Below are 521676 nucleotides of genomic sequence, written 5' to 3' on the forward strand. Positions count from 1 at the left end.
TTTTTTAGCGCCCCCATATTTTCACATATTTAAAAACCACTATAACTTCAAATTAAATTAATTAATTATTGTGACCTTTATATGTATATTAACGGAGAATTTTAAATGAAACTTTTACTATAATCCGCAACTTGACACCTGCAGTGCCCACAAGGGGGCGTTATCGCCCACTTTGGGAAAGACTAATCAGTCTTTCCTCACTCACACACTCCTCACTAAATCTAGTGGATGTCATCATTATCAGCTCACTATACGTCCCCACCGAGGGGCTCGGAGCCTCCCCTAAGTTTAGGGTGATTAGGCCATAGTCAACCACGCTGGCCAAGTGCGGGTTGATTGACTTCACACGTATCTTTTGAATTTCTTCTCAGATATGTGCAGGTTGCATCACGATGTTTTACTTCACCGTAAGAACGTCGGATAAATGTACATATGTAAATAAAAAATCGAAAAACACATTGGTACATGGCGGGATTCGAACCCAGGACCTACAGATTGCAAGTCAAGTGCTTGACCACTGAGCCACCGACGCTCTAGTGGATGTATCAAATACAATCTAACGGACTGATTGTTTTCTTAAATACTTGTTTATAAAATTGTTTTGTGTTGATTTGTTACGTTGATATGTTGATTACAAAACTAGTGTCGATGTAGCTATGCGGACAATTAGCGTTATGTATTCGTAACAACAATTACCGCCCACGCCCACTCCGCACCACGCAACAACGAACCACGCCGCGGCAACTAGTACTAGTACTACGCTTCCGTCAATTGTTTTGTCAAAGCTATTTGGAACGGATGATGACATGTGTACAGGCACCTCTTTAAAATTAAAAAAAAGAGAATTTTCTGTGCTTACGACTAACTTTAATCTTGATATTCTGTCTGTTGACAAAAGCTTTTGATATAAGTAGTTGATTTTCCAAGTAATATTTAAAAGTAAAAAAAAGTGGGAAGTTTTTTATTCTCCTGCCTGTTGATACTTCAAGTAATCATGTTTTAATTGTCTTTCAACTACTACTTTACAATAATATTTAACACTTCCCGCGCTGTTTCTCTATTCTTTTCTCATAATTAAAAGGCAAAGGTTCTTAGTGGTATGCCACGTTTTTGGCAGAATATTTAATTCTGCATTCCACAACGTGAACGCGACGTATCAAATACGTCACATGTATAGATATTATGTATAGGCCTTATTTAATATGACGTGGGTGCAGGGCTGCCAACTATTGTATAAGGCGGCAAGTGGTGCGAGGCTCTGAGCTTCCCGGGTCAGCGCCCCCGCCCCGTGACGTCATCGCATACGTCACTCAGAGGAACGTTGCAATATGAACCGAATTGTAAGATATTTTTCTTCTTAATCAACGTCAAATTGTTCTTACGCTGTAGTTAATTTCGTCATTCGAATTATTCTTGTAAATACCACAAATTGATTAAATTCATAGATTGATAAATATTACTGATTTCTACACTCTTCGAATCATTTGCATGGATCTGGTTACAGGAGTGAGACTGTTGAAGAAAATTAGTTAAGTATTACATAAGTGTAATTTAGTGAACAGCTATGAGTGCGGCTGTGTATAAAATATGTATCTACTAGCTGTCGCTCGCTACTCCGTCCGCGCGAAAAAAAACTTAATTAATAACCTATTGTTCTTCCAAACTATGTATGCCAAATTTCATCGAGATTCGTTTAGCACTTCTGGAGATATCTTCAACCACACATCCATCCATCTAAGCATTCGCATTTATAATATTAGTAAGATACCCACGCAAGACGCTGAGTAGCAAAGTAGCGTCCGTTGCTAAGTCTTAACTGTAAAAAAATATAAAATCAGTAAAAAGTCAACATCGGACCTGACTGTCCTCAGAGTAATGTGACCATTTGCTATTGCAGTTGGTTCAGGACAGATCAGATTTATCTTTTCACCTGGGTTCAAGTTAAATAACGGCACGGCTTAAAAGATTCTTTTTTTTTCTTTTAATAAATCTACACATATCAAATATATGAATTTTTAAACAACCTACATCGATTCATTGAAAAAGTGAAAGGTCTTCCATCTTTTTGTCCATAATTCCTTATCCTGTGTGGTCAATCTATCCAAGACGAACTTTGGAATTGTAAGTTGAAAAATAAAATTAAAAAGATGTCCCAGGACGAAAGTATTTTATGGTGTGATTAGCGCTATCCAGCGTGACAACTGGGCATTGAAGCGTCACCGGCTCACCGGCCAGTTGTGGGGTAGCTGTAAAAAGTGCGCGCACTCGACTATGACTACGCCGTCCAGTCCACAGGCACACCTGATTAACCTTTACACCATTGCTGGATTACTAACGAGTTTAGATTTTGTTTATTGGATCTTATGATGGACTGTATGTATATTATTGCTACTGTTGTTTACTAAGTCCTAACGAAATAATCCTAACGTTATGTAACAGAGTGGACTTGGTTCCATTGTTGTAAAACGACTAGAGTGCTGTTATTGTGGCTCACGGATAGATATGATTATATTGTTATTTGATAGAGTAATCCAATAAAACATAACCGTTTATCTGTTTCATAAAAAGTTTGTTGATCAAAGAACATTTATAACGCAGCCCGCATCCACTACACTCGCGTCTCCAAACAAACAATCGAAGACAATGATGTTTAACCTAGTTTGGCAGCTCGGAACAATCACACATGCAAATGAGCGAACCTCTAAAGATCCCATTCAATCGGCTCTGTTAGGAAATTATAATGATCATCCGTGCCGATTCTAAGAAGCGAGACAGGGGCACATAAAAACCGAACACGTGCAAAGGTACCTCCGACGACCTCCCATCAAAGAGAACAGGTCCCTAATAATAATGATCCAAGCGATCGCCTCGGACCCTTTCGGTTGGCTCAAGGACCACGCGCCCTTCTATGGTCCACGTTACATCACATCTTGTTTATTAAGGCGCGATGAATTTGAAATATGAAATCGGTTATCGTCATTAATTATCGATTCATCGTAAGTGCGCGGCCATCTTGGCAACGAGTGGGCGGCCATGTTGCGCGCGCGGCTTCCGGCGTGCGCGTGCGCGCGCATGCTAATGCCTCCGCATGCACCGTGTCCTGTGCGTCCTCTTGCGCGTTTCACTGGCCTCCTACATTACGCGACGCATATGCAACAAACTATGCCACCGGATTAATCCTACATTATACATGTTTGTTATTCATAAACATTATTCGGCATCGCCTATTTTGACTACAACTAATACAGTACAGTTTCATTTTGCTAGATTTGTGAAGAGCCTTAAACAAAAGACCGAAATTCCGGAGTTCAATTATTTGTACGTGCAATCGCGAGCTTAATTTTCCTCTAGCTTTGGGCTACATCAGTTGTCCATGATTCTTCCAATCCTTATAAGATCATGACAATGTAAGATTGTTTTTTTTTTTTATAATTTTATCCAGTTACAGGTCATGGTTTAAACATTTCAGTTTCAGATACAAATAACGAGAAGCAATTGCGAAACGGTGTCCCGCAGGGAGGCTTTCTCGGTCCTACACGATTTTATAAAAACTATGCCCCATATTTGGTTGCGAAGACGTTCAAGACTTAATATTACATCTTTTCATCTAGACCTCCCACTGAGCTTGATCATATCATGTCATTATGAGTCTAAAGAACCGAAAATACTCGTTTTTATTGTTGAAATATTCATTATTTCCAGATAAAAATCTTGCTTTTTTGAAAGCTTCATGATAATTGCAATCAAAGGCCTCTTAAAGTACTAAATATTAAACTTTTGATATATTCAATAGAATTATATGATCTTTGTTTTTTTTATTCGATTACAAATGGAGGAGTGCAGCATTCATAACATAAGAAATTTACAATCGTAGCTACGAGGCAGCAGTGAGACAGGCTGCAGAAGATAACCACTCCTCCATATACTATATTATATAAGTTAAAACCAGTAGGATTACTAAAAAAAATCTATAAAATTATGAAAAAGGAAACTGATGATAAAATGAAGAGTTTTTGTACGATATACATGACATGGTATATTTGGAATATAGTTAATATTGAAGAACGAAAAAAGTCTTTCTTCATATTCGATGTAATAGACAAAAAGAGGATATAATTTGTCACTAAATGTGAGACTTAAAACTTAAAACTAATCAATGGTAATTTGGTCACACTGTGAGGTCAATTTAGTTACGTCAACGTATCATTAAGTTTTCGCAATACGTACCTTTTGAATGAAACAAGTATCAGCTGTATGACGAAATACGACCTCAGAGGACGCAATCTTTGAATTAAACCTTTTATAACTTAATTTGTTACCAGTGAAAAGATAAGAAAGTTGTTAATGTCATTGAGAAATGTTGGTACCTAATTACAACATATTGTTAAATCTGCTTTGTTACTTGTATGACATTTTTTTTCTATATCATAAGGTGGCAAACGAGCGAACGGCCGCCTGAAATCACTGAATTGCTTCCAATTCACGCCTGTCTTCTGTGTGGTCGTGTTATTTCACCGGGCGAGCCAGGACAATTCGTGCCAAGACGTTAAAGCGGGCTCTACCACTGTTAACATGTTTTTGTTTTAACACTTAGGTTTATCAGAAACGAAACTATTTAGAAATGCAAGAAAGACAATCTTGGTAACTTTGCACAATATTTATTGCACTATTTAATCATCATCTGCCTATCCTTATCACCTAACCTCAACTCACCCAATCTGTTTTAGTCATGGTGCATCGGGTGTTTCACCTTATTCACGTTATCATTCTCTTCCTTATTATTTTGTAAGTCTTATTGCGAAATAAAATTGCAAGCAGGTGTCGGAAGCTTCGCAATGCTGCAGGTAGTAGGATGCAATGTGCGGGCTCATTTTCGCGAGCCACCCCTTCTCGGCTCACAATAAACAGAACGAACATTTGAATCCCAACCCACCCCGCATATGCTGCTAAAGGAAATGACATGTGGTTCCCGAAATCTCTGCCCGTAAGAATGATATGGATATGCCGAAATTATTAATTTAAGTAATAATAAGTTTTTTATATGTATCAGTATAACTGCCATGCACATGTTTGTTTTATTCTATGGATAGTCTTTTTCAAAGGAAAAAAGTTTTCTATTTATCTCTGCATCTGCTAAAGATTTCCTTGTGCAAGAGTTCTTTATGAGTAAAAATAATTTTGTTCGGCAATCTGCTAAAAATGTGAAATTTTCTAAAAATACAACAAATTTTCAAAATATTATATCTAATTATAATCATAGTTATCACTGAATTCCGATAAAACCTAGTTAATAAATAAGCGTCCCCTACAAGTTAATACATATTTTATTAATTTAGTTAAATTAATCGTATCCATATTATTTTGGCGGTGTTCCTATAGGCACACCTGCCGCATTCCGGCTTCCCGGGGCTTCGCAGACATCCTCCCACACTCACCCCGACACCGACAATACACTCCACTTACACACAACGACAATTAAATTCATTTCACTCTCATAATCAAAAGAACACCTGATTTCCTCCAGTTGTATGTAAAAAGTTTTAGACTAAGCCGACGCGGCGCTAGACCGCGAAAAGAGACCCTTATAGTTGGAGGCTATAACCTACTTTGGGTTGATGCACTCTAGTTTGGAATGTAAAAACAAATCCTGATAGAATTATGCAGACATTATATTATTTGTGAAAAAGTTTAACAAGCATTTTGCGAAATAAAAAAAGCCTTTCTAAATCTGAAAAAAAACTATGAATGTTTTAGATGAAATAGTTAATATAGCTGTGATTTTATTTCCTGTCTACCCCATTAATACTAAAAGATTTGGTATTTTTGAAATACTTTTATTATAAAGGATGACTGGCGTGGTAATACAGTAAGCATAGATTATTAAAGCTCCACAGAATATTTGTAGCAAGGCAGTGAAGTGTAAGATTTCTGTTGTATTAGAGCAGTGCGACAAAAGAAAACAAAATGTGTAGGAGGTAAGTGTTGCATTCTTCTTATTGTTTGCGGGAGGTAGAGGGAGGTGGAGGGAAGTGGAGGGAGCCGGGGCTTTGTTTGCGGGCACGCGCCTCCGCTGCTTCACTCCTGGCCAGGGCACATCAACCTTTTAGAGTTAGATCTCGCATTTTATTCGACAAGGTAAAATATTAAATATGCCAAAATTAAGATGTGTAATTTAATATAAAACGTATAATTGTATTGTTTACTTCTTACGTACTCGTCTTTAATTTTTTTATGTGTTTTTTTACCTGAATTTAGCATCATTTTTTGCGACTAACTTGATCTTAATTGACCACTTATCACAAAAGATTCTATGCAAGTTTTTACGTAGATAAACAAAAAGTAAAATAGAATAGGTCTAAGAAGATTCGAATGGGTTAGGGCAGTTAGTCAGACCAAAAGCAGATATTCGCAAACAAAACACAACGTTCAGTATTATTGTCTATAGTTTTATTCTTAAAAACCACATGAATTGCATTATAAGAGCTTAAATGTTAACCTCAAGCGTGTCTATGGTGCAAAGTTTTAGTAGCTATGGCCATAAAGAGCGGCGTGTTAGCGTTTCACGTTATATAACGAGTTATGAGGTTCGACGTCCGCCGCGCAACCTTTAAGGTCGACCCGGGACGGCCTCCGGCCTTTATTTACTCTGTGCAAGCCTTGCAGTGAGGGATATGGATTCGGGTAAGCGAAAAAAAAAATGACGTAAATATTATGGTTCGAATACTATTGAGGAGATAAAATGAAGTGATGCAAGTCAATGTTAATTTGTCAAGCAGAATTACGAAGTTAATCATTACCACCGGGGTCGTCTATGACTTAACAATTATAGGCAGTCGATATATATATATATCACTTGCTGTCGCCCGCGACTCCGTCCGCGCGGGATTAAAAATAGATGCCGATTATCAGACCTACTCAATATGCTCACAAAATTTCATAAGAATCGGTCAAGGCGTTTCGGAGGAGTATGGGAACGAAAATTATGAATTTTATATATAAGATTATTCCTTTATCTTTTTGTAGATAAAATGCAACATAGAAGTATCATATCATACCTAACTGCAAAATATGTCGTATAAAATCTGATAGGCTACTCCTGCTTTTAAAAAATTGAAATGGATTAGAAAAAAATTGTATAGAAATATGCCTTTATTGTCAAATACAATATATTGTGACTTTATTAACGCCGAGTAACGTATAACAATGCATACAAATCGGAAGTGTATTTGTAATTGGAGAAGTTTATATTATGTACAAAAAATAAAGCTGCTAAAATAGCCGACACTTCCTTCCGGTGGGTTGTTATTTTTTGTTCAGAAAACGTTCACAGTAACGAATGCGTCTGACGGATGCAGGCCGCGCCAATAAAAACGGAAGGAAGCTATTGACAAATGTTTCTATGGGGGTGCTTTTAGGGTTCCGTAAAATATTGAGAGAGAAAAGCCATTTAAAAGTTGTTTAATATGTTATATTTCGTAAAAAAAAATTTTAATTGATTCAAATATTTCCAGTTAAAATCTGGCTGTTGATCACCCGATTACTGTGACTGTGTGTATATTTTTCAATATATTAGGATATGATCTCTATAATTTTAAATCTAGCTCAACCATAGCACACAACAAAAAGCAGAAAAGTTAACAGAAAAAAAGTTCACGTAATGAATAAATTCTAAAATAAAGTCAAAAATTAAAAATAAATCAGATTATCCGAAACGGCCAGTACTTTTTTACGTGTCAATTTAGGCATTTCGCGCGACGTGCCTTTGCCTCCGTTTCGCAGCTGACGAGCGTTAGGGACGTGAGCGCAGGGCCGGGGCCGGGCTCAGCGCGGCAGAGGCGCGGGCGCGGGGCGAGCGACATCCGGCGCGCACCGTGGGAATACACCCACCTAACCGTACCATAGATTATAAACGGATACTAATTAATTTAGGTATCGCACGAAATCGATGAACATAGACTATAGATTTATCTTAATCATTAATCTTTCAATTGTTATCTGAGAAATCATTTAAATCTGAGTAATATTTGATTGTCTTAAAAATGCATGATTGGATAAAGTTGCATGTAAATTGAGATAAATAGACGTATCGTTAATGTCAATTTAGCATTGTTTATTATTATTAAAAGAGGAAATCATAGGGCTATAAACTATCATTTCTTTTATTCCTATTAGAGTAGTCCAGAGTCCCACTCGTGTGTCACGATAGTCCAGTCTTCAAGTACAATAGTACTATATATATCTGTAAATAATAGTCCAATTATAAAATGTCTGAGTTCTTATTCCACTTGTGACATCCAAGCGTTCCGTTTTACAAAATGACGTTCATAGTTGACGTATTAATTAATAAAGGGACAAGTTTAACACTAACTTGTTATCTTCGAGAGGAATTAATGAAATATGCGATCCTGTTATTAATACTCGATGGTATCCACAGAGTATAAAACATCAGGTATTCAGAGATTCGCAGAAGCGTTCCCTCCTTTGTTTGAAATACGTCGCTCACAGACGCAAGATGGCGGCACACCTGGCCTAGCATCTGCTTCTACCATTCAGGCCGTGCTATTAAATTTTATCAATTGCAGACGCACTTCGGCTCCATTCATTTTTAACTTTTTTTAACCAGCGAACATCGTCGTTCACTCGGCTTTACTCTAAATATTGAATTACATACAAAAAAAAAATCCATAAAATATTCTGTAAAATAGAATTAAAGTAGTTTATAATTGCATACAATTTTATGCGTTTCTTTATTAAGTAATTAAAAATATTCATGAAAAAAAAAACAAAACATAAAGTATTGTATTTATTCATGAGAATTTCCTACAAATTTAAAGCTTGTTTGTTACAGAAGTAAGAGACAAACAGTTAAATAAATAGGTAGAAAGAACACACAAAAAGAGAACTTAAATTTATCAATGTCTTACATTGATAAATTTAATAAAAAAAACAAACTATTCGTTTATAGTAAATACATTTGTCGGAGTTTACGCTAGCAATGGATAAATACATTTATATTAGACGCAAACGTCTTCCTATTTATAAATCAACATCTTATTTATCTTATTCATGCGACTCGAAAACAAATTAAGTTGAATACGTCGTTATCTCTGAATATATTCATTCATAACTTTATTGATAACTTCTCACGACTCCAGTCGCGACTTGACGCCACGATTAACTGATGTCGATCTATTTCAATGACATTTTCGCCGTTGATCATTAACAAGAAAAAAAATAGTTATCTTTTTTCGAATAGCTAATGTTGCCTGCTACAAAATAACAAGGAATTATTTATTTTTATTTTGTAGCAGCATTTATTTATTAAGGTCTTAAGTCCTATTATTAAATTTACATGTATTTCACATACTTTCTTGGTTTATGTGTTACTATTTTTACATTATTTTTGTGATAAACGGAACGTAATTGTCAGAATAATGAAACTTCTATGTACACAAAAAAAAAGTAGCGGGAATTCGTACAAGCTCATTTTTATTACCGCGCGTACCCACGAGTAAGTTGATATACGAAAGCGTACGGGTATTAATTCAATCCTAATTTATTAACGGCGATAAAAAGCCACATTATATTCTTATACGAAAAATATTTTATTTAATCTTCCTCGATTCAGTTTGACGTCGACATAAATTATATTGAATATAACTAAAAAGGTATAATCGTTTCAATCGACTATGCCAGTTTAGTTAATGAAAGCTTTGTGTTGAGGTGGGAATACGACGCTTGTAACGGACCTTACATAATTATTTGTAAACCTTGTACAAAATATTAAGTACAGAAATGTAGTTTAACGCAAAAATAATAGAGTTCAATATTTGTTCAACAGTTTTATCAACACTTACGTCGCTTTAGTTTTGAGAGTGAACTTCTGTTCTCAATGAAACAGCTGCAATAGTAAATGTACATAATATGTTTATGTAAGCTTTTAAATCTATTAATGCTATTGCGACAACGATCTTTATACGAAATGTAAAACATAGTACACTGTTGCTTTTATTAATTGAACACCCGATATGCAAATAAAACAAGAGCCTATTCACTAAATGATTAAAGTTTGTACACAATTTAAAGATTCATATTCTAAATTTGATAAATTAATTCTCAGTTATATTGTAAGAATCCCGTTTTGTTTAGTAAACTAACACTTAATTTAGTTAGTACCTAGTTGTCGATATTACTTAAATTTAAGCATCAAACACAATCTGGTATACATTAATTTAAAAATTTAAAATATGGATAGAAGAAATTTTATACAATTTAGCGTATTTTCCCAGTATTATAAACATAATAAGTAGATGAAGTTCTGTGGGTTGTGTAGAACTAGATTGTCCGGACAGACCGGCCGCAATGTTAATGCGGCTTCGAATACCAAATACGTTCCGTACACTCGCCTACACAATGCTAATTATTCAAATATTTATCAGCTTTGTTTATACTTCCACGAACGGATATAAGTGGGCTGTTTTAATTTTACGATACTTTGCTACAACAACTGTTTGTAGAAACTTAAGTTAATAAAAAAATAACTTCCAGCTTGATACCTTCACGCGTTTTTGAGAAAAAGGGTTTTGACAGACAGACGGACGGACATCAAAGTGATCCTATAAGGGTTCCGTTTTTTTCTTATGAGGTACGGAACCCTAAAAGAAACTTTCGTTACAATTAGGGTAAAAGAGCTATCTCATTAGTTGCCGACTCAGTCGGTAAACAATATGCGAGGTGTTCTTTTATACGTGATTACAATTAATGAAAACGATTGGTCGATGTAACGTAAGTGTCGTGCGAGGACTAAGAAAAAGAAGAGACTATCAACCAACGACTAATAAAATTAGTTCTCATGTTAGCTCTATGGCCTGTGTGAACAGACCAATGAAACGACAGTTCAATGAAACTGCACTATCAAGCAAATTACTTAAACTAAATAATTTGTTCAGATCGGACCATCACTTTACTACTACCAATATGTACGAAGAAATATGGCCTCCTTATGTTTACTCCACTCTATGTAACTAAAGTATACTCTACCACTACATATTTTATCTTTAGCGTTGCTATGCACTTGTCGCGTTGATTTTAATAAATTTAAATTAAATAAAAACACTAACTTTAGTTAGTGACTGTACAGCGGACATTAATTATTCGCCGAAGCGTTTGCGCGCACAAATTACCCACTTGGCCGTTTGCTGCATCCTTATAATGACATCTAAGACGACAAACTTTTTTTTATATTTCCGATTCCCCCGCGTACTCATAAATAATCTATTAGTCAGTCTGGTTGCGAGCGTTTGTTTTCTACGTAAAAGAAAATGGCCGGGTGACACTTTCACTGGAGTAAAGCGACATATCTGTTGAATAACAAGTTCATAGGTCGATTCTCTATTGTACTAGTAACCTTATCACATTGTTTAAAGAAAATTGACAGTTACAGTGATTAACAAGTCCTTACATTAGAACCAAATGCGTCTACGTCTGATGCAGATACATTCTTCGTTGTTTGCAAGGAATACCATGTTATACATATTCACTTTAGGGTAGTGACGTCACAACATAATGAATCCGTGACGCAAACACGCCAGAATACTAGGATTGACGTAATCACCCTCATTCATACAAACTTTAGAAAAATATTAACCAATTAATTACGAAGACCTCCCCATTATTTATACTTATTGAATGTTACTTACCTTTTAAAAATGGCTTCTTTAAGTTCATTAAAGGCGGCTGGCGTCATGGTCTGTTCCCACGGTCGTATGAATGGGACAAGTGGGGAAGACCGGGACGCGTGGTGCAGGAGAAAGGGGCTTGCTTCCGGCGCGATGGCGTCTGCTGCTTCCGCCGCCGGATACCCGCTCCCCCGCCTCTCCTCCGTTGCTCCCCCCGCCTCTAACCGTAGCTCAATTAAAATTTCCTACTTACCGCTTCCTTTGCAGGGGTCGGTTTATAATTAGAAGCCATATTGTGCTGAATCTGTCCAGAATGTTATTTATATACAGAGCTTTTAATGATAGAAAAAATTAAATGAGCCGAAAACCAACAACATGATTACATCTTTGGTACATTGTAAACTGGGTCAGCAGGGATATGCCACTTTAAATTTAAGATAAAGATAGCCCATGTCTTCTTTTTTACAAAATATAAATACCTATGTTGCTATTTGTATACAATGTTGGAATTCAGTACTAAACGTTTTATTCAGCGTTCGGCGTTTATTCAATTCGTTATTTCAGCGGTTTCAGGTGGGCCGCCCGCTCGTTTGCCACCTTATAATATAAAAAAAATAATTAAATCAAATGATGTGTTTAAGTAAAGGAATATGTTTTTATTTAACTAAGTAAATATACATATTATATACAAGTAGACGCAAGTTTTATACAAATAAATATTCAAAGTTCTCTAATCAGATCAATTTAAAACAAAATAAACGTAAAACTATACAAAAATGGATACAAATCTTACTAATATTATAAATGCGAATGTTTAGATGGATGGATGATTGAAGGTATCTCCAGAACGACTGAACGGATGTCAATGAAATTTAGCATACGTATAGAACATTGTCTGGAAGAACACATAGGCTACTACTAATTAAGTTTATTTTTAATTCCACGCGGACGGAGTCGCGGGCGATAGCTAGTTAATTGTAATTTAAAAACAACAGAATACTATTTCAAAGTGAGCATTTGTTATATACGCAAGCAATATTCAACGTTCGACCTTCAAACAAATCTCAAGTACGCAGGGAATGTATTTCGTAAAACATTCGTATAATAGCAAAGATATAACACATATAGACCGGACATTACGAACCAAACCATAGATTTAATAATATGTACTACAAATACTATTTCGATGTATTCGATGTAATTATAATATTCAAAGAACACATAATGTCCGCTCTATATTTATTATAATGTTTGAATATCTTTGTATACTACTTTCACGGCTTACGGATTTGACATCGCACTATGAATGGCACACGATTCGGCATCTCTTTCTAACACTGCATCACTTACGAGCGCAGGACAAGGAAGAACTGCGGAAATGAATTGAACGTGGGGTTCTCATTCATTAATATATTTTTTTTCTTCAATGAATGGCGGAATTCATTCTAATTTCAAAATGTATACAATTTGTCTTTGCCTTAAAAACAAAAACAAATGCTATGGTCATATTTAAGCTTATTCCATTTGATTGATTTAAAAAATATACAACATTATTGAATATTTTTTATAGAATTAAGAGATTGATATTAATACACATTTATTAAAGTCATGGAAAAATACGTTTTTTTTAACCTAACGCAATAGTTTACAGACTAGCGATCGCCCGCACTCCGTTCACGCGAAATTGAAAAAAACTTAATAAGTAACCTATGTGTTCTTCCAGACTATGTTCTATATGTAAGTCAAATTTCATCGAGATCCGTTCAGCCATTCTGGAGGTACCTTCAAACAAACATCCATCCATCTAAATATTCGCATTTATAATATCATTAAGATTTCAAAAGTAGATTAAGTAAATAATTACAAAAATATGATGTCCTACCGTTTTTTTTTCTTATTCGAATAGTAAAAGGTACACTACCAACTCTGCCAACACCATAATGGTAGTTACCAAATAAATATATTTATATATGCGTAGGAGAAAAGTTCCTAAGTTATTACCTCCCACTTGGGAGCGATCTATACATAGTGCCCACGCTTTCTTTAAATATACATATAATATAATATATGTCTTTGCAATATCGAAAGCTCTCAGACATTTATAAATCACTTTAGTAAGAATCACAGTATACCAAGTAGTAATATTTACTGCCAATAAAACAATAACTAGCAAGTTAAGTTGTATGTTTTTTTTTAGAAGGGGGCAAAGGAGCAACGGATCGCCTACCTACCGGCCTGTAAGCAAAGTAGGCATATGTATAAAAATATCAAAAAAACACAATATTTTTAAACGTTTTTTAGTTTTAAACGTTTCCATAGTTGATTGATACCATAGCAATTGCAATAAACAGGTAAAATAAAACTTGTATAAGCGAGAGTCAAAGTCGTCTGTCGGGACGGGACAATGACTTGCTTACCCAGGTAAGACTGTGTTAATGAATTCTTATCATCAGATATAAAGATAGTCACTAATCAAAATATGACATAAATACAGTGAAATAATGGAATCGATTCAACTAATACGGATCACACTTTGATTACATGACTTTAGATTAATTATTGTGTAGCGATTTTTTATATAAAAAACAATCAATAGCTCCCTATGTATGTTTTACTTGTTCCTATTAATTACATGAAAAGCTAATGTAAATTCCATTACTGTTTTGTGTCAGCCAAGTGTGACGTAAGTTTGTTGTCGCTCCCAGCAGTCTCTCCCCATTCGTTTAATCCCCCCACTCCCGTGACGTCACTGGATTTGACGCACTCAATAGTATCGCTCCCTAGGTTATCCAGTCACATCGTACGTTAAATCGATTAAAAGTAACTACGCACTTATATTGTTCGAATTGAACGCGTATTTGTAAGTGTAGAATAATATTGAATAATTTTCAATGCATACATGACCATATAGATTCCAAACCAAGTTATAAAAGCTATTTATGTAATGTCAGTTTGAGTTGAAGTTATCGTGATCTTCTGAGACCAAAATCTGTATAAAACATATCGTTATTCTTGTCGTCTTTGACAAAACAGAGATAACAATATGTTTTAAATGGTGATTTTGGTCTCAGAAATCCAAGGTAAGAAAATCATATGATCGACTGTATCAGTCGTATCTGTCAATTAATATCAACAGTTTACACAATTTGAATTAAGCAAAAATTTAATTAAGCACAAACGACTTGGAGGTCCGTAACTGTTACGTCAACACTTACAAGGGATACAAGCATTACAAAACTCAATAAAAGCTCTGGCAAGTAAAGATTATCTGACAGATAATATAACTTGAATGGAACGAAACTGAATGAAACAGTGCAGGCCGACGCGCGGCGAGCGACGAGTGGCGAGCGGCGAGCGGTGCGCGGCGAATGGGAGCGGAAACGCGCGGTTAGTCCACTTCCTGTTTCCTGTGGAGCGGCGCACGCGCACGCCGCACACTACGTGCACGCCTCACCGGCGCAACCGATCTTGTAGAACATATAACGCTAGCTGACTAAAACACGTAGGCAGTAAATAGAAACATCTATATATCATATAATTAAAACGATGCAATTAACACATGCCATATCAGATCATATCATGCTCCGAGCCCCTCGGTGGGGACGTATAGTGAGCTGATGATGATGATGAAGATATCAGATTTTGGTCAGGGGTCCAAGGTGGCGTACAAGATAGATGCTATGGTGTCATGGAAGAAAACTTTAGTGACTTAATTATGATTTAGTACTTAATATTTAAAATAGCTAACTGAGACTCTAGTTGTAAGTTATAAAGATATGAATTCGTATCGTAATTCATAATATAGGTATACGCGCCTTTCCTAAGCTTAGTTAAAATGATAAGTTAATCATTCCAAATTAGTAGCTTTATTTTCATTACCATACATGTCGTTGTTATAAAAAATGATTGAACTTAAGAAATATTCAGTAATGTAAAAAATGTACTTCTATAAATTCTAAAATCTATAAATGTAGATCTGTTTATAGTTCTTTGTTCAAGTTTGAGAATTTTCTAATCAAGACGCAAGACGCATTCCAATAAAGGTATTAATAGAATGAAAAGTTCACCTTTACAACTTTTAATTAGTTAAACCGTTATACCTGCTTCTTAACAAAAGATGTTTTTTTTCTTTTAATCGGAGAAATATTCTATTTTCGTATCAATAGAAATACGTAAAGGGGGAAAAAGCTCCGTGAATGTTTTCATGAAACCTTGAAAATTTATTTTTACATTTTAACTTTGTAGATTTAATTTTAACTTTTTAGTTCTTTGTGTTTTACTCAATATATTCAACGAACAGTTACATAATTAACAGATAAGACTTTTATAACCAAGATATAGATATTAAAAGTAACTAGGTATTTTTTTAGTATAAGGTGACAAACAAATATAAACCTAAATTCGCCGAAATAGCGAAGCGACCGCTGCCGCTCATTTACAGATACTACCTTTAATCGACAGAGAAGGGGACGTACAGGAAAAATACTTTAACTTCTTACAGGTTTCCTCCTCCGTAACATCCACCTTCCATTTCCCATCCCTTGTATACAAGAATAAGATGGGAAGGCGAAGTGGACCAAAATTAGATAGATAAATACAAACCTAAAGAATACAACGTAACATATTAGATGTACATATCATTAAACGTTTTTCTACGACAGTTTTTTTACGAATCCAACTTTATCAGATTCAAGTAATGCCTATAGATGTGTATTTCGTGATAGATTATGTAAAATGACGTCACAAATGGTTCGATACTAATTACCTAAACGCGAATAACGTTGGCTTGTTCGTTGCCTCGCCTACGCTCGCCCACGCATCGCCTGATCTGCCCTGCGCCCCCCGCCCGCCCCTTTATACAAGCCCCGCACACCCCGCCGGCCCTAGAACATACCAGTATAGGTTTAACAACTGAAATTCAACTAATTTCATAAAATAAGAAAATCAAGGCGCTTAATTAAATACATCGACTTGCTAATTCTGAAGTTAAAGGGCGTAAAAATTGGTTTTTAAGTTTTATAAAAGGTTTTATAAGTGAATTCCACGGTAAAAATGGTACAATTTTATTATGCATAAACATTGCCACTTTACAAATTTACGAAGTGAAATATTGCTATTTGTTTCTTGGCAAAAGATAAAAATGAATGATAACCTCAACGCGACATAGTGGCGCGGTTAATTCATGGCCAAAAAGGGGGGCGGCCCCACCCCGCGCCCCCGGTACGGCGCCATTCATTCAGCCCCGGGGGAAGCGGCACGAATACATTTGCATACTACGCCAATGTTCAAATATCATTCAACGAATTCCACATTCATAAATTCGATACAAAGTTTTAAATTCACAAATTGTATATCTATAATTTTAGTAGAGTGTGCGTCGAGTTTTAAGTAACCATGTTGTCTTGCAAAGATTATTTATGGTTAGAGTAAACGTAAATCTAGCCTATGATTTAAAATACTGTCCAAAATTAAAAAGCTATTATATAAATTAATAACTGATCCTTTATCAATCCAATTAACAAAATACTGACGTAAATGTAAGGTCCCCCCACTCTTGTTCTTTTTCAATTGAGTGACGTTATTTGTAATCAGCCTGTTTCGAAATGTTTAAAAGTTACTTTTCCTGAGTCTGTAGCCCTTACGACATCTCTGCCAAGACAAATAATTGCAAAACGTTAGCAACGAACGTCGCAACACCGTTGGTTGGGAGAGGAGGGCATGGCAGGGCGCGCGTGGGCGGCGGCCAACATGAATGAAGTCCCCCTCCTCTCCCTCGTCCCACTTCTCCCTGTCCTACCCACCGTCCTCAGCCGTTGTGTCGACAGAGCTGTGGAAAGTGCATCGTAGGTGTTGTTACAAGTTGACCCGATACTATAGGCTTTACATCGTGTTACAGCCGCACTTAGAGTCGATTAAGGGACTGGTTAGTGTGGATTTTGCAATCAATTAACGATTCTTTGTATATGGCAGTTGTGTATTTTGAGTTTACAACTGATTGCGCAAAATGTAAAATTAATTGTTAGAGATTTAAAATCATTGTAATAATTTATGTTACTGAAACTAATTTTGCTTTTCCTTTGCTAAAATCAACCGGAATGAACGTTAAACAGATCTAGATGACTAAAGTTGTTGTAAACTAACTAAGATAATAAGGTGTTGAGTGAATATGATAATGAAAAATTCAACGAAATACATCATAGCAGAGTAATCAATTGTAAAGATACGTGCACATACGTCATACCTACATGTTATAAAACTGTGTTTTACAACTTAACTACGCGGAATTTTATGTTTTGGTTTACGAAATGCATTTCACATCCGGTACAATAGTAAGAGTATTAGTGTAGATATGTCTTAAAGAACAGATAACAAAATGGAGGGCTACAAAATAATTACTTAATATTTTAAACGCAGTAGTGTACTAATGTTCCAGAGTACCTGCAATTAGACAAGTGCAGGTTAAAACGAGACACTCTCTCGTTACGTCTCTCGTTGTTACATGTAAGAACCTGATTAATATAGAATTAATAACTGATAAGGTAAATGATAGTGTGTACGTGACTTAAGAACAGGAATCAGCACATTTGTTTATCGCAGCCCCATTCCCTGAACAAGGCTGATATTGTTACAGCGGTCGGGCCGGATGCGGGCTCATTATCTGCGCCGGACGGACGGACGCGCGTCCGCCGCATCCGACTGCCCTCAAATCCGCACCACGCATTCAAACATCCTTTGCATACAGCGGACAATTGTAACACCATTCTTATATCTCTTATATCAGACATTGAATTACAAGAATTTATAGAGAAAAGATAATAACACAACGAGGAAACTGTATAGTCTAGTTGGTTTACTCTTTACGAAGATAACGTGGTGAAATTCTTGTCGAATTCTATACAAATATGGTAAGGGAAAGGTTTGCTTTGTTGTGAAATATAATTTGAATTTTAGAATGTAGTTGACACATCGCGGGCAGGCGGCCCACGAGTCCACGGGCGCTGGCGTGAGTCCCACGCACCGAGAAAGTTACTTTATACCTATCCCTTGTTTGATATGTGTACAGACACACAGTCCGTACTAAATTTATCGAGGATGGACTTAGCAGCCAATTTATTAATACAAAGATAGAGGTAGATAACCTCTTACTATTTTTTTTATACCAGAAGGTGGCAAAAGAACAAGGTTACTAGGTATAGCTAAAATAACATAGTACATTGAGTTACCTTCATTAGAGGATAGGACCTGTAAAAATCTTTTTAAGAGACAATAAGAAAAGAAGAAAGGAAAATAAATCTAAGCATCTACAAGACTAGTAACATAAAGTAACTAATAAAAATAAAGTTACTTGTGTATGTACGAATGTAAAAAACAATTCAGTTGTGCCAAATAGTTTTAATATACTTTACGTTTAAGATTAAGCATTTTGCAAAGAATGCCAAAGATGAGTTCAGAAATCTTAAGTAAACGTTTATGGTATCAATAACTGGTTCTGTCAGGCGTTGATTGTGTCAACGATCAATGGTAGAGGACGAATTGACGGCTCCCACATCCACCGGCCCACGCGTCAACTAGTTCATACCAACTGTTATCTCTACACTACTGGTTATAATCTAACGATTTTATTTATAAAACCTGAGCTCTGATTGTGAATAAATTCAGATTAAACAATTAGCTAATATCTATATTAATATTGTCTCGATAAACATAAAACTATCCCTCTTATCTTTTTAATAACCAGATTTTTTTTTATTTACAGTACATTAAATTTGAATACAAAAAAAGTTTCGCCAAACCTACAAGAACAGTTTATTGGCTATTTTGAGTAATATTGTTTTGTCATAATTTTACTAAGAAGAAAATTCTATGAAATTTAACTCTACATATAACAGCTCATTGTAGTTGTTAAAACTGTTGATTCAAATCATACTTAAATGTAAAGGTGAATTCTTTTTTTATCTTTTTTTTGAGATTTTTGTCTATATCGGACATAAAGGTGAATTCACTCGAGTATTTTCTCAACCATTTCTATGCAATTTACAAAGACCGTCCGCTTCGTAAAAGTGTGTAGAAGAGTTCGTTGTTCTCTTACCAGCAATATTCTAGTGTATACTGATCTTAAGACTTATAAGATAATCCGGTTAACTTCAGAACGTAAAATATGAAGCACGTTGCTAAAAATAGACAGCCTCCAGACGATAGTTACTCATATTGATTAAAAACAAGCAGCTCCATAAACATAACGTGACACCGTTATTACTACGAGTCTGGCTTTTAGATAATCTACTTTTATGTATATCAAAGTCTGACTTGACCTGGATCAGTTGTTCCCAAACTCTTTTACGTGACACTGATCGAAGGAAAAAATGTATCTTTGAATCTTATCTAATACATTTTATAAAAAAAATCACTGATTTTTTAGTAAAAAAAATGGAAGTTATTTTTAAATACTTAAAATAAAATTAATCCCCTCCTTGAAATTGTAAATTAAACTTTCTCGAACGATCCTTTTCGTATACATTCTGTTGAGAACCAGTGGTATTTGTTATCAGTGCTAACTGCAGATAACTTCCCGTATATACGTGGCAGCCACGGTCATCGGTCACCCGCGACCAGCAGCTGATAAAGGCGTCCTCATTGTCTCCCGCCCACGCGTCTGTCGTAAGCCACACCATTCATGTGTTGCTCAAAACTATACCAAATGGTTGTCGGATAGCCTAAACATAGCTATTTATAATGTTCTATATTTTAGTATCTTGTTCTCATTGATGACTTGTTGACATCATAATCTCGTGTTAATATTACGGTTATGGAGGTGTGTCATATTTAGTGAATATGGGGGAAAATCGTATGTTACTATTTGTTGTTGCTGTGTGAAGTCATCAGTTAATGGAATTAAAACAACTTTTCTTTGTTTTATCAAGAAAAAAAAGGTTCTTTGGATAGTTGATGTCCCCAAATTTAATATACTCCAACATAATAAATTACCTTTACCATTTAATTCTGTTAATTCACTGTAACAATGTGATATATTCTATTACCTAAGTAACCAACCTATTCAATGTTACATCGCTTTTCACACAGGCAGAGACAGAAATGGGTCGATATGTAAAAAAACGTGTTCTCAGAATATGAATATAACCTGACATCTTTTTGTAGACAACTGATGCTGGATGAAAAAAAAACATTTCATCTATTGTGAGTGACGTCAGTTCTGAAGTGTCGGCCGGTTCGCGTACGGCGGCCATCTTTTATTTATAGTCATACTTGATTGATTGAGCGAAACGTCTTATGAATGAATCGATTTATGGTTTCGTCGAGCGGACGCTGTTTATTTGCCCGTTTGACGTCAGGCATCTTAAACGGGAGGATTGGATAAAGTTATGCTTAACCTTGAAAAATCCTATATAGACAACAGGGTCTGTTACCACCGACAATGTATCCACGCTTACAATGTTTGATGCAAAATAGATGACAACTTAAATGTTGTCTAGTAAGATGCCGGTTTATACTTTTTAAGCATTCATTGAATCTTCCAGGTGTTGTTATGATGTGCGGTGAATTCAAAACTTAACTTTTATGTAGAACTAGAAATCTTACTAATATTATAAATGCGAATGTTTAGATGGATGGATGTTTTAATGTATCTCTAGAACGGCTAAACAGATCGCGATGACATTTGTTATACATATAGAAGATACTCTGGAAGAACACACAAGCTATGTTTTTTTGATTCTGCGCAGACGATGAAGGAGTCGCAAGCGACAGCTAGTAGAATATAAACTAAGCAATATGCGTCAAATCTTCATCGTCGCCATATCTAGTTACACGTTGCGATAAAGAAATAAGTGCCAGATGACTTGATCCCCGCGAATGAAGCTGCAGACATCTGCTACAAACATTATGCCTTCACATCGCTTAGAGCCGCTTTGTAAGTACCAAAACCACGCTGTAGAAACAATTTAATGTTTTATAAATTATAATAAGTATACTATAATTTTATGTCATTTCTATAAATGTATTAGTCTTTTTATCCTACACTATTTATCCAGTTTAAACTTAAATTGAGCCAAAAAAATACACCATTTGGCGCTTTGGCCGCACTCAGAGTCATGAAGGCTTAGTTTTTTTTATTGAATAAGCTAGTGCTTGACCACTATCCCACCTGATGCTAAGTCATGATGTGGTCGAAAGATGGTGTGTATAGCCTTTAATGTAAAAATCTACACTTATGGAATTCTTTTACTGATTCTTAAACGACACTCAAAGAGACAACTATTTTCAAAATTTAATTGTTTAATTCGGCCGTTGTTACGATAGTCTGAAATGCTATCACTGTGCCGTTTGAAAACGCCGCTTCCTGCAAGTTACGTTATCAAAGCTTGACAGCTGACCAGCATCGCACGTCTCATAATTATCTGTCTATACAGTGTTGCCACTAATGATAATGCAACCAGTATATTGGCAAACAGAAGATTCGATATTATGTGTAGGCCCAATTTTCACCACTATAAATGGTTACATAATGTCTTATAAATCACATGTTTTTTTAAATTTTCATTTATAACCTTCGAATTTATGCCAGGATTCTCAAGTATAGAAGAAATACTATCCCGCGAAATCGATATTAAAATTACAAGTCTCCTATTATTTTTTCTGTCATAAAAGTTTAAAATTGAACCGTTTCCTACAACTTTTATATATAGCCCGACGAAGTTATGTAAATAAACTAACTCCAAACACAAAGTAACAAATGTCAATGTCAAAAAAGTGTCACAAAATCCTTCCAAGTTCTGGAGCTGTGTAGTCAATGACTATGTAAGTTTTTTCTGACTAACCGCGATAGTCTCCTTTCGTAAAAGCTTCGCTTATCAAATTATAAGTTCATATTCATTATAACCGTGTTACTTATATTTAAATATGTGTTTCTGAATTAATACATTGATTGTTACTGTGTATTGATTTCAAACTCTTTATATGTTTGTAAGTGTGATATTATTTATAGTTTGTTTTTTTTTCTCTCTAGTACATTATTTACACGAATGTTGTGTTTGCCTGTAATTGAATTATGTTTTAGCTTACTCTTTATCATGTAACTTATGTACTAAGTAAAATTGTAGGTAATATATTTTGTTGGCATTTCCAAATAAATAAATAAAATAAAACATATAACATACATCGTTGTTAATATATGCTAACCCCATCCGACGTTACGAGTGTTGCCATCTGGTGCGTGTTCCAATTTATACACCATCCGACATTCTCTTGCTGCGACACGCCACGCTACTCTAAAATAACATGTGTACCGCCACACATATGTACATGTTAGTGTTTTGTTGTCTACTAACAAAGCATTATGTAGACTATTTACCGTGGGCTTCTGAGACTAAAATCTTCGATTAAAACATACTGTTATCTCTTTTTCGTCAAAGATAATGACAGGGATGACGATATGTTTAATACAGAAATGGTCTTAGAAACCCAAGGTTGATATAGTTGTTAGATTTTAAAGCTATAAGTTTTTTATTACCTATGCATTTTATCATTAGTTGCAGATACTCATCCCAGTATAAGAGAAGCACACTACAGATTTTCAGCTTTAACTGAACATTCCAATACTTAATTTTAACTTTACAATTCAACTGGTAGTTAAAATGTTGTCTACACATGCACAATTTTCATTGAACAGTTCGAGTATTTAGTTAAAACTGAAAGTCTGTTGCAAGCTTTTGGTGTAATGTTTAATGTGTCGAATGAATAAACGATATGAAGCTTATTTTACAATATTGACGTCTTAAATTTTATTTTTTGTCTCCTTTCTAATAATAAATAATTTATCTTCTGTAAAAGAAAATGTTTATGATTTATATTATCTGATTTTAAAATGCACGGCGGGTGAGTGCGTCCGTCGCGAAGGAAGCAGGAAATGTACGGGAGGCGCGCATCCCGGACGCGGCGGGAGGAAGTGAGGCGATTCACCGCTTCCTCCCGCTACACCCCCACACCTCGCGTCCTTCCCCGTACTATTTATACCCGGCCCGCCCGCGGGAACCTCGGTCACTGTCGTCCAGAGCGACCCGACTAGACTAACATCAACCTATTCTACTCGTTCCAAGGCGCGGAGATGATAATAAAATACTAGACAAGATGAACCCTTTATTAATGTATGGAGTCAACATTTTGAAAATTTAGAAATGAAAATAAATTCAGTTTTTTTCGCTTAGTGTTTTTCAATAACTAACTATATGTATAGCAAAATCTGTCACGTGGTGTGGTCACACACGCGGTTAGCTCTGCTATTGCTAAGCCATTAATACACAAGAATTTGAATATTCAACGTAACAAATTAAAAATTCATATGAACATTTTATAACCTACTAGAATCCATAACAGGTTTTACATTTGTAATCATACCTAGCCGTTACGTAAACACTAAATAAAATAAGACGTTAAAAAATCAAAGGTCAACTTAATAAGAAGATTGCGGAGACGATTGTGTTATCGCCGCCTCGTCATCCGACACGCTGTGGCGCGCCAGCCGGCGCTTGGCTCGCCTCTCAGTACCAACTACCAACAGCTCGGCTATGGACACCGCCTGCGCCGCGCGGCTTCACATATACCGCACGTCCTGCCTCACATCCGGAGTGCGCCGGACGCGGCCGACGTGCGCACGCTTTCCTCTGACAAGGGTGGGGAGGTGATGCAGAAAAAACAAACAAGATGTAGTAAACATTCGTATTTATAATATAATGTCGTTTTATTTACAAATAAATACAAATTCAGTTAATAAATAAATGGTAAATTATCTACATCTTAATAAGTATGTTTTATATCTCATCTCTTAATCATCTCCGGATTCGCACTGAATCCAAAATACTAATGTTAGCGTTATATGACACGTTTCGGTCTCAAGAAAATTTGAGACTCGCGGCGTTCGGCGTTGGGCGTTCGGCGTTTGGCGACACGTTCACGTACATTCACACTATACGGCTATATTTACAGGCAGACGATCACTCGGGCGCGGGGCGCGTTCTGGCCCTCGGCCCTCCGCACTGGGCGCACGGCACACGGCACACTCACTTCGCTTCTCGTCCTCCCGCGCGCTCCGGCCCGCGCGCCAATAAATATTTGTACAGCGCGTGCGCGGCGGCGGCCCGGAGGGCGCGGGCGTGCGCGACTAGATAATACTGGAGGGCGGATGCGCGTGCGAGCGCGGCGCGGGACAGCGGCAGCCGGCGCGGGATATGCGCGCGTACGCCGCTGCGCCCGCCGCCGCACACGCGCGCAACGGCCAGTACAGGCACAGGCACGGGAGCGGCAGCGCCAGCGCGCCCACGCACCACAGCCGCGGCCCGCAAGCGCACGGCTCGCGCGCCTCCTCCTCGCCGCCGCCGCAGTGGTACAGCAGCGCCTTCACGCAGCACATGCACGACGCGTAGTCGACGCACGCCTCCGCGCTGCATAGGCACGAGCCGCACAGCCAGCGCGAGGGGAGCGGCCGCGGCCGCGCGCACTGCTCGCAGCGGCACCGCCCGCACTCCTCGCACACGATTGACTGCTCGGCGGGCGCGCGCCGCTTGTCCGCGCCCGGCTGGCTCGTCACCGGCTTGAGGGGGCGCGAGGCTGCGTGCGGGCCCGCGTGCGTCGAGCTGTGCACCGCCGGCGGCGAGCGGCGCGGCGCCTCCACGTACGCGTTGCGTTCGCGCTCCGCCTCGGGTCGCGGCCGCAGTAGGGAGACGTGGGGCCGCGCGCCCCCGCCGGCCCCGGCGGACGCGGCCCCCGCGCGGTGTACGCGCGCCGCCGGCTTGGGCGGCCGGGGCGGCGCCGCCGGCCCGCCATACTCGTCCATCGAGTCCGGCTAACGGCTCTCCGGGCCGTCGCCTTCCTGTTCCCTCATCGTCCCCACCTGCAGACAAACAAATACATTACATTGTAGCTTTATTTACTCGCATTCACCGAAATACATGATTACAACTAATATAATAATCATATGCTGATGAATATTATCGATACGCAAAATGTTAACAAAGCTCGGGCAAAGATAACTAAAAATACGAAATGCGGTTTATTTCCGAAGACACGATCAAATAACAAGACCACGATGTGCACTAGAACTACGCGGTTTTTCTACAACATTCACGTGAGGATTTCGATGGAAAATAGTTCGACCATTCGTCTCATACAGTATTATTCATTCATACGTCTCTAGCAGTAGCTAGACTAGATACACGAAATTGAACAAACAGTTCATGACGCAGGCTGGATGAGTTTTTTTTTATCTTAGAAGTAACAAGTAGCGTATTATTATTTAATGATCAAATGATTATACAATTTTCAAGAGGGATTATGATACTTAATACTTGTATTATTTCGCGGCACTGTATTAGTAGATTGTGGTACAAACAATTAAAACGATCAATTTTAATTATTTATCACATTCATTCCAAATCTAAAATTTATAAACATACGAACGTCACTATAACGTATCCTTTATTTAAAGTTTCATCGGATTAGTTCACTATTTAAAGCATTACACTACTATTAACATTACACTATATAAAGCATTTTATATAAAAAAAAATACTATGTAAAAATAGTACACAACCAGCTGCGGTATCATTTGTCATCGGGACTTCCACACAATGCGCGCGGTTTTTAAAATAACTGCCTTTTGTATCTGGCCCTTAATCGAACTAATTATCGAGTATTAGGTGTTGAAGAAAACTCTTCGATATTCCCATTTATCGATTAATAATAGTAGAGAGTACTTCATAATATGACTACTATGGTTGTCGCCCGCGACTAAATCCGCCCGGAACTAAAAGAAATAAACTAGTAGCTTATTTGTTTTCAGATTTTGATCTAAATCTATACCAAATTTACGCGAGATCCATGTAGTCGTTCTGGAGATAACTTCTAACATACATCCAAACATTCGCATTTATAATATTAGTATCAAGAAAGAATTTAATTATTACAATTGATAACGCCATCTATCGATTCTATAAAAAAGCTTATTTTTACTAAAATTTAATTCCATCCTATTACAATTGTAATAGCAACTTTAGTTAAAATCAAGCCCACATGATTTATGAGTCTAGAATTATCTAAAGTACGCAAAAACTTGTGACTGGACGTATTATGCACCGTTTTTATCAAGTTACGTAGAGTTGTGTATTCATTAAAACAATAGTTATCAACAATTTTATTTATATTATGATTATTTATAGATGTTACTAAATAAATAATAAACATAATGAAAATAACGCGCCTTGTAATCTTTATATTAAAAATGTTCATTGCGTTATTTAAATTAAATCCCAAATTAAAAAAAATATATATTACCCTGTCAAACTTTTGGATCGTATTAAGTTTACTACGAGCTATTACTACTGTAAAACATTAAATATATTTAAGGTTGAGATTTAAATATTGAATACTATGAAAACCTCTCCTGACCAACTGGGTTGCTTAGAAGAGATCGTAATTAGCGATAAGATCACCCTAGAGCCATAGTTAAGCATACCTAGTCTAAACTAATTTTAGCCATTTTTTTTAACTTTTTATTTAGCAGTAGAATTAACAAATAAATAAATATATAAATTTATAATTAAAAAAAATGAAATTTAATATATCTGTTTGTAATCAGTACTTTAGTTTAAAGCTAAAACAACTAACATTTTATAATAGAATATTTTGTAACTCTGCCTACTCATCTGGTTTACGGGTGTGAGTGTTACGTATCTATTAATCTCTTCTTGGTTTATTATAATCATCATTAGGAATGCTAACATTGGTTAGGTAAAGGACCAAAAACATCGGTCATTGGCCGACACAATCTTGCTGATAGTAATGATTGTATAGATAGTCCACTTGCCTTCTAAAGGTCATTAACCATATAGTGAAAGTATGCACGTTTGTTTGTATTGAACTATACTTAAAATTGTAGTTCAAACATTATGTAAAATATGTATAATATATTTTTTAATAATAATTTAATTTATTAGATATTGGAACACAGAACGTTTCTCTTAAAGGCAATTTCCTTTCTTTAATATCTAACTGGCTGTGGCCCGCGACTCCGTCTGCGCGGAATTAAAAACAAACTTAATATGTATCCTATGTATCCAGACTATGTTCTACAACTATGTCAAATTTCAGCAAGATCTATGCAACCGTTCCGTTGATACCTTCAAGCAAACATACATCCATTCATCTCATCCATCTAAACAATCGCATTTATAATATTAGTAAGAAGTAAGATTAAATTAATATGATAGATAATAGTTTTTTTCTGGATAATCCACATATTACTCAATTATAAATATTTTTAAAGGTTTATTCGATTTTAATCTTTGTTACGTTATAAAAGTATGGATCAGAAGCAGTTTAATATGGCTTTTCTTTTAATAATATTATTATGGTAGAGTCAAGCAGCCACAGAAGCACGAAGAATTAAAGATATTCAGCTTTTTAACTGTATTGAATGAAAGTAGAATGATATTTAACGCATGAATTATTCTACAATTATTAAAAGGAAAAAAAATGGTTACCTAGTATTCAACCAGAAACAATAACAACGTATATAAGGTTATTTTTGCGAAAAACAGGTTTCAATCATATGTGGATTAATTTATCATTATTATATACTCAGTCTACTACGAAACTATAGTAAATATTCGATTTTTTTTTATCCATTCATCTTTTTAAATTTTTTCGTATATGTATGATATAATGAGCGTACGTAATAAATATTTTACTTAAGGAGGAATATCAAGATTTTAGGAAATCATTGCATCAACCTTTTAACAATATTTAGAGCTTGATATGGGATAGCATATTTTATTTAGTTTATTTTGGTTTTGATTATAGTCCACCAAATAATTTATGTGTATTATGGTAAAATAATATAATATAAACTACAAATATATTAGTATTAGAGCGTCGGTGGCTTAGGGGTTAAGCACTTGACTTGGAATCGGCAGGACCTGGGTTCGAATCCCACCATGTGTTTTTTCGATTTCCGATTTACATATGTACTTATCCGAAGTTCTTACGATGAAGGAAAACATCGTGATGCAACCTGCGCATATCTGAGAAGATTTTATCGATACATATGTGTGAAGTCAACCAACCCGCACTTGGACAGCGTGATTGACTATGGCCTTATCAACCCTAACTTAGGGTAGGCTCCGAGCTTCTCAGTGGGGACGTATAGTGAGCTGATGACGTTACGATATGTCATTATCACATAGCGTTGTGAGTATACATATAGATTTGTACATAAGAATTTTCGTTATATATAATCATACCTTTCACTATTTCTATTGTATTTAATGTAAATACATATAAATAAAATAAGAGTGTATGTAATATCGAGAATATATATTTCGTACTTGTGATGTGTGCGTTGCTGATATGGAAAAATACATTTTCAAATATTTTGTCAGTCTATATGTCTGTTCTTTTTTTGTGACTGGGCGGTCACTGTTTGCCTTGTAGAGGCATTTACAGCTTCACAGAGCTTGAGGTGGCCGGGCGCTGATGGCGCTTAGCCTGAACCTCATTTAAGAGTAACAAGACTTGAGGGCTCCGTCAGGAGCCTCAGCTCGGGCTGTTACTTCGTTATTGTTAGCGGATTGGTTGTTTGTTCCGGGTAATCTCCGACACGAGTAGACCGATTTTGACGGGAAGGTGCACGCGGGCATTTCATGGGTTACTTTTAAAATTCAGCATAGACAAAGTCGCAGGCAACCGCTAGTACTATTATATTATATACCTAGATAATTAATTAGGAACAAAAATTACAATACAATCTGCAGTTAAATTTTTCTAATAAATATAATTTAGGATATATTGATTTTAATAATTAAAACGTTACGATATTAACAACGCCTAAAGTCTTAACTTTAAGTTATTTGAAAGGATTTCAGTTGGATTCCTATATGTTTAAATTGTACCACATAGATTATTAGGTTGGTAATTAATAGATATGAAATAACAAATCTTAATCTTTATTACAAACTTAGACCCAAAATCATCATCAGCTCACTATACGTCCCTATGCTCACCAAGGGGCTCGGAACTTACCTTAAGTTTAGAGTAATTAGGCAATAGTCAAAATGACACAAAATAGTACATTTTAAACTATTATACTAATGTAGTATTAAACCAAAAGAATACCAAAAAAGCATTTTTAGTCAATTACAAATAATAATAAATACATATTGTCTATGTATAGCCTATGTTTTATTGACAAGGAATGTCCAAGAATTACTAAAACATAGGTACTGTGTACTGTGTGTAGGAATACTTTGTGTGGTAAATAATATTAATAGTTTACGTAATCAGTTTAGGACACGATCTGTAAGTGGTTAGTTCGTATATATTGATTTGTTTTTCAACTGTCCTAAATAGCGTATATAATAAAAAATAATTGCTTTGAATGTCTTATTCGATTATGTTAAACATATATTTTAAACTGTTCAGATAAATTAAGTAGTATATATTTAAAAATAACATATCGAAATTATAAAATTGTATGAATAAAAATGCGTCTAACGTATTTTGTGCATGCATATAATTGGCACACATATGTATAATGTTTGTGTGCATTTTATTATACTGCTATTTTATATGTATGCTGTTGGCTTGTCTTAATAAATAATAAAAATATTACCAGATTTTTCCTAAATATACTAATATTTCTTGTGCCATTCCAACTAAGCTCTAGGGAATCCGCACCTATAACCATGAGGATATTGGTGCTTAACCAATAGTTTTTTATGTTATTTCATATTAGTATTTCTGTTCAAGTGTAACATGTAAATTTTTCATAATAATAGTTTTGCTATAAATCGTCAGTAAATTGTAAACTACGCCATTTTAAATAATTAGTCCGATTGGAATATGATCAAATTCACAATCTATCACGAAGAATATTAACATTATAAAATCTTTGACATAGAGTCACTAAACTAGAAAGTAAATTAATAAATCATTGAAGCGTCAATAGTCTACTGGTTAAGGGTACGGATTTCCTATCACGAGGTCGGGAGTTCGAATCCTGCCATTCGACTATTGTCGTAAACCATATCCTAACACAAGCCTAGAGCTTAATTGGAATGGTACAAGAAATATTAGTAAATTTACAAACAAAAAATCCGCTAATATTTTATTTAAAAAAATGTTTACAGCACAGCTCACTATACGTCCCCACCGAGGGGTTCGGAGTTAAGTTAGGGGTGACTAGGCCATAGTCCACCACGCTGGTCCAGTGAGGGTTGGTTGACTTCACACATATCAAATAGCTCAGCAAATAGTTATTTTTCATAATTCACCAATTTATTTTCACAAAAATTAAGTTAAAGTGTCATTATTAATCATAAAGTAAGTTTAACATACTACTATGAAAGCATATCCCTGATCTTCTATGATTTAAGAAAATTAAATTAAATCAAAAATCTAATTAAATTGAAAAACCTAATAACAAGATGTTATTATATTCTCTGTCAAGTATAAAAAAAAAACTATACGAAATAATCAATATTTACAAATTTATATATACCTTAATGAACTTTTCTTCTGATATTTCTTGATTTAAGCATTATTTTTATAACAATTTCAAAGAGATATAAATGGGATATTAGACCAGACGTTAGGAGCACTTTCCTTAAAATATTTTAAGCATAATCTGATATAATCGTCACTAGAAAACCAAAACTCTACCAGTAGTAGTTTTTTGAGCGTACGTTTTGGTTCGTAATATCTCGTCTACACAAATTTATATGTTGAATGTCTTTGAAAGAATAATTAACTCTCATCGATTAATTAATTATATTAGTACAAATAAGAAATCCATAGATTGAGAAAATGTGTTTATGGTGGAGTGGTTTTATAGTGGAAACGAAAGTAAGTAATAAACTGATCATTTCCTAACATTACGCATATCCACGTGTTCGTGCGAGTATGCTCCAATACGTATTTTATTACAAAAAAAAAGATTTCAGTGTACTTTATAAAAAGGTACGGAACTTGCAATAAATGTTAATAAAGATAGAATGCTGAAGTATAAATGCTTATAATAATTTTGTTATGAATAATTTAAATCAATTCATAGAAACGTTAAAAAATTAGTTGATTGCTGCATATGTTTGTGCAAGAGGTCAATGCCCCGATAATATCAATGTATCTACAAAAATCGATCCGGTTACGAATTATACAAAGATGCCATTTAAAAAAAAATAATTTCCCACGCTTAGAAAATAATGTCACATAATATTTTAAAAATGCTAAATGATAAGCAGTTTATCGTGTTTTAAGTCGTGGCCATGGACGCTGATTTGAATAGAAAAAGCACTACTAAAGAAATTGAACAGGACTGTTAAATTTACAATTTGCTTTTTTATTTTATGAATAAAAATTACTATCGTTTGAAATGCTATTATACTATACGCCGTAAGTTACATAATACAAGTATATATATCTAGTAGATAACTATATGTGTAATATAGTATTTCTAACATTTGAAACAGCTATCGAGAAGAACAAATGAATATAACGTTTTTTTTGTTTTCTTTTAAAACACTTGTAACGTTCGTTGAGAGATATGTTATGTATTGTTTACAATTTTATTATTCCTTATCTGCAGTTAACCGTTATCAACTCACTGTCGAAATTGGTCTCGCTGTTGCTATAACTCAAAACATTAACGCTACTGCTTGATATTATATCGTTAAACTTCTCATAAACTTAGAAACATACATAACTTTTCCTCGTAGCCTCATGGAGCATCATATTCAACCCGTGTTTCGGATGAGGCAGAGCGTACTGAGTTCCCTATCCCATAATCATGGCCCTTTTTGGTCATCGTTTAAACCAATTTAATGAAATAAATGAAAGATTATTCTAAAGTTATTATTTGAGAACGTTCTTTCGGGCAGGGGCGAGCGACAGCGTTGCACGTGTGCTGTCGCGCGGCCGACGACGCCTCGCCGCTCATTCATGTTCGTTGGCCTGATGAGAGGGCTCACACCGTGCCTGCATACGGCCTACCGGTATCGGCACACTCGTATGGTCGGCAATACACGGAATATCTAGCTCGCATTTCTATACGCTCTAACGAAGTCCTACACTGTATCAATGTCGGCACGACAGCGGCACACGAGGACGCTGTCGACGTCGCCGGGACGTCACGTCCGTGGGTGTACTTACGGAGACGTTCCACGGTCACACGTCTCCTACACACATCACACACAGGGCACTCGGGCCGCGGCCCCACACACTGCACTGCGCCGGCCGGCCGCCGCTCGCGCCGGGCCCGCGCCGGACTCACTCACACACAAAAATACGGCAGAACCACCGAATTTCGGGCGCGCAAATCCACGGGAAGGCTCACGAGAGCGGCGCGGTCCGGCGCGGCACCTGGCGCGGGCGGGGGGCGGCCCACGCACCGGCCTCGATTCTCGTCCGCCCGCCGCGCGGTTATCACTGCAATATGGCCGCTACTCACTTCCTCGGTGAAGTTCTCCGTTGATTTCTACCGCCGATCTCGACTACGGCGTGTTTCGCAACCGTTCCGAACTCGTGTGGATGCACTGCACTTATTCTTATACACATTTTAATGGAAAACCGGGAGCGCTAGCGCTACGCTCCAACGAAACGACCGTTTCGTTCGCTGGCACATTCCGCACTGGCGTCGGGCGCGGGCGCGGGTCGGCGGGAGAGCCGCGTCCCGCCGCCGCGCCGCCGCCCGCCCGCTCCTCGCCTTTTTATGAATGGAAGGCGGCCATACTGAATGAACCGCGTACACGGAGCGGTCGGCCGCTATTTTCGCAGGCGAGCGACGGCGCGCGGCGCGGGGCGGGGCGCGGGCCGGAAGCGGGTGCGAGCGCTGGCGGTGCCAAATTTTGCGGCGCGGGCGGCGGCGGATGTGCTCGTTTATCGAGCTTCCGGCGAGCCCTCACCGCTCACGCCCCCCGCGCCCCTCGTGGCCGCATCCGGGAATTAGGTTTCCGGTCGGCAAGAGTCGCACAACCCCACCTACTTTCGTCCTGCAACTGCACTTTCGTTCATCTGCCGCGCACCACGCTGTCCCTGAGAGCTGGCCGCAGCCGAACCCGCTGATGTCGCGTAGGCGTGGGCCTGCGAAACGACACGCGACGAGCCGGGGCCTAGCTCTGTGACTTTCTATTACGAAATGTCAGCTGACGAATTGTCGTGTTACGATACTGGGTGTGCGGCGCGTGGCCGAGGAACCAAGACGGCATCTGTTATCGCGGACGGTAATTTTCGCAAGGTTGCGGCGACAATAAGGCGCGTTGTGCGCGTTGTCTCTGTGTCAAGGACGAGCGATAACGCCACGGCGCGTCGCCGCCACCGCCGCCGCGTGCCACACGGACTACCGCCGCCTGTCGCCTGTCGCCTACTCCTCAACACCAAACAACGTTTTCAGCTTGGGTATAGATATAAAAATATAAAATTAGTATATTTCAAAAATATTTATCAAAAAATTTAAACTATCTATGGAGATGTGAGACATTGATCAGTTGTTATTATGTATGGGTCAAATTTTCTTATGAGGTCGAACTTCAATGAATTATCGTTAGTATAAATCAATGGAGGAAACAAATTATTAGAAGTTGGAACAAAAAAGTTAATCGGTCAGTGAGTATCGTGAATGGCTGCTCCTACAAAAAATATCTACCTGAGTCTCTCCATTCTGTTGTTGATCATCAACTTAAATAATAAAACTGTGTCTTTAAATATACGACTTTAACTACATCTAGTTATTTTGAATAATATTAATTGTATAGAACATACATTCTGCATTACAAAGCAAAATCAATAAGAAAATTAACGACAAAGTCTGAGATTGTAGCTTATTATAGACTAAGGTACGTATTGTTACGACCCGTCAATAAAATTATGTCAAACAAAGAGTTTCATGCAAAATTTCGAGTTGTTATAAAAATTGTATATCACTGTACCTACATAAGTATGTGGACTTTGATTACGAAACAAGATACCAAATGAGTAGGAACAATGCCAGTGATAATGGCCCTCCTAAATATGTACACGGAGTGAAAACGACACCCTCGCCTTCTGCCACAATCCACATAAGGCAGCCGCTTCAAGGAACGAGCTCGTTACGTGACCACAATAAGCTTTGTACCGCCTTCTTAGTACCTCCTTAGGTTTTATTTCAACATAATCTGTCCTGATACTGTTCTCTTTCAACGAATGCACGAGCCAAGAAGCGAAAACAGCAACATCTCATTTTCTACAAAGTAATATTTCGTTGGAAACTCGTTCAATTATGTCTCATAACTTTAAATAAACAGACCAAAATGACTGCTGGCATCATGGTAGCCCAAGTCTCTAAAAAAATATCTACAGTTTTACAAAATATGTTAAAAAATGTCGGCGTTGATGACAAATTTTTAAGTTCTAATTGAAAGCAGCGGTATACTGGCTGATGGTATATCCATGGCCAACGTATGGTTTGCGAGAAATCACTGGTCGATGTTTTTTCACATCCAGTGTTTACAAAACTGTCAACGTCTCATCCCTATGTAAAACACTGAGAGGTAACTTTATACCGTCTGTATTATTAAGCTTATAATTTTGTTGGAGCATATTCATTAACTTAAAATTGAGTAGGTAGTATTTGGACAGTTAAATCGATTCCATGATCGCTGTCCCACTCGATAGAAATCAGGTTTCGTTTGTTATTCGGTTCGCGCGAGCGGTGAGGGCGCGGGCGGCGAGGTGCGGGCGGGAGGCACGAGCGAGCGGAAGCCTCCGCCCCCGCTTTCCATCCGCCTCAGATTGCAGCCATGCAACTGTCACCGCCAAATCTTGTACGCCGCCCGTTTATTATTTACCTAGGCAATAGTACCAGGCAAATTGCGTCTCGAACGAAATTACAAATTTGCAATTTTTAAACGTGATTTCTGCAACTTGTAAAGGAGTCATTTCATTGGTAGTCGCACTGTTATTAGCCTACCAGTCTGCAATTCAACTTTTACACAGTCAAAATATAATCGAAATATGACACGTCAATTTAATAATTAATTCTTTAGGTTTAAAAGATATTCCGTGGTTTATAATATATAAGTCCAAGATCTTTCTTGTTTGAAACATATTGTTACCTCAGTTTTCTCAAAGATAACGATGATATGTTTTATCCAGAGATTTTAGTCTCAGAAACACACGGTTACTTGAACAAATAATAAACAGTCGCTGTGCACGATAAGTAACACAACCAAAGCTCCTATCTGACACTGACTTATTTACTTCTAAACACGACTATAAATTTCACCATTCAAAAACTGCCATTCCTTTGTAGAAGTGTAATAAAAGTTTGAAAACCCATATAAAATATATATTCAAACTATTTGCCGAGAAAGTTGTGTTAAGAAAGTTTAGTGAGAATATTTAAGCTTTTTGATAACAAAGTCTTAAAACTACTGTCAAAAAAATTTAACTTACCTACTGTTTCATTTCAAAGCGTAGTACCAAAGTGTCTATAAACCCGCAATGGGTTTATATTGTAAATTTATATTAGTTCCTTGTTTATATAAAATAAATAAATAAAAAAATAATAAAATTGAAATAATCAAATATTGTCACAGCAAAGTTTCCGAAATCTTCATACAAATACAGCTTATATTACTTACATTTAAAATAATATTACAAAATTGTACATATGAGTAATACCTACAATAAGAATATTGGTTGCCTTTGCTACAAATGAAAAAAAAAGATAAAAAAAACTCCATATATATATCCATTATATCTGGCAGCCAAAAAAGTTTAACATTTATAAAATAAAAAAAAACATAATCGTGTTTAATGCGTTAATTTTGAATATAAATATTCAATAAAGCGATTGTGGCGCTAGCTCTTATCAATCATTGTCGATTGTTTTGTGAAAATATTAACCTTATCTGTGAACTTCCTTCTGGAGTCAAACGGTGCTATCGCGCGTTTTATTCGATTGCATGTAAATTTATTGCTGATAATATTTGTCATACATAATACAGACGAATAATTTATTTTATTCACGTCCACGTATAAAATACACATAATATTTGAATTGTCGACATCAATCGTATATTTAGATTTTCACCGATTTCAATGGATTTTATTCAGTAAATGTCTTAGTGTTGAATGATTTTATCATAACGAATACATTTCGGAAACATATTGTATTAACATTTACGTTTTGCGCTGAATTTATTACATAATTTTATCATAGTACGTCATGTTTTTTTTTATTCATTCATGTAAAAAATTTACAATATCCTGGTAACGTAAAAATTGTATTACTAACAACAATTCATGTTTAATATTATCATGATATTTATCATTTTTACGTTAGCAAGGCACCATTTTTGTAGGATGAATGAAAAGTCTTCCAGTTGAAGCTAAGCAGCTCTTCAAATCTATACTACTACTAGCTGTCGCCCGCGACTTCGTCCGCGCGGGATTAAAAATAGATGTTGGCCGATTCTCAGACCTACTCAATATGCTCACAAAATTTCATGAGAATCAGTCAAGCCGTTTCGGAGGAGTATGGGAACGAAAATTGTGACACGTGAGTTTTATATAAATTTATAAAAAAAAATATAAGATAAGGTGAAGTTTCCTAAAAGTAAGAATGTTAGATCTAGGTACAACTAATGCAACGTTGCGAATGTTCATGGCCAGTGCGTCGAATGCCATAAAAAGTAATTTGCGATAATAAACCTCTTTCGACTGACATAAAATTTGGCGCGAAATCTAACAACGTGCCCGCGCTCTACCGTTGTAATAATATTAAACAAATTGATAAAATAAAAATTGTCTTTAACCGTTTGTTTTCGAATGTTTCTAAATCACAAGCAAGATAAGCAATTCTGTTTAGATAAAACATTTGTTTAAATTGTTTACTCGAAATCATAAGACAGATTAAATATAGCTAACGATGTCTCCGTTAGAAAACGAAACCGGATGTCAGTCATAGATAAAGGAAACGCGACACAGAGTTACGACGTGTAATGGCTTACTGTTGCTATGTTTCTTCCGTTCGTTGAAGTACTATAATTAAAAAATAAAGTTTTATATCTGCTGACATTCTCTTTTTTGTATTTTATACTTATTCCTTGGTTATTTTAAAATGATAAGCTTAAATGTATGTTCGTAATATTCATATACTTTTTCCCCTATATTTATAAGAAAACCGTCGAAAATTAACGTATCAAGTTAATTGATATACTAAGAATTTAAAACCGCAATACATTATCTATTCTGAGTAAAATAATTTCTGAGAAATAATCAAAACACGTTGTTGAGGCGAATATTCTTAGCTCGAAACCGCTTATTTTTTATCGTAGACGTAAACGAGCAATAGCTCATCTGATATTACATACACATACGCTGTACAAAATAAGTGGAAATTTTTATAACTCATGACCATTGTTGTACTGTTGCTTTTACACTAACAAATCATTAGAATTGTTACTCTATAAAGTTGGATTAATAAATTGAAACAAAATGTCAGGACTTGGTGGTTAGATATAAATCTACATGGCCAATTTGCCCATTCGCGTTGCAAATGAAACAATTAGACATAATCTAAAGTGCGTATTATCTGCCATATGTATGAGAGACCGTTACGTAAGAACAAAAGCTAGAATGAAGGATGTTGTTGAATGGACGAGCGTTGGAGCTCGATCCATTCATGGCGCGGCTGACCTTAGGCCGGGCGGCGGGCGGCGAACGCGCGGCGCGGATGTTCGCAACAGCGATGTGCGACGACAGACCGCGGCCACAGATAAACAAACTAACGTAAACGGTCGCAATTAAACACATTGTTCTACCAACACTTTTAATATTTTTTAATTATTTTCATACTTTAATGTGTTAATACATATTATAATTTTATGAACCGTAATTAAAAAAATCGATGTTGGCAATGATATTATCGGTGTAATAAATTTGACATATGCGCCAGCCGCGTGTCATCAAATTGACGGGCTTATGACAAACTGTAAAGTGACAACATGTGCAACGTGTCATGTGTGGCCGAAGATGGAACATGCGATGTATGAATTCTTCTTATTTTAATTGAAGGCAATTACATGAATTCCACGTAGCGTGCGGAGGGCGTGGGGTGCGGGGAGGTGGAAGGGGGGCGGCAGGGCGCGGAGGCGGCGAGGCGGTCGACCTTCCGTGAGGCCGTCCGCGCCCGCGCGACTCTCGGCGACGCGACGCAGCCAGCGAGACTTATTACAGCTCGACATGCGACGCTCGCGGCCAGCTAGTGACGCCACAGTATATCACATGCACAAGCTTTTTTATACTGCAACACATTAAAAAGGCAAAGATTCTATGCATTCATCCACAATACAGATAAAAGAGTTAGGTTAATGACAGTAAAAAAAATAAAATGAAAAAAATTACAAAAAGTCCAATATATTAGGAATCATAGAATTATAAACATATCATGTTCTATTGTTACTAAACTAACCTTACTAATTCGAAAAGGAACTGCATCGGACAGTCTGATCTATTAGGTGAAAACTAGAAATTACAATAATACCAAAGAAGGTGATCTGTATTTTAAGCTTTTAGAACAAGACAGAGAGATCAAATTCGCGTGGCAATGACACGCGTACTACATAGAGTGGAGCGGCAATGCCAGAGCGAGCTACGTTACGGTTCACTGATTTTCAATCCTCGTAATCGAGATATACTACTACTTAATGTAAACCGTTAATATATATTCGATTAGATATATTTAAAGTTAAGAACTCATGTATTAATAATAAAATTGAAAATGATGATCGTTTGATATGTTTGCTGTGTTTTCCAAAGCAATCGGTTCTTACTAACTTCCTAAATGTAATCGGAGCCAAGTCAACCTTTAGCAAAGTGCAGTTAAAAAAAACCAATTCAAATCTAACCATCCATTACAAGCACGGGAATTCAGCTTACTACTATTTGAACATAGAACAGTACACCTAAGATAAAAGTTCTTACGAAGAATACTTATAAAATTCGTGAACATAACCTACAAAGTTTGTAGTAAACATTTATTTACGTGTAGATAATCTGTGTTGACAGGAAGCGGGTACACAATAACTATTTGATTATAACAAGTCCTAACTATGTGTAGTTCATCAGAAGTCGCTGCGTATCTATGCTATTCATACACTCGTCATTACGTACTAGAGTGTGGGATGATGTACAGTCGTCGACACTGACCACTTCGACAAATTATTAAAAACCAAAAACTATTTATATTTTCAAAATAATTTGATTAAGATAAGAAGAAAGTGCTTTTGATATTCTTGCCATTTGTTTTTTAATATCATTTGTTATTAAATATTTTTTATCCCCCTTTATATGACAAAGTACTGGTCGAAAACATCATATGTACGCTATATGTTGTAGTGTATAAAAAAATCGGCCTTGTAATGCGCATATATGGTTGACATCTGTCCATGATTGTACTGTTTAGTTTGCGTGGTTACGCGTGGTCGTGGCGTGGGCGCGTGGGCGACGCTCGCCCACGGCGGCGCACCTAGCCCGTAAATTACCACACCCTTTGTCACCGCAGCGGTAACTGATTGCCAGTTGTTGCCAGGAAAATCTGACTGTCGAAGAGCTTCAGTTTACAATTAAGTATATTAATACACATTTAGTAAAAATAAAAAAAAAAAACAATACACATATCAGCATCTCTTATCAATATGTTAAGAACCGTTCAATAGACTTCAACTTGTATTGTGATTTTTGATTGTCTTCCCTGTTAGAGTTTATGGTTATTTTCACAAACCCATTTGCACAATAAAAGCTGTGTTAATATTATCTCATGATTTAATAAAGGAAAATAATAAAAATGAAATCGATTAACTCTTATTGTGGCAAGATTTCTTTTTTGAAGAAAAGCAAAAGAAACGTATAGTAATGTCATGTATTTATTAAAACCAAGTTAAAAATTATTTTATAGTGATCGTATATTTTTACAAAGTTGTATGTATGGTATACTATACAAAATGAACGTAAGTATTAAAGTAAAATAAAAAGAAACCTGACTCCTTTGTAACATTCAATCGGATTCATTTTGAAAATATTTAACTTAAGCGATAGTTATATCAATATGAGTGGAGATTTCATCTAATTTCCCGTGAAAGATATCAAATTAACCTGTTCAAGAGGCAACATTTCACTATATTGAAGCTAATAAGATAGTTCAGTACAAATCGCCACCGTTTCTCGGAATCCGTTAGAAACTCGACTGTGGGAACTGATCCGAAGATTGTTCTCTCGCAGAATCGATCGGAAGCCGCATTAAAAATGATCTCGGGATACCAGAATTACCTATATAATTATAGATAACAACCGGTTCCAATATTAATTTAAACGTTAGCAATTATACATCAAATTCACTTTAATAAAATAAAATTTCTACATTCAAATTCTCGGTTTCTTTATATCCAAACTTGAAGATCCATCATTTTGTTTTCAACCGCATTATCCCACTAATAAGTCATATAAATAAATCTTACTATTATAAATGCAAATGTTATATATGGATGTTTGCTCGAAGGTATCACCAGAACGGCTAAACGGATCTCGATGAAATTTGCCATAGGTATAGGCTGCTAATTAAGTTTTTTTTTAATTCTGTGGGGAAGGAGTCGCGTGCGACAGCTAGTCATAAATAAATTCGTTTGCATAGTATATAATTTAACAGCAACTGATGACTTCGATCCCACATGAGGGATTACAGGTGCGAAGAACGCACGTACATGTAGAGGTTTTCGTGTACTCTAAAATGTGTCTTATGTCATCGCTGTAAAGCAGAATATTGGGTGAATGTATTGTATTGTGTTGATGGTGGAAAGTGATGTCATTGGCCTACGGCAGCAAGCGGTGTTCCACTCTCTGTCACTGCTACTTTTGCTTTTTTGAGTGAACATTGTCGCAGCGTCCTGGACACGTCAGACGTTAGGAATTTTCTAATCACTTCTGTGTCAACCGCTCCGGAATGTTCGACACACGACCGACCCGCCACAATGCGGGATGCGACAAAAACTTTCATGTCAAAGGTTTTGACTTTCCGACCACCGAGGAAAAAATAAAGTGCTGCTATAAGAAATTTGATAAACACGAATTCCAACTTTAAAATTAAAATAAAGAACCAACCATATATATTATTTTCACCAGCTTATAGTAATTTTTAAAGGAGGTGCTCTTTACTAGGAAGAATTCAACGTTACAAACTCTAGAGTTTTGTGACGTCATATTAGTTTAATTGACGTCAAATAAATGACATAAGTTTTATCATGTAAGAATTTCCTGCCAAAATATTAGCAAGCGTTTCCATAATCTGTATTCCACTGATGTGACGTCACACGAATTCCCAACCGCCAAAACAAAATCTTGTTTACAGACGTGCTTCTTGTAATTGGACTTTCCTTGTTATCGCTACAAGAGTTGTACATAGTAATATTTAGTATAATTTCCGTTTAAGTTTCACATTACTTACCTACATTGTGTGTCGTTTCCTTGCAACCGTACCTGAAAACAAAACAATATTTAAAAGAAATCAACATACGAAAATCACTGATGACTAAATCTTGTTACCTTTTCGTTGTAATTGAAACAAAGTTAAATAAAGTATTATATATCAAGGCATCAAGGACTATTTTTCAATTTATAAGTATCTGAATACTAATTTTAATAATTTTGTTACACGTGTTATGGTCTATAAAGGTGTGCAGTAGGTACAGTAGAGCGGATGGCATTACGTAACACATCTTCAGGCAGCATCTGCATCGTAAGTGCGGAAGTAGGTATATTTATCTTATGACTAATGTTTTGATATCTGCTGAACGCACTGGCCAACGCGGTCGGTTAGGACTCGTTTTCGTCAATCAATAAATAGCACAGCTCATCCAAAAATTAAAATGCTCTATACACAAATGATATATATATATTATACTTGCAGTATAAAGAATGACATTTAAAATACTTTGCTTTCCTTAGGTTATGTCGATTTTTTCGATTATGCTCACCTTCGTTCGACATAACGTCATACGTCTGCTTTAAGAAGGTCGACTCATAGGATATAATATATACATGCAACATAAAATAACATTCATTTGAAATAAAAATATTCATCATGAATGAATAAACAATTCCACGTTCATAGCGTTAATCAATGAGTTGCATGCAGGCGGCAGGCGGCGGCCCGGCCAATGTCGAGCTCATTGATCGATCGGCTCGGCGGTCGGCGGACGGCGGGTGCGGGCACCACTACACGCGCGCGGCGGAGCGGCTGCGCGCGCGCACCGGACCGGATGGCGCACACTGCCGCGGCGTAGCTGTGTGCGCCGCGTCGCCACGCCGCTTCCTACCGCACGCCCCTGCCCCCGCCACACCTCGGCCCTCCGCCGCCGCCCGCCGCCCCGCGGACCTGTTGCGCCGCTACCGGAGTTACGCCGCATAGTTACCAGCGGCCTGCCGCGCCCGCGCCCCGCCCGCCGCGCCCCGCGCCTCCGACCGCTGCCCGCACACACGCACGCCCGCCGTCTAATTATCACGGCGCACTCGTGAAATTGCCGCTCGTTCCAACCGCTCTCGTCGACGACATCTTTTATTAATCCGATATCTTCTATCGGCGCTCGCATCCAACTAAAACACCTAACCCGATTCGATTTATAGTCGATGCAGGCGGATATGTGACATCATGTGATGTTAATTCGCTCCGCGGCGGCCGACATTATCGTTTTTGGGAATTGGGAATTAGTGGTCATTACGCCGACCGTTTCGTTAGGATTGAATGTTTTAAAATGTAAATAAGGGGATCTTTATAGTTTTATTAATTCGATTTTTCATTTGTATCTTGAATTAATGCGTGCCAACAAAGAAATAAAATTCTCTGGAAATGCAATTTTATAAACGGTCAAATTAAACTTATTTACAAAAAGACTACCGATAAGATATAAAACGTGATAAATGATAATTGCATATCTCCGAAGATGTTGGAGACACACCAAGGTTAATTTCCTGTTTGCAATGGAGATTTACTCCAATGCCCACGAAAACATTGACAATAGCATAGAAATCCGATGAAGTTTGTGTCGTATTACTTTGTGGTTAATATTAAAACGACTTCCAAACCTACATTTAAATAGGAATAATTACTTATTACCAAGCTCAAATAATTATGTTGGCGTAATTGCCTTTTGATTTTGTGATGTTACTGTAAAACGACTTTCATTGTAAAATAATACGTAAGTCGTTACGTTAAAGACGATAATAGTTTGTGATCATGGTCAGCTGTAAACCAGTGTGTACAGGCATTATAAACGAGTATTATACACCAGCACAACACAAACGCCCGATGGCCTCAAGCCTCAAGCTGCAGTGAAAAAACAAGTAGCGCCTTTCTGCCGTATCGATCTTTATGTTATTTTTCTTATTTATCTTTTTTTATCTGTGGCTCGCTCCGAGTCTCGGAGCCGAACGGAAGTTGTAACGATTTTTAATCGCGCCAACTATCTCGGCCGGCCGTGGCCGGTTTGGACGCCAACTTCGAATTGTATACCTATATATTTCTGTATATATATATATATATATATTTTTGTAAACAACCACCGGAAATGGTGGAGAATGCACCTCTTCGGAACACATATATTCAATTAAGTCTATGTCTCAGGAACATTCATTAGTAATGGAGATAACGTGTACAATAAAAGAAATAAAATTGTGTTTTTTACTTTGAAATCATTGCTTTATATGGTAATAAATGGAAATAAAAAAGTATCTAAATAATTTATCTTTATAAGGTAGACGCAGACTTATTAAAGTTGTTGTTAAGCATATGCCTTTAATCAATTTACGCAAAAAATATTTCAAAATAAATCCATAAATAATAAATGAATTTACCAGCCAGTGAACAGTGTAAATAGGTAGATATGTAGTTTTTTTTGGTTTAGGACACATATTTTACAGTACAGTTATGGCTTATTTTATCTCGTTTTTTAATCCATTTATCACTACCCTTGCTCTAAATATCTGTAATAAATTCCTCAAATATTCTTACAATAGAGATTCAACTGTTTGAGAAAGTTTGATTAATCGTAGTAAGAATTGGGAGTTCGATGGAGGAATAGTAAGCAATGTCAGTGGAGCAGGTAACCCCGATGAAGACCAGCACAGAATTGCGACGTTGTATTTTTGTAACATTTTTCTGCCGATAGCGGGCCCGTGGGCCGTGGGCGAGCGATAATAGCCAGAAATATCCACATTCTCTACGCCCACCCGGACCATCGAGAATATTAAACCACAGACAAACACATATACCTCTATATATTTTATAATCTGTACGAATAATAAAATGTACACTATTTTTGCCTTACGAAAATAACGGCTGAATGCTCAACCCACAATCAGATTTAATTATCAATAATACGAGTATAACATTCGTCTTAGAGCTACGAGGTAACAAGTAAGAAATATGTCTTAGATATAAGAACCATAAAATCCTCAATTTTCTTTGTAGATATTTTTCATTTGATATTAAAGAGATGTTTTCTTAGCTCTTCTAAATTAACCTTGCTTTTCAAATGACTGTTTTGAATATCCGGACGTTATTGCATTATTGAAAACAGAACGTTATTTTTTTTATTTCTCATATTTTTTTTATTAGCAGTGGCCAATGGTAATGGCAGTGCCGAGTCGCGGGTCGCGAGTCGCGCTGGAAGTGGCCGGTTAGCTCTGCAAGTGGGCAGATTGTTATTTTAGAGGAGACTTCCGCCCGCGCCGCTACGCGCCTATCAATTCCACGGCGCGTTGCTAATTTTAAAGTCGCTCAGGGTTGCCGTACTATTTATTATTAATCTATATCGAGACACAAGACCTTTATAAACAGTTAGATGAGTTAATTTATTGGACGTTGAAACAGTTACATTAGTTTACAACCCTTCATATCACGTAAGACTTTTTTATTATCTATGGTTATCATTAATGGATCCAACCACAAAAAAGATATTCTAGGTAAAGAAGTTAGACGGTGCTCTAATCTAATCTATTAATATTCATGCAGCAAACACAAAACTATATCTCGCAACAAAATACTTAAATATTTATAATAATACAGTTGAAATCAACCGTCTCTTTGTTTATCGCTAAAGGTCACAGAGTTCCCATAGCGTAAACACAATTTGTATGAACAGCTGAGTCCGAAAGAAGAAAAAAAATATCTACTCGTCAAGTGCGAGAGCCTGGCCAGTTTGTTTTCTTACACTTTATCGTGTCACTTCGACGTGGAATAGATATCGTGGCTCCGTACTTTACTTCCTTGTTAAATTTAGTGAGAATTAAAAAAAAATTGTAGTTATCATAATCCTACCTATTATATAGTATCAGGGTCATCTCCAAGTTTTGTTGGACTTGGGCTCCATGTAAGTATATTACAGTATTTTAATATACACATAGTATATAGCATAATTATCTATGCCCTTATGTTATGCAGTGCAATGCTATGCTATTTAATAAAGACAAAATCAAAGTTAAACGTTACGCCCCTGTACTTAGAAAATCGAAAAATATAAAATCGATACATAAACTACTTCGAAATACTAATGTGCCTGTAGTTCCTATAAACATACTTTTAGACATTATTAATTAGAATCCTTTGGCGCGAATGACGTGCTTTCGTTACAAAGTCCAGTGTCAGAATTAATCGTGAGGAGACACAAACGTCGACATTTTAGTAAGGCTAGTGTTGAGTCAATACACTGCCACATTTTCGGATTTTCTTCCTAACAATACATAACTCACATGTTGGTAAGCATTCTCTTTGGAATTTAAAAAAAAATTACAACTAGCCCTCTTAATCATCTGTTGGCGACATCCATGTCAAGTGGTACAAAAATTGTATAAAATTTCAATGAAAAAGTAACAACTTAAAAGCGAACAGTTACATCTTTGTTTATGAAAAAAGAATGGGGTTAAGCTGTTCAAAGGGCAGAAGGATGTACCGCCTGTGCGGGTGAATTATTTACGTCAGAAAGTTTGAAAGATTAAGTAAACGGTTATTGAAAGCGATGGCAAAGGAGCGGCGGCTCAAAGGGATTATAAATAAGTTGGCGCCCGACAACATGAGACTACTGCAGGACTACAGGAAGACTGGCAACCTTAGAAATATATTATAATTAATTTTTATTTCTGAATACGCTATTTATTTTTACACACAGAAGTAAACGATTTCGATATGTGTTTCCCGTTGAACCTATAGACCTACCGATCAAACGGCCCTTTGGGATTTTTACCATTGGGTCGGTTGACTGTTTGGATTCCATGGTCCAACGGGAAACATCCTGTTCCTTGTTTGTTAGTGACGTATTGAAATTGTCATTTTTATTTGTTTAATAATGTGAAATTAAATTATTTAAAGTAACAAGCTTGAGTTGAGCGTTGGTTTCGACCAATATATTATTTTTTGACTAACAAACAATAGGTATCTTCAGTATTAAAAGTGTTTTACAATTACTGATTCGTTTCACAACCTGGCCGCCGCTACTGGCCATCAGTAACACAAACTCACCTTTTACTATGCGAATGAATCCAAACATTTGTCACTAAGATAGGCGCTCGGAAGACGCGTCCATTTAGGTGTTATCGTTTCAATCGCATACCCATAAATTTCATGGTAGGGGGACACAGTAATTGCTGTTCGATTTCTATGAGGTCCAATAAACATAATTCTGATATTATCAGATAACTCGGTAAACATACACGGCAACGCAAATTGGTTAAGTACACATATCTTGCATATTGTACTATCTACACGAACGATAAGTGAAATTAAACGGTATTCAATCGGAATAAGGTTTAATTTAACTATTGGTATAATTTTAATAAACGCACCAAGTCTTAACGACTGACTATATTCCAGCAAATAACTTTATAACACGGACCAGAGGTGCCTTGTATTAAATGTATAAATACATTGCAATTCCTATTCAAGATTTCTTACTGAATTACCATCCTTCCTATGGAGTATATTCTCATTAATTCTATTTCTACTAACAAACAAGATATGTAAAAAAATTAAGATCGTAACGAAAGATTTCCCGCCGAAATTTTATATTTTTGTCGATGGTACACGCAACTTCGATAACATGACACAATATTATGTTATCTGTGTCTACGCGGCAACGAAAAAAAAAACGTTCGGTCAACATTCACCAAGGCCACGATGTACGCGGAACTCTCGAATCGACAAACGGAAACTTGGTTGAAAAAAAAACCTAAATGATATATTTTTTTCAGTTTGATGTAAACGATGAGAGCAATGTCAAATAAGTTACTGAGGACGATTTAAGGGTATTTGCTACTTTAGATTTTATGATCTGATAACAATATCTCTACCAAATAGCTGTCAACTTTATATTGGCATTTTGAATATTTGCTAATATTTATTTTATAGGTTATTGTTTAAATTGTAAATGTTGTCACATATCTTGGGATAGGATAAATATGAAGAATTAATAAAACTAAAGACAGACTGCCGATACTAAACATAATATTTTGTAGGTTATGTGCGTTTCGTAGTGTCAGTGTATAATTCGCTTATGTATTTACCTCTAATTTTATGTACTTTTGAAGGAGATTTTTTTTTATTAGTGTGCTGTGTATACTTATATGGCCAATACAATATGACATTTGATAGATGTTAAAAGAATCGTCATTGGTTGTCTTTTTCTAAATTAGATGCAAGCGTTGATAGAGTGGTTGCATCTAATCGTTATTCTCAATATGTTAATCTATGTAAGGAATCGTTCCGTATGCTTTGCACACCGCATGCCGGCACGTCCCTCCCGGATTCATCATATACGGACTTTATTGTGTTTTCCTCCTTAATTACTAATACGATGTCAACTGGCAGCACAGACCAACATAGATTATTTTACGAAAAAAAAAGTTAACTGCCATAGAGTAGTTACATGATTAATAAAAAAAGGTTTTGTGCAGACTTGTCATAATTAAATTTCCCTTAGTGAACATTAAACCTGATATTGCAAACTCTACTTTTTAGGCACAAAAAATCCTGCATTGTCTTGCAAACTAATAAAAGTTAAAATTTTGTCGTTGACCGATGCCCTTCATGCCGGATATTTGAATAATAGTCCACATGTAAGTCAACTTTTTTCCAGCCATTAAAAAAAAAGTGTTACAAAAAGCGGCAACAGCGCGCCCGGCCACATGCCCTGCGAACACGCACGCACGAATATGCGCTACAGATGTGCCAACTGTTAGGGTTGCCACTCGCCAATACTAAAGTTTACTAATTATAAATGCTAAAACCACTTATTACAGTCTAAGTTTCGCTATAATTAAAACATTTTTAACTACGTTTTAACTCAATTTTACTAAGCTTTACAGAGATACATTGTGTGTGAAAGCAAACAGTTGCCGCAAAGGATTTTAAATCGACGAAAGTTGGTCTAGCTACTTTAAAAAGAAGCACTACTAATAAAGTTTATCTGTTCTCTCGTTCCCCTCGTCTCCCTCCCCTATTATTAATAAAATGAATATTTTATGATTATTAATTTATCTTTGTAGATAAATGCAACATAACAGTAGGTTAATACGCGTGTAATCTAATAACGGACATAAAACTGTTCAATTAATATCTAGTAACGAGGTGCGGAGGAAATTAAATTATAAAGGAAGCGTTGTAAAAGCCTAGCGGATATTGCGACGGCGTAAATCAAGCGCGATAATGCGACAGCCTGCGCACCGCGCGCCTGACTCGAACCTACATACCAGCTAATTGGTGAATAACTTTCATTAGTAAATGTGAGGACACAACCTCAATTCAAATATATTAAAAATTTTATAGCAAATATAACTTTTCAAATAATTCCTTAATAATACTAATGTAATGTTCCTATATATCTAATCTTTAAGCTTACACAGAGTTAAGTTTAGTTATAACATTGCTATTTTATATGACAGAAAGAAAAAAACTAATGCAAGTTTACTCCATTAATGCAGCGATATATATTATATTATAATACAGTTTCCTTGAATTACTTGTTGTTGCTGATAGATAGATAGATAGAATGTTTGTGTCAATTTGTCAAATACAATATGATCGGTTTATGAATGAATTAATGAATGACAACAGTTCGTTCGGTTTGTTTACGCGCGATCGTCACAACTCGGCCGTGCTCGGTCGCGTCCGCCGCATCGAAATAGCACGCAGCGCGGCAGCGCAGCGACGCACCAACGACCAAGCGGTCGTCGACCCTGCAGCCACTCCGAAATATTGGAACTCTTTACAATACGATCCCTGATTCACCTATAGGGGTGTTGTTGGCTCACTTATAGGTAAAAATCATAAAATATTTGATTATAATAATAATTGTATTTGATATAAATCGTTATTAAAAAGGTTATCGATACCCACACCACTAACCAGTTTCATTACAACGCCTACAAAACACTATATATTTGTAGATTACATAGAAACGTCTTTAAAGTAGTAGTCTTATTAGTTTTTTTTCAAGAACATGTTATATCTAATTCATTTACTTTTGCTACTTATTAGTAAACTATTGTTATATGTAAAGTATAAATAGATGTATTAATTTTTAATAGGGATTTTGTTAAGCGCAACGGATGGAAACCTAAGGATGGAGAAATAGTTTAAGCGCCATCTATGTTTAGGGAGATTTAATAAAGAATTTTATTTATTATTTTGATATATATTTTTCTTCAATTTCACTGAACGTTTAATAATAAATTATTTTATATTGATAAAAACATCATGAAAATTATTAAATTATTTTTCACATTAATAAATGTATGCGTATGATTGAAAAAAAAAACATTAAATAAAGAGTCCTCAATATTTTTTGTTATTACAAAAATTTAAGAAAATTACCGTAAAAGTAATAGTAAAACTCTTAATGTCAATAGATGGCGTTATTTTGACTTTGGCATTTTCATTTCTGAAAGAATAGGTTGAATATAGAAGTGAGAAGAGATTTTATTTCATAATCGTTGATAGTGGAAAAAGTCGATTGCTGTAGCCTTTATATGTTATATTAGTTGGAATTAGTAGCGGGGGCGCTCCCACGTGTTGGGTCCCAGCACAGTGCGGTCCCACACCTACTGAATGTACTAAATGTTTGCCTATACAGAGAATGTGCCGCCCACCAGCACCCGACAGTTGCACAAGCAATCCTATTAATTTCAAAGTAATGAGATGTCAAGCGTAAAGTGAGTAATCTATAAATAAATATCATAAGATCTGTCATATAGGTTTCCTACATGGGTGAAGTAGATCGTGGAATTCCCAAACATTGAGTTCTTATTTACTTCTTGCTTGTTATATTGACAACTACACAACGAGGACGAAAGAATGCAATTTGTAAACAAATCCATTTCTAGAATAAGTTACTTCTGCTATGATGTGTTGATGGCAAACTACAAATCAAATTAGGAGTCTACACTTTTAAAGAACTTCAAATCGTATGTGACAGATTGTCCTGCAAAAAGATAGTATACTGTCAGAAAATTGTTTGTAAACTACATAGTCGTGGAATGCTGTTGGACACTAGAATTATGTATGCAATACTAGGATCAAATTCGCTATACAATAAGCACAAATACACATAGAGTCGTGTCCGTGGGATGCATACCGTCCAGCCTACGTTCCCGCGCAGCCTTGGCTGTTTCGCAACGTCGGTGCATCGCCTCGCTTCGCCTGTCACACAGGTGGTGGGCACAATGTGGGCAGCTGGAAAGTCCACCACTATACAATTATGTAAATAATAGCTGTCGCACGCGACTCCGTCTGCGCGGAATTAAAAAAAAACCTTAATTAGAATCCTACGTGATCTTCCAGTTTATGTTCTTCATCTATGTCAAGTTTCAGAGAGATAATATGTATACATCCATCCATTCGCATTTATATTATTAGCAAGATTACAAACTCTTAAAGCAAAAGTTGTAGGAAAAATAAAAATTATAAAAAATTCCACGGTTGTTTTCCTTAAGAACTGTTTTTTTACATAAGCTTTAGCATTAAAATATATGAAAAGACTGACGATCGATGTTAGAAATCAATTAAGTACCTACACAATTTATTACATAAATATTAATTATTTCTCGCGGTCATTTCAATATTAACTGCCAAATACACTGTTATATTTTCATGTAAAGCTTGTGTATGCAATTTTTTTCAATAGATATCCGTTTTGTATCAGCAAAGGCAATTGGTGCTATTGGTAAGCGGCAATAAAAAGGTAAAATTGTGTCATTTGTGACATACATACTAATACGGAGTTTAAAATGCGGCGTGGGCCGGCTCACCTACATTGTGGGGAATGGCCGGAGCTACGGGGCATAAATGTAAACAAATCGTTATTCATATTCTGTAAATGATCAAAATCCACCGGCCTCTAATTGAGCTGTGGACAGCCGAGGACTAAATATCTAATATGGTATTCGGTGGCGATAAAAGCGAAGTGTAAAACATAACTAGCACAATATAATTTAACGTTTCTAAAGGTATAACAACATTTAGGACCTTCATTTGTTTAGGTCAAGAGATATTTATAGCTGTACTACTTGTCGCATGCGACTCCGACCGCGCTGGATTAAAAAAACTTAATTAGTAGCCTATGTGTCTCTCAAGACTATGTTCCACATCTGTCAAACGTTATAATTTAAATTATAATATTATGTCAATAGATGGCGGACCGTATTGCTGGATCGCGTTATTAATTTATTTCCGATTGCATTTGAATAAAATTGACTCGCACCAAGATATAACCAGTGTATTATTGTGATTACTCGATACAACTCCAGTGAGAAGGGGACTTTTTGAGACTGCTTTACATGGTCCTTCGAGCCTAAAACAAGGTAAAAGAGAAACGTTTAACCGATCTGTAGATACCTCCTAAGGAAGATCCATCCATCTAAATATTTACATTTATTAGTAATAAGTAAGATTAGTAAGATGTAACCTTAGCTGGCTCATCCAGTACACTCACAACCTTGACCAGAGCGAACAGGTTTTATATTTATCCATAACGTAGTATTTTTTACGTATTACAGCTATTGGTCACTAAATCTTTTGTTTCTTTTTTTTAGAAGAAAATGGAAAGTGGTTTAAATTCAGAAATCGAGTTACAACATATTATGTACTTAATATTTTTTTTTACCTTAAAACGAACATGGGAAAAACCTTCGTTAAAGTCTACACATATCCTCAAACGTGACCTGCGTCGTAATACTTTAACTAAAATTAGTATTGCTTAGTGTAATAACTCTGTTGATATATTCTATTTCGAGTGCATTCATTTAGTTAGTTATCAGTTTAATTTATTAGACGCGGGCACCACCAGCAGATGAATAGCCTAGATTGTTAGTACCTACAAATCTAGGGCATTCGCTCCATACGTGATACGATGTTGCTATCGACTCGATGTTCACTACACTACATCTGGAGTCAGGAATGAATATATAACTTACGAGAAAGAAATCCATTGCAGTTGTACGTATTGTAATTAATAGTATAGTCCCAATTAGATCTTTATCCATTCAAATACAAATTTATTTAAACCAATTACGTCCGTATCTTGTCTTGTGACACGAGACACGGCGTTTCCGCTCGTTGCTTTGATAATGTATCTACAATATGACATATCAGGCTTGGGTTGAAAATTTTGCGACCGCAAAGTATGTCGTATGAGGTGAACGAGGGCGTGTTGCGGCGTTGTATGTTGCGGTGCGGTGAGTTGCAGTGCGGCGCGGAGTGCAGCGAGCGCTTCCTGCGCCGCACGCGGCCCCTTATCTTTTTCATTGATAGATTTATCTGCACGGGGTCGCCGCGACCGCTCTGCGCGAATGTACACTTTAAATTAATCACAGCCGGATCGAATAATTTTACTGTACTTGCATAATTAGAAATGACATTTAGATAATAAAAAATCTAGGTAAACCTGATGTGGCCAGTAACATGCGGTAATACGATGACTAATAATATTATAAAACGTCAACGTAAACTACAAAACGTAAGTTTATTCACAGTGTGACATCAATAAAATATTAACGATCGTTTTAACGCATAAAATATGTATTTATCACTAAACTGTTATATCTATTAAGGTATTAAGAAACTCTTCTATAAGGAAAATTCCCTAACGATTCCGCCATATTTTTATATACTGCAATAATTTCCGTAGCTAGTCCAATATGACTATTATTATGTGTCTATATAAAAAAGACATTTTTTTTAATTGTAAAGTCACAGATGGAGTTATAATAATCGAAAAATTAAAAACACCTCAATCAAAAGACGTCTGTCAAAGTATCTCATAACCTATTTTTTTTCTGATAGTGCATTATCTTAGCAAAAAGGGCACTGGCGCCATGGGTATCCGGCTTTAGCATACTCATGTTTGTGCTTTTAAAAGTTTTGAAACATAACATTGATAAAGGCTTTAATTCTTTTAAAACGTTCCTAAGCTCATGGTAGTCGCGAGTGGTTTATATTATCTGTGGAATAGTACTTCGGAGTGCTTTTTTACGTCGAACATCATTGGCACGTGTTTTGTAGTTTATGCACACACGACAAAGAGGTCTTATTCGTTTGTAGGTAAAAAAATAGTGGGTGCAAGACGAGAATCACTTCCTGTTATGCGTATCGAGTTACGTCTTAGTGTGGTCGGCGCTAGAGTTACCATATTAATTGTTAATTATTATAGGACATTGCTATTTATAAGCTTTTATTTAACATGCAATGTAAGTTCGGGTACAATCATGCAACGCCTCGCTTGTAGATATCTATCAACCGATTCAACTGAAAATTTTCATACATGTGTAAATACATTTATATTTAACTACTCTGGGTTAACACAACATTAAGTATGGTTAAAAAGGTGTTGATGATAAATGTTTTCGAGCAAAACATCCCCATGTTCCACAATCTTCATTCAACCTTTGAAAGTGGCTGTACTTCTAAAACATACCTTTCTCAATTCCATCACCCCTTTAAAATGTACTTATCTTTCTATTATACCTCGAGAGGACAGTATTTCTATGTAACCGTCCAACCACTTCTCTAAATCTAAATGGTGGTAATGCAAAAGCTAACTTTATTCAGATGTGTTACATGAAAACAGATTAAATTCCGCATGTAGCACGATCCATGGTCACCACAGTCACGCGCCGTGTCGCCGCAACGGGACTCCGCCGCAGCTCAACCCGCGCCCGCGCCCCCTCACGCTGTCCCGGCGACAACTTTTAATTCCTGTCACTGTCAGTACCTTCCCAGAACTATAACTATTAATATTTTTTACACATATAGCCAACGTCTGTACTTTGTAGCGGCAATTAAAACACAGTACTAGTACCCGTTATTTATCTGTAATCCTAATGGAAACGAAAAGAAATTGTCAGCCTGTGGTGTGTATGCGGATTGCAAATTTTCACGTTGATAGGTACATCCAGTAACGCTCTACTAGCGCCCTGGGCGAGATTTCTATCACGCTCTCTTTTTCTTCTATGCCTTTGGGAAGGTTAACAGGATTATGTGAGACTGTGTAATTCGCAGACCTGTGGTGCCCTGAGCAGTCGCAACCGCGCCTTTTCTAACGCCGGAACTCGGTACCTTATGTTATAATTTGTAACCTAAACCGTCATCCGATGAGATTACCGCATAATTCTCCGCTAAAATGACCTTGAGAAAGACTTCTTTATTAATCATACATTCTGGTAAAACCTAATCTTTGCGGACACGAGGTTAATCAATGAAGGATTCGACATACTATCTGTGCTGCAATACAATTAAGACTATTCGCCAAGATGATCGAATTGTGAAATAATGACGTTGGAACGATTATTTTTTGTTGTGATTTCGCACAAGGTCGGAGGTTGGTGTATAAATAACGCACCCAATGTTGATCCGGCGGCGCTCAGCGGCGGTGGGGCAAAAGACGTAATGCAGTCCGTTTCCTTCTCCGCTGTGATATTGTTCTGTCGCGATATGAGATTCGCGGTGCGCGGACGCTTCCGCAGCGCAGCTTGCGCGCGGGCGTTCGCCGGTCGACTGTTTCAGAGAGCGCCCCTCCTCCCGTCCCCTCATTCATTCGGACGCATGAATGAACGACACACGTGGCCCAAAAATTTCGACTGAAACTCCCGCGATGCCGATAGGGGGAAAACTGTAACCTCGAACCGGCGTCTAGACTGACGGATAGACTTGTCTATACCTCGCCAGAGACTCCGGCGCACGCAATAAAGATTATGTAATGCGTACTAATGATGCCCCTGATGCAGTTATTATAAATATTGTTATACAACACAAGTGGCATGACTCTAACTAATATTAATCGTTATCTAACTGTTAAATGTGGATTACAATTGGATTATATGTAATTCTATGATGACTGGTAATTACTAAAGGGAAATAAACAATTGCACACACATTTTTACACATGAAAAATATTCTGACATGCATACTTAGGTAAATTGTAGGTGACGATTTTTATAATCAGGAAATAAACGCTTTCTTATACCTGATAGCTTAGCTTTAGGAGAATGTTAAACATGTATTTGTTTAAATATTATAAACACAAGGCAGGAAAATAATTATATAAATAACTAATGCAATTTTTAACAATAAACTAATAAAGAATCTAATGAATAGTCTTAAATCTATGATATAAAATAAAATATTAAAAAACGAATAATTTACTAATATATTATTAAAAGGAGTCCCTTTAGGCAAAGTCCCGAGGATACTGGCAGCGTTCCCCCTTTAGACAGCTAAACTAATTCTTTGTCCGAGGTAGCTGCCAGCTCTTCGGTCCCCTGTGATGTCGATTAATTATATAAAGAAGTCAAAGGTTTAGGAACGCGTACCTTTAGATGTTGATATTTATAATACAAGTATGCAATTATAATCTATTTATTTATTTATTATGATAATGAATTTAATAATAAATAAAACAATAGTCTATTCATCTAAACATTATTTGTTTATTTTGTGGATTGTTCCCTTGTTCTTTGTTTTAATAATAACGTAAAAACTTCTTCAATTAAGTCCCTTACTATAATCATGAAAACAAGACGAAGCGTTGCAGTACGTTTTTATGCCTTATTTATGAAATCAAATCTTAAGTTACCTGAATTTAGACAATTTCAATTTGAATTACCATCATCTTAAAGATTTTGTTTTCTTTTAAATGTTTAATTATGTATATTAAATAGAGCAGTTCATCACTAAATAACTTTTTTTATTTTATTTATTTAGCGATGAAACCTTTTCTAAAACAAGTAGTCCTGCAGTTAGTTTATACGTAATTTTTTTCAAAAAGTATCTCAACATTTTTATTTTACATTTAGTTATTAATTCTTAAAAGTTCTAGAAATAAAACTTACCAGCAATCTTGCAGCGATTATCTTGTCTACACAGTAACACAATCATAAAAAATAACACTTTAAATTCACTGAAAGGTATAATATTGTACAATTTATATTGTTATCACCAATTAGCAGGTAATGTTCGCTAGAAATGACTTCCATGAGGAAGTGTCGGTCCGGATTTAAGCCGGGCTAGTTCGCTATGGGAGGTCGGAAGCCCGCGCAGGCGCTGTAGCCAGCGGGGCGTGACCTAGACCCTGAACAACAACACCCCCTCGCCCACGCACACACCGTTACCATGGTTACCAGAATAACGCATCCAAAAGTATCTAAAAAGGAATTAAAAAGACAAACTTTACATGCATACTTCATTACACGTGTAGGAATTAATCTTTCGTTTTAAAACCTTCCATTCAAAGTTGATTTTTATCAGTTTATTTAGTTAAATCAATACAATCAATTCTATGAATCTTGTTGATTAGGAAGAAACAAGGAAAAATAACGGGTGCCTACAAATCTTGCTCCTCCCAGCGAACGTTCCATCTGGGCGTACATTGGTCTTCATACCTGGATGGTGTGAGGCTACCCTGACTTCCGGGATGATACAATATCGATGAACAAACCACATCTACGTCATTTCTTTTGAATCTATTTTTGTGTTCACACATTATATAATCGAGAGATTATGTTCCATCACTAAGTACTGGAAAACATGGCTTTTTTCTCGTGGTAAGGCGTCATGCCATAGACTAGAGAGAGTTATGGCCGACTACGGTTTTTTGAACGCGTCATACACACATCTAACCTAACATGTGTAAAAATATATTTTTCACAAACTTAGCTGATAATACTGACTGAATTTATTCAACAATGTATAGTATTACGAGTAATTAAACAGTATACAGTTATTTTTTGCATATTTATAAAATATTTTTCTTTGGAAAGATTACGCATTTCTTTGCTATCTCTTTTTAACCGACTTCAAAACGGAGGTTCTCAATGCGTGTGTATATTTTTCTGTCTTAATAAAAGCTAGACACTTGCCTATCATAATGACTGTTTCGTGGTAGTAGTAGTTACTTAAAATCAGGTAAATCTGTTCGTTTGTTGCATCTATGATAACTTATTTCATCTGGTAATTTAGTAGATACTTTAATCGAACTAGTGTGGGCTAAATATTTTCTTTGTTTTGCAAATTTCGATGACGAAGTCGTCCGCCAGCTCGTGGTATAACTTAAAAGTTTCACAAGTCCTGATGGTACTGGATGTATAAAAACAGGGTTAAAATGAAAACAATATAATTACGTATTTATCAATTTAATAAAACTTCTTCAATATAAGAATATGTCCGATTCCATCTATATAGTACAAATCATTTAAAAAAAATGGATAAATACCTACACAAAGTACAACCTTCTGTATCTTCTTTTGATTCCGATCTAGTTAACTCTAGGAACGTTCGCGACAGCTTCTTATTAAAAAAAACATTTGACCTTCAAAGTAATAGTAACCTTGGGTTTCCACCTTTCTTAATAGAAACGGGAGGAATTATGTTTAAATACAGTTTTTTTACAATGGAAACTCTAAAAACAATATCATAAGTTTCTTAAACTGTCAAGTAAATAATTTCGTCGATTTTAACGTGGGTTATTTGACACATCAAAGCATTTCATCGATGTTTAATCGACAAAAAAGACAATTAGTAACTTGAAATAAATAATGCTTTGCAGCCTAAAGGTCGGTTTCCATTGTTATGCGATCTAATAATCGATATCTTACATCAAGTAAAAGCAAATATATCGATGATGTAAAATCGATTTTAAGCATCGACTGAGCGTATCAATGAGATCTTATATTGCACTAAACAATACGCTTCAATGACTGCCTTTATAACTTCATAAGCAATAATTTATCTATAATTCTCAAATATTTACAAATAAATATATTCCAAACATTCAACACGACTCGGCTCACATTCTCGAAGATATCAAAAGGTTGTCTGTTGGTTTGAACCAAATAAATAATGTATAAATGGTCTATATACAATGTATTGCAAATTTATCGACAAGTTACAACATATAAAACATATGGCAAATATGAGAGAAAACATTTTTTTTGCGTAAAAATCCAACTTATTTTTATAAAAAAAATCTGCGCTAGGATGAGATTCCGTGCGACTGTTAGATGGATCAGACACGGGGGGACGATATTTATAGCGAATAGGTTCGCATCTACGACGTAAAGGACGAGAGCTTTGAGTCTCATTGGAGACCAGAGGAGAGGTTCCTAGAGGATCTGGAACAGTTTCTTCAATTCGACCATCAGCTGCCAATCGGTCTTGATAAGGTCGTCGCGGAAGTAATCCTTGCACGCGTCGATACTCGCGCGCGATATCTGCAACAAAAACATAATTGTATAACGATTTATATCCATTCTGCTGTAAAATTTCCTATTAAAAAAAGGGAAGACAATACATTTTTGTACACATATTCAAGCAGTAACCGACTGAAATTACAAAATAAAGTAGTTTACCATTAATTAACGGTTCAGATAAGTTTCCATTTCCCCTAATAGTCTACTAGATTTCCAAAATTATAATATTACTAGCTGACGCCCGCGACTGCGTCCGCCCGGAAATAAAATCCATGCAGCCATTCTGGAGACAACTTCAAACAAACATCCTTCATTCATTCATCCATCCATCCATATGTAAGATTAACTAATGTTAGTACAATTTTATATCAACGTTTGTTTCTCATTCAACACACCGTTTCAATTCATATCTGCTGATTCTAAAAATAGCTTGCAAGATGAATGTAGCAGGGGGTTTCATTGAGAACGACCCAGTTTGGGGAGCATCGATTCACCTCGGGGTGAATGGTATGACGTCATAGGGAAACTAGGGCAGGTTCTGCAACTGGGTCGAGCCCCTGCCCCCGAAACCCCCGCTGCAGCCTTAAAGCAGCGAGCCCAGCCTGAACACCGCAGGTCACGGGGAAAAGGAAATTGGATTTATAAATTTATCCTCAAGGATGCGCAAAGCGACGCTTAAGGCATTTATTAGCGGGATAATAAATATTATGTAGGACGAGAATTATTTTTATATAGATTTGGAAAAAAGATTTTAATAATTGTACAACTTTAAAAACACATTTTAATTTTAGCTAAATAGGATCTAGTCTAGATGATGTCTGGTAAATTTTATAGTGATGATAAATTCCAATCTTTTAGCAGATATTGTATTTTTTACAATACAAAGTAAACAAACATCAATATTAATATAATACACCGATAACGCGAATACCTAATAATATGTAGTAAATAAATTCGCACAATAAACGTTGTTCCGTCAATGAGACTGCGGTGCGGAATATCAATGGAGATTCTAGAATGGGATCTGACCGGGTCATCGCGCGCTTGTGTGTGTAACATCGTCACAACTGACGTCTAAGGGAAATTAACCTTTATGCCTATTACAGTAAGACATAGTTTTATACTGAGAAGCTTTAATAACCTGATAAAGGTTCCCATCATTAGACGGCGGTAGGTTTTCAATGGCAGACGTCGAAAGTGCCTTTTAGGGTGCGCCAACACGCTGTCAAAGGAAACGGCGACCAGTTTGTGTTCGCGCACTATAATTACTTATTAATGAACGTTAAACCAGTTATATATTACTGCAAAAAAAATGTATGATTGATAGTTGAATAAGACACAAACATACCGGTAATTTTTTGTACTATTTGATACTAAGTAACGTATAGTGTAGGATTAGAGTTCGTATGTTAACCGACAAATTATATATATTAATTTATCAACAGTAATAAAACTGTTTGATGGCTCTTGTACTCTTTAGTTTAAATTCGAACTCCGAACCAATAGACACAAAGGCAGCTGAATCACTGATCAGTTGATGTTACGTAAATATCATAATGACTGGAAATATTCCCATAACAAGCGAATCACCTACAATACGCAAACCAATGTTATTACATTCCTACTTTTGTTATAATCTTGCTCATTCATGTTTATATCGTGTTAGAGATGATTGTCACATTGCATAAACATGAATGGGCAACATTACGTAACATAGATGTATATAAATTTAATATATCTTCTTTAAAATAAATAACAATCATCTTTTAAATAATTAACTTATATTTATTGCAACTTGACAATCAATTGCTTTATATATATATATATATATATTTTTTGTATCGCTTTTTTGTCTTTGTATTATGGTCTGAAAAAACGTTTAATCTCTGTTTTTTTGTTCAATATAATTGTGAAATGGTTAATAACGTCTGTATTTGTTAATTTGCTGATCTTATAAATAAGCGACTAGTAAGTACACCTGAACCCTGTGGGTTTTTAGTACTGCTGCCTAACCGTAATTTAACTTGTTATGTAATTTTTTGTATAATAAAATAAAAAAAATCCATACATATCATTATAATACTAGCTGTCGCCTGCGACTACGCCCGTGCGTTATTAAAAAAATACTTAGTAGCCTTTGTGTTCTTCCTGGCTATTTTCTACATCTATGCTATCAGCGAGATCTATGTAGCAGTTCTGAGGTACTTTCTAACAAACATCCATCCATCCAAACATTAGCATTTATATTAGTAAGATTCTTGTAAGATGAACATGACTTATAGTATATATGTAGTTATAGATACCTCATCTTTTCTACTTTTGAAATATGTTTTAAGTACCAACATAAAAAAAACTTTACTTAAATTTGACGTACGTGTTAGTTTAGTTGCATATTTGGGCCATGTCTTGCGACACGAAAAATATGAACTTCTTCAACTAATTATGATGGGCAAAATCGCAGGCAGAAGACGAGTTGGAAGGAGGAGAAATTCGTGGCTAAGAAACATCCGGGAATGGACCAATACAACTTTTTCGCTTGGCACAAGACAGGAAAGGGTTCGCTGAGCTGACGGCAAACCTCCAGTAATGGAGAGGCATTAGAAGAAAAAGAAGTGTTAAGAGATTGAAAATTCTTGATTTTTATAAAATAAACATGGGATAGAAATACATATGTACTTTTTCCATTGTTAAAATTAGCTATAACGCTTATACAATTGGTATTAGAAATTCAAATAATAAAGCAAAAATGTAGATTAAATAAAGAGATTGGACATATTAAAAAGAATCGCTTTAATATATATTTAAAGTTTCGTTTTCATAAAAAAACCCGTTTTCGTTATCGTAAAGTCACTAATTTATCGTGTCCCAAAATTATATAATAATACGAATTTATACGACAAAAAGTTAAATGAAAAAAAATCTAAAAAAAGAATCGAGTCACAAAGTTCGTACATCACAGTCTATTTCAGTACGAATTCTGAAAACATTTTCATATGAACATAACTATACTAGATTTAATCTAGATATTTGTTCGAAAAGGAGAATACCAATTATAATATTAATTTAGCCCTCAACCCCTTAACTACTCGTGTCAGTATGATACACGTGTCCCAGGTGAGACAATGACCTTACTTGCACGAGTAAATTGAAAAAGTCGACAAATATATGGAAATATTTTTATCATCATATAATTTCAGAGACGGAGAGAGTTTTTGATGTTAACATAACATCGCTCAAAAATGTAACGATAAGATATTTAGAAGTAATTTTACTAATATTATAAATGCGAATGCTTAGATGGATGTTTGTAGAAGATATCTCCAATACGGCTGCTTGGTTCTCGTTGAAATTTGGTATAGATGTAGAACATAATCTGGAAGAACAAATATCGATTGTTTTTTTAATGCCGCGCGGGCGGAGTCGCATTGCAAAGCTAGTATTTAAATAATAAATTGTTTCTAAAACTTTTTTCAATGATCTATATATGAATAGAGGGGAAAGCAATGAGTATCTTTTGATACGTCGTGATGTAAATTATAAAGCTTAATAAACAAGCGATATAGTGCACATTGATAATTACTGTCCGTCCGTTTGTGCTATCTTATCGGGGCGTTACATTGATGTGAAATTATGCGAATTGCATACAGGTTCAGTTCCGTGGCGGTTCTCGCCAGATAATAACTCACTTGATTTCCCGATGCCCTCATAAGGAGCGAAAGTCGTAGGAAATTATTATCGAATATTTTCTATCCAAATGCAATCAATTTTAATTATTTTAAGCCGAATGCTAATAATATCATAGATTCTGACGTCACAAACTAGGTCCCCGATAATCACAGTCATTAGACGTAACGTGGTTTTGCTTCCACTTGAAGCGTCTTCTGAGTGGTCGTGTACCAAGCAATCCGACCCTCGTGAAACAGATTTTAGTGCTTATCTTAGTTCTTGGATTATGCTATACCATATCGTTTATCAAGATAAATATATGCATGTACGAACTATATTTTCTATACATTTCCTACATATATTGTGTACCTAAATGAGATCATTTAAGAACATCTCAATTATATTGTCATATAAGGCCGAGGAAGCCGAAGGAACAATGAATGACTCACAAGGCATTGTTATCCATCAATTAACAAAAGAAGTCACGTACTCGTGTTATTTTAATAAAATGAAGCTTTCACGTTTAAGTTACTGAGGTGGACGAAAGAATATATAACGGATTTTAATTTCTATTAGTGTTTTATAAGAACAAGACATCAAAAAATAAAAAAAATAACAGAATAAGCGACTTAAATCTGTGTATAAAAGTAATTTTTCATCGTCTGAGACACAAAATCAGAAATAAGGCTAACTAAATATAAGAAAATTGCAGTAAATTTATATATTATATTTCAAGGTTTGTTTTGCGGTATACTAAATCAAAATTGTCGAATCTGCTACACGTGGTAGGAGGGGAGGTGTGGGGGGTCAGCTAACGTATGGAAAGCGATGACGTCACGGGGCACGGAAATAGCCCGGCCTTCGCGCGGTGACGGGAAACCGCTCCGCGCTCACACCAACCCATACTATATTATGTATTTGGATTAGACAAAGATTGATGGCTCGATGTAGTCCGCTCGTAAAACCCTAGCTGTTTGCTTTTCTATCATTTTATTATTCAAACACAATATAAATCTTTTGCGCACCCAACTTCGCAATGGTCGTTCTTTCGATCGGCTCGCTAGAGTATTTTTCTCCGGAGCACTTGGATTAAATAGTTATAACGTGCAAATAATAAATTACGTATAACACAATATTTTTGCTATATTTATATTGAACAAGGCTACGTTCTATAGCTTGGATGTATCAAAGAGTATGAAATATAGGATTATTCACTGTATTCTAGATGGATGTATTAAAAAGTTTTTTTTGTTAATTTGTATTGTCCGTATTTGTCATACGAAATTATCGACGTAAACTTAACGTGTGGTAACATTGAAATATGTGTGACCTTGTGTGCATCTGAGCGTGACAGTATAGAGTTGCACGCTGCACGGTGCCTGCACATTGCAGTGTTCGCGTGGTAACGGCGGTACAGTTAGCAGCTTGCGGATGCCGCACCGCCCCTCCCCTCGCCACTTCTCCCCCCAACCATTTCCCTCGACCCACTGACCCGGGGGATAGAGTTACCACCAGTATCAGTACTATACGGATATTTTCTTTTTTTTAACAATGTAAGGAGACAGAAAGGCTTATAAAGAAACATAAGAGTGGAAACTGCTTTCTATTTAGACGCGAAGTTATATATCTGAATATGTCATTAAAATAAAAATAGATATTTTTAGGGTTCCGCACTTCATACGACGAAAACCAACGAAAAGAACCATAGAAAGTGACCCTTATAGGATCACTATGTTGTCTGTCCGTCTGTGTGTCAAAACCCTCGTTTTTAGTATTTGTTAAATCCAAAGAGTTATGGTTTATGATAGTCTCAGGAAATGTAGTTTACGTAGTCACCCTACGCCAGTACGACGAGCTCAATGGAGGCAGGAGGGCGGCCGCCATTGACGGCGTGCATTCATGCTGCCTCTAAACCACTTAATGGCCGACTATGTTACAATTACAACGTTTCCTCAATGAAAACTCTTACTATACTCTGTTTTAGCAACTTAATAAAAACGGAACCTAAAAATCTTAGTAATATTATAAATGCGAATGTTTGAACGGATGGATGGATGTTTGTTTGAAAGTATCTCCAAAACGGCTTCATGGATCTCGCTGAAATTTGGCATAGATGTAGAACATAGAATGAAAGAACACATTGGCTACTAATTAAGTTTTGTTTTAAACATAGAATAAAATAGAAACAAATTAATATTTACAGAGTTTATAAAGGAAACAAAAAACATCTATTTGACTTTCCCAATAAGTGTAACAGGAGTTAACGTCAGTTAATAATTTTAGTTCGAATAAAACGCATTTCCACTGGCGCGATTTTAGCACTAATTTTGCCGCGCTTAATTTCTTCTGACAGTTCATATATCCTAGTTGTCACTTTATGCCACATTAAAAAAGCCATAGTGTTTAAGTTCATCAGATAGTGTAAAATATGTGTACACTAACTAGAAGTACTTAGTGACAAATGAATCAAGTTCGTGTAAAATACTCAGCTGGAATTACATAAAATAAAAAAAGGTTCACTAACCGTGGGTTTCTGAAACAAAAAACTCTGTATAAAACATATCGTCATCCCTGTCATTATCTTTGACAAAACAGAGATAGCAATATATTTTAAACGTGGATTTTGGTCACAGGAACTTATAAGAGTAGTTATTGACTCAAGTTGGTGTAAAAAGTAATAAAGTTGTTTAGTAAAGGCAATGTAGTCACCTTGCTGACGAGCATGTCCGTCTCGTCGAAGTGTCGGCCGAACATTTTGGGCGACTCTCCGGGAATGGGCTCGATCTTGATGCACACCTCCTGACCCTTGCGCGCCGTCTCCACCTGCTTGTGGTTCACCTCGATAGACGTCACCAAGCCCAGCTCCACGAACTGGACACAATCAATTAATTCATTACTTACTGAATTATACATTAGTATGCCTTGAAAACGCATATCAAATTAACTTCCTCAAATTATAAAAAGTTACTTAAAAATGGAAGGACCAAAATGTAGAAAAATCAATGAATATAATATTTTATTAACACTGTATAGTGGTTTTGGTAATTTTACTATTACATATTATAAATGCAAATGTATGTATGGATAAATGGATGAATATATGTTTGTTAGAAGACATCTTTAGAACGGCTGCATGGATGTCACTGGAATTTCGCATAGACATTTTTTTTATATCATAAGGTGGCAAACGAGCGAGCGGCCACCTGAAATCGCTGAAATAGCGAGGTGACCGTTGCCCATAGACTACCGTTAATCGACTGAGGAGAGGATTCATAGAAAGCAAATATTTTCCCTTTCCATGCATCCTCTCATACGGAAAGTTCACCTGCACTTTCCATTCTTTCCTTATAATAAAAAAGACGGGAAGGGAAAGAAGACTTCATTAGGCCTCCGGGACGCACACTCATCAGACTGTACTTGGAATTGCTTCCACTTGAGGCCTGTCTTCTGTGTGGTCGTGGTATTTCATCGGGCGAACCGGGACAATTCGTGCGAAGATGTTAAAGCGGGCTCTACCACTGTTAAACATGGTCTAATTAAGATTTTATTATCCCGCGCGAACGAAGTCACGCGCAACAGCTAGTTAATTATAATGAATAACATATTATGCCATATAACGTACCTCTTTACTTGGCACACATATAGGCGTGCCCTCCTTCACAATGCCCGCCTCCACCATGACACCCATCACTATGGGGTCACGGGAGTTGAACACGAACTGCGGCAACACCTGATAGAACGGAATTCAATAAGTTTAATCCTTCATTCATTCATCAATTCGGTTGACAAATGGTAATGCTTGCGAGTTATATAATATGCGTTTTTTTTTAACTTTTCTTCGAAATATCCTAAAGGAATCAACGTTTGAGCCGTACCTTAATTTTGCATGGGAATACAGCGATGTGCTTGAACTCCTCACGCTTCCTCTGCTTCAGCTCCTCCCTGTAGGCGGTGAACTTGTCGAACAGATGGTAAATAATGTCTGCAGCGAAGATCTTCACACCCAGCTGGTCTGCTAACTCCTGAGCGTCACGTTCGATCTGGACACGGACACATGGGTGAACTATTTGGTACATAAATTTATCAAATAAACAATTTTCTCGCTGTAATTTTGCCTGTTAAATAATTCACAGAAAATTATAGCGTGAATATTATTTCTCAATCGTTAAAAACTTTAGTAACTTTTCAATCTTAACTAAAACCTCTATTCCACTAAAGGACTCAACGGTTCCATAGCTGCTACTCGCTTAGTGGAAAAGAGGTGTAACCTTTGATTTATTCGTAAAACAATTACCATTGCTGTTTCGCCTATAATATCCTTTAGGTTAAAAAAAAAAGTAAAAAATAATGTGTGTTACCTTAACATCGAATGCCAGTATAGTGGCATACTGCGAGTCATGCTCCAACATGGCGGACGCCTTCATCACATCGCGCTTTACCACCGGACCTATCCTGATCGCGGAATACTGCAACAAATATATTTATATTAAAATCTAGTATATAGACTGAAATAAAAAATTAAAATAATGTAAACCATATCCAATCTTTTACCCTTTCTACAAAACTAGTCTGTGGATTAAACTTTTTCATTTTACAAAAGAACAATAGTGAGTCTTCTCTGTTGAAGAGAGTGATAACAGTAATGTTCTCTTGAGTTTTAACAATGGTTATTACTGACCGGTATCTTGCTGGTCCTGAGGAACTCGAGCAGGGCCTCGAGGGAGCCCAGCGTGGAAGCCTGCACGTACACCCCGCGCTCCGACAGCTTGATGGACGACAGCGCAGACTTCAGCTCGCGCGCCACCTCCTCCCTTAAAAATAAACAAACTTACTACCTGAAATACCACTCCACTAGTACTAAATATACCACAGATATAAAAAAAATTATATTTAAAGTACTCTGTGGTCTGTAGTCTTAGGAATAACTAATGTTTGACATAAAATACAACAATAAGTAATCTATTTTAGAATTGTTCATTTTTTTTTAATTACTAGAATGACGTTTTAAAATTTGACAGATGACAGCCCATTCGACGCTATCGCCACCTATTTAGAACTTTTAGTTTTTGGTGACCATTAAAGAAAATAATGTTTTATAGCTTACTTTAAGACATCAACTTCATCAGGTTTCTGTGCGACGAGCAGGTTGAGTCCTGCGATCGCCTTCTCCAGCTCCTTGGCGGCGATCTTCACTCCCTGAGCGCCCACCACCTCCTTGTGCTCCATGTACGCGTTCTAGGACAGAAAATTTATTAAAATAATAACACAAATAAAAAATAAAATGAGCCTCATTGAAGCTGTCAATGTTATAGAAATACTTTAAATTAACTATTTATTATGAAAACGAAAAACTAGTTGACCACCGGCAAGAGGAGACTTCCGACCATGTGGAACTTTCAACAAAAGCCTCCTCCAATATTTTCTACATCTCTCTGTCCTCCGCATTGCGGTTTCACTCTGACCCCTTCTCACTTAAATCATCCTCTTTTCATTAATTAGCCACTAAAAGTAACAATAATGAGGGTATATTTTTTATTTATTTATTGGAAGACCAACAACCATTTTTACAAATTAAGTACAACAATACTCAGTAAACATATAGCCGATAGTCGAACCGATATGGGCAGTAAATTCTTACCTTAACTCTCAACTCCTTCATAGGCTGCGGCATCAGCAGAGAACGGATCTGAGTGACAATGGGCCCATCCGTGCCTGCCAGGATCATGGTGTCTCCCTCATGGAGTGTTCCGTTGATCAGAATTGTATCAATAGTTGTACCCAGACCGGGAATGGCCTTTACCTGTTTGGTCACATAGAAATCAGTAACAAGTACAAACAAAACATTACAAAAATGTTATTGCAACTGTCTGATATTCATTTGATTTTATGTTACCCTTTCACGTCAGACTAGGACACTTTTTTCTCCATCTTACAATATAAGTGACAAAGTAAATATAACATAATTGTAACAAGGTGGTATACATAAAACAGATGTTAATATATAGAGATCTCTCCGTAGATCGTAGACCGTGGGTTTCTGAGCCCAAAATCAATGTTGTTGTCTCTGTTAGGTCAAAGATAACAGGGATGTTTATATGTTTTATACAGAAATTTTGGAATCTCAGAAACCAGCAGTGAGTGCAGTATTGATTGTTTATTTCAACTGTACATAATTAACAAAAATCAAAGACGAACAAACCTCTAGTACGGTGGCTAGCAGCTGCTGCGAGAACACTAGCCTCTTGTGCAGCGGTCCCTCACAAGCTTGCACAATCATAGCGAGCAGGTTGCCCATACCCTCGCCTGTTACCGCTGAAGTCGGCACCAAAGACACATATGACCGTGGGTCCGGATTGTCGTAGAACAACGCCGCGTTCAGACCCTCAAAAAGTACACAAACAATATATAAATTGACTAGCTAGGGTAAGAGCCTACCCTAAGTTAGGGGTGATTAGGTCTTAGTCAGCTCTGGCCCAATGCAGGTTAGTTGATTTCACCTTATGCTTTTAGTAAAAAAATAATTTACCTGTTCAGCAAACTGTACAATGACCTCCTTGCTCCTCTTATCAAACTCCAGCTGAGTGTTAGGTTGCTGCAACTTGAGTATATCTCGCACATCCTTACGCTGTGCACTCTGCCAATCATACAGACGATCTATCTTGTTCAGAGCCACTATGAACGGTGTCTTCTTCTGTTTAAGTAGATTTATTGATTCTATTGTCTGTGGTTCCAGACCGTGCATAATATCCACTACCTGGAAAAAAATAAAAAAATCAAAATATAGCATATTTTGGATGAACTTTCTGTATATCTTATTGCAAAGAAACATACCAGAATTGCGATATCACATAATGAGGAGCCTCGACTTCTCAGATTACTGAAGGATTCGTGCCCAGGAGTGTCGATAATAAGCAATCCTGGCAATTTGAATGCTATTTCATTCACCTGAAAAATTAATAAGGTTTTAATTTAAGTTAAACACAATACAATTAATTTTATTTACTTCATAAGATGTACATTATGTAAATATACATTTTATTGTACACAAAAAGCAAATAGCTGTAGTGTAAAGTTGATTATTAAAGAGGAAAAAAAAGATAGAAAAGCCATATATTAATGATAGAATAATTATTATGGTGTCAGCAGTTTTTGTGCTTATTGAGGTCAAATAATAAAATTTTACTTTGTAAATTTTATCATAGCACATTATTGTCTGTTTTATGATTACACAACACAAAATCAGTGAATATGATGTCAAGAAAGTGAACTAGGGTTGTTGCTGACAATGGATGGGTTAAACTAGCGACACTTGAAACAAATTCAGTCTTACCCCTTTAACATGCTTTGTTTGTTCTTTAATATTCTCAATTGGTACATTAGTAGCACCAATCTGTTGCGTGATACCACCCGCTTCTCCATCCTGCACGTTGGTGCGACGCAGCTTGTCCAGGATCTTGGTCTTCCCAGTGTCTACATGACCTAGTACACACACCACAGCAGCACGGAGAGGGTTATTTGCTTTGTTTTGTTCATTCTCTTCACGTCGTTTCTAAATAAACGGTAAAGTTTAAGTTTTAAATAACATGTTTGTAATAGTAAGTATGTATAAACTAAACTCTTGAAGAACTAGGGTTTCAAGTAATAAATTAAATTTTGTCACAAAAAAAAATTCTCTTCATAGACTAAAATTAAATAGGTAAGTAAGTATCAGTTTATCATAATACTTACTTCTAATCTCTTGAGGACAACCTCCCTCTTCTTTTGAGCATCAGTCATTTGATCATCTTCACTATCTTCTTCTGAACTTGAATCCTCATCAGAGCTGCCATCCTCTTCTTCGGAAGTTTCTTCATCTTGTTTCTATTAAAAGTATTATATGTTGTACCAAGTTAAAGAAATATTGAATCAGTCTTTAATAACTAATGTAAAGAAAATATATTACCGGCTTCTGTTTCTCCTGTTTTGACTTTACTGGTTCTTTAGCAGGACTTGCAGCTTTCGCCGGCGCAGGTTCAGCCTTAGCAGGCTCCTCAATTTCCTCTTCAGAAGACTCTGCATCCCAAGAGTCTTTGATCAAATCATTCTCTTCCTGCTTTTCTTCAGATTTTTGAGGCTCTTCCTGTAAATATCGATTTAATTAAGAGAAAATTCATATTGATAATAAAATTAAAGAAACAAACAGTAGATTATCATAAATGTTACCTTTTTCTGTGTAACATCCAAATCAAATTTCTTTTCCTCCGCAGGAGTTGTGGGTGTTTCTTGAGACATTTGAGTTTTCAATTTCTGTGGCTTAATTCTAGTTCCTAACCTAGGAGGTCTCTTTTCTGTAGATCCTATCTCAATTCCTTGTGCTTTCAAAGATTCCAACATAGCTTGAGCCCTTGCCTTTTCCGCTTTTTGCTTTGGAGTTAACAGCTTACCTTCAGCTTTAAGTCTTTCTTTTCTCTCCTTTTCTTTTTGCTTTTTCCGTTCCTTGCGTTCTTTTTCAAGTCTTATAGCTTCAAGTCTTTGGCGCTCTCGTTCTTCCTCCTGTTTTATCCTTTCTTCCTCTTCTTTTTTGAGCCTTTCCTCCTCTTCCTTTACTTTTTTCAGTGCTTCTTGCATTGCTGCAATAGTCTTTTTAGTAGGACCTTTTTTAGCTTTATCATCTTTTTCAGCCTTATCACCTTTTTTCTTTTTCTTTCCTTCAGTTGCAGGAGCATCTCCTTCAGCATCTTTATCTTTTTCCTCCGAAATTACCTTTGGTTCTTCATTAACAACCAGGTTTGCTGTTGCCTTAACATCTGCTTTAGTCTCAGGGGCTTTCGTAGGAGCTTTACTATCATTTACATCTTTTTTAGGATCTTGCTCTTTCTTTTTAGCTTCTTGTTTTTTCAACTTCTCACGTTCTTTCTTTTCTTTCTTCTTCTGAGCAGCAGTTTTAATTGTTATGTCATTTTCATTATCACTATCTTTTTCATCTACACCCATTTCTTCTGTTTTACTTCCTAGTTCCTCTTTTTTACCCTTTTTCTTGTTTTTAGATTTCTCTTCAACATCTTCTTGTGGTTTTTCCTCGACTGGAGCAGGTGTTGGTTCAGTTTTCACTCCAGCATATTCCATTTCAAGTTCAGCTAGAACTTTTTCTATATCCTCATCACTATCATCTTTCTTTCTCTTGGCTTTTTTTCCTTTCTTGCCAGCTGGTTCTTTTTTCTCCTGTGCAGGTTTCATTTGTTGTTTCTGTATTGGTTTTTCATCATCTGAAGATGGAGGTGCTTCAGGGGCTGATTCTCCTGAATCTTCAATGGCTAACAAAGAAAATGCACTTTTCTCCTCTTTCTTCTTGTTTTTCTTGGGCTTTTGCTCTACCTCCGCATCTGACTCATCTAGTAATTAATGTTTGGTTTTATTAGGATAAATTTGCAAATAGAGTAATATATTATGTCAAAACTTACCTTCACTGCTAACATCCTGTTTCTTTTTTTGAGTCTTATTGGAAATGGATACATTTTTAATGTTTTTTGTGACTTCCTTAACATCAGTATCTACTTTTTTAACCTTTGATTTAGTTTTCGGTTTTTCATTATCGCTCTCATCTGATTGACTGATTCTAAAATTAAACAAAATTTATGTGTGAAGGTTTCAGTTAATTTGCTAAAAATATGTTAAGGATAGAGCATGTTGTTAACATTACAGATTTTTAAGTAAAGTTAAACAAATTGCAACATTCCGTATGTTAATTCCAAATTTGATATAAATAATATTGAAAATAACCTATAACACTTACTTCTTTCCTTTATTAGGCACCGGCTTTAGGGAATCAATGTTGGTTGTTTCCACATCGCTGCTACTGAAATTTATTATTTTTAAAACCAATGTATGAAAGTAAGTCTTACACATATCCTAAAATTGAGATATTTACCCATCATCTGCAGCTAGGTTCTTCTTTCCTTTTTTTGCTTTCCCCATGTTGTCGTGGTACTTAATATATTAAGTCACAATATCTGTAATATAATGTTTAATTTTCGTGTGTTTTATGATTTCTATCATGTGAAAAGCAGACTTCGAACGTATGTTAATTTTTATAGGGAATAAAAGTAGTATTCTAGTGGATATTGCCTCGTCGTCGTGTCTGTCCCCCTCCTTTACTTCTTTTTAATTTTACGTCAAGCACGTTCGGATTGTAGATCAAGAGTATAGAACAAAGAGTATAGTAAGTATACTATAGAACACAACACAATTTTACCAAAAAAACTTAAAAAATGACAAATTCATCGAGGCAAAAGCAGAATATTTCGACCACTTCCACTACTGTCGACTACTACGAAATACGAACCCTTATAAACATTTACTCCTGGGTTTACTGTCCGAACTGGAATAAATTAATAAATACTTTATTCGTAAAAGTGATTACAATTTCCTAAATCCCCTGCCTGTCTTCAAATGCGAGAAATATTCAAGTTATTTATATGCTTTTGCTATATATGTTCTATGCAACTTTGACTATAAAGAAAGTTGAAATTACTGTGTACAGTGCGCGTGTTGCTTTAACATATCGTCTTTATCAAACTTTCTTCAATATCGTACAAGATGGGTGACAGACTGTAAAAAACGAACGAACAATATGACCTTTGGCAACTCTAATTATTATCATTGTTGAATACTCTTTGACAATTGGCAAATGGTATTTTTTCTGCACCTACTTAATATAATTTGTTTTATTAAAATATTGTGCTGAACGTGAAATAATTGGCGAATGTTTCGATTGATCCAATTGCATTTACATTATTTGTCAGCAGGCAATTTATAGCATTGGATATTATTAATTTCTATGAACTCAAAAAGCGAAACTGACGAAGCTTCAAGGTAATTTTATTTGTCATTATTTTGCGATGTTAATTTTTAATTCTAAAATGTTACAATTTTATATTTTATTTACAAAATATATCTCTTATTCTTATTTATTTTTGTTGCGTCATATACGCACTATCACAAAGACAGAATCTAAAGGTTAACCATTACTTGCTATTTTCGCTCTTTGTTTTGTTGAGTAAGTTTTATGCACTTTGTTTCAGGGGGAGGGAAGCATCATCGTCAAATAATAACTCAACCCCAAACATCAGTGCCGAGGAACAATCCCAGCCAGTTTTATGCGTGAATCCAGTATCTGGTAGTACTCAGGACATCATGAAGCGTGCAGCTAAGGAGCTGATTGAGAGATATTTCTATCAGCTACTCGAGGGCTGTGGGAATCCTAACTGTGATAATGAATATTGTGCATCAAGTCAGAAGGTAAACTGAGATCTTTGTTCTTAAGAAATACAAACAAAACATTAAATTTCAGAAATGGTCTGCTATACCTTTTTTATCTGAAATGTTGCAATTTTGTAGATATTGTGTAATGATTTTTTTTAAAACTAATAGCTAACCATACATAACATAAGGAAATTATAAGTTTTAATATAAAATGTGCTTTATATTGACTGTATTTCATAATTTTGAAACAAGTGATATACTGGAGATGGTTTTTTTTTCATAAGATGGTATTTTATTTAAGGCTAAAAAGCTAACAGCCAATGAAGCTGCAGCAGTAGCTATAAAATTAGCAGAGAAAAAGGAGGCTCTTCTTTGTGACAGACATCCAAATAAAGTTCCTCGCACTGATACTAACACCTGTGATTCAAATTCCAGGTAAATATATCTTGTTGGTTGGTTCCATACTATATTGTATGTACGTTTTTATGTCAATACTATAGTAAGTTAAGTCCATATACATACATTTTGGTGTAACTAGGCAAAGTTGTATTGTAAAGTTAATTCTGCTAAGCTTTATGGTCATTTTACAATTACTACTACATAAATCTCCAACTTTTAAATTTATAATACACCAGGTGGAATCACCATCTTACTAATATCATAAATAGTAATGTTTGCATGGGTGGATGGATGGATGTTTGTTAGAAAGTATCTCCAGAACAGCTGGATTATCTCTCTGAAATTTGCCATGGACATAGAAAGGCCTGGAAGAGCACATTGAGAACAAATTTTTCATTTTTTTTAATTCTGTGTGGACAGAGTCACCGGCAATAGCTTGCATTATTAAATTATTTTTTCGTAAAATGTTTAGTAACTAAATGAAATTCTAATTTGGTCATATATCACACAAGATCTTATTAACATATGGTTTTTCTAATTCAGCACATGTGAAACATCAAATAAAAAAGTTAAAAAAACCAGCAGTAACCAAAAGACAGAGTTGTCAGAGAATAAAGAGCAAGAAGACAGTCAAGGTAAAGAAATGGCAAATGAATCTAGTCCAATAATAACAAAACAAACTGAATGTAAACATAATAAATCAACTAGTAAGTGTTTTGACTTACTTATCAATTGTTTATTGACACATTCAATGCCACTATCACATATTAAGATGAACTTACAGGCCAAGTTGGTGGCAGTGAAGGTGTTAAGTAATAGTAAACTTGATTGTGATTTATAAATAGCATACACAATAATAGCATATACAGGATAAAAGTTTGATTTTTGTCATAAGGGAAATTGTAATTTCTCAACATCACATTATTTGCTTTTTTATAATTTCTTTCACAAATATGTTCTGCTTTTTTCTAAAGACTTACCCAGTCTTTAGAACAAGCTTAACTAGAGGGTAAATCATTCTGTTGTCCGGTTAGTCTACCAGCTAAGGTTCAAGTCCGAACCTTAGTGTTTTAAATATTATTATTAGATAGTGGGCCTTTAACGGAGGAGAGAATGCGTGAGCTATGTGACGAGTGCCTGCAGAGCCAGTCGGCGCAGAAGTTGTCATGGGCATTGGGTTCAGCATTCCGGCAACCACATGTACTGGCTCTATCATTTCGACGTCAAATCAATGAAAATGAACCAAAACCTGAAAGTGATGTTAAAAAGGGTATGTGATAAAAAAATACAGAAAGATTTTTGCATAGTAGTGTAACAAATTTTATAAAGAAATTTATACTTTTTTAGATAAAGAATCCAAAGCAATGTGCTCATCAAGTGATCCAGATAAAGACATAGACAGTGTGACGGGTCCAGAGTTTGATGCAGCCTCATGTCATAGAGCATTCCTGTACCTTGCTAAAGTAAGTTTAACCAACGTAAGACGTTCTTGCGACGAAAGAAAACATTTTGATGCAACCTGCACATATCTGCAGAAATATATAAAGATATATGTCAAGTCAACCCACACTGGGCGAGTGTTAACTTGGATCTAGTCGCCCTTAACTTCAGATAGGTTTCGTGCTCCTCAGCGGAGAAGTATAGTGATCTGATGATGATGATGAAACATGTATATTTCAGGTACCGTCAAAGCATTACAGTTCAGTGTTAGTCTCGGCACTGGAAACATTAGCCTTAAATCTGAAGATAGATTTGGAGATCAGTAAGAAGATTTCTATGGAGGATGTGGTGAACTGCTTTGTGATTGCTTTTGAAATACCAGATATTGGATGTAGCGACTACCTGGAGGTCGCCCTGCCAACATTATGTCATGCTGTTGAATATTTGCCGCTTAAAGGTAGAATTTTATTATTTTTATTACAAGGTTTTTTAATAGGATTTTTTTTTTCATACCTAAGGTGATGGATTAGTTATATTTAAAATATATAAGATGTTATATACTTAACCATTTGATTCTATCATACATTTCATTATACATTAGAGCCATGAGGGGTTTTAACATCAACACTGCTGAACATCTACTCATTATTTCAGCACAAGCTCGCCTCGCACGTCTCTGGTCTGCGTACTGCAAGGAAAGCCTGCGCCACATCCTGGAGGCGCTACAGCAGCTCATCACCCTGAGAGTGGTGTCCACTAACTACTCCAGGATATATCAAGTGCAGGATGATGAATGTGTTACTAAAGCCACGAAGCTCATGAAGGTGAGAAATTTTAATTAATTTACAAATAAATATTGAAACTGACAGAGGCAACTCTAAAATTATTTGCATAATGTTGATTTTTTTGATCGTAGTGACGTATTTGTTTGGGACAGGGTTATTTGTGCTTAGTGGCAAAAAAGTCTTGAGGATTTTAACTTCTTTTTAAACGAGAACATTTTTTAATTTGAAATAATTCAAATTTAATTCTAGAATTGTGCAAAGATTTGGTTAAAGTCGTTAGATCGATAATACATACCCTGAACTATTAAGCTATTTGTAAGTTACTAACATGATGTGGATTTCTATTGTAAGAACAAATTTAGGTATTAGGGGCAGTGGGGCATTTGAAAGATGTATAACATTTTTACAGATAGTGTACTACGCAAACATGTTGGCTGGCGAGGTGGAGCAGAACCCCCAGGCGGAGGAGGCCGTGGTGATCGCCAGCCAGCTGGACCCCCTGGGTGATGCGCTGCATGACCTGCTACCGCTCTCCTCTATGAAGACCTCCAAACAGTCACTGCCCGAGGATCCACTTGGTAAATGAACAAATCTATTAAATAATAAATCGATTGACTGAACTTCCTACAACATACAACTTACAATTCTAACAGGAGGAAATATAATTAGAATGACACTTCTCTCATTGAAATTGATTTAGCTGTTTAGGCACAAATTACTGGGAACTTTACTAAATAATTTCGATTTTGTATGAAACACTTGTATATTAAATTAAAAAATAAAAAATTGCTCCCCTACATAAAATTTAAAATTCATTTTAATTCTTGCCTTGTAAAGTTCTGAAACATTTGTCTTTATATTCCAAACCGATTAACTTAAATATAGAAACTTGAACGGAGTTCAACTCTATAAAACCTTTTTATTATTTTAGCGGTTGAACTGAAGATAAACTCGTTGGATGTAAGAAAGCCGTACCTGCCGTTCGAGGAATTCTACAACGAGCCTCTCAGCGACAGCATTGAAATGGATATTGATTTCGCCAGCTATAAAACTGATGTTAATAGTGGTGAGTTACATTTTAAACTGAATCTATACAATTGAGGCAATAAGCAAATCATATTCTAAAATTATGAAACGAATGTTAGGATTAGGTTATATATTATATTAATTGGATTACCCAAAAAAAATATTGTTTTAACCCTTTGAACGCCGGTGAAGGATATTATGGATGTCAAAGTGGTTATGTGTTTCACCACATTACTTTCCGTATAAGCATTTTATTATTTATTGGTCAAGAACTAATTTCTCAAACCTACGCATCATAATGTTTTCAATAGCCATGATTTGTCATAAGTCCGCATCGGATGTTATCGTCAAGGTATCAAAAGCTTGATGTATGCTTAACTTAAAATGTATTTGAAACATCTAACATATTTGATATATTTAATTCTAAGACCGTAATTGTTTTTATATTTTTTTTTTCCTCAGCAACAAAGTTCGCGTTTTTAAACTACCCGTTCATATTGACTGCGGCGACGAAGTCCCTCGGACTGTACTACGAGAACCGCATTCGCATGTACTCGGAGCGTCGCGTGTCGCTGCTGCACGCGGTGGTGGGGGCCGCGCCGCCCATGCCCTTCCTACGTCTGCGCGTGCGCCGCTCACACATCATTGCGGACGCGCTCGTTGAGGTACGCGCTCACACGTATACGTGCACGAACACCTCTCTTAGGATTATATGGTAATACAGTCGATACTGGATAAGAGAGTCAGAGGGACCGCGTTATTTTTCTTGCTTATTGATCGTCCGGTCTCCCTTATCCTGGTGCGTACACTTATAGGTTTCTGAATAGCATTTCATTTTAGCAACTATTGAAGAAAATAATAATTGTAGTTATGATTTATTCACTGGTGAATTTACTGGTGAAATAAAGTCGTGGTAAATTTTCTTCCAGTTGGAAATGATAGCGATGGAGCGAGCGTTGGACCTGAAGAAGCAGCTGATGGTGGAGTTCGAAGGCGAGCAGGGGGTTGACGAAGGAGGTGTCAGCAAGGAGTTCTTCCAGCTCATCGTCGAGGAGATATTCAACCCCGACTACGGCATGTTCACGCAACAACCGGATTCGCATACCGTCTGGTCCGTATAAAAATAAATAGACTATTTAATATGCGTAGTCGCTAAAACAGTTTCATACTAGAATAAAAATTGGTCATGAATAACGCGATTTATTAAATTGTATATTCACTTTTTCTATATTTCTTAATTACATAATAATAATTTCCAGGTTCAACCCGACATCGTTTGAAACAGAGGCGCAGTTCACGCTGATCGGCATCGTCCTGGGATTGGCGATATACAATAATATCATCCTGGCGGTCAACTTCCCCATGGTGGTGTACCGCAAGCTCATGGGCAGGAAGGGCGCTTTTGAAGACCTGGCCGACTGGAATCCTGTCAGTACTGTATAATTTGTTAAATAGATTTACCATTTATGACTTTACTATTTTTGTAAAATAAATAGTTTTGATTTATAGGATAAATTGACTGGGTTTTGACCGCGGTGACATCTTGTATTTACACACATTATCGCTGCTCATGTTATCGTTAAAAAACAAAGAGTATATGTGTGATATAGACAGCGATATGTGTGACAGAGTTAAAAAAGACAGTAAAAACCCATAGTAAAAGTTAACTTTGTAAGATTACAATTATTCTATACTAGTTGTCGCCTGCGACTCTGTTTGCGAGGAATTCTATATCTATGCCAAATTTAAGCAAGATCCATGCAGCCGTTCTGCAGATACGTTTTAACAAATACCAATCCATCCATCCATACATTTGCATATAATATTAGTAATATTTTATAATATCATCATTATTGATGATAAGTATATTTATCTGTTTCAGAGTTTGTATAACGGTTTAAAAGATATGTTAGATTATAGCGGCGATGATTTAGAGGAAGTGTACTACCAGACATTTAGGATATGCTACAAGGATGTGTTCGGCAACAATTTATTCCACGATCTCAAGGAGGAAGGGGACAGCTTGTTTGTTACGCAAGCCAATAAAAGGGTACGCTGTTTGTTTCATTTAACTTTCATTACATTTCTTTTATTCCACACTAATATCGACACATGCTATGCTGTCTCTACTTTTTCAAAGAGAATGTTAGAGATGTCATGTGTCGCTGTGGTTGACATAAATTTTTAATTTATAATCAAACAAGGATAGCTAAACCTGTCAGAGGCACTACTATCGCGGTTGATTCTGTCAGAATAGATATAAAACCTACTTAAACAGAAAATTAAATAAAAGATAAAAGTGACATGACAGGGGGCGCAAGCTACGTTTTCATAATTTAGTTTGATTTATGCTCACTGACTTAAAATAGATTCAAGAATTAATTTAAATGTATTTTTATTGCAGGAGTTTGTGGATTTGTACGCGGATTTTCTACTGAACAAGTCTGTGGAGACGCAGTTCCGCGCGTTCCGGCGCGGCTTCGTCATGGTGACGGACGAGAGCCCGCTCAGCGCGCTCTTCCGACCTGAAGAGATTGAGACCCTCGTCTGCGGCAGCAAGGTCAACACACTATAACTGACCCTACATACATATACACTACCCTTACTTAAATTATGTATTGGATTATACCAGGAATTGTAAAGGAGTTGAGGAGGGACTCTCTCTCTTTCTCTCTTTCTCTCTCTGTCTCTCTCTGATGCATTTTTGGATTTAAAGCATAAATTATAACTATCCATTTTAAACAATTAATTATTACGCTCTCAGAACGTGACTTTCTAATGTTATTATCATTTTATAGAATTTCGATTTCAACGAGCTGGAGAAGTCGACGGAGTACGACGGCGGGTACACTGCGGATTCACGTATAATAAAAGACTTCTGGTGCATTGTTCACAACCTGTGCATCGTAGAAAAGCGAAAGCTGCTGCAGTTCACGACGGGCTCGGACCGCGTCCCAGTCGGAGGGCTCAGCTATCTCAAGCTGGTGATAGCGCGCAACGGCCCTGACTCTGACCGCCTGCCCACCGCACACACCTGCTTCAATGTGCTGCTGCTGCCAGAGTACGACTCCCGGGACAAGCTGCGCGACCGTCTCATGAAAGCCATCTCATACTCCAAAGGCTTCGGCATGTTGTAGGCTCCACTCCATCATACATTACACCCATCCGGTGGTATACACCCGGTGGTACACACCCGGTAGTATACACCTGGTAATATTCTCTCATTGTCAACGCGTAAACATCGCGCGGAGGCTGCCGAGTGAATGTAAGAAATAATAACTTTAAAGGTCATTCCACATTAGAACTACTCGACGCCGAGTAGCCTGGTGTCGAGTTCGTCAAATGTGTGATGACCTTTAATCAATTAAGTCCTACCCATCGATGGCTCTGTAACGTGAATAATAAACGTTTGTTGTATTTATACGAATATTGTTGGTTTATTTTTACGTATAGGTTGTTAAATGCCATTTAACTTGAAGATTTGTGAAAAATCAAAAATTTGGATATTTGTTCAAGCTTGAAAATCTATGAAGATAAAATTTTATAATTTCATGTGAACTTGCTGTCAACTGTCACTGTATTTGGCTTGCATGCGTCATATGAATTTTAAGATTTATACGCGGGTAGGTGAGAAATAAAAATCAGTCTTGTTTTGTAATATATTACTTTTAAAATTTGCTTAATAGGTAAAATATTTTATATAAAAATATAAGTGTTAGTAATAAAACTTTTGTGACTGCGCAATATAGAAATTGTTAGATATAAGTTTTTCTTCAAACTACCCTACATTCAAATGGTCGAGTCTACAATGACAACTTAGTCACAATCAATTTGTTCATTAAAGTTTGCGAAATATTCCTAAATAATTTATATTAATTATTAATACTAATATTAACCTACATTATATTCTGTATAACGGAATACGAGTCTTGATAATTTGTTGAAAGAAATCATAAAAATAAGCCTAATGTTTAATTAATTTCATATTACATTAATATAAGTGCCCAATAAAATTAGTTAATTACATTATTTACGTTACGTTAAGCTCAATTTATAAGAAATATTTCAATATGAATGTTACTATCGTCATAGCTTCACACAATGTATTAGGTAATTCTTGCCATACAATACAATGAAAAAAAAAATAAATTGTTCAAATGTATAAAATAAACAACATAATAAAAATAGTTTATTCTAAAATATATAAATCTAAAAATTAGATAAATGGATTGAGATGTCCTAAGAAAATATTGTTTGCTTATATCGAAATGCATTTGCTTGTTACAACGGCAATATTACAAATTAATTTAACAGATATAAGAATCCATTTTATAATGTATTTTGTACTATATTGTAAGAAGTTCAGTCTTTGTATAGTATTAGGGTGTAATGCTTTGGTAAGTCTCTTCTCGTCTATAAGCATGTTGCCGTCTCTTTCATTCTCATTGAAAAGAGGGATAGCAATATGTTATACGGTTATTAGGATGCGATAAGTTTCCGCTTGACGGTGTTGAGGCGGAGGTCGTGCACGGCGAGGGGGAAGGGTTGCCGGCAGGGCGGGGACTCCGTCTGCAGCAGCGGCAGGTTGGCGGAGGCGCGACGCAGACGATTCTTTGGCCTGCGAGGTATTTCATAATTCTTAATACGCGTTTTATATTTAAAATATTGATAAATTATGTGGAAGCAAAACCAGCGTTCAATAATATTTTATTGAAAACTTTCCTTTTTATGCTTCCGCTTTGACAGCGGAAATTTGCAATGAATTGTTCTGAACATATTTGTAAAGAAACTTACGTTTAAGAAGATACTTTTTTTCGTTTTGCTTCTACCAGTCTTAAGGAATAGATCATTGATCAATTGTAATAAAAATGATGTTTTAATTAATGTGGAAAATGTCGATAATAATTGAACTGCAAATTATTGAAATATATGTTTGCGATTTGTAAATATCGCTTGCATCTTTATTTCTACTCCTTATATCGTTTATTTGTTTGGTACTGATCTAATAAACTGTTCGTACCTGTGTCTGGCATCGCACGAGCATGCTGTATCTGTGTATATAGCGGCTGCGGCGATGCGACGCGCGTGACGCGAGCACACGCGCGCCACCTCGCCCGCGTCGTGCGCGTCGTGCGCGTCGTGCATTGGCTGCGCTGCGGGCGCGGAGCAACGTCGCCGCGCGCGCACCAGGGACGCATACGTCGGCGCCGCTACCCGCTCCACCTGACGCCCGAAAACTGATTTCATGTTATACTACCGTTACCGACCCAAACGACCATATATGTTCGTTAAAAATATTTCCAAATTAACCCAAATTATTAAGGTGATACACGCCAAAAAGTGTTTATATTCGGTCGCATAGCAGGAAAATTCAGCTCGATCATGTAGTTTACCACGACCTCTCAAGAGACCGATTTGATAGGCATTGTTCTAAGAAAGAGTTTACCTCGAAGCCGGCCTGCTTGCGGTGGCGGCGGCGCGGGGGCGCAGCGGGCGTCTCCACACGCTTGCGCCGCGTGGCTTCCGACGACCCGCCGAACAGACCGCGCTCTTCCGCCACGCGGATCATGTATTTCGCGTCGAGGCGGGTTATTTCCTATTTTAAACGAATTAGCACCGGGATTCGTAAGCTATATCAATATGCAACAAGTTAACATCATCACGTTATATAATGCAAAAAAAAATACCTTTCTTTGAATGAGACCGAGGTAGCAGCCATCTCTATCTAGAATATAGTTGATGTCCAATCCGTTCCCTAATCCTGGTAATGTCTGAATTTCAAATAAGTCACAGTCTGGCACCTGCGAGTATTAAGAACGTCTCTCTTAGCGCTTAATATTTTCATTTGACAAAAGCAAAATTTATCTTATGCTTGGAAAAATATAAAAATTAAATAAATCGATCGTTTGGAATACTTACGTAAACATCAGGACTATCTTTATCAGGATCCCTCGGTACGATATAGTCAGAGGTATTGTCTTCTGGTATGGGCCTGGCGTTAGTTGTCCCCGGTCTCATGGGAGGCGAGTTATCCGTTTGCTTTGTTAAAATGTTTGGTGCACCTGCAGAACCCGCTTGTTTTTGTTCCTTATCTAAATCATCACTTGAATAACCTTCTTCATAATCATTCTTATTGAAATCCGATTGCATCGGATCTATAGATTCAGAAGAATCTGTCGTTGATAATTCTATTCCTTCCTTTGGCTTTTTTACCTGGAAAATTACAACGAGTAATGCAAAATCATCCGATTACCTTCGGACATGATATATATTATAAATGTATGAAGTTAAAACCGTGTTACTAACAACGTGGTCCTTGTGCTTCTTGCGGAGTAGGGCGTGCCGCTCGCGCGCCAGCCGGTTGGCCTCCGCGACGGCTCGCGTCACCTGCGCCTGGTTCTCTGCCTCCAGAGCTGAGTGTGTCTCGTACAGGATCAGCTGGATCTAAAAATGTCAAAATGTTTCATCTGTCATTCGTCCACTGCATGCGATGTTATGTTATGGAATGTAAAGGTATCCATCTTTTGCAAGCCTTAAAAACGTCTATTACCTGTGGTTTTGACATAAGAGTTTTTAATGTTTTCTTCTGTTCTTCCAGTATTGATTGTACTCGTGCTTTGCCCTTTACGTCCATTTGAGATTCTGTGAGGATCTAAAAGAAACATGATTTATCTATTCAATGAAAATATTTTTTTTTTACTTAAACTAAACTTTTTACTTGAACTTAGATTCGGTAATATTACCTCGAGCATAGCGAGATCCCCTCCGCGACCGCACACCAAGTCGATGGGGTCAGTGACGGCGGAGTAGGAGTTGGGTGGCGTGGCGAGCGCGGCGACGGCTCCATCAAGCGCGCTGGCCACGGCCGGGGACTCGCCGTGCACGGGCTCGCTCAGCACGTACACCGGCGCGCCCGACTGGGGTGCCTCCGACGCCTCGATACCCAGTTCCCGTAGTGAGCTTACGTAGCTACCCACTCTGAAGTGGATTTTATTTAGTAAAACGACTGTGAAAGTACCAAGTCACATCATCACACCACGGACGTAATGTGCAAGCATTTATTAAAATAATTCTGTAGAAAAGCATCACCATATCCGTTCTTGTTTAGCTCTCTATCATTGTAGCTATCGATTTATTATAAATAAAGTTTTGATCTGCACTAACTTGTCGCCCGCCCCAAAGACGACAAGTTTTCCGAGATGTGGTGTTGCGGGTGCGGGCGGCGTGCCGGCCTGCAGCGCGGCCGCCAGCTCGCGTAGCTGCGCCGCTAGGTACGCGGAGCACCGAGGCGAGCACGCGTGCGTCTGTACCACCACGCCTCGGAGAGCGTTCGCACGGAGCGCGCGGCATAGCGTTGATGCACCCTCGCAAAACTCACGCTCCTAAATATATACAATTGCTTTCATTGTGACGGCTTGGTTCGATTTTAAATGTAGCTGAGGTCATAAAATACATTTCTGCTTGCTTTGAGGAAGCAATTCGAGCAATGGTAGCTCAGAGTTCCGTAAACTTAATGTATAAACTGATTACCTGTAGTACGATGATGCCACTTTTAACAAGATCCAGTTGTCCAATGCTTACGTTATCAGGCGGTCGTAGTGTGATAAATCTGTAATATTGATAAATAAAATACAATTTATCAGATTCTCATCGTTTTAATGGTTAAGAGGATGTACAGAGTACAGTCTGTCGTTTATTTGATATACCTGGGACAAACACGATCGAATCTGTACTCTCCGGCGCACAGCTGTCGCGAGCTGCTATACGAGTACCCCAGCTCGTGCAGTCGCTTCACAAGCAATGGAACTTTCCTGAAACAAGGCAACAGGCTGGCACACAGGAACACTTCCTTCACTTTTTCTCCACAAAAACATGGTACCTACATGTTTAGTTTTAGTATGTTACCAATGTGGCCGTAAGATTTGGTCAGCGATGATTCCTACTAAGAATGCTAGTAGAATTTGCGTTATAAATGATCTCACTTGGCTTTGAACGTGTTGACCCAGCCGGTCACTGTGTTCTTGTTGACGCAGGCTGACACGCACTCCTCGCGCAAGTGCGGCGGCAGCAGGTCCGTCAGTCTAAATCGATACATATGATAAACATTCTTATATTACTAAACTAACCTTCCGTATATTATTTTGGTTAGATAAGAATCAGAAAGATTCAGCGATCCTAAAAATAAGTTTCATTACGTGTACGCTTTGTTCTTGATTCGTATCCTTGCTATGGCGGCTGCAAAATGCACCCTCTGATCCCAGACGGCGTGCTCGATGTCTTGGAAAGGGGCGCCGGCGTCGCGCAGCAGCGCGGTCGTGCGTGCCAGGTCGTCGCGACCACGCGCGCGCCACTTGCGTCGTGCTAACTCCATTAGAAAGAGCCAGGTAACGTGCTGGTGCTCACAAAACTAGAAAACATTTTTTTTTTAATACTTCTATAAAATTTTATGTATACCCAATTAAAATAAAGAAGAAAGTAACAAGAAACGTGATACAAAAGATTTCAGTTACTTTCGCTTAAAACGGCCACAAAAAATATAATTTACATTTTCGTGAGCTTCCTCGGCATATCGAAAAGAAATGCCCTCGGTCACGAGACGCCTATAATGCGAATATGATAAGTTCGATTCCCCGACGGTACATGTCGAACCTGCCCTAACCGAGACTAACGACTGTCCGACCTTGGCAGAAAAAACACGAAGGCTAAGCAAGATTTATAGCATCCATTACTTTGGTACATTTTATCTTATTAATATAATCCGAATAATTCTTTATACTACGCAGTAGCAAATGTGCTTATAATTTTCTAGTCAGGACAATAAAACACTTTATTGTTACGACTTACCTGCGGATAGTCTCCAAAGAAATCGATATCCTCAATCGCTTGATCCAAAATGGACTTATCTGTAAAGGAAGATGTGTGAGTGTGAAAATCGAAATACAATATTTTAATGGCTCCTTTTTACACAACCCATGGAATGTGTTACGGGAACGTAGTAGATATTGTTATGGTTTATTCCCCACATATGTTTCGCATGACCTCACTTGTACCAAGCGATTGCTCTAAATCGCGTGCTACAAAATATTCTTTCCATAAACCCAAGGGCTGAACAATAAAAGTGTCATAAACAACATAAAATAGGTGGAGGTTTTATGGACGTTTTTAGTCCTTCATATCTGCGATCACATGATATGATGCTATAGCATATGTAATGAATACCAATGTTCATAAAATATTGTCTTAAACGGTTTTTCTACTATAATATCAAACGAGAAAACTAAGAAAGAGTGGATGATGAAACACAAACTATTTCTTGGAAGTAAAAAGACTTGTGAAGTTTTTCAACTAGTCGCATTTTATTATAGCATTCTTGTTTCGTGTGATAGAATGTGATAACAATTTCAATATAACAAGCGTGAGGCTCGCACCCCACACTCCTGGTTGCGAGGCGTGAGGCGTGAGGCAATACAAGCACGCCATCGCTTATCGCACGACACCGTGTTCTGATAAACTTAAATAACTCCCAACGCCCCTAAAGTAGTTCATAGCGCTCTGTGGTGTATTTTACAGCTGTTATACCTTTGTATAGCAACCACACGTTTACAAATTTAAATTGTCAACTTGTACTTTTTATTCAATTTTACTGGTCTGTAAAAAGTCTGGATTGACGATATATGTCTCATGGTCTTAATTACTATCCCATGTAGTTTATTGCATATTCCTGTTAATAGTTGTCATTTAAATATTTCATGATATAATCATTGCTAAGAGTCGTGACCATGTCCATAAAATAACTTGTTTGGTCGCAGATTTATAAACATATTCCTATTATTTTCTACCCAAAATTATGGAAACCCTGTCATTTAACGTGTTAGCTAAAGCGATTCGTGTCACCTTATGTTAAATGCCTGCAGAGGTTTCGGCAATCGTTTGTATTTCGTATTATAACTTGACTTTACAACACTAACTATGAAGGAATAGTATTTATAATGGGCAATAAAATGCGAAATTATGGTAAAACGTAGAATAAACTATAACTAGAGGGTACTATTTCTTTAATTGTGCGTATTTATGTCTTATATAATGAAACTAGTACCCTCTGCCAATATCACCCATAGAGCGTAATATATTAGTAGAATTATCGCATCTAAAATACTTACATCGGAAAACATCATAGATAAGAGAATATACGCATCGCATTTCTTGTTCATCGGTGAACTCGACATTCCTTGGAGGCTTGCAAAGCAAGCGGGCTGCTTTTAGAACCTGAAATAGATATTTCAACTTAGAAAATCTAGATTTATCGTTTAGTTTTTGTCATTTATGAAAGTGACATCACACTAGATTTAGTGGATTTGAAGTGTTGTTATGGCTTAGAGTCCACGCGTTGATGACGTGTCTGCGCCGCATAACGGCTTCACCTGGACCTGGAGGTCATGGTGAGGAGGCTGACCCACAGTTATTCAAATACATTCACCTGTCCTATGTCCCAGGCGGGTCCGGGAGTGGTTTTAACATTAACGGGCGGAGGCGCGTTCGGACTTTTTGCGCACAGCTCCAGGTTCCATGGTGCCCACTCTTCTGATATGTTCTCGGAATCCTGTTTGATGGTTTTATTGACATCATCCTCCCTATGAAAACAATCCGATTATATTGATAAGTTCATTTTACATAATTTGGAGTAGTCCGATAATTATTGCCAACATTTTATTAAGCTTTTTAAAACCTGCTTAATCTCTCCACAAAGCAGGGCAATGACAAGCGACGGAAGAAACATTTGTATCTTTAGTGATAATTTTCTTAACTGAATCAAAATGAAAAAAGTCTGATGACCTCATAGATGAAGGATACCTATAGCTTGTTTTAAATTCTGGAAAAAGTAAAAATCTTACTGTGACGGTGATCGGTTACTGTGTACAGTCATTTCTATTGATTATTTATAATCCATTTAAGCTCCGTTCTGTACAGATGCAATTATTCTAAAAGTACCCATGACAGATTCGTTGTATAATCAGCGTCTAGATTTTTATTCCCTTTAATTATCCATTAAAATTGTATGGAAATGTAATAAATGGAGAATAAATAAATTTAAAAACGTAACAATTCAATATACACTTGTCATAAAATTTTGATTTGTCTGACTTTTGTTTTGTATCCATGACGCTTGGTTATTTTTCCTCGAAATAAAACAAAAAAGTTTACTTAAGTTGGGTTTGTATTTAAAATATCTGCATCCCACTGATTTTACGTAGGGTAGTCAGAATTAATAACTCTTAGATTCCTTCGATATATTTTGATAGTAATATAATGTACGAGACATGTTTTATCAAAGTTATTGCTGCATGAAACCTATAAATACATATGGGGAATGTATTGTGTGGGTCACGGTCATTCCACAATTAGCATTTCTGTATGTATAAAAATCGATATACCATATTCTAGTCATGTATGCTTGAGGTTTTTAATTGAAATATTGCATTTTAATGAACACCGTTACGTAGCGGTTTATAAAATATAAGTTGCAGTGATGTGTTGGTTCGAGCTCATGTAGCTAAACATGCCTTTCAGTTTGCAGAGATTTCTGCATGTCGACAAGCATGAAGTACTGCTGCAGTCGCCATTCCCTGTCGCTGGGCAGGACAAGACGCTCCGCCTCACTGGTGTCGCCCTCCTGCCGCGCAGCATCCTCCTGACTGAACAATTCAGCAAGTAACTTCGGATATTCGCTGAATATGTTTCCGTCACTGTACTCACTGAGTGCCAACCATAACGCGTTAGGGTCATATTTGCTCGGCATTTATATAGACGTATTTCAATTTGGCTTAAGATCTTTTTTTTAATGCCCGTAAGTTTACCGATTTGTATGGTGTAGCTATTTGCTCGAGTGCCTGCCGTCTACTGAGCGCTCTCTTGGCGTAGTATGGAATAATAACTACCTGTTGCGATCGCATCGCGTTCAAAATGTTCGTGTATTCTAGACTGTTTTGAACTTGAAGACTCTCTGGAAACTGGTGCACGTGGGCTAAAAGAATATAGAATATATACTTAAAGAATATAACTTAATACGTAATTTGTTCACGACCTTTTATATTATAGTTTTAGACATTAATATATATTTTTTTATTAACTTGTTAAAATCAAAAACCAAAATTGATATTTATGAACATTTTAGTGGCATGCTAAAATCTCCTTGCTGCTCCTTTGTTTTAAAAATAAAAAATAAGAATTATTTATGGTAGGTAAGTAAAGTCATCTTTTGAGACCAACCAGCATAATGTCAATTTGATTGAAAGCTAGGGCTCCGTTGTCCAAGGTTTGTCATCCAAACTAACAAGACAATAGAACAGGGAAGATGTACATATAAATATAATTTAGATTCATATAGAACATACCAACATGGAGGAAGCCCCGGCCATTGCAGACAGTTTTGAAGAACGTCGTAAGATTTTTAAAGACATTTGGGATAGCAGTGATACTAATGATCCCGAAGATCAGAAGCCAAAAGTTATCAAGTACTATTTTTCCACCTATATATAACATGATTATTTACTAAGTAGTTAATACATGACTTATACATAGATAACATACAATATATATATACACGTAACCAAAAGCGAAAAGCCTAGAGTTCCTAAGTTTCTGAACTCCTCAAATAATTGAATGATCTTGCTGTTCTCGTATCCTTTTTAATAAGTATTATACAAAGCAAAAGCATACCTTTTCTTATGTGCATTTTAAATTTACTATATTCTAATCGTTTTAGAACTGCTAGATTGAGCAATGACGTTATTGCAATCAGAAAGAAGCGCGTAAAGAAATTGAAGAGCGTGTGTAAAAAAGTGTTAGAATTATCTAATCGTAAAAATTATATACAAGAAGAGGTAAGGAATTTATTGCTAAAAATGTTTGACAGTGTAATGTATATGTTTCTGGGTTACTGCCTGTACTGGTCGTGTACAATATCTTGACACTGTGTTCAATGACGTCACTATAACGTAATGCCTACGTCGTGAATAGGGAAATTCCAATCCAACAAGTAATTGCGACTTACCTTATTAATTTAAAAACAGTATTATGACAAACATATTTTTAACCGTTAAACTTTCTTATAAAACTAGGCCTAACTTTAAGTTACTTTTCATTCTAATTTACAAAGTTAAACTATACTTTTTTCTCTATAAGATAACTTTAATCGGGACCAGAAAATCAAAAAAATATAAATCTGCACGTGTAAGACGAAGGAGAAAAACAGTTAAAAAAATAAAAAGTACATCATCCTGTAAATCGTCTTCTAAGAATTTATCGCTGATGAATGATGTAACGAGCGAAGGCAAAAATAATTATGGTGAAACTCTAAAAAATGTTCCAGTCGTTATAGAAAACGAGGACGTTAAAGAAAATATGAAAAAGTTCATAAAACCCGTTAAAGTAGAAGGTAATAATAATAATTACAAATTAAAAGTAAAAAGTTGCTTTATTTATTAGGAAAATTAATTTTCGATTATTTTTAGCCAAAAGACCGAAATCACCAGTGAGATTTCATTTAAAACAACCTGTTCAAGTCCAAAGGGAATTAGCAACTTTGACTACAATAAACTTATGTATGTAAAATAATTTGATTCTAGAAAAATAAAAGCAGTTAACATAAAGAGAAAATATGATTTTATTTCCAAAAATAAGTGAATTTTATATAGTTTCTTTGGGACGTTTCATCTAATAAAAATCACAATTAGGCGTATCAAAAATGGTTTTATGGACAAAAATATTAGATTACAAATCAACAACTAAGCAGTAAATATTGTTCTCTATCGTCCCGTACTCAATTATTACTAGTTTAGTCTAGTACAAATGGGTCCAGATACTTAAAACTTATAAAATATTTAAACTTTTCGAATTGTCCTTATACAGTTATGGACAAAATGACCACGGTGGACTTTGGGACTCGGTGCACAACCATTTCAGCACATCTCAGATTAAGACAACCATGGTGTTAATTACTTTTTTAATGGCAATCTGAATGAAATGTCAATTTCATTTTAATTTTGAACTGAAAGATAGAATTTTGAATCGAGTAAAAATTGATGAGTTTATTCGCTTTATTTCGATAGCCGTTTTTAACTTAACCTTTACATAAACTGTAACAAAGAAATCGGAAATATACCAAACACACCATATAGAAAAATGGTCTACGTTTGATAATAAAGTCGTGAAATATCTTAATTACCAGGCGACAAAAATCGATTTCATGATAAAATTGATAAAACGACAGTATCATTTTGTCTGCTCTATGAATCTGATGACCTGAAGTTTACCCAGTAAAATAAAATGCAGTACAAAGAGTATATAAAATAAGAGACGGGACTCTTGACTAATTAGATACACAAACGGAGAATAAAAATTGTCATTTTCAATGCTAGCAATATTACGAACAAGTCTACGTTGCTACCAACCTAAAAAATCAATCTGTCAGTTTCCTTTTTGACGTTTGAAAGTATTATTCGAGGGAAAACAATTTAGGAAAAATAAAACCATTTCGTTAATTGCAACTTTAATTTAATCTTTTGAATAAATATATAATTTTACATTCTATTCATATTTAAAAGAACTAAATGTTGAACTAGAACTTATGACCTTTTGCTGATTGCTGAAAAATAAATTAACAACACAAATTTATGAAAATAACATAAAAGTAAGTGCAAGACATATGCCAAATTCTACATGGTAAGTGGTAAATATTAAGTAAGTAAGCACATATTATATGTCCAGCAATTACTTGAACAATTTTAACCTTTTAAATTGGCTTGATATTTAGTATAAAATGGTTTGCTCGAAACATGAAAAAGATTCAATAATAAAGATTAACTTAAACATTATTTAGGTTGTGTATAGAATATCTCTCTATTATTGTTTCAAATATTGTACATCAAACTGTAAATTGGTCATGACACGACAAGTTTTTCAAACTAATTTGATTTATGATTCTATCATAGACATTTCACAAAAATGGGCAGGCAATAAAAGTTCCTATCTGTACCTGTAAAAACTAATCATAATTTTTTTACATGGTTTGTGAGTTCCATCATTGTGAATTTATTACAGTTGGGGTATTTTGTTGGTGAACTAAACAATAATGGTATTATTACGGAAGCAATGAGCATTATGTTGCGTTCTTAAAATATGTTCGCTTTAGTCAGAAGATTAAATTAAAGTTGCAATTAACGAAATTGTTTTATTTTTCCTAAATTGTTTTCCCTCGAATAATACTTTCAAACGTCAAAAAAGGAAACTGACAGATAGATTTTTTTAGGTTGGTAGCAACGTAGACTTGTTCATAGTATTGCTAGCATTGAAAATGTCAATTTTTATTCTCCGTTTGTGTATTTAATTAGTCAAGAGTCCCGTCTCTTATTTTATGTACTCTTTGATGCAGTAGAACTAAAACCAAAATTATATCGTATAATGTCTTAAAATTAAAATAAATAAAGCGTTATCGCACTCTTTTGCTAAGATAATATAACAGTATTGTTGCCGCGATAAGTGACTGCTATGTTTATTTAGGGTATAACGATGTAACAGTGGTGTGAAATGTGTTTAAAAAACAGTGTATATTTTATTATTCCCACGCTCAACTGCTGAAAATAACATTGTAGATGTTAATGGAAAATAACGCATAATGTCTGACTACGATCTTCAATTCCAAGCGGATCTGGAAAAGGCTCAGGCTTTAAGTTTAGAAAGTTTGGCTCTTGAACAATTTCGAAGACAGAAACTACTGTCTAATACAGGTAACTGACGTAACTTTGTTTACCCTCTTCTTTATAGTGAAGATTCAAGGTCTTTTAACCGATACTGTTGCTTAAGCTGTTATAAATTTCAGAACTGGACAATAAGATATAACTATAAAAAGTTAAATGTCAGATTATAGTGTGAATATATCGCACACATTTAACATGCTCAATTGGATTCATACATGATAAAATAGCTATCAATCAGAAAGGAAGTAGAGTTCATTTACCCTTGTTTTAGCTTAGCAGAGGGATGAGAGGGTAGAGCTGTTATTTTGTTTGTTGAAATGTATTAACAGACAAAAAATAAATATTCTAAAATAATAAAATTCGGCTGAGGTCTATGATTGGCAGTAGATCTGAACTATAATTTTTAAATTATTAATTATGGAGAAAATCTTTATTTTCAATAATTGTATTTCATACAAGTAAAACATACAAAGAAAATTCAGATACAGTTTTTGTTAAATTATTATAGTTCTTTTCAAATATCTTGGCAGCCAAAAGTCTTTGGGTGCACATCACATTATGCCCGGCTACACCTAAAATTGTGTTCCATGCAACAAGTAGTGCGAAGTTAAGGCCCCAAAGATTATAATTTGTTGAATGAAATGTTTTTCTGAAATAACAATGTATGTTCCTACTTATTAATATTGTCACACATTGGCAAAGGATTAAAGAACTTACTAGATTCAATTCATACTTACAAATTTTCGATCCATAAAATGAATAAAAGTGTTATATTCCTTATAAAAGATCTGTAATGTTTATTTCTCATTAAAAATCTAAATATATAAGACAATCTTTTTATGGTTAACATTTTCGCAAGCTGCTATGCTTGCATTAATTATAAATTTATAATAAACAAACTGTTTGGTTGTAGTTCCACAGATTAAAAATGTACAAGAAATAAAGCTGATTTCATGAAATCATTCATATTTATCATATCAATATCTTTTAATAGATAATGTCCGAGACAATTTTGCAAGCAGTACGCGTCGACGCGACGACAGCGAAGGACCCCCGCCGGCTCTGCCGCCGCCGCCAAGGAAGCCTCCGCGAGGACGATTATCCACATCAGAGACATCTAGGTACAAAAACCATGAAAATATTAACATTACCCAATTAATTTTTAATATCTCTCCCTATCTTGTTGAACTGATATGGGCAGTGAAAATATGGCGTATCATTTTTCATGATAAAAGTTACTTTGTGTCTTACTTCTATATATATATAGTTTCACTTTTACATTAAACCTGTTTGTTGTTGATTTTTATAAAATAAGCAATGATTTAAGTTTTTTATGTGGTCATGTACTTCATAATTTCGTAATACATGAGACGTCGATTATAACAATACAGAATGGTAATATTTGCCAACAAATGAATTTAGACAGTATTGTATTATAAACAATTGCCACCAATGATATGGTTCTGGTTATATCTTATCTATGTATTCCAATAATATATATGATTAATCATTATTTCTGAATGTTTACTATTACATTAGATTGTTATCAAGTGTTTTTTTAGTGACCGCTCTACAGGCACCAGCCCTACTAGAACTGAAAGCAGTGATCTGATATCCTTCACAAGTCCCACCACTAAGACAGCTCCAAAGGACTCCCATGCCTCTCTTAAAGAGTACATCGATCAGATTACCAAGTATGTATAACTAGATGCCGTCTGCAACTCTCTGAGGGGATATAAAAAAACCTTAATATAAAATTAGTATCCTATGTGTTCTTCCAGACTGTGTTCTACATTTATGCCAAATTTCAGGAAGATCCGTGCAGCTGTTCTTCAAACAAACATCCATCCATCCATCTAGACATTCGCATTCATAATATTATATAGTAAGATAGATAGATTTCACTTACTAATTAGGACAGTAATGACAGTTTATTTATATTATTAACAGATTGGGGCAACAGACTGAAGAAATAAATCTTAATGCCCCAGAAACCCCACCTACAATGAATAATCATCCTTACAATCAAATACCAGGGTATCCATACGCGGCACAATATGGGTACAACTATCCACCCCCGTACAACCCTGTGCCCCCGTATCCAGCAGCCGCACCATACGGCATGCCTGCGCCCATGCCTCTAGCACCTAACATACCTGCATATTCATATTATACTCCAATACCTGCTTCACAAGACCCCTTAACTCCTTATGTCCCAACAAACCCACCTTTGTATACACAAACAATACCATATAGCCAAACTAGAATGGCCTCTCCGACCCCATATGTCGGATATCCACCTCCTAATCAACCAACCTATAACTATAACACGACAAACATGATATCCAGACCAACAAGACCAGTTAGTTTATACCCCCAACTCAGTCAAATGCATTCATACCCGCCAATACCTTCCAACCCATCCAATATGGTTCAAAATGTCAGTCAATCGAACACCCAGCATACTGTGAAGACGGAACCATCAAGAGATAGTGCGGAGAGCAATAGCTCGCGTAAATCATCTGAAGTTAGTGTTGGGGTAAGTTGCATCATTGTATATCAGTCTTTCCCAAAGTGGGCGATAACGCCCCCTTGTGGGCGCTGCAGGTCTCAAGTTGCCGGTCATAGTAAAAGTTTCGTTTAGAATTCTCCGTTAATATCCATATATAGGCTACAATAATTAATTAATTTATAATAATTTATTAAATTATAAGTAATTTATAATAAGTTTTAGTGGTTTTTAAATATGTGAAAATATGGGGGCACTAAAAAAATATTTATTCTCGAATTGGGCAGTAGACAAAATAAGTTTGGGAACCACTGTTGTATATGATTTTCTAAGTTTTTTTAGTCTTATAAGTTAAATTGCGATTCAGATTCATTGACTATTTGGAAGACTTTGGTTTCTTAGACCAAATTCCCTGTATAAAATATATCGCCTTCTGTCTCATATTCTTTGATAAAGTAGAGATAGCAATATCTCATAACCAGGGATTTTGCTGTCAGAAACCAACTATAAACTCCGTTGTACGGTAACCACACATAGGCTAATATTTTTTAATGGTATATTAGTCGAACGAGTCAAACGACGTAGTGGGCAGTCTGCCCAAATCCGCGAACCTGATCGACTTTGGTGGGCGGCAGGCAGGTAGCGTAAGAGTCAGTGTGCTAGAGGCCTTCGATCCACTACTAACTGATCACGTACATTCCGGTGAGTGGCTTATGTGTCTCACAAACGCTTACACAAACTGTGATAGTCATTTATACTTTGCAAAAAAAATATCTTTATACTTCAATATCAAGACAGCATTACTTATTTAAGAATTAAAAAAAAATTACCAAGTTGTATTTGTTTATATAGACTTATTCACTGTTGGTATCCGAGACCAAAACATAGTCAAGACAGTGTCATCTTTGTCTTTTATCTTTAACAAAACAGAGATAATTATATCTCTTAAATGGAGATTTTAGTCTCAGAAACTAACAGTAAATAATGGTTATACTTTCTACTAAATTAGACTACAATAAAGGTTACCATCACAGTTTGATTTTATCAGGATTTCTTCTATAAAAGGTACTGTTATGAAAAAGGGAATAAATGTCACGCATGGGATTAAATTAGCACATGGTTTTTTAATAGTGACAATCATTTTGAAGTGTGTGCAATCATTCATTACTTTTTTGGGTTTTTATGTTTTAGAGCTGTCAATAATTTTCATAATTGGGAATCTTTATGGTTGAAAATTGTCTATGGTCTGCAAAATCAAACTATGGTAAAAAAATACAGAAATTAAGGGCTAGTAGTAGACAAAGTCTATCTTAGCTACAGTTTATGTGGAACATTTATTGCCAAAAAACATCTCAAACTCCTTTTTAAAATATGAGGAGGGCTTTTTTGTTACAATTAGTATTTGTGTCATGGGTTTTTGATGGGTCATAATTATCATGTGTGTTTTAATATTGAAATTTGGGGTCAATGTCCTGTGAAATAAAAACCAAGACAATCGTTTAACAAATTGCACAATCCAATCTCAGATACATTTTATTCGTTATATCATGGCATGTTTTGTTAAACAAGCATGTCTAGTAACACGTTTTAAAATAACAAATAACCTTTTGTAATAAATTGATGTTTTCTCAGGAAACATCCTATATAAGGATATAATATATCAATTCATATTTAAATCTTATCTTACTTATATTGTCATAATTATATCCCACTGTACTTGCACACTGTGACAAAGTTTTCATTTACCGGATTGAGTTCTATGCATATTTAACTATGGTGTCTAGTATAGATGCATTTAACTATAGAATACGCAGCGGCAAGTGAATGCAGCAGCGTGTACGAGGAGTATGACCCGCTGGACTTCCTGTATGGAGAGACGGAGATGCGAGACACGCCCGTGTACGCGACCGTGAACAAACGCGACACGCTGCCCTCGCCCCCGCCAAAATCCATACCTACCGTGCCTGCGCTCGCTAAACGACCCACTACGGTGAGTATACCATGTAGTACACATGGTGAGTGTACACTGCTGCACTCACAGTTGTTAATTGCTTTGAGACACTCTTAATTATTTAATTACATTAAGTAACAAAAGTGTACAATAAAAGTTTAGGCAACTATTCAACTTTTACACTATTAAGATGAGACTTTAGTATCCAATTCATGATTATAAATTATTTACCAGATGTTTAAAATGATAATTTTGTTGCAGAATAAACTTTACGATTGCATCGTGAAGATTAGAAATAAAAATTACGACAGTGAACATAAGGCGTTTTTAAAATTAGTACTCGATGTTAGAAGTGAGTATTCTGTTATGAAACATGAAGGTTCATGATGAGAAAAATGTTAAGACAGTGTTTTTAAATACGTGATTGTATTTCAGAAAAGTTTGTGTACTCTGACGAGCGCACGAACCCGGGACACGTGATCGCAGCGCGCTCTGGTGGCCGCTACCCGCCCAACACCAGTATTAAGATCCTAGTACATCATGCTCACTCCGATGAACCTATCATTTTTACTTCCGACGGTAATTACTTATTATAACATCTTTTATTTTATATTTAGAAAATGCTCATTTGTATTGCGGCGATAAGTCGCAACTCCAGATCGAATTTTGTATTTATTTTATGGTTTTTTAAATATTTTGTACTTTTTCAGTTGAATCGACCGTAGAACATGTGATCCTGACCGTAGTGTGCTCCCTTGATGATGATATTAGAGCAGATATGTCTGGATACATGCTGAGAGTAAGTTACAATTTTACTTTTCGTACTAGAAGATTAATCAACATATCCGACCTGTAATTGTGTGTTTAAAACGTATTTTTTTTAAAAACCTTTCAGACCTTAGATACCACATTGAATTGAACTAAAAATTATATCGCTTAACCTTATGAGTTGGCTGTCGCCCGTGACTCCGTCCGCGTGGAATTAAAAAAACTGAATAACTAGCTTATGTGTTTTTCCAGACTATGTTCTTTATCTGCCTTGACTTGCTTAAATTTCAGCCAGATCCGTTCAGCCGTTCCTGAGATACCTTCAACCGAACTCCATCCATCCATCTAAACATACGCATTAATAATATTAGTAAGATAAGCGTGAATATTATTTGCTATTTGTTTTGTAGGTATGGGGTGCCAAAGAATATCTAACAGCGGGCAGTTCTCTGAGCGAGTACGACTACATCCGCGAGTGCGTGCGTCTGGAGAAGGACGTGCGTCTGTTCCTGCACGAGGGCGGTGACTGCGCACTGGGCCGCGCTGACCGGGACGACGCGCGACACGCCCACCTCACGCTCGACGACCTCATGCCTGACCTGACCACGCTCAGCTTCGACAACCTCTCTATACTGCTCGGTCAGTCAACTATAAAGGGATTTACCAAGTTGTGAAACACATGCCAAATGTGATCAAATTAAAACCATGATTGTGTTCCTTTCAGAGACACTGGAAGGTGAATTATCTCGTGCAGTTGGTGTGGTGGGCGCTGAAGGCAGTTGCTCTCCAAAGGCGGTGTTCCAGGCGGTGAAAGCTATCTGCGCGCTCGCCGGTGGTGTCGAGACTTTGCACGTTACGTACACACTCAACGCCTTCGCGCAGGCCTGCACCGCACAGGTATCTACTACGTGATATTAACAAGTACAATCGCGACAAATACTGGCTGAATACTGGCTTATCTTTACATAGAAACGGTATTACAGTCGAAGCAAGAAACTTCTATAAGCCAGAGTCATGGTCTGGACTTGACATACGACCGCCATAAGCAAGAAACTCGGGTTAGAGATAACTCTAGAAGCGACAAAATATACTCTGACTTATCCAGTTTCCACTATACTAATACTAAAGTAATAATTTAGTAATTAATGTGATGTGTTATTCCAGGGCAACGGCAACGCAGTGACTCCAGAGATTCAATCAGAGAATGGTCCCTACTGCCAGGTGTCGGTGCGCGCTGCGACAACTCGCGAGGCGGTGGCGCAGCAGTGCGCACGCGTACGTGACACTGTGCGCGCACTGATCGCGCTCTACACGCGCATGCGCCTGCTTGACTTCCAGCTCGCAGATCCGCCCAACACACCCTCGCAGCCCAACAGTCAGTTACTTATTACAATATTATAACCTTATTTTGATAGAAATAATAAGCCTTTATGCCAGTAAAATAATGGAATAAAAGCGACAATTTGGCTTCTTGAATCTATTTTGCAGTGCTTAACATTTTGGGGCCGCTACTATTCTTAGTGCCATCTAGTGACATCTGTGTATAGGCCATTTCGATCTTTTCAGCGTCTCAAGGTCATCCCTTTACGCTCTGCTACATCTAAAATTGTGCTCAGCGACTCATACGATTGTCTGGGTACCTATTATGATGTTTCCAACTAAATTAACTAAGTATTGTTAACTTGTGTACAGAAGCTGTTGCGGCGCATAGTATATCGGAGACGATGCTGTTCTGTATCGAGGCGGTGCACTGCCTGCCGATGTGCTGGAGCCATGACGAGTACTTGTTCCACGCGCAGATATACTACGGCACGCGCCCGTTGAAGACAGTACACGCCACGCATTCCTCTAAGATAGAGTGCGGTGGATTCTATCCGAGAATTATCTTCGATACGTGGTAAAGTTTTAGCGATTTTTGTTTATTTGATAAAACGGAACCTAGAAATAAATCTTTTACTTATACCCTATTTTCTTCTTTATTCATATCTAGAGACAAAAACTTTCCGAGTTGGGCAGTTTGTTTGGTTAATATTATTTTATTTTTAAATAAATGAATTGAAATTGTTATATTTATATTTTGGTTTATCTTTTTATTGTAATAATTTCAGGTTGAATCTAGAAGATATGCCTGTGAACACGTTACCTCGCGAGTGTCGGTTGGTACTGACGCTGTTCGGACGCACGCAGCGGACGGACGACAGCCAGCACCAGGCAGCTGAGGCCAGCCAGGAGGAGGAGGAGGGAGGAGAGACGGGCGGCGTGCAATATGAACAGGTCGAGCTCGGCTGGGCCGCCATACAGTTGTTCGACTACGACTGGTAAGTAGATTCCTTTCAAATAAGAAAGTATATGAGACGCGTAATATTGTGACGTCACAGCTTTCAAATTTAAAAAAATGTAGCGTCAGTAAAACAGATTTGTATTTATAACGTAATTTTTATTATTACTTATTTATTTCAAAATGTTTGTAACCGAGTGCAAAAAAGTGTTTACGTAATTTTATAATTTAAATATTATTGTTCTTTATTACTATTAATAAATATTGTATTGTGTTCAGTATGCTGGCGTCAGGCAACTACGTATTGCCGCTGTGGCCGGCGCAGTGCGACCGGCGCATCGGGCCCGCGCCTCACCCGCTGCACGCCCCGCCCGCACCGTACCCACTCATCAACATTGGTCAGTCATACATACATACATCACAAATATTTCAAGCATATGCTCATGAAAACTTGCATGAAACGCAAAATATTACTTTGTTTTGTCAAAAAAAGAAATCCCTTTGGGCCGTGAGCGTAAGTCGTGCTATCTTTTTCTCTATTCAATTTGCAGTCCTTGAGCGCTCTTTATTCTATAGCTAACCAAGTTTACGGCCTTATTTTTTAGTTTTACGCAATTATTGACTTTCGTATATTCCAGAGATTCCAATCTACACTCGTACGGGCGTGAAGTGGACGAACGGGGACGAGGAGAAACAGAAAAACAGCACGCAAGAGGAGCTGCCGGCCTTCGACTCCTTGGATGGTCACACGCAGTCTCAGCTGCTGCACCTCATAGAGCAGGGCGCCTACCAGAGGATGCCTACTGAGGGGAGAGAGGTAACATCTTACGGCCACCAGAGGTCGCTTTAAAATTGGAACCTATTTTGCTACGTCAAGTTAAATGTGATTTTGTGTGTATGTGTAGGTGATGTGGGAGAAGCGCCAGTACCTAGTGGAGCTGGCGGGCGCGCTGCCGCTGGTGCTGCTGGCCGCCACCAGCTGGTATGGGGAGCATCGCGCCCATCTCGTGCGTCTGCTGCAACGGTGGCAGAAGCCCTCGCCGCTCAACGCCATGCATCTTCTGCTACCCTGGTAATTCTCAAAGCGTTTGCAACTACAGTAAATCTCGTGGTTAATAGTTCTTGCTTAACAAATTTGTACTTCAGTTTCCCCGACATGGCTGTGCGGGAGTTCGCGGCGGAGTTGATCAACGGCATGTCGGATGATGACCTGATTAGAGTACTGCCGCAACTTACGCAGGCGCTACGCTACGAAACGTATGAAGCCAGTCCACTTGTCGGTATGTGATTTTATATATACACTAAAAGTATTTGGAAATGTCTTTAAAAAAGGTTTTAGATAAAAATGTGATTTTAATGCTAAGGGTTAATTCATATATTTTTTTCAGAGCTCTTGCTATCCCGCGCACTTTCAGCGCCGGCCGTCGCGCACAAACTGTTTTGGTTGTTGGTACACTCTTTACCAAATGTGCCTCAGGTAAATAAAAAAAATGAAAACTAAACCACCAAAATCTATTTTTCTGGAATTGTGAATTATTATTTGTATATGTTTGTAAGAAGGCAAATTATTTAGTGTAAAATTATTAGGCTCCGAGCCAAGAGTTCCTGGGTATCTCGCTGGAGGAGAACGCGAATGAATGTACGGAGGTGGACGCGACGCTGACGGCGACGTGGCGGTACCGGCTGCTGCTGCGTGCGCTGCTAGCTGTCTGCGGGGACAACCTCACACGCACGCTACTCAGACAACAGCTGCTAGTCAAGGTACCCCTATATTCAATTTACTTATCGTACAGACACGGACAGACAGTTTTTATTTACATCTATAACGAAAAAAGGTTTAAATGTTAATACTATTGTATGTGTTAGACGGTGTCGGAGGTGGCCCTGTCAGTGAAGTGCGCGAAGGAGGGCGTGCGTCAACGAGCGCTAGCTGCGGGTGGCGAGCGGCTGGCCGCGCTTCTGCGTCAAGAGCCTGTCGCATTGCCCCTCGCACTGCATAGATACGTGCATGACGTTGACATCAAGTACGTACAACACGCACACGTACAAGTACACAACGAACACAAAGGTGCACGTACGCAAATGACAAATATAATTTACTCAATTATTCATTAAGGCTCTTACGGCATCTTGACAGCCAGTCATATTTTGACCAATGTGAGAGCGGATGTCAACCTCTTTTATTTTATGTATTTGGTATAAAAAAAATCCAATGTTTTCAGATCCTGTTCTTATTTCTCATCGAACACTTTACCTCTCAAGATTAACTTCATCGGTGTAGACAATGCAGTTGTGCCGGCGATGTTTAAGGTATGTACACAAGTACGCACTGTAACTTATTTTCCACAATAAATATTTAACAGATTAATTTGTTATGTGTCGTGTGTTTAGGTTGGTGATGATCTAAGACAGGACGCGTTGGTGCTGCAAGTGATAAAGGTGATGGACACGCTGTGGCTTAAGGCGGGCCTCGACCTCAGGATAGTCACCTTCCAAGCCCTGCCTACAAGTAACCAAAGAGGTAGTTCATAAAACTTCCACGTGCATTGCATGATTAGTCATTTTCCTTAATTGTTTTTTTTTTATAGTATAATAATAATTAGATCATGAAGTGTGTATAAACGTGATACTATGATTGGGATTTTTGATATTTGCAAATTTGTTTTTTTGTGTATAGAAATAATTGCTTTATTTTATTTACCGTAATGGAATTATGATAGATTGTTTGATGTATTTGTGTGAAGGTATGATAGAGATAGTGTGCGAGGCGGAGACGCTGCGCGCCATACAGACGGAGTGGGGGCTGACGGGCTCCTTCAAGGACAAACCCATAGCGGAGTGGCTCGCCAAGCACAACCCCTCAGAGCTAGAGTACCAGCGCGCTAGGGATAACTTTACTGGTAAACTATAAACATATATTATGCATTATTTTGTTTTTTACTACCTCCCTCCCTTCCCCATTCTCTATCTCTCTCTTCCTCTCTCTTCCTTGTGTTTCTCCCTTATAAATATAATAGCTCCTGGGCCAAGGCAATTCAAAATAAATGAAACAATAATTCCTGTCACACGCAGAGTCGTCAAATATACACTAAGGATGTTCTTTAGTGCAGATTTATTGTAAGAAATCTACACTAAGCGATTTTTTAAGGAACCATTTGATAACTACGATAGTTTTACTAATGTCGATTAAAAAAAATGATCATTGGCATGAAATTTTATTTGTATGTAATTTTTTTTTAATATGTTTTAACAGAAATATTGTTTTTGTATGAACAGCTTCGTGTGCGGGGTACAGTGTGGCCACGTACCTGCTCGGCATCTGCGACAGGCACAACGATAATATCATGTTGAAGACTTCAGGACATCTCTTCCATATTGACTTTGGCAAGTTTCTGGGAGACGCGCAGATGTTTGGCAATTTTAAGAGGTATGTATTTACACTTTTTTTAAATAATTCTGCTACTGTTAAATAGTAAAATGTGTGGATGTCTATTGGATAGCGGATTCTGTCCAATCGTGTTTATTGTGATTCTGTACAGAGACCGAGCTCCGTTCGTTCTGACACACGACATGGCGTACGTGATAAATGGCGGCGATCGGCCCACGCAGCGCTTCCAGCACTTCGTTGAACTCTGCTGCATGGCCTTTAATGTGGTGCGCGCGCATCGCTCACATATACTAGATCTCTTTGCTTTGGTACGTACTCACTAATAGACAACGACTTTTTAGTACTCATTTCTCTAAGCGCGACATTCGACATTTCTACAGGGTGATATTCTAGTATACAGTCTTAATATTCCTAACATTTGCAATAAAATTCATATTTTTCTGCAATATGGCGATGTTAAATCCCGTGAATCTCAGATGGCGATGTCTGGTGTGCCGGGTGTGTCGAGTGCGGCGGTAGGCTACGTACGCGCCGCGCTGCTGCCCGCCGCTACCAATGCTGAGGCCGCCGCAGCCTTCGCACGCCTCATACACTCCTCGCTCAAGAGCAGGTACCTGCCTCCACCAATCTCCCTTCCCCTACACACAACACGAGAGAAAGAGAGAGACTAAGGAAGAGAGAGATAAATAGAGCGTATGAGGGAAAGAGAGAAGACTATTGTCATCATAACATGATTACGTTGCCATTCTGAATTAGTAATTTTAGACATTATTAGTTAGAATCTTTTGGCGCGAATGGCGCGCTTTCGTTACCAAGTCAACTCTCAGGTTGATTAGTGAGGGGACATAAACGTTGGTATTTTAATAAGGCTAGGCACACTGTCGGTTTTTTTTTCTAACAGTTCTTAATTTAATTTGTATTTTTTTTAGATTTACACCTATCAACTTCTTTTTGCACAATCTGGCGCAGCTAAGAGCGAGCGGAGACCAGAGCAGCAGTTCTTCTGAACTGCTTTCCTTCATGCCGCGAACGTACACGTAAGTATCAACTAATGTGGTCTTTATCAGTTTGTTCCAATAAAATAACATGATGTATACGGTCGCAGTATGTCACAAGAGGGCCGGCTGGTCCGCGTAGAGTGCCTGAGCTACGAGAAGCGCTACGACCCGGAGAAGCACTACGTGTACGCGCTACGCGTGTACCGGCAGGGCCAGGCCACGCCCTCGCTGCTCTACCGCTCCTACAAGCACTTCACCGAGCTCTACCAGAAGATATGTCTGCACTTCCCACTCGCTAAAGTTCACGGGTCAGTTTTTATTCATATCTACACACATATCTATAAAACTTTCATTAACAGTTATATTATGTATTTTTTATCAACTACTAGCTGTCGCCACCGACTCCGTCCGCGCAATTAAAAAAAAACATAATTAGTAGTCTTCCAGACTATGTCATTTATGTATGCCAAATTTCATCGAGATCCGTTCAACCGTTCTGGAGATACTTTCAAATCCATCCAAACATTCGCATTTATAATATTAGTAAGATTAAACTAGACTTGAAATTACTACTGCGGGAATGACGAATCAACCCACAAATATGCTAGGGATAGAAAGAGTGAAAATAAAATAAAAAGTTAACTAGTTTTATTCAAAATAAGTTTAATAAAATACTTACGAAATTAAAAAAAAAGTATAAAATTCATAATAAATAAATATTAAAGTAGCTTATATTTATTTTAACTTACACTTTAATAATTCTCTAAAAAATCATCTTAAAGTATCAAGTGACATAATACTTAGATATACTTAAGTACTTAACAAAACAATTGACATTTGGATGTAACTATGCGCAAAAATGTATAGTTTCCTTTCCTTAATTACATACAATATACACAACGATAAGATAAGACTAGCTAATTTTGATGAAAAAATATAACTATAAACGTAGCACACGAGTAGTGACGTCATACTTGCCATCCGTGACGTCACGTCTTATCATATTAAGGTACATAATATAGGAGCATCTCTTGTTATGAAAGAGCGGCGCGGTATTTAACGTGCATATCATGTTATTGCGCACGCATTATACTTGTGTTCAAGTTATACTTCACTATTGTTTTTAACCTCCACAGAGGTCTGAATTCCAGCGTTATAGTGTAAATCAAGAACCTTGCTCGTTGGTTTTAGAGAAGATTTAGTCTGTGGTCTGTTTAATTGTTCCCTGTGTTGTGACACGAGGTCCCAACTACTCTCTTCCAATGGTTTACTAAAGCTGGTGTTGCCAGTATTATCGTACTGATTGGGTACTACTTCAGCGGAGTAAGGAGGTGGGCCGCTACTTCTGCTTATGGAACTTTCCAGAGTGTTGCTGGAGTATGTATGTTGTGGTATTGTCGGTGGTTTAGGAGCGCGACCTTTCTTTTTCTCTTTTCTTGGTTTCTCTTGATGTGGTGGTTCATTTGTTTCTTTTGACTTGTTTATATTACGAGGTGGTTTCTCCCTCTTTCGTTGTTCCGGTTTCTGTGATTCTGATTTCCTTTGTTCATTATGTTCTCTGCTTTGTTTTCTTTCGCGACCTGAAGGTATGTCGCTTGTACTTCTCCTAGTATTTTGATGTTTGTCGTCAACACTTACTAAGTTACTGGTGCTTTTGAAATGCTGGTTAACTTGCCTTTGTTGATTTGAAGTCATTGTAGGTGTCAACTTTCTAGGACTGTTATTAGGAATGTTGTTGACTGAAAAAGATTATACATTGAGTCATTCCAATTTCCGGATAACGTAGATTTCTTATCAAGAGACATAACACAATATAATGCGTTCTTTTGGTTTAACGAATTAAAATGTTATCTGAGTTCACCAAGGATGTTAATTAGATTAACCTAACACTGAATTTTTAAATCAAAAATTAAAAATAACTATTAAATGTTTTGTGTTAAAAAAGTTTATAGACAGGTGTACAGTTTCATTTAGTCTGTAAATGCTATCCATAGAGGTTAGCCCTATGCGGTAAAGTTATCCTCAGAACCGCGTAAAACGTTCTGTCCACGTGTGAAATATACTAATGTAATATGTCTTAGTAGTCGTACTGTCGTCCATGACTCCGTCTAAATTAAAAAATTGTAGCCTATGTGTTCTTCCAGACTTTGTTCTACATGCCAAATTTTAGCGAGATCCATGCACGCGTTCTGGAGATACATTCAAACAAACATCCATCCATCCAAACATTCGTATTCATAATATTAGTAAGATTACCATAATATTCCTCCTTGTTCCTCCTATAAGCGCCCAGTACAGGTATATCAGACGACTTTTCAGACTTTTCCCCGCCATGCTTTTTTCCTGACAGCAAATTAAACGAAGCCTTAAATCCTCTGAGTTTCAACATCAAAACTGAACACATTATTCCACTTAAAATTAAAATCATGGACACTGGCGCACGATTACACTTAATCGTAGTTGAAAGTACAATTTGTTTTGGAATTTACTGTTGTATATTTCCTAGGGCGTTATTGCACTGTTTTTTTCCAGTAGTATTTTGTTTTGTAAGTAAGCAGCCGGAGCTGTTAGCGGAATGGGTACTCGCGATTTGCTCGATAAGATTGCGCCGAGTGTCAGGCGCAGTTTGAATAATGTAATCTTATCAGTAACAAATTGTTTCTGTTATAAATATATTCAAGTTATCGTGTCGGACGCACGGAGGCATGTTCATTGGAAATGTATAATCGATCTTGAAATCCGATTAGTGGATACGATGGAATTTGGTTGATTTACATCTATAGAACAAAATGGTAGCGCCTGGATTATCAATGTTATGGCTTTTTGATAATGTTTTGTTTAATTAAAGAAAGTAAATGAAACAGCAAAATTATAAATAAAAACTAGCGGTCGCCCGCGGCTTCGTCTAAGCAGAATTAAAAAATAATGAACATACAGACGAATTGATAACCTTCTTTTTGAAGTCAGCTAAAAAAAGGAAATAGACTACAATATTCCGAAAATTAGCCGGAACAAACATGGAAAAGTTTAAAAATTTAATTTTCGTTATGGATAAACCTAATAAATCGCGGACACAAAATAAGTTTTTTTATAGTACATACTACAGACACACCAGTTTGATATTTATATGTATAGATTAATGAAGAAAAGCAGAGAGTAAGAGTGTAACGTAATAACACCTAGACATATCGTTTTGATCTGTTAATTCTAGATTGCCGTCGGGTCTGCACGTGGGGCGGTCGAACACGCGGCAGGTGGCGGAGCGCCGGCTGAGCGACGTGCAGGCATTCCTCACCTCCCTGTTCAACTTGGCGGACGAGATCGCGCACTCCGACCTCGTCTACACGTTCTTCCACCCCCTGCTGCGCGACCAGCAGGACGTCGAGCCGCAGAGGATGAAGCATAGAAGTACCTTACATAGACATCTCATTTTAGGCTCCCTTCTCTTCCAACCCGTTTCGTGTAAAGAAAAGGAGTGGATGGAAAAATATACTCTTTCTATGCTTCCCCTCTCTTCCGATTGTAGGAACGCATCTGCGACTGCAGATGTCTATGGGCAGCGGCTGCTTCGCTAGTTTTTTGTTTTATTGACTGTCGTTTGTTAATATTGACTGTCACTCGAGGGTTTTTAATTGAATAATAGAGCAGTGTGTCTTTGTAATAAAGTTTATGTTTTCATACTTTGTAATAAACACAAAGTAGAGCTATGCTTATTTTAAATTAAAATATAATTGTCGTGTTTGTGTGCAGGCGAGTCTGCGGAGGGTGAGAGCAGCGGGTCGGGTTCGCTGAAGCTGTCTGTGCAGTACGCGGGCGGCGTGCTGGCCGTGCTCATCCTGCACGCGCAGTCGCTCGCCGCCACGCCGCAGGGTCTGCCACCCAACCCATACGTCAAGGTAATGCGCATGCGTACGCACTACGTGCACGTGTACGTCTGTACGTTCGCACGTATGTACGTCACCGATAATTACGAATGGAGGTTTATAATTTTTTCAAAGTGAAGAGTTACAAAGTATATTTAATTTAAAAAAAGACAATCAAATTATTCTAATTTCTCCATAATCATAATTAAATAATAATTCTTAATTAATTTCTCCAACAGAAAAGTTGACATATATTTGTAGCATAGTTGCTATTTAACTTGCAGGTGTACTTAGTCCCTGATCCAACCAAAGAAACGAAGCGGAAGACGAGGGTGCTGAAGCGTAACTCGCACCCGTCCTTCATGGAGATGCTGGAGTACCGGCTGCCGCTGGAGGTGGTGGAGACCCGCAGTCTGCAGGCCACCGTGTGGCACTACGACTCCCTGCAGGAGAACCAGTTCCTCGGTGGCGTCGTCATACCGCTCGCCGCCTTGCCGCTGCGCGAGGAGACCGTCGCCTGGTACCCGCTCGAGTACATACCCCGGTAGCTGCGGCTGTCCCGAGCGCCGCGGTAGCTGCGGCTGCCCCGAGCGCCGCGGTAGCTGCGGCTGCCCCGAGCGCCGGGTAGCAGCTACCTCGAGTAACGCGGCTGCTCCCGTGCCCGTCACACGATGAGTACACCCATTTGACATAATACAATTAGCTATATATCGTATATTTGTTATGCAATTATATTGCCTTTCGCCGGTGTTGCTTGAAATCATAATCTTAAATTATATCTTCTAAACGTTAATGAATACACATACATATTATAAAAAAATTGAGTATCATAGTTGACACATGGTAAAGCATAAAACGCGATAGGCGCTATTTAATTTCAATTTATTATTGCGCTATATTTTAATTTAATTCAACAAATATTTACAGCACAAATATGTTCCGTGTATGTATTTTAAAACATAGCAAAACAAACAATAATAGAATTATCTTTGGGAACTAATGAACTGGTTGCATGTGTATTTTTTTACCGAGAAATTTATAAATTAAAATACATAAGCCGTAAAAGTGTACTCGTATTAAAACTATTTGTAAAGTATGTTTGATATAAAATATATTTATATATTAAATATTAAAGCGCACATCAAAAAGTACGATTACTTCATTATTGTATTCATACCATAAAAATGATAAATCTTCAGTTTTCTTATTTATCACAGTATTTAGTATATACCGGTAAACAAAGACTGCAAATCACATAAATAACTAATACATAGTAATTATAAAAAAAAACAAGTAAATATTTTAGAACAGCATTTGTTGTTTATAAATTTGTGATAACATCATCATCACAATACACTATAATAGAAACATTCTATCACAAATTCCGAGTCACGTGGTTTGCGACACCCAGCCCGTACATTAGCCCACGCTTACGCCCACTCCCCCACCCACGCCCACGTCCTCGCCCACACTTCCACCCACCCCCACTCCCGCGTCGCCCCTTCCGTCGCGTGTCATGTTATGAGTGACGAAACTATTCCCTTTGTTTTTTTTTCTTATATATGATGATTTAGTAAACACAGTGACGTCATCAAAGATAAGGACAAGTTATTGTGTATGAGTGGTAAAAATTTGCATTTCTTTTCTTTTGTATAAAACTTTGAAGTTTAATGACATTTAAATAAACTTGTTTACGTTTGGTTATTCACCTATACCTAGATGGATAACACTTAGACCTAGATTGTTTAGACTAGGTCATTCTTAGTTATGCTTTTTAATATAATATGCGTTACAGACAACTAATATTTGAATTATTAATATCTTTAGATAGGATATTTAATCGAAATTAGATTAGAGTGCCAAATGTTTGCTTCATAAAAACATCCTATCGGTTTTAAAAACATATCAAATATTGATATATTGGCTATTCTATATTATGGGCATTATATTGGCCAATTAGTCACATTCCAAAGTTAATCATTTATGAATGAGGCCTTATTGCCTTTACTAAAAATTTTGTAAAAAAAAAACTAAATGTGTGAAATATATAATTCTATAATACAAATTATGTAATCTTTTATTGAGTGGTATATTTTTGTATAGCTTTATGCTTACATTTTGTACGTTAACTTGCCTAAAGCATTTTACATATAGACGTAAAAATAATTAAAATTTTACATAACACAAATGTAATAAAACGTACATAATACTCCAAGTTTCAATAACATAAAAAATACTAATTATAAAAATGCTTACAAACTCTATTGTATTATGAAACTGGCATTTTATTTATTTTAATTTTATATATAAATTCGGAGAATATTTTTTGTGTACTGTCAGGTTGAAAAGGTCATAATAATAAATTGTTACATTTAAACTAATGAAATTCAAAGAAATCAATAATAAATAGCATTTATATTAACTATACTCCAGTATCAAATAGCATTATATACTTCATGATAGAATATTGAAATGGTATATAAAGATTTCAATATTTTCTCGCTTAAAAAATATGTTTTAAGAAATTATATGCTTCTGATAAAAATTCCGTATTTGATATCAAAGCATTTTGTGAATAGATTTTGTTAAAAAAAATCTTCCTATTTTGTACAGTCAGCTGCACAACTTTAGATACATGTTTAGGCCTTTGATTTCAAAAATACGTACGCTCGTATTTCACAGTAACATGTATTTATGGTCGGAACTTTACGGATTACGAAAGTTGATACATATTTTTAAAACAAAAGACGTTTACAAGTTTCTGAAGCTTTGTAACTGTATATTTATGCAGCTGACTGTACATTGATGATTTAACAATTAAACTTATGTTTTTGATAATGCGAATTCAAGTAATTACTTTTGTAGATTTTGTTAAATTTATTATTTACAATTTTATATTTACATTTATATTGTAATGAATTAAAACAATAAATTATAGATCTGAGATCATTTGATAAAGTGCACAGTCAAATAATGAAATTGATTTATGTATTATTTTAGATGATTTACTCCGGGTTTCTGAGACCGATATCCCCCGTTTAAAATGTTGTTATCTCTATTTTATTACATATGAAAGACAAGGACGACGATATATTTTATAGAGAGATTTAGGTATCGGAAACCCACGGTTAGTTTATGAATTAATGTTTTGATATATTTATTAGTTACGTTATTATTTTTTTATTAAATTAACGATTAATTATTCCTCGATTTTCAATACAAAGAAGCATTATTCTATGTCAAGCTTCCAGTAAAAGCTCAAATTGTCTTTGGGCGAAATATTTAATCGACTGAAAATCGTTAACTAAACGCCCTATGTATATAATTAGATAGTTTTTCTACGAAACATATATATATGTAATACAACATATAAACGTTTTTGTATATTTAATATTATAACGAATATCTGAATAAAATGCTGAGATATAAAATATATATTTTTATTGCACTTATATAATCATATCTTCATCGGGAGAGACTTTCTGTAGATAAGCATTTGGTCCATAAGGTCTTTTTACTAAAGCATCTTTATATATATAATATGGGTCAGTTTCATTTGTCGGTAAATAGTAAATACCAGGTCGATTGAAGTCTGTATTCGATCCTAATACGTTGGTTTCTAATTTTTGATCATAGCAGTCTCCATGTCGTGCTTTAGTGACAGATTGACATCGTATAGCAAGGAATTTGTCCGCATTGTTGAGCGCAGACACCCAGTACATGGCGGCGCGCATGTGACTGCACAGCGTCAGACAAGGTAACAGGAAACCATTCACCATTGATTGTTGATATTCTCCTATACACAAATAATACATTAAATATTAAATAAATGTTCTATGCTTACGTATTGTAAATGATAAGAATCTCTATTTTCTACTAACAGTTGCCATCAATTTCGTCGGGAATTATAAAAAAAGACTAGTAATAAATAAAGCCTATATCAACCGGGAATGTGTAGCTTCCTAATATTTAAGTAATTTTTCAAACAGGTGCAGTAGTTTCAGAGTCTATTCAAGCAAAAAAATATTTTCTCTTTATGTTATTCTTTATGAATAAAATATAGCTATGTATTTCATCGTTTGAAGCTGTTATACGACAAAAGTTTTAGTTTATTTTTCAACATGTAAATATGTCAATCTGACTAATATTATAAATACAACATTTTGGATGTATGTTTGTTAGACGGTATCTCAAGAATGTCTAAAGGGATCTCGCTGGCATTTGGAATAAATGTAGAACATAGTCGGGCAGAACACAGCCTTCTAATAAGTTTTATTTAATTCCGCTCGGACGGAGTTACTGGCGACAGCTATTTTGATAAAACTTACCACCATTAGCATATATGTCAACGTGGCCGATAGTATCAGCCAGGCCGAAGCTGTCCATGTTGGTGTGCAGCGCGTCTACCATGTGCGCCCCGCTCTCGCTGAACCTGTCATCTGGTGGCAAGTTGCGAAAACACGGACCTGCCGGGTCCAGTCCTGCTCATAATGAAATACGATAGTATTATTTTGTGAACCGTACAGTTAGGAAAAAAACTTACGTTTTAGCAAAACTTTATACAAATTTAGTATCTTAGAAAATTAGTATTTGATTCATATTTATCCAATGAAGTCAGAAAACCCTTTTGTTTTTCTATCTTTTATATAAATTTAATTAGAATCAAGTAACACCCACAAAATTAAAAAAAAAACTACATATTTATTTGCCTTGAGCATACGAACAAACCACTCACCAGTAAGTCTCATTGGCTTTCTGTTCGTCAGCTGATGGTACTTGACGGTGGCGTAGTAAGCAATATGCGCACCGAGGCTGCCGCCCAGCAGCTCCATGTCCTTGTGCGAGAGACCGCGGTGTGACAACTGAGCCAAGAGCTCACCCAGCAGGTAGCCCAGAGGCTTGGTTAGGCGAGCTGCGCTGTTACATCACGTAAAAGGTATTGTCCGACTTGAAGTATCAGTATTTTCAATTTTTTTTTTTTTAAAGGGAGTGAATAGATGGAGGAAGGAAGTTGAGCGAGGCAATGCGACGCCGACCTCATAATACACTTAGATAAGTTACGCCAGAGGGAGCTTGACACGGAGACTGCGGGGACGCCCGAACCCCCCCAGAGATCGCCATCGGGTCCTCTCACCCGATCGCCAATCGGCACGATGGAGCCACTCTGGGATTTTTCACAGTTGGCGGGGCAGCCTTTCGTGAGTGGCTAACCCACTACTTGGGCCCCCAACTACCTGCGGTCGGCCAGCGGAGAACCGTGCTTCGCATCCCGCTACCCTCCGAGCTCAAGCACCCGAGCAACAATACCCAGTACATCATCACCGGTCAAATATCTTGGCTGCCCAAGTAAATCTACGCGATGCACAGTGGTGTCTCCCCACATCCTGCTACGCCCAACAGACTTAACGCCGAATTCAAGAGCGGCCAAGATATTTGGAAAGCTTTATACTTACTATAACACTATACATAAGCTTTTAGCTTTACTATAAATGTAGCGCTGTAGACTTGACCCTTATCATTTCGTTTTTTCTTAGTTTAACTCAACTTTTTTTGTCTTATTCACAGAATATTTATGTTTTTGCCCGATTTCCAAAGAAAACAGTCTCGACTATTTCCATTTCTATGTACATTTTACTGCGAGCTTTTTGGCTTAAACAACAACTGATTTTGAAAAGTGATGTTTGATAATTTTTTTTAAATTACTTACATAGGATAGCTGCGATATAATATAGGAAATATCTCCATGACAATAACATTGCGTCCCAGCTTGAGGTAGGGATCCAGCACCATCCGCGCCATGGGAGAGAATGAAGCGTCCAAGTAGCCGCTGATCAGCACCTGATAAATATTTGCTTATTGTAATTATTATTTTGGTAATTTACACTTATACTATTATAGAACATTTCGTCATAACTTTCGTCCTGTGTAAAAGATACCTAGTGGCAGTCATCTGTTTAGTTTCTATTATGTGTCCTTTCGATTTTGTTTTTTGAATAATGGTGTGATAATACGAATCTAGTCACCTGTGTTTTTCTCCGTTTGAAGTGTAAAACACTCGCGATACACGCGGCTCCGTCTGGACCGAAGTTGCATTTCTTTTCGTTAATTTCAAATATATGAGACTTGGGCCAAAAAACGACCACAGAGAGCGAGAGCTTCGTTTCCTCTGATAATTTCGTGGTGCGATTCATGCCGGGACCTAAAACACATTAAAATGTATATTTTTACACAATAATATTCATAATATTTAAAAAAATATACAACATTAATTACGCCTTTGAACTTTTGCTATTTTTAACGCTAGGAGCATAACAGATAATAGGCATGATGTTTAACAAATAACAAATGAATGGATAATTCCGTCTATTCAATGTATTTAAAAGTCGAGACATAAGGCTTATCCCGATCCGATCCTTACTAAGCTTTCTAAGCCTTACCTTAGTACATTCAGCAGTATACAACTTATACAAGACTCTCGGTATATTTGAAACATTAATTTCATCAAAATTACCTATTAAATTGAGAAAAATCCAACTCCAATGAATCAAAATAAAACTTACAGTCAGCAAACAAGCCTGCCGGGTATCCAGTGTCCTGAGCTGTTGACACCAAACCGCATCCAAACACTAAACTTAAAAAATATTTCATTTCAATAATTTTTAAAGTTTAATTATCTATTTACACACGACTGACCAATGTTATCATCATTGTAAAACTGATGCGTTCACGAGAGAGTAATACTGCACAAATATTTAGAAATATGCGTAGGTATTAAAACAATTTTAAACTGAATATTATCTGTAGTACCTATTCTGTAAAATAAAGTGACATTTTATGCATTTTACATAAATTATTTTAACAATAATTTTGTAACTTAGAAATAAATTCCCGTAGCAATCTATTATAATCTTATATATAAAATTCTCGTGTCACAATTTTCGTTCCCATACTCCTCCGAAACGGCTTGACCGATTCTTGTAAAATTTTGTGAACATATTGAGTAGGTCTGAGAATCGGCCAACATCTATTTTTCATCCCGCGCGGACAGAGTCGCGGGCGACAGCTAGTGTAAAGATAAAATTCCAAATCGATGCACTAGAAGCGGAATTCGGTAGCACACATTAAAAAAAAAATAAAGATATTGTGATATTTGATAACCTTCTTTTGGAAGACGGCTAAGAACCATGAGATCTGAAACCGATGACATTATTCAACGAATATAATTGTGTAGGTTCAACCATGTTCGCCTTTGAGCCTTCTTAAAAACACGAGAAGACATACAGGATATGTACTTAATTTGAATAACCTAAAGGATCAGTATTTTAATACATATTTGTCAAGAAATCATAAAGTTAAAATAGCATAGTCTTAGCAACTATTACAAACGTTAGACGCTAACGCGAATCACTTTCCATAGTATTTCTTGTTTCTATCGAACACTGAGAAAATAAGCCCCCGAACTAAACATTCGCGTTAATCTTTTTTTGCTCGAACATTACACTGGTGGCTAATAATCCCGCATTTGTTTAACAATAATGAGGTTAAAAATTGTCCCACTTTTCTATTACTAAGTACATAACCTAAAATTGAAAATGAAATTTAAATGTTAATGTTTGTTTTATTACGCATACAATAATATACGTGAAAAGCAATCAAAAATATCTTTGCAATTGATATCCGCGTCTAATAAGATACGGTAAAGATACCTATGTATTTTACATATCTTTTCCCAGCTTATTTGCGTCGTATGTCGTTTAACAGTATTGGCTTTTCTCCAATGTTGAAAATGCATAAAATTGGGGGAAATATTGTGTTATTCATCACTTTACGTTGGATAAAAGCCCAACAGTAAGACTTATGTCGCCTAGACAGGGAAGAAATTACACAGGCAAAATTTACTGATTCCTATTATATGAATGTTTACTTAGACTGCTTTTATATTGTAAATTTTTCATACTATAAAGACTGAGATTATGATGAGAAGATATATACACTTTGTTATTTCTTTAATACTATTTAAATATTGCAATAATAGAACCCTGAACGCAGGAAACTGGAAAATAATTAAGAGTTTCCTACAAGATTATTTTCTGCTTTATTGACGAGGTCATACGCTACAGCGGGATATTTCTACATTACTGTAGCATAATTATGATAAATTTCATCCTTCATAAATTTAATTTATAGTAAATTTTAATTTGGTGACATGTTATTATATATAAATAAGTAATTACATAATTATTTTTTAAGTTGTAAAGTGCACGATGCTTTCATCTGATGATTGTATGGAACAAGTTTGCTGTGACCTCGACCGTCGACGAAAATTTACTTCACGTAACATCGAGGTTTTGTTTAAAAACTCATCAATTTATATTACTTATAAATGCGAATGTTTAGATGGATGGATGGATGTTTGTTTGAATATATCTCCAGAACGGCGGCATGCATCTCGATGATATTTGACATAATTATAGAATATAGTCTGGAAGAACACATAGGCCACTAATTAAGATTTTTTTTAATATCGCGCGGACGGATTCGCGGGCGATAATTAGTGAAAATAATGTTTGGCTTCATTATACAATAACCACAATAAGCAAAAGTCCCTCCATTTACTCTTTCCAGTGACTTGTCTTCAAATAAATTGTGTAGTTTAATTGTAAGTGGGCGCATACATAAATATTCTCGCTATTTTTGGTTTTTTATTATTGTCACTAAAGTGTGTCGGCACGGTTTTTATAAAAAAATATTTTTGTCTATGATTCAGATTTTTGTTGCGTATTGTGAAATTCGTCCACGTTGTATCCATAATATTTTCTACGTCTTTTATATCTCTATTTAAACCAAACCTATAGATATAAAAGGTCCAGATAAATAATATAGACATTTGAAATAAAATCTAGTCAAATGTGTTAATAAAATCAAATTCAAGACTGGCAGCGCACAAGTGCGCTAACCGCTGAGTTGTAAGGTAGTAACAAAAACTACCGGCTTACGTATTCGCACTAGATGCGTGCTCGCCGACGCACTTTCGTCTCGTCGCTGCAATATTTCGTTCATACGGGTGTAGAAAGCCAATTATTCACTAATGTGGTCTTGAGACGGTGTCGCGAGCTATACCGGTTCCACCGGCAACCAAACCTGCCGGCAGTACAACATCGGACCGCGTAACGTGTGCACGCCGCCGCGGCGCTCGCGAAAAACTATCGCCGATTTAAAATGAGTTGTTAACTAAGAGTGATTGTTATCAATAGTTGTAACAATGAACGACTCCATGGCGCAGGGTAATTGGGAGTGGTACAAGGAGGTGGTGAGATCGTGGCTGGAGGACCCCCTTGTGGAGCAGTTTGGGGGTCTCAATATGACGTCACTGAAAATGGACCAGGCTTACATGACGGGGGTGTCCGATAGAAATGTTTCCATCTACAGCGTCTCGGATGATTGTTTTCGTGTGAGTATGCAAATTTTTATTCGTACTTAGTTTGTAAAAAAATAGTGAAATCCTTGGATATGTGATATATGAACATATGGATTCTTTAGTTAGAAATTTTAAGTTTTTGGCAGTTGTAATATATTTAAATTACGAAATTCTGCAGCAATTATATAAAAAGTTTGCAGTTACTTCATACCTTCATATCATTCAATCCTTTGTGTGTGTTTTTTTTTATTTTGACTCATACGTGTTTAACATAAAATAATTAAAAGATCTTACGTATTAACCAAGGTCACAAAGGCATCGACATTTCGATACAAATATGACAGGAGATCAGCCTGTTTCCAATTAGGAATAAACAATATTTGATTTTCTATAGACAATTCTATAAGAAATGAATTTTCTTTGTCAGGTCTTCAGATCATTTGAATTCAAGGTCGTTTAGTGCACTGACCGTTTGCAGATCTCTAAATAACGATACAAAAACACTTACATGCTATCTTGTCTTTTCGATATTTAAACACTTCAAAAAGGTTTTGATTTTAATGTTGACTTTGTGTTAATAAATACAACAGCGGAGATATGTTTCATATGCATATGATATGCAAATTGTGATTCAAATATTGACACTGGACACGCTACTTTGTCATTTTAAATATTTAATGCCTGACTCACGTGTATCAAACGTTCCCTGAACTTTTCAAAGTACTTTGTAATACAAAACTCACGCTATGTTTTGTATAGATAGCGTACTTATTCTTCCAGATTAACTTATTAACATAAAGTTTAGAATTTAAGACGCGAGAGTAAACTTAAAGTTCTTAGGTTCGAGTTCTTTCCAGGATATACTGTCACAACATGTGCTTTTTTCGGTTCTCTGGTGACGTATCATTATTTTATGGAATTAACAAATCATCAACCTAAACAATTTGGCTCAACTGTAATGTATTCGACACAATGTAAATTTATACATTGTCAAGATATTGTAAAATGCCATTTATTATTTTAAAATAACAACATAGATTATAGATAGACAAATATTTATATCCAAGATAGGGAAAAGTATGTAAGTAATATGTTGTTATGCATTGTTCAATATTGAAGGTACAATCTATAGTGTAAACTTGAAGAAACTCTTTATAAAAAGTTTTAATGTCCTATTTGTATAAATACACTAGCTGTCGCCCGCGACTCCGTCCGCGCGGGATTAAAAATAGATGTTGGCCGATTCTAATACCTACTCAATATGCTCACAAAATTTCACGAGAATCGGTCAAGCCGTTTCAGAGGAGTATGGGAACGAAAAGTGTGACACGAGAATTTTATATTTAAGATTAAGGCCGTTTTCGCAATAATTTTGTTTTATTTTTGGACCTTTTAGGCGTTAAATTTTTAAAAATTTAACATACTGTCCGTATTAGGAAAGCGCGTGTGTTAGTATATTGCTTTGAAAACTAGAGTTTTATTATCTGTTGATGGCAGAATCAAGATGAAGTTTGAAAAATATTTGTCCATGACCTAGAGGACAGAGATAATGGATATGTTACTCTACATTCTATAATTCTAATTCTTGTCGGTCTTATTTTGTAATAAAATATATGTTTTATTGTATTTATTTATTTTATTTTTATTTTATACGATTTTGATATTGATCGTCTCAGGTTAAATGTGAACATATTCCAGTTTCGTAGTAAAAAAATATTGAATTACTAAATAAACTAAAAATAACCAACATAACTTGGTTATATTTACGTGAGAAAAATTTAATACGTACATTAAATGTTAATTATCACATTGTTCACGTCACAGTTAGTTAATAAAATCATTAGGTTTGTCTTATAAGAAGCCTAGTTATTTTTGCGATAGCAATAATAATGATGAGAGGTTTGATAATTGATAATTCTAAACATCTTCACAATCAAAGGAGAAATGCATCAGAACCCTTTATTAAAGAGAAAAAGAAACTATTTTTTAATTTTTTTTAAAAATAAGATTATTTTAAGGATAAAACTTTTTTTAAAGACTTTTTATATATCTGTATCGTTAGTACAGCCCTAAGATGCATGTAATAGGGCGGGTGCAAGTTTTCTCGGCAAGTGGCAGGAACGTGCTTGAGCGGCTGTCGCAAGCGCGTCGACGTTTTTTGCCTTGTTCGTGAGCTGTACGGAATGCACCTCAGTTTCCCATACGTATACACTTCTTTTTAATTAATACACGCAGTTGGGAAACGTCTAACCGGGCCGCTTTTACACACAGTACATAGAACACTTGTGTAACCTTTCACTGTGTGAGCGTGGTTTACTTGTAGGGCGAAATGTTCGTGGGAAATCAATTCGTTTCTGAAATATGAGTGATTGGATTCATTTGAATCATTATAAATTAATCTACTTTACTTTATTTAATTCTTATCTCTATCTCGCTCTTATCTTGACATCTACGTTTTTATAAAATTTAGGTTTAGTATTTCGGTTTAATTGATAAGAAAATTAATGTACGCACCAACCACAACCATAAACAATACTGTAAAATGACAGACAGACGGGTGGAAAAAAGTGATCCTTTAAGGGTTCCGTTATTTCCTATGAAATCCGGAACCCTAAAAAACAAATAATTGCTCTTGCCCTTCCTATGTGCCTACCGTTAACATGCGACTTCCGTCCCTTGTGCTAAAGTAATAATTACTTCACCTTTGTTACTAAGTAACTGTAATTAAATAACACATAATCAATGACATAATAGGATTTCCCGGGGAAAGCCCGTGACGAGTCAATCGATGTACCACGCAACTCGCGGGTCAATCAACCCGAGACGGGAAAGCGCATTGTTTTTAATTTTCTAGTGTGGGTGACATTTCCCATGTAGATAATATATAGAGGCGGTCGAGAAATTATTATGCTTATTTTATTTATATTATGTTAAAATCACCTGTCCGGTCCGAGAAAGCTCTTAGTGAAAAGATTTAATGACCTATGTTGTCACGTTAATCACCTCATTAAAAATATATTATAAGAGTAATTTTCTAAAAAAAAGAATTAAATACGATGTTCAGAAACCTTTTAATATTTACAATTAGTCAAGGCTCCAAACTAATTATTGTTTTTAATAACTGTGTGGAAATATAATACGGTATTGCACGAATTTACAACAAACAGACAAATGGTTAGTGCAGTGGATATGAGGCAAGCTATGCAGTCGCCGTATCGAGTTTGCGGAGCGAGCGATTGTTCCCAATCGTCGGTGAAATTGCCAGATCGACTGACACACTGGCCGCATGTAACAAATCCTACAACACTCTCTAGCTTTTATAATTAAACATATTGTTTTGATTTATGGCAACATTTTATTTTTAAATATAAGTAACTAAAATAGGTTTTATCTTCATACAGGGTTACAAAAATAAAATCAAATGGTTACGATTTTTTTAACAATCATTATTAGCTTATAGCCTACACTATTACGTCTGTTTATACAGTTGCATATTTTCCAGTCGATATAAGATTATTTTAAATCAGATGTAATGTTAAACCTTTTAAGAAATGGTATGTTCATTTAAAAAGTGTGTTGTGAACTAATATCTTGACTTAATTCCATAAAGAAAACAAAAGTATGTCAAGTTTCACGGCACATAGGAAGCCATATTACTAGCAAATGTACATATTTTGTCTTCGAGTAGATATCACTAGGTAGTGAAAAGGTAAAAGTTCGTAGCGAGTATAATGTTGATGCAATTATTATTATTGTCTATATTTGGGATAGTTGTATGAAACTTTGATGAAGTAATTGCCAAGTAAACCTTAATTTATTATAAACTAGCTGTCCGTAGTGACTCCTTCCGCGCGATATTAAAAAAAATCATAGTAGCCTCTGTGATCTTCTAGGATATGTTCAGGAGCAGTTTTAGAGATATTATATCACATTCTAATATTAGTAAGGTATATCGCATCAGAGCCATTTGAATCTAGTACAATTTGCAAAGTGTGCGTGCTTGTACAAACCAGTTTCGTTCATGTCAGTTTAGATTTTTATCAATACAGCTGCAACATATTTGCGTGTCCTGTCTACTCGTAGACGAGACTTATCCCACTTATGTATTATATAATGCATAACTAAATGTAGATATTGATCCTCTACAATACAGCATCTCTCTTCTATATAAAACAAAATAATATATTCTGTAATCATAAAGAAAAATATTACCAGTATACTTTGCAGTGTATTGGTTAGTGTTTAGTAATAAGGTTTGGGTTCGAATTAAAATATTGCATGTGTTTTAATTCTAATTGTCGTTGTTTGGATACTTAGGGGTAGAAAAGTATTATACAGACACTGGATTTCTTTATATTATGCTCCCCCGAAGGAATCGGAGTTTACACAATGTTAGGGGTGAACTTTTACACATTTAATAAGCGGACATTCGTTTCGATTAAGATGTTTACAACGATATAAACAGCGTAAAACGTGGCTTAGCCTGATGGATTAACTCTGTGAAACCTTAGAGTGCGGGATCGATTACCCTTTACCACCCCTGATCTATAGGCAACTACTGTTACTAGCAAACACATATGAGTGCAATTTCATAGGTATTCATTTTGTGGTCAAAACTAGTATGGTTAAGAGGATCAGGGCGAGACTATTTACCTGCATTTTATTATATGTTACAAAAAGTATGGATCCCCTAAAGATATCTGAATTCCCGAATATCTTACTAATATTATAAATGCGAATGTTTAGATGGATGGATGTTTGTTTAAAGGTATCTCCAAAACGCCTGTATGGATCTCTCTGAAATTTAGTACAAATGTAGAACATAGTCTGGAAGCACACATAGGCTACTAAGTTTTTTTTTTAATACTGCGCAGACTGAGTCGCGGGCGATAGCTAGTTTTAACATAATAAGAAAACTATATTTGTCTCCAGTGCCCCTTCGAGCTACAAAAAACCCTAGAAGCGGGCGTGCCAGGCACGTTCGTGGTGAGCACGTCCCGCCGCGCCACCTGGCGGGTCTACGAGGACGTCCGCGAACAGTACATGAGTGCTGCTAATGCTTCGTAAGTATTCTATAAAATCTGTCTACAAATTAACTTTAGTTTTTGAAATTATATTAAAGCGTATATAAGTTACATATTCACAGTAAATTGGTTTGTATATTGGTTTACATAAATTGTTTTTTTGTCAAATAAATTACGCAAGCCAGTTACACTCGGCATACGTTCGCGGAAAGTAAAAGTGTGTTCTGTTTTTTCTGTGACATTTATATTACAAGTTCATTATGATTGGTTCTTTTATTTAAAATTATTCTTCATTTATTTATCATATTTTTAAAATAGTACATTTCATATCAAAAAAAAATATATATTAAAAATAGAACACCACAGGCTGCGGAATCCCATGATTCAAACATTATTTTAAATTATTATTAATTTATTGAATTTAAAATATTTAATCATTAATTATGCTAAATGAAATGTTTGTAAGAGGTCATATTGTAACAGTCAAGAATGTTTTTAGTGATTTTAATTAGAGTCGAATTAAATACAGTTACGTATGTAAGGTTTTTTTATCTATTTAAAACTTCATTGCAGACTGCAAATGCCATTACATGAGACATTCTCCAACGGTCAAACGCACTGTACAAAAATAAACACAGAAACAATATAAATAAAGTTGTCGGTAATAAATAGATTAGATGCCATTTTCTCATTTTCACCTGTCTCACGGAAGCGTAATGTTTCTGCGTGCATACACTATGTTTTTGATTTTTAGCCCATAGTTTTAACAGCGGACGGGGTTAGACAAAGTGCATTCGCTTCGAAGCGTATCACGTGACTGATCGAAAGTCAGTCAGTTCTACACATTTTTGAAGTTCGCTATGGAATCGCTTCGAAGCGAATACACTTTGTCTAATCCCGCAGATTAATTTATTTAGAAGTGCTTTGATGCGTATCCTTTCTCGAAGTGTTGTGGGGGTATAATTTGTGTTTTTTTTTAGTTTTGATTGTAGTATTTGTGTTGTGCAGTGGTCTGATCTGCCAGCTACGTCCTGATCTGGGAGAGTTCGGCGTGTACACATTGAACGCGACCGGTGATGGTTGCGACGTGCGCACTGACAAGGACCCTGTCAACATCTATCTGCGTGAGTCTTTTGTTTAATATTTTATGCAACTACCCGCACGTGTCGTTATTTATTTCGTGTTAAGGTCAGAACGGTATTTGTAATTACAAATAGTGTTCGTTGAATCAATTTTAAAGTCCCAAGTTACTAATATCATCATCAGCTCATATGTCCCCACCGAGGTGCTTGTAGCCTACCTAAGTTAGGAGTGTGGGTAGCCCTGACACCTATATTTGACTTTCTTCGCAGATATGTGTAGGTTGCATCATGATGTTTTCCTTCAACGTAAGAACCATTACCGCTATTAATATAGTTTTTAATAATTAAAAAATATAATATATGTTTTCCACTTTTCTATATCTGAGTAACCAATACTATCCATAAACATGTATATAGATAATTTTGAAAAGTAATATTTTAATGGTACGCAAATTCAAGGAAGATATGCATTTAGATACTTTATTAACATATTTCAAGGTCACAGCATAACCTAGACATGACACCGTTAAAGGAATATTGGTCAATAAATACAGATAAGGAAAATACAAAAAATTTGCATATTTTTGCATTTATTATCTGTGCTCAATAACGTTTATTTTATCTTCAAACCCTTGACACAATATCGTATCGGTCGATACTTGTCATCTCGAGGGTATATCTTTGGAGGTTTCTTGACAATCTAGCACTCGTTTAATCTGAAGTTAAATCGCCTTGGGGATATGACATCAAGTAAAAATTAATAGGTTTTTGTATGTATACGGTCAAGCGACCGCTAACCATAAATATCCGCAATTGCAATTGCGTTGGCTAACTTTGTCTCCTTTCCATGCATCCACTTCTTTGGTAAATCCACTTCCCCTTTATATCATTTCTTTATGATAAAAGGGTGGGAAGGGATAATGGATTTTTGCCAAATTAATAATTTTAATAACCTACTTAAAGTTACAAAAGCTTATATATTTGGCAATAAGCTATAAATTTTATTATATCAAAGTTTTACGGTATTCATTATTGATTTATATATCAACTTATATGTATTCAAACATAATGTTTTTGCTCCGTATTTGCCCATACAAGGTTGAATCTTTTGATATTACTTAACTATAGTAACATTTGGTTTTCCTTTCATTTAAAACTAGCTGTCGTCCGCGACTCCGTCCGCGTGTATATAAAATAAAACTTATATATAGATAAGTTCAATAAAAAGCAGCTCTTCAAGGCGTAAATTCGACAAAAAAAGAATAAATAGTATCCTATGTCCGTCTCCTGGCTCTAAGCTACCTCCTCACTAATTTTCAGCGATATCGGTAAAGCCGTTCTTGAGTTATAAATAGTGTAACTAACACGACTTTCTTTTATATATAGTCGTATATAGATGGTTTTAAGTTCATAATTAAAAAACAATCTTAATTCTGATAACCGAATAGTGCAAATACAAAAAAAAATGTTTTTTAAGAAGACTCGGCTACAAAGATCTCATAGTTTTAGCTGTTGAATCTGTCCACTGTGTTCTAAAGTAGAAATAGTAGTAAAAACTAGTCAGACCATTAATAATTCTATACATATCGTACACCTTTTAAGGTCTAACGGCTAAGATCTTAGTCTGTTTTATGGGGTCTAGTCGCAAACTTGTTTCCTGAGCAGAGGCCCCATGAATGTGCTTTCTTAACTCAAAATGTTATTAGCGTTTTAAATAACCCTTAGGTTACCTTACATTTTATAGCATACTAAATGTCGCCCGCGACTCCGTCCGCGCGGTATTAAAATACTAAATAAGTGACACCCTATGTGTTCTTCTAGACTATGTTCTACATCTGTGCCTTAATTCATCAAGATCAGTTAAGTCGTTCCCTTTAAAACTATACATCCATATATCCATCTAAACATTAGAAATTATAACATTAGTAAGATTTACCATTCTGTATTAATTTTGACGTGAAGCTTAAGTCTCCGACTTAATTGGGCGGTCCACCTTGGCGACCTCTTTGCATGCAATTTCGCGAGATGTGTTAAGGTCAGCGATGCGCGAGGATTACATGAACATACGTTTTAGTCTTTATACTTAATACGGAAATAACATAAGTTGTTTATCTGCCAAGATTATGTGAAAATTATGTCACATAGTCGAAATATGTATTTTGTACTTTGTTTTATTTTATTACTTCTTTTAAAAGGTGTTCTTATAATTTTATATTTTCGTTGGTCTTCGTTAGACGTTAGCGATTTTAACTAGTCAATCAATTCAGAAACTAAATAACGAAGTGAAAACAAATAAATTCAAGTCACGCTCTAAGGGAGACGGATAACGAAAATTGACGTAATTGTCGTCTATAGTGAAAGCTGTAAATAAATTTCATACAAACAGCCGACGAAGTGCGATAAATCTAACATTTCTTTAGTCGTCGGCCGATGACAGCTGTTACGTAGTAGCCAGTAACAAGCAATAAGAAAATCAAATTTGTCAAGTAACTGCAAACGTTAGGATGCACGCAAAATAAAGCGTAATTAACTAAAAAAATTGTGTAGTCCATAGGCATTTTTCCCTTGGTAACAATACTTACTCGTACGTAGATGAAGAGGTCCTCTGTCAGATTGAAACGGTACTTTCCGGTCTTAGTCTATTGAGGCGAAAGTTGTTACTACTCCACAGCTTTACAAAGTAATACAAAAATCCATTTTAACTCTATTTAATTTAAGTAGAAATAGTTATAGCGCCATCTAACGGATTTACATAACGTTTATTAAAAATTGCAACCTAAGGAGAGTCAATTTACATATCCTATGTGTGTGCTTGCAGTTATTCGCACAACCTGTTATTAATCCTGGTCATATAACAATGTGGTATAAAGACAAGAGGCGTCGAGTGGGCGGCGCGAGTCTTGGCCCAAATCCTTTGTTGCGGCGAAGCGCTGACGAGCATCTTCCGCTCGTACACGCACACGCGACAGATTTAGCTCTTCAATCAGTGTTCACTGTCCACCTCGTTTGAATGTAGGCCACCTCGTTATTTTTAACAAGCGCTTAATGTTTACCTTTAATATCATACTGTTAAAACACGGTGTCCAAAATATTACGGTAGAAACCTGCGATAAGTAAATGACGACGATATATTTTTGTTCTCGAAATCTTGTAAACCGACGTGCGTGTATGCATATATGTATGAATGTAGAAGTGAGAGAGATGTGTCAGAACCGCGTCAAATGCAGGTCCGTGGTCTCTGCCTATACCTCTGGGTTACGGGTGTGATTAATTTGTTGTTGAACTCTTGTAATCAAAATTATTGCTTTAGCTTAGCTATTGAGAAATTTATTAACTTTTTTATGAATATTTTTTGAAATAAAACAAAAATAGTTCATAATTTATTGACATTTCTACCGTAAAGGATTATGGTACGAACATTGAGAGTGCTATATATTACATTCCCGGGCAAGTTTATTGAGCTTGCCGTAGGTGGAGTAGAATAAATCCCAGAAGGCCATCCGACTGTTGAAGATCCTGTGTTCCAGCTTGAGGTCAGTGTCGATAACCAGATACGGTCTGGTCTCCTCTGACACCGGCTCCCATGTCACAGATATCAGATCCGTCGTCTGTGGTGTAGGATTCCTGGAAACGCGAATATAATTATAAACAATGGTCGCTCACGGTCATTATGAATGTTTTGAAATTAAAAAAAAATGTTGATTTAAACTTACCCGTATTTGACAAAGTTTGCCCAAAGGGTAGTAATACGGTTACTAATCAGTCGATCTTCTTCCGCTGCTTCATCGTTTGCATTTGAATCCGGAAAGAGATATGCAATTTCTGCTGAATGCGAAGCATCTTCCCCGTTAAACCCGTAGCTAAATTCATAATTATACACAGGATTAGCATTTTCATTTAACAAGTTTGTAATAGTACGTTGCGTTGGATGATTATGTATAAAATCCGATTCAAAGTCTTCTAATTGGGCAATTACATCTGACGATATTGGTTTATCGCCAATATAAAAGCGTCTTACAATGCCTGCGGCTTGAGCGAGTTGTTCTTCGTCGAGATTAAAATTATCTCGAAGTTTTTCGTAAAAAGGATCCTTCTTGAAGTATTCATTACCTTGCATTTCGACTGAACCTTTCTCCTCCTTGCTAGTGTGTCCAATTAGTACGGGAGTATTTCTGATTTTCCTTTCATTAGAAAGAGTAAAAGGATCGGTTTCGACAAAATTCACTACGCTACTAAAAGATTTTTCTTTGCACGGACCTAGTTTAAGATTAATATCAGTCGCGGCGGCTGTAACTATATGAGGTGATGAGCTTGTGAGGAACGTCAGCGCTTCTGTATTGCTAGAAGTGTTCAGTCCGAGATGTGCTGCCAGTTTTATAGCTGCATCTAAATCACTGTTTACGAACATGCCTTCGCTTTGAGGCGTACCACTCTCTACGATAGCTTTATTAAAGAGTTTTTCATTGTCTGAATATAAATGTAGTAAAACTGAAGTAGCTCCAGCATTTTGGCCACCGATAGTAACGTTGTAAGGGTTACCTCCGAATGCTCCGATGTTACGTCTGATCCATCGCAACGCCGTGTATTGGTCTTTGAATCCCTGGTTACCAGTAATGTAAGGGTCATCAAGACACATGAATCCATATGGTCCGAGACGATAGTTTATTGTAACTACAATAATTCCTTGCTTAACTAGGTCATGTGCGTCGTATTCTCCGCCACTGCCGGATGTGTATTGGCCCCCGTGTATCCATACAAGCACGGGTAATGGGTTAAACATGCCCGCAGCTATAGGCACGTAGATGTTCAGGTAGAGACAGTCCAATTGACCTATTTCTCGTTTAGTCCCACTGGCGGAAGACGTCAGCGATTGAGGACATTTGATTGTGGCGTCGTCGGCGTCAAATATTTCTTCTTCGAAAGCCGCGGGTGACACCGCCGGCTGAAATAAGCAAAATAATATAAATCATTACTGCTTTCTGGGTGAGTGTTGGGTAAGGTTAACGTTTTAAAGGTTGGAGAGATATTATGATTTTTATTACAATACTAAGAGCAAAATGTATAGAAATCAATAACTTTGAATATAATGTCTTAATCAGACTAGCTTCAAGTACTGTCATTGAAAAGTGTACTTACCCCGAAAGGATTGCTGGAGTCGACCTGGGCATATGGTATACCAAGAAACGCCGAATAAACGTTATCCTTTGACTTCCGGCCCCGCACTAGACCTTGCTCAATGAGAACGAGAGGGTCAACACGAAAGTTCGCACTGTCAACATAATTTGCCGCACAGAGAACACACAGGAGCCAAAGGAACTTCATTTTGAAATTTCCATATATTACGTAATGAGTCGAATCTCCAATCTATCAGTAACACTTAACGACTGGCGTTAGTGAACTATGTGTCGGGTTTAAGTGCCGGATATTTTATCTCAACGAGATGGACTTCCATGGCCCTTATCTGTCAGGAGTCTGAAGTATACGATACAAGCTTGATGTTATCAAAGATATCATTTGACAAATGCATGCAGATACAACAATATTATGACGTATTTAACATTATTCTATAGAATTACATTCGATATTTGTTAGATAAGAAATGTTAATTATGGTCAATATTAAATCTACAAATATTTTTCATCCAATACATGACATGAATTATCTCAAGGACAAAATAATAACCATAATATTAAACTGATATATAAACACGGCTAAACACTCACGTATATTCGTCCGGTGGCGGCACCGACTAGTTTCGAGCCTATCGGGGGCCCTTCATCAGGATGAGTGGTACTGGTACTATTTCGCGGACGCGGCCCGTCGCTCACTTATTATATATATCAGTTTAGTATAATGTCTCACGAAAGTTTGAATAATTTAACCATAATATTCTAATGATTCTTCTGCATTTTTACCGTTTTAGCGAATAAACAATAATAAGTCAAAACTAGGATAAATTATCTTTTTCTTGCAGCTCTACTTCTTTGTGTGGGCTTGCTGCTGGGAGTATGGGTGTTGTACGGCCTGGGGAAACTGATCATGTCAAGGATCAGACGGACCGGCAAGTTGCGTTACGGTGACAAAGAATTAGCCATGCAACAGAGGCTTCGGGCACTTGACACGTTTAGAGGGTGAGTGCATGGCGATAAAGTTCCTACATTTGCAGTCTCATTTGCTATTGACGATTCTGATAGATTTTTGTATCCATTTTATGGACTTTTTGTAAAGATTATTACTATCTTCGTAGGATTGCTATAGTGTTCATGATCTTCGTGAACGATGGCGCTGGCGGCTATTGGTGGTTGGAGCACGCGACCTGGAATGGTCTTGCAGCTGGTGACCTGGTCTTCCCTGCTTTCCTCTGGATTATGGGCGTCTGCATCCCGCTCTCCGTCAAGAGCGCTTTCGCTAAAGGCATACCTAGATGGAAGATCGTACTTCAAATACTTAGGGTGAGTGAAGTAATAAGTTTTTTCTTCCATAGCCATTTTTTATCAGAAGCGAGTGTTTTATTTTAATAAGAACTAATTTAAGATATTTTGGAGTCGTTTTCCAGGGTGAGTGCGCCTTGCACTGGGTTCATGATAACAATTAAAATGATCTAAGAACCAGTACAGAACTATAATGAATTACTTAGTACTAAAGATATTTACATACCAGCTTTGTTATATATTGCTCTTAAATATTTGTTATCATTACATATGTATTCGACAAGTTATCACAAATGGTATTCCATTTCTTATCAATAACAATATTGGTAGATATGTTGGTTTCTAAGCGGGAACACAATTATTAAGTTTTTAAACTTCATTCGAGAATCAAGGAATTCGGACTACATTTTTGTCATTGTGATTTTAACAGCTTTGTCTTCAACCAATTTAAACTTACACAAAATGTCTGTATGCAATCTGAAAGTTATTAAGAGCTGTTTAAAAAAAATGTTTCTGACATTTAAAATACAAAGTTGCAAGATGGCTTACGTAAAAGCCGGTACAGGCTGGTGTTGGCGACTGGTCCTCGTTGCGCCGGGTCGGCTGCTGCCAAACCTGTATTGTTGCTGAGTTACTTACGAATATCGGGATTCATTCGACGATCAAGGCTTATTCGCTTCAACAGTTTGTCATATTTCATAACGTATTGTCGATTCTTTATGAGCATAAAAATATTATATTGTAAAAGAATATAAAACACTCCTTACCAATATTATAAATACGAATGTTTAGACGAATTGATGTTTGTTATTACGTAAGTCTAGAACGGCTTAACGGATCGTGGTGAAATTTGGAATAGAGATATATTACAGCCTGGAATGACGCATAGGCTAAGTTTTTTTAATATCGCGCTGGCCAGCTAGTATGTACAAAAAGCCAATCAGTAACGCACTCTTAAATTTTGACTTGTCTAAGACATTGAAGAAATAATTGGCTAGCGTATACCATCTTTTTGCATAGAACTTAAACGCCAAATAATTCTAAAATGATTATTCTCTAACTATCTTGTTACATATTAACTAATGAAGTAATGTTCCATCATTATCGGGGAAACGTCGGAGAGAGCTACACGATCTGCGATGGCACGCAAGCGAGGAATTTCTAATGAACTATTCCGCATAAGACAAGCTCACTTGAATTATTTATCAACACATTGTTTATGTCCGAAGTGAATGTGACAGATGCGATCCGAGTGCATCAGGGAAGTGGCTCATGTAACTAGTGAAAGTGACCAGAGAACAAACTGTAACGGAATTTTAACACAAATGCAATGTTATATCTATAAATATAAAGTAAAACATCTGATTAATGTAATACTAAAGGAAGTAGTAATTGATTTCGATAGTCGACATTGTTGCAAAAGATAGCGTGTTATAATTTTTTGCAACCCTACACGTTGGTGCTTATTTGGCAAAGTAATTTGCCTCAAATCCATTATCTTAAAGAAGAGTTTGGTTTGGTTAAGTAATGTAGATACGGTTTTCATTTTTCAACTATTCTAGATTAGCTGTTGCTCGCGACTGTGTCCGTGCGGAATTAAAAAAAGATTAGTAGCCTATGTATTCTTATAGACTACGCTCTACTATGTAAAATTTCGGAAATCCGTTGAACCCGCGGCCTTAAATTTGTTTAATTTCTATTTTACAGCGTTCGATAGTGATGTTCATACTGGGTGTATCTCTCAACACGATCTATGGATCCAACATGCTGGGCGAACTACGTGTGATGGGCGTGCTGCAACGGCTGGCTGTTGCTTACCTCGTCGCTGCGGGCTTCTACGCCCTCACCGCGCCTAAATATTATACACCGCCACGGGTAAGATCACACCCTGATAGGTCCTTTTTTCACTAAGCGATTAGTCTCGTTATTGCCATTTCTAATTTAGTCATATTAATAGCATTTGCGGTAGTAGAAGACTTGATAAAATAATTTAATTCTTTAAAATGTTATTGATGTCAGAATTTGGTGTTGTTGTTTATATTGCATCGTAATTTTTAATTAGATTTATATCTTTCAAATATTGTAAAGTAGCTAACGTTAGTTAATAGACGAACCTCGATTTGCAATTTTTACTAACCTCCGGTTTCTGAGACCAATATTCTGTATAACTGTTTAGGCGTTTCGTTGCTCGTTTGCCCCCTTCTCCCATAAAAAAATAAATAAAACAAATCCTTATACCTGTCATACCTTTGGCAAAATAGAAATAAACCTGTTTGAAGCGTCGATTTTGATCTCACAAACCAACAGTAAATAGGTCACAATGCAAGGGTTAAATTTGTTGAAGATGCACTCGATCATAATATTCTTATTATAGACATTGTACAGTTTCCAATGGAGCGGATGTATTGTATTAAGACAGGATAATTTCATTTACACAAGATTATTTAAGTGTCGTTTTCCTGTTTGTTAAGAATTGTATTCGTGATAACAAGGTTATATACTTCTCTTGTTTCAAACGATCAAACCTATCTTTATAAACTTTTATAAACTTATATTTATAAACTTTATACAAAACCATAAGCATTTTTATTTAAAAAATAAAAATAGAATTTTTTGTTTAATCAACAAATTCCTGCGTATGGCAATAATGCATATTTGTTTTGTAATTTGGATCATGAGGTAGGTTAGATAGTTTTGACCAGTTCCACGTAGAAAGTACTTATATCTAGTATTGTTATGTGTCAGGGCGCGTGCGGGCAAGCGCTCAAAGACCTGATGTCCTGCATCTGGTGCTGGGTGCTGGCTGCCGTGTTGGTGGCCGCGCATACCGCAATCACCTTCATTGTCCATCACCCGGATTGTCCTGCGTAAGTTTATAGCGATCTCCACATCTTAATATAAGTTCATCCTGTCAGAAACCTTTTAGTCCTCGACTATACTCTATTACGTCCTTTGACTATGTAATTATGGATATCTTCCTAATTAAACCAACGTCATTTACTCCATCAAAATCGGGTGGCAATTTACTTTGAAAAAATTGTATTATGACATGAGTAGTAGGTTGCCTGATAAAGTAAATTTAACTGTTGCAGGGGCTACTTGGGGCCGGGCGGCAAGCATGACGAGTGGGCGGCGCCGGAGTGCGGGGGCGGTGCTGCAGGATACCTCGACCGTCTGCTCTTAGGCGACGCCCATCTGTATCAGAACAGCGACGCGCGCCACGTCTATGGCGGACCTCCTACAGACCCTGAGGGATTACTCGGTATATTTTCGCATTCAAAGTTGTCTTTATAAAGAAAGGTTAATAGTGCATTCTTTTCTTTTTTTTAAGGAATTAAAATTGTTGGTTTTGATATTGTTGGGCAGGTTGCCTGACGTCGGCGGTGCAGGCGCTACTGGGCGTGCAGGCGGGCGCCACGGTTCTCCTGCAGCGCGCGCACCGCGCCCGCGTCTCGCGCTGGCTGGCCTGCGCACTCGCTCTCGCCCTCGCCGGCGCCCTGCTGGCCGGATTCTCGCGCGACCACGGCGTCCTGCCCATCAACAAGAACCTCTGGTGGGTATGACTTGGGTCTGTAACAGTACCAGCAAAGAGCAGATACCGTTATTAACAATGTAACACATTACAGGTCGATGTCGTTCGTGCTGGTGACGTCGGCTTGCTCGCTGACGCTGCTGAGCATCTGCTACACGTTCACTGACGCGTGGCGGCTGTGGGGCGGAGCACCCTTCCGCGCCCCAGGACTCAACGCCATCGCGCTCTACGTGGGCCACTCGCTGTGCGCCCACCTGTTCCCCTTTCACTGGCGCGTGCCCCTCATGCGGACGCACGCGGTGCGCCTCGCCGAGGCGGTGTGGGGCACCGCGCTGTGGGTCATCATCGCCCACGTCATGGCCAAGAAGAAAGTGTTCATAACCCTCTGAGAATACGCCTCATTCGACTCCGCGTTGGCCGTCAACATAGCGGAGTACGAGCTGTTCAACAACGCGCGCGTGCGCGACGTGCGGCGCGAGACTGACATAGTGCGGCTGCGCGCGCGCACGCCCGACGCTCGCCACATCCCGCCGCGCTCGCCCCTCTGCACCCCCCTGCTGCCGCACCGGCGCAACCGCAACGTCGTGTCTCTCTAGTTAACTGATACTATTTACAGTATACTTTATTGAGGTTATCAAGTAGATCGACAAGTGTGGATATGACTTTTAGCTCAGATTTGAACCCTTTCATACACAATTTTTTACGAGAAAATGACGTTTAGAGTTTTTTAAGCATAGCTTTCGTGGACTTTTTTATCCTGTCCACGTGTTTGAAGTGCCGTTAAATATATTTTATATGTACTTTTTATATCTAGAATTTATAAGTATAGTTACATATGTTTAAGAATCGTCTGTATGTCACGATAAAATGTAATTTCTGATATGAGTTTTTGTAGACATAAAATAATGCTCAAAAATAACGATGCCTTTGAAAGTTTGTACATTTATGTCCGTGTGAGTTTGAGAACATAATCAAATCTAGTCTCGTTCAGAGCTAAGTAATGAATTCTACTTTTTACATTGTGTAAAAGTATAGAGTTTAAGGTTATTGCTGTGTTGCATTAGAAATAAATGTTTTATATAGAAAATGTTGTTTAAATGAATGTCAATGGCAAAAGTTGCCATGTTTAAGCATTGGAAATGGATTAATAATGAAACAACCAATATACGATTTATCTCGTTTTATTAGCTCAAGGGTGACACAGTAATATCCGCATTGTCATTGGAAAATAATAATAAAACAAACGATTTAACAAATCATGACTCAAGGTAACAGCGAATAGTTTTAACAAATAAAACTATTAATAAAAATACACTTCATATTTAACATAACAAAACTATTGTGGGCGCGGCGCGTCCACATTACACCTTACGTCAGCGATTGTTTAAAGCGAGGTTATACGTCTACAGACATTCAACTCAACAGAATAACCCCGCTTATACATTGTCACCCAATATGTGTCTCATACATTAATGTATGAATAAATGTAAGTTTGGCATTTAACACGTTGAGTGCCACGCATATTTCTAAGACAATCCCGTTCAGGCCACGAGCCGCTTATACGCACTGGTATTAAAGGGCCGGTGTTGCCAGTACAAAAATTGTTTACATTTTTAACGTTTTACCTATAGGTTTTGTTACAACACGTTACGCGCCAAGTCTGTTTTGTTTTTCTTACCGCTTAGGCCGCTCAGATAAAATTTCTTTTAATAAAAAAAATAATTCAGATAAGGTTAATTTTATAATTCTCATGTTACACGCTGTCAGCCACCGATGGTAGACGCGACCTAAACAGAAAATCTAGTGTCAGCCACCGATGGCTGACGTGGCCGTTCAACGTGTTAACATAACTTATATTATGTCCAAATAGTAATAACACTCAAGTCGCGACGGAAAGATATTTTTATATTAATTCCATAATTTAATAAACTACTTTAGTTCCTTCATATAAGTCGTTTTTCATATAAATCACTCTTGTAGACGGTAAATGCCATATTAGGAATTAAATATATTAACTACGCGTTAAATACTTTTTAAATATATAACAGTTACAAATAGCACATGATAATTTGCCTTTTTCTCTAATCTATCCCCGATTCTTATATATTAGTACAGTCAACAAAGAAAAACAGGCACGCTTTGAAATTTCGACATTATATCTTTTATAATTTGTATATAAATATAATTAAACACTAATTTATAGAACTAACTTGTATAGCGATAGACACATAAAACAGTGTTTATACATTTCTAAATTTCTTTTTATTAGAAAAAATCTCTTAAAATATATCAATAAATTCTTTTAGCCGCTTCATAGAGCGTTATTGAAATACAAGATATATTCCAGCGATGATATAAATATAACATTTACTTATCACTAAATAGGAAGAACTTTAAATGATTTAAAAAAGAGAAGGTTGTAATTGCACACACATAGTAAAAACTATAGCGAACGCTGTCCGATGCCGAACTACACGCGTCTGCTACCCCAAACAAATTAAATATAATTTATTATATTAACATAGATCAATAAACAAGAATATAGCAAACAATTTCCTACATAGAAATGGTAATTGTTAGTTTTATTATATATATATTAGAATAACATATAAGTACTCGAGCTCACTTTAAGTCACTCGCATATAAAAATGGAATGTTCAATACGACAGAATGTTAGTGGACATAGCAACGTATCGCGACTGCGCCTCAGACTGTAGCTAACACTGGAGCGAAGAAGAAACTGTGAGATTCAGTTCACTTTAGCAATAGGAGTAGAGACTACGACTCACAAACAGAGTCTTAGATGAAGTCATGGTTCCTTGAAAAACTAAGAACATCGGCTCTAGTTAGTTGCTCGTTGCACCACAAATATAATTTAATATTCTTATAAAATTTAATAAATAGCATATATTTTTTTTAGTAAAGTTATGGTCAATATAAAGTATTTTTTTTTAGTAAAAGGCATGCCGTTATTTGTACTTGTCGATGTAAACAGCGCAGTACGAACCGAATGTGTGAGAAGTGGCCGCCCGCCGCGCCCTCGCCGCTCACCTCGCTACGTAGAGACTAGACGTCAACGATACAAGAATCGTTTTCCATTGACAATTGGTCATTTATAAGTCCGCTATTGGATGCACACATCTTACTTTACTCTTAAATAAATGATAAAAATCTCTAGGACGATACACATTTCGCTATAAATGCAAATTCATGGAATTCAAAATTAACCGGTAAGACGCGAACGGCGCGCGCCTTACATATTATGCTAAGTCCCCGAGCGGCCGCCGCGCGCTGCCCCCGCGCTCTGCCCCCGCGGGCCGCTACAGAGATAACGAAAATTCATTAAGTAGTTTAGTCACATGCCTTTTCCTTCAATTAAAAATCGATATCGGATCATTAGGCCAGTTATAATAAAATGGTTAACAATATATAAAACATCTCAGTACATTTATTATGAAGTAAATGCGGGCCGCCCGTGAGCGCCGCGCATACCGACGTATGCCGTGGGTAACGATTGTAATCCTTAAATTAATTGCATATTTTAATAAAAACACGCATAAACTAATGCCTAAATTGAGACGCCTCTGCAGCGTACAATATATATTACGAGATTTCAAACAACACGCGTAGACAACTATAATAAGAGCCCAATACGACGTAGGGAGGGCCGATGATCATCGATGTTTTATGCAGATAATTTCGATTTTAACTTCTATGATAGTAATGACGTCACGATCGATATCGAATAAAACTGCAATTCAAATTATTAAATTCCAATATCATTTATAAAAATACATTACCACTATTTATTATTTAAATATATCGATATTAAACCATCGACAATGTGTTAACATCGATCGAGCATCGGCCTTCCCTATTGCAGTTCCCTGTGAGCGCTCCCACGCGCGGGCGTCGTTGTGGATGTAACCTAAGGGTGGCACTTCACAGTCAGGAAACCATTAAACAATGTGGGGATGAACCACGACGTGTCATCCAGCACCACGGAGTACCTTCCTAACGAATACAGTGAGCAACCATTCGTACCTTCCTTCTCTTTGAATACTACTTACGTTACTTCGTATAATTGTAAATTACATCCAAAATATACATTAAAATATACACTCCGAAATAGGGACAGTGTCGTTGTTTATATTTTATACTATATATTTATTTAAACGTGGGAATGTTAAGTGATTTGATTCACACAATTTTATATAGAAAAGTTTATCAGATCGCAAGCCAGACAGATGTCGACTGAATGTATCGTTTGTACTAAAAATAATTGAAGCAAAGGCATTAGACACAAACATAATGAAAAAGATAAAATATGAAATTGAAACATCGCTAATTATTCAACAGAATGGAATAAAATAGACTCTACAATATCAATTATAAAAGTTAAAAATATGGACACATTTTTAATTGAATACAAATGATAGAACTCGTATCTCCCGAGCTTGCGGTCTGATGGAATCATAACACTACAAGACAAATACGTGTAAAAATATTTTGTCTAATGTTGTTTAGTGTGAGGTCCGCCTCGCTAAGTCCCCGGCCGGTGGCTGGTGGTGAGGTCACTTCCTGGCGGTGCGCGTCACTAGCGCCTGCAGCGCCGCCAGCTGGCTCAGGAGACTCGCGTTCTTCTGCTCTAATGTCTCTACCCTCTTTCTGTAATCTGAGTTCTCTGACACTAATATTTCGACCTTCCTCTCCAGCTGGTCCATGTATTCTTTCTTCTTGCGTCTACTTTCTTGTGCAGATATCTGTAAATATTACAAATAATTAACGGACTCATTTGACGACAGAAATGTCAAATTTTAAATCTATATTTCACGTTACACAGCAGTGGAATTTAGTGTCAAAATAATGAAATGAGAAAAACTATAATTGACCTTGTTTTTGATTTTCCTCCTGATCTTTTTGAGGGACTTCTCCTCGGCCTTGGTGAGGGGTAGGCGCGTGGGCACCGGGTAGCCCTCCGCTAGCAATGTGCGCTTCTCTTCTTCCGTCAGCACTAGGGTTCCAGTTGACCCTTTCTGTAACAGAGCATTTTAAGCAGATTAATTTGACGCTTAAGTTTTCGCTATGGTCAAAGTGTGTAGTAAGACATTTTAATGCAACTTTTTAGGCCTCAGTATATTACCGGCTGTGAGCTGATCAGTGGCGTGTTGATAGGTTGCCGCGAGTGCTGTGAGTGCTGGGAGACGTAAAGGTGTGCGCGGCGCGTGGGCGCAGCTGGCGCAGGCGGTGCGGGCTCGTGCGCCGGCGACAGCGCGCCCTCGCTGTCCGACGATGAGAGCGACGACGGCGGTGTGGGCGGCAGATTGAAACCTACATACATAATAACACTATTTAGTATTTAAATGTTGCACTTAAAGTTGTTTAAGGGATCCTTAGGGTGGCAGTAAATATGTGAGAATAACTAATAAAAGCTGAACAATTTAAATATTAATTGGAAAAGTTATGGATTAATTACAATTACTGTACGTCTCAAAAGACCTACTCAAAATGCGGAAACAACGAGTGTATGAACGCCGTTAAGCGATAGTCATCAGTTTTTACTAAACTATTATTAGCTAGCTTGTATTATGTTCTGTTTGATGTGTTGGTCGTCAGCTCGAGTTGTACCTGAGGTGCCGGAGCTGGAGGTGACCTTGATGGATAGCTTGTTGGATGAGAGTGAGCCGGCAATGCGCGGCGCGGCACTCAACAGCAGCTGGGGGACGCCCGCCGCGCCCACCTGCTGCAGTACTGCTTGCGGCATGTGGATAGTGCCCGTCTGCAACAACAAACAAATAAATCTTACATTGAATTGAGCTTAATATTTCAAAAGGTACCCTTTGTTGTTGTTATTCTTATAATTATTATTACAAATATTAATATATCTTTAAGGAAGTTCCTAGATGTGATATGGTTGTCGATGAAAAACAAATTAGACGAACATTCTAAATTAACATATTCACGTAAATAATTCGTGTAAAATTGTTTAGATAAGATTATCATGTTGAGCGGTACGAACTCGGGTGACCTTTTATTTTTCTGTCCAGTCATTGCATACAGCCGGCAGCAGTGAGGAAGCGCGCCTTTAGAAATACTCTTACAAGTGGAGAGGATGATTAATGTAACGGTGAGCAAGTAATGAGAAATTCTTTATATACATTTGTATACCACACTGTATTGATTCGTTGATGAGCTGTTTTCTAATAGAAACGACTAACAAGCCAGTAACTTGGTATGTGATCAGAAGGGGATTTTTTTTTAAATAAAATTAAACTAAATTAACAACCGAGTCATTAAGTATACAAAACGAACCTATTTATTTAGAATCTTTTAATTAACTACGAAGAAAATCCTTAGAATACTCTTCTTGGTTTATACGGTAAAGAAATGTGAATTGCCATAAGTATTTTTGCACGGCCGTTTCAAGCTTTTAAAGAATTCGCAAAGAGTTTGCATATCAATCACTTAAAGAATCTAAAACGTGTATTGGATCTTGGTTTAAACAGATATAATTATAACAGTGGTAGAGCCTGCTTTAACATCTTCGCACGAATTGGCCCGGTTCGCTCTATGAAATACCACGACCACCGCGTTTCGTCTGATGAGTGTGCGGCCCGGAGGCCTAATTTAGTCCTGTTTCCCTTCCCACCTTTTTTCTTATAAGGTAAGGATGGGAAGGTAAGTGGACTTTCCGGATGAGAGGATGAATATATTTTCTTTATGTGCATCCTCTCCTCCGTCGATTAAAGGTAGGCAAGGCATATGCAATTGCGTATGTCAATGGGCAACGGTTTCTTCGCTATATCAGCGATTTAAGGTGGCCGCTCGTTCGTTTGCCATCTTATGATATATAAAAAAAAAGAAATATTAATAAGAGAAGTACATAAGGAATTTTAGGTTAGATACTATTACTTTAACTACAAGTAAACAATTCCTTGTTTATTAAGTAAGATTGAAAGACGTAGAATTGCAAGTATAGAATTCGTGTTCGTGACTTTACCAAGAAAAATATCTCATTGTCTTCTATACAGTTATTTAACAAAGAGAACAATTATTAAATAGGTATTTGCTTAGTACATGAAACACGACTTCAAACCCAATAATGATTTATTCATTAGATATATTGATGTCATTAGCGTACAAGTATAGTATCAAGCGTTTAATTGGCAAGTCAAGACTTCAAGCTTCTTCTGCCCGACAGCATAGAAGGCAGCTCTTTGTAATAATACTAGCTGTCGCCTGCGACTCCGTCCTCGTGACAAAAAACTTAATTAGTGTAGCCCACCCATCCATCCATTCACATCACATCCATCCAAACATCTTCAAGGCATAAATTGGAAAAAAAATAGTATCTTATGTCCATCTCTTGGCTCTAAGCTCGGTAGGTAGGGTTTATGGGGTTTTGATTTAAGATTTAGTAATTTCTTACTAAGTAATCTTTCGATTGGATCAAGCTTTTCATAAAACATCACAAAAACACACAAAAACGTATAAGATAATTGCATACTAAACAAGGTTGATCGTTCGTTTACAGTATAAGGATGTTACCGTGTGGTCAATGACGTAGTCGAGGTGTGTGAGGGACGCAGACGTGGGCGTTGGCGTTGGCGAGGGCGAGGGCGGGCAGGAGGAGGCGGGCGATTCGGGCTCCGACTTGGGCTCGGCCTTCACTAGCGGAGAGCTGGAGCGCCGCCGGCTGCGCCACGCACTGGCCGGGATCGCGGGGTAGCACTCGTCTTCCATGTCTGAAACGAAAGAGCATTTATTATAGTGTGTCTATTTAAGATAGATTAGTTTGACAACTTATTTGACAATTCACTAGAGATGGGTAGATTTAAATCGGTTATAAAAATTTTCGATTTTCAATGTTTGTTCTCATAGACCTTGCAATCGAAAATTACGTAATTATTGTTTTTGAATCATGATATAAATTAAAATGTTTCTTTTTTTTTATATCATATGGTGGAAAACGAGCGAGCGGCCACCTGAAATAGCGAAGTGACCGTTGCCCATAGACATACGCAATTGCATTCTTGCATGCATTCTTTTTATGCCAACTTTATATTTCAAAATAACGTAGAAAAATAAAATCTTAAACCAGAAATTGCGCGAGCTATAGCTAAAACATTGTCAGAAGAAATTACCAAAAACTTTTCTACGATTACAACTTTCTAATTATACAAAAAAGAAATTAAATCTCAATCAAAGGCTGTAAAATACAGACAGGAAGAACACATAGGCTATTAAAAAAGTATTTTTTAATTCCGAGCGGACGAAGTCGCGGACAAAAGCTATTTGAAATAAATTTATGATAGTAAATGGGCTAATAGCTAAACAAGTTCTTAATATTTCCTAATATCCGTGTATATGCACAGAACAGTTAACAATAACCAAGTCTAATGCATTCAACACACTCCTGTTTTAGTATTCAATGACGCAAACTTAATCTATACTTAGCTTTAATGATCAAATTATTTTAAGACATGAAATAACCATAAGGTAAAATAATATATTCTCTTTCCATATTAGTTTAGCAGAAAACATGAGCTATAAAGTTTAACTACAACTTCAACGGTAAACGATTCTTCATTATTTAACTAAGAAGATATATAATATTATATTGTTTTGTAAATTAATGTACGCTTGGTTCCTTATATCTGTATAAAACATATCCTTATCCTTCTCATTATCTTTGACAAAACAATATTATTTTTTGGTATATCATAAGGTGGCAAACGAGCGAGCAGCCACCGTTGCCCATAGACATACGCAATTGCATATCTGTTGCCTACCTATAATCGACGGAGGAGAGGATGCACAGAAGAAAATATTTCCATCCATCCTCTCATTCGGAAAGTCCACTTCCATTTCCCCATCCTCTCCTTACCCTTTTTCTTAAAAAAGGGTGGGAAGGGAAAGAGGACTAAGTTAGGCCTCCTGGACTCATCCTCATCAGACGAAACGAGGAATTTCTTCCACTTCACGCCTGTCTTCTGTGTGGTTGTGGTATTTCACCGAGCAAGCCGGGCCAATTCGTGCCAAGATGTTAAAGCGGGCTCTACCACTGCTAAATCCTAATGTATAAATAATATGTTTTAGAATGGGATTTTCGTCTCAGAAACTCACAGTATTGGTAACTTCGCCCATCACATAGGCATTTATTATTTTGAGTTAGTATTTCAAAGTTACTTTGTCAGATAAAGGTTAGATTAATCAGGATGTAAACTGTTTTTCTTGTTTTAGAAATAGGTACTTAATATGTCCAGCGAATTGATAATTTATACCTAAATTAATATGTGATGATACCGCCTTTAAAATACGGCACACTTTAGATATATAAATTGTTTATTGACAACGAATTAATTCAACATTCATGAATAATTAAAACATTAAAATAACCGTCTTGTTAAATATGCTAATAATACGGACTGAGAGTTGCTTAGATTGTCACAACAAAAATAAAAAATCGTAAAAAAAAAACATTTTTGCAAAAGAAATAGATAAAACAAAAGAAGCGGGGTGGAATGTTCTGTAAATATTTTCATACGTTTTATAACCTGCATGGAATAGCAACTCTAAATTAAATATAACAGTTAAATTGTAATGATTACCGTTAGTTACGCGGGCGGAATAATAAATAAGAAGGAAATTTGGACTCGAATACATTAAGGGCTACAAAAAAGGTATTTTTTTTATGTCACAAGCATTTCTGGTGCATTTCAATAAGCTTTCTAATTTAATTATTGAATATTTATAATCGTATAATTAAAACATTAAACAAAGTATTGTTTTTTTTATTAGTTCTGACAGTTTTGAAACATTTAATTCCGATATCAATATGTTTTTTGAAACTGAAAAGTTAGCGCCTTGTTAATTTTAATAGTTGAATAAAATTTAAATTCAAAAGTCTTAATAAAGGACGATAACAATAAACATAGGCATGAAGACACTGAAAATAATTTACATTTGTAAAGCAAAAAATGTAGTAAAAATTGTAAAGAATTAATTCCTATTATAACAGTTTGTAAAAGCCTGTTGTAATAAATGTTATCAATAGAAAATATTTTAGTACAAGTAATGCTTTATACAATAGAAGATATCTGCATTTATATTCAACCAGAGTCCCATAGTTATCGATATTAGCATAACTACGTTTGTAAAACGAACATATCAATATAACCTATTAATATTCAAATAAGGCCGTCATTCGCCTCTTTCCCGTTGTCGTAAAATTATAGTCTCAATATAGTTGTCGTGCACATATTTTCTACACTAATATAAAAAGGAAAGATTTGTTTGTTTGCTCCGAAACTACTGTTGTGATTTGAGAATTTCTTTCACTTTGGCGACAGGTTTTATTGCTAATAAGCTATCGCCCCCGACTACATCCACGCGGAAAGAAAAAACTTAATTAGTAGCATGTGTTCTTCCAGACAATATTTTATTTTTATAAGAGAAGGGGGCAAAAAAGCGGCGAGAACACCAAGGTGATCAACGACACCCATGGACATCTGCAACACCAGAGGAACTGCAGATGCGTTGCCGGCCTTTAAGGAAATGGTATGCTCGCTTCTAAGAGGTCCCTAAGTCTATATCATAATTCAAATATAGCATATCTGAAATTTAAACTTGACGGACCTGGTCAAGGTTGCGGGAGTGCACTGGATGCGAGCGGCACAGGACCGGGCATTGTGGCAATCGATGGGGGAGGCCTACGTCTAGCAGTGGATGAATTTAGACTGATGATGATGATGATTAGCGTCAAAAAGAACGGCTAGATGTATTAATTTTACAATTCGATATGTACGATTAAAATCTTTTAATAACTCAGATAGATATTTTTGATTATTTGTACTAATCGATATATCTGAGTATTCGTGAATTTGTGTAGACGGCTGACATTTACATGTTAACATGAGTCAACATCGGCTCACAAGAATTCCTTTCACCGAAACCGAACGCGGATTGTCGGCAACGTTTTATTTAAACATACGATCAAACGGTAAACTTAGATAAATACTTTTACAACAATATTATATAAACTATTTATTAATTAACTATGCGGAATATTTTCTACGTTTAATGTTTAACATTCTTTTGACTTTTAACTCTTAACTTGGACTTGTGACTTGAACTCTATAGACCCGTTAAGTCAAGTCAAATTGAAATCAAATTCAAGCGACTGATATTTACACTTTTGCATATAAAGAACACGAATGATAAAATTACAATAAAATTAAATGCAATTTGTGGCAAGAACAAAGCTATACTTTCTGAATAGATAGTCAAACCTTAAGTTACTGTAGAGTTCGGCTTAACAAAGTTTTAAGTCAACGTAAACCGAGCTGACTAATTTACCTTCGATATTTTAAGATTCATTTAAATTAGTCCGAAAAAAAAAACTAAAATCATTTTGCTCCCTGACCTAACTTAATCTAAATTGTGTCAAGTTTTTGTTTGTACACAAATAAAGGGAAGTTTACAAGTGACTTTGATTGTCTGTATAAGGTATCAATTGATAAATGCGCCTTGGTTATAAGGGCAAGGTAATTTCCCGTCCGACCTCATTGCTTTTTTACATCTCTACGATTTATACTCTCTTTATATTTCTTGAAATTAAACTCAGCCAGTAAACTCTATTCTATATAAACTCCACAGATTTTCTTGAAATTATATCATATTTCTCGTATGTGAACTCCTAAATTTATGTAAACATTTTAGAGGCAACAAACATTTCCTTTATATACTAGCTGTCGCCCACGACTCCGTTTGTGCGGAATTAAAAAAAGGTCTTACTAAGTATGCTATGTGTTCTTCCAGACTATGTTCTACATGTGTGTCAAATCTCATCAATATCCATTAAGCTGTTATGGAGATACCTTCTAACAAACATCCATCTATCTAAACTTTCGTATTTATAATATTAATAATAAAGTAAGATTAACACATGTTTAAGGATAGTCACTTCTTTGAAAGAAAAAGATAACACAATGTTTTTGTGTGGGAGTTAATTTCTGCAGTGGTAACCACCTTAAAAAAAATATTGCCTTATCAAGAACACAATCAGATGAGTGTGCGCTTTAGACACATGTGACAGATAACCTATCTAACTTCCTGGTTATTGTAATGCCCTATCGCCATGTTGAACACATTACTGATATTTAGAATAGACATATCGAAAATCTGTCTATTAAAATATACTTTTTTTATATCAAAAGGTGGCAAACGAGCTGAAATAACGAAGTGACTGCTGCCCATAGATATACGAAATTGCTTATGCGTTGCCTACCTTTAATCGACGGAGGAGAGGATACACAGAAAGAAAATATCTTCCCTTTCCATGCATCCTCACATCCGGAAAGTCCACTTCCACTTCCCATCCTTTCCTTATAAAGAAAAGGATAGGAAGGGAAAGAGGACTAAATTAGGCTCCGGGATACACACTCATCAAACGAAACGCGGAATTGCTTCCACTTGACGCCTGTCTTCTGTGTGGTCGTGGTATTGTACCGGGCGAGCCGGGCCGATTCGTGCGAAGATGTTAAAGCGGGCTCTGTTAAGTATTACTTATTATCTGTTCAATTTATTTTTAAACAGACAAAATATATATCTAAATCATAATTAATAAAAAGAAAATTAAAGATAGACTTATTTTATAATTTACGTATTTATAAACTTATATGAATATTCAAAAAATTTTTGTATAAAAATAAGCACATAAATTCAATGCCTACATCAAACATTTAGGATAAGCTTTCGTGTTATTGGCTAAGTAATACAAATGGTTTGATATCATTTTGTTTATGGTGGCCTCCTACGAATAAGATTATATTGAAACATTTTAACCAAAAAACAGATAACATACCCAAATGGACGCTAATGGAAAAATATTTGATTCTTTTCACTCTATTTCACATCTTACTAATATTATAAATGAAAATGTTTGTATGGATGGATGGATATTTGCTTGATGGTATCTCCAGAACGGCTATATGGATCTTGATGAAATTTGCAATAAATGTTCTACATAGTCTGGAAGAACACAAAGGTTACTATTTAACATTTTTTATACAGCGCGGACTGAGTCGCGAACGACAGCTAGTAGCATAATAATATTATTATTATTAATCGACTTCATAAATGAAGGATGCCTATATGTATTTTTTATATCTAATACCCTCATTTTCATAAAATACCTAGACTAAACAAATAAAGTTCATATTCGAAATTTAATTTTAATTATTAAGATCGCGACGAAAGGAAGTTTTGTGCGTTTCTTTATCTGTTGCTTTTTGTTAAAAAAACATGGATTTTAACTGCTAATGAACGTTTCATAGTTATCAATACGTACAAACCGTATACCATATCCACATTTTTGTGAACCCGCTGGACAAGTGCAAGTTGCACGGGTATTTATGCAGACCAGAATGACAACACTTTTTAAATAGCTCAACCACCATGGAATATTCTTTTTATAAATAACAATTTCAGTATAGCAATGAATAAAACTAAATGATACAAGTATAACACAGTTTCTTTGTTTTATTATTTGACTATATAATATGTTATGTAAAACTAGCTGATATATAAAAAAACTTAATTAGTGTAGCCTATGACTATGTTTTATAGGTATGCCAAATTTAATCGAGATCCGTTCAGCCGTTCTAGAGATGTCTTTAAACACCCATCCATCCACATCACATCCATCTAAACATTCGCATTTATAATATTAGTAAGTTAAATAAAATGGAATTTTTGAAGGCATAAATTCGAAAAAAATGAATATATAGTATCCTATGTTCGTCTCCTGGCTGTAAGCTACCTCCTCACCAACTTTCAGCCATATATGTAGGTAAAGCCGTTCTTGAGTTATAAATAATGTAACTAACACGACTTTTTTATATATAAAAGATGTGTAACGTTTTTTTACATAAGTAAATTGAAGCATCTTGCGGTATCTAAAAATGCTTTAAGTACTCACAGATGAGTAAGATTCGATAGTTAAAGATAACAAGGATTATGTTTACTTTACCGCACATATTCCGTATGCCTAAATAAGAAATAACCACGTGAAAGCATACTAGCTGTCGTCCGCGACTCCTTCTGCACGGATTTAAAAAACTGAGTAGCCTATGTGTTCTTTCAGACTATGATCTACATGCCAAATTTCATCGAGATCCGTTGAGCCGTATTGGAGATACATTTTAACAAACATCCATCTAAACATTCGCATTTATAATATTAGTAAGAATATTTTATCGAATCAATTAAAGAGAAAAACATTTATCTATGTTACAGATTAAGCAGGATTTGTATAACGTGACCGTATTTGCTTTTAATGCAAAAAATAAATTGCATAGATGCACGCAGCGCACGTACGTGAAAGATATAATAACATACATATAAACACGATTACGCACAAATTCATCTTATTGGACACATTTTATTTCAGCATTTGTTTTTATTACGCACTTTTAAATTGAAACAAAAAGTAAAATGTTATAAAGCAGTATAAGGCGTTTTTTAATGTTTTCTATTCCTGTTTTTTTAATTAATTTTACTATCTTCTTTTATATATTATTAGTACTTTTGGGTATATCTATATATATAAAAGAAAGTCGTGTTAGTTACACTATTTTTTTATGCTTTATGCCTTGAAGAGCTGCTTTTTATTTAACTTATTAATATTATAAATACTAATGTTTAGATGGATGTGATGTGGATGGATGGATGGGCGGGCTACACTAATTAAGGTTTTTTTATATATCCACGCGGACGGAGTCGCGGGCGACAGATAGTATGCAAATATTTGGAAGGTGTGACATGAGGGAAAATAGTACTTACTTTGTGGTAAAAATAAATCTGTATATTTTATAATTAATTGCAAAATGTCAATATGTTTATTAAATATCTTATATAAAGGTAAACAACTTTTTAATAATATTTTCGCACACTTGTCATGCATTTCATGTTTTTTTAATTTTTCCGTGTATAATAACATGAGTGCCGACTGTCGGAATCTTTGTCGGTTTTACCAGAAAGGGACGGAAACATTTTAGTACCAAAATATTGGCAGTGGAAGCCCACGGTTACTAGGTTGATCTGTTCTGTTCTGTTCTGTTTCTTGTTTATGGCTCTCCCTCATCGGATTGGGCCAATGTCAAGTGTTTCCTTACTAGGTTGATTTTATACATCATAGAGAAAGCTTTTACGACAAACAGAAGCGGAACTTCCAAAAATTATTTGATTGACATTGTGCGCGTATTTAGTATACAATGCAAGACGTGACTAGAAACTTCCTTCCTGTAGCTATAAAAAAGAATTGTAATTAAATTAAATCCTTATCAAAAAAAACCGATGTTAGTTTTACAAAATCTCACTCAGTATATACTAATTTACAAAACGTTGAAATTTCTGATTATAAAGTAACTTTGATTGGGATATGATCGTAAGTAGGCATCTGAACGTTTTAATTTACTTACAGTGAATTTGTGAGAGCAAAATCTCTGTTTAAAACGCATGTTTTGTCTAAGATATGTGAACATTCTTTAGCTGATTCACAGATGTTTTGTCATGCTTCACGATGTGTTTTCTTTTTCAAAACACATGTATTGACATCCCACTCATTTTCTTCTAAACAAACAAAGACAAATATATGTTACGGTAAATCAAAAGCGTTAGTTGTCAGCTTACCATCGACTTTAGTGTGGTGTGGCGAAGGCGGGGCGGACTCTCCGTCGGAGTGCAGGCTGTAGGAGTGCTCTGTCTTGATGGGCACGGCGCCCAGGGCATCTGTCATTAGCCGGTCGTGCAGCACCACGCCCGACTTCGCCTCGCGCTCCACCAGCCAGTCGCTCATATCTGAGTCCTCGTCCAACACATCTTGCATCTCCTGTAAAGGAGAACAAAGATTTTTTAGAAACTGGGGCTCTAGAGAGAGATGAATAAACGGAAAGGAAGGCGTATTAACTTTAGATATCGAAGTAAAGGAAAGTATACATTATTGGTTGTTCTTACTCAATATGTTTATTTATAAAAAGTTACACTTGCATTTATACCATAGTATAGTTAGTTGAGTGCATACAGCTGTGACCAAAAAGGTAAAATTATGCAACAGAATTCGCTACCGTACATAAAATTAAGAGGATGAAATACCATTCTATAAGGGGGAAGCCTCGACCATTTCCTTGTGATAGTACATTATTTCAATTGTTTTTATAAAGTCCTTTAAGAAAATCTATACATTGTAATATCGATATTTTAACACTAGAGTGTTTTATAGATAATAAAACGTTTCAATTTTGTTAAAGTAGGGGTTAGAAGAAAAGCGATGTTATCGTTGCATCGCGCTCAATGCCGCATGAAAGCGGTGCTTCATTTGATTTCAATCATGACTCGCGTCACGTCACAGTCTTATGCGAGAATTCGCACGTGAGTTATGCGAGGTGATTCAGAAGAAATTGCTGCCGTGTGTTGCGACTACATCTGCTATCATGTGCTAACTATACAAGGCCTAATCATCGTCGTAATCCTTTTCACAAGGGCGGTGAAGTGAGATAGACGAGTAAGACAGGGCAGTACCATTATCGTTTGAACACGAGCACCATATTCTTATGAAGGGCCTTATTGATAAAACAATAGCAGTACCACACTGTACTGCTGTGGTTTACAGTTCTGCCCTCGTGTGAAACTAGCATTATGATGAAATGAAAGTGGTACGGATTGTAAAACCTTTTCTATGGCTAATATGAAATATGATACAACGTTCTTGGTTAATAAATTCTAATTTCAAAATTTAATTTGAAGTAATCGTAATTAATACAATTTAAAGTACGTGTTTTGAATATTCTATGTAGAGTACAGTTGACTGCTTTAGTGTTAATGAACTTCTTTCTAACATATCCATTTCCGCGAAGGCTCGAGTGTTCATACGGATATTTGCTAAGGCTATTATCACATAGAGGCGAAGTCAATGGACCTGCCGCAAATATCACTGTCACCTGTCAATGAACACGTGTTAATTACATCAATTTACGACTATTCTTTTTATCTAATTTCTTATTTTACATATTTATGATCATTTCTAGACCCAAAGAAACGTTCAATGTAGTTACAGCAGATGTAGTAAAGGATCTAGATTTTTGTGGAACATTATAATAAAAAACTAGTATATAAAAATCGAATTATAAACGAGTTCTGTGAGGCGATAGCCCATTTTGGAATTCTCTGGATGATATTTAAATATGATTTTTGTGGAACATTATAATAAAAAACTAGTATATAAAAATCGAATTATAAACGAGTTCTGTGAGGCGATAGACCATTTTGGAATTCTCTGGATGATATTTAAATATGATTAAGATGACGTTTGTGATTTTTCAAAATGTAGAAAGTAACCTCGTATTAATTTAAATCGCTAGAATTTTTTTTTATTTGGACCAACTAACGACTACATAATGTATATACATCAATATAATATATAACAAAGACTAACTAATTATGTAACCAACACCGTTGTTCACAACTATGGTAAAGAAAAGAAAGGAAAGAAAACAGTAATAAAACTATTCATGCAATTAAACAAATTAGTTCACAAAGACGAAAGAAATAAAATGAAAATCAGTTGACGTTGAACATAGCACAGTGTTTTTAAAATAATTTATTAAATCATATTTAGAAAATTAATTAACTTCTTAAAGTTATTCATCATTATTATTATATACATTTATTAGTTTATTTTAACACATAAATCATAATAAAAGCGGCAGCGCAGTTACAATCAAAATGATTTCATTTAACAGCTGTGGTAGAAGTAATAAATAACAAGAAACAGTAGCGACCCTCATTGTTCACGCGCTTTATTCACGCTAATGTATTTTATTGATGTAATGATTTGAACGCATAAACTTTGGCTCACGATTTCGGTTGCTCAGAGCATCTAGTGGAATGTTTATAAGGTCCCCATTAAAGTTATATTTTTTATAGAATTAAAAACAAATTTAATAAGTAGCCTATATATTCTACCAATATATACGTGAAGCCGTTTCGGAGATACCTTCAAACAAACGTCCATCCATCTAAACTAAGCTACCTAGCTTACAGCCAGGAGACGGACATAGGATACTAATTACTGATTTTTTTTTTCGAATTTATGTCTTGAAAAGCTGCTTTTTATTTAACTTACTAATATTATAAATGCGAATGTTGAGATGGATGTGATGTGGATGGATGGGCTACACTAATTAAGTTTTATATATATCCCTGCGGACGGAGTCGCGGGCGACAGCTAGTTTGTAATATAAGTATGACTTCATTTATCCATCGTTGTAATAGGAAGGACCGTGGGAATTGTGGCAAGATTATGAAATCAGTTAATTTCTGTCTACTCCTCAGGACCCTACTATGTGATGTAGTTTAAATAAGGTGTTCTGTTTTTCAATATCCTTAGGCTATCGTTGGTGTCGGAAGCTCATCAAGCAGTCAGTGTGCGCGTGAGGTCGGCGACCGCGTTCGGCGGGCCGTTCGTTCACCGCGCTTGCTCTCCGCCAAGGTGAGGGACAACGTTAATGGAATGGCGTTAGAACCGCGAATTGATACGTTATATTGACCTCGACGTACATGAGCCTGAGTCTATTTTTCTATGTTTTTTTTGTACAATTTAAATTAAGCATCTACGTTCGTTGCAAATGATAACTATTTGCCCGTCTGATGGCAGAATGGTGTATTATAAAACAGCTTTGTAACTATTAATTAAATATGTTTTTAATTGCTCAATAATGTGTCTCATTGATGGTGCTAATAAAACATTAAAGATATAATTGAATTGTACGGATAATTAACTTGCAATTGCTCAAGATAACTTACTGCTAATTAAACGCAGTTCAGTCTGTAAGGTGATTGATCTGTGCAGTTTTTTTTTTTAATTTTCTTTAAATCAACGATCATTAATTACTTTTTAAATGGTCAAGGTTTTCACTGCCTCAAATACCAAGCTATCTGTCACGTCAATAAAGTCACAACAAAGTATCTTTGGAATAACAAATGATGAGTAATGAATTACTTTTTTTAACATCAAATAATTTGTTGGATTCTAAATTGTAAATGATCGAAGCTTACAAAATTCAAGGCACATCGCTAATACTTATGCAGTGCCCAAATACACCGCGTCTTGCAGGCTATTGCCCCTAGGGTCCCGCCTCGACGTTCTGCCGTTTGTGGGAAATACCGAACCGTAAACTATTCCGTACGTGACTGCAATCGTAAGTAGCTTCTAAGGCCCGGTTAACACTTCACATTACCGTGCGTTTCCATTGGAGTAACATACGTAAACGTATATAATAAAGAACAAAAAGGAAAAGTCTTGGACAAAAAGCTGAAGAAACAGGAAGAGAGAGAAACCTATTGTAATATGATTTTTTTTTTCAAATAAGACAGTACCGTATTGAAAAGGATACATTGTTTAAATTAATGAATTAAGGAATAAATATTGATAAACTTATATAATTTAAAAACTCAATCTCATAAATTCATAAAAGAAGTTATTTGAAAGGCACAACTGACTAAACAAGACGAACCGGTATTATTCCAACAAATCACTAATAATGGTATCTCTTCAAGCTATCAAATTGTTAGCGGTTATATCATACTAATTGAGTTCTCGTTCGTAACTCGAAGTCCCCTACCACGGATCTTATTAAGTATGTTTTCGTGCCTGTTTCATTGCATGCATGAGTTTTTACAACGACGTAAAACTCTTCCGATTTAGTGTAAGTTGTGCTCATAGAATTTTAAAAATGATAAGGTAATAGCTTCATTGTGTTGCACCTTCCGGTGTTACCCGCTGTTACTTAACCGTCCCAATTGTGTTGATTTACGTAAGCTTTTTTAAGTACTTACTCTATTGTGTAGATATTGTAAGAAACAAAATACAACGTCGGTGTTTATTGGTTATCAGCTGTTACAGCGTCAGCCATTTACAGTACTTTATAATAGGAATCTTTTTATTGTATTTTATTGTGAAAGGATTTCGTCACTTCAGTAAGTAAAACACCGAATTATTACAATTTAAATCAAACAATTAATTATTTTTTATTAATTTGTAATAAAACCTCTATACGCGAGAGACATTGTCCGGTTTCGAAGGACCTCCATAAGCGAGAAACTCTGGTAAAGAATATTTCTAAAAGCGAACAAATATGGCGGTTCCTTATAGTCTCGCAACTCGCAGTAAATATGACAGAAATGAATTTTTGTCAACGTGAAATTGATTCGCTACAATCAAGACAGTTTCTTAAACTAAATATATACGTAGTGCTGTTCCGGATACATTTCAGTACTTGTTCGACACAATCGCAACACGACAACGACTTTCCAATGCGCTTTTACTCAAACCTTTTACAATTGAGTCATATAAAAGAAAGAAAAAATGTACTTTGTATAAGAAGCAAAAAATACAGCAAAAAGCAGATAACTGAATCTTGTTTTAGATTCATTACTTGAATAAGTGTTTTAGTAACCCACTTTATCTGTTTTATTTTTATACTCTGTAGAATATTTGCAAAAAATGTCTAATATAACTAATCTTTATAGAAGGTTGTAATGTTCCACCCAAGTTAACTAAAATAAGTCTCAAAGGCCGGCAACGCCCTTGCGCAATTCCTCTGGTATTGATATCCATGGGCGTCATTGAACACCTTGGTGTTCCCGTTGCTCGTTTGCCCCCTTCTCTTATAAAAAAAACTGACATTCACCAATTAGTATACAAAGTTTAAATAAAAAATACGTTAAAAGGTTTCTAAAGTGTGTCATCTATTCGTAACATTCACACGATCGGCCGTCACGTTTAGTGATGCGCATCACCGCAAAGGTTAAATGTAAATAAATAAATAAAAAATAATAATTACACATTTTGGAATCGTGTGCGCGTGAATTAGGCAACTCGCTTCGTGAGTTAGAAACTCGTATTGGCAACTATCCGAATAAACCTCACTCGAGTACCGCATGATTGAGAAGTGAAAATTAATGCGTGTAAGAATATGTATGTCAATGTATGGATTTTTCTACCGGTTATGTGTAACTAGAGCAACAACTGTATGAAACATATAACTTTACTTAATAAATAACTATTTATATAATAATTCTGGTTGTGAAGAACTAATACAGAGAGAAAATTGTCAATATTTGTATCAAAATTTGTCTACTAATTAACTCATAATAATCTTACTAATATTATAAATGCGAAAGTCTAGATGGATAGATGGATGTTTGTTTGAAAGTATCTCCGGAACGGCGCAATGGACCTTGATGAAATTTGCCACAGATGTAGAACATAATCTGGAAGAACACATCGGCTACGTATAAGTTTTTTTTTTAATTCCGCGAGAACCGAGGCGCGGGCGACAGCTATTTATTATTAATTAAAAATATAAATGAAATTACTTACCACTAATTTCTTTATAAAAAACATGTATAACTTTCATTATCAAATAAAAATATAAAATATTTTACAAACTTCGAGTTGTAACAGCAATTTCTCTCGATGGTTCATTACCGTGCATGTTAACACCTAAAGCAACAAGCAGATATCGTGATATCGACCTAATCACACGATCAATGGCCGGGGGGCTGTGATTAACGAGTATTGGTGGCATAACAATAATGCCAATTAAAATTTATCGTTCCACTCATCAAAATAAAGGTCATTTTACATCATCGCAACACAACGTTGTTGTGACCTTTGGATGATAAAAATGCACGTTTCTTTAACATAACGGGGCCTAATATTTGGACGAAGACAGCTTTATTATATTAATTAATATATTATCAGTTTAAATATAATACATTACTAAAAAACATATCCATTAATTTATCCATTTAGCGTACTACTTATTAATCAAAATTAAATCGATATCATATGAATTATAAATAAGTATACAATTGAATGTAGGCTGCTACCAATTTGCATGTTTTAAAATGTATTTGAATTGACACAACATTGTCACTTCTAGCACTGCCACTGCTATGTTAAAGAGTTTGCAAATATTAACAAATTACGAAGTAACTATTTAACACAATTCAATTATTAGACGAGTACAGGAAAAGAAATAACCGCATTTTTATAAGATTTTTTTTTAATTTACACAATAAAAATGTATTTTACTGCAAATCACTATCGATATCGATAAATTGGTGATAATTTTAAATAGCAACACTAAAATATTTTGTGAAGAAAAAGAACGTTTCGCTTTTTATGTTCGTCTTTTTCGACATAAAATAGCGTACCGTTATATTTACGAGCGTTGCATGATTAATCAAAATAATCTATCAACAATTCATTGAACAAAAGTCGAAACTGTTAAACAATCGAAATACTTTTTCTTTTAAGAAAGCAAATCTACTTGCGGGAAAGAGACAACAAATTAACGCTGTACTTAATCAATTCATCATCATCAGCTCACTGTATGTCCCCACCGAGGGGCTCGTAGCCTACCCTAAGTTAAGGGTGATTAGACCATAGTCAACCACGCTGGCCAAGTGCGGGTTGGTTGACTTCACACATATCTTTGAATTACTTCTCAAATATGTGCAGGTTGCATCACGATGTTTTCCTTCACCGTAAGAACGTCGGATAAATGTACATATGTAAATCGGAAATGGAAAAACACATTGGGTACATGGCGGGATTCGGACCCAGGACCTGCCGATTGCAAGTCAAGTGCTTGACCACTGAGCCACCGACGATTCTCGACTTAATCAATTACCGACAAGTTTATTTTATTGCATAGCTTTTTTGAAAAGTGCTTTCGTAATGCTGAGATTCGTTTCGGCAATTTTGTATTGGTCAGTAATTGTTTGAGTGCATCTAAGAACGTTGCAGTTTCTCACGTTATTTTTTTCAACACAAAAAACTATTTTTGTGTTGTTTGTCCCGTTCAGACGTTTAAAGGCTGTAAAGGTAAAAATCGTCAAACGTGATACCACGGTCATGGCCGCCAGCGTAACGCTAAGCCTAAGTGGAAAGAGACATACATTGCTAACTTTTTTGCTCAAATAGAGAAAATTGTCTCGGTTAAAAAGAAGGAAGTCTTTGCGATGTTCAACAGAAAAGAAAAAATAAAATTGCACTGATATTATTATACTATAATTTATTATCTGTAAACACAAGTTGACAGATAAATTACGAATTGTAAAAGTCGAATGCAATAATCACGTACGAACATTTTATTATCAACTCTTTTTTGGCAAGTGGAAGTTGTATGAGGTCGGTAAGATCTACCCGAGGTACGAATTCATTACCTTTCAGTTCGAATCCGGACTAAATGCAAGGATAACTAGGTTTTAATGCACTTTTGACGTGTAATTACACAGGGTGTGTTTTTTGCAATCGTCCGGTTTACTGTCATGAAAGGAATAAAACCAGTTCAGTGAATATGACATGATATACAATAACCGGCTTAATTTTATTAACTGGAATTACGTAGGTATTGATTTTTTATTCGTTTTTCTATTTTTTTACAGTTCATATGCCTGTCGTCAAACGGTAAAGTTGGAGGTTGACTGATGTTCATACGTCTTTTGAAATAAGCTCTTTGAATCAAGTTTTTTTATTTTTTTGTCCGTAAAATTGAAACTGTTACGCATTAATTTTTTACAGGATGAGGCTTTAATTAATACTATAGGAAATATAAAACAGCAATAACATTATGAAAAAGTCTTTAAATTACTAATTTTAAAAGTGGACAGCATTCCTCCCACTGTATAAAAAAAACTTTCTAATCGAAAAACCAATCAAGTTAAAACAAGTTGAATAAACTTTAGAATACAGAATAATAAAACAGTTTGCATAAAAAAGAGATATTTGAAAAGGAATGTTAAATCTATATGGTGCTCTAAAATTTACACAAAATATTTAAGGTAACGATTTGCTTAAAATTTTGTTATCATAAAACTTTAAAGCTTGAAATACCGTGGGCTTATATTGGTGATACACATGTACAGTCAGGGCACTTCGCGGTATTCCACTTACGGAATAATTGCCATGCTACAATAAGACTGCGTAGGTACGAAGACTGATAAGCAACAAGTTATAAACGACTAACCGATCTTTTGCCGTACAGACATTTAAAAGTTGCGACCCTTTTATATACGTATTGTTATAGTGAAAACCTACAGCTAAACTATTTTAAGGTATGAGGGTTGTTTGACAATGTAAAGTTCATCTTCTATTACATCTCATTTTCTACCGATCACCATAAATAGAAAATAAATCAGGACACAAGTAAATTAGTACGAAAATCTTAGCTTAGCTTAGTTGTTTAGCTCTTTATTATGTAAAATATAGAAGCTGGTGTAAGTATTGGGCCTCAGCTTATCTCTGTAAAACAGTTTTTATTTGATCTTCCGTTTACGGCGAAAAAGCTAGCGAATAACGTTCTGCAACGTTAATCGATTGGTTGTCAACATTTATATGACCATGTTACTGTCACTTGTATGACCAGTTTGCTGAGAAAAAAAACAAAAAAAAGGTTAATAATATCCTTCAGATATCTATTTGCTGGGAGAAGAGAATGTCTCATGAAATATCAACGGGCGTAAGGAATGGGAGCATTTTTTGTGAAGTCTACTTTCACCGGCCGATAGTTGATTCGCATCCGGTTCGCTCCGTACTCGGTACCGTTTTCGTATTGACCATTATCTCGATCGGGGCTCGCTGCGCGTTCTGTCTTGCTCGCAATAAACATACGTACGACATTCGAAAATTAATTATACTTGCACCAGTTATTGAAGCACACTTCTTGATACTTGAAAACCTTCAATGTTTTATTCAGAAGAAATAAAAACAAATGTTTGAATCTTGACGCACAGCGCTCCTAAACCATTAAACACATGTAACTTTGAGATATCTAACAGATAGGTTTATATTTAATCACCTTATTCTTGTATTAATTTAAATAACATAAGATAAAGTGTAAACTTTGATTAACTATGTATCCAGAGTAATAAAATCAAAACGATTCTCATAACTAAGCATTACTATGTAATATGTAATTATCAAGGTGAGGTATTCGTTTAAAATTCAATATATAATTTGCAAGTCAACTCTCTACGAGAGATAAATGCGTATTTACTTTAACCTTCGATTATATTAACGTAGCTAAATAATAAAATAACATAAAATGTGAAACATGTTATATTTCTATTAAGTAAAAACTGAACCCGCCATGCGTAGCAATGGTAAAGTCAAAACAATATAAAAAAGAAAAAGAACCTCAAAAATTCGAATGTTATCACGCAGTTTGATTTTGACTCTTCATACAACGCAAAAAAGTAATAAAATACTAAAATGTAGATGCTACTTTAAAATCTTGATGCACAATTGAATTGTTAGCAGCAACAAGTATGATGAAGAAACGAGTCTTTATATCAACCTATGAATCTATTTTGAGCATGAAAACAAACATGTTTATGGTAGTAACTTGTCAGCGTCTAGTTACGCGAATTATGTTTTAAAACAGCACAGAGGCATCTGATACTAAGACAAGCATCTGTTGCATCAGTATGAATGTGGAACGGCGCATTGAAAAATGGGTCGGCGAATAAAGGATGTGGTATCCATACGCGAGACAAGATTGTACACACTCGTAAAAACTCGACTTTGCCAAACTGTGTGTTTCCATTTTCAAAAAACGTTCTACGAAATATAATATTAATAGAAAATGTTCTTGAAGCACATTTTGCGTTATTACAGACTAGTTAAAAATTCAACGATGTATTATAATTGGGAAGATATGGGAAGTATTTACATGCTGGAATCAACACAGTGCATTCCTGAAAGTCGATGGGCTGGAAAAAGTACACTGTTTTGCTTTGAGAGTTGTAATATAAAGTTGAAGATTATTGCAGAGCTTACTGTTATCTTCACTTATTATAGATAAAGACTCAATAGTAACCAGTGGTAGAATATATATCTAGTATTATGACAACCTAAGAATTCTAAATGTAAAAGTTGCAGTAAATTTCCAAACGTTACTTCAATGAGTCCAAGAGGAAATATAAATGTTGGTCGCCCTAACAATAGTCAAACTGTTGCTTGAACAATTCTTAGAAGCGTTGTTCGTGATTCAGTTCCCCGGCCGAGTTACATGGACGTTTGCAAAATGAGGTTGCACCTTAACAAATCAAACATGAAAATTGACGACTTCGCAGAACAAGATGTAACTAAATGTTGTACTGTCGCGTACAAAATATAGTTTTTAGATCAATATCATCGTTATAGATCAATATCATCCACTGACGACGTTTACATAGAACAGTGATGTTTCTATTTTAAAATGAAACTAAAAGCATCCCTTTTTCCCCACCGAGGGGCTCGGAGCCTACCCTAAGTTAAGGGGTGATTAGGTCATAGTCAACCACGCTGGCCAAGTGCGGGTTGGTTGACTTCACACATATCTTTGTTGTTTGTAGTCACGATGTTTTCCTCTACCGTAAGAACGTCGGATAAATGTACATATGTAAATCGGAAATGGAAAAACACATTGGTACATGGCGGGATTCGTACCCAGGACCTGCAGATTGCAAGTCAAGTGCTTGACCACTGAGCCACCGACGTTCACATTTACAAACAATTAAATGGCGATCGTAAAATAAAGTCTAACTACCACTAGAAGTCTAGCACTAAATCTTCAACTATAAATACCACATTAGCAGAGTGGCATAAGTAATAGTTGTGAATCAAAGATAAAATCTTAACAAAAGATTAATAAATAATAAAATCTTATTATTTTTAATTGTAATCAGAAAGAAAATTTTATAATTAAAAATAGTGTTTTCTTCATGTTGTTCTAAATATATAAAGCTTTTTCCCGTTGATAATGTACGTAAATTTTATTCGATGGGAAAACTGCCATCAAGAGGGAAATTCAGTTCCGGCCTATTTTCCTCGCGTCACTACGGATTAAGGGAGTATGGGAGTATGCTCGGATAATTACTTGTTTACACGAAGCCTTCGTTTAAGCTGGGTGGCAACAAACATACCGGAAAATTAACATATCGTTCGGGCACACTGACGCCTTGTATTTAACAGAAAATGACAATTTTGTGTTATGTTTGTCTAACATGGTCTTTAAAACATTTTATCAATTATTATGGCAAATGATTGTATGTTATTAATAATATTTAATTATAACACGACTATAAAATAATTGCATTGACGCATTTGAGGTAAATAGTTTAAAGAGTATTTGCTGTTTTCTGCTTAATTTTTTTTTAGTCTGTTTAGAATCGGTGGGTTACGGTCATATCTTATAGTATAGACATATCTGACCTTATCTTGTTTAACAACATCTTTAGCATTAGATTTACGAAAAATGATTCGGACTTTCAATATGAATTCTAATACTGAGATTTCTCCTATACTAAACATTTGAATCTTATTCTAAAAAGACTGTTACTTTAACTTCAAGTATAGGGAGGAAAAAAATCTTTATACTTGTAAGTTGGATCCGATAATACTTTGTATCAAATATTTGAGGAATATTTCACGGATGTGGTAGCACGTGTCACATTACCGTGACATCTGTAGCTTTTGAATGGCAGCCGCAATGACGTCATCGACGTCTAGACGAATTTTATGGTGTCAATGACGTCATTGTCCCACGCCTCTTACCCGCCTATTTACATCTTATCAGACAGGACAGAATCGGGACTTTACTATCGATTCTTAGTTACCATGGCGAGTGATTCAAATTGGACAGTCGAAACATTTTCTTACTAATCACTTTAATTGTAACACCATCAGAAAAGATAACGTCATCAGATTTAAACTAGTATTTTTACCTTAATAAGTAGATTACGGTTTAGTTCCTACGTAATAGTTTGAGATGTACTTCTCTATGGTACAATCGACTCAATTTTGGTAAAATTTCAATAGACAAAACACAAGAGTACATTTTTAAATTAAATACTAACTTACCTTTTAAATACTAACTATCGAAGATGAGTGATAAGAATGGAGTTTTTTTATAAACCTTAATAATAAGTATTATACTTTTAGACATTATTGATTACAATCCTTTGGCACGAAGGACGTGCTTTCGTTACAAAGTCTAGTGTCAGAATGAATGTGAGGGGACACAAACGTCGACATTTTAGTAAGGTTAGTGTTGAGTCAATACACTAGCTCATTTCCGGATTTTCTTCCTAACAATACGTACTTATAAAAAAAATCTAATTTTAACAATTTAACTAACCAGTTGCTGTCGAGTACAAACAAAATTTTTTGTAAACTGATATATAAACACGGCTAAACACTCACGTATATTCGTCCGGTGGCGGCACCGACTAGTTTCGAGCCCATCGGGGGCCCGGTGCTAGCCCAACGGACTAATCGGTGCCGCCACCGGACGAATATACATGAGCGTTTAACCGTGTTTATACATCAGTTTAGTATAATGTCTCACGAAAGTTTGAATAATTTAAAATGTTTTGTAATTTAAAATTACAATAACGTTTTAATTCAGTTTTGTTGTAGGAACTAATTGATTTTATTGTTAAAAATCGCTAATTTAGATTACATTTTATTCGAAGTTTTATTACACATACATACGTCATACATATGTCATAAATTTCACCATATCACATACAAAAGATAATACAGTATCAATAATCCTCTAGATAAACTTCAACCTTGATTTTTACAAACAACTTAATTAAAATATCATACAAAAAGTATTAACTATGTGTAAATTATTAACATTGAAAATCTCAATAAGTTAGAAAAAAATTCAATCTAAGTTAGAAAACTTTTCATATTCTAAAAATAAGCCGCGATTCAATTTTGTTTTACAGCTAGTTTTTTTTTTATAACACAAGGGGGCAAACGAGCAGCGGGAACACCGAGGTGTTCAACGACGCCCATGGACATCAGCAAGGGACATGAGTTTAAGGTAAGGGATTCAATATTCTTAATAGGATTAAGGCGGTCTAAATGTGAACTGGGTAGGCGGTATAGTTTTCCCGTCACATTTAATTTTCCGGTAGGCTGTGCTCAGATACAGCGCAAGTGTCTCGGCGCCGTCACCCACGCGCACCCTCTGTCGGCACCCGCCACACTCATAGCGTCAAATTATTTTTTAAATGTCACTTAAGGAAGTACAATCGTGTATAAAATTTCTAAAGAGAATAACTACAATGCTTACGCTAACCATGGTTTTCTGAAACCAAAATCTCTTTATAAAACATATCATCTATCTCATTATTTTTGACAAAACGGAAATGACAATATGTTTTAAACGGATAATTAGGTCTCAGAAACCCACGGTAAGCTGTCTAAATCTTTCTTAAATGTGGTCTGTGAATGTGTCAATACTATGAAAATGAGTCTAGGAGTTTAGTACTGAAAGTGAATTTAGGTTAAGTTGAAAACATGTAAGATTCCCTTTAATGGAACGTTCATATTCATTGCCAGAATTCAGGCCATGTGAAAATCATTTGTTCTAATATTATGGGTAGTTAATATGTTCTTAATATTCAACGTAACTCCTGCTAGAAATAAATGTAACAAGACACTTTTCCGTACGACTGTTCACGCAGTCGGTGGCAGGCGGAGGCGGGTCTACGTGACGTCACGGGCGCCGCTGTCGTCACCATGACGCCCTCTCGACCCACGCGCTCCGGGACTCTAATTTTCTCAATTTTCCGCGCCCCTGCCGCCGCCTGCGTCCGCTGATAACCCACATACTATGACCAATAGACCTGATTTGCTTTACTCAACCTAATTCTTTCTCTTAGAAGACAGACGCAAGCGAAAAGTATTATATTTGCTCAAGCTGCCGACAAAATTAGCGTTATATTCAAATACGTTGGGGAATTGATATAATTTGTCGTAGCAATACACTAAGAATAGTTTAAACATATTGCCATAATATTAGTCATCTACCACGGGGTAGTAAACAAAAAGAAATGTGAAAGCTTTTTTTATCTGAATGGCTTAAATAGTAAAGTAGTAGATGCGACATTCACCTGCTACATTTAGATGCGTGGGTTGGTACGATTACTTCCCACGCCTTTAACAATGGACAGTAGTGAACACACGTAGTACATTTCAGCTTTTATACTGATATTTATACCACCACGCAATGCCATCCCGCGAAATTACTCTTAATACTGTTTCTTGTGACGTCATAGACACACTAATCGTTGGTTCCTGAGCACAAAATACGTGTGTAATTATTTTTTTTTGTCAAAGGTAATGAGAATTGTAACATCACAAGATTAAATATATTATGCGAACTATAACTTTAGATATTTGATAAAATAACAGAGAATATATTCTAAAATGTAACCAAAATATGAAAGAGTAACATGCTAATAGATTAGCTTATGAACTTATGTTTTTAATATCAACCAACTGAACATACAGAATTATGTCAGAGCAGCGAATGATACTGTTTGTGATAGGCGCAGGAAGGAAGCGAGATATATCAACGGAAACTCGTCTCAAAATTTTATTGTAATTACTACTAGCTGGGTACACTTGGAACTTGATGAACTGTTGTTGTAGGAAGCAGATCAGTCAAATTACTAGAATACTAGAATTAGGAGTTCGAATAAATATGTTAAAGATGAAGATGATTCGTGTTTAGTTTCATTTAACAATTTTACTTCAAACTTTCACAAAAAATTTCAAATTGTACATTTGTTAAAAGAAAGTGTTTCGAAAAATGGTATTAAGTAAAAAAAAATCTCGTGTAATTCTTGTCAAAAATAAAGGTATATTTTACGTATTCAAGTAAGATGTCGTTCTGCCTTCACTTTAACTGTGTAGTGTTATAATAAAATAATAAGAGCAATGCAGTCGCAACAGGCGGCTACTGTTGAACTTAATGGTGTAGTTTGGACCTGTCAGTAACCGGGTATAGTCTAACAAATTCAATTGGTTCGGTGCAGCACTGTTATTTAGAAAATGACATACACAATTACGACAATGACAATTATAGATATTGGCTATGATATACTTCACTTATGGCTTCCGGGTCAAATAAGTTTGTCGGACTATACATTATCGCCTGCTCGTTGGACCGAGCACCAACCTGTTCAGAAACTAGAGTTCATGAATGCGTTTTAAAACCGTGATCGACATGAAAGCGTGACAGAGTTGCGTGTACTGATTTCTGAACGTTGCGTAAACTTGGCGGCGTAACAGCGACAGATTATATTAAAAAGTTAATTTTTGATGTTCAAATTTCTTATTTGAAAATGTCAAGTAGACGTAGATTATCGTTAATCTATACTATCACATAAGGATAAACAGCATCTATGTTCTTAAAATCGAATTTACGATGCTTCGAATTTCCATCGAGTAGAATCGAAATCTAATATTAGATATTTTATCGATTTCGAGTATCATAATGATAATGCTAACGGGATTCCAGCTGACACAATCGGAATTCCTCAAAGCACGCGTCAAATCAACAATGTACGTAGCGCCGTTCGCCATTCCAGCCCAGTCACGTGCGAATACGTAAATAAATCGTATTGTAGGGACGCGCATCGATTCATTTCAAACGATTTAAATTCGAATCGCTTACTACTTTTTCTTACAATTAATCGTTGATAAATAATTTTACGACGTGTGCGTGTGCATCTTTTGATTATTACAATATTACAATGGATTTTTTTTTAATAATTCGCGTGAAATCAGTTCAGGAAAGTCGCGTAAAGTTTTTAAAGCGCATTCAATTTTTTTTTTATTTTTCCATTATGTATTATAAATAAACATTTATTGAACTTAATAAATCGTTATAGTTACTATAGGTTTGTGTTTGGTAATGTCAAGTTCAATTTTATAAGTAAAGAACTTATAATACAATTCGTTTTTTTAGCATTTTTAAAATGAAACATAAGTACTTATGATATTGTTAGCTTCAATATAAATCAATAAGCAAAATGATGTAACAAACAGTTTACATAAGGGAACAAGTCGGACAGTAGGCGCGGTACAGTCAGATAATGTTGACAGGCGACAGTTTATAGCGGATTACTACTATCAGAAGATGTTAACTAAATCGTAATACTACTATGGCGATAAGCAAGAGGCATATTTACTGATATACCGCTAGATATACTTCGGGTCAAAAGTTGCCATCTTTACCAAGGTACTAGAGTTTGATGCTTCACATTAACCTCAATGATGATTACTGTAGCGAAATCCATTTTCGAGATACTTTCAAATAAATATCCATCCATCCATCTAAACCTTCGCATTTATAATATTAGTAAGATATTATTTTTAAAATACGAATTAGTAGATGTTCTCTTCTGTATTTGGTCTGATCGACGTAGTTTTATTAGTTCAGCTGGAAATAAACTTATATTTAAAAACCCAGGCAGTTTACCTTCGGTAGCTTCCCCACAGTATATCGTAAAACTGCTAACAAATATTAACAAACATTATAGCGAAAAAAATTGACTTTCCGTGGGTGTCTATTGATTGTTCTAAAAGACAATAATTAATACGGTTACATACTGATAATACCTTTATTACATACAGTATACTAGCTCATGCTATCGATAATTTTATCATTAGAAAATACGGGACAAAGCTATATGGGTGCTATTTCCAGCTGTGTGCAGAGGCACTGCCGCGCCCCTAGATAAATGTATCTCTGAGTGAAATGAACTCGTGTGTCGCAAGGAATGTAATTGCTCAATTGCCGTTGCCACGGATACCGGCGTAGATAACGTCATATGTGTTACCAGACACATCTATATTCATGTTTTTACATTTGATATGCAGATTTAACGAGAAAGTAAAACACGCTGTATATAAATGCGAATGTTTGGATGGATGGATATTTGTTGGAAGGTATCTCCAGAACGGCATGTAGAACATAGCCTGGAAGAACACATAGGCTACTAAGTTTTTTTTTATTCCGTACTGACTTAGTCGCGGTCGACAGCTGACATATATATATATATTATAGACAGTAATCTATAATTTACTTTAATTTAATTAAATGGTAGGGAATGGAAATGTCCATAATATAAACGTGTACATTAAGAAAGTGAATTGATACAGCGTGTTGTTAAAACCTTAAAGTGTAATTGAGAAAAGCGAGGATAGTAAAATAATTTTTGATATATTTTTAGGAAGATGTATAAATGGAAAGTGGCAACACCGTTATATAGAACACATGTTTGTACTGAGTGCCCCAGTTCGGCGATGACATTGCGCCAATTGTTAACTGTATATGTATTTAGTATTGCGATAAACACAACTATTGCGTTAGGCCAATCGTCATTATCAACACCATCTAATTTTATATACAAGTCTTATGTATCAACACTATAAAATGCTTAAACAATGAATGTGGTGTAATAGATGAAAAATAGGGCTTTTAAAAATGTAGCTAGCATATAAAATATATAAATACTTCTTGTTCTTTAGTTTATAAAAAACTTTTTAGTAAAATATTATTGATATATTCAAGCTACTTTCTTGGGGTCTATTTAATTTGGGTCTGCATTCGATGTAGGCACAACAAGTTAGCCGTGCTCTAGTTTTCCCGGTATTTTATAAAAAAAACCGCGTTGCTTGACCGTTGCTGTAAAAGCCTGTCTTATGCAACGGAAACAAAGCCTGCTTTACTTGTAATCCGATTGTGGCATGTATGTAAGGCGTTGCCAAGACACTTCAACATTTATCCAATAAGCAACTTTATGTTCATTAATTTTAGAGTGTGATTTGCTTGATTGGTGTTGATATTAGCCATGTATCGGCATATTTTCACATTCTCCGTCGCAGTACGTGCTGCGCTCGGGCCGTGAGAAGCGAGTCGTGCGTGCATACCGACACGCCTAATATGTTCAAAATATACGATTTTCCAAATGCATTCGTATAACAGAAGCCTTATTATTATTCTTTAAGTGCTTTTTAATTGGAATAATCAAGAATAAAGCTAGGGTTGCCACAATTTTAGTAAGTACAGGACAGGGTGGCCAACATTTACATGTCAACGTGTTATTTTTCTAAAGAAATGTTTAATGAACGACGTGCCATCAAAAGTTTTTGACTTAGCAATTATTTGAAACTTTCCGTAGAGTAGCGTCTCTTAGTTTTGTTCATTTTAAAATATACCTACTTTACTATTTTTTGATTTAATTATTATTAATAACATAATGCATAGAATTTTTTTTAATGAACAACAATCATGGTTACCCCAGTTCAAAGTGATTCCATAACGATTACATCGCCGTTAGCATTCTGGTCGCTAGTACTGATTACAATCAGACCTCATTATTGTCACAATTAACAGCGCCAATAATTAACGATTAAAAGCGAGCAACTACACGGTTATTTTTTTAATCTGTAGAAAGTAAAGTAAGGTTAACACGAGAAGTCTTGATTGACTTTGAAGTTTTTTTTTTATTTTAACAAATTGGACATTATAAGGCCACTGCTATAGTGTAATTAAATTAAATCAAATTATTTTTAATATGTCGATTAAGGTAATTTATAAATATGTATACTTGAGAAATACGGTTTTATAATTACGACTGATTAATTCCAATTTGACATGATATATCAAAGATCATATAGCTCAGTGGTTAGACCATCCACCTTTTATCGGTTTTATCTTTTAGTGGTCATCGATTCGATGTTTAAATGGTAAATTAAAGAAATATTGCGATTGAATAATTAGATTTAAGTAATTCAAAAAGATAAATAGAAGAGTAATGATTTGTATATTACATTGGATTTGTAATAAATAAAATAAACTACTCTTAGTAATTTTACGTAAACATAGTCACATGAGTCTGCTAGTTTATAAGATTAACTGTAGCTAGTAAGGTCAAGATTACGCGGACACTCGTTGCTTAAATTGAAACTTCCGATAATGCCGTCTCTTTCTGACACAACGGGACGTTAGTCCGAGGTCCCGTGTCCCGCTCATCGGCGACACAGTACACGTGACCCTTAACCGCCTTACATTTTACATGGTTGTACAAAATTATAATTTTTTTAGTTTAATTTTACTTTAAGCATTTATAGTAACTTGTTAAAACAAGGCTTTCATTTTACATATTAAAAAAACGATAATATTAAAAATTTAAAAACAACTATCAAAGTAAAATGAAAATATTTTTTAACTTTAAGTAGACGTGGATTGAAAAATAATTAGTTATTTTTTCACTGTTGTTTTATATAAATTAATGAGATGTCTGAGTTTGGACAGCCCTAGCTTGAATCAGTAAGAGTACAGTGGATGTTTTAACATAGACTAACTGTCAGCTATATTGTTTGACATCACAACGACTTCACTTTGAAGGCACTGTCAAAAAAAGTTGTTATTTCTTAACAATGGTACATATTTCATTAGCAATAGTCAAAAAGTAATGGAGACGTTTTAAAAAACAGTTTGTCTTTGTTTCTTGCTATCAATATTTATGACCAAAATTAAATGAATCTTTAGATAGACGAAGTAAAACTGCAAGGTATCAATCAAGGTCAATATGGAAAATACTTTTACGATATCTTGTAGACTAATTCTTCATTTCAATAAGGAATTTAAATATTAAAGTGATGGAGTTTTATTACAACTTATTTATAAAACAAACGAATCTTTTTGGATCGGTTGAGAACGGGACCTGACTTTGCATTCATTTAATGCCGCAAAGTTTACGGCTTTCGTGGCTCAATTGGTGCGTGAAGAAATCCAGCGGCATAATTATTGCCATCAATGTTATTTATAACCTTAAGTGGGGTGAAAATAAAGTACAGTGTACAGTACTCCTTGACATGTTTGAATCCTAAAGCTGGGATTGGACCGACGTTACGAGGTGTAACATTCGCTCGTCGTAAATTTACGCACTGACTGCATGAATACTTGCCATGTAACATGTTACATTACACCTCGTAACGTCGGACAGTACCCACCTTAATGTTAGTATAACCGTAAGACTCCATTGCCAAAACAATTGTACTAAAACATTCTGTCATCACACGCATTCTCTTTGAGAGTGAAAAAATTAAAGCAAAAAGGTTTTATACGCGTTTGTCGGCAGTGAAAACTTAGGGTAAGACATCGTGGTATTTGGAGATGATTGTGAAGTAGTGTTCCAGTGTAGTTATGACCGCAAAACATTTACTTGCCATACATAATGTTCAGAATTAATATCTTGGTGGTTTTTAAAGATAAAAACAAAGAGTTACTCACGGAGATTCAGAGCGATAATGATAAGGAACCAAAGGATTGTCATGACTCACGGCACTTACCTGCAAAACAAAAGTGATTCATTAATCGATGAAAATATTTAATTTTATAAATTTCAACTTTGAAAGTATATTTATTGCTTATTATTAACATCGAACAATTTACTGGAGAACTATCGGAATGAAAGTTTACTTTGTAAAACTAAATTGGAAAAATAATATAAAAGTGATGTAAATAATAATTGCACTTATCAAACAGGCACAATACCTCATGTGGTATATTGTAACTCTAGTTTCAAATAAATACGTAGACAAAATGAAAAAATATTACGCTATGATAACAATGAGACTATTCCATAGTGTATCATGGACAATGTATCATTATTACCATAGCGTACCATAATGATTATGGTGTTTATTTATTTCAGTTTTTGAAATAATAGACAATGATTTATACTACAACTTTATTAAAATGTTTGAAGTTTTTATAAGAAAGTGTTAAAAGAATAATTATATTTATTGATAATAATCAAATTAAGGAAGGAAATGTCATGAAATTAAGAAGGTATTAGTAGGTTTTACCCAAAGATAAATACTATTGGTTGATAGAAAATTTCCGGTGAAACTAATCGTAATCCAATAATATATAGATAGTAGGTAAACTATATTCCTAGTGGTTATGATAATAAGGTTTACGCGGTAAATGAATGCTAAGAATGTTGTACCAAGGTACCAGCAGTTGCTGCGGATCAGTTCTTTATGAGGCAACTTTCACTGGTCTTGCATCGCCGGGCCATTGTGAAGGACAATAGATTCGCACTTTCACACGCCCTCTGATTGCCTAGTACTTGATGGACTGATTTATTCGCAGTTATAAATAAAAGTTATATTATATATGTTGGCAGAATTGTAAAGTGGCTCTTAACATAGCTGTCGTTGTTTTGTAAAAAAATAAGCTCTTATTTTAAAAATAATCATGTGATCATTGCTGCTTTTTTGTTTTGAAAAAAGAACTGTATAATTTTTTATCAACACATATTTTCTAGAACAAACATCAATCAAAAAGTATGTAATACCGTCGTTATATAATCATCATCGGATACGTGTGCGGATTAAATCGATATGCTATTATTAGGTCTGTATTTATTTAATCAAATCAATGCAAATCTTTTGTAAATATCTATTATCTTTTACAAGTAATTAATTACATTTTAAGCGCACGTGTGAATTTAAAAATATAACTGTATTTTTAAAAATTCGTAAATCATCATAATGATTCGAATCTTTTCTATCTTAATTAATCATTATGATTTGAACTCACTAAGTTCAAACCTTTTAACAGCAGATACACAAATATAAATTTTCCTATAAATGCCATATGATTTGATTTCTTATTACACTTTTATAAGGACGCAAGACTCATACTTAACCTAAAAATAGACTTGGTTGCGGACACTATCATTGCGCAAGACGGGGCGGGGGTCCGTACAAATTGCTACTACCACTTGTATTTGACATTTAAAGAACCAGAATGCTGCTGACCTTACTTATAAAGTTCTTACAAGATTGTGTCAAGCCTTACCAACGTTAACTTCATTAAGTTATCCCAATCCAATAGCACTTTAACACCATCTAGTAGAATAGTTCAAACAATAAAATGTACCCAACTAATGGCTCATGGATAGCTTGCTTGTGGATTTTAATGGATAATGGTCAAATCAGGCACTTCGTGATCTGTCCCTTTAGTAAAAGATAAAAAGTGTAATCAACCGTCTGATAAGTGGCGTGTATCTGAGGCACGCTGACCAACTGTCTTTAAACAGGATACAAGCTTAATTAAACTATACTTTAAAACAACGTAAACGAGGTTTAGGTTAAGCGCCATCAGCACATGGCTTCAAGCCCGGTGAATCTGTAAATGCATCTTCAAGGCAAACAGTGGTAATTCAGTAACAAAAAAATAACACACTATTTTGCTTTTCAAACCTTTCGTTTTATATCATGTGTTTATATGCTCTTCCTGCATTTTAGATTACATGTTTAACTCTATCGGTCTATCTCCTAATATCCAAGTCCAGATTATTGTCTGCAGTGACAATATAAATATGTTTTCTAAGGAATTTAGAATGTGTACGGAACATTAATTTTTGGATACTACATAAAGACACTCCAATTTTAGTAATATATATATATATATATATATAGATGATAAGCCTACTGAAACGACTCAGTAACGACGGAAGCTTTCGGATAAATTCATCCCTTTTACCATGTAACTGAGTATTTATATTTTCGAAGCACTTGAATAAAACATATTGTCATCTCTATAATAGTCTTAGTAAAAGACAAAGATAACAACATGTTTTATAATAAGTGTTTCACCAGTGGAAACCCAAGTGCAGCTTGTTTGTGACATGTCTGATTCGTTGTCTGTCAACCCCGGTTGAGCGCAGCCAGACGGCCTAAGTACTAGCCCGCACCACCGGCAACATTCTTTGCCATACTCTCCCTACACACAGCAATAGGTTATATGTGACCGTAAAATTATACAAAGTTATTTTACAATTTAACTAATCAACCTATCTTTAAAATTTTACGATAACATAGCGAAATGTCAGTCGCAGGTAAAATAGACTTATTTTAATATTACTATTACGAAAGTGGTAAGTAGTGGTCGGAGGCTCAACTTTGATATTAAGATCGGATGGATTTAATTGAGATTTTATGTCTTACTAACATAATATTATTAGGAGCTTGGAAGGAGAAGTAGAATTTTATCGAAATAATAATTATACTGAATAGCTTTTGTCCGCCATTTCGCCTGAGTAGAATTTAAAGAAATATAAAAAAGTATCTCACGTATGAATGTTCTATATCTGTCCTAAATTTCCACGTGTTGTGAAATGCTATTTTGTGGTAAATTATAGAATTTTTCGTGATAGTTTGTCGTATTACATGTAATATTTAAAACACATTCAATAACACATCAGTCAACCGGAACACGAACATTGGCAAAAAAATGATTATTCACTAAACGGGTGCTTGCATTTTTTTAACCCAGTTTAAATGCTTGCAACACCGAGCTGTTACTATGTCAGCGCATGCCGATAAATCAGACAGAAAATATTGCACAATTTAGTTGACAAACTGGTGCATCTGATTAAAAAAGATGTGCGTGCGTTTTCTTTCTTACAATTTTATGCAAAATTCTAGAAATTATTTGCTTTAGTCACTTAAAATCTAGATTTAAAATTGCTTGGAATAATCTGAGACCTAATTTTTTAAACTGACCGAGTTTCTTACGTAGGAAGATTTTTATCTTGTTGGATAAGGGGTATGCGACCTAAATCTAAAGTTTCGTAATCAAAATAAACTTTAACGACTTTAAATTTTAAAGGACTGGGCAGAGATAATAAATAAAGTTATTAATCGATATAATGCTGTAAACATAACACGGTATATCTTATTTTGCTATCTACAATAAAAGCTATTAATTATACCACGACCACACAGAAGACAGGCGTGAAGTGGAAGTAATTCCGCGTTTCGTCTTGTGAGTGTGCGTCCCGGAGGCCTAATTTAGTCCGCTTTCCCTGCCCATCCTTTTTCTTAGAAGGAAAGGATGGGAAGTGGAAGTTGACTGTCCAGATAAGAGGATGTATGGAAAGGGAAATATTTTTTTCTGTGCATCCTCTCCTCCGTAGATTAAAGGTAGGCAACGCATATGCAATTGCGTATGTCTATAGGCAACGATCACATCGCTATTTCAGCGATTTCAGATGGCCACTCGTTCGTTTGCCACCTCATAATATGTAATAAATATATATATTATAGTTCAATTTGTCCTAACTTGGTTGATGAGCGTACAATTACTGATAGAAATAAATACGAAATTGTTTATGATCAAATGCATTACGTATAGGTTTTACCGTTTGCATATAAAGTTCAGTATTTAATTTGCGATTATATGTACAAATAAATAATCTTAATTGGCATTGCACGTTTTCACTACATGGTATTATAATAAAAATATACCAAACAAGTTTTGTAATTGACTTTGATAGCAACCTTCAAGGGCGTTAATATGATAAATATATTTTATTACAAGAATCCCTTTCCTTTTACCTGTAACTATCATATTGGTTTGACAAGGTTGTGAAAGTCAACTGGATGAGACAGACAAGGACCCGATATCGTTATTACTGGATACGGCCACGCATAACTCTTCTTTGATGGTGATTATATAAAACATGTCGATTATTCTAAAGTAAATTAATAATTCTAACTTAAAGGGATCATATTGAATAGAAATAGAATTAAGTGTTATAACATCTTGCTAATATTATAAATGTAAAGTATAGATGGATGGATGGGTGGATGGCTATTTGTTTGTTTGAAGGTATCTTCAAAACGGCTCAACGGTTCTCGCTGAATTTTAGTAGACTGGAAGAGTACTTTAAAATATATCTCTATCATTTACGATAATAAATGTACAGTTTCTTCGAACCCTTTATCTTAGACTCGATTCAATCGGACTACAAGCATTTTTATTTTAGAACCCATACGTTTGAGATAGTTATGAGGTTAACGAGTAAACCTGGGAGCAAAGGCAAGTATATTAAAAACAAATAAAAGTAAAAATAGTACATATAAATTACGCGAAGGTAAAAGCACCGTAGAGGGAGATTGATTATCCGAAATCGGTGTAAATGTGAACGTGTACAGGTTTCCGACGTCTTCTCGCAGCTCGGTATTAAGATCAACTTTACCTAATATGAGAGAGTAGACATTTAAGGTCTACAGGTGCAGCTCATTGCCGTGTGAAAAGGACGGGGTCTTCTGTACAAAACAACACTTAAAATAAATCGTTTGTTTTCATTTTTAAATTAAATTAACATTCAACGGATTGATGCCAATAATATGTTGGAAAAATGCCTTCATTTTTATGCTGCAGAAAATAAATACCTGTCTGTATAAAATGCAGCATTCTATTTACTTAGTAAAAGAGTTCTTTGTCGTCATTGACATCAATTTTATTTAGATAAATGTCTCCAACACTATTACTATTTGTTTCCTGAAACATAGGGCTCAGATGTAGTTCAGGAGCCAACGCTCTCAAATAATTGTGAAAATGAATTACAAAAAAGAATGTATTTATTATAAAAAAAAAACTATAACATCGTAAATATATACACAAACAGACTGCATAATAATATAATTCTCTCTTAATTATAATATCTGGCATAAGTACAGCACGAACTTCATAAATCCGGAACACGTGCGCCGCATGCATTTACGTCACATAAAACCTTGATTGGCATTTCGCAAACGACCGCCGCCATCGCCGCCGATCTCAAAGCTGCATTTCACGCTGCAAAACAATCGATTGTTGTCCAATAGATGTTATCTGCAGATCTATGTTGTAAACTATTGTCATTCATAACAGTATCTAAATATAAGTATAGATCACCCCAGTCTCAGTCAGTTTAGTTAATCTTTAATGTTTAATAAATTCAAATAATTAAATTATAAACCTACAACCCCATTATACCTTTGAGAAAGAATAATTTGGAGTCAGTGGGACAAGGCCAGGAGGAGATGATGTTGAGTGTTCCAAAGTTTTATATCTTTCCGCAAATTATCAAGTCATCGGTTAGTTAACTGGCAACGAAAATACAGATGTCTCAATTCAAAGCTATTGTAATAATCGTTTTCGTTTTGTCAAAACAATATCTGTTGCATCGTCGCAACATTTAGAAAGTGTACCGTTAAGAAATGTATAACAAATGAGCATTTAAATCTCCTCGCGTGCCGTACGTCAAGATCGTAGCCAAAGGAGACGAGTTTATGTGCCACTGGCGAGCTGACAGCACAGCTGACGTGCATTGCAACTTTTGACATTTCTAAATGTTGCAACTTATTTGTATTCCAATGCTATTCGGTGAAATATTACAGAATAAAATAAAATTATCGTTTGCAATAAAAAATATAAACGTCAGAAGATCTTCAAGGTTTATAACTGTATTTAATATTGAGTTCCTGGTTTTTAAATAAATATCATTTATTTATTTAGTAGCCTATGTGTTCTTTCAATGTATGTTCTATATGTATTCAAAATTTCATCGAGATCCGTCTAGCCGTTCTTGAGATATCTTCTAATAAACATCCATCCATCTAATCTTTGGCATTTATAAAATTAGTAAGAAAGCCAAGGGAACTATGTTATAAAGATGCAATCTTTTGTTATGCAAAGAATAAAATGTAATAAAGTAAATGTAAGAGATAAAACTATTAATAGGCTAGCGTGACCTAATAATAAATCACGTAGTATATTATCGCATAATGAATATAATTATTGTCAATATAGACAGGAGTGACAATGACTCGCGTGTTAGAACGTTTCGTGATCGACTAGCCATGCAGTGCTTCCCATACTTTTAATTACACTGCATTGTTAAATGAACGGAAACAAGCATTGTACTCGCGGCAAATCGCAACAAACTCCCCGCCGACGGAAATAATATTATCGCAAGACTTAACACCTACAAGCAAGTTTGTGAACGATAATTTGATCCTTACTATGTGTTCTTGAAGTTGAAAAGCTTGACAAAATAAAGTCAACATATATCTCGGGATAGCCCTTTTGGCCGCCCGAAACGGCGTAGAGCTGGACTGGACTGGGTGCTTTGGCAATCTCTTGTATTGAAGGCGATCGAGACCCACTACGAGTCGCTGCGGCAGCAGAGTAAGTATATGTATTTTATATGCATATATTGTATAATAACAAAGGTATATAGGTAGGTATATTATATAATAACAAAGGTATAGAAGAGTAAATCTGTAATGAAAATGGACAAATTGCTAAGCAGTTAGATAATAATAATAATAATTTATTTAAACCAAAGTACACATAAAAAAAAATATATAGATGAATCTAACTATATATAAATATATATATAGTTATATTCATCTTGCAAAAGTACGAATGCAATCAAAAGAACTTTTAGAAATACCAAGCAAATGCTGTTAACGAAAGTTTACAAAAACGATGAAATAAAAGAATAAAAGAATGAAAAGCGCGGTCATTTTCACCGAGCTCTTAACTTTTAATGGTTTTATTGTTGAGTTGAAGATAGCGTGGCTAATTCTCGTCTACGATTCTCGGAAAACATGGGAGAGTTCAATTTTAAAATGTTTGTGATAGATCAATAGAATAATTTGTTACGATATTTTCAAGTATTCTGAATAACTTTACGGTATTTCTTAGATAAAAAACAATTCACTTATTTTTTTATTTACATAAATAAAGCTATTTCAACTATCAAACAAATATAGTTAGGTGAATGCTATTAAAGGCGTAAATCAAACAAAACTATTGTTTAAAAAAGTTGCTTAAAAAGTTAATTTAAAAAACATATTGGTAGATTTTTGTTAAATTACTTACTAATATTTTTTACAACTATTCTATGTTTCAGGCTTGTGCTACATGTAGCATAGATTTTCATTAAAAACACGGAGATGTGATGAGTGGGGGCGTCGTGTGTGAGAGTACGCGTGATCGCGTAGATCTGCCAGATAAGATTGTGGCTATCGTGGGAACAGACTCACTCGCGCCATCTAACGCCGCACTCAACCTCTCTCTGATCTCTGATAGATGCCATTTGTATGATTGACAAGAAAATCATATGCACCTGTGATAAATTAGCATCGAAGTTACATTATTATTATAAATGCCAATGTTTAGATGGATGGATGTGTATTTGAAGGTATGGCGAACGGCTAACATTTTACAAAACAATTTTTAATCGCGGCTCTGTTGTGTTGTAATTCGTTAAACATAAACTAATTTACATAGAATTTTGATAAATTTATTAAATTATTTTTGTGTTCATTCATGAATGATTTAATTTATAGGAAACCTCGTTTGGTTTTTTAATTAAAAAAAAAGACAATCAAGTTGGTAGAACATTGTAAAAAAAATATATGCTTTATTAACCATGTAAAGTCGAGGCGTGGATACTAGTTTACGTATAAATATTCAATTATTGTAGTAATAATAAATGGTGACTTAGTAACAGGTATGCAGCTACAAGGGAATTTCCGTTATCGCGAGCACGTCGCGAATTGTTTGGCGCGTAATTGCGATTTTGCCGCCATCGGGGCGGATGACATAAAGAATAGCGAAGCATTTCAAATTATTTTCCTATTATTTTTCACTTTACCTATACTCATATTGTACATCAATGAGAATTATTATTTTTATGGATATAAAGATTTTACCTATACTGTTTGGAAGAAAATCCGAAACTGTGCCGGTGTACTGGCACAACACTAGCCTTGCCAAAATATCGACGTTTATGTCCCTTCACTAATCATTCTGACATTTCACTGGCTAATGAAAGCGCGCTATTCGCGCCAAAGGATTCTAACTAAGGTCTAAAAGTAGTAAACTACGGCTCTAACTGAATTTGTGTAAGATTTGATTATGAAAGATATAATTATTTCTATAGAAACTTCGAAGTCTGAAAAATAAATTACCTTCATAATAACAGTTTTGGTGAACTTTTTAGTTTGATTGGTAGATTTTGATCTTTGATTTAATTATTACAAATTGAAATTAAGTAGAAATAATTATATTCTGATGTGTCGATATGTTTGCCCTCGTCAAGTTTTAGTTCTGATAAGAAAGTGAAAAACAGTAAGCAATTATTACTCTTGTCAAACCTGTATTCGATAAATGACATTAAATGTTTATTTCTTTTTTATTAACACTCGTATTGTGACAAGATATTGCGAATTAAAATATGCAGTAGACAACCATTCGTGCAACTCGAGTTTCAATGACCATAAAAAACTTTTAAGCATTTATTTCCACACGTACAGTAGGCTATCCTATACCTATAACTATAAAACAATTCCTTAAGTTAATAGTAACTTAAGGAATTGTTTTATAGTTTTCGCTTACTAACTTTAAAGTAACCTATCTTATAACTAGCTATATGTACAATAAAGTTAATATTATGATATTACAGATGAAATAACGTGAGAACGCAACACGAGAGAATTGTAAATACATTCTTTGAATATACGCTTTCCAGCACAGATTGCAAACGCCCTCCCATGTTACGGATAATCAACTGCTTTCAATATTACTTTTTAGTATAAAAAATGTGTTGTACTAGAATATTATTTGCACACACACGATTTTACACCTTAAGAAAGTTGTAGGAAACATTTACGTGTGATCATCAGCCAAAATCAACGTGTTATGTGTGAGTATAACTCTTAAATATTCGATTACGAAAGTTGTGAATCATTTTTTCTTTTTAATTCACCTTTCACAATTCCAAACCATTCGGAAGTTATTTCTCGATGGCCAGTGACAGCCATTAAATGTGTTTACGTTAAAGAAAAAAACAAATACGAAGCCGCGACGTAACCGATTGTCAAAATACGAATAACATTTGAATTCCTTTCACGCGAACGCGATAATAGGCGTTAATTCGTTGTGTTTATTTGAAATTGGCAAGTAGATGGAGTGCGGGCTATTCGGGGTTCGTCGACCCCGCGATACAAACCCGAACTAGACGGGGCGAGTTACCGTACATTCGACATTGCGTTTTTGCCTATCTTTTTTACCAAATAGTTTTTATATATTCACGACCGTTAGTGCTGCAGGTGTAGATTGTAATTTAATTAAAAGAAAAAAGTGACAAATAGTGAACCTGTTTTATTATTATCTTACTAATAATATTATAAATGCGTTTGTTCAGATGGATGGATTGATGTTTTTTGAAGGTATCTCCAGAACGGCTGAACAGATCGCGAAGAAATTTCGCATACAACATAGTCTGGAAGAAAATATAGGCTACTAATTATGTTTTTTTTAATTCCGCGCGGACAGAGTCGCAGGCGACAGCGAGTTTTTTTTTATAAATGAACATTGTAGAACGAGCAGATAAACATGTCTTTAACATAATCAAGGCAATGATTTACATAATAAATTAATAAAATGAAACGTAATAGCGGCCTACAGCCTATTTGGGCAAACAAAGTGCACTAACTTCGCCTAAAACCAGCAAAATTAATTTCTAAACAAGCAGTGTACAAACATAACTGTACATTGACTGATTTAAAATGTCAGAGTTATCGCTGTGACCAATTCTGGGAATAAGATTGATTCGCGCGACTACAATTATCGCTTTCACATTTGCAGGTGTGGAGCGAACGGTTTTAGCGGCATATCAAATGCCACACTGTACATATTATTACTCTGTGGTTGGACCGACTCATATCGAGTCTCAACCGGTATTTAAAATGCATGAAAAATTTTACCTTAAAGAATAATGCAATATTGATATTAGGAACAAACATATATACGGGTATTTGGAACAATATTACCCGGTTTGTAACATAGGTAACTTTTAAACTTTAAATTGAAATAACAAACTGGTTTAATATGTAACTCCGTTGAAAGGAAACCGGTAAATAGATTTTCAATTTTCTATAAAAGTTTTCCATTCATTCACACCGCGTGGGACAACTCGGGCAATGAAAAATCATCGCTCACCGGAACTGTTGGAAAATTGCATGATTATCATGAACAATATGGTTCAGATAATTGCAACGTTATATATAAAAATACATAGCTATTTATATAACGTTTATTGTTACATAACTTTCGAACTTTGCTATTTCAATGCGATTTTAGATTAAACAAACACGAAATTATTTGAAAAAAAATCTAATAATCTATAAGAAATATAAAATTACGTAATACTGGCAGCCTTTGTCTTCCACTAACTTTAATTGATAGTTAAAAAAGTATTTATTGTAAAAAGGTTTGATAAGATAATAAAACTTTAAAATAAAGTTTAAGATTGTCGTAAATCGTGTACAAAAACTCGGTTGTAGAAGTAAAATTTACATGTTAAAACGTTGATTAACAATAAATTAAGGATAAAGGAAACGTATACATCACAATATGGTAATCGTGTTATCAAAGTCATTTCTCAAACAGGTTTGGCACGAAAAGGTTGTCTACCTCGCGTTTCTTGAACTTGGGCTTAAGTTATTTTTCAAGGTTTCTAACACTACTACAAACATGTTTACTGTAAGCATTCCTCATGTCTTATTATATATCACACATTGAGATCGTTTTGTGTGTACTTTAGTCCATTCGTACACCAACGTAAATCTTCTTATCTCGGCGACTTTAGTCGCTAAGCTACTTATGCAACACTACGTTATAGAGATCCGTATACAGGACGCGTCGCCGATATTTCTATCTGCTATCGGCCAAGACAGTCGTCCGCAACCTGTCAAGATCGTCGTGTGAAAAGTCGCTGCAATTTCAAGATGGCAGAGCAAATCCATATAGTTGACATGTAGTTGCTATACCTGTACTACTGAGCGCATGTAACGCGATTCTCGTAATGCAACCAGACAATAATAGTTTCGACGATTCAGGTCGCCTTGTGTACGAAGGGCTTTATAGTTCTAATTCTTGGAAAGTGGACACTTTGGTAAGTTGTAACAGTTAAGGTACGCGTCCATTGGCCCGAGATGGACGTACCACACGCACGGCCCGCAACTTCTTTTAGTTTGCTCTGTATGATTTTACATAGTGCTGCGTCCAAAATCCGCGCGGCCGCATGCGTCCGGCCCGGCCAATGGACGTGTAACTTCAGATTCAGATATAGACATCTATTTTGTACTTTATTTTTCACTGTTTACGATGTCCTACATGAAGATAAGAAAAATATATATACTATAATGTTGGTTGTTGAAATTATTCAATCATTAAAGTGACCCGTATTTCACGCTGCCCGCATTATTGGCCTTGTGACGTCACAAACTGAGGTATATTTACAAATCAGGAGGCTTGTAAATTCAAACATGACACGTGCTAAATTGATGGAAAAACACCTGCGCCAATCATAAAGATATGCCAATACAAATTTAAATGATTATTTATGATAACTGATATTAATTCGGCACAAACAAGGGTTGTAAATCTACATTAAAATTATTATAATTTTAAACCAAGACTTTTGTTCAGTATTTGTAATTATGAGTTTTCACTGTCAAGAAACTTTTACAATAACATATCCTGATCTCTATATTTTCAAAGAGATAATAAGATGTTTCTCAAAACTAAAAAGAAGTATTAAAACAGTAATGGTAAGTCATAAATTATCATATTGAAAAAATAATAACTTTTCTGCCAATAGATGTCGCTACGTGTTGACAGTTCAAAAAAAGGCGGGAAACTGTGGCACAGATCAACATAGTAAAAAGTCCCGCGTCGTCGGTCGGATTCCGCGAACGAGCGCGGAGTACCGCGCGCGTGTACATCGTTCGTGCGATAAAGTTATGATAATGAGGGCTAACGACACAAGTCACGCCCGCATTTATTGCTTTATTTGTGCCGATTTACCCGCTCGCTGTTAGCCCAACTAATTGTTTGATAAATGTTTTTGTCGCCGTATTTACATATCTGCGACCAATATTATTTGCCGCGAGGATAACACAAAATGCACTCCAGTTTTTGCACAATGGATTGACATCGAAATTTTCCCAAGACATATATTAATATTAACAGGAATAAAGACGACGGAATATGTAAGGATGGAAGAGCGTTAGGATTAAGATGAATTTTGGAATATTATGTTATATAATAAAAAGATAAAATGAAAATATTAAATAGAATTATTAGAAATAAGCACGCGCTGTTACAAGAATATATTTACAACTGATGGTTTTAAAAATAAAGAAAAAGGAAGAAAAAACATATAAAGTTCTAAATTCAAAAATATAACAATTATGAAAAAAAACATGTAAAAAGTTCCGTATCTGTCGGCAACAAGGAATAACCCTAGTTTTTTGCTCCTGATAACCCAATTTTGTGTTTAATAATACTGGATTAAAATCCCCTCAACCTTACTCATGAATACCTACATAAATGTCAATGTAATTGCTACTTTATCGTATTTGTATTTGATCTCAAATGATAAATGTCATTAAGTAAAAGATACTGTAAGTTTTTTTTTGTTTAATCTATATTATATTAGACAATGAAAATCCATTAAATTGTATTAACGAAATTCCTATAATGATAATTTTAATCTGATATGTATCATTGCATTTTCTATTTGCTATATTTTTTTTTGGTTGTATCAACAATTAATTGGAATATAAAAATGTTCGCGAAAGAAAATTAGAAGCATCGTAAAAATATCCAAATTTGTAACATTGGATACTTCTTGTTGAATTATAACCAAATAGCTGTCGCCCGCGACTCCGTCCACGCGTAGTTAAAAAAATCTTAATAAGTAGCCTATGTCATAAAGATTCGTTGAGCCGTTCCGGAGGTACGTTGTAACAAACATCCGTCCATCTAAACTTTCGCATTTATATTAAGAAGTAAGTTTTTTAAAATATACAGATTTAAAACATTTTATTTGTATTGAGTCATATGATTTAATAAGAGTTGCAAATAAATGAGGTAATACATGTATCAAAACATCTTATCATCGTATTTTCCACGGAACATTTCGCTATAAGTTCAATTAGACATTTATTAAGGTTTTCCCCTTTGCAAATTACTAAGCTATTACGCAAAATACTACGATAATTTTCCATACACAAAAATAATAATAATGAAGTTTAAAGCGTCAATAGCCTAATGGTTAAGGGTACGGATTTCCGACCACGAGGTCGGGGGTTCGAATCCCGCGTCGTAAACCATTTCCTAGCACAAGCCTAGAGCTTAGCTGGAATGGTTAAAGAAATATGAGTAAATTTACAAAAAAAATCTGCTAATATTTAAAAAAAAAAGTTACGTTATTTTTTTTATTTTTAAAATATTCCAAAATCGCACCGATTTTACAAACCGATACACTTTAGTATTTTACAAAAATGATTTGTTTTTTGGTACTCTTCTGAAGAAAATATTTTATTAATGTTTAAGATAGAAAATACAGTACAATTTGGTAACTTTGTTATAAATAATGAGTCATCTTGACAGGACTTTGACATTTGGCGCCATCTTTGATGGCAAACACACACGTACGGCCTACAGTTATAAATATATATATGATATATGAAAAACATTTCTAACGATTCTCTTAAAACGCTATAGATAAGATCTCCTATCACTAAAATATAAATAGCGCCAAAAGATGGTTAAACATACCTATTCAGATAAATATGAATCCACTTTTCAATTGATTAATATTACAGTGATAAAAATCAACATCACAGTTAATAATAACAGTATTGTAAACAAGATATCTTATAAGATTATGAGAACTCAAATACTCGTAAGCGATAAAATAAATATTTACTACATTTATTTACATTAAAATTAACAACAAACAAATATTACAACATAACAGATTTATCACAAAGTTAGCGGTGACTATGATAATAATTTTGTATGTGCGTTACGTCAACGGGCAACACTAAAAATAGTTGTTATTAGCAATAGATGAGGCAACACAGCTACTTGCCGGAATTTCGGCGAGGTCGTCGACACCGCCAGCGACGCCTTTCGCGAAGATCGCTAACTTTTTATCTCTGTAGATAGCAATTGCATTAAACAGCATTTGGTCAAATTTTGTTACCGCTCGTTTACATTGCCTAAACATTCACATAGATTCTTCAGAGTGAGAGAGATTTTTTGCATTGTCTTGTATTGTTACTTATATGTATAACGAAACTGGCCTGAAAGTTAAATAAAAATCTTAAAGATAGGAATGACATGGGAGGCCAGATAAGGTACATTCGCTCCAAAGTAATTCCATAACGAATTTCGAAAATGTATGGATGAAACTGACAATAGGTTTAGATAAGTCACGTGATTATCGCGCATCAGTTCCATACAGTTTTTTAAATAAGTTGGAATCGTATCGGAACGAATTTCTTGCCCAAAAGTTACAGCAAACTTTGTCGAACTGTGCCTACCTAAAGTTCTGTTGTTTATTAAATAAACTACCTCGAATTAGTTTTCTGGTACTTCTTAGCGAAATAAATACGTGTTAAGATGAAAAACTATGAACTATTCATTTTAATTAAAAACGCGTATTCATTGAATAGTGACAGTTTCTCGCGAAGTCCTATGGAGCCACTTAAATTAAATCGATCGTTTGGCTTCAGGCGAGGTCATCGACCGGCTCCCGGCGGTGCCGGGCTTATTACCACAAGAAAGCTTTTATAAAATCACATTGAAAAAACAAGTCATATATTCTTAAAAGTACAATGATTACTTATTAACGAACGTGACAAACGCACGTCTTACGTGTTTGAACAATTTTACTTCCTTCAAACTTCGATTAGAATTTTACAGATAGATATTTCTGGATTAATTCTAACCAAATAGTAATTTATAAACATCATATTAATAGTAACATAAAACATATCGTTATTTCTATCATTATCTTTGTCAAAACAGGGATAACAATATGTTTTAAATAGAGATTTTTGTCTCGGAAACTCACGGTAAGAGTTAATCAGTTTAGATTGCATGTTTTAGTGTCAACCCTAGTTCGTAAGCTAAATAAACGTAGTCATTCACAGATATATGAAAAATTACGGGTAAGTATTGAACATAAGTATAAAATACTCGATACAATAAGCGCTTTATTCAAAAGCCGGCCACTATGAACACATGTGCACGATGATTTGACAGAACCTGCCTAATTAGCATTAGAGAAAATTGACTTTTTCTTCTATGACTCAAACTTTCTATATAACAGTTATTTTTACAGGTCGGCTGTAAGATAAAGTTTTTTTTTCGTATGTTTTTAATATATATAAAAGATTTTACGTTTATATTTTTTTAACACTTATAATGTAATGAATAAACAACGAAACATGATTAGCTTTTGTTATTATAAGTTTAATTCGTCAAGTACTTTTGAATACTTTATGGATAAGTGCACTAACCAATTTGTAGTGGTACCTCTTTTCATATGTTATTTTAACTCAAACTAAACTAACAGTTAAGTAACATACGAGTTAATTAGCGCCATTCAAACCAAAATTTTGTATTCATCTATTCTTACTAATATTATAAATGCGAATGTTTTGATTGATGAAATGAAATTTGGCATAGATGCAAACAGGCTCTTTACTAAGTTTTTTACTTCTGCGCGGACGGACTCGCGGGTGACAGCTAGTCTAATATAATAAATAAGTACCGTTATAAGTCACTGGATATTCAAAAAAAAATCAAAGAGCTTGATTCATACCGCCACTTACCTGAAAAAGAAAAACAGAATGTAAGTACATGGCAGGTAAGTTTGACAAAAAGGAAAAATTAGCATGAACTTATCGCTGTTATCGAGTTCGGCAGCACAGCGGATAAGCGAGCTTGTTTAAGCAAAGGAAAACATATCGACTGCTCACGTTGGGTTGCTTTATACGTTGAGCTACCTAATGTACATTTTGTTTTATATATGCAAAAAAGGCCTTTTTTGGCTTTTAACACCACATGTTAACTGACTGTAAAGTTTCATATTTCATGATAACTATTTATTGTTAAGTTTGTTTAAAAATAAAAGAGTGATTTTAGTATAACTCAAATATTTGATCCGTATTTAATATCGTTTGAAACCGGTGTATGGTTACGAACTTGAACTATCAAGATTCGGTCACATACCACTTGATAATTAATATCTTCATGACGTAAAGATACTGAAAAACAACAACATTTATTATCTTATAGTATAGTTAATAACAATATTACATTGTTATATATCTGTCTAACGTGTTATTGTAAACATATTATCCATTATTTAATCTCCAACGTTAATATTAAATAAATAATAAACGTCCCATAATGACAAAATTGGTATAGTACTTGTTACATGTTATAAAAAATACGAGTACGTTGTCAAAGATTTCATATCCACACTGTGAAACTTTTTTTGTCATAAAACTGACAGGATGTGAACCTATCTTCATGCACCAGATACTCAAGTGACACAAAAATATTTTTGTTTTTTAAAACATAAAAGTGCTCAGCTGGATTAAGCTTAGGACCCAGGACATAACCAAGATTGTTACCAGGGGGTCAGAAAATCGAAGAAATGTAATATATAATTAAATAGATATATAAACTATTACGAAATACTAAGATTCCTTCAATTCTTCCGTTGAACATAGTATATTTGGCAATAAATATTTATGTGGGCGTTATGTTTTACATAACTGTATGTACGTTATCAGCAGTATGGGTATCTAAAAAGCGTATTTAAATTTAACTCTTCCTGTCGTTAACCTTAATGTTTAAACTATTTACCAATTTTATTTAACCAAAGAAGGAATATATTACTACTTTAATTTAATTTTTACACAATAGTTAACAAGACTTTTTAACTTATATCTTTTAATTAACCAAAACTATTAACATGTAAAACAAGTCGACCCAAGATTAGTTTTATTTCCGTTATTTTCACTTTTTAATTATTTATAAAAATCTGATTGGTAGTTCAATCACGGAAATTAAAATTAGACAATTACTGAATAATTAAGAGCGTCGGTGGCTCAGGGGTGAAGCGCTTGTCTTGCAACCTGCAGGTCTTGGGTTGGAATCCTGACATGTACCAATGTGTTTTTCGATTTCCGATTTAAATATGTACATTTATCCGACGTTCTTACGGCGAAGGAAAACATCGTGATGCAACCTGCACATATCTGAGAAAAAATTTAAAGATATGTGTGAAGTCAATTAACCCGCACTTGGCCAGCGTGGTTGACTATGACCTAATTACCCTTAACTTAGGGTAGGCTCCGAGCCCCTCGGTGGAGACGTATAGTGAGCTGATGATGAATTACTTAATACAGTAGTAAAGTTTCTGAATCAAGTCAAATGTCAATTTAATTTATTATCTAGTACGACTAAATTAGTTTTTGATTAGTTCAACTCAGTTCTGTAATTCCCATGACTATCAATAAAGTAATAACAATTTGTAAACTAAATAAATATATTTAAAGGTCACATGACCGCAGTTATTTATGTAATTCTGTTAATATAAAGCCTGACAACAACTTTTACATTCAATAAGGCCCAGTTTACATTATTCCAGTCCACAACACTACAACTGGAAAAATTTAACTCACAATGAAAGGCAATGCATAGATTAAAATTCGATCATTGGACTGGAATATAAAACGTAAAATTTTACTTGAACTTAAGCAACGAAAATTACATGCAAAGATTTTTAAAAATAAATCTTCTTAAAACGTAACTGTTAAGTAGCGTGTTGTAGCGCTTTTACCAACTGCGAATACAGGATGATTCTTCAATGATTAAAATTAATACGACCATAGTTTACAGAGAATTAATAATGTGAATTACCAATGTTGAAGACCTTGTAAAATATACTGTACAGGGGGTGCTCTTAGCAAAATAAAACATTTACTCCAATGGAAACTCACGCTAATAATGACCTTGAAAAATTATTCAAACGATCGCTGTAACATTCAAATGTTTTCTTTTTCCATTTATTCAATTCTTGTTCACCCTTGATATTTTTTATTTATTCAGATGTTGCAATAAACATATGTTATCGCTTAAAATATAATACAATAGATATATTTAAATTGAAAAGAAGAACCTAACATAATATCTATTTTATACTCACTTCATGCCAACCGACGGTTTCGAGTAATTTAATAAGTTTTTGAGATTCGAAATAGCTTTATTTTATAAAACTAGTTGTCACCCGCGACTCGGTCCGTGCGGTATTAAAACAAAACTAGTCTGTGTGATCTTCTAGACTATGTTCTACATCTATGCCAAATTTCATCTAGATCCGTTGAGCCGTACTGCAGATATCTTTTAATAAACATCATTCAAGGAATTCAATTTTATCCTTTAAATCAAATTTTATTTTGAATTATAATTACTACTATTATACTTTTAATTTGAGCTGGAGCTCGTCCAGAAGCAGAAACCTATAATATGTTTTTTTTAAATCATAAGGTGGCAAACGAGCGAGCGGCCACCTGAAATAGCGAAGCGACTCTTGCCCATAGATATACGAAATTGCATATGTGTTGCCTGCCTACCTTTAAAATGTATGTCATAATTTTATAAACGCAATGTCAACTCTAAATATTAAAGTAAATTGTTTGCTATTTTAATAAATTATCGACCTTGACACAAAACGTGGCGCTTTCCTAACCCCTGGTGTGTCATTAAAAATAGATTATTTATGAATTACCATCAATATTGTTTTCATATAAATTGAGCACAAATTGACGCGTCGCTATTTTCTCATAATGAGAGAAAGCAACAGTATAAATGTATGAAATATACATATAAAATAGCTCATCATAAAACATTTATGAACATTCACTCATATTGTATGTTACATTAGAAAATAACTTGGTAACAGACTTCGATTTTAGATAAATCGGTTTGTTAACCACTTTCATATGGGTGAATGTTACGCGATTTTTGATCGATTTTTGGTTAAACATTATCTTACTTATATTATAAATGCGAATGTTTAGTCTTTCCCAAAGTGGGCGATAACGCCCCCTTGTGGGCGCTGCAGGTTTCAAGTTGCGGGTTATAGTAAAAGTTTCGTTTAGAATTCTCCGTTAAAATACATATATAGGTCACAATAATTAATGAAAATTTGAAGTTATAGTGTTTTTGTAAATATGTAGAAATATGGGGGCGCTAAAAATATTTATTCTCAAAGTGGACAATAGACAAAATAAGTTTTTGAACCACTGGTTTAGATGGATGTCTGTTTAAACGTAACTTCAGAACAGCTTAGCGGATCTTGATGAAATTTGACACAGATATAGAACATAGTCAGGAAGAACACATAGGCTACTAATAATATTTTTAATTCCAAGCGGACGGAATTGCGAGTGACAGATAGTTCATACTATTTTGAGCTTGTATTACAAATATACTGTTTAATTAAATGAATATAAATGATTAAAAATCATATAAATAAATGTCACAACTAATTGTGTGTTGAATAAATATTATTACACCTTTACTCCTAGTTTAATCTATTACTAGGTCATGTTTACAAATCAATCGAAAAAAAAAACATTTAAAATCAATTAAAGACGAGTAATTTACCCTTGAAATTAAATTTGATTGGATCCAAGCACGTTCTACACGTATTTCTAATTAGTTTTCCATTACTCGGAAAATTTGATTTTTTATACAACAACGATTAACAAACTTTATTAAGAACTTACTTTATTAAACGGAATCAAAGTTTTTCGTAAGAACTTTAAATATTGGATTTAATGGGTGAAATATTTGCTTACTTAAAGTCGACTTAACGAGAAGATTTAAAGTGTTTACTAATTTGGCATCTAACCTTTTTTTCCATCTTAAATATTTAAAAATAAGAAGTTAAAGCTAAAAGCAAATTTGGTTATGTATTCTAATACACAGAAAAACTGTGAAGTAAATAAAAATTTAAGAACCAGTCCTTGAAAGAACGCTCTAGAAGTCATGTATCTTAAATTAAAGGATCCCTAAACGTAACTAACGCTTGAAAAACATGTCTTTCTCTTTACAAGAATGTAACTCTGCAAATCTATAATTATTTGATCTTAATCAATTTACAGATAATTAAAGTTAAATTTGTTAAATTTAATTTCATTAATTATACCTTATCTCATTAACTATAAACTTTATAAGACGGGAGTTGAAATATTAATTATTTCGTAAACCAGGTGAGTGTTCTCATAAATTTTATTCGCATGTAAACGTACGGTTCGCCTGCGTTGAACTTACACGCGCCGTGCATATCGTTTCAAAATCGTCCTAGGTAACCCGTAAATGATTTTTAATAGCCTTTTAAATAGTTTTTATTGCCTTCTTATCATTTGTATAAATGATATTATACTAAGCATACTAAATCATGGTTATTCTATATATTACACTATAAATGTAATAATATATTAAATTAATAAAGAATATGTTATATTTCATGTATTTGTAATTAGCTGTCGCCCGCGACTCCGTCCGCGTGGAAATATAAAAAAACTTAATTAGTGTAGCCTATGTGTTCATTCAGACTATGTTCTATACGTATGCCAAATTTAATCGAGATCCGTTCAGCCGTTCTAGAGATACCTCAAACACCCATCAATCCATCCACATCACATCCATCTAAATATTCGCATTTATAATATTAGAAAATTAAATAAAAAGCAGCTCTTCAAGGCATAATTTCGAAAACAAAATGAATAAATAGTATCCTATGTCTGTCCCCTGGCTCTAAGCTACCTCCTCACCAATTTTCAGCCATATTGGTAAAGCCGTTCTAGAGTTATAAATAGTGTAACTGACACGACTTTCTTTTATATACAGATTGAAGTGTCTGGACAAACCAACAATGGATTTATAGAGCTTTATTTTTAGAAAAAAGATAGGTACGGTAATCTTTCAACAATCATCCTATTTCAAATAGAAAACTATATGAGACATGTTCGTTTATAAATGACACAATTGGAAATTTCTACAATAGAACCAAAATCATGTAGCATACGATATATTTTTTAATTAGCAAGAATTGTTTGAAACAAATGTATTAAGCAAAAAAAAATGATTCGGTCACGTAAAAAAGTTACACTTAAATGGCCATTTACATGATCGAATTGCCAAAATAAATTACAAAATTACGGATAACATGAGCCGTGTCCGATTGGATATGCGACACTTAGCAACGGGTCGCAATAAGTCGGAGACGGGTTACATAGTAACATATGCATGAGATGTTTATTATAATGAGATGGCGTAAGGTTCCGCAAACGTGGCCGTCGAAATGTCAGTCCCAGGCGAGGATCCGAAAGGTCACTCTGATAGAAATTATGACAATCTAAAGTTTACGAATATTTTGACTTAGCTGTGGCCATTACACTAATAGGTAAAACACAAAATAAAAAATTACATACATTTACATCAAACAAAATTAAATAATACACATTAACTGCAGTTTTCCGAGGTCAAAATCTCTTTAAAAAAACATATCCTAATCCCTGTCGTTGTCTTTAACAATACACAAATAACAGTATGTTTCAAACGTAGATTTTGATCTCTGAAAGCCACAGTAAAAATAATTAAGAGACAAATTTATGAGCGTAACCATCCTTTGAATAGAAACCAGACAATATGGTTTACTCAGTAATTGATAGTCGATATTTCAACAAGCGAAGTAGGCGGACAGCTGAAAGTGTAATTACAGATAATTAGAAAGATAACAGCGCAGGAAACTGATACAGAAATCACAGAGAACACAACCAATGCGAGGAATGCTTATTATTAGTTGAAGATTATCTTTGACTAGCGATCGCCCGCGACTCCGTACCGCGCGTATAAAACGCAAAAAAATATCAGTAGCATACGTCTCCTTCCAGACTCTGTTCTATGTATGTCGAATTTCATCAAGATCCATACAGCTGTTATGCATATACGTTCAATCAAACATCCATACATTTAAACATTCACATTTATAATATTAGTAAGATTATATTCTTGAGAAATAACAATATTCGTTATCACGGTAATCACAAAAAAAAAGACTGAGTTAAAATTCTAATTTTAATAAGTAATAAACATTTTTATTATTTTTTACTTTCTTATAAGTCGTTCGAAAGTAATATAAAATTACTTTCATATTACTCCTAATTTATAATTAAAAAAGTGATAAAGCAAGTGTAAGTCACGTATCATTTTCATTAAATGTTTTTATAAATTGTTATTTAACGCGAGGTCAAACGTGTTAACGATGACAATCGTGCCAATATGCAAAAAATATAATCAAATGTGGAATTCAAACAGGTTCGTAAAGACCATTGCAATTTGCATTTTAAATCTTCCTTATCGGTACATAAGAAATCAAAATTAAAAGTAAGGAGAAATAAAAGAAAAAAAACATTTGAATGCAAATTATAAGACATATTCCAGCAGAAAAATTAGAAAACAAAACTCGTAATCAATTTTAAACTAATCCAGGTTATATTATCTATGTGGGTACTATTTTTAGGGTTCCCTACCTCATAAGAAAAAAAAACGGAACCCTTATAGGATCACTGTTGTCCGTCCGTCTGTCTGTCAAGACCCTTTTTCTCAAAAATGCGTGATGGTATCAGGCTGGAATTATTTACTTTGTCCTAAATCCTGAAACATCATCAATGCTTTAATTTCTGCAATAACTACACAATTTCTAAACCGTATTTTATAAAACTTTAATTAAGGCAGTCTCTGCCTATAGCATTACTGCAAGGAGGTGATTTTTTTTTATATCACAAGGCGGCAAACGAGCGAGCGGCCACCTGAAATCGCTGAAATAGCGAAGTGACCGTTGCCCATAGACATACGCAATTGCATATGCGTTGCCAACCTTTAATCGACGGAGGAGAGGATGCACAGAAAGAAAATATTTTCCCTTTCCATGCATCCTCTCACCCGGAAAGTCCACTTCCACTTCCCATCCTTTCCTTATAAGAAAAGGGTGGGAAGGGAAAGAGGACTAAATTAGGCCTCCGGGACGCATACTCATCAGACGAAACGCGGAATTTCTTCCACTTCACGCCTGTTTTCTGTGTGGTGGTGGTATTTCACCGGGCGAACCTGGCGAATTCGTGCGAAGATGTTAAAGCGGGTTCTACCACTCTTAAAGTATTTTCTCTAATAGTATTTTTATTTAAGTGTGTTCGCAAAAAAAATATAATATTGTGATTCCGGAAACAACTCACAAACAGGAAAAATCTTATACATTTCTTACATCAATCCGGGTATTGCTCCGGGGATTCCCTGACACTTGAGGTCCCACAATAGCAAATGTATAAAATAACACTGGAAAATACGCACTGATAGAAAACAACCTCGAGGCTTTATTTACACGTCACGGAGCACGGGAATATACATAGATAAGTTTTTTATTTAATACAAATATTACCCAGTTATAACTAAGCTGCCAGTTCAGCTCCTTAATCAGGATACTGGCATTAAAGTTTTTTTTTATAAAAGAAACTATTTAGAACGGCATCAATAAATCAATATCATGACGATATTAATAAATTTTCAAGTACATTATGTTATTGAAGCGCTGCCAAAGGATAACTATTATTGGATGTGCAATAAATCAATAAAAACAGTGGAAAAATTCTTGCACTCGTTGTAGATATGTACATACAAGTACTGCTCAAGATGGGACACATTTACAAAGTTACCGGGGAATTTTAGCGGGTAAAACCTTACTTCATAATCTTTAGCTTCATAGTTACTTGTGAATATTTGATATTCGATATATGTAGAAGATAATTATCGAGGCTTGTTAAATAGCATTGAAAAATAATAAAACGCTATGGGTTTCAAATTGTTATAGAAATACTAATAACTTACATTTTATTCGATTTCATAACGTCAAAACATGTCACGGGTTGATGAACATCCTTATGAAAAACGGACTGTTATTTGCCAAGATCCCGGCATATAATCTAAAAAAAACACATACTGCATTCGAAATATAAAAAGTTATAAATCTGTGTATACTATAATCGTGCCATTGGACAAGTCGTATCTACATCCGTCTCACTGAATGGAAAAGCATAGTAACCGGTCTTCATAATATAAAAATACAAATGCATCGATTGGTATTTATTCAACAGACATAAAAATAAAAGAAACGGTAAACGATTCATGTAATTACTTTTATACATCGTCTGTGGTAAAGTTAATTAGAGTTTGCTGTAAAAGATTAATTCTGTAAAAACCGTGAGCTAAATTACAAAGCTAATGATACAACCATCGATAAAATTATCAAATCGTGTTTGAAGCAGCAAACCCCTCGTTTATTGTGACTTATGTGTGATAAACACAAGTGAATGATCATTTAAAATGTAAACACAATTATAACGTAACGTCAACGTTTACAAAAACATTAAGCCCACTACAAACAGTTAGCGATGGCCGAGATGCAGTACAAATAAATAAAAGCGCACCAAAAACGCACGATTGTAAAAGATCGTGCTGGCACGGCTGTTCTAACGGTACAACGAATGGAATGCAGCTAACAGAGGAACCTATCATCAATTCAAGAGACGCTCTATGTAAAACATGCTGCGATTTGACCCGCTCAGACCGCGGACTTCTGACGACATCTTGTTTGACAGCCGTTTTGGCGGGAAAGTTCCAAACGTCAAGTGAACTTAACAGATTAAAAACCGCAGAGACCAATTTAGATTCACAGATGAAATATAAATTTAATAAAAATAAGTTGTAGTCTAAAACATTAAATATGTGAATGCAATGTAAAAAATTAGGCTACTAATTTTTGTAATTACTGTAAAGTAATGTTTTATATTTTTTTTAAGCATTTCTGAAATCACCAGATACAATGTTATCTAATACGGTAATAGCTTGCATTTTTGATGTGAAATGAGTTAATCAGATTTTTTTTTACACAGATATTCTATTCTTGTACGAGTTAATGTATTAAAATAAAAGATCAGAGTAAAGTATTCGAAGCATATGACACAATCGGAAATTTATTTGAAAAAAACACTACACGCTTTTATTTTTTTCAAAACAATAATTTTAATTATGTTTAAATCTTTTTTCTAATGTCTTTTAGTCTCGTAAAAATAAATCTTATTTGAATATAAATTAGTACAGGTTTTTGTCACCGTAAAATATTTCAAACGAAATCTTTCCATCGTGTTTTCCTATTGATAAGAATTTATTTACTTTATCTTGTTTTTAATAATATTTGGATTAAGTTGATTTATATCGACTTTCTAGTGATAAGTTTGTGTTGATATAAAATTTCCGACCCTCGTAGCGGTGTCTTTACATCGATCAAGACCTTGTGCTAATTTCTTTCGGATTAATTATTCGATATTAATATTAATTTAATCACAGAAATAAAGATTATCTCACTGTGCATTTAACGATTCTATTTTGTAAAGACTAACATTTTGTCTCTAAGGAGAAAAAAGAGTAAGAAAGAGATCGCAACAAAAAATTGAAAAACGGTAATCAAATTAACGTCTTACTACACAGTAAGACAATCGAACAGTTTCGTAGTGGCAATTATTTTTAAGCCTCCCTTGTGTAATTAAACGTACCGCACTGTACAATTAAGAACACAAGTGTACAACGGCTTAGTATTGTACTAACTTATGGCTTCTCTTTTATTAACATATTGCTTTTTCTGAGTACAGTCGAGCACAAAGGTTTTATAAAGTTCATCTATTTCATAAATCAAAGAGCGGTTAATTGCCATTAACTATAGGTTTCTCAGACAAAAATCCCCGATAGGAATGACGATATGTTTTAAATAGAGATTTTGGTGTCAGAAACCCAATAAAGTATTAATTATACGTAGATATAACCTTATTATTGAAATCTACACTAATGTACTGATCAATCGTACTATCTTACATACTATTATAATATAATAAATGCGAATGTTTAGATGGATGGATGTTTGTATGAAAGTATCTCCAGAACGGCTAAAAGGATCACGATGCAATTTGGCATGGATATAGAACATAGTCTGGAAGAACACATAGGCTATTTATTACGTTTTTTTATTACACGCGGACGGAGTCGCGAGCCACAGCTAGTCCATCAATAAAACTAACTTTACCAAAATAGAAATATTATCATTAGTAAAATATCAAAGGCGAATACGATTATAAAAATGTATAAATGTAATTCTTAATTACTGAGAATGTTCTTTGTTGTCACGTTTGATATAGATAATTTCTTGATATACGATTTTATAGATAAGTTCGATTCCACGTAAAGTTGTGGAATTGTGCCTAGCGAAATATAAAACAACTGGCACTTCATGCTTAATTTAATTTATTCTAATAATTACGAGAAGAAAACCTATGAAGAGTATTAATATATTCAGAATACTATATTATAAAATGCTGATGTTTTCCTTAAAAAATTGTTGCCAAATTTAATTTAATAACTAACCCCGTTGTATGTATAAATGACAGTAAGTGTGCCACCATAGCATGTAGTTACATAAGTAAAAATCTATTCAATATTATAAATGCGAATGTTATGATGGAAGTGTATGAGAAGGTATCTTCAGAACTGCAAGGTTCTCGCTGAAATTTGGCATAAATGTGATGCTTGGTAGAACACATGAGCTACTTTTTTTTTAATTCTGTGCGAACGGAGTCGAGGTGGCAGCTCATCTTACAATAGTCTAGCAAACCGTGCAAGGAAGGAAATATTTTCTAATCATATTTATTCTTGCAATTTATCGGAATTAACATTCTTAGTCTGGGGCACGGCCTATAAATTATCCTGCAATCCATCAAACCGTTATCATCAATCATCATTCGGTCCATGCAATACGAGTACACACGATGCGCTTATCTGCAAAGCATCAATAAAATATTATATTTACGATGCATAGTCGAGGACGTTTATTCACTGCCCACTTAAGTAAAATGTCTTTTAATCTACGAAAACTAGTCATAGACATATACATACTAAATTATAGCTCTTGTGGTGGTAATCTGCTGACCGATATTTTATTATAAGTTGGGAGAGAATTTTATTTTTGACTGTAATCCGCTTGCCTTGGTCTCTTTAAGAAGTTACTAACTTTGCAATTTAATGTTATGTTACACATTATCTACAGCTTTCATAATGTATTCATAGCGATAGGTTTTCAACTTGAAAATGGATGTTCAACATGTCTTTGAGAAACCTTTTAAGTTAAACATGTCATAACAATTGTAGTTACCCACGTTTCAACTTCTATAGATTTGAATTCCGGTGACTAGTATATGTGTTTTATGTGCAATATTGCTAAAAGATCAAAACTAACTCATTTTAAAGCCTTACAAAATTATAAATTCGTTGTTTTTTATTATAATCTACACCAAATAAAGAGTATGGATTTTTTATTAACAATATTAGTTTATAAGATTTACGTTGCCTTGTGTATGAAACGGCCAAAGTACCTAAGACGATAACAAGAATAATACGATCTAATATGCAAAAAAAGGTGCTTAAATAAGCTTTAGTTAGAAAGAGGTAGCTGCAGAATGAAGTTACATTTCTCTTGCTTCTAAAAATCAAAATACTTTTTTTTTAAATCTTAAGTTGTATTTATTAAGTTGTCGGTGCGTTTCAACATAACTGTTCATCGAGTTCTAAGAGAACAAAATTTATTCGTGACTTGCGTCACGATACGGTACTTCCAAGTACGTACAGACGGACATCCGTGTTCCGACCGCACTAACAATAATATTTAATGTATATAATCTGGATATTTTATTAGATAAGCAGTGTCAGGAAATCGTGTGCTGAGTTAAATTACATCGACTTAAATAGCTTTATTTTCATAACATAAATAAGTACTGCTCTTATTTTTGTAACCTCTTCTTTTTACTCACTCGTTCTTTTTTTTGCTCATGTAACAGGACAATATGAAGACAAAAATAAAATAAAGAAAAAAATATTTCAAAACAGAATAAACAGTGTTCGTTTTCCACTAAATTAAATTCATGTTAGTTTGTCGAAACACATAGTTACAACTATAAAATTGTATGGCCAAGTTAGTAGATCATCATCAGTTCACTATATGTCCCCACCGAGGGGCTCGGAGCCTACCCTAAGTTAAGGGTGATTAGGCCATAGTCAACCATGCTGGTCAAGTGCGGGTTGGTTGACTTCACATATATCTTTGAATTACTTCTCAGATATGTGCAGGTTGCATCACAATGTTTTCCTTCACCGTAAGAACGTCGGATAAATGTGCATATGTAAATCGGAAATCGAAAAACACATTGGTACATGGCGGGATTCGAACCCAGGACCTGCAGATTGCAAGTCCTTGACCACTGAGCCACCGACGCGCGTTAGTAGATATAGACTAATATTTAAAAGCAATATTATAACATCAAGAGCTTTGTAAATGTCATATAGTCTCTTCTAATGAAATGCGCTTCTAATAAAAATCCTGTTATGATAATCAAACAAGGAGCCTTACTGAGCGCTTAGAAACTCTGTATCTTACGAGTATATTGGAATGTTACTAATTGAATCGACAACCAATAAACTTTTTTAAATCCATTAAATGTTTCCATTATGCAGTCTATATTGATATTAGTTGCAGATTTGGTTGCAACAAATATGCAAAAGATAAAGTATGTTTTTATATTAATCTGTTTTGTATCTAGAATTTTCATACGTAAGTTTTCACTTCTTGAAGTGAAAGTAAGTGCAAGGCAGAGATGCATAAAAATCGAAGTAAATTATTACTTTCATATTAATGTCAAAATCAAAAGATTAAAAAAATAATTAATATTTAAATACATAATAATATTGATTAAAAAAAAGAACAGTACTAGTAATTATAATACCGGTAAGAGAACATCCAAGTGTAATGAAGACATACTTTTTATAACACAAACACGCTGTATAAGCATGCGACGATGAAGTCATCTTAATAAGGTCTCATGTTATTGCCCACGAGTTGTAACTATTTTTTTTAATAGAATTATAAAACAGTAATCCATTGTTAATCTGCTTTCAAGACCGTATCCGCAGTTTTAGAGAATGGGCGTTTCAAATCATGGGGTATATCGTATTGTTAATTTTATGGTTACGGGAAAGTATCCAAAAATTTAGATTTTGATCACAAGGATTGTTAACGAGATCAAAAAACAGGTTTATCAATTTGAAATTGTCACTGTCATGTCTCAATTAACGGCTGCCATCTTGATTTTATAAAACCATAATACTGGCTGAACACGGCATGCGTTCAATGCCAAAGACAAAAGTTTCATTGCCGATTTTTTTTTCTGTAGGACACAAACCTTTCCTTTAGACCTCTGTATATTTTCTGAAGTTTATATAAAGTTTTTTGTAGTTCTTTAAACACATAAAAACATAATAAACATTTTTATTTATATCAGATAGATGTCATTGAACCACATGGGCGTTACCAAAGAGGTGTCGAACTTTTTTTTATCAATAATGCCGTTACTTTACGCTCTACGTATCGTGTTTTTATTGCCTTTATAGAGTAGTGCAAAAAGTACTTAATTGAACTTACACTTAGTTGAAGATTGATTTTCTTAGTAAAGTTTTATTACAAACTGAAAGAGTATGCATAAAACATAAATATTACTTTGGCACTTCTTTAATATAAGACCTTCATATACTTAATAACTTTGACTTAATAAAAAGTTTGTTATTCATAGTTTTATTTAATGTAATATTTCTCGTCAAGTTTATCCTTTTGGTAACTTGAGGAAGGATGACTAAAATGACAAAAGATTAATTTTTAAAAACGAAAAGTTAACACCATAGAGTTGGGTCCGCGATTTCAGAGTTGTTGCCTACTTTTAAATGACGGCTGAGGGGACGCACGGAAAGAGAATATTTCCTCTACCTATGTGTCCCGTCTTCCGCCAAATCCACTTTCCATGCTTTCCTTATAATAAAGTGGAAAGATAGAGGATTAAAATTACATGGCACCGAAGAAAATTACAATTGACTTCATTCACTAGACGACGTATTTGTAGCCACGCTCCGTCACCCAACTACAAGCCTATCCGTACGACTTTACCTACATTCTTTACATTTTTTTTCGTACACTGTATTGTGAAACGTAATAATATTTATTATCTGCATTGTAGATAGTAATTGACGGATTCAGAGCGTGACTAGAAAATAAGAATGGTGCGTATAGTTTTACGCTGAGTATTATGTTACAATTTTATGAAGTAACTAGCTGTCACCCGCGATTCCATTCGCCCGGTATTAAAAAAAAATAATAATAAGGAATCTAGATATCCTTCCAGACTATGTTCTACATGTATTCCAAATTTCATAAAGATCCATTGAGCTGTTCCGAAGATACACAAACAAACATCCATCCATCTAAACATTGACTTTAATATTATATTAATAAGATAGTATAAGAAAGATATTGAATGAAACTGATATATGATTGGGTATATTTTTAATAATATAATACTAAAGTTTGTTTAAACAATGAAAAACCACGAACATATCCACCAAAGAAAACATTCGCATATATAGTAAGTAATCTTTGATTTCTGGTTAACTTTAAAATTTATATGAATGTATCATTTATTCCCTGACACAAATAACAATAAGTTTCCTTCATATAACAACGATTTTTTTAATAAATGTTAATAAATTGTACTAATGTATGCAATCAAAGAAAGGTAAAATAACTTTAATTTGTACAAAGTCCAAGAAATATAAAAACCTTAGTATAATTCACCAATACTGCTGTATCGATAATTTTGTTAAATGTTAAACAAATATCTTTCAAATTACTATAAAATAATTGAGAAATAATGCTCTGTAACACAATTCCTCCAAAAAGTATTTAAACTTATCAGAGTCATCAGATATCATAGTCTATCGGCGTTTAAAAAAAAAGATGATTTCGTCAAAATTTTACGTTCCCTTGACTTTCATCCAATCGACAAGAAGGTAACACACTAGCTTGTTATAATTATGAAATTATCGAGGTAACGGGTTTTAGGCGGATACCGGTTGGCGCAGTCAAAAAGCGTGGCAATTTGTTCGTGAGAGTGGGCTACATAAGACAGGTCGGCGTGGGATTGCCGACGCTAGGGAAGCGTTATCTCTAGGCTCGTTCAATGCTGAGAACTTAAGATAAAAAAAAAACTACGAAATCTATTCGCTGATATTCACAGCGGACCCAAATCTATGAGGATTTTCACAGACTTGCGCTTGTAAGTGGAGTAAACATATTTAAACGTTATTCTTATAAAAATATAGTACTTGGTTACCCTGGTAAATACGAATTACTAATAAAGTGATGAAATATGAATAATATTTTTCGATCTTACCTATAGAAAAAGTTAAGTTTATGATTAAGTTGGTTATCGATAAAACACGAATAAAATGACATTTTGTAAAAATGATTCCTAGTTAGATCGATTTATTGCCAACGAAACCCCATATATACTAAATTTTATGAAAATCGTTGGAGCCGATTCCGAGATTCCAATTATATATATACAAGAATTGCTCATTTAAAGATATAAGATAAGCTCATAATAACAAAGGAATTAAAGATGCGTTGACAGGTCAAAACATATCAGATAAATACCGTAATATGAAATAAAAAGTTATTACCTTAAATAGCCATTAATGGCAAGTAGGAAATGTGAACAATATTTGTGTTAAGAAACGGCATGATACATTACTTTTTAATTACTTCGCGAGTCGACATTAATAAAACGTTGCCCTGTCTAATCCAACGCGAAAACACTAATGGCGTTTCTATTGTAAAATGAAGATAATAGCGTCTTAAAAGTAAAACTTTTTCTGTAGTTATCTTATCATGATATTTGAATATAAACGAACTGGGTAACATTATTGTAATCGTACTATTATTATAAATGCGAATGTTTAGATGGATGGATGTTTGTTTGAAAGTATCTCCGAAACTGCTGCACGGATCCTGTTGAAATTTAGCATGAATACATAGACTACTAATTTATTTATTTTTTATCAATTCCGTACCAACGCATTCGCGGGCGATAGCTAGTAAATCTATAAAGAAAGTTTCATATCAAACTTACCTACAAGAAAAACTCGATCGATCTATTTCACAAATAATCATTCTTATGAATAGGGCCACAGTGTCGTATTATTTGGCATTTAGACATGACGTCATAGAGAGTGGTACGGCGATCAGTGTGTCTGTATGTCGCAACTGCAATGCATACCGTCTGATGCCCCGGCCCAGATCCGTGCCAGACCGACCGACGCTCGAATAATCCGGTCAATGAATTACCGACGTATTATAACAGCGCTTAATTCCACTGTCGCTGTTCTTGCAACTGACAAAACGATCAAGAATTTCATATATCATTTTGTACACTAAAGTCCTTCGTATAGAGTTTACTTCTCGGGTAAGTTGTTAAGATGCAACATTCCATGCAAAGATACACGCAAAGATCAGTCTCTTACCAATCTCTCTTTTAGTAGTTCTATCAACAGTGTGTCAACCTTACTGTTTCTGAGACAAAAATATCTGAATAAAACATATCGTCAACCCTGTCTTTGACAAAACAGTGATACCAATATGTCTTAAACGGGAATTTTGGTCTCAGAAACCCACTGTTTATCATTTCTTGTCATCACGGGTAATCTACGAATGCTTTATTCCTCATTGATACTAAGTTTATGAACTCTTTGGATATTGTTGATAGCATTTGTTCTGCTCTGTATTTTTGATCACATGTCACATATAATATTTCTAACAAGCGGTACGGAAGCGAAGCCAAAGACAAAAGCTAGTTAGGTTTAAAAATAAACTAGCGCAACGAGATCCGCTCTAGTGGGAGCCATTACAAGCGTAATTATATTATATGGCTTACTTGTACTTACCCGTGTATCGGAGGTGATTCAAAACTCAACCAATTATGGAGCTTGTGTCGCTAAATTCTTAAATACATTGTTTCTTTGTTTCTCAACCGATGTACGACTTTAATCGTTACGGCACTGATTTTAGGTGTCATTTTTTTATTATTTTCTAAGAAAAATTATATTATTTTATACAGTGAATGATGATTCTTGTACTAAAGTCCTCTATAAGTTGATTCATTTAAGACAATGGATATATCATCAGATAAACATAACTGTATTAAAATAAATAAAACCTATCATAGAATAGAACCGTGTTTTAATAATGCTGTGAAAAGGTGTGCTTTGCGCACGAAGCCGGGGCGGTTTGCTAGTGATATAGTAAGGTTACAACCAATTAAAACGAGACAACAAACTGTGGATTCCCAAGACCAAAATCTCCGTTTAAAACCTATCGTATCTCTGTTTTGGCAAAGATGAAAGACAGGACTGACGACATTATTTTATACAGAGATTTTAATGTCAGAACCCCATGGTAATTGATTCGTCAGAGCTTGTCAACAGCGCAGCTATCACTTTTATCTGGTTGTGTTGTAAACATTTAAAAAGTCGATCTCGGAAACCGCGCCCCGTTCACTTCCTTTTACAATCACTAGTCGTCACACATTCCGCTTTCAAATAACTTAATTCATCAATAAAATATACGTAAACAAGTAAAAGTAAAATAAAATTAATTTTAAATGTAATAAAAACAAAGTACAGAATTAATAAATAATTTAATTTCATGTTACAATTTTCGTTTACGTCATAATTTACATTAAAAAAAATTAGTATGTAAGTTTATAAATGTATGTTTTAAGCATAAAATTCAATAAAAGATATTGTTTTATATTAAATAAATTCCAAGGCAAAATAACTACATCAAAAGTAATTACACGCCGTGGACCTCCGCAACCGTTGTCTTAGCAGTTGCGATGCGTTACGCTCATTTCCCACACATGTTAAAATCATTACGTACATTATAAATTTCACTGTTCGTCCGTTCAACGTCCATGCATGTACGCAGATTACAAATTATTATAATATAAAACGAATAACTTTGTCTTACAATTTTAATGCTATAAACAGTGCAATCTAGCGACTTTTTAAATCAGTTTCTGTTCCCTTAAAATCTTAAGTAAATGTAGCAATACAAAAAATATAATTCAGTAAGTAATATTAATTTAATTTGATGCAAATTATTATTTATTGATGCAAAAATCATTTGTTATTGTGTCGTTTATAAATTGATGTCTAATTGTGTCGTCGGGCGGAGTAAAGGACGGCTCGGAATGGATTACGTTCGGATCGCGTGCCCCATTTACCTTGTGCCACTGCACTGTTTGTCTGACTCGCTTTATCATCGACGTTCGCTATTTCTATTTACAAAACAACTACTACTTACTATCACGTCTTAACAAGGTCTAAAGGTAAAGAAATTATCTGGAAAATCCAAATATGTGAATGAGAAGCGTAGCTCAACAGCTTTTTACTTTTTATTTCTTATAAAATTTAAATTTAGAATGCGTTAAAGCCACATTTAGGTGCTCAAGGAAAAGGCAACTAACGGATCCGGTATTTTGTATTAAAATTAAACGATACCATTTAAAACACAGAGCACCGAAATCCTTGTTGGTTTGATTTATGACACCTTTAGCGACGTAATCGATTAAAATTGTAAACTAAGATTGTTGATATGCCCTTTAATGATCATATTTCCGCTTTCAATGTCTTATCATAACAGCTTATTTAAAGGTCTGTGAACACAAGGTACGATAGCTAGTATTTTTTTTATCTATTACCTCCATTGGAATGTCTCTGAGTCATTCGATCACAAGTGAATGGTGCGCTAGAGCGTGCAAAGGAGAGAGCCAAAATCGTTGTCGTATCGTTGACGTCCCGTGAGTCAGCCCACGTCCAGGAATTTGTGATTCATTGAATTGCGATTCCTAAACCTTTCATGGCACACTAACCAAATCGTTAATATGGAGACATCCATAAATATTTTAGACCTACGGGTTTTATAATCGTAGCAATATTGCTTTTAATTTGTGATTGTAAGTTTTTAAGATTTTTTGAAACAATATTTTCATGTCACCGTCTAAGTAATATTTTGATGTGTCAGAATTTAAATTTTTTAGTCCGGAAAGTCTAAAATTCTTTAGATAATTGTAAAATTTTTCAACCTATGTGAATCTTCTACGAATTCCTTTTCCGTTACTTTAGGAAGTACTGAATTAGATTACAATTTGAAATTCATCGCCATCAACCATGCGTAACTTCAATGCCGCTTGGTTAACAAATAAGAATTTCTACACTGATCGAATCTATGAAAAATAAACCTTAACGTCTTTATAACTTACTAGTAGTAACCCGCGACTTCGTCCGCAAGGAATTAAAGAAAACATCTAACATAAAATATAGTTTATGTCACGCCAATGATAATTATGTTGTCCTATATTTGGTCAAAACTTGTAATGATACGATGACATAATCTTCGACGTGGTCATTAAATACCTTAGAATTATTAAAATTATGTAAAATATTTAAAAGATTAAAATCATTAAATGTTCCCAATAATTTCAACTGTCGTATCTATTACAACATTTTTATTATACTTTTTTCAATAAAGTAGTGTATGGGAATCATGTTGTTAAACAATGGAAACTCACCGTAGAATTTTATTGGATTCGTCCTAACTAATTTACTTATGACATAAATGATGCGCTCGGCCCAGATTCATTGCAAATATCTTACGTAACAATTACGTGAACCATTTGTTACACATCGTGATAAATGATCCTGCACTCGATTACAGACATGTCTTATGTCATCTGCTTTCACACATCGTATTTACATGTGATCGGAGAAATTTATTTTTATTCCGTTTCCCCTTTATATATAACTTCTATTACATCTAATTACATTTACAATAGCATTAGCTGTCGCTTGAGATAAAGCGGTCGTCCGCGCGGAACAAAAAACATATTTAGTAGTCTATGTGTTCTCCCAGTCTGTCTGTTCTATTCTATATGTATTCCATATTCCATCGAGATCCGTTCAGCCGTTCTGGAGATATCTTAAAACAAACATTCATCCAAACATTCGCATTTATAATATTAGTAAGAAATAAGATTATTTTATTTAATAAGATTAGAAATCAAATCGAAAAATAAAAATTTAGAACATATTCGTTTGACTCCTATGTCTGTAGAAATCGTATGGAATTAGAAAGCAAAACAGATTTTCTAGCACAGTCAAAAATCCTTTCAAGTCCTTTCAATTCTTTAGTCACGGCCGTGATTATTCTCTGCAAATGAAAAAAGCGCGGTAAAATGCGTAGTAATAAAATGGCGTCAGTTGTAAGTGCATTCGGCGACGCTGTGCACTTTAATTGGATTTTTATCGGCGTACGATTACGTAATTGAGATTGTGCAGAGAAACTCGCCGAAATATGCCCTCCGATAACCTAAGAGAGTGTACCACTCTAACATCGATTAAAAATATTAAATAAAAAGAAATTAAATACTCCAAGCCAGTATTAATATTATTAAATTAAAATGCCCTGTTAAAAATCACAAAATATTCAACCTCCTTACGGCAAACTATTTCGATAAGGAAAATTAACTAATTAACAATTTGGGTATTGTGTATCAATATACCAAACGATTACTAAAGTTATATGAATTTGTAAAATAATTAAACTGAATAAAAATTACTACATAACTCAAAAGTGGCATACAAACTTATTATTGGACCATAAATTTCGATGCTGAAATACTTGTATGGAAACGTATCTTCATCTCAGTCATTCTCCTTGAAAAACCTGAGACAACAATTTGCCTTTGTAATGATGTTTCGACAGTGGAAACAGTAGTTAGAACATCGGACGCCGGTGTTTAACATCGGAAGCACGGTCGTCGATTCCTTTGTGAAAGTTTACATTTTGACTGAATGGCAGGAACGAGGCACGTTTTATAATCTGTATCAATAGATTATAAAGATAAAAGAGAAACATTTCGTTTCTCTCACGATCCGAGTCTATTATGGGCTGTTTACAAAAGAATTACTATCGAGTATTATCGAGATTTATCCATTTGGTATCCAAAATTAGTTTTTTTTAGAAGAGAAAAAAATATGGTACGTTGTTTAAGAGTAAAAAGAAATCACATTGGGTCTTTGGTGCCTTAAATTTGTTTGGAGGGAAGAAGGAAGAGAAGATTGTTTAGTAGATTGTTAAATAAGAAGGCGTTGAGTAAGGGTTATGGGATCCATGGCACATAGGTTCATGTAACGACGCCACATAAAAATTTTCTAATGCTACCTGTACGCTATTTATATGAAATTAATATGTTATTATAGTTTGAATAATAAAATATTATGCAAAGTAATCGGAAAGTACTCGATGATATTACGCAAATCAACCCCCGCACCAAATCTATTTTCTATATCGGCCGCAATATGTAATATTTTGTTATCAACTGGGAATAAGTGGATTACTCGAGCGTAGGCGAATAAAATTTATCGTTTGATAAAGTTTAACTAACTGAACTTCGTCTTATTAGGGTTACGTAAGCTAGGGCTATTGTCCAGTGAAACCGACCACTATGAATCCGGTCGAAATAGTAGCTTGCTTTATTAATGGGGACAAAAAAAAATCAAGAAATTAAAGTACAATCACGCAAGGAATTCGATATAATTTTTATCGAATATGCGTTTTTAAACATTAAATTTAGCTACTGATAAAAATAAAATACGATAGCATTTCGTAAGTCAATTTTTTATCATTATTTTTTTTTTAATGAACCGTACGACAGGTTTGTTTTTGTTTCGCGTTGGCAACACAATGGTTGTGTTTTTAATAACCATAAGCAAACAGAAGATTGATTATCTGGTGTGTATTGTGAGTAAGGTGACCGCGACATTACCTCTGTCACATTGACCCGTGCATTTATCTCCGCCTGATTATATTAGATAGCTTCGCAAATTTATTTTACTTGTGCCACTTCCAAAAAAAAACATATTATCTTTTAAACCATCATGACGTAATTACACTTTCGTATAATTAATCCAGTGTCCGACTAGTTTCGAGCCTGATTATGACCCACTGAAAGTGAATTTCTGGGACCAAAATCCCACCCTATTTTGTTAAATATAATGACATGTTGATGATATGCTTTATACAGAGATTTTGATTTTAAAAACGGAAAGTAGAAGATGTTTTTGTGGTATTTATGTCTATTTAGTCTTCTTTCCCTTCCTGCTCTTTTTCTTATAAGGAAAGGATGGAGAGTAGAAGTGGACTTTCCGGATGAGAGGATGCTTGGAAATGTTTTCTTTCTGTGCATCCTCTCCTCCGTCGATTTAAGGTAGGCAACGCATATGTAATTGCGTATGTATGTGGGCAACGGTCACTTCGCTATTTCAGCGATTTCAGGTGGCCGCTCGCTCGTTTGCCACCTTATTATATAAAAAAAAATATATATTTGTGACCTGCTGTATCCAAAATGTTTGTCTGATTTCAACGACTACGTTAGCATTCATTGTTTTAATGTGACATCATATTAATATCATGTTAACTTCATGAATATTATCTTTGTTTTAAAAACAAACTAACGGTCAATGAATGCGATAGATTATATCGTTTTTAATATAAACTATATCGAAATTATTACGAAAAATGATTTTGTACGATTTTATCCTTAGCACTATCGAGCTTCACTTTGACCTTTTGATAGACAACTTTGTAATACAATAAAAAATATTTAATTATCACGGATTTACCAAAAATGTAACATAATGAAAACTTATCCCTGAAAACTAACATTGGGTTAATGTTATACATAAACACGTGTGTTATTTATTAGATAATATAATGTATAATATTGGATATATAATTTACAATGTTATATGCATCGAGTATTTCTCATAATTGGCGAATAACGATAAAGCTGTAACATCGAAAGAGGAAAATGATTATTTTCCTGTACCGAAGCTGTCTTGTTTATATAATAGCTTATAATGCATTTAAATTCTATAACAATCAAGTTCTAATTGTAATTAATTATTTTTGTTTAAATGCGCAATAATTTTCATACGACGTTTATTACATGAGATATGGAACTTCAACTTTAACTTATAATTTTCCGTGAACTTCAATTATCGTAATATAATATAATACATGTATACAAATATTATTGTGGTCTCTGTTTATTTAAAGAGGATGATAAGGACGGCAATATTGTTACAATAAGTGTTATGACCTACGAATTGAAACGTAAAATCATTCCATGTCCTTTTGCCGAACGACCTTGACTTTTGTCTGACGGGTAAAAACCGGCAAATTAACAGAAAATATTGTAAATTTAGCATTTGCAATGACGTCATCGTTGTTTTTTTAATATTTAAATGTTATAAAAATAGATATATTTTCTTATCTTTAAATACTCGTCTAGTTAGATTTGACAGTTGACTTGTAAAGATTACAGGGTAAAGAAACAATTATGAATGTATTATATTATCATTTATATGGTATAAAAATTGAATCTACAATTTATAGGAAAAAATGTCAATATTGCAATAACGAATTACAAGTACATTTCGTATTGGTAATGCGCATTCGTGTCTAATCATAAAACATAGTTTTACCAAAGGTTTACGTAACTCCGGTTATCGGTTTGGAATTAGTTGACGTACCACGTGCGTCTTATCGACACAGCCGTGGGATCGATTCGATATGTTGCCGTGAAAAAATCGAATAACTCACAATTTACAATGTTTCACGTTCAGTTTTACCTACTTTCTATATAAGTTTCACAAAATAAAAGTAATATAATATTACTTTGTTTAAATGGTTAACACTAGAGAATTCGCATCTGTCTACTCCAGAAGAAAAAAGGTACTCTTGTCACGTTTAGTGTGTAGGTACATATGTAAGCAATTATTACTCTCTTTGCAAGAAATTTCATTTTCTACCGCTAGAAGAGAGGAGGCGTGTGGTAGATTTAGTTTTCCTTCACAATATTCTAAACGGTACGATCGATAGTTACGAGTTCCTCAAAAAAGTAGGCATCATGGTACCCACTCGTGGACTTCATAAGCGTGAACTTAACATATATACACTGCGAGTTAAGAGCAGGTACCGGGAGAACAGTTACCTAGTGCGAGCGTGCAGAAGTTATAATGCAATCTCTTAGCATATGGATATATTTAATATGTCAGCGTTTAAAATCAAACGTCTACTTAATGATTGCTTCTTCAGTTCTTGTTTCGGATTTATTAATCAAAAAAGTAAATTATATTACCCGTGCAGTTTCCATGTGTGACAACTTTTTATTAGCTTTAACTTTCCATTTACATTTATTTCATCATTATTATTTATTAATCTTATTCTTAATATATTACATTTTATATATAAAATAAAAATTTATACAAAATATATTATATTAAAAATAGAGCATCACCAGCTGCGGAGTCCCATGAATCAAACAACCAGTGGTTAGTGCTGCAGAGACAAGAACCTTCTCACGATGCGTGCGGTTTCTAGGATAAATGCCTTTTGTATCGGGCCCTTAATCCAACTGTTTAGCGAGAGCTTCTTGAGATGTACATAATTAATTATTACATTGTTAGTTAGCTGTAAGTTGACCTGTTAATAAATAAAATAAAAATTAAATTAAATTTTAATTTTCAATTTAGTGGAAGGTGACTGGAATTTGCAAAGTAATACGAAACAGTTTAAAACAGTTACTACCAATTGAATTATAATTCTATTATCTGATCTATACTTGTTACATAGTTTGATTACAGTTAAAATGTTATATTTAAATATCATACTAAACATACGCGTGCATATTCTGTATATTGCTGTTTCATACGCTTACCGCTAGCTAACTGAATTGTTAATTTGAAATTACATTTTTTGTGTCCGTGTGTTTTTGCTTATAGGATCGATTTTATGAATATTCGTAACGAGTAATATGTAGTAATTTCCTGAATGCATGATAATAGCTTAATTTTCTATTTTAATACATTAGTACATTTACAGTTGTACATCAAATTATGTGGAATCCTGTACTTATTCCTTAATTTTATGAATGCAAAGTGTAATCTAATTATATAATTGCAGGGACATTTGTGTTGACACATATTTCTTTCAATGCTTTCTTTATGTCTTTTTAAAGATAATATGGGTATTTCGCTATCGATTGCGTCTAAACAATTTATAAAAATCCCATTGGACCGGTTGATTCTACGGTCCGGTGTAACGATCGCGGTTGATATTTGGATCCGCGCAACGGGTAATTCCCAAAAATTAAAAGGATGACTAAAGTTACTATAATCGAAACTCACAGAAAGTGTACACAGCTATGTAAAAGATATAACATTCTTGTCTGCAGTTTTTAGCTAAAAATTAAAAGGTCCAAACGTTTTTTAATACGGAGAAAGCGGATTTCCAGTGACTTGTTGCCTGACATCGATAAGAATAAGATACTTATAATTAGTCGTACAAGAACGTAATGAATGGTTGTTTGCGTGTACATTGAAGTGCGTTTAATAGCACTTTGAGCTTGTGCTATATACAGCGAGCTATGGAACGTATAATCAGATGTTTTCTCAAACGTGACCGCACGTTTTCGAGACGTCTCTTCAAACATTACAGATGATGTGCGTCTCTCTCCAGTGCGTCCTATTGTCACTTATTGTATGCATCCGGTGGAAACGATGGCCATTCTACTCATCGACATTAGTAATAAGGGCTAAACAGGAGTTTTGTTCTTCATTGCTTGATAGAAATGTATTTAGATTTCTTAATTCAGATATTCTTATTAAATTAAGACTGAAATAAATCAATACAACACCTGGTGAGAACTAGTTTCTAACAAGTGACGTTGCAAAGTAACGGAGCGCGCTAAAATCTAGAAATTATTATTTCAAACCCGTAACAATCGAAGTTAAGGAAATCAAATTAATTTCACAGAAGCCGTTATGATTGGTTAGTTTTGGCGAAGTCGCTAAAGTTTATAAGAATTATTTTACATATCGACTATAAACCGCATAAATACTGCATGGTTTAGCTCAAGATTTAGTCATAAGGGAATTATTACTTCGCTGTAACTTGTTGCTGCTTGCTTTTGCATTTCTTTACTCCATTGCTTCATTCCTACAGCGAACATTGTTATCTTCATAGTATTTTATATCATAGAAGTTGTATTCTTTTATATTTAAACAGTCTAGATAAACAGTTTCTATCAACTCACACATTGGATGTAATTAGAATCACCTACATGCATATTAAGTTTAATAGCTACCGTATTGCGTTCCGGACTTGCCGAATAGAGCCATGGCGGTGTGTCATTAACCGCGCTCGCTAACAAGAAAAATGTGCCGCTAGACGGTGCTAATGATGAATGACAATTGTTCCAGTCCAAAAGGCGACTCTCTAAATTCGTGAAGGCGCACCGGTGAGAGGAATGCAAACGAGTGAGCTCCCGCGCCTTTCACGACCGCACCGCGGCAGCGGCACCGCGCCTGCATCGCCTCTTCGAATGTTCCAAATACATAATCTATTTTAAAGTTTTTCTTTTTTTTTGCATATTAATACTGGCCATAAAATTGTCTTTTTTAAATTTTAAATTAAAACTGGATAGCATCTATTCTATTATCCTAAATTTTAACAAGAATAACCGTATAATTGCACATTTGCGCTATCGCCTAACAGAATTATTGCTTTTATAATATGAAGAGAATAAGGTGTAAACAGTAAATTTCGTCCACTTCTGTCTCTATTGTTTTAGTCTCATAAGTATCATTAAAAGAAAGTTATTGCTTAAAATGGCTTTCTAATGACCAAGTATTAGAGTCAAGTATTTAAATCGTGATCAGTTTGTGGCAAAGAGATATCGTGTTTAACATATTTTATTAAAAACATTTAGCGGGCTTGTTTTTATAACTCATGATTGACTAGGATTTAGTCTAATTAATTCAAGTTTTAAACTTCCTCTGTCCTGTATCTGAAAAATAAGTTTAATTAGGACAACTATCGAATAGTTTCATACAACGTTCTGTATGAATTTTCATAACAAATTATGATGTTCTGCAGAATTCTAACATTTATGACAATTGAAACTTCATTGTTATGTTAATAATGTTAACTTTCTTATTTCATATTAGTATGTTGATGAGCACTTCTATTTTTTTTATATCATAAGGTGGCAAACGAGCGAGCTGACATAAGTGAAATAGCGAAGTGACCGTTACTCATAGACATACGCAATTGCATATACGTTGCCTACCTATTAATCGACGGAGGAGAGGATGCACAGAAAGAAAATATTTTCCCTTTCCACGCATCTTCTCATCCGGAAAGTCCACTTCCACTTCCCATCATTTCCTTATAAGAAAAAGTGTGGGAAGGGAAAGAGGACTAAATTAGGCCTTCGGGACGCACACTCATCTTCTGCGTGGTCGTGGTTTATTATTATTTATTATGCTGTTCTATATCTAATCTATACTTGTTAATAGTTCAATAAATATGAAAAAGTATTTAGCCCAAAGACGGCACGAAGGATCCAGGGGGTTAGACAAAGTGCATTCGCTCCAAAGCGATTCCATAGCGAACTTCAAAATTGTATGGAGCTGACGCGCGACGATCGCGTGACTTATAGAAAGTTATATTCAGTTCTATATATTTTTTAAGTCCCCAGATCTTAACACGGCCTGTATGATTTTTATAAAACAAAATAGCAGATTATTTTAGACGTGTGTTTTCCAAACTTTCATCCTATCGTTATAATGTTAAGGCGTAGGCGTAGCTCCATTACAATATTGTTTAAAACGATAGCAATCGGTACGTTCGATAGATGATTCTCGTCGGGGACATATCGAGAGCACTTGTGTCAACATCTTGTTTTTGAAACAGCACTGGAGGTATCAGGCATGACGCAACAGCGCCTGTGTATTTACGCAATACCGCCATTGTTTCAGCATCACAAACAACCTATCTTGTTCACCACACGCTTCGTATCTGTAAATGATCTGAATTTAATCTGAAAATTATTTATAGACATTATATTAAACTATTGTCTAATATATCACTATTAATTATTACCTATGCTTTAATTTCTAATTTAGCTTCATAGTAAAAAAGGTCTTGACAGACAGATGGACGGACAACAAAGTGATCCTAAGGGATCCGTTTTTTTTACTTTGAGGTACGGAAACTTAAAAAATGAGAATGTTATTATAAGAAAGATGTTTTAATTTTAAACAAAACGAGACGTACTTTTAATTCTTTAATTTTCTAGATTTTTTTGTATAATTATGTTCCAAAGAATAAAAAGGAAAAAGATATACGACTCGATAAAATAAAGAATATAGATTATGCTTCAAATTCTTTCGTACAATAAGTGGGAATCTAAGCAATGATAATATTTGAGTTAAAAGCGTTTGTGTAATTCATTAACAATTTTATTAATAGGTAAAAGAAACAATAATGTACGCTGACTGATTATTTTAATACGTTTTAAATGAACGTCTTCGCTTTCAGTAGCGGCGACAAGGCAAAGGAAATTCAATTAACATTACAATGCGGCAGTCGTTCGTTGTTACTCAGTGCAGTTACAACCGTCTGTAGGGCCTTGATACGCGCACAGAACGGGACAGTCGTATGTGCATAAAGGGTCCTATAAAATATATTTTGCATCTTTGTAAAGTTATATTAAAACTAGCTATCGCCCGCGGTTCCGCGCGGAATAAAAAAAAAACTAAATCAGCAGCCTATGTGTTCAGCAGTTTATGTTTTACATCTGTGAAAAATTTCATCAAGATCTGTTAAGCCGTTCCGGATATACCTTTAAACAAATATCCATCCATCCAAACATTCACATTTACAATATTAGTATAATAGTAAGATAACGGTCAAGGTTGCGGGAGCGTCCTGGATGCGGGTGGCACAAGACCGGTCATCGTGGCGATCTTTGTGGGAGGCCTATGCCCAGCAGTGGGTGTCTCATGGCTGAGAAGAAGCAGAAGTATGATAACGTGGATTCAGATCAGGACGCTTTATATGGTTGTCAATAAAGCAATTACATATTTACAAAAATGTTTAAGTAAAATATGAACAAAGTAACATCAGATGTTATGTGTAATAGATCTTACTAATATTATAAATGTGCAAGTTTAGTTGGATGGATGTTCACTGATGTAATATTGCATATACGTAGAACATAGTCTGGATACACATAGACAAATTTACTATGAATTCCAGTCGTGCAATTCAGATTGAAAGTTAAGCTAGAAGATCTAATTTACAATAATCATAATGTAGTTAAATAAGATGTTAGAATAGAATAATTTATTATCGGTACACGCGTCGTGTGTTATTAGATTTGTGTGGCATGACCTTTAATCTGAATGCGTGTGTAATCACAATCCATACGGGATAGGACAGAGAAACAGAAATTATTTCCTTGATTGCGCAAGTTCAAAATACTCATTAAACTGATTATCTTGTACAATGTAACATGATCTCTTACATATACATACAAACATAAAAGATATATTAATTATTTTGAATCATGCCTTAATATTGTTCTTATACACTTCAAAAGCATCCCTAAAAAACGACAATAGGCGGATCACGAAGTCGTGGTTCGAATCCTGCCATTCGATTATTGTCGTAAACCATATTAAGACATGCACACAAGCGTAGAGTTAAGTTGGAATGGTATTATACAAGAAAATTTAGTAAATGAATAAAAGTCTGCTAATATTAAAAAAAAACCCAATGAGTTTATGTGAATAATAGTAGTTGGGCATTTTTGATGATGTTTCGACAGTGGAAACTTACGGCAAAATTTTTATTTTTTGATTTTATCTTTGATGATGATTAATGTGTTATGATTAATGAATACAGAGAAAGTATTGCAGTTGTTTATCGCAAATGTATTTTTAAATTGTATTTATCCCTGCATCGCGGCAAGTGTACATCTCATGACGCACCCGACACCGGATGGACGTCCATTTTGGAAACAGGAAGTATTTATGTATACTTATTTTAAATGCGGGCAACATAATAAAAAAAATACGCGACAACTATAATGAAAGATTTTGTTGAATTGAGGATTAGAAGATCAAGTTTGTTGTTTAGATGTTAAATGAAATAAGTATTATAAAACTGCTTACAATAAAAATCAATAATTTCTACTGACCACTTTTTATGACTTTAACAAATACGATGTATGTTTGTGTAGGTAGTAGTTGCTTCGTGACATTTACAAAAAAAATCTATATGTTAAGCATCCTGCCTCACTAGTAAGGTTTAACATGGTAATAAATATACTTCATAAAAAACGGACCCCGGGCCTCCGAGTTGAAGGCGTCAGGTCGACGCACCATCGTGTACCGTACGCTACCATAAGAAATATACGCTTCGCCAACCCGACCAAATGTAGAGGGCACCCACCCGCAACCGACAACTTGACGCGCGTCAACACCGCACCTGCGTCGGGTTTTAGCTAACAACATTCAACCGTGACGTCACCGCATAGCAGAGAAAACAAGTTACAAGTGCTTTTTAAAAGCCGCCTCAAAAATCCTAAAATTTCCACAGTTATAAAAACATACGAGTTTTCACAGACGGTATACATGTATAAAAACATGTATGACTGTCCCTCTAATTGAAATTCGAAAAAAAGAAGCATAAAGCTACGCTTTTGTACATATATTTGGGTACAAAACACACAGTAATAGGTCATCTACAAATATAATATAATATTATATAAAAAAATATTTTTACACACGTCTATCTCTGTCATTACGTTATTTATAGATTTAAGTCTAATTGACTCTATTTGTAAAATAGGTGGCTAGCGAGTACAATAAATAACAACTAAAAATTAAAAATAAGAAAAGCTACGAATCTACTGCCATAATCTGTAAAAGAGAAGTCTGGCTTACGAAGCCTCACTTACAAGAACGAAATGTAATATAGGTACTTGTATTGTAGGGTAACCTTTCTCCATAAAAGTAAAAAGAAATAGTTAAAAGATCATTTCAAACCTTTCAGTAAATCACAGTAAGTAACCTATTCCTAGATATATCACTATCGAGGGGTTGCAGATACTAATCTAAATTAATTTCAAATTTGTAAATGATAACACAATTATGATTTTTCTAATTAATACTAATTAGATTTAAAAATAGGATACAATATGCCTTGTCTTTTGGACCTACGATGTGTTGATTTAAGATGTCATTTTATTTTGGGTTTCCACATGTGTCCTATAAAGAATGTTTTCGGCAGTAAAATTCTTTGTATGAGAAAATACGAATTACATCAACACAAGGTTACTGGTATTGTACCTTCGACCTTTAAAATGGATTTCCTTGATTCAATTTCTAAGAAATATTAAAAGCAAATTGTGTTCGCGATAAATAGATAATTGACTACATTATATGTTTGCAAATGTAATGTTTAACAATAAAGGCATTAATCAATTAGAAAGATTTTAAATTATACATTTTTCGGTCGACCAACTTAGTTAATTATTAAAAATATTATTATATATTACAAAATGATTGAATATTTAACGAATATTGAAGGATATTAACCTTAGATCTGAAAGAAGCGATTTCCCCACGATTTCTTTCACACTTCATCGCGTATGTGGTAAGTAAATACTGGAATATTTTATATAGTGTTTGTAACAGGATAGAAACTCGATTGCTTGCGGACTAGTGTACGGCATATATGTATATTTAATTAAGTAACTGTTTGTGCCCGTCATAGCTCGCGACTTTTTCTATATATATTTTAATTTAGTTAAAAAAACATATAATAATTTTAGGTTTTCTTTGATTCTCTCTCCATTGTAAACCATTATACTTATAACGAATAGTGGTGTAAATATTCAGCTTACTCAATACGAACAAATATCTTTTTCCTTTTACAAAAATAACGGCGCGTATTGGTACCTACTTTTTTAGAAAATAAAAAAGTTTTTAAATATTATCAACATCAAACGATTTATGAGTGAAGAAACACGTAAAGTCATTGATAATTTAATCAAGTGTACATGATATTTAATTTTAATAATCTTTATCATAGATATCGAGTGGAACATGTCTAAAGTTCTTTCGCGCATCGATCAAAGACGACGATGATAACGGCTATATTTGAAAATTAGGTTCAAACAGATAGGTAATGCACTTAGTGCGGGGCGGTACTCAAAGACGAGTGAACATGCACTGCTCAGTTGCAGGTAGATAGCCAGCTCCAGTACAAAACAAGGCCGGCGAGATCTAGTAATTATTTGTTGTTATCAGTGATATCGCGCGGAACGTATCTGACACTGACCGGTTTCCCGCCCTCACGCTAAACACAAAACAATTTCATCTTTACTAGATAAGTACAACAAGGTCGACTCACCGGGTCGATGTCCGCGTCCCAGACATCCTTCAGGTCGTTGGAGATGTCGAAGTAGCTCTCCATGTCGGGGCCGGAGGTACTACGGCCGCCGACTACCGCACCGACAAACTCTCCCTCGTAGATGATCACGCACAACACACCAGCAAACTGTCACGCTTCCACGGTCCTCCACCGAACTGTGTGCGAAACTCGACAAGAATGTAAACTTCACAACTTTACCGAGTCGTATAAATAATATACTTCATACAGAACACTGCGTATCACCACAACGGAGTTTTATGTTTCACTTTCCAAGCCCATTTGATTTTATGTCGAAATGTGTATACTTTATAAAATTTCACTGCACGCGAGGAATGTTGGTTTGCGAGTGAGAGTTACAACGGACATGAGCTCGCGGCGGAGTCCGGCCGGTGAATGCGGCGCGCGGAGTGGCCGCGAGCATCCCCCTGCCCGCGCTCCCGCCCCGCCCCCGCGCCACGCTCATTCATAACAATACAGGGGGTAAAAACAAGAGTCAGGGCACGTTACGGGGGTTGCCCGAGATGACAACTATGTCGTACCAACCACCTGTTATCTCCTATCATTTGGAACGAGATTGTTTACACTGAGATTTAGGACAAACGTTATGTTTGAATGGCTTAATGAAAATACTTTTTTATTTAATTATATCGTAACGATTCATTACAATAATATGTAATTTGTCAATAACTATTAAGTAAGTCAATGTATCAATTAACCTTCAAGTTTAATAATGATCGAGTTTTGTTTTGGTGAATAGATAAGGAAAAAATAACAGATAACATAAATATAAAAAAAAACATTTATTTCTGGATTAATGATTTAACAGATCTTAATTATTCAATTTCTCATTGTCTTACATAATTACTTATCATTGCACATTATTTCTTACAATATTATTAACTTATTTGCATATATTTTATAAGTTTAATAAATATCGTACAAAATTACATACATTTCGGTCTGTTTTATTTTTGCATTTTTTTCATTTAAAACAAAATAAATTTTATTAAATATGACACAGAAAAGGTTTCTGAAATTTCTAAATTAAACTTTAAAGCTTTTAATCGATAATAATAAAAATATAAACAAACCTGTAATAAAGAGTATTAACGGTCCTTCGAGCCGGACTTCCAAAGTGCACACCATCATTCAATTTTATGTATTCATTTATGGCTTAATGGATTATTTGGATCCAGTCTTCTTTATTGGTACGATGAAGAGAGACGGCACATGGGATTGTAATGCGGAAATACCTCCATACAGAATACACACTCGTGGTACGTTGCATTTCACTAAGTAGTCGCTAAACTGAAAAAAAATAAGAAACAATTTTTTTCACACTCTTTAGCAGTCATCATAGACCTACAGACTAGGATAACTAACCAGCGGGGTTAGACAAAGTGCATTCGCTCCGAAGCGATTCCATAATGAACTTCAAAAATGGCCGGAACTAACGCGCGACAATAACATGACGTATCGAAAGTCAGTTTTTTACATTTTTTAAGATCTTTGTGTAATCGTTTTGGAGCGAATGTATTTTGTCTAACCCCTCTAGTCGACATTAGTTAAACTAAAGTTTGACAACTCGCTAACGCCACCTTCAATGTCAAAAAAGTGTTACATGCTCTTTGTTGTACTACAGCTGTATTGTCATTTTCTATATCCAAGTAGGTTTTAAATATCTTCTGACAGAAATTACCACGATAGCAGCGCCTCTCTCACCGATCCAAACGTCTTTGTTTGATTATAGATACAGTTATCGACTACTCGTTTTTTTTAAAGGCACTCTTTTCTTTTCAAACTAGGCGCTTTTTAACGCTATAGAATAGTAGAATTTTAAAAAAAATTATAGCTATCTAGAGAGGATTCCGCGTCAATAAGTAGGATCATACTAATAAGTTAAATAGTTCTCACATGATTGATGATTAAAATATCTATTTTATTAGAGCTGTCACCCGCGACTTCGTCCGCGTGATGAAAAATAAAACTTAATTAGTTCCCGGCCATTTCAAGACCAAGATAAAATAAATCCGTTCAGCCGTTCTCAACTGATGAACAGCAATTGATTTTAGAGCTACTTATTAATATTTTGGCAAAAAGCGTACATTTCTATGAACTATTTTGGATAAAGTACAGTTAAAGTAAAGGGCGATGTAAACACGGTTGTTTTGCACGAGTTGCATGACTTTCAGTTATTAAAATTCCGAGTGCAACGTTAAAAAAAAGCCACTTTCACCGTATAATAGAGTTGCCGCTTACAAAATCAGTTCAGATTTATAACGGTTAGTTGTTTTCATTATTTTAGTAGTCTGATATTGAAGAGAAACGTAAAGATATACACAAAATGTATAATTAAAATTATTTAAATGACGACCCATTTTACGTTAAAATATCTAAACATTTTTGACAGATTAAAACGTATTGTGTAGTCCAATTCAATGCAAATTAGTAACATTTACACATTACACTGGTTAGCAATAACATTTATTGTCTATGGATTTATTTTAGAAAGTTTAAATTGGTATAAACATGTTATTTAATTAGTATATGATTAGAGTCTTTTAAAGGTTTTAAAATCTGGAAGCACTAAGTAGGTGGCGCTAACGTCGAGAGTGGGATGTCATCTGTCAAATTTATGTCATTCCAGATATTATTTTTTTTTAATATTAAGCTATAAAGAATTATGATTTATGTGACTCACAAGTTGCGCGGTCTCGTCCTCAGCGGAGGCGATGACGATAGTATTCTTGTGTGTGACGGCGTGGCGCAGCGCGCGGTGCGCGTTCAGGCCGAGCGCGCGCAGGTCGCGCTGCCCCAGCTGCACGCCGCTGTACGGCACGTTCACACTGCCCTCTATACAGCTCTTCTCGTAGCTGCATCCACAAATCATCTTAGATAAAACCTCAGCACACTAGAGGTACAATTTTTTTTGATTCGGTGGTCAAAAATAAAACTAAAGTCATCTTGTCTTGAAAATCAGCGCTTCTGTCAACGGGCCAGATTAGTTTTAAACACTATACGTTAATCGTGGATGATTTTTAGCTAAATATTAATTGCAGTTCATTGTGGAAAACTAAATTCATAAACAAAAAACTAATTTTACACTATGAAATGTGAAAAGGAGTAGCAAGATACTAGCAAGGCGCCGTTAATTACATAATTCTAAGAAAAAAAAACGATTAAATCGATTTCACATATGCCTAAACGAACTGTCAGTTTGACAGCTGTCAACTTGAAATGTCACAAATGAAATATTCGACCATAAGATCAAATAGGATAAAAAATACGAACAGTAAATTAGATCGTATGTCGACGACGCAGCACTTGTCCTGACATGTCAGCGAGAAGAAGTCGGACATGCTGATGCGTGGACTAATCTCTGAGAGGAGCACTTCCATTGGTATCTCTACGATGTCCTGGTAAAAAAAAAAACATAAAAAAAGTTGTTATATGAAAAACTTATTTTTTCCTGTCAACAAAACAATGAACTTTAAATATAAACTAATGACGATTTGAAATGACCGTAGGTATGGTTTAATATCTACATATAACCTTTGTTAAAGTAATATTTATAACATGAAAAAAAAGAAGAAACCATGGGAGGGAGTTTTAAAAACAGTATACTCCTTCATTTTATATTATGCTTTAGTTATTATAGTAATTTGACTAATTAATCAACTACTATCAATCAATTTTCAATCTGCGTTAGAGTCTGCTCATTTGGTTCGATGATTTCGAGATCTTTAACTAACACGAAACGTCACTTCGACATAGTTTCAGTCATTGCTATAATTTGAAAAGTATTTCAGGTATTAGCATAAAAATCCGATAACACTTAGGATAGCGTTATGATTTATTATTACCTAGCCTGGCCTAGGCCACGCGCATGCACCGATAAAGCAGGCATCGCAAATATCTGTGTCACTTGTGATCTAGAACATTCCCTTTCAATATGTCGCAATTGAAATACATAACGTGAAAAAAACATCGTCAACAAAATTTCTTGCAAAACAACAATCGTCCTAATTAAGATTAATGCAATCATTAGCGTATTTTAATAACACTTAGATTGACAATTACAAGATTTATGTAGGCTATTAAGCGATTTGTTACAATAATTGTAATTAAAGATATAAGACCATTTCAAATTAGGTAATGAAATGTCATCAATTATTAGACCCAACTAGCTGTCGCTTGCGAATCCGTCCGCGTGTTTGTCTAAAAAATAAAAATGAAATTTAGAGTTGGACTACCCTTAACATTTAGGGGATGAAAAAAAGATGTTGGCAGATTCTCAGACCTATTCAATATGCTCACAAAATTTCATGAGAATCGGTCAAGCCGATTCGGAGGAGTATGGTAACGAATATTGTGACACGAGAATTTTATATATAAGATTTGCTTTTTATCCCTTTTTTGTGTCGAAGGGAAAATCTTCCAACGATAAGCCTTCATGGGTGAAGACAGGGTCATTTGAGATTTGACTTACTAAAACCCCTTCGGTGGCCAAATTCGAGTGCAAAAGAGTTCCCGGATCTCTAAGGAACGCACCGAAACCCTTAGCAGATCTCCTCAGGAAAGGTAGACCTATCTTTGTGTTTCCACACTACAGCAGTAACGTAGGACCACGCTACGTCACCGTCTTCCCGGGATCGCTTAAATAGGTAAACAAGCAGCCCACCATGACAGCTACGACCCCATGGTTTTTGGCCCTAGCGATAAATTTAATAGATACGGTAAATTAAATTCAATTTTTTTATGCAAAAAAACTTTCAGTTTAAGAAATTTCAATATTTTTTATAATCATCATCATCATCATCAGCTCACTATACGTCCCCACCGAGGGGCTCGGAGCCTACCCTAAGTTAAGGGTGATTAGGCCATAGTCAACCACGCTGGCCAAGTGCGGGTTGGTTGACTTCACACATATCTTTGAATTTCTTCTCAGATATGTGCAGGTTGCATCACGATGTTTTCCTTCACCGTAAGAACGTCGGATAAATGTACATGTGTAAATCGGAAATCGAAAAACACATTGGTACATGGCGGGATTCGAACCCAGGACCTGCAGATTGCAAGTCAAGTGCTTGACCACTGCGCCACCGACGCTCTAATTAATTTTTTATAATAGTATATTCTAAATTGTTTTTTTTTTTAAAGTTTAATCATTTGACGCAATCTATGGAATTCAGTCACAACGCTAGCTCGGATTTGTACAGAATCAATTTAAAGTGTATTGAATCGATTCGATTTAGAGATAAAGTCTGCACGACGACCATTTTATAGCTACGTAATACATTCCAAACGAGAATAATATTTATGGTACAAAAGCACCAGTGTTGTATATACGTTGGGTTTCCACTGTTAAAAAACTTATATAAAACACAGGATGTTTACGTGTCGTATATTATATTTGTAGCAGGCCACATTTTCATTTCAACACAGCAACAATGTAACATAATTTTATAGAGTACTAGTTGTCGCCTGCGACTTCATCCGCGCTGAATTAAAAAAAATAGTAGCCTATGTGTTCTTCCCGGCAATGTTCTATATGTATGCCAAATTTCATTGACTTTTCATCCATTAAGCCTTTCTACAGACCTGCAAACATCCATCCATCTGTACATTTGCATTGATAAAATGAGTAAGATAACTTACCATTGGATCTTTTATTTCTGGTTCATTTGTAAACCTCCTGTAGCTTATACTTTTTGGTGAACTTCTGCACATTTCTATTGATTCCTGTAATAATTAAAAATTATATAACGTACCAAAGTACTAAAAAATAACTGAATACAATAGTACAAAGGAAAAATATAAAATATGAACTTTTATTAAGTTACAAACTAACTAAATTGAAGAGGAGCAATTGATGAATAATTTAATAAATAACTAACAATTGCCCGCGACTTCGTCCGAGCGAAATTAAAAAATCAAGTAAGAAATATAACTCATGTCACCCGGAGATAGTGCATCTTACCAACAGTGAATGAATCTATTAAATCGGTTCAGTAATTTAGGAGCCTATTGAATGCAAAGAAACTATCAAATATTTCCTCTTTATAATATTACAATATATAAAACAAGACACATAGGGAAAATACGTAAAGAAATTAAATTTTTTTAAATTTTTAAAAATGAATACACAATTCACCTTAACACATTCGCCGATATCAATTTCAGGTAGATCAGAGAAGAGCAGAATGCATTCATTGAAGCCGGAGTCGAGCAACGTGTCCTTCAACTGCCGCAGAATGCCCACCCCCATGAACAGTGGTAGGGAGGGACCCTCCACTAATAACGCGTCCCATAAGTGCACGATTTTGTGCAGTGGAAACACGTCTACAACAAATTGTGTTGAGTAAAATCAAATCATATTTAGTCCAACAAAGACTTTCATACTAAATTCGTTGCCGACTTTTGACACTAGTGACTGTTGCACGTCATTTCCTTGACGCGAAATAAAAAAAAACTATATGACAAATTTCATCGAGATCTGTTAAGTCATTCTGGACATATTATCCATCCATACATCTCTACTTTCGCATTTGTACTACCAAGTAGACTTAAATGAAAATAAAGCATATATATTCACAACTAAAGTTACCCAAGTTTAAGACGATTCAAAACAAAAATTAATTACCCACTCTACTTCATAAATTATACATAATAGTATTATATTTAAAACTCACGTGAGAACATAGTAAGGAACCAGGGTATCGCAAACAGTTCTGGTACAAAGTTGATCTCATGTAAATGCGTAGCTAACTCCGGCTCGTGAAAGGCGGCCATCTGCCAGAACTTGGCCAAGTACTCCTTAATCACCGCGCTGTTGTCCTTCAGAAAGAATTTGTGAAGGAATTTCGGTACAAACGCTGACAAACAGGCGAATGCACGTGCTGAAAATCATAATTGGCGATATACTAGCTGTCAACCGCGACTGCGTCCCCGCAGATAAAAAAAAACATAATATATAGTCTATATGTTCTTGCAGACTATGTTTTACATTTATGCAAAATTTTATTATAGCAAAATCCATTAAATATAGAGATACCTTCTAACAAACATCCATCCATACATTCGCATTTATAATATTAGTAAGAAGAAAGATTTAACAAAAACGTGTCCATTTATTCAGCTGTAATTGCTAGAAACATAAGCATTTTATTGGTTTAATAAGTTAAAAGTGATATTATTACCTTCATTACAAAAATTTAAATATAAAAATGGCGCAGTCAAAGAGTCTAATCCTTGCCAATACACATACTGAGGGTTAGTTAGGAGCCAGGCTTTTAACAGTCGCTTCAGTGTCCGATGGCCAGCTGAACCACAGAGCAACCAACAGTACTGGTGACAACGGGGGATGTCTACATCGATCTAACAAAACAAGTAAAAAATAAATAAGTGAATAAGTGGTGTCATCATCAGCTCACTATAGGTCCTCTACCGAGGGGCTCGGAGCCTGCCCTAAGTTAAGAATGATTAGGCCATAGTCAAACACGCTGGCCAAGTGCAGGTTGGTTGACTTCACACATATCTTTGAAATACTCCTCAGATATGTGCAGGCTGCATCACGATGTGTTCCTTCACCGTAAGAACGTCGGATAAATATACATATATAAATCGGAAAATGAAAAACACATTGGTATATGGGGGGAAACGAACCCAGGACCTGCAGATTTCAAGTCAAGTGCTTGACCACTGAGCCACCGACGCTCCAATAAGTGGTGTATAATAAGTGGCATGGTTGGATCAAAAACTTTATCCAAAGCATTTAATTATTAATTAAATATAAAAATATCCACTCGAATTATTTAAGTAACAATTGCCTTAGAATTCGTTAATGCAAAATAAAAATAAAATATAACAGTCCCTTTAAAATCGTTCCAGTCATTCCGAAGATTACCCAGAACAAACGCAGTCTTGAAAATAGACAAACAAAAATAAAAAAAAAACCGTTTTAGTTATTAGCAAATACATAATTGGTACAAATCACTACAATATCTCAAATGCAAACATAGACATAGAATTATTTAACCAAGTATTATGTAAAATCGTAGTTTACTAACCTGTCTGTCGGTTGGTGTAGGAGTTTCCTTATCAATCCTCTCATATTGTTCTTCAATATCTCCTTTAACTCCCAGTAATGCTGCCCACACATCTCCCCGCACTAACGGAGGTATGTCTATCTCTGCTTCTGCTCTTATGTACTGAGCTGTGTATGGATAACCCTAACATAATCAATAATATATAAACCAAACAAGAAATACCAGGATTCACTAAAAGAATTATATTAACTGACCTTTGGTCCCGGCTACCAACCTCTATAAGTGAGAAACTTGTATGAGAGAGAAATCTCTATAAGTTAGATAAATATTGCAGTCTCTTGGACTCTTGCTTGTGCAAAGTTTGACTGCATTTGATCTAATTTGGTGTAAAAAGTTACATGAAAAGTAAGTGTTTCTTCTCGCCTTTCTGTAGGTACCTTCTAACAAACATCCAGTCATCCATACATCCAAACATTCGCCTTTATCATATTAGTAAGAGCAAGATTAAATAAACGAAATTAATAAGTTGTAGCTCGATAAAACTTACAATGAGGAGTCGCTGAAACCACAGCAATCTGTAGAATTGATATTCAGTATCCCTTTCTCTTATTATTTTTGGCAGAGCCACTGCGTCGTAGTCTCGTCTACGTTCATGCATTAGTGGGTAAAAGTCCTGCGGAGGTATATGACTGAGACGTGCCTTCAATAAATCTAAACTGTACTTGGCTATACGACGATCAAATAACGCTCCACGTTTGCCACCAATAGTGCATCCATCTAAAAGTATTGCTCTGAAAATTAAATATATAAATTAAAATAAAAAACCTTATAGTTCTTTTTTCAATAATGTGACAAGTAATTACAATATCATATGTTTAATTCCAAAAAGAAATAAAATAATAGTAATTTTTACATCATTTGGTGGGAAACTTGCAAGAAGACATAGATTCGCCAAAATAGTGAAGAGACCGCTGCCTTTAAACAACGGAGGAGGAGATGCACAAGAAGACAATGTTTTCAATTTCTATGTGCCCCTTATAAGAAAGGATGGAAAGGTAAAGACGACTACAAGAAGGCTAAAATTACTTACATAGGCATAGACAAAATGGGTGGACTATTTTTAATTAAACCATTTTTTTTCAATTCTGCCTGTATATCGCCACCAGTTAATTGCCACCAGTGGTATAAGTATTGTAGTTTACATCCCATTAGACCACGAGGTTTCTTCACATCAACCACAGTCTTCACATTAGCCTCTGACAATTCCTCTACCAGTTCATCAAATGTCGCTCTTTCACTCGGATAAATCTTTAGACATTTTTCTATTATGTTTCTTAAATGATCAGGTACTAACTGCAAAAGTATTTTGAAAAGATTTTTTAATTTTTTTCTAGAACATTTGTCTAAATACTTACACTAGAAATATAACAAAAAATTATATATATATATATATATATATATATATATATATATTTTTTTTTTTAACTTCCTCTCAAAAGATAAAAGACACTCAGTGTTACATATTAAATAATCTTGTCAAGATGGGCTGAATCAACTCATAAGAGTAATTTAATTTTTTCCTAAATGAAGTACATTCCTATTATGGTTTTTGTATTTGACACTACACTCTGCAGTAATATTAAATGGTTAACATATTTTTTTATTAACAATAAACATGTAAAAAAAGAATAATATTGGAAATATGATTCTGGTTATTAATAAAAAAATAATTACTTTATATGCTTCAAAGCAGTCATGTTCTCTAGCTATCCGCTCAGCTGGATTTGCAGCATGTACAAGTGTTAGTATTCTACGGAGTATCGGTCCCGGTTTCAAGTTCTGCCACAATTTGCCGATACAAAGTTCTAGTAAGATTATACCAAATGTCCATATATCTGCAGCAGGACCACCTCCATTCAGTATTGTTTCCGGACTTAAATATCTTGGCAGGCTAAAATAATTGTATAAATATGGTATAATACAAATAGTTAATTAAAAAACCAAATACCTCTGACTTCACAAGTAGATAGAAACATTATTGTATTATAAAACATTATAGTATTTAACACATTAAAACATTTCTTCATAAGTTACTTGTGATATAATCTTGATTAATTTTTAGACATACAAAAAAATAAACATAATTAGTAGATATAATAATTATACTGACCCCAAAGGAAATGGGACATCAGAGCCACCACCAGTCATATAATACATTCCATAATTGAATAACTTGACCCTACCACTGCCATCCAATAATATATTGCCATCTGCTAATGTTCTATGCACAATGTCCTGTTTATGCAGAAATAGCATGGCTTGAGAAATCTGCAGGCCAATATTTGTAACTTCGTCAAATGAAAACTTTGACTTCCATTCTTCTAATGATTTTCCAAATACTTCAGTTACTACTATTATTCTTTCTGTAATACATTAAGCAAAACTAACATTAACCTTAGTAAGCTTCTTTAGTGATAAGAAACTTATATACATAATTTTTTCAATCAAACTCATGTAAATACGCCTACAACAAAAGGGGTGCGAATTATATTCTTTTTTATTATAATGGAATATTCCAAATCTTTGTACGAACCATGTTTTCCGCGTATAATATCGAGGTATATACACAAATTAGGGTGTTGTATTGTAAGTAATCGTTGAGCTCGTCCTAGGATTGATATTGAACTTGGTGTTAATGGTAATCCATTACTACCGCATGTTTCCCCTGGATGGTTTTTAGCAAAATAAGTGCAGGCCGCGAAAATAAATTTCTCTTCGTTGTTATCCCTCATTATTAAAATCAGAACTTAAGAAATTATAAATAAAAAGTATTTGTTTTTAATCTCATACAACACAAACACTTCAACTGTCACTTATTTGACAATGATATTTAAGTCACGTTTGGCATTTGGCATTGGACTAGTGATGTGAGAATGAGTCTCAAATTCAACAACTTAGCAACTGTTGTCAGGCAATACATAGCATACTTTATGTTAAAGTAAGCTTCATCATTTATCATTTTAGTATGCAAATACAATGACAACCTGCGATTTTCAATAGGATACGTTTAAAATTTACATAAATTATTAAATTACCAAAATGTTATCATTATCTTAATAAGAAAATTGGGTTGAAGCTATTATTATTAAGTACAACCTTTTTTACTTTTTTATTTTGTCCCCTTGTGATCATTCGTAATTTGCTCTTTGTACTCTAATTTATTTCATGAATCTCAAAAATGTCTATGGTTATTTCTCCTTTCCTTTCGGTGCTTGTGTGCAATATCTTTAAAGAATTATAGAAAACTTTTGGTTTTCATTATTAATTGTTATCATATCGACTAAAGGTCTATCGTATTTGTTGATTGATACAAGTAATGATCCTTTTTATTCGATCATACTTAAACTCTTGTTCATAAACATATTGAGAAAAGTACGTCAAGATGAGTAGTGTGGAAAGGATTCCTCAAGTGAATAATGATTCTGAAATGGAAGAAGGAGAAATAGTAGATGAATTTGATTATCTATCGGATATTTCGTCAGAAGAAGAGTTCTTGTTAAGACAAAGGTTGCTTGTGCTGGAAAATTACAATAATGCCCTCGAGAGAAAGGAAGCAAAAAGGGTGTCATTGGGTAAAAATCACTTTTGTTTTACTACTTCTTTTGTAAAGATTATGATAGGTTTTTAATTTTTGTAAATTGAACTTGTAAGTTAAAAAGCATGAGTCTCAGATTTTGTCAACTTTTGGGAAGTTGTAATTTACACTTGTTCAAACGTAGATTAATTGATTTTAACAATTTATAAAATCTAAGATCTTCAGATATGTGTAGTTTTTAATTAAAAAAAAGTCTTTTTATGACTACATGTAGAACTCTTGAGACACAGGTAATGGATTAAAAACACAAAAACTTTACCGAGAGAAAGTAGATACACCGTCTTGTACTCAAACAGGACTTTCTCCAATTATGTGATCTCTTTGATAACAAAGGTCAAATTGATCAAGCTATTTTTAGCAAAATTGTAAACATTTTGCTGATTATAATCCAAACAAAGTTTTAAGAAGACAATAATTATCAAGTCACAGTGTATGAGTACTAGTAACATATTAATCTTACAAGTTTCGGTTTTTCTATAGATTTTAAATTAAGTGGTTTTATTTTTTTAACACTATGGTAAGTAATGTATCAATAATAATATGCATTTGTGGCTAAAACTGTAGGTGATAAAACTGCATAGCATTAAAGACATGTGTGACCAACTTGACATTGAAAATTGGATGATTTTTTCTTAGTCTAAAAATCTAGATGTTTTGGTAATATTGGATTGAGTTTTAAATACTTACTAATTTCATTAACTTTCCTACTACACTCTATATAATTTCTAAATATAATGTCTAAATTTTATATTATACTAGCTGTCGCCAGCCACTCTGTCGGCTCGGAATTAAAAATATACTTAATAAATATACTATGTTCAACATCTGTTCCAAATTTCATCAAGATATGTTGAGCCTTTTTGAAGATACCTTCAAACAAAAATCTATCTATACATCCATCCATCTCAACATTCGTGTTTATAATATTAGTAAAATTTCAATATGATTGAATTAAGTTAAGTGATTAATAGAGAACATTTTGTTTTTTAAATTAGTCTTACTTTAATGTAGGTTAAAATAAAAATAACTTTTAGGTAAAATTGGAAAGAGCACAGTAACATATTTTCCTGATCTCTCTGATATATCAGCTACTGAATTTGAAGATAATACTACAGATTATTTAAGACATTCTAAAAACTGTATTAGCTCAAAAGCAAGTTACAGGCAAAAGAAAATAAATTTACATAGTGGCCATAAGAAAAATAAGAAAAAATATCATCGTAAAAGAAAATTGGAACCAAAAATTATAAGTGACTCTAGCGAAGAATCAGATGATGAATATAGAAATAAAAGACGTAAATTAGCAAATGCAGTGGGACTTAACAAGGCAAAGGTGGATACATCATTAAAGGCAAGGCTTGAAGAAATGTTGTTTGGGAAAAAGTCTAAAGAAAATTGTTTAAACATTGAGAAATTGAAAGTGAGTAACAAAATAATTAAAGAACAAGATAATAACACTTTAGATAATATCAAAGAAAATACTAGTCCCAACAAATCGGAAGAGAAGGAAATTTCGCTTTGTAATCAGTTAAATAATATTGAAATTATAAATGATGTTGCTGGTGATTCCCAAAGCGTAAACCAAGACGAGAACTTCATCCAATTAAATAAGGAAGAAAAAGATGAATGTGATGGTAAAACGCATAGTTTATGTACTGAAGAAGTTGAAAAAGTCTCTGAGGCAAATGTTAACACAGAAAATATGGAACCAAATAGTAAAGAAATTCCAACTAATAAACAAGATTCAGATGATGAATTGGAACTACTTAGACAACATGCTTTGAAAACGAAAAGTACTAAAACAAAATCACAATCAGATACATCCAAAAAAGCTCAGAAGCCTCAATCAGACGATGACGAGAGTGATACTGCTGATTTAAGACTAATTTGTCTTAAATCAGCATTTTTAAAGAAGGCAATTGAAATTAAAAGGAAACAGAAGTTAAGGAAAAGATTGAAATCTAAATCAAAAAGCTTACAAAATGATATAGTGACTCATGAAGAAGACATTGTTAATGTGACAGATATAGAGAACAACACAGATATAGAGTCTGTGGATATGGATATTGGATCTGACGGTGATGATAAGACAAAAGAATCAAATGGAGATGGTAATGTAAGTTCAGGACAAAAAACAGATAATAATAAACAATCAAATCAAAACAAACAAGATGAATTAGAAGATGATGAAGATTTATTAAGAGCACAATTATTAACATCCTTAACAAAAAATTTGCCAAATTTAGTTGCTATGGATGATGTTGTAAATACATTGGAGAATACTACAAAAGAATCAACCACAACTAAATCTAAGAGTAATAACAATGTTCCAGAAGAAAAGAAATTTATTATAAATTTGAAAGATACAGATTCTGAAGGTGAACATGAAGCAACAAAAAATTTAACGAAAATGCATATGAAATTGTCGGAACGTTTAGATTTTCAAGAAAAATTGGATTTATTCCTAAAGTCAACCCGATTGCAAGTTGAAAATAATAAATTGCCTGATGTTGTACAACAGGATCCTGTTACAAAGCCACACACTAAATATGTGCCCAAGGTAGTAACAACCAAATCAATTGACATAATCTTTTTAATAAATGCTTTAATACTAGTTACAATTTCCAGGCTGTGAATCATTTACCTAAGTCTGAACAAATTGAGTATAAAAATTTAGTCAAAAGAATGGCAGAGTTGGAGAAAATGAAACAAATTAGACAAGCGTCTATGAACCAAAAGAATGCCAACATATTAAAAGAATCTATAAATCCAAAAAATACATTCACTGATAATCTAGAACAAAAGATTTCTATATCAAGGTACGACAGTTACTTATAATTTGTTTTTTATATATTTTTTTTAAATTTAATGATCAGAAAAAAAATTCTATTCCTAACAATGACTTAGAAATACAATGAGACTGATTTCATACAAATGTTTATGGTATTTTTTTAAAATAAATGTTGCCATTTAATTTTTAATACTTTGTTCTCTATTAAAAACTTTAAATATTTATAATTTCAATTGTTTTTTCTGATCAAAATATCAATGCGATTGTAATGCAAGATTTTAAAACTAATTTTACCCAGAAAAAATATAGCCGAAGAGTCTGCTAAAATGCTTAAACTTAAAGAAGAAGCTACTAAGCTACTACAAAAGTATAAAATAGTTGCAACAGAACTACGCAACATTTCAACAGCAATCACAATGAATAAAAAAGAACAAAGAACTGTTCAAAGTAAATTAGGAAGAATAAGGATAAATCATCAAATGTTATTAAAAAGGTATTTGACTTTAAATTAGTACATAAGTAATTTTAATTTTAAAAGAAAATGTAACTCAGTAATTTTTCAGCTCAAATTTCACACATTCCACCGGAAGAATTCCATCTACAAACCAAATAAGTAACAAAGTAGTTGTTAATAAATTACAAAAAGAAAATAATCCAACGAAAGAGGAAAATACAACAAACACAGGGACTGTTACGAATAATTTAAAAAAAGAAATTACTGGACCAATCTCTAAAGTTGATAATAGTGTTAACCAGACTGATAGAATTCCTAAAATTTTGGATAAAGATAAAAATATTATAGTTGAAGACAAATTAGATTCAAATAAAAATGTAAAAACATCAACAAGCTGTGGTAAAAAAGACAACATAATCCATCCAGTTTTAGAAACAAATTGTCGAAATAAAAGTATACAGAATCCTAGTGCTATTTCAATAAAGGATAAGGAGAAGTATAAAGACACGAATGAATATCAGTCACCATTGAACGCATTTGGATCTAATATGTAAGTTTATTTCTTTAACAAATATATTAACAGAAGAAATAGTTTTGTTAGATTTAGCTTTTTCTAGAAACAGATACTTGAAATAACTGCAAAGTAAATGGAACAATGCGAATGAAGAAATTAAAATTACATTTTAAAAGTATGCTAGATTTTTTTAAGATTTCCATTTTTTTATATCATAAGGTGGCAAACGAGCGAGCGGCCACCTGAAATCACTGAAATAGCGAAGTGACCGTTGCCCATAGACATACGCAATTGCATATGCGTTGCCTACTTTTAATCTACGGAGGGGAGGATGCACAGAAGGAAAATATTATCCCTTTCCATGCATTCTCTCATCCAGGGAGTCCACTTCCACTTCCCATCATTTCCTTATAAGAAAAAAGGTGGGAAGGGAAAGAGGACTAAGTTAGGCCTCCGGGACGCACACTCATCAGACTGTACTTGGAATTGCTTCCACTTGAGGCCTGTCTTCTGTGTGGTCGTGGTATTTCACCGGGCGAGCCGGGCCGATTCGTGCGAAGATGTTAAAGCGGGCTCTACCACTGTTAAAATTGTAGTGTTAGGGAACACCACGGTGTTCCCGCTGCTCCTTTGCCCCTTCTGTTATAAAAAAAAAACAATTTTTTTTTTAAATTATGCTAATTAATATTGCGTATAATCTAGCATGTTTTTAAAAGCTTAATTATCTGTGATATTTTGTAATTATCTATTTACAGTGACATATGTGTTAGAAATAATTTTTATGGAATATAATTGCTTGCAAGTAATCTATTAGGTGTGTTGTTCAACAAGTTGCGTAACGACATGTATTATGGTGGTAGTATCTTCATTAACAAGTATAATACGTGGATTAGGTCTGCGTACGCACATCGCGGCAGCTTTGCGATGTAAGTATGCATCTGTACCATCCACGGCACACTTACGAACTGTTATGTATTCTTAAATGAATGTTTTTCAGCTGGCTAGAAGACCCGAATGCGTTCCTCTGCCCTTACGAAGTCGGCGGCAGTTGCAGGGATCCCGATTGCAATTTCCTTCATCCCAAAATCCCTTCAAAACAATGACATAAATTAGCAATGTTGCCATTATTCCGCCTTTACACTCACCTTAAATGCAAATTTAATTTAATTTATTCCTTATTCCTTTAATCCTAGTTGCAACAACAATGGAGTCTTCAATAACGTGTAAAGTATTTAATGTGTTTTTTTTTATTAAAATGCATGATTGTATATAATTTCGTAATATTTTTAAGATATTTAATCTTTTTTTCCTAACGCTTCCATAGATTATCGCAGGCAGGTTTGTTTTGGATGTTACATATTTGTCTTAAATCAAATTTATTTATTAGTTTCGATTTCTCACTTTCTTGTCAAAAAAGTCTTTTATTGATTTTTGGTTGAATTATAATCAAATATTTATCTTGCCTGTAAAGACTGTTTTTTTACTTTTAATTATAAAGAAAATGTAAATTAAAAATGTATTCTCAGTTTTTTTTAATCTGTGTATATTTGTAAATTTTGTTTGTGATTTATCTCTAAATATTAATATTTATATGCAATTCTAGTTGGTGGAGTTTGCGCGGGTTCGCGACATCGCCAGCAGTGGTAAGTTACGTGTAACTTATAACATAGTGACTTATAGTGATGGGATACCATAGTGTTTCACTCCGTACTTGGACCAGGTACGAACTTACGGTACAATACGCCTAATATAGTTTAAGTCTGTTATTTTCTACTATAAATTAAACATTGAATATTATGTAAAAAGTTTTATGAATAAAGGAGATTTGTTGTAAATCGGTCTTTCATTTACCACACCCCAAACTAAAATGATCAGAGCGTTGGTAGCTCAGGCATTAACTACATGACTTGTAATCGACAGGTCCTGCGTTCGAAACCGACCATGTATCAATGTGTTTTCGATTTATATTTAGCCGAAATTCTTACGGTGAAGAAAAATATCGTAATGCAATTTGCACATATCTGCAAAGAAATTTAAAGATATGTGTGAAAACCCGTACAAGGCCAGCGTGGTTGATTATACCCTAGTCACCTCTAACTCGGCAGGCTCTGACTCTCTCATTAGGGACTTATCGTGTGAGTGATTTGATGGAACTAAAATAAAACAACAATAAATTTAACAAAGAGATATTTTATTAAGACAATGTAAAAGAAAATACAAAGTAAAATATTGTTTACACACGTACACTTATTTTGACAAAAATACGTATATTATGGAATCTATTTGATATAATTATATACTCTCAAAAAGTATATTTTCAACGGCGACTTCACCATTTTATATTAGAATGATTCGACACATATGTATTACATAAATAACTGTGGGCAATTAGAAGTTTCAATATTATTGATCTATAAACCAACTCATAATTACGTGACATTTTAATTTTTAAAATTAACATTTTAGTCTTATTATAAAATTCTTCAAATTCATAAGATTAGTTTGGTGTTCCGAAGCTCAATCAATTTTGATATAATTTTTCAGTCGATATATGATATTAAAAACTTGAGTGTTATTTGATAACGTGATAAAAAAAATAATCACGTCAACAGGCTACGATAAAATTAATTTAAACATTTTAATTATATAAGTAATGAAAAGAGCCCACAGTTTGTATTGGACAATAGGATTTTATACTAGTACATTTGAGATTTATAGTTATTTAAATTACCTAAAAGGCATTCGTCGCCTTGAAAATGTTGTGTTTGTGAATTATTGATAAACACATTAACAATTATGATCTTTTCTAACTACGAAAATGTAATATAGATAATGAAGTGATTTTTGTGCGTTTTAGTAAATTTTAAACTAAATCTAGAATGCTTACTCTTTATATTGTAACAAGAGAAAGATCACCATTTACGGCTTACGACGACTAATTGGTAGAAAAAACGAAAATAATTATATTATATTGAAAAAGAAACAAAAAAAACATTAACTTTGCATTAATCGACGTTTAACGAGGTAATTAACCTCATCCTTTTCATAACAGCATTGATATTTGCAGATATCATAATTTTAAAAATATTCTTGGTTCAACTTTGTTACTTACATATTCAAAGTTATAATTTAAATATTTTCTAATACAAAGGTCACGTTTACACTTGAAATAGATCTATAGAATATAGAATATTTGACTCACTACTACAAAGTTACATAAGAAAAGATCATATTGGTATAGTGTGAGGTGTGATGTGTGCGATGTGATGGCAGTCTATCTGAGTGTGTGCCACATGGCGACAGCCTTGCGCGTCTCGTGCGCCATCTGCGCCCAGTGGCGCCCCTCAGCGGCGGGCTCGGCAGCGCCAACGCAGCACCAGCCCACAACCAGCCCGCTGCCGCCACCCGTCACCACGCACACCTCAAAATGACATTAAAAAGCTTTTAAAATTATTAATACGAATAAACAAGGATCATGTATAAACAAATAAATTCATGTTAATAATGGTGGAGGGGGAACAAGCAAAGATTGAAAGTACTACCTCAATAGAAGCTTCCTGAAGATTAGCAGAAGGCAGGCTGAAGGAGAGAGCCTCGTTCCACACGGGGTTATTTATCTCCTTCCTGTTCGTCTTCTTCTTTTTCACTCGCTTCCCATTTACAAGAAGGTATACTTTCACGTACACATCTGTAAATCAAGCGGAGGGTCCTTTATTATGATTTTGCCACTATTCTTTCTATATATTCTTGTCGCCCCTTTTTAGGATTACTGACTTTACAATAACTAATGAATCGTGATACTTTTTTGATCATAAGTCCGTATGCTGTAATCCCAACATACCTAAAGCGTCCTTCCCTTCCTGAGGAGGCAGGAGATTGCGCGCCTTAAGCACGACAACAGTGAGACGCTCTGCCGAGGGCAGATAGGAGAGCGACAATAGCAATTCTTGCAGTTCCTCGGGCGGGCGGCGCTCGCGCGATAGCTCAGCCCACACCTCCGCGCCGCCTGCAACCTCCACGCGGCACAGAGGCACCTTCGCAGAGCCCATCACTTCGTTACGCGAAAATCTGGAACGATAAACAAATGTTATGTCTATGTAACGTCTTTTATGACAAAGAAATGCCATCGCAACTGTACTGAATTTAGCACATTCGAGTCAACCGATATCTGGTTATATATGGAAAATTTGCGTAGATGACATTGTAGAGTTTATGCCTATATTTAAAATTCAGTTGTATTGACGTGTTGCGTACCTACCTGTCATAATCAAAAACTTGAAGTAGGAGAGTTTTATCACCCAGCTCGTCATGGGACACCGGGAACTTGAAGTGCTGATCGAAGAACGGATTGGCCTCGTTTCTATGGACAGGAGTTTGACGCACGCGCGTATCCACCTCAGGCAGTAGGCTGACTCGCACGTAGGGATCGTTGAAACCGCCTGCCTCGTAACCCGCTAGGTCGTGCGCTAGAAAGAATTTTTTGCGTACTCCAATTATCATGCTTGCCAACAATAAGAGTCATTTTATGGTAAATATTGACTAAGGCGTTCCTTAAGAGGCGGCTGAAAAACTCTCAGCGCGACTCATCATATTTGACCAGATTACCTTCAATTAAATGAACCTCCAAATCAGATCTGTCGAAGTCGTATTTCAATCGTAGGTGTATTCTGCCGAGCGAAGGCCCTGCGCCCTCCAGCTCGATAACTAACGGCGCCTCTCGTTTGGTGTAAAGGTCGGGCTGCAGGGCCCCTAGAGCGCTGATGGCAGCGCCCGCGCCGGGACTTAGAGGGCCCACTCCACTGCTGCTCTCCACCAAGGAATTACTGCGATCTATCCGCCTGTAACATTTTTGTTTAAATGACAATAAAATAGAGTTAAATTTTTTTTGATCCTCGACCCTCATAAACATTTGCAACACCACATGAACTGCAAATGTGTTACGTACAAAAAATATTTCAAAACCATTTCTACGAACAGTACCAATAAAAATCGTTTGAAGCACATAATTACATCGGTTTCCTACATAAGTTGTATGTAGTAGCTAAGTGTCGAGAGAATAAGGGGCCGGGGAAATGGAGGCAGCGCCGAAAATTGAGTTTATATCAATTTGCGCGGAGCGGCCCCGCACAGATTGATTCTGCCGCGAGCCTCGCGCCTTTACCTACGACATTTACACTGCCTATATTACTAGGGTTACCTCGAGATTTCTTTCAGTTTTAACCTACTATAGTATTCATAATGCAATATGAAAAATGACAGATTAAAATATAACACAAAATTTTTCAGCATCAGGTTTGCTATTTCGTAAAATTTTATTTATTTCACGTGTAAATTAAGGTAAGTAACTTTTAAGTGTTTGTTTGTGTGCTAGTTTTTAGATATCCTTTAGTCCCTTCATTTACTGGAAATAATGTAAACGATATCGCAAAATGCCGGAACTCTAATATTTCTGAAACATTTATTCCTCTATCTTATTCATCAATCTTAATGATTAAGAACCAATTATTTTGGTGGTATCTATTTTGCTGCTATATGTAGATAATTTTCTTATCATTTGTTCTATACTGTTTATTATTAGATTAGATAATAATAATGGCTAAACGCGGTATTAATTAATAAAAAGAAACAAATTGTTGTTAAAAAATATTATGAAAATAAAATAAGACTTGCATACCTGGGCGGCATAAGTAGAGGCGACAGACACCTAGGGGGCACGTGCCTGGGGCTGGAGGGAGCAGGGGAGTCTGCGAGGGAGGCAAGTGATCCGTGTGCATGTGAGGCAGCGCGCACGTCCAGGGAGGCAGCACGCAGAGGCGACGGCGAGCGTGGTATGCCCGTGCTCCCGGCTTCCAATGTGCGCCCGTCAGGAGCGAACGTACGGATAGCCGGCGACGAGCCGCGGTGACTCTGTAACAGTCATAAAGAATACTTGCAAGGCTTGTATATTCACAACTATTAATATTCTATATTGCATGCTAATATAAGCTCGCAACAGGGAAGATCTTTGAAAGCTCTAATCCTAACGAGCTTTAGCTCTAATATTCCTACAGGATGTAAGAATTCTCTTTGTACTCTATAGTCACGTATTATAAAGCATATTCTTTAATAAATTACTCTTCGATTATTGAAAAATGGTTGTCTTTACAGTGATAGGAAGAAACGGAGAAGTGACTTTTTAATTTAACAAGGTTTATGTGAACAAATGTCTTTTATAAGTGGCCTTGACAGACATTTCTAGTTTTTAAAGCAAAACGAAAGTTCCAACGAATTTTTTTATTGATTATTTTAAAGTTACCTAGTCTAACGATTTATTATTAATGAAGCCGTAGAGTTAATAATAAATAGTAATTACGATTTACACGGTGGACAATTATGTTTTCGATACACCAATTATTAAAATACGTCCAACATTGAGTGAGGAAAAGAACGTATAAATTTGGTCTTAATAGCAGAAGATTAAAATATGTTATGGACTATGAAACTACAACATCTCATGAATCCAACGTTAACAGTGAAACACCACTACGAGACACATACGGCTTAGCAGGTCACAATGATCTTTATCGCTATTGTCTTTGGGAAACTGGGAAGAAAAATGTTAAGTGCGAAATAGGTTATACGTAGTACATTACCTACTTCAAGTTGTAACTAATGTATACACGTAAACCGAGCGTCTAGAGGAAAACAACAATGTTAAAACAATAGGTGTGTATCCTATATGAAATGTACGTTTTAACAATAGAAATATAATATGCAAAAATATAGGCGCATTTTACTGTACGTTAAAACATGTAAGTGTAATCTAATAAATCTGGAGCGTGAAAGCGTCTGATGAAACGGTACCTATATGATGACCAGGACCAGTCTGTAAAGACTGTAGCGACTGAGAAGAAAATCTGCAGATGAGATATTTAAATAAAATTGTTTAAAATTTAAATTAATTCAATAGGATTTAAGAATAATAATAATATTATCCTTTAAATAAAATAATTCGAACTTCGCAGAGTAACACTTAAAATTCTCTAATAAAATTCAACAGTGGGCTAAAAATAACGCCCTCGGCGGTTCGAGATTACAATGAAGATCAATTTCGGGTTTTAAGGTTTAATTTTAGCTTTGATATAAAATCAAAAAACGTTTTATCTCAACAAACGATTAATCTAGAAGCTCTTAAAAACGTAAAAGTCTTTGAAGAGTGATGGAAAATGCTAGAACACGTTAACTTTCTATCTAGAAGGATTTAAGGGGCGTGCTCATGATGGCAAGACTAACATTAAATTGTTGGTTTATAATACCAAAATAAAAATATTGTTATATCTATTTTGTCAAAGATAATGAGAGGGAATCGATATATTTCATACAGGGATTTTGAGCTCAGAAACCGACGATAAATCCGTAAAAAAGATTTGGTGTATTTGAAGAAGTTTTTTCCAACGATGATATTGTGTGAGAAGAATAGTTAACGCTCAGCCCTTTTGCGATTATGTCGAAATCTTTTCGTAGGTCGGGTTTTAATATTGACATGAATTCAAAATATTTTCATATTGAATTTATAGCTTCTTTACTTGCGTTCTGATATCTCACCAATATCTTATTAATAATCGATGAATAGATGGATGTTTGATAGAAGATCTTCGGAACGGGTGCAAGAATCTTGCATAGATGTTAAACATGGTGTGGAAGAACGCAGACTACTTTGAGACATTATTAGTAAGAATCGTTTGGCGCGTATTCGTTACCAAGTCAAGTGTCGATTGATATTTTAATAAGGCTATTGTTGCGCCGATACACCGGCACAGTGTCGGATTTTCTTCCTAACACTACTAAGTTTTTTTTAAATAATTCCTCACGGACAGAGTCCCGGGCGACAGCTGGTAAATTGATAAATTACTAATAGTACGACTGAAATATACCTTCTCCTTGCTTTGCAAAAGCTGTAAGACCGAACAACTTTTTCCTGTGATCGCGAACATGACCGTAATAAGATTAACAAAGTATCTACTAGTTAAGAACGCGAACTTTGTTGATGTTTTATTAATTGAAAAAGTTATTAGGTCAGATCCGAATAGATGATACTGCATTTACAATTTAAAGATAGGTTTTAACAAGTTTATGAATTTACTATAAATCTTTATTCAAAGTGGATAAACAAAATTTCAATGAAAAACACAATCACCTCAGAACAAAACATAGGTCAGATATTCCAATAATTATATTTTATGTGCCTACATATCTTTCTACCGCTGTTTATACATTTATATTACAATCTGAGTGCTTTGTAAACTGCATACTAAATTAAAGGTGTCTGTCTCATGGCTTTATTATCAATTCTCTTTGATTTATCATACGCATGAATAAATAAGTAGAATAGAATTAATATTAATTACATACATCATTATATTATGTACAAAAGCTTAATATAGTTATAAATATTAAGCATTCTTTAATATAGGTGACGTCACATTAATCCTTAGCATCAGTGGATGAACTGTTTTAGTAAAAATACGCGGCATGTCTAATTCTTCCAAGTATTAAAGACCTACTAAGTACTTAAGAATTACCTGTTTGCTTATTGTTCTTTTTGTATAATACTATCATACTTTTTAAAACAAAAGACATTCTAATGTTTTTTTGGCAAAGTGAAGTAATAGGTGACGTTATCCGCTTTCTTATAATGTTTACTTACAGTGGCTCTCGAAGTCCCGCTGTCGAGACTACTCTGGGAGGAAATGGATGGTGTCCGAGCGAGTCTTGCGTGCGGCAGTGAGCTAGCAGTGCGCACCTCGTTCAGAGGCTGCACGCGACACTGCTCTTTCGGGATCAGCATCTCCTGTGTTACAAAAAAAACATTAAAAATTAATAAAAACAGATATGGGCACTTTATTGAAGAGTTATGAAAAAACTGCTTCTTTTTTTTACTATATTTTTACTATAATAGTATACAAGCTGACGTCGGCGACACCGTCCGAGAGGAATTAAAAAGAAAACTTAATACTCGTAAGTAGTCTATGTGTTCTATCAGACTATGTTCTACATCTGTGCAAAATTTCATCAAGAACCGTTAAGGCGTTCCGGAGATACCTTCTAATTTATTATACTCGCATTTATAATATTAGTAAGATGTTTAAATGGGGATTGCGATTTTGCCCTAAAGCTGACTGGAAAGCACGAAAATACTTGAGACACGCCTATATATGAATGGCATATCATAAATTGTCCACACTGGTTTCTGCAAACTTTGTCTATGTCGTATTTTTTCTACGAAGTAATAACTGGGAACTATGACACCTAATTTATGGTTTCACGGACTTTTTTTGACTTTGATTAAAACGTTAGCCAGCTTATTCAAGATTGTATAAGATTTCAGTTTTCAACGCTTCGTGGTTAATTATAGCGGCTAGTATTACATCGTTTCTCTTTTGAATAATGTATTTTGGCCGCTACGAGTTTTCACTGCTTTGTGTTTTATTCTACCCTCATTTAAATAAAAAGGAAAGGGTCCTGAGTCGCAGTACTTCTATAATTTTTTTTTACTTTCATTTCCTTTCCTTTGTTTATTGTACAAAGATAATTTACCGTTATTTATTTAATATTTATCATTCAAATATTAATTTGTAACGATAAGGAATACTATAATTATTCATAAACAAAGATTTTTCTCATATTATGTTGGATTAATGGATGGATGTTTGTTTGTTTGAAGTTATCTCCGGAACGGCTGAACTGATCGCAATTAAATTTGGCATAGATGTAGAGCATAGTCTGAAAGAACACATAGGCTACTTATAAAGTATTTTTAAATTACGCGGAAGGAGTAGCGGGCGACAGTTAGTTTAAAAAAAATCGTTGGACATTGCCTAAGTAAATATGTAATAATTTTCTTGTATCAATATGAATGCTAAGCTTTTTATATAATTATTGTAGAAATAAAATAAATTAGTAACAAAAAATACGTAGTAAAAGTCTATTGTAGTTCTATGTAATGACCTGACCTACAATGGTATGATTCAAAATTTAGTAAAGGTACATAATGTAATATGACTCGCTGATAGCATTGTGGTTGCAACACAATTTGTGGTCGGCAGTGTTAGTCGCTTGTTTGTCAGTTTAATCGATACGTCAAACCACAACTCGGTGAAAATTTAAAGACGTATGATGGAAAGTCAATTACTGGTAGGCAACCTGTTAATTGATAGCCTTGTTATATTTTACAATAATTTGAATAACAGAGATAATTTAGATTTAGTACACATTACATTGATTTAGTCCTCTTTCCCTTCCCACCTTTTTCTTATAAGGAAAGGATGGGAAGTGGAAGTGGACTTTCCGGATGAGAGCATGCATGGAAAGGGAAAATATTTTCTTTCGGTGCATCCTCTCCTCCGTCGATTAAAGGAAGGCAACGCATATGCAATTGCGTATGTTTATGGGCAACGGTCACTTCGCTATATCAGCGATTTCAGGTGGCTGTTCGGTCATTTGCCACCTTATGAAATAAAAAAAATTGAATTCGCATAACAATATGGATTGGATGGATAACTGATGATTAAAATTCAATAGGATAAAATTACATACAACATGTGTAATATATATTGTAACTTCAAAAAGTTTTCTGTTTCGTCGTTAAATAAGGTACTCTAGTAGAGTATTTCATAAATGTTCTTTGAAATACGGTTGAACAAGTTTTTTAAAAAGGTCTTACAAAATAGAAAATGAGCATTCCTTGTTCGTGCTCGGTCTAATTTCACAAGAGATGCACTTTTGGTATTTCTCACAACGCCAAAGGCGCGGCGCGGCGTGTCGTTGTGAAAAATATTGACGTATACAACTGAATACGAAGATAAATTATTAAGGTGCATTTGTTTTGTTTAAATGAACATCTACAATTTAAAAACAATTCAAACAATTTTGGCGATTGCGCAAATGTTCAATCAGCAATGGGAACACAAACTAAATTGTATAACACATTTTAATTTGTAATTATAGATATAATACGCAAAAAGGTTATACGTACACTAGGACTACTATGGGATTTGTCATCGCCAAAGCTATCAGTGGAATTATGACTTTGCCCACTACTTGCGCTGGAGGTTCTCTCTCTGGCTGCCCTTGCCCACGACTCCAATCTCTTCTGTGCCGCCCACACACCGGGGGGTCCTAGCCCACTCATTGTTCACGTTTACACTAACATCACTCACTTATTAGAAAGTCTATATTGCATTGTATATGAGGCCGAAAATATTGTTCTCTGGGGTTTTTTTTTATATTATTGTATTGTTTTTAGGTCAGCTTTCGTTGTATGCGTTGTACCTGCGTAGTGGATTGTATGTTTTATTTATACGAGCGAATAATTTTTTTGATTTATGGGTTATTAAACGCGAAATTTAAAGATTCAAATCAAAAACGCAAAACTGAAATTTAATGAGCCCTACTAAACGTAAATCTGTACTGCTAAGCCAAGCCAAGTAAAACCTATTAAGAGATAATATAAAATATGCTAAATTAATACACTTTCACAATACAATATTTATAAAATTTCAGTCGTTATGAAGCCTTTGAGCAAAGACAAGACTTACAATTACCATAAACACAGAAAGAGCTTTAAATATTTATACATTTTACATTAATTATTACGCTCCTCGCTCGAAATAGGAAACTCAACCGAAACTCTACTGAATTGTACTTTCGTTTTATTTTAAAAGATATTAAGCAGAGTGGAGAAGTACAGTTTAAAAGGACTGCAAGTTACTAGTGAAACTTGCAGACAAAAGACATATCGACTAGTATATTTAAAACTACATAATTAAAAACAAAGAGTTTGTTTTGTAAAGCCATATTTTATGTATAAGTACGCGGGGGAAGTCCGAGTATTATTTGATCACGTCTAGACGGTATCGAGCATCTCAGCTGTTGCGTGGGCGCCGGTAGTACGACGCCCTCTGTGCATATCGTAATGAGAGCGTAGAAGCGCTACGTGGGCGTTTGTTTACGGTCTACGTCGTAGACATAACGTCTACGATAAATACTCGAAATTTTAATTATTTTACGTTTTAATTTATTCTAAAATATAAGATAAGATGCTATAATTTCGTGTCAAATGAACGATATTTTTATAAATTACTATGATATGTTCACTGCTTTTTTGAAATCTAAAATCACTTAAACATTTTATTGTCACATTGAAATAGATTAATCTAAGCACAGAACACCAATTTCGGTTATTACAGGAAGTAATTTTTAGATTTAACTTTACATCACTTCCACAATACGAAATATTAGATGTACGAAAATTTATAGACGCCCAGTTTATAGTACTCAAACACTTGATATTTCCTAATGGGAATTAAATAAGATGATATTCCTAGTCAATTTTATAAATTAAAACCTCTATTATTATGATTTATTTAAATCAGCCTTTTAAAAACATGTCAAAAATGGTATAACACAATTTTATCTAATTTTATTTTCGATCAATTTTAAATCAAAACAAAGGTATTCACAATATAAAGACACTAAAATTAGAATTTTACCAATAAACTAAAATCTGAAAAAAATCACTGATTTAAAACGCGATACAGGATATTAAACAAATGTATATAAAACGTATATATTTCAGGTTGCCTGTGTCCGCGCGCGAGGTATCGCTGGGCCCGGCTCGCGCACACTGCCGCCGCCCGGGGCTCAGTGTTGCCAGCGCGACGAACGGCCTTACCCCAAATCGGTTAACTATCTTAAAACGAGTTGCAAATGTACTCATCTGTATAATCGGAACGCACGGGTCAATGAGGATATGATTCTCTTAATTGCTAGTGATTGTGTTAATAAAATTTAACATCGGGACTTGTAAATAATTTTCATCAATAATTTTCATCACTTGATAAGTTTGGATGGCTTATGTATTATAAAATCGGATAAAAAATAAGCTCATAAGAATACTGAAGAATGCTAATAATGGATTGTTTATTGAGTTTTAATATCGGGAGGCACTATGGTATATACAAAATTTAATCATGTTATCATGTCATGTTAGTTACAAGGTTGTCAAACATTATTGTATTATTCTATTATATGCGAATTTAATATTCTAGTTTTAAGTTAACTATATTTAACATTTACTTCTTCATTAGGATAAAGTAAATAAAAAGTTAGGTTAAAAAACATAGTAGTGTTTTTATTATTTTCCCTGCAAACGAGGTAGTGTTTGCAAGCTGACAACACTGTGGGCGGTGGCGCATTTCGGTCGCCTCGCTTTCTCACGATATAAGCAACAGGTATAGAAAGAAGGTCGCCAAGAATATACTTAATATATTAACCATTTGCAAGTAATCTTACTAATAATATTACTTATCTTGCTAATCATATTAATATATACGAATGTTTGGATGAATGTTTCTTATAAGGTACTTGCAGAAACGCTAAACGGATCTTGCTGTAATTTGGCCATAATGTAGATCATAATCTAGAAGAAAACATAAGCTGCCAATTAAGTTTTTATTATTTCCGCGCTGAAACATTTGACAGAAACTAAGAAGCTCGTGTTTATTTGATAATATGCATTATTTCATTGTTATAAACATTTGCAAAAGATTACTTGAGGTGTAACTTTTAAATAAAAATAAATACCGTTGAATGTTGTATTGGCTTTTCCATTGAAGTCACGCTTGAGGTGTGCCGGGATATTGGAAATCGGCAGCTTACAGACAAGAAAGTATAACCAACGGAAAAATATCAATGGTCCCTTGTTGGTTGACTCCTTTGTGTGTTCGAGCACGTTAATAGTGTTTTCCTTATCCTTAAATATTGACATCGCGTTACTTATTGGATAATTTATGTGATTCTACAAAGGTAAATAATAAATTTATGCGTAATGATTAGGATTAAATTCTCACATTTGAGTTTTTTATATAATCTTCTAAAAGCACATGACATAGCTTTGGTAGTATCCAAACAAAGAGTAATTACCATTTCTTTCTCGTTTCCTTATTCTCATCTTTTTATTAATATGGATACGTTTTTGATTTTAATTAGAGCTTGATCATCTTACCTTCACCAGTTAAAGAACTTCCACAATTAGCCTTAGTAATCATTTTACTATAGTTTAATTTTTATTGCCCAAGAGAATTGTACGAGTATGAAGGTCTATTTCAAAGCGCCATCGCCAGCGCGACTTCGCTTTGTGAAATCGGAAACAATTACGGTTTGTTGGTCTCTGGTAATTTATTTTTTCGAGTAGCCTTTTGTTAACGCCACTTGTTAGTGCCAGTTATTGTGTTTGTATGCGGATAGCAAAAATATTTTTCTATTAAAAACGTACTGTAATTTCGGATCGTTTTAAATAAAGGTGAACGTATTTTTAATAAAAATATTCCGTTCGTAGTTTTAAACTTTTTAACTAATTTAATTCTTATCGTGGTACGTTTTATTTATTTTTATTTTATAGTAGAGATAAGAAAAAATCTGTTATAGATACTGTACAGTGTATTAGAAGACATAAATCAAAAGCAACATATACGTAACGTTTCATATAGAGTCATTCTAGTTACATGTTTGTATGGAGATAAGTTATCATTTACCATTCATACATACGCAGCGTGGACTGCGGGCATGGAGAAATGATATATGCGCAAAGGAGGTTCATTCGGTCGCCAGGCTAAAATCAATATTGGGTCAAAGCTTAAATTATTAATTTTCATTTCGTTGATACGTTATGGATAACAGTGTCTCCGATATTGCATCGTCCTTCAAATGTATTGATCTTGCGTGTAGCGTAGCTTACGTTGTGATTTGAATTATTGGTTTTTATTTTATATTTGTTTTTATTATGAATTAGTTTGTTAGCCTTATAATTTATTAGTACATTTCTAAATTTGTTAGTATTATATTATTTATCGTCGTAATAAAATATTATAAACTAGGACTGTTTTCTTATCTTAAAACAATGCTATATTTCATATTATTCGTTATCGGGAAAATTTTCAAAAAGCTTAGCAAGTGTTGTAACTGCTAGTCGAATATAAAAAAAATAAGCTAATAGAATATTTAATAAATAATTTAAAATCATTAAATAAATATTAAATGTGTAAAGAAACATGAATAATATATTTTTTATCTTAATTAAATTTCTCAAGATGCTACTTTTATTTGCTATCACTAAAGCAACAGTGTGAATATTTTAATAAATCTTTTAAATATTCATAACAATGCAGTAGAACACTGGCAGCTTTGTATTTAATAAATACTTTTTAAACATTACTTTTCTAATTAAGTAGAAAATGAATTTTAAAACAATAACATCGTTTACTTTAGAAATTTCATACTAAATTCAGCAGTCGAGTCTTATTTTAAAGAAAACATCCAACTTTTTTTATCTTATTAATAAAATGTTTAATCTATTGCCTAATATAACTAACATAATATTCATTTCAAAGAAATATGTTTCTTGTTTTGCTGTTACAGAACTCATTTATAAAAACTTTTTATGTAATTCAGCCACAGAGCCTTAACTATGATTTTATGTTAAGTCTACTTTATACTTGAAAATACATAAATCATTATAAATAAACTTTTGTATCTTGTTCTTGGATTTTACTTTAAACTGAACCCTAATTCACGAACAACTAGCTGAGACCCTCGACTTTATCCGCACGGCATAAAAAAAAAGTGTTTTATGTGATTTTCTTGACTATTGGTATCTCCGGAACAGCTCAACGGATCTTGATGTAATTTGGCATACATATAAAACGTAATCTGGAAGAACACATAGGCTACTAATTATTGTTTTTTTTTATTTTGCACAGGCGGAGTCGCGGGCGACAGCTAGTTTATAAAATTAAGTAAATACGAGTATTGGCCAAGAACTTTGTGTAGCGACTTCAAAAGTAAACCAATCAATGTTAGTACTATGTAATTATTAATTTGTCAGTTTGCTGATAAATTATGGATAACTGTGTCACATCGTTCTTGAAACGTATTGAATTTTTCAACATGAAAAATACTTTACTGGCAAAATGTAACTAAATGTTTGTCATAATTACAAAAGATGGCGCTGATTACAAAAAACATAATTCAAACTAAATTTTTAAAAATATATAATGTTGAAGTATGAGCTGTTGGCTACATGAATAAGTAATATGGCTGACTACATACTAACTGGATATGACAGCGAAGAGGGAACATTAACCATTATAATATGACTTACGTTGCCAAAACTATTTGCCATTAATTATCAATGGATGTCTTAAAATCTACTAAAAAAACCTACTAAGGTACGAATTTTTGAACGGCAACTGTTTAACTGCAATCGATGACGCGGCATGTGGTTAATATTCATACAGCAAGATACGTATTATTTGTATAAAGCAAATGATGCAGGTGATGAAAATATCGCGTTAACAACAATATGATGTCACATCTCTAGCGGCTTATCTCCAGTCCGCAGGCCACAAGCATTTTGTTGTTCTTTGTATAACACCGTATTGTTGGCTTCACTTGGGGGAGCAGTGCATTGACTCCATTCAATCTTTATAGTAAATCTTTATTAAACAGTTTAATTGTATTATGGTTAGTTATAAAATAAATGTCTACAAGAAAATCTGTAATAATTTGTAATATATTCGTTGTAATAATCCTACATATATTTTACATCTGCAGGGTTTTAAGGCCAAAAGTTTAATAGTGTTGTGAAGGGTAAACAAACGAGTTTACTCTAGTGTAAATTTATGGTTATATCACATTTTCCGGAGAAAGAAAAATAATTGTACAAAATATGAACACTGGCAAGAGTCTATTGAGCACTTTGTGTAAACGATAGTGCTCATTACTACTTTAAATTTTATTTTCGATGTTTTCTCTTCAGAGTTCCTTCGTATCTCGCCGTCCGGTTTCGTCTGACGGTAGATTTTTAATAATGCATAGAGGGAAACATTTCTCAATGTTTATTGCTAAGCGCACTTCAGCAGGCGCTCTATTAAGCTAAATCGTTTATTCTCTTTTATTAAATGGGATATATGAACACTTTTTAAGAATAGACGTAATATATCTGAATACGCTATAATTTCAAATGCTTATTTTATGTTAAAAGCATGTAAGAATTACTCCAAAATGTAATAAAACACAAAGTTTATAAAATTAGAAATATCCCATAGTTTGTCATTTGTAAAATGAACCACTATTATAGTTGTTTTAGACTTTTAATGGAATTCCTTCGTTAATTACTTTTTGCATTCCATATGAGGGTTATGAACTGAGAGGATTCTGTTCTGATACATTCCCCAGACAGTAATAAAGGTCTCGGTCTGTGAACATTTTAAATGATCACCGAAATGGACTTACATTGGCAAAAGTTGGAATAACGATTATAATAAAGTCGAATAGTTAATTAAAAAAAAACATTGTACTAGTAATTTTTTTATTTTAGATTCGTATCAGATATTATGAATCTATACATAACATAAATAAGCAAACCTTGATAGATAAAAGTGATAGATAATAATAATTACGTCATTATATTATGTTATGAATTTTGATTAAGTTGAATGGAAAGACGATTTGTATTAAGCGATCAAATAAAAACCATTCTATGTAATTAGAGTATAAGATTCAAGATCGTCTTCACATAGCTGATGTGATACATTGTTTAGATATTAGGAGCCTGTTGAGCGCCGCAACAAGTGCTGCATCGATCAGAGTGACGCAGGACCCTTCCCCGCAACCCCGCGGCCTTCAGCACTACCCCGCCCCGTCGTGCCTGCGGAGTTCGGCCTCAAACGAAACGCACACAAAAACTCGTTGCTCTACGAAATTTGTTCATTATCGATTCGACTACGCACTACGAGCTACGGTCTACGAGTTACGGCTACGAGCTACAGTCATGTTTACCGTTATTTACGATACACAAACGTATGGTGTAATGATAAATGTCAAAAAAAATCACCTAATTCTATACTTCCATCCATATGTAGTTCCCCTCCATTTTGATGGATTTAGAAATAAATTTTTTCTTGGTTTGTTTATTTTTATTCAATATTAAATCTTTATTAATTTGTTCGTGGATTTTTTTTATCTATTCTAGATAGTTACATATATTATTGGTAATTTTTCATACAATTTTAACAAATAACGCGATCTGTCGACGAAACGGGAAGACAGTGGCAGCACTTTTGGCAGGCTTTATAAACAAAACACTGCCTGAAACATTAGAATGTGGAAGTTGAGTTTTCGTTGTTTTCCGCTAGAGGGTGCTTTTTACTTTTACGAACTTTGAAGTTTATCTTTTGTATATTGAAATGATGAAAAATACTTTAGAGCTTAACATTTTGCGTTTCTTGGTAAATTATTGGATATTTATTTTTGTGATATTAAATCATCGAAATAGGTGATATATGTAGTTAAAAAAAGTGTTTTACTCCATAACCACAAATGTTATTAAAAGATGTATATCGTAAATAGGTTAAGTGTTCATTAAGACATCAGATGCCTCAAGTAATCATATAACTTGAGGCTTCTTATATCTTAATTAAGTTTGGTGTTCGATGAAAATGCAATGAAGCCAATGGAAAACTCGTAACTTGATCATATCAGTTCATTGAAGGAAAGTATGAAATTCAATCAAAAATAATGCAATTTATTTTATTTTACGTTACATAATTTCGACAAAGTTTTCATCTCTTTTTAATCGATCACTTTATATATATTTATACGTTTAATTAAAATATTAAAGAAAATGACATGAAAGCAGTGGGAAAAGAACCTTGTGACACTTTTTTTGGTATTGATATTAGGGCGATTTCCTTGTCGGGCAATATATACCGACAAGGATATCTGACATGGCGGGCACAAGTCAAACTAAATTATGACAGCTCACTAGCGCCCCCCTTGTCAATGTCAATGTCAGAGATTATCATAAGATACTCTTTGTACTATAACTTTCTTGTCTTGTCTTTTATTTCATTATCTGTATATATATTCTGACAGAAGCAAACGCGATAGCAGCGCCTCTCTCACCGGTACATCATCCTTGCTTGACTATATGAAATATTAATCAAAATTCATTTGCCCACTGACAGGCTACGCTCAGGGGAATCGTAGCGGTGAGAGATGGAAAAAGGAAAATATGCGAAAGAGACGAATTGCTTTCTTTTTTACATTAATTGTAAAAAAAAAAAAAATTTAGTTTTTTTTTTACAAAAAAGAACCGACTTACATAATCATCTCGGTATAAGTCATGTTTCGACTTGTCAATTGCAAGTGTAGTAAAAACATTGTAAAGATACAGTTGTTTTAAACTAAGCCTGCTCAAGTTCTCAACTATCGTTCTAAGTTACTGAAATTACTGGCCTAAGGTAGTCGGAATAACTTTTATATAGTTTGCGTCTCAAAATGACGTCTGGGAAATAGACCTTGTAGATGAATCTCTTATTGCATTTCCCTTAGCAATCTTCGCTAGTAGTAAAAGCAATATAAAAAGTAATTTTCTAATTTATTCATATTAAACAAGAACTAAAAAAAAATATTATAATATTAGAAAATTAATTATCTTTTGTTCCAGATACTTTAAAAGGTATTATTTTAAATATAATTAATTAATCATATTTATATATTACTTGGTATATACTCGCATGGTTTGTAGATGACATTTGCAGCACATTATATAGGTCGTGGATAGTAATACATATTTTAAAATATAAACATATCTTTTTATATCAGCTTCATTTTTATGTTTACTTGATACTATTATTGATCAATGAGTTGCCGCACCCTTGTATCGTCTTTGCAACAAAAAGCCAGTTTCACACTAAGGTAGAACTGTGATGTAGAGCAGTAGACATTGCAGTACTTTTTATATTGCAGTAATATTTGAACGCACACACTTACTATCAAAGCCTTCTAGACAAAAGAGCACTCGATTTGCGATACTGAAAAGTTTAAATATATATAAAAACAATAGAACTGACAACTTTAGAAATGTAACGTGTTTGTTAAGTTTTTATTTCTATACGTTAAGACGACTCTACAAGCGATATCCCTGATTGAATATGTCTTAAGTGGGGTGTGAATTATAGCACAGTCCTAGTATTTTGTCAGTTCCATATATTACTTTGAAATATCTAATCAAACCTACTTTGTAGGAGGCCGTTTTGTCTCAGCTTGTGAACATTAGCAATACTGTTCTATCTTACTGTACTGCCTGTACTTCCCTCGTGTGAAAGAAGCATAACGTTGTGGCGTAAACATTGGGGAGATTGATTTTGCTGAGGCCCTGTCCTGTATGCACACACGCTGTGTCTATTTGTACTATTACGTTGAAAGCGTTGTTTATTTTCTTATTCTTTAGTGCGGCATATGACACGGGAAGTAGGTCAAATTATTTAAATACTATTGTAATAAAACCTATAATTTCATGTGGTGGGCATATTTTAGTTTGATGATGTGCGATAGTAGAGCTTCGAATAGGTTCTAATGTCTCAAATTCGATGTAGGATATTTTAGTTGGTTCCGATTCCTGATAAAGAATCATTTAATTGCGGTACTAAATCTTTATAAAAATTGCGAAATAAGACTTGGTACGGTAATATTTGGTATGTCCAATACAATTATTCACAATCATTCAAATTATTTGTTTTCGTGTGATTCATGTCACATGTGTTCGGAACGAGTGATATATCAAAGATGTAGATGTAAGGCCTTTACTAATGACGTCATTACTTGTTCTTACGTACACCTACATGACATTCCAAGGCCGTTGTGGAAAATAGAGTTTGTTTCTCTCTTGTAACTACTAACCGTTTACATTGAGGAAACATTCTAACACAAACTTATTGTTATCTCTCTCACTTCTTTTAAGAAAAATGAGATAACAGATCTCAATGGACTCTTCGGCAGTAGAGTGAGTCTCTATTTAGGTTAAGTTAAACATATTTTATTACGTTAAAACAGTTTTGTTATCTAGATGAAACTCCGAATTTGAGGAAAAGGAGTAAGTTCTACAAGATTTACCCTTCGAATCCTTTAGTAAAATAAAAGTAATAAACAACTTTGTCTTTTATATCCCAAAAGTCAAGAAACTTTTCATCGCTCAATATTCAACGGCTTTTTTACCTACGAAGTTAAGGGATATTTTTCATTTATTTTTTAAGCAGTTTTATTATTACGAAATATTCATTATTTCATTAATTTTAAAGCTAATTTAAATATATAATAGTATTATAGAAGGGTAAGAGAAACCCAAGAATGCTTACAGCAGTGTCACTTTTATTTGGCTTTGAAAATTGTCAAAAAAAATTACTTCTTATAAAGTTTAATTTCTATCACTTTTAGTGTTTTTACACGTTTTATTTAAATAAATGGTATAGTGAAAGTTTGACTAGTTATAGCTCTACTGCACAACTTCCTCTTCCATCTTCCATTTTATGACGTTGGAAATAAACGAACTACGAAACGCAACTTCACCGATAATATAATACGATATAATTTTTTTTTAATCTTTAAAGGTGGCATAAGAACAATATTTTTCTAACTGGCCACTATTGTACAAAGATGTATATATTGCCAGATATCTGATTATTAAGACTCAAGAAGAAAGCGACATATCAAAATACTTAAATCTTCAAGATAAACTAACTGTGAAATTCTGCAGTTATGTCGCGTTTTATTTATAATTTTTCGGCAATGAAAACCAAGTTTGAAACAGTGTACTTTATATTATATTTATTAAATTATTTTTTTGTCAAGCGATGACAGAGCTGCTTTTGGGGATAGGCTAGTTGTGAATACAACAAAAAAAAATTACAACAGCTATGTCAAGTTAGGGTGTACATCGGTGTCCTATTTTAGGAAAGATCTGTCATTACGCTTATCTTTATGACCTAAGCATTAATTCGTTCAAGTGTCACGACTGTATTTCGAGCGCTTGTACAATTATAACTTTACGTCACGGATTACCATATTAATTACGTTGACTTGAAGAAAGTCTTCGTTTTAAAGTTTTCTGTGTTTACTAGCGTATTTTTGTGTTAAAATAATTGATGAAGATCATTTATTGTTTAAAAAAAAAAGTTCACAAATTATTATTTAAAGAAAATGAATGTTTCTGAATTGAAGATAACATGTAATCATTTCTAATCTAAATAAGAAATATATTATTACTTACATTTTGTCCCACATCCATTGGTGCCAAAGTGTGGGGCTCAGTTCGCCGTGGTCTCCTCCACATCAAGAGGATGGCTGCAAACAGCAGCACGGTCCCCGCACCACCCATCGCCCCTAGGGCCGCACTCCAGGCGTTGCTGTTCCCACTCCACCTGTCCATTGCCACTCGAGCTTGTGGGCTACCCAGTTCCTTGTCAACTAAAGCAGTAGTGGATTCGACGTTCCAATTTCTCCGATGATCTTTAATGTTTTCAGTGTCCCAAGGTGCCACGCCAAGCTCGCTCCGTTCTCGCCACGGCTTATCTGTCCGATAACAAAATTAGCTACATAGAAATAATGTAACATCGATCCGGCCTCATAGGCAACGACGTAAATTGTGTTAGTTGCTTTTTGTTTTGTGGAAAGTTTTTGATTTTACATCATGTTAGTTCTATAAATATCCCGGGAAATTTACAACCATTGTTACTTACAAAAATAAGACAAGTTACAAAATGTTTTTAATCTAAAATTGCTTCAAACATACATATGACTATACCAAAATGTGTTTCTATTAAAAATGAGGTTCACTATTTATTAAACTTTTTCCTCTCAAATAAATTAAATAATATAAGAACGACTGAAAAGGGTCAAAAAATGCATTGGCAATGTTAATTTACATTAGTATTAAAATAAACTTTGAAGTTGTATTTCACAGACTGTTAAAGAAAATATAATTCCAAGTGACAATCGGGCAACATTATGCAGATTGAAGTGAGTCAAATCACATTTCTACGTCATCCATAAATTAATTCAGCCGTAAAAGCTATAAAAGTTCATAGCCGCAGTGGCCGTTATTACGCGAAATTAAATTGAAAACAACAACACAGATTTTAAAAATGTCATTTGAATTCAAACTTCGACGAAAGAAACTAATATACACTATTAATATTCAATAATTAGACATTTATATACAAAAATACATACCCATTATTTTCTTGTAGTTTCGTTTTTTTTATAACTTTTTAAAATGTTATTTTTATGTGTTGTGTGGGAGACGTGCGTAGTGCGGGGTGGCGCGCGCGACTGTCCGCCGGGCGGCTACGGCGGCCAGGGCGGGCGGCGCTCGTCTTATCATTAGGCCAACTTGTTTACTCCGATCCGAGTCCGTGATCTGTGTCGCGATGTTGACTTTATTGCGACGACATAATTCGCCGCGATGCCTCCGCCTCCACCTCGACGTCGCTATTGCTACGTGTCGCTTCAGTATTGAAACTAAACTGTAGCAAAATTATACTGTAGCTCACTGAATACGGTATTATCTTGAACGTTTTTACTTACATCAATCCAGGGTTTTAAAGTTAAATATATGAAATAGTAAGTAAATTAATTATATCTTTATTTTTTGTTTTTGATATAAAAAGAAACACATACTTTTACGTTAATAAAAAGAAACAAAATTTGAGGAGGCATCATTTTTCTTTATTGCACATAATTGTTTAATAAAGAATACTGGACATTATTAATTTCAAAATACTAATTAATTTTTTAAAAATAAAAATACAAATATTATATTTAAGGCAGGATCACAATACGAATATGAATCATGTTCATTTTTAGAAATGCTACATGGTTGAGCGCACAAACAATTTGGGTCAGCGTTCTTGGGTACAATATCTATATTAGGATTATATATATCTTTCCTGAGACTTGTACATTTACTTTAGAATCTGTTTATCAAACTTTTGTTATCTTCTTCCCTCCAAAAACAAAAAAAAGCACCATAATACAAGATCTTTATTTAAAGTTATATTATTTGAAGAAATATAATTAGATACTTTATATTTGTGCGCAACATAGAGGCTGTTCAAAATCAATTTAGCGATAAATGTGTTACCGTTGAACGGTTTCTCAATTTTCTTTAATAAGTTCGTAAGACTCGTTTATTGGAGGACGTATTTGTTGTTCATAGCCACTACGTGCTCCGTATACCAAGTTTGAAAGCTTTAATAATTATTTGATTTTTATATAACAGCCGTAAACAATAATTAAATAAAAAATCCGACTGATTGTATCACCCTATGAAGAATACGAATCGGATGACACCTCACTCGACAAAATCGGTTCAGAGGCCTAAAGGTCTGTCACAATTGATCTTACACATATGTAAAAGCGTATGTATAATTACATATTTTTATACGCGGAAGAAAATACTATCTCGAGGCATTTAGTTGAAATGGGTATCTCGCACTGAATCTGACCTTCAGTCCGTCAAACCTCACAGAATTCTATGAAATGTAGAATCACTTCTAACTGCTGTTTTCATAAAAAAATTGTGTAATCTTCTTAGAATTTTTAGCTTACCATAATTGAAATTAGGACGGTACATACATGCTGTACTTATATTTTAGTTCAACATTGTTCAAACGAGCTTGTCTATTATTTCTAGGATTAATTTACAAGGTATAAAAACTCATTGACTTTTATAAGTTCATTTCTTTACGTACAATAATGAGTACCTTTGCTGCACAAACGTTTTAGGCAAGAAATAAAACACTGAAATCATTTTTTTTAAACTATTTATTACATTTACATATTTACAATATTTATGTGTAAGCACTCTATGATGTTAAATAATTTGTTTTTTATTCTCATTCGCCATCTATCAAAAGTTCCTACGACTTCCGTCTTTATTTCCAACGAAATGAATAGAGGGCGACAGCTAGTACATCATAATTAAAAAAAAACCTTTTTACAATAACACACGACGAAAAGAATATTAGCGCCATCTATACGGCTTTATAAGTATCATTGGGGTTTTGTCTGAGCATTTTAGTTTAAAAGCACACCAATAGATGGCGCTGCAGAACAATTGACAAAAAAAGTTTTGTTAATCAAAATTTTTAACTGCAAGCAAATCTATCTATACATTTTAATATTAATCCTAATAATGTGCTAGGAAGTAATAGCATTTGTTAATTCTACTTTTATTAAATATTCTAAATTACTATGATTTCTGACTGTCTTCTGTTTTCTTTGCAAATGGAAATTCTTGTTTATATCTTTGGACACCGAGAGTTACAAAAGCTGAAAATAACACAACATTTAAAGATCTTTTTTTACACTATTAACATTTCTTAACTACTTTTCTTTTTTTACACTATTAATAATTCTAAATACAAAACAGAGTTATATTCCAGCAAATATTGTGTTCATATACATAATAAGAAATATATAACTTTAACATTTGACGAACTAAACCATCTTGTGGTTTAGTTCGTCAAAAGTCAATAGCATAGCTTGTCCTAGAACTTACAATATCAATGTTTATATAGTGTAATGTGTTAAATAATACATGTATATAAATATATTGTAACTTCAATATTTGAGACTTTGATAACCTATCCACAACAAAAATGTTACTGCTATAATAGTCTAGGCTATATTATACAACATTACCTAGTGAAATCGTAGAGAATGTTACTTTCCCAATAAATGATTGGTTCTTCCAGGCTACATTTGCTAGGTAAGCCCCGATTCCTATGAGGCCGGCTGCGCCAACAATTCTGCATCCAAGACAATCGCGGGGACGACTGCTAACTGTTGACGTCATAGTTAGATTGATTTCTAAAACTTATTCCTTAAATTTCCTTTTCCTATACAGACAATGTGCCCTTAAATTATGATTTGTGTAATACTAACTTTATTTAAAATGTAAATAACATAACCTCAATTGAATTGTCACTAAACGTCAAAATCATATGGTACATGTACTTTTTCGAAGTGCGAAGATGTAAAAGTCCTTTAAACATTCAGCCAACTATTTAATTGAACTTCATTTAAGCGAATTTATTAAAAATAATAAATAATGATTTTAAAACTTCCTTAGAGTCGCATTGCAAAGTAGTATTTATTGTTAGAAATGGAATGAAATAGGTAAACATATCAGTTTTTCGATGTTTCATCGAGCGGATTATAATTTTATTATCACTGAAGTTAGTGATAGTCACTTATAACATTTATAAATGATCCAATATATAAACCTTGTATATGTACGTAAAATTTTTAGTTTTATTCTATTTCATAAAACTTGACCTATTTTCTAAGACCACTTTATATTGTTGTGACTGAGTCTCGTCTTAACAAACAATAGGCGGTATGCTTCATTCGCTATGTAGTGTCATCAAATCATGGATATGAAATTTGAGTAGCTTTGGAATACGAAATAGCAATGGAATATGGTTACTGTATCCAGAGTAACCTGTATCAGAATACGGTGATAAGCAGATATAAAATGATCGTTGTTGAAATCGGTTTATTCTTCGTACTATGTTATCGAAAATAGTATTGTAACTTTCATGCCAGTAATCCGGAGATGCTTGTTATAGATTTTCATTTGGTGCATTCCTAGCCCATATTTTGCTTCCGCATAATCCTTATATAGCCTTGATTACTACATTTTTAATATTAGTAAGATTTCGTTGATTTAAGTTTTCCAAGGGAATCCCCTACTTTTATAATAAAGTAAGCCGTAAATATTAATTGATATACATAGCATCAGACGGTTTCTTCCCGCTCAAACCGTTATCACTGATGACGCATTGTTTTTTTGACGAGTAATTGTCATGTTCGACCAACGGGGAAATAAAAATTCCCGGCCTTGGGTATTTATGTATTTTATTACTTGATTTATAATATGTACAATTTGTTATATCTATAGCTATACCTAATATTATTTAAAGCACAAGGAAGTATGTGAAAATACACACAAACTATTTACAGACGTAACATATAGAAAACATCCTGTCATCTCATTCTTTCCTCTGAAATAATTCTTATGACAATATGTTTTTGCATTCACATTTCAGAAATCCAGGAGGTAACACAAGTAAAATTTATATAGTGGAAAATATTTTCGAGTTTTTAATAACTTTTTTTTATAAGTTACATGTCTTAGTCACGACAATAGCTACTCACATAAATAATGTGTCACTTTGTCGTACAAGTCTCATTTTGATATGAGACATGTCGCCAGTCAATTTTTAACTACTAATAGTTAAACAAAAATGATACTAATACAAATACTTCATGATAACGTTTAAATTTTGACACTACAGGATGTTTATAATTTTTTCTGTTTATGAACTCGCAAACCTACACATAATACTGTTTTCAATAGTTATAATTTGTCAAAAATACCATGTCTATTTGAAACATAGTGTTTTTTTTAAAACACGGTTCATATTAAGTACGTACATATTTATTGTTAGTAGCATGCAGCACCTTAGATAAAATAAAGGAATACCTAGCCTTTATGAAGTTCTTGTCATTACTTTTAGGTCAATCTAATTTCAACTCTATTTCTCCTGTAATTGTTGATAGTTGTTAAAATTGTGCTCCTTCTTTACGTTATAAAAATTATTATCAATCTATCACAATAAAAAGGTTCCAAAGATAATACAACTGAGAAAGGAATAAATAGGTTTAATGGAAGAAATGCGTAAGACGATGACCATTTTTTCCTGGAATCTGTATAAAAAATACACTAACTCCACATAAGATTAACAGGTACTCGTATAATACATGAGTGACCGGGAATGCAAAATAAAAATACTTTTTTATTTTAAAAGTACTGGTTGGTAATAACCACAAAGTGTCTTCCACATTGTCAACAATGGAGTGTGTTGCACGATCGTGTCGCGGCAGTCTCAAACTGACAGCCGCTCTTTGCGGACCTGAGTTAGGTCATTAGGGCCGTGTCATAATCGTAACGCGCGAAAAAAGTTTTGTTTACAAACGTAATTTTTATGCGAAGTAATGTGTCAGGGATTATTTTTGGCGGGAATAATTGTTTTAAGTGTTGTATGATTTAGAAGACTTCTTTTTGTTTGTTTTAATTGCAAAATAAATATGACTTATGTGTTTTAATTGTTTGCAATGATAAATATAATATGCACGATTTACTTTATTTATGAAGTGATAATGACGTCTTTTAATTAAGTGTTCAGGTAAGTGTGTAATAATGATATTTGTATTCTGATAAGGTTTAAAATTGCTTTTAAAAAAAATAATTTTGTTTTTTTATTTGAAGAGTAATCATGGGCACGGATATGTACGTCTCTGGGCCAAGGGTACCGTGTGACAGTTTCAAATAGAACGGAACCAGTGTCATTCACCTGTTATTTGTTCTATTTATGATTTTTCTAAATAATCTATAGATTGACTATAAATTTATTGTACTAATGGATCATTGGTTGAACACTGGTCTTTATTTCTGGTGACATGTGTTCGATGCTCGATTTGTAACAATAAACATTTTTCTATTCGTATATTCCAAAATATTACACATTACACCTTCGTTAAAATTAGAATATAGGTCAAAAATAACGAATACGAAAACAAGTCAAATAAATCAAGAGAACAATGATAATACCACATGGTCTGCTAAGACTCTATGTCCACTGGCGCGACTAGTTCCAGGACTTTGATCACTATCTTTATATTATTTCGATTGGTGCAGCCCCGACTGTTAAAAACACAATTTCGGTAGAGTTGCAGGCTATTCGCGTTATTGGAAAAGGGGTCTTGAATCGACTTCGTCTCCTTACAATACTCCTTTGTCATTCCAACTACAGTACGTTCAAATGGTGATATTCTTAGTTACGGATGGTCGTATTGTCCCGAACAATGAAGTATTCACTACAACAATTGTCATTTTTAATATTGATTATTCTTTTATTGTTGTTTTGTTTATGAAATGATCTTGGTATTATATTGGATTTCTTTAAATAGGATCATTTTAGAGATGATAATTTTTAAAGAGGTTCGGGTCCTGATAAGGTGAGAATAATTATTATTACGTATTCATCTATTTATCATATTCTTAATATAGTACATTTCATAAAAAAATAAAAAATTATACATAATATATTATATTAAAAAATAGAGCACCACCGGCTGCGGAACCACATGACTCAAACAACCAATGGTCAGTGCTGCAGAGACAGGAACCTTCTCACGATGCGTGCGATTTTACGGGTAACTGCCTTTTGTATCGGGCCCTTAATCCAACTGTTTAGCGAGAGCTACTTGAGATGTTGGTCGAAGCTCTTCGCTATCAGTCAATTCACACATACGACTATCAGAATAATGGTAGTCGATTTCATATGCCACATGTCGGTAACCTCGTGATGATTAAAAAAATATTTGCATCGAGGAATCCATATTCAGAAACTGTCAGATCGGAAACACAGTAGTGATGTTGCAGTTGATAGAAAACCTGTTATAGTTTTCAAAACTATCTTCAAGGCATCGTTCTTGAAAACTGATGATTTAAGAAAACTATCATCAAGATTCGCATGAGTTAACATTGGTTATTTTTTTTATTTTGTTTATATCTTCTATCATCGGTTCAATTTAATTACAACCTTTTGCTATCCATCCAATTCAAAATATCAGCTGTCGAAAGTCTTGAAAAGTAATTATGTAGGTCGTCGATCCCGCTCGCCAATGATTTCAATTAAACTTGTCGTAATTATCTGCAAACAACCTACTTCGTAAGTGTAATTAAATCACAATAAAAGAGGAGCATTTTGTTTATCATTTTTTTAGTTTGTATGGTGTTTGCTCTAAAAAAGGTAATTTCGTAAGTAGTCAGTACACCAAAAAGAATCCCATAAATAAGATAAAACTGAGATTTAGCTCCACAGATAACGGTTGCCAACTGCGTATTCGTCTAAATTAGTCATTGGATTAGTCTTTTTCGTGCTGTTGCTTTACATATCCTTCTCCGATATAAGTGTCTATTATCTGAAATTCTAGAAGTTTAGAGTATGTAAATATCAAAGTTTGACAGGCAACATCACCATGGTGATGATTTATTGATGTCGTTTTTCAAAAACCTAGTTATGTTTTGAATGCAGTATGTAATATTGAAGTAAAAACTTATATCTTTGTCTCCTTGTACTTCGCATTGTTAGTGGCAAGTTGACACAACTGTTATTATGATAAGTTAGCGGTCGTCTGCGACGGTTCTTTTCGACTTATATGAGGATTTATTAATAAGTGGGAAGCCGACGAATTGCATTTATGACAGTGAAAGAAGAGATGTTAACATTATTAGCCTTAGTGGCCTTCCTTGGCCTTAGTGGTTCTTTAACTAACTGGGCTAAAACTATGGCTTGTGTTTTAAAATGTCTCACAAGTCAAGACGATGTTATGTTAGATGTAGCAAGTAATGTTATGAGTCAGTAGTTATTAAGAAAATTAGTGTTACTAATTGTTGTTTAAATACCATGTAATGTAGAAGATAATAGAGTCTAATTGTTGTGTAAAGCGAACATATTACGAACAATATGTACTTGGATAGTATTAACAGTTTTGTTCACTTGAGCTACATTTTAAAGGGGTCAATGACCATTTAACCGTAAACCAATCATTCTAAATCTTTAGGTTTGAAGTTGTTTAATTGATAGCATACCAAATAACTAGACTAAGACAAGTCAAGTCATACCAAATTACTATGCGAAAACTATGACAACTAAAGCATAAATAAGATTGCTAATTGTATTGTATTCTATAGATTGTAAACTGTAATTTGTTTTAATAACATTAGAGAATGTTTAAAAGTGAATTCTGAATTGTTAATCAAACAACATACTCGATTAAATGTTTTATATAAAAGTAACGAGATATGTCACGTGCTAAACATGCAGATTATAAAACATTCAATAGATTCTTTATGATATTTTTTTGTCTTCGAGTTATTGCTTTAACAAAGGAACAATACATCTTCAAGACAATTACTATGATGACATTTAATTCCTACCGGATTAGTCACATTCTTTCTCCCTATTCTAACAAGCCAACAATTAACAAACAATTATTTGATTAAACAAACGAAAAGCGATTATTACAAAGAGAATACATCTGATTGTTCTCTTGTTTTTTTTGCATTAAACAGTCTCCGAAAATATTGAACCGATTTTTTCACTGTTAGGTAGCTACACTATGACCAGGGTGACACTAGTTTTAATTCTCCGCGGAAGAAAGTCGCGAGCAGCTAGTGTTTTGTAAAACTTTACTTGCTTTATCGTAATACAATTAATACAAAAAAATTATCTTAGTAGACAAATAATATTTTATCTACATATTACGAGTGCTTAAAAATAATCTCGTGTCCTGATTACAACAAAGTCAAAATTGTCACGAATAATTTTATTCTCGTGGATTTACTTTGGCGTGGTTTATGAATGATGAGTGATCATAAACTGGATGGATTGCTACTCTGAGGTAAACGTTGCTGCATCATATAGTACAATGTCTTTTGCCAGTTTCCACTGCGGATTTTGTACGAAAACATTCTTTCATCCCACTCATGTCTCTACAAAAATCTGAGATAACAATATAATTGATTACGTGAGTTTTTTCAGTAAACATTTTTGACCAGCCGAATCTGATGACTTACTGAGTACTTGGCTTAATAGGATCAGATTTATGTTGCTAATTTTGTTTTGTCTACACTACACTAACCGAATAAGAAATCAAAGTTGAACTGATAGGAAAGAAATATTTTTCACGAGTATATATGTATGTCCGATTTATTTTCAAGAGTCAGGTGTCATTAGATTATTTCGTTGTGTTTTATGTGCACAATGTGAAGAGGTTGTTGTTTGTTTTACCATAAAATAAATATATGTCATATATTTCCTGTCTTACTAACAAATTCTCCTACTTTCGCTCTCAGTTCGCGCCAGTACACCAACAACACTCCTCCACAGCGCACCACTCGAGGCAGAACTATCGTGATATTGTTTACGAAAAGTGTAGTTTTTTGTTTATAAAAATGAACGAACCGATTTACATCGTACGTTCCGTTATGAGGAATTGTATTGAGTAGTGAAAAAAGTTTTTATGTGAATAAATTCGACCAGTTCTTTGATGTTTAAACTTAAGTTTGAAAAGTGTAAATATTCAGTTGGAAGTGCAAGTGATAATTGTATAAGTGTACGATTAATTAAGGCAGTTAAAATTAATTAATGTAAGTGTTTTGTTGTCTTGTGACTGTATAGATAATATATTTTTTTAATTATCATACTTAATCAGTGTGTTGTATCTGTGCAAACTTGGAGAAAGTTATTGTTATTCATTTTTAATTAAGTATTCAATTAGTTTTTTCGAAATGCGATTTCGATTAATTTAAATTATTTAAATTTGAAAATAACTTAATTAAAATTTGAATTGAAACAAAAAATAAAATAATTATAAGTTCAAGTTAAAAGTTATGTTATATTTTTAAAAATTCATCAATTATTTTAAAGTTCGCGTAGTCAAACATCTTCGATGTTTAATGAACTAGGACAGTTTCGAACCGGTATTGGCAGCAATTACTAGGAATAGATGTGTACTTATGAAGGCTTTAGTTTCAGACATAATTTACTATTCATGACATACAAGAAATACTGTATCTCCTACAATTTATATAAAGGACGTTAAATATTTTGGAACGCAGTGGAGAGCATCATATTAAATTGTTTTTAAATTTAGAACTGAATATAAACTTTTTTCTTTTTTTATCAATATTATATTTTTTTAGATGTCGTTAATGTCGATAATTAAAATAATTAATTTGATTAACTTAAAAAAACTAATTTGACGCGTTAATTTTTAAGGCGGCGGTTTTTAAATGTCTTACGTTTTGTTCCGAGAGAAATAATAACTCTTGTATCGATTCTACCTGTCGTAGTTGATTAAAAGAAGTAAAATAATTATGATACAATTAAATTTTCTTACGTCACAGTTAAGATGGATTTATACAATTTTCACGTTGGCACGCTTCAGTTGTTTTGAGATCAAGGAGAACCAGTTCGGAAGTACAATATAGCCAAAGACATTTTGTTACAATAACTGTAATAGGCAAGATACATAGGGCTAGGCACACTGACTTGCGTAATTTTTTTATTTATTTAGTTGACTTTACACTATTGAAATGTTTGTATGAATACACATTGGCATTTCCTACATTAAAAAACAACAGTATAAGCAATAAATTTTAAAACAAGAGTTAAATTAACATTTTTTAATACAACATACGGCTTGTTTGTTAAATACTTCACAATTACGTACAGACCTAAGTACAATCTTACTTCTTACTAATATTATAAATGCAAATGTTTGGATGGATATTTGGAGGTAACTCCAGAACGGCCTAACGAATCTCAATCTAGGCACAAATTTAGAACGTAGTCTGGAAGATCACATAAGCTACTAATAAAGTTTTTTTTTTATAATCAGTGCGGACGAAGTCGCGGGCAACAGCTCGTAAGTAAAGTTTTCTAAAATAAACGTATAAAACTATACGTTTTATTCCGCTAAATACCCAAAGTGTCTTACATAGCCTAAAATAAAATCTTGTTACTGTTATTGTACGATAAAGGGAACCATTACTTAATCATAACATTAGTCAAGGTTACATTTGTTGGTACAGTTACAGTGTACCCGAGTCTTTACACACCTTTGTGTTTCACTCAGTACTCGATGAATGGCAAATTTTATGTATACTAGTTTGGATAATGGATACTAGTTAGTGAGTTCGCTTTGGTTCCAAACTTTACCTTTAGTTTAATATTCACTTCGTCTCGGGATTTGAACTCCGAGTTGCTCTTGTTCTTAAACTAAATCTTAAAGTTGGTTTATCGAAGAGATTATATTATAAAGATTTTTAAGTAGTTTAACTGAAAATTTGTTTAATGGTTTAGTTAGTTTTGGATTGTTTTGTATTAAGTTTAATTTCTAGCTGGTAATAATATTTTATTTTTTCTTTTTCTTGGCATTCTCTAATAATATCATTTTAATTAATAGTAAATCAGAACTAAGATAATTACATAGCTATGAGGTTAAAATTGCTCAGAAAAAGTATAAAAATAACATCTAAACGGGCAATTTGAAAAATATGAATAATTTACCTTGGTAAAGTGCTCTCGGATCCAACTTGAACGACGACTCTTTGAAGTATTTTAGCGCTTGACTGCGCTGATGAGCAAATCCAATACATAAATACATTTTTTATTTGATTTCTTCTATGATGTGTGATGACCTTTAAGGTTACATTTTTCGACTTAGAAGAATATGAATTTTAAAAACATCATCATCGTTTACTTGCTGGATGTTTTTCTAATTTTTTATTTAACTTGCAATGTATGTAAGTTCAGGAGGAATCTTGAACCTAATTTTGAAGCAAATATCTCCAACCGATTGAGCTGAAAGTTTGCATATATGCGTAAATCTCGTGTTAATATAATATTAATTATTTCTATTTTAAATAAGGCTCATCAGTACTAAATTTAGTATTAAAATTATCTAAATATATATTCTTTAGTCAATTTCAGTTTGTAAGTTGTGCGGGCTTTTTATTCAGTAAACATTCATGGTATTTACAGAAGTTACGAATCCCGGAGGCATGGTTACATTGATAAATGTTTTTATGGTACTAGAGGGAGCAATTGAGATTTATATATTGCAAATAGCCTTAAAAAATTCATTCGACCTTTGATAGATAAAAGTTTTCACCTGTATCTAAAAATAAGACAGCCACTGTTCTCATAATACTTAATAATAATCGTATTTGAGCTATTTTACAACTAGCTGTCGCCCGTAACTCCGTGCGGAAATAAAAAAAAACACATAATTAGTAGTCTATATGTTCTTCCAGACTATGTTCTACATCTATGCCAAATTTCAGCGAGATCTATACAGCCGTTCTTGAGAAACTTTCAAAGAAACATCCATCCATCCATCCATACATTCTCATTTTTAATATTAGTAAGATAAAATAGGTCTCTGCTCGCTGGTAGGGTGTAAAGATTAACTAATTTATTTTCATTGTAAAAATATGTAATAATTAAACATGAAATGATGCGATCAAGCGACAACGTCCAACTGTTTTACATCAATGAGGATGGTGCTCTGGTAATTGTTACGCGAAATAATTGAATTGATCTGTGCCGTGCGTGCTGGATCAATTTCTCACTATGATGTCACTGTTTTACGAGACATTCCATGTGTATTTTGTTGTTCAGCGATAATTTTTATAATATGACGGTGAATTTTATTGACTGTCATATTAATTTTATTTAAAAAAAATAAAATTTATAAAAATCAATAACTCTGAATAAATTCAATTGACGCAAGATAAAAGATAAATCACTTAAAACTCGTCCTGAAAAGACAATTGTTAAACAAAAGTTATCAGTGAAGGCAGTCAGATAGCCAGGAAATGACTAAAAAGAATTTATACAAATTTAACTGTAAATTAAAAACTAGTCGTAAAATAAGTGTCCGATTAAATTGATTAGCAACCATAAACAAACGAAAAGTTTTTCCTCATACAATTTTTTTTAATATTTCTGTAGCATTCTATTATTATGTTAAACCCATTAATTTTACTTAAACATTACACTCACTTTACACCTAAATTTTATAAAATAAAAAAAAATGTGCCAGTTAGAACTATCCTACCCTAATTTAGCAGACGACCCAATTTAAAGGGGCATGACGTCACGTGCGTGGCCCCTGGTGTAGAATTCGTTCAAGTTGCTTCCTTCACGACGTTGCGAAGCGAGCTGACCAGAATCAATAATTATAACACGTAAGGTATCAAAACGAGCGATGTACGTGATCACTTTCTACGTAAATTCAACTTATGTAATGTTGCGCAACGATTGTGATCGTCGACCCAAATATTCGAGTGTAACAAACGCGGTGAACTTTTAAAAAACCGTTGGTTTCTGATATCAAAACCTCTGTATAAAACATATCGTTATAATTGTAATTATCTTTTACAAAACTGAAATAAATATGTTGGTGTAAATATTTATATATGGAGATTTTGATCTCGAAAACCCACGGTAAAACATGCGTTAGTATCTAAAAGCTTTTATAAGCACGGAGCCAGTAATATGTCTTACATTGATTGCACATTTTAAGTTTAATAGTATAACTCTTTGTTGAAGTAACTTCCAATAGTCAGTTATTGGGGTATGTCAAGCGATCAATCGATGATATTAAATGTTTTCCATATGGTAGTCGAGATGATGTAAGCTTTCTCTACATATATTATATTTATTGTTCCTAACCATTTTTGATACCTACTAAATATATGTTTTCTGATGGTGGAAAAAAATATTTCCGATGGTAAAATGATAGAAATCATTTGATGCGGAGATGAAGTTTTGGTATGAAATATATTCTATTAACGTTATTGTATAAAGATACATTGTGATGCGGAAATGAAAGCGCCGAGACACGGTGAGGGACACATTCGTATAGATGAGCTTCATTTGTGATACGGAAATAGGAAATCTGCCAGTGCGTATCTAATGGATCAATCGAGCCCTTTCAATTACTCTTTATTTTATATATGTTACGTGAACAAAAGCTAAGATATATAAGTTAGTTATTTAATTAATGAAACATAAAGTATAGGACCGCAGAGGCAGGCTATAGGCAAGGCAAATGTCTAGCAGTGGTCTGTTGATAATGATAATGATTACGATGATGATGATGATGATGATGATGACTTTTTTTTTCAAATTTTTCTTTAATGGTTTTTATGTATGCGTATAACCATCTCAATGTATTATTTGCTGTCTTATAATGTAAGTATTGTAGTTGACACAATTAATCGTATTTTTTATCAATTACCTTCATTTATTAACGACGATTAGGATTATTTAATATACAATTATCGTTTCCTAAGATATACAACTATCTTAATCTTGATACTGTATAAAATATTCAGTGCGGTGGAGACTCCGCCGCGCGCCGGTGTTCCTATAACTTTAATAGCGTGCGGTGAGTGAACTTAACTTATGATTAACTTGTAACTTAGCTATTTACTTAAGCTAGCTAATAAGACATTTTGACAACTATGACCTGAATAAAGACATATTAAATTCTTCAGATTAGGGACCCTGAAGGGTGTTTATAAATATACTTATGCTGTCGTTATCCATTGCGTTCTTATAACCTTGACCGTTTTGTGGTTCGCTTAGAAAAACAGTATTGTACGTATACGCAATATTACGGTTATTTAAATAAATTGAATAAGCTTTTGGGACGTTATTATGGAGTTTTAGATACTTAATAACTTTAAGAGGATCCTTTACTTCTCTCTTTAAGTTTGTAAACTGATCTTGATGAAATTTGGCAAATGTGTAGAACATAGTCTGAAAAAGAAATAGGCTAGTATTAGTTTTTTCTTAATATAGGGCGGACGGTGTCGCGGGCTATAGCTACTTATTTACAATTTCAACGTTTTATGGTAATTATCTATAACATTTTTAGCTAATCTAAATTCGAAGCGGATTCTAACTTAACTATTCTCGCCTGTATTTTGTTTCATTTGTCTTTTAAATGACCAAGGTATAAAACAAACAAACAGTTAATTTAATAATATATTTATTTTTCAATTTTAATAATTAACAATGGTCATTGTTAGTTATTATAATCAACATTGGTAAGATGATAAGAGAAAAAATGATAAGAGGCAAGACGGGTAAAACGGTGTTCCACAAATTTAATTTTTGCGTAGACTAGTTCTTTTTTCAAATTGCAAAAATTAGTAAGAATGTAGAAACAGACTTTAATTAATATATGATTCGGTTCGGTATATTCAAATAACATGATACGTTAAAGATTATGTTTATGGCTGATTTATTATTTTGGTTATCTTACTTAGTATAAAGAAATTTATGACAACAATTTGGAAGATATGAATGTACTGATAACAATTTGTACTTCGTTTTACGATTATATGTTACAGTTTCAAGATATAGTCGGCGTTATCACAACAGATTATGATAATTTCTTTATTTTACATCTTATAATATTATTGAGCTATAAAATAGTTTTATAATAAATAGTGTAAAATGTAATAATCTGTAAAATAAATAATTAAACAAGATATTTAATTATTTTAATTTAATTAAGACAAAATATTTTATCCATACCTATATCATATTTAAAAGGATGGATTAAAACGTTTTGATACTAAGAAAAATAAAAAACTGGAGATAACTTGGCTTAGGACTTAATTATTTTAAGCTATGTAAAAATAATATGTTTTAGTAGGAACTAAATTTGGAATAACCTTCTTAAAACTTGAATGAATTTTATCTTAGTACATCGACCTAAATAACCTATCGAGGTAAGCGAGTTAGGTTTAGTACTTTTAGCCTAAATTTGTTTACTACCTCCTTACCGGCGTTACGACTTATTTATTAAGATCGACTGTGTTTATGTCTAAGTTTACAACCATTTTGACGACACTTGTTTAACTGGATACAAAATTAGTTACGTGTTCGGAATCCAAAAGTTTTGGAGTTACGAAGTAAACAGATGTATTTTGACTGTATATTTTGTAAAACTATATTTTTAAGTAAAATAAAGGAAAAAATTACTAACAATTTTACTTATTACTAATATTATAAATGCGAATGTTTTGATGGATGTTTGTTTGACGGTATCTCCAGAACGGCTGAACGGATCTCGATGAAATTTGGCATAGATATAGAACATAGTCTAGAAGAACACATAGACTATTTATGTTTTTTTTTAATTCCGCGCTGATAGAGTCGCGATCTACCGCTAGATAACATAAAATAAATGTTCGTCCTTTTTTTATTATTTTAGTATAACAACCTTATTCCGCTACCATATTAGTCAAAAGTTAATTTCGCCGGCCTTGTGCTTTTTGTTCCTCAACCATCTTCGCGTGATTGTAATTGTTGTTACCATGATGATAGTAAATTAAAAAAACAACGCTACAAAATATGGCTGCAGTAAAAGTAAACTTTTTTTTTCAGGTACAATAAGTAGGAAAAATGGCACAAGAAAATAGTAACTCTACATTGGAGATGGGGACCAGTGACCAGGTATTTTTTTTAACTAATATTAAAAATGTAAATGCTTTAAAGCGTCGGTGGCTCAGGGGTCAAGCACTCGACTTGCAATCTGCAGGTCCTGGGTTCGAATCCCGCCATGTACCAATGTGTTTTTCGATTTCCGATTTACATATGTTCATTTATCCGACGTTCTTACGGTGAAGGAAAACATCGTGATGCAACCTGCACATATCTGAGAAGAAATTCAAAGATATGTGTGAAGTCAACCAACCCGCACTTGGCCAGCGTGGTTGACTATGGCCTAATCACCCTTAACTTAGGGTAGGCTCCGAGCCCCTCGGTGGGGACGTATAGTGAGCTGATGATGAAATGCTTTAATGTAATGACTGATAAGTAAACGAGTTACGGTGGTTTCTGAAACCAAAATATCTGTATAAAACTTAACATTATCCCTGTCTTTACGTTTGACAAAACAGAGATGACAATAGTTTTATACGGATATTTTTGACTAGGAAACCCACAGTTAGTGGTTCACATTTAAGCGGTGGCCATAACCTTTCCTTTATTGCTAACATAAAAGAGGTGTAGAGGAAGTAGTCTTTAAGTTTTTAAATTAATCTCACTGGCCAGGCGGATAACAAAAACATTAATTAAAAAACCGTGAAAATAAGTTCAAATATTTGTATGTGAATAGAAATAAGTTTTGTGACATAATTTTATGAAAAAATGAAGTGAATTCAAAATACAACTGCATGAAGAAAGATTAATTACGTTGTATATTTTCTTGCTTAAAAAATATAGGGAAACGAGAATTTATTTAATTATTTTTAAAAATAAATATTAACAATTTAATAGCTGTATTTATTTATATCTTATTTATAAGATTCTAGTGATATAAATCAAGCTTGCGATCGAGTCAATGCTTTGATTTATTCAGCCTTGACTGATTTCCTGGATTCAAAAAAATAGGTGTTACTTACAATTATAACGTTCCTTAAATAACTTGTAACTTAGCCCATTATTTAGAAGTTTAATTATGATAAAAATAAATCACATTTTTTATTTTGTGTTTTTTATACCGGTAATATTTAAAGGCAATGATTGTCAATTATCAATCTTATTGTAGGGGATTAAAGTTTAAATTGTAATGTATTTCTTGTTTCATATCGAGATGAATGTGAGAGTAACAAAGCGAAACGTATTGTAGGCAGAAAATTATCTCAAGTACATGTCTGTTTAAGATTATTCAGTAGCTCGCGGATATTGATACGGAATGTCTCGATATTCGCGTCTGTCCGATTTTGTGTTTTAACTTTGTTATCTGTGAATTGTGTTAATGAATATCGTGTAGTGTAAAATAAGAGGTACACTTGATTATATCATTCAGAGATAATATTAGAACGTTGTTTGTATCAAATGGAATTTTTTAATTTTATGATTACTTTGTCTCAAATAATTGATTGTAAAATTTACTTATAAATGAAATATTCAATTTAAATTTTCGAATTTAAGTTTTAAGATGAATTAAAATATAATCTTAGTATTTAATTTTGAGCCAAAATCACAGGAGTATTTAATAAGTAAGAATTAAAGAATTATATTAAATTTAAAATTAAAATCAGGTACTGGTTGCGACGAAAAAGAAGAAAACATTAACGTATATAATTGGCTTCATCGCGATGGTGGCTGTGATAGCGGTTGTGATAACTCTAGTTGTTGTCCTCTCTGGAAATGAGGCGGGTCCATCGGAACCTATTGTATCGACAACTGAAGGTCCAACATCGCCATTAGATCCATCCACAACAACGACGACAACAACAACAACAACAACACCGCCTGTAGACCCAACAACAACAACGTTAGATCCATCTACAACAACAACAACGACGACGACAACAACCGAAGGACCAATAACTGCACCGCCAGATACGTTACCAATAGATCTAGAGGATATAATTAATGGAGTATTCGCAGCGCCATCTTTCAATGGTACTTGGACAACAGGTATGAGTTTTTTAACTGTAAAGTCTTTCGTTATTTCTTTTTGAAAAAAAAGGTGAGGGTAGATAAGGAAGAGAGATTGAGGATATAGAAAAGTAGTAAATTTGTTTGTCAGTTAGCAAATATTAAATGCAACACTATTTTTTTTATTTACAACAACTGCATAGCATCCTTACAGTACACAACCAATTTGATACTATACTCACTCTACATATTTATTTATATCTTTATGATTTTCCAGCTAATGATGTACTCTTCCGAAACCTTAACGGCGACCTGGTGTTGTACCATGTGGATGCTGACGACACGACCGTTCTTATTTCGAATTCATCACAGGTATGTCAATTTTGGTGTTCGAATTTTAATTATATATTTTATACGTTGCTATACATATTCAAAAAACTCATAACTTCGACTACGTAAACTTAAATAAATATGTATTTAATTTTAAGCGTTCAAATTATATTAAAGTTTTACTATTGAATTAAATCTAAGCTCGTTTTAGTCGCGAGTCGAGGAAATCTATTTACCAATAAACTTCGTCGCGAAACCGCACCGCTGACGAAATTGCAACTACGAACTAGGACAAACCTGTCGACTAATAAACAAACTAACCGTTAAGGAATTGCTAACCAACTACGCCTTGAAAAAACTAAGATATAAGGAGGAGCGTCCCGAAATGTAAATCGGATTGAATAAGTTTGTTAAAGTTTTAGTAATTAGCAAATACATATACTGTTAGATAAAAGTTCTTCTATGTCCTTAAATAATAATCCTGAAATATGAATTCCAGATTCTTCAGCAATCATCAAGAGTAACCGCGCTGTCGTCCGATAGTTCTCATGTGGTGCTGTCTTATAACGTTGTTCCTGTAAGTACACTATTTTTATTCGTGTCGTACTATTTAGTCATCGTTTTTTAATCATTATAAAAGCAATTACGTCTTTTGTATTGTTGCATTTACTATTTCTAATTTATGTGTCAACTTATGTCATAATAATTCAGAGAAACCTTGACCGTATTCGATGTATACAATCCTTAACTATATTCCTGCTAGTATTCCAGCTAGTACAATATAAACATAGTAGTATGTTCGATTGAGATTCATAGCGGAACTTACATTGTCAGGTACGCTCACCGCTGGGCTACAAGGTCGTCAACCTTTTTAAAACGCTCTACCAGGATTAACAAACGATTAATAATTCGTAAAATAACCTGTTGAAGTGTTAATAACTTACATTGTACTAAAGCTTATTCAACGACTTTAATTTGTTGTTAAGGCACTCTTGTTTTCTTTTGAATAACTCGAGCTGCAAGGCATTTATTTCGTGTTGACGCTAAGAACAAAAAAAAGTAAAAGTGTAAAATAAAAAAAAAACTACATATACTAAGATATTTTTAAGTGATTGTAAATTTTTAATGTTACCGACAACCATTTGAAGCCGCTAAAGCTAAAAAAGCGAAATCCTTTCCGTAATAATTAAATCAATAGAAACTCAGAAAAGTATCGAACCTTCAGTTCTTATTCTTAAAAGTATTATGAATTCTTAATTCTGTAAAAAAGTAGGCCATATTTAAATTAAAATTATTATCGATTTTAAACACATAAAAACAAGACAAATGAAAATTTAATCATTGAAATTAATACATATAACCTACTTGTACATACAATTGTTGTACAAGTATGTGATAGTATAAGAAATTCTACTCGACATTTGTTTAGGACGGAAGTATTTAAGATAACACGTTTCGGTCCGTGGCTCAATATAACTCAGAGGTAGACATTTAATGATACACTTTATATTCACGCAGCCTCCGGCAATCACGATTGTTGATAGCGCTTTACGAGTACGTTTTGTAAAAGGTTTTCTACCTCCTACATTGTTCTTATTGTGTTCATATTACATATTATATAAATGTAACTTATGGCTAAAGAGACGACACCTTTGCCGGAGGAAACTCTTAAATTTTTTTATAAAAATAAAAAGCATTATTATAAATTTTGCTACGTAAAATTGTCAAGAGTCAGTCGCTTAACTGATATTAAGTTATTATTATAATAAAAAAATAGCATCTGCACTAATAATAGTACGTGCCTGAGTTAATTACGTTTTAGTTAAACAAGAATTTTCATAAAAAAAATAATGTTACTTACTTTTCAAATCCTAAAGGTATGTTAAGCCTTCGATACCGTGCAGTAATAAAACGCTTCTATTAAGTCACGGAAGTCAATACAATGGCTTATTTGTATGCTAACTGTAGAATTGTTCGTTGTTGGCGCATGTAAACTACGACAGTTCCAATTCCATATGTGATTTAGATTCGTAACCCTCAAGAGGGGAATAGACGTATGTTTTCAATAGATGTCACAATTACGTCTCTACATTTTGAATCTTCCCTATATATCCATAAACAATTCTCTGTCCATTTGTGCAGAAGAAATGCACTCTACCTCAATAACATATTCGATTTGATCTTTGCCAAAGTTTTTCTCGTGATCTTCAGGAACTTTTTGCCGATACATTTTAGTTCTTCTAATCAAAGTTCAGTAAACTACGTGATCATCATCATCATCTCATCCTTATCTAACTCACGTACACAACGAACTCTAAATAATTTGTTAATACCCATCATAAACGTCATTGCATTTATAAAACGAATTGTTCAAACTTATTTTCAGGTGTATAGATACAGTTTCCTGGGGCGCTATGCCGCAGTCAATATCTCTTCTGGCCAAGCTATTGATATAGTGCCACCTGGTGTCCGTCCTGAAGAAGCATTCCTACAGAACTTCGTGTGGGGTCCTTCGGGAACATCCCTAGCGTTCGTTTACCGCAATAATATTTACTACCAAGCTTCATTGGACAGTCAACCACAGCAAATCACAAACAACGGAGAAGTTAATGTTATTTATAATGGTATACCGGATTGGGTTTATGAAGGTTTGTATTCTTTACTGCTTAATTTCGTTTACAATATCCTGTCAGTATGCAGTCGGAAGGTCTGACATTAATTTATAAAATCTCAATCAGTTTTAACTACATTTATTGGTCTATTTCATTGTTTATATTAACCCTTTCCCTTACATAACAACGTACACTGCACTTTTAATTCATCTGACCATTTAAGTAATTATAACACTTACGTATTTCTTTCTTTATTTCCTATTAACAACTTTGACATTATTTCCAGAGGAGGTGTTCGTATCTAACAACGCGCTGTGGTTCGCCCGCGACGGCAGCAAGCTGGCGTACGCAACGTTTGACGACACCAACGTGCGCGTCATGAAAGTGCCGCACTTCGGCGTGCCCGGATCCGTCGACTATCAATACACGCAGCACCATGAGATCAGATATCCGAAGGTACACTTAAGCTTTGAAAAGCTATTTGTAAACCAGTAGGTTTAAACATAGAATCAGCTATATTTTAAGAATTACTCATATACATTTTGGCCTTATCAAACAAGTCAATCTAAGAATGACTTTATAATTATAGTAAACTCAAATTTAATTGTGATCCTAAGTTCTTTTCTGATTGTAATGGATATGAGGTTGAGTTACATACTATGCCTGACGATTAGTGATAAGTTTAGCACAACTAAAATTATCATTATATTATATGTTTGAAATTAGCAGTACTGAGAATCACATAGTGGTCTCCTTGGTCTTCTCTTTTACCTCATATATAATAAGAAAATTTAAAAACTAATTTTAAGTGTCTATTAAATAGATTCTACAAGTGATTACTAAAGTTAACGGAACGCGGCTTATCTTGTTTAGTAGCGTGTTCGATTTACTTCACTTTTACGTGGATTCCAGTTTTTTAGTTCGCTCGTAAGTTTTTGCTGCAGTCAGTGAGAGTTAATGCCGGATATTACGAGCTCATTGCGTCATAACCTGTTTCGTCACAAGTTTATAGGAGTACAAGATGTTTATATGTGTTTGTAAGGATTATGTAAGATGCGATGATTATTTACGTAAATAAAAAGCGATTATTTTTAAAGTAAATACAGATTCGATCGCTTCGTATAATTAAAGATGTTGATTGAAATAAATAAAATTATTTTATTCCTATAACTATTACTGAAGTACTAATTTTTAAAAAGACAAGGCAATTAGACAAATAAGTCTTTAATAGTAGTACTTACATTCTCAATATTGATAAATACACGGTTTGGTTGGACAATATCACGATATGTTGAGCAAACTAACTTATACAAATATGGTGTGCGACATACTTATTGTAACCAATTATTTTATAAAGATTTTTAGGAAAACAATATTCCTATTTTCAGCCGGGCACCACTAATCCAACCGTACGAGTGACGCTACGTGACATTGCATCAGGAACGGAGACAGTGTACAATGCACCCACTGACTTGAACGAGTAAGTATACTATGAACAAACGAAACAAAATTGTCTTATAATTTTTTTTGCGCCAAACATCGTATTCCAGTTAGATTGGCCGATACCTGATCACTATCCGTAAAAATAACACAACAAAAGTAGATAAATCACTATGTTTAATATACTTTTTTTCTCCAAGGCCTATTTTGAAGACCGTTAACTTCGTCGACAACGACAAAATTGCTTTGATGTGGACAAACCGTGCTCAGACTTCGCTGCAAGTTGAACTTTGCATGCAAAACGAGACCTCATGCTCTAGGGTACGATTTTTTTATAAAAAAAATATTTTATTTGCTTTAAATTGGCATGTACAGCTTCACTGAATAAGGGTGAAGCAGAAGATATCTTCATAAATTTACTATAAAACATAGTTCTTATATAGCCTATGATAAAGTTTATTCTATTTTCCAGATCTACCAATATTCGGAACCTAATGGTTGGATTGATAACATTCCTATCTTCTTCAACGAAGCCGGTAACTCGTTTATAACCATCCTACCTCAGGTTTGTAATTTCATCCTCCTTTTTGTCTATGCTATTTCCCTATTTGATTTATTCGCTCTACTGTAAATATTCCTGGCCAGATCTTTTTTTGGCCTAATGCGATCCGGCCCATATGCGGTTCGGTGGGGCCATGAGTGGTTGTGGGTCAAAGTGTACTGTATATGTTCGTGGTTATTAAGATATTTTTGTTTCTAATTGCAGTCTGTTAACGGTACTCTATACAAGCAAATAGTACAAGTATCAGATGTGAACGCCAACCAGTGGACGGGCACCGGCCGCACCAACACGCCGCACACTGTCATCGAAATTCTATTGTGGACCAACAATGATGTTGTGTAAGTAAATTTATTTTCAAATAATATTAAATACATCACCAACCTGGTTATAAGTAGGATTTACTATTACTTGGAGTACAAAATCAAAGTTGAGGGAAGAAAGAGGTAGGGAAATCAGAAAAAATTGGTGATTTTTTGGCAATCGCTGCTTCGTCACCTTTCTTGTCGTTACTCCAATGCTGCTGTGATTATATTACTCATGGTTATGAAAATACTCCATGTGACTCTTGGACTTTCCAGTTGGTACAAAGCTACCCATGTGGACGACTCAGCGGAGCAGCACATCTACACAGTGAACGCAGCACGTGAGGTGACGTGCTTCACGTGCAGCATAGCGCGCGCGGATGGCGGGCAGTGCCTCTACAACGACGCTTTCATCAGCGCCGACACATCACGAGTGGCCATCAACTGCGCCGGTCCTAGTCTGCCCCAGATATTTATTTACGACGTGGTAAGAAACTGAAGAAAGAGGCTGATAGGAATAACAAACATAGACATATGGAATCCTTACGGCATACATTTTTTTTTAAATTCTTAAGCTGTGAACAGTTTATTACCTTACATTCTATATTCCGACATGCACTAAACAATGTATACGATTTTTTTCAAATTTAAAAAAAAAACTTGCAATGTCTTTTCAGAACGGTACAATGCTCAAAACGTGGGACGACAACGCGGAGACATCTGCTCTGCTGACGGACCGTCAGTTGCCGGTCACGCTGAGAATGAGCGTGCCTGTCGCGGCTGGATTCCCCGAGGCCGACGTACAAATACAAGCGCCGTCCGACTACCTTTCACGCACAAATGTTCCTTTATTAGTTTACGTGTAAGTTCAATCGACCAGACTGTGACTTAGTTTTCAGCAGATAATAAGTACTAAATTATTAGTATCTTTATCATAGAATGTACTCACTATGTAATGAATCATGGTTTGTTCGTTTATAGGTACGGTGGTCCCGACACTGCGTTAGTGACGAAGCAATGGACGCTGGACTGGGGCACATCCCTCGTCAACAGGTGGGGTATCGCGGTAGCGCACATCGACGGCCGCGGCTCCGGTCTGCGGGGCATCGACAACATGTTTGCTATCAACCGACGATTGGGAACTGACGAGATTGATGATCAGGTTTCCGTCACAAGGTACGCCAGAAATATAAAAAGTTAGACAAGGGACTGTCACACATACACAGACTTATTACAGATTGTCTTAGCTTTTTTTTTCCGCCTATATAGGATGTTGCAATGGACGCCAAGATCCTCAAAGTATTTACACATTTTCCAACCAACCGCTTCTGCGTAAAATATGTGTGAGGGTTGGATGAATGATATTAAAAGAAATTTAAAATCCTGGCTAAGAAATATCAGAGAGTGGATCAATATTTATAGTAGATTCTGGCGCAAGATTCTGACATATACGCTTAGGTGACGAGTCATTAGAAGAAGAATGTGTTTTTTTTTTCAGGACACTCCATCAGACGCTACCGTGGCTGGACAGCAACCGGACTTGCATCTGGGGCTGGTCGTATGGCGGGTACGCGGCTTCCCTGGCGTTGGCGCGTGGCGCTGATGTCTTCCGTTGTGCCGCCGCCGTAGCGCCCGTCGTCGACTGGAGATTCTATGGCAAGTGTCCCGTCACGTATTCAAGTTCATTCACTTAAATATACTTAGTTATATTATAGTTACACATTTCATTAAATATACTTAGTTAAAGCAAAACATTTGAGCAAACTGTGAGCATATGAGCTTATTTGAGCAAATAATCACTAGATTAGATACTAAAGTAAAAAATGGTAGTAAATCTCGGCGTAGACACAATACAAAATGGGAAATATATGACATATTAAAATAAAAAAAATAATTTTGGCTTTTGTCATTTTTCAGATACAATTTATACCGAAAGATACATGGACACGCCACAGAATAATCCTCAAGCTTACCTTAATTCATCACTTCTCACCCCAGAAGTGGTAAGTATAATTTACAATAAAGATATATTACAGTGGTAGAGCCCGCTTTAACATCTTCGCATGATTTGTCCCGGCTCGCCCGGTGTAATACCACGACCACACAGAAGACAGGCCTCAAGTGGAAGCAATTCCAAGTACTGTCTGATGAGTGTGCGTCCCGGAGGCCTTATATAGTCCTCTTTCCCTTCCCATCCTCTTTCTTATAAGGAAAGGATGGGAAGTGGAAGTGGACTTTCCGGATGAGAGGATGCATGGTAAGGGAAAATATCTGTGCATCCTCTCCTCCGTCGATTAAAGGTAGGCAACACATATGCAATAGCGTTAGTCTGTGGGCAACGGTCACCTCACTATTTCAGCAATTTCAGGTGGCCGCTCGCTCGTTTGCCACCTTATGATATAAAAAAATAAGATATTATATAAAATATAATATTGACTCTAGTCAAGTAGCTCGAGCTATGTTAGGTTTTCTACAAAAGACTTTATTGGTCAAAGGATTTTTTTTCAGTAGGTTTTAAGTTTCTTTTAGAACAAACTTTTTCGATATGAATAAAAACCTTAGCTTAGAGGGATGATATTGTAGAGACATCGAATGTTGCATTCCAGGTGTCAGCGTACCGCAGCAAGCGCTATTTCCTGATTCACGGTACGGCGGACGACAACGTGCACTACCAGCACGCTATGCTCATCTCCCGTCTGCTGCAGCGCGAGGATGTCTACTTCACGCAAATGGTACTACATATTTACATTAGTAACTGCCACAATCAGATATTTTTTTTACGTTTTTATGAACAGTATTAACAGATAGTTTGCAAATCATTGGTTTTGAAATTTTGGCTTGTACATATGCTTCACGACGGCAGTCGCATCGCGGGAATCGAATCCACGATCGCGTTATCGATAATCCTATAAGATTATTAGCATTGCAAGAGTAGCTTTATGTTCAAAGACAAAACTATACTAAAAACTCTTAGTAATTTAGTCGAAAATCTGAATGTTTGTCATTTCACTATGACTTTATTATATTTTTTAGTAGTAAATAGAGGAAATAGCTTTAAATTCTGTATGAAAATCCAATCAATACATTATTAACTAACACGACTAATCTAACACTAAACATAAACGAATGTATACTAGATAAATTAATAATTGTTATTGTATTTCAGAGCTACACTGACGAAGATCACGGATTGGTCGGTGTCAGACCGCATCTTTATCACGCGTTAGAGAAATTCTTACAAGAAAACATGCTGTAAAAATACAGCAGAAATTAAAAGATCAAATCAGTGCTAATATCAATTATAAAAATCTTTAAATATATACGTAATTAAAATAATTGTCAATACGTCTACTTGAAGACGAGTCTTTTACTTTGATGACATGATGTTTTGTGGTACAAATTACTTATCGACAATTTATAGTATAAGACTATGTTACTTGTGAAAATACATATTTTATTATTTAAGAGTTGTGTGGATGTCATATGTCATGTAGTTATAACAAATGTCTTTGTAAGATATATTTGATTAATGACCGTTTTCACTGGCCGTAGGCAATCGCATTAGTACCTCAGTATTATGAACTTGATTCTTGCGCAAAAATTAGTGAAAACGGGAGTTACAACGTTACTTAATTGTTGCCAAATCGAAGCAGTACGTTACAGGGTTGATTATTCGTTTAAATATTTATGTTCATCGCGACTTATGCAATAAATACAACTACAAGACGTTGTAAGATGGCCAAGAGTTTTATGTAAATATTTTTTCTAGATATTTTAAGTGACAAATATCTTAATAAATTTGTTTTCTACAAAAAGATGTCTTTCCTTTTTTAATTATCACTGGACACATTTATATATAAGACTAGCGGCCCCGACAGACGTTGTCCTGTCTACACGTCTTTTATTTGAATAAATTAATATGAAGTTAATATTTGATGAAAATTGTGAATCTAAACCATTCCCAGATCCCCTTGAACACACACAAAAAATTTCATCAAAATCGGTCCAGTCGTTTGAGAGAAGTTCAGTGACATACACACTCAGAAGAATTATTATATATAAAGATTAGAAAATTACAAACATAGTTTTCTAAGATGAATACAAATATTTAAATCTAAGTACTAAATTGCTTTAAGAATTAACACTAAACTTAAGTCCGTGGAGTCTGCCTACCCCTTTCAGTTAAGAGCGTTATAATGTAGTAAATTGTTTCAACCAGGACTTACGAAAAATAGAGACGAATTGATAACCTCTTTCGTTTTGGAGTCGGCTAAAAAGTAGTTTTACAATATTAAATCTTTCAATTTGATTATTTTCAAAAAGCTCACCTAATGTAACATGCTTTTAGAATATATAGAGTTTAGTATATAAGAAATTTCAATTCCCTGCCCAATTTGTGTTTCTCGCATGGAGACATTTATATGTAAAATAGGAAATTTTTGTTTGCAAGAAAACGTCGCAATACGTCGATACGCAATACAAGTGGGATCCATCGTTTCTCATTTTCGTTTCCTATTACCAAACAAAGTGTATTGATACAAGGGATAGTGACACACGGCCCACACTTACAGCGTACATATTCTCTTCTTAAAAACGTTAGAAACAGATTGTCATATACTCGCAAAATCGTTCAAAACTACTTCTTTCAGGTCAGAAATCCACTGGGGTTTTTAAGGACAATTGAGTATAATTGTTTTTTGGATTAATGAGTAAAACATTCTCGAATTTATTTTTATTCTTCTTATGACTTATTTATAATTTATTTTTATACTTGGGAAAAGAAAGAATGTGACGTAGCATCCGTTACACTACATTCTTTCTTTTCCTAAATCCCTAATCTTATGTTCTTTGTAAATAAATATTAACAAATTAACATTGTGTAAGGCGTGCTTGCTCTTTAGCCTTTGTTCAGTAACCGTCGTGCCGTGTGGCACAGGCTATGAGTACTGTTTGCGTGGAATGTTTTCGGCATCCTGTTACCGAAGCAAACATGTTTTACCGACATGGGTTCGGTACGAGAGCACTTCGACGTTCGTAACACTTTCGTACTTTTTCCTTTAGTATTATCTGATGTTCTCTTGTTGTGGAAAATATGTTGTGGTTTCTCGAGCGTTGTACAAACGTCGTCCTTTTGAAACTTTTTAAATCTTACCTTTTTCTTCTAGCTTAAGTTGGGATGTTTTTGTTTTGTAAAGCGGTTGAATTCTCGAGTTATGATGTAATAGCTTCTTGACTACAAGATTGATTAAGATTCAGTTAATTGAAAATAAAGGTACTATCTACTCAGCCATAAGTAGCCCACTGCTAGGCATAGGCCAATAAAGGTACTGTAAGAGTTTAAATAATAATTTTGATGAAATGTTACGAATGAAGCAGTAGATTTTATGTAGTTAAATACTCGATTGGAATTATAACATAGATTAAAGCGTTGTCGACACGAAAGCTCGGGAAGACTTGAAAAATGTAAACACAATTAAAATAGACATGAAATAGCCCCCTAGTATCGAATACAATAAAATAATAGACTTTCGATAACGATATTATAAGGACAAAGTACCTAACACCAATACCAGGTGAAGGATGTTTAATGTTTCCGAATATATAATTGGTAATAAGATAGGAAGTAATTCTTTTATAAATATTTCAAACTTTTATGATATAATATCGTAAAATTCAAGATTAACTTTAGTCACAGCATTATAAAGAAAGAGAAATAAACTTTGAACATTTAATATCTAGGAATATCTTCTGTCAAATCAGATATAACGTAAGAAAATGCCGCCAAAAAAGCAGCACATTGTACAACATCGTCTTTGTTCTGTACATCCATTGTGTCCGCATTACTGTGATGATACCAAAAATATCTTTCATTTTTATTCAACAATGAAGCACCCGGTACACCTTTACTATTAAAAATTGTTATATCTGACCCAACAGTTGAGCTTACTTTCAATTTATCAATTGGCTTAAATAATTTTAATACTTCAGCTACAATACAAACAGCATTTTGTGATCCTGATACATCCAAGCCCAAAGGTTTAAATGTTCCTTCATCTGATTCCATGATGAAATTAATATTATTCAATTCATTTACATGTCTATTTAGATATTCAAAAGCACCAACAAGTCCGGGTTCCTCTGATGTCCACAGAATCGCACGAAGTGTCCTTCGAGGTTTCAATTTTAATTTATTTATAATAATAGGTGCATACCAACTGATAAACATACCACCACCATCGTCCATAGCACCCTGACCTACATCCCAACTATCAATATGACCTGATACTATGACTAGTTTTTCACGTTCTTCACTTCCTTTTAAATCTATTAAAGTATTTCTAGAAGTTTTGTAATCCAGTGTACTGGTCATATTTATACTCATTACTATAGTAACACCTCTATCTTGGAGTCTTCTTAATAAATCAGCGTCTTCGTGAGTTATGGCTGCAGTAGGTATTTTTGTCACGTTATTACCATAATCTTGTGAACCCGTGTGAGTTGTGTACAATGAAAATGGCGTAACACTTCTTATCAGTGATACAACGGCTCCTTTTTCTGCAGCCTTTGTTGCACCTTCTACTCTATAAGCAACTGTTTCTCCATACGAAGTGTAATGAGCATCGAATACAACAATTTTACCTTCAACATTTGATTCTTTGATTTCGTTTAGTTCATTAAAACTTCGTATAACAATAACTTCAGCTGTAATACCACCAGATGGAGTACCAACACTGGAACCTAGTCCTAGAATAGCTATTGGTTTTATTCTAGGTTTGATCATCATTGCCGTTTCTGATCCACGAACCCAGTGTGGACACTGAAAAAATCATTAAAGGGGATGTTAAAATATTACAGCGTTGTAGAATAGATACAAAGATAATGATATCCATTTCAATAAATAATATGAACGACAAGTCTCACCTAAGTAATCTTTTAATAAGTGTGTCTATCTTCTATTGTGCGACTACAGTACTTTACAGTGGTTTGCGAAACGCAAAAATGGATATGAGTTTTTTTTATAAATACAGTATTTAAATTAAAGAGATGCGTAAAATTAAAACTAAAAAGAAGAAGTAATTCATAATTACCAGTACATCTTCAGTGGTAACCGTTTCTAGTCCGTTGCTTTTCGTCAAATTTATCATATAGTCTATCGCTTCCTCTAACACGATTGAACCAGCGGGTCGCGCTCCAAATTTATCAATGAAGTTTGCGTATCTGAAAGGTCACATATTATTTAATATTTGTTATATTTAAGCAAACAATATATTTAGATTAAATTTGAAAGGAGTTAGATGTTCAATTGTTTTATTTTTTGACTTTTATAAACCACTTTTCTCAGATTGGGTCGTTGTGCAATCTCAAAGCACGATAGAGCCATGTAGTGAATTATTGTTAATTGCAATTATCACTTTGATTTATTTTTTAGTACTTGTTATGTATAATACATCTCAAGTAAATAATAATGCGACAAAACAAATATAGTACTTACTCATTGTAAAATGTGTCACCATTGTTTACTACTTCATTCATTATTGTCTTCGTAATATTCTTATACGAAGCTATTTCTTGTACTAATTTTGGATTTAAAACACAATCACTGATATCATATTTATTTACTGTCATATAAGAATAGACTAAATACTGTGTAAATATTAAAATTGTAAATAGAAGAGTCGTCATTTCGACGCATTTACTTTACGATTATCGTAACACAACTAGACTCCGAGTTTTATCGACTTTGTAATGGACCAATTTGGAGCATAGGTCAAAGAGTTGAAAGTAAGTATAAAGGAGATAGATAGATTTGAGGTTTTTAAAATAATTACTTTAGTTTATTGAACGAATTTTTCCTTTGTTTAAATCACGGGTCCAATATAAAATAATTCGTAATATATAAGAGAAATAATGATTGTTAATTAATTTTATTGCAAGATATAACAAAACAAATTTCATTTCTTAACAGCGGTAGAGCCCGCTTTAACATTGCACGAGTTGGCCCGGCTCCCCCGGTGAAATACTACGACCACACAGAACACAGGCGTGAAGTGGAAGCAATTCCGCGTTTCGTCTGATGAGTGTGCGTCCCGGAGGCCTAATTTAGTCCTCTTTCCCTTCCCACCCATTTTGGAAATGGACATTCCGGATGAGAGGATGCATGGAAAGGGAAAATATTTTCTTTCTGTGCATCCTCTCCTCCGTCGATTAAAAGTCGGCAACGCATATGAAATTGCGTATATATTTATGGGCAACGGTCACTTCGCTATTTCAGCGATTTCAGGTGGCCGCTCGCTCGTTTGCCACCTTATGATATAAAAAAAATATATTATGAATCCATGAAATTGTTCTTATCACTAGATGTGATAAGTTGTACTCGAGATCGTACGTAATATCTCAAACTCTCTTATGACTATCGACTATTCAACTGGTACAAGGATGAATACAATACTTAGAGGTAGCAAATGATACGTGTGATATATTGTAACCACATCCAGTGTAACGATGCGGTCGAAAACATGTTCCGATCTCTATTTTTTCAGCGAAAGCTCTTTTAGAATATGCGTTTAAGTAGTGGAAACATACCACTAAACACAAGATTGATCCTGAACGAAGAAATTCACAATATAAGAAAAGAGACACGGGAAAAAGAGAGAACAAATCAAGGAAGGTTCACTAGAATAACCTTAACATCAATGTCGTCTTCTAAACTGGACGTTATTTTCCCTATGAATATAGTATGGTGTTCAATAAGCGACAGAAAATTATCAGTTATCCTTTAGTTAAAAGGATAACTTCAAGGTGTGTAACGATTTTAGTACACTAACAAGTTGTACGCATTTCTATTAGGTCTCTGGAATAATAAAAAGATAAAATCTGTTACATTTTGACGACACAATATTTTAATAGCAGCAATTGGAACTTAATAAAACAGATAAAGCATGTAAACTCTGTTTAGTTCAAAGGTAGTTGGTTAGTTAGATGTAAATACAAACATTGAATTGCATTGGGTTGAATATGTAGGTGCGACAACGGATGAGGGCTATTGGAGTTGCCGCACTGATTGCTCTGTAATCATCATTACACGTATTACAGTTGTATTTGACGAGGCTGTAGCATTTCGGAATTTGGTTTTCCATATATTGTTTGATGTTCTCCGTATTTATATAGGTATTTATTTGATTTTTTACAAGCCTAGGACGTTTAAAATGACGTAATTCTTTTATTAATAAACTTTAACATCATAATTATTTATCTTTTGTAATGTGCAAAATGATTTTAACTTGTGTGTCGTCAAACATGTAAAGGCGGTGCATTTTTTTCAATTTGTAAAAACCATAGTCTCGAATATTGAAGAATTCCAATCATTGTTTGTGTATTGATATTTTTATTAACCTTTTAGTATGATGGTACGAGATTAATCCTTATGTTCATTTTGTATAGTATACCATACTTACGAGTCGTACAACTTTATAAAAATATACGATCACTATAAAATAATTTTTAACTTAGTTTTTTTTTTAACTTTGTTTTTTTTTTGCTTTTCTTCAAAAAAAGAAATCTTGTCACAATAAGGGTTAAAGAAAGCAAAGATAAGTAGAAAAATACAAGCTAGAATAATTATGAAGAAAAAAACAGAGTGATAATATTTTTACATACAAATGATAGCATATTTCATTGTTTACTTTTTTCATATGTGTTGCTTTTATTTTTTATATATGTAAGTAAAGACGTACTTAGTATAAATATTATTTTTATTGAGTATTGTTTGTTTTAACTGCGTCTTCAAAGAAATATTTTTCATTCACGCTGGCGATACATGTCCTATTTAGAATTTTATTGGTCAACAATGGTCGATTGAGGATATGGTCTCTTCGTATCACTCGTTTATAAACATACAATGAGTACAGACGTAACTATACAAATAACCTTATAAAATCAACATCTAAAAGTATTTTAATAATGCATTTTGTATTAAAAGCGTTTGTATTTTTAATTTTCTTGAACAGTTTACATTGCGCTGTGGTGAAAAGGAAAACTTATTCGGAGTTGAGGTCTTGTGATATTGGTGGTTTGGCAGATGAAATTGCTTCCTATGATACTGTCGTCAAAGATATTATCGAATACGTCTCCGGGCCGTTCAAGGGGAAGACATACGATGAGTAAGTGCCCTTAGCTATTTAAGATCGATTGTCAAGGGATGTGTGATATTTCATCTTTGTGTTTTGTTTTGTGATAAAGTTTGAGGTCTTTTCTTTCTTTCTTGGTATTGTTCCTTTTGAATAAAGTAATAGATAAGATAAAAATACCGCTGTTTTGAAAGAAAAGAAAATCCATTAACTAATTTGTACGATTTATCGTGGGTTTCTGAGACCAAAATCTCTGTGTAAAACATATTATTATCCCTGTTATTGTCATCTTCTTTGACAATAGATAGCTAATAACATGTATTAAATGGCAATTTTAGCCTAAGAAACCCATGGTTAGTAGATATATTGCTGCAGAATTTTATGTTTTTTGTTCTTTAATGTTCGTTTATATATGTAAATACACATACTCGAGATTAAATTTACTATCTCGCGTAATGCTTAAATATTGAAATGTAGCATTCAAGAATGAATTGATAAGTCAGACATGACAATCTATATCTTCTTGTGCAGATACTTCTTATCAATATCAGCTTAAATAGGACTTGTATCTTACAAAACATTAGTCTACAATAAACGTCTGAAAGATGCTTGTTTTACGGATTTTAATTTATCTTTTTATTTTTGCCGTGAGCCATGCAAGGCACGTTTCCAAAACTACTGACATTTGTAAGACGTTATTAAGTGAAGACTTAGTAAACGAAATTGCATCTTACGAAAATGTAAAAGATGAGATTCTTAAATATGTGATGGAGGGAGATTTTAAGCGTAAAACTTATGATGAGTAAGTACATAAAGACTTATAGGATCTCAAGTATAGTTTTTTTTTTAAATATTTCATACGTTAATTTTTCACAAAAGCAATGGATATACATATTGTTGTATAATATGGAGATTTTTGTCAATAATTTTACTATTATTTAAAGGAAAAGTAATGTTGTCTAATGCCGTTCCAAGATAATATAAGTGTTTAGTGATACTTTTTTTTTACAGATTAGCTAAATTCGTAGATAAATTTGGAGCCCGTCCATCAGGTTCTAAAGTTTTAGAAGAATCTATAGACTATATGATTCAACTTACCCAAGATGAGGGTCTTACTGACATTACCTTAGAAAACGTAGAGGTATTTAACAAATTAATTTTAAAAATATTTAGCATAGACATATTACAAATTTAAAATTTAATCCATTTTTCTGTTATTAGGTTCCACATTGGGTCCGAGGGAAAGAATTTGCTACGATGCTCAAACCCAGAGAAAAAAATATTGCACTATTAGGACTTGGAAGGAGTGTTACTACTCCAGAAGAAGGAATCACTGCCGAAGTTGTTGTTGTGTCCAGTTTTGAAAACTTGGATGCTGCAAAATATGAAGATATCAAAGGCAAAATTGTACTGTACGATCCAATTTTCACAACCTATGGCGAAACGGTGGTTTATAGATCTCAAGGTGCTACAAAAGCAGCTGAAAAAGGAGCAGTAGCAGCACTAGTAAGATCAATAGCTCCGTTTTCTATAAATTCACCACACACCGGCTCTCAGACGTATGGTGAGAATGTAACACAAATACCAACTGCTGCAATAACTCTAGAAGATGCTGACTTGATAAGAAGATTATACAATAGAGGAGAAACTATCGAATTAAACATTAAAATGTTCTCAACATTTGATATTCAAACGTCACGAAATACCATAATCGATTTAAAGGGTATTGAAAAGCCAGAGAAACTTGTAATTGTATCTGGACATATCGATAGTTGGGATGTCGGACAAGGAGCTATGGACGATGGAGGCGGTCTATTTGTGAGTTGGGCAGCGCCTGTAATTCTTAAACGTTTAAATTTACGACCAAGAAGAACTATTAGGTCTATTTTCTGGACAGCTGAAGAACTGGGATTAGTTGGCGCATATGCGTACGAAAAGGAGCATAGAAACGAGATGACTAATATTAATTTTATAATGGAGTCTGACGAGGGGACTTTTGCACCTCTAGGTTTGGCCGTTGCCGGTACCCAGGAAGCTAGATGTATCGTTGCAGAAATTTTAAAGTTGTTTGAATCTATAAATGCGTCTGCATTGATAGAGGATGATAGTCCTGGATCAGATATTGCTGTAATAATTAGAAATGGTGTCCCCGGTGCCAGCCTCCATAACGATAATGAGAGATATTTCTGGTTCCACCACACAGAAGGTGACACCATGAATGTCGAAGATCCGGACGAGTTAGATCTTTGCACTGCATTTTGGACTGCGGTTTCGTACATAATTGCAGATATTTCCGTAGATATTCCGCGATAACATAAATCTTGTCACAGTTTTCTTTTGTCTTCATGCATACGTAATTTATGAAACTGTTATATACAAAGATGATACATAAAACAGTGTTTTATTTAAGCGTAACCTAAGAAGATATTTCAATTGGAGTGTGGTAGCTACTGCCTAGCTAAAGAGTAACATAAAATAATAATATATTTAGCTGTTAGATTGTAAAAAGAAAAAAATAATGATATCAGTAAATTTACTGTTTTTAAATAAACAATTTCTTTATTATATATAAAATTTAAGATTGGTCCTTTAAAAGTACAAAGAGCTTTAAATTTAGAGCTCCTTGTTCGTGAATTTTTGCGCCGAAAATCTATCTGGCTCGCGTCCAACAATCGAAGTTTCCATTTGGATGCAAATATTGGACCAATACTTTTTGGCTAACATAAACTCAGTCACGTTGGACATAAAATATCGTAACAGTTTGAACATATCTTAGAGAGTTTCAAAATGAAAGGTGAAATAGTAAAACAGAATTACTCGTATATCCACTTTTGGGGGCTTCAAAAATGTAGTTGGAGTTCACGAAAATTCGTTTGTTCACGTGTGACGGTTAGTTTGTGTATTGCCGGCGGCGTTTCCACAAATCGTAGTGCTCTTTTGTTTCTTTGTAAAACGAAAATCACATACTTTCTCTGTTGTTTATTACACCCAAGACATTCTTGTTTATCATTGGTACTACATTTACATATTTACTCTGTATGTATTACAACTTTTTGTCGCTTGTTAAGTTATAAATTATGTTTGATTAAACAAATTGATATACAATCGGTGCAGCCACCGGACGAATATACGTGAGTGTTTAGCCGTTTTTGATATAAGTTTGATATACAATAGGTATGAAATACTGATATGAAGTACATTCATGAATACGTTTTCAACATGATTTACGACATAGTTGCGCTCCAGTGCCTGTATATTGCCTGGGCAGAATTATATACGCGATTTTGGATATTGGAAACTGGGAAATGTGAATATACGGGTAAGCATTATTATTCATATGGTCTTAACAAATTTATTACCGAGTTTGTTATTTTCGTAAACAGTAATATTTATAATCCTTACATTGATATGAACATGTATATTATTTATGTTTAATCTATTTCTAAAAGTAATTAATAACAGTAGTACTACTACTGAGTAATCTCGTATTAAAAAAATTCTAACCTTTTAAAACTACATTATACCAAAATAAAAAATATAAAATTCAATATTATGTTTACTACGACTATTATTATTATGTTAACTGGAGTAAAAAGTTAATTTAATCACGGTTCAACGCTTAATCATCGTTTAAGGAACAATTAATAATACCATAATAGAAAACGACGATCGTCAGCGAAATGAAAATTGCTTGCCAAAGGATTTAGGTTAGGGCATATAAGCATGTTAAACGCCTACCGTATTGGATCGTGGCCTTAATTCTAAATGAAATAGCGCCAAGAATATTTAGCTCATCGATAATGTTTTATCAATATTAAGTTTTTTATAATTGACACCTTGGAAATATAGAAGAAATACTCTTTAAAATTAAAAAAAAAATCTGTTCCTTTTATAAATTATTTAACGCGTGTAGCAGATGATACTTGAGGAACATACAGTTTTTGTTTCTTAACGTAAATAAGAACTGACTAAGATTTTCTCACTTCTTAATTACACAAATATCCTTTACTCGTAGTACTATTATATTTAAATGTGATAAACATTTAATACCTAGCAGAGCTTTGAAGATACCAATAAGGTAAATGTACATTTAAGAGGTAATATTTCATCTAATCTAAGAAAATGCGTACCAAATAAGTGGTGAAAATCGCGTAATGTGCACATACGAAGGGAAGCATTTATTCATGCGGGCTTTGGTTAAATTTATAGCTTGTCAGAGTAATCGTAAGGGAAATATATATCTTAACAAGGGAAATACACTTTAGATTATTTCATACGAAAATTTACGAAATAATATCTAGAAAAGACTTTGCCAATTTTAAAAGTTGTTTGTTGAGTTAGTAATAAAGGCAGAATTATGAATTTAGTATATGCTTCATCGCTATGAAAGACATGAAAAGGTTTATTAGTAAAATACTTTGAAAGTTTAGCATTTCTTTGGAAGTATTTAAAGCGTAGATGATTTCAATTGGCAAGGAAGTAAGTAAGAAAACATGATCATCATCAGCTCATTATACGTCTCCACCGAGGTGCTCGGAACCTACCCTGAGTTAGGGTTGACTAGGCATAGTCAACCACCCTTTTTTTTGTTTTTTTTTTTTCACTGGCCAAGTGCGGGTTGGTTGACTTCACACATATCTTTGAATTTTTACACAGGTATGTGCAGGTTGCATCACGATATTGTCCTTCTCCGAAAGAACGTCGGATAAATGTTCATATGAAATTGGAAATCGAAAAACACATGGCGGGATTCGAACCCAGCACTTGCAGATTACAAGTCAAGTGCGTAACTCCTGTGCCACCGGCGCTCTAATAAGTTCATAATAAGAAAATATATTTTAAGGAAATATTTTCTAAACATTAGCCTATATTTTTTACGCGAATATTAAAAGTTTCTCTTGAGTACACAAAGAGGTATTACATTTATTATATCACTAAAAGTATTTATTTCATGAAAGCATCTTTTGTCTAAAGTTTTTTTTTTTTTATAGTTAGCTACCAACAGAGTATTTCTATAAGCCTTTTCTTTGAAGTTTTTTTGGTCCTTCGAAAGGATCATTTAGTCATACTCAACTTTCTTAGAAAAATATTTTTGTTATTTAACAATGAACTAAAAATCCTTGTTGAAGGTTAGTGACAAATAAATGATTAGTATACAGTTTAAAATAAAGATTTAAAACGTCCACTCATTACTCTACTGTTCCATTCAAATAGTAAATCATATTTTGAATTAATAAAATATTGTAAATGATAGGTACTGGTTTCAAAACAAAATCTGATTATAATTAACTAAGAATCCAACTGCTATAAATTAAAATATACATATTAAATCTTTTATTCTATATATCTTAAATAGATACTAAATATCCCTATGAATTTATGAATTTCGGTCGGCTGCCTTGTCGCGGAGCCTTTAGGAAATAAAGTATTCAATATTCAAATGGCGGTCTCGTGTACTTTCCGTTCTTTTAATATTTAATAGAGGTCACCTGGAAACTGAAGTAAGCCAGAAATTATTTGATTATATTCGCTATAAGTCGCTACTATAGTACTACTTACTATATACTACTTTTGTTATTGTCTTGTTAAGAAGAAAATCCGAAAATGTGGCAGTGTATTGTCGCAACACTAGCCTTACTAAAATGTCGACGTTTATGTCCCCTCACTATTCATTCTAACACTGGACTTTGTAACGAAAGCACGTCATTCGCACCGTGTGATTCTAACTAAAACTGTCTAAAAGTACACATAAGTTTTTTAATAAAAGAGTTAGCCTAATTGAAAAAGATTAAGATAGTGCTTGTTTTCTAGCGATGGCTAATAAAAAAATTACAACAAAACACTTGAAAATAATACATGTAAAATAACGTCTAGATCTCGTAAATTGGTTACAGGATGGCAGAAGTCAGGTTAAAATATAATTTTACATTTGTGACTTTGCATTCATGAAACTTATAATTAAATCAAAACTATGTAGTCAAACTTCCGTTGAGAAACTTGCAGCATACAAGTTAGTTTTGACAACTAGCCTGTAGTATTAAATATTTGAAAGCTTGTTTAAAATTAATTGTTTTCATCTCTCACTAACGTGGACAGGTTGCGGTTTGGAAAGAAACATTCATAATAAAGTAATTAAGAATCAATGAAATGCGATAAATTAAAATGAGTAAGTGCAAGATTACTGTCATGATTTAAATTATTTTTAATTGTAAACTTGTAACATTTGGTGTGGTCTTCTGAGAACCCCGTTTAAAACGTATTGTTATCTCTGTTTTGTCAAAGATAATGACAGGGACGATGATATGTTTTATACAGATATTTTGTTCTCAGAAACGAACGTTCGATTTTTTTGAGTAAACTTTAAATTTTTAAAATATCATAAAGTTAAATATGTGATTCAACTTGTAATTATTTACAAACTTTAATACACGTAGCCCGTTGATTTATATCAAGACTAAGGGTGGTCTTAATTAAAGTAAATTATATAGGAACAGTTATTTTGCACGTGCGTCGCGTGTGGTTCACGTATTAATGTTGAACGAAATTCCTTCGCGTAATTAACTGTCGCTTAGTAAAATGTTTATTAAAGAGTTTTGTAACACTTGTAAGAATAAGTAATTAGATAAAATAATATAGAAGCCATTTTTACACGTGTAGTAACTACAAGAAATAAATGTTTGTATTTTCTGTAAGCTATAAATTTAATCGACACGAAAAACCTACAAAAGCTATCGGAATCGTTACAAATTAAGAACAAATGGCGCAAGTAAATTTATGTCCTAACCTCCAATTGGAAAGGGGAATGGAGAAAATTACACTGTAAATTAATACAATTAAGACTTTGCACATTTAAACTGCCGCAAAATATCTGGATTACGTTAGAGTGAACAATTATTTACTAAATTAGAATTAAGTAAATAATTGATGATTTGTGATAAATTAATGATTATAATATTAAATATTCTTATATTAAGTAACGTAATTATAATATTATGACTAATAATCATCAATTTATCTTTTTTATTTGCCCTAAATAATAATATAGCCATGTAAAACACGTATACAGGTCTGTTATAAATCTTTATATATATAATTCTTCTGTGAGTGTGTATGTCACTAAACTTCTCTCAAATGACATGGACCGATTTTGATGAAATTTTTTGTGTGTGTTCAAGGGGATCTGGGAATGGTTTAGATTCACAATTTTCATCAAATATTATCTTCATATTAATTTATTCAAATTAAAGACGTGTGGACAGGACAACGTCTGTCGGGTCCGCTAGTTAATTTATAAGAGTTAAGGACGTGATAAGTTCAATGTTTTAACTAAGCAATTGATTTAGTGATACCAGCAAAATATTGTTAAGCTTTATTAATTATCATTTGCCACTACCTTGTTTATGATTAAAAATATATTTTAAAATCCAGTAAATGCCATAGATTTACCGTGTTGAATGTAATTAGGGCACGTAAATTTACACTCTGGATAACATTAACTGATAATTTTTTTAAGTGCTATTTTGCACATTGTAAAGAAAACTTGCCTAAGTAACGTGGTCTAGAAATTCTAGATACTCAATTATTTCAATGGAAAGTGGTACAAGAAATTTACTTATCCATTAGATGTAACATGACATTTTAATCATTTGACGACGAAAACATGTAATTATTAGAAAATTGTTTTATATAAAAATATTTCTTATTTTTCTTTCTTAATATATTTTATTTAAATATACTATACGTCAAAATAATATTTTTGGATTTTCCATATAAATGGGGCATGGTAATTGAATATTTCGCTATTAGCCTCAAGATATTAGGTTACTGCAGACCGAACCCTTTCGTACCGATCTAATATCCTCTTATATTATATTCCTTTGATACTATATTTTATGTACAAGGTAAAAGGAAATAATAAACAAAATAAAATATACGATTGGATTAACCGTTGATTTCTGATAGCAACATCTCTGTATGAAACATATCGTCATCCCTGTCATTATGTCACATGTCTTTGACGAAGCAGAGATAGCAATATGTTTTAAATGGGGATTTTAGTCTCAGAAACTCATGATAAATAAATTATAAGTACTTTAAACAATTGCAATATTGCTATTTTAAAATAAAAGGAGAATAAAAATGGATTCATAGGCAAGAAATAAATTTTAGTAATATTTGTATGAAAATGTAAAATGATTTTCATATCATTATCAGAAACGATAAGAAGATTAGTTTAAGGTTTTCTTACCCGTATTTTGGATCAATATAAAACTTGATTTGATGTTTTCGAATAAAAACATCTGATACAAAGGTTTTGATATTTCAATGTTTAAGATAATAAAACAAAATATATTTCTATTAGGTGTGTAGTAAGCTCCTTATTTTGACCCTTGTCAACTTGAAAATGTCTCCACCGCTTATGGAATTCTGTGTTTTTTACCTTTTATTTTTGTAAAAAATATATTTTGCTAATTCTGAAGAACATTAATCTGCCAATGTCAAAAAAGTTGTGAATTAAAGTACTCCTGAATTATTTAATAGCAGTTTATCTTAATTGCAACAAATTCATAATATAATCAGGCGTTATTTAGTTATAGTCGGCATTTTTAATAATTCACATTTTGTGTAATTTAAGGTCGAAAAAAGTAAGGTATTTTATATAGATTTTATGTCAATTAAATATTACGTCAACATTTTTAAACAAAAACAATAAAGTTCATAAATTAAAAAGAACGGCTCAAGTTATAGCTCACGGCAAAATACTTAATCAAAAACAGTTTAGTAATACGGATAAAGTTGAATAAAAACAAATACGTGTAAAGCTTTTAACCTAAAGCAATTAATGTTTTGAATTAAAAAATATTCCCAAGTTTCAATTAGTTTGTACAAAAATGAAAAGCCTGCTTAGTCATTTTACATATATAAAGTACTTTTTAATTATTAAATTTGAATAAAATATTTTCCCTTTGGTTTTTTATCCGGCACTATTTTACTTTACGTCGCCGAGATTTATTTTCTTATTAAGATTCATGTTTTGTTTGAGCTAGATAAGATAAAACTGAGCACTCGTGTTCATTGCCAAATTGTATATCATCAATATTCCTTTTTATCGATAGGATGAAAATGACTGGAAGTAATAGAATATATTGCTTTTCGTTCCAAATATTACATTTTATGCAAAATAACTTAAAATCAACATTTTATACGATAATTTTTATGTTTATTTCTAAAAAATAATGATTGATAGTAAATTAAATAAAACATATTTATATCTTTTACTCGTAAAATCTTTTGGATTTTTATTAAATTACCTACCAAGAGAAATAAATCCCTCTTAGTACAAGGGCGCTTAATTTTCAATCTCAAATTGAATACATAAAGCTAATCCACTAAATAAAAAGTGAATATTAGATTAAGTAGAAATAAATCTTTGATGGTGTATCCATTAGGGTAATATATCTTGAGTTGTATGAAATAAAAAGACATTTATTTCTTTCTAAATCTTTGTAATTCCATCTTATCCTCTTGAACGTTTTAAGCGTAATTCAATTTATCGAACCAATATTTCCACTCTCATCTGTTTTTATTTTATTACGAAGAGAAAAGATGGATATTGTTGCCGGGAACAATTTTAGAAAAACACACGCGTAATAGGATTTTGTTTTTTCATCGAAGGAAAAATTCAATATGTCATAATATAAACATGATAAGATTAATATTTCAACTCGTATCTATTTAATTCAAATAGGGTTGGCACTTAAAAGTTTTATGTTTAAAGGCTTTTGAAAAAAGATGATTACAGTTAATTTTATTTTACACCCACGTGATATAGTGCAGTATAATAATTTAAATACAGGCATGTAGGCAATCAAAGAGTACTCATAGTAGCGTATCTACCACATCTGTGTGTGTCAACCACTCACAAAACAAAGCACCCATTCTGTGTTTAATTTATTCTAAATGTGCAACAGACTGGCTCGAAGTTTCAGTTAATAATTCTACGTCGAGCTCTGTTTGGTGATTTGAATAGTACAGGCACAGACTGAGGAAAACGAGAGAATGGCTAATTACTTAAAACTTTAAGGAATACGTCACAATTTATTACGTTTCGCATTACGTTTTTCTTTTGTCACAGGATACTCTTTTAAGTATATCTAACAATATACAATATCTTATAAATGTGCCTATTTCTCCCACTTCAGACACATAGGGCCTAACACGAATATTTGCGACACCGACCTTCGTAACGTCTTCACCGAAAGTGTCAAAATTTGTATGAGGTTTGGTCGTGTTATTTATGCCCGGTCGATCAAGTTGCGAAAAGTTCTCACTAATATTTGTGCTAGGTCTGTTTTCATTTGTATGTCAAAATTTTACTGCAGCATGAAGTAGGAAAAGTTGTTACCTTTTACTGTGACTTTTAAACAATGTTTATTTAAGAAATAAACTTTTCAACTTTCGCTAACAAGGTCGAATGTTTACTTTTGACCGAGATTTTAATTTTATTTGCATGTTAATTTACAAAAGACCGGTTATTTATTTAGGACTTCGTGTCTTTGGTTGAGAATTCATTACGTTTTATTAGTATGCTTAAAGTAAATTACCAAAAATGAAACAAACTCATTTTATCTTCACCAAAACTGTTACTGTCAAACTCTATGGTAACATATTCCGTCTGTATTTTATTTTAATACTAGCTGTCGTCCGCAACTTAGTCCGCGCAGAATTTAAAAAAAACTTAATAAGTAGCCTATGTTTTCTTCCAGACTATATTCTACATTTATGCAAAATTTCAGCGAGATCCGTGCTGCTGTTATGGAAATACACCTACAAACAAGCATACATAAACATTCGTGTTTTTATATTAGTAAGAGAGATAAGATTTTTTATTTACTTCTCAAAAATATGAGATATAAAAACGGCACTTATAAATTAAATAGTTTGATTACAATGATCATGTATTTCGGCTGATTTTTATTTGTTAAATATTTCAAAACATAAACAGGAAAGTCTATCGTGAATCGAATTCGATTTTATTGTTACGGGACTCTAAATCTTGTTTGCTGGAAGTTTAATTCTCGTGTGAAACATAAATTTTTTACGCCAAGACTGTTTCAAAATGTTTGTTCTTCGTAAAAGTGGAATAACAATGTTGCATAGAATTTTTGCAAAACCATCGTATCATTTTGACGCAGAAAATTATTAACTATATTGAATTAAATATTACAAAATTCTCTTCTTTTAATATGTTTAAAATCTCTTTACATTTGATAATAAATATCGCTGCGATCATCGTTGATTTAAATTCAAAATATGTTTAAAAAAATTATTTTCCAAAAAAATACTTACATTTACTTATAACTATATCGCTTTAGAGCAGAAGGGTTTATTCCTGAGGGAATGGTGCATTGATATTTTGTCAGCCTCAAATATGAATTAGGAATAGGGGATTAAAATCACAAATTCTATTTCAGATTATATTCCAATTTGAATTAAAGATCCTTTTAAAATATAATAGCAATATTTTTTATATGAAACAAAGAACTTTTGTAATAATAAGCCGTGGTATTCTGTGCCTATTTATTTGATTCTCTTCAATTTGGCGCCAACGGTAACGGCGAGGATTTCAACTAATCACAGTGAGAATTAAGTATTAGTAAAGTTGACCAGCGCTTTTAAGCCGGAACTGAACAAAAGCTGTCATTTCCAAGCAGCGAACTGTCAGGGACTGTAACCCATATCGTAAACCAAACGAACAACACATTTGTTTTAATATTGCTAAGTTAAGGAGTTTTGTACGAATATTTTGGATTTGAAAATATATTTTTACATTTGACGGACCAATAATTTAGTTAGGTAGGTATTTAATATCAGGCTTCGATCAGACTCAACAATATTTTGAGGTGACTAAACCGCAGGGCAGCTAGTTTACAACTAGTTTTATATTAAATTGTTAGTGTCTATATCTCGAGAATAGCGAAGTCCCGCAAATACACAGTAAATTACAACAGTTGGAAACTTTATACGAATTAAGTATGACATAAGCTGATTTGTAGCTTTGAAGTTGCTCCCAAATCTAGTTGGAAATTCAAATAGTCCGATGTGTTCATTATATGTTCATATGAATTTATTACAGTGGATTTGAAATGAAGGGTCACCTTTTACCCCCAGATTTCCACTCGCCATCAACCCAGCTGTCGTGTCGCGAGAGGACGTCGCGCCATCCACGAAGTAAAGATAACGTATCGCAATGTTATATCTTTATCCCGTTCAATCGTGGCATCGACGCGGCGAAGCAGCGACTGCGGCGAGTCAACGCTGCGGCGATCGCGAGGCTTGGTGATGGTGGGTGGACGAGGAGTGGAGCAATGCCCGTTAACCTTAAATCAACTAAGGTACACGAATACAACAATATTAATATTAAACTAACGTTAATTAATCAAAATATTTCTAGAATAATAACTTTGTATTAACGAATTTCAATTCAAACTAATCGCAAATAATTTTAACCATCGCGACCAAACAACCGAGGAGTTAAAGGACCGTATAAACAATTTGTATATGTAGATTCAATTTCGTCACAAACAAACGTTTATTATTTAAACCGTTCTAAACATCTTACACGTGCAAAGTATGAAATAGGAGATCCGATTACGAATTCTGGGGTCCCAATTATATGTCGTGTGTTGTATTTATCACACGTCAACAATATCAAGTCGTCCCTCAGTGGTTCATTAAATTGGAATTTGTAACTTGGGTGATTTTCTTAAATGAAAATAAATAAAAAGATACAAGATTATTAAAAGTATAAAAAAGAATAGTTTACTTTTAATTTGGTTAGTTTTAAACGTTACAGAAATTTTATTTTTATCGGTGTTTATTAAATTATTATTTAATGAGTCTAAAATCTGGTTGTCTTTGCTTTTTTCGTTCATTTATAAGCCATAAAAATGTAGTTAAACCTTCTTTCGGGACTGGCGTTCATTAATTTAAAGAGGGTGATAAAGTATAATTGCTTAAAATTGCCCCAAATCAAGAGTTTGTGAGACTATAGGTATGGAATTCGGTGTATTTTTTGTCTATTAGTTAATACAGTTAGATCATCTACAACGTTATGTTTAACAAATCTTCTTAGTGCTGGCTCAGCCAAAGTAATTAGTGCTATAGATATTCATTGAGAAAAATTTAAACACTTTTTTTTTGTAGAAAAAAAAGAACATCTAGTCACCCGAATATAAATAACCTCACCAGACCTCTATCCTATGGGTAGTGGTCACTTGTTAACTTGCCTTTCTTCTAAAAAAACAATTTACACTGACATAAAGAGCCAGCAAAGTTTGTTAGTATATGATCTTAATGTGGTGCTTTCCATAATGGATTCTGTCGTGCACTAAAAGCCTATATAAAACTAGTAGAACCATTACGCAACTTACACAAGTAACCTAATGGTTCCCTAGTTTTATGTACTCGCATAAATCGAGTAGAAAAGCTTGCAAATATTTTAACAATATACTCCGCAATATTTACTATTCTTACAACGAAATTAAGAAATAACAAAGATGTTAGTTTTGCATATAATTCCTAATATTTGAAAAACAAAAAAAGTACCCAATAACTCTGCAAGGAGTTTTTTTTTAGATAATATGGTTGTAAGATCAAATTGACAAGTCAACATAGTGATTGTTATTTAGTGTACATGGCCTATCTAAAGTTGAGGCACACATAAGTTTAGAATTTTAGATATTGATCCGGCGAACAAAAACTCATTACAATAAGCCGGTTTAGAACTGAATCTATCGGATATTAAGTGGAGAGTTACTATAGTTTATGCCGCAATAAATTTAATTTACCGCTACGATCCATCAATTTACCGATAAATTAAAAATTACGTAACACGAATTGTACCCCTTGTAACTTTAGGAAATACAAATCTAAATTACATCTCACTCTTTAAAATATGTCAAGCCGTTTAGGTTCTAGGACGTAGCAATGAAACGAATATTAATTCCCCAATTTAAATATTAACCACAAGTCTGTCAGCCTAACAGTTACTGTTAGCAAAGCAAAAGTATTAAGCTATAAGCAAATCCTAAGACACATTATTAAATTATTGTAATAAAAAACTACATTAAGAACACCACGCTATCATCCGCTACGGACTGTTCAAGACGTGACTAAAATCCGCATTAAAATAAATTTCTTTAGAGATTTCCGTTCAGTTTTAATTCTCAACACGTAATTGTTACATTTGTTCACTGCAGTAGATGTTTCAAGTCGGGTGAATTAACTTTAATTTGAGTTAAAGAAGCGATTCTTTAACTCAAATTCGAAAAAGAAGAAGTAATTCTTTATCACTTTTCTGTGCGAGGATACCGTTTCTGAAGGCTTTGGAAGAATAATTTACGGTCTGGAAAAGATTAAGCTTTTAAAAGAAAAAATCTAGAAAAGTACAGGTAAATATTTGACGTTACATTGAATAGAGGTTGCTTGACGTTTTAATTATTGTACTACAACATTGCTACGAGCTACGACACCGCTTGTGCGTTACATTCAGTTGTAAGTAGAACTTTGCTACGAGTCAAAATGCTAATATTGTAGTATTCATTTCATGGTCGTAGAGTTTGAAGTAAGGCTATAACGAAGGTAGAATTTTCAGCTCTTAAAAGTTAAAAAAATATTTGTATGAAAGCTCAACGATAAAGAAAAAGACGTTTGAATTTAAAATCACACATTTTAATTTTTATATGACGATCAGTATGAAACTATCTATAAATCCTGTAAATTTTTGAAGTTAGTTAAGCTACAAAGAATCCCATTTTTGGCGTCTATACATTTTCATATTTATAGATTAAAAAGATCAAAAAATTATATTTTATATTTTTACTAAAGAATTTCTTTAGAATATGCTTGTTAAGAATATAAGTTTACTTTTTACAATAATCACAAGCAAGAGAAACCTTTTAGGAAAATTGTTGAAATTTACATGAAAAGAATATTGCGAGGGCAGTTTCTGGTAATCCGTTAAGATCGTAACCAATATATCGTCAAATGGGGCGATGGTAATAACATTACACGGATTCATGAATATACTCGTTCACTTGTATGAGATCGCTTACATTTTTTACATTTCTTTGCATTTATTTTATGTAATCTTCTTTATATTTATTAGATTTTACTACGAAACAGATGTATTCTTTAAAACTAGATTTAGCTCTCTACATGGCCAAATCAATTTTATATGCTTTTTGTTGTGTATGCGCTTGCACAGCGCTTGTTTCCGAACGAGCGGCGAAGTCCGCCGTTAGTGTGACAGCTACTTGAATAAACAGTCTGCGCTAAGCTAGCTATCGTTTTACTACTCCCAATACATAACAGTGGCGACGAGTGCGTGAAATACCCACTTTTAAAAAAATAAAACCCAAAATGTCTGTTATGCATTTTGGTGTTTTATCGTGCTTTAATCACACTGAACAAACGTGGAAAACGTATAAAAATCGCATAACGCAGTGGTTTATCGCGAACGATGTGAACCATTTAACCGATGCGACGGGAGTTAAACGACGAGCTATACTGCTTAGTGCGCTCACTGAGGGTACGTACAAGTTGGCAGCAGACCTAGCGCTGCCCAAGGAGCTCCAGGAAGTACCCTACGAAGATATTCTAGGTCTCCTAGATGCTCACTTCACTCCGAAGCACGTAGGGTTCGGCGAACGGCACAACTTTTATGCGGCAGTTCAACAACCTACGGAGTCGTTTACACAATGGGCGGCTCGTCTACGTGGGCTCACAGCTAATTGTAGCTTCAGCAGCCTAGAAGAAGTTCTCCGCGACCGGTTCATCATGGGCATGCTGCCGGGGCTCGAGAAAGAGAAGATCTTTGCCGAGGATCTGAGTGGCTTGACCTTGGCAAGAGCGGTGGAGCAAGCCGAGAACATCAGATGTGCGCGGGCGGGAGCCGCCTGCGCAGCCGCCGCGACCGGTGTTGTCACCGCGCCTACAGAAGTGCTGTGTAAAATCGGACATTCAAATAAATGTGTACTAAAAGTGAGCGAGGGAAGGTCGGATAAAGTGCAGTGTTCCGAGTGTGGCTATTTTAACCACAGGACGCCAGAGTGTCGTTTCTTTAAGCATACGTGCAAAAAATGTAAACAAACGGGTCACCGCCGACGCGTGTGTAAGAAGTTGAACTCAGTGACGTCAGCGGTGACGAGCGAGATGGGCGAGAACGACGATGGCGGTGAGTTGTATCATATCCGATCTTTTATGGGGGAACCTATGGTGGAGTGTGTTATTTTAAATGGGGTCACATTACAATTTGAAATTGACAGCGGGTCCGCGGTAACGGTTATTTCCGAGGTTACGTTTAAACGACACTTTCGTGTGTCATTGTCGCCGTCGAATAAAAAGTTAATGGGGTACACGGGCCAAAGAATACATTGTTTAGGTGTTATGCGTGCGTCTCAACTGACGTTCAGTGGGGTCACCCGCGCTATAGACGTATACGTGGTACGTGGCGGGGGCCCGGCACTTCTCGGCAGGGATTTTATCTCGAAGTTCAACTTAGAACTAGCGCCGGTAAAATATTGTGGGTCGTCGGTCTCGTTAGAAGAGTTTCAAGCTCGTTTTTCCAAAACATTTTCTGATAATTTAGGTTGTTTTAATAAATATAAAATAAAATTATTTCTAAAAGAAAATTCGAAGCCGACGTTCTTTAAAGCGCGACCCATTGCATTCGCACTTAGGGAAAAGGTTACAGACGAGTTAAATAGGTTAGTCGACCTCGGTGTCCTGAAACCTGTTGACCACTCAGAGTATGCGTCACCCATCGTGCCGGTGCTAAAAAGGAACGGCTCCGTAAGAATATGTGCCGACTACTCGGTTAGTATAAACAAACAGCTGATCGTCGAGCAGTTTCCCCTGCCGACTGTCAATGAGCTGTTCTCGAAGCTTCACGGTGGCGAACAGTTTACGAAGCTGGACTTGTCGAGCGCATACAATCAGCTGTGTCTCGACGAAGAGTCGCAGAAGCTGACATGCATTAACACGCACCGGGGGTTGTACCAGTACACGCGGCTCGTATTTGGTCTGTCCTCGGCCCCGGCGATATTCCAGCGCGCCATGGAGACCGTGTTATCGGGCTTAGACGGGGTGTTGTGTCTCCTCGATGATATATTGATTACAGGCCGTAATAGGGAGGAGCACTTGACTCGACTTAGTGCCGTATTGCAGAGGCTCGAGGAAGCGGGGCTAACACTACAAAAAGACAAGTGCGAATTTTTTAAAGACGAAATTAATTATTTAGGTTATGTGATAAACAAAAATGGTCTTAAAAAATCGCCTGAAAAAGTAAAAGCTATAATAAACGCACCTAGGCCGAGTAATGTGAGTCAGTTGCAATCGTTTTTAGGGCTAGCAAACTATTACAGGAATTTTGTACCCGGTGCATCAATGATGTTAAGTCCATTGTATGAATTACTAAAAAAGAATAGTAAATGGAAATGGACAAAGATCCACTCGGACGCTTTCTCTTCTATTAAAAGGTGTCTAGCGTCGGATTCGGTTTTGGCTCATTTTGATCAAAGGTTACTAAAAAAGAATAGTAAATGGAAATGGACAAAGATCCACTCGGACGCTTTCTCTTCTATTAAAAGGTGTCTAGCGTCGGATTCGGTTTTGGCTCATTTTGATCAAAGGGCCAAACTTATTCTAACGGTCGACGCGTCCCCCACCGGTCTCGGGGCGATATTGTCGCAAGTGGGTTCGGACGGCGCGGAGCGGCCGGTCTCATACGCGTCGCGCACACTCACGCCCGCCGAGAACAGGTACTCGCAAATACAAAAAGAAGCGACTGCGATCATATTCGGGGTGCGTCGGTTTCACCAATACTTGTACGGTCGATCGGACCCTTTTGTCTTACGAACCGACCACAAGCCATTGATCACCATCTTCGGTCCGCATAAGGGGATTCCGGAAGTGTCAGCAAATAGGCTGCAACGGTACGCGATGTTCTTAAGTGCGTATAATTACGTTATAGAATATGTTCGCAGCGCCGATAACAGCGCGGATTATCTGTCCCGCGCGAGCTTGGCGGGGACGGGGGAGCGCGGCGCGGGGACCAAGGAGGCGGGGCGCGCGTCGTGCGCAGACGCCGCCGCGGCGCTGTGCGACAGGGCCGCGTATGTTTGTTTCGTGGTGGACGGAACGTTGCCTACGACCGTTAGCGAATTACGTCACGAAACATCCAAGGATAGTGTATTGTCCCGCGTCGTAAATCTTGTACTAAACGGCTGGCCAAATAAAATAGCCGATTTAAAGTTGAAGCCGTACTTTTTGTGCCGAAATCAGCTCTCGGTAGAAAACGGTTGCTTAATGAGGGGCCATAAAGTTATAATACCAAGTTCATTGCGTAAAAAGGTTATGGACGAATTGCATACTTCCCATTTAGGAATAGTTAAAACGAAAGCGGAAGCGAGGTCGAGATTTTGGTTTCCAGGCGTCGACGACGCAATTGAACATTTAATTGGGTCGTGCGAGGTGTGCTCCCAGCTGAGGCCGTCACCGCCGCGGACGAAGCTGGCGCCGTGGAAGTTTCCTCCTCAGCCGTTTTACCGGGTGCACATCGACTTCTTAGGGCCGTTAAATGGTCGGTCGTATTTGGTCGTCGTAGACTCGCACACCAAATGGGTTGAAGTGTACGACATGAACACGAACACAACTTCAAATGCAGTAGTCGAGCGGTTATACGAGTACATTGCGCGTTATGGGTTGCCGAACACGATAGTGAGCGATAATGGACCTTCCTTTGCCTCGCAAGAATTTTCGAGGTTTTGCGTAGGAAACGGCATTAGCCATTTGACAACTCCGGCGTACCACCCGGCTAGCAATGGACAGGCGGAAAGTTTCGTAAAGGTTGTGAAAAAAGGCATTAAAAGTAGCGTCATGTCTAGTCGTACAGCGAAGGAATGTAAGTTACGTCTCCTCCAGTTCCTCTTTGACTATCGCAATTCGATTCACTCCACCACAGGTTTCTCCCCAGCTGAGCTGGTGTACGGGCGTAAACTCAGGTCGCGATTGGATTTAATTAATCCCAGAGCACCGCCATCCTCGTTCGGCGCCCTTGCCGATGTGGTAAAGGATAGGCAGCAGTCGCAAATTGTAGCCCATGGTGGGAAAAATACATCTTCCTTCTCTCCAGGTGAACGTGTTCTATATAAGAAGTTTAGTAGTAATAATAAGTTCACATGGCACAAAGGTACTGTATTACGGCGACTGGGCAAAGTATTGTATGTTATACAAGATAATGCAACTTTGAGTACTTTTAAAAAACACAAAAATCAACTGTGGTTATGCAAAGCCGACTATACCAAAACAAATTTAAACATGTCGGATGTTGATGATGTTGATGATGAGATAATTGATGGTATTCCAACATCGCCAACATCCTCCGAACAACCAGGGGCCGTACAAGATAGCAGTGATAGGGGCCTATCTGCGGGGGAAGGTGAGGAGGCATGCTCGCCTCCAGTCACACCGCCTATCAACCATCCCAATGTAACGGTAGCTCGGGGGGTCAGGCGCCCTAGGCAGTCTGATTGAGTATTATAGTCGTTATTTTTAATTGTGTTAGTCATAAGCTTCTGTATATAATAATTGTGTATTGTGTTTCAATTCTTTAGATTTTAAGTAAAATGTATGTCGCATCTATATGGGGGAGAGATGTTGTGTATGCGCTTGCACAGCGCTTGTTTCCGAACGAGCGGCGAAGTCCGCCGTTAGTGTGACAGCTACTTGAATAAACAGTCTGCGCTAAGCTAGCTATCGTTTTACTACTCCCAATACATAACACTTTTAAATAACTAAGGCTAAAGACTAAGACCTTTGATATTATAATATACAAAAAGGTAGTGATATAAAATAAAGGCCGGCTTTAACAAATTTTCATCAGAACTGCTAAGCTCTCAAGGGACTTACGGGTAAGGTCCGATGGGTCGATTACGATACTGAAAGGTCAAGTCTTAAACAATGTATTTAACTATTTATTAGAGTAATAATCTGATTACATACATATTTTAAGTTTTTTTTTTTATTCTAATTTACATTATCCTTCATTAGATCTGCTGTTTACTGACGAAAACCGGTGCGATCAACCAATTACAAACTTCGTGAAACTTAAATGAAACTGTATAGCACATAATGATATAATTATTTTTTATTATTAAAACGCTTGGATATGTCTTACTTATTTATATGTTTTGCCGTACTATGATCGATTCGACTAATAGGTGGCTAAAAGTTCGACCGGTCGTTCCACTGACTAACACACTAAATAAATAAATAAAAACAGTCGTTTAATGAGTAAAAATATGCATGAATACACAATTTAAAACTCATCCAATCTTTAAGCAATAATGAGTAAATTACATTCAATATTGCTTTTTAAATTCTAATATCAAATTAACTCTATGTTAAACTTTACGTTTAATAGATAATACATAATTTATTTAGTGGCAGCAAGGATGGGTGAGCCTCACGTAGCACAATACGAAGGGTATTTCGACCAGTCTTATCAGCTTTGCGCTGTCATCGTCTACTATTAAGTACGGCTCTGGTATAATTTGTGTGTTTATAAACATGACACGTTCATTTCTATTCTATTATAAGCACAAAAAGATGGTTTTACCTATAATATAAAAGGTTAGTTAATTTTTTACAATTATTTATCTAACGCTTCAACACGTTCATAACAAACGATAATGAGGTAGTGCATTAAATAAAAGCAAAAACATTTGATATGTTTTACTAAAACATAAATAAATACTTTCATTACTTTCTGAAATAACTTAAGATAATATTATAAATGCGAATATTTAAATGTTTGTTTGAAGGTATGTATATCCAGAACGACTCCATATACCTGAAATTTGGCATAGATGGCACAGTCGGGAAGAACACATTGGCTACTATTTTTTTAACTTCGCGCCAACGTAGTCACGTGCGACAGTTACTGCAAAATTAACTTATATTAAATGTAGGTAAGAATTATCTATTTCATGTAAACATATAAATATTAAGCATTAGATGATGTTTCCATTTATCTTTGTTTACTTATAATAACACAACACTCGTATGAAACGTGCCCATGAATACAAATGTTTAATTCTACGTTAGTAGACGCGTTACTTCAGGTCACGTTTATTGAAACTTTGCTACATAACTCAACATCGAATCGTGTATTGGCTTCTTAATATATGTTTTGGAAGAGCTTCCTAAGTGGAAGTTCTTTAAATTAATTTATATTTTGTCTTGTGAAAGATAAAATTATTTTATACTTTAGGAAATTATTAAAAAAGTAACTCTGTTTAATATTTCGATTGTGATTTCGACAAGGTTTTTCCTCAACATAATATCTTTCTAAATACTATTAATTATCTTTCAGCAATTTTCTTTCCTCCTATATTTCTTGTGTAATATCCTAATTATAGTTAGATTTATAGCCGTACATGTGGAAATAATATTCGTTAATTACATGATTGCGTAATTTTTTTGTTAAACTTATTAATATTATAAATGCGAATGTTTAGATGGATGAAGAGATGTTTGTTAGAATGTATCTCTAGAACGGCTACATGAATATCGCTTAAATTTGGCATAGATGTAGAACATAGTCTACAAGAATTAAGCTATTTTAATACCGCGCGGACGGAGTCGCGAGCGACAGCTAGTAACGAGATACATTTTTATGCAATGTTATCAACCGGAGAAGTAGTAATCGCATTCAATCATTTTTTTTAGTATTGAATTTCCGATTTAAAAAATATAAGTATACTTTAGTAAAATTCAAATGTGTTTCTTCACAAATTTAAAAAATATACATTTTACTGATTGTAAAAACTAGTTTCCCTTTTACAAATACAATAAGCTCTTTGTTCCCGAGCTTTGTTGCGGGCAGCGTTAAATAAATTGTACTGAACAGTTTCCAACACTAGTAACATTAAAACTTTAATTAAAATAGTGTCTAGAAAATAATTTCAGATATCTTTTATAACATTTTGTTTTCAAAGTTAAGCATTTTTCCATTTACATGCATCATTTTATGCATGTTTTATGTGTGTTATATTTAATTATAAAAGATATGAAAACACTACGTACATTTTTTGTTACTTATTAATTATTATTTTTAACTAGCTGTTGTCCACGACTCCGTCCGCGCGGAATTAAAAAAAAAAACAATTAATTAGTAGCCTATGTATTCTTTCAGGCTATGTTTTACAACTATGATAAATTTCAGCGAGATCCATGTAGCCGGTCTGGAGATTCCAACTAACATCCATCCATCCATCCATCCATCCATTCGCATTTATAATGATAGTAAAAAGTAAGAAAGAAGAGTTTCCTTAACTCAACTGTGAACACATCAGATTGAATTTGAAGTCGTTTTCTGCTATCAGCTGTTTCATTTGTTTTGTAGAACAAAAACCAATGAATGAGATCTGTAGCTATTTAAGTAAATTTATTTTTGCAGTAAATTACGATCGACCTAATTTTGTACGGTCATTACACGATACTTATCGTTACAAAATAATTGTTTGACACACATTGAAAACTTATCCAATTAAACTCGCGAGATTTCTACAATTAAGTTCCATTTAATTAATTTTGATATCAAAAGCAAAGTTAAAGATGTAAATAGCAAAGTATCAGAGCATCAAATTACCATAAGCTTAAGTATTTTGACCCTGAGAGTTGAGAATTTATGGTAAGTTGATTTACAAAGTAAAATAGATAAGCGCATTAGCCGGGATTAGCTTTGTTTACGAGAGATTGATGCCGGGAACGTCTAAGCCGGTCACAGTTATTAGGCGCATTAACGCTACACTGGAACGTTTCCAATAAGACTTTAGTTATATCCTATTTGGTACTCATCTCAGTAATCATCATTAGGATTCATATAGCTTAAGTTATGTTGTGTTATGTTGTTGAAGTCGTGGCTACGTAATATTAGGGAGTAAACGGGGATTAGGTCAGCAGAGGAACTGTTTCGCCTTGCGCTTGACAGAACCAAATATTCCAAGTTAGCGGCCAACCTTCAAGACTGAAGAGGCACGTCTTACTTAGTACTTTGTTTTACTAGTTTTTCATAGCGCCGTCAATTTCTGGACATTAGTACACCTTAGTAGCCTAAGTGTTCTTTCAGACTGTATTCTATATGTATGACAAATTTTATCAAGATCCGTTCAGCCGTTCTGCAGGTACATTCAAACAAACATCCATACATCCTTCCGTCTAAACATTCGTATTTATAATATTAACTAAGTTATTAAGAAGTAAGATTGATACAGCTAAGGATGAAAAAACCGACTTATTTTGAAGGTAAGTTATTGTTAAATTATTCAAACTTTCGTGCGACATTATACTAAACTGATATATAAACCAGTACCACTCATCCTGATGAAGGGCCCCCGATGGGCTCGAAACTAGTCTGTGCCGCCACCGGACGTATATACGTGAGTGTTTAGCCGTGTTTATATATCAGTAAGTTATTGTGTTAAGTATACAATTTATTTACAGTTGGGATATATATAACTGCTATATAAATAAGTAACATCAATTTAGTTGTCCGGCCGCAATATCGGACAGAAGCACTTTATCATATTGACGGATATAACCAAAAGAGTAATGGAGGGTCACAAACTTTTGACTATGTTTATCCTTTCTGGAACATAAAATATAATATTATTATGCAATAGCAAACTAAAAAAAATATGCAAATTGAATGATGTATTTAAAAAAATCTTGTAACATTAAAAGCTAGACTAACAACATTTTAATATATAAGATAAATAATTATGAAATGCTTATAAAAAAGGAATTGTTTTATGGTACGTTTTTATTCAATTGTTTCTGTTCTATTCTGGGTCTAATCCTTTACAAATTACGTCAAAGGAAACATCATTTGTTAGGAAGAGTTACAGCTCGGTGGCGATAGCTTGTGCGGTTAAAAGTAACAAATGAACGCCGGCTTAACTATTAAACCTTTCTTTTTATTATATGTACAAATAAAAGAAAATTTCAACAAGAGAATATTGGAAACAAGATACTTAAAAAAATATATATTATCTTTACTAAAATATCACACCTTTTAACTAGAGGTATTAATGAATGTAATTAAGTTTATAAATTTCTTTTATAGTGGACAGTAAATTTCTGGAATGTCTCGTTTGCCGAGAGATATGCAAAGGGGTTGAGATTTAATAAGATAGTTTAAAATACGAGTTGTTTTAAACATGTTGAAATGCTAAGAATATATTCTGAAGATTATCTGATCTATTTTGTTAAAAAAAAACACCAATAAAACAAAAATCAAATGAACATTTTGTTTCTTTATTACTTTCGACAAAATGTAAATAAGGGCGTTTTATACTGTGCAATAAAGTATCGAATTTATTTATGGAAGAATATTTGTTTTGTTTTTTTTTTCTTAAAAATTTAGATAAATTTTATTGATTTAAATAATGTAGAGTAAAGGATTTTTATATCAGAACCTTTTATGTTGAAAGCTTAAAGGTTTTTGAAACAAGTTAATTAAAACTTCTCGGATTTATCATTTCTTTTTCTTTTTTACTCATCTGATACAAGAGGGTGATGTGTTCGAGTATATAAGTTTTTATATATATGTTTTGTGTATGTATGTATGGTCTGTTTGTACCTAGCAGCTAGACAACTGAAACAATTGAACGAGGTGAGGTTTCATTCAATGCATATTCCTCCCTGGAGTGTACTGGAGTTTACAGTAAGTCGAGTTTATTATTATTATATTTTTTTATTTCCCACCAATCATTGAATATTATTTGCTGTATTTTATTAGATTTCATTTAAAAAAATATTTTTTTGGAAATCTCTACTAAATACATAAAAATTAAAACATGATAATTTCTTAAAAAAAATATTTTAAAATAAATAAAAAATATAAATAAAACACCAGCCAAGTATATTCTTAATCTATTGTCGGTTCATAAAATATATAACCCTTTATTATCTGTGCCAAGCCGCCCGAAGCCGTTGCTTAATCAGCCAGAAATCTTTTAGTAAAAAATAATAGGAGATATTAGCCGCCATAATACTAAGCTTTATTACTTAATCTTATCTCTAAAAATTAAAGCAAAAACTGCTAAAAACATGCAACATTTTGATGACTATACATTGCAGGTTTGAACTTATTTACTACTTTAGGGTACAAATCAATTACAGACTGTAATTTATCTTACTTTCCAATTTCATCTAGATTCAGGCGTATCAAATATCAATCCATCGAAATTTTCGCATTTATAACATTACAAGCTGTCGCCCGCGACTCCGTCCGTGCGGAATTTATAAAAAACTTAGCCTACGTGTTTTTCGACACTATGTTCTACATCCGTCGCAATTTCAACTGGATCCATGCAGCAGATCTGAAGATACCTTCTATTAACCATCCATCCATCCATCCGTCCATCCATACAGCCAGACATTCGCATTTATAATGTTAGTAAGTTTAAATTGAACGATTTTTTTATAACAAGTGGTACAGATTAGCCCGTTTTACTTAAATGATTATTGGAATTAATAAGACTTATAAATGAACATTTAGCATCGATCGATAACTTTGGTTAATAGCTCGCACGTGTTAAACTCAAACTTATTAATTACACGGAAAGTTTGTGACGTGCGATCGTATGTAATCGTTTCGTAATTGAATTTGCGGTCGTAGGAAGCGATTTTCATTTCTTATTCAAGATTTGATGGTGTAAAATTTTGCAGCCAATTTGCTTACATCGCATAATATTTACATAATTTATAAAATAGAAGCTACTTTTAAGATAACAAAGAATAGCCAAAGTAGTCTGTTACATTATATAAGTCAGGTCGTAACATTTATACGATATTTAATTGTATAGCCGTTACTCTAATTCTTTTTGAAAAGACAGAGACAAAAATATGTTTCCTACGTTGTTTCGCAATTCTATGAATGTCTGTTGGTAGTGGAAACCCGTAAGTCTAAACTCAGTTTAACAGGGTTGGTTGAATCCCGTATTCCGTGCTTTGTTTTATTGATCTTTGAAACAGACTAATCTACAGCATTATAGCAAATATAGTTATTGCCGAAACACTTTGATGAACATCAAGACATGGTCTATGAATTTAATTAACTGCTATGAAAGTGATTCTTATCCATGTTTTCCTATACTAGTTTTATTATGGTTTGTTCCACACTATAATATAAAGCAACCAAATACTACATTTTTTTTATAACAGAAGGGGGCAAACGAGCATCGAGAACACCGAGGTAATGTAGAAATATTTGGACAAGATTTGCGACGTTACCCGCGCGGTCGTCTTTGACAAGCATTTCCAATTTGTGGCTTAAACTATTTCAAGAGATTTACTAGGAGAAGGGTTTAATATTAATTCAAGTGGCTGTAGGTATAAGCAAAACGTATCTATGTTCAGTATCGTGTAATAGGCTCTCATAAATATGTAATGATGTCGGATCGAGCCTAACGCCTGTTTCATTACTGAGGCTAAAATTTTATTAATATTACATTATGCCTTTTCATTATATCTATTTTTATTTATTGGGAAAACAATCAAGTGGCCTTACTTTATGCCCCAATGTTCTTTAAAAACATAAAATCATAAAGCTATACGTATACCCTATTTGGGGTAAAATTGAGATCTTTTCAATTTATCGTGCGCTTCGAACCTATTTCCATTTCATTATGAAGACAAAAGAGGCTCGAAATATAAGGATCGCGAATTCCAATTTAGGCAAGAACACATATCAACTAGCTGAGCACTCGCAATCGATATTGCTTTTGGTGTAATGGGAGTCTTAAAGATATTTTAATCAATTTTGGAATGAAAAAAGAAAAGAATCACAGGATTTAAATAATAACATACCAAAGATATTGACTACATTTTATATTTTATTTTGACACAATATGAAAATATCAAGTAATAATTTAATGCTTAGACTACTCGCTTAGATTGAATCACCTATATTTAAATTGTTTGTTACTAATACTCACCAAAGGTTTGTAAAAAACTTTCAAGTAAATACAATTTAAAAAAAAATTAAAAAAAGAAAAAGGATGGTATGGTGTTTAACCACAATGTTAACACTATTACTCAGTTTCTTAGGTATATTTTTAAAAATCCAATATCATTGTTATTCCTTTTTTTCTTAAAATATTACATAACAAAATTAATGGACTCGTTTCTGAAACTCATTCAGAGCTATCGAAATAGGTTCCAGTGAAGTGTTTGCGTTTATCCGAAGCGCTACATTTCGCAAGAATAAATACAATTCTGTAATGGAATTCAATTTGTATACTAAACAAACTAAACTGTCTAGTACTAGTAATTTATTAAAGTTAGTTGATTTATTATATTTTTGATAACAAATTATTTCAAGTGTATTTATTTATTTAAATAGCTTATTAATAGAGCGATAAAGGTAAGCGTTCATTGGCCCGAACGGACACACCGCACCGCCGGCAACGGATTTTAGTTTGTTCTCTATGATTTTACATAGCGCTGCGTCCATCACCAGCATGGCCCGCATCGAAAGAGCCAATGGACGCGTACCTTAATTCTAACAACGAAAGGGCCAAAATCATTTGAAATATTATCATGTTTAGCGATAACTCACTAACGCCCCATGCCAATGTAAAAAAAAAAATTAGTCGTACATTGCTTTTCGGAATGAAACATTTTCTAAAAGGTACAGAAGCCTATTTTAATGTTTTTGCACATAAATGAATCATTTGTTAGCAAAATGTTCTGTGGGTTTAACTCGCTGACTGTGATAAAACAATATATCTCGGTAGCCTTTGAGATTCTGAACCGATTTCTTGTGGTGAGCACTGAACTTAATTTGATAAATCACCGCCAGTGCTGAAGATCAATTTGTGTTTATTCCCCAAGGCCTTTTCAATAAATTAATCAACAAAAAGTGACATTGCTTTGAAGTAAAAACTCGTAAGTTGTCTTTTTTTTTTATTTTATTTTTATTTGAAATTTAATGGCAGTGTTTGGTTGTTTCTAGTAAAAGTTAATTCATAATGTAATTTTAAAACAGGCAAAATGTCAATACTTGGTCCAAAGTTCTTGTAAGTTCGGACTTAAGTTGGAAGATTGATGTGCCGATTAACGACCAAAGTCGACGCACACTGTGTCCACTTGAGCGGTTAAAGGGAAAATTTATTTCGTTACTTTTAGTACTTGAGCGGATAAATACAACATTTGATTTCAAGTAACGTAAAAGACCAGCCATCATTTTAAATTATTTCATATTTCATTTTAAGAAAAAGTAACCATTTATCTCGTGATTTTCGAGACGCTTACGTCTCGCCAACAACTACGTAAAGACGATTGCATAATTTTTTGTACAAGGATGACAATGATTTTTTTGTAAATTATGTGAAATTCATCATCATCATCTCTCTGGCCTTCTTCCGCGTTTAGTCAGCGCACCAGGTACTATAAATCTTAATATTTTGAATCATTTGACATTCTGATATGTTAATATTAATTACACCATCAGCTCACTATACGTCCCCACCGAGGGGCTCAGAGCCTACCCTAAGTTAAGGTAAGGTAAGGTAATAAATGTACATATGTAAATCGGAAATCGAAAAACTCATTGGTACATGGCGGGATTCGAACCCAGGACCTGCAGATTGCAAGTCAAGCGCTTAACCACTGAGCCACCGACGTTCCTCCTCCTCCTCCTTAATATTAATTAATATAACAATATTGAATAAGGATTTAATATATGTACTAAATCACAAACAAAACTTTCTCCTTGATTTGTAGCAAACATTGTAATGTGTGCCATTTGGAATATTGGAAGCCGAATAATTTGAACGTACGAGCAAGAGCGTCCATTCACGAGGATTAGGTTATATTTTATGAGTAACTGTGGTTTAAACCGTATTTTCAAATGCTGTAAAATAGAAATTATATTCACAGGTGTACAAATTAAAGATTGAAAAACGTTTGAAAATATCTTAATTAAGAATATACCGTAAATGAGTTTATGTATTTTTAATCATCAAAGGAAGAAAGCGACTATTTTAAATAACACTCGGTTACTAAGATATTGAGTTAAATATTTTTTTTAACTAGTAAGAAGCCATGTTTTAGCTCAGTTATTCGATATTTTCTCCTTCCAACGAATCGTTCACCAAATTATATTTTTTTTATTCTATTTCAATTAATATTCAAGTTGGCTTTAATATCCGAGGAAATAATCTGCTTAGACTGTCGGCTTTATTTGCGGCAGTAAATTTAATAAAAGTTGATTCGTTTTTTTGAACATCATTAGCGAGCATTTTCGATATTGTTCAGCAAAGTTTGTTTTACATTAAAGTAGCAAAGCCACGCTTATCTTTGTAAGGATTAATTTTTTTTCCATTAAGAAGCAAGAAAAAGATTAATTTATTTTATGAATGAACTACATGTCGCCCGCGACTCCGTCCGTGCGGTATTGAAAAAATAAACTGAATTAGTTGCCTATGTGTTTTTCCAGACTATGTTCTATACGTACGAGTATGCCATATGTCATCGAGATCCGTTCACCCGTTCTGAGATATCTTCAAACAAACATCCATCCATCGAAACATTAGCATTTATAATATTAGTAAGATTTATTATTTGCGTGAAACGTACAACGGAAAAAATAATACTTCTTATAAAAGTCAATGTCTATTTTCGATAAAGTTTACGCCGTAATAAATACTGATTTCAATTTTCCTTAGAGGCCACAGCGAGGCGTTTATTCAATAAGGCTGTCAATCCATCTTTCCTTTATTCTCATGTTTCCTGAATTAGGGTTGTGCATACAAATAAAAATTTAATATTTCTTTGTAAAATAATATACCGTACGAATTTTAATATTAGTATTAAACTAATATTTTCTGTTGTAGTTACATATTATATACATTTAATAAATTTAGAATATTTCTACTTATGTGGTTACTTAAGTGGTTTATTATGAATATGATGAAAAAATTACGAGAATTTGTAACGACAAATGAACTAATAAACATATAAACTAATGCACAAAGTAGAAAAAATACACAACTTTTTATTCTTGGCCAACTAAATCTTCCTGAAAATCTCATTTGCGGGCGGAAAATAAATTTGACGCTACGTTTATTTCGTAACGGTTGCAGTTTGTACAAATGTCTTTAAAATAAGAAAATGTAGAAATGTTTCCTTAATATAAAAACACGTGAAAGAATAATAGAAATTGTGTTTTTCTGTCTCCAGGAAGACAGACTCTTCTTTGCTAAACATATTTTGTTTGTCGCGCAACTGTTCTATAAAGATAATGACTTACAATAGGCAGCTAAAGGCATGCTAACTTTTAGACTTTGGAACATGATATCCTATAGCATATTCTGAATAAGTTTAGTATTCAGTTCACGAATCCTTATGGAATATCGAAGTCTTGTAGAATCAAAACAACGCAAGATTCGTGCCTTTCAATACATTATTCATAAAGTTATGAGTCATCGACAGTTTTTTTTAATCCAATTAAAAAAATTTATATGGAGTTAAATTTATTTAAAAAATAAATTAAAAAGATGTATAATTCTGGGATTTACTTCATCATATAAATTATGCATTGTAATTATTAATAATTGTTCCTCTATTTACAGAACATATTGAAACCATTTATCATGAAAATTCTGCGAACGATTTTGTAACGAAGCGTACGCACAAATTACATTTCCTAATGTTGCTAATATTAGTAATAATATCTCATCTGTAATTAAGATAGAATCCATTGGATGAAACCAGCAAAATTTTTTCGGAGAAGATAATCTCTTCCGCTACATCGATAATTATCTTTCAGCAAATTTGTTTTCCGTCATAACTTCTATTATTTCGTAAATAGAAATACGAGCAAAGAAAATGGTTTTATCGGAAATAGTGGATTTTAATAGACTTTCATTTATCAAACTATGTTTTTGGGATAAATGTATTCAAGGAAGGTCATTTTTGTTGCTTCCATTGTTATTCGTACAATCTTTAAGTTTAACATCCACACTCACAAACGATTAATAGACACCATTTTTTTTTAAATATTAGCAGATTTTTTGTAAATTTAATAATATTTCTTTTACCATTCCAACTAAGCTCTGGGCTTGTGCTAGGATATGGTTTACGATACTAGTCGAATGGCGGGATTCGAACCCCCGAACTCGTGATCGGAAATCCGTACCCTTAACCATTAGGCTATTGACCCTTAATTGCTCCATTAGTGCAAACTAGCTACACTAAGGGTCAAAAGTCACGTTATAAAATTGTTGATGAACATATGCTAAATCTAAAATGTATTTGTAAGTTTTTTTAATAATGCTCTTGTAGTTTTCTCAACATAGTAAATGTCTTTTCACACGTAGGTTAATATGTTACATGTTAAGCATCATAACTACAAGTGGCCCTTAGCTTAGAATGCTTAGAATTATTGGTGAAATACTTACTCCGCTGGCGCATCGACCCAAAGTGGGTCTTGGCCTCCGCCACAAGAGATCGCCAAAGTCGCCTGTCTTGAGCCTTCTTCTGGCAGTACATCGCTTGTCCATTGATGAAATAGCTAAAGAAAAGTATTTCACTCTAATTAATCTGATGATCCATGACAGTCATGTACAAAATACTTTTTCATTTAAATCATTTTTATTTTGCCGGCAAAGTTAGACAGATAAAAGACTAAGTAATGTTTTTCTCCAGTAAAAGCAACTTTGCAAATTTCTTAAGCTCTTTCTACCTTATATTATGTTGTGGCTCTGCTGTTAAATAAATTGCTTTGAGACATCTGTTTCTTTTCTACTTTTATTAATTTATCTCTGCTTATATTAGTATATATTATAAAATACTTGTTTTTCATTTATTTAAAGATCCAGTTTTATTGGTTGACGAAGTCGTGGGCAAAAACTAGTATAAAATAATGTACAATACTGGGAAACGTCCAATAGAAAAATGCATTTGATATTTATGTTTCTGAAATGCTTTCTTAAAGTTTAAATCACCTTTTTCTTTAGTAGATGCTTAAAAAAAATAACTATATTACGACCATTAGTTACGTAACATGTAACGTTGCATATATTCGATTTAATACACACACAGAAGACGGGCGTGAAGTGGAAGCAATTCTGCGTTTCGTCTGATGAGTGTACGTCCCGGAGGCCTAATTTAGTCCTCTTTCCCTTCCCACCCTTTTTCTTATAAGGAATGGATGGGAAGTGGAAGTGGACTTTCCAGATGAGAGGATGCATGGAAAGGGAAAATATTTTCTCTCTGTGCATCCTCTCCTCCGTTGATCAAGGTAGGCAACGCATATGCAATTGCATATGTCTATGGGCAACGGTTACTTCGCTATTACAGCGATTTCTGGTGGCCGCTCGCTCGTTTGCCACCTTTTGATATAAAAAAATACAAGATCAAACTATAGATATATAAGTATGAAATTTACAGGCTTATTTGCTGATCATTCTGTTATATTGTTGACTGTACATTTTGTTCGTGTTAAATTGAAATTTCACATCAATATCCCTCTTTTGTCTTCGTAATGAAATGAAAATGGATGAAAGGCGTGCCAAATTGGATTTCTCACAAAATACTGACAAAAATAATACCCGCACATTTTAACACTTTTCTATTAAGATACGATAAAAATGTTATCTCATTATTAAATAAAAATAGCAACTAGAATAACATTTTATTTGTTAAAACAAACTTTTGTACCGATGATAATATTTTCGTTTGATTAATTGAAATTAAAAAAAAATCTTTCAATTGGAACATTTAGAATAGGAGGAAGAATATAAAGAGACATGTTTAGATTTTTCTATTTTATTCTGACCACGCTTTGTCTCTCTTGTAGCCGGCTACAGCAGTAACAATTAACTCATCGTACAATTCTCGTTTGTATACATCCAAAACCAAAGTCGCAGATTGACATATCCAATTAGGGTACATCTACATTGAGATTGGATTTTGGCTAACACTGTTAATTGCCTTTTAGCAGTGCAGAATCTAGTCAATGTAATTAGAAAGTCAATCAAGACGAAAAATTAGACAAAGTAAACAAAGCAATTTAACTTCTCAAGAGTCTATCTATAGAAAAAAAATTCAAACTTCACCTATTATAATTCAATTAAGTCTGGTACTTTATATTATTTTGTAAGTTAATAAAATTGTGTCCAATAAGCAAGGGCTATGAATTCCTTCATTAAGCTAACATTGCGCAGAGTTTTAAATGAGCTAAGTCTTAATTGTAGTCGTTTCCAGAGTAATTTTCTTTTCACTTTGGGTTCGGACATAAATTCACGCGCGCCATTTGTTCTTAATTCGTAACGATTTCTAAAGCTTTTTGTGGGCCGCCGCTGCCGTTTAAATTTATAGACGGTAATGGCAAGAGCAACTTTGAATCTAACACGTATTGTAGTTATATATAGTTAATTCTTTTATTATATGCTTAAGTAAGGAAAGGGTTAAAGAGCAATCAATCCATCATATATTAAATAGTCCCTGTTTAGCAAAACAGACATGGTAAAAAGGTGTGAGATTCTTTTCTAAAATTAACTAACATGTTTGATAATTTTGAGTAAAATGTAAATATTTTATAAGAAAACTGAAATGAAACAAGGTTATTCTTTCCAGTGTTTAATTTTTTCGCAACTCAACTGTATTTTTAGCAAAGGAAATTTGTAGCCTGACTTGCAGTAGTTAGCTCGCTCGCTTAACGACTTTTTTCTTTTTTCTCAACTTAACTGCAGTATTTAATGCCTCGTACTTTTATAACATATTCTTGACTAAATACTACACTTTTTCAAACAGTTGTTCAGTTTTAACATTTGAAAAAGTAACTCGTTATGCTTAAAAGCGGCCATATTTTTAGGAATTGAATACCCTTATTCGCTTATTTTATTACGCATCTTTAATAATAAATTTACTAATATTATAAATGTGAATGTTTGTATGTATAGATGGATGGATATTAGCTAGAACGTGTCTCGAGAACGGCTGTATGGACCTCGCTTAAATTTGGCTTATATGTAGAACATGGTCTGGAAGTACACATAAGCTAATAATTAAGTTTTTTAATACCACGCAGACTGCTAGTTTTACATTTCATCCTTTTGCTGATTAAAACCTTGTCAATTTAGATGATTTGACAGTCAATTCAAATCTAACAATTGAATGTTTGATTTGAGATTAAATATTAATCAAAATTCAAGATAGATGGGAGAACGTCTTCATCTATTGAAATTACAATTACTTAAGATATCTATAGCCTCGAATATCTTTGGCAGATGTTCATTTGTATGGAATAAAGGTTAAATCTAATAATACTAATAATTAATTGAAATCCGAGAACTCCGATTGATTAGTAACACTTCTTGAATTAGCTCAAACTGTACTCCGGACTCTGAACTCGACTTGTTAATACAGGATTAAATAGATTTCAAATTACATTTTGAATTTAAATTAATTTTATAATCGAATGTTAGACATTATTTTACCGATTAAATGTTTATTTTTATTCAATAATCACTTAAAATAACACAAACTAAAATGTCGTTGCGTAAACTATTCAATTTGTAAATAAAAATAACAAACAACGCCATTGTTATTCGTCTCGTTTCCACTCGAATGTTGTGGCAAAATTTCAGTGAACGTGACCGCTTTTATAATATATATCAAGATCACTTGTATTTTTATTATTATACATTGGTATGTGAATAAGCCTTGTTTTCACTAAATTAAATTAAAAAATTGACTATACAATTTTCAGGAAACATTCCGTATTTGTAAGGACGTTAATAAATCAACAGTACAAAAATCCAAAAAAAAAAAGATAAAAAAATCAACAGAAAAAATTATCACCGTGTTATTTTTTAAACTAATATTACATTTCAGTAGTGACGTAACGATCGATAAGAATTATACAGAATTCTATATTTAAATAAATAACTTTAAAGTTTGAATTAACAAGTGAAATAAATGACGATTTTATGACGATGACGACGAATTTAAGCGAATTACAATTTAAAATGATTTAAACATTTAAAATTCGGTCACATACGAAATAAGTGGTTTGCATTTGCGGTTCTGACTATACCAGAATATTTGGCACGCGAAAGGGTTGAGTACAATTAACCTTTGTGGTTATACTATGCGTAATTTCAATATGCTAATGTTGGTTTTCCCTGAGCAAGGTATTGTGATCCTAATAAATATGCAATACCGTTCGAATCAAACCAGACGGTGTCCCAAATGTTAATCGTACCTTTCCAAAATCATTATTCAAAAATTGAATTATGAAAAAAAATACATACAAAACAAAATACTATGATAATGTAACATCTATTTAATCCATCCCACCGATCCAAACTCTAATCCATTGATCGACGTCCATGTTGTGTTGTAGACAATATTTAAAAGCGATATTTATTATTTTAGCTTGATATAAATCTTTTTACAGTCTTAATAAGCAAAGCCTTACTATTGCTCATAAAAATAGCAATATTCATTTGTATCTAAATTGTAAAGTTTATACTATAGGAGAATAACTTGTACATAAAAAAAATTAGTTTGATCAAGTCTACAAAATATGTCGTCTTGTAACTCCGTAAGCAGAACTAATATTGATATTCATTAAATTAATTTGACTATCTGTTAAAGTTAGTAAAGGTGTAGGGTTAGAAAGCGACGCCTATGAAAATGTAAACGAAATTCGACAATTTATAGGTTGACAAGTATTGGTAACGAGGGCAACTGGGATCTGGTCAGGTATGCGGCCGCTAACAAGCTACGAGATTTACTCCGAGAAGGGTCCGCAATTAATCATTTTGGATCGTACACAATCGGAATATTCCAACAGCTTACCAAATCCTGATAAATATCGTCCGCGACTCCGTCTGCGCGGTATTGAATAATAATTAGTAAGAAGTCTTAGTTATTTCACTTCGACTATTTCCTACGTCTGTGTCAAATTTCAACGAGATCCGTTAAACTGATCTGGAGACATATTGTAACAAACATTCATCCATCCCAACTTTCGTATATAATATTAAAATTTATTTCTACCATTACTGCTTTTCTCATTATTTCCTTGAAATAACGTGTAATTACAAAAGTTAAATATAAAATTAATGTAGCTTTTATCCGTATTTGTGAAGAATATTCTGATCTAAATCATTTTCAACAAAAAAAAACTCTATGTAGATAGATACCTCGTATAAACCATTACCGTAACTTATCGTAACGTATATAGAATAAACCATTGCTTGGACACGATCCTGACTAATATGAAGTTGTGATTTGGTCAGAGCATAGTATGCGTTGGTTAATCATTGCTCTTAGGTAATACGTTAATAACGTTATTCTATCTAGTAGACCCTCACGTTAAACTTGTAGGTGTAATAAGTTTCAAATCCAATTGGAATTTCTAGTGCGACACAATTAGTGCTGAGCTTAGAACAGATCCTGACCTACTTTGCGTTGTAGTTTGTTGGAATTAGGCGAGACATTAATTTAACCAACGACGACAGGAACTGATAACACACGTGGCAACTAAGCTTCCGTCACATAATTCTATTATTCCTCCAAGGTAACGTGATTTAGTAAATTTACAGCAGTCCAGGTGACACTTGAATTCAAATATATTTGAAGGTTAGAAATTACTTTACAAAGGTTAAACTTATTATTTATAATACTTTGTAAAGAAAAATAATATTAGTTTTCACATAAATAATATATCAAACACAAATAAATGGAAAATAAATCGGGTTTTTATACCAAAATCTACAATAGAAATATGAGTGCATTTTATATCTTAGTCACGTTTTTGAAAATTTCGTTATATCGCTTTGATTGAAATCGTGACAAGATTTTATTGGGATGTTTTATTTGTAAAATATTTTTGTAATTTATCTACTTTGTATGATATCTGTACATACCTGTACCAAAACAATTTGTTTGTGGTAGTGGAAACGCGTCAGCTGCATCTTAGTTTTATTGAAATATTGAACCACCTTCTTGCCAAGGGGGCTTTTTATTACATACGTTCTTTAAAAACCGTGGAGTATTGTCAAGAATAATATAAAGAAACTGGCATTATAAAAAGCACGGAGTGTTTTTTTTTTTAAAAGAAAAAATCCTTCGAAGACGATGTCTGAACAATAATGATAACGGAGAACAAAAAGCAAAAAACAAACTTATCTTGAACAAGAATGCCTGCCCGGATCCTTTTTGTTTAGAGTTAGTTGCGTAACTCACTTTATTCTCATGATACCAATATCATCTGTAAAGTTTTGACAGACGTCAGATGTGAACAATGAAAAACAAAGCTTTGAAAACCATAAGACAGTTTTTGGAAAACATTGTTTAAAAATTAAAAAATCGCGACATAATTTAGAATTAACCTTTAATTTGTTGGAATTTGTAAGTTAGGTTAATCTTTAAGTTACGTAAATACTAAGTTTTTCTATATTATAATAATATTAGAAAAGGAAATAATTGTTTGTTAGTTGGCATTGAATAGGCTCAGAAACTACTCAACCAATTCGAAACATTGATTAACGTTGGCGGACATAGGCTATGTCGTTTAAATTCCACGCAGATGAAGTCACAAGCAACTGGTAGTTACTTATAAAATGCAACATAAATCAAAGTTTGCGAAGGCATTTGTAAAAGTTATTGCCAAAAATCCATTTCCACAAAACACAAAAAAAAACCGGAGCTCTGTCAACAGCGGGTATATTTTATTCGCTTACAACTGTTTTATTGCGCTGACCGTGAAAATATTGCTAATTATAAACAACCCCTCGCTAACTACATTATGGCTCGACCTTAATAGCCCCCCCCCCCCAACGCCCTCCCCGTCCATAATAGATCAGAATAGCTTTAATCAATGCAGTAAGGGCGCCCTTGTGTGGACTTAATGGCAAATAAAATAGCCCTAGCGACTATGTCATGTGTCTGCTCTTTCCCAGATAAGTGAAAAAGGTAGCTTGTTTGGATAATCTTGTTTTTTACATGTTACATTATGAATCCATACTAATATTATAAAAGCGCAAGAGTTTGTTTGTTTGTTTGATTGATTAAACGCGCTAATCTCAGGAACTACTGGTCCGATTTGACAAATTCTTTTTTAGTTGGATAGTCCATTCATAGAGGAAGGTTTTAGGCTATAAAACATTACGCTGCGACCGACAGTTTTGTTTTTAATTGAGGGCGAACGGAGTCGCAGGCGACAGCTTGTTATAGATATAATATAAATGCGAATATTTAGATGGATGAATGGTTGTTTATTTGAAGGTCTCTCCATAACGGCCCAACGGATCTTTATGAAATTCGGCATGGATGTAAAATATAGTCTGGAAGAACACATAGGCTACTTCTTAATTTTTTTTTAATTCCGCGCGTTGGGTGAGCCGCGGGCGATAGTTAGTAATTTTATTGAAGTTTGGTTATTCCTGGTTAGAGATACTTACATTATATATCTTTCATTAAATAACATTTATGATTTCTAATTCATACAGTACGGTTCAGAATGAAATTAATACAAGCTTCGTAGGACAATTCTCCAATGAAATTTATTCTGTAATAAGTAATCTTGAAACATAAAATAACTACTTTGTAAAAAAAAGTAAATCCGATTAGAATTTTTTATAACTTTTTATCACGTTATATGAGAAAATATTTATTTATTGTTATTAAATGTTTGAAATAGCTTACGCGACTATGAAATCTTAAAGTAGTTTCTGCCAAGATTGTGTCTGGAAAAAAGCTTTTGTTATTTCCAGCACATTTCATTTGTTACATTTCATAGCGGCTGCATTCCTGCGTTGTGATAGACGTCTCGATGTTATTAACTTCTTATGTAACGGTCTACTATTTTCTCTTTTTATTGTTGTTTTTTTTATATTAAAAAAAGGAATGTATTTAGCATTGGGTAATCTTGACACAAGCACTTTTTGGAGAAACAATTAAAATAAAACAATTAAGAACGCTCAATATTCTTGACAAGACTTGGTATAAATTGGTTCAACATCGTAAGCTTTAGAAGCATCAAAATCCAATGTTAATGGTTACGTACGGACGTACGATCATGTGTTCAAAGGTTCGAATCCCTGGTATTTAAATATCGTTAGTATTCAAATATTTAATCATTTGACATATTCATTAGTAAGTCAAAGACATCGTTATTCGTTCAGATTTTCACCGCGACATATTGAAACCATCAAGACGTACGTGAAGAGTTCCAAAGTCTTAACTTTTTCATTGACATCGTTTATGTATTAACATAAATTTACTTACTCGTACATTTAACAAATCAAACTGGAAAATAAATTATTTTATATTTATATTTTTTACTACCAATAATGTTATACAAAGCAAAGTATCAATAAAATCGGAACTCTATGAATCGCGTAATAATTAAACCTGAGGAATAACGAACGTATTCATGTATTTCTATTTGAAAACGTTATAAAACCAAAGCGAACATGATTCAATATACGTATAAATTGTATCATTCACTCATGCTCACAATTATTTAGAAAAAATTTAAATTTATTTAAACTGAACTCAATTTTTTCACGCGACTTCATCCGTGCATAATAAAAAAACAGAATGGATAGTAAGTACTATATATTATTTTAAAACAATGTTCTATACCTGTGTCTTTGAATAAGATATGCAGAACAGTCGTAGATTTATCGAGTAAATAAGTTAATCAAACGTATCCGGGAACCGCATACATTTCCGAGTAGTCTATATGTTATTCCATACTACGTTCTACATGTATACCAAATTTCGTTATGATCTTACTGTTCTAGAGATACCTAGTTGCAAAGGCCGGCAACGTATCTGCGGTACCTCTGGTCTTGCAGATTTCTATGGGCGTCGATGAACACCCCGGTGTTCCAAAAAAAAAACATTTGCATGTATTTCTATCTACTAAGTTAAAAGCTTACTATACTTTTACGTTTAAATATTATGAATTAATATTTTTTTTATATGATACGGTGGCAAACGAGCGAGCGGCCACCCGAAATCGCTGAAATAGTAAAGTGACCGCTGCCCATAGACATACGCAGTCGTATATGCGTTGCCTACCTTTAATCGACGGAGTAGAGGATGCACAGGAAGAAAATATCTTCCCTTTCCTTGCATCCTCTCATCCGGAAAGTCCAGTTCCACTTTTCATCCTTTCCTTATAAAGAAAAGGATGGGAAGGGAAAGAGGACTAAATTAGGCATTATAATAATATGCATTGTATTTTTTTTAAAGCATAAGTTGAAATATATAAGGGAAATAATTTAATCAACAACAGCGAGTTGGGGCCACATTTCATGTTGATTATATAAATGGACCGCTCCACCACCTAATGTATAATTTGTCTGCGTCGTATTCCATGTTCCGGCGCTTTGTTACCTTCATATGCCTTTTGCTTTATATGTGAATATATTTATACTATTGTTGTTTAGTAAATTTTAATAATTTGAAGGTGTAGAAAATTAACCCAGATAATAAATATTTATACAAAACTTTATAAACAATTAATTATAAATCTCGAGAAATAATTAATCAATTTAATTAGTCTATAAAGTAGTAAATTCTTTCGTTGAAAGTGAAACCTAATTTTTAAATTGTGCGTATAACTGCAATAAAAAGAGGTAATTAGTAAGTTAGAATATTGTTTGATTTACGTTAAAATATATTTATATATTTTAAATATAAAAACATTTTATTTCAATTAAAAAACTCTTTGAAAGTGTCACCTATGCGTAATAAAGTTTAGTTAGATAAGTTGCGACATTGATAAATTGCTTGTTAGCTAACGGTAGGATCCTATCAGTTCAGGAAGTTACAGCGATGACCTTGAGCTTCCTATCCTTTTACTGTCGAATTATACGAATCCTTGTAACGTATTGAGATAAAAAAATTATAAATATTTTACTTTACATTTTACTAAACATTTGGATGGATAGATGTTTGTTCGAAAGTATCTCCAGAATCGCTTAGTTTGGCATAGTTGTATGGTAGATAGATACAATATAAATATTTTAATTCCGCCCGGACAGAGCCGCGGGCGACAGCTATACACTGTAATATCTTGAAGCGATATACTGTAAATTTACTTTGTTTTAAATTATTCTAGCTGAAATACATGTAAATTTTTTATTGAGGAGAACTTTTAAAAAGCGACTTTGACACTAACAAGATTAGTCGTTTGATTCCAGTTCAGTGAGCAATTGCTCGAGTTCGCTTTGCCCTTGTTAACTGTGAAAGTTACAAGTGTCAACAAAACACGTCTAACGTGACACGGCGATGTTATCTAAAACTAGTTGGGACACAAATGGCTTGGGAATTAACATTTGTTTTATCCTTTATTCTTATTTATAAAAATAAAAAACTTTTAACACCACGTTCATTTGCAAGTAAATAAACCAAACTTCAGACATACGAGTATCTTTGAATTTCCTCCCAGATATATGCAGGTTGCATCATGATGTTTTCCTTCACCGTAAGAACGTCGGATAAATGTGATACATATGTGAATCAAAAATCTAAAAACACATTGGTACAAAGATTCGAATCCAAGACCTGCAAGTCAAGTGCTTTAACAATAAAGCCATAGACGTTCAAGAAAAAAATGTTATCTAAATATTTACATATTCAACATATTTAAGTACTAATAGAAATTTTCAAAATTCATAAAAGGTTATTATTTATTACCTAACGTACCTTTATCATTGATCCTAAGTATCTTAAGATAGCTTAAAGGGAAACTACAAATTGTTAGAGGTCGAATTTACATTTGACCTCTTTTTGTCAGACTAAACTCGGTCCATAATGAAATGGCGGACAAACCAGACCGCCATCTGAATTGTAAATGTTATTATTTCCGTACCGTCTTCCTTTACTAAAGTTTTACTGTCCGCTCTCTTAAATCTTTTGGAAGTACGATAGAGTATATATCTACCTATAATACTATTATATGATTGAAAAATTTCAAAGTACTTAAACGAAATTTTGCAGGTGAGATATTTTAATATATTTATAGATTTGAATTTTAAAGGAAAATGATCACGTTTGATAATATTCCTATGCAAGAGAAGCTTTACCAAACTAAAGCTTAAAAAATTGGCCAATTTCCCTAGTCATATTTTTTTTATTTTGGTAATTGTGTTTCTATTCAATTCAGAAACAACATACAACCTTATGTAAAACGTTAATTACATGTAAGCTATAATTTTCAAGCACATAACAGTTTTTAACCTTGTCCTTTAATAATATTCACGTGACAAAAATATTTTAAATGGCTGTATAATTTAAATTCGTCAACATTATTTCGTGCCCTACATTTGACAACGCACCTGTCCTACTTTCATTAATTTCAATTGTTAAATACGATATATTTGTGTGAGTAAATTAACAAGTAAAATTTAAGTAAGCCCTTTTTTATAATTTTCTATTTTGTTTTTACTTTAATTGATCACTGCTTTTATATTTATGTTAAACTAGATGTTTTAAGCACATATGTACACAATTTTTTAACGTTTATATATTTTTGTTGAATAAAAAGTAAGTATATTAGCATCACAGTTAATTGTAATTAAAGTTCTAACGAGTGTCGCATCGCATCTGCTAATTAATCTAAGGAGATTAGTCACCAAGACGACCGCGCCCGCCTCCCTACTTATTTATAATTATTTGCGAAATAATCTGAATAAAGTTTAGTAGGATTTAATTTTGAATATCAGTGGATTATTATATTAATTAATATAAAAAATATTATTAATTACTGTATACACAGATTTGTTATAATGATATGTAAGTGTATTCCTTAATTAATATTTAAAGCATATAGATAAACAAAGTAAAAAAAAATTTTTTGTACTTAACTTTTTTGAAATTCATTTAAATATAATAATATTGAATTCAGCATTATTTATAAATGTTAAAGTCGCATATATAGGTGTGATATTGGACTCTTCGAGCTATTTAATAGATTTTAATATTAAGACTAAAGTTAAATCTGTCTCAATATATTACTTATATTAGTGCATTTGCGTTGAAGGCAGCTCTACACGGTATTGTTGTGAGGTATCAGTCAGTAAGTCCGCAACCGCGCTACGAGAGGCACGTCTACGGCGTAGCCAGCGGCTACGAAAGTAAACAAATGTGACGCGATCGCTTCAAAATTAATTTGATTTATGAAGGGAAAGCTGTATTAACAAGGTATAATTTAAAACGTTTAGCATTACTATATAATTAAGTCGAGAGTCGTATGTTATATACATAAAAAAGACATTTTATGAACTTTATGATTTCTCTTTATTTGTACACACTTGATTTCTGAGTTTGTTTAATAATTGCTATTTTCCATTCATTTTTGTCGTTTTTAAAGTTCCGTACCTCATAGGAAAAAGCGAAACCCTTATAAGATCACTTTGTTTTGGATAGTTTCAGTTTTTAATTATTTTAACAAAATCATATGAAAGTAATTTTCATCCTGTCTTAACGTCATATGACTTCAAAGTAATATGAATTTTAAACGTAATAAAAGTGCCTGTGATTTATATTTGTTAGATGAAAGCGTGGACCGCACACGAACAAGACACGTCTCTATCATGCTGTCGAACATTACACGTGAAGCATGCTGCATATGCCAGTGCACTCTACACCTTGGTAAGTAAGCGTATAATATATTTAATTTTATTTATTTTTCCACTGATTGACCCATACGTTGCAATGTGAAATAATTAATATTACAACATACTATACATATGCAGTGCAGTAATTTTATGTTAAATGATTTAGAATTTGTAAATTAATTAAGAAAAAGATAAAAGATTGTATGCTTTGAAAAACGTATAGTTCGTATTTTTAGAAGATATTTCTGTCGTATTCCAGTTATTAAGTAGTAACGTTTTATTAAACCTCTTTAGTAAACAAGCCTTCTTATACAATTTCCAAATTAAACTATCAAAAACATATACATAAGTAAAAAATTAAAAAATTAAATAAACAGTATCTGTTAAGTTTCTAAAACCAGACGGGATTAAGTAAATAAATTGCAGACTTAACTTTTCACACCGAAATTGTTCCCATTTGAATAATTACAGCTCCGGGATTTCTGTAATTACAGCAAAGTGCATTCTGGGGAATGCACTTACTTTAAGTTACAAATTTCAAACTTCAAGCAAAGTTTGAAGTCGCACCCGAACGTAGAGATGGCAATCCACGCCGAAACTATAAGAGGTTTGGTTAACTTAGCCTCTATAAATGAATTCTATACTAAGTTATAACTTAAATATTAATTTTCAATGAGTTATACAAAGTTTCTTTGGAAAACAAAAACTTTATCATTCAAATGAAAACAAATATTATTATTAAACAGATAAAGACGTAATAAAGTTCGAAATTTTAATAACTTGCTTACATTAATATATTTAGATATTAAAAAAATTAAAAGATATTTATATTAAAAAAAACAAGCAACACTTTTACAAAGTAAAATTAAACTGCAAATAAATATAATGCTTGTTTGTCACTTATTAATGTCTATAAAACCTTCAAGAGCGTCGGTGGTGCAAAGGTCAAGCACTTGTCTTGCAATCTGCTGATCCTGGTTTCAAATCCCGCCATGTACCAATGTGCTTTTCGATTTCCGATTTACATATGTACATTTAATCGGCGTTCTTACGGTGAAGGAAAACATCGTGACGCAACTTGCACATATCTGAGAAGAAGTTCAAAGATATGTGTAAAGTCAACCACCACTTGGCCAGCGTAGTTGACTATGGCCTAGTCACCCCTAACTTAGGGTAGGCTCCGAGCCCTTTGGTGGGGACATATAGTGAGCTGACGATGGTGAAAACCTTCAAAATAATTATTATTGTTGCTCACTTCACGGCAATGACTGCTGCAAACAATTAGAATATAAACCATAAAAACGTATGTAGGTATATTATAGGTATTATTATATTCATAATATTGTCTTAAAAAGTTACCATTATATTTTATCTGTATAAACATGGAATTGAGATTTTTATTCTTTAAAAGCATAATTTAAACTTTTATTTGTCATTTTCCATTTTGATTCAGACCGCTTGAATTTATATCGTTGAAGTGAGAACACTCACACGATAGTGCACTTAAAATCCGTCCACGTTCATTTTCCCGGATTATCTTTGCCAATTCTCTTTTTATTTTCAGTTGTATGCTATTTTTTTCACTGCGACAAGATGAAAAGCTCTCCTATTTGTTGGAAATTAAACTTATATCAGTTTTAATAACTCTGATTTCTAACAATCTATATCACAACTAATTTTGAGATGTTTACGATATCTAATTAGTGTATTGAGTAATAGTTCTTATGACATAATAATAACAAGGTTTATTTTTGCAGAATATATCGATACTAGTGGTGCTATTGTACAGCTGGAGGATCGGAGTCAACGCGAAAAGATATAAGGAACTAGACGATGTTTATTACGGTTAGAATTAACTTTATATTAGTTTACCGAGAATTTTAAGTGGAGTAACACATGTTAATTATTGCTATCTCTGTTTGTTCAAAGAGAATGAGAGGGATGGTATTATCTTTGTTAAACATTTGTTACGTCTCTGCAAAATTTCCGTGTCTTCTAAATCACTCTTAATATTATTTTAAATTTACATTAGTAGATATTTCACAATAATATAGTTAAAATTTCCAAATAAATTCTTGAAAATATATATACAACTTGCTTTTATTTAATTTATCGTTCTTTTAAAATATTGTTTTTAAAAGACCCACGAAACGAAACCTTTTATTGATGCCGAGCCATTTTACAAGACAGGGGTGTATTTATTATTCCGTTGGGATGAAATTAATTGAGTCGTGTTGTGGCGCGTCAATCAATCCCCTGTCAAATATAATAATTGAGTCGCTCCAGAGTATACAAATTCTCCTCTGTTCAATATATTTTTGTAGAAGTCCTTATTGTTTGAGATCTTAAAAGCAACTCATTTTAATAAAGTATTCGATAGTAAAAGCAGTTCCTTATTTTAATATTATTTAAATATTTTATAATAATTCTTATGAGAAATTTTTGTTTCAGGTGTACAGATAGCATATTTTGCAATAATAGGAACACAGATGTTGATGATTTTACTAAGCATCTTTCTCTTTTATGGAATCTACAAAGTAAGCGTTTTTACATTATTATTCCTACCAGGCGAATAGACTGTAAAAGAGTAAACTTCCTTGATATTAATTCAATTGCTTCTCTCTTCAGTTACAATCAAGTTAAGTGAGACTCCACACTCCACTCCACACTGGTGGAAGCCGATGGCATTTTATCATTCCACATTTAACATTCCCTTTACAATATCTACTTATACTATTATAACTAAACGAGAATTATTATGATACTAACTACAGTCCTACCTGGATGAGTGAAATTCCAAGAGATGATGATATTTTTCTCTATCTCGCTTATGGAAGTCCTCCGTCAAGAGCAGACAATGACTCTCGCTTATAAAGATTTCTCACTTATCCAGGTTCGACAGTATAGGTGTAGATACTAGTGACATCTATATTGGCACATATTGACATCCCTTACATTTTAATTAAATAAAACAGAGACAGCAACATATACAAGGTCACGAAAGTCGAAATCCGTAAACGTAAGAGAAACATTCTTCTTTCGCTTTGCACTCCTTATAAGGAAAGGATGGTATATGGAAGTAAATTTTTCGCATGCGGGGATGCTTGGGAAGGGAAAATATTATCTTTCTGTACATCCTCCGTTGTTAGACAAGCATATGCAATCGCGTATATCTATGGGCAACTGTCGCTTCGCTATTTCAGGTGGCTCGTTTGCCACCTTATAATAAACATAAAAAATATTTAAAGAATAACGATGCTTCTAAAGCAGTCGTAAAGTTCAATGCCTATATTCGATATTTATGAGTATGATATGTCGTTATATTAGAGCTGAGATGAAATGCCTTATTTCCAGTAATTGGCCCTCAACTGTCGTTATTCATCGTACGTTATAATCCAACGGTTTATCGCAAATTGACAATCTTCGATTTATGTTACGAGAATATTACTATGTTATTATTTTTTTACTTACAGAAATATATAGCTTTTAATCGTTTATCGAATGTATTTTGTGTTTTTATTATAAATATGCATATTTAATATTTTTTAAGGAAAACATAGCATTCTTGGTGCCGTGGGTTGTTGGTTGCATGACATTCATGGCTTTGGAGTCAATGGCTATGGTATACTCTAATATTCTTAGAGATCACGTTAATAAGGTAAGAAGTTTATCTTTCTAATATTATATATGCGAATGTTTGAATGGATGGATGTTTCTTTAAAGTTAACTCGGGAACAACTGTATGTATCTTAATGAAATTTGGCCCAGATGTAGAGCATAGTCTGGAAGAATACATAGGCTAATATTTTTTTTAATACCACGCGGACGGAGTCGCGGACGACAGATAGTATACAGATATCGTTTACCACTAAATAGTGACAAATTCCGTTTCACACACTATCTAATTGCCAAATAATATAGGTAGAACTACGAGATAGAGTTACGCAAGCGTCTTTAATTTCTGAATCATGTCATCATGTTACATCAAATTTATAAAAAATCTTTAATACGATTAACAAAGTGCTCATGGACTTGTCTTTTCATCTAACGGCATTCAAACATTGACTCCTCGTGTTTACCAGAGTTAACGATATTATAAAAAGCTAAATCAACAGCACGTGTCTGCCATGTTTCTGTTAAATCAACACGTTTGCACGAACAAACGGAAACTCGACTGTTTACAATATCTGTTTTATGCAGCCACAAAACCCGTGTGACAAAAGCCTCTTTAATTAACAAAGGACTTAAATTAATAACAATTCACGGAAAACAGGTGACTTGGGGAAACAAAATACGACCGCGAAAAGTAATTATTTTTAATTAATTTACTTTTACACTCACAGATGTTAATTGGCTACTTCAGTATGATAAATTGTCACTTAAGTACTGTCTAAGTAACCATTAAGTGACTGCAGTTAATATAATATTACAAATGTGTCATTAAATTATTTAAACTGTCGTGAGACGTTATCATAAAATAATATAACAGCTAAAACACTCACGTATGTACGTGGGGTGTCGCCATCGTTACCGTTTTGGCCTTTTATATATTAATTTACATTCATGCCATAAAATATTTTGCGGTCAAAGTTTAGTTCAGGTTCCGAGATGTTAATAGTAAATACATTTTAATAAAATGAAAAAGCATTTTCAATATCTTTAAAGTGATTGATTAAAAATACAACTGCTATCTTCTATCAATAAAGTTGTAAGGGTCCTCGAAACATTTTATTAAAATAGGAACAACGGTAACGGAATTTTATTAGCACGTTTCAAGAGTTTCAGCATTTTACAAGCAATCATCTAAACAGGAAAATCCATTCAGTAATACATTATTTATTATATTATAATAAAATATGTGCATAGTGAGAATGTGTGACGTGCAATGGAGTACATATGTACACATAAAAAATTGTAAAAAACGGAAAAAAATCCAAATATGTAGTTATTTTTGGGCATGCAGACTGACTTATATTTTACATTTAAAAATAATTTGTACACAAGTACACCATTATTTAAAATAATAACCTTGAAATATTGTTCATTGAACCAAGAAATAATTATTCCACCTTGAACCTTACAAGTGCCGCCTTGAACAACAATAAAGTTCCGTGAAATCAGTACAAAGTAGACATTGAACGTAAAATCGATATATTATATTCGGTACATTGTGACTTATACATTAATATGATTTTTTTTTCAGCAATTTGATGCCATGTGTAAAGCCGAGATATCGTTCTTAATACCACGAATTCTGTTTAATGTAAGTAGTACTTACGTTCACTGGTTTCTAAAAAAGGTGACGCAGAGATATATTACGAATGACTGTTATGTATTCGATACACAATACTAAGTCTTTATCCTATTGAATGTAGGGTCAACATAACATATTTTCATCTTCCAAATCAATCATGCGTCACTTCACGTCACTCCCTTTTTTATTCCGTCACCTTCCAATCAATCTATTCCTCTCTCTTAAGCCTGTCTTTACCATACCCAAAATTCATACTTAAAGCTTTTGTTGTCATATACCATTCTTAACTCCTTACTTCTTTACTCAGCCCTATCCGAGGTCCCTTCTCGGGGGCCCTTGGATCCCTTCCATGGAGTATCCACCAAAGCAACCTAGATTGCCTGCCGGATTGTGGAGCTCTTGCTCAGGAGCCTCCCTAACCGGTAATAATATCTAAGTAACAACCCGAAATGACGCTCGTTAGGGAGCATTGGAGCCTAGTTACTTTTAAACGAGGTTTAAGCTTACCGCCATCTGCGCTCGGTCACCGTAAGCCCGATAAAGCTGTAAATAACACTCTAAAAAGCCACGCTTCGTGCCATACCCATGATAACTCTTTGTCCCTTTTTCAGTGTTTATGCATATGGTGCGTGCTGCGATTGTACCACTTATTGCGAGCTGGAGTGACTTGGAAAGGTTCTGCGCCTATAGAACTGTGACTATTACCGCCCGGCGCTAGTTTACATTCCAAATCTATGGACTCTACTGAGCGACGAGACTCCGTTGCGTGTGAATCGACTCTTTTGCTCGGAGGAATTGAAAGTGATACAGACGCAAGTTTACATTCCCTATGACGATGTATTAAGGTTTTAAGTTCAATATAATCCTAACCTTAAAAAATAATTAATTTATTAATAGGGTTTTTTGCTGTATTTTTATTTGAAAGCTGTTTAGAATGTAAATAATAAAGGCAAGTAGATTCAAATATATTTTTACATCTTTTAATATTTAAGTCGTTCTTACTCGTCTTAAATTCTGTGCATAAAAATTTCTGTACTTCTAATCCGAGATGACATTTCTAAAACTTTTTTTGTTCATCGGTGATTTTTTAAACTGTTATTTGCACCAGTTTTAAAGAAATCTTGACAAATAATTTAGAATCCATGTAAATACAAAGAAATAACGACAATAAATAAATGATGATCTTTAACTACTGATATCGTAAATATTTATTAATTTTGCAATTGTTAAAAATAAAATAATTATAAAATAGTAATTCAATTTTATCTTCTTCTATAGCACTGGAAAATAAATTCAATTGTATTAAAATCTTTCTCAGTCATTTATTAATGCATACAGATTACGTGACACAATTTTTTTTAACGTGATATCAATATACTTACAATTTATTTCATGTAAATATTATATATTATAATATTTTTATTGTACATGGTATATAACATAAAGAGATTCATACAATACACATATAACAGAGTAGTAAATATTGAATTGTTAAAACTGTTATTCATTAGATGATATGAAAAATGATAACTTTGTACATAGTAAAATGAATAAATTTTATGTGATAAACGTGATTTTCATTTAAAACACAAGAATCTGTCGGTAATCACACGGTAATCCGTTGGTTTCTGAGACTAAAACTCTATATAATAGACATCATTAACCCTGATAAGTACAGGCTTTGGCTTTGACTAAACAGGGATTTTGGTCTCAAAAACCCACGGTTAAAGTACCAATAAATAGTTGTGTCTAACCAACTAGTACAACGAGATGAGAGGTATTAAAGCACATAATTTTATACTAGAGAGCGTCGGTGGATCAGGGGTCAAGCAATTGACTTGCAAACTGCAGTCCTGGGTTCGAATCCCACCATGTACCAATTTTTTTTTCGATTTCCGATTTTACATATGTACATTTATCCGACGTTCTTACGGTGAAGAAAAACATGGTGATGCAACCTGCACATATATGAGAAGAAATTTAAAGATATGTGTCAACCAACCCGCACTTGGCCAGCGTGGTGGACTATGGCCTAATCACCTTTAACTTAGGGTTGGCTCCGAGCCCCTCGGTGGGGACGTATAGTGAGCTGATGATGAATTTTATACTTATGGGATTTCCCCGTGTGCCGTTCGCATATAGACGAGGACTGGCTAGCATAACATACCATGACAAGCAATATGGATTGTGGTACCATAGACAACCAATTGTAGAGGCGTCATAAAACAATTTATATTTTATTTAAAGCACGTAAAACAGTTTTTTCTCCAGTAGTTGCTATGTGACGTCATTTCATTTTACGTACCACATGAGGCCATAAAATAAGTCTCCAGATCCTAAATGTGTCTGTCAAGCCAAATCTTTATTGCGCTTAACGGAACGTTAAAAGCTCTTTCCACAATTTTAAGAAAAAATTCTGGGTAACGTACGTATTTTTTCATTTTAACAGTGAGTTTTTTCGTATACATATGATATTATAGAGACGAAATAGCTAATAGCTTTATGTTATTAAAGATTCATAATGTGACAGTTAACTTAAACTTGCGTATTATTTGATATTATTTACAAATCTATTTGACTTTAAAGAACACTAGTTACTAATTAAATCTGATTTTCGGTTTATTTTTAATATGCAAAAACAAATACCTAATATAACTATAAATTTTACTTAAACGTTATTTTTTCCACTTTAAGCAAGGAAAGGGGCATAAAACTTTGATAAATTAACTTATATTTCAAAACTTGTTTTCAAGAAGACCAAAGAAATCTTTGTTTTATTCGAGTCTGGAACACTAATATAATCATTTGAAGTTTTTTAATAAAACTTACTTTCTTTTGACCTTCTTTTATTTTCTGATTTACCTGACGTTATCAACTGAACTTTTCAAATAGAATAATATTGACTATTCCTTTCTCGAAGAATAGTCAGCTTACTTTATTAGTTTTTTGAAATGTTATAATGCCTAAAATCTTAAAGAATTAATTAAGAGTTATTCTTGGCGGCATTTCATTAGTAGAAACTAACGGTTACAATAATATTTTTTGAATTGAGACATTCCTTGTATCTGCTGTACGCAACAAACGTGGTAGAAATTTTGCTCAGTGTCTCTTTGTGGAAAACACTTTCAGATAAAGTGTCATATTCATTGGTTCTAGTACTATTAAAAACTTAAACGAAGATCGAATGGATGGATTAAGTGAAGGAGAATATGCGTAAGAAGGGAGTGGATTCGGTTAAGACGGTTGATAGGGATGTATGAGAGGATAGTACATACTATACCCATCCATCGAAGCCAAAGGGGCAAGCCGATGATGATGGTGGAGATAATTGTGATGATGATAATAGTGGTGATGATGATTAGAATTAAAAATGTATTGTTTGCAGTACTACTTGAATAAAGCAATAAAAAACCGACACATGTTTCTGCCATCTCAATGCTAACATCAAGCATTCCACAAAAGACCTCTGCGGGCTTCCCTTTGAATAGAAGCGTTTTCGCGTTTCCGCGGTAAAATTGTATTTACTGAGAGAAAATATTTCGTCTATTTAACATCACTTGAAAAGGGGTCAAAAGCACTGCATGAGAAAACATGTATTCACTAAAATTTTATGTCTTATTGTAGTAAAAGTGGTTTGAACTTAGATAAAATTGAGCAAATATTAACAATTTTATAATATAGTACACGACATCTACAATCTAAAATTTAAAGCCAAATCTCGGACCGTAATATATTTTTCAAGGAAAGAAAGAATGATAAATTGTTTCATTGAAAGATTTTTAATTCGTGATTTATAAAATTAAAAAGAAAAAACATAAGAAAATTTAAAGAATCTCGGTATAAATAGAATAAATGTAAGTATTAACGAATGCCTGCTTTGAATGCACTTGTGGCGTAACGTAAACAACGTGGAGAGCTTTGAGTTTTTAGCAAACAACGATTTCGCAACAGATGTTCTACTTATATAAGCTTTATTTGTTCACTGAAGCAAAACAACCAAATAAGTTTTAAAAAGAAAAAACACAAATTCTTTTCTTTTGGAATCTTTTCTTAACAAAAAAGTAAGAAAGAATCGTTTAGAGTAATTTAATATTACTTCCGCATTCAGAGACAATTTATCACTTTTTCATACTGAAATCTACACTAAGGGCTTCATTAGTGACCTTAAATAAGTTTTTGGACTGTGCGAAATGATAATAAGCTTGGATAAAATACACACTCCTTTGAAATAAGCATCTATGATATGTCTAATCATCTAATCGAAGCAGTCTATTGATTCTGGTTAAATTATTACCTCATTGTTGGTTAGCGACATCTAAAAGTCAAGGGCGGATTTTTTATCATTCAATAGTACAGCGCACGCAAACCCCTTTTACTGACATTGAAACTTCGTACCAAAATAATTTGTTAAAAAAATGTTGCCTAAAAAAACTACGGATATATATCCAAAGTTAATAAAATGTTAATGTTAAATAAGTTAATAAACTGTTAATATTATTAAGTTTTCTATAATTAATTTTGAGCCTTGTTTTCGAAAGTGAGACATTATTTTTGATGATTGTTTCTTAATTGTTGTTATAGCATTGAGTAAAGAGGTGTAATAATTTGTTTAAAAAAAATTACAATTTAAGATTTCTTTTGTAATAAGTTTAAAAATAAATTACGATTTAATATCTTAATTTTTGCTCGCTCCTAACGTTCATTTTATAAACGCTATTAACTAAAGCAGTTTCAAGGAAATTTGCTATGAAAATAATTTTAAAGTTTCCGTCTATTCATGCCGCCCGTGTCGTTCATGCTTATAGGAAGTCCTTCAAAGTTAATCAGATTTTATTTGAGATTATTAAAGTTATAAAATGGCTTATTTCTTAGTAAAACAACCGTAAAGTAAAATCTTTTTAATACAAACATATAAGATACATGAAGATATATTTCGAATAATACTACGAAAGTGAATGTTTCAAATTAATGTGTTTTTTTTTAAATATTAGCAGATTTTTTGTAAATTTACTTATATTTCTTTTACCATTCCAACTAAGCTTGTGCTAGGATATGGTTTACGACAATAGTCGAATGGAGGGATTCGAAACCCCCGACCGGAAAACCGTACCGTTAACTATTAGGCTATTGACGCTTTTAAAATTCAAATTAAAACCAACCATTTATGAACACAATTAGTCTTATTGACTTATGAAATAATTTCAATCCTCAAATATACACATATGATAAAGTTTATATTGCTATTTCCTTTAAAACCAAAGTTTGACTTGATTTCATTTTAATGAACTGACGAAATAATCCTTGTAATTCATCTCAATTAATTTAATATTTAATTTAATTAATAAAATCTAATTTAAAGAATGCATATACTTGCATATGTTTGTCGATATTCACAATTTAAATGCCAAATTATAAATATTCAAAATTAAGAGTTGTTCTTTCAATTTAACTTTCTAATGTTAAAATAATATTAAGTTAAACTTCTCAAAGCCACGGATCCTACAAAACCACAAAACATGTTCTGAATAATTTACTTTTACAACCTTTGCTTTGTTATTCATTTGTTTAAAGAGAAACACGGCTCGCTGCCTGCTACTGCTGGGCTTTGTCATTTTAATAAAGAAATCTTGCGTATTAATATAATTCGTAAAATGCGATTCCTTAAAACTTCCGTTCTGTTGTTTGAACTAATTTACTCTTTAACTCAACATAATGCAACAAACTTCTTAACTTATTTTATTTTTCAAGATTTTTTTCTAGTAAATAATCTAATCCAAACATATTCGGCGCATGAATTCTCAAGTACCTTAAGTGCTAACATATAGTATGTTCACTTTATATTTTTATATTTCCAGCGCTTCGTGTCGAGTGTAAATTAGATGAAGACTCTTAAAAACTCTTAACTCTCGTAGAAAATTATGAAAATACCTTAAATACATAGCAAGTTTATTTTTTCTTATATAACTTCAAATGATTTACGTTAATTGTAACTCATAGTTAGTGTTAAATGGAGACAATGAACTGAAGTCGAGAAATGTGTTAGAAAAAATATGGATTACTTTTCGATAAATTTCTTATATTTGTACAGTTAGGGTCTTCGGGAAAACAAACAGAATTACTCGAACAGACACCTGGTTACTATCAGTAAATACAACTAGATGCTGTACAACTTGTAAATACGTCGAGAAAATATGAGTTTATTTTCTGAATGCGTTATAACTAATTATATTCATTAATATTTTGTTTCTTGTTTTACTAAAGTAGGTATATTTTTGTTATGTACGCAGTTTTAATTGCGGTTTCATTTGAAATTCGTTTAAATACCTTCTCATTTTTTTTTTTAGTTTAATATTGTTTGTAATTTACTTTACTTACATACTCTTTTGTTCTATTATTTTATTGTTTATGCACCAATACTTTATATATGTTGTATTTATCTGTAAGTGAAATTACATGTTGCCTGAAAACGTTTGTAACAGTGCTTAAATGTATATAAGAGTACATGTACCTTTGTTGATGAACCAAATAAATAAATTACATCGTTATGAATATAATTAGTTATATACATGTATATAATTTAGTTGTTCATGCAGTATTAATAAGAAACAATATATCAATACGTCAATATATATACGACGTGACGTATATAATAACAATACGTGAAGTAGAGTAGAAAATATTTTATTTTCTTATGAAATAATAGACATTATTCCCCTTGAAATATGATGTGTACTTATTTTGTTCTTCTTCTTCTAGTGCCTATTCAGTATAGAAGGTTGGCCGCTAACTTGGAATATTTAGTTCTGTCAAGTGCAAAGCCAAACAGTTCCTCCGCTGACCTAATCCCCGTCCACTCACTAATATTACTTAGCCACGACTTTTTCCTACGTCCAGCGCGTCTCTTGCCTTCAATCTTGGGCTACCTGTAGTGACTTACACCTGTCATGCCGCAATACATGAACCAAGTACGACTTATTTTGTTACTGGTGTTAAAAACGACAGTTATTTTGCACGACAATGATTTATTTTATTATTATTAATTGAGATTTGTTTAACAGTATTAAAGATACCTTCAAATATACATCTATTCATGCATCTAAACATTCCTATTTATAATATTAGTAAGATAAACTCGTATTACTTTGATCGATAAGGGCATTGACCGTGAAATCGTCGGACACGTTTATAAGCTAGCAGAGTGTTGAATGCCAACCATAGACTTGACATTAACCTTTTTTGTAATAGATATAGAAAATCAATTAAATAATCTTACTAATATTATTAATGTGAAAGTTTAGTATTTATAATACGTAAAAAAGTTGATTCAAATAATCACTAATTAACCCAATAATAAATAGAATTATTCTGTCAGAATATTTTTGGCTTGTTTGTTTATATGCTTAAAATTTATACAATAAATAATAATATTACGTATAATAGTAAATAATTTATATGTTGTTAAAAATATAGGCATTTTATTGTTTACTTATTTACTGTTCCAAATCGGATTAAAAGAATTGTTTCGCTAACACAAAGCTTTTATTACAATTAGCATATTTATTTGGCTATAAATAGGAACCATTATCGAAATATTTTTTCTGTATGTTATCCAAATTATATTTTGATATAAAAAGATAGCAAAAAAAGTCTTTGATTACTGGCAATGACAAACAAGAGCTACACCACACCTGACATTAGCTTATTAAGCTAAAAGCTTTGAGTGTTAGTAAGTGGTGATGTTGCAATCACAGCTATTACGACCGACGCATGAATTAACACAAATTACAAACCAGCACGCGATTGCGCGATAAAGAAATATAAAAAAACTAGCTGTCACCCCATTCCGTCCGCTCGGAATTAAAAAAAAAAACTTAATTAGTATCCTATGTGTTCTTCCAGACTATTTACTATATAAATACGAAATTTCGTCGAGATCCTTTCAGCCGTTCTGGAGAGAGGAGGAGAGCTTCAAGCAAATATCCATCTAAACAATCGTATTTATATTATAAGTTAGTAGACGTATTATTCAATTAAAAAGTTTAAACAACCATAAAATTTATTTTACTTTATCAACGGACTATTGTAAAATAAACAAAAAATTCTGTTTGGCCATTCTTAAGTAAGTTATTTGTTTTAACAACATAACTGGCAAAAATTAATTAGGATTTTTAACAAAGTTTAACATTTTCGTTTTGTTTAATTAAATCAAGGTTTTAGTTGTGAAATGTATTTTTACGAACACGTTTTCATATGTTAAATAACAATATTTATAATTCCCCCATGCCTGTGCGGCGAATATCATCATCATCATCAGCTCACTTTACGTCCCCACCGAGGGGCTCGGATTTTTATATATAAAAGCACCTTTCATACATTATTCATATTAAGATTGGATTTCCTATGAATATTTTGGTTTCGCTTTTCGATTCGAGTTTTGCAATTTTTGTACTTAAGAAGACTATGAATTGTTAGGTAGAAAATCCGACATTGTGCCGGTGTATCGGCACAACACTAAATTAAAATGCAGCCTTATTAAAATGTCAACGTTTATGTCCCCTCACTAATCAATCTGACTTGGTAACACGAAAGCGCGCCATTCGAGCCAAAGGATTCCAACTAATAATGTCTAATAGAATGTATGTACACTTGTTCGGTCTATTAAGACCTAGGAAGCGCGGACGATTCACGGCTAAAATCATAACCTTCAAGTTCATGGCCATTTCGACTGTAAACCATTTTAGAACTTGTTTAAACAGAGGGAACGTCTTTGAGCTTACAGTGAAATAAAAAATGATTCTTGTGAAATTTACATTGTAAAATATGAAAATACAGGGCAATAATAGAAGTTACTCAGGGTCATAATAGCTTTACCGAAGTAAAAGCGTGCGCGGAGGCCACGGCTAAAGTTTCAATATCGGTAATGGCTTGCGTGTATCAAGCGGTTACTTCTAGGATCGCCAGAACGACCTTGATATCTCGATGGTCAACATAATATCGACTATAGTGTTAGGTATACAACTTGCATTTATTACGTAATAAAAGTTTACGTTATTGCATTATAATTTTTTGTTCTTAATTGGCAAGGAACATAATAACACAAGGAATAAAATGAAGGAAACATCCTTCCTTCTCATTTATTTTTTTTATTTGCGAGCAAAATGTTTTGTGGGAAATTATTATCCACTTATATAAAATTATGTACACAGTACGGATTGAATCTTTTTACCGTAACTTTGTTAGCAAAAAAATTTATAGAAAAAAAAAGAGAATGGCAAAACACACATCAGTACTATGGCTAAATATCTAACTTGAGTGGATGAGACAATATTTTCCACTCCGCTTGACATTAAGCCTTTAGCTCTGATAAAATCTATCGGAAAAGTTGAAGGTCTATTGAGTATACTTATTATTGTATCGTATGTAAATTAAATACATATTTAAATATAGATAAAGCCTTTTAGATCATAACTATGAGTACGACTAAAATATCATATATATTACTAAGCGCGTCTTAGTAATATATATGATATTTTAGTCGTGTAGTAGTGCGCGCGCGACTAAAAGCGTCAATAGCCTAAAAAGCGTTATAGCCTAATGGTTAAGGATACGGATTTTCGATCACAAGGTCGGGGGTTCGAATCCCGCCATTCGACTTTGTCGTAAACCATATCCTAGCACAAGCATACAGCTTAGTTGGAATGGTAAAAGAAATATTAGTAAATTTAGTCTACAAAAAATCTGCTAATATTTTACTATAAAAAAAATTACTAGCTCTCGCCCGTGACTTGGTCTGCGCGGAATTTAAAAAAACACTTGATTAGTAGTCTCTATGTTCTTCCAGACTATGCTCTACATCTATGCGAAATTTCAGCAAGATCTATGCCGTTCTGGAGATACCTTCAAACAAACATCACATATATTATAGTAAGGTTGAAGATATTTTATTCGTAGATTTTGTATGTATTCGTTAATTCTCTATCACATTCAAAGGAAATAAATGACATAATAAAAGCTCTAATTTAAAAGCCGTGATTTTTATTTAATTATACCCCATATGTAACGAAGACAATTTGTATTTGTTACTAACCTTCGCCCGCGACTCCGTCCGCGGCGGATTAAAAAAAACATAATAAGTAGCCTATGTGTTCTTGACTATGTTCTATATGTATGCCAAATTTCATCACGATCTGTTCAGCCAGTTTGCTTCAAACACATCCATCCATCCAAATATTCGCATTTATAATATTAGTAAGACTTTCAGATAATATAATCGACGACAATAAAAAGTCAACTGATTATATCTGCATAGTATGACAATATAATAACTGAGAATGACATTAGCTTATCTTTTGAAAGCGTTCGCTCTCACTCTGCTATATTCCATTAGGTTTTACGAGGTGCGTGCGAATGTTATGTGTTGTTAACCAAATAACGTCCTTGTTCTTAAATAGGTGTTTTGTTTATAAATCCTATACTAATAGGATTCCCAACTATTACTACTATCCGTGAAAATATGACAATTAATATAATTTCCGACCGTTTATTAGTTGTTTTAAAAAATTCTTAAAAATTCTTTTAAAATACGACATGTAAATGCACATTTACAGCCAGTCCTTGTCATCCATTACATTTTATGGGCACCCTTAGTGAGACTTTTGCTATCTATATTGAATCTGAGCCGAGAGTTTGTGCGATCTTCTCAATATTTAGAAACGCCACCTAAATTTACGAGGGTATCCGAAGGGTTTCCAACAAGTATAATATACGATTTATGTGAATTGACCTACAATGTGTTACACAATCGTTGTTATCCACTACTTTACAAGATAAGTATTTTAACACATTTTAATACTTTTTATTAAGTGGTGGAACAAAAGCAAGCGGCCTCGTAAATTCGAGGAAACGGCGAAGCGACCGCTACCTATAGACATCTATAATTTCAGTAACGTCTACCACTGTCAAATAAAATTCATAAGAAGGTATATTGAAGAAAACACAAATAATATTTAAATTAAGAATACAAAACTGGATTAAAACTCCATTATAGAGCACTATAATCGCTCAAAAACCTGAGATGATTTATTAAGTACATGTATGTAGTCTACGTTGTGTGGTGTATGGTGTAGGAATTGGTTGGTTGTTAAAATTATTAAAAACGCAATTGCACTTTCTCGTAACATCAAACAGAAAACTCATTTTCAAAAGCAAACGTGGCGAGGACGTGACTACGAGTACGCTAAGACGAGACGTTTTCCAAAGGTCATGACGATGTCGATATGTTAACAAAATAGATATACCTATAAGTTTCTAAGGCTCTTACGAAATAGCATTTGCCTGAATTAATTAACAGTCAACATTACTTACAGGCTTTTTAATATTTTTTATTGTTTTAAAAATATTTCCAAGTGTCTGTATGTCGAAGAGCAGAGGATACAAACCACGTTTACATATCATATATATTTTTTAACTTATTTAAATAATATTATGTTCCATTTTTAACAAGTAATGTTTTAGAATTTTATTATTTATTATCTAAAATGATAATTTTGGTATAAAAATGCTAAGTTAGATATAATTCATTTAAAATTAAAAATATATTCTTTGTCTCCAATAAAACACCACACCACATTCTACACCAGGTGGGATCGTGGTCAAGCGCTGGCTTATCAAACGTAAAAAAAAAACATTTTAATGTAAGGATAAGTCTGGTTGATTTATGACTTAGTGTTTCTAACATGGATAGAAAATGGAAAAGGAATTGAAAATGTACGTCGATGTTAAATTCATTCTACGAATAATTTTAAGGAATAAGATATATCTTTCCGTATATTTTTAGAGAAATAACTTGAAGCAGTACAGATTGAGATTTGTGATTTAAATAAAAAAGGCTAAAAACGGAATATTTAAACAAGTATAAACACATGAAAACAATGTCAACTATTTTCCACTCTCGTTTATTACTGGTTCAGTGAAAACATCGTTTTTTTTAATTCTTAAGTACTACAAGTCGATACTTTCTCGCAATAAAACCTACGTGACTTGGAGCAAATGAAGGTAATAAATTTTACATGATACGACTAAAGAAGGCAATGTCCGGAACACCATTACGCTTTTAAATGTTAAACGAACGTGACTTTTTAACTGCGTTTAAATTAACAAAAATATTGTACTGTAAATATAAAAAATCTTTCTCATGAAGATTAAGTAAAGGTATTACGTTAACGCTAATTTAATTATCATTAAGAGAAGGAAGACTCTATGTAAGTTAGGTTCCTAAGGTGTTTTTTTTTTAATTTTGAGTGATTTTCTACAAAAAAAACTCGATTATGTTAACAAAATGTTATTGATAAGTCTTAATATTTCTTTAGTTATAATAAAAGGGTCTTCGATTATCATTCAATCTATCAGACCTCAAACGGAGTGTGAAATTTCTTATTACGAAATATCGATATAACAAACGGACGAGATAAAAAAAATAATTTAAACGTATACTCAATTCTCAGGTTTCAATTAACAATTGCTTTGAGTAAATTGAAACTTGTATCTTATAACATGATAATTAAGGTTTTTTTTACATAACATAGATATAACACTTTGCTTTTAATTAATTACAAATTTCTAGACTTATTTTTTGATCGCTCTAAAAAGTCAAATAATTTATCGTAATCTTTTTAGCTACGCAATGAATAAATTTAAATAATTTCCTTAACTATTTTTTTAATTGAATAATTAAATAAATTCATGACGTATGAATAAAAATTCTTAGTATTTTCAAAGTTTTCTTAATCCTTTAATCATTACTATACTCTTAAAAGTTTTTTTTTTATATTTGTATCTTATTGACTAGTCATTGAATACTCCAACTTACTTCGGTTATTCGCTTAGAAATAACTTTGAGAATATTGCTTTCAACCGGTCATGAACCGTAACTAATAAATCAATAAAAACAACTTACTCTTATAATTTTTTTAAACTTTATACTTTCTTTATTTAATACTATTTCAATAAAATAATGTTTAAATTAGAAATCTTCAAATAATTCGTTTGGTAAAGTTTTCACATTTAGTGTCAAAGTCAATTCAAAATGAAAATAGTCAGACTTTAAATATTAATGTTCATTACTTTATTGCAAAGTTATGTAAAACTTTTCTCTTTAATTAATTAAATATGAAAGATTACTCGTTACTTCAATTTGCACAACAGTGAGTTTTCATTGCCAAAATAGTGTATTAAAACATATTATCATTTCAGTCGTGATCTTTTAAAAATGTATCTTACGGTATCGCGTACGGATTTTTTTTTAATAAAAAAAATATCTATATTTTTCCCATATTATACAATTTTTATATACTACTGAATTTAGAAAGTAGTAATAGTAAGAAATAGTAGTATTCATTTAATATTCCCGCATACATCACCTCACCTACGTTTCTGTGAAACTCCCATAAAAATCGGTCCAGCGTTTCGAAGATTAACTGGAACAAACATACATACGCACATATACTCATTTGAGTAAAATATTATTTTGAAAATATATATGTAGGTGAATACATATCATAACTCTTATCTTGTTTCATTAACAAAAGCTTTTAATAATAGCACTAAGAAGAAGTTAATAATGTTAATAAAGTGAAATTAACTAAGGCAACAAGATCGTGACGTCATTTCATGCGAAAATCATAAAACCCGACGACGTAAACATAACCCTGTTAATGTCACGCGAATAGCTTTACCGTGAATTTCCACTGCCGAAACATTTGTAAAAAAATATATTTAAAAAAATGTAATTTGGATGTTTATTTTATTGTTGTATTATATTTTTTATAAAAATATAATTTTTGTATTAATTTGGATTTTTGTATTTTATGGGGTTAACTTACTTCTTCTACTAGACTATTCAAAAGATTACTGTTTGTTGAGCAAAGAAATAACAAAGCAAAACTCTCATTACGTGGGGGTGTTCATGTAATAGGTTTTCTTGAAGAGGTTCGGCAAATGCGTTGCGAATGCGTAGCCTTTTGGGATTGGATTCTTTTGTTTTACCTGGTGATGTTTGTAAATTATGATTGGCTAAGATTTAATGTATAGTTGTGCGTAACTTCTTAGACCCTACGTATTATCAAGGGCATTATTCAACGTTTGGAAATATTTCTAAGTATCTACTCAAACATTTTTTTATCTCGTCTCATTTTTTCTTTGCATTTCAACTTTACAATCAATCATAGTTCAAAATATTTATATGACAGAGACTCTATATTTAAATTAATATTATAAAAACTTCAAATAAGGCATGTTTGTACTGTAGAAAAGTTTGGTAAAATATTTCTAACATATTTTCTTAAAATATTGGTATTTAAAATGTTCAACCTTTTAAAAGACCAATAAAGTTCGTAATAATCCTTAATTATTTTATCTGCAAATTGATGTTGCTAATAAACATTGCGATCCCTTGATTAATTAAAGAACTCTACTTAAATAAAAGAAAGTTGCCTTCAATCAAAGTTCAAAACGAACGAAGTAAAGTTTCTAAATTTCTTTTTCTTTAGATTGTTGAACTTTCCTTCAAATTCTTGTTTCAAAAAATGTACCTGCAGCGTTCAAAGTTTTTACCTTTAACAACTTGTCAAGTAAAATTAAACAAGTTGCACGACATAAAAGTAATTAATAAGTTTAATAGATAATTTCCACATTAATATAAAACTAATAAATAAATTTAACATGTTTTACTTTGGAGCCTATCTTTAATCAATATTAAAAACTTTATAAAAGTTATAATAATACTGGCCGATAAATATTTACAGTGGATACACACTACACACTTTGGATGCGAAACTGAGATGACTAACCTTAATTGGTTATCTGTAAAATAAAACTTACTAAATTAACGACAGCAACGATTTATTTGAATGAGTTTTATTAAGAAATCTTAAAACTTATTCTGTAAACTAAAAGCATATTCATGTTGTAAATTCTAAAGTAGTTCTTAAATGTATAATACAATACCCATAACTTTTTAATGTTTTGAATTCTTGGCGTATTTTAGTGAAATATTAATTTTACAGCAATTAATTGTTGTGCATTTTGATACTACTGTATATTTTAAAAATAATTTCTGCACATAATAAATATTTTACCCCTTATTATATTTTACGCAGAATTTGAACACCATACATGTCCTTCGATAACCATGTATGTATTTTTATTAATTATTGCATAGTATTTATCGTATAGTTCAATAGAGAAAATGGGTGTTTTATTTATGTGCAAATCTTGAATATTTTAGATAAAAACGTGCAAATAAATATGAATAGTGTTTACTAAAAAATACTTTTGAATCTTATACATTTACGAGAGAAAACTTTTCTCAGATATGTAGCTTTTAAAGTGAAAAATAACGTTGATAAATAACTTGAACGTTCAACGTTAACGGACTCATCATTCTTGTGTTGTTAGTCGTTTATTTAATAGCACAAATTTAGATCCTCCTTCCTTCGATGTTGATATAATCATTCAGTATTTGTTCCTGTATTTTAAACTAAGAATAGAAATATTAACTTTGTCCATCCATCAGTTTACAAATCACAAAACAATTATAGTTGATACGATTTTTCCTTACAGGTAACTATTATTTTCCTTGACCTCTGAATACCAGTAAATATTAAAAAAAATTGTTGTCAGTCGCAAAATTACGTAATTTAAAAACAAATTACTACTGCCTTAAAATACTTTATTGAAAATTGAGCGCCTGAGAGATTATTTTTGAGATGTATAATACATGTTCTTAAGATAAATTTAACTAAATGTAATATTAGGGAACCACAGCATGAACTAATGGTCTCTAACATCAGTGAAGTAATGCGCGACATTAAATGCATCTGCTCGCTCGTTACCATCCTCCTTTCAGTGCTAGCTGCACGCTGCACGGTGCATATTCCGTGAACTGAGGAGATTTTTTTATTATTACTCGTTTTATTAAATAATATAAATCTAGAAGAATAATTTATTGTAACTTATACAACTGAATTTTAGCTACAGCAAATCTAACTTTGATCCGTTTTTTATTGAATAATCTTATTTTAATGAATAATGTACAACAAAGTTGAATAAATTTCTCACATAAATGTTACCTATCTAATTCGTTCCCTTTTACCTTCGAAAAATAATTATCGGAATGGCTCCGCCGACTTTCCCTATATTTCCCAATGATTGTCACTGAAGTTTATCCAATGAGACGAATTCTAAAGTAAACTTCCCCTTACAGTAACAAAGTCTTATTGAGAGAACTTTATAGCACTTAAGATAATTATCAAATTAATTTTGCGTTTACATTCACTTTCAAACTTTTTCCATTAACGTTTATTTCAAACGTGAATGCCTAAACTTTTAAATAAGAAACTGTTTAAAATAAATCTTTAGTACTTTGATATCTATTACACAATACACCACCGACCATTGCTCTTAGTTTAGTGCCGAATTTAATGATAAAAAGAATACTAACTCTATTTTAAGCTTATAGTAGTTTAAAGACGCCTGTATGTTTTTTAATTACGCAAAAAAAACTCAATAAACATTCATATTTAAAAAATTGCTATTCGAAATTTTAAGTTACTTCTCTTAATTACAGATGTACGTACTCTTCACATTTTACTAATTTTCGCTATCAAATTACTCGAATTTTGTTATTACCTTAAAGAATGACAAAGTGTACATCCCTATAGTATCCCTTGGACAGATAAATTACAAGTGTTTGTAAGTAATCAAAGTTCGAGATGTTGTTTAGTGGTATCACACTTGCTGAACTAATCTTGTTGAACTTTCCCAACATTTTGTTTTAATGTAATTTTGTTACCCTTGGGAAGGGTAAAAGTATAATATAAAATGTCTTTATTGCTTTTTAGTTTTTATTTTACCTTTTAATTGTTTTATGTATCATTAAAAATTACAATTCGTTACAATTAAATTAATTTTTGATCAACATTCCATAAAAAAATATAGAAATAAACGTCCGCTTACAGCTAAATCTTAAACTTGGAAGGTCTTATAAAAATTTATTACAAGCATTCGTAAAGAATTTCGAGTTCTTTTACCGAATAGGAATTACTATCTTGATAAATTTTATAACGCACATTAAGTTGAATTACGATTCATATTTCAAACAAGCTTACAGGAGTATAGATGGCAGAGGTTTAGTAAAGTAAAGTAATAAATATTATGGTTATTTTGGTTTCAGCAACCACAGATAATATACAAAATATAGCAAAATCCATACAATCCAAAGGAATTTTATCCCTTTAAAAAAGTTAGTAAAAGAATTCCATTTACAACGAATTACATACGACATTTCGAAATAATATTTCTACATTTGTATACGTATTTTGCATAAATCCATTATAAAAAATCGACAAATCGAGTGAATATAAAGAAATATAGAGATGAGCCGCTTCAGTTGGCGTGTTCAAGCGATTTAACTCGCATTTCAGCTTCGACGCTCTTTTCCTATCGAACGTTGTGATTTCAACGAATTGTACAGTTAAAGAATTAAATTCACATTCCACTGATTCGGATATCGTAAGTCAAACTGTCACCATAAGAATTATATTTTAGCAAGTATAGACCGACAAGGATATCTGACCCGGTGAGTTAAACTAAATTATGACAATGTTTTTTATGCTATATTCCATACACATGTAGGTTTCACATTTTCTGTCAGGACCACGACGATAGACGCGCCACTCTTACCGGCTCAGATATTTGCATGGTGCTATGATGTTGAATTATTTACATTGACCAATTACTGACATTTCACCAGTATGGGTAGGAAATAAATTTCCTTAACTGGGAATTCTTATCGCGTATATTCAGTTGCGATCGCTTTTTATATAATATCAATTGGAACAATATGAATGAGACTATTATTTGATTTACTGAAATCTATTTTACAAAATATCGACAATTAAATAAGTCGATTTTAATTAATCATTCTTTAAAGATTATTCTTTGCTACGCATTATCCTCCCTCTCCGATACCCTTCTTTCGTTTCGTTTTTTTTATAAGAGAAGGGGGCAAACGAGCCGCGGGAACACGAGGCGATCAACGATACCCATGGACATCTTCAACACCAGAGGAACTGCAAATGCGTTGTTGGCCTTTAAGGAAATGGTATGCTCGCTTCTTGAAGGTCCCCAAGTCGTTTATAAATTTATAGGCAATAACAAAGGAGGAATTAAAAAAATCTGTAAACGTAATTGATAGAAAACAACTATTCCATAACCAAATATTGACATAAGTTTGAATGTAAACATATTTTTGGAAATGATTGGTTTTGGAGATTGGATGTAGTTTATTTGCTCACGTATTGAAATAACAAATGTAGGTTAAAGCTCAATAGATAAATCTGTTTGTATTGAAATGTAATTGACTATTCTATGTTTTCTAAGACCAATATCATCAATCACATGCTGCCAACTACTTACATTTTAGACGACATTTTAGTCAGAGGTGATGAATTTTAATACAACCGCAGCAATGTGTTTACAACTCCAAACTTGGCACAGGTGTATTGAAGGTTACAAAACTATTTGAAACAACTAGTTTAAACTAAAATATGTAAAATGCAATTTCTCCTGCAACATTGTCTTAAACGTATTCAAATGTATAAATTTTACAAAATTCGACGTAGACATAGGAAAATTAAATTAAAGACGTAGAAATATGTAAAATAAATATATGGTAAGCTGTATTATACATTTATTTTCATTTATGTTACTAATATTATGTTTACTGGAAGAACATATAGGCTACTAATTAAGTTTTTTTTTAATTCCAAGCGGACGGAATCGTGAACGAAAGCTAGTGACTTTAATAAATGAAAAGAGTAAAGTAGGTTTTATTTATGTTCGAAACATTGCGATGTTAATCAAAAACCTACGATTCGCATCAGTAGTTTTAAACGCCTTCTTCCAGTGGATACTTATTGCCACTTCTATTCAAAGGGTTACAATTTTTGATTTCTTAAACACATTAAAAAAGTAGACGTATATAAAAATGTTCATTTTAAATCTGTACAACTTCATACCATCTTATTTTCATCAAAAGTGCCGTTTTCTACGATTAAATACAACTTCGTCCCTCAAAGGCATACCTACAGAATTTTAATTACGCTTTATTCCACCTTTAATGATCCTCATTGTCTGTCACATTTTAAGAGTAAATTCCAGAGATTTTATTTAAGTCACGATTACGTATAACACTCTTAAATATGTTAACAATTTTAACATATTTCTTTAGTTTGAAGCATATGTTTACTATGCTTATAGTGTATTTCCACTATATTACAACAATATTGCCTTCTCCCCCATTCTTTATGGAAAGAACAGAGATCACAAATTTCTTGTTCCAGAACTACGACTCTTGTTACTGATATTCACATAAATATTGATTCAAGAGATCATGGTTGAATAAAATCTAAATATTTATTAAAATCAGGAATTTCAATCATGATGTGAAAATATCTTTATGAAACGACCAATCGCGTATTGAAAACATTTCGTTTGAATGTTCTTCGTTTTGATTGGAAAGTTGAATGAATGGAAATATTGAGACGAACGAGGGAACAATTTTGTAACTTTTCATATCTTCGGAATTGTTAAAATATTGTCTAACAATGGAAGCTTAGAAAATTTTCTTAATTGTATAAATTCTTTTTAACTATCATTCTTTTCTGATTTATTAAAAAACTAGCTGTCGCCCGCGTCTCCGTCTGCGCGGAATTATAAACAAACTTAATTAGTAGCCTATATCTCTTTCTAAACGACGATGCACATTTATGCCAAATTTAATAGAGATTCATGCATGTGGAGATTCCTCCTAACAAACATCCATTTATCCTTCCAAACATTCGCATTTTTAAGATGAGTAATAATTTTTTACATAAAGAATAATTCAGATTAAAATGTTTATAAAAATTACAGACATTTTAAACAGAGACATGAAAAAGGTCGAAGCGTATTCATTAAAGCCATCGCACTAATGAAACTGATCGGATTTCGTCGACGCCACGGCCATTAACGTTGCTTTTGTTTTTTACCAAAAGGCTAAGTAACATCTGACGTAATGGAATCACTTAAAGAAATATACTAAAGAAGTACAGAAATTAATTAAATACTTCGCAACTATTATGCAATATTATAATTATTTTTTGTTTCAGAATATTGTAATAATCAAACAACAGTAAACGATAACATTTCTACCCTATATTTTAGTATTTTTCATCCAGTCATTAATTATTATTTTAATATGTTAAATATTCATTACTTTTTATTGATAGTACGGCGATATTTATCAGAGGTTATGTTTTAAGAAATGTTATTGATCTACAAAAGTAAAGAACATTGACTGAGAATTCTTACTTAATGTAAAAGGTAACCCAAAGACGCCTAAAGTTGTTTGTCCTTTGAATCAATGCCCTTAGAGCAATGGATTTGCGCAAAGGAAATCCGTAGGTCTAACCTCTGGGGATTTCCTTTGTAATGAAAAGGAAAACTATAAATCGAATATTTGGCGACAGGAGGCAATGGCCAAGAAACTCCTTCGACTTACCTAAAGAAAGCGCGGCTAGTAATAAATAAAAGTGACCAAAAGAGAAACGTGTTTATTTTTATTACGTTGAAATTGCATAACTATACTTTTCTCAAGATAATAAGACAAAAAACTCACATTTATTGTCCAACGATCTATCCTATACAGTTATTTCTATTCCTTGTATATTTTGTATAAGAAATGTTGCTTTTTAAACATTATTAAACTCGCCAGGCGAGTCCACAAAAATACGAGTAAGTTCTGACCGTTAAACTTATACGTAAATTAAAATTTTTGTCCGTTTTGTTACGTTTTTCCACTTGGCCGTTGCGATTTCTTTTTCCACTTGTCCGTTGAAGTTTTACTTGTACTATGTGTTTTATTTTATAAATATGTTAAATATTGGCAATAGGTAACGCCATATTTTTTCATTATACAAATTTTAATAAACGTTATTGGTTGCAATTAACGTCGTCAGAGTTAAGACAGCTAAAATTTTCTTTGCAATATAGTTAAAAGACTTGGAAATACGTTAAGCTAATATTTTACATTTAAAGATTCCATCCCTGTGAAGTAATGACACTTGGCAAACTAATTTCGCAAGTTTGTTGAACTTCACCGACGGCATTTTAAACGGAAACCTCAAAGTTATTGATGTTATGTTTTATTATTAATATTTATTTTAGTTTGTCGTCGTGGATTTTTAAACTTGTCTCTTGATTGTACTAAAAAAATTACTGAAGTATCATATGCGGTGTCTTTTGTTTCATATTGTTTGTTCCTCTACGTTGTAATAAAAAATGAAGATAATTTTTGCAGACTACAACAAACATAGCTATCGAATGCAAATTTTAAACAAGAAAGGAACGTGACTTTCTTGACTATGGTCGCATAAAATTTGCATAAGGACGGATTATAGTCTATGGTGTATAATATTTTATAACCTATGTAAAGACAAAGAAAAACTAAGACTTCATTTTTCACACAATCTTGCAAATTTTATTAGTCTCATGCTCTAATATGAACGATCTTATTTACTTATCTTACAACAAACAAAATGATTTGCTTCACAAATTCTTCATCACATTAAACTCACAATGACCGGTCTGTCAGAATCCCCGTTTACTTAATATTAGATGGAAAGTGACAGCCCTCGTCACCTTAAATAAAAGAATAAAGAAAAAATGCACAATGGAATGAAAATCACGTCTCATAACAAAATGTCATTGTTATCTTGGAAATCGCTTATGATTACAATGGATTTTAGTGGTTATTTATAATATAAATCTGGAGTTAATAAGGGTTATTTTAAGCGTTATTTTTACCATAATACTAGAATAAATTTAAATTAATATCTGTTCGTAAATTTAAAGTTTTACAGTGGAGGAACGAACGAATAAAATTTCCAATAACTGAATATATTGCTCAGAATCTCTTTACTATAAAATTCAATATATGTATGCCGTTTCTACGTATCCTGTATTTAAATGTAATATTTCCAAAAGTTTCATTATGTTTAAAATGGTAAGGAATATTTAATTTGTATTCTAGAATACGGTAAATTTCTCCTCATACAATGTTATATGACCATAATGCGAGTTTTTTTTATTATTAATTTATCTGGACAAGTTTCTTAGTTTTAATAAAATCATGCTATATATAAAATTATCCAAAGTGCAAGTATAAAATTTAGAACAAAATTTGGTGCTACGCAGTCTACTTCGGAACATACTATTTTCTATATGTGAAAAATCCATATTGAAAACTGAAAAGATTTCTAAGATTTAAGTGTAACCATATATTTACGCTCAATTCCATCTCGCCGCAGCATTTTGATAGAAATAAAATCAAATGTACAAAAACTTTCGGTTTGATGGACTCGGTATAAAATTTTATTTAAAGCCGCTACAGTGATTCCTTTCTCCATTCACTGGTCCTTTCATTACTTGAGGTTCTATTTTAGGAAGCCTGAAATTGAACGACCCTTAAGTTGACCCTTGTTATTCTTCACCGTAATTTTATTTCTCCTTTTCTATTTTTTCGCCATTTATTTTTATTTTTCACCATTCATTTGTACAATATCCAGCCTTTACAACATCACTTTAAATGTTGATAGATTGCAATTCATTTCTATAACATTATTTTTAATGTAACAGCTTGGCGACACTAACTATATTTGACGATAATATAAAACCTTAATGAATCTGAAATCTTACTTATATTACAAATGAGAATGTTTAATAGATGGATGTTTGTTAGAAGGTGGCTAGATCTCGCTTTAGCATAGATGTAGAACATAGTCTAGAAGAACGTATAGACTACTAATTAAGCTATTTTTAATTCCGCGCGAACGGAGTCGCGGGCGATAGCTTGTTACCCATAACTCATCATAAATTCGCAGGCGGATCGAAAGTCAAATTTCAAGATTCATTCCAGTGAAACATAAAGACTTAAATTCATTGGATATTTAGCTTGATGAACCTCCGTCAGCTATCCTAATAAAAGCGACCTGTAGTGCCATCAACTGCTTTATGTTTACGTCATTTTGTTTTACGATCCTCGCAGGAACAAGCTCCCGAGCAAACGTATTAACTATATTGCCTTTTTATTATTCATATGAAAATATATTATTATAACAAGAGAGTTGAATAGCGAAGAGATAAAGAGGGTGAAGAAAAGGTAGAATAAAAGTACTGCACTTCCATCATTTTCAAGATAAAAGTTCTAGCTTCTTTTTAAAATTCCGTGCGTCGAAAGGAAAAAAACTAAACCCTTATAGGATCACTTTGTTGTTCGTCCGTCTGTCTGTCAAGACCCTTTTATTATTTTACGGGTAGAAACGTAACTACACCATACGTCTAATATTCATTATAATTAAAAAAAAATAAGTATTATATTTACTTCTTATCTAAGATAACCTGAAATTTACAAAAAAATGCTTAAACCTCGAGTCCAACAAAATTAATCCCAAAATGTAATCAAAGTGAAATTGTCTTCCAGGGCTGATTCAATTAAGTTTGTGATGTCGATTAGCAGGCGGCTCATAAATTTCGGGTTTATTATACGTAATTCAATGTAAATCGTTTAAATTCATCTAATAATATTTATGACCTTGGTATTATTAACTGCTACATGTCCAGTGTCCCAGAACCTCAACTGCGTTGCGAGTTGTTCACACACTAACCTTCCCTAATAATTATGCTGTCAATGTCAAAAAAATTACTTATTGTTTTTGAGGTTATCAAGTTAAAAATGTTCTATTTTAGGTCAGTAAATAAACGGTGAAAAACAAATATTTTAACATGAAAAGACATCTCTTCTATTTTGTAACTATCAATTACTCATTTCATATACAATATAAATTCCAATACTGAATAAACATGCTTTATAAATTGATGATTGAAGGTGAGATAAGCTTTTGATTATAAAAAATCGTTTCCGACGTGACTCATAAACCATACTTGAATGCACAAAAAAATCTAATAAGAAATGTAATACGTTTACGTCAGTCACAATTTTCGTGTAAATTAAATTTACGCCAGCGGAGCCATCGAATAAATGAACTTGTTTATTTTAGAAATAGCCTTGACCCTTGAAAATTTGATTTTACCGTCATCTACAATATATCATATCCAATATTTAATTTATAAGAACTGGAAATTACATGAGACTTATATCGAGAAGTTATTAAAAATATATGTTATTTCAGTAAGAAATAATAGCATAATTTGAAAAAGTTCATTTTGAACAATAGCAATTTCCCCATGTCTTATTTTTACCCTTTTAGTAAAAAAAAACGGTTATGTACATAAAAACAAAACAAATTACATTTACATAAGATATTAATTAAATAGAGCAAAAACTCTTGGCTAATCTCTTTTATATTCCACAATATTCTCACAAACATCATTTTTTTTGTGATTGAGTAGTCACTGTGTGCCTGGAAGAGGCATTTACAGCTTCACCAGGCTTGAGGTGGCCGAGCGTAGATAGCGCTGAGCCTGAACCTCGTTTAAGAGTAACAAGACTCGAGGGCTCCCTCAGGAGCCTCGGCTCCGGCTGTTACTTCGTTATTGTTACCGGATTGAAAGGTTACCGAGCTCTTAGATCGCTTAGGTTGACGCTCTATAGACTGACTGGTCTCAAGGGCCCCGGTAAGGGGACCTCGGCTTGGTCTGTCACTCATTACGCAACATTAACATCATTTTCAAGACTAGTTTATATACCTCACAATATATCAAATGTAACTAATACCTATTTAAACGCACAAAAGAAATTTTGGGACATAGTTTTTCCAGCTCTTTCAAATGTTATTTGTTGAAGCGTGTAAATACAATTGTATCGAAACATCTGACAATTCAGAGCTTTTTTTAAAAAGACATTGTTCCACTAAATCGCCTTGTCCGAGTTCAAATAAAATCGAACCTATATGTCAGTACGTTTCTTTGAAGGTGGATTTTGTAAGGTTATTCCTTTTTCTCTTAACTGTAAATGTATTTACATTTTACATTTTACGTTTGTACAAACTCTAAAAGAGTACTATAACTTAAAAATATATTTAATTCTTACTAGCTGTCACCGGCGGCTCCGTCCTCGTGGAATTAAAAAAGCTTACAAAGTAGCCCATGTGTTCGTCCAGACTATGTAATACGTCTATGCCAAATTCCGTTGAGCTGTTTTCATCCATCCATCCATCTAAACATCCGCATTTACAATGAAACTAAAACTTCACGGAAACACCGCATTAAACTTACCTAATAACTACTATTTTCACCATCTTATAAAATTAGTAAAAATAAAATGCAATATTCTTATCGATTGTTTGCCATAAAATCAAAGTGTACAAGAATTATCTCTCTTGAAGAGTAATCTTTTTTCTATAACAATATAATTGTAAACACGACTATCATTAAGGTCCATTAGTTAATGGCTCGACTCGGATTATCCAACAATATAAACTTACTTCATCCCTGATTGCATTTTAATTGCTAAAGCGGCAATAACGGCAATTGTTGAGGGAATTAGATGTACTATCTACTTTATACTCTTCATTTATATACTTTGTATAAAAGTATATACAAGGATAATTAGACTTTAATTATATTTACACAAAGAAACACCTTATTTGATACATAACTGTACAACCTATGTATGTATTATTTTAAAGGGCGTCGGTGGCTCAGAAGTTTGTTCTTGACTTGTAATCTGCAAGTCCTGGGTTCAAATCCCGCTTTGTATCAATGAGATTTTCGATTTACACATGTACATTTATCTAACGTTCTTGCGGTGAAGAAAGACATCGTGATGCAACCTGCACATATCAGCGAAAAAATTCAAAGATATGTATGAAGTCAACCAAACTGCACTAGGCCAGTGTGTTTGACTATGGCTTAGGGTAGGCTTCGAGCCCCTCAGTGGGAACGTACAATAAGCTGGTGATGAATCATATTGAATTGTTTAAAACTTATGACGGTAAAAGTAATAAAAAATAATGACAATTATTCCGTTGAATATTATTTGAATTAAAGTCAACCGTACGATATCAGCATATTACAACTTTTATTTTAAAACTTTGTCAGATTACATTGTTTTTTGTTCTCGTACCTCGACTACAACTCATAACGAAGTTCTGGCGTCGTTGTGACAATTGGACTGACGTTGTTTAATTTCAAAGGACAGTGATTTCTGTATTCAACATTTATTAAACGAGATTACATTTTGTTCTTTAACTTGCGCAGAAAATAAGTAAAATTATGGAAGCGAATATAAAAATAATATGATTTTTATGAAATACAACTTGAATTGGTTATTTTCGTGAGATAGGAAATTATAGTATGACGTCATTGCTTTATTTAAGAGCTTAAGCTATTCGGTTACATTTGTTGTTGCTTTTCAAAAGATCAATAACAATCTTTCTAACACATCTTAGAACTTACATCGGTTGATAATGTCAAAATGTCGATTTCTATATTCCTAAAAAAACACTTTATAATCTGTATATCCATACTAAAATTAGATTTTTATCAATACGTTACATTTGTTTTATTACATTTTTTTAAATTAGGAAATGAAAACTTTGATTCCGTCTTCGTTGAATTGGAGGTCCTTGCTGTCTCAAAAGCATACACTAAATTATTTACGTTTAGAGCGGCTGCTACCTTATTCATCCCGTTAAAAGGAAACCTCTCATCTTGTCATCCCTGATTTTATTTCTTTAGCCACAAAAAAGAGAATAATTAAACATATTTAAAATGAAACCATCACCTTGCTTACAATACTTGTACGTGTACTTTAACAAACAAATGAAGTCACTAAAATCCAGACATTTGGCAGCTGTTAATTCCCATAGACAATGTTTTGTTAGTCGCTAGTTTCAATAAAAGCTTATACTTAACAAATATTATTCAACAAAATATAAGATATATAAGATACGGCTTCAATTTTTCTAATACATTTTCTCACTCGAAGGTCCAATACTTACTTAAGTGGAAAATCGTCCCATCTACATATAATTCAAGCATAAAATACTTTCCAGGCTATAGATATTCAATTTTATGATAGCGGCTAACACGATAGTTTTTATCAAGGACATTTGATTAAAAAATACAGAAAACAAATAAACTTTGTTAAGCCGCCGCATGTGTTGTGGTATTTTAGTAAAAGAGGTGAGATAGAATACATTGAGACTTGAGACAATGAAATAAAAATGTATACTTTATAAATATCCCGCGAAAACAAACGTGACAGTGAAACTACGATCTTATTTCAGCGCACGTAGCAGGCCCTTTAGGATATGTGCCACGAATTTAATAAAAAGACGTATGAAATGGGAATTCCTAAACGAATTTACAAATTGAATTTTTTCCATACCACACACGTCAAAAGTAAAAAAAACATTAAACAAAATATCACGTCTTTACTCAAGCTAGAGTCAACAATGGCGAGACAGGTCTTAACATATTCTTCATCTCAGTCCCTTCAGTTTTTATAGACTGATCGTGGTCATGAAGTAGGTTCCGTAACTCCTTTCAATAGACGCTTGAACTCTTCCCAGACTGCTTTTGTCGCACATACATGCAAGGGGACGTCGACTGCTGCTTTGGTTTGGTCTACCTTGCTCTACCTCATGGGAGATCTACCTCTCTTAATATACATATACAACGTAAATATAACTGAATAGAAAAATGTATTATAGGACATGTGTCTTCGCAAACAAGCTCGTATTTAAGGATGACAGAGATGTAAAAACAGTACATTACATAAAAAAATTAAAAGTAAAGCCGTTGAAATCCACACGTTTTCAAATGGTCATATTTATATCATCATTTAATTTGCATTATTCGTTTTGTTAACATTTAAATAAAGTTTAAAAGAAAATAACACATAATACATTTTCAAAAAGGGACGCGCTATTATTTGTTGATTACCATAATAATTAGCAGCCCGATAACAACAAAATTTACAACGTGTTAAATTTAAGTTGGAATTTACGACCGACTCTCATTTTAAATAGCGAATTTTAAACGTTAGCTAGATAAAACTAACTAAGAGATAACATTTTAGTACTTGTGTATTTGTTACACTTGCATTAATAAGCTATAATAAAATAGAATTTACTTAATTGTAACAACAAGCTAATATGGGGACAGATAAGCCAGTGTAATAGGCAGATGAAGGCGATAAGACGTATTACATCAGTGAGCCGTTAAACAAATGTTCTTTCGAAAATTTTTTATTAAAAAGCTTCGGTTTTAATTTCACTAGGAAAAGTCGTACACGAATCTCGTGAATGCAAGCCGATTTACAATTTGCCTGTTTTAAAAGAGTATAAATAAAAGAATGCGTCGATTTGAGTACATGGAATTTTTAATAGAGTTCGTACAAAGGTAAATTTTAACTGAAGTGTACGTGTAAATTCATGTTGCATTTTTAGAATCATAAAAGTATTTTATTTAAATATTTGCCTTAAATGAATTGTTGAATAATTTTATATGAATTAATAAGTTATAATAAAACCTTTGTTATTTCATTTACAAAAAAAGTAATAAAGTTTGGAAAATCAAGAAATTCCGAATTGTAAAGCTACAATTAAATCCTGATTGGACGCTTCAACCGAATGTAAATGATTTTGTATAATTCATGTAGAAATGTCTCATTTGCCTAATGTAGAAGGCTTCAGCTTGATGACAGGAATGAAAGGAGTCTATCTATTTCAGTTTAGTACACACGTGTCCCACATTCATACGGGAATTTACCATGAAAACACGATTACGTGAATACTCAGAATTGCGAACTACAGAAACCGTTTTCAGTTACTAAACGTTAATAATATTATTCTAAGTGTGTTGAAACATATTTTACTTATTTATATTACTTTTTTTAAATAGAAATGTGTTTTTCTTTTTAAAGTCGGTCACAATATCGACAAATAAAAAGATGAGACGATATTTTTTATTATCTTAGTAGTATTACAATTGCGAATGTTTATATGAATGGATGTTTGTTTAAAGGTATCTCCGGAACGGTTTAACCAATCTCGATGAAATTTTGCACAGATATAGAAGAGAGTCTGGAAGAACACATACTCTACTAAATAAGTTTATTTTTAATTTCGCGCGGACTAAGTCGCAGGCAACAGCTATTTGAAATAAAGTTGCTTGCTTTATTTTCGGTCCGGAATATAATTTAACATGGTACAACAAAGTATGTAAATTCGTTACAATGTTATTTAACTCGTAAACAAGTTGATGTGGTCTCATTAAAGTTTCTCACCTACATTACAGATTCATTTAGAACGTGACGTCATAAACGTGAACAATGAGATTGATAACTTGCAATGAAGGTTTCCACTGCTGAAGCAGTTCGAAACATATTGACATCCCTTTCACTCTCTAGAAAAAAACCCAGAGATAACGATATGTTTCAAGACAATTATTGTGACAGTTGAATCACCCGCTAAATATCAACAAATTCGAAATACAATTATTAAATCGAATTAAAAATAAAAAAATATGATTACCGCTATCCAATAATTGTGAATAATACCAACAAAAACAAAAGACGCCGACCATAAATCGAAGTTTTGGGCACCCCTCAACATAGAGCTTTCTACACAATTATACGAAAAAAGCGACAGTTCGATGATTTTCATGACCTTAATTCTAAATCGTTATCGTAGTTTCCAATTTCATTTCAGGTTTTCAAATTATGTAAATTCGTATCATTTGGCTCGGGTACACCAAAAGTTTTGAGAACTTTTATACTTTACCTCAGATGTTACAATGATTCTGTTTTATACAACTTAGTTTTCATTTACAACTACACCAAATTAGTTTTCATAACCGAGAAGATTTTTTGTGTAATTATTTTAACTCTTACTTTTCACAATTAAGAATATTTTTCATATGTTTTGTAGGCTAAAATAGATTTAAAACAAAGTCAGCATACAAACCGTTGGATCATCCAATTATGTGTATACTCGGAAGAAGTGTTGTCGGGCAAACTGCCAGCATGGGCAAGAAAACTAAATGCTGTAAAATTCCATTGCAATGTATTCCAACAGAAGCGATCTTCGAAATTTATTATACCTGCAGTCAATCAGAATCAATAATAATTAGTTACTTTAAAAATATTTTAGCAATGTGGTCAAAATAAAACTTTGCCGTAAATAAATGTTTCGACTATCACTGCTAATGCCAACACAGATTATGTCATATTACGCAAAAACAATCTTTAATTTTGGTATGAAAATAACCAAAAATTTGGTTATATTTCACAACCATTTTAATATGCCGCTTAAATATTTATATAAAATGGGAAGCATAGAACCTCAATTAATGAGACTTTGATAGAAGCTGAATCATTATAGAAGTTAAATTGCTTTCATTTTAAAAATTCGGTAAAATACGGTTCGCAGAAACTTGTTTAAAATTCATTTCAAAACTTCTCTAAGTCGTATTTTCTTTTTTATTTTATTTCAGCTTTTTTACCAGTGCTTATTGTTTACACGTAATTTATAATTTTGAAAGCACAGTGCTTCAAATCTCAGACGACTTGAGCCCTATTCAATTTCAGTTCATCGAATGTTTGTGGATAAAAACTATATTTATCCATATGATTCTCATCAGACTCTACAGTTTGGTTTACAAATTTTTGCATGAAAAACCTGATTTACGAAAATAAACCAGTAATATTGTTTCCTTATCCTTAACTGTAAAATGTGATGTTTTAAGAATAAGATAGATAGATAGAGTTTTAAGAATTAAAAATACTCAAATTGTGATTTTAAATTTAATATTCTGGTATGTGAAATTAAAAAGCTGTTTTAGATTATTCGATTTTCAGTTGTCTATTTCGTGGAACCTTGAATGTGAAGCTTTCAACTTGATTACGTGGAATAAAGCTCTCTCGATCTATTCCAGTTTATGTACCCACGTGCTGCACATTTAAACGAGATGTTCTTGAGGAAAAGCGATTACATGCACTCAGAGTGTAACCTGCAATACATTCCTAGCTTTCCAACTCTGAATCATTTTTCTTTATTACATTTTTTATTTAGCATTTTATTTGCTCATTCACTAGGAATATAATGCTATAAGATTGAAGAACATCAATTCAGATCAGCTTCTATAATTGTTCTTAATTCGATTTTAAAAATTCGATAATATTCTTAATTTAAAAATATTTTAAGTTCCTATAAAGATTTATTACAACTAAATGCTTCCCCTTTTATGAATGCATACGAAATACGATGATATGTCAGAAATTGGAGTATTCAAGCCGTCACTAACTCTGATTATTTTTTACGTAATATTTTACTACTTTACTTTACTACACATATATATTTTTCTTTCACTCCGTCATAATGTCATACAGTTTCTTCAATACGAAGCATTTTCTTATTGTAAACGAAGAACAAGCTATGATTAGAGAAATTGGTATTTCGAAGTTCAATCTGACTTTGTTTGCTCTTGCGAGTAGCTTTGACAACGTATACCAAAGACTATCAAACGCACAACTGGAACCATTGCATCGGCCAGTACACTTTGACAAATGTTTGATTTTGAGACAGAACAGTGAACTCTGGTGCTGAGATGTAAGTGAAAGTTTTGTATCGAGTAGAGAGAGAACATGTTAGCATCAATATTCACAGAATATGATTTCCCCTTCAACTAATATTTTTAAATGTTCCATTTCTCTGTTAGTAAAATGCAAATATTGAGGTCTGTGTGTCGCTCTACGCTCTAGGGGAATCAGATTTCACTAGACATGATTTTTTTTGGAGTTTTTTTAGTTCGCATATATTTATTATTATATTTTTAATCTTTATTTCAAGTTGTAAAGAAAGAATAAAGCTTAGCTAACTGCCGAACCGGAAATATAATATCCTTAAGTGAAATGTAAATTACATTATGTATTCGCTAAATCGTTTTCCTTTCCACGTAAAAGTACTTCGATTGTTTCAAGGATCTTTTTAAGTGAATTGCTTAATTCAAGAGCAAGGATAACTTAACAGCTAAATGTTGCTCTACCGATGTAACTTATTATACACTTGAATGTTACTGTTACAGCGGCCATTTACTTAATGCTACTAAGGGTCTAACCATTAATTAAATTTTTTGAAAAAATTGAAAAAAGAAGATAAAAATAAATATAATATTGACATTCTCTTCAGTATTTATAGTGGAGAACTTTAATATCGCATTCCATCGGATATTGTTCCGGAATGCTCGTCGACGACTCTCCACGGCCATTAATATGACATACATATTTCACGGATATTGGCTGCACATATTTATTTATAGAAATATGCTATCGACTTTATTAAAATGTTAAAATAATGTATCGCTAACATTTTAATAATTTGAAATTCTGCATATTTTACGACGTATACTTAGATTATAAATCGCCCGTTTCTTACGTATTTTGCTTTATGAAGTAAGGAAGTATTTAGTTTTGAAAATATCTTTGCATATCACATGACAAATTAAAATTTATTCCTTCAATGAAACATTAAGATGTAATTAAAAAGTTTTCATTGAATCTCACAATGAATTGGTAATAAAATCAATTGAAAATATAATTTTAATAGCTTTTACATTACACATGAAAAAAGGAGTTAACTTGTATGGCAAATTGGCCCCGTATTTCTTATTTACAGTATTAACGCCGGCAATTAGTACTAAGAGGAAGTTAATAGACTTCGCTTAAGTAAGGCGCAGCATCGTAAACGTCTTCTGTGTTCTCTTAAAACTAACTACAATCACAGCTTTACATTTAATGAGTAAAATAAATTTAGATTTTTTTTCATGTGTAAAATAATCGTTTAGTAATTTGAATGCGTAAAATAACAACAAACCTAATTAAAAACACTAAACTAACTACATATGTGTTGCCAGCCTTTAATATTTATTTATTATTTAAAATATTTTTTTAATATATTTAGAAAATTAGGTGAAGGAGGAGTAACCTCAGTAATTTTTCTGTTTCTTACATTATTTTAAAATATGTCATTTATTAACATAAAGTTTATAAATATAAAAAGCCTACCTGGGATTAATCATACTAATGCATCTGCATATTAAAAACACTTCAATTTTCGTTTACTTTTTTAAAAATACTCTCGTATCATACGTACGATGTCAAAATATGTACTTTCCAGGAAAAAAAACCGTTTCATTGTTAGTAAAAAAATTAATTCTTAAAAATGTAATTTTGACTCGGTGAGGTAAATTAATAAAGTCTCAATTTCTTTCTTCCACCTAACATTTTTTTACTGTAAATATCTTACTTATATTATAAATGAGTGGTTTGGATGCATGGATGTTTGTTACAAGGTATCTCTGGAACATAGCGTGGAAGAACACCTAAGCTTTAGTTTATTAATTAGTTTTTTAATTCTGCGCGGACAGAGTCGTGGGCGACAACTAGTTTAAAATAAACTACGCTAATATTACACATCATAGTTTGCATTTATGAGTATATATTTTTATTAATACGTCATAAACATTTTGCAAGCTATGATAATAAAAGTTCACTATCGTAAACCTCCCTTATCGTTATATTAAGGCGACGTTCTTTCTTATTTTTTTAAGATAAAGCCAATAAACATTTTTATTGTTATGTTTGCCACTTCATGAAAATATTCACAGTTTTATGATTACGATTGTGTTCTTTCTGCGTGTCATCTATAAAATATTTTTAATTCAAACGGTAAAACATAACTCTTACCTTAGATTTCTGAGGTCAAAATCTCTGTAGAAAACATATCATCCCTGTCATTATCTAGAAAAAATTAGAGGTAAAAATATGTTTTAAACGGGAGTTTGGTCTCAAAAACTCACGGTTACTATGTATTAAACTATTTCTATCATAACATGTCAAAACCCTTATATAAAAGCGGAATTTGGGCTGGGAAACCCACTATTAATTAGAAAACGTGTTTATTTTACAGTCATTTCTAAATTCCCTATACGTAACCTCAATAAAACTGTTTACGACGTCACGTTCACCGTCTAGTACAGACAGAGGTGACAAACTTTAATACGACCGCAGGAGCTTGTTTACGACACCAAACTTGTCCTGAGAATATTATCAACTGTGAAACTCGCTCAGTTATCTAAAGGTCCAACTACGTGAACTTTACTGGATAATATTTCCACTATACGGTGTGAGAAACTTAATTATAGTAGTGAATAAAAGTGATTTTGCTTTAAAAAAATAATTAGCCTTTGTGGTCTTCCAGATCATGTTCTATATCTATGACAAATTTCATCTAGGTCCGTAAAACCGTTCTGGAGATACCTTCCAACAAACATCCATCCATCTAAACATTCGCATTTATAATATTCGTAAGAAATAATATATAATGACAATAGTAACTATTTCTAACTAACATAGTCACCGTTGAAATTATCTTTACTTTATTTAGAAAAAAAAAGAATTTCGTATTTTTTTTGCTAAATATACCTCAAATAGTAATAGTCCTGTGCAACAAACAATGTATCATTATTCCAACAAACTGAATTTAGAACATTTTCTTAATGTTTTCAGTGTATCATTTTTTAACATAATGTACGGTTGAGGGATAACAGAATGTGACGCGACGCGGTCGATATTACCGGACCCTAATGTTCGAAACCGACATAAGGGTGGTGTCCCTAAAGAATAAAGCCCAACTGTTTAAAATAAAATACATAGCGAAACAACTCTTTATATATTTATATCATGTATATTTTCAACATTAAAATAAGCGAAGTTATTACATAGTAACTCGAAAAAATTGGTACCAGAGTTATACGTTAAGTCAAACATGCTCCGTGGTTTATTAGATTAACTACTAATTATTAACTAATGATAAGTCATATTAAATGGTTGTTTCTTAGTGTGAAATTTTCTTACTAAATCTACACTTAACTGCTCCTTTATTGAATTAAACGTCCCTGTATTAATTTAAATATGTTTAGGTCAAACTTTTTATTATACACTTTTCTTGATAAATATATCGATAAAAATGAGTACACAAGGTTTTCAATAAAGACGGAATTGTTTTTTTTGTGAACAATGCGATCTATCTTTCAGCTTTATTCATTGTGAAAGTAAGCACTCGCTTACCTTAAAGGTATTACACTGATAAAGAAAAAAAACGGTTTGTTGAAATTTATAGTACTCGGGTTTAGATTCCGCAGTGGGATCTGATATTTTATAAAATATTGTCGTAAATTGTTATTAGGTTATTTAAAACGTAAGAAAAAAATAATTAACTATTTATAGTATAAGTTATAAAGTTACAAGAGACTAGTTATGAAACAATTATATCTTATATATAAAATTCACGTGTCACAATTTTCGTTCCCATACTCCTCCGAAACGGCTTGACCTATTCTTATGAAATTTTGTGAGTCTGAGAATCGGCCAACATCTTTTTTTAATCCCGCACGGAAGGAGTCGCGGGCGACAGCTAGTATTTTATATAAATGCTTGTCTGAAAAAGTATGTGCACATTTTTGAAATTACATTTGTCGTTGTACAATTGAATATAAATGCAACGCAGTGAAAACGCAATGTCGCTAATTGGACAATACGGGACTTTGTGAATACGCGACACACAATACGCGTCCGGTCATGAACTGTAACAATCGTGCCTGCTTTTTATCAAAAGACAATCGATAGTACCAGAAAAAATCAAACCGACTTTTTCAATCTCAAGGTTAGAATCCAAATCTACTTACCAACACAATCCGTGTTAGTTGTTTTTGAGTAAAAAAATAAATTTAAAATTCTAATAACTAATCTACTCGTCCACTGTAGAAGCAACTCCGCAACTCAGCAACTTTTTCTCTGATGAGTGTGTGTACCAGAGGCCTAATTTTGGTACCCTTTACTTATAAGGAAAGGATGCGATGTTTAGGAAGGGAAAATAACATCTGAGCGTCTCCTTCTTGTTTGATTGAAAGCAGGCAGCGCATCCGCAATTGCGGATATATATTGGCAGTTTTCATTTCGCTATTTCGGCGAATTCAAGTCACCGTTCGCTCTTTTGCCGCCTTTTGATGTATAAAATAAAACCTAAAACAATTATGTTGCATTTGTTATTGAAAATATTGCTACCTGAACAATACAGCACTTATGTTGCTTATTTTAACTGACAGATCTGCAGAGTGGCTTTGGCAATATTAATATAAAGAGCATTTGCATAACTAATTATATCATTGATAACACGTCATGTATACAAACGACATGTTAACATATTGAAACACAAATTATGTATATTAAGTAAGCGTCGGTGGCTTAGGATCAAGCACTTGAATTGCAATCTGCAGGCCCTGGGTTCGTATCCCGCCATAGACCAATGCGTTTTTCGATTTACATATGTACATCTAGCCAACGTTCTTACGGTGAAGGAAAACATTGTGATGCAACCTGCACATATCTGAAAAGAAATTCAAAGATATGTGTGAAGTCAACCAATCCCGTTTGGGCCAGCGTGGTTGACTATGGCCTAGTCACCTCTAACTTAAGGCAGGCTCCGAACCCCTCAGTGGGGACGTATAGTGAGCTGATGATGATATATAAAATAAAATAAGCCAAAATGAGAAAACACATTTTTTTTTATCTCCAATATATTTATCAAACACACGATACAAGTTTTATTTAATGTTCCCATAATTGTACGTAGACTCAGTGTAATAAAGAATAAAAAGGTTCAATTTGATGAGAGAATATTCATAAGATAATGTGCCTAATTTGATATTGCTTTGTATACTCACATAAATGCTATTTATAGAAATTCTTTGTTGCCATACAAATAGTCCAACTCTATCGTACGAATTAAGTACGGCTTTGTTATTTGCTATTGTACTGTGAACTAAATTGTACGATTAAGCTTACCCAAAAGTTTACATGAGCGTATTAGAATATGTAATGTGCTTTAAAAACCCAATTCTACACGTAAATTACGTATAATACTATTATTTACTAACGCTATTTTCTTTGGTATTTGTATCGGTGACCGAATTTAGCATGTTGCATGTTTTCCATGAAAATTGTCACTTAAAAAACAAGTGCGCTACGCGACACAACGTGCTATTTCAGTATAAATGTTGGTACATTAATCCTAAATGTACGCCCACATCAGCTGTTTTTACTCGTAATGAGGACGGTCGCCTGTCACTGTCACCTGACTATGGTCGACATTTACATGTACATCCCCAAAAAATATTCTTGCTATGAGACGATTTTATCCGTAACAGGCTATACCCATGCGACACAAGTTGATACTAAAACAAATTGTCTGGACAGGTTTGATTTTTTAATTCGTTAGTGTTTTAAATAGCGTTTAAAGGACAGTCTGTTAAGAATTAAAAACTATGTTTGACATAGGACATGATTAATTAATTGAAAACTAAAGCTATCTATCAAATATATGCATAATAAACAAGACTATAATCCTCCAGGATTTGAACTCCATTAGCAATAATTTCCTCATTTAGTCTACGCATGAATATGGTACTCGTAATATCGCATTAATATTTAAATCAAATTCAAGTACATACCTAGAAAGAATTCATAAATTAAAGATTGTCCTTCGAGTTTTCGTAGTTATAAAACTTTAACTAAAACTATAAATAATGAGCGTCGGTGTAGCTCAGGAGTCAAGCACTTGACTAGCAATCTGCAGGTCCAGGGTTCAAATCCCGTCATGTACCAATGTGTTTTTCGATTTACTGATTTACATATATACATTTATCCGACGTTCTTACGGTGAAGGAAAACATCGTGATGCAACCTGCACATGTCTGAGAAGAAATTCAAAGATATGTGTGAAGTCAACCAACCACCACTTGGCCAGCGTGGTTGACTATGGCCTAATCACCCTTAATTAGGGTAGGCTCCGAGCCCCTCGGTGGGGACCTACAGTGAGTTAATGATGATGATGATAAATCCTCGCGTATACTTAAGTTTTTGACTAACTAACTCTTGTTACAATATAGACCTTTTTAGTACTTGGGTTATGGTTATGGTATGGTATGGTATGGTATGGTACTACGGCCATGGTTTACCAATCCTTATCTTTACTTCCTTACAAATATTGTAAATACGAAAGTAAGTTTGTCTGTCTGTCTGTTCATTTTTATTGGCAGGTCGCTTATGTTATAAGGAGAAACTTAGGCTACATTTATTTCAGAAATTATTATAGAAAAATAAAGTAATGTTGCTATGTTCAAGTACTGTCCAGTACCGAACGCAGCTCAAAGACAGTATTTCACGAGGACGAAATCGCGGGCACATCTAGTTCAAATATGTGTAGGTAAGAAGTATCTTTTAATCCTCATGTTTTATTCGTGTTTATTGCATTTAATAACAAACCGAGATTCAAGTTAAGTTATCATTTCTATGGTGTTTAAAATTGAAAAGCACTAAACTTATTTGTGAACTTTGATACCGAGCATTCATATAATTTTCAATAAAAGTGTTTTTGAACTTGATTTATTGCAGATTGGTTTTTCAAATAACTTCGGGGCATAAATCATCCAGCTAGAGATCGGAGGTATTTTTGTTGGTCGTAAATCAATACAACGCAATTCCCTTATTTGTAAGTTGGCAGTGGAGCAATATTTGTTTTGTCTCGAAGCTGGAAAGCACTTCGTTCGCAATGGAAATGTGAAAACCAACTTTATTTCAGAATGAAGGATAAGGGAATTTCAGCGAATTATTGATTACGATTACAGAAAATTAAATATACTAACTAATAAACTAAAATAAAAATAACGTTTTAATTAAATCACTATATTTAATTGTTTAATTTAGTAAGATTAACTTCTAATATAAAAACGGCTAAACGTATATATATATAACATATAGCCCATCGGGGGCCGAATATACGTGAGTGTTTAGCCGTTTTTATATCAGTTTTAATAATGTGTCACGAAAGTTTGAATAATTAAGATTAACTTCATTATTACAAAATTTAGTTTAATTATTTGGTAAAAATAAAGCAACGCAATTATTTAAGGTAACAAGAAATAGCCAACGTCTATTTCTTGTTAACATAAATATCTACATTCATTTTAAATACACGGAAGTAATTTTGTTTATTACCTGTTTTGTTCATTGTAATGTGTACATCGGCGGTAATGCGAGCCTACGGCTGGCTTTTAAAATATGAAGTATTAGCTGTTGCCCGCGACTCCGTCTGCGCCAAATTAAAAAAAAAATAAGTAGTAGCCTACACGATTTGAATGGATCTTGCTAAAATTAGGCATACATTCTATACGTATGCCTAATTTTAGCAAGATCCATTCAGTTTTTAGATACAATCGAACAAACATCCATCCATCCATCCATCCATGGAAACATTCGCATTTATAATATTACTAAGATACGAACTACAAACGGTCAAAACATATTTTTTTCTCCATATTTTACAATCTTTCGCTGGCTTAAAAACAATTGCGTACCAGTATGATAAAAGTCGGTTGAAAAACTACCACTATTTCGGTTTCCAATCAAAAATCACTCCTATTCTAAAGTATTACAATTTCTGTTCAGTCAACATAGTTCGGCCCTTTTATCGCCCATGCATTGCTATGAAAAAAAAAACTATGAAAAAGCCCTTGGGATGTTCGAGTCTGATTAATGAGGCGGGCTAGACGAAGACTGATGCATTTCTTTTTCTAAACACGTATTATAGTAAACACTATGTTTGTTTTCTTATGTGTATAAAAGAAAACTAAATCTAAGCGTAAGGCAAAAATTATTTCTTTTTTTTATTAAAAAACAATTGATTGTTTTAGAAAATAATACCCAAAAGTGCAATTAAATAAATTATAAAGTTAAATGAAGGACGGTAATGAAACTACTTCTTTTAAAAAAAAGTATTTCCCAAGTTCAATTGATAGAAATCCTATTTAAATCTCGAAACAAAGCAAATTGACATTTATTAAAGCAAATTGACTTTTCTGCCGTATACATTATCATGGAGCTCGCACAGATTTGCATGGTCATGCATAAACATGTTGCAACTTTCATGCATAAAAACAACACTTCTTTGTTTGTTTTACTTTCATACTGTTATTTAGTCTATTGTTGAAAATATTTACGGTTTAGTTTGCAATTAAGGATAACTACGTTACACATTATTCTGATTACATATTTGGAAAAATTCTTGTTTAAAATGTTTATTATGTGGGTGGTGAAATACCCCTTGAAACCACCTCTGGATACCTCCCGAGAGTTCAAGTTTACGATAGTAATTTTACTTCAGACTATAGCCATTCTATGTAGTTTACGAGCCCACTGACATTCAACTGCATAGTTTATTTAGGGTTATAGAGGGTTGATGTTCAACTCACAGTCTTAATAAAGAGACGTGTAGACTATTAACACGTTACGCTTGCTGAAATGTAGGTATAGGGTGTGCTTACGCCTCGCCTCAGGACGTTGTGGTTTAATTAAAATTTACTTCATCAGACACGCAAACTAATCTCGCACTGACGCGATTTACGGAACATCCTATAAATTGAGAAACTCGACTAGTATAATATTTAGAATATGGATGTTGGCAAGTACAGATTGCAATTTCATCATGAGCTCACTATACATTTTTTTTGTTATATCATAAGGTGGCAAACGAGTGAGCGGCCACCTGAAATCGCTGAAATAGCGAGGTGACCGTTGGCCATAGACATAAGCAATTGCATATGCGTTGCCTACCTTTGATCGACGGAGGAGAGGATGCACAGAAAGAAAATATTTTCCCTTTCAATACATCCTCCACATCCCTTCCTTTCCTTATAAGAAAAAGGGTGGGAAGGGTAAGAGGACTAAATTGGGCCTCCGGGACGCACACTCATCAGACGGAACGCGGAATTGCTTCCACTTCACGCCTGTCTTCTGTGTGGTCGTGGTATTTCACCGGGCGAGCCGGGCCAATTCGTACAAAGATGTTAAAGCGGGCTCTACCACTGTTAAAACTCTTCACACTGTGGGGCTTGGAGGCTGCCCCATGTAATGGGTGACAAGGCCATAGTCAACCACACTGGCCCAGGGAGGGTTGGTTATCTTCACACATATCTTTTGAATTTCTTCGTAGATATATGCAGGCAATTTTGCAATTTGCAATCTAAAAATTGTCTCTATTGTTAGTCAGATTATGTAGGTAAAAAAAACAGTTATATAGATCATAGCGAACTTGTGCACTTTTAAAATATAATAGTATTTATATTTATTCATATTCGAATTTAAAATAGAACCTTTCTATCCAATTTGAAAGGCAAACAAGTCTGCAACGTGATTTCATTTGAAGTACGCGCAGCTCTTCAGACTTTTTGATCAATTCCGAGCAAGTACGAAAGAAGAAGCTCTTTACAAATACTTCAGTACTAACTTAATAATGTATTTTTCGTAAAATACATTACGTTACGTAGGAAAATCGTGAGTTTATCCTGTTTGTGAAGATTATGAGAAAACTACGAAAATTCATTTTGCACTGCCAATAAAAATTATTGACATTATCATTGTAAATATTTCTACTAAAATTACATTTACTTGTTAATAAACTCTCAACGTCTCAGGTACTTCAGTAGAGACAAGACAATGTCTTCTTAAAAGCTACGCCATTAGTTACAAAAATACTTTAATGTTGGTAGGCTTTTATTCAGCGCTACTTTTGTAATTATTATTTCATGAAGTATTCTTAAAAGCTTTCTCTTGTTGCGCATTTCTGATATTCTTTGTTATTCACATTGCAAATTTATATATAAATATTGTATCAAAAATAATACTTTGATAGTGTTAAAATCTAAGTCATATTAAGCTATTGTAGTGCTGAAAAAATTATTAATTTTCATAAAATTAAGGATTTTTCAAATATTTATAATGAAATTTTCTAATCAAAATCTACCAAGTCTAATGTTATATGTCCTCTTTTTTTCTATTCATTTTTTCTGCGTAAAAAGCAATGATTTTATCTTTTAATTTACCATCTAGTCCTATATTCTGAGATATTCGAAAGATCAACTTACATACTAACGACCTTACGCAATGAAAACGTTTGATTTTCATGCATTCAAATAGCTAATTAATGAAATGCGAAATCAGATTAAAATAACATGACACTATGAATAAGAAATTCTTATATCTAACATTTGCATCAAGATTAATGTGAGCGGGGTAACCCGAATCACATTATAACATACGCGCCTTTCGCCGACCCATCTCAATGACGGCTTGTACAACATTAACGTGATAATGTTTACATCGTTGGGTTTTACGATCTCTACACTACCTTCATCTCACGCCTTAGTTAAACGAAGTTCGTTAGCAAAAACCCTTCTGGCTTACAGTCGGTATAAATTGGCTTCTCGTATAAACATGATAAGATTTACGAACCAACCACCTTCGATGTAAATTTAATTAGCAAAAAACGGTGATTTAGAAGGATTCGGGAAGATTTCTACTTTGTTATGATTTGAAAAATGTAATTTAAAAAAATATAATTTTAATGTCTTATTGTTTTCATAATATTATAACAGATGGCGCTATAAATACAATAAAGAGAATGGATTTATAGTATCTTAGTAATATGTACCCTAGATCTGTAGACATTTTGGCACAGTAAAGATATGGGGCTCTCTTCGTACCATTTTTAATATCATGTCTTAAAGTAATTTCTAGATAAATAGATAGTCTGTTTTTAATTTTTATATGAAGACTTATGATATTTATTATAAGATAAAATCATTTTACAACAGAAATCTTCTATTCCGTGTAACGGAGATTACTCACCACCAGGTTGTCTTTCTAAGCACTAAAGGGAATATCGAAGAGTTACTGAGATTCAATCAGATTCCAAAAATATTCCATTTGGGATTTGTATTTATTCCAATAGATTTTCATATGACTTACTTGACTTGACTTAAAGTCCTATGTCCCCGTAGTGGAGCAGAGGGCGTCCACAGATTTTCATATATTCATTCAAAAATCATAGCACGTCAAAATTGGTTATATGTTGAACATTGTGTTCAATAAACATACAGCATACTATACCTACCTGTATTAAATTTCAATAAGATATGTTGAATTGTTGCAAAGTACATAGCAAATATGTAAAAACAAATGTATTCCGAGGGAACTATACGTAGATCCGCTATCATAGGTAGTCTCCGTGTTTCCACACAATGTTTTATATATATATCAAATTTCATCCAGATCTATAAGGCCGTTCCGGAAATACCTAGTAACATCCATCCATCCAAACATTCTCATTTATAATTTTAGTAAAATCGTCGTCTCATCATTTCATTCAAAAAAACGGACAACAATGTATCAATAACGAATAGTTTTTTTGACAGAAATGGACGGCATGAATTGAATATATGTAAAAATACGCAAGTCATGTAAACATAGAAAAAATGTCAAACAAATCGACACATTGAAAATTCGTGTCTTATTCGTGTTCTGTCAAAACTATCTTTTTCTTAAGACGACTTACTTCCTTAAGGCTGCTAATTTTCCATATGATATCTTTTAACGCTAAAATTAATTATCTTTGTCCTCCGTTCACTGGGACAGCGAATTATAAATGGCTATGTTTAGAAGTGGTTTTTCTATCTTAGGCAATAAAGAATAGTTTTAAATTTTTGTTAAAATTAGAAGATCCTACTCATTTTCCCCATAGTGCAAGCTGGCTTAAGCTCCCTTTAGTTGTTTTTATTTGTTAAATCGTTTTCAATATTTTATTACATGACTGATTTATATATTACTAGATTATTATAGACTTTATACAACAACAACAAACAATATAATTCACGCCCGTAAACTAGAGGGGAAGGCAGAGAACACGAACTTCTATTTGGCGACAGGTTCCTCCGCAGTCCACTTCTCGCCCTTCTGGGAGACGGATCGCGACAGGCGGCCAACTGCAACGCCGTATAACTTTATATTATCTTAGTATTGAAATAATTATTATCTTCATATCTTGTAATATTGAATTTTAATTCTAATTAACTTCCTAATTTTTTTCATCCTTAAGTACCTTTTCCTTGAAATAGTAAACACAACACAAAAGAAATTAGCGAAATTCTTTAATCTCTTCACACAAACCCCGCAGTATAATATTAAATCGGCACAACACACATACAGGGAAGTGTTTTTCTTAGTGTTTTTTTTTAAATTCAAATGAGGTTAGTTAGAATGCAAACAAATCAATCACCCTTTAAACGATGGTTCGTGTCTTTATTGTGATTTCATTATAGAAATGGGAAAAATATTGTTTTTTTTTTCATTAGTACCTTTTTCGTTAAATATTTTTTGTACTTCTTCTATCTATTTACTTTTATTTTTTGTATAGAGTAAGACAAACAGGATGTTTCAAAAATATGCAACAAATTAATAGAGGGCCATAGATTGCGGAATACTTGAAAAGGCAATCGTAGTTATAGCAAAACCTCGCGAAAGATGTTATTAGGCACGAACTTAACCATCTCAACTTGTAAATAAGTATATAAACAGTTGTTAGACCAATAGTTGCAACTGACCTACAAACACAGGGCATTTTCTGGGCTGTCAGAGACATTTTCTTCTGATATTTTTTTTCATTGAATCTGCTTTGTATGACTTAAAATATGTCTTATAACGTTAAATTTACTGAATATCGATGCTGACGGCGCTCTTAGAAATGATAATTTGTATGGAGACGACATTAAAATAGGCGATAACTCAGCTATCGCAGGATTGTCTGTCCATTATTTCCTCATAGTTGATGTTTCTACGATATATTTGAAAATTTTTGGCATACTGCATACCACGGCCACTGGTGCGATTTTTAAGTTTTTTTAAGGTCAAAGGTCATAAAAATGAGTTTTTCACATATTTCAGCAAAATGGTAAGTTTTCTCAAAAAGTTCATTATCATCATTATCAGCTCACTATACGTCCCTACCGAGAAGCTCGGAGCCTACCCTAAGTTAAGGGTGATTAGGCCATAGTCAACCACGCTGGCCCAGTGCGGGTTGGTTGACTTCACACATATCTTTGAATTTATTCTCAGATATGTGCAGGTTGCATCACAATGTTTTCCTTCACCGTAAGAACGTCGGATAAATGTACATATGTAAATCGAAAATCGAAAAACACATTGGTACATGGCGGGATTCGAACCCAGGACCTGCAGATTGCAAGTCGAGTGCTTGACCACTGAGCCACCGACGCTCTTGCTCAAAAAGTTACCTGAGAGCAAATTGTATATTATAAAATTCCCCCCTATAACAAACCCATACATATCTTTTTTATAAGTTCCACCGTTTCTGAGATATAACGGCCACAGGAACCAAATCCTCAAGTCCGTTGAAGCTTGGACTGACATGAAACAGTAATTTTTCGACTGTTGTTAACATACTATTATTACACATTATTACGCAAAACTAAAACTAAAAATGCTAGAGTTTTTATCATAATGTGAAAAACTGCATAAAATCTGCACAAAATAATTTCCTTAGTTAATCAGTTACCAAAAAATATTTCTCAATGTTTAATACTTTTTTTAAATCCTCGAAAAGCTTCAGTTTCCAAAGATTATTATTATTGTTAAGACGGTCGCCTCTTCATTAATACTGTAACAAAATTACATAATATAAATTTATTTTAAAAGAAGGAAAATAAAGCGTAGTCAATAACAACAATTATGGTAATTTTCAAGTAGGGTAAGAAATATATTTCCAATACGGATTTTAAAGGGGCACTTTCAAATGATGTTATTTATTTTCCAACATCCTGTAACAATGCTTCGAATTCACTTATCCATCGTATATGTATAAATATACCGCGTAGACTATAATTTAAAAATCAAGGGTCGTGCGTTAAAAACGTAGTTAATCGCGAACTCTCGGACGGAGCACTTGGACACCTGATTTCAAAATGTTTAATTCTCTTAAGTCCACAAAAAGGAGTTTTTTATGCTTAAGGTAAGTAGAATGTTTTGTAAATCAAGATCAAAGGAATACCTTGCAGTCACAGAGTCTGTTGCCCAATTATAATTTTTGTTTTCTTAAGTATAAGGTTGTCAATAATGTAACATTCTTGTGGTTATATCTAGAAATGACCTTTAACAACTTAATTGATTTCATTTTAAGGCACATAACCACTGACACTAATTTAGTTATAACAACACCAGCAAGTAAACCATTCAAAGATGTACCCGGTCCGAGGGCACTGCCGTTCGTTGGACAGTTGTACCATTTTCTACCAGGAGGTGAAGTATGCTCTTTTGTTATAATATCGTGGTTACACGGCAGCCACGCCGACTTCTCGCTTAAATTCTATCAAGGCTTTACGAATGCAGAAGGTTAAAGATCGCTTTATTATTAGACAAATGCTTAATCGATTGCAAGCGCCTTTCACAAAAACTATTAAAGTATAATAATTTTTCCATTTTAGCAGGAAAAAGTAGTATTGTTGGAATTTAACGTTTATAACTATCATACGTGTGTCAAAAGAGGGCTGTAAATGGAAACAGTAAAATGGTTACAACAACTTCTTCAAATAAGACCATATTAACGGTACCTGCTAGTCCACCCTCCCCCTCCCCCTCACCGAGCCTAGAGACAGCAATGTCTTAATTTATGATCTCCGTGGAGCAACCACCAACCCTGTTACTAAATGACAAAATATAAAGTAAATAACAAACAAATGACATTGCAGGTTTACTTCACAATCTTAGAGGTTTTGATTTACATAACTTTCTATACGAGAAATATGGACCTGTTGTTAAAATGAAAGGACATTTTGGTGCAAAAGACTCAATTTTACTGTTTGATCCAGAAGTCGCGATACAGGTAAGAATACATAACATATGTTTTGTGTTTGTTGCTACTTAGTGGTCTAGGTAGAACATGTCAATTTATCAAATACTTTCTTACTTCGCTAGCGCATTGACCCAAAGTGGGTTTTGGCCTCAGACACAAAAGATCGCCAAAGTCGCAAAATTTATCAAATGTTATTCAATTACTGTAGTACCTTCTAATGATGAAAGGAAGATTTCTGTAACATCGCCTAATGTTAATGAGTACGTTTTACGCACGTCACACGAGCAGACCAACTCGACAGGTGAAATACCACTGCCATATAGAAGACAGGCGTGAAGTGAAAACATTGCGCTATTTTATCTAGTGAGTGTGCGTGCCTCAACGCTTATTTAGTCCCCTTTCTTTTCGCAGTCTTTTTTATAAGAAAAGGATAGGAAGGAGAATACGACGAAGGAAACGCATAGGCACAGGGAATATCCACTTTCTATGAGTTCCCAAGTCGATTAAAGTTTGACAACGCATCTGCAATTGTGAATGTCTGCAATCAATAATCGCAGCTTTAATTTTGTTGTAACTGTAATTAAAATAAGACTTTTTACTTATGAATTGTTAATTTTAGATATATCGATCAGAAAATACAATGCCTATACGAATAGGTTTTTTTGCGGCACAACATTATAAACATGTAATTAAAAAGGAAAAGGGCGAAGAGAGAACATACAGCGGACTTATTTTTGAGTGAGTTATTTCTTTGCATATAACCTTACCGAATGGGTTTCATTACTTTGCTGTATCATTTTATAAATCTAACTTGTGCATATTTAATTGTAATTCTCAGCCACGAGGAAAAGTGGAGAGAGATAAGAACACTAGTCAATCCAGTTATGATGCAAGCAAAATCATTAAAGCCATATGCTGAACCACTGGACGAAATAGCCCAAGAAGCAGTTGCAAGGTATCATTAGAAAGAGTATTTATTGCTGAAGCTCACAACATTACACATTCTAAATGAAATTATAGATCTTACCGAAAACTGAAGCGATAGAGTTGACAAAATATTTAGCTTAAGCTTATGCTGGATTTTACTATAAAATCATCATGTCATCATCAGCTCACTATACGTCCCCACCAAGGGGCTCGGAACCTTCCCTAAGTTAAGGGTGATTAGGCCATAGTCAACCATGATGGCCGAGTGCGGATTGGTGGACTTAACACATATCTTTGAATTTCTTCTCAGATATTTGCAGGTTGCATCACGATGTTTTCCTTCAGCGTAAGAACGTCGGATAAAAACACATTGGTACATGGCGGGATTCGGACCCAGGACCTGCAGATTGCAAGTCAAGTGCTTGACCCCTGAGCCACCGACGCTCTAACTATAAAATACTTGAAAAAAAACCTAGCTATGCCTTAAGATATGCCTACACATTTTGAAGACATTTATTTTGAGCTACAGTTGTTTATCTTTTAGGATGAAGTCTATTCGAAATGAAAACAACATGATTGAAAATAATCTTCTTGACGAATTTATGTCATATGTATTAGAATTTACGGGAATAATAGCACTCGGCCGTCGATTTTATGCTTTCGATCCCAATTTACGGGAAGGCTCTTTGACGCCAATATTACTTAGAAATGTACAAGATTTCTTCGCACTATCAGATAAACTAGATTTTCAGCCTAACTTATGGAGATACTATCCAAACAAGACATTCAGGACAGCTATGAAGTTCTTAGAGGAAGCTGAAAAGTAAGTACAAAACGATTGTAAACTCAGACCACAGATTATTATAATAAGAATCATGAGTTTTATACTATCGCAAAGCATTGCACCCTTGTTGATGAAAAAAACATAAGCTGAAATGTAAACTAATGCAAAGTTATGCTCTTCGTATACAAAGTAAATATTCGGAAAAAAAACATTTATTCTTTATTTTATTTAGGCTGAATGTAAAACTACTAAGAACGGCTATGGAAGAATTAAAAAAGAACCCAAAGCCTGAAGAAAAAAAAGGTGTGTTAGAAAAATTGGCGGAAATAAATGAGGATGTAGCTTTAGCATTTGCTGATGACATGTTTTTTGTAGGAGTTGATACCGTACGTACATTATTTTCACTTTTATGTCTATTTTGTTTCAATGGAAAATTGTATAATATAATAGTTAAAGACAAATTATAAATTTTTATAGATATTAAGATTTTATGATATATACTTACTACAAAATTTTATTACAGTTAGCAAATGGAATGATATCCGTGTTATATTTGCTAGCGAACAATCCTGATAAACAAACTAAATTAAGGGAAGAATTAATGTCAAAAGAAAGTAGACGACCGTATTTACGCGCATGTATAAAAGAGGCGGCGCGAATGAGACCTGTGGCGTTCGGAAATTTAAGACTCACTACAACTGAGTATAATATCTTCGGTTACGAAATTCCTAAAGACGTATGTACAATAGTTTTATTCCATATTAAGAAAAATTGTGACTTTATGTAACTATTTAAAAAAATGGTTATTAAAATTGAAGTACAGTTTATCGGTTACGACACGTTAGAAGACCAGGAAAAAAAGGAAAAATACAATGTTTACAAAATTATCACTGTTTGTCCTTCTCTTTCAGACTATGGTATTGTTTTGTCACGAGCATATGTCTCTTAGAGAGGACCAGTATCCTCAGCCAAATCAGTTCATTCCTGAACGTTGGCTGGTTGACAAAAACCATCCACTGTACCATGGAAACGCACATCCTGCAGCCGCTGTGCATTTTGGTTACGGAGCTCGGGGCTGCGTAGGTAAGTCTCAAATAATTTTTTTGCTTAAAATATTTATATTTGCTCTTATAAAAAATGTATATAAACTTAGAATTCATACACATTACGGTTTTGGAGTAGATAAGGTAAAAAAAGACGTTCTTGGTAAATTAATGGTAAATGGTAAATAATAAAGCAGTAAGAAAAAGATAACCTAGTTTAATATTAGATGTTGCTGGTAAGAGTATAAAATTTCCTTTCAGGTCGAAAAGCAGCCGATATGGAAATGGAAATACTTATCAGCCGTGTTATAGAAAACTTCAGGTTAGAATGGCGCGGAAAGCCAATGGCGGTGTACCAAAGCGTTTCCAATCACAATATGGCGCCGTACAACTTTATTTTTAACGATGTTTGATTTATTATTCAAGAAAAAATTGACATTGACTCTTTAGGCGGTTTGCAAAATATGACTGAACATTTCGGTACTCAGTTTTGAGCCCCTACTAATTTTAAAATATTGGACCACATGTGTTTTTTAATTCATATTTATAATTGATGTCCAATATTCTATCAAATCTGCAGTGTAAATAATAAATGTGAATATGTAAAGTATAATAAAAAATATATTTTAATTCCCTTAACCTTTTTTCAATCTTGGTCAGTACAGGACAGAAAAAATCTTTAGAATATTAGACATCTTTAAAGGTGAAGTTAAACGGCCCCTTGGCATAATTCAATGCGCTCTGATGCTGCTTCAAAGGTTCACCGAACCAATCGATTTGGAAGTTTTCGACGACTCGAGCGACGAAAGTTTCCATCTCCAACTCCGCTATGCGTCGACCTGCATGCAGATTGTGAAAAAACTTATTGACAAACAACACGCAAAAAACCTTCCTTTTTCGCTCTTAAACCACTGGGCTGATTTTGATGAAACTTTGGCAGAATGTTTTGAAAACATCAGTGGTTTCTGCCCTTTTGAATTTAAAAATTGTAATGAAAATTTTAATTTTAAGGTTTTTTTGGCTTACATTATAAAAAGGTTATAACAAAGGAAATGTGACATTTGAAGAGCTAAGCATACCGATACAGCTCCGAGTTCCAAATCCGAAAGGCATAAACGCAAACGGGTGTGCGTTCCCGTGGTACAATGGATCTTCCTTATCTGCGATCCACCGCTCAGGAATGTACTCGTTCGGTCTTGGATAGTGGCATTCCATCATCGAAACGTGTTGATTGGCAAATGTCAACATTGACTGAAATATTTAAATTTGCACATTGCAAATTGCATTGTTTGGGTTATGTTGACAAAAGTTTACTTTTAGTTACTCGAGTTTTGTAGCTAAACTACCTACTTACATGTTTCGGTATATGGTACCCAAGAATGTTATATTCCTTTGAAGTTTGTCTCAAATTTCCAGACACTACCGGCATAATCCTCATCGCTTCTTTTATACAAGCCTTCAAGTATGGCCTCTTTTCCGAACCTGACAATATCTCTTCTCTCAATTTATTTTGCTTTTCCGGGTTTTTTGCTAATAAATAAAGTGTTGGTATAACCGTATTGGCGGCCTGCAATAGATATGAGGTAAACACTTATCACCCATGTTTGTAAAAAATACCTTTTATCTTATTATATTCAAGATTCGGCTACTAGCGTTTTACTTAACTCTTTGCATAAAAAAATGAAACAAAAAGAAAGATAATGTCAACAGATATCTTACCGTATCCACACCGGCAAATAATAAATCACTGGCCATCAGGTAAGCATAATGTTCGTTTATTTCAAGTAACTTCTCTAAAATTCCTTTTTCGTTCTCTGATTCCTTATCTACTCTTTTAGTTTTCAGTACCTCAGTTGCTTTTTGGATAAAGTATTTGTTTAAACTAAAACATCAAGAAAATGACAATAAATATAAAATCAACCACGAAATGGTTACGGCTGTGCAATTACGGAACTTTGTTATCTACGTAAAATTTGCTAAAAAGCTTGCTTCTTAAGTATTATGCACTTTGACTCACTTCTCTTGATCTTCGTATAATTTCATAGCCCTCTTGTAAGATTTGGTTGGAAATATTCTCCAAAGACTCGGTTTGAAATCCAATTTATCTGCTACAGCAAAAAAGTCGTGTACAATTTGAATGAGCTTCCTTACGGGGGAGTCTGCGGGTAGATTGGGGTCGAAGCAATTGAGACGATCCCCGAGCGCCACCACACCTATTGACTCCAAAGCCCACAAGTTCATTTCGGTACCCAAATCACCTTTCAACATGTTATTTTCATCGCGTATTAATCTCATTCTGTAAAAATTAATATTATTATTTTACTATTACTTTGTTATTAAAAAATAATTTGAAAATCAACACGACCTATTAAAATGTGAAGAGAGCATCTGATTTTAATGATTTTTTCTACTGCAAGTACGCTACGGCGCGATAAAATGTACCAATCTATTATATTGAATCTCAACCAATTGTGGTCTTCGACGCTTTGTCGTGTGACAAAAGCTGACAACTTCATTGATCAAATCTGACTCAAAAATTAATCTGACGTTCGTATAAAAACATATTGATCTCTTTGTCCTTCTCTCTTCCTTTTTCTAACATCACTGTGTTAATCTTATAATTTTCCTTAGACTGTTGAAATTGGGAAGTAATTTTTAACTCACCTTTTAATCATATCATTGGCTACATCATCTAATATATTTGAGTACAGCTTTGCAGTCTTAGGTTGGAGCAAAACTGGGTTGACTGTTGATCGCAGCGTCTTCCATTTTTCATCGTGACTATAAATGAATATACATTATAATTTAATCCCTCGTCAATCTTTTAAATCACTTTCACCTGTTTCAGATTGCTACTCTTAAGGACCTGGTTCTGACCTGACTTTATTGTAATATATCCCTTTTTTACAAGCTTTTATTTAGTTCCACCTGCCATCAGGACGGTTTGTCATCAAATCTTGAGAATTACATTATTTTATTTCGAGAATATTATTCTTAACCAAAAGGAATAGAAAAATAATTACTCTGTAACTAGGCCAGTTATCTCGTGAGTTTCTTTGCCATACTTTTTCTTATATTCCTTTCTGTAATGTTCCAAAGATTGAAATCCTGGTCGCTTTGGTGTCAGATTTTCACTGCGTAAAACCTAAAAATATGAAAATTATTGTTAAATAATTGTTTTTAACTGATTAAACAGTAGTTAATCTTTCCAATAACTTACATAAGCTATGCTTTCAGCGTCATATAATATTACTATATCTGGTGATCCAAAAAGTCCGGGAAGTCTAGTTATTGGTCCATATGTTTTATACAACTTATCCAATAATTCGTATCCGTCAATTTTATAAAACGATCCTGAGTTAGATGATATAAAATTAGTATTCAGTTGGAAGTGTTCAAGAAATAAAATTTTATAGAGTTTTCTAATTTGTAAATGGTTCTATGACGTTTTAGATATCGTCACAAATAAAGTATTAATTCCTAATCCATACAGATAATTATATAATGGCAAATATTACATTGATTCAAATATTAATACATTTATCATATAAACTTACCCATAGGAAGGAAATGATGTAAAGACGATATGATTGGCAACTTGGAGGGACCAGGAATTTCGTCCCATGACTTCAGTGGTTGTATCGATTCAGTGACATTGGGCATAACATTGTTCACAGATGTAACGTACCTGAATATAACTTTTATTTAGATATACATTTATGTAAACAGATGAACCTACATTAATCGACCATTGAAAACTAATATAACATTCATGCTAATACTAATTTTAAAACTTTTACTAAATTAAAAGAGCAATATATGAAAATCGTAAGCATTTTTATAAGAACATAAACAAAGGAAAATATTTTATGCAAGTATTAACAAAATATTCTTACCTCGCATTATTAAAAACACTAACAGCCTGTAGAACTGGTCTTAACTTCGATGTTTGCATTGTTATTGTACTGATTTTACTATCAAAACTACACTAAAACATATGTAAAAACAATTAAAGAATTTAAAAACGAGATCAAATCAAAATATAATCACAGATTATTATTTTTTTTTATAGTTATAATTCCGCGTCAAAGATACGATGTTTCAACAACCAGTGTAACGAATGTTTAATGAATCCGACCTTGATATAACCGTGAACGCTCACACAGAAATAGATTTGAATAATAGTTGGTATTCACTGCCGGAACACCTGTACAAAAACATATTGCCATCTCTGTTTTTTTGAAGAGCTTGATAAGGATGACAATAACCAATGGAAATAATCTCAACAATAAAAACAAACATTGCGATATAGATACCGTCATCCAATTAACAGCAAATGATAAATCATATTATTTATTATACTTCATACTAATATTATAAATGCGAATGTTTGGATGGACGGAAAGATGTTTGTTATTGCGTATCTCTCAAAAGACTTAACTGAGGTCGAACAAATTTGGCACAGATGTAGAACTTTTAAATACGAATGTTTGTATGTATCTATAGATGGGTGCACATAATATTATTAATCCTAATTTATGGTTTTTTGTCATCTTTGTAATACAGTTAATCATTGGAAACTGAATTTCATCAAGTACACAAGCCAATTGAACCTAAAGATATGAAATCATACATCATACCGTATCAGTTCCAGCAAACAACAAACCACTTGCCATTAAATGTGCAATGTGTTCGTCGATCTCAAGTAACTTCTATAACATTCCTTTCTCGTTATCAGACTTTGTTTCAGTTTTAAATCTATTGATTGCTTCTTGGATAAAGTATTTATTCTAACTGAAAATTAAATTACAAAATGTTTATGTTAGTACAACAAAATGAAACTGCAGGACTCCAAATGTATTAAAAACATGTACTTGTTCTAAGATTTAAATTATTTTGACTCACTCTTCCAGCTTCTGCAGCACTTTCATAGTTTTCTTGTACAATTTCATAGGACACTATCTCCAAAGATTTGGTCGGAAACCTAATTTATCCACCAAGGCGAAAACCTTGTATGCACAATAAATTAGTTTTTCACGGGAGAATTATTGTCAAAAGATAGTCGACGACCGTACTTACGAGCGTATACAAAAGAGGCGGCGCGAATGACCCGTGGCGTTCGAAATTTAAGACTCACTACAACTGTCTATAGTTTTAGTCCATAATTAGAAAAATTGTGACTTGATGTAACTTCGGTTCGGTCACGCTAAAACACCAGGAGAAAATGAAGAAAATGGAAAAAATGTTCATCAGATCAGAAATACAATGTATACTTAATTGTTTCTGTTTGTTCTTCTCTTTCAGACGTATTGCTTTGTCACGAGCACATAATCACTAAGGCCTCATTTATCTATCTATCCTCAGCCTAATCAGTTTACTCTTGAGCGCTGGTTGACAAAAACTATCTGCTGTACCATGGAAACGCACATCCTGCAGCCATTGTGCAGTTTGGATACGGAGCTCGGGGTAAGTGTCAATTAAATTTTTTGTTCATAGTAATTATATTTGCTTATTTATTTAAAAAAGAAATGGACATAAACTTAATTGGATATAAAGTTACAATTAATACACATTACGGTTTTAGAGCAAGGAAGAGATAGAGCAAGGTAAAAAAATACATTCTTGGTAAAATCACTAACAATGCAGTAAGAAAAAGTTCAATATTAGATGTTGCTGGAGAGAGTATAAAAATTTTGTTAACAAAATAATTGATTTGGAAATGGAAATACTTATCAGTCGTGTTATAGAAAGCTTTAGGTTAGAATAGCCATTCTAGTATAGTAAAGACTATGAACAACTTTATTTTTAATGATGTTGACTCTTTCGGCGGTTTGCAAATTATGACTGAACATTGTTTTGGCACTCAGTTTTGCGCTCCTGTTAATTTGAAAATTCTAGACCACAAGTGTTTTTTAATAATACATATTTATAATTGATGTCAAATTTCCTAACAATTTCTATTTTTTTTAAACAATGTAAACAATAAGTGTTGTAAAAAGATTATTTTATTTCCCTTAACCTTTTTTCAATCATCGTCAGTAATGGACAGAAAAAATTGTTAGAATATTAGAGGTCTTTAAAGGTGAAGTTAAAAGGCCCCTTGACATAATTCAGTGAGCTCTGATACTGCTTCAGAGGTTCACCGAACCAATCAATTTGGAAGTTTTCCACTACTCGAGTGACCAAAGTTTCTATCTCCAACTCAGCTATGCGACGACCTGAAAAATTAGAAAAACATTTCTTGACATACTCGCCGAAAAAATAAGTTCCCTTTTCGCTGTTAAACCGCTGATCAGATTTTGATAAACCTTTGGTAGTAGTTTCTGAATCTAAGAAATATAATGAGAATTTTTAATCTAATAACATAAATCTTGTATAATAAAAAGGTTATAACAAAAGAAATGTGTCATTTGAAGAGCTAAACATACCGATACAGCTCCGAGATCCAAATCCGAAAGGCATATACGCAAACGGGTGTGCGTTTCCGTGGTACAGTGGATCTTCCTTATCTGCGATCCACCGTTCAGGAATGTACTCATTCGGCCTTGGATAGTGGCATTCCATCATAGAGAGGTATTGATGGGCAAAGGTCATCATTGACTGTAATATGTAAAATTGCAAATTGCATTGTTTGGGTTATGTTGACAAAATTTTTCAGTAAGTGCTAAACTTTTAGTTACTCGAGTTTTGTAGCTAAACTACCTACTTACATGCTTCGGTATATGGTATCCAAGAATGTTGTATTCCTTTGACGTTTGTCTAAAATTTGCCACCGCCACCGGCATAATCCTGATTGCTTCTTTTATACAAGCCTTTAAGTATGGCCTCTTTTCCGAACCTGACAATATCTCTTCTCTCAATTTATTTTGCTTTTCCGGGTTTTTTGCTAATAAATACAGCGTTGGTATTACCGTATTGGCAGTCTGCAATACATATGAGATTAAACACTAATCGCCCATATTTGAAATAAATACATTTTACCTTATATTATTCGAGATTCGAATAAATCGAATGTATGATATCTTACTAGTAATATAAATGGGAATGTTTACATGGATGGATGAATGAATGAATGGATGGATTATTATCAAGAGTTATTTTTTATAGATTGATGAATTCAGTTAGAATTGTTTCTATTAAAACGACAATTAAATATCAACATAAATTAAAACACCATACTATTGGTACGTTCTAGAACAAAACTCTTAAAATAATAAGAAGTTTCTATAGGATTACTTGTAATTAAGTAACTTCCATCTGGGGCTGGTCATGTGCTATGATGCAGAGATGCTCTTTGCCTTGCAATAATGACGATTTTCTATATTAAAGCTTAGCTGAGTGAGATAAGATTTTATTTATGAATTACGTACAACTTGTTGAGGAAAATTCTCGTTAGATCGAGGTCGTATTAATAGATATCATAATCTTATCTGATATCCAAGCTTAAATTACATATTACTTTATTTGAGTAACAATAACTAGTTTTTACTAGCGTTTTACTTAACTCTTTGCATAAAAAATAAAACAAAAATATAGAGAACATCAACAGATATCTTACCGTATCCACGCCGGCAAATAATAAATCACTGGCCATAAGGTGAGCATAATGTTCGTTAATTTCAAGTAACTTCTCTAAAATTCCTTTTTCGTTCTTTGATTCCTTATCCATTTTTTTATTTTTCAATGCTTCAGTTCCTATTTCGATAAAGTATTTGCTTAAACTAAAACATCAAGAAAATGTTAACAAAAAGAATATGAACTGCGAAATGCTTACGAGCGTGCAATTAAGGTACTTTGTTATGTAAGTAAAATTTGCTAAAAATATTCTTAAGTATTATACATTTGAACTCACTTCTCTTGATCTTCGTATAACTTCATAGCCTTCTTGTAAGATCTCGTTGGAAATATTCTCCAAAAACTCGGCTTGAAATCCAATTTATCTGATACAGCAAAAAAGTCGTGTACAATTTGAATGAGCTGCCTTACGGGGGAGTCTGCGGGTAGATTGGGGTCGAAGCAATTGAGACGATGGCCAAGCGCGACCAAACCTATAGACTCCAAAGCCCACAAGTTCATTTCGGTAGCCAAATCACTTTTCAACATGTTATTTTCATCGCGTATTGATCTCATTCTGTTAAAAAAATAATACAATTTTGTAATTAAAAATTACGTCAAGGCACGATAAAGTGTACCAATACTAATCAATTGAATCTCAACCAATTGTGGTCTTTGATTTTTTGTCCTATAACAATGGCTTACAACATCATTCATCAAATCTGAATCAAAAATTAATCTGACGTTCGAAATAAAAACATATTGTCTCTTCGTCCCTCTCCCTCCCTTTTTCTAATATAACATTGTGTTATTCTTATGATATGCTTAAACTTAGGCTGTTGAAACTGAAGAGTAATTTTTTACTCACCTTTTAATCATATCATTGGCTACGTCATCTAATATATTTGAGTACAGCTTTACAGTCTTAGGTTGGAGCAAAATCGGACTGACTGCGGATCGCAACGTCTTCCAATTTTCATCGTGACTACAAATTAATTAAAATTATATTTCAATCTCTCGTTAATTTATTTAATCACTTTCACCTGTTTCAAATTGCTACTCTGAACTGGTTCTGACCTGACTTTTTTTAAATATTTGTAACGTTCGAATACCTGCCTGCAATACAGTGCCTGCTCATACTTATTTTTCGGGATTTATGGTAAAAATTTATGCATATTATAAAAATATGTTTCCTTTTTTACAAGCTTTTATTTTGTTTATTTATTATTGGCGATGCTATACCGTCCTCTCATTCGCTCGTAGCGTGGTGTAACCTACTGTACCCTAGTACTTTCTTTGTTGTTGAAAAACCCAATATTCACTATTGTCTTATTTAAAACAATACAATATGAAATAACACTTAAAATAATTTACAATTTCGATTAATATTACAACAATAAAATAATACGATTTCAAAATTCAAAAACTAATTTAGAAACGCCGCCGTCATAGCAGATAACTTCTCTATATGTCTATTTTCTTGTATAAGTGAAGGTGACAAACGAGCAGTGGGAACAATGACGTGATCAATTACACCAATGGACATCCGCAACACCAGAGGAACTGCAGATGCGTTGCCGGCCTTTAAGGAAATGGTATGCTCGCTTTTTGAAGGACCCAAAGTCTTATTGGTTTGCAAATATCGCCGAGGACAGGCCATTCCAGAACGCGATTGTTCGAGGCAAGAAATTGCACGGCGTCATAGAAGGCATACCAGCTTTTATTTAGTTTCACCTCCCCGATGTTTGTCGTCAAATCTTGCAAATTACTTTTTTTTTCAAAAATATTGTTCTTAAATAGAAAGAATAGAAAAATAATTACTCTGTTGCTAGGCCAGACATCTCGTGTGTTACTTTTCCATGCTTTTTCTTATATTCCTTTCTGTAATGTTCCAAAGATTGAAATCCTGGTCGCTTTGGCATCAAATTTTCACTGCGTAAAATCTAAAAATTATTGTTACATAATTGTTTGTAACTGTAATGATAAAACGATCGGTAGTTAATCTTTCCAATAACTTACATGAGCTATGCTTTCAGCGTCATATAAAATTACTACATCTGGTGATCCAAAAAACCCTGGAAGTCTAGTTATTGGTCCATATGTTTTATACAATTTATCGAAGAATTCGTATCCGCCAATTTTATAAAATGATCCTGAGTTAGATGATTTAAAATTAGTATTCAGTTGAAGAAAAAACAATTTTATAGAATTTTCCACTTTATAATGGTTCTACGACTTTCTACATATCCTCACAAATAAAATATTAATCATGAGGTCTAAAACTTTTTATCATGGCAAAAATGAATACATTTATCACATAAACTTACCCATGGGAAGGAAATGATGTAAAGTTGATATGATTGGCAACTTGGAGGGACCAGGAATTTCGTCCCATGACTTCAGTGGTTGTATCGATTCAGTGGCATCGGATATAACGTTGGTTACAGACGTAACGTACCTGAATATAACTGTTATATAGATATTTAATTGTGTAAACAGATGAACCTACATTAATCGACCATTGAAAAGTAACACGTATGCTAATACATCAATCAAAAAAGCAATATATGAATCGTATGTATTTTTGTAGGAACTTATCAGATGGATTGTGTGAAAGAGGATATGCGTAGGAAGGGGGTAGATTCAGATATGACTGTTGATAGAGATGTATGGAGTAGTACAAACTGTGCCTACCCTTCGTAGGGATAAGCGCAGGTTGCTGACGATAAGAACATATTAAATTAAATTAGCATATTAGTTATCAGGGAGCGACGGGCCGCGTCCGCGAAATAATACCAGTCCCACTCACCTTGAAGGGTCCCCGATGGGGTCGAAACTAGTCGGTGCGTCACCGGACGAATATACGTCAGTGTTTAGCCGTTTTTATATAAGTTTATGATAAGAACATATAATCCAATAGAAAAAAGAATTCATATTATGCAAGTATTAACAAAATATTCTTACCTCGCATTATTAAGAAGACTAACAGAATTTAGAACTGGTCTTAACTTCGACGTCAGCATTGTTATTGTACTAATTTTTCTATCTAAATTACACTAAATCGTATGTATAAGCAAAAAACAATTGTAAATACAAGATTAGATCAAGATATTATCATGAATTAAATTGGGTTTTTTTTATAATACCATATGAATCGACGCTCCAACATCCAGTAACGATTGTTGGATGAATCAAACCTTGATATAACTGTTTACGCACACACATGAATAGATTTAAATACTGCTCTCTGCCGGAACACCTGTACAAAAATATATTGCCATCCCTGTTTCTTCAAAGAGAATGATAAGGATGACTATAACCAGTGGAAATAATCTCAAATATAAAAATAAAACACTGCGATAAGAATAGTAAAGTAATGGTGACACGTCATATTTTTATCATACATCATATTAATCATACTAATATTTTAACTGGGAATTTTTGGATGGATGGATGGATGGACAGATGTTTGTTACTGCGTTTCTCCCGAACGGTGTAACGGATGTCGATCAAATTTGGTACGGATTTAGAACATAGTCTGATAGAACACATAGGATACTAAGATATTTTTTTTTAATTCCGCACGGACGAAGTCAGGGGCAAAAGCTAGTGTTGTATAAAATATTTAGCGTCTGTTTAAATTTCGTTCTTTGGGATGTTTTATAAAATCTTGTTTTTAAAACTAGAAATCAAAGAATACCTCAATAGGCTGCTTTACATGACGAGAATGTCCTTGATAGGGATGTCCATAAAAATAAAAAACTGTAATATTATAATCAAAATATATTTATTAATTTACATTAAATATAAATAAAAAGAAAACATTTGGGTACAAAATAATTTAACGATATAAATTATCCAGATGTTCTTAGTCATTCACGATTGTGGTATCCAACACCATAGTTTTTAAAATCGGTCAATTACAATTAAAGTGCTTGCAAATTAGGTATACATGTATTGACATATAAAAACTTATTTTAACTTTAAAAATGAATTAACATTGTACATCCTTAAAAATAAAATTATACGGGGCTTGGACACAATTCAAAGTGCCGTGATATAGCTTCATGGGTTCACCAAACCATTGGATGTGAAAATTCTGTATGATGCGAACGACCAATGTTTCAATCATCAGTTCGGCTAAGCGGCGACCTGTAATGTAATCTTGCCATTAATCCATAATATATAATCGGAAATAGATTAAAAACTGTAAATTATTTTTCCAAGAGCACCAAATTGTCCTCTGCACAGCATTATGCTTCACTAAAAACTACGACATAACGTTTAATTTAAAAAAGAGACCACATAACACCGTTCGAATCACGAACGGAACTGTAACGGGGTTAACGGACTATCAAAATGAGACGGGACTAGGGGGGGGCTACGAATTAATAAAATTATACTGCCAAATAAACACCAAGTTTCAGAAGTCAGTTAAAAACAGAATGATTTTAATTTTTTTTTATAATAATAAGTAAAAATAAAAACAACACTGAAACATTGAACATATGAGTTGGTAAGCTTAGTTAACAATAACACAACGCACCGATGCAACTCCGCGCACCAAATCCGAACGGGCTATATGCAAACGGGTGAGCATTTCCATAGTACAAGGGATCATCCTTATCCGCCAACCAACGCTCTGGAATGTATTCCTTCGGTCTTGGATAGTGACATTCCATCATCGATGTGTACTCATGAGCGAATATGAAATTTTTCTAAAAGATTGTCATTTAAGAAATTTATTTGGGGTGTTTTTTACTTAATCTGTATATCGTACACGAGTACGATGATGACGACATTATCGTTATCATCACCATCATTGCCAACAACACTAATCACCATAATTATTATCAGTATAAAATTCACAATTATGGTTTTTGGTTTTTAATACTAATATTATAAATGCGAATGTTTAGATGGATGGATGTTTGAAGGTATCTCCAAAATGGCTGAACGGATAGCTGAAACTTGGCATAGAAGTAGAACATAGTCTGGAAGAACATAAAGGTATTTAAGAAAATCTTGATTTGTAATAATTTAAAAAAAACTTACATGTTTTGGTATATGGTAACCAAGGATGTTGTACTCCTTAGAAGTCTCCCTCGTATTTGCTGAAGCTACTGGCATTACTCTCATCGCTTCTTTTAAACATGCCTTCAAATATGGCCGCTTTTCAGAACCAGACATTATCTCTTCTCTCAATTTCCTTTGCTTTTCTGGATTCTTTGCCAGTAAGTATAATATAAGTATTACCGAATGTGACGTCTGTAATAAATTAACTTAGCTATTAACTGAAAAACAAACATTTCGCAGTAAATCTGCAACTGCTTTAAATCAATCGCGCGCCGTGTACTTAGCGACCAAAATCTAAGAGTGGTAGAACCCGCTTTAACATCTTCGCACGAATTGGCCAGGTTCTCCCGGTGAAATACCACCACCACACAGAAGACAGGCGTGAAGTGGAAGCAATTCCGCGTTTCGTCTGATGAGTGTGCCTCCCGGAGGCCTAATTTAGTCCTCTTTCCCTTCCCACCCTTTTCTTTTAAGGAAAGGATGGAAAGTTGAAGTGGACTTTCCGAATGAGAGGATGCATGGAAAGGGAAAATATTTTCTTTCTGTGCATCCTCTCCTCCGTCGATTAAAGGTAGGCAACGCATATGCATTGCGCATGTCTATGGGCAACGGTCACTTCGCTACTTTAGCGATTTCAGGTGGCCGCTTGCTCGTTTGCCACCTTATGATATAAAAAAAAATCACCTGGTTTCAAAGATTTACGTAGCCTTGTGTATAAAGAGCTACTTTTTACTTGTATTATGAATGCGAATGTTTGTATGTAGGGATGGATATATTCGAATAATACTATTTTTCTTAATTTAATTTAACGTTATTTTATATTAATTATCAGAAACTCAATTACATCCTATTGTTCACCTAGTACACAAGCTAATTGAATTTAAAGATATGAAATCATTCATCATACCGTATCAGCTCCGGCAAACAACAAATCGCTTGCCATTATATGTGCAATGTGTTCGTCGATCTCAAGTAACTTCTCTAACATTCCTTTCTCCTTATCAGACTTTGTTTCAGTTTTTAATCTATTGATTGCTTCTTGGATAAAGTACTTATTCACACTAAAATTAAAATTACAACAAAATATTAATGTTAGTACAATAAAACTGCGTGACTCCAAATGTGTTAAAGCATGTTGTTTTTAAGAGTTAAATTATTTTGACTTACTCTTCTAGCTCTTGAAGCACTCTCATAGTTTTTTTGTACAATTTCGTAGGATACAATTTCCAAAGATTTGGTCGTAAATCTAACTTATCTACCGAGGCGAAAGCCTCGTGTGCATAATAAATTAGTTTTTTCACAGGAGAATCTGCTGGTAGATTAGGATCAAAGCAATTAAGGCGGCCGCCAAGAGTCACCAACGCAATCGTTTCCATGGACCACAGTGCCATTTCGTGTCCCAAATCATTCTTTAACAGGCCGTTATCATCTCTAGCTGATTTAATTCTGCAAAATACTCCAATTATTATAATAAAATTACAAGCCATTTTCGTATCGACTTGATTTTTTTTAGAGACGTCGATATAAAAATTTCGTCAAAGTCTATGGTTGAAAATTTTCATTTAAATCCGGTATAGTCAAATACCAAAAAGAAACATGATGTATTCTCTATGAATACTAACTATATTAATACAATAAACAAAGTCGTATAACTTATAATACCTTTCAACCACTTCACAAGCTACTTCATCTGTTGTGGCTGCGTACAACTTTATTGTCTTGGGTTGCATCAGTATTGGATTGACTATAGAACGCAACTTTTTCCATGCCTCTCCGTGACTTTAAATAAAAATAAAGGTTTTGATTACTGTGTATATTGACCAGACTAGAGTAATAGTGTATTCTAAAACCGTTTAGATCTTATATACGTTATAACAATGGTTCTGCTTAATATATGATAATATAATGAATGCAATATTCAAGTAAGAAAATAGAAACTTTTGCGTACAATCATTATTTTCCAAGAAAACTGTTTCTTGGAAGAATAATGATTGTATGCAAAAGTTAATAATAATTACTGAATTATGCTTAAACTTACTCAGATCCTAATCCTGTTATTTCGGGTATTATTTCTCCTTTCTTTTTCTTATATACCTTTCTATAATGCTCCAGAGATATAAACCCAGGTCGCTTTGGCAAGTAATTCTCATTTCGAAGAATCTAAAATTGTTTTAATATGTTAATTTTATAAAACATTTATTAAATGTTAATATGTTATTAAAATAATTTTATGTTAATTTTGGAGTAAATAGAACCAAAATGTATCATTCATAATATCCTGAGAAGACTAACGTTCGCGTAATCGTATCAGTAAAGCCATTTTACCAAAATGATTGATTTATTTCATTGAAACATTTGTTATGGCAACATTCCGGTCAAATAGTTATTTTGTGTACGATCTTATTATTAATTTTTGTAAATATTAAACGTCGGTGGCGTATTTGTTAAGCGTTAAACTGGACCAGACCGAAATCTAAAACGTCCAGGTTCGATCCCCGCTGTGAGTTTTTCGATTTTCGAATTTTGTATGTACATTTATCCGATGTTTTTACAGTGAAGGAAGACATAGTGATACAGCCTGCACATATCGCAGAATAAATTCAAAGTTATGTGTGAACGGGGTGGGTAGGCCATTGCCAATCTTCACTAGGCCAGCGTGGTTGCCTATAGCCCGGTCACCCTTAAATTGAATTAGCTCCGAGCCCCTTGATGGGGACTGACAACGAAAATATTAATGGATAAATTACATTGCCAATGCTTTCGGTGTCAAACAACATAACATAGGTCTGCGCTCCAAATATCCCGGGAAGCTTCACAATTGGTCCATATGTTTTGTACAGCTTGTCCATGAGGCTATACCCGCTTAGATTATACAGAGAACCTAAAAAACAATTTGTACCAATGCTGGTTACTCGTTATTTTTATATTACATTATCCAAGTCCATTTCTTTTTAATTATCACCATATTCTTGAGACATTTCTACAGTCAAAGAATTAAGTTTGCTTCACACTTAAGATCAAATCGTGCATGTTCACCAAAAGAGTTACCACGTATGTATGTTGCTAAAACAAGTTTTCGACCTAATTACATTGAAAACATCAAATGATCTCGAAATGAGTAGCTAGATAGGAAATAAAGGTCCTTGACAGTATATATAATTTTACCTAAGGGAAGAAAGTGATGTAATGATGATATGATTGGCAGCTTCGACGGGCCAGGAATTTCATCCCATGATTTTAGTGTTTGAGTTGCTTTAGTTGCATTAGAAGTGACATTTACAGTTGCAGTAGACACAAATCTAGAACAAAACGTATTTATCGTGTCATATCGAGGAGTACGTTTCTTAGTATCGCCTCATTTTGAACACGAAAAGAATAACGCCCTATTCACTCCAGATATTTTAAACACATATTTACATCAGTAGATTTCCAAAGTACAAAACACTTTCAAATTAAAAACAGGCTAAAATAAATGTAAAAAGTGAACAAAGTAGATAGAACTTACTTTGCATAATTAAAAACTTTATCAGTCAATTTCAGAAACGGTTTTAAATTTCCTCTTTTAATTGTTTTCGTAATGATGTCAAAATAAACGACCATTTTGAACAACCACTTCTATATTAGTCGAATGGTTGTTCATTGTTAATTGTAATAAATATTATCAGGACTGAAAAAACGACACGATATACTTAAAGCCAGTTACACACTTAACTGAAAAGTCGAACTGTTCAGTTAAATATGTATTATGTGTGTAGAGTAAATCATAACTGTAGATTAAACTACAGTTCTCTGTTTATCCTATACACTTACGCTTAACTGAATTTTCAGACTAATTATAACTGTGCAGTTTAAGCTAAAAGTGTGTGGCTGGCTTAAGCGTTTTTTGTGTTTTTTTCTGTTTTTTTGTGTGTTTCTGTAATACCAGTTTTTGATAATTGAAACCTCGTTACACTTAACATACACAGAAACTAAAATATTGTTGTATAATCTAAAAGTATTAAGCACTAACAGTGGCCCGCGACTTCGTTAGCGCAGAATTAAAAAACTAGCCTGTAATATGCCCGCGTTCATTAGATACCTGTGAAAGTTCTTTGTAGGTTATCAGTTCTGGAGATTACAGACGCGCCTTGCGGCCAGACATACAGAGAAACAGACATTTTTTAATTGGTTTTTCGTTATCAACTACGCAAATAAATTCATTATGTGTACGAAATATAATTTATTTTCGATATAAAACACAGATAATTTTAATCATATGTATTATACTTATATGTATAAGGAGTATGGATAAATAAAACAGACAAGTAAAAAGTACTGCACACCGAGGTTTTTTTTAATAAAGAAATTGTAAAAAGATTTTGAGTAATATTTATTTAAAACTTTTCTTTTACTTAACAATTAAGCAGATTTATAAAATACTAGCTGTCACCCGCGACTCCGTCCGCGTGGAATTAAAAAAGAACATTATTAGTAGCCTATGTGTTCTTCTAGGCTATGTTCTGTATGTATGCCAAATTTCATCAAAATCCATCCATCCATTTAAACATTCACATTTATAATATTAGTCAGATCCGTTCAGCTGCTCAGAAGATACGTTATGACTATAAGATCCATCCATCTATCCATCCATACATCTAAACATAAGCATTTATATTATTAGTAAGATTACCTCGTAATTTGCAAGTAATTTTCCAAAGGTAATTAAACATGTAATGAATACTTATCTTTACATTTTGTTTGTCAGTTGTATTGCAAAAGTGAGTCATATTTTATAATACGATGATAGAAAGTGTTTAAACCTGTTCATGGAACATTCCTAAAATGTTCATAATTTCATTAAATAAATTAAAAAAGAGAAATTTTAAAATATTTAAGGTTATTCACCAAGACCAGATATAAAATGATCCAACAAAGAAAAATGATTCCCCTTTCGAAAGTAAATCAGTCGCAATAATCGTATAGCTGGCGGTGAGCGTAATTTGGCCCTTGTCCTGCAAGTTACGTGCCTCAGTAGTTCACAGACGTGACATAAATTTAAAGATACCCAAAGGAGCCGGTCGACTGTGAAATCTTTAGAACTGTTCCCTATCTTAGTGGACTTTTTGTAGAGCTTTGATAAATCCTGTGATTGGAAAAAGTCATAGTTTTCCTGTATCCGAAATTTTTCAAAGACGACTTATCCCTTTGTTAGAGTAACTAGATTTAAAATAAAGTTATTTCGTCCCATACTTTTACGGTGACACTGCACTACGGTATTTGCCTGGTTTAAAGCAATATGACCATCGCTCCTTATTCTCTTTTATGTAATGTACCTATTTATCACAACACGTGCTTAGATAATGACTACTTATAATATTTACAAATTCCTCCCATCAGCGCTGACGTCTCCGGCTTCGTATCCGTTTAGGCATACTTCCATGTATTATCAAAAGATGCAAATTTAATTTCTATTTATTTAATATTATTTTATAGTACCTATATTTAATATTAGCAATTTTAGTGTTACACTTAATTTGCAGTGCGATCCGTATATAATTCGAATATACATAGTTTTATAAATAGGGGCACCGTCACGATCCCTCTTGTTTTTACCGAAAATGTTTTCGGAAAGTCTCTATAGAGTTGCCCGTCAGCAGTAAATAACTCTGATATCAAAATACTCCTACCTTTAATCAGAGGTCATTTTAAGTGCGGCTTCTTGCAAAAATAAATTTTCATACTAGCAGCCCGAGGCAAATTATTACCATGAGATAATTTACAAAAAAACAACGAAATTAAACATTTCTGCTTCTTATGAAATTTTCACAACTTAGTTATCAAGAGAAGATAATTATGCATAACAGTTATAAACCATTCAACTTTGATAACCTCAGTTATTGATAAGGGTAACAACTCTAGTAATGGTTGTAAATACAGTTGTTTTCAAATATCTTGGCGGCTCAAGGTCAGCGGGGCGCTGTGCAGCGCATTCCTGCCCGCCATCCCGCTACGCCTAATATATCTGATATAAGAAGCCGCCAAGATATCTGAAAACGAATATACAATATTTTTAAAGTGAAGTTAGCTGCCCAAATACCCTGCATATAGTATCCAAAGTGAGCGAGACAGATGCATAAATAAACAACGCGCACAACAGTGACAACAAATATCTCCCGCTTCTCTCTTGTCAGTTGTGGACTAACTTCGTATACATTAGAATTTGGAGCTAGTTAAATACAAAACGTAGTAGCAATACAGTATGTTATAAACTATACTGTTGTGAAAACGTTTATTATTATACAAATATGGAAGGTAAGAAAATTCTTTCTAGTAGTGTGATACGTAAGATGCGCTTATTAGTTTAATAGACTACATTTTTAATCGATGAACAGTTCACACAATACTTTGTTACTTTTAGAAATTAAAAACGTGACCCATGCTAACGGCACAGTAAGCGTACAGTTTGGTGGACAGTCAATAGAATTCGAGAGTATTTGGCTCAGAGATCATTGCAGGTATACTGTTTAATATATTATTATAATAGATATAATTATTTATTAGAAATTACCAATCTACCCTATTCCCCGTCACTACTAAATTCATATGACAAAACCTCAAAAACTTCTAAGATCGATATACCATTGTCGCTCTTAAAACTTTGAGGTTTTGAGTACAAGTTTAGAAACAGCGCATAGGAATTGGAACTGAGTTGAAAATACGAGTTTACATATATTTGGTATTTTCCAGGTGTTCAAAATGCTATCGCTCCGATACATTCCAAAGAGTGTGGCATATATTGGAAATACCAGACTCAAAAATTGCTGTGCTAACATTTGATAAGGATCACATTTATGTCACTTGTCGGTAACTTTTTTTTAAACGTAAACTTAAACAGAATCACAATATACAGGAATAAATTAAATGAATTCGTGTTGTTTATAGGGGATGATGATCATAAATCTATTTATAAGTCTGATTTCTTAATACAATTCGATTACAAAACATGGAAAAACAAACTCAGACGTAAGCCCGTGTTGTGGTATGGAAAAAAAGTGGCTGAGAACATCGCAAGAATTTCGTGCAATGATTTCCTAAATACTAAAGATGGCGCTAGTGCAGTATTTAAGTCTATATTGGATTATGGGGTTGCCTTAATAGAAAATGTGAGTTATTTTGCTATTATTTCCAAAAAAACATAAAATTTGCAAACATCTGCGAATGTGTAAAAAAAGTCGACTCGCAAATTAAAAGATTAAAATATTAATCTTATAATATCCACAATGACTAAAATATTTTTACGGAATTAAAAACTTTGTATGTTTTTAATCCCACGAAGTCTCGAGCAAAAGCTAAATAGATGAAAATATGCAAATTGTATAAGGTACCCCGCCACTTCTACAAGCGCAATACGTCGAATTCAAAATAAATATTTGTCTGAAATTGAATTAAATTCAATCTACAAATTGAAATAACCACATTGCGGCCAAAAAGTTTTAAAAATTTGCAAAATATTCAGCCAATAAATATTAATTTTCCATCAGAACAGAACAGAGTGAAATAATTATAACGCACGTAATTGCGGTCGGCAGGCCTCAATTATCGGTATAATTGGATAACAAAAACTCGGGGAATTCGGGTAAAATTTTATTTGCAAAGGTGATTTTTCATACACTCTTCTGTCAGATTAATTGTTCTCCCTTAACAATTTTAAAATAGTCATTCACTTAAGTGTTAAGTTATAAAACTGAAATAATATATTAGAATAGATGATATTAGTTGCAGATGAAAAGTATTCCGATTTATACAAAATGAAAGCTGGATAATAAATGGAAAAAAATAACGATATTCATCAAACTAATTGTATACTTTCTCGTTTCAAAGCCAAAGAAAACTTCATTGGCAATTGCAGTGATATCGATAAGCTGCAACGTGCTATAAGTTTTTAATTAAACTTGTATCCGCTTGCAGCAACAGAAGTAGAGTCTTTTATACTTTGTTATTCTTACGGTAGATTTCCACCGCAGAACACACACGTGCAAAAAATATATGTTATCATGGCTTTTTTCAAAGAGACTGGGAGGATGATTACTTTTTGTACGACTATATTTTTTTTTTTTTTTTTATAATAGAAGGGGGCAAACGAGCAGCGGGAACACCGAAGTGTTCAACGACGCCCATGGACATCAGCAATACCAGAGGAACCGCAGATGCGTTGCCGGCCTTTGAGGTGGTGATAGGCTCGCTTCTTGAAGGACCCTAAGTCGTATTGGTTTGGAAATACCGCCGAGGACAGACCGTTCCACAACGCGGCTGTGCGAGGCAAGAAGTTACGCGAGAATCGCACCGTTGTGGAATTCCAGCCATCCAGGTGGTGTGGATGGAACCTGGCGGTCTGTCGTGTCGTCCGATGACGGAACTCGGCGGCAGGAATCGTTCCAAACAATTCTTCAGAGCACTCCCCGTGGTATATGCGGTAGAAAATGCAGAGGGAACTAACGTCCCTCCGCAGCGCCAGAGTGTCGAGCCGATCAGTAAGAGCTCGGTCGTTGACGATTCGAATCGCTCTCCGTTGTATGCGGTCAAATGGAAGAAGCTGATACTGGGGTGCTCCCGCCCAGAGATGCGAGCAGTATTCCATGTAGGGCCGAACTTGCGCCTTATACAGCTGGAGGCGGTGGCCCGGTTGGAAATACTGCTTCGCTCTGCTGAGCACACCCAGTTTTTTGGAGGCCAGCTTGGCCTTGTCTTCCAAATGACCGCGAAACTGAACGTCATTCGATATGTCAACGCCGAGAATACTGATACTGGCTGAGGCAACCAGGGGAGTGCCCTCGAAACGAAGATCTACGACAAAGGGCTGTTTTTTTATCTCTATATATTGGGCGTGGACTTTATCAAACGGTTATACTTCTAGGACAAAAAAATCACTATTAATTTTTCAGGTTGATGCAACAGTGGAGGCCACTGAAGATATATGCAAAGCATTAGGAGGCGTACAACACACGATGTTCGGAGGCATGTGGCTTGTACATACTAAATTTGACCACGCAGACACCGCTTATACTAACATACCACTAGCGACTCATACTGATAATACTTATTTCACTGAGGCAGCTGGGTAAGAATATACTATAATAAAGTTAGTTCAAAATATTAATTTAAAAAGTCTAACGAAGATTAATGGACTTACCACTGTGGATGCCTAGATTCGAATGGTAATATCATGGGAACAAAGTATACGATCGTAACACATGTTATTTAATTTGCCATTTTGTTCTCAGACTACAGATTTTTCAAGGACTAGAACACACTAATGGTAGCGGCGGTGAAACGATACTGGTCGATGGTTTTTACGGTGCACAACGTTTGAAAGAAGAATATCCCGAGGATTATGAATTTCTTACGACATTTGAAGTTGACGCTGAATATTTAGAAGACGGTCATCACCACAGATATTCCGCACCAGTTATTATCCTTAACGAAAACAAAGATGTTAAACAAATAAGGTACCTAACATTATCCAAAACTCACTGCATTGTATGTTTACATAATGACTGGTTCATTTGGCCTCCCGGACTTTGTCCTTTTTAAATGCATTATGTGGCTATTACTAATAGATCAAAGCTAACTTTGATATATTATGAAATATGTAGTAATAAGAATATATTTTCTATGTTTGTAGGTTTAACGTTTACGATCGTACTCCAATGGCTTTCGCTAGTCGTAAACAATGTAGAGCTTATTACCGAGCGCTGAAACACTTATCAAAATATTACGAAAATCCCTCAAATCAATGGAAGATAAAACTTACTCCAGGTAAAGATATGTATTTAGATGTCCAGCGTTGAAACAAGAAACAAAGAGCCAAACATAATAATCATTTTTGAGAATAGATACTAATCAAATTTTATAAATTATCTATTAATAGCTCATGAAATTTGTTCGCAATAAAATGTGTTTAAATCCCACAGGTGTTGTGATAGCAATTGACAACTTTCGAGTACTACACGGTAGAACCAGCTTTACTGGCAACAGAGTGCTTTGTGGTAGTTACGTAGCGCGGTCAGATTGGTTAGACAAAGCGCGTACATTACAACTTATCGAGTAATTTCAATAAATCTTTAAAGTATGGTATAGTTTTTTTGATCCTCTCCTTCTTGGTTAACTTTTTAATTGGGGTTCCTGGTACATTGAGTTGGAAACACTGGATTTCGACAATAGATAGAAAAATTGGTTCTGAAAATAAACACATTTAATTAAAAAAATTATAACGCCCAAAAATAAGTTTTGACGTGAAGGTCTCGTTACCAGGCCATAAAAAATATTGCAAAAAAAACTACATGACATCACATGTCACTGTCAACAGTCAGTGTTTATCGTGTCAATGTCAAATCACGGGCTAGAACGACAGTCATAACCTAGTTAAAATTGCATTATTTTATAATTTAATAAATAAAATGATACAAATTTAGCCTTACGAAACTAAGTACAAATAATTTCAGAAAGAAGCTATTAAAGCGATTGTTGTAATCATTTCGTTAAATACCCAAATTTTTATTTTTTGTTTTATAAAATAAATCTTCAGTTATACTCACGATATGAAAATCTCTGAGGTACATATATTACACTTAAATATGTATGAATGTATCATCATACATATAATTCCTTTTTTTATAATATCTTGTTATTATTCATATTTCAATTAATGCAGCTTCCAGGTGATGAGGAGTCGGGCTTGACATGCCGCACATATGTATTTCAAGATGAAAGTCACACATTAGGCAATGCATTAAAATGTATAATCAATAGATAGTAAGTATAATGCATCTAATAAAACGTGTTTACCTTTCTATGATTAATTGATTAACTGTCCAACCACTTTTAAATTTAAATAGATAATACAATATTATTGTTTCTGAAAGAGTAATGTTACCAAGTTACTGATGTCCATGGGCGTCGTTCCCGCTGCTTGTTTGCCCCCTTCTATTATAAAAAAAAACCTTATAAATTGAAGCTTTCATGATAAGGGAAAAAAAAGGATGTGTACAACTAATACAATTATCTCAAACGCATAATTAAAATTATCTAAATATTGGAAACCTTTTTGGCCACAGTTAAAAATCAATCTTTTGATTTTTCGTCATTTTATTTTTTTCAGTGACGACGTTGACTTCTGTGGATACACAGTACCACATCCAGCGGAATCTAAAATGCATTTCAGAATACAGACTAAAGAAACACCAGCACTCGAAGTGTTAAAAAGAGGTCTCAAAGATTTGCAAAAAGTTTGTGATCACACAATCGATCTTTTTGAAAAAGAAGTAAAAGAATTTAATAAAACTTAGCAATTTTCCTTTTATTTTTAATATTTTTTTTAATTCTCATAAGGTATTACCCAAAAACTTTTAGAAAATGCACATGCACTGTTTATGTGGTAGCTGTTCACCTGTAATGATACTGAAATTTTAATCAAGTATAAGCATGACTGCAGTCCACAGCATTCTTTGTATATAAAGCTTAGTGTTTAAAATACTAGCTGACGCCAACAACTTAGTCTGCGTGAAATAAAAAAAAACAATAGTAGTCTGTGTTCTTCCAGTCTATGTTCTATATTCGTGTCATATTTCGTAGAAATCTGTTGAGCCGTTCTGAAGATCTTATATCTTCAAAAACAACCATCCACTTAAATATTCGCATTTACAATACTAGTCAGATTAGTAGTGCTACAGCCAAGCTGCTCTAGATCATGCTTACATCTATAGTGAGCAAAAGGCAGTTTTTTCCCGGTTGATGTAATGTAGCAAACACAGAGGGCTAATTAAGAAGGCTTTTTTTTAATTAGTTTAGTATGATTTGATAAAAGTTTTAATAAATAAACAGAGGGCGTTAGTGTACTATAATGACCATATTTTATTTAGTATTATATTCTATGTACTCTTTGATAATTACTGCAATTTTAGTTTATTAAGCAAAGTGAGGCACTATATGTTCCTAAAACACATATTTTTTGCTGCTTTAAAAGAGAGCAATAATTTAAATAAGAGAGCTTTCGTAATTTGACTACACTGGACTTGAGTTATTACATTTATCGCGATACTGCAGGCCACAAAGATTTTAATTCATCGAAGTTTTATTTTATTAATATTTTTATTCATAAAACCAACACAATCGCACGAATAATATTTCAAGCGTTTGCAAAGTTTTCTCTATTAAAAGATATAAAATCGATATTGTGAAATCGATTAAAGAATCGACTCAAAACCGACGCTCGATCTTGGCTGGATCGATCCAAAATCGCTCGGCGACTTTTCTTTTTCAGCCATTTTGTAATTGACCGTCCTACTGTCTGCACAGTTCTACGTAAGTGGATAAGTTGTTTTATTTCATATTTTATTTTACTTATTAAGCTCATTTTTAACTTTTCAGATATTCAATATAGTGCCTGGTCATATTTTAAATGTAATTTCAACAGTAATACAAAATTATTTGAACAAAGTAACCTTAATAACACGTGGTCAATTTTATGATGAAACGCTAACTTAATTCATTCGTGGTATCTACTATAGTGTTTTAACACTGTGATAGCCTTTAACGCGTCTGATTATTAAAATTAACTAACTATATATCCAAATAGAATTAAAATGTCCAAGCTAATAAATCTATCAATTTCGATTCAGAATGGCGGACGCAGCTCCAGCCGGTGGACGTGGCGGTTTCCGCGGTGGCTTTGGTTCTCGTGGTGGTGATAGAGGTCGCGGCGGTCCACGAGGCCGGGGACGTGGTCGTGGACGCGGCCGCGGTCGTGGCAAAGAAGACCAAAAAGAATGGGTGCCTGTCACCAAACTGGGACGCTTAGTGCGCGAAGGAAAAATTGACAAGCTCGAGAGCATCTACCTATTCTCCTTGCCTATCAAAGAATTCGAGATTATCGACTTCTTCCTCGGTGCTTCTTTGAATGATGAGGTACTCAAGATCATGCCAGTACAGAAGCAAACTCGTGCCGGTCAACGCACCCGTTTCAAGGCGTTCGTTGCCATCGGTGACAACAACGGCCACATTGGTCTTGGTGTCAAATGCAGCAAGGAAGTAGCAACAGCTATCCGAGGTGCAATCATCCTCGCTAAGTTATCTGTCCTCCCAGTCCGCAGAGGTTACTGGGGTAACAAGATTGGAAAACCACACACCGTACCATGCAAGGTAAATTTATTTTGTCTTTATTTATGTAAAATATTTTCAATATATCTGTTTATATTCTATTCAGATTATAAACAAAAATATCTTCTATGATGAAACCAAAATCATTTCATTCGTGGTATCCTCTTGAGGTTTTTCCTATGAAGCTTTATATGCGTCTGATTGTAACTGATATATTTAAAGTTATTGTTGTAAAGTATGGGAAATTCTAATTTATTTGCAATTATTTCAGGTCACTGGAAAGTGTGGATCTGTCACCGTAAGGCTGATCCCAGCTCCTCGTGGTACTGGTATTGTGTCCGCTCCAGTTCCTAAGAAGCTGCTTCAGATGGCTGGTGTACAAGACTGCTATACATCAGCTCGTGGTTCCACTGGTACACTGGGTAACTTTGCTAAAGCCACTTATGCGGCTATTGCAAAGACCTATGCTTACTTGACACCTGACTTGTGGCGTGACATCCCACTGACCAAGTCACCATATTCGGAATTAAAAGTTTAAAGAAACTCAAAAATAAAAGTTTAAAAAGTTACATTTCATTTTTTATTTCAAATCCTTATTAACTAGACAATATTGGTTCAGTATTTTTTGTTTTTAAGCATCTATCCAAATTTAAATGCTAAACTGTGTAACATTCTTACAATGAAACAAACTTTTATTGGAATTAAATTTATTTAAACACAGTTTACAGTATGTATTTTATACATGTCATGGGAATTATCATAAACAACAAAAGGAAATGGCAAACCTTGCAGACCATGACATGCTGCCCCATATTCCCCATCTTTGTTCAAAGCTATTACAGCTCCCATAAATTCAGGATAATGTTTTTCAATCCTTCTTATTGCAGTCTGTGCAGCATCTGTTGGTGATGATCCACGACGCATTTCTTCTACAGCTAGAAAACTAGAAAAGCAATATATTAAGGCCTATTTATTTATTCTATAGTGATATCAATCTTTCATCCAACCGTCAATCCAGCAGAAAAATGTTTAATGCAATATTCATCTTAAATTCCTTGACTATTATAACTACCTGGGTAAAAATCTTAACATAATGTCCCCATCTCCTGTAGCTGTAGCTGCACCTACTTCATTATCGGCGTAAGCACCAGATCCTGGTATCGGTGAATCACCAACCCTCCTGAAAAGTTTTAAAACTCATATTACTGGAAACAAAGAGATGTACTTGAAGGAAAATGTCACAAAAGTTTAAACTAAATATTTGATTGAACTTGTTGATAAATACCCAGGTATTTTGAATTTAGCTCCATTTGTTGATGTTCCAGCAGCTATATCTCCATTCTTATCAATTGCCACCATGCCGATTGTGTCATGATTATACCTGTCCACTTCCATATGTCGTATTCTTTCTTTGGACATGTGATTATGATATGGCCCACAGTATTTGTTAGGATTTGGTTTGACATTCTGTGATTAGATAAAATTATTGAAGTGTTTAAAAGTATTGTTAGTAATTATTATTGAAGTATCTTTTCAATTTACCATCCAAAAGTTTGGTTGGCAGTTATTTTCATTAGCCCATGTAGACCAAAGCTTTTTTGATTCAGGAGTAGTTAAAGACTCCTCATGGAACCCCATTTGCATGGCAAATTGTGTAGCTTGACTTCCAACCAATATTGAGTGTTTTGTGTTTTCCAAAACATGTCGAGCAACACCAACTGCATTCTTTATCCTGCGTAATGCACCTACAGCACCCACATTCATTGTCTTTCTGTAATATAAAGTTAATGTGTAATTTATTATGCTTATACATAAATTAAATGAACATTAATTGTAACAAGACAGTTTTGCAGGTTTGAAAATTTAATAATAAATTATGTGTGTTTTAAACATTTACTAAATAAAATGAAAATACCCATCCATTAAAAGAGCATCCAAAGTAGTCTCACCATCTTCATCTGGGCTTCCCCCAAAGCCCACAGTACCGTCACATTGTTGTTCCTCACAAACTGAAGCACCTTTCTGTATGGCATCCAGAGCAATACCACCATCCTTTAATACTTCCCAAGCTGAGAAAAAAGAAACATAAAATACCCTTACATCTTGTTTAATTTACTTAAATAAAAATATTTACCAGCAACTGAAGCATTGACGAAAGTCCAAGTTGTTATAACTATAGGTTTACTTGTAGTGCAGTTTGTGATGAAAGTTAAAAATATTAACAAAATTAAAAGTTTTAGATTTTTCTCATGCATTTTTTTAGAATGTAACGCGAACCAAATATTTCAACATTTAACTACAAAATTGTTAAAAATTTATCACATACTATAAATATTATGAAAATTGGCTAGTTATTTCGCCTATATAATCGGAAGAATGTTAATAAAAATTGGTTACTTATTTAAGAAATTTTATCATCAACAACTAAACGTTTCTTTAAAATATACAGGTGATAAGAACTGTGATTACAGTTTGGTTATATTTTATTTTGTTATTGATTTATGTTTAGAGTTTGACAAGAGTTGCCAACAACTCCGAACTCCTGTATTCATTGTTTAATTCAAAGTATATAAAAAAAATATTAGTCAAAGGGCTGAGGTAGCTCAAAAGTTACATAAACGTATTATTTTACATACCGAAGTCTTTAATGAGGTTTTTATTTACAAACAGGTAGGGTTAGTGATAAATAAATGTGATTATCAAAACTTAAAATGGCAACTTGGGCCGAGTACTGCCGCTCTCTCACTGGTTAATGGACGCTGTCAAGATGACACTATTAGTTCACCTATTTCCGATTGGCACTGCCACAAGATGTCAAGATGTGCTTGTTGAATTTGAATTGCATGTCAAATTTAGCAAAGCCAAGGCCCGAACTAAACTTGTTTTAATTATAGTGAAGATTGTTTCATGTAAAAAATGAATATTTTAAATGACATGAATCAATTTTGTCATGCGCTACCAAAAATTGTAAGTATCATAATAAATTACACCCCCTAATAATTATATAAACATTTTATATGGCGCTACATTTTTAAATTGTAGATGATTATCGATACTCGATTTAAAGTAAAAAAAATGTACTTTTTTCAAAGATAGATTTTTTAAAATAATTTTCAGGAATTACATGCTCACCTAAACGGATCACTTAGTCGCTCTACAATGTTGCAATTACAAAGGCATTACGCTGATGCAGGAATATCGGACAAAAGTAATGCTTTTTTTGATGAATTTCAAATTGGTGCTGGAGACACAAGAAACTTATCCGAGTAATATATTCTCTTAATAATTAAACATACATACATAGAAAAAATTTTCTTGTTGCCTAACTTAATACATAAAACTTTTATAATCTTATTTTAAACCGACTAAATTTATTTGATATTTGCGAACACATATGTTTATATTTTGATACATTTTTCAGTTGCTTTCAAGTATTTAATATAGCTCATACACTGACAAGTACTCCAGAAACCCTAGCTTTAGCAACAAACTTAACTCTGAAAGAGTTTGAAGATGATGGCTGCTGTTATATTGAGCTGAGGAGTACACCTAAAGAAACTAGTCGGATGACAAAAAGACAATATGTTGAAACCATAGTACAAACAATGCAGTGAGTTTTATTTTAATTTAGTGTAGTTTTACACACAAAATATATCCTAGTTGTTCATTTGCAAAAACTAATGTAGGTATATTACATGTTTATCATAACATAAAGTTGTAAAATTAGTTAAATTAGCAAAAAATTCAATTGATTAGTCCCGGAGCTACTTTTTTTATATTAAATAAAAGGTTATTTTAGTCACATGTTTTTATTTATTTATTATTTTACATACATACTTTTGTCTCTTTAGTTTACTAAACAGGTGCAATCATTTTTATTTGTTTATGTTGCAGAAATTCATCAGAAAATCTGAATATAATTTCAGCTTTTATTATTTCAATAAATAGAAGTAATGGGATTTCAGAGGCAGAAGATATAGCCAATTTAGCCATTGAATACCATAAGAAGTTCCCAGATATTGTTGTGGGATTGGAACTCAGTGGTAATCCAGGCCTTGGAAAGTTTGAGGATTTCATTAGTATATTTACGAAAGCAAGAAATGCTGGCTTAAAGGTAATATTTTCAAAAATAGGTAGATATGTAAAATATGTTGATAGAGAAAAAAATGATAATTCCTACTAAATTCTGATTGTTGCAATATAATTAAAATAAAATGAATTAGATTCAGTTTTCTACAGATTATACATAAACCTTTTGTCAGTTGCATGATTACATTCTATATTTAAACTACATTTGCTTTATTTCCAGATTACACTACATTGTGGTGAAATAAGTAATCCAGAAGAAATAATTCAAATGCTACAATTTAAACCCGATAGAATTGGTCATGGGACATGTATTCACCCAAATTTTGGTGGCACTGATGAAACTTGGGGGGCGTTATGTACAACAAAAATTCCCGTTGGTATGTTTCGTAACAGGGGCTAACACTTCGAACATTAGCAGTTTCTCTCTACCAAAAGAGACAAGGACAATAGTAGTTTTTTTATTTTGTGTAATAGTGAGTGCAAAGAGGAGAAATATAATAATTGACTTTTACTTATATAGATTTATGTTTCAGAGGTCTGTCTTACCAGTAATGTAAACACAAAATCAGTTGTGGATTATTTTTCACACCATTTTAAATACTTACACAGTAATGATGTTCCTGTTATTCTTTGTGTAAGTTTTTGTTTTAATTAATTCCTTTTTCTCTTTTCTTTTAAGCAGGCTTGATAATTTTTATTTTCAGACCGACGATAAAGGAGTTTTTGCTACATCACTTACACAAGAATATAACATTTGCTTTGATACATTTAAATTGAATAAATCCGAGCTAGCCAAATTAGCACTTGATTCTACCAAATATATTTTTTCGGCAGACAAGCAGAAATTTATTTATGACAAAATACAAATGTTTATTGATGAAAATGTCCCTTGAAAATTAAACAAATTATTTATGTCAATTACAACACATAAAATAAAATATAAGATGAATAAATTTTTGATTAAACATAAAGTTCAAATTCTTGATCGTTTAATATCTTATATATAAAATTATCGTGTCACAATTTCGTTCTCGTACTCCTCCGAAACGGCTTGATCGATTCTCATGAAATTTTGTGAGCATATAGAGTAGGTCTGAGAATGGCCCACATCTATTTTTAAACACGCGCGGACGGAGTCGCGGGCGACAGCTACTAGAATGTAAGAATTTAACATGTACTGACAATAAATCCACACTGAAGACTTATTAACAGAGAATCTAAATTAAATTAATCTAGAATTGGATTCAATGAAGCGACTAACTGGTAATGTATGGTTAGATTGATATAGTGGGCCGATCCCGGCGGCACTGCAATGCCGGGCCGACCCGTGACGGGAGTGGAGCGAGCCCCGAACATCCCGTCGTTATACAAAAATCAGTTTAATATACTGGTCCCGCAGTGCGGGAACTTTCAGATATTAAGCTGAAAAGAACAGATACTACACTTTGATCTTAGCCAAAAGGCCGAGAAGCGATACCGAAACGCTAACAAAGGCCGAAAGTCATTCGTCGTCAAAGATTTTCTACACCGCGATGTAGACTTAACAAAAAAAATCAACGCCTTCTATCGGTAACCATAAATACATTTAAACAACAGTAAAAGGGGAGACATATTATTATCACGGTAATTAAAAGATGAAATAAAGCAAATTATATAAAAAAATTAATAATGTTCACGGATAAACATTTATATTTAATTAAATTTAATATGTATTTCTACATGATTCAACAATTTTTTGTCTGTGATGACTACTTTCATAGAGCATTATCTGTGGAATATAGAAACTGAAAGAAAATAAAAAATACCGAATCGATCGACCCGCTCTAATATAACCTATAATAAGTATATTCGTTTTATTCAATTTTAAATTATACCAGAGTTATAAAAATGAGTGATATGTCGGATTATTCTAGTACAAAGGCTGGAGATTCTGAACTACAGGATTTTCTTATGGTTGAAAAGCAAAAAGCACAGTTTCATGCCCAAGTATGCAATTTTCAATTAATATTTGAAATATGATTTACAATGGATTATACTTTATACATTTTATGCCTTGTAGTTGTATGTAGTAGGTAGGCCTTATAGTTTGAATTTTAGGTAGTGAAGTGTAACCATTAAAAATTTGTCTCTTAAAACATTGACCATGTTCTGTCTACTAAATTTCACCTTCATTTAATACATGTTATGCATGTATTCTATGCACAAAATAGTTTCTAACCCCTAAAACATATTCTTGACAGTTGTATATTCAATGAATTACAACAAGTATTATCAGTTTACTATATTTAAATCATTTTGTTTTTAGATACATGAGTTCAATGACTTTTGCTGGGACAAATGTGTGGATAAACCAGGATCAAAACTAGATTCTCGCACAGAAACCTGCATCAGTAACTGTGTTGAAAGATTCATTGATGTTTCACTTCTCATTACAAACAGATTTGCACAGATGTTAGAGAAGGGAGGAGGTATGCATTGATTACATTTAAGGTATGCATACATCAATTGTTTAGTTTCGCAAGATATTTGTCTGTGTACAGAGTTCTAGGTCATTGCATTTTACTAGTGTTGAAAATGTTATAAATAAAGAATAAGTACTTTTACTAAATCTATTATTTTAATATGTTATTGCCATTTTATTAACATACCTAATGGAAATAAATGTGCATGAAAGGGATGGCGATAGTTAGTTAAAATAAAACAAGTTTGGTTATGTAATATATTTAATATCATGTACAAGAATGAAAACAAGCTGTTTCTATTTTAGGAATTATTACTGAGATTTTAATGCACATTATGGTTATAAAAAATGTAAAGTTGTAAGGTTATCTGCCAACTTTACCTAATTTGGTGTCAGTGCGTGGATCTGCTGTAACCGTTTGTACAGCCACTAAAGCTTCATTTATACTAGTCTGCAAGTCTCTTAGGTTCTGGATGAAAATAAGTTCAAGGACATCTTTTGGCTGTTTGATAATGCTTACTTCTGTATTAGGATAATCGGGATGAGGTGATGTTTTCAAGACTTTTGCTAAAGCTGCAATTCTAAATTTGGGATCAGGGTGAGGTCCAATACCGCTTAATGCACAAACTCTCTCCACTCCATTAACAAATGCTGGACTTGAAACTGTAAAGGAATATACATTTATTATCTTCAAAAATTATTAAAAATCTGTTTTCAAAATATTTAATTCAGTATGTTAGTTATAGATTATTAACAATAATCTGGTTTGATTTAAATTTAAGTTTATTAATAAGCTTATTTTAATTTGTAATTCAAAAATAGTCTTCAAAAATATGTGATGATGATCTTTGGAATACAGACTTTTTTGAATGTTGACCCATTATCATTTTAAAAGTATATATATTTTAAGGTATAGTATATTTTATTTTTTTATGTAAGAAATGAAATTCTGTTTAAATGAATACTTACAGTTTAGATTGTCGAGAGGATTGGATGATACAACATTCGGTGTTATCTTTTTTGGTTCTTCAATTATAACTGCCTTGTATTTAGTAACTATAAAAATTAATGTTTCGTTATTAATATATTAAATATTGACATTTGTACTACATATTTATATTTTAAGCATTAACTAAACTATCAATGTGGGAATGTTTTAATTGGGGGAGAATGTCATGTGTAAAGAAGGACTGCAGAGAAGGTATAACTAGAAGAAATAGGTCTAAGGAAATATGATAAGGATGGGTTGTGTGAAATTAATAAATCCCACACATTATGTAAAAACAGGAAAGATGATAGAAATTTAAAACCAGCATAGTGAATCTTACGATACTTCTTATCAACTATACATAAATTTTTTGTAATTGACAAAATATTGTGCAACAAAAATAGCATACAAGAAAAGTTTTCTTCCCTTAGTTAATTCGATAATTGAATGTTTTATTTAATCCTACATATAAATGGTGCATTAAAAGACATAAAGCCACTACAGAATTTTTGATCAATAATGATGGTAAGAATATACTACTATTTATTAGGTTAAATAATAACAAACATTTACATACCATTGTCAGCAAATTCCAATCTTACAGCATAGGATAAAAGCCAATTTAATTGTTCAGTTGGGGTTCCATCAGCAACAGGACTCACTAAGTCTTTTTGATATAAATCATATGCATTTTGCCAATTATCAGAGTCGATATTTCTAAGTCCATCTCTATCCTCGATTTTATAATGTCTAATTTTTTGGTCTTCAAGCCAAAGAACAACGCTCCTGTATTCTTTGACATCTAAAAAACAGATTTATCATTTTAATATTGCACCGGCAAGCAGGATAACTTATAAATACAAATTACCTTCACAGTTAAAGCTTTTGGGGTTTGGATGTCCTAGGGCTGTTAATTTTAGTCTATACATATTAATATCGTCACAAAAAGTGATAACGTTTCCAATACCAAATATAACCTAGAGAGAAGGTAAGTGAAGTGTATAGAATTCCAGAAGAATTCGAAAATGAAATCTGTGCAAATTGATCACAATTTCAAACTAACTTGACATTGACAATTCTTCCTACCTTCCTGCCAACTGTCCGCAAAGAATGAACGAATATGAATGAAAGCGACCACCCAATCGCCCACGAATGAGACTTCTTCCAAAGAGTATGCATACGTACCAGTTTACGTTTCGATTTCGTTCTCGGTTTATCGTTATGTGGTGCTTTCATGAGTCAAAATATGTCGTAAGTTGTTCTGTCAATGTCAAGTTGACATTTTCAGAGTGCCAAAGTTCCAAGACCAAGATCCTTGTAGAACTTGATGTTCCTATACTGAAACCTTGTAAACTTGTAATTTTTATCCAATCTTTTGTATCAATACGGTTCAGTCGTCTTCGTATCTTAAAGCAAATTTTATTTCCATTTATTTACATAGCTTATTTTGCTCAATAATTTATTATCGATAAATATGTCGTGGGTTAAAGAAAATTGTGTTTCATTTTTTCAACTTTTCTGTATTAAAGTCGTTAAAAGCGGTAGAATTCCACAACATTTAGCTTTTATTATGGATGGAAACCGTCGATTTGCTAAAAAGAATAGCGTTCAAAGTAGCGTTGGGCATCATAAAGGCTTTGATAAACTTTCAGAAACATTAAAGGTGAGCTACCGAAGTGTTTATTTGATATATAACATGATATATGTGAAAAACATGGGATTATAGGCTCATTTTTATTGTAATTGTGTATATTGTACTGTGTTTATTATAAATAAATAAAAAAAGCAGAGTTAAAATATTTTACAGTGGTGCCTTGATTTGGGTGTTCCTGAAGTTACAGTGTATGCATTTAGTATAGAAAATTTTAAAAGAAGTGAAGAAGAGGTTGCAGCACTTATGGACTTGGCTCGGGATAAATTTAAACGACTTTTGGATGAAATGTTAGTATGAAATAACACATTTATCTTTATAATAGAAATTAAATTGAATGTTTAATATTTTACATTACTAACAATTTCATAACTCCCTTATAGAATACCTACTGAATATGATATTTAGAAATTTTATGTAGCTGGGATGTACTTCATGTGATTAAATTCATAAATATATTTTATCACATTCATTTTTAAATAAAAGTTAAAGTATACTTATAAAAGCTTATGTATTTGCAGTGAATTGATAAATGAATGGGGTGTTCGGATACATGTAGCAGGCCGTTTGTCTATGCTCCCAGAAGACTTACGGTCCCTTGTTGCTAAAGCAATGCTAGCCACAAAGAACAATAATATATTGCAGTTAAATATTGCCTATGCATATACAGGTATATTTTGTTTTTCTATCAAGCCTAAATAAAAAATGTCATAATTTTTGATAGTATGTAACATATTTGATGAATATCTTGACCTATCTAGTATTTATTTTAATCATCTCCAAAAATACTATTTAGAGTAAAATTGGTTTAAATTAAGTATAAAAAAAATAATGTCGTAGTGGCTGCTTCATAGTTGAGTTTTATTAAATTATATTTTATGAATATGAATAATTAAGGCTAGTTTGGAAAAGTTTATGCACTACATTAATAACCCTTAGGTCGAGACGAAATTAGTCGAGGGGCATCGCATATTATCGATGGCATTCAAAATAAAGACTTGTCGCCTGAGGATATAGATGAGGATCTTTTGTCACAAACTCTCGATTTGGGAGAAGCTGAACTGTTAGTAAGAACATCTGGTGAAGTAAGATTGTCTGACTTTATGTTGTGGCAGGTAAGATTATTACAAACAATAACTTCATAAATAATAGCTCTAGCTTGTATCTTTGCTATCCCAGTTAAAAAATAAAACCTTTTGTTCATAGGTTTCCAGGACAGTATTGTATTTTACTGATGTTCTTTGGCCAGAGTTCTCTATTTGGAATCTCTTGGCCGCCATCATTCACTTCCAAAGGAATGCTCCTCCTGTCTTACCAGAATTGGAAAACACAAAGAGTAAACAGAAGTTTTTAGATAAGCTAGAAAATAAATGGTGGCAAGAACTCGAAAGCTATGTTATTTGTTGAATTACTTAGGATTTAATAAAAATAGAATATATATTTAGTATTATGGACTGTAAAACAAGGTTAATTTACCTTCAAACTTATATATATTAGGAGTTTTGTATAGAGAAGCAAAGTAATTATAAATCAACATAAAGTAGTTTTATACTGTACATACATTTATTAAGCAGCTACTTAAACTGCGGCATACGATTTTTATTTTCATATTGAGTATATTAATGAGGTATGTCAGAACTATTAGAGATATTTACAGATTTGAAAAATAAATACCAATTGTGACTTAAATATTTATTGACTATTTATTGCATCATTTACATCGTAAAGTTAAAGAGTCAGATTACTTTATGAAAGTAATCAATAAAGTGTTTTAGAGATTAATCATTTTCCTTTAATTGTGTACTTAGAATAAGTTTTCGTTGGATCGTATGGTTCCCATCTTGATGCAGGGAATATGTGTTTATTCCTCTCATACCATGACCTGAAAAATAATTCTATTGTTACCTAAATTGCATTTGAGCATGCAGTTTTTAACATTGGGAGCGCCTGAGAGTAGTGTAGTTACAAACGGCAATACCAAAACCATACAGAAAACAGATATGAGGTGGAAGTAATCCCGCGTTTCGACAACTACACCTAAAATTGTGTTCTGCGAAACGACTTGTACGAATTTTTAATCTGCCAAGATATTATTGAAAATCACCTTGAGGCATGAACTAAATTGTTGCATAATAAAGATTAATTTGTTTTGCCAATACTTGTGTTTTGCCATTTAGAAAATAATTTAATCTAATAAAATATTGGCAATAAAATTATTCATTACTTTTTGATTTGACTAATCCATATTGCCTGCTTATCTAACGATTTCTATCATGATGATAAGGAAATATCAATTTTTGAAATAATGTATTTTATCTTACTTACCGCAACAGAACTTTTCCAGCATGAGAATCCTGTTTTTCTTGTGTCGCGTCATTTACCAATCTAACATCATCTGATGCATCAAATTGAAATAAAGGTCCACTTTTACCTCTTGCCTGTAAAAGTATAAGATTTCTTAATATCTTAGTACATGTTGACAGTTAGCTACCGTAATAACACATTTTGTTAAAGCTCTAAAACAACTTTGTAAAACAATGCATAGACATAGTTCTGTATCCATCAATTATTAGACATTGGTTAGCAAAGTTACCAAAATCCTTTTAAAGTACAATTTCATTACTAAACAAACTTATTTGAAACCTTTCTTTTAGATTATTACGTGAACACAAAGTGGTATTGCATTAGCAAATATAATTTCCATTATAAATGTTAATATTTCAAAAACTTTATAAACTGGGTACACTTTTATTAAAATTTACCTTGGTTACTATGAAGTCGTAAAATGTATAATGATGTGGCAGAATAAGATCTTCTTTTACATACATCAACTGATCAGCGGATACAGTCTTTAATTCACTGAATTCAGGTCTCAATGTGTCAAGGCATCTTTGGAGAAACTGGTAAATTGAATTGCCTGAAAAGTACTAGATTTTCATTAGTTACAATTTTTCTTTTAGGTTGATAAGGAAAGATGTTAATTATGAACAAAACATATAATTAAGCATTGCTTTGATTAACATTAATATACTTTTTAATAGCAATAAGAATTGTACCATAACATAAACGTGTGTCTGTAAATTCTCTGAATAAATACATAGCTAATTAATAGTTCCATACCCAGAATCCTAAATAAGTCATTAAAGGCAAAACAGTGTGGATATTTCATACTTGCTTTTTTGAATTTTTTTATATAAAAATAATGATGGTTACCTTTCTTAAGTGTTACATTTTTCCTATGTCCAGATCCGTCCCAATAACTGAAGGTTACAGTGATGGGTTCATCTTTGAGACTTGCCTGTGTCATTACCCACTCCAGCCTTAACTCCTCTCGTAACTTTAAATCTGCTTCCTCCCTATCTCTATCGGGTAGAAAGGATGTATCTACATCGGGATTCTTGCGGATTTTTTTTAGGGGCTGTAAAGTAATTACATGTCAATAAGAATAAAAAACTTACCTTTATTAGTAACACATTAAAGTTTTTAAGTATCAGAAATCCCCTTCAATAAAATTAGTAGATAATAAAATTAAAGTTTTTTTTTTAAATATTCATTTATGATTGTTATCAAGATGTTTAAAATCATTAAGGTTATTAAACTACAAGTGCAGTCATTACTGAACACAATTTTGTAATTTACTAAAAACACTACCAGAAGTCAAGGTAAAAACAATAATATCATAATATTATGAAAACATTCACTATGGTTATTTTGTTTCATGTTTTTGAGAATAAATTCTTTTAAACTAACCTGATGATTATGAACTTGGTTCTCTAATGTACATAATTTGATTGTTTATATCACAATTGATTCATATTTACATCTTCCTAATGTTATAAATACAAATGTTTGGATGAATGGATTGTTAAAAACTATCTCCACATTGGCTACAAGGATCTTTATGAAATTTAACATAGATGTAGAACATAGTCTGGAAGAACACATAGCCTACACATGCTTTTAATACTAAATAAGTTTGCTTTTCATTCTTTGTGGCAAAGTTGCTAGCAACAGCTAGCTTGTAAATAAAGTTACAATCTTTACTGAATGTAAAGAGAATTACTTCTCTTTTTATCCTAATTTGAAAAACATACCACTTCCTCTTGTTCCCGCCAATCCTTCTCTGGCTTGTCTGCTTCATCTTCATCTTCTTCCTCATCTAAATCAAACGAAAGTGCTTGTATCTGTGGAAATGACACTAACTTATTTTGTACTCATGACACAGAGAAATAATATAAATTAGAATATTGTCCCCAGCTTTATCAGTTTTATTGCAATTCATTACTGAAATATTACAGTTAAGATTCACAAGAAACTTGAATATTTACCTGACGTTTCTGTTTATTTTTCTGAGCTTGTTTGGCTTCAATTTCTTTTTGTCTTTCCTTTTCTTTCTCTGCTTTCTTTTGAGCCAGTTTCTTTTCTCTTTCTCGAACTATGTGTTCTTGTTTAGCTTTCATCTCATCTAAAGTAACAAGCCCAATTGTGGAACTTTTTAATTGCTGCTCTACAGCATCATAATGTGTAGCAAACTTATTCTCTATATTGTCAATTTTTAAGTCTTCTTCAATCTTCTTTTTTCGAAGTTCTATTTCTTGCTGAGCTTTCTCTCTTTTCTTCATCAGATGCATGGCTCTGCCAGCTTCCGATGCAGCCCCTTTGTAGTGAGCCATGATTATAACTCAAAAATTCACTTTTACCACAATGGAATGACACCTACTAAGTGTGAAGATATGATTCAAAAGAATTGCAATTTGTTTGTTTTCCTAATTTTTCTAGAAAATTTCAGCAAGCTTGTTTACTTTCAATACCATCAAACTGACAAGTAAAGATAAAGAGTAAAAAAAACATTGAGGCACGGAGCATGGCACATGGACCATAAACGTAGACTGCACAATTAGATTTTTCTTGTAAGTGAAAGGCCAAAAGTGCGGCGGAAATAACGAGGTGATCATCGGACTTGCAAATGCATTGATGTCTTTTATATAAGAAAGAGATACGCTCGTTTCTTGATGGACGCTAAATTGTACTAGTTTGGAAGACACAGTTCTGTTTTTATAAACTCTTTGGTTCTGTTGGTTCTGCAGTTATACTCTATACGTTTTGTCACATTTTTATCATTTTTTCTAATGTCAAAAAGTGACGTTTAACGTTTATTTTTAAAGTTATACCGGCCGGTGCGGCTTTTAATTTGTTATTAGATACCAGTTTCTTGTGTATTTCTACTTAAATATGGAAGAAACAGTAGTATTTCCATCCCCCAATTGGTTTCAAACAACTGGACTAGCTGTAAGCACAGACCGTTGGTTTGTTTTTGGTGGCCCCCAAAAGTCTTTGTGTGTATTAGAACCTATTCCAGATTCACTTGGAATCGTTAAAGGAGATGTGTACCGGGCCCATGTTTTACTCAAAGCCCACTTTGAAAAGTAATACAACTTTTTCGACATTATAAAATTATTGTACGTTCTAATATCATGTTAACAATACACGTTTCTTACAGAGTCGTTAGTGTAGATATATCTCCAGAATGGCCAGAAAAAAAAGCATTTATGAGCGGTAGTGTTGATGGCTGTGTAAAATGTTGGGTTTTAGAGCTAGCAGACAATAAGTATAAACTTAATACTACCCACAGTCATTCTGTGCACAAAAATGAGAAAGAGGTGAAGTAACAGCCATTTATACTTTTTTTAGATAATAAAAAAAAATAGTAAAATTTAAAAGTTTAGAGATTGTGTCTAGTGCTCTATATTTTGTGTATTTATTCTTTCAGGAAGTGGTGGGTGTAGGATACTGTAATGAAACATATGCAGTGACAGTTGGGTCAATGGGATATGTTGTCAAATGGGATCTTAACTCTAATGTGATTAAGACCTATCGTAACTTCTTAAAAACATTCCGACCGACAAGTATGGCTTGTTCTCCCCATGTTCCTTTGAATTTGGCTATTGGTACAAAGCAAGGAGTAATATTTGTAGTAGATTTAACTAGTAAGTATCAATTTATTCATTAAGTTAAAAGATGAAAGAATATTTAACTTGACACTTATCCTTAGTCACATATCAGGCAAAAATTTTAAATAATGAATTTATGAAATAATTCTAACTACAGGTGCAGGAAAAATTTTGTACAAAGTTCGTGGACAAGATGATGAGATTGTTAGTGTAAGCTGGTGTCCTCAGTTTGAAGTTTCAATAAAACAAACACTTGATATTGATAAGAAAGTAAGTGCTAACGAAAGAATGAATAAAATAAGGCTAGAGGCAGAACACTCCAAACAAAATATGAACAACTCTGGTGTGTCTAAAACATTACCAGATGATAGTTTTGATGAATCAATTGTACAGGAGGATGATTTGTTTGATATGTACAAAGATTATGAAACAGATGCTTTTGGACCTAAGAAATATGAACCAGAAGATATACTAGTCAGGGTAAAAGCAGAGGTAAAGACGGAAGTTAGTTATTTAGATGAATGTAAAATTTTAACTGAAGAAATATTAAAAAGAAAAAATCAACCAGAAGAAAGTATAGCAGGTTTAGTTGATGCTTTAGAAAATGTGGCTGTTGATAAAGAAATAGACAGTTCTAATGATGAACTAAAAGCTCATGATGATGATAAGGAAGCAAAAGAAGACTCCACTAAAACAGTTTCTAATCAACACAAGCATCTTGTTTCCAGTTTAGGAAAAAATGGGTGAGTACGGTATTACACTTTGAATTTGCTTTAAATCTATAATGCCAAGTGTTTAGTTCAGATTTTTTGCTTAAAAACCTTCTTGGGTCTCCTTAGAAAAAAAAATCAATATGGTCTAATAGAACTAAGTCTAGTCTAGCAACTGTTCAACTGTGTTCTGAGTTCTACAGATCATTGTGCCTGCCGGTAACCTAATTTTGGTCCTCTTTCTCTTCCCATTCTTTTCTTGTAAGGAAAGAATGGAAGGGCAAGTGGATTTGATAGAGGTAGGGAAACATAGAAATTAGACCAATATAGCCGATTTGTGGATTCAATCCTTTGTTGAATAAATTGCATGTGCAGTTGTGGCTGTGTATGGCCAACTGTTGCTTTGCTATTTTGACGAAATCAGGTGGCCACATGCTCAAAGTTGTGATTTATCTTTTTTACAGTTGCGTTAGAATATGGGCCTCTGGTGGGAAGCTAGTGGGTAGCTGTAATGCTCCTATCTCTAGTAATAAGAACCAGAAGAACATTAAAATACAACAATGCACTACATTGCTGTGGTGCAAGCCTGACACATTGCTAATTGCTGATGGCAGGAGTCAATTGTTACATTGTAATCCATTGAAAATAGATGGGTAATAAATATTTTTTTAATTCAATTTAAAATAAATCATTAATTTTTTAAACTTTCTAACTTTTAAATTAGTTAATGACATAAAAAAACGTAATTTTTTAATAGTATTTTTTATCATGCATGAAAAAATTTCAAAATTGGTGTAATTCATATTAAAGATTTCAACAGGAAAAACAAAATGGTATACAAGTTTCTCCATTCGCAACATAGAAGAGGCTTATTTTCTATTGTGTCTGATGCCCCACGGGTACAAACATCCGAAAACCTTAAGGAAGCAGAAAACTGGAGTGTATGGACAACTGCTCAGGACCGTAATGTGATCAGATGTTCCCTCGGAACCGAGGAAGTTGTTTACACTCATGCAACATGTGGTGGTTTCATATACAATGTGCAGCCATGTCCTTATGATGCTAGAAGGTAAATGGTTTTTTTTTTTAATTTATTTTACTACTAACCGTCGCCCACGACTCCATCCGCGCTTAATTAAAAAAAATCTAATTAGTAGTCTATGTTCGTCCAGACCTAAGACTAGTAAGAAGTGAGATGTGTTACATTTTTTCCCAGTACTACTAGTTGCCCGCCACTCCCTGCCTGCGGTATTAAAAAACAATAATGATGTGTGTTCTTCCAGATTATGTTCTAAATGTGTGCCAAATTTCATTAAAATCTGTTCAGCCATTCCGGAGATACCTTCAAAAAAACATCCTTCCATTTAAACTTTCGCATTTATTATATAATATTAGTAAGATTTAGTTTACCGGTGTTATGTACTATTTTGTGATTTCAACATAATTTATACTGTAACAAATTACCATGAGTTTGCATTACTGTCACATTAGTATTATATAAAAACATATCATTTCTATTGTTTACAAAGAAAAATTCACTTATGATATATACATGAACAGAGTGGCAGTTAGTTCCGGAGATGGAGTGATCAGAGTACTGGAACTGGATGTGGCCGATGACGACGAGATGAAATTATATCTGGGCAACATCACAACATATTGGCAGAATGTGCAGGGCAAAGTGCTGACTGTGGCCTGGCATCCGACTAAAGAGAATCTATTGGCGTTCGGAACTGCTGAAGCTAGGGTATGATTTCTTTTATTTAGATCTTGATGATAGTTTAAATACTTAAAATGCTATTAGTTGAAAAGTCAAAATATTATCAAGTCTTAATAGTAATATATTTTTTTAAATTTTATAGATTTTTTTACGACACAAACCTACTCCAGATTTCTAAAAATACCAACCCTAGATTTAATTATAATCTATACAGTGGTTTAGGAACACATAAAGAACATATAGATATTGATTTTTAAAGATATTTATAAAGATTCTACTTTTAGACTAATAGAAGATTTATAACTCAATAGTTTATTAAAGGTTTAAGGCTTCTAAGTTTTTTTAATTTAAATAATTTTTTCCAGGTTGGTTTGATAGACGCGAATGGTAAAAGTGATCGTCCGGCGCGCACGCTGCTGCCCGCACTCGGTGGTGGCGTGTACTCGCTCTGCTGGGGCGAGGATGACCAGCTGCTTGCTGCCGCTAACGGAGAACTTGTCGTCTATAGGACCAGCAAACCTGATCAACGTAAGTTACACTAATATTATAAATGAAATAGTCCGGATGTATGGAAGGATTTGGCATGTATGTAGAAGATAGCCTAGAATAGCACATATGATATGAATCAATTTTTTTCTTCAATTCCCCGCGGACTGAGTCACGGGCGACGACTAGTATCGTATAAAGCAAGCAGCTAATCTGTTGTGCATATAATAAACACTAGCTGTCTTGCACGTATGTCAAACTGTCTATGAATGTTCAATGTATGTTGCAGCGCCGCAGAGTATAAAGATGTGCGTGGAGGGTGCGCAGTGGGCGGTGAGCTGCGTGCGTGCGCAGGCGCAGAGCGGGCTGCTCGCAGTGGGCAGCTGTGACGGCGCGGTGGCAGTCACCCGCGCAGCCCCGCACTGCACCGCACTTGCAGCTAATTATTTATACACGTGAGATTCTTGCTTCATAGTGATTTGTCATGGATCAAGAGTGCTCCTCTTCCAATATTTTTGGTCTGGTTCGGTAAACCTGGTTAGATTAACTTTTTTATATTTTTTTTGCGTCATTGATTTGCTTTTTAATACAGTTTGACTTAATTGTATGTTTTTTTCTTTAAATTTTTTGATATATTTCATAAGTCAAAAATGTTAAATATGTTTTCTTATGTTAATTTTATGTATATTTTTCAGTAAAATGATATACAATGTGGAGTGGCATCCGGAACAAACGTCTGAAGCTAACGAGGAGTCTCCGTACAAGAATCTCATTGCTGTCTCATCACTAGATAAACAACATAGTATCTCTATCCTTGAGTATGGCGATAAAGAAGGTACTACTTTACTTTAAAAACATTAATTCTAAATAGAATGGTTATGTGAAAGTATATTCAATTTGGGTTATTTAAAACATGAGTTTCACTTAAAATGAATCTTCTACTTTGACATTTACTTGTGTTTTACGTTATCTGTGAAGTCTTTTAAGTTCTCTTTATAAATGATATTTATTTGTTTTTAGACGGCACCAAACAGCTGCAGGTTTGGAAAGTGCTGACTGGGCACAAGCACGCCATCCTGCAGTTAGCTTGGAGTCCGCACAGAGACGAACTTCTGGCATCCACCTCTCAAGACTGTACTATACGGGTATAAATAAAATTACTTACTTGCATATTTGAAATATTCAGGGGCTATAACTAGCACCTAATATTATAAATATGAATCATTTAAATTTCTAATTCTTTATATGAATTTTTAAAAATCACATGTTCCAGAATAAAATATTAAAAAAAAAGTATTTTCTATAAGTGCAATGTTTATCTTACTAATATTATAAATGCGAATGTTTAGGTGGATGTTTGTTAGAAGGTATTTCCAGAACGGCTGCATGGATTACGCTGAAATTTAGCATATATGTAGAACATAGTATGGAAGAACACATAGGTTACTAATTAATTTTTTCAACAGTTTTTTTTCTAGTTGTGTCATAAATAGGTCATACCCAATTCACGCCTAAGTTGCACGTAAGTAAGACTAAAGTAAGTGTAATTGTGTGTAGGTGTGGGACGTAGTGGGCGATGCATGCGTATCGATCTGTAATGCGCACACGCAGTACGCGGTGGGCGTGGCGTGGTGCGCGCGCCCGCAGTTCCCCGCCCACCTGCTCACCGGCGGCGCGGACTGCTCGCTCAGGCTCTGGTCGTACATGGACTACTCCGCGGTTAAATATCAAGGTTACTATCTTATATTATTAACTATAGCTATGTAAGAGCGAGAGAGGTGTCAGAGTTACAATTCTCTCGCTCCATCCCTCAAGGTTAAAAGGTGTGAGTGTATACTATTTTGTGACGTCATAACCTTATTTTATTACAGATATTTCTAAAATATAAGTTATTATAATTAAAATCTCGTAGTTTTTTAAATTAAAATTTTTAAATTTTGTAAACCGATTGTTTTTGAAAAATTCTCTGTTGCGCTATTAATAATAGAATAAATATTTTGCAGGAGAAGAAATTGGCGTTTCGAAAAGAGATAAAAAGAAGCTCAGTAAACAAGTAAAGAAAGCGGAGGATTTTAAATATGAACTTTTAGATAGTCTAGCCGTTGCCCAGGAAGATAAAGTTAAAACAACCAAGAAATACCTTTTACCACTCATACACAAACAAATGCAAACATCCCTCTTATCAGGCGCTAAGCGGATGTTAAAAAACCATATAAATAAGAATTCTGATGATAATAAAATTGAAAAAGATGAATCTGAAAATTTAGAAAGTAAAGTTAATAGTTCCTTGGATAAGGCCGAGTTGGACAAAGAACCGAGCAACAATGATAAAGGATTTGATATTGACTTTATTAAAATGTTCGGCAGCACAAATGATGTTAACGAAGTATTGGATTTGGAATGTAAGTACTTTTTAAGTAACTTTATTCAAAAAACACACCCTCATCATAATTCTCAATTGATTAGATCGAGCAGTTTCTCAGACAAACTGAATATACATAGAAAATTTCGTGAAGATCGGTCAGGTCGTTTCTGAGGAGTATTTTAATAAACATTGTGACACGAGAATTTTATCTACAAGATGCGAAATTAAAAAAAAATAGTAAGCTTAGTGTTCTTCCAGACTATGTTCCACCATCTATGCCATATTTCATCGAGATCCATGCAGCGGTTGGGGAGATACTTTCTAAAAGACATTCCATCCAAACATTCGCATTTATAATAATACTAGCTGTCGCCCGCCACTCCGTCCGCATGAAATTAAAAAAAAACTTGATTAGTAGCTGTCTAGTATGTGGTCTTCCAGACTATGTACTATATTTATGACAAATTTCATCAAGATCTATTGAGCCGTTCCGGGGAGACCTATAAACATCCTCCCATCCATCCATACATCTAAACATTCTGATTTATAATATTAGCAACATATAATATTGTTTCAGTGGAGAACCACAGGACAGGCGGTAACCTAGAGTCGTGTATTATGTTGTGTGTGCTGCGCGGGCGCATAGACTGCGCTGTACAGTTCGCTGTAAAGCGAGACTTACTCTGCCCATATCTCCTCAGTCTCACACCCTGTGTTTCACACAAGTAATTATTTTTTTATTATCTACATTAGCATGCATTTACATCCATACGTAAATGTTCTGAAAACTTTTTGTTTCATACATATTGTTAAGACGAAAAACCGACACTGTGCCGGTGTATCTACAACAACACTAGCCTTATTAAAATTTCCACGTTTATGTCCACTCACTAAGCAATTTGACAATTGTTTTTGGTAACGAAAGCGCGCCATTCATTCCAAATTATTCTAACTTATATTGTCTAAAAATATTTAGATATATCACGTGATTTAGCAAATCTGAGAGGTAGTTTGGTGAAAAATATAGTTAAAATAAGACTATTAAATATCTTTAAGTTTAAAACTACTCAAATAGTCGTTACCTTCTTGTAGTTCCAAACACGAAAACTTTAAAGTTGTTTTAATGTGTTGATAAAAATAATTCATGATTACTTTTGTTAGATATTGGAAAGAAGTGATGCAGCTGTATACAGCTCAATTAGACAGACTCATCGCCAAAGGAGAGGAAGAGAAATATAACTGTAAGTTTATTCCTTTTTAATGTTTAACTAGATATCGCCAGCGGCATCAATCGCGCCAAATTAAAAAAAAAAAAACTTAATAAGTAACCAAATTTCATCAAGATCCATTGAGCCGGTCTTCCAGAGATTCAGAGATACCTCGTAACAAGCAACCATCCATCCATCTAAACTTTGACAATTATAATATTAGTAAGATCTGTTAATTAGGTGTATTTCATGATTTCTACCATTTTGCATAGCAAGTAGTTATATCCACAATATGTTTTTATATGAGTATCTTGGCAGTGGAAACACGTTATAAACAATTTTGCATGTTGTTAGTGTCGCGTAAGTACGGAGGTCCGGTGTACCGCAAGCTGGGCGCGCTGCTCAGTGCGCACGACCTGAAGGCGGCCGTAGCGCTGCTCGCTGAGCACAGGCTCTACAGGGAGGCCTATGTACTCTGTCGCACAAGGTAATGTATTTTCAAAACACCATACGAGTCATTGCGTGAAACACTAACCTAACCGACTTCAGCGGGGTCAGACAAAGTGCGTCAGATCCGAAGCGATTCCATAACGAACTTTCTATAAGTCACGTGATTGTTGCGCGTCGGTTCTATACATTTTTTACTCACCATACTTTGCCTAGCCCCATAGAAAGGAGGTGGCTTTCGTTTTATTATATGTTTTGTTACTTCGTCACTCTGCTTCTGATTGTCCGCTTTTGATAATTCTTTTTTTAGTTGTAGCCGGGTGTAAAGGCCAGCGATGTAGATACATATACATCTACCTACGTAATGCTTTCAATACTACTACGAATATATTTGTATTGAGTTTTATATGTTGTCAGGCACATGGACAGCATAGCTACGGATGTGCTGGGTCTGTGGGCGCAGCACAGCGTTAAAGGCGGCAAATGGGCGATCGCAGCTGTTTGGTAATTACTCTACCATTTTTAACTACTTTGATGTATATACCCCAAATCATTTTATTTTTTTCTTGTAAATATAAAGAAGTAATTGAATATTGATAAAAATTTAAAGAAGTTCAGTCTCGAAAATCTTTTTTTTTCTTTTCATAAATTAATTTCTTCCCTAAATACATATATTAATATACATAAATAAATTGTTAATTTTGTTCACTATAAATATTGTATGTTTAATTTCAGTCACCTTGCTATGGGTGATCTTTCTCAAGCGGCGATGTTTATGGGCAAATCCAGTGAGCCGGAATTCCTGTGCTTAGCTGCCGAAATGGCCAAACTAACTGGACAGACTACATTCGCAGACCATATAGAAGAACGCAAGTCAAATATAATAAAAGAGAAACCTGTCACTGAAAACGAAGACTCGTTAGATGAATTACCAACAAGAATGGAACTCCTGTTAAAAGAAGAAACTAGTACCAAAAAAGAAGAAATTAGAGATCAAGAGACAGTAGAACAAAGTGATATGGATTTACCTTCTAGAATGGAACAACTGTTAAGAGATGTTCAGAAAGAAGAATTAAATGGAACAGAAGTAAAAACAGAATCTCAAACTGACGGAGAAATGGAGAAGTTACCTTCTAAAATGGAACTCCTTTTAAAAGAATATGCAACTGGCTCACAAGAAAAAGAAAGTAATCAGTCTCATGAAAACTGAAGGTGTTTTAGTTAGGAAATAAATTGATATATATGTCATAAAAGACTTCTTCTTTTAATTAAAAGTATAGAATACGATTTTATTGAGTAAAGATTAATGACAACATAAGTATCGGTGTCTTTATGTATTATTGTGTGTAACTTGTATTTTTAATACTAAAGAAAATAAAAAAATAAGTAAACTGCTGTGCATTTAATCCTATTTCTTTGTTCCTGTTTGTTAAAAATAAGTGTGGTTTCTTTTTACAGGTTGTTATAGTTCTTTGTAAGCAGTAGAATTTAGTTCAATAAATTTTAAGATTATAGGTATAAAATTAACCTCACTTATTAAGCTGCTTTAAAAAATGTGTTCTTTAATATTTTTGTCGCAATTGTTTAGTTCTACTATGTATTTCGTTTTAATAAAGTGTTTTTTACTATAAAAAAAGTTTAAATTTTATGTTTGTGGACCAGTTATTTTGAATTTATAAATATGAAGATCAGAGGACCGAGAACGAATATTCATGACAACGTTTTAGTAATATCATCGAAAAAATATGTGCACCGCTTCTGTCGCAAATATTCGGGCTAGGTCCTCTGAAAATGTGTGATAGTGATATACCAGCTGTCTTGGACTATTTTGACTTCTAATTATGTTCAATCCAGAAAGCGTAGGGGACCCACACCCACAGATTGTGATGTCCTAGAACATTCTTTAACTTTCAAAAGACGTACAATAATTAACATAAAATCATAACTAGGCTTTATTTTTTTTTTAATTGTTTGTCAGAATATAAATGAAATGCAAAAATAATCATCAGAATATTATTATTATTAGCAACGGATCCATTTACAATAAAATGTACGTCATAAATCAATCACATCTTAATCACAAATAATATCAAGTATTTAATTTACATTAACGTATATATTATAATTTTATATTAAGAAATATTTTAATGTTGTTACGTTTAATTGTCATACTGATTGATTAATTGGTCGATAAAATGCATAACACAATCATTTTAAGTACGAAAAACAAATTTGTACTTAATAATACTTGAAAGAATAATCATTTCCAATGGCACCAACATATTCTCACAACTTTCACAAAACTAAACAAACTTGCGGAATGTTTATTAAGAATCATTATCAGTCTTAATAATTCAAGATAATTCTAATTATTTTGTGCCAAATGTTTAAAATTATTGAGTGACAAAGTGAATTAAAAAAACATTAAAATAAAAATTGTTATAGAAAAATAAAGTCCAGCTTCTAACTTTAGTAAAATAGGAAAATTAATGTAAAAAATTGAGTATATTTTAGTTATAATATGTATGTTCAGATCTCTTCCATGGGGTCCTGGTTCTCCCTATTGACTTTGATTGTTGTTTTCTTCTCCCTCTTTTTGCAGAGTGCTATGAGGGCAGCGTTCGTTTTCTTCAGTTTCTGGTTCTCCTTCATGACATCGGTAAATTGCTGGTCCTGTCATAAACAAGTTCTTTTAACTTACAAAAACTTCCATACCGTAATACGAATCAATAGAAATCACACTATGAATATTAAAAAATGTTAACTTTTTACAACTATAATGTTCAATATTTTTTGTTAATAAACTTTTTACTAAAATAATTTTACTACGCAGAAGAAATAGTCATTACTTCATTAGATTTTTTTTAAAATATTAGTTGGATTTGTGCTCTTGGCTTTTGTATTATTAGTAGAATTAGTAGTCTGTTTAAAAAATATGTGTGAAATATGTTTACCTGCACGATAGCGCTGCCCGTTGCGACGTATACGGGGGCTGTCGCGGAAGACACCAGCTGCTGTTCCAATGCGGTTTTCTCTTTAGACAGCTTCTCCACCGCCTGCACACAATCCATATCGAGCTGAAGTACTGACTTAAGACAAAGTAATACTCACAGTACTTTAAATAATTGCTTATAGAGATATTACAAAGGAATAAATAAATATTCGTTTAAAGTAAACAAAATTTGTGTCTACTCTAGCCACCGTACCATTTTGAGCCGCTTGATCTGTTTGGTATGCATGTCATCAGGGACCGGCTTCGTCCGGTCGCGCTCCACTTGGTAACTGAGGAAATCTGACAAATAGAAAATAAATTAAAAACAAATAGTTCCGACTGACTGATAAGACAATCTAAGGCAAACATACTATGTATTTCATGTAAGAATGTACTAGAACAATAACCAAATTTAGTTAAATTAGTATGTTGTTCTCAACAAGTAAATGTTCGGGTTAACACTTTGTGACCTGAACTTTTGAACCTTTTCAGAGTTGATTTAGTTCCTACCTTCTGTGATTTGTGTGGTAGCGTCGCAGCAGCTGGTGTCGCGGTTGTGGTCGTGCAAGGACTGTCGGCGCCGGCGCACGCTGGTCGCCGCGCTTCGTCCGCCCGCTTGCTGCTCAGACAACTTGCCCTATACAAACACAATATACTTTCATTTATTATTGATTTATATTTGACAGTAGGACAATGACATGGACTTACTGGCGCCAGTGAGTATTTACATTACGCCAGTTACTATCCCACTGTACTGATATAACTTAAATCAGACATAAATATCAACCTTTACTGAGATATTTATCAGAGGCCAATTTTTAAATGGAGTTAGATTCTATTTTTATGTTACTCATATTTATGCAATTCCGTTTTATGCAAAAATTATAGTCTCTGTCAATTAATTTAGGTTTTGGACCTGAATGTGTATTATTCATTAATTTGTTTGTGTTAACCTCTAAAGCTGCAATAGACTCCTTTAAACTTCTACACTGTTCTTCTTTTTCCTTCAAATACTGCGCACAAGTCTCACACTCCTCGTCGAGTTCTATATTCCTTCTCCTTAGTTCTTCCAACTCTTCTTTACAGGACCGTAACTCTATTCTTGTTCTCTCTAACTCTCTACCATCCTTGCCTGTCTTCTCTTCAAGTGCTCGCTGCATTTTTGCTATGACCGCTTTTAATTCTTGCTTGTTTACACGTAAATCTTCTATGATTTTTGTTAATCTCTTATTCTTTTCTACTTCAGCATCGAATGACATTCGATCTACTACCACTGAATGTAGATTTGCCCAATCTATGAAATAAAAAAATCAAATCTTTGAAAAATGTTGATTCAATTACTTTCACTAGTAATCTTTAAAAGTAAAATTTGGAATTGTTTATGATAATAGAAAAGTAAGATTATATGAAGATATGTCTACTTTTATTTTAAGATGATCAATAGTATGAGTGTGTATGTATTGTGTCCCAACAATATAGAAAGGTACCTTCGTCCGTGTTGACCGCGACGTGCGCGTAGCTAACCTTCGCGCCGCCTCGGCTCGAGTCATGTCCGCGTTGTAATTTCTCATTTAACTCCGTTATAATGTTCTGAAACACAGTAGTTAATTTAAAACAGGGTCTGGACAGACAGAGAAACAAAGTGATCCTATAAGGGTTCCGCTTTTTTCCTTCGAGGTAAAAATAGGAACGAACTAAGAAAATACAACAACCCTATGACATTTCATTAAAAATATAAATCGCAGGAAAAAGACATTAGTTACAGTTTACTTTGACAAGGCATTTCCTTGCACTATACAGCTAAAACTGTCTTACTTCAAGACTGGCTTTCTCTTTCTTGAGCTTGCGACACTGGTCGTCCCTCTCCCGCAGATATTCCGCGCACGTCTCGCACTCCTCGTCCAGCTCCCTGTACCTCTCCTTCAGCTCTTCCAACTCTTGCTGGCACGAAGTCAGCCGATCTTGTAGCTCTGACATTCTGACATTACGTACAAAAATAGATTAATTATTAAATAAAGAATGAGAGCTAATGACGAATGATTATGGAAAATAATATTTCTTTTCAACTTATAAATAAAACTAAGATTTGGTAATGTACCTGCTGTTCGTATTACTATCATTTGAAAGATCATGTTCATTCCTCGATCTGTTGCGTGACTCTGAAAATATATTAAAATAAAATCAAAATCATTTCGTCCGTTAGTCTAACCGATAGTACATGTAACAAACCAAACTCATATACCATAGACAAACAAAATTAACACATCACTAAATTCAATAAAACTTTTCCATTACATAACTTCAATTTTCACAAAGTTTCAGTTCTTGGCGTAATGGTCGCCATGTAGAATTTGACGTGCCTTTGTTTCCTAATTTCGGTTTTAATTCGAAGTAATGAATAAGTATGGAGAGATACCGTGAGGTGAAGGAGTGTTGTGCAGCGCGAGGCGATGCAGGTCGTGTGAGCTCTGCCGCCGCTGACGTGCCGCGCGCACGCCGCCCGCTGACCGGCGACCATCGCGTTCTTCCTCGCTCTGCAATACATTATATTCGTAACTTTGTAAATGTATCTTTCGCTGACCAAACCTGAGGCCAGGATCAAATAATAAAACAGTAATAGACTAACAAAAGAATATGTACGAATGTTTAAATACACACCTCTTCTCTCTGCAAGCTGTCGCGTCTGAAACAATAGAGGAACAATTTTTAAATAAATTATATTTATGCAAATCTGTAATCTTACTCATATTATATACGGGAATGTTTGGATGGATGGATATTTGTTTGAAGGTATCTCCAGAACGACTGCATGGATATCGCTGAAACATGACATACATGTAGAACATAGTCTGGAAGAACAAATAGGCTATTTACTATGTTATTTTTTTGATTTGATGCGGATGGAGTCGCGGACGACAGCTAGTCTATATATAAAAGAAAGTTTTGTTAGTTACACTATTTATAACTCAAAAATGTTGAACCAATTTGGCATAGATTCATCGGATATTGGATACATTTAACCGCTTCAGTTTTATTAAAATTCCGCGCGAACAGAGTCGCGGGCAAAAGTTAATATTATCGCCCGTGACACATCATTATATTCATTATATATACTTTCTATGAAAATGTTGTATTCAAATAATACCCTTTACTGTGTCGTTGCGGTGTGCTGCGACTGGAGCTGCACTCGTCCACGTCCATCAGCATGTCGTCGCCCTTGCACCGTTCTTCTAACATCGTCTCTGACTTGTATTGATCTGAATAAACATACAAAACAACATATTTAAATTCTTTATAGTAAAGGAAACCTAAAAGGTTCTATTCCTCGTAATAATTTTAAAATAGGTTTTCAATGGCTGTATCAAAACTTAATGTAGTTTATAAAGTTTCATATCGTTTGTTATGTAACACATATGCAATTTACCGTAATGTTTGTCGCCAAATGTCCTGTTAGAGTCCTGTATGCTCTGACGTCGCCTGCGGGCCGTCTCAACCACACTCTCGATGGACAGGCGAGCCTTGGGACCGCTCTCTAGATCCTTCTTCAATTGACATATTTTCTCCTATAAAGAAACAAAAGTAAAATTTAGCGAGATGTTTTCCTTTACAATTAATCCACACTATATGTTCTTTATATAGTTTTGTAGTAGAAATGTGCACGTTTAGTTTAATTATCATAAATTTTAACAAAAAAATTACCTCAAGACTTAGCTTCAAATGTGTTAACGCGTCTTTCTCGTGTCTCAATGACTCAATACAATCTTTCATTCCGAGACACTCCTTCTGTAGCGAGCCTAATCTCTCACTCAACTCTTGCAGTTGCTTCTCTTTCTCTGCTATTTTGTGCATGTCCTCTTCTTTTTGTTTCTGTAACCTGAAAAAAAAACATAGTATTTGTTGAAATTATACAAATGTACTAGCGGACCCGACAGACGTTGTCTGACAATTTGGCACTGCGATGGTAGCGCCGTCTGTCGGATCCAATGTAAAACATTCCAAAATCAACAACTACTAATAAATTAAAAATTAATTAAAAAAACATTGCCCAGCGGACAAAATTGTGAATCTAAACCATTCCCAGATCCCCTTGAACACACACAAAAAATTTCATCAAAATCGGTCCAGTCGTTTGAGAGAAGTTCAGTGACATACACACTCACAGAAGAATTATATATATAAAGATTTTCCACAGTTATAGAAATTAATTTTAGTTATTACCCGACATAGGGTATTGTTTTGCGTGCGTATGTAGTTAATTTGTGATGGCCTGTCTCAAATGACTGGATCGATTTTGAGTTATCACTCGATTCGTATTTTTCCTCAGAGTATTATGTACTCTTTACAATACAATCATAGTCAGTCACTTTTTAGTTTTTATATATTTTGGTCATATTAAAACCGAGTTTTAATATTTATTAAATATTGTACCTACCTTGATATCATATTAGTTTGTATCTTGGCCGTAGTCTCGTGCGTTTTGATATTAAACTCCAGTCGCGTCAGGTCTTTGCATTTTTGTTCAAATTCTTGTTTCAATCGTACATTTTGTTCCATTAAAGATTTCGCCTCATTTTTAAGACTATCCACATTACGAACGTTTTCTGTGAGGGATTCTTTAAGAGTATTGGTTTCTGAAACCATTTTTGTAAAATCTATTTTATTATTTTCTATTTCCAACTCGGCTTTTCCTAACCTAGCCACCATTGATTCCTTTTCATTTGTTAACATTTGATTTATAGTCTTAAGATTATTACATTCTGTTTCTAAGTTATTAAGCTTGCTTTGTAGGTCTTGAATTATTTTCTCTTTATTTGAAACAAATTCTTTTAATACGTCAACTTCCTCTGTTAATTTATGAACTAACGAAACTTGTATATCATACTCTTCAACTTTTTTGTTATAAATTTTATTTATATCATCAAAAAGTGATTTTTGTGTCCGAATTTTAACTTCGTTTTCTTTAAGTTCTTTTTCGATTTTTTCATTTTGTATTTGTATTTTTTCTATTAGCTCTGTTTGAATTTTTATTTCTTTATTTCTCTGTTCTATTATATGTTTGGAAATTTCAATCTCCTGTTTAAGACATTCTATTTGATTTGCATCACCCTTCAAGGGTTTTTCTTTACTTTGATTAGCTAATTTTTCGAATAAATTATGTACATTTTTAACTGTAGGAATTGCTGCATCAAAATAGTTTTCTTCTAGTATATTCTTTTCAACAAGCTTTTGATAACCTTCAGATATCGCTATTATAAAATCTTTTTCCTTTTTATGTAAATCCTTTGTTAAAGCATTACTAACTTCATTGATTTTTTCTTTTTCAGCTAATAGTATGTTGTATTCATTTTCTTTGGCAGTTAGTTGATCTTTTAATTTTATTAAATCATTTTTAGATGTTTTAAGTTCGTTATCCAGTTTTTGAGAATTTTCTTGTAGTTTTACACATTCTTCCATAGTACTTTTTAAAATGCTTAAATTATTATTATAAATAGTCTCGAAAATAGGAAGAGTATTAGTAGAGAATTCAGTGTCAAGTACCATTAGAATCTGCGTTTTGAATAATTCGATTGCATTTGCATCATTGCCTTTAACTGATCTAATTGCTTTGTTCAATTTATTAATATTATCTGTTAGTACTGAAAATTTGCCTTCAATCTTTTGTGTGTTTCTGTTACTTTCGTCTAATGCTTTGCTTAAATTACTTATTTTATCTTGCAATTCATGTTTTAAAGATTCGTAATCTCTTAATTTATTAGCCAAATTATCAATTCGATTGTCGTGAATTGTCATCAATTTTGAATACAACATTTTCATGATATCAATAATTTTTACGTCCTTATTAAGATTCGTTCTCCCTTCACCGATTAATTCAATGTAATAATTGTAACAATCCGTCTTGTCAAGGCTATAAATATCTGAAGCTTGCTCTTCAGATATTTCTGGCATATATGATCTATTTAATTCTATAACGTTTACATCGCTAATACTTTCATCCAAATCCATAGCCTCGCCCATTGATAAATTACCTATCTCTAAATGGTTTTTAATAGTAGTTACTTCTTCTTTCAATTCGTTACAATCTTCTCGGCCCGCAACTATTTCGTTTTGTAATGTACATATTTTATTGTATCTTGACGAGCTATCGGAGTCACTGTAACTTCTGTTCAAACGTGTGTGTGTATTTGAGTTTTTGTTTTGAAGAATTTTAATAATTTCCTGTTTATTAAGACACTCTGGACATTCCTTATCTACTTTTTCCACATTTTCGACATTGTCCACAGGCGTAATTGTGTCTTTGCTTGAAATATTCTTTTTAATAGAATCAAGTTCCATTTTAAGACTATCGACTGTACTGAGTGATTCTATAATTTCTGTTGATAAGTTTTCGTTTTCTTCTTGAACGCTATCGAGTCTTTCTTTTGTATCTTTTAATGATGTTGTAAGTTTTTCTATATTCTTGTTTTTGTTAGCAAGTTCTTTTTCAAAATTGTTTAATTTTCTCATCAAACCTTCAGTGGATTGAATTTCTAAATTATATTTTTTCTCAATATCATCTTTCTGCGCGGACAAATTAGTAAATTTCAGTTTACATTCTTCAATTTCTTCAATTAATTGTTCATATTTTTCTTCATGGTGTTTACAATCTTGACATATTAAGTTAATTTTAGGTTTGCTTTCAAAAGATAAATCTTTAATAGGACTAGTTTCAACGTCAACTTTGGTTATATTTGTTTCCTTTAATTTTTGAACCATATCGCTGAGTTTTTGATTTTCTAATTTTAATGATTGAATCATTCCAAGGTTACTATTGCAAATTTCATACGATTCATGTAGATAGCAGGCGGTGGTCTGACAAGCTGTATCATTGTATACACAAGCCTCAGCTGCCTCGAAACAAGTTTGGTCATGACCTGTGAGAGTATTATCGACTGAGTTTACTAACGTCACATTTGTATCCAACATTAAAAGATCACCATCTAATGTAGATTCATTTTTAAAACTGTACAGTATCGAACTATTTTCTAAGTGACTAGGCAAAGAGAATCTTTTAAAGCTAGCATTCAATTTCCCTTCTAAATTTTCTTCTCTAAGTAACTTCATAAGTTCGTGCAACTGCTCTTTTAATTCTGGCAGATCTCTCTGGCAGACAGTATGAAATCGCGTGTGATGGTGTTGTAAAGATTTCACTTGGGAACTTAAAGACTTGTTCTCAGCATAAGTTGTTGCGGTTAAAGTGGACAGATTTGTTTTATGACTAAGTATTCGTTTATGTAAATCATTTGTATAATCCACAAGAGACTTTATTTCCACAGATGCATTCTTTATTTCCTGCATTAAGTTTTCGTTCATCGATTTTGATTCTTCCACGAGATTTATTAGGATATGATTTTTATTATGTGCAGACTCTAAATCGGTTTTTAGTTTATTGCACTGATAGCAAGTAAACGAAGATTCTGAACTCTTTTCGTCTAGATTTGAATTAGAACTGACTGATGTTTCAGTCTGCGAGGCGTCATCGCGGTCCTGTATAATCTGTATTATTCTGTTGCAGCTAAGAGTCAATAAACTAAGCGGAGATTTAGAATCTTTTTCTCGATCACTTTGCATAGTTTCTTTGGCACATTTTTCTTTCATCTCTGTAAGGAAAGAGTCGGAATTTATTTCAAATTCCTTTTGGATTAATTCGTAATTCCGACATTTTTCTTTTAATCTAATATTTTCCTCGTAGACTTCATTTTGTTTTTTTCTCATTAATTCAATTTTAGTAAATTTATCTTTCCATTCGATCATTTTGTTTTTCATGGAATCGATTTCGTCGACCTTTATCTTTAATTCTTCTTTCAAATCGTTAAGTAAATTTGATGTATTCCTTAAATTTTGAATTAAACCTTTATTATTTTCTCGTTCTTCATGTAAATCTCTTGATAGTTCATTTCTACTTTCTTCTATTTGTAGCATTTCTTTATTTAATATTACGTTTTGTTCAGTCAATCGTTCAAACTCTTTATTATTATGGATTAAATTTTCGTCTTTTTCGGTATTATTTATCAAGAAGAGATCAACTACTTTGTCTAGGACAGGCACAATGTGGTCGCTTAAATAAGTTCTCGGTTCGTCAGATTCACTACGACATGGAATGTTATGCTCAATATTTAACTTTTGAGCCATTGTTAAAATCGTAGTGACGACATTATTAACTATTTCGTAGCTATCTTTCTTAGCTGTATTACATTCTTCTTCAATAGACATAAGTTTCAGTGATTTTTTGTCAAATTCTTCATTTAATTCTTTTAATTGATTAACAAGTTCAGCTATATTTGAATCTCGTGTTTCTAATAAATTTGTAAAAGTATCAATACTGGATTTCGATTCTATTTTAATACTTTCAATCTTTTGTTTCATATGAGTTATATGTCCATATATTTTATCTAGTAAAGATTGAGTTTCTGAAAATGATAAATCTTCCATTACTTCCTGTATGTCTAGATCTTCTTCATGTGTTCCATTCTCATTGGGTTTTGATTCGGTCAACGTTATTTTTATCGTTTCAAGGTCTTTAATAGCTGATTTTAATGCCGCTATAAATTGTTTACTTGCACTCATTACTGTAGTAGTCAATATAGTATGTTGCCCTATAATATTGTCTCTTTCATTGACTACTGCAGATACATTATTACGTAGGTCTGTTAATTTTTCATTTACCACTTCATAAATATCGCGTGAATTATTTATCAGGCCGTCGTCTTTTTTACCTTTCATAATGGACAGAATATCATCTAATTCCAAAATTAATGTTTGATTTTTATTAATATTATCATTGTTATAGTCACGTATGGAAGCAATCTCGGCATCTTTAAGTTGCAGGTTGTTTTGTAAATGACTAATTTTGTCTGTGTATTCTTTAAGCTGAGTTATTAGTTCCGTGTTCTTGTCTGTTAATTCTGTTACGGCGTCTACTTTTTCATTTAAGCTATTTAGTAATTCTTCATTTCTTTCCTTTATATCTCTTATGTCTGTTTCATAAATCTTTATTTTATTTTCTAATTCAATTTTATTCTCTGCACAAATTGCGTATTCGTTGTTCAGATCTTCCATAGAAATTAATAAGTTTGTTTTCCCTAATAAAAGTTCTTCTTTTTCAATTTGAAAATCTTGTAGCTGTTGCGTTAATTTTGTTACTTTTCCCTGTAATTCTTTAATTTGGGCATCTGATTCCATTTTTTCTTTAGAAGAATTATCATCATTTTCTTCGTTTTTCTGAATAATAGATTTTAGTAGTTCTATTTCGTTACTTTTAATTTCTAGAGCAGTGTTCAAAGACTTGATAATATTAGCTACATTTTCATTATTGGCAATACTTTTTTCCTCAATAGCGATTAATTGTGCTATTTCGTTGTCATCGAGAGCATACCGCACATTTTGTTTGCCAGATAATTTGTTCCGCAATTCTTGAATCGTGTCATTATAAGACTGTAAATCTTTAGTCGCCGCGTCCAGATTACCCTTTTGATTTTCAACTATATTATTCAATGTTTCTATTGTAGTTTTATGAAGAGAAATCTCTTTTTCTGAATTTGCTAACTTATCCTTAAACGAATCTAATAATCCATCTAGTTCTTCTGTTTTACTTTCTAAAGTGAAAACTTTTTGGCTCTGTTCAAGTAGATTGGCTTCTAATTCTGATATATTTTTATCCCTTACTGAAAGTTGTTCTTTAAGATCTGTGATAATTCTATGAATATTTTCAGATGTACTATCGCATGTTGAATTTTCAGTGTTTACACTGTTATCACTTTCGACTATTGATAAGGTCTTTGTCATATCTTTAAGTACGATGATTTCTGGTGATTTACCTGCGTAAACAGTAATTATATTATCATACTAATATTATAAATGCGAATTTTTAGATGGATGGAAGGTATCTCCAGAATCGCTGCAAGGATGTATCTGAAATTTGACATAGAGGTCAATATATTATAGAACACATAGGTTACTTATTAAGTTTTTATTTAACTGTGCGCAGACGGAATCGCGGGCGGCATGTAGTTTGGATATACGAACAGTGGTACTGAAAATTTCTAAATTTAAGAGGTACATATTGGGTTCATGTAGTGGTAGATTAATATTAACTTACAGTTAGTGACGGGTTTCGCTACATTAGAATACTCTTCCAATCTGGAAAGCAGTTCATCCTCTCTAGTCTTTGACTTTTTCTTCAGGGTCTCATATGTTACTTCCCAATCTGTGAGTTTTGTAACAAATTCTTTACACCGCTCTTCTAATTGGAGCTGTAAAACATTACATTTTTAATATCATATTATAATTCAATATCTATTTATCAAAAGTGAATAATAAAGGTCTGTTATTACATTGTCTGTGATGTACAAGTTTGTGAAGGTAATAATGAGAATTATCTATACTCAGACTCGTCCCGGAGGCCTAATTTAGTCCTCTTTCCCTTCCTACACTTTTTCTTATAAGGATGGGAAGTGGAAGTGGACTTTTCGGATGAGAGAATACATGGAAATGTTTTCTTTCTGTGCATCCTCTCCTCCGTCGATTAAAAGTAGGCAACGCATATGCAATTGCGTATGTCTATGGGCAACGGTCACTTCGCTATTTCAGCGATTTCAGTTGGCCGATCGCTCGTTTGCCACATTATAAAAAAAAGACTACTTAATTACAGTACATCAATTTAACCAGTTACTCTAGTTTTTAATCTATATTACTCTACTTGTCGCATATTGCATCTAATATCAAATTAAAAATTTAATAAAATCAATGAGTATAATACCATATTTGTTTCTTTAAAAATACAAAATCTATATACTACCTTATCTGTAGTTAAACTTCTAACCTCCGCTTCATTTTTTCTTATTTTTTCATTTAATTCTTCCACTTTCAATTCATTATCTTTATTAATACTGGTTAGTAAAGAAATCTCTTCTTCTAACTTAGCTATTACAGTTGAGTTATTTTCTAGTTTTTCCAGTAATTCAACCTTAAACAAAATAAACGGTTAGAAAAAAAAATCTGCCAGCCTGCATCCATTATATCGATTTTTAGATTTTAGAACGAAATTAGAATTACCACATCTGGTTTATATATTTTCTCCCGTTCCGTGAGCTCCACGATATCCCTAAGGTTTCTTTCAGCTTCTTGTGCGTTCTTTCTGAGTATGCACGGCGGGGTTTTTGTTGACTCTGAAAATATAAAATGTCTAATTTATGCCGAAGGGTAATACCACGATATTTTGCTACAAGAACGAAATTTTTAAGATAAGGACAGGAAGATTGAAGAAATATGAAAAGTAAAGTGAGATACGCGATTTGTGGACAAAAATTACTAATCACGTTAAAAATAATCATTAAAATTATACTATACATTCATCATCAGCACACTATAAGTCCCCACTGAGGGGCTCGGAGCCTACCCTAAGTTAGGGGTTTTAGGCCAAAGTCAACCACACTGGCCCAATGCGGGTTGGTTGACTTCACACATATCTTTGAATTTTAACACAGATATGTGCAGGTTGCATCACGATGTTTCCTTTGCCGTAAGAACGTCAGATAAATGTACATATGTAAGTCGAAATCGAAAAATACATTGGTTCATGGCGGGATTCGAAACCAGGACTTGCAGATTACAAGTCAAGTGCTTTAAGCGCTGAGCCACCGACGTCCTAACTACTATACATTACATATCTAAAATACACAATGACTATATAAATTTCTACTACTGTTCTAACTAAAAAACTAAAATACTTACTAAAACATTTGTGATATGGTGAACAGGTTTGCACGTCCGCGGGTGTGTCGTCATCGCTGTCTGGACAATATACATACAACGTACTGTAACTACTCACTCAGATTGTTCTGAATTATGAAATTTAAAAAAAAATAGTAATTTTTTACAGGGTGTGTTATTATCCACTAAATCGAATAAACGCGCGTTTAATTTACATATTTCATATAAAAATGTGTTCTGATAAATAATTGTTAACAAACAATACGATATGCATTACCATTATTACTAGTGCGTAATTAAATATCGTATTCTAGACAAAATACTATATTAATATATAGCTACAAATACTAAGAGTACATAACCCACTAAAAACTTCTATTCTGTGCTAAATTTCTTTCAAATTTATTTATTCAAGCTAACTCTAATATCAAACCATCGATTACTTTTACAATAACCCGACATCAAAGATGAACGACAAAAGCGACGTAAAGCAATGCAATACTTTGTAATGTCTAGCTTTGCAGCTTTATAACATAAATAGCCAAATAGGCAAAGTTAGCCTGATATTTAAAAACAATAGTATGGCCAACATAATTTTTTACGACTGTTTGCGTGCGTTCGTCGATCACCTGAGGAATGGGTGATATGATAGAGAAAAGACTGCATACCAATTTCAATGACCTCATCAGAGACGATGTTAGAGGGCGAGGAGGAGGGCGTGACGGCGCGCGGCTCCTCGGGCACGCTGGCCAGCCCTCCCGAGCTCTGCTTCGATAGCGTTTCCATTGAACGACCCAACACTGTGGGACTGTAATTAAATTTTATATCACTATCTTATTCAAATTTGCACAATATATTTATCTGTTTATCTCATAAATCCAATTTTGTATATTATTGTTATACATTATAGGACGATATTTTCTTCTGTACAACGGTCTGTCAATTGCAATTGACAGATCCTTCAAAAAGTTTTGACAGATGGAATTATTTTTTTTAAAACATAATTAGAACACTAAAAAGTATTTAGTTGTAGTATAGGCAGCATAATCGTCGCACCTTTAAAATCAAGTAAATTCGAAAAGACAAAAAATTTATATTCATCCTCTCCTATATTCATTAGAGATAGACAATCTTTCTCGAACTTATATCACAAAGGATCAACGACTGTTCTTGCTCGATTGCTATATTATGTAAAAAAAAAACAAAGTAAGACAAGAATAGGTGATAACAATGTGGACATACTTGTATTTGAGACTGGGAGTGCAGAAGTTGAGAGCGGGGGGCGGCATGAGAGCGTGGTCGTCGTGCGTGGGCGGGGCGGAGATGGTGGCGCGGCGCGGGGGCGGGGCAGGCCGCGTCAGCTCCGCCCTCGAGCCGCGCTGCACCAGCCCACTTAGGAACCTCTGCAGCACCGCTATCTGCTTCTGCAGCTTCTGGTTGTCTTCCTGATATTCACCAATATTTTTAACTTACAATCTAGATGAAGTTTAACTAAGGTAAAGAGTACTGGGAACATTTCTGACTCATATAATGTAAACCTATGTAAGTGGTATTCGGTTTTTAAGGAATGTTTATATAAATTGTTGTTTATTTACTTACTTCAACATTTCTCTTGCTTTCTAGCTGTGTTTTCAAAGTGGACAGTTCTTTGGTTAGGCTCTCCATAACCTTATTGTTTGTTGCGACCACATTGACTTGAGGAGTATTCTTTATAGCTTTGGCTCGATACGCAAATCTATGTAACAAAATATATAGTTTAAGTTTTTTTTTGCAGCATTGGAAAGATTATTAGGAAAATAAATTTTGGCTTTCATTCATAAATTATGAAGTCTGCCAATTTGCTTGATTAAAATTAACACACACATAGCTTAAAATGATTTGGTGATGGGTAATAACCTTAATCATAGTTATAGGAAACATTTTTACCTCAACAGCCATTTGGATTCATTAACCGTTAAATACAAGGTCAAAGTTTGGATCCAAGATGCAGCATGAAAATTTTAAAAAATATAGTTAAAGCCAAAAATGTATTTACGACAGTAATCCTAAATAATTAAGTCTTAGTTAATGCAAATCGACAGACTTCATTTGACCAAAAAAAAAAAATTCAAATGGAAATTTATTAAACAACCTGTCAATATTTATATGAAGACCAAAATATTTAACATAGAATATTTTTTAGTACTTGACATTTGATTTGGCACACGATTACTACCGGAGTGTTTTGCGCGACGTGTCAACTCTAACATCAGTACATATGACATTTTATATGATTGAAATATTTACCTTTTTTAATAATTTAGACAATATCTACAGAATTTATTGAACACTTACTGTAGAGTAGAGATGGTTTCCTCAACAGCAGCGGGGGTGACAGCACATATGATACTTGTCTTTGCGTTACCACCCAAAGAGTTCTGTAGGATTCGTGTCAGCTTACTGTCCCGATAGTTTACATGTCTGTAACAAAATGTTATTATTTATTATTGATTTATTAATGTGGGTTTCTGAGACCAAAATGTATAAAACATATTGTCATCTCTGTCATTACCTTTGACAAAACATAGATATCAATATGTTTTAAACAGAGATTTTGGTCATAGAAACCCATGGTTCGATCAATAACAAATAGATAATATCAATAATTTATACACATAGTCGAATTGTGAATTGGTTTTTACTTAATTATAATTTGGTAATATATACATACAAGACTTCAATATTTTATGATAGTTACTTACTTGCTGAGCCCTTCCGAGAGCTGTTTTATAACAAGAGCGAGAGAGGAGAGGGATTTGTTGATATGTGTGCCCTCCTTGAACCGGATACCAGTGGCTCCCGTCTGGCCCGACCGCTCAGAACCAGCCAGGTCCACTAGGTTCAACTGGGAGACGTTCAGGCACCCCACCTCTTCACCCTCTGTATGCTCCCGTGATTCTATTGTCTTGAGGTGAGGTTGGCAAAAAACAGTAATATTAATGGATGTGGTTAAGCCAACCTCTGTTGAATAAGAGGGGCTAAGGGATTAATTAAGTTTAACTTACTATTTGGAAAATGGAATGTGATCTACTACTTTCTTCATTCATGTTTGTTGCACCAGTCTGTCTGTTAGCTTGACCCTGAAAATGATTTTACTGAAGTTTAGTCAATTGCCACCATTTTTCAATAAGAGTTTAAAGTGAGAAACCTATAAAAATGCAGTCATTGTCCAATCCCCACGGACAACCTCCATAAGCGAGAAATTCAAGGTAGAAAGAAACTTCTATAAGCGAGAAAAATGGTGCAGTCCCTTGGACACTTGCTTACCCAGGTTAAAGTGTAAATGTCTTTTTATCCTGCCACTCACCAGTCAAATCATTTCCTAAAGTTAAACAGAATTTAAAGATATTCGTTTTCTCAAAATATACAATAATAACAAAAAAAAACTTTAAATATGAATTAGTAACAATCAATGCAATCCAACCTATCAGTATGACACTAAAATGTTATTTAAAGCCAACACAATCTGTTTCCTGAGATTACTATATTTGGTTTTGATGTGTGTATGGCCTTATAAGCTTTTCGGTAAATTCTTATCACCACAAATGTAATATACTTTGATATTTTTATATATTTTTTATATCAAAGAGTCTCGAGTTCTACTAGACTGATCATATCATCGGCACAGTATGTACAACTTTTTCACACATCCCTATCAACTGTCATACCTAAATTCACTTCCAACAAATATCCCCTTACGCACAGTCCATTGTTTCTTCAGTCCTTCTTTACCTTTGTAGGTATATTTAAAAATATGCAAGAAATCACCTCTTTCATAGATTGGAAAACTTCTTCAGGTGTAGTTGTCACCCGTACAGTTGCATCTACCTTAACACCTTGAAAAGTGTCTTGAATTTTTATAATTTTCTTCTCTGTATTCAGTAAGTCTATGATTGTTTCATTATAAATTTCCACATAAGATACTCTGAAATTAAGATGATTACGTAATAACTCTTAAGTCAAAAAATATTTTTTTACTTAATTTATTCCATAAACTGTGTCCATCCCTTTTTTATAATAAAAATGTTATTGATATATATTATAAATTAGATTTAACACTTGTAATAGATACTGCTGTATATTGATAAAGTAAACAAGTAATTTAAATAATCAATAAAATACACAGTTACATAATTAAAAAATTAATTCTTTAATTTGATCATACCTTATTAAAAAGTGTCTATCGCTTATGTTTTTAATAATATCAAATAGATTTATCACAGACAAAGGTATAAGGCCAGGCGAAGCGTCAGTGCCGGTCATGGTGTAGGTCTTGCCGGAGGAAGTTTGACCATAAGCAAAAATTGTCCCATTGAAACCAGCTGTGGCAGCTTCAACGATAGGCTTAGCAATATCATTGTAAACATCGCTTGTGTTTGTACTTTCATCGTAGATTTTATCTAAAAGAGAAGTTTGTATCAATTTATTGGAAAGACAACTTTAGGTTTAAATAACGATTGACAAGTGCTTAAAATTCAAGATACAATTACGTTAAGCTCAAACTTTCGTTAACTTACCAAAGGTGAATAAATTTCCACAATCTCTTCCACTTTGATCGATTTGATAAATAGTATTATCTTTTACGCGCCATTGGTGAAATAGTTTTTCCTCTATTTCACGTGAAATTAGAGGTCTAACTTTGACAACTACTTTTATATTGTCACTCATGGTATAGTATTTCTAACAATTGTTGTAACAATTTGCATACGTATTTATTTAGCTTACTAATCTATGTGACTATCATAATGATGCACGTTTAGCATTTTATAAGATAGCCTTTTTGAAATAATGTAAATAGACAGAGCAAAAATAACCGACAAGCAAATTATAAATTCAAACTTCAACCTTCAAACAAAAAGTTGCAGATAAATAAATATAAAGATTAAATACCACTACAAATAAAAAAAAATTAAACGTTATGTATATACTCTTTGACGTTGTTTCTACAGTTAAAAAAGATGTAACTTGGAGGAAAATTTCAAACTAAAATTGTGATTTATGGATGAGGATGGAGGCTTACCTTCTTACCTTCAGCAGTGGACGAATTTAAGCTGAATATGATGATGATAAAATTAGGATACATATTTGAATTTGTCTCCCCATTAGGATACAAACTTTAGAGTTTTGAAAATTTCTCTAGTCAAAGATTTTGAAACTGCCTGATGTTTTAAATTTTAAAATACAAGCTGACCACTAAAATAGACCATGCGATAAACTATATAATTTCCTTGGCGAGGTAAATTTAAATGCGAGGTGGTACTTTTCTAAGCACCCTATTATTTACAATTTGTTAAACTTTTCCTCTATGCTCTTTTTGCTGCTTACATACTCTTATCCAAAGTAATGAATATTTTCCAAATAAGATATGACCTAAAGGTCTATGTTACCAGGTCATAAAAAAAAGTTACATTTTCTTTATCAGGCTGTCAAATAATTGTCAAATATCAATAAATGCCAATGCCATGTGGTAAAATTGTCAACATTTAGTTTTAATTAAAACTCATTAAAAACTATATTTTTCAATCAAGATGCAGCACGATGATGTATGCAGCTACTGGCTTAGTGTGATGTTCAGTAATTTTCATATAGATATTTTATTCTTACCTCTTTGTTTTAGGTTGTTTGGGCGATTATCAACAAAACGCATTGCTCTCATAAAGTAACGTAAGTTAATTGTGTTGTATTATATTTTATTTTGTCTAATTTGTTTATCCGTTCGAAATTTCACTTTAAATATATTTTTCAGGACAAAAACTCAACATTTTTGCCGTAATGAATATAACCTCACCGGTTTGTGCAGTAGGTCGTCATGTCCACTGGCAAACAGTAAATATGCTACTATCAGAGAGGAGAATGGTATTATTTATTTGTATATGAAAACTGCTGAAAGGTATGTATCAATTTTAATATCCTGCCTTTTTCTAAAAAAAGATAATAGGGAGAATCTCTGAAAGAATTGAAATAGCGATATGTTGTGATAAATATGTATGTATCTAATATCATGTGTGAAGCATTTTATTTCATTAATTTTATTAATATTGAATACTCTATTTACAGAGTAATGTTTCCAGCCAAGCAATGGGAAAAGGTGAAATTATCAAGAAATTTTGAGAAAGCAATTTATCAAATCAATGAGAATTTACTTTACTGGCCAGCATTTATACAATCAAAATGTAAGCAGAGATTTGTGAAAATAACACAATATCTTATACGAATGAGAAAGCTCAAATTAAGAAGAGTGTAAGTAGACAACATTTTCTTATCATTCCTACTGTGGGATTCTACATATCTGTTGACATATATAGTCTTTTTTCAAAGAGAATAAATATGCATGATGACAATGTGTTAATAGAAGTGTTTCATGTTATGCAGCACTGTCTAATAGTCCAACCATAGGGTTCGGTTACATATTATCATTCCCAGAGATCACCAGACACATGAAGATTGTTGAGGTTATAGTGGTTGTGAGCTGGGTTTGCTGGAATAATTCATGACATGTCCTCATGCAAAATATGCACTAGATGTTGAGTTGTGGAAACCATAGTCCCGTGCATAGTTAACAAGCACTACAATTTTAGTTTGCAATAAATAATAAATAAATAATGACTTTGCTTACAAAATTAATGTGAAACTTAATGGTAGTTTGAGATTAAGATAAAAATATTTCAGGAAAGAATTAGTTCCAATACAAAGAAAGATAGAAAGACGTGAAAGAAGACGGGAAGAAAAAGCTCTTGTGGCTGCCAGAATTGATAATGCAATTGAGAAACAACTACTTGAAAGACTTAAGAAAGGAACAGTTAGTATTTTTTTTTTCTATATCATAAGGTGGCAAACGAGCGAGCGGCCACCTGAAATTGCTGAATAGTGAAGTGACCCTTGCCATAGACATACGCAATTGCATATGCGTTGCCTACCTTAAATCGACGGAGGAGAGGATGCACAGAAAGAAAATATTTTCACCTTCCATGCATCCTCTCATCTGGAAAGTCCACTTCCACTTCCCATCCTTTCCTTATGAGAAAAAGGGTGGGAAGAGAAAGAGGAGTAAATTAGGCCTCCGGGATGCACACTCATCAGACGAAATGCGGAATTGCTTCCACTTCACGCCTGTCTTCTGTGTGGTCGTGGTATTTCACCGGGCGAGCCGGACCAATTCGTGCAAAGATATTAAAGCAGGCTCTACCACTGTTACCTTGTTTTGTTTTGTTTTTAGAAAAGAACTCTGTTTACAAGTTTGTCATATTGTCATGACATTTCTTTTTTTATATTAGTCAATTAATTATTTAGAAAATATAAATGTAATGTTGTATGTACTATATTAGGCTAAAATGGTCCAAAAAATTGATTGATAATTATTAAGGTCTGATCAAGATAAATTTAGTTCAATATAAAGGATCTAAAGACAAATCTTAATTCCAAAACTTATATTTTATTGGCACTGTAACTTAATAGTATTTATTTTTAGTATAATGATATCTACAACTTCCCGCAAATGGCATTTGATGCTGCACTCAAAGCGGAAGAAATTTCCAGTGAGAGTGAGAGTGAGAAAGAAGATGAAGATGAGCGAGAGATGGAACTTGAGCCAGAGTTAGAGAAGGAACTGGAGAAAACTGTCGAGGAAACTGATGAATTTATTGAAGCTAATAGTGACATGGACAGTGATGATGTGAGTACTTTGATTTTTCAATTTAGAATTTTATAGCTTTTGGATATTTCTAGGACTTTGAAACACAAATTAAACTAGAATTAAGTTTTCATTATTTTCTTTAAATATTTATTTTTAATTTAAATTTATTGTTTGGTAATATTTTTGACAACCTTAATATTTTCTTTTAATTTACAGGAGAGTGATTCTGGTAGAAAAGAAAATGTCGATGTTCAAAGTGACTTCGAATCTGACACTTCAGATATAGAGGTAAGATAATAAACAAATTATTTAACTCTATGGTAAGAAATTAGCAAAAATAATAAAAACTTTATTGATATTTATTGATTTATTATCTCTCTGTAAATAATCATTATTAAGGTTTTTGAGTTATAGCAATATCTAGAATATTAAAGAAAAATTTATTCTAAATATGAACTTAATAATTTCTAGGACATGGCTGTGAAGATGACGAGCAGAAAGAAGCCGAGAGTGGAAATTGAATACGAGACAGAACCTATAGCTAGTGTATCTAGAAAGAAAATAAAACAATGATTTTTTTATTATTGAGTTTTAATATTGATATCCAGAAATCGAACGAGAGTCCAAGGGACTCCAATATTTTTCTCATTTTTAGAGGTTTATAGCTCTCTAGAGCCAAGTTTCTTTACATTGAGAAAATGTAGACTGCATTTTGAATTGTGCACTTTCGTGATAAGCGTCGCTCAACTACTATTTAAATATGTAGGTTTTAAAGACTAGATTATAATTTTTTTTTAATTTAATTTATAGTTAAAAAGGTTTTTCAAACAACGACGCCTTTACCAAAATCAAGTGTTTAGAAAAACAGCAATAATATACTTTTATGTATAGCCAAGCCTCTTCGCGGTGTTCCACTTACAGAAAAGTTCCATGCAGAGACAAACTCGACCCCTTACAAATCACTAATCAGGAAGCATTAAGTTGCGCAGAATAGTGAAAAGTTACTCGTATAAATGGCCTTTTTTGAACACTTTTCTTTGGTTACTGTTTCTTCATCGTTGATTGTTGTACAAAACGTTCAAATGACTGTCGCTTTTAAGATGGAATAACGCCAGCCTCTGATAATAGAAATAAATAAAAATATAGAGATTGTATTTTTATTATTATCACAAGTATCGTAGTCAAGTTTATTTTGTATCTTGTTCGATAAATAGAGCCGAAGTAACGAAGTAACAAACGTTGTCTTTTGTCGAAGTCAATTTCTATTGGAGCAGTAAGACCGGCCGGGGACCATTGATTTCATTGTCAGTTAATTTGCTGACCGTACGCCTGATTGACTTCGTCTTATCAATCACGTCTAAAATTGCTCGCCTAATTGCTTCTAATTATTGTGCGGAAGGTTAACAAATTGGACCGTTTAAAACATTAAGATGGGAAATAATTGTTTTAATTTATTTTACATATTATTTTTTAGCGCTATTTATTACCAAAAGATATTAATTATTTCTACACTTACCACTTTTGGACCTTTTAACACCCCACTCCCCCCGGTAACCCTTAATTTTGCGCTTCTTTTATATCGATTAAACTCAGTTTTACCTAATATTTAAGTCTATCATGTTTGTCAAGTGGTTACTTACATATTTCCCGCTATTTACATTCACAGTATACTGGTGAACAAAAGAGCATTTTCTGTCACATTTGTGTAGTCAAGCACAGAAGTGCCCGCAAGCTTATTTGTCTTTTGTATGCCAGTGTACGTGTGCCGAGGACGCAGATGCTGTGACATAATATGAAGTTCTCGATATAACTAAGAAGATACTAGAGGTCTGGTGCCGATATATCAACTGCTTTATGTTTCAGATTTTTCACACCGTATAAATAGTTTTTGGATCATTATAATAAATCCTATGTTTTAAAAATATCTGTAACATTTGAAATATTGAAATCAATACGGGATTTTTTTTTAATTAAATAAATATGATTTTTTAACACATCACAAACTAACTGATCTTCTGGCATCTTTTTTGCATATCAGGAAGAGTGAAATCAGTAATATTTTTATACGTAATTGTATAAACCTTATCCCAGTTTTGTAATAATACAAGTTAAACATTAATTCAATGGGCAGCTTCTATAAATGTTTTAATTAAGACGGGCCCAATCCCTGTGGTCTATTGTATTTACTTAAACAAGTTTAATCGAGACCAAAGTCAATTTGAACGGATGCTTCAACGTTCACGTCTCGCTTCACCACCATATGAAAATTTAATTATAATAAACGTACATGTTACAACATAGTAAATATGTAGTCAGTTCTAGGAAATGTCTGCAGTATAGAATATACACTCGCGTTGTCTTATAAACTAAAAACTAGCATTCAAATATAGTATAATATTTTACCTCTCAAAATAGATACGGTTTGTGTACGATAGAATATTTGTAAAGATAACATAACTCTATCAAATTTATGGATACGCTAGGTGTCGCCCGTGACACCGACCGCTCGGAAAAAAAATCCATCATCCATCTAAACATTCATGTTTATAATATTAGTAAGATGGATATTTACTATCATAAATGTCCAGCTAGCGGTCTACTAAGTTAATTCATAACAACTGTGTTGTATGTATAATACATATAGAAAATATTGGGTTTTGAAGTATAATAAACTGCGACCTTTGCATTTGCTATCTCTTTCAGTCTTGATAGAAGATGATACTGAGTTTATTTTATTGTAACGTAATCATAAAGGGGCATAATACGAGCATATAATACGCGAACTTGTGACATCAGAGTAAGCGGCATGTTTTAATATCGCGATAAGGCTCGCGTATTCTGGAGCACATTAAATAGAAATTGGAGTAAGTTTTAATTAGTACCTGCTAATTAAAACTTAGTAAGCTAAGGAGACACGGTTACTTCATGCGGGATGTATCATGAATTACCTCTTGCAAAGTGTGCTCGAATGTTAATTTTATGATTATGTTCACATTAAGTAGATTATGATGTCGCTTTTATTATGTAACTTATTCCCTTTTGTTTCTTCTAAAGTATACTTGAAATAACATTAACTGCCAGTAATTCGAGCTAGTATTGGTTAAGTTAAATTCTAGTTGACTATCTTTTATATTACTGTAACCATTATCTGTTTCCTCGACACTTGAGTACTTCAAGATATCTTTAAATAAAAATGCGAATACTGTTGCTAATAAGATAACATAGATCAGAAATACATTTCTTGACAAGTAATTGTTATCGTACATACAAGATTAATTTATCATCGCAATGAAGTATTCAGGATTCAGCTAACTTACATTATATTCGACACAAAGAAGAGGTTTAAAAATTGCAATGCATGAGATAAAAGTTCCACGAGGGAGTCGAAAGTTAAAACGAAAACTGAATAGAATGGTGAATAAGTTGAAAATGCGGTCCGAGGAATTCCTACCCAAGTTTGATTTAAGTTAACGTTCCATACTGCTGTGGCTTTATGACTGCAATCTATTGGATGGATATAAGAGACTCGTAAGACGTTACATTTATACTTAACTCTTACCCATGCCTAATTTATTTGTCTGTCGGTTTTTTTTTGTATTGGATAAAATAGCGATTCACCAAAATCCCATCAGATCTTAAGTGTAAGATGGTACGCGCTAGCTTAGTCACTCTAATCTCGTTAAAACCATAAAAACGTCACTAACCTTTTTAACTAGGCATAAAAATAGATCAGAGCTATGCAATATCATAGTATCTCGTTTATAATACTTGCATCTTATTTATATAACTTATTAATTAAACTAGAAATATATATTAATGTAATATAAAGTTCCAAATCTGAGAGATCGAGTTATTAAGTCTCGACATCAATACGAAAAGCTAAAGTAATATTATTTTTTTAGCAAAGTTAATAGGATTTCTATAATTTGAAGCACTAAACAATTGAACTCCATTTTCAATCACTGCCCGTTAGATAAGCTTTTAAAATACGACATGAAAATGCCATTCAGGCTTCTGCGTATAATCCTATTTCTTTATAACGCATTGTTCCCTCGGTTCATTCGTTTATAAAAGCTATTTAATTTAAATATGTATTTATGCTTTATAATAATTTTTATGATAAGAATTTTTAGACTAATTGTATCTATAAGAAAATTGTACATACAAAGGGGCTTTCTCGGGATAAAGTCAAAGAGTATGGTTTTGAAAAATGCTATGCTATTTCATTGTTTAAATAAATTATTATTAATAATACTTTAATAGAAATAAGAAAGTGATGAGAATATCGTACGGACATGAAAGCAATATTATTCCCAGCACGTATCTCATTAGAGCTCAATTTTATCCTAAATTAAAAGGCTTTTTGTTCTGATAAAATACAAATTATAACCAAATAAATTGCGGGTACTTCCACGCCGACAAATTAAGGAAAGCAAAACTTAGCGTCGCGTTTTCTCTTTAATCAATCTTTCAGACAATTTCATTGATGAACGTTAATTGTCAAACTGGAATACAAGCAACTTAATTTGGTTGATTGTAGAAACAAAATATTTTCGCCTATGGATAGCCGTAAACAACCATTATATGTAGGATGCGATGTTATCGACACGAAAGCATGTTTATTTAGTTACAGAAACGTTACCCTCAATATTTCGTCTGAGAAACTTGGTGACATAAATTCAAGTTTATTAACTGCCGTGAATTTAGCTGCCTCTTTCGCGAATTTTAACTCCAAAAGTTCAAAGTGTAAATAGTAATTACTTTTTATTTTTACACAATTTCTTTAGAGATCTGACAGATTTTCTTTGTCTCATTTTCTTAAAATTTGGTTTTTATGAAGATTTCAATTATTTTTGAAATTACAAGTGTGGTAGTGAAAGCGTAATAAAATTAACTGCAATGTGTAAACCGATCAGTCTCCAGCGCTTCCCGTCCCGTCAGCGGCGTGATGTATCACTCGAGGTCAAACCTAAACTTTTTCTAACATACAGAACATAGAAATTTATTTTTGATGTAATTTTCACGTTTTATGCATTTTATTTATATATTTTGCCAACTTGCTAACTTGAAAGGTGTAGAGAAAAGCAATCAAGCAAAGATTAAATTGAAAAACATTCGAGAGTGCCACTCCCGTTCCCTTCGAAAAGACTCAAAGGAACATTGAGTTCCAACTGCCCAATTCCGCTAATCAAAGAGGCAGCGTGGTAAGTAGATAAAGTTGTTTACAAAAAAAATTACAACGTATCAGTTATGATGTACAAATTGTACTTCTGAAGGCAATTGGATATTGTACAAATGGTGGGAAAGAGATGGATATATTTTTTTTATTTGCATGCGGTGCGGCGTTTTCCCCGCGCTCAGGTGGCGCTATTTATTATGCCTCCGTTTTCCGGGAAAAGTGCTTCGTAAAATCGTGTGCTGACTAAGAAATAAATGTAACCATTGTTTGATCTTTTCAAAGGGATATTTATTGCAATAGATTTCCATGAGTACCGTTTTAAAAGCTATCAATATGAAGTGACAATTCATCTTCAACTATTTGAAGAACAGATGTGTATAATAATTTGTTTTGCACAAATATCAACAGTGGAATTTCACGGACAGATATGTTTAAAGACAACCAATCCGCTCTGGGCCAGCGTGGTTGACTATGGCCTAGTCATCCTAACTTGATTAGCCTCCGAGCCCCTCGTGTACGAGCTGACGATGGGAAAATATGAGAGAATATAAAACAAAGTTTATTTTAATAAAATTATATCGGTAGCCTGTGGAGGATATCAACAAAAAAAAGATAATATTGTTATGTTCCCGTGAAGGCAATTTTTGCTCATTTCAAAGTCTGAGCACAGTTTTATGGCCTTTCGTTCCGGAACACGAGGACTGTTTAAAACGTGAACAATGCTACTTGAACATTGTGCACCATTTTAATTTTGTGCAAATATTATTGAATAGCTCAAGGGGATATGTAATGTCTCTTTACCTCAGACTTGCTCAGCTGAATTTGTGAGCAGGGTGGTCACAATTCTCGGGATAAGACAGACAATTGACAATTTATAACAATCACTCTTACTGTAACATTCTACAGCTAAAACATCATTTGGCGAGGGAACTCTAGAGAGAGGAAAAATCCTATTTTTGTATACTACAATTGATAGCGGTTGCTTCGTTATTTTAGGAAAAAAATAGTTGATTTTAATACTTGACAAAATAAATTGAACGAAGTCTTATAAACGAAAACTTTTAAGCCAAAATGTATCAACTCAATTTTTGACAAGGGTTGCAAGGGTAGAAGTTTTTGGAGTACATTAATTGTGTAATCAATCAAGTAAAATGTACTTAAAAATGGCATACGTATAAAAGGATATTTACTGTATATTTGGAGGAATTGTTATGTAGGTACAATATCTTGCATAAAGGACAATCTTAGCAAAGAAGTAAATTATTCTGGAGTTAATTAAGTGAGGAATGTTGTTAACATTCTTTACATTTCCACTCACGCAGCGGACGGAGAGTTTCAAAATTAGTTTAACTAAAGTACTGTTACTTACACTGAGCTCACGTTTATAAAGAAAATGTGGTTACCTAAAACTAAATTTAAACTAATGAACTTCAAGTTTTAAAAATAATACTTCGTCTAAAAACATAGAATCTTATTTTAATCTCAGATAATATATATTTTTTTAATAATTAAAAATGTAAAAAAGATGCATAATACTTTCAAAAATTCTTCTGGATTTGCATTTCTGTGACATTCATTAATTAATTCCGTCCGTCTTTCTTTTAGATAATAAGTGAATCTCTGTTCAGAACGACGCGGACGCGGTGATAAATGAATTAGTTTTCCCTCTAGTCGTGACGCGGACTCGGATGGACGATTAAAATCCAGTTTGCAGATGAAATTATTATCTGCAACTTAGATTTTTAAAGTATTGAATGAAATATCTTCTTCCTGTATAATTGCTTCTTTAGTAACTAAAGGTTGACGATTAATTAGTCTCATGAGCCAAGATGTTTTCCGTTTTTTTCTTTCCGTAATAATTACAACACAATATTGCCGGCTGTTTGGGCATTTAAGGCCTTATCCTAAAGTTTTTTTTAATCTCAAATTTGTTTAGGCTTTTATCAAGCAAATTTCAATTGAAACGGGTTAAATTCTCAGAATATCGTATGTATGTATGTATGTATGATACGGAATTGATTAAGAGTAAAACGAAATAATTTCGACGAATTCACGTTAAATTTGCAAGCCACGGATATTTGAACTGTTTGAGGTTTACTTTGATCTATTATTTGTGTGGCTTACAACTTTGTTCATGTAATTTAGAAAAACAGAACATCGTAATATCTTTATGTTTTTAAAAATATTCATTTTAATTAAGTACATATGACAAGACATTATGATGGAATTACAACATAATTTCATTAATTATTCTAAATATAAACTCTAGAACAACAAACATTGTCGATTATTACTTGTAATCGGTGAAATCAACAAAGCGAAATAATGTATACATACATAACTAGTGTAGTATGTAAAGGTGTTTGATAATAAGAACATGAGGATTAGTTTGTTAATTTTATTAAAACTTTCATCACATAAGTGTGCGCTATATAATAAGGAATGAGAACTTTGACAACTCAGTGGTTAGGCCTTAATTACTTTAAATAAATGTTTAGTAGTAGATGTAATAAAAACAGATAGTAACTTTTGAGGAATGCTTACACATAAAGTAGTTCACGCCTTTTAGTATAAAACACGTGTAAGCAAATACATTTTGTGAGCTCTTAAGTTTGTGTGAAGTTGAATAGGCCGTTATATAATAAAGTATTAAAAATGTTCACAAAAGAAGTATTAAAGCTTGGTGTCGAATCTTTGATGAAAAAAAATGATTATTTTTTAACTTGGAAATTTTTTACAAAAAATTATTAATTCAAAAGTTTTTACTTTATTAAAATGTAGAACTATAATCGCTGTAAACAATTTTAAAGTTTCTGCTGAAGAATTAGCATGTTTCTTGGAAGGTAAGAAAGTTTTGCTCTTCAAATTCCTTACATTTCTTTTCAAGTAGGTTACTCACTGTTAAGTGGATACCTAATAGTTAGTAAGACAGAAATATTTAAAAAGTTAGAAGTATTTAACATTACTGCCGCTCATTTCTCACAATTCTCGCATATTTCATACTAAAGTTACACTAAGTGACCCCCTAATTTATCATTAAGTATGCAGATTTTCTATTCCACTCGGACAAGTGGGCATAAGTCAAACTAATTATAACAACTTACTAGCGCCCCCCTGTCAATGTCAAAAAGGGTGCTATAGCCGTTTCATTCATATTTTTTGTAATTTTGTATGCCTAAATATTTTCTGACAGAATTAACTCCCATAGCAGCGCCTCTCTTTCCAGCTTTGGTAAGCCTGTCGCACGATAAGTACGTACAAATATTGAAATTCCAAATAAAAAACTTTTTATTCCTTTAATTAACTGTCAATGAGAAACGCTTTGATTAATGTTATTGCGGGCGGAGAATATTTAAAAAGTTTCACAAACCTGATTACGCTGTGTTTATAAACATTTCTCAAGCCGAAGAATCTTGAATTACTTAATATTACCGCCAAATGAAGTATTCTAAACGTAGCAAATAAATTAAATTCAAAGTTGTAATAAAGTTTTATTTTCAATAATGAAGTTTGACTAAATTAATTTTAAACTTTGAATAAACGTCTTAAATGTTAATAAAACATAAGCATTTGCTAAAATTAATTTATAATAATTTTATAGTAATAAATAAATTGGTAACTAATAGTAAAGCCGGGTGGAACAACTTGTCTGGATTAAAAGTAAAGAATCGTGAAAGTTTATTACGGGTTTTGCTTCTACAATATTTATCAAGAAAATGTTAAATCATACCTTTTTAAAATGATGCTAAATGTGCAAGCGTTTCATCATTGCCAGAAACTTTCTCCGTCCTTATACTCTTTCTCTTCCCGTCCTTTTCTCTTTAGTCAAGATCTGAAAATGGAAGACTATTGTTAAAATGTCATACTTATCACAATTTAAATTACATCAAAAAACTATATAATAATAAAGAAATGCAACTATTCCTCTGGCAGCGTAGTCGGATTAATATTAGACAATCTGGTGTTCGTTTGCCTCTTTCGGCAAAAAAAAAAGAATTTATTACCAGAAATAAAGCTGTTGTCTTTTCACTATGCTATCTGTGCTCAAAGTGTATATTAATGTTGGTGGAGATAGGCACCATACTTGGCAGGACTTCGGTATGTGGATATTAGGATTCCCCGTGCGGGACAGGCATTCAGCTCCGACTTATACGGAATATTTGACGTGACTCCATCATTGCCATCCTGCATTTTTTTCTCCCCTCATGCATTACTACGAGATTTCATTCATACTATTATGTACTATACATTCCGTATTATAAAATTACCCTGAGGTCAACTTTTCATAACATTCGAACTTAAAAAAATTCTTTGATTTCTTTCTGAAAACAGTTGGGCGACACTCGAAAAATCTTTCCACTATCGACTGTTGCGTAATCAGCAGCGCATCTGCGGATTCTCTACTATTGCAGATGTCCATGAGCGTCGGATCAATTAGGCGAACCCCTGCTATTTTGCCTCTTTATCCTTTAAAAAAGCACTATTTCCTTCTTTTACCGACGAATTTTCCCATCAAGATGAGGATAGAATAAAAAACATATGAATTTTCATCTGTATTCAAATTATCACATGCAAAATTAATATGTCATATATTAAACATGTCGTCTCACTTAAACCAATATGTGATATTAATCTCGTCAAATTGCAAAACAAACTTTTGAAGAGTAATTTACATAACGAGGCAGCGATCACTCGCGCTGAGCAAATACCTTGTTAATGCGCTTACGATATCAACTTGTTTACTTAACTACTATGCAGCTTGGGGTATTTCTAGATCAAACTTAGCTGCTTTCTCTAATGGCTTTTGAGATCAGGCGTTATGTTCCTATTTTAATGCTACCAGGGTTGCGAAACACTGGCATATTATTGTATCAAAATTAATTCGTCTGATTGTTATACGTCCTCACCGAGCGGTTCAGTGCCTACCAAATACGGGGATGTGTTGGCTATAGTCAACCACACTTTTCTTGTGCGGGTTGCTTGCTCATACATATCTTTGATTTTCTTCTCATATATCTACAGGTTACATCGAAATGTTTTCTTTCACCGTAAGAACGTCTGATAATTATACATATGATATTCGAAAAACACATTGGTACGGGACTAACTTGGACGTTTATATTACATTCCGGTACGTTAACAACACGATAAGCGCCACCGATGCCTCTTCATTACTAAAAGCTAAATCAAATTTAAACTATTTCTAGACTAGTAATAGAACACACAGAAGTTTACTAAAACTTTATTTCCAATTAAAACAAACATAGATCATCACTAAGGAAAATACTTTACGTATGGGCAATAATGAAAATGTCCAATCTCTATGAGAGTAGATGTACATATCTGTGTCGTAGTACATCAAACTGTACCGCCTCAAAGCAAAACTACGTCGTATCAACGAACAAACTGTTGGATATTGTGAAACATTGAAAGCTCGTTTTGCTCTCTGTAATGGAAGTGGTTCGACACAATGAATTTGATTGCGCACGCAGATATTATGTGCAAAAGCCATGCTGATTGCAAAATTGATATATCCCATTTTCTATTTTAATATTGTAGTAAGTCGATATAAATAAAGTTGTATAACTATCAACCTTTCTAATATACCAGATAGCTTTGTTAAATATATTTTTGATGTGAACAATTTAAGAATTAACTTTTTATTTAGTACTTCTTTTAAAGTGTTAATTGAAATCGAAGTAATAAAAACTATGAAATTTAAAGAACCTTGTTACATTATGATTTGAATCATTTAATGAGAAATGTACTAATATACGTAATGTTACTGTAACAGGCAATTTGTAATCCGCTTTCTATGTATAGATATAATTTGCAAACACAGCGTAAGATAATTGACTATGTAAACATGACGATAATTTGGATAACGTAGCATAATGGATATGGTGTTTACGTGCAAATTTGTGTTTCATGTGTACCTAAAATATCATCAAATAGTATTATCTAGCTAGTGTTAAAAAAGGTTACAAAAGGTTTTTTTTATATCATAAAGCAAACGAAATCGCTGAAATAGCGAAGTGACCATTGCCCATAGACGTACGCAATTGCATATGCGTTGCCTACCTTTAATCAACGGAGGAGAGGTTTTGAATGTTGTTAAGCATTACTGGAATATTAATCAATTTTCAACTTCAATTTTGAGTAAAATGACCATGTTTTTTATAAACAATGTTCCAACGATTGTAATCCTTTTATATTTTTTGAAGTTTATGCCGCTCTAAACCAATTTCACGCATAAAATTTTCTCACCTTTAATGAGGTTAATTTTTGCTTTATTTTTGTTACATTTTTAATAAAAAAAAATTTGGTCTTTATATGAAATTGTGGGTGACCGTGGACATCGTTCATTATTGTTGGTATTAGCATAACGAGAGAATCATCAGCTCCGAGGAAATCTGATGTTAATTTGAATAAATTTCACGGTTCAAGCACTATCTTGTATACATAATTCATTAAATCAATAGGCATTAGTACGAACGTAGTTATTATCCATTCTATATACAAATTGTAAGATTATAGATGAGACTTTGTTGCATTTATAAAATCAACAAGAAATATCCTGACATAATTTATTATTTTTTATCAATAATTTAGAATAAAAGTTTAAATATCAAAATTATTGGTTTACTACACAAATAGTCGTATTATTTTTATAAATTGTAATTTTTGTGTTCTTCTTATTTTAATTTGTGATTGTTTTTTTTTGTATGGATCATGAGTCTGAAATAAAAATGTATTATTATAATTATTTAATCTATTTTAGTAACTTTAATACATATTGTATTTACAGTATTTTTGCTAGATTTATATCGTTCTGTCTCATATCTACTTTACTAATAGACTACGTTCTTTCCTTCCAACAAACATCCATCTATCGATCCATCCATACATCCATCTAAACTTTGAATTTATAATGTTAGTAAAAGACTATGATGAGAGAATTAATAAATCAACTGTTCTGTTCCAAGTAGAGTTTGATTACGTAATACCAGGTCTATTCACAGGTCAGATGTGGTTTATTAGAACAAATGGAATATCTAATTATGTACATGACTAAGCTTAATTTGGGGAATTGTCGTTACCTGACTTCGTAGTTAATATTGAAGCTCTTCTAAAGTAAAGCCACTACCGAAACGCTTTTATCAAAACTTATTGCTTTCTCTAGTTTTTTCCAGAAACAATGAAAGGGACAACATTATTTATTCAAAGTACTTATAATTTTGAAGTCGAAAATAGAGCTCGGTGAGCTCCCGATCCGGTAACAATAACGAAGTAACAGCCCGAGCCGAGGCTTCTGAGGGAGCCCTCGAGTCTTGTTACGCGCCATCTGTGCTCGGCCAATGCAAAAAAAAAAGCCTCTTCAAGGCAAACAGTGAATACTTAGTCACAAAAAAAATTCTTAGTGTTAAAATTTTTAGTATTTTTCGGAAATTATTATTAAAGCTTATTTTATGTTACTACAGGCTTCTGTAAGGCAACAAAACTTTACCGCGTTGCAAAAAGCAGGTGTTACATAAACGATTAAGGAATTTGAACTGCTTTATGCAAGTAAAATGAACATTTCGCAAAGGATACTAAAAATTAAGAAACTCGTTCCTTTTAACGATTATTGAAAAGCTCAAGTACTAAGTGAGTTTATTCGCCTTGTTTACAAAACCAACTACGGCTATTTTTCACAAATATATAAAAAAATCGTGTATATGATGAGAGTAAAAAGTCTTCAATCTTGTAGTACATATGTGTTTTAACGAATATATCAATTAATAAAATATGTTTAAATTACAATTTTACAAAGTCCATAATGATTATGATTCCGACACCAAATAATAGTCTTTAAATTTGTGTTTATATCGAAAATTTCCCAACAACGCATTTACATTCTATTTAACTCTCGAAACAGAACAGAATATTGGTAATTAACCTCGTTCGAATTAATTGAACGAAATAATTACAAGCGATCAGCCAAACCGAATACAATGATGTAAAATTCATGCCAGTACTAATTCTTTGAAGTTTATTATTTTTTATTTTATTAACTTAATAAACTATAACATTTCCTGCCAGATATAAATTATAAATATATGTAATAAGTAGAGTTAATAGCGGTCTCAGGTAACAGAATTTACAAGGCGTCCGCCGAGGGCCGGGCGCCTCGTAAACGCGTGCGTTGACTAGGTAATGAGCTCAGATAACAATGTCCTGAGCATATTTACATTTAAGTTTCAATTACAACATTTACAGAGTAAAGTTTATGGCACATATTCCGTGCTTCTTCTTTGCGCTTTTTACATTCAACGAGCGGGGCCAGTTTGTAAAAATTTCCAACCAGTATTCGGCAGCTTACATTGCTAAATCACAGTAAGCAATTTTTACTACAATAAATGCAATTAACTATGCGATTTTCAATATTGAAAAGCGATATATTTACGATTTAGAATATGAACCAGTGAAGTGTACAAAAACATAGAAATATCATCCTTTAAATCAACCTGAATACATGTTAACCATTTAACGCTAAGTTAATGTTTTGATAAAATAAACAATACTAACTTCAAACTTTTCACGCAAGAGATTCTGTGAAATGATTGGTTTGTGTGATTCACATCAAAGGTCTAAGCAACCGTAACGCTTTGTAACTATAATTTCGTATGAAAATATTTCGTAACGTAGAATATGAAGTATAAAGTTTGTGTATAAACAAGCGCGCTTCGCTCATCTCTCTGCGAAGCATCGCGTGACACCAAACTAATTATTTTCTTCAATAACCGCGCTCTGCGGAGCGACACGGAATTTATAATTAAAATAAGAGCTTTATTACAATATTGCAATTCTTCATTTTAAATAAAAATATTGAAATATTAAATTACTTTTTGCATCAACAATTATTTATTACTACTATACCTAAAAAATAATTGATTCACAAACACAAAGGTAAATCGTCATTTAAAAAGCATAAGGGCACAAGATTTAAACCTTTACACCGCTCAAGAAAATTTCGTCCCCTCGGCCTTAGAAATCGTTGTCACTATTAAATGAAAAATGAAATGCCAACTTGTGACTTCATAAAGACAATTTTAATAAAATATGTAAATAACTTTTCTATTTAAGAATGTTTTATTAAAAAATCTTACACTAAAATGTAATAGCAATTAATTTCGTATTTTTACGACTAACAGTAAAGATAAGCTTAATTCCTGTCGTAAATGTTTAGCGCCTTATTTACTTCGATTTAATGATTCTTTAAAATGTAAAGTGCTAATAAAATAATCTATTATTGTGTTTAAGTATGAAGACTTTAGGCGTGGATTATCCAATTGATTATGATTTAAATAACATTCTATAGTCGTAATTTACTACCGATTGTCAAGTTTTGTTATATTCTTTGAATTTTTTTAAAATAACGGAATACTAAATATTTTTTTCCACACACACACACACACACACACTCACATACACTGTATTTTTGCATATAATAATCTTTCTTTTTACTATCTTATTAATATTATAGATGCGAATTTTGTAGATAGATGGATGGATGGTTGTCAGAAGATATATCCGGAACGGCTGAATGGATCGCGCTGAAATTTGGCATAGATGTAGAACATAGTCTGTAAAAGACCACATAGGCTACTAATAAACTTATATCAGTTGACATCTACTCTAAATCAATAGTTTAATACGTTGCTACATTAAATTTTTCTTAGTCAAACTTACAAAGGAATAGTTGAATTTCAAATAAAGAAAGGATTTATTTAAGTATCTCTTGGGACATGAGGTTGAATAATATTCAGAAACTCTTGTGCTCTTGCATTACTTCACTAATATTTACTATGCTTATTTCTCTGTGGTAACTAAAGTTTATCGTACCATTGAATCGTTTATTTTTGAAAAGTTTATGATAAAATTTCAAGGAATTCATGAATTTATACTCTGAATGTGTTTTTATATTAATTTATTATATTTAAATCACATTTGCACATCCATATAGTGAAATACTTAATCTTTTTTGATGCATAGTTTCTTTTATTTAAGCCCCGTTCGCACGGGCGCTCTTTTAATGCGCGTTAAAAAAACGTTCAAATAGAACAAATTCCCTTAAATGTATATGTTCATACGGCAGCGCTTTTTAAACGCGACGCTTTTTTATCGCGTAGTCTTTCATTTTGAGTACTTGAGCACGATGGAAAGAAGTGTATTTTTAAAATGTTCTTCGCTCGAGAGCCGCTAATGCTGAGTTTCAACGCGGTGTTAAAAAAGCGCCCGTGTGAATGCGTTGTCACGGTTTAACAAGAAATAGAATACTTTGAAGTATCTGGCCGCCGGGACCTTACAACAAAAGATAGGGATGTAATTTAATGATAATGAAACACAATAAGCTCTTTGTAAATTTAAACCCTAAGCTTCAAATTACTATTGTAAATTATAATATTAACAAATAAAATTAGATGGTCTGTATGTAATATAAAAAAACACATATATCTTTCACTTAATGTATTTGCGTAACTTATTAAAATCTATATATATAAAAGAAAGTTACACTATTTATAACTCAAGAACGGCTTTACCGATATGTCTGAAAATTGGTAAGGAGGCAGCTTAGAGAATGGAGACGGACATGGGATACTATTTATTCATTTTTTTGTCGAATTTATGCCTTGAAGAGCTGCTTTTTTTAACTTACTTATATTATAAATGCGAATGTTTAGATGGATGTGATATGGATGGATGGAAGGGTGGGCTATACTAATTAAGTTTTTTTTTATATATCCACACGGACGGAGTCGCGGGCGACAGCTAGTATTTAGTAAATAAATATTTTAATAATTTTATTTAATTATTATGTGTTTACTTTTAGAAAGCACAAGTGTATTCAAACTTTGACCTCCCTAATCCTGTAGACTGCATTATATTAAATTATCTTTGGACTGAGTTTACTTTCAACCATTTGCATATAACGAGATAAACTGTAAAGCAAAACTTTGTTACATTTTAAATAAACATTAAAATTTATTGCCAAATATAAACAAAGATATTAATTCAATAAAATGTGTAAAGTTAACACAAAAATTAATAAATTTAATTAAATGATTAATTTAATTATAATGTCATTATAAAGTAGAAATAAATTGAAATTAAATCTCCAAAAATGTAAGTTTAAAGCTCGTATATTTAAAAGCATTTTAACTTTTAGAGAATTTGAGGTTAAGTGGTGCTTACGATCTCTTAAATGTAATTATCCAAATTCATTTCTATTAAAACTAATTTGAAGTAAAATGTTTATCATTTAACTCGCCTTGTCGCTTTAATTAAATCCCGGTATTATAATGAAAGGACTTTTATGTAATGTCACTTTCTCTAGCCATGTGAGAGAAAGAGATGAGACTAAAATTACTAATGCAACGAATAGCGCGCACTTACGTAGTTAGAAATTCCACACTATGATCGTAACTTATGCTAGGGACACACTATCACCTGAGGGTTGTTATTCACGAAGTGCTTGGCCACGTCTTCGTTATTTCGTAAAGTCGCGAAATTACCTAAGTCATTACCTTATTTTAAAACATCGCTATAATTCATTTGCCAAAAAAACTCTCGTCCGTCATCAATCATCAGGACAGGATGATTTGCTTGGCACGACTTGTATAGACAGAGCAAATATAAGGTTGTCGTAATAGTGTTGCTTAGGGACGTATAAGAAATATTTTAAAGCGTGTAGGTGTGTATTTAAGCCCTGATTTCAAGCACTATATTTTTATTCTTCAAAGCGTTATAATACATGGACTCTTATACAGAGTGTGGTGTGAACGAGCTTCATAATGTGCCTTATCCCGTTCAAAAGTAAACAATGGTCCTGAGCCACATAGTCAACACTGTTGTTGGTCTGTAAAGCTAATTTTCGACAGCAAATATCAGAACAAACAGGTTTGTTTCAGTAGGTGTTTCAGTATGTCAAATAGTCTGCGTCATATTTGCTCTTATTAGGCGAATATTTAGTATATCCGCCTAATAAACACTAAAGGTACATTTTATGATTGATGATTTTTAAGTTAAATTCTAGATAAATTTTTGTTTCAATATAAAAATTGTTTAAACTTTTTTGAGACATTTTTATAAAATTATAAAATAACACACTCACGCTACGTTTTCCGGCGGCGGCAACGACTAGTTTCGGACCAATCAAGTGTTTTTTTTTATCAAATGAGAAATTTCACACGGTTAAAGCTAATAGTGAGAAGAGTTCTTCTATTCTATTTAATTAAAGTATAAATTTCTTTTAAATTAAAGGTTCAAAGTTTGGGAGTATACTATTGGTCACAGCGTAGTGTTATATAGTCTAAAGCCTTCCTCTATCAATAGACTATCCAACAAAAAAAGAATTTTTCAAATCTGACCAGTAGTTCATGAGATTAGCGCGTTTAAACAAACAAACAAACTCTTCCACTTTATAATATTAGTATAGATTCGCAACCATAAGTAAATATAATTAAAAAGATTGGCGAAAAGCTACGTTTATTTGTTTCTTTTTACATTTTGTATGATACAATCCAATTATTATATAATGATGATGCTTTTATGTTTGTCTGAAATGCTGCGTTTCATCTAAAAGCTGTTATAAATTTGTGTACAAAGCGTCGAGATATCAAAACGCAAAGAACACATTAATTGAGGTAGGGATTTTTAGCTTTGAAGTTGTATGTCTGGTTTTAACTTTTACTCACATAGAAACATGTGTTTGTATAGACGTACAAAGTCAGTGTTCATATAAATGAGTGTGAACTTTTTAATGGAATAGCAGCTCATTTCATCTCAAGGAAAGTGAATTATCATTTACTTCTTATTAGAAAAACAAGTCAATAAAGATTAAAAACTTTTATAATACTTATATCACTTGACATCTACTCCAGTTGCCAGCTGAATATTTTCTTACAATTTAAAAATTCTGTTGCATTGATTTTTATAAAAAGCATATTATTTTTCTCTATAAAGATATAACACTTTTAAAATATTGTAAGATGTTACAGAAAATTTTTATCTTGAATCCTTTTTAAATATTATCCATAGCACAGTTACGAGTATGGAAGTCTACGTGACCAGCTTCATAACTCTTGGTACGTGGGATTTTAGACATGGGATATTCCAAATTATAGATTTTTTTATACAAACCAGCTGCAAGATAACGTCCTTGTATTTACGTACTTAGGTCAGTAGGACAACAAAAATAAGGAAAGCTTTGTATTTATTTAGGACGATGTAATCTCCTCCTTATTATTTCATTCTTAACTCCTTTGATCATATTCGTATATTTAAATAAAAAAAAAAAATTATGATCTGTGGTATTTTTTATTTATATAAGCGAACAAGCGGCCACCTGGTTTCGCCAAAAATAGAGTAAGGGGACGCACATAAAGAGGGTATTTCTCTTCTAATGGGCTCCTCTTTCGGCTAGTCCACTTCCCCTTTCATTATTTCCTCATAAGAAAAGGGTGGGAAGGAAACGTGGACCATAATTAGAGTAATAATTAGACTTAACCCGAAATTGCTTCCATTTCACGCCTGTCTTCTGTATGGTCATCAAACAAATATTGTTGGTGCGGGATCGATTATGAAGACGAAAATCAGTATTCCTGCATTTCGATTATGTTGAAATGGGGCAAAATGATGATATAGAATTTAAAGTAATAACAAACTGTGAAAACAACTTCGATTCAACAATTTAATGTCGTAGCGTATGCATTAGCGATACAAGCTCCAGTTAGGGTTATTTATAGCGTGTCTAGTCTCGCGGCACGAGTACGTCATTAAATCGCGCACCGAGTGGATAATGAGAAGTGGAGCGTTTTCACTTTACACGAGTCTAGCTTTTCTATTTAAAAGTTTCTAATGTCTTTAATATACCCTATTTTTTATGATAAAGAGGGATCAATCAAATGTTGAAGTGTAGAAAAAGTTGAGGAGTAGGATTGAAGCTATAGGTACAAAATAATTATTATATATAGTCGCTAACAACCCTGATCCTCCATAGATTCACTTTTATAAAGGAAACTTTTCATTTAAATATTTAACACTTATCGGATATCTATTTATAGCTTAGTATGATTTTGGAAATGGTCTACTCTGCCTGTCGAGTGCCGGCAAACACGTGAGCTGCGGAAGCAATATTGACCCGGATGATATCACGTAGCACCTCTCCCAATAATTGCTCGATCCTTTGTCGATATAGAAATGCCTGCTAAATTTGTTCTATACCACCTATCGTTCTTTACCTTTGGACAATACTAATAACTTCATCTGAATATAATTATAAATACTGTATATAATTATATTTACATACAGACGAGTTACAATATTAAAACAGAATTGATATAACCACCAGTTTGATGTAAATAAAATTCTTTTAATTTAAGAAGTTGACAGAACCATCATTTTTAAACATTCACCATAACTTAAGAAGAAAAATAACGAATTAAATCTTAAAGCAAACGACTTAAAACAAAAGACAAAGTTGCATGTTAGAATTAAATGAAACAAAATATATTAGAATCTTTTATATGTAAAGTAAACGGAAAGTGTGTCTTAAATTCACTAAATCTTGAAATAATACGATTCCTTATTTTGATTATTACTTACTTTAGGTGCTAAATGATATAAATAAGACAATATTTATTACTAGCTGTCGTCCACGACTCCGTTCGCGTGGAATTAAAAAAAACTTAATAAGTAGCCTATGTGTTCTTCCAGACTATTTTCTACATCTATGCCTAATTTCAGAGGCATGCGTTCTGCCGTGGCGGCGACACCTTCAAACAAACATCCATCCATCCATCCATCTAAACATTCGCATTGATAATATTAGTAGATATAGTTTTAGTGAACAACTCACTCGGTGACAAACAATTTAAGGACTAGCTTTAGTAGTTTAATGTTTGTATCTTATTTGACGTTGACGAAGGTATACTGGATTACAATAGGTTAATTTAAATTAAATACTTGAGCTCATATTAAAGCTAAACGATAAATTGTAAAGTAGAAGTTACTCGTAACACAAAAAAAAGATTTCTTTTTGCTCTTGCCTACATTGAAAATATTATTGTTTTTTTTCTTTTGATTGATAACTAGTTAAAAGCTTTGAATCTTTTTCTATATGATATTTAGTGAGCAAATCAAATCCCCGAGATGTTCTACAAATTAATTTTCTCGGACTTAATAGGAATATTCTAGGGAATTAACTTATATATCTTACAGAAATTTAATATGAATCGCTCCCGAAGAATGAATATTAAGCTATGATGAAATAAGATAATATCTGATACAACATATTGTCTTTTTAAAAATACTATTACGATTTTATTCTGTACTAGCTGTCGCCCGCCACTTCGTCTAAGCGAAATTAATATAAACTTAATTAGTAGCTTACGTGTTCTTTCAGAATATACTTTATATCTATGCCAAATTTAAGCAAGATGCATGCATCCGTTCTGGATATACCTTCAAAAAATATCCATTCAAACATTTGCATTTGTATTATTAGTAAGATAGAATTAGTTGATAGATATATTATTTATAGATAGTTGCATATTTGCGACACGAAAAATATGAACTTCTTCAACTCATAATGATGGGCTAAATCGCAGGCAGAAGACGAGTTGGAAGGAAAAGAAAGTCGTGGTTACGAAACATCCGGAAATGGACTACTATTGCCAGCGTTGAACAAATTTTTCTCTTGGCACAGGAAAGGGATGGGTTCACTGAGCTGACGGCCAACCTCCAGTAATAGAGAGGTATAAGAAGAAGAAGAAGATAGAATTACTAAGACTGAAAATACAGTATCGTGTTATTACTTCGTTCAATCTTATCGTGCTTTGGAATCTGAAAGTCTGTATGAAAGTTTTTTATTGGTTTTACGTTTGAATGTTGCTCTCAAAGAGTAGCCCTTTGTTTTATTATTAGAATATTTTAAGCCAGTATTATTTTAAAAAATAAACGTAATATATGTCAGCTGAAGTGAGCTAAGAGGCAATTTTAGTGACGTATCATTGCAGTTTTATTGAGTGTGAACATAAATAATATGACGATCCTAGTTCCCATTGGACGTTCAATAAAACCCTAATGTCGGTTGTCGTATGTCGTAACCACATTTTACAAAGTTTAGAGCCAACCTTATCCATATTTACTGCTGCTGATATTCGAAACTTGGTATATTTACGATCAACCGTAGTGTTTACTAATAACAAAATTACCTTTGTATTTATTGAATCAATGAATTTTAATCTTTTGTAGGTTATGTTACAAAGAAAGGTAAAATGTATAGGTTAAAATGTTAACAATATAATATAGAAGTTAATCAATAAACTGTTTATTCACATTAGAATTTGAGCTAAGACAAAATCTTTTACAATATCATGTTCCAAGAATGGCCGGGTACATATGTCGTCCTAAATAAACATGTAAACATTCTTGGCGTCTCAATTATGTTTCTCCTGTTTTTTTACTATCGACAAATTCTTTTGTAATCACCTTTGAGTACACTGAGTTGGATTGCAAATTTTTTTCTTTGATAACACTTTTGTTTTAATTATCAAATTTTAGGTTAGACAGCGTGTATTTTTAGCCGACTTCAAAAAGAAGGAGGTTATCAATTCGTCTATATATTTTTTTCTTTTTTTTATGTGTACCGCGTAACCCAGCCCTTGGTGCTTGGATTTGGTTAATTTTTTTGATCGAAAGATTTTGCTTTTAGGTGAGTCCTATTTTTTTTTTAATTATTTTTTTAGGACTATAAATCCCGTACTAATAATAATTTCCATGTTTAAAAGCGAAGAATTAATATAATTTAATAATAATAAACGACGAAGTTAGTGTGAAATATTCAATATGGTGGAAAACCTCGTCGGAGTAAACTATGTGGAACTAAACAAACTGCTGGGCATTGTGAAATACTTAGTTGTTTGTGTTGCTTTGTGAAGTAAATTGGTTTGACATTCTAACAATACAGTGGCCTCGTGTGTTCCCAACTTAGTTTACATTTGAGCGGCTTATTCCGGATAAAAGTAACCTAACTCTAATTCTTATTCAATGCAAGTAACTTCTTATTTACCCTTACATTTATTTTTGGATAGAAAATGTTAAAAGTTTTAGTTTAAGCTTTAGTTCTTTGTCATTTTAAATCTAATTCTAGGTCTGTCTGTCTTTATTTCAATAAAAAAAACAATAGCCACGTCTTTTCTATCTTACGCAATAGTATAATCCGTTATATTCAAGATATTATTTGTATTCGGTTATATATTTTAACGTGACAAACGAGCAAGCAGCTACCAGAATTCGTTGAAATAGCAAAGAGACTACTACCCATAGACATCTCCAATTGCAAATGCCTACCTTTGATCGATGGAGGAACAGGGCAAAAAAAGGATATTTCTCCATCCTATTAACCCCTAGCTCCCTTACCTTTACTTCCCCTTCCCATTCTTTTCTTAAAAGAAGGGAAAGAAGTCTTACAATAGGCACAGTCATGACACAAAACTTTTGTTTGACGCCCCTCCTCTGTATGGTTGTGGTATTTCATCAGACGAGCCAGCCCATTCGTGAAACAGACATTGTGGTTGCTTGCGTCTACTACCGTTATTTTTTTATGATTTTTACGCAAATAACTTTTGTTAATATTTGTAAAGTGGTTGTTCGCAATTGCATTATCGCCTCTTTTATTATATAATGGAATCAAGCTCCTACAAAAAAATTCTACGAAATAACTTCAATGTAAAAAGTATGGAAATGTGTTTGCTTGGATAAAGTGAAGTAGTGATAGTATTTCAAGAAGCAAGTTCAATATTCAGTAGGGACTTTATTTATGAAGTTTACGAGTCTAATGGCTTTTATAACTCGCTACAGAACCCCAAAAAACACGTTTATCTGTTAAATAAAATATAAAAGGTAATGTTGTAAAAGAAAATAATTTGGTTTGACAGCAGGCTTTTAGGTAAGTATAAGTCTTTTATTTTATAGGCTAGCGTAAAATTGTATTATATACGTCCCGAAGTTTTTTGATAAGGTCCATAAGTTAATGGAGTAAAAAATGGTCGATTTTTTTTGTTCGGAAATAAATTAAGTCTTCATCGTATATGTCAAGAAAATTGAAATAATCTGGTGTAGGGTCGAATAAGATTTTTAAAATTCAAAAGTCAATGGTTGTATTGTTTTTTTTGTTATCTTATTTTCATAAATATTATATGTTGAAAATGGTTTTCTTGTAGTTTGAGAGCGACAGGCGATTCTAAGAATATTTTATGAATATACAATTTATAATAAATAAAATTTCTGAACACTACGAGACTAGAGTTTTCTAAGAATCTGATCAAAAGAAATTTAAATGGACCCTTGGCTTAAGTGATATGAAACGAAAAGTAAATTCTCAGGATGATTTATTACTTGGAACTTTTTTGTTTTCGATATTTAATTCGAGAGCTTTTTAGTTACATCAAAACACATACAAACAAAATTGACACTTTTAAAATATAATTAGTAATACTCCAACCATTGCACTTTTAATAACAAAGTTTTGATGCAATGAAATCTAAAACAATATCTCTTATACATGAGAACTGAATTTAAAAAAAAATGGTACCACTTTCCCTATCGAATAAAAATGTTTCTATCTACCTGATAAGTAATTAAAATCCGTAATATCGATATTTGAATATTTTTTAAATAAAATTCAAAGTTCTTTCCGATTTTGGTACATTTACTGCTTATAATAAATGTGGGTCACGATATGTTCGACAGATATTCGTGTGAAAGCGCTAGGCTTTATTTACAGCCCCTCTGAGACCGCAAGCGTTATCTACGCCCTAAGCTTTCACTAACTTTTCAATTCTGCCCACACATTGACATCTACTTTTATCATTTATATTCGACATTTAACTTAGGTCAAAGATCTACAATATGTTTTATTACTTAATACATAATAAAATAAATAAAATGCGAAAAATCTGTTTAATTTTGGGTAAATAAATAATTAGTTTCATAAATTTTACTTGTACATATGGAGTTAATGTTAACATATTTTAAAGCTTTGGGTGATTTCACGGTAGACAAAACAAATAAAGGCGGCCACGATAAAGATCCAATGACTTATAAGTTAGGATTTAGCTGTCTAGACCCGGGGTGGTTAAACTTGTAGTGTCTGCGAATGGCTACTGGAGGGTTAACGGTCGATAACTTTTTATAATGATTATAAAAGCGGTTTATCAATTTAATAACGACAATCGGTTCTGTTAACCTAAAAAAATATACAGTATTAACAATGTTAAAAATTTAATATTTATAATTAATTCTCAGTGTAAACGTTTATCTTATTTTGTATACCAAAAATAATTATATACCTACAAAGACATGTAAAAGGAGAGATAGAAAGGTAGTTGTTTGCAAACAGGCACAAAGAAGTGTGTTGTATTTACTGTAGAGAGTTACCGCAAGGCTTTAGTTACGTCTTCTATAGTATTACGCAACAAAGGTAATTTTAAAATTGAGACAAAAACCCATCATGTTAAATTGATGTTTTTTAATAATTAAATGATGAGAGCAAATCTCTACAAAAGTAACTAAAAAGTTATATTCTTGTGGAAACAACGGTTACGATTCTCCAAAAACATAAAAATATCTCAACATTTTCAAAGATCATCCGAAGCTAAATCAATTATAGTATTGTAATGCCTTACTTATAAGTTCTGACACAACAGGAGGCTACATTAGTAAATATTTATGGAAACTATGATAAAATTATAGTATTTGATGCATTGTTAATAACCATAGAAGGCCGAAGAATTCCGGTAAAGGAACACTCAAAATGTTAGGAGGCTATGTAGATGTTACATACTACTAGCTGTCGCCCGCGACACCGTCGGCGCGGGATTTAAGATAGATGTTGACCGATTCTTAGACCTACTCAATATGCTCACAAAATTTCATGACAACCGGTAAAGCCGTTTCGGAGGAGTATGGGAAAGAAAATTGTGACACTAGAATTTTATATACATATAAGATTAATAGACGATATATAAACTGTATCAAACTATTATTTTTAATTATATACTTAACATATTACAGTAATATGATAGGTATTATTCAGATGGAATTCGTTATGAAAACAAAACATCCAATATGTTGACTCGATAAAACAATAAACATGTATACGCTATCAATCAGCAATCACGCTCGCAGTTAAACGAAATGTCAATACACTGGCCAAATGTGAATATATTTTTTATTTATAATTTACTTTTTTTAGCTTTCTATTTTTTTTAGTCTAGTTCTCCATAACAGTAGACTATGTTGTAAGTACGTAGTTATGAAATTTATTTTAAAATCTATTATAATATTTTTTTATATTATAAGGTGGCCAACAAACGTGTAAGTGGCCAACTGAATTCGCCGAATTGGCAACGCGACCGAAGCCCTTAGACGTCCTTTAAAAATCTCTGTTTTCTCTTTTCTTCGTAATGTTATTAGTGGCCAATATATTTACTATTTAGCTATTGAAGTGACCATTTAAACTTGCGTATTCCATACAGATTTACCTATTTTAATTAAATGTACCTTCGTCAACGTCAAACATGATTTAAACATTAAACTGTGTGGGTGTAGTGTGTAATTGCCTAACATCGAACGGGTTGTTCACTAAAGGTCACATTATAGCAAGTCATTACATATAGAGAATTTAATATCAAAACATGTAATGTTAGAACTAGCGAGCCTCTTTTATGATTTCATTTAAGAAAATAATTTTTACGAACTGTTGGATAATCTATACATATAAATAAATTTGGAATGTCTGTTTGTAATATTGAAATAACCATTTCTTCTACATGTATATGAATATAACAGTACATACACCAAAATAAAAATTTTTGTCTGTCTGTCTGTTTGTTCCAGATAATCTCTGAAATGTCTGGACCGCTTTTGACAGGACTTTTATTGGCATGTAGCTCATGTAATAAGGAGTAACTTAGGCTACGTTTATTTTTGAAAAATAAAGTAATGTTGCATTGTCTTAGTACAGTCCAGTAACGCGCGCAGCTCAAAGATTACACACGGACAGAGTCGCCGGCACAGCTAGTTTAAAATAAAGATTGGTCCAATATTTTACCCAAATAAAGGTTGTAAGGTCAGAGTAAAAGTAAAGCAAAACGTTTTACTATCGTATGAAAATAATAGAGTCGATGAATTTTTCATTTTAAAATAGTTATTTGTTTTATCTTTTTACCAAACAGGTTTTGCTTTTACGAATTCGTAATTAATTTTCTGACAAGGTCGAAAGAAAGTTACAAAAGTGTTAATTTTAATCCTCGATGCTTTCGTAATTTAAAAATATCCGTTATTATATTACAGATGAGTCGTTTCCCGCAATTTTTATTACATTAATATCTGAATGCTTAACTAAATTTCTACTTTTAAATATTCTGTTACAAATTTCAATTCTATTAAAATAGGAATTAATATAAAATTAATAATATAAATAGGATATCAGATCGCACGGCATCGTAGTTGGGCAAGTTTAATTAAAACTGGCATAGTTCGGCGATAAATTGTAAAATTGCAACGCGCACGTATGGAAACAAAATAGAACAGTCATAGATTAATTTTTGTATAGATTGTAAATTTAAATAATTCCAACAGTAGTCATTTGTTATCATTAGTGAATAATTTATATAAAGTAATATATAATGCATTAGCTATTTGAATATGATAATATCCTGAGCACTCAATGGGGTTTGAGCATTTTTTTATTAAGCTTAACCACGAATTCAACAAGTCTGTTATTAGAGCATTCTCTAATCTTACTAATATTACAAATGCGAATGGATGGATGGATGTTTATTAGAAGGTATGTTCTGAGCGACTGCATTGATCTAGATGAAATTGATGAGGTAGAGCATAGTCTGGAAGAGCACGTAGGTTACTTACTACGTAGGTTACTAATTAAATTTTTAACCCCGCACGGACGGAGTCGCGATCGAGAGCTAGTACATAATATAATGTTAAGAATCTTTAGTGTAAATAAACGTACGATCTAGTAACGTACAAATAATGAAGTTTTTATAACTATGTGAGAAAAATCCAAAAGTAAGCCTTTCCAAATAAATGAAAATCCCCAGCAAGAGGTTTCATTCATTTGGATTTATTAATCATATTTTTGGTCCCAGAGTCAATTTAGAGTTGTATCAAAGACTTTCAATAAAATGCTAAAAGTTTACTTATGTTCAAATTAATTTAATGACATTAACCCCCTTAAATATTTGATTAAGTAGTTACAATAGTTGTTTCATTTCTAAAATCCTTTAATCTTTTTTTGAATTAAGACCAGACTGCTTTTATAATTTGAAGAACTTTATAAATTAATATCTTAATTAAGTTAAGAGATTGTTCCAGACAAGACTGTAACTTCTTACGCCTAAATTCAATTTTCGTCGAATTAATTAAATATACGTTTAATACCTATGGAACAATGTTAAATACAAGTATTTTAAAGTAATGAATTAAATATTCTTACAAAGGATATTATAACTAGTGACATTGTAAACTCACAACTGTACAATTTTCCATCACTTTATATGCACCGTCACATTATAAAACTGACGAAAATCAGAAACGTTCGGTGACTACCATGTTTACTAATCTAGACAGTAGACAGAAATGATGTCACCGATAATTTGTGAACCACGTCAGTTTATACTTCGGTATATCGTGATGACTATCTGAGATGGTGTGGCTTTGCAGTGAGGAGCCAACACACGTAAACACGGCTACTATAATCGCCCTCCGCTATTCGTCTACTCAATTTATATTCATGATTATGCTAATGCAATCAAATTGTAAATATTTTATAAAATTGCATTGAGAAAATATTTTTTAGCCTTAAAATTCAGTCGAAAATTATAAGAACATTTTAATTTTTAACTTTTTTATAATACAATATCAATATTATCTTGAAATATTTAGTATAAACTTAATAGAAGTTGCAAAAAATATTGCTGTTGTGAATAATAACTAATTTATATCTTAGCTGCTGTTGACCGCGATTTCTTCCACGCGTAATAAATGAAAATGGTAGCCAATGTGTTCTTCCAGGCTATGTTCTATACATCTATATGCCAAATTTCAGCGAGATCTATGTACCTCTAGAGGTTCCTTCTAATAATCATCCATCTCTTCAAAAATTTGCATTTATAATATTAGTAAGATATTTTGTGGGTGTGTGTATTTAGTTACATGTAACAATGTTTGAAGTGTGTAATTTACAATAAAGGTAAACATGGTGATAGTGGGGCCAGTGTAACGAGGCTTATTATCCGCACGCGTTTACGACACGCTTGACTCAAAACATGGGTCACCTGAGCTTCTCATTTGTCAACAGAGTACCCGTCTTATAGTTAGTTTTATGAAATCTCATGTATATTACCTAATACTTAAATTTAAAATAACATGTGCATATGTCATAATGCAAACTTTTTTTATTAAAAATAAAAAGTCTTGTTATGATAATGGATGTATGGATGTTTGTTTGAGAAATCTCTGGAACGGCTGAACGGATCTATGGGGCGTAATTGTTTTTTTTTATTCCGCGCGGACGGACTCGCGGGTGACGGTAGTATTTTAAAAACATTTATAATATTTTTATTAGTAATCCTTCCTGGCTTTAGAACACGTTTTTTAAGTTTAATCTTACCTTATTAAGACAATCATACGAACATAGTCAAATATGGACATGTTTTTATGTACTCTTTGAATATGTACATTTATGCAATTTCATGTTTAAGTACGATCCCCTAGTCTCGCTGAGCAAACGCACTTCCTTGCCCCTTGCTTGTCGTAGCCTCCCTAATTGTATTGAAGTTCCGGCTGCATTAAAAAAGATAAAGCACGTTACACATCCCCTCTACATGGCCCTTGTTAGGTAAACCTATGTACACGACACAGGCTGATTTTCTGTAGGTTATACCTAGTTCTACCTGTGTTTTATCATTATTATCTTCAACTTGCTGTTGGGCAACTCCGTCGACACGAAAGTAAAAAAAGTTAATAAGTAGCCTATGTGATCTTCCAGACTATGTTTTACATCTATGCCAAATTTCAGCGAGATCCGTTCAGCTGTTTCGGAGATACCTTCAAACAAATATCCATCCATCCATCCAACGATCAAAACATTCGCATTCATAATATTAGTAAGATTATACTAGCCAATTGCTTTTTAATTTTTAAAGGATAGATATATATATTGAATGTCGCTTTTCAATTAATAAAAGCATAACTACAAAATATTAAAAGTTAGAAGGGAAGTTAAATATCCCTATAACTCTTTGTTAGACTTTTAGCTTTAAGTGAAAGAAACTATTCTTACGGCAATGCTACCTGATATTCATTACGTAATCGGTCCACGTGCTCGAACTCCGTGCCACTTGCCTGTACATAACTTACTTCGCCTCTACCCTTTACTAGAGCTGCATTTTAAAACCAGATATTTTATACTATGAGTAGTGAATAAAATTAATTTAAAGATATATTACAAGCATCCCCTATGTATGCTATGTTATTCAACGAAAGAACATAATGTAATTAAAAATAATACAAATGAGACGCGTACAATGTGTGTATGAAAAATGTAATTTCAAGGTCTTTGCGTTCATTAAAATAACATCCCGCGGTGTATTATGACGACCTCATCTGATTTTTTTAATTTTTTTGTTTTCATTGTCTACTTGTGCGTTTCATTTTTCCCGATTGAAGTGACGAATTCCTTTTTGGTATGTATGTATGTATTTTAAGTATGGTGCCATAGAACCATGTCTATTTTAAGAGTAATTTGTCATTGAGTTTCAAATCTATTCTAAATTGTTTTAGTATAATAGTACAGAAGTAGTCTTTTGTTTTAATTAACCATTGCTATTTATAATTATAATAATAACCTTTTTAAATAACGGGACTATCTCCATGTTAATTAACTTGAGAAATTCCTTGCGAGTTATTAACCTTGAACTATAAGTTCCAGGCCCGCGTTTATCTTTTATTCAAGCATCATTAATTAAGGCAATTTAGTGTGAAAAACGCGAATTAGCTCGAAATATACAGTAATAGGTTCGTCTTAGTGGAGCCTATATCGATATTTTTTAGGATTTTTTGGTAAATTGTCCAAAAATATCGTTATTAAGGGATTTTAGCCAATTTAGTAGTCAACATTTTAAAACGCGAAGTTTAAACGCGACTGTACACAGGAGAAGTTCATATTTGCTTATGTGTATTAAAAACTAAATATTTCCCTTAATTTTGAGTCGAAAAGCAATGATATGACTACGAAGAAAATATCGAATGCTAGATCTAATTGAAAGAAGAACATACAGCTTAACATGGATAAGCAAAAGTCCAAGGGACTGCGATATTTTTCTCGCTTATAAGGGTTTCTTTCTAATACGAGCTTCTCGCTTATGGAGATCATCCGTCGACATCGGACAATTTCTTTCGCTTATTGAGTTTTGGTCTGGTCTGGTGTTGTATTTGCATGATTAATGCAAGGTATATCTAGAATGGCTGCATGGATTTCGCTGTAACTTGTAACACATCGATGGGGGCAACACATAGGCTGCTTACTTAGTTTTTTTTTAATTACGCTAAGCCGGCGTCATGGGCGACAGCTAGTCAGAAAATAAAACAAGACTATCCTTACATGTTAGCCTTTTAGATGAATTCTACATAAATATATTCAATAAAACTTCGTTTAAGCTTTGAGATTACATGGAATGTCCATCCATCGTAGAAAGTAATCCTAAAACATTTTGATCTCTAACTACAATTCGCTTTTAAGCAAATGCATTTTATTTGATAAATCAATTTAGTATTGAAATATCTGCACTCGCTTTACACATGTGAATAAGTATTAAGTACTTCAGTCTACAGTAAGCTTTGCTTCTATGTCTTATTTTAAATTTGAAGCAGTTAATTTTTAAATGTTAGCGTTTTATTTCTTAAAAATTATCAAAGGATTTAATTTATCAATTACAAATTGTATCTATCTCGATTGAAAACTAAATATTGGCGATAAAAATGTCACACATTTTACGTTTAAACTCTCATTACTGATAAATTTAAAAAGCAGAAAAACAAAAATTTCCAAGTAACGAATTATACAAGTGTCAGTTTGTCGTTTATTTATAACATCTGTCAAAAAAAATACTTTATTGATAACTATAGGTGTCGGTCGCGACTCCATCCGCGTGGTATTAATACAAGCTTATTAGTAGACTATAAGTTCTTCCAGACTATGTTCTACATATATGCCAAATTTTAGCGAGATCTATATAGCCGTTCAGGAGATACAACAAACATCCATCCAAACATTTGCATTTATAATATTAGTAAGATAGTTAGAATTTCGCTAATTTTATTTTACTCTGCGATATATTTTTAGTAAGAAGCAGTTAAACATCTCGGTCGTTGATGAAACGCTCGCTTGTTACGACGTGGCGAAGTTTGAAACTTCATTATGTAAGTACGCGGCATCCTACGTAACGATAGCTAACATATTTGAGTTTAACTAATGTTAGTAATTTGTTTCCATCACAATTGTAATATAGACAGAAATAAAGACCTTACATTATTCACCTATTTTTACCGCCTATATGACTAGAATTAGATCTCCGGTACGCAAATCTTATTAAAGTTTGGTACAGATATAGAACATAACCTCAAAAATACATTAAAATTACGCGCGGACATAGTCGAGTGCGACAGCTAGTACTTGTATAAAGTTGAAGGGTAACACAATCTTTGCCAAAGTGAAGCCATTATTTCATCTTTGAATAATGAATTTTGTATCAATAACCTAAAAGTTTCATCATAGCCAATATTCTGTTCTTTATCAACAACAACGGACTGAAAACAATAACCTTGTTCGTCATCAAAATTAACTAACTATAAATCAAACTCCAGCTTATTCTCTTCACGCAAATTGGCTTTGACTGAAGACAAGACTTATCAATTCCCCTCCATCAGGATGTAGCCTAACTTTCTATAATAAATTCTCCATTGTACTACATATACAGATGATTTTCACTCCGTTGTATTCACAGCTTGTACATTTCACTCGAAAAGTGTAACATATTTATATTTTAATAAAATGTCCATATTTTAATAAATTTTCATCGACATATTATAGTAAATTACTTTGCTACATTCGACTATGACTCCGTGGAACTGTCTGTCGTGTTATTTACAACACCATTTGATTATTAAAAATTTACATACAGAGAAATTTTTTCAAAACAATTTCGAAATAAAAAATCGAGTTGCGTTATTTCATGAAAAACCTATTTTCAATATTTTTGTCTCCCTATCTTATTTTTTTCTACGCTAGTGTAGTCGCGGACGACCGCTAGTTTGATATCAAATGATGATCTTCTCAGGGCAGAAATCTCTTAAATAATCACTTTTCTTTAATCAGCTAGTATAAAATACTGCGATTCCATAAGAACGGTTTGGTTTTAAACTTCAAGCTTCTAGAGCATTATCTCGGGACAATGGAACAGTTCAATTTACGGGAACAGCTTTTTATAAAATAACCGTTTGTTTCCGAGACCAAAATCTCTGTATAAAACATATCGTCATCACCTTCAATATCTTTGAAATAACAGACATAACAATGTGATAAAATGGTTTCTGAAACCCACGGTTAATAAGTCAATGAGCATTCAGATACAGAGTTATAATTTTCTTGGCCTTGGTAAACCTATTACTTAAGTTAAAATACGATAATAGTAAAATGAACTTGGATAAAATATAGCGAGTTTGTTTAAATTACGAAACTAAAAATGAAAATTTCAATTTTCTTCGCTGAGATATATCTCGGTTAAGTTCGCGAGATTAACTTGGTCGTTAGTTTGAATCTAGTAATGCTAATTAAAACTTTGTAAATTATTGTCACGTTACGAAGAAACTTCTTTGACGAAAGTTCTGATGAGAGCCTGGGAGAGCTGTGTATGAATTATTTTAACAAAGTTATCTAGGTACGCGTCTAGGTATATTGTTATAAAGACAAACTTATATGTTACTCGATGCTGTTATTTTATGGTATTATATTATATTTTATAACATTTAATTGCGTAGAGCCACGTAAATTGAATATGAAATAAACACTAGCAAAAACGGTGTTTTCATAGAGCTATGAAGATTTTCACGTTGTCATCTATATATTTAAATAAAAAATCAATTGCTCTTCGTTGGTCTCGCTGAATGGATTTGTCTTATCTTGAAATGTTCATGAAGGTCTACGGAACGTTTGATTGGTGAGAAAAATTCGAATAATTGCCGAGAACTGATTAAGATTTTTTTTCCATTCTACGCGGACGGATTCGCGGGCGAAGGCTAGTAATTAATAAAATATCCTTGGGAGTTGTTTCAACAGTAAGTGAGAAAAGTGTTCAGTATTAAAATCAATTACTATTGCAAATTACAATACAAATTAATAAAACCATCTAAATGCTTATAGATTTCAGAAGTCGAGATATAACAGAGCGCCGGTAAATATCGTCCACATTTAGAAAACAACCTTATATATTATATTATGTATCATAGTCTATATTTAGCTTAAGGGTCCTTTAAGAAGCGAGTGTATCACCTTCTCAGAGCAATACATCTGTGGATCCTGTGGTATTGTAGATGTTCATGAACACCTGAGTATTCCAGCTGCTCGTTTGTCCTATCATATTATATATTTTTTTATTTATTTGAAAACAACTGCAAAGCATTCTTAAAGTATACAACCAATTTGACATATACACACTTTACATAATAGTTTACACGATAACATATTTAATAATAACTGTAAATAACACATAACAATGATAAATAAAAAAATACATAGATAAACAAAGCAAGAATATATCAATGCGTAACTAAACATCAATATTCAAACGTCTTCCACACATCTGTACGCAGCCTCTGTGGATTTTGGCTCGCTGCAACTAAATAATTCATTGATAAAGAATATTTTTAACACAGTGATTATGTTATTTACTGTTCAATAAATTAAATAAAGACTACATATAATTGCTTTGACTATTAGACGGTTTTTAAAACAGTGGTTGTATTTTAATAAAAATAATGTAGCTAACACAAAACCCCAGACATAGTCCGTGTGTACCCGATAACAATATTTGCCATTCACACTGAATGTATTTTTAAATAAATATTTCCGTGAAATGTGACATAGTTAAACGGCGTGTTATTTAATTAAGAAACGTAAATGTTGATTGATATCGAACGCTTGTTTATTGTTCAATTAAGTTAACAAATGCCTGTTATGACGTCACACTCACTGATATTTGTATAGTCAGTGTTGATTGTAAGAGCGATAGTGTTATATATTTAATTTCTATTTTGTGAAATTTCAGAAAATGACCAACATATGTGTCGACGAAAAGACGAAACAGCATAATCCGAAGAATGTCAAAACTAATCCAAAGATTTTATTGTTCCTTTGTTTCCATTGAATAGGCTCCAAAACTGCTGAACCAATTTGAAAAATTCTTTCAGTGTTGGAATGCTACTCTATCACCGGATGATATAGAGTTTATTTATTACTAGATATGTTTGTATCATCATCATTGAATTAGGATGTAGTTGCAGCCAACTGCTAGTTTGTATTATAATTCTTTTGCCATGAAAATGTAAAAGATATATGCATAAAGATACGCTATTAATTATACGAAATATGTAACGAATCGGTAGAAAGTCGAAAAGTTAGAGAAAGCTTGTTGGTTACATAAGGCTTGCGATCCCGCGGGAGATGTGAGCAAAGCCTAGCGGTAACTTTGTACAGTTCACATGTTTCAGACATGTCTTATCTACGCCTGTCTTACATGTCTTATTTACCTCTCTGAATTTACTTAAGTCTAGCTTTCGCCTTTGGTACTAAATAAATAACAGTATGTTTGTATACTAGCATGAAATTGAGTTGTTGCTTAATATTTTTTCTCTGCGTTGGAACATGATAGGACCATGTCATATTAAAGCTGCTGCAATCTTTCTAACCCAGTTAAGTTGAAAAGATGCGACGACATATTTATTTTATTGCTTAGACTGGATTTAGTACAAATTTGATAAAAATTTAATTTTGTATTTCAATATGTATAAAAATTTTAATTATAATATTGTTATATAGTAGTTCATTTTTAATTCTTGAATAGAACAAAGTCATAATGAATACGAGTAGTAGCAATAATGAATTCAAGTAGTATCGAGTATACGTTATAGATATTAAAAAGTAAATCCGATTATAAATAATTGTAAAATTACATTTATAAATAATAAAAGTAACTGTTTCAATATCAAATCGAAAGAAGTCACAGAATTAAAGTTTTCTTACATCACACTAAAGCGAAAATGAAATTTACGATGAAAGTGAAATGAATGATGTTTGTTAAAGGTATCTCCGAAAGGACTCAATAGATCTTGATGAAATTTGACACAGATATAGAACATAGTAAGGAAGAACATATAGACTAAGAATTATTTTATTTTTTAATGTCGCGCGGACGTAGTCGCAAACGACAGCTAGTTATATCATACATCACAGTTAACATCATGTCATGAATTTTGTTATTAAAACGACAATTAAGTCTTGTGTGTTAGGTTTAATGTATCCATTTTAATTGTGCCCTCGTCAATGTCAAACAATATAGGAGCATTAAAATACCAAGACATTGCGGGTAATTGCTTGTCGCCGAATGAGCTCACTTCAACTAGGTCAAGTTACATTATTCTAGTTTAGTTTCTACTAATAACACGTGTAATTATTATTGCTATCTCTTTCTCTCAGTCATAATACAAGAATAAATTAAATTGCTCTTTCAGATTTTCATTATGTTATATTTTTGAAATTAATTTTAACAATTGGTTGATTATTATTTCATCTTTCAATTTTAGAATAGAAAACGACATAAAAAATATGTAATTAACCTAAAAATAGTTTTCATCAATATAGTTATGTACGTAATTTTTTGTTTATCATTAAAATAATTACCATAGAAAAAATGTTTAACGGTTTGAAAAATTCAATTATTATAGTTTTAATATTGAACAAAATAACAATTATTACTTTTTCAGAGTCAAAATCTTGCGTTTCACTAACCAGAGACTTTTTTGAATGTTTTATTTAAAAACAACAAAAACAGGTTACATTAGTTAAAACGGACTCCAAGTTTTATCGTGTAAATATATCGCATGTAATATTTTATCCTTTGAAACATTAAACTTTAAACAAGAAAGTGTTTTACATCTCCTCATTATCCACTCGGTGCACGTTTTAACTAGGCCCTCGAGCGAGGACTAGACGCGCCGTACATTACGTAAATTTCACACGAGGGCAAAGGTGAGGTAGAGCAGTGGACAATGCAGTACTGCTATTTGAACGCTCACTTACAGTAGGTACACGTTAAGCAACAACACGCATTAGAACATTCGAGGCATATACAGATCTATCAAAAAGTATAAGATCCAATGGTTCTCGGAGCACCAGCTGTCATAATTTTGCGCCAGAACATCTAGGGGATGCATCGTTAGTGTTAAAACACAAATGTTCTATTTCGGCTTTTGCTTTAAAAGTATAGCAGTAGGATAGTAGATTTGAGCTTTAACTCGGCAAATTTAAGTTATTTATGGACGTGTTAGATAGAAGATTTTTTCATTACAATTTTATTGAATTTCCAATAAGATCTTTATAACATGACAAGGTAGAAAGTACACCTCTGTTAGTAGTTGACTACTGGAATGTCTACTGCTCTACCTCACTATTCTGTCCTTGTGTGAAACTGACACTACGTAGGATGAACCCTAGACTCCGTAGACACCTAGCGAACATGTGTTATTAGGGTTTATGCACAGCGGTGTTATGTTCCAAAGTATAATAATTTATATTTTCGTGTTATGTTAATTATTCTAGCTTTACCAAGTATATTTTATATTTAATTAATTTTATAATCAAAATATTTGAAAAACCTTTACCTTTTACTAAATGATAACCCTCCAAATACTAAAATTTACACGTTTTATTTTATGATATAAAATCAAACTTTATTTAGAGGTAATCTGATTCGTCCCGGTAATTACCATATAAAATATAAATATTAAACAGGAACATATAGTTAAAATTTGTGTAAGTTATTCTAAAACGCGTTTGTGAACTTTGTTCAAAGCAACAAGGAACTATGTTGGCCACAAATCAGTATTTGTCAAGTTGGAACATTTAGAACAACCTGTACGTACAACGTATACTGTAAAGCGCAACACGTCACACTGTGAGCTAGCAATATTGCTACTAGTGCAAGGGTACCCACTGCCAAAACATTACTAGAAAAATATTTTGTTTTTCAAATAGAGAGTAAGTAAATATTAAAACATTATCGCATTTTACAATTCACAGGTTTCGATATCGGAACGTAACACCCGCGAATACGGAGATTTCACTGTGAATAATGAAGTACTTTAATCCCTTAGAATACTCGTACTAAATTTACACTATGGGTCGCCCTTATTGGCCATTAAATTACTCTGAGTACGGATATTTAACTGTTTGGTATTTTAAACCATTTAAGTAAATAACAAATAAAACTATGTAATTATTTAGAAATGAATAATTAAGTTCTTAAGATATAAATTACGACTAGAACTTGATAACAATCTCACAGGTAATCGAATGGGTGTAATAAAATTCGATTGAATGGAGAATTCATGGAGCTGAAAATTCGGACTCCGGGTTTCGGAAGTAGGGCTTTGTTTGTAAGATAATTGCATCGTCCTTTAATTAAAGATCAAATTTGTTATACCATTGTTTAATATCGATTATTTTGGATTGTTTTTTGGAGGGCTACTGAAAATGTTAATAGTTTTTCTGAAGGGAATTACACAGATATAACTTCGAAAAAAAAGTTTTTGTGATTTGAATATCATTTTTTGGTTCAATCGCAACTGAAGATTAGGAGGAGGTTGTGGATCAATAAAATTGTGGGTCAGGTTAAAACATGGAATATGTTTCAGTAAACATTAAAAATATAAAGTATTGTTTCCATCATAAGAAGGAAATGTAAAGTTATTTTCATTTAAGGAAATGTTGCAATATGTAAATAATTCTTAAACCAGCTTAGAGTTAAAGCCTTCATTACACGTTTAATATAAAATTGCGCGGACCGAGTAATGAAATAAACCTTTTGTTTTTCCTTAATAAAATAAAACAAAGGTTTATGGTAGTTCTTATTAATTCAAAGCCCTAATATTTCTAAAAATAAACAATGCAAAAAATATAAACGAATTAATAACCTCCATCTTTTTGAAGTCGGTTAAAAACTACCGAGCGGAAATACAGAGTGTTGTGTTTGTGTTAACTTTGGCACAACTTTTAACTTGATAATTATAAAAAGGAATGTTTGTGGTTTTTCGACTATAATTAAATATCGTTATTGAACGGTGTAAATTAATTGATATTTATACAAGTTTCAAACATTTCAACCCCTTACAACCCTTTTTTCTCGTTAAAAAGCCTATATCCTTCCGCGTTCTCTAGACTATCTATACGAAATTTCATTTAAATCGGTTTAGTACTTTTTGCGTGAAATAAGGACAGACAGAAATTCAGACAGACAAAGTTACTTTCGCATATATAATATTATTAAGGATTTTAAATATTCAAAATTATAACTTTATCATTTTAGTTGAAGCATAGAAAGGACAGTTCAGTAAGTTAGAAATTGAAAGTTAAGTATAGGTCGTGTAATGGGAACCCCATCTTGTGTTCATTACGCGCTCGCATCGCACAGTTTTACGAGGTGATCATCCCGCTCCCGAGGGCCGGCGACAGAAATAGCCTCACCTGAGCCTCGACCTTGGTCCTATTTCCTAGCATTTATATAACCCAATGCAAAATGTGATAGACTGAACTTTTTTAAACCCTTTAAGAAAAGACAAAAGAAAGAAAATAATACATTAAAAAATGTTAACAATTAGTTCACGCTAGTTGTCGGATTTTATAAATATACAGAGTTATGTTGTTGGTGGTTGGTGGTTCACTTTTATAAAAGTGAAAATTTCTAGTGCACTTCCACTGGGTATTACATCGATGGGTAGATTTATGTTACTTCAAGGCTAGGGAGACTTGAAGAAATTTATGCGTAAGCTTCAATATAACCAGCAACATATTATCTTTAGTAATATTTCTTGTAATTGAAACTTGATAAACTCGGTGGAAAGTGGAGTCTCTTTATATCGATTTAGTTTTAAATATTTCAAATTTAATGTATACCTAGTTTAATATGGCAGGCATAACTAATATGATATTGCGAGAACCATTTTTTCTTACCTCGATCTTGGTCGCCTTGCCGCAATTAACGAGGGAACTAATTAATTTGCTGGGGCGCGGCACATCAGCGTGAAATGAGATCTAGCGAAGAATCTAGGCCATAGCGCTCCACGTATATTTTAATTACAAAAATAGTTCAATACCTCTGACATTCGTTTTAATCAAAATATTTACTTGAAAAATGAGAAAAAAATGTAAATAATAGGTGCGGTATTAATGAGTTTATATCACATGACACATTGTTCCTTCGTAAATATATTTTAGTTAAATAATACTAGAACAACATCATTTTCTTCAACGTTATAAAAAACAAAATACGCGCGTAAAACATTACCCTCTTCGTCAGTAGTAAAATACTGAATAGATTATTTTAAAAGTTTGTCTTAGTTTAAAGAAAATTAATTTTAATATACATCCTTAAGTATGTCAAGAAACATGTTATCACAACAGTGTGGGAATACAAAATTCTAAAAATTCTCAAGTAAACATATTACAAGTATTAATATTACGCTGCTCGCATGTAGCGGAGAAGATTAAAAATGTAATTTCCGTCGCCTAGCGAGCTTCCTCCGTGTACATAATGTCGATGTGACGTATTGCTTCAACAAAACCGATCGCTATGTTGTTATTTTTAGATATACCTTCAGGTGATAGCCAATAAAAGTACAAACTAATTCACAATATACCTAGAACTTTGAGTTCACGGTTTACAAATGGAACTGATCTTACTTCTTACTAATATTATAAATGCAAATGTTTACATGGATGGATGTTTTTTTAAATGTATCTCCAGAACGGATGTCGATGAAATTTGGCGTACATATAGAACATGATCTGGAACAATACATAGGCTACTAATTATGTTTTTTTTTAATTTCGCGCGGACAGAGTCGCGGGCGACTGCTAATTTGTGAATTTGGAAAAGCAAAATGACTATAAATATTTATTTACAATAAATAATTATTTCCTGGTTCGAATTTGTTTGTAAAAATAATCCTTAACGAAATAATAATATGTATTTGAAAATGAGGACATTAAATAATTTATCCCAGTCGTAGTAAGAACATGAAATTTTATTTGACACGCAATTAATTGTAAACACAGACGGTAAATAATCACATTTAGAAGCTTTTGTCAGTCGCCGCGACTGTTAACGAGAAAAGCAATTAATTTACAGCGTCGCATTGCCTCCACTCGCCTCGACTCGAATACAATTTCGCTTAAAATCTGCGCAACTAATGAAAAAATGTTGTAACGTTAATATTTGAACATAATATATTTAATAGTTATAAAGCTGTAAAGTTTCTGCCATGAATTTTTATTTAATTGTAATATACAAATTGGACAATAAAACAGTCAACCTTTTCGTCAAGGGTATTATGTGATAATTAACCTAAATTCTAGTTTATTGCGTTCTCGCTGACTGACTGCCGACAAGGGTTATCAATTTGCCTCCATTAGTGGTTTGTAAGGTGAATTAATCTTTAAAACAGAACAGCTTTTACTAAAGATAAATAGATACATTTTTGTATTATAGTTTTTACTTGGTTATTTATAACTGTATTTACGTTAATACGAGTTTAATACAATCAAATGAAAAATATTTTTTTGAACAGACTAGTACTTTCACGCTTGACGAATAGCTGTCGCTCGTGACTCCGTTCGCGCAGAATTAAAAAAACTTAATCAGTAGCCTATGTGGCCTTCCATCTGTTCTACATCTATGCCAAATTTCGACGAAATTCATGTAGCCGTTCTGGAGATACTTTCTAACAAACATCCATCCCCCCATCCAAATATTTGCATTAATATTTATATTAGATTTTGTTTAATTTCTATAACATGTACCACGTGTAAGCACTTTAATTTACATTTAAGCTACATAATGCGTGTTAACATTATGCATAGTACTTGTTGGTTGCAAACATGAGCTAGGCTACAGTCACGCCCTCTAGCGTGCACCCCGACCTGTGTCTAGTGCCACTTAAAACGATCTTAACCTGCTGGCTTAAGCCCTTTACTAACTTTTAGTGTAAAACATTTATAATTCTTGTTGACATGTTAAGTTTTAATTTAATTACTTAAAGTACTGATGTCAAGCTAGCGCTTCTCTATGCAGGCCCTTTTCTTGGAATTTAAATTCATGTAAAAGCAATTAACATTTTTGAAGGATGTTAAAATATTTTACTGTATAGAATTCCCTTAAATCTTTAGTTAAATATACCTATATTAAATCTTTTTTATTGCAGGCAACAATTAACAAATAATTTTATTTATTTATGTGTTTAATATTTTTAATTGAAATTAATTTGATTATTGAATAAAAAAAGATTATATTACATTAAATAATAATCATTCAAGGATCGTCGCTGGACTAAATTTTCAAACGTACTTAACTAACTTTTTAGGTTGCAAAACAACTATTTTAAAAGCTTGTATGATATGACGGCGTTAAGGAATCTAAAATGAAATGTCGAGGGTAATACATCACAACATTGACGCAGAGAATGCTATCGGAAATTACATTTTTAATAAACTGCCCCAACGAGTGAACTGCGTGCTCGTAATATCAATCTGCTTTTCGCTTACACAACAGCATTGGCAAACAAACGAACAGCGAGATACAATAAAGACTTTAGTAATAAACTATAGTACATTGTATACATTTAATTTCAAGTTTTATAAAATATATATTTTTTTCAAAATTACTTTTAACTGTTTCTAGTTTCAACTATCAGTGAAGGTTCTCAATTTACTCGTATTGCTTGTTTCATAATAATTAATACTTAAATATATTATGTTATTTCATGAAGAAACTGTTCGAGCCAATGAATATTGCAAAATCCTCCTCGCATCTGTCATGAAGTTGACATAATTGAAAGGTGAAATTCTGAAAAAGCAGCTTTGAAATCCTGGTGGAAAAATTAACAAAATTTTCATTCAATGTTTTGTATGCAAGAATCGTTCGTTAAGTCTGCGCGTTCCTGTCGCTAGTTAAAAATTCTTATAGTTCAAAAAAGACCCAACCACTGATTATATATCTTACTTCTTACTTATATTATAAATGCGAATTTTTGGATGGATGGATGGATTTTTGTTTGTAGGTATCTCCAGAACGGCTGAACGGATCATAATGAAATTTGGCATAGATATAGAACATAGTCTGGAAGAACACAAAGGCTAGTAATTAGGTTTTATTTTAATTTTAGGCGTAAAATTTAAAGTAGTAAAACTATAAGTGAAATAAAGAGGTGACAACACTGTACAAAAAATGTTGGTTTCCGAGACCAAAATCCCTGTATAAAACATATTGTTATCTCTGTTTTGTTAAAGTTAATGACAAGGATGACGATATGTTTTATACGTGGTCTCAGAAGCTAACAATTAATATTTTATCACTCGCCTCTCACATATTACTTTTGTTTATTTAATGACTTTGCAATTTGAATCTCGTTTGAAAGTCGCGTTTAAATAGTACAAAGCATTTTAGTATGCTTAGTTAGCTTTGTCTAAACAGAAATTAAATACAATTCCGTAAGTTTCGGTTTACGTAATTTATTGCAGTTGACAGAACTCCACCGACTCGTGTTCACGTAGTTGCATCCGAGATATCTTAATAGACACAAATGCAAGTACTAACGTATATTTTGTGTATTTTTTTAGTACACGAAATAATTGTTGTGTTTTTTTATAATTGTGGCCAGTATTTAGTTTTTTTTAATTGGTTATTGGAAAGAAAGATAGACATACTCCTTGGAAAATTTCGTAAAAGAAAAGGAAATTCGCATGCGAAGTGAGACGACATATCTTTTAAAATACAGGATAAGATACACTTTATTTCGTACAAGAGGAAATATTTTGTTAAACTTTACAACTTCATAAAATATTAAAGTAACGTAAACACTCGGTGCGATAGAGAAACTGTGTTAGTTATTTAAAATTGAAAATATCTTTTGCACAGCGGTATTTTTAAGTTCGAGTTAATATGCATAAACTTCAATTCTAGAAATGGTGAGCTCGCTTCATATATTTCTCCGACGTTTGATGCAATTTTATATGTGGAAAGGGATTTTCCCGCGAACGGAATATCAACTACATTTTTAAGTTATCGAGCTTTATATATTTTTATTTTGGATTAAACAGTAGCTTCTATATTGTGATCAACAGATGGCGTTACATTCATAGTGTTTTGTTCGACATAACGATGATTGATTTAATCGAAGAAAGCAAACACAGGGAAAGTTAACATATATAAATTATTAATAACTAAAACAACTAATTATCTTTAGATATTACTATGTTTTAACATATTTTAGAATGAAAGGCAGATGGGACCGCAAAGTCTTGGAATTGCAGCCACGGACAAGTCGACGCAGAGTGGTCAGACACCCGCAAGATGGTCCTATGATCTAGGAGTATCCTGGATGCTGGTAGGACCGATCACCGCGTCGATCTTCGGAGGAGGTTTGCCCAGCAATATGCGTAATATAGCTAAGAAGAAGAAAACGTACTTTTAAATTTGATTTACATAAAAAAATGATTTACTAGAATATAAAGAGAATGGACTAAAAACCTGTAAATAAAGTATGGTCCGTTGCTTAATACTGAAGGAATACCGACGTAAAGGTCCATCGAAAATGACCCGTCGGCTTGCTTCAGCTATAACTTTTGCTTTACGACCCATAAAGCTTCTTATTTCTGGGCACTTATTATACGAAAAGCGTCTTCACACCAACATTCCGAACGTAATTCCTTGCAATTTAAGGAAATAAAGGTCTGATACGAGCTTAGTATTGGTACATACCTTATTTTTAAACCATTCAGAACTCTGGACTTAATTTTATGGCATTATTTTTATAACTGTTCGAGCTTTTTTCTTATATCATTATAGTTAAGAATTATAAATAATCGTGAGGTCAAATATTTATATTTCCATAAGCAAACAAAATTATTCATCGACTATTATATATCAAAAGAGACTAAATATGTCCTTAAAATTAGTTTCATACATATTAAACATCTTTCTATTAATGTAATTTGTATAGTAAGAAGTGCCATTTAGAATCGAGAAATAAAATATAAAATGTTTTTTTTTTTTTTAATATAATTTAGCAGTGTAGTAAGTATTAGTAGTATCTACAGTGCATAAAGATAAAGATAAAATTAATAAAGAATTGTTTTTGTTTCATTCGGAGAATTCAGTTTCTGGAATATCTATTTATATTCCACCGTCTGATAAAGATTGTTGAAATAGCCCCGGCGGTAATTGAAATATTTAAAATTGACGTAGAAAATTTAATTCGTGGTCGTGATAATGAAGTTGGAAATTTAAACAAGCCAGGGAGAGGAATTGAAGGCGATGTGGCTTTGTTAAATATTTTGCTTTTTGTGAGGAAATACCAGGAAGAAAGCAAAATCAACATGAATTAATAAAGATGGGTAACAAAGTCTACAGGCCACTGAAATGTGCAGTAAATTATTTTATTAATTCATACCTTATTATTTACGAGTTCATAAGATGTTGTTTATTTTCTTTTATTTAAATGATGTGAAACTATACATTCATCCCACAATACCCTCCCAACCCTTTCGATTAATTTTGTGCTTATGCACCCCCCATAACTTTATCCCTTTACCCAATCTGATAAGTTATTGTATCGGGCAAATCTAACTAAATTGTATGATAATAATTGTAACTGGTTACTTTTACTATGGCTTGGAATAATATTCCAAATTATAGTGGACAAGAATAATATTCTAAGTCATGGTAAAACATGGTTAACAGTGGTAGAGCCCGCTTTAACATATTCGCACGAATCGGCCCGGCTCGCCCGGTGAAATACCACGACCACACAGAAGACAGGCGTCAAGTGGAAGCAATTCCGCGTTTCGTCTGATGAGTGTGCGTCCCGCAGGCCTAATTTAGTCCTCTTTCCCTTCCCATCCTTTTCTTAATAAGGAACGGATGGGAAGTGGAAGTGGACTTTCCGGATGAGAGGATGCATGGAAATGGAAGATGTTTTCTTTCTTTGCATCCTCTCCTCCGTCGATTAAAGGTAGGCAACGCATATGCAATTGTGTATGTCCATGGGCAGCAGTCACTTCGCTAGTTCAGCGATTTCAGGTGGCCGCTCGCTCGTTTGCCACCTTTTGATATATTATAAAAAAATAAATAACAAGTCACTTGCATTGCACTATAGTGATATGATTATTTTTATCTTTCTAACTTGGTTTATTAAAGGTTTCATTTTGATGACATTTTTGTTTTGTAAGTCTTTAAATTCTACTGAATTTTTTACGCTAAAGATTTATAGGAACGTACCGTAAATTAACTGATGTGGAACACTGTCAAATTGTGTTCTAAAAATTTATTCGTTTCACGGCAAGTCTCATCGGATACGGCTTTTGTTTATTGGCATCGGTGGATACGTTTTTTTTCATGACAAAGAAATTGAAACCTGTTATATTTTATAAAACTTTAACAGTAGCTTGCATTCAAAAACAATGGAAACTTACCACAATTTTGGTTATTTTAATTTTAATATTCAGCCAAAGATTTCCTTATCACTAACTAATACCTACTAATTTCATAGAATGCCGATAGAAGGCGTTGTTTTAGATATATAGGACGTCCTTTTCATAGAATTACACTTAAAAAATGAAGTCAATTTCATTTAAGTAATGTAATACTAAATACTTAACGTAAATTTATTTATACATTAAGCGAAGCATTGAAGTAAGAAAGTTGAATTTATGAAATAAATAACACAAATTCTCTGCAGAATCTGAATAATAAGTAAGATCCCACGGGATGTTCCGAGAAATCCTTTCGCTATTCGAGATTCATTTGTGTAGTTACCTTCAGACGGAGTGGTAGACGGGGACCAATGTTAATAGAAAACTTATTTTTGAGTAATATTTAAAGGAAAATAAGAAGCTCGCCTACATATCGCGATGAGATGTAATATCATTTTCTTCTTAAAATTATCTATAAATTTTATTTGTTTGTTTGCGTTAAATGGGTTTCGAAACTATTGAACCGATTTGAAAAAAGTTTTCACTGTAGGGAAGCTATACTGTTGTCGAGTGACATATACTACATTTATTTCTAGATTAGTTTTTTTAATTGTTAAGACCAATTGGGGTGAAGAATAATAATTTACCTGCTTACTAAATTTACGTGTTGGTGTTCGTAGTGTAGTTAGAAAACAGAAGTCATTAAACCATATTTTATTTTAAAATTGTCTAATATTATTAATTACATAAAGTGTTTTGATTTCGTCGTTTCATTATATGAAACTTATAATATTAAAATAATTTAAGCTAAATTTTACATCTTTTAGAACTTACATTTTAATTAACTAAAATGAGAGATTCGAATTATTTTTGGATATTCCCAGAAGAGATTTCACTAATATTATAAATGCGAATGTTTAGATGGATGGATGTTTGTTATAAGGTATCTTCAGAAAAGGTGCATGGATCTCGCTGGAATTTAGCATAAATGTAGAACATAGTCTGGAAGAACACATAGGCTACTAATTAAGTTTTACAAATATAATAAAATATATGTGTTAATGCATTTAGATTGATAGATTAATTTAACATTTTCTAAGTAAACCTTAGTCTATTGCTTTAACCTTTAAATATTCTCTCATCAAAGAGAAAAGCGTTTATTCGCAACGTAAACTTTCAAATTTCAATTAACATAGCTGATTACAAGCTTTTGTGGCTAAGTCCTATGTTGCGGATCTACTTTGAACAATTTACTTATTGCGTTAATAAAGTAATAATTTTAAGTTAATTGGATTTTTGTTTATACTAATTAATGGAGGAAAAATAAGCTCCATAGGGTGTTTCGTGTTAATTTGTTTTGCCATTTGCAATATTGTAACATAACGAATTATAAAAGCAATTGAATTCAATTAATAGTAATAGTAAATTGAACATTTTCAAAATTAAAAGAGATTTGAATGATAATATTTTAAAAAGTGGATTTAAATAATTTCTGGGAATGTGGTGTGGTAGAGGTCATGCAATATGTATTGGAGTGTGTCCGAAGCAAATGACTTAATTATTTTGAGGCTTTTGCGTGTAATGTCAATCGGATAAATTACTACTACTATTGCTGTTGTGGCCAACGTCATGTTGGTGTTTAAGTTGGTGGACTATTGCTTAACAAGTAATTTAGATAATTAGATGTATAATTAATTAGAGAACTTAAAGGGAGGTATGGTCGCATTGGAACCCTTTAACTTCTTTAGAATAAAAAAGTGGGTTAGCTATGAGACAAAATTGTACTACTTCTGCCCAAACCCGACGGTATGACGTCAGAGGACTATGTTAGTTACGTTGATTATATATCAACATACAGATATATCCTAAAATGAATCAATTAATAAAACTAAGTAATAAATAAGTAATATCTTAACTTTGTCTATCTTGTTTGTTGGACACGTGTCATTTCTTGCTAATTGATTTGGAAATAAGAACTTGCGAATTTCATTAAAACTTGGTGAAACTTCTTTCATTTGTCATTAAGTGTCGTTGAATCAAACAAAACTTTGGCACAGACTTGTTTAGTTACATTGATTACACAATATTATGGACTACTTGAATGTTCCGAACCACTAGAGACTTGTAACAGATTTACTATGGCCTTCTAAGACCAAAATCTCCGTTTAAAACATATTACGGTTTGTTTTGTTAAAGATAGTGATCAAAATATCAATATATTTTTAACGGAGTTTTTGGTCTCGAAAACCCACGGTATAAAAATAACAATCAAGTTGAGGAGTTTAATAGAATATATTATTTAAGTAGACGTATTTCTTGCATGCGGCAGTTTTAAGACACGTTTAATCTACGACAAAAGTTGTTTAACGTTTATCTAAAGTTTTGATAATTCGCATTTATATTAGTAGGATATATACATAGTAAAATTTAAAAGTAATTTACTATCTAAAGTTAACAATCGTTCAACGGTTTTCAATGAAATATTTTTCGTCATACATCAATCCTTTGGCAGTTAGTTTTTGATCCGAAACTTTTTCTATAACAAAATCCAATATTTTAGAATTCACTTTGACATATTTTTTATCAGTATAGTTATTCTAGTGCCAAATAAACCTTCGAAAACGAATATTTTTGTTAAAAATTAAAAAAAGTTTTTTTTACGTAATTAGTATTTTTAAATGAATAATACGGCATTTACTTTGAGATAGCTATTCGTATTAGAAAAGAGGCTCTGGTAATACTGAAAGTATTCCTGCCTAGTTACTAAAAAGCTCGCGAAAGCTTGCTAAATAAAGATTATTTCTAGGATCTGCTGGTATTCCGTAAGCTTTGTGTTTCGTTGGTCTATAAAAATTCCATCAGTTTAATTAATTGTGATTATTTTATATTGCACAAATAAACATCTATCCATCCATCTAAACATTCAAATTTATAATATTAGTAAGATTTCTGTATTTACGTAGCTCTACAAATATTGTGTTAAATATTGTTGCAAAATTCCGTCCGCGCTATATACATATGTTTGTTTTGTTTCAAGTGTTTCAATGAAAAATTGCTTTGAGTATTAAATTAGCTTCATAAACAGGAAAAGAAGGAAACATTTTGAATATACAAATTATTTATTTTGATATAATTTTAAGATTAACTTTCTTCAAATAACCATAATGGATCTCTTCTTATAATATAATTAATAACATTTGCAGTCGTCACCCAAACACATGCCGCCTTGGTTGTTCATTTGAATGCACATCATGTTGCACGTACCAGAATCACATTCTCCTACCTTCTTAGAGGTTTTAGAGTTGACTGTGAACAAGAGTTAAACCAATATTACCAAGCACAATTTATACTTAAGCCCGGTCACACCTTTAGTTTTAACTTAAAGGTCAGTTAACATTGTGCAGTTTTAACTGCACAATGTTAACTGACCTTTAATTTTATTTTTTATTTTGCAATATTACTCCTGATATATGCACCATAGGACCTAAAATGACACGCATATTGACATCTCTGTTATATCTCTTGAAAAATCTTTTTATACAAATGTTTCGACAAGGTAAACCCACAATAATTACAGTTGTTGTAAAAATGGGTTTGCGTATGCAATGACATATGCTTTGTTATCAGTTAACCGATAAAAAAGCATTCAGTGAGCAAATAGAGATCAGATAAAACGTGCACACAATGATAAGCATGCACTGTGCTTATCCTTATTTTTCTCTCCTAAAAGTAAACTGACAACCTATTAACTTACGAGTAAAAGCAGTCCCTTAGTGTCCAATATTCGATTGAGTGTTAACTCGAAACTACTCCAATCCACAAAGAGGCTCTCCCATAATGAAATTAACTGAACTAAGCGGCTATAAAATATTTTTTTTTGATTAGCAGTACTATTGCATACCATCGATGTTCTTCTGTCTATAGCATTTGCATCTTCCTTGTGTACAGTCGCCGCCATGGAATCCTTGCTGTCTGCACCACCAGTCACAGTCTCGTGGATTGCAGCCGCTGAGTTGCTTAGATTTGTCTGAGATATCGTTGACTGAAAACATGATACCTGAGATAAGTATTCAATACCATCAAGGGTTTACAGTTTGATTCTTATTGGACGGATCAAAAGGCTATTTGGTGGTAGAGGACCTCAATAGCCTACTAAGAAATGGGACGACATCCTGAGGCATTACCTGCTTGGTTCTAGATCTATATAATGATATTTATAAATATAAAGTTTAAATATTTTACACTAAACGATTTAGTTCTTAGTAACACAAATTTCGTTCAGTGATCAATAAATGTCGGAGTATTTACTTGAATCTTGTTCAATCCACAAAGGGAGAGCCATAATGAAAAAAATTGCTGCAGTGGTCGCTTTAAATCGACTGAGTGCAACAGTTACAAAACAATCTTTTTGGGTAGCACTAATGTTGCATACCGTTGATATAGTTCCGTCTGTAGCATTTACATCTTCCCTGTCCGCAGTCACCGCCATGGAATCCTTGACGTCTGCACCACCAGTCACATTCTTGTGGATTGCAGCCACCGAGTTGCTTAAATTCGTCTGAGACTTCGTTATCTGAATATATCACATCTGTTATGAGTACTTAGAATCAACATTAACGCAATACCTACTTGGCATTAGTTTAATATTTTTGTGAAGATTTAATCTACATTAGTGGTTATTGACTGGCTTAGTATTTACTCGAAACTTACTTTATAATAATGAAGACTTTGAACGGAGTGAAACCGTTATAAAATACTACTGCGGCTCGCGACTATGTCCGTGAGGAATTTAAAAAGAAACTTAAGCGAAGCGTTACTCTAGTCTGTAATAAACCTATTTCAAATTGCACTCCCATCCGTTTAGCTGTTCTAGAGTTACGTGATAATAAACATTTATCCGTCAAAACTTTCGCATTTATAATGTTAGTAAGATTATCTTGTGTAGTATTAACATTGTATACCGTTGACATAGTTCCGTCCGTAGCATTGGCATCTTCCCTGTACACAGTCGCCGCCATGGAACCCTCTCCGTCTGCACCATCTGTCACATTCTTGGTTATTGCAGTCGCTGAGTTGCTTAAATTCCTCTGAGACATCGTTATCTGAAAATATAGTTCTACGTGTCATATCTGTTCTAACAATTTTTATAATTTTTGGTGAATATTTCTAATAAATAAATATACAATGACAGACTCCCTTTGTGACCAATAAGTATCAAAGTACAACAGATAAAAACAATTTATTTTGGCTAGCATTAATATTTTATACCTTTGGAATAGTTTCGTCTGTAGCATTGGCAGCTTCCTTGTATGCAGTCGCCGCCATGGAACCCTCTACGTCTGCACCATCTGTCACATTGTTGGTTATTGCAGTCGCTGAGTTGTTTAGATTCTTCTGAGACTTCGTTATCTGAAAATATAGTTCTAAGTGTCGTATCTGTTCTAACAATTTTTATAATTTGTTGTGAAGATTTCTCATACATGAATATATGTACCTTTGGAATAGTTCCGTCTGTAGCATTGACATCTTCCCTGTATGCAATCGCCACCATCGAATCTTTGCCGTCTGCACCATCTGTCACATTCTTGGTGATCGCAGTCATTGAGCTGCTTAGATTCGTCTAAGACTTCGTTTTCTGAAAATATCAATCAATGTCGTATCTGTTCCATCTATTTTTTATTGTTGGTGAAGATACGCTTATATGAAAATACACTGGTGGACTCCTTTCGTGACAAATAATTCTCTAAATACAGCAGTTAAAAAATATACTTTTTGGGAAGCATTACTGTTGTTTACCGTTGTCATAGTTCTGTCTGTAGCATTTGCAACTTCCTTGATCGCAGTCGCCACCATGGTATCCTCTCCGTCTGCACCACCAGTCACAGTCTCGAGGATTGCAGCCGCTGAGTTGCTTAGATTCGTCTAAGATTTCGTTGTCTAAAAATATCACTAAATGTCGTATCTCTTCTACCAATTTTTTTTAATTTTTGGTGAAGGTTTCTCATATAATAATATACACCAACGGATTCCCCTGGTGACTAATAAGTGCCCAAATACAGCAGTTAAAAACATTTCATTTTGGGTAGCATTAACATTGTATACCTTTGGAATAATTCCGTCTGTAGCATTGGCATCTTCCCTGTATGCAGTCGCCACCATCGAATCTTTGCCGTCTGCACCATCTGTCACATTCTTGGTGATTGCAATCATTGAGCTGCTTAGATTCGTCTAAGACTTCGCTGTCTGAAAATTAAATTAACTATCTTAAATTAACTAAATGTCGTATCTGTTCTAACTATTTTTTTTTATTGTTGGTGAAGATACGCTTATGTGAATATACACTGACGGACTCCTTTCGTGACGTATAAGTGTCTTAATACAACAGATAAAACTTATTCCATTTAGGAAGCATTAATGTTGTTTACCGTTGACATAGTGCCGGCTGTAACATTTGCAACTTCCTTGTTCACAGTCTCCGCCATGGTATCCTCTAATTCTACACCACCAGTCACAGTCTCGTGGATTGCAGCCGCTTAGTTGCTTAAATTCGTCTAAGATTTCGTTATCTAAAAATATTGTAGTTTTAAATGGCGTACCTATTCCATTTTTTTGATAAGTGTCTCAGTACACCAGTTAAAAATATTCATTTTAGGTAGCATTAATATTGAGTACCTTTTAAAAAGTTCTGTCTGTAGCATCTGCAATTTCCTTGTTCACAGTCGCCACCATGGTATCCTTGCCGTCTGCACCACCAGTCGCAGTCTCGTGGGCTGCAGCCACTGAGTTGCTTAGATTCGTTTAAGACTTCATTATCTGAAAATAACATAATTATAAGTGTTATCACTTACTTGAAACTAGTTTAAATATTTTAATAAAGAATATTTAATACCGTTGTTATTGTCCTGTCTATCACATTCACATCTTCCTTGTGCGCAGTGGCCACCAGAGCAACCACTTCGTCTACACCACCAGTCACAGTCTCGGGGATTACAGCCACTGAGTTGCTTTGATTTATCTGAGACTTCGGTATTAGAAAAATCATATTCGTGTTAAGTACTTAACCATCATTAAGGCTTTACTTGGCGTTATTTCTAACACGCAAATAATGAATATTATTATATAAATATTTTAGAGGCTGCCTCAACTCGACCTAAATGACGTGCAGTGTCATAAATCTTCAAAGCCTTTTTACAACAATTAGAATTACTAGATTTGAACTCCCTATCTAAAGATTGTTACTTTATTGATGTCATGAAATGCGTACATTCTTTGAATATCAATAGGTTAAGCCTAACGACTCCGTCTGCTGGGCGTTATAAAAAACTTTGTATGTAACCTATATATTCTTCCAGACTATGTTGTTCATCTATGCAAAATTTTATATGTAGATATCCGTTGAACTGTTCTGTAGATACATTCTAAATATAATTTTTTCGTCCACCCATACATCCAAACTTTCGTATTTATAATAAAAGTAAGATTAATAATGTTACATCATACCGGTATTATTCTTTAAAATGTCACATTTGCAATTTCCATTGACGCAGGCGCCACCAGGAAATCCTATGCGACGGCAGGATTGGTCACATCCGAGGGGGCTGCAACTCTTCAATTTATTTTTTATCCATGATTCAACATCTGAAAAAAAACTTTTAGAATTTTATCTACGGTTAAAAATAATCTTACCATGACTAACTGTAGGTTTCCGAGACGAAAGTCCCCGTTTCAAACATATTGATGTCTCTGATTAAAGACAATGACAGGAACAACGATATGTTTTATACAGAGATGTTGATTTCAGAGACCTACGGTAAGCTTGTCGATGGTTGTTTAGTCGCCTTTTTTATCGTAGCGACTTACAATGATTTAGGTTCATGTTTACAATATTTTTAAGTACCGGTTTTGGTGAGTCTCTGAGTGCATTCACAAACATCGCCATGACAAGTGCCAGTATCGAATCCCAGTGCATGGCAAATATTACTGCATGTGTTCGAATCGCAACTTTCCGCCTTCTCGTCATTGACTTTGTTCTTTACCGCACCTGGATAAAAAGTTAGTTTTTTAACACTAATCGATACTATTAGTAAAATTAGAGATTCGTTGTAATATCGTGAAAAGTAATTCGCGAAAATAATTTATACCAAAATAACAATTATTAAAATTTTTGACTGACTGTTTGTCTGTAAAATCATGCAATGATAATCGAGATTGTGCGCACAAAATGTTTATAATGTTCGTAAACAACAGAGGTTGAAAAAAGGTAAACATATTTTATTGTATTCATAAACTGCGTATAATTAAACGGAAACATCGATTGCCGATCTTCCTTTGTCTTCTTATTCATTTTTCGGGACAATATATTTATAAACTTACCATCATTGTATACATTGACCAGCACAGATGCGCTAACAGTACAAAGTAACGCAAGAACAGTAATTTCGATAAAAGAAATCATTTTTTTGTTAATATAAAGTCTTGAAACATCACTGTTGACTAAACAGGACACAGAACGGGCGGCCTATTTAAGCGCAGTCGGAATTAACCCCTCCTTGTTGCAAAAAATAACATGAATCATTCGATATTGCAATGAACAACAACTGATATTTTTGTTGTTTACTTTTTTATCTCAAAAGGAAGGCAGGAAAGTGCTGTTTTTATCCGACTGACACAGAATCGTAATGTTTTTCTCGCATATGTATGTTTTTATGTATGTAGGTTTGTGTGTGTACTGATTCCATTGTGATTTGTGACCTTGAGCAGGCTAAATGAATCGATTTTGACAAATGACGTGTCATTCGATTCATATTCTCTCCGTTACTGTTATAGTATGCATTTACTAGGGTTTTTGTTTTATAATTAAGATGTTGATGAAACTATTATTATTCCTCTTTTAGCAAATATGTACATTTATGGGGATCACTTAAACACTCTGAGTGTAGCAATCAGAGGTAATTTTATAAATATAGGCTATGAAACATAGACTGATAGATGCTGCGCATCTGCTTTAAATATTCTATTAGACCTAATGGAACGCCGCATTACCAATCAAAGTTTTCTATTTCCGTACAACGTATTCTATTGCAAACTCGTTTCAAAATAAATGCGTTTATTGCCTGTGGCGTAATATATTTGAAGAGAATATTCTCGACTTGCAAACACGGTGAATCATTTTATCCTTTGTATCATAAAAGTTATGTCAAAGAATTAAATTCACTTCCCAGTTAAAATCGAGTATCGTACAGCAAAGTAAAGCCCATTTAGGGTGACCGTAAAACTACACTGCACTGTTTACACACTACAAGTGTTTTAAATCATACATATTGCCATCCCTTTCTTTTAATTTAAAAATAAAGGGACAACAATATGTGCGAATGTAAGTCTAACGCCAGTCGCCTCCCGACAATAATTAAGCATGTTTGTGTATGAACCAAGCTTAACAACATCTGTTGCATGAATTGGCCGGCACGCCCGGTGATATTCCACGATCACACAGGAGACGGGCGTCAAGTGAAAGTAATTTCGCGGTTCTTCTGATTAGTGTGCGTGCCGGAGGCCTAATTTTAATTATTTTCCTTTCCCACCCTTATCTTATAAGGGAAGGATGAGAAGGGAAGTGGATATGACGGAGAAGGAAACGTATAGGGTGTGAAAATTTCTTTCTGTGCGTCTCCTCCTCCGTTGATGGTGATTAATGAAAATATAGGTTGGGTCCCCGGTGTACGGAGAAAAGTGAAAGGTGAGAAGGGGAAGGGTTGCGTCAGATTTCGCGCAAGTTCTCTCTTGTTTCGGAGGCCAAGACTCAACTTGGGTCGCTGCGTCAGTATTGTAAGTAGGTAATTAGTAAAATAACAATGAAATAAACATTGCCATCTTCGGGTTTGCATTGTTTTCATTGGATGATTAATGCAAAGTGCGATAGATGTCGTTATGTGATTCCTCATTGTTTCCGAAATAAAACACGATTTTATTTAAAGAGATAGACTTTGGATGTTGCATTGTAAACAAGATAAACATTTTTTTTCACATTTACGTACATTGTATTCATTTCAATATATATTGCGGTTTGTGGTTTAGATAAACAAAAATCCCCTTTATATGTTAATTTGCTTCAAACTTTACGAGTGACTTTGTAAAGTTTTTAATTAATACCAAATCAAATGTTTGACTTTAAACGTTTTACTTTAGGCAAATAAAAGTTTCAAAGTATAGTATCTTCGATAATTATATTATTACGTAAACCGAAAACTTCGTTTTCCTTTTTAAGCGCGAACAGTTGAAAGTTAAAGTATTAGTAATTGAAAATTAAAATATTATGTTTTATAAAAAAATCGTTGAGAATTGTACTCGATTTTGAACAATACGTAACGACAAGTATAAAATAAAAACCACAACATCATAACTCACACACGTAAACCAGTGAGGTAGGCAGAGACCACGGGCCTCCATTTGGCACGGTCCTGACACTCTTGCTATGAACTAAAACAGAACATGTGAAATTTTAATGTCATTATACTTTTTACTCATAGTAAGACATATTATAATATATTGTGCCAATTTACCTTTTACGGGTTATTATAATGTATTTAATATTAATTATTGTATTTAAATCAATTAAACTGGAATTAATAAAAACTAAACGATTTTAAAAATATACTCCTGTTTCAACAAAGGACCATAGTAATTTAACGGTATAGGCTATAAAACTGTGAGACGTTCAATATTTTAGAAGCACTATGAAGGCCTACCCCATTACTTATTTAAAGTTGTCTCTAGCCAGCATTTTGCACGAAAACTGAATTTATTTTTAGTTTTATCATCTCTATAAAAATAGTGTTCATTAACGTCCTTAACTTAAATTTTGAAGCGTCACATAACACCAGATGAGATAATGATTGAGCAGTAAGATTTTGATTTTATGAACAATCACGAATGTTTGGTCTAAGTAAATTTAGATAGTTTTGTTACTGTCTCTCAATTTGCCGTACTCAAAGTTGTTAATTGGTTATTACTTGTTCTTGTTGTAAATCCGCGCGGACGGAGTCGCGGGGACGAGCTAAGCGCTAAGCTTGAACCTGAGACTTCATTGGTAAAGAAAGGGAAAGGTTTGTAGTTAGTGGGTATATCGAAACAGAGTATGGACGTGGGCGAGGGGCTGGCGGCGGGCGGCGGAGAGAGGGGGGGGGCAATTAAACTTTCATCAAACAATGCGAGCTTCGAAGGCGAACGTGACGTCCGGACGACTAACGAACTAAATAATTAATTTTTGTAGAGTTAGCATCATTATTGTTCCAAACTTCTATATATAAAGTTATTTGCTAACATTTGCTTGTCTATCTTATATATAAAATTCACGTGTCACAATTTTCGTTCCCATACTCCTCGGAAACGGCTTGACCGATTCTCATGAAATTTTGTGAGCATATTAAGAAGGTCTGAGAATCGGCCAACATCTATTTTTAATCCGGCGATTTAGTCGCGGGCGACAGCTAGTTTTATTATAAAAATCTTTGTATGTAGGCTTTTTGTTGTACGAGTTAAAACTCACAGTGCTAAGTTCATTTTTGGATGCAAATTATACTTCGATATTAATTAGCCAATGTTAACAATATCGTTAGTTTTTTCTGTTGTCCAAATAAAAGTATGCAATTGTACACGGATCGCTGCGTTACTTTAGTTAACAATTAACTAATTGTATACAAATTTTATGAGGACGGGTGATTTTTAAGGTGCAGGTAAAATCCTGACCGAATTACAAAACTTATATGATGAAATAATAATGTGTTTGTCCCGACTGACACGATAGGGTTGTGCTTTTAGCGCATATGTCTTTACCCAACTGCAAAGACGTTAATTTTTATATGTATGGGATTTTTTTTTAAAGTATTTTTCCCCAGATTGTCCATAAGACTTACAGTCAGATTTATTCATTATTATCGTTAACCAGTAATCGTATTAAACATTTGACTCGTATTAATTATGTTATTTGATTTTATTTATGTGAATTGATACCCAAATTAGTATAATTACGTAGTTCCATAGAGTTGCATGCGTCTCATTGTCTTGGACAAAATGATTTCAGAGGAAGACGGGTGTTGTTTCCGTCCTTTAATTATATGTACCGGTCAATGACCTGCCGAATTTGAGGTTTGACCTTGACCCTCTGAGTGCATGAGGTTATTGCTAATACAGTAATATAAGTAACTAGAGAACATTTATTTTATTGTTACTATTCTAAAGATAATTTCACAAAATCTTAAACAGAGGTAGAGTAAAATGTACTGTATATACGTTTTTATTTTAATGGAATCTACGTTTTATATTGGTTAGTAATAATTATATTCCTCAATAAACGGATATTTGTGTGGTATAAAAACGAAATTGGACATTTCAATTTATTTGAAATCATAAAACGATTGTTTCAGATAAAAAATGAAATAAATAAAATGTGCTATTGAAATCTAGTAGGCGTTATTTAACTGGATATTTTTAACTATTTCAATCAACAATTTTGTTTTAAAATAGATAGAAAAATAAAACTTACTTACAAACACATAAGTGTTGTACAAAATATTTTATTTTATGTTATATTTGTCGTTAGTTATAACAGGGATATCTTTTGAGTACGTAATTAATTAGAACATGTAAATTCACATGTTGGGTATGTTTGACGTTAGTTGGAATAGTTTTTTAATCGATTATGCATATACGTGTATGTATAAACCGCAGCGTTTGATTGCACGGAGTGACAGAGAGGCAAAACGTAAATTTCTCAGTCCGATACCACATCGTTTATAAACAGCTAACTTAAGGAAAGTAGTTTTTATTTAAATACGAAACGCAAACTTCACTATACTTGAACGTTATCTTTAAAAAAATAAAACCGTATAGTGTGTGTGTACATTGGCGATTAAAGTGTTATATCAGCCGATTACATTTTATTAAGAAAATGAATTTGAGGATTTGCTACGTGTTTATATTATTGATTGTGGCCATGTGCGAACTAAGAGGTAGGTGTAATTGTTACATAACACTTGTATAAAATTTCCTATTTATAAAGATATTTTCGTTACTCTTTTTATAGCAAAACTAAGGTAACGGCCACTTGAATTCGCCAAAATAGCGAAGTGATCGTTGCCAGTAGACATCTGGATTTGCAGATGCGTCCCCTATACGCCTACTCTCCTCAAATCCACTTTCCCTACTGAAAAGAATAAGATAAGAAGGGGAATAGGACTAATTTAGGCCACCTTCAGGCTAAACTGCTGTAATTGTCTTTGGACAAACAAACAAACATATGTTTAAGTAGTTGTATTTCTTCAGTGAGAACTCGCGTTAAGAATTCATTCTTAAGTTAAAATCTTTCTCTACATTTTCATTTGTTTGTTGTATTATTCAATGATTATAATGTAAGATTTGTTTTTTATCATATTTAACTAATTCTATAGACTTAAATGAACATCTCTCGCGTTAAATGACTCTTGCCAATTGAATAAATATTATACATCTGTGTCTTAATTTTTAATAAGGCTGTCTAAGTTTCGACCGAGTTAGATTAAGATAGAATTTCGAGTCAAGGCCAATACTATATCTCCTTTAAAAGATAACTAAATAGCTATTAATAGACACTAGGACGTAACTATGATAGTTACGTCCATAGTGTCGTACGAAAAATTAAGTGCAATTTTATTATCATAGCACACTAGCGCCCTCCTGTCAATATCAAAAAAGTGTCACGAGATCCTTTTCGTATCGTGGCTTCAATGTTAGGTGTTTTTTATAGCCATTCTCTTTACATATTATCTGACAGAATTAGCCGTGATAGCAGCGCCTCTCAGTAGGCCAGATAAGATTGTTTGACTATACTGTGGGCTTTCACTGCGAGGATATTAGTATTCAGATGATTGTTTTGTCTCTGTTTTTTTTTCAAAGAGTATATGAGGGATATCAATATGTGGCAATGAAAGTGTCATTGCCGTAGAAAACCACAGCACGAGTTTTGCAAATTATTATTCACGTAATTTTATATTTGATGTAATTTCTGACATCAAAGAGTATCCATTTGTCTTGATAAAATAACAAACATTTTATGCCACCAAAAAAGGTAGGATTAAATTAATAATTAATGAATAATGATTCAAACATGTTTCCTACTTTCGGGTCTTCCCGCACACGGGCCGTCCCCTCGGGGACTTTCTGCATACTAATATCTTCCATTGTAATAACTAAAGCTAGAGAAAATAGCGGTGAACTGGTTACTAAAAATAATATACTCTTGCCTTTACCGCCTACTTATTCGACGATACGTAACTATTGTATTTGTTACCTATTTTTAAGTTAGGACTTTTACTGTTAAAATATGTTAGTAGTGAAAGTGTGTTATCGCTGAGACGAATCAATACGTTTTATGAATGTTGTGTGGAATTTTTGTTTTAATCGTTCAGAAGTAGTGCAACGCCTTATCGTCATTGTGTTTACAAACATCGAAAAGGTCATGCGGAAGAATAAGTGTTCCACGTTAATTTCAAAGTTTAAAAAACATGGAATACGTAACCTAAAATAAAGGATTTTTATTTTATTATTATATCAAAATGGTTAAAACATATAGAAATGTATTTAGTATTTGTAAGGATTGATAGTAATTTCGTCGAACCCTTAAGAATACAAAGTTATTCATGTTACGTGTTTTTCGTAAATCTTTTGTTTTTTTTACTAAAATATGGGTGTCGA

The 521676-nt window shown here is 33.6% G+C and overlaps 37 protein-coding genes across 66 annotated transcripts in view; 19 read left to right on the forward strand and 18 right to left on the reverse strand.

Moving 5' to 3' along the window:
- Positions 1–24433: 24433 nt before the first annotated feature.
- On the reverse strand, positions 24434–55940 carry sty (sprouty signaling antagonist). 3 transcript variants are annotated; one of them, XM_013306346.1, is made up of 3 exons: positions 55652–55940; positions 42217–42248; positions 24434–25581 (listed from the first exon to the last, which is right to left on the reverse strand). In XM_013306346.1, exon 3 carries the CDS (start codon positions 25522–25524, stop codon positions 24853–24855), a length of 672 nt encoding a protein of 223 aa, XP_013161800.1. In that variant the 5' UTR covers positions 25525–25581; positions 42217–42248; positions 55652–55940; the 3' UTR covers positions 24434–24852. The 3 variants fall into 3 exon arrangements, with proteins under 3 accessions (XP_013161800.1, XP_013161801.1, XP_013161799.1); XM_013306347.1 differs by lacking the exon at positions 55652–55940 and adding an exon at positions 42746–42929; XM_013306345.1 differs by lacking the exons at positions 42217–42248; positions 55652–55940 and adding an exon at positions 33187–33399.
- Positions 55941–58423: 2483 nt separating this feature from the next.
- Positions 58424–73575, reverse strand: eIF5B (eukaryotic translation initiation factor 5B). Of its 4 annotated transcripts, none has more exons than XM_013306165.1 (19): positions 73483–73575; positions 73069–73150; positions 72934–72996; positions 72602–72756; positions 71364–72532; positions 71104–71280; positions 70890–71021; positions 70492–70710; positions 69993–70106; positions 69688–69915; positions 69361–69543; positions 68800–68961; positions 68266–68396; positions 67840–67972; positions 67520–67627; positions 67037–67201; positions 66784–66891; positions 65871–66032; positions 58424–59516 (listed from the first exon to the last, which is right to left on the reverse strand). In XM_013306165.1, the coding sequence occupies exons 2-19, from the start codon at positions 73113–73115 to the stop codon at positions 59409–59411; spliced, it is 3564 nt and encodes a 1187-aa protein (XP_013161619.1). In that variant the 5' UTR covers positions 73116–73150; positions 73483–73575; the 3' UTR covers positions 58424–59408. The 4 variants fall into 4 exon arrangements, with proteins under 4 accessions (XP_013161619.1, XP_013161620.1, XP_013161621.1 ...); XM_013306166.1 differs by lacking the exon at positions 73483–73575 and adding an exon at positions 73266–73410; XM_013306167.1 differs by lacking the exon at positions 73483–73575 and having other exon boundaries at positions 72934–72993; positions 73069–73411.
- A 205-nt stretch (positions 73576–73780) lies between these two features.
- Positions 73781–82443, forward strand: Ube3a (ubiquitin protein ligase E3A). Of its 2 annotated transcripts, none has more exons than XM_013306169.1 (16): positions 73781–74012; positions 74222–74438; positions 74704–74837; positions 75345–75508; positions 75889–76071; positions 76149–76264; positions 76482–76698; positions 76896–77065; positions 77436–77604; positions 77958–78092; positions 78515–78717; positions 78982–79163; positions 79312–79480; positions 79935–80102; positions 80457–80612; positions 80851–82443. In XM_013306169.1, exons 1-16 carry the CDS (start codon positions 73978–73980, stop codon positions 81187–81189), a joined length of 2757 nt encoding a protein of 918 aa, XP_013161623.1. In that variant the 5' UTR covers positions 73781–73977; the 3' UTR covers positions 81190–82443. The 2 variants fall into 2 exon arrangements, with proteins under 2 accessions (XP_013161623.1, XP_013161624.1); XM_013306170.1 differs by having other exon boundaries at positions 73782–74012; positions 75345–75436.
- A 65-nt stretch (positions 82444–82508) lies between these two features.
- On the reverse strand, positions 82509–89191 carry LOC106113426 (uncharacterized). 2 transcript variants are annotated; one of them, XM_013306171.1, is made up of 17 exons: positions 88945–89191; positions 88530–88683; positions 88213–88318; positions 86897–86955; positions 86248–86459; positions 86035–86133; positions 85759–85863; positions 85583–85661; positions 85217–85434; positions 84796–85030; positions 84603–84704; positions 84359–84496; positions 83972–84265; positions 83740–83853; positions 83499–83648; positions 83073–83275; positions 82509–82670 (listed from the first exon to the last, which is right to left on the reverse strand). In XM_013306171.1, exons 1-17 carry the CDS (start codon positions 88974–88976, stop codon positions 82532–82534), a joined length of 2439 nt encoding a protein of 812 aa, XP_013161625.1. In that variant the 5' UTR covers positions 88977–89191; the 3' UTR covers positions 82509–82531. The 2 variants fall into 2 exon arrangements, with proteins under 2 accessions (XP_013161625.1, XP_013161626.1); XM_013306172.1 differs by lacking the exon at positions 82509–82670 and having other exon boundaries at positions 83213–83289.
- A 1103-nt stretch (positions 89192–90294) lies between these two features.
- On the forward strand, positions 90295–91700 carry LOC106113417 (uncharacterized). The gene is made up of 4 exons (XM_013306159.1): positions 90295–90564; positions 90816–90933; positions 91235–91487; positions 91564–91700. The coding sequence occupies exons 1-4, from the start codon at positions 90449–90451 to the stop codon at positions 91659–91661; spliced, it is 585 nt and encodes a 194-aa protein (XP_013161613.1). The 5' UTR covers positions 90295–90448; the 3' UTR covers positions 91662–91700.
- A 1755-nt stretch (positions 91701–93455) lies between these two features.
- Pi3K68D (phosphatidylinositol-4-phosphate 3-kinase catalytic subunit Pi3K68D) lies at positions 93456–111913 on the forward strand. Of its 3 annotated transcripts, none has more exons than XM_013306223.1 (32): positions 93456–93837; positions 94802–94928; positions 95370–95501; positions 95758–96346; positions 96880–97018; positions 98122–98306; positions 98529–98619; positions 98703–98846; positions 98978–99066; positions 99446–99674; positions 99760–99932; positions 100200–100410; positions 100728–100932; positions 101144–101353; positions 101593–101711; positions 101952–102130; positions 102219–102385; positions 102460–102593; positions 102702–102790; positions 102901–103074; positions 103180–103337; positions 103536–103623; positions 103705–103834; positions 104058–104213; positions 104590–104740; positions 104853–105009; positions 105178–105311; positions 105631–105738; positions 105807–106007; positions 108911–109107; positions 109450–109595; positions 109847–111913. In XM_013306223.1, exons 1-32 carry the CDS (start codon positions 93726–93728, stop codon positions 110108–110110), a joined length of 5388 nt encoding a protein of 1795 aa, XP_013161677.1. In that variant the 5' UTR covers positions 93456–93725; the 3' UTR covers positions 110111–111913. The 3 variants fall into 3 exon arrangements, with proteins under 3 accessions (XP_013161677.1, XP_013161678.1, XP_013161679.1); XM_013306224.1 differs by having other exon boundaries at positions 98131–98306; XM_013306225.1 differs by having other exon boundaries at positions 96880–96955.
- Positions 106435–108504, reverse strand: LOC106113453 (protein spalten). Its single transcript, XM_013306226.1, has 2 exons — positions 107956–108504; positions 106435–107438 (listed from the first exon to the last, which is right to left on the reverse strand). The coding sequence occupies exons 1-2, from the start codon at positions 108125–108127 to the stop codon at positions 106804–106806; spliced, it is 807 nt and encodes a 268-aa protein (XP_013161680.1). The 5' UTR covers positions 108128–108504; the 3' UTR covers positions 106435–106803.
- Positions 111914–112986: 1073 nt separating the features above from the next.
- Positions 112987–118641, reverse strand: LOC106113432 (lipase member H). The gene is made up of 7 exons (XM_013306182.1): positions 118559–118641; positions 116123–116188; positions 115586–115761; positions 115270–115400; positions 114298–114479; positions 113891–114043; positions 112987–113358 (listed from the first exon to the last, which is right to left on the reverse strand). Exons 1-7 carry the CDS (start codon positions 118620–118622, stop codon positions 113012–113014), a joined length of 1119 nt encoding a protein of 372 aa, XP_013161636.1. The 5' UTR covers positions 118623–118641; the 3' UTR covers positions 112987–113011.
- A 43-nt stretch (positions 118642–118684) lies between these two features.
- On the forward strand, positions 118685–136575 carry Hgsnat (Heparan-alpha-glucosaminide N-acetyltransferase). Its single transcript, XM_013306178.1, has 10 exons — positions 118685–119013; positions 123913–124043; positions 125013–125128; positions 131061–131217; positions 131334–131538; positions 133225–133392; positions 134263–134384; positions 134610–134779; positions 134884–135070; positions 135144–136575. Exons 1-10 carry the CDS (start codon positions 118825–118827, stop codon positions 135436–135438), a joined length of 1740 nt encoding a protein of 579 aa, XP_013161632.1. The 5' UTR covers positions 118685–118824; the 3' UTR covers positions 135439–136575.
- On the reverse strand, positions 128445–130537 carry LOC106113430 (esterase E4). Its single transcript, XM_013306179.1, has 3 exons — positions 130223–130537; positions 128800–130028; positions 128445–128710 (listed from the first exon to the last, which is right to left on the reverse strand). The coding sequence occupies exons 1-3, from the start codon at positions 130406–130408 to the stop codon at positions 128515–128517; spliced, it is 1611 nt and encodes a 536-aa protein (XP_013161633.1). The 5' UTR covers positions 130409–130537; the 3' UTR covers positions 128445–128514.
- On the reverse strand, positions 136215–220545 carry CrebA (Cyclic-AMP response element binding protein A). 2 transcript variants are annotated; one of them, XM_013306181.1, is made up of 8 exons: positions 220142–220202; positions 187517–187526; positions 150743–150941; positions 142598–142794; positions 140678–140828; positions 140193–140380; positions 139942–140085; positions 136215–139812 (listed from the first exon to the last, which is right to left on the reverse strand). In XM_013306181.1, exons 3-8 carry the CDS (start codon positions 150936–150938, stop codon positions 139624–139626), a joined length of 1065 nt encoding a protein of 354 aa, XP_013161635.1. In that variant the 5' UTR covers positions 150939–150941; positions 187517–187526; positions 220142–220202; the 3' UTR covers positions 136215–139623. The 2 variants fall into 2 exon arrangements, with proteins under 2 accessions (XP_013161635.1, XP_013161634.1); XM_013306180.1 differs by lacking the exon at positions 187517–187526 and having other exon boundaries at positions 220142–220545.
- A 645-nt stretch (positions 220546–221190) lies between these two features.
- LOC106113519 (TBC domain-containing protein kinase-like protein) lies at positions 221191–231085 on the reverse strand. The gene is made up of 13 exons (XM_013306336.1): positions 230804–231085; positions 230381–230633; positions 229945–230161; positions 229301–229563; positions 228758–229001; positions 228232–228393; positions 227362–227539; positions 226855–227061; positions 226317–226504; positions 225821–225904; positions 223454–223578; positions 222864–223035; positions 221191–221470 (listed from the first exon to the last, which is right to left on the reverse strand). Exons 1-13 carry the CDS (start codon positions 231000–231002, stop codon positions 221345–221347), a joined length of 2418 nt encoding a protein of 805 aa, XP_013161790.1. The 5' UTR covers positions 231003–231085; the 3' UTR covers positions 221191–221344.
- A 367-nt stretch (positions 231086–231452) lies between these two features.
- On the forward strand, positions 231453–237441 carry LOC106113474 (myosin-3). Of its 2 annotated transcripts, XR_001227662.1 has the most exons (7): positions 231453–231842; positions 232900–234425; positions 234494–234684; positions 234955–235149; positions 235220–235660; positions 236622–236847; positions 237228–237441. XR_001227662.1 is itself a non-coding variant. In XM_013306269.1 (6 exons), the coding sequence occupies exons 1-6, from the start codon at positions 231653–231655 to the stop codon at positions 236725–236727; spliced, it is 2649 nt and encodes an 882-aa protein (XP_013161723.1). In that variant the 5' UTR covers positions 231453–231652; the 3' UTR covers positions 236728–237441. The 2 variants fall into 2 exon arrangements, 1 of the variants encoding a protein (XP_013161723.1); XM_013306269.1 differs by having other exon boundaries at positions 236622–237441.
- A 510-nt stretch (positions 237442–237951) lies between these two features.
- On the reverse strand, positions 237952–258814 carry LOC106113396 (synaptotagmin-5). 2 transcript variants are annotated; one of them, XM_013306125.1, is made up of 9 exons: positions 258734–258814; positions 257772–258073; positions 244311–244454; positions 241299–241531; positions 240230–240462; positions 239883–240090; positions 239466–239692; positions 239167–239312; positions 237952–239045 (listed from the first exon to the last, which is right to left on the reverse strand). In XM_013306125.1, the coding sequence occupies exons 1-9, from the start codon at positions 258735–258737 to the stop codon at positions 238899–238901; spliced, it is 1644 nt and encodes a 547-aa protein (XP_013161579.1). In that variant the 5' UTR covers positions 258738–258814; the 3' UTR covers positions 237952–238898. The 2 variants fall into 2 exon arrangements, with proteins under 2 accessions (XP_013161579.1, XP_013161580.1); XM_013306126.1 differs by lacking the exons at positions 257772–258073; positions 258734–258814 and adding exons at positions 249248–249461; positions 249669–249755.
- Positions 258815–263655: 4841 nt separating this feature from the next.
- LOC106113496 (venom dipeptidyl peptidase 4) lies at positions 263656–285663 on the forward strand. Of its 4 annotated transcripts, none has more exons than XM_013306298.1 (18): positions 263656–263754; positions 274609–274677; positions 276270–276651; positions 276890–276984; positions 277442–277519; positions 279329–279590; positions 279841–280010; positions 280943–281034; positions 281195–281315; positions 281467–281559; positions 281761–281894; positions 282135–282345; positions 282536–282720; positions 282840–283034; positions 283357–283514; positions 283776–283861; positions 284465–284590; positions 285025–285663. In XM_013306298.1, the coding sequence occupies exons 2-18, from the start codon at positions 274627–274629 to the stop codon at positions 285112–285114; spliced, it is 2529 nt and encodes an 842-aa protein (XP_013161752.1). In that variant the 5' UTR covers positions 263656–263754; positions 274609–274626; the 3' UTR covers positions 285115–285663. The 4 variants fall into 4 exon arrangements, with proteins under 4 accessions (XP_013161752.1, XP_013161754.1, XP_013161751.1 ...); XM_013306300.1 differs by lacking the exon at positions 263656–263754 and adding an exon at positions 267612–267785; XM_013306297.1 differs by lacking the exon at positions 263656–263754 and adding an exon at positions 272510–272596.
- A 1909-nt stretch (positions 285664–287572) lies between these two features.
- Positions 287573–289562, reverse strand: LOC106113539 (carboxypeptidase Q-like). Its single transcript, XM_013306368.1, has 3 exons — positions 289351–289562; positions 288947–289076; positions 287573–288675 (listed from the first exon to the last, which is right to left on the reverse strand). Exons 1-3 carry the CDS (start codon positions 289539–289541, stop codon positions 287587–287589), a joined length of 1410 nt encoding a protein of 469 aa, XP_013161822.1. The 5' UTR covers positions 289542–289562; the 3' UTR covers positions 287573–287586.
- Positions 289563–291754: 2192 nt separating this feature from the next.
- LOC106113378 (carboxypeptidase Q) lies at positions 291755–294392 on the forward strand. 2 transcript variants are annotated; one of them, XM_013306106.1, is made up of 3 exons: positions 291755–292018; positions 292997–293126; positions 293207–294392. In XM_013306106.1, the coding sequence occupies exons 1-3, from the start codon at positions 291819–291821 to the stop codon at positions 294296–294298; spliced, it is 1422 nt and encodes a 473-aa protein (XP_013161560.1). In that variant the 5' UTR covers positions 291755–291818; the 3' UTR covers positions 294299–294392. The 2 variants fall into 2 exon arrangements, with proteins under 2 accessions (XP_013161560.1, XP_013161561.1); XM_013306107.1 differs by lacking the exon at positions 291755–292018 and adding an exon at positions 292554–292787 and having other exon boundaries at positions 293207–294390.
- Positions 294393–307237: 12845 nt separating this feature from the next.
- On the forward strand, positions 307238–311581 carry LOC106113348 (uncharacterized protein K02A2.6). Its single transcript, XM_013306072.1, has 2 exons — positions 307238–309525; positions 309637–311581. Exons 1-2 carry the CDS (start codon positions 307409–307411, stop codon positions 311579–311581), a joined length of 4062 nt encoding a protein of 1353 aa, XP_013161526.1. The 5' UTR covers positions 307238–307408.
- Positions 311582–335191: 23610 nt separating this feature from the next.
- Positions 335192–341781, forward strand: LOC106113422 (uncharacterized). The gene is made up of 7 exons (XM_013306163.1): positions 335192–335290; positions 335642–335740; positions 337464–337551; positions 338158–338243; positions 339257–339364; positions 340910–340969; positions 341572–341781. The coding sequence occupies exons 2-7, from the start codon at positions 335642–335644 to the stop codon at positions 341656–341658; spliced, it is 528 nt and encodes a 175-aa protein (XP_013161617.1). The 5' UTR covers positions 335192–335290; the 3' UTR covers positions 341659–341781.
- Positions 341782–386760: 44979 nt separating this feature from the next.
- LOC106113437 (cytochrome P450 CYP12A2-like) lies at positions 386761–396497 on the forward strand. The gene is made up of 11 exons (XM_013306188.1): positions 386761–387000; positions 387169–387287; positions 387737–387870; positions 388460–388578; positions 388679–388795; positions 389312–389590; positions 389784–389937; positions 390075–390287; positions 390463–390634; positions 390856–391042; positions 396419–396497. The coding sequence occupies exons 1-10, from the start codon at positions 386954–386956 to the stop codon at positions 391005–391007; spliced, it is 1506 nt and encodes a 501-aa protein (XP_013161642.1). The 5' UTR covers positions 386761–386953; the 3' UTR covers positions 391008–391042; positions 396419–396497.
- On the reverse strand, positions 391198–394729 carry LOC106113435 (cytochrome P450 CYP12A2-like). The gene is made up of 10 exons (XM_013306186.1): positions 394491–394729; positions 394152–394282; positions 393815–393948; positions 393618–393739; positions 393259–393375; positions 392612–392890; positions 392314–392476; positions 391949–392161; positions 391674–391845; positions 391198–391433 (listed from the first exon to the last, which is right to left on the reverse strand). Exons 1-10 carry the CDS (start codon positions 394547–394549, stop codon positions 391282–391284), a joined length of 1542 nt encoding a protein of 513 aa, XP_013161640.1. The 5' UTR covers positions 394550–394729; the 3' UTR covers positions 391198–391281.
- Positions 396498–396534: 37 nt separating the features above from the next.
- Positions 396535–401345, reverse strand: LOC106113436 (cytochrome P450 CYP12A2-like). The gene is made up of 10 exons (XM_013306187.1): positions 401113–401345; positions 400476–400606; positions 400168–400301; positions 399970–400091; positions 399017–399133; positions 398447–398725; positions 398153–398315; positions 397305–397517; positions 397023–397194; positions 396535–396812 (listed from the first exon to the last, which is right to left on the reverse strand). Exons 1-10 carry the CDS (start codon positions 401169–401171, stop codon positions 396661–396663), a joined length of 1542 nt encoding a protein of 513 aa, XP_013161641.1. The 5' UTR covers positions 401172–401345; the 3' UTR covers positions 396535–396660.
- A 625-nt stretch (positions 401346–401970) lies between these two features.
- On the reverse strand, positions 401971–409023 carry LOC106113433 (cytochrome P450 CYP12A2). Of its 3 annotated transcripts, none has more exons than XM_013306184.1 (10): positions 408891–409023; positions 406390–406523; positions 405972–406105; positions 405263–405384; positions 404887–405003; positions 404392–404670; positions 404132–404285; positions 403204–403416; positions 402695–402866; positions 401971–402300 (listed from the first exon to the last, which is right to left on the reverse strand). In XM_013306184.1, exons 3-10 carry the CDS (start codon positions 406071–406073, stop codon positions 402143–402145), a joined length of 1317 nt encoding a protein of 438 aa, XP_013161638.1. In that variant the 5' UTR covers positions 406074–406105; positions 406390–406523; positions 408891–409023; the 3' UTR covers positions 401971–402142. The 3 variants fall into 3 exon arrangements, with proteins under 3 accessions (XP_013161638.1, XP_013161637.1, XP_013161639.1); XM_013306183.1 differs by lacking the exon at positions 408891–409023 and adding an exon at positions 406730–406900; XM_013306185.1 differs by lacking the exons at positions 402695–402866; positions 408891–409023 and adding an exon at positions 406730–406901 and having other exon boundaries at positions 402188–402300.
- A 222-nt stretch (positions 409024–409245) lies between these two features.
- Positions 409246–413335, forward strand: Tmlh (Trimethyllysine hydroxylase). 3 transcript variants are annotated; one of them, XM_013306325.1, is made up of 8 exons: positions 409246–409545; positions 409622–409718; positions 409951–410063; positions 410146–410366; positions 412146–412321; positions 412485–412709; positions 412886–413019; positions 413175–413335. In XM_013306325.1, exons 1-8 carry the CDS (start codon positions 409509–409511, stop codon positions 413309–413311), a joined length of 1140 nt encoding a protein of 379 aa, XP_013161779.1. In that variant the 5' UTR covers positions 409246–409508; the 3' UTR covers positions 413312–413335. The 3 variants fall into 3 exon arrangements, with proteins under 3 accessions (XP_013161779.1, XP_013161781.1, XP_013161780.1); XM_013306327.1 differs by having other exon boundaries at positions 409250–409515; XM_013306326.1 differs by lacking the exon at positions 409246–409545 and having other exon boundaries at positions 409552–409718.
- Positions 413336–413417: 82 nt separating this feature from the next.
- Positions 413418–414562, forward strand: l(2)37Cg (RNA polymerases I and III subunit AC2 l(2)37Cg). The gene is made up of 3 exons (XM_013306328.1): positions 413418–413816; positions 413915–414015; positions 414362–414562. Exons 1-3 carry the CDS (start codon positions 413802–413804, stop codon positions 414546–414548), a joined length of 303 nt encoding a protein of 100 aa, XP_013161782.1. The 5' UTR covers positions 413418–413801; the 3' UTR covers positions 414549–414562.
- Positions 414563–415537: 975 nt separating this feature from the next.
- On the forward strand, positions 415538–416927 carry RpS2 (ribosomal protein S2). The gene is made up of 3 exons (NM_001312600.1): positions 415538–415563; positions 415881–416400; positions 416630–416927. The coding sequence occupies exons 2-3, from the start codon at positions 415882–415884 to the stop codon at positions 416894–416896; spliced, it is 786 nt and encodes a 261-aa protein (NP_001299529.1). The 5' UTR covers positions 415538–415563; position 415881; the 3' UTR covers positions 416897–416927.
- Positions 416928–417018: 91 nt separating this feature from the next.
- LOC106113481 (N(4)-(Beta-N-acetylglucosaminyl)-L-asparaginase) lies at positions 417019–418809 on the reverse strand. The gene is made up of 6 exons (XM_013306277.1): positions 418493–418809; positions 418274–418427; positions 417901–418129; positions 417644–417825; positions 417431–417538; positions 417019–417301 (listed from the first exon to the last, which is right to left on the reverse strand). Exons 1-6 carry the CDS (start codon positions 418611–418613, stop codon positions 417070–417072), a joined length of 1026 nt encoding a protein of 341 aa, XP_013161731.1. The 5' UTR covers positions 418614–418809; the 3' UTR covers positions 417019–417069.
- Positions 418810–419099: 290 nt separating this feature from the next.
- Positions 419100–421830, forward strand: Ada (adenosine deaminase-like protein). Its single transcript, XM_013306073.1, has 8 exons — positions 419100–419325; positions 419476–419624; positions 419780–419968; positions 420253–420472; positions 420668–420824; positions 420981–421081; positions 421152–421335; positions 421736–421830. The coding sequence occupies exons 1-8, from the start codon at positions 419275–419277 to the stop codon at positions 421828–421830; spliced, it is 1146 nt and encodes a 381-aa protein (XP_013161527.1). The 5' UTR covers positions 419100–419274.
- Positions 421831–422232: 402 nt separating this feature from the next.
- On the forward strand, positions 422233–423046 carry Tim8 (translocase of inner membrane 8). Its single transcript, XM_013306231.1, has 2 exons — positions 422233–422433; positions 422753–423046. Exons 1-2 carry the CDS (start codon positions 422335–422337, stop codon positions 422924–422926), a joined length of 273 nt encoding a protein of 90 aa, XP_013161685.1. The 5' UTR covers positions 422233–422334; the 3' UTR covers positions 422927–423046.
- An 89-nt stretch (positions 423047–423135) lies between these two features.
- Positions 423136–425018, reverse strand: LOC106113457 (UPF0568 protein C14orf166 homolog). Its single transcript, XM_013306230.1, has 4 exons — positions 424765–425018; positions 424474–424698; positions 423878–423964; positions 423136–423571 (listed from the first exon to the last, which is right to left on the reverse strand). Exons 1-4 carry the CDS (start codon positions 424823–424825, stop codon positions 423273–423275), a joined length of 672 nt encoding a protein of 223 aa, XP_013161684.1. The 5' UTR covers positions 424826–425018; the 3' UTR covers positions 423136–423272.
- A 71-nt stretch (positions 425019–425089) lies between these two features.
- Dhdds (Dehydrodolichyl diphosphate synthase subunit) lies at positions 425090–427238 on the forward strand. The gene is made up of 5 exons (XM_013306229.1): positions 425090–425559; positions 425704–425837; positions 426069–426217; positions 426487–426662; positions 426754–427238. Exons 1-5 carry the CDS (start codon positions 425371–425373, stop codon positions 426952–426954), a joined length of 849 nt encoding a protein of 282 aa, XP_013161683.1. The 5' UTR covers positions 425090–425370; the 3' UTR covers positions 426955–427238.
- Positions 427239–427305: 67 nt separating this feature from the next.
- LOC106113455 (protein FAM50 homolog) lies at positions 427306–430389 on the reverse strand. The gene is made up of 6 exons (XM_013306228.1): positions 429876–430389; positions 429642–429731; positions 428761–428965; positions 428310–428464; positions 427873–427985; positions 427306–427429 (listed from the first exon to the last, which is right to left on the reverse strand). Exons 1-6 carry the CDS (start codon positions 430218–430220, stop codon positions 427330–427332), a joined length of 1008 nt encoding a protein of 335 aa, XP_013161682.1. The 5' UTR covers positions 430221–430389; the 3' UTR covers positions 427306–427329.
- A 272-nt stretch (positions 430390–430661) lies between these two features.
- Positions 430662–440002, forward strand: LOC106113454 (gem-associated protein 5). The gene is made up of 18 exons (XM_013306227.1): positions 430662–430973; positions 431048–431207; positions 431318–431534; positions 431656–432241; positions 432673–432861; positions 433029–433277; positions 433769–433955; positions 434294–434456; positions 434704–434869; positions 435110–435249; positions 435435–435559; positions 435972–436146; positions 436418–436816; positions 437357–437504; positions 437941–438020; positions 438342–438474; positions 438852–438938; positions 439170–440002. The coding sequence occupies exons 1-18, from the start codon at positions 430780–430782 to the stop codon at positions 439642–439644; spliced, it is 3873 nt and encodes a 1290-aa protein (XP_013161681.1). The 5' UTR covers positions 430662–430779; the 3' UTR covers positions 439645–440002.
- Positions 440003–440484: 482 nt separating this feature from the next.
- Positions 440485–458045, reverse strand: LOC106113461 (kinesin-related protein 4). Of its 3 annotated transcripts, none has more exons than XM_013306236.1 (27): positions 457731–458045; positions 457379–457613; positions 456982–457138; positions 456219–456293; positions 455916–456118; positions 455509–455634; positions 454774–454909; positions 454417–454619; positions 453843–453982; positions 453196–453255; positions 452518–452630; positions 452285–452428; positions 451562–451715; positions 445859–451280; positions 445126–445300; positions 444851–444989; positions 444572–444683; positions 444085–444109; positions 443843–443960; positions 443525–443585; positions 443242–443404; positions 442914–443016; positions 442380–442720; positions 441937–442063; positions 441641–441726; positions 441389–441490; positions 440485–441107 (listed from the first exon to the last, which is right to left on the reverse strand). In XM_013306236.1, exons 1-27 carry the CDS (start codon positions 457879–457881, stop codon positions 440964–440966), a joined length of 9015 nt encoding a protein of 3004 aa, XP_013161690.1. In that variant the 5' UTR covers positions 457882–458045; the 3' UTR covers positions 440485–440963. The 3 variants fall into 3 exon arrangements, with proteins under 3 accessions (XP_013161690.1, XP_013161689.1, XP_013161691.1); XM_013306235.1 differs by having other exon boundaries at positions 452261–452428; XM_013306237.1 differs by lacking the exon at positions 453196–453255 and having other exon boundaries at positions 452261–452428.
- A 601-nt stretch (positions 458046–458646) lies between these two features.
- Rbm13 (RNA-binding motif protein 13) lies at positions 458647–461427 on the forward strand. The gene is made up of 8 exons (XM_013306117.1): positions 458647–458756; positions 458831–458877; positions 458960–459103; positions 459271–459453; positions 459883–460012; positions 460682–460885; positions 461063–461134; positions 461318–461427. Exons 1-8 carry the CDS (start codon positions 458742–458744, stop codon positions 461417–461419), a joined length of 897 nt encoding a protein of 298 aa, XP_013161571.1. The 5' UTR covers positions 458647–458741; the 3' UTR covers positions 461420–461427.
- Positions 461428–510049: 48622 nt separating this feature from the next.
- Positions 510050–515460, reverse strand: 6tox (antimicrobial protein 6Tox). 4 transcript variants are annotated; one of them, XM_013306320.1, is made up of 14 exons: positions 515323–515460; positions 514847–514990; positions 514450–514587; positions 513839–513970; positions 513622–513762; positions 513375–513515; positions 513052–513192; positions 512746–512886; positions 512444–512584; positions 512218–512358; positions 511911–512051; positions 511382–511522; positions 510851–510991; positions 510050–510255 (listed from the first exon to the last, which is right to left on the reverse strand). In XM_013306320.1, the coding sequence occupies exons 1-14, from the start codon at positions 515402–515404 to the stop codon at positions 510137–510139; spliced, it is 1884 nt and encodes a 627-aa protein (XP_013161774.1). In that variant the 5' UTR covers positions 515405–515460; the 3' UTR covers positions 510050–510136. The 4 variants fall into 4 exon arrangements, with proteins under 4 accessions (XP_013161774.1, XP_013161775.1, XP_013161776.1 ...); XM_013306321.1 differs by lacking the exon at positions 513839–513970; XM_013306322.1 differs by lacking the exon at positions 513375–513515.
- Positions 515461–519720: 4260 nt separating this feature from the next.
- Positions 519721–521676, forward strand: part of LOC106113531 (uncharacterized) — a 5333-nt gene continuing 3377 nt past the window's right edge. For all 5 annotated transcript variants that reach the window (XR_001227668.1, XR_001227666.1, XR_001227667.1 and 2 more), the window contains exon 1: positions 519721–519956. Coding sequence is in view for 1 of the 5 variants with exons in the window: in XM_013306351.1 (XP_013161805.1) it covers positions 519896–519956 (61 nt within the window). In the remaining 4 variants the exon portion in view is untranslated. The remainder of the gene's footprint in view (positions 519957–521676) is intronic.

Source organism: Papilio xuthus, unplaced genomic scaffold, assembly GCF_000836235.2.
Source record: "Papilio xuthus unplaced genomic scaffold, Pxut_1.1 DF828258.1, whole genome shotgun sequence".
In the NCBI taxonomy this organism is placed as follows: Eukaryota; Metazoa; Arthropoda; class Insecta; order Lepidoptera; family Papilionidae; genus Papilio; species Papilio xuthus.

Coding starts and splice junctions, on each gene's coding strand:
- sty (XM_013306346.1), bottom strand. CDS start 25,524: ATGGACGAGTATGGCGGGCCGGCGGCGCCGCCCCGGCCGCCCAAGCCG.
- eIF5B (XM_013306165.1), bottom strand. CDS start 73,115: ATGGGGAAAGCAAAAAAAGGAAAGAAGAACCTAGCTGCAGATGATGG. Junction 72,997..73,068: donor AACCTAGCTGCAGATGATGG/GTAAATATCTCA, acceptor AATAAATTTCAG/TAGCAGCGATGTGGAAACAA. Junction 66,892..67,036: donor TATTCCCATGCAAAATTAAG/GTACGGCTCAAA, acceptor CCGTTCTATCAG/GTGTTGCCGCAGTTCGTGTT.
- Ube3a (XM_013306169.1), top strand. CDS start 73,978: ATGAACTCAAAAAGCGAAACTGACGAAGCTTCAAG. Junction 77,066..77,435: donor AAGCCACGAAGCTCATGAAG/GTGAGAAATTTT, acceptor ACATTTTTACAG/ATAGTGTACTACGCAAACAT. Junction 78,718..78,981: donor TTGCGGACGCGCTCGTTGAG/GTACGCGCTCAC, acceptor ATTTTCTTCCAG/TTGGAAATGATAGCGATGGA.
- LOC106113426 (XM_013306171.1), bottom strand. CDS start 88,976: ATGACTGTACACAGTAACCGATCACCGTCACA. Junction 88,319..88,529: donor CCGCCTGGGACATAGGACAG/GTGAATGTATTT, acceptor TATCTATTTCAG/GTTCTAAAAGCAGCCCGCTT. Junction 83,276..83,498: donor GCAAGCAGGCCGGCTTCGAG/GTAAACTCTTTC, acceptor TTCGGGCGTCAG/GTGGAGCGGGTAGCGGCGCC.
- LOC106113417 (XM_013306159.1), top strand. CDS start 90,449: ATGGAGGAAGCCCCGGCCATTGCAGACAGTTTTGAAGAACGTCGTAAG. Junction 90,565..90,815: donor CAGAAGCCAAAAGTTATCAA/GTACTATTTTTC, acceptor TAATCGTTTTAG/AACTGCTAGATTGAGCAATG. Junction 90,934..91,234: donor AAAATTATATACAAGAAGAG/GTAAGGAATTTA, acceptor TTTCTCTATAAG/ATAACTTTAATCGGGACCAG.
- Pi3K68D (XM_013306223.1), top strand. CDS start 93,726: ATGTCTGACTACGATCTTCAATTCCAAGCGGATCTGGAAAAGGCTCAG. Junction 100,933..101,143: donor AGAATTATCTTCGATACGTG/GTAAAGTTTTAG, acceptor TAATAATTTCAG/GTTGAATCTAGAAGATATGC. Junction 101,354..101,592: donor CAGTTGTTCGACTACGACTG/GTAAGTAGATTC, acceptor TATTGTGTTCAG/TATGCTGGCGTCAGGCAACT.
- LOC106113453 (XM_013306226.1), bottom strand. CDS start 108,127: ATGATTTTAATTTTAAGTGGAATAATGTGTTCAGTTTTGATGTTGAAA. Junction 107,439..107,955: donor GAACAAGGAGGAATATTATG/GTAATCTTACTA, acceptor AATCTTTTTCAG/TCAACAACATTCCTAATAAC.
- LOC106113432 (XM_013306182.1), bottom strand. CDS start 118,622: ATGAACGAAATATTGCAGCGACGAGACGAAAGTGCGTCGGCGAGCACG. Junction 114,044..114,297: donor AAAGCCAATGAGACTTACTG/GTGAGTGGTTTG, acceptor CATTATGAGCAG/GACTGGACCCGGCAGGTCCG. Junction 113,359..113,890: donor TGACATATATGCTAATGGTG/GTAAGTTTTATC, acceptor ATTTGTGTATAG/GAGAATATCAACAATCAATG.
- Hgsnat (XM_013306178.1), top strand. CDS start 118,825: ATGAACGACTCCATGGCGCAGGGTAATTGGGAGTGGTACAAGGAGGTG. Junction 125,129..131,060: donor CCCTGTCAACATCTATCTGC/GTGAGTCTTTTG, acceptor TTTTTCTTGCAG/CTCTACTTCTTTGTGTGGGC. Junction 131,218..131,333: donor GCACTTGACACGTTTAGAGG/GTGAGTGCATGG, acceptor CTATCTTCGTAG/GATTGCTATAGTGTTCATGA.
- LOC106113430 (XM_013306179.1), bottom strand. CDS start 130,408: ATGAAGTTCCTTTGGCTCCTGTGTGTTCTCTGTGCGGCAAATTATGTT. Junction 130,029..130,222: donor ACTCCAGCAATCCTTTCGGG/GTAAGTACACTT, acceptor TGCTTATTTCAG/CCGGCGGTGTCACCCGCGGC. Junction 128,711..128,799: donor GCAAACTTTGTCAAATACGG/GTAAGTTTAAAT, acceptor TCGCGTTTCCAG/GAATCCTACACCACAGACGA.
- CrebA (XM_013306180.1), bottom strand. CDS start 220,204: ATGGAGAGCTACTTCGACATCTCCAACGACCTGAAGGATGTCTGGGAC. Junction 150,942..220,141: donor GGGACGCGGACATCGACCCG/GTGAGTCGACCT, acceptor TCTCCTTTACAG/GAGATGCAAGATGTGTTGGA. Junction 140,086..140,192: donor CACTGATCAGCTCACAGCCG/GTAATATACTGA, acceptor GCTCTGTTACAG/AAAGGGTCAACTGGAACCCT.
- LOC106113519 (XM_013306336.1), bottom strand. CDS start 231,002: ATGAGGGATAACAACGAAGAGAAATTTATTTTCGCGGCCTGCACTTAT. Junction 229,564..229,944: donor ACTGCTTTGAAGCATATAAA/GTAATTATTTTT, acceptor ATACTTTTGCAG/TTAGTACCTGATCATTTAAG. Junction 229,002..229,300: donor CCCATTTTGTCTATGCCTAT/GTAAGTAATTTT, acceptor TTTAATTTTCAG/AGCAATACTTTTAGATGGAT.
- LOC106113474 (XM_013306269.1), top strand. CDS start 231,653: ATGAGTAGTGTGGAAAGGATTCCTCAAGTGAATAATGATTCTGAAATG. Junction 231,843..232,899: donor AGCAAAAAGGGTGTCATTGG/GTAAAAATCACT, acceptor AATAACTTTTAG/GTAAAATTGGAAAGAGCACA. Junction 235,661..236,621: donor AACGCATTTGGATCTAATAT/GTAAGTTTATTT, acceptor AATGTTTTTCAG/CTGGCTAGAAGACCCGAATG.
- LOC106113396 (XM_013306125.1), bottom strand. Junction 241,532..244,310: donor GCGGGACTTCGAGAGCCACT/GTAAGTAAACAT, acceptor TGACTGTTACAG/AGTCACCGCGGCTCGTCGCC. Junction 240,463..241,298: donor CCTCTACTTATGCCGCCCAG/GTATGCAAGTCT, acceptor AAAATGTTACAG/GCGGATAGATCGCAGTAATT.
- LOC106113496 (XM_013306298.1), top strand. CDS start 274,627: ATGGCACAAGAAAATAGTAACTCTACATTGGAGATGGGGACCAGTGAC. Junction 274,678..276,269: donor AGATGGGGACCAGTGACCAG/GTATTTTTTTTA, acceptor AATTAAAATCAG/GTACTGGTTGCGACGAAAAA. Junction 283,515..283,775: donor CGTCGACTGGAGATTCTATG/GCAAGTGTCCCG, acceptor GTCATTTTTCAG/ATACAATTTATACCGAAAGA.
- LOC106113539 (XM_013306368.1), bottom strand. CDS start 289,541: ATGACGACTCTTCTATTTACAATTTTAATATTTACACAGTATTTAGTC. Junction 289,077..289,350: donor GGTGACACATTTTACAATGA/GTAAGTACTATA, acceptor GTGACCTTTCAG/ATACGCAAACTTCATTGATA. Junction 288,676..288,946: donor TTACCACTGAAGATGTACTG/GTAATTATGAAT, acceptor TGATTTTTTCAG/TGTCCACACTGGGTTCGTGG.
- LOC106113378 (XM_013306106.1), top strand. CDS start 291,819: ATGCATTTTGTATTAAAAGCGTTTGTATTTTTAATTTTCTTGAACAGT. Junction 292,019..292,996: donor AAGGGGAAGACATACGATGA/GTAAGTGCCCTT, acceptor TTTTTTTTACAG/ATTAGCTAAATTCGTAGATA. Junction 293,127..293,206: donor TTACCTTAGAAAACGTAGAG/GTATTTAACAAA, acceptor TTCTGTTATTAG/GTTCCACATTGGGTCCGAGG.
- LOC106113348 (XM_013306072.1), top strand. CDS start 307,409: ATGTCTGTTATGCATTTTGGTGTTTTATCGTGCTTTAATCACACTGAA. Junction 309,526..309,636: donor GCTTTCTCTTCTATTAAAAG/GTGTCTAGCGTC, acceptor TTCTATTAAAAG/GTGTCTAGCGTCGGATTCGG.
- LOC106113422 (XM_013306163.1), top strand. CDS start 335,642: ATGAAAGCGTGGACCGCACACGAACAAGACACGTCTCTATCATGCTGT. Junction 337,552..338,157: donor ACTAGACGATGTTTATTACG/GTTAGAATTAAC, acceptor TTTTTGTTTCAG/GTGTACAGATAGCATATTTT. Junction 338,244..339,256: donor TCTTTTATGGAATCTACAAA/GTAAGCGTTTTT, acceptor ATATTTTTTAAG/GAAAACATAGCATTCTTGGT.
- LOC106113437 (XM_013306188.1), top strand. CDS start 386,954: ATGTTTAATTCTCTTAAGTCCACAAAAAGGAGTTTTTTATGCTTAAG. Junction 388,579..388,678: donor TACAGCGGACTTATTTTTGA/GTGAGTTATTTC, acceptor TGTAATTCTCAG/CCACGAGGAAAAGTGGAGAG. Junction 390,288..390,462: donor GTTACGAAATTCCTAAAGAC/GTATGTACAATA, acceptor CTTCTCTTTCAG/ACTATGGTATTGTTTTGTCA.
- LOC106113435 (XM_013306186.1), bottom strand. CDS start 394,549: ATGCAAACATCGAAGTTAAGACCAGTTCTACAGGCTGTTAGTGTTTTT. Junction 393,740..393,814: donor ACGCTGAAAGCATAGCTTAT/GTAAGTTATTGG, acceptor TCATATTTTTAG/GTTTTACGCAGTGAAAATCT. Junction 391,846..391,948: donor GGTACCATATACCGAAACAT/GTAAGTAGGTAG, acceptor TAAATATTTCAG/TCAATGTTGACATTTGCCAA.
- LOC106113436 (XM_013306187.1), bottom strand. CDS start 401,171: ATGCTGACGTCGAAGTTAAGACCAGTTCTAAATTCTGTTAGTCTTCTT. Junction 400,607..401,112: donor AGTCTTCTTAATAATGCGAG/GTAAGAATATTT, acceptor AGTTATATTCAG/GTACGTTACGTCTGTAACCA. Junction 396,813..397,022: donor TGGATCTCGGAGCTGTATCG/GTATGTTTAGCT, acceptor CTAATTTTTCAG/GTCGTCGCATAGCTGAGTTG.
- LOC106113433 (XM_013306183.1), bottom strand. CDS start 406,824: ATGGTCGTTTATTTTGACATCATTACGAAAACAATTAAAAGAGGAAAT. Junction 406,106..406,389: donor ACATCACTTTCTTCCCTTAG/GTAAAATTATAT, acceptor ATTGTTTTTTAG/GTTCTCTGTATAATCTAAGC. Junction 404,671..404,886: donor GCTTGTGAAGTGGTTGAAAG/GTATTATAAGTT, acceptor AGTATTTTGCAG/AATTAAATCAGCTAGAGATG.
- Tmlh (XM_013306325.1), top strand. CDS start 409,509: ATGGAAGGTAAGAAAATTCTTTCTAGTAGTGTGATAC. Junction 409,719..409,950: donor TGGCTCAGAGATCATTGCAG/GTATACTGTTTA, acceptor GGTATTTTCCAG/GTGTTCAAAATGCTATCGCT. Junction 412,322..412,484: donor TATTTCACTGAGGCAGCTGG/GTAAGAATATAC, acceptor TTTTGTTCTCAG/ACTACAGATTTTTCAAGGAC.
- RpS2 (NM_001312600.1), top strand. CDS start 415,882: ATGGCGGACGCAGCTCCAGCCGGTGGACGTGGCGGTTTCCGCGGTGGC. Junction 416,401..416,629: donor CACACACCGTACCATGCAAG/GTAAATTTATTT, acceptor CAATTATTTCAG/GTCACTGGAAAGTGTGGATC.
- LOC106113481 (XM_013306277.1), bottom strand. CDS start 418,613: ATGCATGAGAAAAATCTAAAACTTTTAATTTTGTTAATATTTTTAACT. Junction 418,428..418,492: donor CGTCAATGCTTCAGTTGCTG/GTAAATATTTTT, acceptor CTTTTTTCTCAG/CTTGGGAAGTATTAAAGGAT. Junction 417,826..417,900: donor GCCAACCAAACTTTTGGATG/GTAAATTGAAAA, acceptor ATCTAATCACAG/AATGTCAAACCAAATCCTAA.
- Ada (XM_013306073.1), top strand. CDS start 419,275: ATGAATATTTTAAATGACATGAATCAATTTTGTCATGCGCTACCAAAA. Junction 419,625..419,779: donor GACACAAGAAACTTATCCGA/GTAATATATTCT, acceptor TACATTTTTCAG/TTGCTTTCAAGTATTTAATA. Junction 419,969..420,252: donor ACCATAGTACAAACAATGCA/GTGAGTTTTATT, acceptor TTTATGTTGCAG/AAATTCATCAGAAAATCTGA.
- Tim8 (XM_013306231.1), top strand. CDS start 422,335: ATGAGTGATATGTCGGATTATTCTAGTACAAAGGCTGGAGATTCTGAA. Junction 422,434..422,752: donor AAGCACAGTTTCATGCCCAA/GTATGCAATTTT, acceptor TTTTGTTTTTAG/ATACATGAGTTCAATGACTT.
- LOC106113457 (XM_013306230.1), bottom strand. CDS start 424,825: ATGTATAGACTAAAATTAACAGCCCTAGGACATCCAAACCCCAAAAGC. Junction 424,699..424,764: donor CAAAAGCTTTAACTGTGAAG/GTAATTTGTATT, acceptor TCTGTTTTTTAG/ATGTCAAAGAATACAGGAGC. Junction 423,572..423,877: donor TCCTCTCGACAATCTAAACT/GTAAGTATTCAT, acceptor ATTCCTTTACAG/TTTCAAGTCCAGCATTTGTT.
- Dhdds (XM_013306229.1), top strand. CDS start 425,371: ATGTCGTGGGTTAAAGAAAATTGTGTTTCATTTTTTCAACTTTTCTGT. Junction 426,218..426,486: donor TATTGCCTATGCATATACAG/GTATATTTTGTT, acceptor AATAACCCTTAG/GTCGAGACGAAATTAGTCGA. Junction 426,663..426,753: donor CTGACTTTATGTTGTGGCAG/GTAAGATTATTA, acceptor TTTTGTTCATAG/GTTTCCAGGACAGTATTGTA.
- LOC106113455 (XM_013306228.1), bottom strand. CDS start 430,220: ATGGCTCACTACAAAGGGGCTGCATCGGAAGCTGGCAGAGCCATGCAT. Junction 428,966..429,641: donor GGCGGGAACAAGAGGAAGTG/GTATGTTTTTCA, acceptor ATTACTTTACAG/CCCCTAAAAAAAATCCGCAA. Junction 427,430..427,872: donor GCTGGAAAAGTTCTGTTGCG/GTAAGTAAGATA, acceptor ATTATTTTTCAG/GTCATGGTATGAGAGGAATA.
- LOC106113454 (XM_013306227.1), top strand. CDS start 430,780: ATGGAAGAAACAGTAGTATTTCCATCCCCCAATTGGTTTCAAACAACT. Junction 432,242..432,672: donor TCCAGTTTAGGAAAAAATGG/GTGAGTACGGTA, acceptor TCTTTTTTACAG/TTGCGTTAGAATATGGGCCT. Junction 434,870..435,109: donor GCAGCTAATTATTTATACAC/GTGAGATTCTTG, acceptor TATATTTTTCAG/TAAAATGATATACAATGTGG.
- LOC106113461 (XM_013306235.1), bottom strand. CDS start 457,881: ATGAGTGACAATATAAAAGTAGTTGTCAAAGTTAGACCTCTAATTTCA. Junction 456,294..456,981: donor TTTTCCAATCTATGAAAGAG/GTGATTTCTTGC, acceptor AATCATTTTCAG/GGTCAAGCTAACAGACAGAC. Junction 453,983..454,416: donor ACTCCCAGTCTCAAATACAA/GTATGTCCACAT, acceptor ATTTAATTACAG/TCCCACAGTGTTGGGTCGTT.
- Rbm13 (XM_013306117.1), top strand. Junction 459,454..459,882: donor AAGCTCAAATTAAGAAGAGT/GTAAGTAGACAA, acceptor AAAATATTTCAG/GAAAGAATTAGTTCCAATAC. Junction 460,886..461,062: donor GTGACATGGACAGTGATGAT/GTGAGTACTTTG, acceptor TTTAATTTACAG/GAGAGTGATTCTGGTAGAAA.
- 6tox (XM_013306320.1), bottom strand. CDS start 515,404: ATGATTTCTTTTATCGAAATTACTGTTCTTGCGTTACTTTGTACTGTT. Junction 513,971..514,449: donor CATTTTAAAGAATAATACCG/GTATGATGTAAC, acceptor CTAATACCGAAG/TCTCAGATAAATCAAAGCAA. Junction 512,052..512,217: donor CAGACGAAACTATTCCAAAG/GTATAAAATATT, acceptor CTATATTTTCAG/ATAACGATGTCTCAGAGGAA.